At 42.3% G+C, this 561,565-nt stretch overlaps 7 protein-coding genes across 11 annotated transcripts; 4 read left to right on the forward strand and 3 right to left on the reverse strand.

The window, feature by feature from the left end:
- The first annotated feature begins 663 nt into the window (after nucleotides 1–663).
- Nucleotides 664–7,622, forward strand: klhdc7a (kelch domain containing 7A). The gene has a single exon (XM_060851928.1). The coding sequence runs from the start codon at nucleotides 761–763 to the stop codon at nucleotides 3,602–3,604; it is 2,844 nt and encodes a 947-aa protein (XP_060707911.1). The 5' UTR covers nucleotides 664–760; the 3' UTR covers nucleotides 3,605–7,622.
- Nucleotides 7,623–50,979: 43,357 nt separating this feature from the next.
- On the forward strand, nucleotides 50,980–347,727 carry vps13d (vacuolar protein sorting 13 homolog D). Of its 5 annotated transcripts, XM_060852296.1 has the most exons (69): nucleotides 50,980–51,231; nucleotides 60,961–61,038; nucleotides 61,411–61,601; nucleotides 66,451–66,531; nucleotides 68,582–68,698; nucleotides 72,228–72,332; nucleotides 79,680–79,850; nucleotides 84,006–84,106; nucleotides 86,363–86,531; nucleotides 87,267–87,365; nucleotides 89,333–89,552; nucleotides 92,073–92,255; nucleotides 93,324–93,454; nucleotides 95,234–95,297; nucleotides 95,804–95,983; nucleotides 97,506–97,636; nucleotides 99,346–99,478; nucleotides 100,044–102,281; nucleotides 103,552–103,709; nucleotides 104,926–105,963; nucleotides 114,448–114,538; nucleotides 125,407–125,533; nucleotides 127,073–127,253; nucleotides 148,691–148,915; nucleotides 163,573–163,813; nucleotides 164,088–164,298; nucleotides 166,153–166,324; nucleotides 168,822–168,937; nucleotides 170,330–170,542; nucleotides 175,097–175,359; nucleotides 176,206–176,339; nucleotides 180,225–180,380; nucleotides 183,282–183,498; nucleotides 189,974–190,048; nucleotides 196,235–196,438; nucleotides 199,046–199,135; nucleotides 204,471–204,611; nucleotides 205,735–205,857; nucleotides 209,972–210,046; nucleotides 214,608–214,713; nucleotides 216,307–216,459; nucleotides 216,640–216,775; nucleotides 217,485–217,532; nucleotides 218,671–218,821; nucleotides 221,318–221,528; nucleotides 223,655–223,902; nucleotides 225,641–225,832; nucleotides 225,965–226,091; nucleotides 226,371–226,513; nucleotides 226,704–226,834; nucleotides 229,069–229,244; nucleotides 230,891–231,014; nucleotides 231,729–231,964; nucleotides 234,473–234,590; nucleotides 235,895–236,058; nucleotides 237,218–237,326; nucleotides 239,543–239,719; nucleotides 242,747–242,863; nucleotides 244,640–244,789; nucleotides 245,690–245,845; nucleotides 251,704–251,800; nucleotides 263,419–263,567; nucleotides 267,904–268,038; nucleotides 273,625–273,792; nucleotides 301,933–302,065; nucleotides 305,521–305,716; nucleotides 340,661–340,792; nucleotides 344,862–345,102; nucleotides 345,755–347,727. In XM_060852296.1, exons 1-69 carry the CDS (start codon nucleotides 51,135–51,137, stop codon nucleotides 345,884–345,886), a joined length of 13,296 nt encoding a protein of 4,431 aa, XP_060708279.1. In that variant the 5' UTR covers nucleotides 50,980–51,134; the 3' UTR covers nucleotides 345,887–347,727. The 5 variants fall into 5 exon arrangements, with proteins under 5 accessions (XP_060708279.1, XP_060708275.1, XP_060708276.1 ...); XM_060852292.1 differs by lacking the exon at nucleotides 209,972–210,046; XM_060852293.1 differs by lacking the exon at nucleotides 209,972–210,046 and having other exon boundaries at nucleotides 148,691–148,873.
- A 16,777-nt stretch (nucleotides 347,728–364,504) lies between these two features.
- On the reverse strand, nucleotides 364,505–387,161 carry LOC132833720 (short-chain dehydrogenase/reductase 3-like). The gene is made up of 6 exons (XM_060852230.1): nucleotides 386,384–387,161; nucleotides 370,973–371,116; nucleotides 369,957–370,076; nucleotides 368,364–368,602; nucleotides 366,747–366,872; nucleotides 364,505–365,112 (listed from the first exon to the last, which is right to left on the reverse strand). The coding sequence occupies exons 1-6, from the start codon at nucleotides 386,588–386,590 to the stop codon at nucleotides 365,028–365,030; spliced, it is 921 nt and encodes a 306-aa protein (XP_060708213.1). The 5' UTR covers nucleotides 386,591–387,161; the 3' UTR covers nucleotides 364,505–365,027.
- Nucleotides 387,162–401,895: 14,734 nt separating this feature from the next.
- Nucleotides 401,896–414,892, forward strand: aadacl4 (arylacetamide deacetylase-like 4). The gene is made up of 4 exons (XM_060852134.1): nucleotides 401,896–402,149; nucleotides 407,136–407,361; nucleotides 409,581–409,644; nucleotides 413,163–414,892. The coding sequence occupies exons 1-4, from the start codon at nucleotides 401,973–401,975 to the stop codon at nucleotides 413,944–413,946; spliced, it is 1,251 nt and encodes a 416-aa protein (XP_060708117.1). The 5' UTR covers nucleotides 401,896–401,972; the 3' UTR covers nucleotides 413,947–414,892.
- A 6,523-nt stretch (nucleotides 414,893–421,415) lies between these two features.
- cfap107 (cilia and flagella associated protein 107) lies at nucleotides 421,416–430,152 on the forward strand. Its single transcript, XM_060851929.1, has 4 exons — nucleotides 421,416–421,550; nucleotides 426,810–426,920; nucleotides 428,753–428,927; nucleotides 429,983–430,152. Exons 1-4 carry the CDS (start codon nucleotides 421,416–421,418, stop codon nucleotides 430,150–430,152), a joined length of 591 nt encoding a protein of 196 aa, XP_060707912.1.
- Nucleotides 430,153–465,812: 35,660 nt separating this feature from the next.
- LOC132833746 (leucine-rich repeat-containing protein 38-like) lies at nucleotides 465,813–477,501 on the reverse strand. The gene is made up of 2 exons (XM_060852273.1): nucleotides 476,863–477,501; nucleotides 465,813–466,095 (listed from the first exon to the last, which is right to left on the reverse strand). Exons 1-2 carry the CDS (start codon nucleotides 477,479–477,481, stop codon nucleotides 465,848–465,850), a joined length of 867 nt encoding a protein of 288 aa, XP_060708256.1. The 5' UTR covers nucleotides 477,482–477,501; the 3' UTR covers nucleotides 465,813–465,847.
- A 25,886-nt stretch (nucleotides 477,502–503,387) lies between these two features.
- LOC132833564 (C-X-C chemokine receptor type 3-like) lies at nucleotides 503,388–506,973 on the reverse strand. The gene has a single exon (XM_060851930.1). It carries the CDS (start codon nucleotides 506,971–506,973, stop codon nucleotides 505,873–505,875), a length of 1,101 nt encoding a protein of 366 aa, XP_060707913.1. The 3' UTR covers nucleotides 503,388–505,872.
- Between the last annotated feature and the right edge of the window lie 54,592 nt (nucleotides 506,974–561,565).

Consider the following 561,565-nt stretch of genomic DNA (forward strand, 5'->3'; position numbering starts at 1 on the left):
ATTAAGACCAAAGGCAGATCAATGGGGCTAGGCCACAGACCAGCCATGATCTCAGGCTCAAAAGCCTACGCCAGTTCCTATGCTTTTATGGCAGACTTCCCTCCCAAGAGGACAATAGTGAAACAAACAATCAATAATGTCACCAAGAGGTCAGCTTTTATTGGATATCACCAGTTTGCCATGTACCCTGAAATACTGGTTCAGGGTGACAACGACCAGGACACCACTGGTTGGTTTATCCGGTGAAACAAACACACACATTTATTGTGACTGACCTTATGATCACACAGGTGAGCCAGAAATACAGGAAGAGGTCACACCTGCAGAGGAACTGACTTTTTTTTCATCTCATAGGTATATTGATATCTCAAGTTTTTGAGAGCACAAACATAGCTAAATAAATGATCCCTTTAGCTGAATTGCTGTCATTTACCATGTTATCTTTTCACCCATTTTGCTTTGAAAATAATCAACATGTTCAGTGTTTCCTCCTCCTTTGGACACAGTTGCCAAGCAGCAGCGTGTCAGTTCTGTGAGCTGTTCCTGCTTGTTATTAATCAAGAGAACTCCTCCTTGTAGTATTCATTGAGCTAGGTCAGAGCGTGCCTGTTACCTAATCCAGGTGAAGGTCACCTTCTCCGACAACAGCAGGAGTCAGGTGAGCTGCTTTTGGCTGACATTTGATAGCAGGGGCCCTGTTTGTGAAACAGCCTGTTGGTAACAGTCAGCAATGATTAAGCAGTTTGGGACATGACCGCTGATGATGGAGTTTGTGGGGAAAGTTATTGTGTCGGCTGCTTTTGTGGTGAGCCTGGCTCTAATTTACAGGTTCTATAAACTGCGAGCTGCCAATCCCAGTCCAGGGCGAGTTGTGAAAGACTCAGGAGGCCGGGAGGTCACGGAATCGGATGAAAAGGCCAGCAGGGACAATGGGGAAGGACACCAGCCTTTGCTGAGTTTGCAAAGGGAGGAGAATATGGGAAACCTAACAAGGTACAGGAATCAGTGCCTCAATAAGGCGGAGATGAAAAAGCTGATGGTGGAAAGGATGAATCGTGGCTGTGAGCTGGGAACAGAGCACCTCCAGGACACAAGCAGCGCAAGAGGGGTGGTCAGATCCCACAGGCTAAAGGTGAAGGTGAGACGCCTGGCTTTATCCCGGCTACTCAGAAACCACATGGTCAGGAAAGGGGTTTCAGAGGGACAGGATAAAGTTCCCTTTCCAACAGCCTCAGGCCATGGGGACTGTTTTGACAACAGCTACACAGCTGAGGAATATGACCATCCAAATCTCAACACTACAAGCTCAGAATTAGCAAGGGCTAGCAGTCTAAGCTGTGAAGACGATACAACAGTCACCAACCAGAATTGGTTCATAAATACCAGCTCTCTGATATCTTGTAATCGAAAACTAGGTGTTTCTGTCAACAGGGAGCCTCAGAATCACAGCTCCTATGATGTTCTAAGTGCTGACAGTGACACACAAAAAAGAAATCTCTCTGCGGATCTTCCTGAGTCGGCCTGTGATCCTCTCATTTTGCCTCCCTCTGATCTGATTAGTGATACCCCAGGGATACCCATAGCAAATCCACCAACTGAACTCACCAAGAATGAAATGCTTAAGAGCGTCATCTTCAGGCAGTGCACAGCAGGGGGTTCAAGAGAACAAGAGAATCCTTCTAGTGCCTGTAAGTTACACCCTGACAGCAGAATTGGAATATCCAGTGCTCTATATGTTCCCTCCGCATGTCAAGACAAACATCAAAAAGTTAAAATTGGCAATGGATCAGAAACTGGGCAAAATGTTTCACAGTTATGTGGGGAGTTGAATCTATCTGATGACAAGATCATTTCAGCTTCAGAAATGGCAACTGAGTGGAAAGCACGCAGAGACAGAAGTAACAGTTGTTCTACTGCTCAGATTACATTAGATCCAGCTTCTCTTGATGTAGACCACCTCAAGACATCAGCTTCCCAGTGCCAGACAGGAGACCAGCTCAATGTGTGCCCTGTCAGCTCAACTCGGGATAATATAATGTTCTGTCAGAGCCTGACAATCCAAACAAAAGTCGTTGATTCCTCTGAATTTGACTCCAGTCCTGATCATCCAGAGGCTTCTGGTATTTCTTCGGAGGCACCTTGCTGTTCAACCAAGTCTGCCATCACAATGATGAAGGAAGGACGAATAGTCCTCAGGAAAGACAGTATTTCAGCAATTGCAGAGACCCCAGCATTTTTAATTGAATTTGACTCAGAGACAAGGGACTGCTCAGAGAAAGGTCACTCTAATGAACTGAACTCTGGAGCTCCTTCTGTTGATGACCTCAGCTCCAGTTCTTTGGGCTCACTGGTAGATTCATTGTATTTGTCCCAACCAGACTTCAGCAAGGAAACAGCTATGGAAGTTGTTGCTGGAGCCAATTTTATTCATATCCCTTTGAACAATCAGTCAACTGTTGAAGTCATGAAGTGCCGCTTGGCTTTGGAGAATTGTTATGAGATTTTGTGTATTGCAAAGAAACACAATTTAAAGGACCTGCAGGACGCTGCTTATCAAGTCATGAGTGACAATTACTTACACGTTTTGAAAAACCCAAACATTTATGGTCAGTTAAAAGCTGATGAGAGAGAATTGATCCTGCTGAGAAGGATGTATGGTAGAACATACTTAATGGTAGCTGATGTAGATGTTCAAGAGAATTCTTGGGCTAAGACCATAGTTCAACCCAACTTGGAAGATCAAACCAGTGCCAGGCCACTGAAACCTTCTCAAACCAAACACACACTTTACTATTACAAGGAAGAGAACGACTCTTGGTGTCCATTAGTTAACATGGCAATTGAGTCAATTTCCAAGGATTGTGCATTGTGCACCATGTATAATTACCTTTTCATTGTGGCTGGTTGTCAGGGATCTGGCAAGGAAATCAAACTATCCAATAAGGTATTCTGCTACAATCCGGTGACGAACATTTGGAGTGAGATATGCCCACTCAATCAGGCAAGGCCCAACTGTAAGCTTGTGGCTTTGGATGGATATCTTTATGCAATTGGAGGAGAGTGTCTTTCCACAGTAGAGAGGTATGATCCTAGAACAGATAGATGGATCTTCATGGCACCACTACCACAAGGAACCTTTTCTATGACACACAAAGCTACCGTGTGCAATGGTGAGATTTACGTGACCAGGGGCACCTACTATTATCAGCTTCTCAAGTACAACGCTCGTGAAGACACATGGAATGTCTGCACCATGATGAGTAGGAAGGACAAGACCACTGATATAGCAGCAGTCAAAAACTTCATCTACAGATTTGAGATTAACCAACACCATGGTATCAGTGTGTACCAATATCACGTTATCACCAAAACTGGTTATGAATGTGCTACCAAAAGACACAGCAAGCTAGCACCATTTCACTGTGTTGTCATGGGTGACACAATTTATTGCATAAATAAACATTTCATGATGCAGTTTGTTGCTCACGAATTGTCACCCTATTTCAGAGCAGAAGATTACACTGCCCTTCCTGAAGCAAAGGGAATCCTTTTTCCCTTTGTACTTACACTACCAGAAAAAGCCTCATTCCAGACTCGAGTGTAAATACTTACGGGACACAAAGCCTAAACCTCTGCTCAAAATCTTCACTTCAGATGAAAGTAGGTTCTGAAGCTGCTTCATATTGCTTAATGTTGGTGTATTGATATGTCTGATTCCCTTTCTCTCACGTTCAAAGGATGGCTGTCTCTGTGAAAGTCTCCATCTGCCTGTTTGATGAAAATACACTGCTTTTGTGGATTTCTTTGCACTGCCCCTCAGATTCAGCAATAGATTAGATTACTTACAGTGTGGAAACAGGCCCTTCGGCCCAATGAGTCTACACCGACCCGCCGAAGTGTAACCCACCTAGACCTATTCCCCTACATTTACCCCTGCCCCTAACACTACGGGCAATTTAGCATGGCCAATTCACCTGACCAATTCAGCAATAGGTTCACTATTAGATGACTTTAACAAAGTGTATGAGAATTGTCCCGAGTGTATCCCCACTTCAGGCTGAGCATAATGTGATGCAGAAATCTAGATGAATGTTCATAATGTCCAACACCACCAATTTTTAGGAAGGAGACAATTACTGATGAGGTCTATCCAGAGCTCAGTGGGGGAAAGGAATGAGTAACTAAGCTGTATGTTCAAGGAAGACTGATCCTCAGTCGGGTCACAAGCTTCAGTGGAACTGTCCTGTCATTCCAACGGGTGAATGCTGCAGGAAGTCAGATGCAGCTTCTCTTGCCTTATCTAGTCCAATAGCTCTTGGCTGCTCAGAGTCCGGGTTTATACATAGCCATGTGGATCAGGCTGCAGAAATACTTACCCATATTCAAGGTAATGTGCTTCAAAGAAAGAAAAATGTTTTCAGAATAAACGCAAAGAAAATTGAAGATCTTTTTACTGCAATAATCAATCAGGGAGCTTTGTAGGATGATCACAGCTGACCCCACTATGGGGAGAAGGTCAAACATGTGAATAAGGTCATCCTTTCACATCAGAAATTTCTGCTGTTCCTCTACCACAGAGCTCCCTGTTTGGATTAAATCAATGCAAATGTAAAGAAGAATGAGAGAGAGAAAAAAACCAATTTAAAGTGTTTTCAGAGCAATGCAGAAGATATCCTTGAACCTTAAATGATGACTACAGCTAATTCTTTTCAGGGCCTCATTCTGGCAAAATGACTTTTTTCTGGCTTAATCACTAAGCTTGGGAAGGCTCTATGTTTAAAGAGTAGGTTTAAAATAACATATGTATGAATAGGGAGGGGTTGATCAGCTTAGTTCCTGTTCTGGCTGAGATAGGGTGAGGAAGTCAGCCCTGAGTCTATCTGTAGTTAAAATCATGGACCATGCCATGTTCCAGTGAATAATTCCCAGGGACCTTCATTTTCTCTGAATTAAGATAGAAGCTGGACTATAAACAACCTTAAAAATTGGAATATATTAAGCTAAATATCTCAAGAATCCAAATTCCACCTATAATGCCTACCAGATGAAAGCAACTTTCAAATGGTCTCCTCAGTGCTCAGCTACTCTTAACCAAGAGCCCAATGCCATAGTGTTCTTCATTTGCTGGCACTGCAGCATCACAAAACCATTTGCACATCAATATGATAAAATAATTATGGGTTGAAACTTGCGGGTAGAGCTTTTGCTCTACACTTAGGGTCATTCCTCTCCTGCTCACAATCCCTTGCTCTCTTTAAGTAGCTGTAAAAGGAATATGATCAAACTAAATCAAACTCAGTTAGGTCTCCAGTCTCAGAAGTGGCAGTGACAGATGGGTCATCCTACACACTATCTTTCCTTTGCAAATCAGACTCAGAATTGAAAGGTGTGAGGGATGGTCATCTTATACGTGTGCATATAAATATATTATTTACATACATGGAGAGAAAAAGAGAGTGTTAGTCTTTTTCAGAAGGCCTTATGGTGCAGTGGTAGCATCCCTATCTTTGTACCAGAACCTTGTATCAGCACTTGTTGGCCACGGGAAGTACATTTGTGACTTGGCCAAATAGATGATTATCAAACTGTAAATCCATCCAATGTATGTGCTAGAAGGCAGCAAAAGTGAGGGAGTTTCCTGGTCAGCCGTTCTGCAGAAGACAATGGCAGACCTTTGCAGTACTTTGGTTATAAATGTGGACCAATCCAAAGGAAATCCATGGTCCAAATATTGGAAATGAGAACAGAAGAAATGACAAACAGAGTCTGCCTTTGTGTTATTGATGTTACAGTACAAGGAGAGCTAATCTGCTCTGTTTGTTTGAATGTTTTATTGAGTCATACAGCATGGAAACAATCCCTTTGGTCCAACTCATCCATCCTGACAAAGTTTCCCAAACTAAACTAGTCCCACCCGCTTGTGTTTGGTCCATATCCTTTCAAAACCTTCATGAACCTATCCAAATGTCTTTAAAATGTTGTAACTGTACCTGCATCTACCACTTCCTCTTGCAGTTTATTCCACACATGAACCATCCTCTGTGTGAAAAAGTTGCCCCTTAGGTCCCTTTTAAATCTTTCCCCACTCACCTTAAAAACATACCCCCTAGGTTTGAACTCCCCTTCCCTAGGGAAAAGACCTTTGCTTTTCATCTTATCTATGCCTCTCATGATTTTATAAAGCTCTATAAGGTCATCCCTCAACCTCCTATGTTCTAGTGAACAAAGTCCCAACCTATCCAGCCTCTCCTTATAACTCAAACATTACAGCCCTGGCAATATCCTGGTAAATCTTTTCTGAATGCTGTCCAATTTAATAATATCCTTCCAATGGCAGGGCGGCCGGTACTGGATACAGTACTCCAAAAGTGGTCTCATCAATGTCCTGTACAAGCTCAACATGACGACCCAACTCAATGGTCTGAGCAATGAAGGCAAGCATGCTTGCCCTTGTTTGTTTTATCAAAATGCAATACCTTGCATTTACCCAAATTAACCTATGTCTGCCATTCCTCAGCCCATTGGCCTAATTGATCAAGATCCCTTTGTAATCTTAGCCTTCTTTATTGTTAACAATACGACCAATTTTGATGTCATCCACAAACTTACTAACCATGCTAAACACCTTCCTAACCACCTTGTCTATCTGTGATGCAACTTTCAAAGAACCATGCACCTGAATCCCTAGCTCTCTGTGTGCAACAAAACAACCCAGAGCCCTTCGAGTGGGTGGCACGGTGGTACAGTGGATAGCAATGCTGCCTCACAGCACCAGAGTCCTGGGTTCAATTCCTGCCTCAGGTGACTCTCTGTGTGGAGTTTGCACATTCTCCCCGTGTTTGCTCCGGTTTCCTCCCACAATCCAAAAATGTGCAGGTTAGATGAATTGGCTAACTTACTAATCATGCGCCTAAATTCTCATCCAAACTATTTATATAAAAGACAAACAAAATTTGACCCGGACCGGTCCCATGGAACACTGCTGGTCACAGGCCTCCAGTCCGAAAAATAACCCTCTACCACCATCCCCTGTCTCCTACCGTCAAGCCAATCTTGTATCCAATTGGCAATCTCTCCCTGAATCCCATCTGATCTAACTTTACTAACCAGCCTACCATGCCAAACCTAGTCAAAGGCTTTATTAAAGTCCATATAGACAACACTTACTCTTCTGTCCTCTTCAATCTTTTTGGTTGCATTCTCAAAAAACTCAATCAAGTTTGTGAGACATGATTTCCCATGCACAAAGCCATGCTGACTATCTCTGATGAGTCCTTGCCTCTCCAAATACATGTAAATCCTATCTCTCTCTTTTTAACTTCTGCGAATCTAACTGTTGACAGACCCCTAACAATGTTAGATTTTTAATCAATCATCATCACCAGGAAGGAACCCATCCAAAATCAAACCATGTTGTCCCTCCTCTGAAAGCTTTATCATGTCTCTGGCAAACAGGACCAATCTGAGCATCAAGTGAACTTCAAATTCCAGATTGAACAATCTGACAGTGTGGTATAGTTTGCTACAAGCTGAAACTACCACCAAGTCTCCTGCATAGTTTCAATTGTATTTCATAATATATAGAGTCAAGATTAGAATGGTGCTGGAAAAGTACAGCAGGTCAGGCTGCATATGAGGAGCGGGAACTGCCAGATTTTCCTGCTCCTCGGATGCTGCCTGATCTGCTGTGCTTTTCCAGCACCACTCTAATCTTGATTCTGATCTCCAGCATCTGCAGTCCTCATTTTCAACCCTTTCATAATATATAGCCATTCGGTCACCAGGTCATCATCCTTATGATCAAGATGCCAATGCAACCCTATGCTTTCAGGTTAATGATGTTGCACAGTTTATATCAATGTTGAAGTGGTTTTGGTTTTAAACTGATGCAAATCATATATTATAACTCAGGATTGAAGTTGGGAGGTCTCTCACTGGAAGGTTTCAGCTGAACTGGCTACCCAAGTGCAATCCATGCTAAGCCAACTTCACAAATGTATGTAAAACAGGATTACATCAGCTGGTTCAGTAACTGTCTCCTGCAAGTGGTGAACATTCATGGTTAAACACTCCATCCTCCCTCCCCCTTACCCCTCACAACCATGCAAGCATTTAATCTCCTAAGAGAAGAAAAACTAACAGAAAAATATCCTACGGATGATAAAGGTACCTTGTAAAATTTCATACTGATTCCCATTGGTGATCAAAATCAGCCCGATAGGTTCCATGTACAACTGTCTTCTGTGTGCTGTTATCTCTGCCCCACACAAAAGCAGCAACTACCATAATGGCCAGTGAACACTTCTAGAGACTCACTGTATATTCAGAAATGAGTAAACAAATAAACAAAAAAGAAATAATGTCCGCAGACATTCCTAATCTATTAAACTGAAATAATACATGAACAGGGACAGGGACATTCAATTTTTAAATATTTTATGGACCACTTGCTGGGCAGGATGCTCTTTGGAGGATCATTGCAGACTTGGTAGGCCAAATGGCCTGCTTCCACAGCATAGGGATTCTGAGTCTGTGATTCTATAAGGTCAACTTTAAGTCGATGCTGCTGTAAAGAGCTTAGGTCAAGTTCAAAGGTGGTCATTTTGTGAAGTGTTTACCACTAACAAATTAAAACCATTCTTGTCAGATTCCCTATAACACAAAACTATAACCAAACTTAGCAGAGATTTGGTTGTGCCAATCTTGTCTGGCCTGAGTATGGAGCCAACAGTACAATTCCTATCTGATAACACAAACATTGTCTAAACAGATACCTGCAGGAGACTGGCATTTCCTCATAGATTGATGAGTACACAGTGGCTCTTACTGTTGGGCACTTGAACAACAGGGGTAGATTCCTCTGCAGATGAAATCTACATTTGAGGTGTATTTTCCAGTGTTTTGGGATGTTACAATGGATATTTATCAACTGTAATTTGCACTGTCTAGGTATAGAAGACCACACTTTATAACACATTTTCTTTTGAAATCTGCAGTGATGAATGTGTTTTAAGATATTTAATTTACAATTTTCTAGTGAAAGTTTCAGTGATAAAATTCAGTGCACTTTGAAATCATATATTATTGCAATTTAATAAAAATTCTCAAGACAATGCAACAACAGCTTCTGAAATGGTCTTCTGTGTTATTCTGTAGCGTTTTTACCTAGCGCAGACTCACTTTTTCCAAGTGACTTAAAATACTTTTTTAGAATTTATTCCCCTAACATTTTCACCTCAGTTTCATACCAATCTATTTCACTTCCAACAATGCCTGACCTGATAGTCTCTGGGGCTGGTCACTGACAAACATGAAGTACTGAGCAATAGGATGTTTCACTCTGATTTTACTGTCTCCTTGTGCACATCCTTACAGTTCCACCACCCTCTAGATAGAAGAACAGGAACTCAACATTATTAAATTGAGAACAGCACCCCCCCCCCCCAAGTCACACACCATCCTGACTTAGAAATATATTGCTGTTTCTTCACTGTCATTGAATTAAAATTGTGAAACTTCCTGACAGCACTGTTGGTATATGAACTACCATCTTCCTGAGGACAATGAGGGATGGGCAACACCATATTGTCTGAGCCAACAATGTCCACATTCATGGATGGATTAAAACAATATTAGATCTATAATATTTCTACCATGACGGTTTCACCTAATGGTGACAAATGAATGGGGTTCATCAATACTGAATGGATGGGAATACATTGGCCTTCCTCAACAGTGTAAAATGAGGTTGATGAATAAATTCCAGCTTTTTCCAAATTAAAAGAGTACACGCTTAACTTTCTCATGTCTTTATTTGTTTGCTTGTCTTCCTTAGCCCCGGAAGTTGTAGACTCTGGAATGATCATGGTCACTTAAAATACCATACCCCATTCTTAGTAAGCCCAGAGAACACCACACTCTTGCATAATTGAGCTAAAGGAGGAAAACACTAACCTTACTCCTAACCTTCATTGTTATGACTGATCCCTGGCTAAGACTACAATTAGTTAAGATTCTGGTGGGAAACCCTCAGTGGTTATCTTCTGGGTGAAGAGGAATGAACTGGCTCTCTTGCCTTCCTGAACTTCCTCCCTTAGTAGGTCACAGCAAGGTTAATTCAAAACAGCACCCATCTGTTGTGGATAGCGTTTACCAGCCCAACTATGTTTGCGTTTTAAAAGGAGTTCATTTAGCTAAGCTTTCTTAAGTTCAGGAAATAGTGAGTTTATTCGCTGTTAAAACATGAGAAAAGATAATAAAAACACAACACGTGTGGACAGAGATTAGAAATAAGAGGTGAGCCTATAAAGTAAAAGTTTAAATAAGGACTAAACAAATTAATCTTTGGTTTGTCTGTTTGTGAAATGTTGCAGCTGTTATTCCGGGTGATTCCAATATTGCTGACTTGGCAGTTGAGTGATTATTTGGAGATTCCTGGTTCTGAAGTTAGCTGAAAGATTCAATTTCCTTCACAAGTGGCTTGTTTTCACAATGAAACAGAGATATTTTAACCTGCACGCACAAAGGTTGTCAAGTGGAAATTCCCAGCACACTTTAGCACAATGTAAGCTGGTACCCTACCATACCAGCTCTGTAGCACACTAACACACATAGACCAAAGGCTTTGAACTCCTTTTCTTGTATATTTCAGTAAACTTCACAAACATCTTTTGCACAGAAATATCTTTCTTTAAACTCAACATATCCACTATTTGGGACACAGCTCACTGGAAATTAGAGCTCACTTTTGTTGGCATCTCTCCTTTGAAGTGTTCGTGTCCAATACCCTTGCTTTTCAGGTATTTCATTTTATCATTCCTTATTAGGATTAGGTAAGTCCTAAATAGCTCACACAGGTATTTTAGACTGTTGCTGAAATTACATTCTTTTGGCTTATATAGCTTTATTTTAAATTACATGAAGTCCATAAAAGTTCAAGTTTAAAAATCACACAACACCAGGGTATAGTCCAACAGGTTTATTTGGAAGCACTAGCTTTCGAGGCAATATCCCCATATCTCTAAATAATTTGGGGTTATAATCCCTTGACATGATACTATCCAGTAACTCCCATTGTTATTTTAGGTGCTTATGTATGTGGAAACTGGGATGAGAATAAAATCGAGTTTGTTATGCTATCCATGTTTGCTTAATGTATTACAGCATTCCATGTTGGCCTGTACAATTTGAAGCGTTATTTAGTCAAGGATCTGAAGACTTTTAGGCTTCTGTGAGATTCACCTCAGCATGACTCAGTGTCTTCAGGACTCTAACATATTGTACCCAATTCTGGGCACCACCATTTTGGAAGGATGGCAAGGCTTTGGAAAATGTGCTGTGAAGATATACCAGAATTGTATCAGGATTGAGGGACTTCAGTTGTGAGGAGAGTCTTAGAGAAATTGAAGTTGTTCTCCAGAGCAGAGAAGTTAAAGGGGGAAGTTCAACAGAAAAGGTGTCAGAAACGAGGGGACACAGATTAAAGGTAAAATGACAAAATAACCAGAAGGGAGACTTGGAGAAATTCTTTATGCTGTTAGTTCTTATGCATTGTCTGATAGGTTAGGTGAAGGAGAATCAATAGTAATTTTAAAAAAGAGCTGGCCTTATACTTGGAAAGATTTACAGGGCTATCAGGAAAGAATAGAACAGTTGCAGTAATAGGATGCCTCCCCCAAACAGCTAATGCAGGTATGATGAGTGAAATATTCCCTTCTGTGCTGTTCCATTCAATGAAGATACAACAGTGACCTGATGCAGCACTGAAACTACCATATTCAATCAACATACACATACAGACAGACCAAACATGTAAATTGAATAAAGGGAACTCTAAATATTTCTTATGCTGTGAAATCTGCTATGAAACAGATCGTGGAAGTCTCCAGCAACTAAAACTGGATTAGACGTGAATGCTGGTTAGTCAAACTTGCAATGCAGGCATCTAAGAGGAGAGTAAACATTATGCTGCACTTACTTTGCTTCAAGCAAACATAATGTTCACAAATAAATAACTAGCTACAATGGAAGGCATTCCTGTGGAAGGCATTTCAACTTATTGCTTTGAAACATCAATTCAGAATATAACAGCTAAAATAGAAAGTGTTCCATGAACCTGTTTTTGTTTAGTTATGATTAATTGGGCACAATTTATATTGAGGCACATCACATAGAACCCTGTGTTGTTACCCAGTTAAATGAGGTTGAGGTACAGATCAGGTCACGACCTGGTTAAATGGCAAAACGGCCACAAGGGGATAAATGGCCTCACCCTGTTCCCATGGATTCCTCCTCATGTTGGACCATTGTCGAGAAAAAATAACTATTTTCTTTCTGTCCAATCACCCAAGTATGGTCTCCCTTGATTGAATGTACCAGATGACTTATCGAAGAATGTTGCCAGGCAGAACGGAATGCAAAGAGATTTGCTGCGCTTCCACAATGCTTTAGCAATCTCACAAAGAAGTCAGGGCAAAAGATGAGTGATATTTAACTCTGTGGTGGAAGGGGCAGGACGGGATGGAAAGCTTACTCATGCTGTTCACAAGTAGACACCCCCCAGGGGAGCTTCCAAGCTCCAAACCAGAACTCTGTCAGTTAACTGTTTGGTAGGTCCTGAGATGGTAGCAATAACCCAGCTCTGATGAACAGTCATCTGGACTCGAAATGTTAGCTTACTCTCTCTCTCCATTTGTGTCACCTGATCTGCTGTGATTTCCAGTATTTCTTGTTTTCAATAGCCCACATTATTCCTGTAAATTATGGTATTTATACTGCAGAATTTATAAAGAAATAGAAATAAGTCATTCCAACCAGCCCATCATTTTTTTCTTTTTATTTACGGGATATGGGCATTTCTGGCTGGACCAGCATTTATTGCCTGTCCCTAGTTGCCCTTCAGCAGGTGGTGGTGAGCTGCCTTCTTGAATCACTGCAGTGCATGTGCTGTAGGTAGACCCACAATGCCTTTAGAGAGGGAATGGCCAGGATTTTGACTCAGCAACCCTGAAGGAATGGTGATATATTCCCAGGTCAGGATGGTGAGTTGCCTGGAGGGGAATTTGCAGGTGCTGGTGCACCCATGTATCTGCTGCTCTTGTTTTTCTAGACAGCACTGGTCATGGGTTTGGAAGGTGCTCTGTGAAGAGCCTGTGTGAATTTCTGCACCTTGTAGATGCTATACACTGCTGCTATTGAGTGTCAGTGGCTGAGTGACTGAATATTTGCGGCTGTGATGCCGATCAATGGGACTGCTTTGTCCTGGATAGTGTTAAGCTTCTTGCGTGTTGTTGGAACTACATTCATCCAGGCAAGTGGGGAGTATTCCATGACACTCTTGACTTGTGCCTTAAGGCAGGAGATGAATTACTTACTGCATGAGTTCTAGCCTCTGGCCTGCTCTTGTAGCCATAGTAGTTATTTGATGAGTCCAGTTCAATTCCCGGTCAATGGTAACCTCAAGATGTTGATAATCGGGGATTCAGTAATGGTGATGCCATTCAATGTCAATGGGTGATGTTTTAATTCTCTGTTGGAGATGGTTATTGTATGGCACTTATAAAATGCAATATGACTTGACACTTATCAGCCCAAACCTGGATATTTTCCTGTTTGTGCTGCATTTGAGCATGCATGACCTAAGTATCTAAGGCGAAAGTGAGGACTGCAGATGCTGGAGATCAGAGCTGAAAGTGTGTTGTTGGAAAAGCGCAGCAGGTCAGGCAGCATCCAAGGAACAGGAGATTCGACGTTTCGTTCCTAAAGAAGGGCTTATGCCCGTAACGTCGAATCTCCTGTTCCTTGGATGCTGCCTGACCTGCTGCGCTTTTCCAGCAACACATTTTCAGTTCTAAGTATCTAAGGCGTCTGTTATTTGTGCTCTACATGAGGGTTTTCCCATCCGACATGTAGGCTCTGGCAGCCTGACATTTTTCAACAGAAATGCCATTCGAGAAGTAACTTTGATATCTGAGTAATCCCCAAAGGATTCCAAATGTTTTTGAGAACTGACACCTCTCAATCATGTTGGGGTTAAACCTTGACTGTTTCTGATAATGTAAATCAAGGAATCATGAGTCAGCAATAGATATTACATTTTATTTCCACTAAAATCCTCTGAGACTCCATGCTTCTCCCACCTGACCTCTTCAGCATCCCCAAATCACATCACTATATTATGGGCAGCCAAGCCTTTAGCTCCCCAGAGCCCTAAGTTCAAAGAGAAGATGGTGGCATTTACAATGGTGAGTTGAGTAGGTCATTAACGATCTTCCTACATTGCTGGATGTTCCTTCAGATGGCTGAGACTGCAGTGACCCAGATGGCAACCTTGGACCAGGTTGGTATTGTCTGGCTTTGTGGCCTTGACTGCTGGTCCTGGGAGACGATGACGCCCAGCCTTTATACCACCTTGTCCAGCTGGTTCCTACCTGTAAATCAGAGTGCCAAGTTGCCTTTGTCTGATGAACCACAGGCAAATGTCAGGAACTGTGCAGGGCAGCTCTACACTGAGAGTGCTTATCCACGTACATAACGGAGGCTTTCAAAAATGGATGGGAGTAAGTCTTTGGGTGAATATCCGCTGAGTGGAGAGTTGTTCCAGGAACCGCAGGTGGTGAGATGGGGCTAGAATTGGATGAGACAGACAACATAGCAATGGAGTAGGTTGCTAATGAGGGGAACTTGGTAAGAAATGGAGTGAGATCTCACTAGGCAACAAGAATCATTCCACAAAATTCAACACAACGAACATTTAGCCAAAAACTAAATGTAAGATGCAGCTCAAAGTGTTTTATTTGTGTCTTCACTATTTTGTCAAATAGTAGGAATGATTGACAGTTCGATTATTGAGTTGCTTGTACTATCGCAAACACACCTTCCATGGCCAACAACTCCTGCAGCAGGAATCGAACTTGGAAATTCAGAGGCACTGACAGTATGCACGAAGGAAGCACTGATATCATAAGCTGAACTGGCAGCAGGCAGGCAGCACGGCTAGACAGAGGGAGACAACAATTTCTACACTCTGAAAAAAATTAGACTATGATTCAAAAACAAATCTGTGAACACCCAGGGGAATCAAAGCATTGAACAGTTTATAGAAACCCAGATTGTTTTAAAAAGAAAGCAGAAACTATAAATTCTTATCACACTCTCAGTGTCCCAGTGCTTTGCAACAAATAAATTATTTGTGATGCAAAACCACTCTTGTTTCCAGGCAGACAAGCTGTCAATTTGTACACAATAAACCCTCATAAATTGTGTAATAAATGACCAGTTAATCCAGCTTTTATGGCATTAGTTGAGGAAAGGAACAACCTAATGTACCTGGAAAGATTCCTGATCTAAGTGTGATCCTTAATTTCCACCTGTACCACCAGAAAGGCTCCTTCCAAAGACCGCCGATTACAGACTAGACTCTGTGCGTATTCTCTGCTGCGAGGCTTGAACCCATAACCTTTTGACTCAGAGTTCTACCAGCTGAAAAATTATTTTCGCATTCACTTTGTAGAAGAACACAAATCTCTCCATCATGGAACAGTATTGAAAGAAGACATGACCTTTTAATGATAGCAGCTCAAGCTGGTCTCTTGTCTGCCAATATATTCAAATTAATTTCACATCTATTGATTTTTAATTATTTTCTTTTGTTTTATAGTGACAGGATTCAGAACATTCTGTCAGGAATGCACACTCTTGGGCAGGGATCAATCTTGTGTTCAGAACAGGCTTTCTGACATATCTGTCAAATGCTCAGGCTATCTGACAGGCTGACATTTTGTAATGAAAATGCCATTTAACAAGTGCCTGTGAAATCTGAGTAATCTCTTACGAATCCCAACATATAGCAGTGTCACCAAAGCGATTGCTCTGAACTCAACTGTTTTAACAAACCAGGGTAGACTTTGACTTTCTAGATGGTGTGAAACATGTGACAGCAAGTTGGTAGTCTGCTTGACATCTCTTCAGATGTTGTTTCGAATGGAATCATCCAAACCTATGGCTGTCCAAAATCTGTGCACTCCTCACATTCTGTACATCCCCTATTCATACCATTCTAGCATTGGTGCCATATCTTCGGCCATCAGCTCTAGAATTCCCTTCCTCTATCTAGAATCATGGAATCCCTCCAGTGTGGAAGCAGGCCACTCAACCCATCGGGTCCACGCTGACCTACCGAATAGCATCCCACCAAACCTACCCTACTACTATCCCTGTAATCCTGCATTTCCCATGGCTAACCTATATAGTCTGCATATCCCCTGGACATTGTGGGCAATTTAAGCATGGACAATCCACCTAACCTGCACACCTTTGGACTGTGGGAGGAAACCCATGCAAACACAGGGAGAATGTGCAAACTTTTCACAATCAGTCACCCGAGGGTGGAATCGAACCCAGGTCCCTGGTGCTATGAGGCAGCAGTGCTAACCACTGAGTCACCAGGTCACCCTGAAGTTGCATTTTGTAGAATCATAGAATCCTTACAGTGTGAAAGCAGGCTATTCAGCCCTTTGAGTTGACACTGACCCTCCAAAGAGCATCTCACCTCGACCCCATGTCCCCTACTTTATCCTGAAACAGATCATCTTTCTGATATCCTTTAACTCATCCTCCATCCGGGTTTTCAATCACTTGCCTTATCTCCCTACACAGCTCTGTGTCAAATGGGGTTTGAAGCAGTTCTTGGGCACTGCCTGAAATGTCAATTCTTCTGATGCTGCTTGACCTGCTGTGCTCTCTTCAGCTCCACACTTGTGGCATATGAAAAGTGCTATATAAATGCAAGTTATCATTGTTGTTGAAATCAGGGAAATCTAACCATTGGGGAATGAAGTGGCTTTGCCAACTCTCTCTGAATTGGCACACGTTAGCCTCTCTTTATCATGTTAAATTTTGCAATGTTTGTTTTGATTCTTTATGGACTGTAAGCTGTGCTGCTGGGCCAGCATTTATCGCCCCTTCTTAGTCCTCTCTGAGAAGGTGGTGGTGGTCAGCTGCCTTCTGGAACTGCAGTCTATTTGATGGAGATGGATATGTAATGCTGTTAGGAGGGAGTTCCAGGATTTTGACTGGAATGGTGATATATTTCCAAATCAGGATGATTAAGGAATTTCCACCAGTGTTCCCATCTCTCCAAGTCATAATACATCGTGATATTTTGCCCCAGAGATTACTAGGTGGAAATGCTGTTTCACACAGGGTCACACGGTAGCTGCAGGAGGTGAAGCCTCGAGTTTTAATTAAAGTGAGTGGGGATTCAGGCCAACATAAGGTTACTGTCTGTAAATCTGCACATTCTCTCTTCTGCTGTACAAAGACAGAGTCTGCTCTGTGAATATTGATTTTACATACCATACAGCCCAACAGGTTCATACTGGCTTTTATTGACCCTCACATACCACCTCCACCTGTCAGCAAACCTGAAGATAGTGAGGACTGCAGATGCTAGGAAGTCCGAGTCAATAAAGTGTGGAGCTGAAGAGAGCACAGTAGGTCAGGCAGCATCAGAGGAGCCGACATTTCAGGCAGGACACCTCATCAGGACCTCTCAGCACATCCTTCTATCCCTTTCTCCCTCATCCATCATTTGGGTGCCCCTTATTTTATTTTCACTTAATAACAAACCTGTTCAGCAATGTTATTACACAAATGTGAGGTGCTACATTTTGGGAAAGCAAATCTTAGCAGGATTTATAGACTTAATGGTAAGGTCCTAGGGAGTGTTGCTGAACAAAGGGACCTTGGAGTGCAGGTTCATAGCTCCTTGAAAGTGGAGTCGCAGGTAGATAGGATAGTGAAGAAGGTGGTTAGTATGCTTTTCTTTATTGGTCAGAGTATCGAGTACAGGAGTTGGGAGGTCATGTTGCAGCTGTACAGGACATTGGTTAGGCCACATTTGGAATATTGCGTGCAATTCTGGTCTCCTTCCTATTGGAAAGATGTTGTGAAACTTGAAATGGTTCAGAAAAGATTAACAAGGATGTTGCCAGGGTTGGAGGATCTGAGCTGCAGGGAGAGGCTGAACAGGCTGGGGCTGTTTTCCCTGGAGCATCGGAGGCTGAGGGGTGACCTTATAGAGCTTTACAAAATTATGAGGGGCATGGATAGGATAAATAGACAAAGTCTTTTCCCTGGGGTCAGGGAGTCCAGAACTAGAGGGCGTTGGTTTAGAGTGAGAGAGGAAAGATATAAAAGAGCAACTTTTTCATGCAGAGGGTAGTACGTGTATGGAATGAGCTGCCAGAGGAAGTGGTGGACGCTGGTCCAATTGCAACATTTAAGAGGCATTTAGATGTGTATATGAATAGGAAGGGTTTGGAAGGATATGGGCCGGGTGCTGGCAGGTGGGACTAGATTGGGTTGGGATATCTGGTCGGCATGGACGGGTTGGACCGAAGGGTCTGTTTCCATGCTGTACCTCTCTATGATCTCAGGAGCAGGTGGGACGAGAACTCAGGCCTCCCAGTTCACAGGTAAGGACACTACCACTGTGCCACAAAAGCACCCCACCCCGTCCTGATACTCCTAAAAAACAACCACACTAATAACCTCAATCAATAACTCTGCAAGGATTGCTGTGAGACTGAAGCTATCACAGATGAAGAATCATTATTACGCCCTGGTAAATTTAAAGGTGGAAGGAGAGATCAGCTGTTTGAATGCTATCTTTTTACCTGTGGTGATATTTTCTGCGCAAGAGAAGATGTACTTAACTGGTTAGGTCTTGCTGAGGTGCTTTTGAGAAGCGCTTGAAAAGCAGATTAACACTCACCACCAGTACTCCAGTGTCTGAGGATAAGTAAGACTCTTAGGAGCAGAGGCACATATAATCTTTTAGGCTTTACTCACAATGTAGGGAGACATCTGAGTTTAGCTCTGTGGTTTGCACCATCGCCCAGCAGAACCAGTGCTCCAAGTCAAAGCTAATCCCTCACCAGTGATACTGGCTTCCAGCCCCTTGACACCCAATAACATTCAGAGGTGGCATCAGCCCTTGAAGTGGGACTCACATGAAATATCCCCTTGCCAAGTTTATTCAATTCAACTCCCAGGAATAAGCAGCAATTCCCAGTCTTCCACTAAATGACAATCGATCTCCTATTTCATGACATTCAATGTCTCACCCAGTCTCTCATTAAGTGATGCCCAATGACATTTAGCCCTCATCCAGCCCTTTTACCCAGAAGCATGGCCTTTCACTTGGGCAAGCTGTTCAGTACTCACCATTGAAAGGAAGACTTGCTTTTATATAGCACTTTTAACAACTGCCAAACATCTCGACTGCTTTACAAACAGTTTTGTGTTATCCTTGTAGAAATTAACAACAGTTAATTTGTGCACAGCAAGCTCCCACAAACAAAGGTGATAATCAGATAATCTGCTTAATAACATTCATTGAGGGATAATTCTGCTGTCCCACCTCATAATACTGCATTGGGGTCTTTCACATCCATCTGAGTGAGTAGATGAGGGTCTCGATTTGACATTTCATCCAAAAGACAGCTTCTTAAAGAGTGCAGCATGCTCTCAGTACATTAGTCAACTTTATGTTTGGGATTAATTCCTGGAATGAAATGTGAACCCAGAACTTAGCATCTCCAAGGCAACTGAAATCTCAACTAAGACGTTGAGATTGCTATGTTCCAGGTCACAGCTGTGGTTCAGTCGTTTTGCTCTTTCATCTGTGTCAGAATGTGTGTGTTCAAGTCTCACCCAAGTGGGGTAAATAAATAACACAGGCTGACAATACAGTCCTGATGCTGGAGATGGCATCATTTGGCTGAGGCTCCATCTACCCTGAGAGGTGGACATAAACATTACACAGCAGCATTCTTTTTTAAAAAAAAGAGCAAGCATTCTCCTTGGTGTCCCAGCTAACATCAGGTTTTCTGATCAATATCACATTGCTCAATATGGGAACATGGTGTGCACAAATTGGCTGCTGGCTTTCCAATATTACAACAGTTACTACATTTCTGAAGAACTTAATTGGCTATAAAATGTTTTGGTCCATCCTATGGTTGATACTTAAATGCAAGCTGTTCCATTCAAACCAACCTAGAATCACCTAGAATTCCACTCTCTGCAATCTGGGGCACTGGGTGAAAGAGATTAGTAGGCTGACAGTTTTAGTTACAACCCATATCACTTTATAACGTCAGGTGTTCAAAACTGAAGGCAGCATAATTGTTTAAATAAAAATAGCCACACCTGACAGTGAAAACAAACGGTCCAGGTCTTCATCTCAGATTTACTAGAAAATGTGTTGGTCCCTTTTTGAACAGCCTGAATCATCAAAACATAAACTTAACAGGTGCAAATGTTATACTTTGGAGTTTAAATTCTGATTATTGGTTGCCTGAGGTTCTCAGCTCAGGGGAGATACTGCCATCTAGTGATATTTCAGGAACACTGCATACGTAGGCCTCTGGCAATAAAACTGTCCACCAAGATCTTGGGACTGTCTTCCATTAAAGACACAGTGTCTAAGAATTGACTCTATTAACTTCAAATGGAGCAGCTGTAGGAGCCCTACAACTGGCCTTAGATCAAAATTAATCAGGCAACAAGAATAATTATAGAGCTTGTTTTGGCCCAACCATAGTTCCAAAGAATCATCGAGGAGAAAGTGAGGTGTGCAGATGCTGGAGATCAGAGTTGAAAATGTGTTGCTGGAAAAGTGCAGCAGGTCAGGCAGCATCTAGGGAACAGGAGATTCGACATTTCGGGCATAAGCCCTTCTTCAGCCCTTCTTATGCCCGAAACGTCGAATCTCCTGTTCCTTGGATGCTGCCTGACCTGCTGCGCTTTTCCAGTAACACATTTTCAGCTCCAAAGAATCATATCAGATCTGAAACATTAACTCTGTTTCTTTCTCCACAGATGCTGCCAGATCTGCTGAGTCTCTCCAACATTTTATGCAAGTATTTAAGGTAGCAAAAGTGCCTCTTTTAAGACCTCTATTATCATCTGAATTACAGCTCTGATCGAAGCATGTTTTTCACTGCATACTCCTCAGACACTGGTCTTCCAGTTTATAGAAGGGACATTATCCATGTTACCAAGCGCTAGGTCATCCACAAGTCAATATTTAGATCACCATCTACCTAAGAACAAGCAAATCCAGTATTTAAACAAAGGATTTTATGCATTCTGTCATGCACTAAGCTGGATTGTAGGGATACGTACCCCCTTCAGTGAAGGCATTGAAGGGTTTAACTTTAGAACCTCACAATGCAATGTCTCACCAACTGTTTTGGTGAACCTGGGAACACAACAAAACAGGTTGTCCCCATCTCGCAGCTGCTTATTGTCAAGCTCGCTGGACAAATTCCCCAAAACTCCTAAAAATTCCATCAGTAACTGTTTCAAACTACTTCCCAATAAAAAGTAATTGAGAAAACAAAAAGAGTACAAATTCTTCCCACATAGAAAGAGGGTCTCTGGTTGGTCAGATCTGTGCCAACTTTTTGTTATAGCAATGAGAAACATATGTCACTGGCCTCCTGTCTGTTCGGCCAAGTATGAGTTTGGTTCCATTGCTATGTTGTCACTACCCAGTTACGACTTATTCTGTGGAAGTGACAGATTATGACTGGAAAAATAAGCCAGACATCCAAATTAAACTCTCCATAGCAGGCCAACAATGAAGCTTTGCATTAAAAAACAGCCACCCAACCACATGAACGGGGAGCATCCAAGCTCAGTGAAGGAAGCAGGCAGTTTTAGAGAGAATGGAAGGGGAATGTCATGGGCAGGTGTTGAGAAATCGGTAAGACCGTTTGCCAGCTTGCTGATATGGGTGAATGGGAATGCCCTGGAGTTGATGCCAAAGTGGGAGAGAGGAAGGTCAACCATGCAAATATGATATCTACAGCACCGACCCTGGAAGTTGGGCCTTAAAAAGAGGGAGAGAGACGTGAGTCACTCTTCGAATATTTAAATATGAATCTTTCAGCCATCCTCAGCTGACAGCAGACTGGAGATAACAATTAAGCTCCTGTCTAAGTCCTGACTTGGAAGGAGAGACGGTCAAGTTGGATTTCTTTTCTCTTTCCGATTGAACTTCTACATCAACACTTAACGTTAGTGATAGGCAACAAAACTAGCTAATGCCACTACTCAGTGACAAAGTAAACTCAAGTCCCATAAGTTGGCATTTGAAAGTGCTTTGTTTTATGGGAAATGGATTAGTTTACCATGCTTGGTGACAAAGACCAGTCCAACGCCTTTCATGTGTCAATGTGACAGGTACAGGGTATGAATTCTGTCATAATCTAGTATCAGATATGGAATGGCTTTTGCTGTCTCTTTAAGTGTGGCTTGTGTAAATGACTGCAGATATGTTCCATAACAACCTACTTTGCCTTTAATGTTTAGGGGTAAGATTGTTCAAAACGTTGCCTCATTTGAGATAGATATTGACTTTATGCAGTAGTGTACAAACTAGCAAGTCAGCATCCTGATTTACATCTCTTCCCACTTACATTTAGACTAATATTAACTTTGGAACTTGTCTAAACTCTACACAGCACAAAAATCGAAGTAAGGCATCCTACTTCTGAGTGCAATTACCATGTAGAAACCATTTCAAAGATACTTGGCAAAAAAAAAGACACACTTCCTAATTTTACTGTTTCTGATGTCAATCTAGTGTGAATACAGTGAGCAAATTTGGAAAGGCACAAACAGCCCATTTTAATCTGAATTTATTTTGCTTTTCCCTTTAGCACATACATATCCTCTCCTTGCTATACATTAATGGCACAGATTAGGAGCATGGAGTGTGGTTAGAGGTAGCGATTTTTATTGGAGTGTGGGTTCAACAGGTTCGTGATCCAAACTGACTATTCTTCACTTATGAAATTGATTATTCCTCACTTACAAATGAAGACCTGTCCAGCCCCTGCATTGACTGAAATCAGTTACATCCACATAGGTTCAGTATTCAACCCAGTCTGAAAGGCTCAGTGAACCACTGCCTTCAACAAACTAAGTCATCTGGGGAAATTGACAATTGCCCTTTTAACTATAACTTGGTGGAAAGCATTTACTTAAAAAGGCTATCATAGGATTTCAAGGCTCATTGCTTACTGCAGAGCAAACAGAATATTTCACGAGTGACAGTGTACAAGGAGCTGTCATAACTCATAACCATTTACTGTTGAGCCTTTCAAATTCCTGCTAAAACACTAGTAATTCACTGTCAACACACAGTTGTGAAAATATCTCCCTAAGCCTGCAGCAAACTTACTAGGCCTCTCAATCTTCAGTGAGTACTGTGGGACAACTTGCATATACAACTCAAGCAGCACCCTATAATATTTATCACTAGCTTTTATCATGTAAAGCAGTAGTTGTTTTGTGTACACTAATGGAGCTCTATGATATACTAACATAAATCAGAAGAGATTCTGGAGCTCAGTGCAAGCATTCATCTCAGTCTCAGAAGGTATTGAGTCCACTTCAGAGACTTAAGCACATTATCCAGGATGATGCTTGCAGCGGTGCCTCGGGGATTCTGTTCATGGTGCCATCTTTCGGGTAAGGCATTAACAGAGGGTCAAGTTCCCCTTTCAGGTGGATATGAACGATCAATGACGCTAATTTAAAGAAGACCGGGGAATGTTGTATTGAGCATTGATGGCTTGCCATTGGTGATTTGTATTTGAGTAGCTAGTTGCCACCAATCCTTCTTTCTACTCATTTAAAATGAACAGTAATCCTGTTATACAGCTCCTGATGAGGATCCTTCTTTCTGTGCTGAGCATAAACTACCAAAGAGCTTTAACAAGAAGAGGTACTGCCTTACGTGACAAGTGTACTTTATTGATGAGAGCCTTAGGTACAATTAACATTAACTATTTAGGCATAATTCCAACTACCATGAGCTAGAGATTACACACCTGTCTCCATCAGGACACTGTGTAAAACTGCCAGATTCTCCAGTGAAAGATCGTGTTACATGATGAGATTGGGTCGAGATAATGCAAATTCAACATTAACTGTCTCAGAACCATTGTTTTATACAACAGGGAGTCTTGCCCAGAATTCTTTAAACCAATGGCATGAAGACAGATGATGTGGTCATTTACTTCAGGCAGTCTTGCTATTCTGCAGCTAATAGGAATGTGTATGAAGATGGCACCATGAACAGAATCCCCTAGGTATCGCATGCAAGCATCATCCTGGATTATGTGCTAAAGTCTCTAAAGTGGACTCAGTACCTTCTGAGACAGAGGTGAATGCTGGCACTGAGCTCCGGAATCTCTTCTAATTTATGTTAGTATATCATAGAGCTCCATTAGTGTACAAAACAAAACTACTGCTTTACATGATAAAAGCTAGTGATAAATATTGTGGGGTGCTGCTTGGGTTGTATATGCAAGTTGTCCCACAATACTAACTGAAGATTGAGAGACCTAGTTAGTGTGTGTCTGTCTGGCTTAAATGACCTGTTGTGTTACAGGCATAAAGTCAAAGTGCTGTAAATAGGCAGGAAATTGTGCAAATGCAATATGTGTGTTGCATTTTCGCACGTTTAATTCGGAAGCTATGCTTAGCAAACTGCAATTTATTACACATGTTATGAAGATATGGGTGCACTTTAAGAGAGTTAAAAGCAGCATATCTACCAGACACAGCACCAAGTGTTCATAATAAGGCAACAATGTATGTAACACTGGGTTGAACAACTCGAGTAATTCATTGGTCGAATTCGAATTTTATTTTTGTCTCCGGGCAATCAGTTTAAATTATACCCCAATAAAAATACCAAATTCCAATCAAGATTGAATTGAGTATATTGGCAATCTTCAAAGCCAATCACACAATCCGGATCTCTGGGGTAGAAGACCAGGGGAAAATTGAACAGTTGAAAGGAGAACTGACAAGTCCTCGCATGTAACAAACTGCTTGAAAAAAACTCTTAAAAGTACCTTTTCGATCAGTAACCTGTAACGCAGAAGTTCCTAACAAGAAGAGAAAACACCAGCAGATCCAAAGACAAGAAGCTACAGCTGACTGGTTTTAAGATAAGAAATGCTGCTGTGTAAATCTTAATTAGGAGTTTTATCGGACTCGCATTATAGAAGGGAAGGTAAAAGACAGGTTAGAGGAAGGAGTTGTAAATAATAGTTAACTATTCTCTGTTATACTTATGAAATAAAGTTGTTAACTTTTATTTTACATGGTCCTTGGCCACACCAAGTTTTACAGATTATACATGGGATAAATCTTTTCTGTGTTGCTGGTTTTAAATTGAGCAGGAGAGTTTACCCCATGTCATAACACACGTGAACAGGCAGACAGCATAGTAAACAGTAACACATACCTCAGAACAAAGTATGTAGAAGTACAGAATAAAGGCCATATATTTCCTGACTTCAGATTTGCCTTACCCAGCTCTTGCAGCCAAGGTATTTGCATCATTGGTCCAGTTAAATGTGACAATGTGATAAATGCTAGACAATGTACATGCATAACCTCTCTTTGATATATATTAATGCATGGGTTAGGAACATGGAGCATAGTTTTAAATAATACATGATTCAGGTTTCAGCAGGAAATGAATAGTCTGGTGGAATGGGAAGGCATGTATCTGACAAAATTCAATGCAAAGATGTGTAAGAGATAGACCTTGTTTGGATGATTGAGGAGAACAATATGAACTCAGTACTGTTATACAATTTAAAGGGCATACTGGAACAGAGAGAATTGGGGCATATCCACACAAAAGTACAATTAAGGAATATTGTTCGATTAAAAAATGTGGATACTTGGCTGTGTTGATGGAGAAGTAGACAATAAAAAGGAAATGCAATGATGCTTAACATTTATAAAGCATTGGTTAGGCACAAATGGAGTATTGTGTTCAATTCTGAGTTCCACGCTATAGGAGACACCAAAAGAAGAGGTTTACCAGAATGGTACCAGAGATGAGGGATTTCAGTAATGTGGAGAGACTACAGAAGCTGAGATACTACAATAGTCACAAGCGAGGTGCCAGAAGACCGGAGGTTGGCTAATGTGGTACCACTATTTAAGAAAGATGGTAAGGAAAAGCAAGGAAATGGTAGACTGTTGGGCCTGACATCAGTGGTAGGCAAGTTGTTGGAGGGAATCCTGAGGGACAGGATTTACTTGTATTTAGAAAGGCAAGGACTGATTAGGGATAGTCAACATGGCTTTGTGTGTGAGAAATCATGTTTGAATAACTTGATTGAGTTTTTTTGAAGAAGTAACAAAAATTGATGAGGGCAGGGCAGTGGATAAGACCATAAGACCATAAGATATAGGAGTGGAAGTAAGGCCATTTGGCCCATCGAGTCCACTCCGCCATTCAATCATGGCTGATGGGCATTTCAACTCCACTTACCCGCATTCTCCCCGTTGCCCTTAATTCCTCGAGACATCAAGAATCTATCAATCTCTGCCTTGAAAACATTTAGCGTCCCGGCCTCCACTGCACTCTGCGGCAATGAATTCCACAGGCCCACCACTCTCTGGCTGAAGAAATGTCTCCGCACCTCTATTCTGAATTGACCCCGTCTAATTTTAAGGCTGTGTCCACGGGTCCTAGTCTCCTCGCCTAACGGAAACAATTTCCTAGCGTCCACCCTTTCCAAGCCATGTATTATCTTGTAAGTTTCTATTAAGTCTCCCCTTAATCTTCTAAACTCCAATGAATACAATCCCAGGATCCTCAGCCGTTCCTTGTATGTTAGACCAACCATTCCAGGGATCATCCATGTGAATCTCCACTGGACAGGTTCCAGTGCCAGTATGTCCTTCCTGAGGTGTGGGGACCAAAACTGGACACAGTACTCCAAATGGGGCCTAACCAGAGTTTTATAAAGTCTCAGTAACACAATGATGCTTTTATATTCCAACCCTCTTGAGATAAGTGACAAATTGCATTCGATTTCTTGATCACGGACTCAACCTGCATGTTTACATTTAGAGAATCCTCGACTACCACTCCCAGATCCCTTTGTACTTTGGCTTTACGAATTTTCTCACCGTTTAGAAAGTAGTCTATACTTTTATTGTTTTTGCCAAAGTGCAAGACCTCGCATTTGCTCACGTTGAATTCCATCAGCCATTTCCTGGACCACTCTCCCAAACTGTCTAGATCCTTTTGCAGCCTCCCCACTTCCTCAGTACTACCTGCCTGTCCACCTAACTTCGTATCATCGGCAAACTTCGCTAGAATGTCCCCAGTCCCTACATCCAGGTCATTAATATATAATATGAACAGCTGAGGCCCAACACTGAACCCTACGGGACACCGCTTGTCATCGGCTGCCATTCCGAAAAAGAACCTTTTATCCCAACTCTCTACCTTCTGTCAGACAGCCAATCCTCAATCCATCCCATTGGTTAACCTTGAACACCATGGGCCCTCACCTTGCTCAGCAGCCTCCTGTGTGGCACCTTATCAAAGGCCTTTTGGAAGTCTAGATAGACCACATCCACTGGGTTTCCCTGGTCTAACCTACTTGTCACCTCTTCAAAGAATTCCAACAGGTTTGTCAGGCATGACCTCCCCTTACTAAATCCATGTTGACTTGTTCTAATCAGACTCTGCTCTTCCAAGAATTTAGAAACCTCATCCTTAATGATGGATTCTAGAATTTTACCAACAACCTAATTGGCCTATAATTTTCCATCTTTTGTCTTGATCCTTTCTTGAACAAAGGGGTTACAACAGTGATCTTCCAATCATCCAGGACTTTCCCTGACTCCAGTGACTCTTGAAAGATCTCAACCAATGCCTCCGCTATTTCCTCAGCCACCTCTCCTTTTCGGAATGACATGTGATCTATGTGGACTTCAGTAAGGCATTCAACAAGGCTCCTCATGGTAGGATGGGTAGCAAGGTTAGATGTCATGGAATACAGGGAGAATTAGCCATTTCAATACAGAAGTGACTCAAAGGTAGAAGATAGAGGGTTGTGATGGTGGGTTGTTTTTCAGACTGGAGGCCTGTGACCATGGAGTGCCACAAGTATCGGTGCTGGGTCCACTGCTTTTTGTCAATCACATAAATGATTTGGATATGAGTAGGAGGTATAGCTAGTAAGTTTGAAGATGACACCAAAATTGGAGGTGTAGTGGACAGTGAAGAAGGGTACCTCAAATTACAATGGATCTTGATCAGATGAGCCAATGGGCTGAGAAGTGGCAGATGGAGTTTAATTTAGATAAATGCAATGTGCTGCATTTTGGAAAAGCAAATCAGAGCAGGACTTGTACACTTAATGGTAAGGTCCTGGGGAGTGTTACTGAACAAAGAGACCTTGTAGTGAAGGTTCATAGCTCCTTGAAAGTCTCAGTAACTAGGGGAATGAAGAAGGCATTTAGGATGCTTTCCTTTATTGGACAGAGCATTGAATATAGAATCATAGATTCCCAAAAATGTGGAAACAGGTCATTTGGCCCAACCAGTCCACACTGACCCTCCAAAGAGCATCCCACCCAAATCCACTCTCCTACCCCATTACTCTACATTTACTCCCGACTAATGCACCCAAACCTACACATCCCTGGACACTATGGGCAATTTAGCATGGCCAATTCACCTAACCTGCACATCCTTGGATTGTGGGAGGAAACTGAAGCACCCAGAGGAAACTCACACAGATACAGGGAGAATGTGCAAATTCCACACAGTCACGCAAAGGTGGAATCAGACCCAGGTCCCTGGTGCTGTGAGGCAGCAGTGCTAACCACTGAGTGAAGTTAGGAGGCCATGTTGCAGCTGTCCAGGACATTGGTAAGGCCACTTTTGGAATATTGTGTGTAATTCTGGTCTCCCTTCTATAGGAAAGATTTTGTGAAACTTGAAAGGGTTCAGGAAAGACTTACAAAAATGAGGCCGGGGTTGGAGGGTTTGAGTTATAGGGAGAGGCTGAATAGACTGGGGCTGTTTTCCCTGGAGTGACAGAGGCCGAGGGGTGACCTTACAGAGGTTTATAAAATCATGAGAGGCATGGATAGGATGAATTGACAAGATCTTTCCCTCGAGTGGGATGGTCCAAAATGAGAAGGCACAAGTTTAGGGTGAAAGGGGAAAGATTTAAAAGGCACCTAAGGGGTAACTTTTTCACACAGAGGGTGGTACAGGTATGGAATGAGCTGCCAGAGGAACTGGTGGAGGCTGGTACAATTACAACATTTAAAAGACATCTAGATGGGTATAAGAATAGGAAGGGTTTAGACAGATATGGGCCAAGTGCTGGCAAATGGGACGAGATTAGGTTAGGATATCTGGTTGGCATGGACAAGTTGGACCAAAGAGTCTGCTTTTGTACATAACCTTCCCTGATATAAGACATAGAAATGTAAGTTGCAATTCAGTTGAGATATTTGCATTCCTGAATAGCTTCAGCAGGGTAAGTAAAGAGAAGCTGTTTCCTATTTTCAATAGTAGAAAGGTTAGTTATCAAACATTACAGATTTAAGATGCTTAACAAAGACAGGATGAAGAAACGCTGTGTAACCAGCAAGTTGTTGTGATCTGTAATGCTTTGCCTGAAAGAGTAACAGAAACAGCTTCAATAATAATGTTCAAAACATATTTAGATAAGCATTTTAAAAGCAGAAATTTAATGTCACTGTGAGAAGGAACAAAGAGATCGAGATCAAGTGAACAGCTCCACTGAAGGGGCAGTACATGCACATTAGGAAAAATATCTTCCCTTTGTGTTGTATAAATCTATAATACAGATTTGTAGTATCACCAGTCCTCCTCTCTCCCCCTCCTTTCCTAAAAACACTGACCTCTTTTTTTCTAACCAACCTGTTCAGGGATCTGATTACATATTACTGAGCAGGTGGGACTTGAACCTGGGCCTACCTGGTCCATGGGTAGGGACACTGCAGCTGTGCCACAAGAAGGCTGCCCAACTTTTTTTTATTGTCACTTGATGTTCAAGCCGTTGCCACCTGAAACACAAATTAGTGTAGGCTATGTTTCAGCTGTATTAAGCACTGGTGAGACTAGTCTGCAACACAGTGGCTCAGTGGTTAGCACTGCTGCCTCACAGCACCAGGGTCCCAGGTTTGATTCCAGCCTCGGGCAACTGTCTGTGTGGAGTTTGCACATTCACCCCATGTCTGCGTGGATTTCCTCTCACAGTCCAAAGATGTACAAGTCAGGTGAATTGGCATGTTAAATTGGCTGTAGTGTTAGGTGCATTAGCCAGAGGGGACTGGGTGGGTTAACTCTTTGGAGGGTCGGTGTGGACTTGTTGGGTCGAAGGGCCTGTTTCCATACTGTAGGGAATCTAATCATGATATTTCCGCCTCAGGCAACTGTCTGTGTGGAGTTTGCACATTCTCCCCATTTCTGTGCGGGTTTCCTCCCACAGTCCAAAAATGTGCAGGTTAGGTGAATTAGCCATGTTAAATTGCCCGTAGTGTTAGGTGAAGGGGTAAATGTAGGGAATGGGTCTGGGTGGGTTGCTCTTCGGAGAGTCAGTGTGGACTTGTAAGTAATCTAATCTATCTGTAGTAACACAAATCTGAAAAGTCAGACTTCCTCTGACTTACAATGCACGGCTTTGCTTTCCACTGTCACCATATGGCTGAAAGTAGAACTACAACAATAAACAGGACAAGCAGGGTCAGGTACACAGTGATCACTGAAATACGAAATTAAATGCACGTTCTGAAAAGATATCTGTAAGGAAAGATATCTTTTAATATTTTGGATTGAACATTTTTATCACTTTAGCTCTGCCTTTGAAGGGGAGTACACCCAACTTATGACAACCTTCAGTTATTACAATATGTAAGAAAAATAAACAGGTCATACGCTACTTGGAACATAGATGGGGTCAATAGCCAAACTGATCTGGACTACAAATACACAGACCAATAAAAGTTACCGTGTGACAGGAGTAGACCATTCAGCCCATTAAGCAAGAAAATTGACGTTTTGAGCAAAAGCCCTTCATCAGGATTCCTGATGCTTTTCCAGCACCACACTCTTGACTCTAATCTCCAGCATCTGCAGTGCTCACTTTCGCCCATTCAGCCCACTCTCATTTAGTACAATAATGGCTGATGTAACATTTCAATGCCTTTCACCTAGACTGTCCCCAAGCCTGTTTACACCACTGGTAATCAGAAATCTATCAACGTTTACTTTAAATATACTCAAAGAGTGATTTTTCCACATCCTCTGAGGTAGAAATTTCCAAAGATTCACCACCTTCAGAGCTTTCCTCATCCTGGACCTAAATAGCACCCCCTCATTTTAAAACTGCATCCTTTGTTTGTAGACTCCCCAAACAGAGGAACCATCTTACCTGCATACCCCTTCAAGTATTTTATGGACTTTTATTAAAGAAACTACCCCATTCCTAAGTCACCAGTAGCAGATAATAAAAAGATACAACATGCTGACAGATCAGATGTATTCTGACACACTGTGGGAAGTTGAACCCGGGCTTCCTGCTCAGAGTCAGGGACATTCGGACTGTGCCAGAAGATAACTGCTCAGTTTTAAGTATTCAGTGAAGTCTCCTCTCATTCTTTGAAACTTCAGAGATTTCAGGTCACTAAAACAAAAAGGCATTAAGTTTTATTTCTAGGGGGTTGAATTGAAAGTGTATATTCATGTTAAACTCGGACATATCTGAAATTCAGTTAACATTCTGGTCTCTCCTAATTATAAAGGGAGAGAATACCAAAAGGTTTAAGAAGGATGATACTAGAACAGTGAGGTTATACCCATTGGGAAAGAGTGAACTATATGGGTCCCTTTACACTTCAATGGAGAAGGCTGAGGACTGACCCAATAGAAGTCTTTAACATTATGACAGATTTTGATTGATCAGGCACAGAGAAAACGTTTCCATTTACAGGGAAGAATAAAATTAAAGGCCACCAGTGGAAAGCAGTCACCAAGAAATCAAGTTAGAAATACAAAAGGATGTGCTTCAAGTGGACAGTAGTGGGAATGTGGAATTGTGAGGGTTCCCATTTCGTGAGCTTCAAGAAATACAAGAACAAGATAGATATGGCAAGAGTTCAGCTCTACCTGAAATTTGTTCACTTATTGAAAATGTGAAATTCCCTCCCCAAATCCTCGTGTGATGTGCCCAGAAAGTGCATATCCAAAACACAATATCTCTATACCAGGCTAACCGAATCCAGTCTGCAAAAACCATGTTTCAGTTTTATTTAAATTGAGATGCTCATAAAATACATACAACACAAAAACATAAACAGAATTCAATATTTGGAGCATCAAACAAAATCATTAAATTAGACTAGAACTGAAGTATTGTCAGACAGCAGCACTGTCAGCATTTTGTATCTTCTTATTATCTGCCACTGGTGACTTAGGAATGGGGTACTTCAGCGTAACAATTCTCCTGTCAAATCTTTTAAATGAATCCAAAATTGGGGTAAACAGCACCTAATGGGACATTGTAACAAAAACACAAACTAATGGATAACAGAAACTCCTTCTACAATGATTCAAATTACAGTGTCACAAAGACTGTTATCATTCTGCTGATTCACCCTGTGTTTAAGGCCCCTTTTACCTTTAGATAATTCCATGCTCTTTGTAGATGGGACTGGATGAACATGATGCTGTTTCCATTACAGAAAACAATACCACCGCTACGTCATGGTGAGAAATACTGGATTCCAGCATGGATGCATAAATGCTCCTTCTGATCCATTGTTTATGATAACGTCTTTTCCAGTCTCTTAATTGCATTTGTTAATAGCAGTTCCTAGCTTCATTGTCTTTGGTCTAGTTACTCCCCATTTTTCTAATGAGCCACAGGTTCAGCTTGCTTACTCTTCTGCAAGGAGAAAGTGAGGACTGCAGATGCTGGAGATCAGAGCTGAAAATATATTGCTGGAAAAGCGCAGCAGGTCAGGCAGCATTCAAGGAGCAGGAGAGTCGACGTTTCGGGCATGAGCCCTTCTTCAGGAATGAGGAAAGTGTGCCCAGCAGGCTAAGATAAAAGGTAGGGAGGAGGGACTTGGGGGAAAGGCGTTGGAAGTGCTATAGGTGGAAGGAGGTCAAGGTGAGGGTGATAGGCCAGAGTGGGGGTGAGGCGGAGAGGTCAGGAAGAAGATTGCAGGTTAGGAAGGCAGTGCTGAATTCAAGGGATTTGACTGAGACAAGGTGGGGGGAAGGGGAAATGAGGAAACTGGAGAAATCGGAGTTCATTCCTTGTGGTTGGAGGGTTCCTAGGCGGAAGATGGGGCGCTCTTCCTCCTGCCGTCGTGTTGCTATGGTCTGGCGATGGATGAATCCAAGGACCTGCATATCCTTGGTGGAGTGGGAGAGGGAGTTGAAGTGTTGAGCCACGGGGTGGTTGGGTTGGTTGGTCCGGGTGTCCCAGAGGTGTTCTCTGAAACATTCCAGTAGGTGGCCTGTCTCCCCAATATAGAGGAGGCCACATTGGGTGCAGCGGATGCAGTAAATGATGTGTGTGGAGGTATGGGTGAATTTGTGGTGGATAAGGAAGGATCCCTTGGGGCCTTGGACGGAAGTAAGTGGGGAGATGTGGGCGCAAGTTTTACATTTCTTGCGGTTGCAGGGGAAGGTGCTGGGAGTGGAGGTTGGGTTGGTGGGGGTTGTGGACCTGACGAGGGAGTCACGGAGGGAGTGGTCTTTTCGGAACGCTGATAAGGGAGGGGAGGGAAATATATCTCTGGTGGTGGGGTCCGTTTGGAGGTGGCAGAAATGAGGATGGATGATACGATGTAAATGGAGGTTGGTGGGGTTGTAGGTGAGGACCAGTGTAGATCTGTCCTGGTGGCGATTGGAGGGGCGGGGCTCAAGGGTGGAGGAGTGGGAAGTGAAGGAGATGTGGTGGAGCGCATAGTCGATCACGTCTGGGGGGAAACTGCGGTCTTTGAAGAAGGAGGCCATCTGGGTTGTACGGTATTGGAACTGGTCCCCCTGGGAGCAGATGCGGTGGAGATGAAGGAATTGGGAATATGGGATGGCGTTTTTACAGGGGGCAGGGTGGGAGGAGGTGTAGTCTAGGTAGCTGTGGGAGTCAGTCAGTTTATAGTAAATGTCCGTGTTGATTCGGTTGCCCAAGATAGAAATGGAAAGGTCTAGGAAGGGGAGGGAGGAGTCTGAGATGGTCCAGGTAAATTTGAGGTTGGGGTGGAAGGTGTTGGTAAAGTGGATGAACTGTTCAACCTCCTTGTGGGAGCACGATGCAGCGCCAATACAGTCATCGATGTAGCGGAGGAAAAGGTGGGGGTTGGTGCCAGTGTAGCTGCGAAAGATGGACTGTTCTACATATCTGATGAAGAGCTAGGCATAGCTGGAGCCCATGCAGGTGCCCATGACCACTCCTTTGGTTTGGAGGAAGTGGGAGGATTGGAAAGCGAAGTTGTTCAGGGTGAGGACCAGTTCAGTCAGTTGAAGGAGGGTGTCAGTGGAAGGGTACTGGTTGGTATGGCTGGAAAGGAAGAAGCGGAGGGCTTTGAGTCCTTCGTAACTCTTCTGCAAGGTTACTATTAATCCCTTCATAGCTGTATAGCTCAGATCTGTATGTTGTGCGATGCCTGGCTATTAATACTTTACAGTTCAAGGTCATGTCAGTGGTCCTGAAGTGTTTTAGATCTTATCATTTTACAGTTCAGGGGTGGTCATGTCTTTCAGAACTTGCTATCACATGGAGTGGTTGAAACAAGCAGGACAAATGCATTTTGGGTAATTACTAGGCAAGGGTATAAGGAAGAAGGGAATAAAGTGATAAGCTGATAGATAAACAAAAATGTGAGGAGATTTGAATGGACATAAATGCTAGAACGGACTAGCTGGATCAAATTATATTCTATATATATTCTATGTAATTTGATCTTTTCACTGATCCGATATTGAATTGAATTGAACGATTTATTGTCACTTGTATTTAAAGGTAAAGCTTTAACTATCGCCATACTCCAGCACAATACTGAATATCTAAACTTTTTTTAAAACTGAAAGAGAATACAAACTGAAAGAACTGCAGATGCTGTACATCAGAAAGAGAAACAGAAGTTGCTGGAAAAGCTCATCAGATCTCGCAGCATCTGTGCAGAGAAATCGAAGTTAATGTTTTGGGTCCGGTGACCCTTCCCCAGAACCCTAAAACATTAACTCTGATTTCTCTTCACAAATGCTGTGAGACCTGCTGAGCTTTTCCAGCAACTTGTTTTTCTTTGTGAAAGACAATCCATCTTCATTCTTCTTCCGCTGTTCCAGTTCAAAGCTTCACCCGGCCACCATCCGACCAGACCAACCAATACTGGAGGCGCCACACTTCAGGTGCTATCTCTTGTCGCTCAGCCCAAATCACCAACACCTCCGTCAGTGCCTCTCCGTTAATGCTTCACCGCCACCAGAACCAACAAAGTTGCGGGTGCCACTCTTCAGGTACCATCTCTTCACTGCTGGGCCAACCTTGACCAACACTGCTACAGGGTCCCGTACTGGACCTGCACTCACCCTTCCCTATGTGAAGATACATAGTATACAAGATGAAAATATGGAATATCACATGGCTCACCTTCATACAGACATGTAACAGACCTTACAGTCTCCCCATTGTAGTGCCTTTCTACACAGTTTAGGCTCACACTCTTACAAACATAGAGAAATGGCACGAACAATAAAGCCACTAGGAGTTGTAAATGGACAGATTGTCATAATTACAATGAGGTGGATCTCATTCAGTATACGATCCCTGATTGGGCCTGCTAATCAGGTGCAATTAAGGAGCCCTGGCTCACAGATATAAACAGGAGTGCCTTAATCCCTGCCCTTCCCTTCACTGTTTGATTACGCAGTATTGCCCTTTGATGTGAAGGGCACTTCTAGTCACTGGCCATTTGGGCGTTTCTTTCTTTCTGGTGGTGAAAACTGAATAAAAACTTGTACACCTTGTGTCTTTTACTGTGTCTCTCACACACACACACACACACACACACACACACACACACACACACACACCATGGGTATAGGGGAAAAATAAGCACTACTGCAATTAGTGGTAGTGTGGGGGTAAAATAAAGAAAAGAAAAAGAAAAAGATGAACAGGAGTGTCTGATCACACAGCATTGCCTTTTGATGTGAAAGGGCACTGCTTGTCACTGGCCACTTGGGTGTTTCCTTTCTTCCTGGTGATGGAAACTGAATAAAGATTTGTACACCTACGTCTTTCACTGTGTCTCACACCAGCACACACACATGGGTGTGGGGGAAAAATAAACACTACCATAGGGGTAAAGAAAAAAAGAAAAAAGAACAGAAGTGTCAGACATTCTGTTCACTCTGAAAAAAAAATAAACAGGAGTGTCAGAGATTGTCCTCAATCTAAGGACTGGCTCTAAGCCGGCTGGTCAGATTCCTTCTTCTGCGCACGTGTAAATAAAGGGTGACTTGGTGACGGGATACTGACCTCTGTGCAATTATTTCACAGACCATGTCATGGATCACCAAGCAAGTCTGGGAGTTGAAGTGGAGACGAGCATTCACAGAATTACCTAAGTTCAGTACTGAAAAATCTAACTGAGGAATTAAACTGATCTTTGTCAGATCAGAGCACAACATGTGCAGAGGCATGAAACCGCTTTGAGTGGAGAATATCCTCCGAATTTACTTTTCCCTCGTTTATACCTATCACCTCTGCTCCTTGAGGACATGTACATGTTAACTAGGTTGGAGCTCCAGTGCAGCACTGAAGGGAGCACTGTTTTTTAGATCTGTGTGTTTTTCTTACAACTGTGTAAATGTTAAATATCCCAGAGAGCTAGTTCAGAATAAAATAATTGAGAGCAGCAAGGTTATACTCAAATCTCATGATAAAGGCTTTTAAAATGATAATTAAAGAACTAAAAATACTATATATATTCATGTAGAGGTCAATCTCATCCCTTATTTTGGCCAAAACATCTGGTATTTTTCATGTACCTCATGTGTAAGTTGACCCTAGTTTTTCAGGGGTCACTTCCTGACCACATATGCACCTTAAAGGGCATGATTTGCACATCTTCGATTCAAATGCAATACCTGCATCATCACATGTTATGCTCACCAGTATATATTTGCACATGATTTTCAAATCATTAAATTGAATGTTGATAACTATATACTGTATATATTTATGTAATATTTACATACATATATTTGACCTGTGCATACAAATAGCTACAATATCTTATGGCAGCTCTTGATCTTGTCTTCCCACAGTTGCCTCAGATTCTTAGAAGTAGGTGTCGCATACAGTTGTGCTCTGAACTTATTGTAAAATCCCCCAATGCAAAAATGGCCATAATTCTTTTTCCTTTCAATGTTTTGATTTTATATAAAGATCTGCCTCTTGTCTGTCCATTTTTAGACTCATGCCAAGCATGAATTTCATCCCCTCGAAAACAATACCTCATGTATAAGCCGACCCCTTAATTTCAGCTTAAGAAAAGGTTTTCAAAACTCAACTTATCCAGAATATATCTGGTTAAACATCACACAACACCTGGTTATAGTCCAACAGGTTTAATTGGAAGCACTAGCTTTCGGAGCACCACTCCTTCATCAGGTGGTTGAAAGCTAGTGCTTCCAAATAAACCTATTGGACTATAGCCTGGTGTTGTGTGATTTTTAACTTTGTACACCCCAGTCCAACACCAGCATCTCCAAATCAGGATAAATCTGGTAATTTTACAAATTTAACTGGCTATTTTCAAGGAGCAGTGGTCATGATACCACCTAGTGGCATTAATTAGATTACTGCAATTAGTACAGGTACAATTTGTAACTAAAAATCTTGTTTTGATTTATTTACAGGAAGGGAGGTGGCATGGTGGCACAGTGGTTAGCACTGCTGCCTCATAGCGCCAGAGACCAGGGTTCAATTCCCACCTCAGGCAACTGTCTGTGTGGAGTTTGCACATTCTCCCCATGTCTGTGTGGGTTCCCTCTGGGTACAGGCCAGGTGAATTGGCCATGCTAAATTGCCCATAGTGTTAGGTGAAGGGGAATGGGGATGGGTGGGTTGATCTTCAGAGGGATGGTGTGGACTTGTTGGGCCAAAGGGCCTGTTTCCCTGCTGTAAGTAATCTAATCTAAACACCAAAAATGGAGAAATATTAAAGATACAACAAAACATAAGTGCTCCATTTAAAAAAATTTAAGTTTCTAAAACATAAACCTTTTAATTCATCCAGTAACCCAATCATTATGCATTAGTTAACATTTTATTTTCTCTGATAAAGTTGTGGAGCATACCCCCTAACAAAAACAATACCGTTCACAAGATTTTAATATAATTGCAGGCGAGAAAGGCTATTTCATCTATCTGATGTAATCATAGAGTCTGACAGTGTGGAGGGAGGTTATTTCACCCAGAGCTGTATCAGTCCCATGTGCTTTTGGAATGGGATAGGGAGAAAAATCACAGTAAAATTTAGCATTGCTCCAATCCAGTAACAGCAAGCAATGATTTTCCAAAAAAAAACCTCAATAATGGTGAGAAGCATAAATCCCTTTCATCACATCCAGGATATTGCATCCCTTAATTAACACAATACTGATGAGAATCATCCAATACAATTTAAACCAGAAATATTAGGATTTGTTTAAAATTCTATGAACTACCATTGCATTGTCTTTCATATCCACAATAACCTCCATTCCTTAGCCATGAACTCCATCTCTCGTCCTAGCAGCTACCAAAGCTGAATCCAACTGTTCATAACCAAAAAGCAACATATTGTGGATACTGGAAATCTGAAATAAAGTCAGAAACTGCTGAAAATACTCAGCAAGTCTGGCAGCATCTGTGAAGATTGGAACAGTGTTAACTGTTTATCCAACTCTTGGTGTCTGCTTAACCACTGCATGAACCTCTAACCACATATCCAAAGTTATCACTAAAATAGCTTGCTTCCTCTTCCAAAGTAGCTCTGGGCTGTTCCTGTCTTAGCTCATCTGTTACTGAAATCCTCATCCACGACTTTGTTACCCCTGCACCTGGCTGGTTCAACTGTTCCTACCAGCCTGCCACCTTTCATCCTTCGTACATTTACAGCCATCCAAATCTTTACTTTCCACAACCTAACTAGCACCAAGTCCTATTCTCATATTACCCCTGTGTTTTCTGTTTATCATTGATTCCCAGCTGAGCCAAGTCTTAATTTTAAATATTCCCATTCTTATTTTCAAGGCATTATTCATTCCAAAATTACCATGATTCCCTTCAGCCCTACAACCTTTTGGGATATTTGTCAATCCCACTACAATGTCTTGAGTATTCCTTATTTTAATATCTCTACCTTTGGTATCATTCCTTCAGTTAGTAAGGCACTAAGTGGAATTCTGGAATTCCATTCCAAAATGGCTCCATGTTTCTTTCTTCCTTGAAAACATTTCCTGAAATCTGTTTCTCAAAGCTTTTGTGGTTCTGTGTCAAATTGTATTCATGCTGGTCATGTGAAGTGCCTTGGGATGTTTTACTCCATTAACAATGCCATATAAACACAAATTGTTGTTGTTGTTGATGATGCTGAACCTTTATACTGTAATATAATGGGACATTGGGTAGAGTTACAAATAATTACATCCGAAGTTCACACGAACAAATCAACATCTCCTAACGGCAAATTAGTGCTGTTATAAAATGCTTACAATTAAACTGATGACCTTAATCTAGTGTGATGGCTGATAATTATATCATAATTATAGATACCATTCTGTTGCCAATATGGCATTGATACAATATTTACTTGTTAAAACTGAACAAGGACTACAGATTGCACTCCACTAAGTCTTGCTGGATATACTCATATTTGGGGTCAGTTAGCTAGTTGGCTGGACAGCTGATTTGTGATGCAGGGTGATACCAGCAGCTTGAGTTTGATGCCTGCACCGGATGAGGTTACCATGGAGGGCAGCCTTTCTTAACCTTTTCCCTCACTTTGAGGTGTGGTGACACTCAGATTAAACAACCAGCAGTCTTTTATACATATACATATATAAAATAGTAATAAATGCAGTTTGGATCTGTAGAGTAGCATATCAAGGAAACAAAAAAAACATTGAAGTTTGACTATCCAAACAAACCAGACTATACTTATGTGCACTTGAGGCACCAGGAGAGACTGATAACTGAATGGACCCTCATTTAACTTCAGTAGGAAGATCTTAGACAATGTTTTTTCCCCATTGCACCTTGGTGGCAGCTGCCCCATGTTTTAATCTGTCCCTCAGCACTTAGTCCTGGATCTTGAAATGTGATGGTCTGCTACATTTCATCAACGGTCAACTCTTAGTTTTGGAAGACCAAAGAGCAAAGAGCATCTTTTACTGAGTTAATGGTACTCCAGGTGTAGTTGATGTTAAACATCCAGCAGTCATCTCTATACAATGAGACAGCAGCCCTCTTGTCCTTATAGTGACATTTATTTATAATGTTTAAGTAGTAAATTGTTTGAATCAGTGTCTGGTGCTTTACTCATACCTCCACCTTATGGTTAAACTTGCCTTGGAGCAAGTTTTCAGTACTTTGGATTTGTTGAATTGAAGCTCTGTCAATCTTTATTGGTTTTGTGTAATACAGAATAGAGAATTTCTCAAATGTTTCCTGTCAGAGGTGCCACCTCATTTAGCTATCATGTCACAACAGTTCCACCAATCCCCTGTGACACAATTTCAGCACTTTTTATGTTACCAGCTACTAATTATACAGTTATAAAATTATTGTTTGTTTACTATTACACAATATATACTTGATTATTAATTGTTACTGTAATTTAGAGGATTTCAAAGATTCGTTGGACAGTATTTGTGCATAAATTACACAGTATAGATTGAGTTATATCTCCACTTCCAGTATAATTAAAATTGGAATTCACGTAGCTGTTTTTATACTTTTAACATATTAGAGAATTTGAGTATTACTGAAGAAAGACATGTTTTATTGAAGCTTTTCATCCTGCACTCATCAGAATATTGCACAAGAACACAAATATAAGGAGAAAAACAACATTTATATGCATGAGAATATATTAATATACAGGACAAACAATTCTTTGCAGACAAGAGGACCTCATACTTGAACTGTGCCTGTTTCACCTCAATGAAATAGGTGACAGCCATTCGCTAGTTCACTTCTCAAGGCAGTGCTCTAACCAGTTAGAGTCAGAGACAATCTGCCTGATTGAAACTTTAAACAAGGTCTAGCTGTTAACTGTCAATCAGCATTAATGGACACACTCTCCATACCAAAGCAACAGTTGCAGAGTCATAGTGATATGAAGCTCAGAACAGGGCCCTTTTGTTGCATCACATCTGCATCTCTACCAATTAAAGTCCACTTGCCTCCCACACTCTAATCAGTACTCTCCTCTGAAGCAGTAAAAATTTGAGCTTGCGCCTTGAATTTGTATTTTTGCAAGATGTCCTACTGAGGGCAGGATGGAAAACTTAAAAAATATATCTTTGCACTTCCTCAAGTTTTCATGTTTAACAGTGATGCTACATTGCTTTACTCACACCTCCACTTTGGAGCAAGTTTTCAGTACTTTGGATTTGTTGTATTGAAGCTGCTGGGCAACTTTAAATTACATCTATATCTGGTACTTATAACATGTACTTATAATGATTTTTCCTTTGTAATTTATTTTACTCTTGCTTAAAGAATGTTATTACACCTTGCATAAAGACAAATTCTTACCCTGTAACCAGAGAATATGTTATTTTTCTGCTTTGAGCATGTAATAAAAGCATACAAACAAGGGATAGAGACAAATATCAGCATTGGCTGTATCCCAAAAATAAGTATATATTTACAATATTCCAACCTTCGACCATGGTAATGAGTGAAGCATGATGCACCATCATCAAATGTACAGACATGCTGTGTGTTATGTCTCACTGTGAGTATCCCAGAGGGGGATGAAGAACAGGAACTATTGGAAATAGTTGTAAATTTTTACTGGCTTTTCCATCTGTGATGCAATCTACCTTTAAGAGACATGCTCCTGATAATATCAGCGTATTATAGCATGTAACCTCAGAATACAAAGATCTCAGACCCATTTGAACTCGGTCACTTGAAACATGACACGCTAATGGGATTGTTTACAACTGAATAGTTTAGTATTAGTTTAGCCACATACAGCAGAATCTTATAGGGGCTTGAACAATGTAGACTATGGTGGGTTTTGCAGTAGAATCACACAAGAAGCCTACTGAGACCTATTTTGAAATCGGGAGCAGTTTGCTGCATCTATAATGCATGTGATGGGTGGCACGGTGAGTTTCTTGCCAGACTGCAGGTTGTCAGATAAGAGATAAAATAGCTGATTAAACACATTATTAACAACACAACATACTTCATCAATATTCAGCTTCTGATCTTACCAAACACACCAAACTAGACATTGCAAAGTCTGATCATGAAAGTCAGAGGGGTCCTGGCAACTTCAGCTCATGGCTACCTGCAAAAGGTCTACACATTGCTCAACATGAAACAGAATCTCATGAAACTATCCATAGGCACTATCCACACGCATCCCTTGTCCATGCATATTGGCATCCAACATTTACAACTTCAGGATTCTCATGGCACCTCTTCTATCCAATTGCAGGGGCATTTAGAAAGCACAGAGCACTGCACTGTGGGTAAACTAGCTACTAGCACTGAAAGGTTACTGCAAAGACACAACGCAATGACAGATACCCAGCTGATGGACTGGACCAGGCTGCCTCTCAGGGCTACTCGCTTGCTCTCTAAATGTTTACAACATCCACGCTGTACCATGTCATCTCTGTTAGCAAACTGGTGCTGAAGGCAGAGCCAAAGGGTATCAATGGTACTGCAATGACATATTCTTTTGTGCAGACATACAGACAGGCTGCTTGTCAGGAGGGAATGGAGGAGTGTTTCCTGTGTGACATACTAAGAAGCCAATATAACACCTATAGCCTTCAGCACAGCAAACACACTGAATGTTTACTCAACAAAACAGCCAAATTGAAAACTAGCTAGCCCTTGGTGTGGTGGGGGGGCAGGGACTGTCAGTTAGGGAGTGCTAGTACTATCTGTCATGGGCACAGTCTTACACACTCCAAGGGCTTGACCATGGTCATTCATTCATCCCCTTGGGTGGACACAGTCAGGGGTTACTCGTGTAAAAGTCAAGACTTTTAGACTATTTTTTTAAAGTTAAATTTATGAGGTCAACTATTACATGGATACTACTTTTGAGGGGCTGAAATTTGAAATGCAGTCCAAAATACCGTATCATTAGTAGAAGCCCAATTCATCTCTGGGCAGCACAGTGGCTCAGTGAGGCAGCACGGTGGCTCAGTGGTTAGCACTGCTGCTTACAGCGCCAGGGACCCGGGTTCGATTCCCGCCTCAGGCGACTGCCAGTGTGGAGTTTGTACATTCTCCCCGTGTCTGCGTGGGTTTCCTCCGGGTGCTCCGGTTTCCTCCCACAGTTCAAAGATGTGAAGGTCAGGTGAATTGCCTGTAGGTGTTAGGTGCATAGTCAGGAGTGAATGTGGGTGGGTTACTCTTCGGATGGTCGATGTGGACTTGTTGGGCCGAAGGGTGTGTTTCCATACTGTAGGGAAACAGTACAGGAATCTAATCTAATCTAAACGAAAAAGAAAATTAACAGTAATTATGTATGATAACTTGTAGCCTACTTTCTGATTACAAACTGGTGAAACTGTAATATCTTATCTCCTAGCTCAGCAGGCAGCTTTTGTGCAATCTTAGTTCTCTGCCAAAGTACTAAATCATGCCTTCTCATGAACCTTGAGTGCCATCCAGCACTTGCCCTAAAATCCAAACTTCTATTCTCCTTTGATTCATTTTGTGCAGAGATTCGGATGGCTTCACGACTAACACATTTTTCATTTTGAAGATTTTCAAGTATATCAAAACATGTAATAGCACAAAAAAAATTCCTTTCTTCATCGTAACATTTATGTACAGGATAATGGCTTGAATGACAAATGTCAATCTGTTATCTGTGAAGAACTAGTTTTGACTTTTGCACGATATATTTGAAAATTCCAGACCTTTTGGCCAAAAATAGGGGGTTGACTTATACAGGAATTGACTTTTACTTGAGGATATATGGCATATCTGAATATAGTCCAGGGAGTTGGTAACAGTGAGTCCTGTAGGACCATTACAATCAGGCAGTGGAGTCATGTACCATCTGTCAGGGGCCTGGTCAGTCAGGTCCAGGAGACTTGTATTGAAGTTGGTGGGGTGTCTGAGATGAATACGATCCCAGGTGCATTGATTGTTTGGGAAAGTGAAGGGTGAGAGGATGGGTTCTGTCAGGAAAAAAGAGATTAATTGCCAAAAAGGTGGAGGGAGTCAAGACTGGGGAAAAAGGAGAGGCAATGTGCAACTATAGGGATAAGGATGTTGGGGGAAAAGGTAAATCAAGGTCAATGTGGGGTAAGTAGAACTGCTTTGGAGGGCATGGTAGGCAAAAGAGTGGGGTAATTATTGGTAGTGATCGTCACCACCATAGCCTCCAAAAGAGGAATATTGAGGACCAGAGTGGGCATCGTTAAGCGGTAATGTCAGGATTCATGGGACAGGGAAGACAGTTGGAAGCAAAGTTCACTGTGGAAGGTCTCTACACTGATTGACATGCACAAAACTTTCCAGTGGCTATGAGGCTTATAGAGAACATTGGTGGCAAGTTGTTCCAGGAACTGTGTGTAGCAAAGTGCGACTCAAAATCGGATAACAGGAAGGACATCAGGGTTGGATAGGTAGTTAATAAGGTGAGGTTAGTGAGATACGGCAAGAAATTTACCTAGGCCTTGCATAAGAAACCCTCCAAAAATCTCAATGTAACTGACACTTAGTCAAAAATACATAAGATTCAGACTGTCATGGTTGCGATTGTAATATATATATATATCATGACTAATAAAATTCTCTTGAAACTTTCTGTATGTCACCTGCATCTAGTTCACATGTAATGGGGCTAACGTAGCTATTTCCTCATCAGGTCCATATGGCCTGGTGTATGCAAAAGCCTGTATCACAGTGGCAGAACACATGATCAGATATCCTATATACAAACAAGGCACAAGTGTAGGCCACTCAGCCCTTCAAACCTGCAATGTCATTAAAGAAGATCATGGCTGCTCTGATTTTAACCTCAACTCTACCTTCCTGCTTAGCCTTGACAGTCTTTCATTCCCTTGGAAATCAAGAATCTATCTATCTATGCCTTAAAAATATTTTAAAATTCTGTATCCACTGCCTTTTGAGGAAGGAAATTCCAAAGACAAGCATCTAACATACAAATTAAAGATGCCGGAGGTAGTCAGGAAGCCAGATGTTTAATGCCTTAGCTCAGTCAGCTGATTTCAATCAGTGCAGAGGTAGGTGTGGTACTGTTAGTGACCTCAGTGTTTGAGGCTAATGTGGGGAGTAAGTGCTAAAAGTCGCTATTCCTTGAAACTCGATAGAAGTCATGTGAGGACCAGGAAGACCTGGCATTTAATGTTTTATTTTTGTTTCTAGCATTTCCTTTGTTTTTAATCTTTACTAACCCACCACATGCTCTCACCACTGATTGGTACATATATCAGTCAGTCAGTAATGGGGGCCACAATTTCCACAACACTTATTGCAGTTACTGCTCTGTCTATTGTCCTGTTTACCACAATATTCATGTCATGGCTACATTGTGTACTGGGTGTGTTGTAGCCTTGCTGTGTGTTGTCCATCTGGCTTGATTAAAATAGATAACAAAAATGACCCTATGATTTTCAACTGGTTTTGCTTGCAAGAGGATCCAGAGGTTAATCTTTAATTCTAAAAGATTCCATGACAATCAGGAAGGGATGATAATCATACGAGTGAACACAATATCTACTTATGACGGAGAGTGGTTAATTATTTATGTCTAGACCTTTATCATGGGTAGCCATGGTCTGCTGCTATTTGTCTGATTATCTTTCACTGGAACAAAATGTCAGGCTATGTAATGGAGTCTGACGTCAGCCCATAACTTAACGAATCACTGATGAATGTACCACTGCTAAGCTGGCTTAAAATATTGGTTGAAGGAATGATGTTGTCTAGTATTAGAATCTAATTGATCAAAAGGGAATTATAGCTCTCCAGCAACCAAATACCAAGATTTAGATAGATAAATACAAATGTTGGAACAAAGAAGGTTGTTCAGCCTCTTTGAACCTGTTCTGGGGTTCAACTCAATTTTAAAATTTCATTAAGGGGACGTGGGTGTCACTATATTTATTGCACCTCTCCAACTGCCCTTGAAAAAGTGGTAATGAGCTCCCATCTTGAATAGCTGAAGTCCAATTGGTCCAGGTACAGCCACAATACCGTTAGGGAGGGAGTTCTAAGATGTTGACACAGTGACACTGAAAAATAGCAATATATTTCCAAGTCAGGATGGTGAGTGGCTTGAAGTGGAATGATTCTGCAGTTAGCTGTTTTGGAATTTGCCCAGTTTTCTTCAACAGTAGCTTTGCTGATGAACTGTTTCAGCAATCAGAGGCACACTTAATTTATCTTTACCTTCACATGTTGGAGTGTCAGGTCTAAGTTCTTTCCACAGTACACTTTAGGAGAATGGAACTTCAAGTGTGTGCGGGTACCCAGGTCACCAGCTCTCTGACACACTTGCACACAGAGACCAGGAGTTACAATATTTTTTAAAATTCCCTTTTCCATTTATTTTTGCAAGGATAAAGCACAAACATGTTTTTCACCCAGAACTGTCTTTCCTTAAAATTATTTTGCCCACCATATGGGACACAGCCCAGTGGAGACCACATTTTTTTTTGTGAATGACATTTTTTCTTTTGAAATGTTGCTGTCTGAGGTTTCTTTGACACCCTTCTCAGAACTCATTGTAATTCATGCAGCACAACCACCTGATGAAGGAGCAGCGCTCCGAAAGCTAGTGCTTCCAAATAAACCTGTTGGACTATAACCTGGTATTGTGTGATTTTTAATTTTGTCCACCCCAGTCCAACACCAACACTACCAAGTCATAATTCATGCTGGAATTTTCCACCACTGAATTGAATTCTTCGCAATCTTTTAGTTTGGATGTCTTTCTTTTCAAAAACACATGTTGTCCCTAAATGTTTAATACGTCCATAATGGATATACTATAGAGAAATGTAATATAATTTCAAATTCTTGATATTATAGTTTTCTTGAGATAAAGGCCATTATACCAATCATTTTAATGTTTTTAAGCCTATCCACTCTCATTTAGTAATTTCAGTGGTTGAACCCCCGAATTTCTCTACAATTCTTGCTTCTCACCATTTAGAAAATACCTTTTATCCATCTGTTTTAGGTCTAAAATGGATAGACCTACACTACTCCATAGAAGTCTGTTTACCACAGCTTTTCTAGCTCACCTTTTGAAATAACTCCACAGAGGCCAGTATACGTCACCTTTTAATTGCACATGAACAGTCCTTGACTATTGCTTCTTCAGAATCAGCTCTCCGAGTGTCAGTATTTTTAACACACCCCTTTTTATATAATCATCCAGGGCTCCCTGACTGAACCAGTTTAGCAGCCCCAGTCAGGGAACTCATTCTATGAAATTCAGCTGGCTGACCTCATACTATGCCTAGCTACATTTTTTTTTGCAAATCTCTGTTCCAACCTACACAAGTTATTCAGCTATTAATCTCAGTGAAGTCAGCAAACAAGCACATTTGTCTCTGTATATGTTCAGAGTCAAGAGCGTGGTGCTGGAAAGACACTACAGGTCAGGCAGCATCCAAGGAGCAGGAGAATCGACATTTCGGGCATAAGCCCTTCATCATTAGGTCCTGATAAAGGGCTTATGCCCGAAACATTCATTCTCCTGCTCCTCAGATGCTGCTTGACCTGCAGTGTCTTTCCAGCACCACGCTCTCAACACTGATCTCCAGCATCTGCAGTCCTCACTTTCCCCTCTGTATACGTTCATCCAAGTCATTTATAACTGTTATGAAAAGCTGAAACCTATACACAGAGTCACACACAAACCAAAATACCATGAAAGGTGAAAAAGAAAGAGAAAATGCTACAAATATTCAGCAGGTCTGAAGAGAGTAGTTAACATATCAGGTCAATGACTGAAGAATTAAAGCTGTGTCAGTGTTTAAACAAGGATAGAGACTGGGAAAAGTGGGAGGGAAAAAAAGGCTTGTAAAACAGAGGAGATTAATGATACAAGGCAAAAATAAATGGAAATAGACAAATAAAGAAACAAAATATGGATCGAGAGAAGCTGTAAATAGCTACAAGTGAAACAATTGCCAACATATGCTACATGGAAAAATAAGAACAATGGTTATGGTCTAAAATTGTTGAATTCAAGGTTGAGATCTTAAGCAAAAATCAGAAAATGTTGGAAATACTCATCAAGACTGGCAGCATCTGTGGACAGTGAGACAATTAATGCTTCAAGTCAAGAAACTTTCATCAGAAATGTTAAATCTGCTTTAATCTTCTCTTGTTGCCAGAACTGTTGAGTATTTCTTGAGTTTTTCAGTTATATTTCAGATTTATAACATCTGTTCTTATATTTGAGTCCAGTCATCGTGATTTGCCTAACTGGATGGATCGACAGATGAACAATTGGTTTATTGAGAGTTATTTAAGGGTGGAGTGTCAATTGTCATGGTTTCTTCCCACAGTCACAAAGATGTGCAGGTCAGATGAGTTGGCCATGATAAATTGCCCATAGTGTTAGGTGCATTAGTCAGAGGGAAATAGGTCTGGGTGGGTTACTCTTCGGAGGGTCGATGTGGACTGGTTGGGCCAAAGGGCCTGTTTCCACACTGTAGGGAATCTAATTTAAAAAATACAAAAAAAAACAACTGGTGCAATGATTGTGTTGCTACATCTGACTTAGGAGGTCCGCATTCAAGTCCTACCTGCCCTGGAGGTTTACAATAACATCTCCGGACAGGTTTTAAAACCATAAGAAATAGGAACAGGAATAGGCTGGATGTGTCACACTGGCAGTTTTCCAAATTTCTGGTACTTCTCCAGAATCAAAGGATTTTGAAAAATTAAAACCAATACATCCACTATCTCTGTAGCAACTTCTTTTAGGATCCTAGGATACAAGCCATCAGGGCCAGGAGACTTATCTGCTTTCAGCCCCATTAATACTAATAATTCTCAAGTGATGATGATGGTACTTAAGTCCTCACCCATATTTTTATTATTATTGAAATGTTTAAAGTGTCTTCCACCATAAAGACTGATGCGGAATATCTTTACAACCTTTGCCATTTGTTTGCTCCCCATAACCGTCTCCCCAGATTAATTTTATAAGGGGTCTATGTTCACTTTGACCTTGCTTTTTCTTTTAACATATATAAAGAAACTCTTTTGTCAATTTTTATATTCCTCGTTAGTTTGCCCTTGCAATTTATCTTCTGTCTTTTGTTAGACAGAAACTTAACTTCCTTGGTTAGCCATGGTTGGTTCATTCCTTTCTTAGAATCTTTCCTCCTTACTGGGTTATATGTTTATTCTGAGAGGCAGGAATCCTTAAATAGAACATAACAGCTCAGTACAGGTCCTTTGGCCCTTAATGTTGCACTGACTTATGAAGCTAATTTGAAGTCCATCTAACCTACACTATTCCATTCTCATCCGTATGCCTATCCAATGATCATTTAAATGCCCATAAGGTTGGGCTTAATCTGCCATTGCTTGCTTACTGTCATTCCTATTAATCTTTCCATCCCCAGTTCACTTCAGCCAATACTACGCTCATTTCACAGTAATTCCCTTTATTCAAGTTAAACACAATTGTCTTCGACCTATGTTTCTCACTCTCTTGACTGGTAACAGGATCAAGAGTTACAGGGAGGAGGCAGGAGAATGCAGGTGTTGAGAAACACAGCAGCCATAATTGAATGGGCCAAGTGGCCTAATTCTGCTCCTTTCTCGTTTGATCTAATGGGTCTGTAAAACTGAACATTAAATTATTTCATGTTATGATCATTCCTTCCAAGGGGATATTGTACTATAGTCATTTATTAAACCTACCTCAGTACCCATTACCAGATCGAAGGTAACCTGCTGCCTAGTTGCCTCCATGTCGTACGATGTTGATTAGAAAATATCCATCATAAACAATTATAATTTATAACATATTTCTGGAAATTAATTAAAGATTTTTTTCATAATTCACAATTTGTTGAAAAAAGTACAACTACTTAAGAGACAGAATAAAAACAAAATGTTCCCTGCACCCTGTTTTATTTTATGGTCCACAGATCATATGTTGACATGTTGAGTTCATACTTTAATAAAAAAAACAGAAAGTGCTGCAGGAAGTCAACAGCTCTGGCACCATTTGATAAAAAAAATAAAAATTAACATTTCGACGCTGATATGACTTCGAAATTTCCCAGGTTTTTCCAGTACTTTCTCAAGTATTGCATTTGCAGTATTATACTTTATTGAGTTCACTAAGTGACCCATCTGGCCTAAATAAGTACCAAGCCCTGCTGTAAACAGAGACTCACCTTTACAAAGGTGGTCGCCGTCTGCCCATTCGACCATCGTTCTCCTTTACAAAGATGGTCGCCGGCCGTCGGAATGACGATCCGCCAACCTTTACAAAGATGGCCACCGTCCAGCAGTTCCTTTTAACAGGCCGGGAAAAAAATGCTGGAAATCACAGCGGATCAGGCAGCATCCGTGAAGAGAGAGCAAGCTAACATCTCGAGTCGAGATGACTCTTCAATATCTGCAGTAAAATTTCCCCTCTCTTTAACAGGGAATGCGGCTGTGAGGCACACAGGTGCCGCTTGGGGTCGCTGTAGGAGGCAAGTTCAAGCGGACGACGGACTCTCCTGGTGGAGGAGGTGGCAGAGTGCGCATGCTCAGCTCTCCTGTTGCTGGGTCAGTGTCAGAGCGTGCGCAGTAGGCCTGGTGTGGTCGCCGAATGTGGCCTTAGCAACGCCGTACGTCTGTCCGCCTGCAGGAGCCTGAGGCCGAGCCTAGCGCTGGCGTGAGAGGGAGACACAGACGTATATCGAGCAAAGCAACCATCTCACCTTGAATCCGAAACCCCCTCCTCGCCCCCGGCCCAACCTAACCATGCTGGAGGGACTGGCAGCCTGGGTCCTCAACACTTACATTGGCAAATATGTAAATAACCTCAACACAGACCAGCTCTCCATAGCCCTGATGAAAGGTACTAAAGAAGATCAGCTGCTTGAACCAGTGTTAACCTGTCACACGGCCAGGTGCTGTGTTGTGGTGTATATAGACTGTAATCAGTGCTAACGCAGTAATTTCTAGAAGGTCTTCAGGACAGTTGTGATGGAGGGAGGTCACTGTGATGTTTATAACTTTGACCATTGGCCGAAGAATCTACTGCTCGGTCTGCCTGCTTTTCTGAGCAGAGATGCTCCTGCCAATGTATTTTCTTCAGTGACAAAGTCGGCCCCTGTTCTCGTGACGGTTTTACTTTCGGTTACCCAAAAGAATAATCTTATTCGGGTGAAGGAGCACGTGCACTTTCAATTTCCTATCCCTTTTTAAAACTTTTGCTAAAAATTAAAATTTGATTGTTAGCTGTTCCTGCTCGATATTTCACTAATCTTAATTTTCAGCGTGTTAAGCGGGGAAGCGGTCTGAAATCGTTTTGGGGTGCATTGGCTGTCAGAGTAGACACCTAACAACAAAGTGACCATGCAGTGATTTGGGTTGAGATGGGTCCACTGGTTCAAGCTGTTATATAAATAATTGTGCATATGCTTCTGTGATGGAAATATTTGTATTGTCAAGTTAGATTTTAAGAAGAAGTTTTTAAAAATTAATTTATGGAATGTGGCTATCACTGGCTGCCCTGACATTTATTTAAAGACAAAAAAACTTCAGATACTGGAATCCAAAGTAAACAAACAGGAGCCTGGAAGAACGCAGCAAACCAGGCGTTTGATGCTGCCTGACAAGTTGTATTTTTCCAACCTCCTGTTTGTTTACTTTGGCCTGGCATTTATTGAGGAGAAAGTGAGTTCTGCAGATGCTGGAGATCAGAGCTGAAAATGTGTTGCTGGAAAAGCGCAGCAGGTCAGGCAGCATCCACGGAACAGGAAATTCGACGTTTTGGGCATAAGCCCTTCTTCAGGAATCCTGAAGAAGGGCTTATGCCCGAAACGTCGAATTTCCTGTTCCTTGGATGCTGCCTGACCTGTTGCACTTTTCCAGCAACACATTTTCAGCCCTGGCATTTATTGGCCATCTCTAGTTGCAATTAACATGATGTGATGAGCTGCTTTCATATATTGCTCCAGTTCACTTGGTGTAGGTGAGGGAAGGAGCTTTTATTAGGGAGGGAGTTGCAGGAGTATTGGTACAGTCATGTTGAAAGTACAGCAACGTATTTACAAGTATGGATGGTGAATGGTTTGGAGAGGAACTTGCAGGCAACAGTATTCCTAAGCAATTCCTGCCCTTCTAGCTGTTGTGGGTTCAGAACATGCTGTCTCAGAGCCTTGGTGAATTTCTGCAATGTATCTCATAACTGGCACATACTTGTGTTACTGCTTGTCAGTTGTGTCGGGGTTTCGGAGGGTTGGTGGTGGAATGTTTATAGATGTGTCATTCAAGTGGATTACTTTGTTGTGAATGGCATTGAATTTCTTGAGGTATTGTTTAAAGTCGTATCCAGGCAAGTGGTGAGTATTCTACCACATTCCTCTGTTGGCTTGTAGATGGCGGTCGGCTTTTGGGGAGCCAAGAAGTGAGTCATTTGCTGCAGTATTCCCAACCTTCTGACCTGCTTTTGCAGCCTCACTATTTTTATGGCTAGTCCAGTTCAACTTCTGGTCAGGGTAACCTCCAGGATGTTGATAGTGGGGTATTCAGCAATGGTATTACCATTAAATGTTAAACGGGGATGGTCAGATTTTCTGTTGGATATTGTCATTGCCTCGTACTTGTATGGTGGAAACATTACTTTTTCAGCCCAAACCTGGATATTGTCCAGAACTTGCAGCATTTGAACATAGCTGGCTTCAGTAACTGAGGAGTCGCGAATGATACTGAACTTTGTGCAATCATCAGTGAACATGCCAACTTCTGACATTAAGGGCAATCTTTGTCCTTTGTGCTAGATATGACTCCAATGAGTGGAAAGCTTTCCTCATGATTCCCATTAACTCTAGTTTTTCTAGGGCTGTTGTCACTATAAGAGGTAGTCACTCTCACCTCACCTCTGAAATTCAGCTTGTTTGCCCATGTTTGAGCCAAGGCCGTGATTGCGTCAGGAACTGCGTGACCCTGGTGGAACCCAAACTGAACATCGATATGTGTTGATAGCACTACTGATGACTTGCTCCCTCACTTTACTGATTATCGAGAGTAGATTGATAGGCAGTAATTGGCTGTGTTGGATTTGTCCTGCCTTTTGTGTATAAAACTTAGCTAGACAATTTTCCAAATTGTTGGGTAGATGCCAGTGTTGTGGTTGTTCTGAAACAGTTTGGCTAATGGCACAGCAATTTTTAGGAGGACAAATATTGAGTACTGTTGCCAGATTATAGGTCAAGACCCATAAGCCTTTGTAGAATCCAGTGCCTTCAACTATGTTTTGATATAATATTAGGTGAATTAAATTGGCTGAAGGCTAGGATTTGTGTTTCTAGGACCTTCAGAGGAACCCAAGATGGATCATTCACTCAGCACTTCTGACTTAAGATTGTTGTAAATGCTTCAGGCTTATTGTTTGGACTGATGAATTGAATTCCCATCATTGAAGATGAGATATTTGTGTAGTGTCCCCTTAAACTGAGTTGCTTAATTATCTATCATCAATTTGTGACTATGTGTAGTTGGACTCCAGTGCTTAGATGTATTGTTTATGCAATTTCTTAAACCTATTTTTCGCTTGCTACTTATACTTTTTGGCACATTAGTAGTTCTCTGTTGCAGCTTTGTCAGGTTGATGCCTTATGCCTGACTGCTCCTAGCACACCTTCCTGCAATTTTCATCAAACCAGGGTTCACCTTGACTTGATGGTAATAGTAGAGTGGAGGATAGCTGGGCCAGCTTGTAGATTGCATCAGATTTCAATTCTGCTGCCGCTGATGACAAATGGTGCCTCATGGGCGTCCGGTCTTGAATTGGTAAGTTTTTTTAACTTAATGTGGTGATAGTGCCACATAGCATGCCACGCTATCCTCCAGGACTGTGCAGTGTGGTCATCCATACAGGTATTGTCATGGACAGAAGCATCTTAGCAGGAAGCTGAGGTCAAGTATGTTTTCCGTGTCGTTGGTTCTATCATTTGCTGCAGACCCATTCTAGCAACTGTGCGCTTCAGTACTGGTACAACATTGCCGCTTTTGTTTATAAACATTGAAGCTCCCCATCCAATGTAATTCTACCCCCTTGCCAACTTCAGTGATTCCTCCAAATGGTGATCAACACCATGGAATACTGATTTGGGGGGGTGGGGGGGGGGCACTGGAGAGGGAGAGGAAGGGGTAGAATGTGTGGAAATCAGCAAGAGGTTTCTTTATTTGTGTTTGACCTGAGAAATCTGCAGTCAATGTTGAGGATTCCCAGGACAAAACCTCTATTTTTGATTTGATTTATTATTGCCACATGTACCTAGGAAATTGAAAGATTTTGTTTTGTGTGTAGTATAGGCAGTTCATACCACACAAAGTGCATTAGGGCAGTCGAACAGAGCAAAGAATACAGTGTTCCAGCTGCAGAGGAGGTGCACAGAGCGAGATTAGCATTAAGTTTAACATTTGAGAGGTCCATTCAGAAGTCTTAGCAACAGCGAGAAGAAGCTGTTCTTGAATTTGTTTGTGTACGCAAACTTCTATATCTCAATGGAAGAGGGTGGAAGAGAGTATAATCAGGTGGGAGGGCCCTTTGATTATGTTGGTTGCTTTCTTGCGGCATTGGTAGTATAGATGGTGTCAGTGGTAGGAAGGCAGGTTTGTATGATGATCTGGGCTGTGTTCACTACTCTATGTAGTTTCTTGCAGTCTTGGGAAGAGCAGTTGCCAAATCATGTTGTGATTCACCCAGATAGGATGTTTTCTATGGTGCATGTATGAAAATTGGTAAACGTCCTTGTGGATATGTCGAATTTTGTAAGCCTTCTGCGGAAGTAGAGATGTTGTTGTGCTTTCTTGACCATTGCGTTAACATGGGTGTTTGAGGACATATTGTTAGTGATCATCATTCCCAAGAACTTGACACTGTCAACTATCTCCACCTCAACACCATTAATATAAACAGGGCATGCCCCTCCACTCCACTTCCTGAAGTCAATGACCAGCTCTTTTGTTTTGCTGATATTGATTGAGAGATTGTTGTCTTTACAGCAAGCTGCTAAGCACTCAATTTCTTTCTGTTTTCTGTCATGTCGTTGTTTGAGATCCATCCCAAAACAGTGTCATCAGCAAATTTGTAACTGGAGTCGGGGCGAAATTTGACCATAGTCGCTAGTGTATAATGAGTATAGTAGAAGGCTGAGCAGGGTACCGGTGTTGAGGATTATGCTGGACTGACTGTATATCACTGTGCTGTCACACCTCTATTTGGTCTGTCCTGCCAATAAGGCAGAATGTATCTATGCATAGTGATAGTATTATTTGGGACATTGTGTGTAAGCTATGATTCTCTGAATATGACCATCCAGATTGTTGCTTGACTATTTTATGATACAACTCTCTCAATTTTGGCAGTAACCAAAGGAAGACTTTGCTGTTGTTCATGCCAGGTGGTGTATTCTGTCATTTCTCTTCTGACATTTTCTAGCAGTTTGATACAACTTGAGTGGCATTTCTGAGGATAGTTGAGAGGCATCCAAATTGGATTTGGAGTCATGTAGGCCAGACCAAGTATGAACAGCAGTCCTTCGAGATTAGAACAATCACTTTATGGTTACTGTTAAAACTTTTAATTCAAATTTTTTATTGAATACAAATTCCCCCATTTGTCAAACCTAGATCTTCAAAACATTACCTCAGTCTCTGGATTGCTAATCCAGTGATAATACTACCTCACACCTTAGTATAAAATTGACTTCCCACTCCCATTTGAGCTGAGTAGCACTGAAATGTGCAACAATAAAATTATTCCCTCCAAATTCATTTATCTGTGAAGACTATTATAAGCCGTACAATACAGGGATGAAATCCTGCTGGTTCCCAACTGTTGCTTATGGTGAGAGCATTTTGAGGTTATAAATTAAGAATGACGTAGACTCTTGAATTGTGTATGTTAGTTTAAGCACATCCTTTTTCAATGGTGTATTAGTAACAATATACTAAAATTTGTTTAATGACGACATCAGCAGCCATTATGGTCCATGTCAAGAGTGTGGCGCTGGAAAAGCACAGTAGGTCAGGCAGCATCTGAGGAGCAGGAAAATCGACTTTTCAGGCATAAGCCCTTCATCAGGAATGAAGGGCTTATGCCTGAAAAGTTGATTCTTCTACTCCTTGGATGCTGACTGACCTGCAGTGCTTTTCCAGCACCACAGTCTTGACTCTGATCTCTAGCATCTGCAGTCCACACTTTCTCCATTACTGTTCATGTGTTGTAGTTGCACTCACAGTGCTGTTAGAAGGGGAATTGTAACCACATAACAAGGAAGAAGTAGCAATGTAAACCAGGATGATGTGCAGCATGAAAGGGAATTTGTAGGTTCCCATGCATCTGCTGCCTTCAACCTTCTAGTCTTGTTTGTGGAACTCCCTGCCACTTGACATGCTTTTGAACTCACTATATTCATAATTCTAGTCCAGTTAAGTTTCTGGTCAATGTCAACACTGTGAGGATTCAGTGCTGTTAGTGCCATTGCAAGTCAAGGGGGGAGATGGTAAGATTCTGTCTCGTCAATATGGTCATTTCTTGATACTGAGGCATAACCTAATTTTTAATCTACCATTGTAATGATGTAATGTGCTGTGTCTCAAGCTCTGCCATGCTGGCTGAGTTGAAGGATTTGTGTTTTTCCTCTTTCTGTGAGAGAGGGAAATTGATTGATTGATTGTTTTGATCTGTCATGGCATCTAATGTTTGTGTCATATGTGCTGTTTGAATTTTCTGGTGTGAGTGGGATTTTACGAGGTTTAACCAAAGGTTTAGTCAAAGAGATGACTTGTAAGGAAATTCTCACAGGAGCCAAAGAGGAGAGTTTGAAACAGCTGACAAAACGGCCAGCAATGTTGGAGCAAAGGAAGGAGGCTGCCACAGTCTGAGAAAGAGTTACATTGAGGCAAGGTTTTAGACTGAAGCTGATAATGTAGAGCTATGGTGGTTTGAGTTGTGAAGAGATTTAAACAATTTTATATTTGAGGCCTTGGGAAACAGGGAGATAATGTAGATCAATAAGGACAAAAAGGGCATATTCTAGGAAATGATTAGGGTAGCAGACATTTGAATGAGTTGAAGTTTATGAAAGATACAAGATTGCCAAGCAGTGCCTTGGCATATTCAAAGTATGTATGAGGTTTTCAGTAGTCAGCAAGCTAAGAAAGTGTGGAGGTGAACAACATGGCAGAATTGAAAGTCAGTGGTCTTTGTGATGTAGACACTGAGATTGAAAGCGCATTTCAGGATTGAACTCTTGTGTGTGAAGAGAGTATTTTGAACCTCGAAACATTACAGTTCATGCTTATGGATAAACTCTATTAATGTTGTCCAGAAGGGGTACTTACAGAATGGATGCAGAATATTACATACAGCATTGATATGTCATAGTGCATTAACTTGAGTATGTCAAGTATGTTTCTTTTTTGTTGTGGCCTTTGTTAAATAAGCCTAGTTTTTAAGCTCACCGCTTTGGAGCTCTCTGCCATGTTGTTATGCACTTATACCTGCCAACAACTTCTCATAGAGTCATTGCAATGTACAGCATGGAAACAGACTCTTCGGTCCAACTCGTCCATGCGGATCAGATATCCCAAACCAATCTAGTCCCACCTGCCAACATCCAGCCGATATCCTTCTAAACCCTTTCTATTCATATACCCATCCGGATGCCTTTTAAATGTTGCAATCGTACTAGCCTCCACCACTTCCTCTGACAGCTCATTCCATACACACACCACCCTCTGCATGAAAAAATTGCCCTTCAGGTATCTTTTATATCTTTCCCCTCTCACCCTAAACCTAGGCCCACTAGTTCTGGACTCCCCCACTCCAGGGAAAAAACTTTGTCTATTTATCCTATCCATGCCCTTCATGTTTTTATAAACCTCTATAAGGTCACTCCTCAGCCTCCGACGCTCCAGGGAAAACAGTCCCAGCCTATTCAACATCTCCCTATAGCTCACATCCTCCAACCCTAGAAACATCCTTGTAAATCTTTTCTGAACCCTTTCAAATTTCACAATATCCTTCTAATAGGAAGAAGACTAGATTTGCATGCAATATTCCAAAAGTGGTCTAACCAATGTCTTGTACAGCCACAACATGACCTCCTAACTCCTGTACTCAATACTCTGACCAATAAAGGAAAGCATATCCTGGCCCTTAGCTCTCTCTTTGGATCCTTCCAGGCCAACTTGTAACTCTCAAGTGCCCTCACTGAGCCTTCACGTCTCATCCAAACATAAGCCGCCTTTTTCCTCTGGTCAAACGATTCAACTTCTTTTGTAAGCCGTAGCTCCCTCACTCGACCACTTTCTCCCTTTCTGACAGGTGCATACTTGTCAAGGATACGCAGTAGCTGTTCCTTGAATATGCTCCACATTTCACTTGTGCCCAACTCCTGCAGTTTCCTTCCCTATCCTATGCATCCTAAATCTTGCCTGTCAGGAAACCATCCTGTATACATTGCACAAAAACTGGCCCATCTAAAGCATTCAAACTATAGTATTCCCAGTCAATATTTGAAAAGTTAAAGCCCCTATAACAACTACCCTGTTACTCTCACTCCTATCCAGAATTATCTTTGCTATCCTTTTGTCTACATGTCTGGAACTATTCGGAAGACTATCTTAGAAGTCACCCTGCTGGGAGTTGTTTTTCCTTTCCTGTTTCTAACCTCAGCCCATACTACTTCAGTGGACGAGGCTTCAAACGAATACTGTCCTTGACTAACAATGCACCCCCACCCCAAACCTTTTTCACTTTTCTTGCTGAAACATCTGAGTCCCGGAACCTACAACAACCATTCCTATCCCTGCTCTATCCATGTCTCCGAAATGGCCACAACATCAGAATCCCAGATACCAACCCATGTTGCAAGTTCACCACCTTATTCCGGATGTTCCTGACGTTGCAGTAGACCCACTTCAAACTAACTTCTTGCTTGCTGGTGCCTTCTTGCGACCTGGAAGCCTTATTTCTGACCTCACTACTTTCAACCTCCTATATACTCGAACTACAGTTTAGGTTCCCATCCCCCGCTAAATTAGTTTAAATCCATCCGACTTAATTGAGACATACAAGATAATCAGAGGACTAGCTAGAGTGGACAGTGACAGCCTTTTTCCTTGGATGGTGATGGCTAGCATGAGGGGACATAGCTTTAAATTGAGGGGTGATAGATATAGAAATGATGTCAGATGTAGATACTTTACTCTGAAAGTAGTAAGGGTGCTGGAACACACTGTCTGTGACAGTAATAGATTTGCCAACTTTAAGGGCATTTAAATGGTCATTGGGTAAACATATGGATGAAAATGGAATATGCAAGATAGATGAGATTCAGATTGGTTCCACAGGTTGGTGCAGCATTGAGGGCATTGTGCTGTAATGTTCTGTGTTCTAGATGTTAAAAATGTCATTGCAATAGAAAACTCATTCCTGAATGGACTGCTTATTTTAAGCAGAAAGATTGACCAGTTGAGGTTATACCTATTAGAATTGAGAAGAATTAGAGATGATCTTATCAAAGCACAAGGATCTGAGGGTGGATGCTAGCAGAATGTTTCCTGTTGTGATGGAGACAAGAACCAAAGGAGCCCAGTTTAACAATAAAGTGTTTTCCATCTCAAATGGAGAAGAGAAGTTTTGTTTTCTCTCAGATGGTCTGTCCCCAGAAAGCTGTGAAATAAAAATGGTTGGATTTATTCAAGGCTACATTACTTAATTCTTGATCAATGGAGGAATTAAGAGTTATGTAGGAAGATGGGAAAGTGGTGTTAAGGCCACAGTCAAATCAGTCATAATCTAATTGATGGCAAAGCAGGATCAAATGGCTACTTTAGGTCCTTGTTTTTGATTGCTGCAGACTCAATGGGTCCAAAGGCTTTTTTTCCATGCTGTGGACCTATGAATCCTGCAAAGTCTTATCTCCCTAAGTTTTACTAGAAGGCAATTAGGCTAAACCAGTTTTCTGGTGCAGTTAGTTAGCCCCTCACACCAAAGTGCATCTAACAGCATGTTCAAGGTCACAACATCCAGTACTCACAATAATAGACCTGATTGTTTGACGACCGAATCTCTCAATCGTTTAACTAGGTATCAGAAATAAAAGTTTGGATCATAGAAATTGTGGGGTGGGCTGTCCCAAAGGGAAATTACTTGTGACTCTGAACTTGAATATCCAAATGAGACTGAAGCTTGTAACTTTTTTTCTAATCAATTCACAGCCTAAATTTACCTTGTAAGTAATAGAAATATGTAATGTTGTGGGTCTACTGTTCTCAGTGTGAAATTGGAGGGATTTTTTTAGGGCAAAGAAAAGAGAGCTTTGAAAATGGAATATGCAAGATATTCCAAAAGAGTAGATTTGTACCAACCAATGTGTATTTGACTTGCAAGTGCTTGCTGCGGACAAAATTCACACACCTCTCTTAACAAGCACAATCAAAGTGGCGTTAAAAATGGTACCATATTTTGCCCGAAACGTCGATTTCGCTGCACTTTGGATGCTGCTTGAACTGCAGTGCTCTTCCAGCACCACTGATCCAGAACCATATTTTTGCTTCCATGCAGGAGCTGTTGAATTAGAAAACCTCCCTCTGAAGAAAGATGCCCTCAAAGAATTGGATTTACCTTTTGAGGTGAAAGCAGGTAAGTAGATTTGCTGACCTTTTTCCAGTCACTATCTTTGTCAATGTAGAATTTACACTGCTGGGATTGTCCGTGACTATCTGTATTATAGATAAGGTTTTACCTTTGTCTTTATGGCATCTTCTAATTTAGAGGTGAAAAAAATTAATATTGCTTCTAAGGTAAAGTCAGTGAGAATGCTATTGAGTGCTTTCCTGCTACCCCTTTAGAGATGAACACTCCCTGAAGCTTTTTACTGAGGACACTGATTTACCCAGATCCAGTTTTCGATTTTATAGGTGAAGATATATACTTGTTTTGCAAGGAACCACGATGTAGCTGGAATAAATTGAAAAAAAGATTCATGTATAAAGAATGTACACGACTTTTCAGGTTTTATTGGGAAGATAACATTGCAGATCCCGTTCTACCGGCCTCATGTGGAACCATGGGTAATATCCATCTCTCGACTCCATCTGATTGGTGCACCAGTTAAGCAGTCTGAGTTTGATGAAGAAGTGGAACGATCACTGGATAGCAAAAGAAAGAGTGCATTGCTGGATGCTCTGGAGGCTAAATGGAAGGTTGGTGCCAGATAGATGTAATTTAAAGTCACTTAACTTGAATTGCAATATAAGGAGCTCTTTTTCTGTGCAGGTGCCCTCCAAGGCTGATGAGTTTTCATGTGAAGCCTAACTTAATGTTCAACTCATTAAATGTTTGACTGCTGCATTTGGCTTTGGTATGCAATTTGATATTAATGTATTGATTCCAATACTGAGTATTTACTTTAGCATTTTCTTTACAAATCCTTTTGGGGGAAATAAATATTATTGTGTATCTTGGTAAATTCCCTGTTTTTTGTATTTTCATGTGTGAGGCCTAATGCCTAAAATGAAGATGAAGAGTCTCTGATCTCTTCCTGCCAGTGCTCATCCAGTTAGCTAATGCTTTAGGCTTTGTGTCCTCGGGTGTATTTGAACATTCCTGAGAAAGCTCGTTTCTTAGCTGAGCTAAGCTTTGTAATGGCTGGGAATTCGTGAGTGACTTACCTTACTGATTCCTCAAAGTCTGTCCACCATCTCTAAGGTATAAGTCATAAGAGTGATGTAATGCTTTCTATTTGGTGAGTGGAGCTCCAACAACACTACAAAGGTTCAACACCATCCTGGATAAAGTTATCCACTTGATTGTCGTGCTATCTACCACTTTAAACACTTAGATGGGTTAAAGCTTCTGCTAAGCATTTACAATTATAATGTGCCCATGCTATAATCTTCATAGGCTGGAACTTCAAAGCTTTTGTGTCCAAATTAAAGTGCAAGAGGAAACTTAATGATTTATTTCAAATCTCTGTCATCATAAAATCCTTGTATTCATGTAAATCTTACTTTATAGAATCCACAGTGAAATCATGTAATTGAACAGAGTAAAATTTTTACATTGCATATATTGGTTTTAGCATTCTGTATAATTGTCTGTTGTAAAGCATATATTATGATGAAAATTTAATAAGCTAACGAAAAGCATTATATGAAAGGAATGGCCAAGTCGAGATTAAAAGCTTTTGAAAAATTAAATCTTTAAATATTATTTTTATAGACTGGTGAAACCAGTATGTTCCATTAGGGTGAAGAGCAAGGTTGGCAGGACTAGGGAACACTGGATGACTGGAGGTATTGAGGCCCCAGTCAAGAAGAAAAAAAGGAGAATTATATTATGTATAAGCAATTGGCATCAAATGAATCCTTTGGAATATTGGGGTGTAGGAGTACACTTAAGGACATCGAGGGCAAAAAGGGAACATGAGACAGCTTTGGCACATAAAGTAAAGCAGAATTCAAAGAGATTCTACAAGCATCTTGAGAGAACAGGGCCCCTTAAAGATCAATGAGGTCATCTATGTATGGAGCCATAGGAAAAGGATGAGATCCGTTCATCAGTATTAACTGTGGAGAATGACATGGAAGCTAGAGAACGGAGAGAAACCAAATCTTGAAAAGAGTCCACATTACAGAAGAGGAGGTGATGGAGGTAATAAAACACATCAAATTTGATGAGTCCCTGGGACCTGATCAAGTGTAGCCCAGGAAGATAGGGGAGAAATTGTGGAGCCCCGGTGTGGTGCAAGAACAGTGGAGGGTGGCTGATGTTGTGCCATTATTTAATAAAGGCTGCAAGGAAAAGCCAAGGAACTAGAGACCAGTAAACCTAATGTCGGTGGTGGGTAAGTTGGTGGAGGGGATTCTGAGATACTATCTACATGCATTTGGAAAGGCAGGGACTAATAACAGATAGTCATCATGGCTTTGTGCATGGAACCTTGTGTCCCTCAAATTTCAGTTTTTTGAAGACGTAATCAAGAAAATAGATGAAGACAGAGCAGTAGTGATTGCCTAAATAGACTTTAGCAAGGTCTTCAACAAGGTCTTGCACAGTATACTGGTTAGTATAGCTTAATCACATGGGATCCAGGTAGGTGGTTGTTCCGACTAAAGGCATGTGATCAACGCTATGCCACAAGGATTGGTGCTGGGTCCATTTGTGTTCGTTATTTATGCAATTTATTTGGATGAGAATTTCGGAGGCATGGTTAATAAGTTTGCGAAATACGTTAAAACCGGTGGTGTAATAGACAGTGAAGGTTACCTAAGAGTACTATGGGATATTTATCTACTGGGCCAGTGGACCAACAAATTTATTTCAGATAAATGTGAAGTATTACCTTTTGATAAGACAAACTAGGGCACGACTTACTTAGTTAATGGTAGGGCCCTGGGGAATGTTGTCGAACAGAGACCTTGTGGTGCAGCTATATTGTTCATTGAAAGTGGTGTCACAGGTAGACAGAGTGGTGAGGAAAGCGTTTGGCATGCTTGCCTTTGTTGTTCAGAGCATTGAGTTGCAGGAGGTTGGACATCCTACAACAGCTGTACAAGACATTGGTGAGGCCACATTTGGAGTATTGCATACAAGTCTAATCATGCTTATCTATTTAACTTGCTATCTTCTGTATTAGTCTCAACTATCTGTTTTGTCTCAGTATGGTTTAGGGTGCCACCCCCTTGCTGATTAGTTTAAACCCTCCTGGGTAGCTCTGCCCGATCTCCCCACCAGGATATTGGTTCCCTTCCAATTCAAGTGCAACCTGTCCCACTTGTACGTGGCACCTCTGCCCCAGAAGAGATCCCAATGTTTCAAAAATCTGAATCCCTCTCTCTTGCAGTAGGTCTTCAGTTGTGCATTCACTTGCTATAGCCTCATATTCCTACTCTCAATAGCATGTGGCAGCAGGAGAAATCCAGAGATTATGACCTTTGAGATCCTGCTTTTTAACCACTTGTCTAACTCCTTATATTCACTCTGCAGGACATCATCCCTTTTTCGAACTATATCATTTGTACCAATGTGTGCAAAACATCTGGCTGCTCAGGCTTCTCTTTGAGAAATTGCTAGAACCACTCTGAGACATCCTTGACCCTGGCATCAGGGAGGCAACCTGGAATCTTGCTCGCAACCATCGGAATGCATCTCTGTGCAGCTGAGGAGAGAGTCCCCTATCAAAATTGCTCTCTTGGAATTTGCCGTATGCTGCTTTACAGCAGAGCCAGTCATGGTGCCAAAGACCTGACTGCTGCCATTTATTTTTAAAATATTCCTGATTCCATATTCGAGCTTCCTCATGCATTACAGCTCCCCTGAAGTGCAATGCACCATGAACCATGTCACCCTGCAGAAGGAAAAACTAGATTAACTTGTAAATGACCCATACTGATCCAATGTGTGTGTGCAGCTCAGAAAGAAGGTCCATATGACAAATTTGTTCATTTCCAAATATGACTGATTTTACCCTCTGAGCCATCAGAAAGGTCCTGACTCCTTGAAAATAGTGCTGGGTGAGGAAGGGTGAGTGTGTGATGAATGCTCTTTTCGACCCTCTGAATTGGAATTGACAAGATTGGCTGTGCTATGTATGGGCTTACTGCTTATACTCTTAGCCCATGCAATTGAAATTGCCAATGATGGGAATGAGGGCAAGAATCTTGAAATCACATTCATTTTTAAAGCTTGCCTGCCTCAGTTCTGAGACAGATGCATGAAACTCCAGATCTTTGAGTCAGAGTCATACAGTACAAAAACAGACCTGTCTGTTCAACCAGTCCATTCCGAACATTTAATCCCAAACTAAACTCATCACACCTGCCTTCTCCTAGCCCATATCCCTCCAAACCTTTCCTATTCATGTACTTGTCCAGATGTCTTTTAAACATTTCAATTGTATCCATATCCACCACTCCCTCAGGAAGTTCATTCCTCTGTGTAAAAGAAATTGCCTCATATCTTTTTTTAAATCTCTTTCTCTCACGTTAAAACTGTACTCGCTCATCTTGAAATCCCCATCCTAGGGAAAAGACAACTACCATTAACTCTAATTATACCCTCTTTATTTATAAACTTGTTTAAGGTCGCCTTAACCTCCTCCACTCCAGCGAAAAATGTCCCAGCTTATCCAGCCTTTATAACTCAAACCTTCCACACCTGGCAATATCTAGTTAACTGTACTTGCCTAACTAAAATGCCATCACATAAATATGAAAGCTGTACTTTATATACCATTGCAGCAGTACTTTGTAAACCGTTGCAATCTCTGTGTGAGCATGTACCTAGGTAGTAGAAAGGCATATTGTGTTATTTTCAGAATATAAATAACCTATTAAGAATGCAATCCCCTACTTGCAGAAAGTCGTAGAGAATTGACTGCAACTGTCAAGAAGGGGTGTATTTTTAAGGGAGTATGAGAGGCAACCATTTTACATAGAGCGGTTTATGTGTGGAATGAGCTGCTGGAGGAAGTGGTGTAGTGGCAGGTACAGTTACAACTTTTAAAAGGCATTTGGATAAACAAATGAATAAGAAATGTTTGGAGGGATATGAGCCAAACTCAACCAAGTGGGACTAGATTAGTTTGAGAACATGGTTGGCAAGGTCTAGTTGGACCGAAGGGTCTGTTTTCATGCTGTATAACTATGATCCTATGATTGGTCGCAGGGAAGCATTAAGTAACTATAATTATTGCAAATGTATTGGGAGTGGTCAGATAATTTTGAAGTTATTATGCATTACCACCAAGAGCTTTAGAAACTGAAAATTTAAAAGAGAATTAGATAAACACTTTAGGATAACTATTAAAATGATTGAGGAAAGAATAGGGAAATGGGGTTAGAGTAAACATCTCCAATATAAAGCTGACTATTGCACAGACCCAGCAAATCCAATGGCAACCTGAAATGAAATGAAACTTCAATTATTGTTGTCTCTTTGCTGTGATAGGTGTACTTTTTTCTCACTCATCTTGTGGGCCATAAAGAGGTTTGTTTTGTTTGAGTTATGGTGTACTCAATTATTTAGATTCTCAATTGAATTTTATTTCAGAGTAACCAGCAGCAGAAAGGAGAATCTTATTGGTACTCGGCTACTGCTTCCATGGTAACCAGGATTGTGGAAAATGTGGAGGTGAGTTTAAAAAATGATACTTTAAAATGACCTTGCTTTAAATAAGAATATAAACAAGTTAAAACTTGTATTCAGAACACTGCTTCTGCTGTGGGTGACTTTTGGAAATATTGCATCTCTTTTAATATGAAGGATGTTATGCAGGGGCAGTACCGTACTTCGCTGTTCCTGATCAATGTGTATGAGTCAACCATATCTATTAAATTTTAGATTTTGCCTGGCAGTTTATTGTGGCAGGAGACATAATCTGAGTCAGATCGTTCTGTGTGGAGTTTTTTCATCTTGGATGAATTGAAACTAGGCGCTGAAAATGTGTTGCTGGTTAAAGCACAGCAGGTCAGGCAGCATCCAGGGAACAGGAAATTCGACGTTTCGGGCATTTCCTATTCCCTGGATGCTGCCTGACCTGCTGCGCTTTAACCAGCAACACATTTTCAGCTCTGATCTCCAGCATCTGCAGACCTCACTTTTTACTCAATGTCATTGGCCTCAGCTAACTCTTGTTTCCACTCTTAATCAGTACTCAGTTTCTTGTATAGATAGCTGTATTTTTATGTGTGGTTTTGAGTGAAAAGAAGATTGGACTTGGCTGTGTTGCCTCATACAAAATATATCATGTATTTTATCTACTTTTAGAAGTTATAGCTAGGTCAAGTAAATTTTGAACAAATTTAACCTGGGCTTTCCTCGGTACTTTGAGGAGGTTTTTTTGTGTTTCAATAGGGGATGGGTGAATAAAACAGAAGTGTACAGATGTGAATTTAATTCTAGTTTCAGGAGTTGCATCTTTGTTTCACTGTTTAACAATAGTTTCCTGTCAGTGCAATGTCATTGGAAAATTTCTTCAATGCAAGTAATATCAAAGCTTTTAACTATAATGGCTGCCTACCAGAAAAAACTTTGTTTACTGAGTTGTAAAATATACTTGCAACCACACATCTTAGAGGAATATTTTTGAGTGTCAGTAAATCCTGATGTATACTGTAGCAATTTGTCAATTCTCTAGGTTGAAATTTCAACAATTTTCTCACTCAACAATGGGCTGGAACATGGTGTCCCAAACCCACATCCTCCATATAGTCAAATCAATTATTATAATAAAATATATCTAAAGGGATTAATGAACTTTTTTGAACTATATGTGCATTCATAAAGCTGTGGGAGTTAATTATCTCTAGTATGCTGATTTAGTGTTGCCTTCTGTATAATTTATCTATGAGAATAATTGATTGCTTCTAAATTTTGGTATGGTGTAGTTCCTTATTGTTTCAGATGTCTACTTCAACTACAGCGATTCAATGTTCACCTGGCAATCACTGCCCCAGATATTTTGTTTATGAAATCTAGTTTCACTTCTTCGGAAGCTTGGCCTTGCAAGTGAATGTCTACACATGACACAAACAAAATATTGGAAGTAGTTTCTATTTGTTTAAGTTAATTTGAAGGACAGCCACTTAATAGTGTTACTGGAAGTGGCTAATGCCTGAGAGAATTATAACGTAGAAGTGGTACCTTTTTGATATGAGAGGGAAAATAATGAATTGCAAGATAGGAGTGCCTTCTAAATGTTAGACATAATGCTGCTACTGAAGGCTTAGTTTAAGTCAAGGGTGTTAGGCATACTGAGCTAATTAATGTTTGTCATTGCATCTATGAGCCAAGTGTCTGGTTCCACTCAGTGGAATCACTTTTAAAACCCCAGATACTTCTGTGTTTTACTCATGTGGACTTCAAATGTATTTTGTACTTATTGTGCAAAAATGTAAACTGTGCACAGTAACATAATAAATAGGTAACGTATTTCTGAGTGCGATTCAATGATGGGTGACTACTACCTTTCCATCTGATCTGACTATTGCTGCAGTGTAAGTAAAAACTTGGTTTTATGTAATATGGTTGACCTTCCTGGAACAAGATGAACGTTTTATAGATAATGAATAACTTTTGATATGTTGAAACTTGTGCAGGCATAATTCCAGGACGACCTACAGTAAGATTTTAGACTTGAAAAGCAAAGTAAAAGAGCTTGAGTTATTTATTTCCCTTGTAGCTGAAAGTTCGAAATGTTCACATGCGTTTTGAAGATGACAGCACTGATCCTGACCATCCATTTGCATTTGGGATCTGTATCAAGAGTGTGTCTGTGCAGAATGCAGAAGATGAGTTGGTAAGTTTCAACAGCAAGGCACTGAATTGGCAGCTTTTATATTGGTGTTTCTTTTTATTTATTCACGTGATGTTAGTCAAGGAACAATGCTAGGAACTATGTTATCTGCAAACTTTGCTCAAGTGCAGTGAGCCAAGTGTGCCACAGGTCATCCCCTGGTAGGCGAATGTTAAATCTGAGTGGATTTAACTCCTATAAATACAGTTACCATCCTAGAGGTCTACAGCATGGAAACAGGCCCATTTGGCTGAACTTGCCCACACTGCCCAGTTTTCCTAATTAAACTACTCCCATTTGGCAATCTTTGGCCTATCCTATCTATGTACCTATCTAAATGTATCTTAAATACCGAAATTATATTCACTTTCACGACTACCCCTAGCAGCCCATTCCAGACACTTTTATTCCCTTCCCCTACCCGTGAAGAAATTGCCTCGCCGCACTCTTTATATCTTTCCCTTCTCACTTTAAATCTGTGCCCTCTAGTTTTAGATTCCCCTACCATGGGGCAAGATTTTGTCTATCATCTAATCTATGCTCCTATAAGGTCACCCCTCAGTCTCCTACACTTCAGAGGAAAAATGTCCCAGCCTATCCAGCCTCTTTTTGTTTGAGATTTTCAGTTTTGGTAGTTCATTTCAATTACATAAGTTTTTTTTCAGTTCTTTGTGAAAATTATGCAATGAGATTACTAATTTTCAACTGTAAAAGCAACTCAAAGTAAATAGCTGCAAATAATGAATTCAGTGTTAATCCAATATACCAATTGGACCCAGTCACACGCTTATGTGTGAAGAACTACTAACCACTTTCCAGATAAGTAATTGTAAGAGTTATGTCTGCAGTGTTGAAGTAAGCAGAAGCAATCAACTGTAAATAATATTGTCTTTTTGATAGCAAGCAGTTTCAAAGGTTGCGTTGTGCTTTACACCTTCTATCAATGTATGAACATGAGTAGAGTATTTAACCTGTCAAGACTGTTCTTCCATTCATTGAATTCATATTTGATCTGCAACCTAATGCTAGGTCAACATTTATAGCTCATTATAATTGCTCTAGAAAACGTCTTGGGAGCTGCTACCTTATACTGCTACACTTCAACGTACCTGCCTTTGCTTAATATCTGTTAGCATACTTGTGTAACAACAATTTATCAATCTCCGATTTAAAAGGTAAAGTCAGTAAAGCCCTACTGGAGCATTGGGCTGATCTGTCATTAGAGAGAGTTAACTGGTGATGGTTTCATTTGAGGGTCAAAATGCCTCAGGTGAGAGGAGAGTTGTTCATTGTAACCTCCATTGGTACAGAAATTGAACCCACGTTGTTAGTATCACGCTGCTTTGCAAACCAGTCATCCAGAGAAAGTGAGGACTGCAGATGCTGGAGATCAGAGTACAGAGTGTGCTGCTGGAAAATCACAGAGGGTCAGGCAGGATTTGAGGAATCGATGATTCGGGCATAAGCCCTTCACCAGGAATGTGACCAGCTATCCAGTTAACTGAGTGCATGGTGGCTCAGTGGTTAACACTGCTGCCCCACAGCACTAGGGACTTTGGTTAAATTTTAGCTTTGGCTGACTGTGTGGAGTTTGCGCATTCTTCCCGTGTCTGTGTGGGTTTCCTCTGGGTGCTCTGGTTTTCTCCCACAGTCCAAAGATGTGCAGGGCAGGTGAATTGGCCACGCTAAATTGTCCATTGTCCAGGGATGTGTAGGTTAGCTGGATTACTCATGGGAAATACAAACTTACACGAATAGGATAGTGGGGGAGAGTCTGGGTGGGATGCTTTCCAGAGCGTCGGTGTAGTCTTGTTGGGCTGAATGGCCTGATTCCACACTGTAGGGATTCTGTGGACCCCCCTCTCAGATTTAAACGGCAACTAATTTGGCATTAATTGCTATTTGCACAAGAGTTCCAAATTACTCCTGTCATTTGCATGTAAAAGTATTTCCCAACATCACTTCTGAACGAACAGCTGGAAAATTGAAAGAGCTGGTTTTAATTTTTAATTTTTTGCCTTCTAATGTTAGATTTCCTACGCATTGGAAAAAAGATTCTTTCTATTTATCATTTCCCAATAATATCCAGAAGGCTGCAATCAAATCACAGCTATATAAGTTCCAAGAGATGCACCTCTAGTTTGTGTAAACTGTCTTTATAATTTAAATGTTCAAGTTCAGTTGCCACTTTGGTAATCTGTAGTGCTCTACCCTCAAGCCGAATATAACTATCCAAATCTGTTGAGCTTACTGCTCACAATATGTCAGCAGGAGCTTTGTATATCTGTAGCATAGTAGTTACTTCATAGAAAGGTCAGCATCCATTAGCTGCCTGAATTATTTTCTGCACTTGTCCATCTAATTTTAATGATTTATGTACATGCACCTAAGTTCCTTTTAGTCCTCCTGTGGTTTCAAGCTTTTCATTATTTAGACAGTGGTCTGTCCACTCCCTTTCAGGACCAAAGTGGGTGACCATGCTGTTGCATGCATCAAAATTAATTTGCCGCAGTTTTAGTCAAGCATTTAATCTGTCAAATGTTTGTTTATGCTTCCATGTTTATTACTTACAATGCCAACTATGTTTTTGTCATCTGTCCAATATGTTGTGATGTTAACAGATGTTAAGAGTTGAGGCTCAACATTCATCCTTGGAGAACATCATTAGTCAGTCTGGACAATTATACATTATCCGTAATCTGCCTATTGCTGCTTATCCAGTTGCCTAACCAGGTCCATAATTTGTCTTCAATTCCACATGCTTTTCCTTTAGGGACTTTAATAAATGTCTTCTGGAATTCCATGCAAAAAAAAACACCTGACCTCCTCTCCAAGGTTTTTTTTTATGGTGGGCAAAGCAGATAGGAAAGATAGATTTATAAAGATCTCATAGATCCACTGGGTACACGAGAAGTATGGTTTTGCACTGGGCTAGGTTTGTACTGCACCCATTCTTGCGTTCAAAGTGAATGATAGGACTCCTTATTTAAACTGTCACTTGCAAATTGCAAAACAGTTATCTGTGCACATTTAATGTAGAATTGATATCAGTGCACCCATATTGACACCATAAAGTTTGCTAAGTACAGTTTGTAGAGTTATTGCAGAAGCAGACAATCCAGTTGTCTGTATATGTAATAATGTAAATATGTAATAATGTAGAACACCAAAATCCCATCCCTCAAAAATTTGACCTATCTGTATGTTATTGGTTGATAACAAGTTAGATTTCACTACCTGTAGCAGATAACTGACATATCATATACTTCCTTTTGTAATTATTCAAAACCATGAACTAAATATATTTAAATAGATCAATATATCTTGCAGAAGATAGATCATGCATTCTTGCAAGTTCAGTGTTTGTGGCACTTTGCAAAACAGTACTGAGGAGTCTTGTGGAAATCGGAAATAGGACACTAGAAGGAGATGGTCAATAGCAGTTAAAATTAACAAAAATATCTCATGATTTCTTGCAGCATTATCGGTGCTGCTTTACTTAATCAACCTCTTTTTTTTTAAAACCTCCTAGATTGAGAAGTCGATACGGAAGAAGAGACTACAGATTGAGGATTTCAGTATTTACTGGGATGTGGACTGTGACTTGCTGGGGGACATTCCTCTTCCTGAACTCCAGGTTTGTAGTTTATGCACTCAATTTAATAAATCAATACAATCAAATAAAATGTTTATTGAAAGGAAGGAACAAGAAAAAAAACTGGTTTCAAGGAATTTTTAAGGTTGAGTGTGTGAATAAACCAAACTTGCAATGAAATTTGTCCTAATCTCAGCAGTCTAATAATTTCAATTTTGTGCTTATTAGTTTAGTTTGTATATTATTTAACTTGACCCCTTTTTGACAACAAACAAATCATTTAGGGACAAATTTGGAAAAGACATTTTAAAAACTTTTTTTGTAGGTACTGATGATTGAAAATACCTATTCAACTAAATGTAGCCTCAAAATCACTAAAACTTATAGCATTGCAGAAAGCTGTGGTGTCAGCAACAGCTGTTTGCGAGAGCAATCTTGTTACCACACGCTGTTATCCTGCTTATTGTAATTTTACAGCTGGTAAAAGCTATGCAGCTTATTTGGCTGCATCATCCGTCTCTGATTTTGCCATTAGGGAGGCTAGGCAGGAGACACCTTCATTCACAGTTAGTTGTGCATTGAAAAATCCGTTTAGTACAGGGATGATGATTGCAATGATCTGATGCTGAATCAAACTGGCAAGGCATTATAGAGAACAAAGAAAATTTACAGCCCAGGAGCAGACCCTTCAGCCCTCCAAGCCTGAGCCGATCCAAATTTACTGTCTAAACCTGTCAGTCAGTTCCTAAGCATCTGTATCCCTCTGCCCCCACCCACTCATGCATCTGTCTAGACACATCTTAAATGAATCTATCGTGCCTGCCTCTACCACCTCTGCTGGCAACACGTTCCAGACACCCACCACCCACTGTGTGAAGGACCTGCCATGTGTATCCCCCTTAAATTTTCCACACCTCACCTTGAAAGCGTGACCTCTCGTTATTGAATCCTTTGCCCTGGGGAAAAAGCTTGTCTCTATCCACCCCGTCTATACCTTTCATGATTTTGTAAACCTCAATCAGGTCCCCCCTCAATCACCTTTTTTTTCTCATGAAAACAAACCTAACCTACTCAAACTCTCTTCATAGCTAGCACCTTCCATACCAGGCAACATCCTTGTAAACCTTCTCTGCACCCTCTCCAAAACGTCCATATTCTTTTAGTAATGTGGTGACCAGAACTGTACACAGTATTCTAAATGCGGCTGAACTAATGTCTTGTACGATTTTAACGTGATTTGCCAGCTCTTATACTCAATACCCCATCCAATGAAGGCAAGCATACTATATGCCTTCTTGACTACTCTATCCACCTGTGCAACGACCTTCAGGGTACAATGGACCTGCACTCCCAGATCTCTCTGCTCATCAACTTTTCCCAAGGCTCTTGCGTTCATTGTATAATTCATTCTAGAATTAATCTTGCCTAAATGCATCACCTCACATTTGTCTGGATTGAAATCCATCTGCCACTTTTCTGTCCAACTCTCCAGTCTATCTATATCCTCCTGTATTCTTTGACAGTCCCTTATGCTTTCTGCTGCTCCACCAATCTTCGTGTCATCTGCAAATTTGCTGATCATACCAACAGTGCCCTCTTCCAGATCATTTATGTATATTACAAACAATAGTGGCCCCCACACTGACCCCTATGGAACACCACTGATCACCTTTCTCCATTTCGAGAAACTCCCTTCAACTACTACTCTCTGTCTCCTGTTGCTCAACCAGTTCTTTATCCACCTAGCTAGAACACCCTGCACACCATGTGACTTCACTTTCTCCATAAGTCTACCATGGGGAACCTTATCAAACGCATTACTAAATTCCATGTATATGACATCAACAGCCCTTCCTTCATCTATGAACTTGGTCACTTCCTCGAAGAACTCAATTAAATTGGTAAGTCATGATCTCCCCCCTCACAAAATCATGTTGCCTATCACTGATAAGCCCATTATTTTCTAAATACATATAGATTCTATCTCTCAGTACCCTCTCCAGCAACTTTCCCACCACCGACATTGGGCTCACTGGTCTGTAGTTACCCGGAATATCCCTACTACCCTTCTTGTACAGGGGGACAACATGAGCAACCTTCCAGTCCTCCGGCACCTCACCTATATTTAAAGATGCCGCAATCTGTCAGGGCCCCAGCTGTTTCCCCTCTCCCCTCCCTCAGCAACCTGGGATAGATCCCGTCCAGAGCTGGGGATTTGTCCTCCTTAATAACCTCTAGCCTACCCAACACATCTTTCCTACTTATGTCAATGTGATCCTGACTAACCAAACTTCTATCTCTAATCTCAAGATTCATCATGTTCCTCTCCTCAGTGAACACTGATGCAAAGTAATCATTCAGAATCTCTCAGGTTCGACACGCAGCCTTCCTTCATTATCCTTTAGTGAACCAATCCTTGCTCTAGTTATTCACTTGCTTGTTATATAAGAATAAAATGCTTTGGGATTCTCCTTAATTTTGCTTGCTAAAGCTATTTCATGACCCCTTTTTAGCCCGCTTGATTCCTCATTTAAGACTTTTCCTACTCTTCCAATATTTCTCCAGGGCTCGTTCTGTTCTTAGCTGCCTAGACCTTATGTATGCTTTCCTTTTCCTCTTGACTACAAGTACAATTTCTCATGTCATGCAACGTTCATGAATCTTGCCCTTCCTATCCTTTGCCTTCAACGGGATATGCCTGCACTATTATTAACCTATCTTTGAAAGCCTCCCACATATCAAATGTGGACTTCCCTTCAAATAGCTATGTCCAATCCACATTTCCGAGCTCCTGCCTAAATTTGATATAATTGGTCTTGGCCCAGCTTAGTACTCTTCCCTTAGGACCACTCTCATCTTTATCTGCGAGTATTCTAAAACTTACAGAATGGTGATCACTGTTCCCAAAGAAATCCCCCACTGCAACTTCTACCACTCCTCCTGGCTCATTCTCCAGTACAGGGTCCAATATGGCCCTTTCCCTCGTTGGACTATTGACATACTGCTCTAGAAAACTCTCCTGGACGCTTCTTACAAATTCTACCCCAACTAGACCTCTGACACTAAGTGTATCCCAGTCAATGTTGGGAAAATTAAAATCTCCCATCACCACTACCCTATTGCTTCTACATCTTTCCATAATCTATTTATCTATTTGTTCTTCTACCTCACGCTCACTGTTGGGAGGCCTGTAATACAGCACCAACAGCATAACTGCACTCTTTCTTATTTCTCAGCTCCACCCATAATGCCTCACTACCCATGACCGTCATAGTGTCCTCCTTTAGCACAGCTGTGATATCATCTCTGACCAGCAATGCAACTCCACACCCCCTTTTACTTCCCTTCCTGTCCTGTCTGAAGCATCTATATCCTGGAACATTTCGTTGCCAATCATCATGCCCTTCCTTCAACCAAATCTCTGTGATTGCAATAGCGTCATGCTTCCAGGCACCAATCCAAGCCCTACATTCATCTGCCTTACACACTATATTCCTTGCATTAAAGTAAATGCATTTCAGGCCACCAGTTCTTTTGCGCTCATCTGCTCTCTGCCTATTCTTCCCTTTATTAATGCTATCTTCATGATTCTTACAGTCTCCAATCTCCACCTCGCTGCCTACTTGTTTTCTCTTCTGGTTCCCAGTCCCCTGCCACATTAGTTTAAAACCTCCCCAAACTCCCCCAAGGACATCGGTTCCGGTCTGGTTCAGATATAGACAGTCCATTTTGTAATAGTCCCACCTTCCCCAGAACTGGTCCCAATGTCCAACAAATCTGAACCCCTCCCTCCTACACCACCTCTCAATCCACGTGTTCATCCTGCCTATTTTTTCATTTCTACGCTGGCTAGCATGTGGCACTGTAGTAATCCCGAGATCACTACCTTTGATGTCCTCCTCTTTAACTTCTCTCCTAGCTCTCTGAATTCTTCTTTCAGGACCTCATCTCATTTTCTACTTATAATGTTGGTATTTATATGTACCAAGACAACTGGCTGTTCACCATCCCCTTTTAGAATGCTCTGCAACTAATCGGTGGCATCCCTGACTGGAGCACCTGGGAGACAACATACCATCCAGGAGTCCCGTTTTCGGCCACAGAACCGCCTATCTACTCCCCTCACAATAGAATCCTTTATGATTATGGCCCTACGAGTCTTTTTCCTGCCCTTCTGAACGGCAGGGCATTATAATTTAATATTTGTAATATCTTTAAAGGGGGAGAGGTGAGCATCAAGTGTATTGGGTTCTAACTTTGTATTCATGACATTAATATAGAGTGGCATGATGGCTCAGTTGTTAGCACTACTGCCTTTCAGTGGTAGGGACCTGGGTTCAATTTCACCTTCTGTGTGGCGTTGGCACATTTTTCCTGTGTCTATGCCAAGTGCCCCTGTTTCCTCCCACAGCCCAAAGATGTGCAGGTTAGGTGGATTAGACATGTTAAATTACCCATAATGTTCAGGGATGTATAGATTAGGTGCGTTAGCCTTGGGAAATGTAGGCAGAAGTGGATACTGCAGATGCTAGAGATTAGAGTCAAGATTAGAGGGCTGCTGGAAAAGCACAGCAGGTAAGGAGCAGGAAAATCGATGTTGCGGGCAAAAGTCCTTCATCAAGAACCCTTCAACCTTCTTCAGAGGGTTGGTGTGGACTTGTTGTATTGAATGACCTGTTTCCACACTGGAAGTTCTATATTTTAAAAAAATTAGTATTGGTGCTTGCGTGTAAGGTTTTTTTTCTTCTAATTTTGATTGTCTAAAGATATTAATCCATTTTTTGGGTGCAGTTCTTCAACTACTGTCTACTCTTTAATAATACACCCAAATATTCACTTTTTATTGGTGTCTAAAAAACATTGGTGTCAGTGTGCTATTTTAACAATCATCGCCATCCAACTAAAGTAGTTCTAAACTCATCCAATGTTGATTCCTGCCCTCTAGCATGGATATAAGTCTTTTTTTTTAAGCTACTGATCAATATTTAACTCCTTGAAAAGGAAATGATGTCCAAGGTGAGTATCCTTTTATTTTAAGTGCATTCTTATTTTTTTGGAAGAAAATGTTAATGACAGTTGAATTATATTTGAATTTGGCTTCAGAAACAAATGTTTTACTTTGGTTGTGATTCTTAATTCGCGTCTTTCTTGCTGCAAGGCCATTGGGTTGTTGTTTCTAATGTGAATGCTTAAGTCGGCTAAACACAGGCAAATGGAACAAATTCAGTTAGGAACCAGGTTGGCATGGGCAAGTTGGGCTGAAGGGTCTGCTTCAATGCCGTGTGAGTCTATGATGCCATCTAAGTGTTCTCAGGAGAAAACACTTCATCTCGCCAAGTCAGAAGAAGAGTTGCTTCAAATCTAGATTTCACTGCTGGTAATATGGTTTCTTGGGATCTAATGGATTTCAGGCTCATTTTTATTTACCTCTGTCATCTCACTTGGGATCTTGTGACAACCAAAGTTGGAGGAATACACATCCCCCTTGAATTCCAGGACTCCATTGGCCACAACATTAATTAAATGTTTACCCAACTATTGATTTGGTCAATATGCACTTCATCTCTATCAGGTTTAGAATCAAAAATATCTGATTTCTTTAATAAATAAGAGTTATTGATTTAGTGCTAAAACTGGACTCATTCAGCAAAGGTGTAGAGCAGATTCAAATGCAGTTTAAAGTATGGAAGCATAAATGTTCACCTGTCTCAAATGCTTCACATGCATGCTTACCAATTGAAGGAGAAAACCATCTTTCTCTGCAGCCATTAATTTTGAAAACAAAAACACTTGGGCTAAATAATGGTTTCGGCAAAAGTGAGGACTGCAGATGCTGGAGATTAGAGTCAAGATTAGAGTAAAAAGCACAGCGGGTCAGGCAGCATCCGAGGAGCAGGAAATCGACATTTCGGGCAGAAGTCCTTCATCAGGAATAATGCATTGTTCTGCAAGGATAAAAGACAATTTATCAAGCATTCCAGATTGCTTTGAGTCAACATCCAGGTGCATATACTGTAGATGTGTGTGACTGAGCATAAGCAGTTGTCCTTCCCTTCCCCAAAAAGTAATTTGCATCCATTACATCCAATTAATTAATATGGACCATCTCTCTTTGACGTAAGTATCTCAATCTCCTTTGAGTGACTATTTGTCTTAAAGACCACAGGTTCTGCTACATTCTCAATCTTGTCAAATAAACCACTGTTTTCAATCCTTCAAACATTAGTCTTCAAAAAAAAATCAAGTGTCTTCATAATAATTGGCATCAGAATGGTTTTTTGATAATACCTCCCTCAGCACCTATTTTGCTGACTGTCAAGGTTTCCAAGCTGGTAAGCAAATTGAGGGGCACCATAATTAAAAGTCAACTGAGGATAATAATTTTTCTTTAAACTGAATAACCAGTTTGAAAACCTACAGTACACTTTCTTCTCTATTTACTAGAAGTGTAGCTTTAATAAGAATTGTTTTGAATATTGTGGCAAACCTTGGGAAACTGAAAGTGAAGAACCAGTTCTTGTTTGCTCGGTCACTGGGTACATTCTCACTGCGAGACAAGGTAGAAAAAATTACCATGGTTCATGTCTTTTTCCCCTCAACTGGTGAGAATTCCTTTAATTTGTCCCTTTTCCTCTTCTGTTGCATTTTGTTATTTTCATTCATTTTATGATATGCCTGCATGTGTTTTGAAAATGTTTACTGCTGTTTACTAAAGAAAGCGAGAATCTGGTGTTTGAAAATTGCTTACAGTACAGGAGACCGCTGAGATTTTTCTGACCAGTTATCATTATAGGTTGACCTTATTCTGGCCCCTAGCCATCTTCAATATTTTAGTGTTCTGTGCAAAAAATGCCCTGATATCAGTTATAGAACAGAATATGAAAGAATTCAATTTAAAGAAGATGACTAAAGTCATGGTTGCAAATGTAGATTTTGGAATCTTTAAAGGGTCGGAGACTGAGGGGTGACCTTATAGAGGTTTATAAAATCAGCAGCAGCATGGACAGGATAAATAGGCACGGTCTTTTCCCTCCTTCTGAACTTTTCTGGGGGAGTTCAGAACTAGAGGGCATAAGTTTAGGGTGAGAGGGAAGAGATTTAAAAGGAATCTAAGAAGTATGGAATGAACTGCCACAGGAAGTGGTGGAGGCTGGCATATTTACAGCTTTTAAAAGGCATCTGGATGGGTCTCTGAAGAGGAAGGTTTTAGAGTGATATGAGCCAAGTGCTCAAAAATGGGACTACATTAATTTAGGATATCCAGTTGGACCAAAGGATCTGTTTTTGTGCTGTGCATCTCTATGATTCTGTGACACTCTGCAGTGTTTATTTATATGGGAATAAAAATATTTAGTATATTTACACCTTAGCATCATTTTGACTTTACAGGAAGCAATGGATTATTTTTTGGAAAACAGAGACCACAAGTACATTCTGGAACCAGTTTCTGCCTCTGCACTGTTAAAGAGGAATGGAACCAAAGAACCCTTGCGTTCCCGGAATACTCCACGCATTGAGTGTGATGTCAATCTGAAAACGATTCCATTAAAACTATCACAGGTGAGTCAGAGGCTTCAGAGAGTGTGGTTCATTTGAATCATCTACCACATTGTCTTTTTGTAGATATTTTAATCAATCTGTTGTTCTGTGCTTGATGGTGTTGCTTCTGTTCTCATTTGGAATGATGGGACCATATGACCTCTCGAACTTGGTCAAAGCCTCAGTGTAACCAGCACGAGCACCATTTACATACTCTCCTTAAAACAGCAACTCTGTCAAAAATCTGAAGTCAAGAAGCAACATTGAAAAGAGTAAGAGAAAAGGCAACGTGGGTCAAGAAGTTAACAGTTAGGTAATCCTAAAATTTCTTAAAAGTAAATCGATTGCACGTGAAAGGTGATGCTGAGGGAAACAGAACTCCACAGGTAGGATGCCAGAGGGGAAAAAAACATCAGAAATGGTGAAATATGATGACAATGCTTGTTTGTTGGCAGATATGCAACTCAAGATTAGATGATAAAAATTTAGAACAAATGTAGAATTAACGCTAACTGTTAAATGGACACCGAAGAGCACCTAGCATTGAACATACTTCCTCATGAGTGTAAAAGTATAAATGTTTTCCTGTCCATTCACTTTGATAAGTGTCACAGCAGAATTATGCTCATTGTGCTTAGTTTTTGTTGCTTAACTAATTTTGTTTGCAGGGGACAAAATAGAAATTGACATTCTGCAGACTTCTGCCCATTCAGCCTGGGTTAAAATTAGACTGAGGCCTCCACTGAGTACTTAACAATGACAAGTTTGCTAATTTTCTTTTAAATCTGTCTTCCCAACATCTTCCGCTTTCGTCTCTAACAGATGTAAAGATATTATCGATTTCTTTGTCACTAAGATTGAGATCTTTTGTTCAACTACCACTGTTACTTCCTTTCTTTACCATGATTCATCAGGCCAAAGTTCCTGTGAGGGTCCCTCATTGTATTACCTGTCCTCTATCCCCTCATCCCATTTCAAAGCTTGCCTTGTCCTTAAGCTTGACCTCCTTTTTCTCTACTTCAAATAAACTGCTAAGCACCTAGATTCTCTTCCTGCCCTTTGATAGCTGATATTGTTCATCTTTCCCCCTCATTGGATACCATGCCCATTTCCTTTCAAGGAGAAAGTGAGGACTGCAGATGCTGGAGGTCACAGCTGAAAATGTTTTGCTGGAAAAGCGCAGCAGGTCAGGCAGCATCCAAAGAGCAGGAGAATCGACGTTTCGGGCATGACCCCTTCTTCAGGAATGAGGAAGATGTACCAAGCGAGCTAAGATAAAAGGTAGGGCGGAGGGGCGTTGGAAATACAATAGGTGGAAGGAGGTTCAGGTGAGGGTGATAGGCCGGAGTGGAGGTGGGGGCGGAGAGGTTAGGAAGGTGGTGCTGAGTTCAAGGATTGGGACTGAGACAAGGTGGGGGGAGGGGAAATGAGGAAACTGGAGAAATCTAAGTTCATCCCTTGTGGTTGGAGGGTTCCTAGGCGGAAGATGAACCTAGGAGAACAGTCCGTCTTCCACAGCTACACTGGCACCACCCCCCACCTTTTCCTCCGCTACATCGATGACTGTATCGGCGCTGCCTCGTGCTCCCGCAAGGAGGTTGAACACTTTACCAACACCTTCCACCCCGAACTCAAATTTACCTGGACCGTCTCAGACTCCTCCCTCCCCTTCCTAGACCTCTCCATTTCTATCTCGGGCGACCGTATCAACACGGAGATTTACTATAAACCGACCGACTCCCACAGCTACCTAGACTACACCTCCTCCCACCCTGCCCCCTGTAAAAACGCCATCCCATATTCCCAATTCCTTCGTCTCTGCCGCATCTGCTCTCAGGAGGACCAGTTCGAATACCGAACGACCCAGATGGCCTCCTTCTTCAAAGACCGCAATTTCCCCCCAGACGTGATCGACGATGCCCTCCACCACATCTCCTCCACTTCCCGCTCCTCTGCCCTTGAGCCCCGCCCCTCCAATCGCCACCATGACAGAACCCCATTGGTCCTCACCGACCACCCCACCAACCTCCATATACATCTTATCATCCGTCGTCATTTCCGCCACCTCCAAATGGACCCCACTACCAGAGATATATTTCCCTCCCCTCCCCTATCAGCGTTCTGAAAAGATCACTCCCTCCGTGACTCCCTCGTCAGATCCACACCCCCCACCAACCCAACCTCCACTCCCGGCACCTTCCCCTGCAACCGCAATCAATGCAAAAGTTGCGCCCACACCTCCCCCCTTACTTCCCTCCAAGGCCCCAAGGGATCCTTCCATATCCGCCACAAATTCACCTGCACCTCCACACACATCATTTACTGCATCCGCTGCACCCGATGTGGCCTCCTATATATTGGGGAGACAGGCCGCCTACTTGCGGAACGTTTCAGAGAACACCTCTGGGACACCCGGACCAACCAACCTAACTACCCCGTGGCTCAACACTTCAACTCCCCCTCCCACTCCACCAAGGACATGCAAGTCCTTGGACTCCTCCATCGCCAGACCATAGCAACACGACGGCTGGAGGAAGAGCGCCTCATCTTCCGCCTAGGAGCCCTCCAACCACAAGGGATGAACTCAGATTTCTCCAGTTTCCTCATTTCCCCTCCCCCCACCTTGTCTCAGTCCCAACCCTCGAACTCAGCACCACCTTCCTAACATGCAGTCTTCTTCCTGACCTCTCCGTCCCCACCCCCACTCCGGCCTATCACCTTCATCTTAACCTCCTTCCACCTATCGTATTTCCAATGCCCCTCCCCCAAGTCCCTCCTCCCTACCTTTTATCTTAGCCCGCTTGGCACACTCTCCTCATTCCTGAAGAAGGGCTCTTGCCCGAAACGCCGATTCTCCTGCACTTTGGATGCTGCCTGACCTGCTGCGCTTTTCCAGCAACACCTTTTCAGCCCATTTCCTTTCAAGCCTACCATGATTGTTCCTCTCAATAAAGGATCAGCTCTTGGTCATCCTTCTACCATCCTCTGTCCTTGCAAACAACCACTGCTTTCCTCACCTCAGACCTGGTACGTGCTGTCATCTCAGAGTCTATGCTCATCTTTCCCAGAATCTTTTTGTTTTTAATTTCTTCCTTACAGATTTATGCTGCTGCTACAATGCTGAATTGCTTCTTGTCAAAGCCACAAATTGTATTCTCTGTGACTGATAAAGATGAACTATCCTTTCTCCTCATTGTTGACCTGTCAAACGGTCATCCAAAAAATTTACCAAACAATCTTTCTCTAACACCATTCGTCCATCATCCATCACGGGGGATCTGCAGTTTTCTGCTTCCATTCTTAGCTATTCAGTAGTAACCAGAGAATCATCTACAATGGCTTCTCTTTGCACTGCTACACTCCTATTTCTTCCAACATAATAACACTCACTAAGTCCACTTAAATTCATTTTGTTAAAATTGCTCATTTGCAACAGCTTTACTATATTTGCTGCTGGAACTCTCACACGAGTCTTTAGAGTGATCAATGCTGATGATAATAATGTACTCAATAATTTCTCAACTTTCTCATTCCATAAATTTAATATCCAAAGCTCTGCTGCCCATATCTGAACTCTCACCGAGTCTTATTTATCATCATCTCTGTGGCTTTCTGACCTATACTGTTTCCTGGTTAAGAAGTGCTTTGATTTTAAAATTCACATGTTTGTTTACAAGTCCTTTCAAGCTCACATCCCTTATCTCTGTGTCATCCATTAGCCCTGTAACCTTCCAGGCTATATGTGACCCTCTATGCCTTTTGCGCATCCCCAATTTTATTTCTTCCAACATTAGTAGCTGTATTTTCAGCTGCCAGGTTCTAAAGCTTTATCACTCCTTACCTAAATCTCTCCACTTCCCTATCTCTCTCTTCTCCTTTAAGAAGATCCTTATAATCTACTACTTTGATGAAATCTTTGGTGATCCTCCCTCCTATATCTTTGGCAGTTTTGTTTGATAATTGCCTTGTGAAGGACCTGAGGACTTCATAGATACTGTACAAAGGCTCGTTGTTAGTTCTAAGCCCACAATGGTTATAATACACTTTGTGCTCAATGCAAAGTGTTTTTAAAAACAAAACAGTTAGGGATATAAATTGTGAATAATGTTCTGATTTTTACAAACATTCTTCTGGCTGTTGGCTTATTTTAGTGTCCCTCTCTACTTGTGTGCCCAGGTACAGTACCAGCAATTGATGACATTCTTGAAAGAAATGGAAAGAAAAGAGCGACAAATCCAACTAAGAAAATGGAGACCAAAAGTTCCTGTTAAATCAAAGTAAATCTCCCTTCTGATTAATATTTGTTAACTTCTGTGAGTAAAGTGAACTAATCTTTTTGATTCCTTGCACCATTCCACTTTTTACATGTGATCTTGTTCATCTAGGAAGGAAATATGTTATTTTCATATCTAGAATGCCATCAGAAGTGATATTTGCCTAGTGGCTTGGAAGTATGAGCAAAGCTAGTTAGATTCTGCCAGCTGTTTAATTCAATCCATTTCTGAGCTTAAAAGCAACACTCTGGTTGCCTTTATAATGCTGGTGTAATTTACTGCAAGAGTCAGTGATTTTACTAGATAATTGAGACTTTACTCCTGTGGTTTATAAAATTGTGTCTGGTTACAATAAGCATTTTTCCGTTCTTACATTTTGCAATTCATGTTTTCTTAAAGCTACAGCAATGATGTTGAAAGCTCTTTAGTAACCCTTTGGTCTGCATGTAACTGAACAGCTTTTAGTTCCTTCATTGTCACACGAATGTGAAAACAAATTTTTTGAAATGTTATATCTACTACACAATCTGGATCGATGAAGCAGTCAGCACCATGGATATTAAAGTGTAAGTCGGACTCTGTGTGGAACATGGAGGTCAGGAGGTTGCTGTCTGATTTGCCCCTTCTCCAGATGCTTAACTATTCTATGATTTACATAGAGAGACTCCCCATTGAAACATGTAGGTATGTTGTTGCTGAAGTAGATATTCACTAAAATCCTCAGAAACTGAGGACTTGACAGTTTCAGAATTGGTCACTCTTAAGCTGAAAGGTAAGTCTTAATTACTGCCAAACAATCTCTCTACTGCTGTAAATTAACTATTACGGTCGTGAAGTTGAAACTGTCACATCATTATTATTGTTGGAAAATGTAAACATTTTAAGTTTTTTAAATATTCTTCTCCACCCCTCTTATTTCCCCTTCTCTTGAAATCTGTTTATTTCACCCTATATGCATAACCTGAATCAACTATTTTAGCTAGTTGTGGGCATACACAGTTCACTTATATCCCAGATCTCCTGTAGAATGTGCAATTGCCCAATGAAGCCTGTGAGCAAGTGTAGTACAATGAACTGATAACACCAGTTTCTGCTAACCACAGAATCTGAGCCATTGGGATTTTCCATTGCAAAATGACAAGTTGTAAACATTATTACATCTAATGAACCTTGTATAGCTTAGTGAATAAAAACACCACTGCATGACCAACTGTACAACTTTCCGTACCCAGTTTATGCTGAGTTAACTGATCTCACAGTGACAGCAATCACTGTTTACATCTCAGAGTTTTTGTTCCTGACTAGTATCCATTGATTCCTGCAGTGTGCGGATGTCAGGCAACACAAGGATTGGGCTTAGCTTTGATGCTTGAACAGTCTCCTACTGCACCTAATCTAGATGCGTGTATAAAATGTACACGTACTGGACAGCTAATGGTGCCCAAGGGACTGTGCTCCAATATGAATTTTGCATCTTTGAGAGAAGAAAGAAAATTAGTTAATTAGGAAATTGGAGGATAGTAAGTAGTCACTTGAAGATTCCTCTGCATTTCAGTTTTCATTGTTTTAATCCCATTTTGGCATTTCAGGCAGAGTAGCCTGGACTGAAGTAGGACGTGAAGCACATTATTTATCTCTGAAATATTTATGACTGATTTATCCTCGAGCTTTAAACAGGTCACGAGCATTGCCTGAAGTGGTTCTGAGTAGGTCTTATTGCTTTGTGCTGATCCGAGGAGTCACTTATTTATTAGGGTGCTTCATTTCACAGAAGGATTTAGCTTGTTTTTTTAATTTAATCTATTCTGTCCCAAGTCTGCTTGCTCTTACTATCATGTCTTTTTGTTAGAAATTCCTATGGCAATGATTTTGTTGGGAATTGTTTCTACCGTACATGTTTACACAGATAATTCATGTTATAAATGTGTCCATAGTAAGTTAAAATATAAAATAATACTAGAGTGAATGTCTTTTTCATCTGTGTCCTGGCATATCCTCTAACCCTGCATTATCTGAAAACTCCATTTGGTCTGTACTCCCATGGAAGGGGTAAAACTGTTGATAGCACTGATTATTCCTTTTGAAGTTCTAATCATGTCCATTTTACAATATTGTTCAAAGTCAAAATTACATTCCTTGTCACTGACAATTATATGTGTGCATCCATGGAATTCATTCTGTAGAATTGTTTAATAAAGGATCTTATTGAAAAACTTATTGGAAAATTCTATTCTCAATGTTCTTTTTTCTTACAAATAGTTCACGTGAATGGTGGAATTTTGCCCTGAATGCAAATCTTGCTGAGATCCGTGAGCAGAGGAAGCGATTAAACTGGTCATATCTATTGCAACGAGCAAGAGATGCAGTATTTTATACAGAGAAATACCATCATAAGCTGCAAGGAAGCCTGAATTCCTTTGAAGATGAGGTGATGCAATCTTAGCTGTGAATAACTCATTTAAAAGCTCCAATACATTAGGATTTCAGGGACAGCAGTTAGTACATGGGATTGTGTGGTTTGGTGGGTGTGGGCATATATGTAAAACAGAGAATTTGCTCTAGGGGTGGTGGAAAAGGATCTACTTAGTGCTTCCATTGTAAATGTAGGTTTGTTTATGTGTCAATAGATATACTTGGGAACTTGGGCAGAAATTTTATACTGACTATTGAGAGGATCAATTGGGTCAGTGCTTACACTGTACACAGTGGGGAATTGGGGAGCTCAAAAAATGGAGCAACAGTAATCTGCTTGTCACCAGCAGTACAGTTGCAACAATGTATTTCACTTGACTGCTGCTGAAGAAATAGTGGCAATGTCCTGTCTTTCCATGACACTGCTACTGAAGGATGCTTTTGGTGTGGTAGAAGAATCTTTGACTTGCAAAAATGGTAAATTGCATTGTTTTTCTATTCATGAACTTGTCAAGTTGAAAAAAATGCTTCATTTTGTATTTGATGATTAAGTAACAACAATGCATGGATATTTTAGGGAAGAAGGGCTTATGCCCGAAATGTCGATTCTCCTGCTCCTTGGATGTTGCCTGACCTGCTGCGCTTTTCCAGCAATACATTTTTCAGCATATTTTAGGGAAGTTCTATTTCTAACCCCATCTCTCATATGTATCTCTGACTAAAGTGGTTGGAATTGTGTTTTTGTTTCCAGGAGTTGAAGAGAATTGAGGATGAACAGACGTTTGAGGAGTTGAAAATCTTGCGAGAAATTGTATATGAGCGGTTCAAAAAACAAGATACACTGGCAGAGGTCAGGATTAAGCAGTAAAGATTTCTTTTATACATAATTAGTATTTTGGGGTTAAACCAGTATATAATTTTTTAAAAAGGAAGTAACTCCACGTATCCGTGGTAAATGATCAGATTGAGTGTTGGATCCAAGATGGTATATTTGCGATTAAAATCAAGGTCATGACATTGAGGGATTTACTCGATACCTGAGCCATGTTGATAAGACTTGCTTGCTTTATTTTTACATCCAAATGGAATAGGTCTGTCATAAGACCATAAGAATTAGGAGTGGAAGTAAGGCCATTTGCTCCATTGAATCCACTCTGCCATTCAATCATGGCTGATGGGCATTTCAATGCAACTTACCCACACTCTCCGCGTATCCCTTAATTCCTTGTGAGATCAAGAATTTATGAATCTCTGCCTTGAAGATATAATGCCCCGGCCTCCACTGTGCTCCGTGGCAATGAATTCCACAGGCCCACCACTCTCTGGCTGAAGAAATGTCTCCTAATTTCCGTTTTAAATTGACTCCCTCTAATTCTGAGGCTGTGCCCACAAGTCCTAGTATCCTCACCTGACGGAAATAATTTATCAGCGTCCACCCTTTCTAAGCCATGCATTATCTTAAGTTTCTATTAGATCTCCCCTCAACCTTCTAAACCCTAATGAATAAAATCCCAGGATCCCCAGCCATTCATCGTATGTTAGGCCTATAATTTCAAGGATCATCTGTGTGAATCTCCATTGGACACGCTCCAGTGCCAGTATGTCCTTCTTGACATGTGGGCCCCAAAACTGTCACAGTATTCTAAATGGGGTCTAACCAGACTTTTATAAAGTTAAGTTACTTGTGTAGGTCACACTTTGCCTGAGGTAAGCCTGCAAATCAATGATCCATGGGGCTTGCAGCAGAAAGGTTACCAATAATGGTAAGCTATGCAATTTTATCCAGTGATACAAAGTAGTATGTCTACTCGCCATCAGGATCCTTGAGCTTAGTCTTTTCCAGTCATAAGCTCCATGGATGTAAATAAGTAGTTTTGTTCCTTTTGGGTAGAAATTTTGCAGTCTGCATTGGGCAATCCTATTCAATCAAGTTAGATTAATTAGTATCTTCATTTTATAGGTTTATAAAATGTGGGTGTTTCTGATTAGGCCGGCATTTGCCCATCCCTAATTGCCCTTGCGAAGTTGCTAGTGAGCTACCTTCTTCAACCAATGCAGCCCTTTGGGTGTAAGAACAGCTGTGGTGCTGTTAAGAATGAAGTTTGATGATTTTGATCCCGTGCCAATAATGGAGTGGTGATTTGAGTTCTAAGCCAGCAGCCTGTTAAACCTGGTGATGGATTGTCATATAATTGAACAAAACAAAAATCGAAAGAAAATGAATATCCCAGTCCTGCAATTGAAGATCCAGCAAATGGCAAAAAGAATGGCAGCCTGGAGAATAGAAGGGCAAAATATGAGGATCTTCTCGGGTCTCTCAAACATCAAGCAACTGGTCAGAGCAGTATTGCTGAAACTTTGGAACTACATGTCAGGCCATGTGGCTTGATAGGCAGACTGTTTGTTTTTTCCCGGGTCTTCCATTTATGATGACGAGATGTTGCAAAAAGTAATATTCAGTACTTGTATTTCTTGCAATCCAGGGGTTGGAGGAAGGTGAATGAACATATAAAGTGAAAATAACTAAAACAAACTACTTAATTTTCATAAAATATTACCTCTAGAGATGCCAATGCCAGGCTTTACTTGAAAGAAACTGAGACTGGCAGATTTCAAAGCATGAGCACAGCACGTGGGAAACTGTAGAGTTGTTGATGAGTGAGATACTGCTTGTAATTATGGCAAGTAAAATTAAGATTATCGTTCATACCAATCAGTAACTGTTCTGCATTCAGGATTACTCGTAACTTATTTGGTGAGTCTTTCTGGGAATGACTGGAGGTTTAAATTTCACTTTCTTTTGGATCATTCTTACAGAGTCTGCGTGAACCACCATCTGAACCTCTAGGTTCTCCCTCATGTCCAGAATCTATGCATAAAAATCGCAGTGGCATGATCCAGTACCTGCAGTCTTGGTTCCCTGGATGGGGTGGCTGGTATGGATACTCCCAGAATCCTCAGCAGATGGAGCAAGATGTGACTGTAGAGAGCCTGACCGCTGAAGAGCAACAACAGTGGAGTTCAGAAGAGGAGCTCGGTAAAAGACTTGTATTTGTGCAATTCCTTCAAAAATAACAATCTGTGTCACTGCAGTTCAAATTGAGCTTGATTTCAGTAAGAACTTTGTACTTTGTGTTTGTGAAATTTTACTTTATGAGCAGTAAGTTTATGTGGCACTGAAACAACTAACTAATGTTTCTCCTCGGCGATGGTGTAAGTATCTTAACTCAGTCATGTCTCTACCTTTGAAATGTGCAGTTCACTAATAGTAACTGGAATGATGCTATCCGTTAATACAATGAATTATTTAATCAGGTTAAATGCAGTCAATTAATATGAATTTCACACAACATATTGTCCTCCGGATCCTCATAACTGGCATTAAATGTGAAGTTCTAGGCAAGTAAGAAAGCAGTAGGGTGGCATTCAGTCAAGAACCAGACCCTGTGATCTGGGATAATTATATCAGTCTCCTACTTCATTGCTAACGTTTTTTGAAACACATTTGAAATATTGCTGAACTTTCAAATGTTAATTAACTATGCAAATCTGGAAATCACAGAAGGAATGGAGGAATAAAAATTATAGAACTGACCTCAGGTTGTTAGTTATTTTACCAGATTTTGTACAAATTTCATTGTATTTCATTAGATTTCTCTGTATCTAATGAATGCTCAGCCACAATGGCTGATTCCCATTGGATCACAATATAAAAGCAGGTGATGTTATCTTAGTCTTCATCCTTTTTCAATCAGTTTTCTCCCCTTCTCTCATTGCTGATCATCACTTCCACAGATGACAGGTTCTACTGAGTATCTATCTTGAGGAGGCATTTTTCAGTTGTGAACTTAGCCACTGCCTAAAGATTAGACCCTCTATGTTCCTAGCTGTTGTTATTACTGGAGAAGTCAGGTCCCAGACTGAAACATAGCTTGATAGATCATATTTTAATTTGTTTTGGTTTTCAAATGTCTGTCATGAAACATAAGCATTCAGTGCTTGATGATAAAACAGAAGTTTATCCACAAAAGAAATGAGTAAAAAAAAGAATAAATGAAACTATCTGTTTATAAAATGCATTCAAAGATCTTTAAACACACAATAAAAGTATAATCTCTTAAATTCTGAAATATTCCTTTTGTAAATGTAAAAGAAAATAACAACTTTTGTGTAGTACCCAAAACACACTCCTGGCACAATACCCAAAGTTGAGTATTTCCCTTAAGCTTAAAAAAAGATGTCCTGATCGTCTAAACTGTAGCTTGTTTGGTTCCAAATCTCTTATCTATACACTCAAAAACCCATTAATTTCAAAGTCAGGGTTAAAAAAGGACTGTTTTGAAATAAATCAACATGGCTATAGAAATGCTGTCAAGTACATCATTAACTTCAGACACAAAGAAAAATCCATGTCTCTCACTAACCCAGAATCGAAGAACCTAAACCTGCCATAAATTATATTTTTAAAAAAATAAATCACGCAGTTTACATTACACTTGCAGCTGAGCTCAGGCAGCTCCTTCACCTGTACATTTTTCAGGAGCTGTCACTAGGTAGTCCATGATTAAGGATCTTTTCCAGATTAGTGAGGCTAAACGTGGTATCCTTATGAGTAACCCAGGTGAGATTAGCCGAGTTCAGAACCAATATTGAATTCAAGATAATTTTTCTGCCTATTGTTGCATTTGTCAGCAAACCAACTGGGGCACCGCATCTATCCACCCATCCTAAAACTTGATTAGTGATTGTAATATCCTGTTTATTGTCACTGGACATCTGTCACCATGTACATAATGACAATTGCTATTGTTCAATTTTATTTTGTATTTCTTAATTTTGAGCCTTCGTTAATGCACTGATTCTGATACTGGTCTCAAAGTTAAGTTATAAAATTATCAAAATTACTATTTGAATGCAGCAATTAAGTTATTTCAGCGCATAACTGGATGGCACAATTAATAACCATTTATATTGGTACCGGGTTGAGAAAACGTGGCTTTTTCCGGAATGGATTTGGTGAAAGATATTCTGCTGCAGTGGACATTTCTGAAGTATTAGTATATTTCAACTTTTACAAAATGTCTAAAATTAACCACAGCCCTTCTGAAAAGTGGCACATGATATCCTTGCAATTTCTGTTACTATATCTGGAAAATTCTTGAATGTCAACTTGCTGTTTTTTTATTTACAACAGAAGGTAGATGTTGCTCAGGTAATTTAAAAATGAATCTTAGGCTCCAGACCCCTCACTGCAGCACAGCTACAACCTTTACATTTTTTGTTAAATTTGTGACCAGTCAACTTTCTTTCATGGTACAGTGTGCAAATGTGTGCTGACATCATGCTTTCGTGTGACCGGGTCTCTCTCAGCAGTGGTCATGGCCACTTGGAATTCGTAATATATTATTGATGATTACAAATTGAAAACACTTTGTACCTGGTTGACCATCAGACTGGGATATTGCAAGTATAAGATAACATATAACCAATTATCTGGTCATGCTGTCTAGTTTCTTGAAACATTCCGTGGATAATTTTTTTTTTCATTGTTTTCTAGCTGCTGATGAAATCTTTGACACCATGACTGACACATCGACCATGAACACATTCACAAGGCGGGACCATGTGTTTATCAAACTGAACTTCCTGCTACAAAGGGCAACTGTCAGCTTGCTCAAGCGTGGAAAAGATACAGACCTTGATGAGACAGAGACCGCCTTTGTGGACTTGGAATTTTCAGGTAGTTTATGCAGTTGCTTGGGTTGTGGTGATACCCTGGAGCCATTTCAGTTATTTATTTATTGTGAATCCTTGATGAAGGATCAACTCTCCTAATGCAGGGACTCACTAACAATGTCACTAAAAGGAAGAAAAATTAAAGGATAAAATATTAGAGATGCTTATGTGATCTCGAGTCTAGATTTTAAAGCTTGGTGATGGTAGTAGAAAAGGCAGGCAGTTATAGGTAAGTGATACTTTGGTTAAAATATCGCTGACTATATGAATATCACTTAACTTGGAAAACTGGCCAGTAGTCACTATTAAAGGCTCAGCATTAATTGATATTCTAATAGCCTAACCAATTGTGATAAAGGAATGTACCTCAAAGCCACCCTGATTATCTTGGTCATATTTTAAAAATCAGGGCATTCATTTAAAGCAGATAAGGAACCATTTTTCTGTGTCTTTGGAATTTCCTTCATTAAAAGGCAGTGGATGCAGAATATTAAGTATTTTTAAGGCAGAGGTGGATAGATACTTGGTTACCAAGGAAATAAAAGACTACAGGTGAGATGCAATAATGTAGAGTTGAGTTCAAGTCAGATATGCCATGATCCTATTGAACAGTGGAGCATGCTCAAAGGGCCGAGTGGCCTTCTCTTCCCTGTTCGTGCATTCGTACGTAGCTGAGAGATGCAGAAAAGAAAAGAAAGGGAAAGTTTTCTGATTCCTGTCTCCTATTTGATAAATTTTGTGGCTTACCTATGATTGTGGAGGTCAGACTTGCAGCTTTCCATTTGTCATTATTAAGTATTTTGATACTCCAGTCCCTGGAACCTTCCCTTGTTAAAAATAAATCTTCATTCCTTTTCATTCTTCAGTATGATAACCTTCAGAAACTAGAGCAAACTTTATTAGCTCAGAATAGTTAACTTGGAGAAAAGAGAATGGATAATATTTTGGGATGTCAGCTAACCATCTTGACCATCTTGATTTGAGGAAACTTCTGAAAGTGCAGAGGCGTGCAATTCTAAAATATTCTATTAATCTGGGATTACTATTACAATGCCTTCTTTAAACTTTTCAGGAGTGAAAATTGGGGTGGAGTCCTCCCCTCGCACAGAATCATCTTTGTTCTCCATGCAACTGGGAGGCCTGTTCTTGCGAGACTTGGCAACACAAGGATCCTTATTCCCTGTCCTAGTTTCACCCAAACCGGTAGGTGTCAACACACGTCAGTTATGTTTGAGTCTGAAATTTCCCTATATTTTTTCTGTAGGCTGACAATTATTTTCTCTCATAGTTATCCAATTCCTTAATGAAAGCCACAGTTGAATTTACCTGCAGCACACTCATGAAAGTATTCTGGATCCAAGCTACGTCCTACATAAAAAGGGATTTTCAACTAGTCACCTTTATTTCTTTTTTTCTATTTTCCTTAACTCAATGATGTCTGCTTCTTGACTATTCAGCCAATGGAAGCAGCTCTCCCAATCTCCACCGTGTAAATAACTCATGATTTTCCAATCAAATCTCATCTTAACCTTCTTTAAGAACAATTGTAGCTTCTCTCTTCTATGCTCTTCAGTGAAGTCTCCCATTCCTGGAACCATTCTTGAAAATCTTTTCTCCACCCACTCCATTGTCACCACCTTCTTTTCTCTTCTCACACTTAGTGGAATATATTGAAGACAAAGTAATGCTAACCTGTTTCTCAAAATTTTCGAGGAAGCTTGTCACCAGACATTGCAACTTTAGGGATGTCACTCCAATATCAAGGTTTGCTGACAAGGAGACTTTACTGCTCTATTTCCTGTGTTGGAAGGACTAACAATTTGATTATTAACCTGTTTAGCCATGTCATAAATGTGATCTATGATCATCAAGTCCTGGAATTGGACTCCAACCCAGAACGTCTTGTTCAAAAGCAGTGACACTACCACAGCACATCAAGTCTTGTTCTCCCTGCCACTGCTACCACTATTAATTCCACTCCTCAGTCACGAAATTGTCTTCATGTCGCTTCGAGTTGTGTATATAATGATATTGGAACTGGTCAATTGTGTAATTGAGATAAACCTGTATATTATTGCTTCCTTAGTGTTGTAGTCTATGCCTGTATTTATAAAGCTCAGACCCTGTTCAGTTGTTGAATTGCTTTCTCAACTAATTTGTGCACATATACTCCAGGTCCCTCTATTCCATACTCCCTTCAATCAATGTAAGTTTCTTCTCCCTTTCAACAATGATAGGATCTTTGATTATCTTGAATCCACTATCTGAAATTCTAATCTTACATCCTTCTCTGTTGCTGCATCCTCGCCCACTTTCAAAAACCTGCGTATTCTTATATTTTTAAAAGTATCTTTGGCTAACTCTTATTTTCTCCTCCCTAGTCATATTGGTGTTTGAGTCCCCTTTATGAACAATCTTGGAATATTAAATTATGTTGAAGTTACAATGTACATGAATATTAATGTTATATATATCCCTATATATATATATATTATATATATAATCTTTGCAATGACACACTCATGATGTAGCTGATTAAAAAATGTTCATAAGGACTTTGTTATATACATTTGACTCAGGAAATGTTCATTTTATCATCTGCATTGCTTTGTTTACGCTTCCAGACAAATATCACAATTGGAGTATAGGTTTCAGCTGCACACAGTGGGTATGTAGTTGTTGGATTCAGGTCCAGGAACTGAATCAGTTGATGCTATGGAATGATAGACTAGGGTCAGCTTTTACAACAACAATTGAAAATATTCTTATTTATATTTAATGATAACTTTGTGGGATCTCTCCCTCTGTATTCCATTGTTATTGCACTTAGCTCTCCCAGACAAATGACACTGTGTCTGCAAGATGCAATTAGTTTGATTTATATTAACTCCTATTGTTCTATCTGAGCAGAATCATAGCTAACTGTTCTCAGTTGCAAATCTATGTAAAGAATTTATTCTGTGTGAATCCTTTCTGTTTTAGGAAAAAGATCCTGCAAGCTTATCTCAAACATTGGGATTACGCTCCACATTATCGGAAGCAACAGGTATACATCCAGATGAGGCGTTATGCTGGAATATTTATTTTTCTTTTTACGACTGAGAAACATAGGTAAAGGCTACTTACAGTCAAGAATTAGGCACCGGAAATGGCTTATTTAACGCTAGTCTCAGAAATAGCTTTCTGACATGTGTCCTGTCTTTAATTGTTATGAGGGAATGTTAAGGAGAGAAGATCAGTTTATGAAGTAAATAGTTTAAATACATTTAGATCGGTCATATTCTAAAAATTCCATTGCTTTTTTATCTTTTTAACTTCTCACAAATTATATTTGGAGAGAGGAGCGTTAAGAATGTTTGCATAATGGAGCTTTTAAGGATTTTCTTTGTGCTTTGAATTTGTACTTTGTGATTCAGTACAGCATGTTCTATTCAACTGAATGTCCATGATGAAGGGATAGCACCAATGCTGGGGAAAATTGTGAGCGAACTATTGCCCAAGGAATAGTTTTTTTTAAAGAAATGTATAAATGTTGTTTCTTCTATTTTACAGCTTTTGGCTCACTATGTAAGATGCCACCTGTGTTTGAAATGATTTACGAGAAAAATCCGATTCGCAGTAACTATGAGAGGAGATTGGAAGTTAGCAGTCGGCCTCTTAATATCATCTACAACCCTCTAGTTATCAAGAAAGTTGCAGATTTCTTCTACAAGGGCAAAGTGCATACCTCAGGTCAGGAAAATGAAGTAAATTCAATATTATTTCCCAATAGGCAATAGATCATTTTTACACATTTATCCACATCTTTAATGTATCACAACTTGCATTTGTAATTGCACACTTTAGTTGTTTATAGCTGGGGAAGGGAGAAAGTCAGCCAAATTTCCCAATTTCCCAATGAGGAAAGCACCAGGCTTAGCTACAAAAAGCATATAACCTGCCAATCCAGCTCTTCACTCCATCACTCTGAACTGTCATTTTGTAAAATTGCAGTCTGATGTATAATTTTGCATTAACCGTAATTTCTCTATTATAGTTGACTTAATGGTTATGATGAACACTTGTATTGTTGGCTCCAGACATAAACATTGAATGCTTTAGTCAACTTCATCCGTCTTCCCAGCATATTCTCATGCTAAACTAGACTGGAAACAACTTCAGCTGTTCAATTTCAAATTCTATTTCTGTCTGAGACAAAGATCACGTATTTCCTTCGATGTAACATTTACCATCATCTTCCCTTGCCTCAGACCATCTGCTGCTGAGCTCTTCATTAAGGACTTGTCATTGGCAGACTCATTAGTAGAAGCTCTCCTCCTTAGCATCTCATCCTGTATAAACATGAGCGTGCTCAATCCTGTGTGGCAGTATTCTGTCTCTCATCAACTCTCAATCATCTATTATCCTGCTCTCATTGGAAGGCTAGAAGCCAAACAAAGCCAGTGCTTCAGACTTAAAATTTGCATTTGTTCCCTTTATGCCTATTCAGTAATATGATTTAAATCTACAGTCCCTATATATTTTAACTCTGGTCTCTAATTCCTGACATCACTTGTTATTGACTATGCCTGTAGCTGTTGGCAGTGGGGGGGAGCCTATGTTGTGAAACTCCCTCCATTAAGTGCTTAAATCCCACTTCTTCAACCAATGTCTTTATTTTACCTCCTAATATTTCCTTTCATACATACTGATTTCTCTCACTTCTCGAGGTTTACATTGAAGGTGCTAAGTAACTAAAGTTGTTGTTACAACTATCTTTCATCATATCTTGTTAACAGAGTTTGTCATTTGTAAGCAATGCCTACTTGGGTAAAGCCCAATACGGTTTCCAGCACCTCGAGAATAATATTGCAGTGAGAGGAAGGATGAAAATATTGAAGCAATAAACTATATTTTAAATTGTTCAGATTTTTTTTCCCAGGCTTTGTCCTTGCTATGGTAATATTCTTATATCTACTGCTTAGGAATAAGGGAGAGTTTTGAGGAAGGTAAAAGAAGCTAGAATATTTCCAGTGTTCTCCCCCAATGTGGACTACAAAGCTAATAATTTAGATTGCCTGTCAAAGGGCAAGATATTCTGACAATTCACAAATAGGGTTTGCTTCGAAGAAAGCTCATCCATATATTTATTTTCCTTTTGTACAATCACACTGCATTTCTTTTTATTTTCTTAGTTTGATAATTAAGATCTGGAGCTTGCAAACTGATACATTTTATAGTTAAGTTATGGATTTTCTTTTCCATACTTTGGTAGGCTTTGGTTACCAGTCAGAACTCGAACTACGGGTAGCGGAAGCTGCAAGGCGGCAGTACAACAAACTGAAAATGCAAACAAAGGCTGAAATCAGACAAACCATTGACCAGCTACTGGTGGGCGAATTCATTGTAAGTTGCATTCTGCATTTTCTAAAATTTGCTGCAGTAATTTTTTTTTATTTAACCTATTTTTCTGACCAGAGATGTTGTTGCACACTTGTGGTGCAGGTGGAACTTGAACCCAGGCCTCTTGGACCAGGAGTAGGGACACTACCATTGTGCCACAAGAGGGCTGCACTAATTCTTAATGGCAATGTATAATTTAAGCAATTTTTCCATTGTTGCTGAACCTCAATTACAAATAGACCATCTCTCAAATTCTTTCATACTACTTCTGAAATTAAGGGATAAATTTTATTATTTGATGAGTTGGTTAGCAAATTGTCTATTCAGTGGTTATTCAGAATTAATGATCCAACACATTTTTTTTAATCAATTAAATTCCTAGATGATAAATCATGCAATTGATAAATCTTGTTTAATGGTCCAGTGTGTTTTCAATTCTTGTCATGCCATGTTCTATTCCAAAATTGCTGAACTGTTATTCATCCAGACTTGTTCTGTATTTCAATTCTTTGCTGTCAGATATCAAAGCATTAAGCATAGTTTGACCTTTTAGAACTGCCACCTAAGTTGTCGACTGAAAATGAGCATCCTTTGAAGAAAGCCTTTCCCATATTTTTGACTGGACGTAATGCACCATAATGTTAAAATATTTGATCTTGAAATGCAAGATCTTCCTGTGATGGATAAAGTTTTAATTAATTACCTATTTTTGTGAGAAGAATGGCAATTGGACGAATATTAAATTCACCGTACGTTCATAACTTGTGTCAAGTTTGGGATACTTATTCAGAATGGAGGAGGAAAGATGGAATGGACTTTATCCACCATAGTTATAGTAAATAACCAACATAGCCAACACGGTGTCTCAGTGGTTAGCACTGCTGCCTCACAGCACCAGAGACCAAAAGTTTCATCCCACCCTCAGGTGACTGTGTCTGTGTGGAGTTTGCACATTCTCCCTGTATCTGCATGGGTTTCCACCGGGTGTTCAACTTTCCTGCCACAGTCCAAAGATGTGCAGATTAGGCGGATAGGCCATGCTAAATTACCCATAGTGTCCAGGGATACACAGGCTAGGTGGATTAGCCATGGGAAATGTGGGATTACAGGGATAGAGTATATATATGGGTCTGGGTCTGGGTGGAATATTCAGAATGGTGGTGTGGACTCAATAGGCTGAAAAGCCTGCTGTCATACTGTAAGGATTCGATGAAAGCATGGTCCCCTCTGTGACAATGTACTGGTTTCCATTAAATTGGATTCAGAGCTGTTCTTGAAAGCAGTAAATTCTGGGTAGGGATAGCAGCATTGTTGTAGAACTGATCCTATAAAATTGGGTTAATAAGAATTTCACTTGAAAGTGGAACCAATGAATTGAGTTTAATATTACTGAGGGTTGTCTGGCCGCATTTCAGCAAATCTCTGACTAGGGAGTGAATGTAGATTGACACAGACTATGATAACAGGGTACTTTCCTCACAATGATATGTGCAGCAAGATCAATACTGCGTAATGTGCGACTTAGGAGCAACTCAGAGATTGATTATTTTACTTGTGCCGTAGACGATCATATAAAGAAGCGGGTACTACATTATTAAATATCTTTGAATTTTCCATTATTAATCAAATGGTCAGTAGGAGTTTTCACCAGGAAGAATTGGCACATAACAATGTTATCTAAAGATCATAATGGAAATTTTTGTTTTTGGTAGGAAAATGACAAACGCTGGATGATGAAATTGGACATCTCCGCTCCTCAGGTGATTTTTCCAGACGATTTCAAATCTCCAGATTCCGTACTGATTGTTGTGGATTTGGGTCGAATTCTGCTTACAAATTTTGGAGGTAAGTTTTCTTTAGTCAGTTATCAATGTCGCTCCTAGTAAGAGTCACTTGGAGTTCTTAATGATATTATGCGTATGAGTGCTCAGTTTAGCAGGTTACAAGCTATCCACTAGATCAACTTCATTGCTTCCGTATAAACGTTAATGGGCTGTGGGTCAAACCATTCTGGTATATAAGGAGATGGGTCTTTCCTGCTGCGAGGAGAGCTGGTAATGGCCCTGCGTCATCTCTTTTTGGGAAACCCATCCAAATGAGTGCCTGAATCTGCTAAATAAAGTGCCCATTATGCATTTGATTGGGTAGGGAGAGAGCATGTTTTTAATCTTGGTTTTCCATTAAATATATAGGCACTGGTAGGTTTACCAAGAAAATAATTGCCATGAAAATCTAAGCTGGCTACCATCCAAAAAATAGGTTAACATTTAAATTAAAGAAAATTATACTTGAAATGTTAGCCAGTCTTTCTTTGAGATAATCATCTGCTGTAGCTGTTCATTTGTAGTATTTTTAGCTCTAATTTGAAATTTCCCAATGTCCTCTTAATTCCATTCTTTTGTATTTACAGATGAGCCAAAAGGTAGAGCTAATGGAGGATTTTCAGTCCAAGATGAAGAAATCAGTGATGATGAGTACAAGACACCACTAGCCACGCCACCCAACACCCCTCCTCCAGAGCTGAGCTCTGATCCCGGAATAAAGACCCCAGAGTTTCTGACTTTAGGATTTACTGAAGAGCAACTGCAGCAACATTTTATCAACAATAAGCTTTATGAGAAATACTCTCTGTCCTTCATGGACATGCAGATCATGGTTGGACGAGTCATGGACAATTGGAAACACGTTCAGGACAGCGAAGTTGGACCAACACATGTCGTTGAGAAATTTAATGTGCTGTTGCAGCTAGAACGGCGGTTAATGTACACCTCTGATCCAAATCGTCCTGGTGCGATGCTGTCTGGGACGTTGCCTGAACTGAAAATACATGTGAATCAAGATAAAATCACAGCATTGCGCAATTTTTTATTGAGGGTGACTGCTTCTGAGGTGCAGCAGAAATCAGGTGAGCAGCAATCTCTGCGGCGAGAGAAAATCTTTAAGAAAGTGGATAGCCGAGGGAAGCTGCTGGATTCAAAGATGAGCTTGACACAGAGCGTGATGTCACTTGAGCAGCATACTCGTGAGGTATTGGTTGAGTCCAAGCTACTTCTAGCAGAGTTCAAAGTCAATTACATGCAGCTGGGAGTTGAGAGTTGTGGACGGTACATTTCTGTCTTGAAAGTTTTTGGCATCAACTCCAACTTTGTGAAGAGGCCCTACGACAGTGAAGTAACACTTACTGTACATGGATTGTTGTTGGTGGACACTGTCCAAACCTATGGTTCGGACTTTGACTTGCTGATGGCTTCACACAAAAACTTGAGTTTTGATGTTCCCACTGGTAGCCTTCGAGATAGTGGGGCCCAATCCCCCATCTCACCTCACTCATCTGTCACTACATCAGTCAATGGTACCTCACTGGATAAAAAAACCACATTGAGCAACTCTTCAGCATTGGAAGAGCAAGTAACTGCATCCTGTCCTGCTCAGGACCAGGATGTCCTAATTAAACTGGAATATCAATTTGTGAGCTCGGACTGCCCATCAATGAACTTGGATAGTTCTTTACAGGTCATGTCATTGCAAGTTAATAACCTGGACATCATCCTTAATCCTGAAACCATGGTGGAACTGATTGGCTTCCTGCAGAAATCCTTTCCAAAAGGCAAAGATGATGCAAGTCCACAGCCGTCACATGTAGATCCAGCAATGAGTTTTGAGGACCGAGAATCTATTCAGTCTACTTATGATCAGAACACGCAGGTGGCAGTAGAAATTCATCGACTCAATGTACTGCTCCTCCGGACTGTTGGGCTTGCAAGTGGGGAGAAATTGGGGAGAAAAATCGCTACAGCGAGTATTAATGGCACAAAGGTAAATGTTTCCATGGGCAGCCGATTTGAAATGCATGGATCTCTTGGATGTCTTCAACTAGTGGATTTGACCCAGGATGAAATAAAGAACCATTTTGTGGTGAGCATTGGAAATACAGAAGCATATGAAGCAGTAAGTGACTTTGGTTTCTTTCAGTCTATTTTCATGAGACCTGAAACTGAGATGAACCATAGTGAAGCTCTGAGCTTTAAATTTGTCGAACAGTCAAAGGAAGAGTTTTTGCTGAATCTGCACATGGCGTCGCTACATTATAACCACTCCCCCAAAATTCTTAAAGAACTCACCTTATCTATGGATGAACTCGAAGATAACTTCCAAAACATGTTGAAGAGTGCAGCATCCAAAGTTTCTACTGTTCTGGTGAACAAAACAGCAGAGTACAGTGAGATGGTTTTACTTTTTGAGAAACCACGGAAGGCGCGGGACACATTTGGTTTTGAACTTGAAGATGATGTAGACGGTGGGATGGATTCTCCTCAGCAGAACCCGGTAAAATTAATCTTGAACATCAATATCGAGTCGCCGGTAGTCACAGTCCCACGGAAACCTGGAAGCTCTGAGTTGTTGGTTGGACACCTGGGCCGGACTTCAATCCAGAACTTTGTGACGGGTGAGGATGATTCTGGGAGAAACCGGTTGCAGGTCGAAATTAAAGACATTAAACTGTATTCCCTGAATAACAATGTACACAGCTGCAAGCCAGATACCAACGAGTCATCTCGGCCAGGTTCAGGTGCTGCCAGTGTCTCCAGCCAGGAAGAACTACATTTCACGCGGCAAGATTTCTTTAATTCCGTGCAGAAGGGTCAAGGTCAGTTCACCGAATACAATAGCCTTTATTGTCACGTGCACTTGAATGAGTGCAGTGCAAGTTTGTAATGTTGCTTCTCGACACCATCTTAGGTACATAAGTGTTGTTACAGAATTGCAGTAGTGAAAAGAAAATTAGCACGGGAATGTAGAGTTTAAAATAGTGCAGAATGATAATAAAAATGTGACTATGAAGTACTCTAGTTCTAGTCCTTTTCCAACATGATTTCGTGCCCACTGGGCATCAGAACACTGCCTCCACGTGCTGGCCTCCCTCCAGGGCTGGCTCTGCTCCTCGCTCTGGGACTCTGCTTACTCCACTCTCTGCTCCAGGACTCTGCTTGCTCTGCTCCCCACACCGGGATTTGGTCCGTGCTGGGCTCTGCTCCCCACTCTGGGACTTGGTCCGTGCTGGGCTCTGCTCCCCACTCAGGGACTTGGTCCGTGCAGGGCTCTGCTCCCCACTCTGGGACTTGGTCCGTGCAGGGCTCTGCTCCCCACTCAGGGACTTGGTCCGTGCAGGGCTCTGCTCCCCACTCTGGGACTTGGTCCGTGCAGGGCTCTGCTCCCCACTCTGGGACTTGGTCCGTGCAGGGCTCTGCTCCCCACTCTGGGACTTGGTCCGTGCAGGGCTCTGCTCCCCACTCCGGGACTGGCTCTGCTCCCATCTCTATGACTCTGCCCCCTCACCCTGCTCCAGGCTTTGAGACTCAGCCCATGCTGGTTCTGCTTCCATCTCCAGGACTCCGATTACCCCGCGTACTCCACTTGCTCCGCTCCCCGCTCCAGGACTCTGCTTGCTCTGCTCCTGTCTCCGGGGCTCTGCCTGCAAATTGGCCTGGTACATACCATTTTTGTTTTATGCAAGCCAAATCCAAGTGAAGTCCCAGTTTCCTGGTGGCTTAGCCAAACAGTGCACTGCACATTGTCGGTATGAATCTTACAGCCCAAGGAGGTGCTTTGGGTTTTTGTGTGCGCGCGTGAGTATAGTGAGATGTGTGTATGTGCATGTATATTGAGAGTGGACTCAGGCTGATGTGCCTGTGAGCCTTTCCTGACGGACATTCATTGTCTTTGAAGTTTGGAATGGTCACTTATCTGGGCAGAGCAGAGCATCTAACCTCAGTGGAAATACGGAGAGAAAATTGAGAGAGCATTTGAAGTAATCATTTAATGCCATTTGGTGCTCATGTGTACCTAGTTCTAGTTAACAACTATTGTTTTATTTGGTAGAGTTGTACCACATTCATATCCTTAATTTCTGTTTCCAGCCTTTCATATTTTGAATGACACCACAATCCAGTTTGTCTTAGAGAAGATTCCAGTTGACTCAACTCCAGGTTTGTCTTTCCCAGCTGAAAATTCTTCAGATTCCTTTGAGACCACCAGTAAGATGAAGATTGAGGGAAAGTTTGTCAATCCTCTTAAGGTAAAGTAGTAGGGTCATTCCAGTTTCTGCAGATTATATTTGTAATAAGTTTTCTAATTATGTGGAGTCACCCTCGGTGCAAAACTGTATTATTTCCTGTGTATTCCTCTTTTATGCTCTTAAGTCAATTGTCAGTAATTGTTCCCTTTACTAGTTATCATGGCTTGCATTCAGTGTGTGTGTCTGTGCTGCCAGACATCACATTATAATATAATCCAGGGTCATAGCAATAACACATGCATTTTGAATTTGTTTTTGTACTTGCCCTCACACACACCTATTGAAACTTGTGATAGGTGGTTTGAGAGAGTGAATGAAACAACAGATTTGTTATTATGTTTTAATTACAAATAGTAAGTGATTTTCAGAATACCATCCACAATCAAATTCTACCTTTATCTAACAGTTTTATTTCCTCCTGAAAGAAAATAATAAAATATATCATTGATCTTTATAGCAACCTGAAAGAAATGATCTGTTGCAGGGCTGTCTTTTCAGCTGGAATCTGGCCAGTCATTTAAACTAAAGCTAGCTTAGACTCCTGCTCACTTCTTAACAGACCTTACTAATTGTTGTATGTTCCAAATGAATGCCAGCACAATGGCTCAGTGGTTAGAGCCGCTGTCTCTCAGTGCCAGGAACCCGGGTTCAATTCCAACTTTGGGTGGAGTTTGCACATTCTCCCTGGGTCTGCATGGGTTTGTTTTCCAGGTGCTCTGATTTCTGTCGCAGTCCAAAGATGTGCAGGTGGATTGCCAATGCTAAATTGCCCTGGAGTGTGTAGGGTAAGTGGATTAGGTTTACAGGGGTAGGGTAGGGAGGTTGGTCTGGAGGGGATACTCTTTGGAATGGTATTATGGACTCAATGGGTCAAATGGTCTGCTTCCGCACTGTAGGAATTCTGTGATTCTAAAAAGCAATGGAATTGACAAAATTGCTTATTGCCAATACTCTCACCAATTCCACTCTTCCACCCCAACCACCCAGTTGTGGATAACTAAAAAGCATCATAAATTGATACAGAAACTGCTGGAAACATTCAGCAAGTCAGACAGCATCTCTGGAAAGAGGCAGATGGTGGTTAATATTTCATATTGATGATGGTTTGTCAGGCAATCCTATTGATTTGAGTGTGAGTAGTCTGATATGCTGTAACAGCAGAGGAGTCAAATTGCGGACAAATGCAATATTGTGTAATTGTTTCTTTGTTATGCAGGTGATGTTAGCAAAACATGTTTATGAACAGGTCCTACAGACGCTGGACAACCTGACATACAGTGAAGATCTCACTAAAACTCCACATAGCTCAACCACTGCCACGCCAGAACCTCTCAATACTACTTCTACATTGAGAAGTCCAAAATTCTCTGATCTCCAACGGGAATGGAAAGGGAGTGGGCTTTTTGGCCAAGTGAGCTACCCATCAACTCCAGTTGATTTTCCAATTCCAGAGTCAAGATCATTCACTCAAATTCATGCTAATTTCTGCATCTCTGAGCTGCAGGTTCAGCTATGTGGCGATCTCACTCTGGAATCGCAAGGACTGGTTAGTTTAAAGTTTCAAGACTTTGAAGTTGAATTCAGTAAAGACCAGCCTCATACACTCGCTATTCAGATCACTCTGCGGTCGCTGCTGATGGAGGATTTATTGGAAAAGAATCCAGACTCAAAATATAAGCATCTAATGGTGTCTAGAGGAGCACCAAAACCTTCCAGTTTCACTCAAAAAGAATACTTGTCACAGTCTTGTCCATCCGTCTCCAACATAGAATATCCTGAAATGCCCCGATCCCTTCCAGCTCACATAGAAGAAGCTCAAAATGTCTTCCAGTTTTACCAGAGGCCAATCTCTACACGAAGAAAGCAAAATATGGACAAAGACACAGACTATCCTCTGACCCCTCCACCATCTCCAACATTGAAAAGCTCCAAGTTGCACTGTACTAAAACAAATTTTGATGATTCATTAGTGCATATTAATGTTTTTTTAGTGGATAAAAAGCATCCAGAATTTTCCACACGTTACAGCAAGATCAACAGGAGTGTGGATGTAGATTTCAACTGTTTAGATGTGTTGATCACACTTCAAACCTGGGTGATGATCTTGGATTTCTTTGGGATTGGTTCAACGGCTCACAACCATGGCTTGAAACCTCCAGTGGAGGAACTCCAACATCAACCAGCATCCAGTGGATCAGGTGCTCCATCTGAGGCAAGCCAGGAGGAACCAGTCAACACAAAGTTGGATCTGAAGGTTGTTATGCATTTTAATTCTTAAATGGGCATGAATTGTACTGAAACTAATTGAGAGGGATTCTTATAGCGTCATAGAGTCCGAGAGCCCGATGACAGGCCCTTTGGCCCAAACTGGTCCATGCTGACCAAAATGTCCGTTCCAGTACTTGGACTAAACCTTTCACTTTAAACCTTTCCTCTCCATGTATTTGTTCAAATGCCTTTTAAATGCTGTTAATGTGTCCGCCTTAAACACTTCCACTGGCAGCTCGTGTCATATGCATACCATCCTCTGCATTAACAAAAGTTTCCCCTCAGGTTCCCTTGTATTCTTTCCCCTCCAACCTTATACTGATATCCTCTAGTCCTTGATTCCCTACCCTGGGAAAAAAAAACTGAATGCATTCATCCTATCCATGCCTCTCATGATCTTAAACACTTCTATAAGATTCCCTCCACCTCCTCTTCTCTCCCCCCCCCCCCCCCCCCCCCCCCCCAACAAGCTCCTACACTCTAAAGAAAAATGTCCTAGCTTGTCCAACTTCTCCCTATAACTCAGACCCTTGATTCCTGGGATCATTCTCGTAAATTTCTTCTGCATTCTTTCCGATTAATACCATCCTTCCGATAGCAAGGTGACCAAAACTGAATATAATACTCCAAATGCAGCCTCACCAATATCTGTATAACATAACTTCCCAACCTCTATACTCAGTGGCCTGACTAATGAAGGGCAGTTTGCCAAAATCCACCTTCACTGCCCTGTCTACCTGTGACTCTAAGAGAACCATGCACCTAACTCCAACGTTCCTCTGTACCATTACACTCCTTAAGGCCCTACCATTTATCGTGGAACTCCTACATTGATTTGACTTCCCAAAATGCAAGACCTCACACTTAGCTATGTTAAACTCCATTTGTATTTCTAGGCCCATTTCCCCCGCTGATCAAGATCCTGCTGCAATTTATGATAATCTTCCTCACTGTGCACAATACTGCCTATTTTAGTGTCACTTGCAAATTTACTAATCATGCCTTGTACATTCTCATTCAAATCATTGATATGGATAACTAACAGTAATGGGCCCAGCACCGAGTCCTGAGGCACTCTACTAGTCATAGGTCTCCAATCCAACAAGCATCCTTCCACTACTACCTTCTTACTGTAAAGCCAATTGTGTATCCAATTTGCCAGCACCCCTAGGATTCCATGCGATCTAACCTTCCAGAAGAGCCTACCATGTGGAATCTTATCAAAGGCCTTACTGAAATCCATATAGACTACACTACTCTGTCCTCCATAACTTTCCTGGTCACAGAGTCATAGAGATGTACAGAAACAGACCCTTTGGTCCAACCCGTCCATGCCGACCAGATATCCCAACCCAATCTAGTCCCACCTGCCAGCACCCGGCCCATATCCCTCCAAACCCTTCCTATTCATAGACCCATCCAGATGCCTTTTAAATATTGCAATTGTACTAACCTCCACCACTTCCTCCGGCTGCTCGTTCCATACACACACCACCCTCTGAGTTAAAAGTTGCACCTTAGGTCTCTTTTATATTTTTCCCCTCTCACCCTAACATATGCTCTCTAGTTCTGGACTCTCAAGGAAAAGACTTTGTCTATTTATCCTATCCATGCATCTCATGATTTTATAAACCTCTATAAGGTCACCCCTCAGCCTCTGACGCTGCAGGGAAAACAGCCCTAGCCTATTCAACCTCTCCCTATAGCTCAAACCCTCCAACCCTGGCAATATCCTTGTAAATCTTTTCTGAATCCTTTCAAGTTTCACAACACCTTTCCGTTAGGAAGGAGCCTAGAATTGCACACAATTTTCCAACAGTAGCCTAACCACGGCACGGTTAGGGGGCGGCACGGTGGCACAGTGGTTAGCACTGCTGCCTCACAGCACCTGTAGACCTGGGTTCAATTCCCGACTCAGGCGACTGACTGTGTGGAGTTTGCACGTTCTCCCCGTGTCTGCGTGGGTTTCCTCCGGGTGCTCCGGTTTCCTCCCACAGTCCAAAGATGTGCGGGTCAGGTGAATTGGCCATGCTAAATTGCCCGTAGTGTTAGGTAAGGGGTAGGTGTGGGGGTGTGGGTGGGTTGCGCTTCGGCGGGTCGGTGTGGACTTGTTGGGCCGAAGGGCCTGTTTCCACGCTGTAAGTCTAATCTAATCAATGTCCTGTACAGCCACAACATGACCTCCCAACTCCTGTACTCAATACTCTGACCGATAAAGAAAAGAATACCAAACAATCCTATCTGCGTGTGACTCCACTTTCAAGGAGCAATGAACCTGCACTCCAAGGTCCGTTTGTTCAGCAACACCCCCGAGGACCTTACCATTAAGTGTATAAGTCCTGCTCGGATTTGCTTTCCCAAAATGCAGCACCTCGCAGTTATCTAAATTAAACTCCATCTGCCACTTCTCAGCCCATTGGCCCATCTGATCAAGATTCTGTTGTATTCGCTGTCCACTACACCTCCAATTTTGGTGTCATCTGCAAACATATGAACTGTACCTCTTATGCTCACATCCAAATCATTTATTTAATTGATTGAAAAATAGAGGACCCAGCACCGATCCTTGTGGCACTCCACTGGTCACAGGCCTCCAGTCTGAAAAACAACCCTCCACCACCACCCTCTGTCTTCTACCTTTGAGCCAGTTCTGTATCCAAATGGCTCGTTCTCCCCATTTTCCATGTGACCTAACCTTGCTAATCAGTCTCCCATGAGGAACCTTGTCGAACGGCTTACTGAAGTCCATATAGATCACACCTCCTGCTCTGCCCTCATTAATCCTCTTTGTTACTTCTTCAAAAAACTCAGTCAAGTTTGTGAGACATGATTTCCCAAGCACAAAGCCATGTTGACTATCCCTAATCAGTCCTTGCCTTTCCAAATACATGTATACCTATCCCTCAGGATTCCCTCCAACAGCTTACCCACCATCGATGTCAGGCTCACTGGTCTATAGTTGCCTGGCTTGGCCTTACCACCCTTCTTAAACAGTGCACCACATTAGCCAACCTCCAGTCTTCTGGCACCTCACCTGTGACTATTGATGATACAAATATCTCAGTGAGAGGACCAGCAATCACTTCCACTTCCATCACAGAACTCTACCAAATTTGTGAGCCATGATCTCCCATACACTATTTCTAATCAAGCCCTATCTTTCCAAATGCACATATATCTTATCTCATAATCTTCTAAAAATACTTATCTACCTCAGATGTTAGGTTTACTGGTCTATAGTTCCCAGATTTTTCTTTGCAGCCTGCCTTGAGTAAGGGCACAACATTTGCTACCCTCTAGTCTTCCAGGACCTCACCCATGGCTAGCAATGATGCAAAAGCATCAGTCAGGGCCCCAACAATTTCTTCTTTAGCCTCTTGCAGGGTTCTTGGATATAACTGGCTGTTGCATACGCAGACATGCAGTGTTTCTTGCATGTTACACTTTGTTAGACTTAGTTTGTTTGAAGAAGCATTCTACATAAAACATTAAAAGAATGTTGACCCCCAAATTTTAATTTCTTGACACAATTCCGTATTTTGAACAAGCCAGGTTAGCAATTGGATCAAGACACATTTCCTATCTGTTGACATTTCTGGATATGTCTGCTCTCTCAACCAAATAGAGAAATTGTGTTGTAGAATGTCATTCCTGCATTTGTTTGTATCCTTGTAGTATTAGATGCAAGGGACAGTTGTGCGATCAACTTGATATCTTTACAATGGTCTGTTAGTAATGAGGCTGGGCTCTATTCAAAGTAGGTAAAAACAATGACTGCAGATGCTGGAAACCAGATTCTGGATCAGTGGTGCTGGAAGAGCACAGCAGTTCAGGCAGCATCCAACGAGCAGCGAAATCGACGTTTCGGGCAAAAGCCCTTCATCAGGAATAAAGGCAGTGAGCTGGAAGCATGGAGAGATAAGCTAGAGGGGGGTGGGGTGGGGAGGGGAGAGAGAGTAGCATAGAGTACAATGGGTGAGTGGGGGAGGAGATGAAGGTGGTAGGTCAGGGAGGAGAGGGTGCAGTGGATAGGTGGAAAAGAAGATAGTATTTTCGGACAAGTCCGGACAAGTGATGGGGACAGTGCTGAGCTGGAAGTTTTAAAACTAGGATGAGGTGGGGGAAGGGGAAATGAGGAAGCTGTTGAAGTCCACATTGATGTCCTGGGGTTGAAGTATTCCGAGGCGGAAGATGAGGCGTTCTTCCTCCAGGCGTGTGGTGGTGAGGGAGCGGCGGTGAAGGAGGCCCAGGACCTCCATGTCCTCGGCAGAGTGGGAGGGGGAGTTGAAATGTTGGGCCATGGGGCGGTGTGGTTGATTGGTGCAGGTATCTCGGAGATATTCCCTAAAGCACTCTGCTAGGAGGCGCCCAGTCTCCCCAATGTAGAGGAGACCGCATCGGGAGCAACGGATACAATAAATGATATTAGTGGATGTGCAAGTAAAACTTTGGATGTGGAAGGCTCCTTTAAGGCCTTGGATAGAGGTGAGGGAGGAGGTATGGGCACAGGTTTTACAGTTCCTGCGGTGGCAGGGGAAAGTGCCAGGATGGGAGGGTGGATCGTAGGGGGGGGGCGTGGACCTGACCAGGTAGTCATGGAGGGAACGGTCTTTGCGGAAGGCGGAAAGAGGTGGGGAGGGAAATATATCCCTGGTGGTGGGGTCTTTTTGGAGGTGGCGGAAATGTCGGTGGATGATTTGGTTTATGCGAAGGTTGGTGGGGTGGAAGGTGAGCACCAGGGGCGTTCTGTCCTTGTTACGGTTGGAGGGGTGTGGTCTGAGGGCGGAGGTGCGAGATGTGGACAAGATGCGTTGGAGGGCATCTTTAACCAGGTGGGAAGGGAAATTGCGGTCTCTAAAAAAGGAGGCCATCTGGTGTGTTCTATGGTGGAACTGGTCCTCCTGGGAGCAGATACGGCGGAGGCGGAGGAATTGGGAATACGGGATGGCATTTTTGCGAGAGATAGGGCGGGAAGAGGTGTAATCCAGGTAGCTGTGGGAGTCGGTGGGTTTGTAAAAAATGTCAGTGTCAAGTCGGTCATCATTAATGGAGATGAAGAGGTCCAGGAAGGGGAGGGAGGTGTCAGAGATGGTCCAGGTAAATTTAAGGTCAGGGTGGAATGTGTTGGTGAAGTTGATGAATTGCGCAACCTCCTCGCGGGAGCTCGAGGTGGCGCCAATGCAGCATCAATGTAGCGGAGGAAGACGTGGGGAGTGGTGCCGGTGTAATTACAGAAGATCAACTGTTCTACGTAGCCAACAAAGAGACAGGCATAGCTGGGGCCCATACGTGTGCCCATGGCTACCCCTTTGGTCTGGAGGAAGTGGGAGGATTCAAAGGAGAAATTGTTAAGGGTGAGGACCAGTTCGGCCAAACGAATGAGAGTGTCGGTGGAAGGGTACAGTTGGGGACGTCTGGAAAGGAAAAAACGGAGGGCTTGGAGGCCCTGGTCATGGCGAATGGAGGTGTAGAGGGATTGGATATCCATGGTGAAGATGAGGCGTTGTGGGCCAGGGAAACGGAAGTCTTGAAGGAGGTGGAGGGCGTGGGTGGTGTCTCGAACGTATGTTGGGAGTTTCTGGACTAGGGGGGATAGAATAGTGTCGAGGTAGGTAGAGATGAGTTCAGTGGGGCAGGAGCAAGCTGAGACAATGGGTCGGCCAGGGTGGTCAGGCTTGTGGATCTTGGGAAGGAGGTAGAACCAGACAGTGCGGGGTTCCCGGACTATGAAGTTGGAAGCTGTGGGTGGGAGATCTCCTGAGGTGATGAGGTTCTGTATGGTCTGGGAGATGATGGTTTGGTGATGGGGGGGTGGGGTCATGGTCTAGGAGGCAGTAGGAAGAGGTGTCCTCGAGTTGGCGTTTAGCTTCAGCGGTGTAGAGGTCAGTGCGCCAGACTACCACTGCACCCCCTTTGTCTGCTGGCTTAATGGTGAGGTTGGGATTGGAGCAGAGGGATTGGAGGGCTGCGCCTTGTGAGGGTGAGAGGTTAGAGTGGGGGAGGGGAGTAGACAGGTTGAGGCGGTTAATGTCCCGGCAGCAGTTGGAAATGAAGAGGTCGAGGGCAGGTAATAGGCCAGCCCGGGGTGTCCAGGTGGATGCAGTGTGTTGGAGGTGGGCGAAGGGGTCCTCGGAAGGTGGGCGGGAATCCTGATTGTGAAAGTAAGCTCGGAGGCGACGGAAGAATTGTTCGATGTCACAGCGTATATTAAATTCATTGATGCGTGGATGGAGGGGGATGAAGATGAGTCCTTTGCTGAGGACTGATCGTTCGTCCTCGGTGAGGGGGAGGTCTGGAGGGATGGTGAAAACTCGGCAGGGCTGGGAGCTGGGATCTGGTGTGGGTGTGGAGCTGGTAGTGGGGTCAGAGCCAGTACCTGGAGTGGGTGTGATGGTGGGGGGAATGGGGGTAGAGTCATGAGCAGGGGTAATGTGCCCCTCAGGGTTCTGGGGGGTGGGGATAGTGACAGTGGGGTCTGTGGGGGGCGTGTCAGCAGAATGCAGGTGAGTGGCGCTGGTGGGGGCGGAAGTGGTGGCAGACACGGCAGTAGGGGTGGCGGAAGTCACTGAGTTTGTGGAATCAGCGATGATGTGAGGGCCGGAAGTGGCTCTGGGAGTGACCATGATGGGGACGGAAGTGACATCATCAATCAGCGTGGGGGTGGAAGCTGCATCAGCCGCATGGCTAATGGTGTTTCCGAGGCCAGGGGAATCTTCTGGAATGTTTGAGGAGCGTTGGTTATGGAGGTGGGTGGATAAAAGTTTGTTGTACTTACAGTTTTTAATGTTTGAGGTGGAGTTGAAGTACTGTTTATTGAGAGTATGAATTCTCCTGAGGATGTGGGTCCTTTGCAATTCTGAGAGAGTGTGGCCCTCAGCTGAGGCAGGGCCGACTGTAGAGAGGTTAGGTGCCGGCGCATTGCTGCAAGCGTGGAGCGGAGGATCCTGAAAGAGAACTGTTGCTGGTGTTTTTGAATCTGTAGTCTGTACTGTTTGTCCTGTTCGGGTCCGAACTCTGCTGGTTTAAAGGTGGTCCGGAGTCCGTGTGGGATGAGTTGGTTACGGAGGCAGGCACTGAGGAAGCAAATGTGACTGTGGTACTGAGTTTGTTTCACGACATGGTTGAAGAGCTTCAGGGCAGAGGAAATTACCTGGGAGTTGCAGTGGGAGAGGGACTCCCTGAGATTCTTGTAGAGAGAGGAGGAAAACTACTTCAAGGCAGGCATCCTTGCAAGAGGATTCGCAGTAGGGTTAAAATCAACGAGGTAAAAACAATGACTGCAGATGCTGGAAACCAGATTCTGGATCAGTGGTGCTGGAAGAGCACAGCAGTTCAGGAAGCATCCAACGAGCAGCGAAATCAACGTTTCTGGCAAAAGCCCTTCATCAGGAATAAAGGCAGTGAGCTGAAAGCATGGAGAGATAAACTAGAGGAGGGTGGGGTGGGGAGGGGAGGGGAGAGAGTAGCATAGAGTACAATGGGTGAGTGGGGGAGGAGATGAAGGTGGTAGGTCAGGGAGGAGAGGGTGGAGTGGATAGGTGGAAAAGAAGATAGGCAGGCCGGACAAGTCTGGACAAGTCATGGGGACAGTGCTGAACTGGAAGTTTGAAACTAGGATGAGGTGGGGGAAGGGGAAATGAGGAAGCTGTTGAAGTCCACATTGATGCCCTGGGGTTGAAGTGCTTCCAGCTCACTGCCTTTATTCCTGATGAAGGGCTTTTGCCCGAAACGTCGATTTCGCTGCTCGTTGGATGCTGTCTGAACTGCTGTGCTCTTCCAGCACCACTGATCCATTCAAAGTATCCTCCTCCTGCTCTGCAGCTTGAGGCTTGCAGTTCAGTTATTGTAGATCTGTTTAAAACCCACAGCACACAGTCGGGAAAGATCAGGTACTGTGCATCTGAGATTCTATCCTATCCATAAATGTGGTGTCAGATCCAATCATTGCATTTTGCATAATGTTTTCTAAAATATTTTAAAGGTTGCAGATGCCCCAGTGGGTTAAACAAACTTTGGGGATTTTAATTTGTTCAGAAGACGTTGCAATCATTGCAGTCATATTTACCAAGGTTTGAGGCTGATATAACACACGTCCTTTCTGGCTGCTTTTCCCAATCACATTGTATAATTCTATATCACTTGTTGTGATATCTTTAGAGTTTTACCTCTGACTGATTTATACATCAATAGTGTACAACCTGTAGCCCCCTAAGTCCTGAAAATGTAGATCTTGACATGCTTGGGTTTTCCAGGCTTTGTTTTTTAATTGTTCCTTGCCCTGCTCGATTTTGATGGGTCTGTTTGAAAAGGTGTCTAATTAACAACTTAATCAGAAACTGAATATGTTCGTTGAAGACAATGATTGTTTGAGCAAATTAATAACATCATTTACATTCAAGTGTGGCCTCCAAAGATAACAGCTTGGAAATCTTTGCAATTATCCTATGAACTGAATTTGTTTTCCTCTCAGGTTCATTCCCTGTCTCTGGTGTTGAATAAGAAGACAAATGAACTTGCCAAAGCTAATGTGTCTAAACTGTCAGCACATCTTGCACTGATCGGTGAGTTCTATTCTGTACTTAAAGTTTTGCAGCAGTATAGTATAAAAACATGAATTTTGGGTGAAATATGCACGTATTAGGATGGAAGGTATATTTGAATAACCTCTAACATGCACAGTTTCTCTTTACAGGTGTAATTAAAACTGCAAGTTAAGTATGTAACTGCAAAATTTGGTACATCCAGGTTTGACATTGTAGTCTACCATGCTTTCCAAGGGCATAAATAAAGTACCCATCTATTTTCAACTTAATCCACCAGCTGGTGTAATGGACCCACTATAAACCCCAATGTTTCATGTGGAACATGAGCACTAGCAACAGTAAAAGGAAATCTCGTGTTTGTGACTAAATGTTATAGATTTCACATAATTGTTGAAAGAATTAGTAGGGAAATGAGGGTTTTTTTTTAAGAGTTGTCAGGAACACACTACCTGAATCAGTGGTATAGATGGAAGTTCACATGAACTTCTGTAAAGTCCATTGGCAGTAAAGAGAACTAGTTTTTGGGGTTATGGAGAAGAGGCTGGTGTGTGAGACGAAATCTATTGCTCTGCAGAAAAGCTCAAGCATGGCTGCATGTTCTCTTTTTTTGTACTGCTACAGAATCATAGGACCTTACAGCACATATAGGAACTTGGTTGGCAGGCAAGAATGAAATGATGTTGCATGGATTGCAGAAAGGTTGATGGCAGAATGAGCAGTGGGCTGAACGTTGACAATATGAGTTTTTTAAAAATAGTTATGTAGAGTACAACAGCAAATAGGAGGACCTACAATTGTATAATGCCTTCCGTGATCACCATTATCATCCAAAGCATTTCCAGAAGCATCTCATTAGCTGTCATGAAAATGCTAAGATGTCGTAAGTGCTACTATCATTTTGTGCACAGCAAGATCCAACAAGCAAGTGTGGTAATGACCAGATAATCTGATTTTGATTTGTTGAATGGAGGTAATAAAAAGGATAATTCTCCTGCTGTTCTTCAGAATAGTGCCATGAAACCTCCTTTAGCAAGCAGATGAAGTTTGATGTCACATCCAGATAACACCACCTTCAGCATTGTAGCATTCCCTCTGTAGTGCACTGACATGATAGCCTTGAAATTTGTGCGCAAATTATGGAGTTAGAGAATACAGCACAGGAACAGACCCTTGGGCCCTCCATTTTGCCCACCCATATTAAAACTGTCTTCACTTACAGTATCCATATTCCTCTATTCCCTTACCATTCAAGTATTCATCATGGTGGCTCAGTGGTTAGCACTGCTGCCTCACAGCACCCAGGGTCCCAGGTTCGCTTCCAGCCCAGCCAACTATCTGTGTGGAGTTTGCACATTCTCCCTGTGTCTGCGTGGGTTTCCTCCGGGTGCTCCAGTTTCCTCCCACAGTCCAAAGATGTGCAGGTCAGGTGAATTGGTCATGCTAATTTGCCCTTAGTGTTAGGTGCATTAGTCAGAGGGAATTGGGTCTGGATGGGTTACTCTTTGGAGGGTCAGTGTGGACTGGTTAGGCCAAAGGGCCTGTTTGCACGCTGTAGGGAATCTGATTGAAAGCCTTTATTGTGTCTGCTTCCACCACCACCTCTGGCAGCACATTCCAGGCATTCACTACTCTCTTTATATGGAAAACATGCCTTAGGCATCTCGTTTAAACTCTACCACCCCCACGCAAAAAACCTAATAATTGACCTCCACTCTGAGCAAAAGCCTCATACTTTCCACTGTACTGTGCCATTCACAATCTTATAAACTTATGTCCGGTCACTCCTCAATTGCCTGCATTCGAGTGAAAACAAACCCAATCTATCCAACCTTTCTTCATAGCCAAAATCCCCCATACCAGGCAATATCCTGTTGACCATTTTCAGTACCCTTTCCAAAGCATCCACCTCCTTTTGGTAGTTTGATGACTGGAACTGTACACAATGAAACGAACTTGTGCCCAGAGATGGGAGTGCCTCAACCAAGTCGGGTCTTTTACTTATAAACTCTGCATATTTTGTGGTCTTTGTGCGAATAATGCTGGATGCAGTTTTAGGTGATCTTTTAGAGAAGGGATAGTAAAATGAGAGCATAGTGTTAATAATAAAATATCAAAATTAATAAAGGTTATGGGAATGCATGAGATAAAAACTATCTGTGCTGGTTTGAGTATTAATTGAAGATAGCGATCAAGGAGTTTGAGAATTTATTTTTATATAATGTGCAGTTGGGATATGCCATATGTTACGACAGAGTAAATTAGGTAGCAGTTACTGAATCCCTTAAGGAAAATTGGCTAAATATTTGGAATCAGGGAGATGCAGGGGCTTTGGAAGAAAAAAGAAAAGATACAGAATTAAGAGAAATTTTGGATCGCTTTAAGAATGACCATCATCCTTATTTCAAACATCTATGATTATATGTGAGACAGGTGTTTTTGTAGATGTGTGTCTGTTTTGAGTCATGCACTAGCTGTTTTGGACTGACACACGGATTGTGCATTGTAAATGATCCATCTCCCATTGTTCTATTTTTTAAGTAATTTTGAGAAAGAGACTCTGCCTTTACTGTCACTGCAGTCTGTCCTCAACCCAAACCTCCAGTGGCAGAGAGCATTCTTCTCCACAACCAATATGACCAAAGCAACTATATTCCCAAATTAAAATGGGAGGTGTATGGCCTCAAATCAGAACTGACAAAGGACAGGTTATTGCTGCACCCATTCAAGGAAGTTTCAGCAAGACATTTACCAGACCGGTGCCAGGAGGATAAGTATGCCTGAAACATGATCATTTTGACCTGCATTCACCAAACTATTTATTAGTTACTTCTTTGTTCACTCCATTCAGCTGACTAAAAGAGATCATCTAAAATGTGCATTACTATCACTGCAAGCACATTGATGTCAAGAAAGCTTTGTAGCCTTCCCGAGGAGTGGCCTGCGTCTCATACGCCCACTGACTTTACAATAATTTGGAGGAGACGGTTTTGGACTGTGGTGGACAAAGTTAAAAATCACACAACACCAGGTTATAGTCCAACAGGTTTATTTGTAAATACTAGCTTTCGGAGTACTAGTCCTTCATCCGGTAGCTGTGGGACAGGATAATAAGACACAGAATTTATAGCAAAAGATTACAGTGTCATGCAATAATATCTTTTCAGTTGCATAACGCTGTAATCTTTTGTTATAAATTCTGTGTCTTATGATCCTGTCTCACAGCTACCTGATGAAGGAGCAGCACTCCGAAAGCTGGCGCCTCCAGATAAACTTGTTGGATTATAACCTGTGTTGTGTGATTGTTAACTTTACAATAAGATTTATCTAGGAGAGATCTCTCCTAGATAACAATAAGATTTATCTGTTCACCGTACGCATTTTAAAAAGTAGAGTTCTACCACTAGGTGTCACCCAACTACTTGGTTTTAATTTCAATTGAGCAGCCTAGAATTAATTACAGAAGAACCTCGTTTATCCGAATTTCGGATTATCCAAACAAGATCTCATGGTCCCTGTACATGAATTTCAATTGAAGTAGGAAAATTCAATTCCTCATTCATTTAATGTGTCAGTTTATAAATTTGAATAGGAATATAGATGCAAATATGCTTTAATAAATATTTAACTTCAGACTCTAATGAGACATGACATTACAGTTAAGTCTTACACTTCTTATAAAAAAGATGTCTGATACTTATTCTCCCTGAGGAGCTGAAAAATGTGTTGCTGGAAAAGCGGAGCAGGTCAGACAGCATCCAAAGAGCAGGAGAATCGACGTTTCGGGCATGAGCCCTTCTTCAGGAATGCGCTTTTCCAGCGACACATTTTTCAGCTCTGATCTCCAGCATTTGCAGTCCTCACTTTTTCTCCCTGAGGAAAAAGGTATGTGATTGTGAACACACAAGTACAACATATGTGCAAGCCTGAGCTGTGTTCTCTAACAGCAAGATTCTCCCTCAACATTGACCCGCTCTGTTTTTTTTCCTCAGCTCATTCTCCAGAGAGTTAAGTCAAAACATGCGTTTGCACTTGTCGTTTCTGTTGCTTTTTCCTCCAGTTATCCCATGATGACTTTTTTTCCAAAGAAAATATAGTTCAATATCTTTCAGCTGACACAAAAATTAATTTAACTTTTTATGATGGAGAGAGGAAATTGTAGTGAGTTAGCACACGTGGAAAGAAACAGGAGGAAAACCTGACGGGAGGAAACAGGAGGAAAACATTCTCCCTTTCAAAAAAAAATGATGAGAGAATGGAAACTGAAGTCAGCAGAAGAAAAATCTCTTTCTCTCTCTTTCTCTTTCACTCTGTCTCTAAGGGCCCTGCAGTTGCTAAGGAGGGAGGGACAACACTTGGTTAATCTGGACGGTGTGGTGACACCAATCAGAAAGATGTCGGCTGCTGCCAAGGACCGGGATAAAACCGAGGAAACTGTCATAGAGATGTACAGCACGGAAACAGACACTTCTGTCCAACTCTTCCATGCTGACCAGATACCCCGACCCAATCTAGTCCCACCTGCCAGCGCCTGGCCCATATCCCTCCAAACCCTCCGATTCATGTATCCATTCAAATACCTTTTAAATGTTGCAGTTGTATCAGCCTCCACCACTTCCTCTGGCTCATTCCATACATGCACCACCCTCTATGTGAAAAAGCTGCTCCTTTTGTCCCTTTTATATCTTTCCCCTCTCACCGTAAGCCTATGCCCTCTAGTTCTGGACTCCCCCACCCCAGGGAAAAGACTTTATCTATTTATCCTATCCATTCCCCTCATGATTTTATAAACCTCTATAAAGTCACCCATCAGCTTCCAATTCAGGGAAAACAGCCCTAGCCTATTCAATCTCTCCCTATAGCTCAAATCCTCCAACTCTGGCAACATCCTTGTAAATCTTTTCTGAACCTTTTCAAGTTTCACAACATCTGTCAGCGAAAGGTTTCACAGACTTCAGTCAAACTCTAGCCAAAAAATGATTTCATTTGTAAAATATCATGAATTTTTAAGCAATATCCAGTGTTTGTCCATATTTTATTGATTGAATGAAATAAAAATTCTGTAAACATGTTTTTTTACGTAATTATGTTCAGTATGGCTTCCTTTGTTTACGATCAGATCAGTTATCCAGGCAAAATACTCTCCACCCATCTCATTCAGATAATTGAGGTTTTTCTGTACGTTATCATGACTTCCAAATGCCCTAAGTGCTGTACAATCTGTTTATTATTCTCAAAATTGGTTCTATGAAAACATAAGATTGTTAGTTATATCAGTTATATTTATTGGAGGTTTTGTGCTTGTATTTTCATTGATTCATAGATTTTGTACAGCGTGGAAGCAGGCCATTCGACCCACCAAAGTGCATCCCACCCAGACCCATACCCACTACCCTGTAACCCTGCATTTCTCATGACTAATCCAACTAGCCTGCATGTCCCTGGACACTATGGGCAACTTGGCACAGCCAGTCCACCTAACCTGCACACCTTTGGACTGTGGGAGGAAACCTATGCCAACATAAGGAGAATGTGCAAACTCTAATCTACCAGTTAGTTTACCCAATTCTGAATGTTTAACCAACTTACTCTTTAAATAGATGTTTCATTGTAGAAACCTCAACAAAAACAGTCAGCTTGTACAAGATTGGGAGTTGTTTCTTTCCTATTCACTTGGGGGACACGGCCAACATTGGCTGGACCAGCATTAATTGCCCATCCTTAGTTGCACTTCAGAAGGTGGCTGCTTGAACCACTGTAGATGGGCCCACAGTTTCGTTAGGGACAGTGCAGGACCAAAGACATATTTCCACATTCAGATTGTGAAAGGCTTGGAGGGGAACTGGCAAGCAGTGATGCTCCCATGTATCTGCTGCCCATGTCCTTCTAGATGGAAGTGACCGTAGGTTTGGAAGGTGTAGTCTAAGGATCCTTTCCTATCTAGTGTATATACTTGAATAATAGTCAATCTCATAAAACCCGCTAGTTTTGGCCAAATTACCTGGAATTTTCCATATATCTTGTGTAAAAGTCGCCCCTAGTTCTTCACTGATAACAGATCAACATTTATGAGTCAGTCTGCCGGTTGTTCTGCTCCGCTCCTGATCTTCCAGTCTGCTGGCTGTTGTCTTCCGCTCCAGGTTTTCAGAATTACCATAGTTTGTTTTTTTTTCCCTTCATTCGTTTAGAGATCAGTTGGGCTTCTGCTAATATGGCATGAATTTTAACGGGCATCAATTTTAGCCCCTCAAAAGTGGTATCCATGTAATAGTTGACCCCATAAATTTAATCTTATAAAGTAGTCCAAAAACTTCGACTGTTACTGGAGTATTTAGGGTATCTTTGTCTCCTAGATTGAATAATTTTGAAAAGCTTCATTACACATTCAATGCATGTGTTTCTTTGAAATGTTAATAATAGCATTTCAGTCAATATGCAAGGCTGAATGCTAAGTTTGACATGTTTTTAAAAAGTTTTCTGAATCTTATTATTTCTGGATTTCCTTACTTGCCCAGGAAGTTGTTGGAGGACTGCCTCCTTGAACTATTTGTTCTTGTATCTCCACAATGAATTAATGGGAATTACAAAAATCATATTCTGTGGTAATAGAGAAGCCATGCTCTATTTCCAAGTCAAGATTATGTCCTTATGGAGGTATTGGTATCCCCATTATGACTGCAGCTTTTGGCCATCTTGGTGATTGGGGCGCAGGGAAGGGCACTGTTTGAAGTTGTTGCAATACATTTTATAGATCAATGGCCAGTAGTAGAGGAGCACCAAAAAAAGAAAACTGGTCTTTTCTGTGTAGTATTGAATATCTAACAGCATCTAATCTCTCTTAAATTTTAGCCCCAGTTTTAAAATGTCTACATTTCTGATGTTTCTGGCAGCAGTGACTCCTAAAATGTTACTGGTGGGAAAATTTGCATTGATGGTGTGAAGGTTGGAGAATATCGGTGGACTTTCTTTTCAAATAATCATTGCACACCACTTACTTGGTGTGAATGTTATGTAGTGCATATCAGTCTGGACATTATCTGGGATCTTCCATATGCTGGCATGTGCTGCTTTGTTTTCAGAGATTTGAACCTTGAGTTATTAGTGAGTAGCTCCTAACCTTATGGAAAGTCATTGTTGAAGTAATTGATGATCACAGCACCTCCCTGAGGAGGTTCAGCAGCTTTGGTGATCTAGTAAGAGGCGTGTGACAATAGCAGTCAGCCACATTGTTGTGATGATATTATGACACAATCTATTGGATAGCTGTCCATTTCATCCCCCACCCCATTATGTTACTGAGGCTTGTGGTTTGATACCGTGGCATGTTCAATGGGCCTCCGGGAAAACCACTGCTGATAATTCTTGCTTTGTATTTATATGTTTGGATTTATTGGGTTGGTAGTATAATTTCCTGTTCTAGATCAGGAAATGACATCACAGGGTAGGAAATGGCATCACTCAACTCAAAGAAACCCAAACATAAACAGAAAGCAGGAATTAGATTAGATTAGATTACTTACAGTGCGGAAACAGGCCCTTCGGCCCAACAAGTCCACACCAACTCACCGAAGCGCAACCCACCCATACCTCTACATTTACCTCTTACCTAACACTACGGGCAATTTAGCATGGCCAATTCACCTGATCCGCACATCTTTGGACTGTGGGAGGAAACCGGAGCACCCGGAGGAAACCCACGCAGACACGGAGAGAATGTGCAAACTCCACACAGTCAGTCGCCTGAGTCGGGAATTGAACCCGGGTCTCGGGCGCTGTGAGACAGCAGTGCTAACCACTGTGCCACCGTGCCGCCCACACTTATTAGCAGTGCTTCACCCGGAGCCTCACTGAAGATGTTGCCTCGTATAGTGACGAAACGTCTGGAAATGAACTTTCCAACTCAGTGAGCAAACTTACATCCAGAACTTCAACCTGAGCTACAAATGTTCTCAAAACTCACAAATACCTTGGCATCCTGGCCACCTTTCTTCATTATTTAATATGAGCAAAAAGCATGTTAATTGGCCATTTATTTCTTTGTCCTGCTCTGCGTACAAGCAGGTAATTAATTGTTAAATTCACTATTTTCATAGGTTTCTGAGAAATGATAAAGCACTGTATAAAAGTCTTCTCCTTTGACTAATAACCGAAAACATTTTATCTGATTATAGCAAATTCATTGAAATTACTTGATTAATATTCTGTAGCAAACTGTGTGTACAATGTTGCACTACAATCAGTATCAGTGTTCCATTGTTAACTCCAACCGTATGACTGATGTATTCAACCTATTGTAACCAGAATTTATCACTTCAGAATTGATCGTATTATGCAGTGTTGAAACACCATAGAATGGTGGACAAATTTTACATCTCTTACTTCATTCAGAGTAGAATGAAGAGTCAGTTCACAGAAAGCACTGGGCCTGGACAGAGTCCACGGCCGTGCACTTAAATCCTGAGTGGACTGGAGTGTTCACCAACATCTTCAACCTCTCCCTGCTACAAGCCAAAGTCCCCACCTGCTTCAAGAAGACCACCATCGTCCCAGTATCTAAGAAAGCATATGCAAAGTGCCCTTATGACTACTGCTCAGTGGCTCTGTCCTCTATAATCCTGTGGACGTCATTTCACTTGCCCTACACTCATCCCTGGAACATCTAGATAACAAGGACATCTACTTCACACTCCTGCTCATCAGCTACTTTCAACAACATAATCTCCTCCAGACTGGTCTCAAAACTCCGAGCTAGGTCTCAGTTCCACCCTCTGCAACTGGATCTGCAGCTTCCTGACCCATAGACCGTAATCAGCGACGATAGACAACTGCACCTGATACACAATACCACTCCAAGGTTGCATTCTCAGTGCCCTACTGTACTCCCTGTACATTCATGACTATGTAATCAAATTCCAAACGAACACCATCTACAAGTTTGCTGATGACACCACCATGGTAGAATGGATATCAAACAATGATGAGTCAGATTGGAGATAGAGAGCTTGGTGACATGATACAATGATGATAACCTCTTTCTCAATGTCAGCAAAACAGAAAAACTGAACATTGACTTAAGAAAGGAAGGAGAGCATGCTCCCATCTGCATCAAAGGAGCAGAGGTTGAGAGCACCAAGTTCCTAGGAGTGGTGATAACCGACAACCTGTCCTGAACTTTCCACATAGATATGACAGTCAAGAAGGCGCAACACTGCCTCCTCTTCCTTATGATTTGAAGGTGCCAGTGTTGGACTAGTGTACAAAGTTAAAAATCTCTCAACACCAGGTTATAGTCCAACAGGTTTATTTGTAAGCACTAGATTTGCTCCTTCAGATGGTTATGGAGTGTAAGATCTTAAGACACAGAATTTATAGCAAAAGTTTACAGTGTAATGCAACTGAAATTATATATTGCAAAAAACCTGGATTGTTTTTGAAAACTTGTTTTAATATAACTTTTTTAAAAAATCGTTCTGGGATTTACATATGATTAGATTACTTAATGTGGGAACAGGCCCTTCGGGGCCCAACAAGTCCACACCGACCTACAACCCTTACATTTTACCCCTTCACCTAACACTATGGGCAATTTACCATGGCCAATTTGCCTAACCTGCACATTTTGGACTGTGGGAGGAAACCCACGCAGACACGGGGAGAATGTGCAAACTCCACACAGTCAGTCTCCTGAGGCGGGAATTGAACCCTGGTCTCTGGTGCTGCGAGGCAATAGTGCTAACCACTATGCCACCATGCACTAAAACCAGCATGGTCATTTTAAAAGATCAGAGACTTAACAAACAATCCAAATCTTTTTCATTATATCATTTCAGTTGCATCACACTGTAAATATTTGCTATAAATTCTGTGTTTTACGATCATCTTCCTCAGGTGACTTTGAAAATTCAACATGTCCATAAGGACCCTCACCAACTTTTACGGATGCAGCATAGAAAGCATGCTATCTGGGTGTATATTGTCTGGTATGGTAACTGCTCTGTCCAGGACCGTAAGAAACTGCAGAGGCTTGTGTGCACAGTCCAGATCATCGTGGAAGCCAATCTTCTATCCATGGACTCCATTTGCACCCCTCGTTGCAGCAGAAAGGCTGCCAACATCATCAAAGGCTTCTCCCATTCTGGTAACGCTCTCTTACATCCCCTTCAATCAGGCAGAAGATTCATTTGTTTGGACACACGCACCAACAGGTCCAAGAAAAGTTTCTTCCCTGCCTTTATTAGACTGATGAATGGACACTCCAACTTCAAATAATGTTGGTCTTGCTTCACACTCATCCTGTGCGGTGTAAGCTATATCCCTCAGTCTAAGCTTTTTCACCCAGTGATCTGTATATCCTTGCTTACTATGATCTACTTGTTCTGCTTGCAAGCATATACTTAGGTACATGTGACAATAAATCAAATCATTAAATATCAGACTCTACTTTGTTACTATATGGTAGTACTGAGTGAAGGTGATTCATTCATCCTACCTGAGGGCTACCTGGGAGGAAAATTGCTTTCAAACCAAAAACAAAATGCTTAAAAGTGGTGAAAATTACTCACATCTCTTAGTGTTTGCAGAGTTGACTTTGTGGTTCACCCTTACGGTTCATCCTTGTGGAGCAACTACACTACTTAAATAAACATGTTGTTAGATAGTTATAAGGGAAGGAAGCTGGGGGAAATGCATTCTACGAACATCTTGCTGATGCTTTGAAAATGAAAGCATTTTAAATAACGGAATGGAATTGTACACAGTGTCTGGTCACTCATTCTGTTTCTACACAATTGAAGCTGTTCAAGTGTTATTATTTTGAATTGTTTTATTAGTCAACACATAGGGGGCAGTATCTGCATTGCTAATTGTGATTATGCATTTATATCATGCAGAAGGGGACTTTGCTCTGCAAGGCAGTCTCGGAAGCCTTTCCCTCAGTGATCTGACACCTCATGGAGAGCTGTACAGGGAGCGTTTTACCACGAGTGGCAAAGAGGCACTCGTCTTCAACATTTACAAGTATGCATTTGTGTCTGTGTAATATATTTTATTAACTTCTACTTTATCCATAAAATACTACAAATGCTTCTTTCTGGGTTCAGGCAAATAAAATTGAGGGGTAATAAAAATCTCCAGTTGCATTTTGACATTTTATTTTTTATGCTGAAACTACAAAATGAAAGAATAAAAGTATAGATACTTAAATTATTCCTGTCATATATATCCATGATTGAAAGATCCGTTCAATCTTTGAGTCCCTGACAGAGAATGATATAAAAGGAAGGTTGCTATCAGTGAAACATTTTCCATTCTGCTGCAGAATATTCTTACAAAGCTTTGCGGGCAACAAAAAAATGTAGAGTATATGTTGCAGGTGTAGGACTGAAATGAGTGTGTGTGTGCTTGAGGGAACAAAATACAGCTGCTATTAAATCCTGATTGACTTATCATATATTAAAAAAACTGCTACTGATCTTAAAGTTTTATTTTGCCCCAAGTAAAACATGTGGATTAAAGGTGAAATGGAGTTTCATATTGCATTTGTAAGTTCTCTATTAGTTTACCACACCTTGTGCACTTACATTGAAGTAGCCTCTGCCCTTGAACTCCAAAACCTGACTCCTGTTAACTTGTCATTTGGATACTGGAAACCACCTAAAGGAGGACCATAGTGATTTGCCATCTTTTTGTTGCTTCTTATAAATAAGTATGCAGCCTCTATTTGCTGTCTGTCAATGAAGGACATGTAGGGAATTTTGATCACTTGGCACACCTACATTGGAGAACCCATTGGGAGATATATTGAGGCCGTGATGTGCAAATGGTATTTATACGTTGTTTAAACTGTAGACGCTCTTTGTTAATTATTCTTATCCTTTTAGTGAAAGGTGGTCCAAATTTTAACACATCTCTGCAAGCTTTTATAACACAATTTTCCATTGTTACATTTTGAAGTTTATTAATTTTCTACTTTGGTCATTATTCTTTCAATTTCAATGTCTACTTCTACCTCTTTAACTTTGTGTGAAACCCTCATCTGTGCCTTGTCACCAGACTCAATTGTCCCAAGGTTCCCCTAATTTCCCATCATGAACAACAGCTGAATTTAAAATTATTGACCTGATCCCATCTCGTATCAAAGTACACTCATCCCTGTTCCTACTGAACTACATTGGTTATTGGTTCTAAAGACTTCAAATTTAAATTTATTATCCTTGTGGTCAAACCAGTCCCCGGTGTTGACTCCCTCCCTTTCTTTGTATTATCTACCAGCATGTACATATGTTCTTAAACTTTCAATTTTTCTCTCTCTGTCTGGCCACCAGTGCACACCCCATTCCCTCATCCTAAAATTGTTTACTGTGCCTCCATCACCCTAGTATCCAAGCACTGGAATGCTAAGTCCATCCACCTCTGCCTTCTTCCCTCGTTATAGACTCTACTTTCGTTTGGTCATTCTAATTTTTCCTAAATTAGCTTGCTGTTGACATACTTTTTTTGTGAAATAACAACTATAAGTTATTGCTGATTAAGGCAATTCTTTTCCTCTGAAACCAGGTATGGCAGACCAGACCCGAAGCTTAAGCGTGATTGTGACATGAGAGTGAGCCTACAAATGGCATCAGTGCAGTATGTCCATACCCAGCGCTTCCAAGCCGAGGTGGTGGCTTTTATTCAGCATTTCACACAGCTACAGGATGTACTGGGGCGACAAAGAGCAGCCATTGAGGGACAAGCGGTAAGACATTTACCTACCTACTACTATGTGTTGAGCAATAAGGGGTCATGAAATTTGATCTCCATTCAGAATCCTTTTTGCTACTTCTAGCTTGCTTTCCTTTCCAGTTCAAAGACACTGAAGCTTGTTGCAATACAGCAGCAGCTATGTTAGGTGATACCTATTCACTCAGCATAGCCCTGGTATCTTATCTATATGACTCCATTGTACACTACTACATCATATAAGCCATTTTGAGAGAGTTGGGATTTCTTCTCGATTTCGCAAACTTAAAGAATTCAGCATGCACTGTTTTATCAAAGGGAAATAGAATACCATCCCAATGTTTCCATGTCATTGGCACCTGTATGCTGATAATTGATCATTTTTTAAACTGTGTTTGTTATTCAGGTGTTCAGTTTTAGAGAATTGTGCAATGTTCAGAAGGTTGTAAGTCTCATTAGTTTTGAGGCAGTTCTCGCTGTGCCTTTTGAGAAAAACATGATTCTTGTCTTTGTCTCCAAATGTTATGACAGCCATTGTATGGTGTAAGAATGTTTGAAAGCTTTCATATCATGGTTCCTTTTTACATCAGTCTTCATAGTGGAAGCACCAGTAGCATATCAGAATTTCAAGAAAGTCATGAGGCAAAGCTGAGTATAGTTGCCATCAATAAGGAAAAGGTGCTGTGGAAGCTGAAAGATCTGAAAGTGGATAAATCATCTGATGGACTACATCCCAGAATTCTGAAGTAGGCAGCAGAGGAGATTGTGGAGGCTTTGGTGCTGACTTTGCAGGCATCGCAGGAGTCAGAGAGGGGTTCCAAAGGGCTGGAAAATAGCTAATTTAACACCCCCGTTGGCGAAGGGAGGAAGACCTGAAATTATAGGCCGGTTAACTTCACCTTGGTCATGTGTAAGATTTTAGAATTCACTGATAAGATTGCGTTTGCGGAGTACCTGGAAGTGCATGGTAAAACGGGCCAAATCAGCACGACTTTGTCAAAGGAAAGTTATGCCTGACAAATCTGTTAGAATTCTTTGAGGAGGTTTGAGCAATTTAGACAAAGAAGAGCCAGTGGATGTGATCCATTTGAATATCCAGAACACCTTTGAGGTGCCACACAGGAAGCTGCTAATTAAGATCCCATGGTATTAGGGACAAGGCAATGACGTGGATGGAGAATTAGCTGACTGGCAGAAAGTAGAACATAGAGGTAAAGGGGTCTTTTACAGCATGGAGACTGGTGCCTATTGGAGTTCTGCAGAGGTCTGTCTTATTCGCATTAACACTCTGGATAAATAACTGAGGGCATTGTTGCTTTGTTTGCAGATGACGCAAGCATAGGTAAAGAGAAAAGATAGTATTCAGGAAATGGGGAGGGTGCCAAAGGATTTGGACAAGCTAGGAGAGTAGGCAAAGAAGTAGTTGCTGGAATACACTGTGGCAGAATGAGAGGTTATGCACATTGGTAGAGAGAATAGAAACATAAACTATTTTCTAAATGGGAAAAGGTTTTGAAAATCTAAAGCGCAAAGGGAATTGAGAGTCCTAGTTCAGGATTCTCTGAAGGATAACATGCAGGTTCAGTTGACATTTAGGAAAACAAATGCAATGTTTGCAATCATTTTAAGAGAGCAAGGATACAAGAGCAGAGATGTACTACTAAGGCTGTAACAAGCTCATGTCAGAACATATTTGGTATATCGAGAGCCTTTTTTGGCCCTGTGATTGAGAAGGGACGTGGTGACATTGAAGGGGGTCCAGAGGAGGTTTACAAGAATCCAAGGAATGAAAGGCTTGTGATATGAAGGGCAATTGAGGACTCCGGGTTTGTACTTATGGAGTTTAGAAGGATATGAGGGGATCTCGATGATATTTACATAATACTGAGGGGCCTGGATTAAGTGGATAATGAATATGTTTCCATTATTAGGAGAGACTAGGATCAGAAAGCACAACCTCAGAATGAAGGGACGATCCCTTTCGAACTAAGATAATGTGGAATTTCAGAGGGTATTGAATCTGTGTGGAATTTATTGCCTCAGAAGACCGAAGAGGCCAAGTCATTGAGTCTATTTAAGACCGAGAGAGGTTTTTAATTCATAAGGGGATCAAGGGTTATAGGGCAAAGGCATGGGAATTGGGTGGAGAAACATATCAGCCATGATCGAATGTCAGGGCAGAGTTGATGGGCCAAATGGCCTAATCTTTGTCCTCTATCTTATGGTCTGTCACCCTTGACAGGACTATCTCATAGGTTGATTAATTGTCTTGTGTGACAGAGCCTGCCAGGCAGGTTTGTCTGGTTTGCCAACCACTTGTTTAGTTTTAGCCGATGACAACTGGGAAATTGAGGTCAGTAAGATGAAATTAAGTTATGCTGGGTAATATTCTGAATGTACTGTGTTGTTAACTGCTGGATGTGTGAAATTATTGATAAAATGAAGCCGTAGTAAGTATTTAGCAAACTGCCAAGTTTAATAATAAATAATTGAGACATTGGGATCACGAGAAGAATTAGTCTGCTCTCAGCTTCTTGACTATTGTATTATTTTCTTTTACTCTGCACCAGTTTTTCTTTTATGACAATTTGCTCCAGACCTTTAATTTGGAATCAACCCAAGTAAGTTTGCATTTTTTAAAGTATGAGTCAGTTTCCAAGATAAATCCAACCATTGTGAAGTAAATCAGTATTTTACTGCTTTATGATAATTAGTTCTGCAGAGTAGTTTCAGATCAATTCTCTGTAACATTGCTGTAATTTTGCACCCCTCATAAATATGGATATATGATTAGCAGAATAAAGGTGGATAAAGAGTTGAGCTGGAAAAAGCGCAGCAGATCAAGCAGCATCAGAGGAGAAGGGGCAGTTAAGAACCTTACATCAGGTCCTGCTGAAAGGTTCTGATCACAAACATCAACTCCTCTCTTCCATTAGATTAGCTTCCCTACAGTATGGAAACAAGTCCACACCGACCCTCCGAAGAATAACCCACCCAGAACCATTCCCTTACCCTATATTTACCCCGACTAATGCATCTAACATTATGGGCAATTTAGCATGGCCAATTCACTTAACCTGCACATCTTTGGGTTGTGGGAGGAAACCAGAGCACCTGGACGAAATCCACGCAGACACTGGGAGAATGGGCAAACTCCTCACAGGTAGTTGCCCGAGATGGGTCTTGAACTCTGGTCCCTATGCACTATGAGACAGCAGTGCTAGCCTTTGAGCCACTGTGCACCACCGCTCCCACTCTTCCCCCCCCGCCCCACCAGATGTTGCTTTTTCCAGCCCAACTCTTATTCCATTCTAACTGTCACACTTCTGCAGTCCTCATTATCTCCTAGCAGCAGAACATGGCAATTTGATCCCTCAAGTTTGATCCCAGCATTCAATAAGATCTTGGCTGATCTGTTTGTATTTCAAATTCCATAATCTCATCTATAGTATTCCTGATAACCTTTGATTGCCTTGCCTAGACCTTTGCCAGATTTTTGCTTGCTCAGTCAACCTGATTAAATCAGTCTGCAACCTCTTCACAAGCATGATTTCCTACCTATCTTTGTGTCTGCAAATTTAGCTACCATACTTTTGTTCCCCTCATCTAAGTATCTGACATAAATTGTTTAATGTTGAGGTCTCACATCAACCCTGTGGGCCTAAGTGTTAACCTGTCAATCAGAAAAATGCTAATCTATCATGCTCTCTTTTCTGCCAGTGAGGTGACTTTTAAAATTCATATTATCTCCTGTATCATGTGCTTTTACTTTGTGGAATACCATTTTATGTGACACTTTGTCAAATACTTCCTGGAGGTCTCGATACAGTATGTCATTAAGCTTCCCTCTTCATCCACAGCAGTACTACTCCTTAAAAGAATGCCAGTAACCATGTTGATTCTTTCAGAATATCTTGAATTTCTTCAAGTCTCTATCTATAAACTCCTCAATGATCAATTCTAATTTTCCCCACGACAGACATCAAGCCAACTGTTGTTTGTTTCCTACTTTCTACCTGTCTCTTTCCTTGAAGAGAGAAGTTATGTTTGCTTCTTTCCAGTCTGATGGAACCTTTCCAGAATCTAGCAAAGTTTAGAACAAGAATGCAGACCTATCTACTACCTCATTTAAGACCCTAAGATGAAGTTCATCCTCCTAGGTTTCATCAGTTTGTTGACGATTGCTTCCCTGGTGATGTTCATTCACAATTTCCTTATTGTGTACTATAACTTGCAATTCTCACTTACCAGTAAATCAACACTCGCTTTTTATTCACCTCTGGAAACTTTTACTATCCATTTTTACGTTTCTAGCTAGCTTCCTCTCATGCTGTAATTTCTTCTGATTAACCTTTTTGTCATTCTGTGCATTATTTATGTTTTGACCAATCATGTGACCCGACACTCATCTTTGCCTTCCTTTACTTTCATTAACCATTGATGTGGGGGTCTCCCTTTGCAATTTTTCATTATAGTAAGAATATACTGAAATATCTCCTTAAATATCTGCCATTGCTTATATATAGATTTATCTCATACCCCAGTATGCCAGTTCACTTCAGCTAGCTCAGCTTTCATGACCACATAATTGTCCTTAGGTTTTGAATAATAATGTTAGATCTACCCTTCTCTTTTTCAAACCTGATGTAAAATTCAATCACATTGTGATTACTGCTACCTAAAGATGCCTTTACTCAAGTCATTTGTTAATCCTGTTTTATTACAACTGGTTTAATATAACCTGCTCTCTAGTTGGTTTCAAAAAGTGCTGCTGTAAGCAGTTATCTCAGGAGTATTCTGTGAACACGTCATCCATACTAATATTGTCAATCTGATTTTCCAAATTTATTTGTTAATTAAAATCACTGCCTTTTTTAAAAATCATAAACATCCAATGTTGTTTCTTGTATCCTTTAACCAACATTATGGTTACTATTAAGAACTTGTTAAGACTACTAATGGCATCTTTCCTCTTCATCTACCCCCCTACCGATTCTACTTCGTCATATCCCTGAACCAAGATCATCTCGAGCTATCACACCAATATCATCTTTTATTGAAAGCTGTATCCCTGCTCATTTACCTGGTTTTATATTCTTCTTGAATGTCTGCTCATTTACCTGGTTTTATATTCTTCTTAACATTCAGTACCTAATCCTTGTCATCTTGCAGCCATGTCATTGTAATGGCTAACAAATCACATTTATTTACATCAACTCATTTACTTTATAATGAATGCTTATGGGCGTTCAGATAGACTTAGACTCATAGAGATGTACAGCACAGAAACAGAACCTTCGGTCCAACTTGTCCATGCTGACCAGATATCCGAAATTAATCTAATCCCATTTGTCAGCACTTGGCCCATATCCCTCGAAACCCTTCATATACCCATCCAGATGCATTTAAAGCGTTGTAATTGTACCAGCCTCCACTGCTTCCTCTGGTAGCACATTCCATACATGCTTGGTTAGAGACAAAAAAAAACTGGAGATGCTAGAATCCAAAATAGATAGGCAGGAGGCTGGAAGAGCACAGCAAGCCAGGCAACATCAGGAGGTGGAAAAATCAATGTTTTGGGTGTAACAAGTCCTGAAGAAGAGTTACACCTGAAACATTGCCTTGTCCACCTCCTAATGCTGCCTGGCTTGCTGTGTTCTTCCAGTCTCCTCTATTTCAAACATGCACCACCCTCTGCTTGAAAATATTGCCCCTTAGGTCGCTTTTATATCTTCCTCTTTCACCCTACACCTATGCTTTCTAGTTCTGGACTTCTCCAGGGAAAAGACTTTGTCTATTTAACATAAACATGCCCCTCATGATTTTATAAACCTCCTAATAGTTCACCCATCAACATCCAACGCTCCCGGGAAAACAGCCCCAGCCTGTTCAGCCTCTCCCTATAGCTCAAATCCTCCAACCCTGGCAACATCCTTCTAAGTCTTTTCTGAGCTCTTTAAAGTTTCACAACATCCTTTCAATAGAAAAGAGATTAGAATTGCTTGCAATATTCCAACAGGGGCCTAACCATTGTCCTGTATAACTGCAACATGACCTCCCAACTCTGACCAGTAAAGGAAAGCATACCGCCTTCATGATCCTATCTACCTGTGACTCTACTTTCAAGGAGCTATAATCTGCACTCCAAGGTCTCTTTGTTCAGCAAAACTCCCTCAGACCTTATCATTAAGTGTATAAGGTTCTGGATCAGTGGTGCTGGAAGACCACAGCAGTTCAGGCAGCATCCAAAGTGCAGCGAAATCGACGTTTCGTGCAAAAGCCCTTCGTCAGGAATAAAGGCAGTGAGCCTGAAGCATGGAGAGATAAGCTAGAAGAGGATGGGGGTGGGGAGAAAGTAGCATAGAGTACAATGGGTGAGTGGGGGAGGGGATGAAGGTGATAGGTCAGGGAGGAGAGGGTGGAGTGGATAGGTGGAAAAGGAACTAGGCAGGTCGGACAAGTCATGGGGACAGTGCTGAGCTGTAAAGTCCTGCTCTGATTTGCTTTTCCAAAATGTAGCACCTCGTTTTTTTTTGATACGTTTGTAACATCTAGTCTTGACTGCTGGAGTATTGTATGGTCTTTGCTCGTTTTTTTTCTGCAATTCACTCATCCTCGTTTCTCGTACTAATATTTTGCTGTCCTCTTACCTCTTGAGTTGCTACATCCATCCAAGCTTGAGCTTTCAATCCCCTTACTTAGTTTAAAACCTTTTCTACTTCTCCAGTTACACAGCAAACTTAGAACACCAATCCCAGAGCAGTTCAGGTGCACACCATCCCAACGATACAGATTCCACTTGTCCCAGTACTAGTACCAGTGTCCCATGAACTGGAATCCACTTCCCCCCACATAGTTCTTAGAGCTATGCATTAATTTTCCTCAGTAAATTTGCCCTATTTCAGTTTCATGTGCCAGTTTTTCTTGATTTTTTTTCAAATGCAATTATCCCACTCATCTGATTCCAATTATTAGTGTCAGCAGATTAGAGGGCAAGTTATATTTAAGCAAATAGGCCTTTTACCAAATGAAGGATTCTGACCCCACACCACAACTCACCAATAGAATAAATAACACACTAAGGAATCTACAAAAAAACGGACAGATAACCAAAGCTGACCTACAAAGAATGAAACCGGAAAGCAACAACACCCCCAGATTCTATGGACTACCCAAAGTACACAAACCAGACATCCCACTCAGACCCATAGTATCACTACCAGGGACACCAGCATACAAACTGGCCAAAGAACTACAACAGAAACTGAAACACCTGGTCAGCGGATCCAAACACTCCATACAATCAACACAGGAATTCTTGGACGTCATCAGGAATACACACATAGACAAAAAAGAAACCATGATCTCATTCGACGTGACGGCACTGTTCACTTCGATTGACAAAACCCTAGCCAGAGAAACAATAGCCAACCTACTGGACATACAGAACAGAAAACAGGAGGCGGAACCTATCAACAAAGACGGCATACTTAAACTACTGGACTTGTGCCTCACTACACACTTTACATTCAACAATCAGATATGCGAACAAATCAACGGAACACCCATGGGATCACCAATCTCGGGACTCATAGCAGAGGCAGTTATGCAAAGGTTAGAACAAACAGCCCTACCACAAATTCAACCCAAACTCTGGGTCAGATATGTCGATGACACGTTTGTAATCATCAAAAACACGGAAATAGAAAAAACACACCGGATCATCAACACCACACTCTCAGGAATCCGATTCACGAGAGAAGAAGAAAAGGATAGCCAACTCCCATTCCTAGACGTGATAGTACAGAGAACACCGAACGGAGAATTCACCACAAGGGTACACAGAAAAACAACACACACAGACCAAGTCCTAAACTATGAAAGTAACCACCCCAACACACACAAACGAAGCTGCATCAGGACACTATTCAAAAGAGCCACAACACACTGCAGTACACCAGAACTGCAAAAACAGGAAGAGGAACACCTATACAAGGTATTTGCCAAAAACGGATACCCGCGCAACTTTATCAACAGATGCCTAAGAGACAGACCACGGAACGAGGACATGCCACAACCAAAAGGACTAGCCACACAACCATACATCAGGAGCGTTTCAGAACTGACAGCCAGACTACTGCGACCCTTAGGACTCATAACGGCACACAAACCAACAGCCATGCTCAGACAACAACTCACTAGAACAAAAGGACCCGATATCCAACATGAGCAAAACTAATGTAGTTTACAAAATACCATGCAAGGACTGCACAAAACACTATATAGGACAAACAGGAAGACAGCTAACAATCCGCATACATGAACATCAACTAGCCACGAAACGACACGACCAGCTATCCCTAGTAGCCACACACGCAGACAACAAGCAACATGAATTCGACTGGGAAAACACTACTATCATAGGGCAAGCCAGACAGAGAACAGCCAGGGAATTCCTAGAGGCATGGCATTCATTCACAAACTCCCTCAACAAACACATCGACCTGGACCCAATATACCAACCACTATAGCGGACAGCTGAAACTGACACCCGGAAGCGGCAAGGACAGACCACTATAAATACCGGAAGAAACATCAAAGAAGCGCTTCGCAGGAGGCTCCAGAGCACTGATGATGTCGCCTAGCCAGGGGACGAAATGTTTGCAACAAAAACTTCCAGCTCGGCGAACAGAACCAAAACAACGAGCACCCGAGCTACAAATCTTCGCACAAACCTTTCCCTAAAGGTCTTAGCCTGCCCCTTCGGTCTGCTTGCAGTACTATTGTTATGAAGTGACAAATATGCTAGCACGAGGTACCTCCTTTAATGCTTTACAAAACAAATGCATTTTTTTAGATTAGACTTACAGTGTGGAAACAGGCCCTTCGGCCCAACAAGTCCACACCGACCCGCCGAAGCGCAACCCACCCATACCCCTACATTTACACCTTACCTAACACTATGGGCAATTTAGCATGGCCAATTCACCTGACCCGCACATCTTTGTGACTGTGGGAGGAAACCGGAGCACCCGGAGGAAACCCACGCAGACACGGGGAGAACGTGCAAACTCCACACAGTCAGTCGCCTGAGTCGGGAATTGAACCCGGGTCTACAGGCGCTGTGAGGCAGCAGTGCTAACCACTGTGCCACCGTGCCGCCCACCATTTTCTGTGACTAATCCAATTTGGAAGGGAACAGGTTGTTTCTGTAACTTGCTACTCTTCTCTGATATGCTGCTCCTCCAGCCACACACTGCTGTGTTTGCAGATCCCCCTCAGGAGTCATTGCATAGCATGTTGAGGGCAGCTGCTATAGATATTTTCACACTCAGTTTCTAGTCCAGGATTAATTGCGCAACTAGATGTTGTTTTTTATGGTTAATGTGGACAGAAGTTTCACATTCCCCCTGATGCTTTCTACTGATACCCTCACAGCAACGTAGTTAAAATCATCTTATTGGTGGACATGAAACTAGACTCATAACCTGCAGCAGCCCTCCCTGTAGTGAAAACAGTGCATTAATTACTTGCTGCTACTGTATTTGTTCTGCTCTCTTCCTTGATGGATTTATATTTAACTTGCTGTTCTTTTTTTCCCCTCCTCATTTCTTCCATGCACTGAGGCACTTGAGTATATTATCCCTTGAAAGGACTTTTGGAAAATGTTTGATAGAACCAGATAGAATTGGGGGCCAATAAATTAGCACCAAAAAGTACCAAGACAGTTAAGATCTGAAAAAGACAATAATGTCAATATTCCTGCCAATAAAGCTGTACATGCGCGCAACCACCCAGCAACCTGACGGAACCATGCAGTCCACTCAGTTGTTCCTTTCGGGAAACCTGGCATTTGTGGCTTTTGCCTTGGGCCATGGCCATTGTAAAGTTTAAAGTGCTTGATTTAAATTTCATCTTAATTTAGTTGTAGATTTAAAAACAAAGAGGCAAATAGGTTGTACACAATGTTTTAAAAACGAGTGGTCACTGCTAATTTTGAAGTAATACTTTTTTTAATGAATTCATTTTTTAAGATATGAGCATTGCTGGCAAGGCCCTATTTACGGGAAAAGCACAGCAGGTCAGCAGCATCCAAGGAGCAGGAAAATCGATGTTTCGGGCAAAAGCCCTTCAACAGCAAAGCCCTTTCCTGATGAAGGGCTTTTGCCTGAAACGTCGATTTTCCTGCTCCTCAGATGCTGTCTGACCTGCTGTGCATTTCCAGCACCACTCTAATCTTGACTCTAATCTCCAGCATCTGCATTACCCACTTTCACCAAAGCCACATTTACTGCCTATCCTTTCACATTGAACAGATGGTGGTCCACTTTCTCAAGCAGCAATACTCCATTTACTGCACTTACATCTCAGTCTGAGTATGTTGGACTAGCTATGTTACTCTTACAAGAATTTGGAATGGATGCGACAGACTGGATGGTCTTCCTCTACTATAATCATTCAATGATTATATACCTAGTGTATCAAAGTGTGAATATACCCAGTACAGTGTAAGTGTGACCATACCCCATATAGTATCAGTGTGAAGACATCTGGTACTGTAATAATGAATGAATGTGCACAGTACAAGGTCATTGGTGTACCACTTTTTAAAATTCATTCTTGGGATGTGCACATTGCTGGCAATCTTAACATTTATTGCTCATCCTTCATTACCCTTGAGATGGGGGCATTGAGCCATTTTGTTGAACTGCGGAAGTCCATGATCAAAGAAAAATACAGCGCAGGACAAGGCCCTTCGGCCCTCCAAGCCTGCGCCAATATATTAAAATGTTGTTCGCTTACAGGATCTGTATTCCTCTGTTCTTTTCCTATTCATGTATTCATCCAGGTGTTTCTTGAATGTTGCTCTAGTGTCTGCTTCCACCACCACCTCTGGCAGCTCCACTTCCCACCACCCTTTGTGTGAAAAACTTGCCTTGCATATCTCTCTTAAACTGCACCCCTGAACTTGTGTCCCCTCCTAATTGACCTCTCTACCCTAGGGAAAATCTCATACTTTTCACTGTATCCATGCCAGTCACAATCTTATAAACTTCTATCAGGTCGTCCCTCAGCCTCCTGCATTCCAGTGAAAACAAACCCAGCCTATCCAATCTTCATAGCTAAAATCCCCCATATCAGTTGATGGAATGTGATAAACCACAGGACGGTTAGAGGGGAGGAGTTGCAAGCTTTGATGCATTGGCAATGAAGAACCAGAGATGTTGTTCCAAGGTGGGATGGTTTGAGACTTGAAGCAGTACTTTCGGGTGCTGGTGTTGCCATACACTTACTGCCCTTGTCCTCCTTGCGATCATTTGAGTTCTGTTGAAATATTGCATTCTTGAAATGTTAATTTGTTTTCATCACGTATGCTTTCAGACTTTGTTGAACAATACCAGTATTTTGTTTTTATATTTGAAATTCACCTCATAACAGATAAAGTTGAAGATCCAGTTGCTTCTCCAGCCATGTTAATATACTGAACATGGTGAAGCATCTAATCACAATTTTGAAGATGTTGATTTAATGGAAGATTAACTGTATCACATTAGTTATATTCCATTATTAGTCTTTAAAGTCAGCATTTGTAATTCACTATTTTTATTAATTTTTCTTATTTTGATAATTTTAGAATCTGTATATTACAAGCTCAACTCTAACAGATGCCTGTTTGTGACAGCAGTTCTGTAGTCCTAGCAAGTTGCCTTTTCTTTATATCTTATTTCACCCTTAAGAGAGATGAGGATCAAAAGAATCCTTACTCAAAAAGTTGAACTTTGTTGTTTCAGATACTTGTATATCTGTTATATATTTCTAAAATTTTCTATTTTAAATTTCTTGCTTATTGGAGTACATAGAAAATTGCCAATGCCCATAGTGTACCTCATGGCATTGTTGAGAGCTATTATGTGTAAATTGGTACAAATAGCTGTGTGGATGAGCTATTGCCAGTGTTTTGCCAGATTTGACAGTAACCTCGGCCAAATACTAAGCATCACACAGTTTCATTCTGGAATTTTCTTCTGATGCTGGCGATAATTCCACTGCAGAATTTCTGAGGATAATGCTTATGAAAACCAGATGCAGTTTAACTATCGTCCTGCTGAATAACCAGCAATTCTGTATGGTTCAGGCACAGAGTACTGCAAAAGTGTGGTATGATCCAAAGGTCCGACTGAATGAGTAAATATCTCGTGGATTAAAGTCTTTTCAGCCATAAGGTCACATTGTCAAATTATTGGCCTAACAGTTTATTGTGTATTGGAAGATCACCTTGTTGAAATTTCCTGGTTTGGATTAGTTTCTTAATGGAATGATTGAGCAACCCAGGGGAGGAGAAGTTTATTTGTTAAAGCATTAGCCGATTAAAAACTGGTGTAATTTTTGGCTGGTGGCGGAGAGTTTCATTGATCATAAGTGTTGGTACACTCTGGTGACCATTATGAGATGGGGGTGTAAAAGAATGCATTTGCCCTCAAGTGGAATAAAATATCTTGTTGCAGTATCAGTAGAAGAATATACAGTTCTTTCAATATCCTTCAATTATCCCATGATCATCATGGCAAACTAGATTGTCTGGTTATTGCTGTTTGTGAGATCATGCAACATGCCTAATAACTGCTGCACTTTCCTGGGTCATTGTCATCCTCAAGCTGAAGTATGACAGTCACAGAGTTCTAAGTTTCAGACACAGGTCTTCTTGATCCTTGGATTTTTCTGATCTCCTCAACCTCTGCTCTGCCTTAATATTAAGATGTTTTGACTCAAAGCCAAAGTGCAGTATGGTTAATAAATTGTCACATTTTTAAATATTTGTTAGCAAACTCCTTACAGTGATTCATGCCAGTACTATTGCGCGTTGAAGAGAGTTTCAGAATGTCCTTGTTATGTTTTCATTATCCTCCCAAGAACCACAGGTCATTTGAGAGTTTGAGAGAACAGGGATCTGGTAGGAGAGATGCTTTTCAGTCATCAGGGTACAGTGTCTATTCCATCATAGTTAATTTGTCAAGAGCTTTAACTGAAAACTTATAGAACTGGCTTCATGAGGAATTCCCCCAGCAATTTCCTGACATTACAACAGTGTCTACACTTCAGAAGCATTTAATTGACTGTGAAGTGCTTTGGGATGTACCTAGGTTTTGATGGACGTTATGTGAATTCAACGTTTGTTCCACAGTAAATGATATTACATTGACACTGTAGACAAGCAAAGGGACTAAAGGAAGCTGATTCTTGAGCTTTGTTTGGGGTTGTGAACAAAAAGGTCCTTGGATCAAAGTCAGTGTCATGTTAATGCAGTAAATGTTGCTGGGAATTGTGATGGAAATAGACACTGCTTCAGAAACCTAATTCCATGCCTTTATTCTCCTACATAATAAAGAAACTGTAGGAAACCTTAAGTGTTCAGGAAATCACTGTTTAAGTTGAAGGTGAATTCTAAAGCAACAAAAAATATTGTAGTTCTTGACTATGTTTTCAAACTGAAAAACTAGATAAATTTCCGGAATGGCAAGAGAGTGACCTTCACTTGCTGGACAGTCCAGTTAGCATTCTGCCAGCTTGTAGATATTTGAGTTGCACAAACAGCTGTTGCAGAACAGCTAGAAATGGATGTTAGAAATCAGAAACAAAAACGGCAATTGCTGAAAAAAACGCAGCAGATTTGGCAGCACCTGTGGAAAGAAAGCAGAATTAACATTTTAGGTTCGTTGAATTTTATTCAGAACATCAGAAAATGACTGTAGTCTTGACAGCAATATTCATATCACCATTTTGATAGTGCTGCCTCCATACCCAGGATCAACCATCTGAAGCTTCTCTGGACTGCCTCCAATTCAGTTTATCTTCCATTTGACAAGGGAACCAACACTGTTTACACTGTTCTAGCTGTGATCTGATAAGTGTCTTGTAGTTTTTAGCAAGTCCTCCCTATTTTTATGCTCTGTTTCCTTTGAAATAAAGGTTAAGGCTCCACTTGCTTCCCCTACTACCTGCTGAACTTGTATGCTACCTTTTTGTGATTTATGCACAAGAAGCCCCATTTACCTCTGTGCTGCAGCTGTTTGCCATCTTACTCTATTTAAATACTGTTCTTCTTGCATTCTTCTTGCCAAAGTGCATATCCTCACATTTTCCCACATTATGTTCCATCTGCCAAGTATTTGCCTACTCACTTATTTGCCTTTCTCTGTCCTTCAGTAGACTCTTCATACTGTCCTCACCACTCAGATTCGCACCTATTTTTATGTAACCACTGTTGACAGTAATATGTCCCTTATCTGGAACAATAATATATATTGGAAATAATTGTGACTAATTTACTACTCCCAGCACCAAGAGTTCTAATCTTATTAAGTAACCTTATCAAACTCCTTTCCTTTGAAAATATAACTATATTGCATAGGCTGGTTCCCCTTTATCTTGTTTGTTACCTTGGAGAATTTAATATATTTGTCAGGCGTAATTTTCCTTTCATGAAGCAATGCTAACTCTGCTTAGTAACATTATGCAGTTCTAAATGCTCTGCTATTACATTTTTTATAATAGACTCTTGTCACCTGTCTTTGAGAAAATATTGTGCTAACTGACCAATAGTTACCTGTTTCGTATCTCCGTCCTATATTGAGGGACCAGTTTGATAATTAGCATTTCGAGCATTTTCTGTTTGATTTCAAGTATTGGCAAGTGGGACTGGTGTAGAGTTGGAGTAGGTTTGGTCAATGCAGACTTGATGGGCCAAAGGACCTTTTTTATACTGTATAATTGACTTTCTTTATTAAACAATGTTACGACAATGCATTTTTCTCTATAATTTTATAATCCAACCAATTGATTTCAGTCTAAAATTCTTTAATGGAGTAGTTTTGCTTTCATGCATTTTGGCATAATATATTTTGGCAACAATATAATTTGATTTTACTAATCTGAACCAGAATGAGGGCCTTACAGAAAGGATCAGTAATTATCCTTAACTTTTTTCTTTCTTGGATAACTGAATGCAGAAAGTTTTTAATGCATCTTAGGCCCTATTATTTGTTTATCATCATCTTGAGTAGTTTTGTAAATCAAACACCTAAGTTTGTAATACCTACATAATTGTGTGGAAGGGAGTACAGTAGAATATCTCAAGGAGAAAGATGGTGCTCAGAGATCAAAAGACAAATAGCAAAAGTTAATATACAGAAAGATTACAATATTTGACATGTCATCACAGAAAATTTATTTGATAAGCTTTGTGAGAAAGGGTAGCACAGTGGCTCTGTGGTTAGCATTACTGCCTCACAGTGGCAGGGATCTGGGTTTGATTCCACCTTTGGCCGACTGTCTGTGTGGAGTTTGCATGTTCTCCACATGTCTGCATGGGTTTTCTTCTGGCACTCCGGTTACCTCCCACAGTCCAAAGTTATGCAGATTAGGTGGATTCATCAACTTCACCAACACATTCCACCCTGACCTTAAATTTGCCTGGACCATCTCTGACACCTCCCACCCCTTCCTGGACCCCTCCATCTCCATTAATGACGACCGACTTGACACTAACATTTTTTACAAACCCACCGACTCCCACAGCTACCTGGATTACACCTCTTCCCACCCTTCCTCTTGCAAAAATGCCATCCCGTATTCCCAATTCCTCTGCCTCCGCCGTATCTGCTCCCAGGAGGACCATTTCCACCACAGAACACACCAGATGGTCGCCTCCTTTAGAGACCGCAATTTCCCTTCCCACGTGGTTAAAGATGCCCTCCAATGCATCTCGTCCACATCCCGCACCTCCGTCCTCAGACCCTACCCCTCCAACCGTAACAAGGACAGAACATCCCTGGTGCTCACCTTCCACCCTACCAACTTTCGCATAAACCAAATCATCCGCCGACATTTCCGCCACCTCCAAAAAAACCCCACCACCAGGGATATTTTTCCCTCCACTCCACTCCCCTTTTCTCCTTCCGCAAAGACTGTTCCCTCCATGACTACCTGGTCAGGTCCACGCCCCCCTACAACCTACCCTCCCATCCTGGCACCTTCCCCTGCCACTGCAGGAATTGCAAAACCTGCGCCCACACCACCTCCCTCACCTCCATCCAAGGCCCTAAAGGAGCCTTCCACATCCATCAAAGTTTTACCTGCACATCCACCAATATCAATTATTGTATCCGTTGCACCCGATGCGGTCTCCTCTACATTGGGGAGACTGGATGCCTCCTAGCAGAGCGCCTTAGGGATCATCTCTGGGACACCCGCACCAATCAACCACACCGCCCTGTGGCCCAACATTTCAACTACCCCTCCCACTCTGCCGAGGACATGGAGGTCTTGGGCCTCTTTCACCGCCGCTCCCTTACCATCAGACGCCTGGAGGAAGAACGCCTCATCTTCCGCCTCGGAACACTTCAACCCCAGGGCATCAATGTGGACTTCAACAGTTTCCTCATTTCCCCTTCCCCCACCTCATCGCAGTTCCAACTTGCAGCTCAGCACTGTCCCCATGACTTGTCCTACCTGCCTATCTTCTTTTCCACCTATCCACTTCACTCCACCCTCCTCCCTGACCTATCACCTTCATCCCCTCCCCCACTCACCTATGCTACTTTCTCCCCACCCCTACCCTCCTCTAGCTTATAGAACAAAGAAAAATACAGCGCAGTACAGGCCCTTCGGCCCTCGGTGTTGCGCCGACCAAAGCCTACCTAACCTACACTAGCCCAATAACCTCCATATGCTTATCCAATGCCCGCTTAAATGACCATAAAGAGGGAGAGTCCACCACTGCTACTGGCAGGGTATTCCATGAACTCACAACCCGCTGAGTAAAGAATCTACCCCTAACATCTGTCCTATACCTACCACCCCTTAATTTAAAGCTGTGTCCCCTAGTAACAGCTGACTCCATTAGCGGAAAAAGGTTCTCACTGTCAACCCTATCTAAACCCCTAATCATCTTGTACACCTCTATCAAATCTCCCCTAAACCTTCTTTTCTCCAATGAGAACAGCCCCAAGTGCCTCAGCCTTTCCTCATACGATCTTCAAGCTCTCCACCCTTCAGGCTGTGTCTGCCTTTATTCCTGATGAAGGGCTCTTGCCCGAAACGTCAATTTTACTGCTCCTCGGATGCTGCCTGAACTGCTGTGCTCTTCCAGCACCACTAATCCAGAATCTGGTTTCCAGCATCTGCAGTCATTGTTTTTACCTAGGTTAGGTGGATTGGTCATGCTAACTTGTCCGTATTGACTAGGGGTGTGCAGGCTAGATGGGTTAGCCATGCAGGGTTACGGGGATAGGGTGGTGGGCTGGATCTGGGTGGGATGCCCTTCAGATGGTTGGTGTAGACTTGATGGGCAGAATGACCTCTTTCCACACTAAAGAGATTCTGTGACTGAAGTATAACACAGAAGGTGTATGAATCTGCCTGTAAATCTACAGCCCCTTTAGGTATTAATATTGTAAAACAGGCAAAAATATTTGAAAAGGAGTAACTTGCATTTACATAGGCCTTCTCTATATGAAATGGCTCAAGGTCCTTTACTGGGGCAATTAATGAAATAAAATTTGGCATATCTCTTGAGATTTTAGGGCAGATATTCCAGAGATTGATCAAAGACAGTAGGTAGTAGCAAGTTTTGAGAAGATATTTAGCTCAGGTTGAGACTTTGGGTGCAAGTTTGCTCGCTGAGCTGGAAGGTTCATTTCCTGATGTTTCATTGCAGGGCTTTGCCTGAGGCCCACTGAAGATGTTACCTTGTAGGGTAACGAAACATCTGGAAATGAACCTTCCAGTTCAGCGAACAGTAGATAGTTTTAAATGGTCTGTAGAAGGAGGGATTAGAAATAGAATGCAAAGAGGTTTAGTAAAGTAATTCCATAGCTTGGGGCCTTGGCAGCCATTGAATCCAATGATCACCTACCTCCCGGCTAGATTGCCTGAATAGTGACCAGTGTCTCAATTGCGTATACATTGTTGTTGGACGTTTAAATAAATCGTACCAATGTGGTTTACGTAGACAGTGGACTGAATGTTATCTATTGGCTGTGTCGATTTCGTTGAATTGCACAGAAGCTTTATCTCTGTGAGATTTCTTGTCATATCTTCCTGAACGTGCTTCCTTTATCATCCTGAGCACACTTCATCATCCATAATGCCCCTGGGGTACCTCTTTCGTCCAATGCTATATGGCCAGGGTTAGAGGATTTGAGCTATAGGAAAAGGCTGAAAAGGCTGAATAGGGCTATTTTTCTTGAAGCGTCGGAGGCTGAGGGGTGACCTTGGAGAGATTTATAAAATCATGAGGGGCATGGATAGGATAAATAGACAAGGTCTTTTCCCTGGGATGGGGGAGTCCAGAACAAGGGGGCATAGGTTTAAGGTGAGAGGGGAAAATTGAAAAGGGACCTATGGAGCACATTTTTCACGCAAATAGTGACACATGTATGGAATGAGCTGCCAGACAAGGTGGTGGGGGCTAGTGGAATTACAATATTTAAAAGGCATCTGAATGGCTACATAAGTAGGAAGCTTTTAAAGGGATATGCGCCACGTTCTGGTAGATGCAACTAAATTAATTTAGGATATCTGGCCAGCATAAACGAGTTGGACCAAAGAGTCAGTTTCTGTGCTGTACATCTCTATGACTCTTAACTTGACACTGCCAGGATAATCTAAAATAGACCAGTATCCCTGGGACTCATGCCGTCTTTAACTAGCCATTATGCATTCAGACAAGTGCTATCAGTCTGCCCTGCCCTGCACGGTTTGTGATATTTGCTCTGGATCAGGTAAATGAGGAGAAATGGCACCACTGTTTGGGGAATGTGCAGCAGTGCAAGGTATGACCTCGGTTTGTCTTGGATATGTGCCACCATCGTTTCTGTATTCTCGCAGAACCAGTGTATCTCTGCTCCTGCACTTTTCTCCCACCAATGTTCAGTGCTCTACCCCCTCACTATTACAAACAACATCTTCCCTCACTCATTCTTACCTACCCCAACCTCCCTCTATCCTAACCCACTCTCCTTCCATGCTAACTCTTCATGGCCTCAATGCTGTCTACTCACTCTCAAAGGCACCACACTACTTTTCTCCCATAAGCACTAGCAGTAATAGCTGTGCCACCTACTTTTACCTTACTCAATCTCTCCATTTCTCTCAATGCTGGAGAATGGGACCATAGGGAACTTCCGCTCTTCACTCCTTATGATGAGGGTATTTTGATCCCAACTACCCAGGGTGGCCAAATGACCATGACCAAACCTCTGTGCTGATATTAGAGGCTTCTCTTGACTTAATGTACTGGGACCACATTGTGTGAAGGGTGCAAGTATTACATTGATGAGGACTCCTGACAACCATAACAAGCATCCTGGCTTTATGACTGCACTGATTGAAAGGCAAGGCATGATCATTTGAGCCTGCTATCTCTGACTTTGAGGAGTGCGGGGAACAAAGCACAAAAAGGCATGCCAAGACAGAGATACAGTAAGCATTCAGATAGCCTTATGATAGGTGGTTATGAAGAGAAGCAGGGAACAGCCCTAAAATGCAGCTCGATCCAATCTATGAAATAGGTGCTTGTCCCTGAACACCGTGTCTTTGCAGCAGTATATCAATACTAGTTGCCAGTGTGCCCTGAAATACAACTTTAAAGTACAGATTGGTGGGTGATATGAGTATCCTGAGGGGCAGGTGGATGAGGCGTAGGGGTAGTGGTGAGTACAGCAGGCACTCTGGCTTGGTTTGTGTCCTGAGATGATGATGCTGCTATTGTACATTCTTTTCTTTCATCGAAGTCATTAATATAAATTGTAAGTAATTGTGGCACTCCACAAGTTCCAGGCTGCCATCCAGAACATGACCCATTAATCCCAACTTACCGCTTCATTTGGTTAGTTGACCATTTTTTTTATCCATGCTAATATACTACCTCATCACCGTAAGCCCTTATGATATTAGGTCACCTGAAATGTGGTACCTTATCAAACACCTTTCCTTTTGGAAATCCTAATAGGTTACAAGATGGTGGTCCATAGGTGCAAGCAGCAAGCTGAAGTCGTTCGGTACCTGCTCTGATTGGCATGGCAGGATTATTGACATATAGTTTCTTCGTGGAGTGTGATAAAATAGGAACCTGCATATTACTGAGATAAAATTTGCAGTTAATGAGGCCAACAACAAGCAATGTTCTCCCTTAATAGATATTCCTTCATGAGAATCTCATCATGAACTCTATTTGGAAATGCAATAGTTTGCTCCCAAAGTAGGGGAAGATCTCACCTGACTTCTCATGCAGTTCTCGCATATTTCTTGTCACAAACCGTCATTCAGGTCACGAAAAGATTCCGCCTAATGATTCCATGATATAAATTTGCGACAATGAGCCACAAATGGTGGGCCAACCACCTGCTGATACTGCCAAATGCAATGCCAATGCAAAGCCATTGATTACCTCATGGCAGAGAATTGTGTGACGTTATAGTACAGCACAATAATCAGTGAATGAGCTACACAGTGTATCATTTTACATCCTTCATGATTGGTGTTATGTTGTGTAATTTAATAAGCATTTGCTGAGTTTGACAAATGAGGATCAATGGAATTTAGTGTGAAAGTTTGAAACAGTAAGGTTAAGTCAGCTCATTGATGATACAGGGATTTGGGGGAAATGCATAGTAATGGAGGACTGGAGGGCTGAAGAGCTGTACTGCAGCACAAGTAGTAAGTAGCTAGTAGAGGTGAATTGGGAGTGAGATTGTGTGGGGTTAGGAACAGGGTACCTACAAGTGTGGAATAGTGAAGGTTTGAGTGAATAGAAACAGTTATGATTTATCTGATTTATAATTATCCATTACTGTAAGTAGTGCAAAGAACTGTAATGTGTATCCAAGAGGCAGAATTGAGAGACTCTGATATCAAGTCTGATTACTGCTCATGGACCTGTAACAGAGCTTCAGAAGGTTAAAATATTTAAATTAATTGCTTTGTTCTGCAGAAAGTCAACCAGTGGTCAGGATATTCAAACCTGGCAAATCATTATGTAGCAGAAATGGAGTTATTTGAACTTTGGATCAGTGATGCTGGAAGAGCACAGCAGTTCAGGCAGCATCCAAAGTTGTCAGAGTTGCAGCTTGCATGTTTGACCACAGGTTGTGATCTGAACACTAAAGTAAGATGAGACAAAACACAAGATATTCTTCATAAAATTAACCCTTTCAGTGTTTATTCAACACTGGAGAAAGTGTGAAGCTCGGTAAAGCTATTATAAAAGGAGTTAGTGACAATTAACATTCTGCTGAAATGCTGTTCCTAAAATTGAAACCTTGTTTTCCCCATTACAGATACTGGCAGACCTATGTATTTGTAGCTTTTTTCCAAGACTGTATTTTGCAAATCTTCTTACATTTATAGAATGGAGCACTTTTCTTTATTTTTCATCTGTTTTATTGATTCTAGGTACGAGACAAGGCACAGAGAGCATCTCGGATCCTCCTTGATATAGAGGCTGGTGCTCCAGTCCTTCTGATTCCAGAAAGCTCCAAATCAAACCAGCTGATTGTGGCAAACCTTGGTAAACTGAAAGTGAAGAACCAGTTCTTGTTTGCTCGGTCACCGGGTACATTCTCACTGCGAGACAAGGTAGAAAAAATTACCATGGTTCATGTCTTTTTCCCTCAACTGGTGAGAATTCCTTTAATTTGTCCCTTTTCCTCTTCTGTTGCATTTTGTTATTTTCATTCATTTCATGTTACGCCTGCATGTGTTTTGAAAATGCATGCTTTGAAGAAAGACGACTTCTTTCTGTTTACTAAAGAAAGTGAGAATCTGGTGTTTGAAAATTGTTTACAATACAGGAGACTGCTGAGAGTTTTCTGACCAGTTATCATCATAGGTTAATCTAATTCTGGCAAAAGTGAGGACTGCAGATGCTGGAGATCAGAGTCAAGATTAGAGTGGTGCTGGAAAAGCACAGGCAGCATCCAAGGAGCAGGAAAATGGACGTTTCGGGCAGGAGCCTTCATCATCTGATTCTGCCCCCTGGCCATTTTCACAATTTTAGTGCAAAAGAATGCCCTGATATTCTTTCTTTTTTACGTTCTATAAATGACTCAGTTTAAAGATGACTGAAGACATGGTTGCAAATGTAGATTTTGTAATCTTTAAAGGGTCAGAGGTTGAGAGCTAACCTTATAGAGGTTTATAAAGTCAGCAGCAGCATGGACAAGATAAGCAGACAAGGTCTTTTCCCTGGGGTGGGGGAGTTCAGAACTAGAGACCATTAGGGTGAGAGGGAAAAGATTTAAAAGGGACCAAAGGAGCATTTTTTTCACGCATAGCATGGTGCATGTATGAAATGAGCTGCCAGAGGAAGTGGTGGAGGCTGGTACAATTACAACATTTAAAAGGCATCTGGGTGAGTGTATGAATAAAAAGGGTTTAGAGGGATTTGAGCCAAGTGCTGGAAAATGGGACTAGATTACTTTAGAATATGTGGTCGGCATGGATGAGTTGGACCGAAGGGCCTGTTTCAGTTCTGCACATTTCTATGACTAAGGGAGAGAGGGTCGGTCGGAGATTTTCCATGTGATGGGTTTGAAAGTAGAATCGGAAAGTCATTTAGTGAGGGAATGAGTAGTAATCTAGAATCAAAGAATTGATGTGCAAGTCTCCAGAACTGCAGAGATTAGATAGGAAAAAACCAAAATGTAGTTTGCACATGAGTAGGGTTTAAAAGTTGAGTTCACTAATTGACGTTCACTGTTTGTTGCACCTTTCACGATAAGCGCTAATAGGATTTATTGTGAAACGAAATTAGGTATTTCGGGGTGGCCCAGTTAGAAAAATCAGCCTAAATTCCTTGAGGAAGTGGCAGATGGAATTTAATTCAGTTAAATGCAAGGTGCTGCATTTTGGGAAAGCAAATCTTAGCAGGACTTACACACTTAATGGTAAGGTCCTAGGGAGTATCGCTGAACAAAGACACCTTGGAGTGCAGGTTCATAGCTCCTTGAAAACGGACTTGCAGGTAGATAGGATAGTGAAGAAGGCATTTGGTATGCTTTCCTTTATTGGTCAGAGTATTGAGTACAGGAGTTAGGAGGTCATGTTGCGGCTGTACAGGACATTGGTTAGGCCACTGTTGGAATATTGCATGCAATTCTGGTCTCCTTCCTATCGGAAAGATGTTGCAAAACTTGAAAGGGTTCAGAAAAGATTTACAAGGATGTTGCCAGGGTTGGAGGATCTGAGCTACAGGGAGAGGCTGAACAGGCTGGGGCTGTTTTCCCTGGAGCGTCGGATGCTGAGGGGTGACCTTATAGAGATTTACAAAATTATGAGGGGTATGGATAGGATAAATATACCAAGTCTTTTCCCTGGGGTGGGGGAGTCCAGACCTAGAGGGCATGGGTTTAGGGTGAGAGGGGAAAGCTATAAAAGAGACCTAAGGGGCAACTTTTTCATGCAGAGGGTGGTACGTGTATGGAATGAGCTGCCAGAGGATGTGGTGGAGGCTGGTATATTTGCAACATTTAAGAGGCATTTGGATGGGTATATGAATAGGATGGGTTTGGAGGGATATGGGCCGGGCGCTGGCAGTTGGGACTAGATTGGGTTGGGATATCTGTTCGGCATGGACAGGCTGGACCGAAGGGTCTGTTTCCATGCTGTACATCTCTGTGACTCTCAGTGGTAAAGTTCACTAATGAGGGAAAGGCTGTAGATGTCATATACATGGACATCAGTAAGGCATCTGATAAGGTTCCCATGGTAGGCTGAAAAAGAAAGTGAAGTCACATGGGGTCCAGGGTGTATTAGCTAGGTGGATAGAGAACTGGCTGGACAGCAGGAGATAGAGACTAGTAGTAGAAGGGAGTTTCTCAAAATGGAGAAATGTGACCAGTGGTGTTCTACAGGGATCCATGTTGGGACCACTGTTGTTTGTGATATATAAAAATGATCTAGAGGAAATATAGGTGGTCTGATTAGTGTAATCTGCAAACTTGCTAAGATTGGTGGAGTAGCAGGTTGTGAAGAAAATGCAGCAAAATATAGATAAATTGGAGAGTTGTGCAGAGAAATGGCAGATGGAGTTCAATCCAGGCAAATGCAAGATGATGCATTTCAGAAAGTCCAGTTCAAGGGCAAACTATATGATAAATGGAAATGCCCTGCGGAAAATTGATGTAGAGAGAGAGCTGGGTGTTTAGACCCATTATCAACCGGGGTTGCCACCTTCCAGGTACAGAGTGGTCGAGAAGGCATACAGCATGCCTTCCTTCATCGGACGGGGTATTGACTATAAAGAGTCATGTTATGGTTGTATGGGACTTTGGTTCGGCCACATTTGGAATATTGCAGACACTTCTGGTCGCCACGTTACCAAAAGGATCGGGGTGATTCGGGGAGGATGCAGAGGAGGTTCACCAGGACGTTGCATGGTGTGGAGGATGCTAGCTATGAAGAGAGGTTGAGTAGATTAGGATTATTTTCATTAGAAAGATGGAAGTTGAGGGGAGACCTCATTGAGGTCTACAAAATCGTGAGAAGTATGGACAGGGTGGATGGCAAGAAGTTTTTTTCCCAGAGTGGGAAACTTTCTATGAGTCACAAGTTCAAGCTGAATTTAAGGGAGAAATGGGTGGAAAGTTCTTTATGCAGAGACTGGTGGGTCCCTGGAATGCATTGCCAGCGGAGGTGTTAGAGGCGAGCACGATGGCGTCATTTAAGATGTATCTGTCCAGATACATGAATGGAGAGAGAGCAGAGGGATACAGATCCTTAGAAAATAGATGACAGGTTTAAGTGGAGGATCTGGATCAGCGCAGGCCTGGAGGGCCGAAGGGCCTGTTCCTTCTCTGTAATTTCTTTGTTCTTTGTTCTATAACTGAACTACCTGGACCACAGATTCTCAATTGTGATGTCAACTCTCACTGAATTTCTGCAGTAAGCATTGGTATCTGAATATGGCAAGGGAGAAAACCTGGTATTACTGATAGAAATTGCAGACCTGTGTAAGTTGGGTAAGGTCGGTATCAGTTGTAACATGCTGCTTGTTCAAAGTCCCTTCAGTATTCATGTTCTCGATTTTCAAATGGAAATAGAATCCATTGAGCAAGGTAGCCTGATGAGCCAGATGGTCCTCAAATATTCAGTGGTTTTATGAAAAAAGCAGATAAGAAAAGGACAGTGTAAAAGAAAGCTTCTAACCCCTTTTATTTATAGAGACAGTTAACTTTTATATTAAAACAATGGAAGGATAATGATTTGCTTTACAGCTGAGATTGAAGCAGTATTGGCAAGTTAATTAGATTCCTGTGTTTGACCTGGGGCTGTGACTATACTGTGCGAATAATGAATGTCTGCTGCATATTCCCATTTTAAGGTATTGTCAAGATAATGGATGAGCTGTCTATATGTAATCTGGTTTTCAGGCTGTCTTGTAAGGATAATGACTGTGATCCAAAAGCTGACTTGAGACTGGTGATGATTTGTGATTCTGTATTGATTTTGTGCTGTGTTGTCAGGCTAATTGCACATTTGCTGGCATTTAAGCTATGCTATTGGGTAGTGACTGATGGGCTGTGCATGACCTGAGGTGGAGGCTGCATTGTTAGGATAATAGCTTGTATCCTGTACACGACCTAGGTTTGAAGTTGTCTGGATAATGAGCTTTTTCTGTGTGACAGGCGTTCAAAAGACTGCATCATTCTGTATTCAGAGCCCTCACTCATCAGTACAAAAAACTGCAGTCACATAGTGTAAACATATTCTAGATGAATGAGAGCCACATTAATTAAGTATTTAATGCAGTGGAAGGTAAGCTGCATTTGTAAATTCCGAACTTTAAAGGAATACCAAACAGTACATATAATTGAATGCAGAATTTTGCTTGTGTTCCTTTGTTGAGAGCTAGCTTGCTGTTTATTTAATTTCTTGCATTCACTGTGTATTTGAAACAGATGAATTATTTTAAATTGCTTTCTGCTTTGTCGATATGCAATATATAAATTTGTTTTTTTTGCCCTTTTTTCTTTTTCTGAGAATTTGATTTTGCACGCCAATTCATACAAGGACCCATCATTACTGGAGGTACACAGACAAGATCACCTGTTTGTTTGGAACTTTTTGCAGAGGTGATGTGGTAGTATAGCACCTTGCTTGTGTGTTCACGCACTTTTAAAAGTGCTTCCAAAGTTTCCATATGGTAGATGATTAGACATAGTTCTCATTATGATTTCCAAACAAGTACCAAGTATTTAAGAATGGCACAAGTGTGAAAATGGTCATGGTTGGCTATGAATGTGTGGGTCATCAAATGAAATCTATTTACTTATCTATTATTGACCTGTGAAACATATGAAAATGTATGCCTTAATGATACATTCAGATTTAGGAATTGCTACGTGACAGTAATGGATTTCAATGAGTTGAAGAAAAATATCTCATTTCTCAAACTTGAATTTAAATAGGTTGGTGGAGAGTACTTCCATCTCCTTTTTTTAAGAATAAAAAGCCCTTGAAAACAGTAACTCCAGTGATTTATTTTTGAGGTGGAATGGGTCTTAAGGTGCATTCATAATTGTCAGTGCTTGAGATGAAAATATGCCTGAGAAAATACTGTTGCACTTGATATGTCTGTGTTTGAAGGAAAAATGCACATTTCAACTTGTGCATCAACATGACATTCTATCCAAGTATTTGCAGACTAATTAGTAAGGTACAATCAAATGGGATCTAGGGGAGCTAGTCAATTGGATCCAAAATTGTGCGGCACGGTGACTCAGTGGTTAGCACTGCTGCCTCACAGTGCCAGGGACATGGGTTCAATTCCAGTCCAGGGCGCCTGTCTGTGGAGTTTGCATAGTCTCCTCGTGTTGCGTGGGTTTCCTCCGAGTGCTCCAGTTTCCTCACACAGTCTAAAGATGTGCAGGTTAGGTGGATTGGCCATGATAAATTGTCCATAGTGTTAGGTGCATTAGCCAGAGGGAAATGGATCTGGGTGGGTTACTCTTCAGAGGGTCAGTGTGGACTTATTGGACCGAAGGGCCTGTTTCCACACTGTAGGGAATCTAATCAAAATTGGCTTGAAGATATGAGACAGCACTTGGTGGTGGAGGGTTATTTTTCAGACTGGAGGCTTGTGACCAGTGGTGTGCAGCAAGAATTAGTGCTGGCTCCACTGCTTTTCATCACTTATACAAATGATTTGGATATGAACATAGGGAGGTATTGTTAGTAAGTTTGCAGATGACACCAATATTAGAGATGTAGTGGACAGTGAAGAAGGTTATCAGAGTACAGTGGGACCTTGATCTGATATGCCAGTGAATCAAGGAATGGCACGTGGAGTTTAATTTAGATAAATGTGAAGTATTGCACTTTAGTAAGGCAAACCTTGGCAGAACTTATACACTTCATGGTCGGGCCTTAGGGAGTGATGCTTGGGGGTGCAGGTGCATAGTTCCTTGAAAGTGGACTCTCAGGTCAACAGGGTGGTGAAGGTGGTGTTTGGCATGCTAAACAGTGTGGAAACAGGCCCTTCGGTCCAATAAGTCCACACTGACCCTCTGAAGAGTAACCCACCCAGATCCATTTCCCTCTGGCTAATGCACCTAACACTATGGGCAATTTATCATGGCCAATCCACCCAACCTGCACATCTTTAGACTGTGTGAGGAAACTGGAGCGCTCGGAGGAAACCCACGCAACACGAGGAGACTATGCAAACTCCACAGACAGTCGCCCTGGACTGGAATTGAACCCATGTCCCTGGCACTGTGAGGCAGCAGTGCTAACCACTGAGTCACCGTGCCGCACAATTTTGGATCCAATTGACTTCATTGGTCATAACGTTGAATTATAGGAGCTGGGATGTCATGTGGCAGTACAGGACATTGGTGAGGCCACTTTTAGAATACTGCATATAATTCTGGTCACCCTTCTATAGGAGGGATGTTGTGAAACTTGAAAGGGTTCAGAAATGATCTACAAGGATGTTGCCTAGGTTGGAGGATTTGAGCTATAGGGAGAGGCCAAATAGGCTGGGGTGACCTGATAGAGGTTTATAAAATTGTGGGGCATGGATAGGGTGAATAACCAAGGTCATTTACCTAATGTGGGAGAGTCCAAAACAAGAGGATGTTGGTTTAGGGTGAAAGGGGAAAAGATTTGAAAAGAACCTGAGGGTAATGTTTTCACACACAGGCTGCAATGTGTATGGAATGAGCTGCCGGAGGAATTTGTGGAGGTGGGTACAATTACAACATTTCATTGGCACCTGGATGGGTATATAAATAAAGGGTTTAGAGGGATATTGGCCAAATGCTGACAAATAGGATTAGGTCAGATTGGGATGTCTGATTGATGCAGATACATTAGACTGAAGGATCTCTTTCTATGCTATATGACTGTATTTGGTGAAGAGTAGGTAAAGGTATGTCTCTTTTATTTGTATATGAACAACGCAGATCATTCAACAATCTCTGCATCTGTGGAGGGGTGTGTGTGAGTGTTTGATTTGATCCTAGTTTCTGCATGTGATATGTTATTTGAGAAGCCCCTTGCATCAGTTTGGACTGAAAACATTGCCTTTATTCCATATTTTAGACACCTGCATGAAAATTGCTTTGTGTTCTTTATAGCTCTTAATCTGGTATCAGATGGCACTTGGGATCATTTATATTGCATGATCCTATTAAACTACATTGAAATCAAGATAATTTACCATAGTGAGTCATCACAGACTAGTCTGCCATTTGACTTGATATGCAGAAGAACTATTATCACAATTCCTAATAAGGCATTTCACCAAGGAAGCAATGTAGTTTAACTAATCTCAAATGATGTGGAGGTGGTGGTGTTGGACTGGTGTGGACAAAGTTAAAAATCACAGAACACCCCTGGTGTTGTGTGATTTTTAACTTCATCTCAAATGGGTGGTGAAAATCTTATTCCTGATTCTATTTGATGTTTGTGTATTCTGCCACATGTTGTATTTATGCTACAATTAGGATTGTATGCATAAATTGGTAGTTATTTTTTATTTAATTACAACAGGATTAAACTGACAAATTTCAAAGGGATTGGTTACATCTTTGTAACACGACTGTCCTGCTAATTCAGAACAGTTGGCCTATAAATTGTGGCTCAGTGATAGAACTCTTGTCTGAAGAGGGCAATATTTTACTGTTAGTGTTAACCTATTTGTTAGCATTACCATTTTCACCGTGTGGGTTGATGTGAGTTCATAGAACAGCTGGTGGAAAATGTTTCTCCTTGCATTTCCCTGCAAGTTGACTTTTGGAGTGTTTCCCCTCCTAAAACTAAAAGAAAGTCTAGTAATTTATTTAAAGGTATTATTTTGAGGAAAAAAAAGTTGCAGGTTCACTTGTAATATTTCTGCTTTTCTTTTCAAGTGGTCTGATAGCTGTGAGCCCAAACTGTGCTCAAGACTGAGAATGTAAACTTACTAGTTTAATTAATTTGAACTCTGCTTTTCCTGTGTCTTAATTGTGTGCTGAAATAAGGATCCAATGATCTTATAAAATCCAACTCATTTTAGACAGAACCTAATACAGTAGTGTAATACAAACTTTTCAATAAGCCTGACTGATCAGGAATAGGATTATGGCTTAACAGCTACTGAATGGGCTTATTAATGTCGTTCTGATTCACTCTAAATTTGAAACAGTCTAGTAATTAAAAATAATTTCTCACTAATCTACAGAAGAATGCCACTGGCAACAAAATTGCATTAATACCTGTCATTACTGCAGTTCCATGAAACACATTATTAAACTACTTAACATGGTGGCTCAGTGGTTAGCACTGCTGCCTCACAGCACCAGGGACCCAGGTTCAATTCCTGCCTCGGGACAGACTGTCTGTGTGGAGTTTGCACATTCTCCCTGTGCCTGCGGAGGTTTCTTCCGAGTGCTTCAGTTTCCTCCCATAAGCCAAAGATGTGCAGCTGAGGTGAATTGGCCATGCTAAATTGCCCGTAGTGTCAGGGATGTGTAGGTCAGGTGCATTAGTCGGGGGTAAATGTAGAATAATTGCATAAGGGATTGGGTCAGTGTGGACTTGTTGGGCCAAGTGGCCTGTTTCCACACTAGAGATTCTATGAAAATGTCAAGATCACATTGTATCTCTTTCTCAATATGATGAAATTAAAGATACAGTGTCACGTTCAGGTTCTTGTAACTGATGCAGTGCCAATGTTGCTAAAAGCATGGTATTTTCAAAAGAGTAATACATGCTGACAATACCAAGGAAGGATATTGTTGCAGAAGCATGCCTGATCTTGTATATATTGAAGTCTGTAACTGTAAAGGTTCCATGCCATGAGGTCACCTCAATACTTGTCCCAGTTACACTTTCCCTTCTGAGCACCGACAGTATATATTAGCAGGCTGTTAAATTGTGAGTGGTATCTCAGTTGCAAAAAATCCTGTCCTCTTCGAAAAACGAAATCTTACAAAAGCTGCAAATCTGCCATAAAAACAAAGTGTTGCAGAAACTCAGTAGGTCTGGCACCATCTGTGGAGAGTGAAACATTTAATGTTTCAAGTCCTTTGACTTCTTTGGAACCCAAGAAATACAGGTTCTGAAGAAGAGTCATTGAGCTCTACGTGTCAACTCTGCTTCCCTCTCCACAGATCGTGCCAGACACATTTTCTCCAGCAGTTTGTTTTTTATTCATGTCCTCTTTTCATTTGCTGCTTTCTTGCTTCAAGTAGTGAAAACAGTCACTGTGATGGGGAATTAATGCTGACCTTGGCAGCAATGCCTATATCCCTTGACTAAATCAAAAATTTGAAATATTGCGTTGTGTTATAATTTGGTGTGATTTTTACAATTTGTAATTTTTGTTTTAATCTCTAGAAAGTTGTATCTGAGTAAAGCGATCAATCCTAACTCTTTACATATGCATAATCTGAATAATTGAACTGAATTGAATTGAATTTATTGTCATATGTACCGAGGGGCACAGTGAAAGCTTTGTCTTGTGAACAATACAGGCGGATCACATAGTTAAGTAGCATAGATAGGTAAACAGCAGCAAAGACAAAAACACAGGTACAGGCGAATGTTGAGAGTTTGAGAGTCAATTCAGTATTCTAACAACAGTCGGGTAGAAACTGTTTCGAAACTGACTGGTGCGTGTGTTCAGGCTTCTGTACCTTCACCCTGATGGTAGTGGTCATGGAAAAACATTGCCGGGGTGGGATGCTTCTTTGATAATGCTGGCGGCCTTTCCTTGACAGCGGCCCTAGTACATGGTCTAAAGATGGAGGTTGGCCTTTGTGATTGTCCAGGCCAAGTTCACCACCCTCTGTAGCCGTTTCCAATCTTGAATGGCACAGTTGCAGTACCATAGAGTCATAGAGATGTACAGCATGGAAACAGACCCTTTGGTCCAACCTGTCCACCCGACCAGATATCCCAACTCAATCTAGTCCCAGCTGCCAGCACCCGGCCCATATCCAAACCCTCCCTATTCATATACCCATCCAAATGCCTCTTAAATGTTGCAATTGTACCAGCCTCCACCACATCCTCTGGCAGCTCATTCCATACACGAGACACCCTCTGTGTGAAAAGGTTGCCCTTTAGGTCTCTTTTATATCTTTCCCCTCTCACCCTAAAACTAGTTCTGGACTCCCCGACCCCAAGGAAAAGACTTTGTCCATTTATCCTATCCATGCCTCTCATAATTTTGTAAATCTCTATAAGGTCACCCCTCAGCATCTGACGCTCCAGGGAAAACAGCCCCAGCCTGTTCAGTCTCTCCCTATAGCTCAAATCCTCTAACTCTGGCAACATCCTTGTAAATCTTTTCTGAACCCTTTCAAGTTTCGCAACATCTTTCCGATAGGAAGGAGACCAGAATTGCATGCAATATTCCAACAGTGGCCTAACCAATGTCCTGTACAGCCACAACATGACCTCCCAACTCCTGTACTCCATACTCTGACCAATAAAGGAAAGCATACCAAACGCCGCCTTCACTATACTATCTACCTGTGACTCCACTTTCAAGGAGCTTTGAGCCTGCACTCCAAGGTCTCTGTTCAGCAACACTCCCTAGGACCTTACCATTAAGTGTATTAATCCTGTTAAGATTTGCTTTCCCGAAATGCAACACCTTGCACTTATCTGAATTAAACTCCATCTGCCACTTCTCAGCCCATTGGCCCATCTGGTCCAGATCCTGTTGTAATCTGAGCTAACATTTTTCGCTGTCCACTACACCTCCAATTTTGGTGTCATCTGCAAACTTACTAACTATACCTCTTATGCTCAAATCATTTATGTAAATGACAAAAAGTAGAGGAACCAGCACCAATCCTTGTGGCACTCCACTGGTCACAGTCCTCCAGTCTGAAAAACAACCCTCCACCACCACCCTCTGTCTTCTATCTTTGAGCCAGTTCTGTATCCAGATGGCTAGTTCTCCCTTTATTCCATGAGATCTAACCTTGCTAATCAGCCTCCCATGGGGAACCTTGTCGAACGCCTTACTGAAGTCCATATAGATCACATCTACTGCTCTGCCCTCGTCAATCCTCTTTGTTATTGCTGCAAAAAACTCAATCAAGTTTGTGAGACATGATTTCCCACACACAAAGCCATGTTGACTATCCCGAGTCAGTCCTTGCCTTTCCACATACATGTACATCCTGTCCCTCCGGATTCCCTCCAACAACTCGCCCACCACCGATGTCAGGCTCACCAGTTTATAATTCCCTGGCTTGTCTTTACTGCCCTTCTTAAACAGTGGCACCACGTTTGCCAGCCACCAGTCTTCCAGCACCTCACCTGTGACTATTGATGATCCAAATATCTCAGCAAGAGGCCCAGCAATCACTTCTCTAGCTTCCCATAGACTTCTCTGGTACACCTGATCAGGTACTGGGGATTTATCCATCCTTTAACCATTTCAAGATATCCAGCACTTCCTCCTCTGTAATCTGGGCATTTTGCAAGATGTCACCATCTATTTCCCTACAGTCTATATCTTCCATATCCTTTTCCACAGTAAATACTGATGCAAAATATTCATTAAGTATCTCTCCCATTTTCTGTGGCTCCACACACAGGCCACCTTGCTGATCTTTGAGGGGCCCTATTCTCTCCCTAGTTTCTGAAGGCTTCCCATTTTCCAGCCGTCCCTTTACCTGTGAACATCTGCCTCCAATCAGCTTTCGAAAGTTCTTGCCTAATACCGTCAAAATTGGCCTTTCTCCAATTTAGAACTTCAAATTTTAGATCTAGCCTATTCTTTTCCATCACGATTTTAAAAAGAATAAAACTATAGTCACTGGCCCCAAAGTGCTCCCTCACACACCTCAGTCACCTGCCCTGCCTTATTTCCCAAGAGTTGGTCAAGTTTTGCACCTTCTCTAGTTGGTACATCCACATACTCAATCAGAAAATTGTCTTGTACGCACTTAAGAAATTCCTCTCCATCTAAACCTTTAACACTATGGCAGTCCCAGTCGATGTTTGGAAAGTTAAAATCCCCTACCATAACTACCCTATTATTCTTACAAATAGCTGAGCTCTCCTTAAAAGTTTGTTTCTCAATTTCCCTCTGACTATTGGGGGGTCTATAAATACAATCCCAATAAGATGATCATCCCTTTTTTATTTCTCAGTTCCACCCAAATAACTTCCCTGGATGTATTTCGGGGAATATCCTCCCTCAGCACAGCAGGAATGCTGTCCCTTATCAAAAATGCCACTTCCCCCTCCTCTCTTGCCTGCCTTTCTATCCATCCTATAGCAGTTGTATCCTGGAACATTAAGCTGCCAGTCCTGCCCATCCCTGAGCCAGGTTTCTGTAATTGCTATGATAGCCCAGTCCCATGTTCCTAACCATGCCCTGAGTTCATCTTCCTTCCCTGTTCGGCCCCTTGCATTGAAATAAATGCAGTTTAGTTTATTAGTCCTACCTTGTCCCTGCCTATCCTGACTGTTTGATTCACTTCTGTTCTCAACTGTACCAGTCTCAGATTGATCTCTTTCCTTACTATCTCCCTGGGTTCCCCCCCCACCTTACTAGTTTATATCGTCCCAAGCAGTTCTAGCAAATTTCCCTGCCAGTGTATTAGTCCCCTTCCAATTTAGGTACAATCCGTCCTTCTTGTACAGGTCACTTCTACCCCAAAAGAGATTCCAATGAACCAAAAATGTGAATCCTTCTCGCATACACCAGATCCTCAGCCATGCATTCATCTGCTCTATCCTCCTGTTCCTGCCCTCACTAGCTCATAGCACTGGGAGTAATCCAGATATTACTGCCCTTGAGAGCCTCCTTTTTAAATTTCTGCCTAACTCTCTGTAATCTCCCTTCAGTATCTCAACCTTTTCCCTTCCTATATTGTCCAATGTGGACAATGACCTCTTGCCGGCCCCTCTCTCTCGTGAGAACATTGTGCACCCTCTCTGAGGCATCCTTGACCCTGGCACCAGGGAAACATCCAGACAGAATGCTCTCGCTGGCACACCTATAAAAGTTAGCAAGGGTATTCACCGTCATGCCAAATTTCCTCAGCTGCCTGAGAAAGAAGAGACGTTGGGCCTTTGTAACCAGCGTGTCCAAGAAAGCTTGTTGTGAATGACTACTCCCAGGAGCTTGACACTCTCCACCCGTTGCACCTCTGTGCTGTTAATGTATAGGAAGGTATGAGTAACATCACACCAAAAGTCAATAATGAGTTCCTTGGTTTTGCTGACATTGAGAACTAGGTTGTTCTCAGTGCACCGTTTTTCCAGGTCTTTCACTCTATAGTCTGTTTCGTTGCCATCTGAGATTCGACCAACTATGGTGCTGTCATCAGCGAACTTGTAAAAGGCATTAGTCTGGTATTTGATGACGCAGTCGTGGGTATACAGTGAGTACAGTAGGGGGCTGAGTATGTACCCCTGGGAGACTCTAGTGTTGAGTGTTAGTGAGGATGAAATGTTGTCCCCACTCTTCACTGATTGTGGCCTAAGGGTAAGGAAAGTGAGGATCCAGTTGCGGAGAGTGGGGCTGAGTCCGAGATCACTAAGGTTAGTAGTCAGTCTTATGGGGATAATAGTGTTGAAAAATATTCCTTTGAATGACATGCTCTCAAAGCCTAAAAGCATTGAAGAATTATTTTTGGTTACTTGCTGCTAACCTCAGACAAGTAGTGACAGCAACAATTGCAATTGCTCAACCAATCTACAAATGCAGCTGTCATAGTCAAGTGGGCTGTCTTGGATAAGAAGTTTTATTATTTGAAAATATGACTTGGAGTATCTCTGTATTTATTAGCTTCAAATATGCCTGCTTAGAGTTTTAAACTGCCCAGAAGATTTGGGAAAAGAATCTCTGAATGCTTTTAAAAATCAATTTGATATGTTGTGGAGCTATTTTCACTGTCCTCCAAATTGCACTATCTGGACTCAGCTTAGTACCCAAGTTTGAAACTTGCAACCATAAAATGGTAGCACAACTTTATCAATGGAGAGATATGATTGATTAAATGTGTTTAAATTGTATATTTGCACTCATTTTAATTTCACATGAAAGATCTTCATTTGTTGCATAAAAGCAGTGATTTTTTTATTTCCACATCACAAAATCATGAAATTTAAAACAAATAATCTCTCAATTATCTCTTTTCCATTTAACATTTCCAGCCTGGAGGGTTGGTAACTAAATAAGTCCTTCCACAAGTTCTTCCTTGTGATTTGAAACTATTCACGAAAAAGTCCTGTAGGATTAAGTTGCCTTTATGTTTTTTAAACTTTGAGTATTTGAAATTTTTTTCTCCTCTTTGGGTTTTTTGATCTTCCTGGCCTTGGGCACCATCTGTGTTTGAGGTGTTAAGTGTTTATCAGAGTTTCATATTGCTGCCTAATGCTGTTCCGCAGAACTGTCATGGTGCTCAGTAGGAAATAAAATTTCTCTCCTACCTCTGCTTATGGAATTGACATTGCTGCAGTAAATGCCCTGAGCACAATTAATTTAGACAGAAGCAGGCATCAGGAAGAAGAGATTCCAAATATATCTCCATCATTGCAATAGTGCAAAATCTACAATGTGATAATTTCCATGGTGATTTTCCAAGGTTTTTTTTTGATTTGGGCACTGGGGTGTACAAAGTTTACAAATCACACAACTACCTGATGAAGGAGTGTCACTCCGAAAGCTAGTGCTTCCAATTAAACCTGTTGGACTATGACCTGGTGTTGCGTGATTTTAAACTAAAATTTTGTTGATTTTTAAAACTGCACATTATTTCAACATGTAGTTTTTCTGTTTTTGCTGTTTCCTAATAACTTTTGATCCTTTATTTCAGAATCCTGAGAGCTCTCCTGTACCTCAAGATATCCCACCATACACTCAGAAGACAAAGAAACCCAGCACCAGCAATCCTTATTCCATTCTCTGCAGACCAGAAAATCTGAGTATGGGGTCCAGTTCATCTGATAGAGCTGATCTTAATAAACCACGCATTGAATCTGGATTGCGCACACGTTGCAAGTCAAAAGAGGCACAGCATAACCAGCCACAGGTTGTGGAACTACAGGAATCAGAAGGTGAGAAAACAAGTTATGAAATCTGTTTCCAGAAACTGTCTGAAACTGTTGTTATCTTGAGAAACTAGTTACTGATTTGAGAGATGTATAAATATGGAAAGATAACTTGAGAGGTCAACTTTTTCACTTGAATGTCGTATTTAACAAAGAAGCATGGGTTGGGTCAAACCTTCCAGGTTCACAATGACATCAGCCTTTTCCTTGAATTTCCTCCCATGTCCATTGTAAATAAAACAATATTAATATTTTTGTGATCTCACTGAAATGGTTTCAGGTGAACATATCTGTCTGCTCGACTGTATCGTGGTTGACCTGCAGGACATGGACATCTTCAGTGCGTTGAGATGCCCCAGAGACCATACTGGAAGGCATGAAAGTTGTGATTCAGGTTTGCTTTTCCCATCTTATCTGGTGAGGCATGTAGACGGAAATCTGCTGAAGGAACGCTGCTGGCTGAGACTGCAAGTTGAGCGGAACCTCGATAAGTGAGTATTCACTTTTTACCTGGTTGCTAGGGTCATTCCACTGCTGGAAAAAATATATTTGACGTTCTTATTTTTGACTGTTTGAATTTTTTTTATGATTGTCAATTTTTGTTGTGATGGTATGAATTTGTCACAGGAAAGTTTCACTTGAGCGTTTAGTTGCTTTTTCAAGTATTCTATTGTTTCTTTTTTGATAATTTAGTCAGAGGCTTGAATCATGAGGGGAAATTGAAGCTCTGGACGTTCTTTACTTGTGCATGGGAGAGGAGATTTTACAGAGGAATACGAGATATTATGTTAAAGAAATATTAATCAGACTTCTCTTCCAAATTAACTCTCAAGTTGAATACTTGAGTAAAGTTAATGATGGATTAAAGATCAATGTCAAGAAGCACAGCTTTGCACCCAGTGGTTAATATCTGGAATAGACCTGGTGTGTCAAAGAATTGTAGAGTTATTCAGCACGGAAACAGACCATTCAGTCCAACTCGTCCATGCAATCGGAGGCAAAAATTTGAGAAACTTGAGGCCGTAGAGTTTGATTAAGAGGATTGTTAAATGTTACATTACGGAAGCAAGTATTCATCCCTTCATCTTGGAGCTTGTTCCTCACCACTTGAATGACCAGGCCAATTCTTTTTTCCTACAGCCTTTATTAGTTCTGGATGTAACCATCAAATTCCATTTTTTTAAGAAAAGTTACAGCATATGCCACAGCCCACATTGTAACTGTTATCCTGCAAATAATTTATCCTAACTTTTCCTTAAGTTATTCTTGAAATTATATAACTTGCCCTATTAGTGGGCTAGTGTTGGTTAGGTGGGCTTGGGTTGGCGCAACATCAAGGGCGAAAGGGCCTGTACTGCACTGTATTTTTCTATGTTCTATGTTCTATTACTTTTTCTTGTTGATTGGTAGAACCACTGTTTATATATTGTAGTCTTGGATCCAGTTAGAAAAGCCTTAAGTTCTCTTAACTGTCTGAAAGAATAACCCAGATCAGTTGAATGGTTGACATGACGTCTAGCTATCTTTCTGAACTAAGGTTGTTCACATTATCAGTGACAATCTTACAGCCACCAAGACTTAGTAATGGGTATACAGTATTGAAATGAACTATCCTTTTGACACAATTCAAGTTTGGAAAGCCAAAATATACAATTCTTCCACAGAGCAAATTGGTCAGTATTGAAAAACCTGTGCTAATGCTGCATTGACATGTTTTTATATTGAATGCTCCATGAATAGGAATGTTTGTACAGTAACTGCACAAACAATAAGAGTGGAAGGAACATTTCTAAGCAGACTGCTGAAGACATAATGTAGTGACTGAAGCATTTATATTGCGAAGTGATCCATGTGATTCAAATGTTGGGGAAAACTTAGTTAACGGAAGTTCAAAGTCACATGGAGATATCAGAGGGCTATTGCACCTGTGCTTGATTTACTACATTTAATGAAGAACAGAGAAAATGAGTGGGATTGGAAGAGCAAAGAATTGACATGATTGCCTATAGAGATCACAATGGGGCTGAATTTAACTGCACTGAATGAGTTGTGTATAGATTAAAATTAGGTCCAAAGTACTTATTTTCATTTTCTGCAGTTTTAATTGACTACATTTAAGGTTCGGAGAGAAATTTTGTAGATTATTTCATCAGAAATGTTACTTTCTTACCATAGCAAGTAATAGGTCAAAGAAGAAATTAGGAGAAAATTGCATTCCACCAATAATTCTGTTTCACATTCCATTTTATGTTTTTGGTTAAATCCAGCAATTGTAGAAGCACACAGTAAGAAATATTTCTGTTGTCTGCACTGTTATCGGCTCCTGACTACATGTGTTGATTTAGGGAGATAAGCCACGCTGTCCCTGATGTGGCTATCCATGGTAGTCTGTCATCGGTGCACTGTTCTCTGGATCTTAATAAGTACAAGCTTATTCGTGGATTAATTCAGAACAATCTGGGGGAGCCCATTGAAGAATTCATGAGGCCATTTGACCTACAAGATCCCAGCATACATGTAAGTATAAAAATAGCATGACAATGTTTAGAGGAATTAGTTGAGCAGGAAAATACCATGCCAAGAGCACTTTTTTTCCTGACAAGGTACATAATGGTGACATTTCTTTTGAGAACACCATTGCATTATTATCACAATATTGTTTTTCTTTTTCAGTTGTGAATGCAAGATTGTTTTTCTTTACCAATTGTTCTAGGAGTAAGATATATAAAGTCTAGATTGAAATTTGAATCTGGGGCCTTTCATCTTAAATGTTGCTGAATTTAAGTTTTTATTTGGCTATCCTGTAACCTGGTTTTCCCTTTTTCCTTTCTCATCTGTTCTCGGTCCCCTATTTATGTATAGTGTATAGTTGGAATGTAGTTGTACAGAGACATTCAGTGGCTATTGGATGTATTGAAAATTGTCAGAAAAATAAATGAGTTTAATTGTAAATTAAGCTGCCAGCATTTTGGGTTTCTAAGTAATTTGCTGTGGTTTCTCTTGTTAGTAGTTTGATTCAATCGTATTTAGTGTTGAGTAGTCCAGGCAGAACGTGCCTAATTATGGGGCGTGGCAGTCTATGCACAGCTTTGTTATTAAATTATCAATTTATAGGTCAACATCAGCCATTAGCAAACATGTTCTGAAAAACCACACCAGTTTCTGGAAATTGCGTTGCATTAAATGAAATGAACCTCTGCATTTGTTCTCACTTTCATTGCTAATAATGATGGTCACTTCAAAGGATACTGAAGATGCAAAGAATGCTAAACTGTTGTTGGGCAAACATGTCTTAACATTTTATAGATTTTTAAAATGTATTCATGGAATATGGGTACTGCTGGCTAGGCCAACATATATTGTCATTTCCTAATTATCCTTAAGGTTGAATTGCAAATTTCTGAGGGATTTCAGGAGAAAAGAATTATGTTTTCCCATATTGAACAACTAATATTTGAATCAGATGCCCACACATCCCTGGGTTCATGTAGAGTAAGCTACCTCTTTCTTCTCCAGTTCTAAAAGAAATCCCTTACTGTGTTTAGTGTGATATATTTCCATTTCTCTCACCAACCATATGGTGGCCTCACTGAGTGAGATTTCCAATTATGATCAAACTTATTTTTCACAGGATTCTTGCAGACACAGGGAACTTTTATTCCATTACTCTAATCTAGATTTAAACCCAAGCTCCGAAGTTTGAAGGCGGTGCTTAACTCATTAACCATCTTCTGTCATACTCACTAATTAATATTGAAGTTCATCCTTTTCCACATCACTTAAATAACCTTCTCAGGTCATTCATTATTCTATGGCAGAGCAGAAGTAGGAAACTTAGTGTGAAGCCCGTGCCAGTCCCTGCCTGTAATAAAATTGATTCCAGTTTTTCCAACCAGAAGAATCCCTTCTCAACGCTTCATTTAACAGCCAGGTGAACCGGGTAATTTCACAACATGATGAACCATAATTTGCTGTCAAAAGGTACTTGTAAATTATTTATGCACAAAAGTGCAACAATTTCTGGTGAGTTGCAGGTGCATGCTTAAACACGACTATCCAAAAGTTACTGTCCAATTTGCATTGCTCCTCTTGTAACATCTCAAAAATAACACTTCGCTATTGAAATTAATTGAAAATGCCATGATGATGCATTTGTGCAGTAAGTATACGCTAAATTGTCCGCAGACTGAGCCTTGACCATGTCTGTCTGTTCAACAATGTGATCAGTATAAATTGCTGAAAGCCAACCTCTCTGGTTCATTCCTTCAGGTTTTTCTTGTTGGCAGTTTTTAAAATATAAGAAAAAAATTACTTTTCAATTTCCTATTTCAAAATTGTCCAATTTGTTTGATTAAGCAGGTACATAATTGCTTGTATTGTACAGATCCATGTCAGGCTGGTGTGCAACTTTGGTCCCCTGCATTATCTGCTCTGGGATCACAGTAATTTCTGAGCACCAAAATAAGGTCACAGTGGGAAAATGTGTTAGAGGCTGGTGATAGAGTGTAAATGTTGAATGTAGTGGATGTGTGCCAGTAAAGTGGATTGCTGTGTCCTGGATTGTGTTGAGCTTCTTAAGTGATGTTGAAGCTGCATCCATCCAGGTAAGTGAAGAGTCTTCCATCACGCTCCTCATTTGTGCTTTGTACATCAAGGACAGGCTTGAGGTGTCAGGAGTGAGTTATTTGCCACAGAATTCCCAGCTTCTGATCTGCTCTTGTAGCCACTACTTATTTGGCTGCTCCCATTCAGTTTCTGGTCCATGTAACCTAGCCTGTGACAGGGAGATTCTACAATGGTAATGCCATTGAATGTTGTGAGGAAATGATATTCTGTCTTGTTTGAGATGATAATTGCCTGGCAAATGGGTGGCACTAAAGTTACTTGCTACTTATCAGTTTATGTTAATAAACATTGTCATTTTGCTTTGAAATGCTACTGATGGATGTATTTTTTGACTATTATTTTTGGTTCAGGTGTTTGAATTATTTCATTTCTCTTCTGCCCCTCTCAGACAGTCCTTAGTGGAGAAGTATACACAAATATGTCCTTTCTAATTGATATGATGAATGTTAGCTTGGAGCTCCTGGAATCAAAGGGCAAGAACATGAACACTAATTCATTGGCAAGGTATATTGGTGGTTATTCTCATGTATATATCTCTCCTGCTCTTTTTTTTGTAATGCACCATAGTCTTAATGATTTCTCCTGCTGTTTCTGAGGTCTTTGGCTGCTCTGTAGGTAGCACTTAAAAGATGGAAAAGAAAATCTCAGCACGATAATCCATGAATTTGTTTTCACTTCCTGTCCATTCCCCCTCCTTCCTCACCTCCAGAGTCCCAGGAGAACAGATCTTTATTTCACTTGGCATCCCGAAATATCTGGCTGGTGTTATTGAGAAATGCTAATATAAACCTCTGTCTGAGTGTTTTGAAAACAGTTTATAGTGGGGAGGACAAGGGCTAGGGTTAGAAGCCTGGCTTCAGTAATTGTGAATTTGGCAGTATCAGTCAGGAGTACAGCCAGCTGACTGAGTTGTGTTATAAAGAGTTTGGCACATCACTTTAATCCCAATTTAGTACTGCTCCAGGTTCCCTTTTTCCCACAGATGCCGTTCTGTAGTCTTGCGTAGCATTGTCAGCTTTTTTTTATTTTGTACAGAATTGTGACCTATTTTGTATTGTGGATTTAGGCTCTTGTTTCTGAGATTGTGCAGAGCCCTTACAGCTATTAAAGAGATACAAAACTTTCCTCCTATTTGTCAGAGAGAAATGCCAAAGTTCAAAGACCAGCATTAGGGACATAAGAACTCCTGTTACTTTGACCGTGTACCATCCTGTACTCCATTTTTGAGTTTACTGTATGTTTGTTTCTAAATAATTGATCCTCGATGCATAAAAAATACCATCCTACATTGCGTAAAATTTATAACCTAATTGATTTTTATTGGTGCTGTCCTGAAGTGTAGTCTTTAAGTTAAAAATGGATCAGAAGGCAGATGGCAATTGGGCTAATGCTTGCATGTATAGTTCAGTTCCTAATTTAAAACTGTCCAGACTTTCCATATTATGTAAACTTCATTTTTTTCTGTATTAGTTATATATATTTTGGGAAGCAAGAGAGTTAAGTTTTCTGTTGTACAATAAAAACCTCTGTCTTAAAACCCCAGTGTGCAAGAGAAAGGTTTCAAATCAATGAATAGTGGGGAGAATGGAGTGAGGAGTTAAAAAATAGATTTAAAAGTGAATAATTAAGAATTCAGAAAACTAACTGTATAGACAGAAAGAAAGGAAACTGAAGACCTTTAGCACCGCCACAATTTTGTGGACATAATTAGATCACACGTTTATGCACAGTTTCCGGTATAAGTGTGCACATGGGAATTTAAAATGGAAAAGATGATCAGTAACAGTGAGGAAACTTTTGTGAAATGGGAAATTCTTACTATGTAATATTTTTAATAAATAGTTATGTTCTATTTATGAATCTGTTTCTGTATTAAATTAACTATTTCCTGTCCAGGTTTGATTTCAAAAAGTCAAAGCTGCTTTATGAGAGCTTTTCAAACACAACGAAGTCTGTAAACCTGGTCTCTCACTCTATGATGGCGTACGATACCCGAAGCACCGGTCAGACAGTGAACCCTGACACCAAACCAAATGTATTTCGATGTATATTGGATGCATCAAAGAGTAGTAGCAATCAAGCCTCACTACAGATGGAGCTGCATTACAGGTATGGAATTGAGCAATGGTTGCAGCCATTTATAGCCAGTTACCAAATACTGGCTTCAGTTAACAATAATTGTTGATAAAGAGTCTGTCCATGTCTTAGAAGGATAGTACTGGCTCATTTGTGATGTGTCCAGATGTGTCCAATGATTGAGTTGCCTACTTGGGCTCACTGTCAGGCTCACATTTAAAAGAGAGTTAGGTTTGTTGAGTTAGTAGCAGGACTTTTGGTAGTCATTAAACTATATCCTTACAAAATTTGATACCTTAAAGAGATCAAAAAAGGAAAATGGGGGAGACTAGCTACAAAAAGGAAAACTGCATCAACCAGTACCATTGAAACTGAGTAATCCCAGTATTTATAGCTGTACCTTTGCCACAAAATTGATGCTATTCAGACCTTTGGGCCACAATCATGGTAAAGGTGACTGGAAAGGATTATTGTTTCTCTGTCAAAATGATGGCTAAAATATGAAAGTGACTCCTTGCCCCATGCTAACAGAGGAAAAATGATCATATTAACATGTCCTAACTGATAGGAGTCTCACTTGTATTCTGGGATCAGGCTGATAGTCTGGAAGCGTAGTCAGTAAGAGCACAGTTAATCTCCCATTTACGGAATTTAGATTCAAGCAGCAATTTTAATTTTAGAGGAGCACAAGAAAGAGCAATCCAAGATAATGTGACGATATTCTAGAAAGTATTCATGCGTGCAATTAACTAAAACTTGCCTATGGATAACAATATCTCATCGGTTACTGAACTTCTCTCATTTTAGTATGCTTTCCATCTCCAACTGCTGCATTGACAGTGTGACCCTTATCAGCAAGTCACATGCTCATATATAGTCTCTTCTGTGGCACCCTAGTTAAATTAAAAATCACACATCAGGTTATAGTCCAACAGATTTAATTGGAAGCACTAGCTTTCGAAGCGCTTCTCCTTCAGCAGCTGGTTTTGGCCGCAACCGCCTGATGAAGGAGCAGTGGTCCGAAAGCTAGTGCTTCCAATTAGACCTGTTGGGCTATAACCTGGTGTTCTATGATTTTTAACTTTGTGCACCCCAGTCCAACACCGGCATCTCCAAATCACGACCCTAATTAAGCATCCCATCTTCTTCCGTTGTTCTTCCTACTGCTTCAAAGTCCTTATTGTTGACTGCACCTTACATTCAAGCCACATTTCTCCATAAGGTATCTATCCTCCCTTCATGCTTTATCCTTTGCATATAGGTGATAATGCACAGTGATTTCAATCACCATTCCAGATCTCAGTCCTTCCCCTACTCCGGATTCACTGCTCACCAGACCACAATAAATCTCTCCTTCCATGAGAACTCTGCTGCTATACTCATGGTCACAGCATTGAACTTAACATTTTACAATGCTTTATGAACTCAAACATTGACCCAACCTTCATGTATCTTTCATCTCCCATCCCTCCCTAACCTGTATAACTTGTGAGCTTACCCTGGAAATATATCGACCAATTTAGTATCAGTTGGACTTTCAAGTACTGTACTTAGTTCAGCAGCCTTTAGTCACAGAGAACTGGCTAACCGGTCGAAGTCAGAGAGTGGTGGTAGATGGTAAATATTCAGCCTGGAGCCCAGTTTCAAGTGGAGTTCCGCAGGGATCAGTTCTGGGTCCTCTGCTGTTTGTAATTTTTATTAATGACTTGGAAGAGGGAGTCGAAGGGTGGGTCAGAAAATTTGCAAACGATACGAAGATTGGTGGAGTTGTTGATAGTGAGGAGAGCTGTTGTCAGCTGCAAAGGGACTTAGATATGATGCAGAGCTGGGCTGAGGAGTGACAGATGGAATTCAACCCTGTCAAGTGTGAGGTTGTCCATTTTGGAAGGACAAATAAGAATGCGGAATACAGGGTTAACGGTAAGGTTCTTAGTAAGGTGGAGGAGCAGAGGGATCTTGGGGTCTATGTTCATAGCTCTTTGAAAGTTGCCACGCAGGTGGATAGAGCTTGTAAGAAGGCCTTTGGTGTATTAGCGTTCATTAGCAGAGGGATTGAATTCAAGAGTCATGAGGTGATGTTGCAGCTGTACAGGACCTTGGTAAGGCCACATTTGGAGTACTGTGTGCAGTTCTGGTCACCTCACTTTAGGAAAGATGTGGAAGCTTTGGAGAGGGTGCAGAGGAGATTTATCAGGATGTTGCCTGGAATGGAGAATAGGTCGTACGAGGATAGGTTGAGAGAGCTAGGCCTTTTCTCATTGGAACGGCGAAGGATGAGGGGTGACTTGATAGAGGTTTATAAGATGATCAGGGAAATAGATAGAGTAGACAGTCAGAGACTTTTTCCACGGGTACAACAGTGTGTTACAAGGGGACATAAATTTAAGGTGAAGGGTGGAAGGTATAGGGGGGATGTCAGCGGTAGGTTCTTTACCCAGAGAGTGGTAGGGGCATGGAATGCGCTGCCTGTGGGAGTGGCAAAGTCAGAATCATTGGTGACCTTTAAGCAGAAATTGGATAGGTACATGGATAGGTGCTTAAGCTAGGATAAATGTTCGGCACAACATCGTAGGCTGAAGGGCCTGTTCTATGCTGTATTGTTCTATGTTCTATACATGCAAATTAGGAGCAGGAACAAATTTGGCCCCTCAAGCCTGTTCCACCATTCAACAAGATCATGGCTGATCTGATTGTGGCCTTAGTCCACTTGCCTAACCATCTCTGTTACCCTCAGATATTTGACAATCAATGGGTTCTGTATACTTCTGCCTTAAAAATATTCAATGACCCTGCCTCCACCTCTCCTTAGGGAAGAGATTTCCACAGATTCATGATTCACTGCGAAAACAGGTTTTTCCCCATCTTCATCTTAAAAGGCAAACGCCTTATTTTTAAGCTGTGTCCCTTTGTTCCCTCATCTGCACCTTTGTTGAAATTCTTTCCAGCAAAATTTTTTAATCGTTTCCATGTGGCGATTTCTTTGTGTTGCACCTCCTAATTTTCATTCCTTGAAATATAAAATGGTGCAGACTTGACCATTCCTGGGGTATAACCAAGTTGGTTATCTGACCAGACCTCATCAGCCATCACTGTGCCTTGCCTTCCACTCCAAAAACCAAAACTATTTTCAGGATTATTCTGTACCGCAAAGGTAATTCATTTCTTATCTAAACTATTAGCTGTCTCTTGAAACTCCTCCTTCCTGCTCCCTCCACCAACACCTCCAACAACTGTGTAGACTTTTGTGTCAGCAAATTTCAGACGATCTCTTCAGCTGCTTCCATTGCTTTCTTTTTCCCTTACCCACAAAACCAATTCTCTGACAAGCTGCAGCTGTCCTAGAGTCTTTATTTATTTTTATTTTCCATATTTTTGCGATTTCAATGAGATTGTTATATCTGAGACTGTGTTCTATTCTCAAGATCCATTCACACTACACTGATTGAGGGAAAGAGTGAGAAGGATGGAAGGTGAGGCAGACAGATAAGTGAGAGATGTACAAATTAGGAAGGAAAGAGAAAGCAGAGAGAAAGTGGGAGGGAAGGCAAAGAAGAGGGGGGAGGGAGAGAGACTGGGGTAGTGTACAAAGGACGGAGCAGCAGTGAGGGAAGGCTCAGGTAGATGATCGCTTGGGTAGCATGGCTGGTGCGCATAAGGAAGATAGGGCATGTACATGACATGAAGAGGGAGGGCACATGTGTAATTGTAAGAAACTGAGATTGTGTGAACTTCAAGACCCAAACACACTTCAAGCCAGTAGAGGTGAATTTATAATTGGTGTTAGTTAAACACAATTAATTTATCCAAGCTGATCCCAACTACTTCCCTAGTAATCAGAATTGGAGCCCAGTCTGTCTCTCCCTAGCTTTGTTTCTTAATTGAAAGGTAAAAAGTTTTATTTTTCTTAGCTCAACTGGTTGTATTTTAAAAGTTATTAATTAGTAATTTACTTAAATTATCAGTGTATTGCCTTAGAAGTTTTCTGAAATGTGTTTATTGATATGCCAAACCTTATCTTTCTGAAATTTGCTCACAAGCTCGCCAACTAAGGGAAAACTTGTAATGTGCCCTGCCATCCAATGATTCTTATGCATTATCAATGACTCTTCTATATTTTTCTTTCTTTTTCAATAATTAAACAAACATATAAATACAGTGTTAGTTATTACAGGAGGCAGTAGCATTATGGTAATGTCACTGGATCAGTCTTTCAGACCCGCAGGCTAATGTTATGGAAGCAGGAGTTCAAGTCCCACCACAGCAGATGGTGATATTCAAATTCAGGAAACATCTGTAATTAAAAAACGAGTCTAGTGGTAACTAAGTAACCACTGTCCAATGTCATAAAAAAGTTTGATTTATTAATATCCTTTAAGGAAGGAAATCTGCCATCCCTATCTGGTCCGTGCTGCCAATCCACAATAATATGATTGACTTTTAACTGCATGGGTAATTTGGAATGGTCAATAAATGTAGACCTAGTCAGCAATATCCACATCCCTTAACAAATCAAAAACAGATTCTGATAACTTTAACTGTATTTCAACCTCAGTTAAAAAGTACTGAAAAGCATTTTTGATTTCCCAGGTCAACCAGAGATGCTTCATGTTTCACTGTTGTTCTGAACAACCTGCGTGTCTTTGTTATATTTGATTGGCTGATGCTTGTGCGGGATTTCCTGCAAACCTCTAACAGCCCAAAGAATCCAGAAAGTGCCTCACCTGCTCGTGACCGAAAAGTTGGTGGTGAAATCTTGGTTCCCAAAACGGTAAAATATGGAGTCATCACAAAGCGATCTTCCGTACCAATGCAGAATGAGAAGTACTTGGAAGTGAAAATCAATGTAACTGGTAAAAACTGTTTTCATGCCAATGTCACGTTTACGCCTGTAAATTTAACATATGTTTTGCTTTTAATTTAGTCATTTATTCTTCTGTTTGACAAGTGTGTGTCTTTTTTAGGACGTAGACAATAATTTTATGTTTCCTAAAAAAGAACACTCAGTAGCCAAGTCGGTAGGAGCTGCATTCAGTATATTTCTGAACCATATAAACTTGAAGGCTGTCAGTTTGAATTTCAACAGTTCTAAATTAGTTGATTTTATTTGAATAGCAGTTGGGATATTGTAATTTGGCAGGAGTACATTGGATGGTGTAAGAATGGTTTAGGTTACCAGTAGCACTAGCTCCTGATCTCCATTTGACCATGTTTTTTAAGAAGAGACTGTTACGTCAGGAGGAGAATGTGGTTCACTGGTATTCCTAGCATTCACTATTTTGGTTCACATATGGGAGATGCCCACTTGCCTGATAATATCCATTTGACCAATTTAAAATTTTAGTTCATCAAGATACACCAGTCACAACTGGAGCATAATGCTTTGGGGTTAGGTGGGTGCCACTCAACACTTCTCTATTCCAGCAAGGTAACTTCAGTCATGATCTATTGAAAGCAATTGCTATTTAATTTCTTAATTCTGCTTTCATACAACCAGGGATGAGCAGTGAATGCTGATTTGCTTGCATTGCCCATGTACTCAGAGCAAATGTTTGAACAAACTGACTAAAAATATTTAATCAAGTAATTTCTACCCAAAGAGATTACCTTTCCCGACAGGAATTCAGATTTTACTGTTGTTTTTATCTTTCATCACAGTGCATGTTGTCTCGAATAAGCAACTCTAATACCTTTCACAGGTACTGAATTTGTTGTGGTTGAAGACATGTCTTGCCATGATACAAATGCAGTCATTCTAAAGGCAACCACTGTGCTCACCTATAAACCACGGCTTGTAGATCGGCCATTCTCTGGCAGCCTTGGAGGAATTGAGGTAATCAGAACTTATTCATACCTCAAAGATTTGTTGGCTAAATCATGTTTTTCTTTTTGATGTACAATTTCCTTTTGCAATGCATAGCAGTGAGAGTTTTACTTTCTCCCTATGCTAACAATATGCAAATCTATTTATGGCTTCATGAAAAAAAATGTACCATGGTATCAAGGACACAGAATGCATTCTGAGTGAAGAACTTCTTTGTCCGTCACCAAGAATGGTTTGGCCGTACCACTACTGACTGAGCTAGTCATCTTCTTAATGCAATCTGCAACAGATGAGGGAGCCAAAAAGAGGGAAAAAGCATACTTGACTTCATCCTCTTTAATCTGTCTGCCACAGATGCATCTATCCATGACAGTATCAATAGAAATGACCACCACACAGTCCTTGTGGAAAGGAAGACTTGTCTTCGTGTTAAGAATACCCTTCATTGTGTTGTCTGGCACAGCCACTGTGCTAAATGGGATAGATCAGGCATGCTACGGGTAATCAGTAGCAGAATTGTACTTCAACACAACCTGAAACCTCATAACCCAGCATATTCTCCACACTACCATTATCATCAGCCTAGAAGATCAACCTTGGTTCAATGAAGAACGTAGGAGATTTTACCAGGAGCAGCACCAGGCACACCTAAAACTGAACTACAGAATTGCACACTTCTGAGCCAAACAGTGCAATCAGGCAAGTGACAATGCTAAGCAGTTGCACAACCAAAGGATTGTACTTAATCTCTACAAATCTTCCACTTACTGTCATGAATAGAAGTGAACAGCTCCTGGTGAAGCAGGCTGCATAAATATCACCATTCTCAATAATAGGGGATTGCAGCACACAGGCTGAACAATTGCAATGATCTTCAGCCAGACATGTCGAGTGGATGACATATTTCAACCTTGTTATTTATGTAAATGATTTGGTTATGAATGTAGGAGATATAGTTAGTAAGTTTGCAGGTTATACCAAAGTTGGAGGTGCAGTGGGCAACGAAGAAGGTTACCTCAAAGTACAATGGGATCTTGATCAGATGGGCCAATGGGCTGAAGGGTGGCAGATGGAGCTTAACTTGGATAAATGTGAAGTGATGCATTTGGAAAAGCAAGACTATACACTTAATGGTAAGGCCCTGAGGAGTGTTGCTGAACAATGAGACCTTGGAGTGGAGGATCATAGTTCCTTGAAAGCGGAGTCACAGGTAGATCGGATAGTGAAGGCATTTGGTATGCTTTCCTTTATTGGTCAGAGCATTGAGTATAGACATTGGGAGGTCATGTTGCGGCTGTACAGGACATTGGTTAGGCCACTATTGGAATATTGCATGCAGTTGTGTTCTCCCTCCTATCGGAAAGATGTTGTGAAACTTGAAAGAGTTGAGAAAAAATTTACAAGGATGTTGCCAGGGTTGGAGGATTTGAGCTATAGGGAAAGGCTGAAGAGGCTGGGGCTGTTTTTCCTGGAGCGTCGGAGGATGAGGGGTGACCTTATAGAGGCTTACAAAATCATGAGGGATGTGGATAGGGTAAATAGACAAACTCTTTTCCCTGAGGTGGGTGAGTCCAGAACTAGAGGGCATAGGTTTAGGGTGAAAGGGGAAAGATTTAAAAGGGACCTAAGGGGCAACTTTTTCATGCAGAGGGTTGTATGTTTGGAATGAGCTGCCAGAGGGCATCATTGAGGCCGGTACAATTACAGCATTTAAAAGGCAGGATGTGTATATGAATAGGAACGGTTTAGAGGGATATGGGCCAAGTGCTGGCAAGTGGAACTATATTAGGTTAGGATATCAATTAGTCAATTTCCATGCTGTAACATCTCTATGACTCTCTGAGGGCCCCCAACATCATGGATGCCAGTCTACAGTCAGTTTGATTCTCATCACATGATTCCTAGAAAAGGCTGAAGGCACAAGATTCTGTAAAGGCTATGGGTCCTTGATAACTTTGTGGCAATAGTACTGAAGACATGTTTCAGGACTCGCACCCCTAAACAAGCTGTTTCAGTATATCTAAAACACTGCATTTACCATATAATGTGGACAATTGTGCAGGTATATCTGTACACAAAAAGCAAAGCAAATCCAACCTAGCTAATTACAACTCTATTAGTCTATTGCTGACGATCTGTAAAATAATGAAGGGGTCATCAAAAATTCTATTGAGCTCCATCTGTTCAGTAATAAACTCACTGACATGGAGTTTAGGTTCAAAAAAGGCCATTCAGCTTCTAACTTTGTTGCAGCCTTAGGTCAAACCTGGCCAAAAATGATGAGAGGAGGAATGATGAGAGTGATTGCACTTCACATCAAGGCCACACCTGACTAAGTATGGCATCAAGGAGCTGTATCAAAACTAGAGTCAATGGTAATTGGAAGAAAAATCTCTGCTGGTTGGACTCATAGCCAGCACCAAGGAAATTGGTTTGATTGTTGAAGGCCAGTCAATGCAGCTCCATTGCACTTCTGCCCAAGTTGTCAGAGGCTCAACCATCTTCAGCTGTTTCATCAGTCACCTTGATTGCATCGTTAAGTCAGAAGTGAGGACATTTATTGATTGGACAGTGTTGTGCAACATTCATGAATCCTCGCATTTGAAACAGTCCAAGTCCAACTGCAGCAAGACCTGGACAATATCTAAGCTTGAGATGACATTCCCATCACACAACTGCGGGGCATCTGCACCAAGAGAGAACGTAAGCACCATCCATTAACATTCTTGGCATTTACATCTCTGAATCCCTTGCTACTAACATCCTGGGTTAAAGAATTGACCAGAATATGAGCTGGACTAGCTGTATAGAAACTGTGATGACATGAGCAGGTCTGGATTCCTGCAGCAATTAACCAAACAAAGTCTTCCCACTATCAATGATGCACAAATCAGATGGGTGATGGTATACTCTCCAATTGCCTGGATGAGTGAAGGTCCAACAATGCACGAGAGGCTTTACATCAGAGAAGACAAAGCATGCCACTTCATTAACATCATATCCACAAACATTCATTCACTCCATCAAAAATGCACAGTAGCAGCAGTGTGTACCATTTACAAAATGCACTGCAATAACTCATCAAGACTCATAAGACAGCACCTTATAAATCCACAACTGTTGCCGTCTAGAATGACAAACGCAGCAGATGGAAACAACAATCAAGTTTACCTCCAAGCCACTCACCATCCTGACTTGGCAATATATTCCGTTCCTTCAGTGTCTCTGGGTAAAAATCCTGGAATTAGACCTGCAATGCTGTAAAATCTATCTACACCAAATGGACTGCAGCAGTTGAAGAAGGCAGCTTGACACCACCTTCTCTCGGGCAATTAGGGATGGGCAGTAAATGTTGGCTCACTCGTCAAAGCCCACCTCCCCTGAGTGAATTAAAGAGAAACAAGAGTAAACTTAACATGTGAATTAATTCTTTCAGCAGCTAGTTTGGAGAACTGACATGTTGGTTTAAACCCTGGAAAACAGCCAGTCAGCTGATGATAATAGATTCCTTATTTGTAATTCTTTTTTCTCCCTGGATAGCAAGTGCCAATCACTTGGAAACTAATGAAGATCAAACATAAAGGTCCATCAGTTCAGTTAAACATTAGTAGCAAAATTATTCCAGAGTTGAATTGCTTTTTCATATAATCATAGAATGATCCTTTGGAACTGATTGCTGCATTTTGAATGGGTCAACTGATGTCAGACTCAGACGAAATCATAACTCATTCGCACAAACTCATCCTTTTGCTCTGTGTGGTGTCGTTGTGCTTAATGTAAATGTTATGTATTTAATTTACTATTTTAAAAACTGAAGTCAGTGCTTGGTAGTTTTAATTTCTCCTTTCTGCTATATATTGTATGGATCTAAATGCTGTTCTACCCTATTTACAGGTATTTTCATGCCGACTTGGCAGTGAACAAGAGACTGCTCTGTCTATCATTGATCCTGTAAATGTGCAGATGGAATTGATTGGAAACCCTGTTTATCAGAAAAGCTCAGGGTTGCTGGATGCCTTTGGTAGTGAGGATTTCCCACCAGTTCTTGAGGTATCAATTTAACAGATATTCTGAGTGATCTGACCAGTAATCTGTAATGTTTGTTGTTCTCAGCAAAATCATAGTTTGGAGTGCTACAATTGGATTGACATTCCTGGTTAAGAAGGGCTAAAGTCAATGATTCCCATTCTTGTTTAATTTCCAGAGGTCCATGCATATGTAAGTAACTGGTTAGTGTTCTGGTCTGGGTTACGCTCTGCTTTGATGTCTTTCAGTTTAAATAAGTAGATTTTAGACTTACACAACAGCAATGGCCATTTCCACTGGTATAGCATCTGAAAGTCACTATTGCTTGTCTCATATACCAGTGAGAGTTTATGCTTTTTCAAAAACAAGAGAATATTAAGGGAAGATGTTTATTTGGAATAGTAGCTACAGGATTTACTGGCTTAATTGAACAGATCCCTCTTTAATGATAAAATCTGAGGTTGATTATGTTTATATTTATAAATGGATACTCTATTTCACGTTCAGCAACATGTATCGATTACGGTAAAGGTGTTTTTGTAAGATGACCAGAGATGAACAAAGCACATGAGATTGAAGTATTGATTTCAGCTATTTATAAGGGGAATAAGTCAAACCCCAATGACAATTAGAATGAATTTTTTTTTCAGGCTCTTCATTAACCTATGATCTGAACAGTAGCGGCTTCAAGCCAGAGTTACACAGGGTGCAATATATATATCCTAGGAGACACTGCTTTTTTTTTCCTACCCAGACTATTTGGTCTGTTGCTTTTAAACACAGGTCATAGTTTGCAAATCACCTTGATGCATTCAGTCCAGAATTCAAATTAGTGTTTATGGATTGTAGAACAGGAAAGCAAAGGAAGTCCAACTAGGACCATGAAATATTTCCAGCTGTAAGTTATTTATGTAGTAGACATAAATCACGAGGGAGGAAAACAGTGCTTCAGGCTTTTAAAAGAGGAGTTTTACAACAGCCAAGGGACTCAACATTGTTAACGTCTGTAATTCAACATTTTAAGCAATACCCAAAATAAAAGCCAACATGAATGGAGGGAACATAAATAAATATGTTTTTTGCCAGTAACTTAATGGGCATCATAAATGCATTCCATGTCCGAATTTTTAAAATGATTTATTCTCACATGAAGTTCTACATCAAGAATTTCAATATAAAATCTCTTGAACCAGAATACAGGAATTGAGTTGTTACAAATGTAATCTTGTACTGCCCTTGTGTTCGAAGTTTATTTATAGGATATCCGCAGTAATGGGGAAATTTGTCAGTGATCCAATTCTCATTATTGGAATGACATTATCCATTCCTTTTTCTTGATTGCAGCACAACAGGTGAAGTTATGAACATCATAAATTAAACTCAGGATATAAACACAGTCACAGAAGCATAGCAAGCATGGGTTACGTTTTTTAGCTGGGGATGGGAGGAGCTGAGTTTCTGTTTATTCTACTTGTTTTTTATATGTATTGCTTCTTGTTTTATATTACCCAGTATAATTACTTTCAGGTTTATTCACTTTTTAAAGATTAAGACAAGATTGGGGGATTGTTCTCAATGGATTTACCAGAGTGAGGTAATGTTTTGTGCAGCTCTGTGCATTGTTTCGGCTCACACACGAAGAATGGCCACTTGAGTGTGAAGTACTGGAGGGCAGCCAGAGGTCATGCAACTAAGGTCTCCAGTATGAGGAAGGGAGAAAAAGGAGAAGTGAAGCCTATTTTTTTTTCAAAATCTGCCTGATTCATGTGATGTACACAGTGGGCTTTTAATTTCTTTTGTGAAACTACCTTCCACATTTATTTCCTCTAATGAAGCACTCATAGACATCAAACTTTGAGCTTCATTGTAAAACAGGTGCCATCGTTTTTCTAATTAGCATTCAGCGTGAAACACATAATGTTCTCTTTCTAGCTTTTAGAACTATTTCAATCTTTTTGGTTCTGATAACTCTCCTTCATTACGATAATGAAATATCTGTCTACACGTTAAGATTGTTATTAAGCTGAGGAAGCAGATAAACAGTCAGTCCCACTAAGGACGTAGCTAGTAAGCGTGGAGAAGGGCAGTTGCAACCTTTCTTGCCATTTAACCACTGAATCCTGGCAGCTGAGTTAATGCCATTGGCCATTTAGTAAATGGATGGCAGATTTTTGCACAAACAAAAAGGGGAAAAATGTTGAACAGTTCTCTTGCAAAGTGAGTCTTTCCCTTGCTGTTAGGAAACTGACATCAGGCTGCATACTAATACTATGCCTCTCACTTTGCTGGAGAGCATGAAGAGGAGAGTGAAAGGCAATGAAGTCCCACTCTGACAATATTCCAAAGCTTACCAAGTTGAAATAAACATTTTTAGCAAATCTTTCACCTTTTTTGAGGACAGTTAGAGTTGAACAACAAATGCTGACCTTGTGAAAGCTCCCCATATCCCAGCTAAAATAAAGAACTTGTTCTCTTCATTGGAAAACCAATACAAGTGCGACATAAATTTAGGATTGTTATTAGAATAACAAAATTGGGTGTGGGTGGGGGCGGTGCACAATCAGTGTAGATGGAAGGGAGTAGCAACTTATTTTGTCTGCAAGTCATTATAACATCAATAACATTGAAAAGGGATGTTAAAAATAATAAGTTAAAAGAATATTGGAAAAGACCAGGGAAATTGATTCAGCAATAACTACTTTTGAAGAGTATGATAAGCCAGTTGGTCTTCCCCTCTAATCTAAATTTTGTAAACAGCATAATAAAAAAGGCAAACTAAGTGATTCCAGGACTGTTGTCTTCATTAGTGTAAGTGGAGAGAAATCTGTTTCCAAACAGAATGAAATCATTGAATAATACAATATAGGGGACTTCCTCACCTCTGTTCGAATCTTAAAAGTTATTTCATTTCCTTTCGTGTTGTAGATTCAATTCTCAACCCTTGATATCAGACTGTCATACAATGATGTTCAGCTCTTCCTGGCAATAGTGAAGTCTTTCCCTAAACAAACTACAGCATTATCCACTGTACCCGATTCTGATTCTGTGAATGCCAGCAACAGCTCGGTTCCTTTGGCAGGCAACCCACTGGCAGGATCTGGGAAAAAAGAGACAAGCAAATACCAGATGGATCCTGTACTGGGTAAGTCATTAACAGAAGAGCAAAAGGACAATCATTGATGGGAAGCCTTCAGAAATGAGATAACGAGAATCCAGAGAAAGTATATTCCCATTAGGGTGAAAGGTAAGGCTGGTAGGTATAGGGAATGCTGGATGACTAAAGAAATTGAGGGTTTGGTTAAGAAAAAAAAGGAAGCATATGTCAGATATAGACGGGTTAGTTCGAGTGAATCCTTAGAGTAAAAAGGAAATAGGAGTATACTAAAGTAGGAAATCAGGAGGGCAAAAAGGGGCCTGAGATAGCTTTGGCAAATAGAATTAAGGAGAATCCAAAGACTTTTTACAAATACATTAAGGACAAAGGGTAACTAGGGAGAGAATAGGAGATGCTAAATGAGAATCTTGCATCAGTATTTACTGTGGAAAAGGATATATAAGATATAGACTGTAGGGAAATAAATGGTGACATCTTGCAAAATGTTCATATTACAGAGGAGGAAGTGCTGGATGTCTTGAAACGCATAAAAATGGATAGATTCCTAGGACCTGATCAGGTGTACCCTAGAACTCTGTGGGAAGCTAGCGAAGTGATTGCTGGGCCTCTTGCTGAGATATTTGTATCATCAATACTCACAGGTGAGGTGCTGGAAGACTGGAGGTTGACTAACGTGGTGCCACTGTTGAAGAAGGGTGGTAAGGACAAGCCAGGGAACTATAGACCAGTGAGCCTGACGTCGGTGGTGGGCAAGTTGTTGGAGGGATGTATGAGGGACAGGATGTACATGTATTTGGAAAGGCAAGGACTGATTCGGGATTGTCGTCATGGTTTTGTGCGTGGGAAATCATGTCTCTCAAACTTGATTGAGATTTTTGAGGAAGTAACAAAAAGGATTGATGAGGGCAGAGCAGTAGATGTGATCTATATGGACTTCAGTAAGGCGTTTGACAAAGTTCCCCATGGGACACTGATTAGCAAGGTTAGATCTTATGGACTATTTTGAGAACTAGCCATTTGGATACAGAACTGGCTCAAAGGTAGAAGACAGGATGGTGTTGGAAGATTGTTTTTCAGATTGGAGGCCTGTGACCAGTGGAGTGCCACAAGGGTCGGTGCTGAGTCCTCTACTTTTTGTCATTTACATAAATTATTTGGATGCGAGCATAAGAGGTACAGTTAGTAAGTTTGCAGATGACACCAAAATTGGAAGTGTAGTGGACAGCGAAGAGGGTTACTTCAGATTACAACAGGATCTGGACCAGATGAGCCAATGGGCTGAGAAGTGGTAGATGGAGTTTAATTCAGATAAATGAGAGGTGCTGCATTTTGGGAAAGCAAATCTTAGCAGGACTTATACACTTAATGGTAAGGTCCAAGGGAGTGTTGCTGAACAGAGAGACCTTGGAGGTGGAGTCACGGGTAGATGGGATAGTGAAGAAGGCGTTTGGTATGTTTTCCTTTATTGGTCAGAGTATTGACTACAGGAGTTGAGAGGTCATGTTGCGGCTGTACAGAATATTGGTTAGTGCACTGTTGGAATATTGCGTGCAATTCTAATCTCCTTCCTATCGGAAAGACGTTGTGAAACGTAAGAGGATTCAGAGGACATTTGCAAGGATGTTGCCAGAGTTGTAGGATTTGAGCTATACGGAGAGACTCAACAGGCTGGGGCTGTTTTCCCTGGAGTGTCGGAGGCTAGGGGTGACGTTATAAAGGTTTACAAGATCATGAGGGGCATGGTTAGGGTAAATAGGCAAAGTCTTTACCCTGGGGTTGTGGAGTCCAGAACTAGAGGGAGTAGGTTTAGGGTGAGAGGGGAAAGATGTAACAGAGACCTCAGGGGCAACTTTTTCACACAGAGGGTGGTACGTGTATGGAATGAATTGCCAGAGGAAATGGTGGAGGTTGATACAATTGCAACATTTAAGAGGCATTTGGATGGGTATATGAATAGAAAGGATTTGGAGGGATATGGGCCGGGTGCTGGCAGGTGGCACTAGATTGGGTTAGGATATCTGGTCGGCATGGATGGGTTGGACCATGCTGTACATTTCTATGACTAACCTGAGTACACCTGCTGAAATATGCTGGTTCTATACAGTAGGCTTTCTTTTTAAAAGAAAAAGTGTGTCTCGTGATCAAAACAGGATTTGAGCACAAAAACCAGACTGGAACTTTATTGAATTGATGTATTGTAAAAGATATCTTCTTTCAGATAATACATTAAAACAAGGTTCTTGCTGCCCTCTCAAGTGGATGCAAATGTTTTGCTGTCCTGATCATCATTGACCTCCTGTCTTATTTCACAAAAAAATAGATTAACTATTCACTAATCTCGTTGCTGCTAATGAGACACTGCTGTATGCAAGTTGACTATGCTGTTAATTCCCAGTGTTTGTAAACAGTGATATTGGTCCAAAAGATATTCACTAGCCATATGGACTACCTGGTTTACAGGAGTGGTATTGTTAATATTGCAGCTATAATGTATTTAGAAAAGAAAGGGGAAAAAGAAGTGGTATAAAAACACGCAAAAACTGCAGATCCTGCAAATCAGAGTCAACGACAGACATTGCTCTGGAAAAGCTCAGCAAGTCGGGCAGCATCTGTGGAGAGAAATCAGCATTAATGTTTCCGGCCCAGCAACACTTACTGAGAACTGAGTTCTGTGGAAGGGTCAATGCACCTGAAATATTAACTCTGATTTCTCTCCACGAATGCTGCCAAACATGCCAAGGTTTTCAGCAATTTCTGTTTTTTGTTTTTGAAGTAGCAGTCCTGATTAGAGATTGCATTTGCAATAGAAAAAATGGATACACAGAAGATGGGAGCAGGAGTAGACCATTCAGCTTCAAACGTGCTCCACCATTCATCATAATCACAGCTGATCGTCCAACTCAGCAGCCTAATCCTGCTTTCTCCCCCTAGCCTTTGATCCCATTTGCCCCAAGTGCTATATCTAGCTGCCTCTTGAATACGTTTAATGTTTTGGCATCAACTACTTCCTTTGGTAATGAATTTCACAGGCTCACTTCTCATTGGGTGAAGAAATGTATCCTCATCTCTGTCCTAAATAGTCTATCCCAAATCCTCAGACTGACCCCGATTCTGGAGATACCCACTCTCGAGAACATCTTCCATGCATCTACTCTGTCTAGTCCGGTTAGAATTTTATCAGTCTCTATGAAATCTCCTCTCATTAAATCATTAACCTTAAGATAGAAACAGAATCTTCATGGGTTAAGACTAAATTAAATACGATCCTCAGACTTCTAAGAACAATTTACAGGCCAACAAGTAGTGGAAGGAAAATAGAGCAGGATATATGTAGGCAAATCGATGAGGAAAACATTTTTGACAGTGTGTTCTAGATATTTGTAAGAAGTTCAAAAAGAGATAAATTACTACTGGGCGTAGTGATGATAAACTAACCAGAATAGATAGTTAAAAATCAAACAACACCAGGTTATAGTCCAGCAGGTTTATTTGGAAGTACTAGCTTTTGGAGTGCTGCTCCTTCATCAGTTACCTCATGAAGGAGCAACGCTCTGAAAGCTTGTGCTTCCTATAAAACTATTGGTCTATAACCTGGTGTTGTGTGATTTTTAACTTTGTCCACCCGGGTCTGACACCAGCTCCTTCACATCAGATGAGATAGGAGAAGCAAGTGCTGTAGAACAACTAGGCAGTGGAAATGATAACATAATCATAATATTTTGAAGGCATGAGAGTGGAACTACAGAAGACAAAGTGTAAAACAAAATGACAAATGTCAAGTTAGAACTTTGGTAGGAAATATTGTAATAAAGTTCATGAAACAGATCTTCTCATGAATAACAAGAAAAAACTATCCAAGTATGAATAGTGGTAGCCTACTGATATTGTCACTGGGCTAGTAATCCAGAGGCCTAGGCTAGTGTCCTGATGACATGGCAAACTGAAATTTGAATTCAGTCAAAATCTGGAATTAAAAAGCTGACCTAATGATGACCATGGAACCATATTAATTGTTATAAAAATCCATTTATTTCATTAATATCCTTCAGGAAAGGAAATTTGACATTGTCACCCTATCTGGCCTACATATGACGCCACATCCACAGTAATGCCATTGTTTCTTAACAATTAGGGATGGGCAACAAATGCCATCCTAGCCAACTATGCCAAAAGCTCATGAACAAAGGCAAAAGATGCAATGGATGTCACTGTAACTGATTTCACCACCAATCTGGAAGATGCATTTTGAGTGATAATGTTTTTGTGTGTAGAAGTGTCAGTTATTTGGGCAAAACAATTTTTAATGCTGACCTCTGTCTCTTCTGTGCCAATTTAAATAGCACATGTAGGAAATTAATGCCTTTCCTGCATATTATGAGTTTAAATGTAATGGAAGCTTGATAATTATCAATGATATTGATGAAGTCTTTTCTAATTCCACTTCTGTTTGAGTCTTACATCAACACAAACAGGAAATGATGTTACTATATGACTACATAACATAATAAAGCTGTCAGTAAGAATAAAAGAAATAACCCCAAAAATCAAACAGAGCCATAAAAAAAATTGTGTTCTGTTGACATCAGCAGTAGCAAAAATCATAGAATTTTGGTCGAAGAAGTAATGGAAATGTCTAGAAATGAAATATGTAACGTACCGGAACTGAAGTCTAAAAAGAAAACCTTGCTTGATTAATCTTGTTGAAAGCTTTGAAAACATAAAAGAAAGAGTAGACAAGAATAATGTAGTGTATACTTGCATCTTCAAAGGCCTTTTGTAAGATGCATAACAAAGGATTTATGATTGAGGTCAGAACATGTGATCACAGTTAGTGGACAAGTTCCAGAATGGATAACAAGCTGGCTACAAAACAGAGAGCAATCGTTAAGGGTAGCTGTTCAGATTGCCAAATCTGATGTTCTATTAGAATTGCTCCTGGGGCCATTGTTATTCAAAAATTGTATTGATGATTTGTGATCAGGAATCTAAAATGAAGTGTGTGATGACTACAGGAAATGTTAATAAACTTGCAAATGAATTTTGGCGTAGTTTGAGGTGGGACATTTTGGTGAATAGAATAAGGTGACCACTTACTGCTTGGATAGTGAGTGTGTTGATGGAATTGAAGAGCAAAGGTTTTTAGGGCTAAAGATGCACAAATCACTAAAAGCAGAAATGCAGGCTAACACTGGGCTTTATTTCTATGGGGAAAACGCTGAAAAGCAGAGAGACTTCTTTTTTTAAACCTTAGACTGTCCTTGAAGTACTGTACACTGTTCTTGGTTTTTTTTCTGAAAGAAATGTGGAAGCACTGGAGAAGGGCAATAAGATTTACAGGGACAACATAGAACAGAGATTTACTTGCAGTTGGTTAGAGTAGACCTTATCTCTTTGAAAGAAGGAGAGGGTGAGACATGACCTGATTGAAATGTCTTAAGAATATTGAAAGTGTTCGACACTGTTAAAGCAGATAAAATGTTTCTGCTTGTGGTGAGATCCAAAACTGAAAGCCAAAAGTATAAGTCAGCTTCTAATAAATCCTAGAGCAAATTCAGAAGAAAGAATTCAGAACCATATCAAGTCTTGGCCATTAAAGCAATGGCTGAATTTGACTTAAACAATGAACAAATATTGATAAAAACTTTGATACTGAGAAAATAACTTTGTTTTAGTATTCTTAACGTTCACATTAAATATTTCATGGACTAAATTTCGAAAACATTTCAAAATAATGCATTTGAACATTTCCTTCATGATTGTATCTATTTTCCCTATCAGACATTTTTAATTCATTAGGAATGAATTACTGAGATACATGGGTAGCTTTGTATTGTGAATTTACCGCATTAGATACTTGACTTAAAATGCCATAGCCATAGGCAACTGAGGGACTAATTTTTCGTTGTATCATTGTGAGGCCAATCTAACCCATGGTGAAAATAGCTCACTCATCCTATCAAATAATTACACTGTATTTTGTAAGGTTTCATGAATATCTCATGATTTCACGAAAGAATGCCTTGCTCATACAAACTGCTGAAATAAACTCCTGTATATGAGGAATTCCAGAGTGTCTTGGCACTTGAATGAGTGCCAGTCAAGAGGATTTTGTTTTGTTCACTTCGTAATGTACAAATTTAGTCAAATAAGCAGTCAAATTTAAAAGGCAGACAAACATTTTGAATGGAGATTTCAAACTGTTTTAATATAATTAACTTTGTTAAAAACCGATCAAAATGTGTTATCTCAGGACAGATGAACAGTAATTAGAATTGAATGAGAATACACAGACATAACCTATTGCAGGAGCATTGCATTTTATTCCCGATGCATAGTTTTGTTAACAGGAAGGCAGTATTGGAACTTTGCTGGAGGTTTTTCTGTGTGGTCTTTGAATTATATAGATGTTTAATTACAGTGCTTAAATTGTCTCTGACTCTAATGTGGAATGCAGGGATTGTTGACTAATTATACATTGGTTTTTTTTGCTTTTTTTTTGCAGAATTGCAGCTGGATCGACTCCAGGACCTTGGTTTCAGTCTGGAAGATTGTCGCAGAGCACTGCTGCTGTGCAAAGGTAGAGAATACATTGGAGAGATTTTATATTTCACCATATAGGATTTAAGCTAGTTTCTCAACATCAATCATCCATTCATGGCTATGCTAGTAGTACTGGTTTTGAAAAGAAATTTGTTCAGAAGCAGAAAGTAAAAATCTAGCTTGTTGATTTCTTTTGCTGTCTGTACTATTGAATAGTTTATTAAACAACATTTATCAGGGGTTTCTGCCTTTCAGGTTAAGAATTCCAGAAATGTGTAACTAAGACTATTTTACAGCCACTCTGAATCATTTCAAAGAGGCAACAAGTCACTGAAAAATCTAACTGACAATATTGTTCAGCTGACCCAGCTATTTTACTTGGCCAGTACAGAGCCTGTATTGATTAGCCTGTTTGCATAGCGTGTTGGAGCATCAAAACAGCTCTGCCTAAGGGCTGAAAAGTTAAAAATGGAACGTAGAAGTGAAATATGCTATTCTATTCATTCCTTTCATAGCCTATCTGCAACCTATAGTCGTGGAATCTTTTTCCTTACTGTTTATTCATGGAGAGTATGTATAAATATATTCTCCCATTTCAAAATATGAATTGAGCAACATACTCATTTATCCTCATAAGACCATAAGACATAGGAGTGGAAGCAAGACCCATGCGGCCCTTGAGTCCACTCCACCATTTAATCATGGCTGATGGGTGTTTCAATTGGTTTGTAAGTGCCTGTTTCCTTCTATAGCATTCCCCAATTTATGTCAATAGGTAGGTTTGGCCTACAGTTGAGTCATGGTAGTACCTGTTTTAGAGAGGAATTGTGCCAAGCTGATACCTTTCTGGGAGAGCCAAATGGCAGTTGCCTTGAAGCAGCTTTGGCAACGCCTGGGATGCATTCTTCATATTCGAGAAGGGAGCGAGACTAAAAACAGTTAACTATAGACCAGTTAGCTTAACCTGTTATTGGGAAAATGTAAAAATCTATTGCTAATATGTAATAGAGCATAGAGAAATACATAATGTAAACAAGCAGAGTCAGTGTGGCTTCAGAAGGGAATATCATGCCTGAGGAATTTATTAGAATTCTTTGAAGTAGTAACAAATAGTACAGATAAAGGGGAAACCAGTAGATTTAATATATCCAGAAGGAGTGTGGTATCACACACAAAGCTGCTTAATATACTAAGAGCCTATGGTGTTGTAGTATGCATACGGGCTTGGCTAACTAAAAGAAGCAGAAAGTTAGGATAGAAGAGCATTTTCAGGAGAGCAACCTGTAACTAGTGGAGTGGCACACAGAGCAGTACTGAAACCACAATTACTTAAAATATTAGTAAATATTATATATCCTTATAGTATATACATTAATGACTTAGCTGAAGAAAGTATATGCACTGTAGTCAAGTTTGCAGATGACAATAATAAGTGGGAAAGCAATTAATTAGGATGACACAGAACCTGCAGAGAGAGACATATAGGTTGAGTGGATAAACATTTGGCACTTGGAATATATGGAAAAATATGAGGTGATGCATTATGGCTCCAAGAATAGAGGAACTGAATATTATATAAATGGAGTAAGACTGCAGAAAGCTGCAGTGCAGAAGGAGTTGGAATGCCCTGTACATGAAAAAAAAACAAAGTCAGCAGGTAATAGGGAAGACAAATGGAATGTTGGCTTCTATTTCAATGCAAATGGAATATAAAAATGGAGAAGTCTTGCTAAAAGTATACAAGTCACCATAGAATCATAGAGATGTGCAGCAAGGAAACATACCCTTTGGTCCAACTCGTCCAAGCCGATTAGATATCCCAACCCAATCTAATCCCACTTGTCAGCACCCAGCCCATATCCCTCCAAACCCTTCCTATTTGTATACACATCCAGATGGTTTTTAAATGCTGCAATTGTTGACTATCCTTAATTAGTCCTTGCCTTCCAAATACATGTACATCCTGTCACTCAGGATTCCCTCCAACAACTTGTCTACCACCAATATCAGGCTCACCAGTCTGTAGTTCCCTGGCTTGACCTTACTACCTTTCTTAAATAGTGGCACCACGTTAGCACTTCCTCCTCTGTAATATGAACATTTTTCAAGATGTTGCCATCTATTTCCCTACATTCTATATCTTCCATGTCCTTTTCCACAGTAAACACTGATGCAAAATACTTGTTTAATATCTCCCCCATCTCCTGTGGCTCCACACAAAGGTTGCCTTGTTGATCTTTGATCTTGGAGGAACCTGTTTGGGAGAGGTCACAGCACAGAAACAGATAAGTGAGTATTTTTAAGTGTGGCCTTACAGTAAGTCTGCAGTAGTGAGTACAGTGGTTCTTTCTTGATTATATATTTTACTAAGATATGTCTCTTGATTAAACTTAAAAATTTAAACAGAAAGTATTAAGTTAGCCTGGAGCAGTGTTTAGTAGAGGAGTAAGACGGTGCTATTTTCTGGTCTGCGGATTAAAAGAAGCAATAGTGGCCTTTAGTAGAGTGATATGCCCTTCTTGTCAGATGTAGGAGTTCAAGGAGAGTTTACTTGTTACTGAGGATTATATCTGCAATGAATGCCGTTGGTTGCGAATCCTATCAGATCGAATGGATCGGTTGGAGATGCGGTTTGAGGCAATGAGGAATTCACAAGATCAAGGGGATGTGATGGATAGCAGTTTTAGGATGGGAGAAAAGTTGTAGATACGGTCATATAGATGGGTTAACTCCAGGCCACTGCAGCAGACAGCTGGAACTGACAACCGGAAGCGACAGAGACAAACCACTATAAATGCCAGAGGAAACAACACAGAAGCGCTTCACAGAAGGCTCCCAAGCACTGAGGATGTCACCTAGACAGGGGACGAAACGTTTGCAACACCAATTCCCAGCTCGGCAACACGAGCACCCGAGCTGCAAATCTTCTAACTCCAGGAAAGTTAAGCGAGGTACACGTAGTGCAGGAGGTGTCTGTGGCTATTCCCATTTCAGACAAGTATGCTGTTTTGAAAATGTAGGGGATGATGGATTCTCAGGGGAATGTAGCACGAGCAGCCAGGTTTCTGGTATCAAGACTGGCTCAATGACCGGTATGTCAGGTTTCAAGAGATTAATTGTGTTAGGGGATTCTCTAGTCTGTGGGACCCAGGGAGATAATGAGGAAAGAGATCAATCTGAGAATGGTACAGTTGAAAAAAAAAAGCCAGTCAAACAGTCAGGGCAGACAGGGACAAAGCAGAGAACAATGGAGGACTGATAAACTGCATTTATTTCAATGCAAGAGGCTTAACCGGGAATGCAGATGAACTAAGGGCATGATTCGGAACATGGGACTGGGATATCATAGCAATTACAGAAACATGGCTCAGGGATGGGCAGGACTGGCAGCTTAATATTCCAGGATACAAATGCTATAGGAAAGATAGAAAGGGGGGGCAGGAGTGGAGGGGGAGAGGCATTTTTAGTAAGGAATAGCATTATAGCTGTACAGAGGGAGGATATTCCTGGAAATACATCCAGGGAAGTTATTTGGGTTGAACTGAGAAATAAGAAAGGGATGGTCACCTTAGTTGGAATTGTATTATGGACCCCCAAATAGTCAGCGGGAATTCGAGGAACAAATTTGTAAAGGAAATCTCAGTTAGCTGTAAGAATAATAGGGTGGTTATGGTAGGGGATTTTAACTTTCCAAACATAGACTGGGACTGCCATGGTGTTAAGGGTTTAGGTGGAGAGGAATTTGTTAAGTGTGTTCAAGAAAATGTTCTGATTCAGTATGTGGATGTACCTACTAGAGAAGGTGCAAAATTTGACTTACTCTTGGGAAATAAGGCAGGGCAGGTGACTGAGGTGTCAGTGGGCGAGCACTTTGGGGCCAGCAACCATAGTTCTATTAGTTTTAAAATATTGATGGAAAAGGATAGACCAGATCTAAATGTTGAAGTTCTAAACTGGAGGATGGCTAATTTTGACTAATATTTAGGCAAGAACTTTCAAAAGCAGATTGGGGGCAGATGTTCACAGGTAAAGGGATGGCTGGAAAATGGGAAGCCTTCAGAAATGAGATAACGAGAGTCCAGAGAAAGTATGTTCCTGTTAGGGTGAAAGGAATGGGATAGGTGTAAAGAATGCTGGATGACTAGAGGAACGAAGCATAGGTCAGGTATAGACAGGACAGATCGAGTGAAGCCTTAGAAGAGTATAAAGGCAGTAGGAGTATACTTCAGAGGGAAATCAGGAGAGTAAAAAGGGGACTTGAGATAGCTTTGGCAAATAGAATTAAGGAAGGGATTCTGTAAGTACATTAAGGACAAAAGGGTAACTAGGGAGAGAATAGATCAGCAAGACGGCCTTTGTGTGGAGATGCAGGAGATGGGGAAGATACTAAATGAGTATTTTGCATCAGTGTTTACTGTTGAGAAGGATATGGAAGATATAGAATGTAGGGAAATAAATGGTAACATCTTGAAAAATGTCCATATTACAGAGGAGGAAGTGCTGGATATCTTGAAATGCATAAAAGTGGATAAATTCCCAGGACCTGATCAGGTTATAGAGTTATGTATATCCTAGAATTCTGTGGGAAATTAGGGAAATAAGGCAGGGCAGGTGACTGAGGTGTCATTGGGGGAGCACTTTGGGACCAGTGACCATAATTTTATTAGTTTTAAAATAGTAATGGAAAGTGATGGTCCAGATCTAAAAGTTGAAGTTCTAAATCGGAGGAAGGCTAATTTTGACAGTAATAGGCAAGAACTTCCAAAAGCTGATTAGGGGCAGGTGTTCACAGGTAAGGGGGTGGCTGAAAAATAGGAAGCCTTCAGAAGTGAGATAACAAGAGTGCAGAAACGGTATATTCCTGTAAGGGTGAAAGGAAAGGCTGGTAGGTATAGGGAATGCTGGATGACCAAAGAAATTGAGGTTTTGGTTAAGAAAAAGAAGAAAGCATGTGTCAGATATAGACAGGATAAGTCAAGTGAATCCTTAGAAGAGTATAAAGGAAGTAGGAGTATACTTAGAGGGAAATCAGGAAAACAGAAAAGGAACATGAGATAGCTTTGGCAAATAGAGTTAAGGAGAATCCAGAGGGTTTTTACAAATATATTAAGGACAAAAGGGTAACTAGGGAGAGAACAGGGCCCCTCAGTTAGACCACACCTAGAATACTGTGAATAGTTTTGATAACCTTATCTAGGGAAAGATGTATTGGCATTGGAGACCGTCTAGAGAAGATTCACTAGTTTGACTTAATGATGAGAATTTGAGTCGGTTAGGCTTGTACTCATTGGAGTTTAGAAGAATTAAGGGCCTTTAAGATTCTTAAGAGTTTAGGAGGGTAGATGCAGAGAGGCTGTTTTTCCCTTCAGGGAGACTCTAGGGCAGGAGGTATAATTTCAGAATAGGGATTACCCATTTATGACACCGATGGGGAGGATTTTTTTTCTCAGAATCTGTAAAGTGAATCTGTGGAATTCTTTGCTGTAGAGGGTTGTAGAATCTGGGCCGTTAAGTATATTCAAGGTTGAGGTGAACAGATTTCCAAATAATCAGGAAATCAAGGGTTCTCAGGGGGAATATTAGGGATTATGAGTTCAGCCATGACCTCATTGAGTGACAGAGCAAACCTGATAGGTTGAAAGGCTTACTTCTGCTCTGATGCTTTATGGTCTTATGATTTTTCCACATGCCTCATGGTGTGTAGGTGGGACATAAGCAAAGAGGGAAAGTAGCAAGTTTGCTCCTTCATATAACATTTTTAAAAATTGCTTCATTGCTGAAGTCTAATTTTTAACACTTGTGCTATTCAAACTAAATGTTTCAACAACTGGTGTATACATTTGTGATGGGATACATTTTGCTTCTGGATCATTAAGCTGGGAATGTGATGAGAATTGGGAAAATTGGTATAATTAATATACAATAGAAAATATGTACTTTGTCAAGGAAATACTAATGGCTGAGTTTGGCATTATAGACCATGAGATTCTATGTTCACTTCCCAGTCTAGACTACGCTATACTGACTTCATCAACATGACATTAGGGCCAAATCAGCTAGGGTTTATGTTCTTGATCACGATCCAGTTTTCTCTGTGGAAGTTACATTAAACATTATTTTTGGCATATATTGTTTGAACAAATAGATAAATTCTCAAGTAATAAAGCAGCTGATGTCTTTTGCACCTACTAACTTCATTTCTGTTTTATTTCTAACTGTGCAGGTCAACTGAATCAGGCTGCCACCTGGTTATTTAAAAATGCTGATCCAGTGTCAACAAATGGAACCATGTCGAGCAGCAGTGACCGTGGAACAGCTGCAGCCTTACTGGTCTCTGGGATAGAAGTGAAAGCTGAGAGCATCTGTATCTGCTTGATCGATGACTGCATGGATTGTGATGTACCTCTTGCTGAACTTACCTTTTCAAGTAGGTTTCCTACACAAACCACAGGTTAAATAGAGCTTCAACTCCATTGTGACCAAGTTGGTAAATCCAATCTAGCAATAGGAGCATGGTGAATGTTATTGGATTGATAATGTGGAGACAGCAGCTGAGGAATTAAGTTCAGTTAATTAAATGCATTTGAAATGTAAAGAAAACTAATATCAATAGAAGTAACTGCAGAACTGCGATAGTCTCATCATAAAAAAAAGTCTTGTATCCTTCAAAGAAGAAAATGTGCCAAACCATGTGATATTGGCTCTTATTTAATGCTTCACATGGCCTGACAAGTTACTCAGTTTTATTAAACCACTACAGGAAGCAACAATTAAAGTAAAACCAGATGCGCAATGCAGTATAAACCTAGACATATAAAGATGTACCTAGTCTGGTGATCCCTACAAAGTAATTCTAGTTAGTATCTAGGGAATTCCTCTAAAATAGTTAAGCAATGACCTCACATAGTCCTACTTATAGAATCCTATCTATCAGGCAGTACTCTGGACTCCTCCCTCACTGAACATGGCTGTCCTCTCTCATGAACATATCAAGCCAGCTACTATTGGTGGTGATAAAATTTGAAGGGAGTGGGCCTGGGAGTTATGAACATCAGGTCCACATCCCATGAGGTTGCATGACCTCAAATCAAACATTTGACAAGGAAGCCTTCTGCTGATTATACTCTACTACCCTCACAACATCAGTAATCTTCCAGCTCAATCACAGCTTGGAAGATGTGCTGAATGCAGGAAAAGCAATCTTATACCAATTTGAAACACTCAACGTGAAACCAAAAGATAGCTGAACGCATTGGATGTGGGGAAGATATCTTAGCTGTATGGATAATGATTTCTGATCCACAACCAGCACTCCTCGAACCAAGCGACTCCAAAATGACTATAAGCACTGACATCTGTCCAACAAATTGGAAATTTGCCCTATGTTCACAAACTTCAATCTGGTAAATTCACCACCAGCCCTCCACCCACCCCACAAGCAAAGTGGTGGAAAACGTCACTATCAATTGTCACTTTCTTACCAAGAATATGTCATCAGTGCTCAATTTAGGCTCCACTTAATATAACTTTGCGCCACACATAGATAAAAGAAATGAATTCCAGAGATGGAAATCACTCCCTTTTTCATCAGGACAGCAAAAGCCATCTTTCACCAATTTGATACACTTAACGTGATACCAAAAAATAGCTAAACGCGTTGTTTGTAGGGAAGGTATGGGTAATGATTTCTGGACCAAGTGCTGCATCAAGATATTATGAATTAGAGAAAATTCTCCACTAGCTGTTGACTGCTTGGCACCAAAAAAAAGGTTGTGCATGTTAGAAGCCAGTCATGTCAGCCCCAACACGTTGTCAGAGTTCTTCAGGACATCATTCAAGGTCCAACCAAATTTAATGGCTTTATGACTGATCTCCATTTCATAGTTCAGTCAGAATTGGGGATAACCATTAATTGCTTGCAGTGTTCAGTTCCAACGGCAACTCCTTGGATAACAGAGTATGCAGCAAAATCTAGACAATATTCAGGCGTGGGCTGATTATTGGTAAGTAACATTTCACTATCCATGTGCCAGACAGTAACGATTTCCAACAATAGAGAACCTAGCTATCTCCTTCCCTTGACACAACAGGCATCACCAATACCCTAGCAACAGCAGTCAATGTTAATCATTAATAACATTATGATCAACTTCATAAATACTATGGTTGCATGACCAAGACAGATGCTGGGTATTCTGCAGTGAATGATTCATCTCCTTACTCCTCAAAACCTTTTCAGCACCTTTACAAGACACCAGTCTAAAATGTGATAGAATACTGTCCACTTTCCTGAATGTGTACAGCTCCAAAAACACTACAGAAACTCAAGAACATCGGAGATGAAGCAACCTGTTGACAGATCCCCTATCCAACCCCATAAACATTCACTTCCTCTGCCACTGAAATATCATGACAGCAAAGTATTCTATTTGCTTATTGCCTTCCAATCCTGTGGTCTCAACCACCAAGGAAAACAGGGACGGAATGCATAGGAACACTGTGAGCTACAACTTTCCCTTCGTGGCATACACTGTTCTAAAATTGAGAATATATTGGGACATCTTTGTCAGTGGGCTAGAATCCTTGCTCTCCCTTTCTATCAGCATTGTGGAGTTCCTGCAAAACATGACCTGCAGTATGTCAAAAAGGTAGCTTTCTCATGGGCAGTTCTTCAAGGGCTTTAATAGCAATGATAACATCACATGAATGAATACAAAAGACAAAGAATTAGACAAAGAGCAAAATTAATCACAGACTTCTAAATGTTATATATACCCAACATTCCAGCAGTTTTATTATTGTACACAAAAGCACACTCAGTAGAAATATGATTTAGAAATTACTGAAGGCCATTGTTTATTCTGAAGGATAAAACTTATTTTGTGATGCAAGGTGTTCAGAGGTCAAGACTAAAAACTTCACTTGGTACATATTCTAGAGTTAACTCGCGTTCCTGCCCATAGTGTTGTTCAGTAGATCAAATGTCTTCACATTCAGGGATATTTAGTTTGATTCATGTCTTTCTGTGTTTTAGGACTCTACTTCCTGCAGAGAGTTGGAACAAGCCCAGAAGGCTCTGCCAATTTTACCTTCTCTGGAGAATACTACAACCGCGAGCTGTCTGGTAAGATCCTGAATATTTGGGATGGCATAAGAACAGGAAAAAATATCAATGTGCCTATGGTGCACATAACTATCTTGTCCTGAACACATTCTATAACATTCATGTTTTGAAGGGTTTAAGTTCAGATTTAGTCATATTTTTCTTCCCTTAATGATTTGTTTACATTTTAATAAATTACAAAGGGAAACAGACTGATATTCATAAATGAACTTTAGACACTGCAAATGCCCAAATTCCGTTGCAATGGAATAAATGTTCCATGAGGGAAAGTCTTTCCACTGTAACGCCCATGTATCCACTAGGTTAAAATGCTTGTTTAACAGGATAACGCAGATCATTGAAATGAAGTTATAGTATCCACTAGATGGGGCTAAAAACTAACTCACAATTAAAGTGGGGGGTGAGTGCCACATCATCTCTTGTGCTTAACCTAACACGTGATGTTAAAATAACAGTAAGCACTGGAAATCTGCAGTAAAGCAGAAAATGCTGGAAGTGCTGTGCACTTCAGTTGGCATCTGAGCCACGTTAATCCTTTGGGAAAGGTTTTATTTCTCAGGAACTACTAGGGAATAGTTGGCTAGTTACTTTCTAATGCTGACTGACCTGTTGTGAATTCCTGGCTTCATTTACTTTTAATTTTCGCCAGCTGCTTTTCATGGATGGGGCTCTATCCATTGAATAATCTCCCTGAGGGTATCCTTTGGTGTCTTAGCAATGTAGGCTATAGTGAGATTTGTTGCAGAAATAGGCAAAAAGTCAAGTGACGTGGTGAGTTTCTTGCAAGACCAGGCACGTTGCCAATTAAAAGGGATTAAAGCTAGTTCAGTATCCTGTAAGCACCCAACCTACCATATTAATATTCAGCTTTCCATTGTATCAAATACACCAAACAAACTAACTATCAAGAGATCTCGACATGGAAGCCAAAGCTAGTACCTCGTGACTTCAACTTGATGCTCGCTCCAAAGGACCTCCATGTCAGACATCGGGCACAAAATGCTCAGGGCATGTTCCTTGGGCACCGACCGCACATACCCCATGTCCAAAGACTTTGGTATCCTACATGAGCCGGCCTCACTGAGCCCCTTGATAAAACACCTCTTACAGGATACTTCTGCACTTGAATGCCACACGGTGAGCTGCATCAGCAAATACCTTTATAGTGCTGCTGCCATGACACTGTACACTCGGGTACATTACACCCAGGTTATAGACTGCTCCAGGCTGCATCTCAGGGATCTTAACTCACCACGAGCAGACCTGAATGCTTTCAGTAATATTGCCTTGCCTTTGTTCAGTTTGACCCCTCTATCAGAACAACAAGGCTGATATTGTTTTGTAGGAGAAAGTTACTGCAGATGCTGAATCCATACTGAAAACAACAAATGGTGGAGACCACAGTGGGTCAGACACCATCCATGAAGAAAGAGCAAGCTACTGTTTCGAATCTAAATGATTTTTCATCAGAGCTGAAATGATATGTAGGGGGGGAGCAGCATTTATGCCATCCTTTGATGGGGTAATGGGTGTTGGGTGCTGATGAAGAAACGTCGCTGATAGTTCAGATTAAGTGGTCGGAATGGGAGAACAATAGTGTGTCTCCTGTCAGGCGTAAAAGGACAGACAGTCCCTACTCGATTGAGGGAAGGGGAGACAGACAACAAAATGTAACAATCTAAAAGAAAGGGAAGAAACGGAAACTGGATCACAATTTGAAGATGTTGAACTCAATATTAAGTCCAGAAGGATTTACTGTACCTAGTCTGAAGATGAGTTGTTGCTTGTCCAGTTTGTGCTATGATTCACTAGAACACTGCAGTCTGCCGAGGACTGTCTTGCAATTCAGTACAGGTACAAATCCAGAAATGTTGTCCTGGTTGTCAAGGCAAGGGCAATAGCTTTCTCTCAGGGGAACCTGGCACAGCAAATCAAGGGCTACCTCTGATACCAATCAGAGCTTGGTCACGGGCAACCATCTGCTTGTGACAGAATCAGGATCCTCTCATAAGAGTGAGATGAAAGTGAGGACTGCAGATGCTAGAGGTTAGAGTCAAGAGTATGGTGCTGAAAAAGCACAGCAGGTCAGGCAGCATCCGAGGAGCAGGAAAATAGACGTTTCAGGCAAAAGCCCTTCATCAGGAAAGGCTTTTGCACGAAACGTCAATTTTCCTGCTCCTCGGTTGCTGCCTGACCTGCTGTGCTTTTCCAGCGCCGCACTCATCCTCTCATAAGAGGTAAGGAACCAAATATTGGGTAGCCCACCAGCCTTCCTGACTCTTTTTGCCCTATTACAAGTTGTTTTCCTCTTGTTGCTTGATTTTTTTTTGTTGTTGAGAACAGGTTTTCTGTCTTGAGAATGTATTATTCCAGGTATTAGGGGAGTTAAAAGTTGATGTTATGTTTAGTGCAAGTGGGAAGTGTTTCACGTAAGTGAGTAGGCAGTGCAGAGGTTATTGCAGGGTTAATGCTGTCGAGGTTGGATGGGTGAGAGTAAGTGAGGGAAGCTGCTATAGGCAAAAGCAAGACTGGTAAAGGATGAGTCCAATGGAAGGTGGGTACATTAGCAGAAAAAAAGAGGATCAGAAATCAAAGAGAAAGTGATGGCACTTGTGTTGGCAGAGTGGATGAAGTCATTGACCTTCTGCTGACATTCCAGCATTCCTTCAGAAATTTGAGACTGTACTGACTCAGGTGCCAACCCCAGAACAGACTAGCATGATCCATTGTTGTGGCCTCCACTGCTGGTCTTGGAGGAAGAGGACATCCCAGGTTTGCACCATCCCATCCAGCAGGACTTCCAGTTTCTTCTTGTCAGCTAAAGTCCTGGGCAGATGTCAGGAACAATGCAGGGCTGCTCCAGAATGACAATGCTTGATCCACTGTGCAACAGGCTCGAAAGGATAGCATGGTGCAAAGGATGCTGGTCAACTCCTGGATATCCCAGCAATGGTGGCTTGGACTGATAACAGCATTTGGTAAGGTGGGATGGGAATTCAACTTGAGGGGCACGATAGGGGCAGGGTAGGCAGTTAATTATAGAATCCAAAAAGTGTGGAAACAGGCCATTTGGCCCAACAAGTCCACACTGACCCTCCAAAGAGTATCCCACCCAGACCCATTCCGCTACCCTTTACTTTTACATTTCCCCTGACTAATGCATCTAACCTACGCCACCCTGAACGCTATGGGCAACTTAGCATGGCCAATTCACCCAACCTGCACATCTTTGGATTGTGGAAGGAAACCAGAGCACCTGGAAGAAACCAATGCAGACATGGGGAGAATATGCAAACTCCACACAGTCACCAGAGGCTGGAACGTGAGTGCCTGGCACTGTGGTAAGGTACACCAAAAAATCTCATTGGGCCCACAGTGAGAATCCCTCCAAAAAACTCATCCCACCTTTCGCTTAGCCAAAAAAAAATAAGATTCAGCCCCGAGTTTTTTGTTTTGTCATTGTAGAGTACATCACCTCTTGGTATGACGTCTTGCATTGCGCTGGAACATTAAACAGCTAATTTGATATTTTCAGAATAGTATCATCAATATATGCATTGTCTATTTAATTGAATTTTTTTTATTGAATAGAACCCTGAAGAGTCACATAGTTAATGCTAGAAACATATTAAACTAAGCAAAATTGTCATCAGGTTTCGAAAATGTTATGACCTAGAAATTTGAGAAAGAAATTCTAAAGCACTGTACCTCATTCTAGCTTTGTGGGAGCTTCTGCTTTGTTTCATGTCAGTCTCTACACTGTCGAAGCAACAACCCCCCTCACCCCACTACCCACCCATCCACCCAGGAGCTCATTGGAATCATTTAAATTACAATACCCTGGAACAGGAGGACTTGTTAAGTTTTGTGCATGTCCTTTTGATTTTCTGGCTGACGTAGCATATTAGCTAACAGACTGCTGGATAGGCTTTTCTAACACCAAAGACTTAATGTCTATACACAGACAACAAGGCCTTTCAGTAGTGGCCAAATCTCTACACAAAGAACAGAGTTGTCGTGTGTTTTTTTTGTTGAGAAAAGGTTTTCTGTATTGAGAATGTATTTTTCCAGGCCATATTGCTATGGTGCTGGACATTTGGGTAGGCACTGTCATAACATTACTCTTAATCTAAAGATTTTAAATACAGTTTGCCGAAGAAATGCAGCTGTACTTAGTTCTACTTTTGAAGAATTTCTGTTTAGGCTGAACTGTGTAAAAGTGAGTTTGCCTGATGCCTTTTTTTTCTCTGTCCGTTACATACTTTAACATATTGTATTTAAATCTCAGTTAATGTTATTGAGAAGTTTTTACAAGATAGTGACATCTTTCCTTCATGGTGCATTTAGGTGTGGAGAGTTTCGGTGCAAATTGGTCAAACTAAGACTCAGTCTTCTGTTGTGTGCAGTTAAACTTGTTTTCTCCAGTTGGGACCAAACTAATGTAGAATTGAATGGTTTGAAAAGTCCTAGTTCTATTTGCCCACACACGCAAACAAGGCAGCAGTTGGGTGCAGGGCAACTGGGTTAAATTTGCAGGTCCTCATTGACTAGATTCACATATGTAAACTGCCTGCTTAAGTGTTGTTGACATCAGTCGAAATCTTGCCCACTTCAGTCATTTAAGGGCGAGACAATACAAATGCTCTATTTACATGAATCTCAGCTATAAAGTTTAATTTTAACTTTGAAAATTTACTTTATTTTAAACACCTTTAAAATTCTGGCCCTCACTTATTTTTGAATTTAACCATTGCTGTATTAGGAAGTACATTACCGTATAATTGTACAGAATAGGGCACCAAGCCTGATTGACAAGTGAGGTCAGTCTCCCTGAACCGACATTGCCAAAAATCAGAGGTCAGAGTCTGAATTTCAAATGCTGTTTTGAGTGCCTTACTGAAAGTTGTGTTTAACTGCATACCAGTGCTGCTTGCACAGTGATTATCTGGTTGTTAAGCATGTGGGACCTTTTTTTGGGGATATTAAGTGAAAAATCTTGAAGTAAATCTTAACCTGAGCAAATCTTTCTTTTGAGTCTGTATGCTGCAGACATTTCTGTAGCCCCATCAGACATCATAATGAGGCAAAACTGATGCCTGTTATGGACTACCTTCCCTTCATACAATATTCAGGAACTGAAACTTATGCTAACAAACCATATTCAAACATGATTCATGAGTTGGGATGATAGTCAGAAGTGAGACTCAGTAAAGCTTTTAACCTGATTCAAAGCTAACAGATCAACTGTTAAAGTATTTATCAGTATGCATGTGACGTAAGTGTGTTGTTGCTAAGTGAGATAGGTTTTTCATTTTCCAGTGTTGTCTCTTGCCAGGCTGGGAGCCTTTTGCCGAGCCTTGGACTTCTTTCCTGAGCTGGCAGCAGCATGCAGCCAGCCGTCTACATCCACCACGCCTCAAACTGGATCTGCAGGCAAAACAACGACTTGACATCAATATCACATCTGTCCTGATGGGTATGGAACTTCTGACAATACTGGGCTAGGAAGATCCTTGTGCAGCCATTTCATGTTTATTGGTCTTATTTTGAGGATTGTATATATATTTTAGGATGGCCCCTATGAAAGTGTTGAAGATTACAGGAGACTTTTTTTCCACCATAGCTTTGTGATCTGTTTGCTATTCTTGCCTACCCAACACAGATCAAGCACCACTGCTCCACCTTGATTTAAAATAAAGATATACCAAAAGGATACAATGAATTGACCAGGTACACTGAAGTGGATTGTGAAAGCACATAGAAGATTGCTCATTAAATTGCGTTGCCTTTGGTAGACAATGTAATGTGGTAAATTGCCTTTATTTTGACCACAGCAAAGGCAAAGTGGGAAATAGAGCATGTATGCTGGCATATTTGCATCTTGGGAAAACAAAATATAACAATTTAGATGAGCTATACCATGTAGTATTGAGCAAAAGGACCAACAGAGTTCTAGCAGTGTGATAGAGCAGGAAACATTGTTAGAATGTATTCAGTTTGGGATAAATTATGAAGCTAATTTCAAGAGAAAATAGCAGAAGTGGCAGAGAGGTTGCTAACGATGTGAAAGTGGCAATGTCTGGATTTCCCTGCATGCCAATTTGGTATTTTGTAGTATTTTTACACATACTAAGTAAAACGTTTCCTATATATCACTATCATATGTTCATTCTGTACCCTTGCTGTTTCACGGTTTACTTGGAGGTTGTCTTGAACAAGAAGTTTGATGAAGCATCTCTCTACAGATGTTAATTCACTTGCTGTTTCCAGCATTTTCTATTTCTATAACAAGTTTCCAGCACCTGCAATTTCTTTTTTTTTGTTTTGAAACCAGTAACCTGTTCTTAGATGAAGAAATTTGCTCTCTGTTCCTTGAATTGACCTTCCTCATGGACCTACTCATACAAGATAACTACAGTTGAAATAAACTAACATCATACAGATTGAGTTTCAGATCTGCATTCTCTGATATGTGGGTTCAATTTTACAAAGCATAAAAATATGTAATAAAATGAGTTGGGACATGACATAATTAAATCTGAGCATAAATTCAATCCTTTTCCTCTCTTGTTACTGTTATCCTGTGTGTTGCATTACAGAGCAATATAAAATGACAAAAGCATCCTGGATTGCTGATTACTGTAAGAAGGAAGCAAGGGAGTGTCCCAGAATCTCTCAGTGGAGGACAGGGACGTACCTTGATCCATTCATGCTCGGACAGAGTAAGTACATGCAGGGGATGGGAAATTTAATTCCAGGGTTAGTTACTGAAAAAGAAAATGATTAAAGCTTAAATGGTCAAGCTTGTCTAAGTTACCTGCTTCAAGTTGACTGAAAGACCATCTTTGTGTGATCTCTGGTCTTGACTATATGTTGCATTCCCCTAACAATTGGAGTTGTTATAGACTGGGGAATTTTAAGGCAAAATGTCATAAGGATCTAATTCATGGTGCAGAGTTTGCAGGATGGAAACATGGGTTAGAGAAATTATAGCCAACATGTGGCTCAGTGGTTAGCACTGCTGCTCCACAGTGCCAGGGATCTGGGTTCGATTCCAGCCTCGGCGACTGTCTGTGTGGATTTTGCACATTCGCCCCGTGTCTGCATGGGTTTCCTCCGGGTGCTCCAGTTTTCTCCCACAATCCAAAGTTGTGCAGGTTAGGTGAATTGTCCACACTAAAATTCCCCATAGTGCTCAGTGAGGTTTGGTTAGGTGCATTAGTTAGTGGTAAATGTAGAGTAGTTGGGGAATAGGTCTGGGTGGGTGACTCTTTAAAGGGTCAGTGTGGGCTTGTAGAGCCAAATGGCCTGTTTCCACACTGTAAGGATTCTATGATTCTATGTTGTCCCCCTTTATATTTTAATGACCTGTATATTGCCAGCCTGCAAAGTGGGTTCCCAGGTTCCCAGAATGGCCATCGGGCTGCTTTGAAGTGATGATGTCCAATCTGGGAGCTCGCAGGAGGTCAGACCCTAAATTTACTACTTTTAGGGATTAGGATAAGACTTATTTCCTTGCATAGAAAGGAAAGTATATATACTTAAGATTTTCCGTTTTAATTATAACTTAAGCGATTTTGAACATTCCAGTTTTAGTTCAATATTGACGTTAAATGAAAAAAAAATGGTTAATGTGGAGCAGTTGAACAGTTCAAACAGAGTTTGTAATATGGCTATGACTTCTGTAAATTCTATATTAATTACAATTTGGTTCATGCTTTAATAACTACTGCTTTTATTCAAGTGTTTGTAAAACTATTGAAACCACTGTTTAATTCAAACTATTGCTGTTTATTTATTGTAAATTTTGAAATTATCTTCATCCATCCTTCACTCCTTTTTATTTCTTTAATTATACTCTTAAACCATTTGTTCAGCCAATCAACCTTACACAACATGGATTTTAACTTAGCTTTGTCCTTGATGTTCGTTCACATTAATGGTGTTGCTTAGTCAATCTAAACTAGACCTTGTAGCTTTAGTTGCTGTATGTTAGATTAGTGTATTGCAGATATGCCTGTATCATCATCAATCAATTGTCAATCTCTAGATCCTTGGCTTTACACTTTTGTGGAGGCTGACAACAGGTTCAGCTTTTTTTTAAAGAAAACTGCGTTTTTCAGCAGATGTTTGTTAGGTGTCACTGGCAAGGTAGCATTTGGTGATTATCTTGACTGACCTTGAAGTAATTAGGGGTCAACCGTGTAATAGGGGTCCACAGTCAAGGGCAGGCCTGACTGGATGACTGAACTTTCAAAAAATTTCTTGGTCATGTCTGGATTTTAACAAGCTGGAGTTGGGGTCAGGTCACTTTAGAATTTTGAAAATGTGAAGCAAGACCACAGCCTATCATTTGATGAAGGCAAGGCAAGAAGCAGCTTGACTATTGTAATACAGCTAGTTGCATCTGATGTAACCTGCTTTACAACATCATCTGACAGGTTTCTCAGGCCTTGAGAAATTTGCAGCCAAATGGTGTGTGCGCATTGACACCGGTCCCTGTCATCAACAGGAATCAGAACCAACTGGCCATGCAACCTGCTCCAGAGTTCTCCCCGCTTGACTATAAATACCTGATTGATTGATTATAACATTCCAATGGGTCAACTCTGTAAGGGGGAGTTTCAGAAGCTTCTCCCAGTGCTCTCATCATTCTCCCTTTCTTAACCGATGTCACCAAAGAAGGGCTGACTAGCCTTTCATATCATTGTTATATATTGAATGACTCTTACATTTGCTGAGCCAGCAACTGTTGGTAGACTTTCAACAATTCATTCTGTGTGAAGTTCTTTCGGACACCTTCTCAGTGAGCCGTAAAGGAAATAATAAATACAAGTTTTTCTTGCTTCCTAGTTATTGGGTATCCTCTTTTCAGCAATAGCTGATTTATGCACATGTGGCACTGGCTTAAGAGTTATTCTTCACAGTTGCTGTGGTGTCTAGTCTGATGGAGGGTGCCACACTTGTCAGGTAGTAAAGCAACTTTTCTCTGAGTGTTAAGACCATTCTATTGTATAAGACACTACATTATTGGAATTTGAAAAGTAACAATACTTATGAAAAATGTAGCTTCTGCGAGTTTGGAGGTAATAGATGCAATACTTAAATTGTCTCCAATAGTTGTTACCTTTACCTGTTTCTTTCAGTCCCATTTGCATTCGAGAGTCAGGCTTCCCATCTAGATGCCTTTTAAATGTTGCAATTGTACCAGCCTTCACCACTTCCTCTGGCAGCTCATGCGTGTATGGGATGAGCTCCCAGAGAAAGTAGTGGAAGTTGGTGCAATTGCAACATTTAAAAGGCATCTGGATGGGTATATGAATAGGAAGGGTTTGGAGGGATATGGGCCAGGTGCTGGCAGGTTGAACTAGTTTGGGTTGGGATAATTGGTCGGCATGGATCAGTTGGACTGAAGGGTCTGTTTCTGTGCTGTACATCTCTATAACTCGATGACTATGACTCTGTTGAAGTAATCAGCTCAGAGAAAGTTTGTAAACATACACACGAATGTGAGCTACTCGATGTAGTTCCTCTAGATGACTCTTTAAAGCTTTACAAAACCATTCCCTGGTAGGGGTCAGTGGAAACTGGGAATATGATTTTAGTTGTTCTAATGGTACAGCTGTTTTTAAATTCGCTTGTGGGACATTGGCATCACTGGTTGGCCCTAGTTGCCTTTGAGAAGGTGGTGTTGAGTTGCCTTTTGAATTGCTGCAGTCCACGTGCAGAACATTATGGGGTGACCCACAATGCCTTTAAGGAGGTAATGCCAGGATTTTGACGCCATACCAAAAGTCATTCTGTTGTCACAGTTTTGAACTTCATTTTATTTTCTCTCAAATTCAGCATTGAGAGTAAGTAGTTCTATGACTTCCATGTCCCAAATACTTAATCTCTGAGGTGTTATTGCTTAGGCTTACACAGAAACACATGTACATCACTCATTTAAGATAGCACATGCCCTACTCATCTGCCTGGAAGAAACACCATGCTGTGGTATCTTGTACAACAGTCTAGAAATCTAGCTTATTAAAATTATCAACTAAATGATCAGCAATCAGCATAACAAAGCACTTGATTGCAGGAGATTACTTAGATCACTGAATCTGTGAGGAAACAGCTATTTCCAAACTCCTGAGGATATCTCCAGTCATGCAGTTACTTTAGTATGGGCACCTCCAATGTAATGTATAAATTAGTTTGTTTGAGCATTTCTGTCTCCATCTTCCTCAAAGAGCTAGGAACAGGGCAAAAGTTGATGCAAGCTATGACCGGATTTATCTGCAGTCTATTTAAATTTCAAAGTGAGAAAAGCTAACACATAAAAATGACATCAAATATATTATCAGGGAAAATCTCTGCTTTGCTATAATGAACTAAAACCTCCAGTTCAGAGTTGTCCCTTTTGGGTTTTTTTTCCTTTTTCTGGTGTACCCAAATAGCTGGAAGGGTGGATGCAGCTTTCTGTCTACCCATGAGGTTCCCATCTGATACATCTTCTCAAATGTTATTTATGGCACCAGAGTGGAAAATGACTGCATCATTCACTTGATTTACAAAGTTGTTAACTATCATTGAGAGTTGTATAGATTCAGCAATGGACAAAACCATGATGTGTCCAGTCAGGAGTAAGTAAATTGGAATCGCTACTAAAGTATCATGAATAAGTATGACAAATATCAGATTTGAATGATCACATCTCCCTGAACATTACATTCATCATCATCGTTTATTTCTTTGCTTCATTTAGTCTAAACCAGGTTCTTTTCTGTTTACCACGTTGCCTGGATGAGTTAAACTTTTTCATTCTAACTAGACTTCTTTTCTCTCTGTCAGGCAACCCTCTTGCCTATCTTAGAACTAGAAGCACTGCCAGTCTGACAAACCTAGAGCGGCAGATATTTGCCAGAGGTACTGTACCAGGGAATGGGAAGAAGTGAAGAAAATATCCAGTCTTTTATCAGATAAGTTATAGTGTGATGTACCAACGAAAACAAATCAGGTGATACCTTTTAATATTTTATTATGCGTAGTTTCAGCTAAATACTGATGAGACTGCAGCATAGAGTTCCCCTTTGTTTTCTGATCTGTGTTACAGCATTTTTTGCTTTTGCTCTCAGCATCTATTTTATTATTCTTCTCTACAGGTCTGTTTTTTCATTGCTTCATTTGGCAGTGAAAAAGAGATTGTACTAGCTGAAGACCATTTCAACTGCCACTCTGTGACCACACTTTTTACTTTGTTAGTTTTATATCCAGTCTTAATTGGTGAATCAAAGAAAATCATCAAAGCTAGGATTGCATTTTGTGCCAATTAACGGGTTAATTTTGCACCTCTTGACCAGTAAGAATGGTGTGTGTGCGAGGTTATAATTTAAAACTTCTACTTCCTTGTCCCAAATCAGGCCATTGACAAGGCTCCAAAGAAAACCAGTTGTGGCCCTAGTTAACATTCAGATGTCACCTATGATATGCTGTCAGTTGCTGAGCAACTGATTCGAGGATGGAGCACCAACTGGGCAAGTTAAATGTCAGAGATCTGATCATCTTAGAACTCTTTCTGTATACCCCTCGAGAATCAGGATGGCTCTGCCTATGCTCCCTTTGGGGTCTTTGCAGCCACAATATCCTGCATCATGTCCATTTGGTTCCACCACATCTAGAAATTACAACATTTTGCATAGCTCTTTTTGTACTGTCTGTATGGAATCACTGTCGTGGGTTCCCAGCTGCAGCTGCCTGCTGATAAATTTCAACTCCTACTTGCTAATCAGGCAGTAAGTGTGAGTAACTCAGCAAAGAGTTAGTTGAATTGAGGCCCTGCATTAAAATTGTCAGGGGTTCCATGTCCCTGGCTTGTTGCATTCACCACCTGCTATTGAGCCCATCTACTCATTAATGTTGAGACCAATGCATTCACTTTCCTATTAAGTATCTATGTCGACAGAAACACTATTCTAATTGGCAATCCCGTATTACCATTTTCACACTCTTGTTTGATATCAAATGTAATTTCCAGACATTGTCATAGTTCTGATAACCTCAAAGATTAACATTAAATCCCAGCACTATACTGTGAAAGTGTGTGAGTACAATAGGTTAAGCGTACTGAAGCAGATATTTGATCAAGTTACTGTAGCATATGCTTCACAGATTTGGCAGTGGGGCAGGCTCTATTCTCATTTAATTATTACAATAGTACCACCAGGTCTTTGATGTACAATGACCCTGGGAGAGAGTTAAATGTTTTCGTATTAAATGGGATTTGATCTTATGTGTGATACTTTGAATTCTGGTGAATGTAATAATGATTTGATATGGAGAAAAATTTGTATTGTTAGTTTTGCTATTGCAATAATGTTCACAATAATTTTTAATTGAGTGAAAAGTTTTGAAAGTCAAACCTCACTTCTCCTGAGCCTGTTACACTTACTATGTACCAATCTAAATCTTTCTCAACTATTTAAAAATTCTGGAGTTTACTAAAATTCAGTTGGTGTAAGTGTCAGAAAAAGTGTTATGTAATGCTGCAGGATAGGTTTGAGGTTGTAGTAATTAACTGAAATAAGAGCAATTCAGCTTCTGCGTATTTTCAATCAAGTAACAGAAGGTTCAAGCGTGTAAAAAAATGCAAAAACAGAAATCGCTAGAGAAACCGAGAAGGTCTGGCAGCATCTGTGGGATGAAGCAGTGTTAACGTTTCAAATCCGGTGACGACTCTTCAGAACTGTAAAAAGATGCATATGTTCAGTTTCCCTCCTTTATTTTCTGAACATCTGCATGTTAAGGTGCTACAATGAGCACTCATTGTAATTTGAGAAACATTACAGTAAAGAATAGCAGGTTCATGTATCTGAAAAATCTGCACCTCCCAGTGGTAATTTGCACACTTCCAATTCCTCTCAGACTCAAGATTTTCACTTTAGCAGCGTTAATTTCTGTGGAGAAGACCAGGTTTGTTGGACAGATAGTTATTTCAAGAATATTTTTTATTGGTCTGTAAAATGAATATTTTGTTTCTGTGTTTGCTGTTCGTTCTTGTATGATGTTATTCTTTCTCCTCTTATATTGTGCTTCTTAAGGACCAAACCATTTCTTAGGTAATTATTCAATTATACTGATGAAAAGATTGATCAATTTTCACTTTAATGATCCTGGTGCAGGCCATTCGGGACTGGAGGTCAGCACACTTAAATTGTAGCCCTGCTGATTTTCTAGCAATTAAAACAGATAGCCAGAAAGTTGGAAAGACCACAAATTAGGTACATTTGTCTCAACAGCCCATATATGGAAAGAGTCTGTGTTGAGCACATTAACTCATGAGATTTACACCCTGTGTCCAACGTTAAGATGAAGTAGTATGCTATGTTATGATGCTTTCAATGTATAATCTAGCCTTGTTTTTTTTCTGTTGTTGCAAAAATCTGAATTATGAATCTTTTACACGTTGAAGAAATCAGATAATGTATTTGACAAGGGTTTTGTGATTTTCAGTGCTCATAGTTAACAATGTCACTGCTCGTTATTGGTTTTTTTTGTTGTTTGGCCGTAGTACATGACAGTCTGCTAACTGTTGTGTGTCAGCATTAGTGCTCATGCAAGAGGTGCTGAATCTGTTGGGAGAGCTGATTCTTAGTATTAAAATATCTGGAATGGAATTTTCAGGAGTTCACTTAAGTTAGTGACAGCAGGCTTATCAACAAACTGTAATAGAAACTGAACTGTGCTCACTCTGCATTTATACACAAAAACACAGAACACATAGTTTGTATAAAGCCCATTTGTGAAACTTTAAGCATGTCTTTAGATTGCAAGAGTTACACATTAGTATCAGAATTCTTTCACCGATCACCAGAGCACTGCTGAATATTGGATCTGGGAAACCAGTATTTAATTATACTATTAGAAGCTATCAAAATAACTTGTATATTACAAATTGAGTTTTATTCCTACTGATAATACAACTGTTGAAATATGCCTTGGCTCTGGAATTGTTTGGGATATTAACAGCCCTGGATCTTGGCATTGACTCTTAGGTCATCCCAATTCCCACACTGCTGCCTTTACTTTTCTGTGACAAATCCTTGTGGCTGGATCTCAACATCTTTTAAAATGATATCTTGTTGTTTATAGTTTATTTGCTAAAGCCAAGTTGCACTTAACCAGACCTGATACTGATACTTAATCAAAACTGATGTTAGTTACAGTTTGGGACACACTCTTTATTAGCTCGGACAAATTATTGTCACAAAGCAGCTGTAAAATGGAGACATTTTCATAAAGAACTAAAATTTAATGTGTATTTGCCACCTAATTTGCAACGAGTTGGAAATATGAGACAAATCAGTAAGCAAGTTGGTACATCTAGTTTTTAAAGCCTAGGTCAGAGGATCTTGACATTTGTAAATCCAAGAATATTTTTTTCTTTCGGCGATGGAGGCATCGCTAGAAAGATTGAAAGAGTTCCACAGCACTGAGTGAGAGAGTAATATGTGTACAATACTGTGCAATGAATCTCACATTCCACAGAGTAAGGAGAAATAATGTGTACTTGCAACTTGGAAGGAATAAAGTGAGAAAACTTGGGGATACAATAGCCCTCTTGAAATGGATGAGATAAATAATTAGTCCTGTGTAGACCTCGATGCTGAAAATCTTGCGGGGGGGTGCGGGAAACAAACATGTTGGAAAAATTTAACAAGTCTAGCAACATCTATGGAAGGAGAAACCGGGTTAATGTTTCAAGTCTGACGTTTGAAAGGTCAGAGCCCTGAAATTTTAAATCTGTTTGTCTCTTTAAAGGTGTTGCCAGAGCTGTCTGAGTATTTCAACATTTTCTGTCTTCACTCCTGAGATTTATTGATTGCTCTTCTCAAATGAGGAGCTTTCAGGAGCTCAACCAAGCATGTTAAAAAAATTTATCAAAAATTCAAGTTGCTTCCCAGAATACATAAGTTTCCTGCACAAGAGTCTTTTATCCAAATTGCTGGTCCATTTTCTGGAAGCAAGTTAATGTTAGACTAAACACAGTCTTTGGAGAGCTCTATTTTTTAATGCAGTATACATGTCTGTTTGAGGTAAATGATATTAACTCCATACCCAAAAGGTGCACAATTGTCCAAATGTCATCCATCTTAATTCTATTGAAAAAGGTTTCACTATTTTAATTTTGAAGAAATGTTAAATTATAGCTCTGAAATCCCATTGAGCAGACCTAGCGAGTTTAAGATAATTGCAGCTGCTGCCTTAATCCATTGAATTAGTTATTAGCCCACTAATTTTAAATTGCTTTGTAATCTAGTTAAAATATTCTTCAAAATATGTATTGCCAAGTGTTTTCAGCATGTGAAAGATATCAATCAGCATAACTTTCAGCTTTTTGTTTAGTCAGAAGTTCCAAATAGGAAATTTCAGAATCCAGCTGGAAATTGGCCATTGGCTTCCATTCTAACACATTTGTTTTTACTTGTAGCAGAAGGAAAGATTCCAAAAAGACGGCAGCCATTTGTGCCATATGCCCTCAGGAACCACACTGGTTGCACCATGTGGTTTGCCACGCTCACTACTACTCCAACTAGGTATGAAATCTATTTTGTGTAACAATTCATGAACTTCTTTTCCTGCAGTTGTTAAGGTGTAGATGTTCCACTGTATATGTTTGATCCGGTTTTAAGTGTAAACCACAAGGCTATAGTTTTGGTCTTGACATTTGAAAATCCTAGAATATTTTATTCTTTCAGGGATGGAGGCATCGCTGGTAAGTCCAGCACTTGTTGGCCTTCCCTAATTACCCTGAAGAAGGTGTGATGAGCTGTCTTCTTGAAACACTGCAGTGCATGTAGTGTAAATATAGCCACAAGCTTTCAGAAGTTTGGCCCATTGTCATTGAATCAACAGCAATGTAATTCCAAATCAAGATAGTGTGTGACTTAGAGGAGAACTTGATGGTGATGATATTCCCATGCATCAGCTCCCTGTTATTTTGGGTAGCAGTAGTTGCAAATTTGGGAGATACTGTCTTATCTAAATGTCTTTCTGTAAGTTCTTTGATAATAGCTTCTTACAGTTTTCTTTTGACAGATGTTCATGCATCTATTACATCTTTTAAAACCGTAGGATGAGATTCCTCAGGGTCATGGCTCTTATCAGACCATGGATCCAACAATTTATTATTTCCTTCAGCATTATAATTTTCCTGAGTTCTTCTCACCCTTCCATTTCCTAACTTTTGACTGCTTCTGGGACATTACTTGTATCTTGTACAGTGAAAATATGCGAAATACCTGTTCAGTCCATCTGATATTTCCTTATTTCACATTCCATTTTTCAAGATCACTTTCTTATATGATTAATGCTCACTTTGTTAAATTTTCTTTCTTAAAATGAAACTCTCTCATACTTTCATATTTTTTCATTCATATACTCTAATTTTTTCATCCATATTGATTTTTCAGTCATTCTTTGCTGCTATAAATGTTCTGTCCAATTCTGAGCCGCCTCCTGAGTTTGCACAATTACGTACATTTTTCTTTAAGGTTGATGCTATCTTTTAACATTTCTAATTCAGCAAGGATGGCAAATGCATCCTTAGATATTTTTCTCTTTCCGTCTATTATGTTGATTCTGAAATACTCCTTAAATGTTTGCTACTGCATCTCTGATTATATAACTTTTAATCCATTTTTTCAATTAATTTTAATCAAGAGTCAGATTAGTTGCATTGTATCCTAGAATACTTTCTCACAGAAATCTAGACGATTTGCCCTCAAAATAGTTAATATTAATACCTACTATCATCTCTTTAGGCGATCAAATCCCCATGATGCCCCATTATATGTTAGTTTTGATGTCGGGACTGCAAATAAATACTCAAGCCTCATAAATGAAGTGGCAGCAGAAAAGGCTAATGCCTCACTGTTTGCTATGTTTGACATTGTGACTTAAGACCTAACCGAACCACATTCACTAAATTATTCAGCGAGCAGATGGTGCCCCGATTTCCTCCCAAATAGTGTTCCTTCAGTTTTTCAGGCTGCGGAATTTAAAGTTCTCAGAAGCCAAGAAACACATTACCATTTGATTGAACTGATGGAGCGTACAGGTTGGGTGTGAGTGATCGTGTTATAATATACTGACAGTGATATATGCATTGCGGCTGTTTTCCATTGTAGAGTGGCACTTTCTCACAGTGAGAGTCCTGGTTTTGTACATGAAGAATCTGTTGTAGAACCTGATGACACACACAATGTAAGCCAATGGCGCGAGGTACTCCCAGGAGAAGAAGTGCCTTTTGAATTTGAAGCCAGGGAAAAGCTAAGACACAGGTGAGTGAAAGAAAATAATGTAGTACTCACTTGACAGACTTTTTATATCTCTCTACTAATCAGTAATCACATATTCGTATGTATTTAGTCATGGTGGCATGTTTATATAAAATCTTTGTGTTATCATAACTTCCTTATGTAAGACACAGTGGCTGCACATTCTTAATTATGTACTGGCAGGCACACTCATGAATTGAAGATTCACCAGCTTTTGGTCCGAGTGAATGGCTGGGAACAAGTCAGTCCAGTGTCTGTGGACAAAGTTGGCATCTTCTTCCGATGTGCAGCACCTGATCGAAATAATCAGTCCTCCATGGTGTGTATCATGTACTGTGAACGTGTCATTTGTCAAAGCTTATATAATTGAGACTGTATACTTTGGAGCAGGAGCTTGATTATTTCAAATATTGACGCAGCAGTAGCTTCAGAACAACAGTTATACAAACAACCATTTGCTTTTAAATTTTTGAGAGGAAGTGTCATACACAAAATATCAAAACACCTGAAATGCTGCAGTTGTTAAATATGCAGGTTTAGTGGGTGCTGAGGCACAGTGACAAGGAAGGTCCTTCAGTTAACGAGGAAGATTTATTAACTCGGTAGATACTAGACAAGTACCTACTAGAACTCATAAAGGTACCGTTAACATCATTCTATCTTGCCTGCGCATTGCGTGAGGGCATATTTGGTTTGAGCTGTGATGGTCAGTTAGTGTTTCCTTTCCTTGCATAAAGTGATATCCACTGAGGATATGGACTGAAGGAAATTGTACCAATTTTATTCATCTGAACTTGCCCAACGCTTAATTGATTGAATGAGAACAACTACCCATTGATCTCGAGAAGTTTATGTAATTTTAATTCTGATCCTGCCAGTTTTCTGCTAATCAGGTTAAAACTGCCCTTGCAATTTTGGTTACAATTTGCATAAAATCTTGCACATTTGCTTTTTATTATTCCAGCCATTGATGAAAAACCAGTTATTAGTTGCATGTATAACACAAATCTATCTTCTCTATGCTGCAGGTTGGGAGTCCCATTAGCAAGACCAATATAATACATCCACATGTCTATGTAAGCATTGTTCTGTAACTGTACATCCATTATCAAATTGTACTGTACCTTTACTTTAAAGTTAGCTATTTCAAATTAGTTAATGATTCAACTTTTAGTGCTAAATTCCCATTTTGTTGTTCTATTTTGTGAGGTGTTTCAAATTATTGGGATTTTTTAGTATAAGAACAACTCTGTTATCAACCATGGGTTGTATATGACTTTAATGATCTAGTTTATGATTTTATATTTTGACAGTTATATTTAATTATAATGCTCATTTATCTGATTTTTATCTCCTCAGTTTTACCCTGTTTTAATATCGTAGTAGTATCATTTGAGTAGGAAGTTTGTGTTTAAGCCCTAGTACTTGAAACTTAAGCAAACCTAAGATTCGAGTGCATTTCTGAAGGGCAACATCTGTGAGAGATGTTGGTTATGCATGACGCATTAAATTTGAATTACTTTCTACTTGTACAAATTTCTGTTGCACCAACCAACAAAAAGCAGAATGTCATTTTTGTTTTGTTCCTTGGCTTATAATCCTTTCTCAACCTACATCACCAAAAAACAACTAATCTGGGCACTCATCACGTTTTCCACTTAAGAGATTTGGCTGTGTTTAAATTGCCTGCTGTATTTGTCAATGTTAAGAACAACTCAGTCATTTGTATCCTGTTAATTGCAGCTTCTTCAGTACATGCATCTGGTTAAGATATCAGTCTAGTGTTATCAAATTTCATAATCTCGTCTTTAGTTTCTACCTTATAAATATCTTCAAATTATTAATGTAGGTTGCAAGCCAGTATTTTAGCTCAACATAACAAATCACTGTTGTGCTCTAATATGATTGATTTACTAAATCAGTGCCTAGTTTTCACCTAATAAGTGAGTCATTTGGAAATTCTGCCCTGTATCTCATGCAAAATTGATGTTAATACAGGTAATAATATGTTTCATGCACTCTTGAGATTTAAGTTTCTAGAGTTTCTCTAAATGCACATTAGACTTGGATGCTAGTTTTAGAGACTGAAATCTATGTTAGATGTGTTCTGCATGTTTGGAAATATTATAGATCCAACATAGATTTGTGTTGTATTTGATAGATTGCAGCATAATATTGAAAAGGCAGTACCTAACATTGTTCGCCCTTCTGTAGTTCTCAGCACTGCCTCCTGTACGGGTTGTGTTTTCTGTGACTCTGGAGGGGAGTGCAAGAAAAGTGATAACTGTCCGCTCGGCACTGATTGTGAAAAACAAATTGGAAGTACCCATGGAACTGAGACTGGATAGTCCATCTGCTCCAGATAGTAAGTCACTTATCAATGTAGCAATCTGTTCCTTGACAGGAAGGCAATTCGACAAAGCAAGGATCATCTGACTTTCTGAGCCCATTCTATCTATTACAGTGTAGGCACACATGCTGTCCACACAGTACAGTAGAGATTAATATCATGTTTTAGATATTGTTATGCACTGTTTAAAAGCAACCAGCTTTTTTGTTATAAACTACTGTTTAACATGTCCTTTCTTAAACTGCTACTATATATTGCATAAAATACCTGCATCTTTATAAATCCCATTGGTAATGATTGTGAGTGTTTGCGATTTTGAATTTTGGAAGGAAAAAAGCTTTTTATTAATTGATTATCAAGTATTTCAGTGACTTAGCACCGCAATAATTGTTTCTCAGCACTGGTCTACCATAACTGACTTTCTCATTCTCCTTTCGAGGTGTTGTCAGTTAACTCATTTGGCTGGATGTCTGGTCAAAAATCTGTCCAATTCAGCCTTGGACAAATTCAGAGGCCCAGTCTGCTTTACTTCCTGAGAATAGAATTCCACACATTAACAAACCTTTGAGAGGAAAGAAAACTCATCCTCTGTGTATCCAACCCATCCAGACTCCTCAGATCTTCAATGTTTCAATAAAATTGCAATAAATTCTTCTAAATTCCAATGGGTATATGTCCAACCTGTTTACCATTTCTTCATAAATGAAGACCTTAATACTAAGAATGAGTCGAGTGAACCTTCTCTGAATGCTTTAAAGTAATTGCATGTTTTTCAAACAAGGAGACCAAAACTGTAGATGTGGATGTGGCTTCACCAATATCTTGTGCAGCTGCTATAAAACATCCCTACTTTTTATTTTCCATTCTCCTTGCCAGAAATAATAACATTCTCATTTGCCTTCCTAATCATTTGCTGTACACACATAATAATTTCTGCAGTTTAGATACTTAAACTCCCAGAACCATGTGTAGCATCATGTACTGCTCTCATCATTTAAGTGTACAGTTTTCCTATTCATGCTGCCAAAATGAACATTTTCACATGTTATACTCCATTTGCCAAATTTTTGATTTCTCTTAATCTGTGTGCATTCCTTTGCAGACTCCGCCTTATGTTGACAATTTACTTTCCTACCAATTTTGATGACAGGCATTCAGTCCCCTTACACATATCATTGACCTGAATTGTAAATAGTTGAGGACATGACAAATTCCTATGGCATTCCACCTGTGACAGATTTCCAACCTGGGGATAAAAATAATTTAATTTATTTCTCTGCTTTCTGTTAGCTAACTAATCCTTTATCCATGCTAGCATGTTAGTTTCTTTACCATGTGCTGTAATATGGTGCTGCAATCTTTGATATGGCACTTATCAAATGTTTTTTTGCAATCCAAGTACATCACCTATACTGGTTCCACTTTATATCCAATGTATGTTATATAGTTTAAAAACTGCAGTAGATTAGTTAAACATGATTTCTCTTTCACAAAGCCATGTTGGTTGTGCTAGCAAATTGCAATTTTCTGGGTATTCTAACACCTTTGCCTACATTTTCAGCTAAATAGCCTCCAATTCCCTGCTTTCTGCCTCCTTCCTTTCGAAAATACATTTGCTGCTTTCCAATCTTTTTGATAGATTATAACAAATATTTCTACTATCCATGTCATCACTTAAATCTCCTTGAATTCAAGCCATCTGGTCTTCAGATGTTGTCACTTTTAGGTTCATTAAATACCTTTTCCCTTATGGTGGTGATTGCTTTAGGTTCATCTCTTCTTATCACCATCAACAAAGCTCAGAATATCAAGTTACGTGACCAGATCAGTCAGTAATTCTTGGGAATTTTCAAGCCTTGCATAACGTGTCTAGCACTGATCGCCAAAACATAAGCTTCACATTTAAGCTCCACACATATTGATTAATAGAACTAAAAGGTTGATTCCTTGAGTCAAAAGCTTCAAATTTACTCAAAGACTGGAAACACCCAAAGTCTTCCAATCTGGAGTGATGGTGTTTCAGAGATAATTGTGCATCTAGATAAAGAGAGATGAGAATGGGGAAAAAGAAATGCACATTATTAGTAATTTAGAGTAAAAGTAAATGTATTCAAATCACTAAATGACAAATTTTGGATTAGTGTTCAGATATTTCTCTTGGCACACACTAACCAGCATTGGAGTAAACTTCAAATTCAAACAGTTGAGTAAAGAAAGTTTTTGGAATTATCTAAGAAACAATTGGATGCCTCAGTGGTGGGAGATGTGACTTTAGAATATGGTAAATACGTGGATTCAGAGCAAATGACTGGACTTCCTCATTCATGACCAAATGTGTGCAGAACAGAAAAATGGGATGTCTTTCTGTTCAGCCTCTTCTCTCAGCTTGGATATCTTCAGGGCCATCATATTGATGGACTCAGACTTATTTGACACTGTTACTTTCTCAGGCAAAGCTTTCAAAGAATTTTTAATGTTCTAAAATTTACATAAACTTAATTATGATTTCAGAACCTGTGGTGTTGCCAGCAGTGTTGCCAGGTGACTCATTAGCAATCCCCCTACACCTAACATCTTGGCGTCTTCAAGCAAGACCAAAGGGTCTTGGTCTGTTCTTCTGTAAAACACCTATCCATTGGACCAGTGTGGGAAAAGTAGGAGAGGTGAACAGCAGCAAGCGTGAATGTCATTCATCAGACTGTGATGACAACTGCTCCTACAGGTACCCAGTCCTTTCTGATGTTGTTCTTTTTGCAAATTCCCAAGACATTGCAGGTGTGGGTTCATGATGAGCATGTCCTCCAAATGTTTCTGACCAATCTTCATGGAACAATACTTAGTCGCTTTGTAGGAAAATTCCAGTTTTGAAGAAAGGCTTTGTTTGAAATATTTGACCTTCTGATCTTGCCACAGAAGCTAATCTTTTGTTTCTAGTCATACAGTTTTTTAAATTATTAAAATTTAAGTGTTGGACAACAAAGGGACATCCAGTTGTCATAGAGGGTGCACCTCTAATCTCTCTGCCAAGAGCTTTCATTTCAAATTAGGAACTATTCTTGTAAACGATTCTCGAACAAAGCACAATCAGAATGAGGCAGGGTGGGACAGAAGAATGCAATCGTTGCTCGGTTACTTTCAAAGCTGAGTTTAGATCCAACCTAAGTGATAAGTTAAAATAGTCAGTCTCTGTGCTAGTTCCAAGTGAAATTAAATTTTGCTGTTCTCAATCCAGTTCAAAGTAAGGCAAAATCCTCCTGAGTCATACCCTTATATTAAATTGTCGTAGAGCTTTCACCAAAATAGAATAGGGAATACCAAATGAAACAGAAAGGAACAATGAAAGTTGAGTCAAATCGCACTGTTAGGGTTGAGTAGAGGAAACGTTGCTCTAAATGTGATCTGGTCTATACCTGGCCTGAATTCTTGCCAGGGCAATGTAGAGAGAGCTTTACTCTGCAGCCAGCTCTTTGCTTAAAGTTTTCTCCTGGAAATGTTTCAATTATTTTAAAGCATATTTTCTGTACAAATATTGGAGCAAAGTTGGGATTGTGAAAGCTCAGCAAAGGACCCTTCTGTTGCCAATATAATCTTAAAATGTTAGATTATTTGAAGAAATAACTGATGTCTATATCACTTATTTTTTCATGTGTATTGGAAAAGGTAATAACATTTGTCAAATGAAAGAAAAGCATAGAATCATAAAATAGGTTTGATTGAAGGCAATGCTTCAAATCTGTTTGATCTCATTCTTACAGAAAACCAAACTTACAGATTTCACCTTATAGGAACCAGCTGTTTCTTAACTGAATAATGTCCAGGTCTCCTCTACTTTTCCTGGCAATGCATTCCAGATGTTTAGCATGTTTTGTATAAAGAACTGTTCCCTGATACCTGCCATAATTTTACCTTTCACAAGCATGAACCAGTCCCATTCTGTCCTATTGCTTTGATGTACCAGACTTTGTTTCAGGTTTGCTTTACCTGTTATTTGTTAAACTGCTGTAAAATTCCTTGTACCTTCTCATTTTGAAACTATAGAGTCTTTGAAAAGAAAGACATACTGCATCAGTGCTAAAAGTTTCAGCGTGCAACACCAGTAATTAGTTTTCTTGGATTTGTCTTCACTGCCCTCAAGGCCTGGATGGCTCCCTTGAGCTGTGGCTACCAGAAGTGAATGCAGAGGTCTTGAATATGACCTGACCAGTACACTGAACAGCCTCAGACCAGCTTCAGATTTCCACAGAACTACTGGGGATGTTGACTCAGTCTCAGCAAAATTTGACATTATGCTTGCAGAAAGCTGGAAATGTTGTAGTAGTCTTCAGTTTAGGAAAAAAATTAGTAAAAACTAAGTCATGAAATCTTCTGGGGATGAGTAGAAAAAAGTGACACCAAATGTCACCAAAGCTTATCATGCATACTTAAGTGTTTAGTGCACAAATATTCCTCTCACACTAACTTTTATTAACAGAATGCCAATGTTTAACATATGTTTTAAGAATTAAGTGTGTCTAGCACCTCCAAATTAGAATTCTATTTCTTATGGTTGTGACTTTCACCCTGCTTCACTGGCTTTAACTGTCTTATACATTCTCCCACTTGTTCCAAGTTTGAAAGCTATCATTTCAGCTTCATGTTTTGTAACACTGTCTCTAAAGTCCTCTCCCTCAAACTGTCTCTCCTCCATAAACCCCTTAATCCACCTCTTAGAGTGTCCATCATTATTTGATCATTTCTGTGAAATGCATTGTATTTGTTTTAAACGTCTTGCATAAAAGCAAGGTATTTGCTCAGAATGCAGTATGCAGCTGGAATTTCATGATATGTTAAAATTGTTATTACTCATAGGTATTGTGTGGCAGTTAAGAAGGAGAACTACCCTGACTACCTGCCCTTAAATTTAATGTCTGGCAACGCTATGCAGGTTTACCGACAACCAGGCCACACCATCTACTTGCTACCCACTCTAGTCCTGACCAATCTACTACCCTGTGAACTTTCCTACTATGTGAAAGGTACCTCTATCCGTGGACCATTGAAACCGGGGAAAGATGCTGTGCTGCACACAGCTGATACATCTCAGAACATCGAACTTGGTAAGATGTCAGATTTGTTTTGTACCTTCAGTTTTGCCACATTGCTTTGCCTGTCATTAATCTCAAATGTCATTTGATTGTTAATTCGAACTAAATGACTATACGTTTTATTCTGCCAAAGTAACTTCAGATGTTTTAATTTATTCTTTCATGGTATGTGGGTTAGGCAAGTATTTGTTTGGCATCTCTAATAGCTCTTGAGAAAGTGGTGATGAGCCACTTACTTGAACCATTTTGTCCATGTACCGTTGGTATAGCCACACCCAGTGGCTTTGGAAGGGAATTCTCTCTGACATTAATTTGCATGAATGTTATTGGCGTGCACTGAAAGTATTGAATACAGCTGTACTACAGGGCTGTAAGTATAGATTCATCTCTCATCTGAAGGAAAACAATCCATGTTTATAGGTAGAGACCCTAAATATGAAGAGCTGTATTCCATTTAAACGTTCTCCCATTGATACTTAGTGCATTGGAAAAGGTATGACCCAACGAAATTACAACAAATGACTGACAACTGCAAATAGGTATCTCTAGTATACTATCAATTAGATGCGATGTTAGCAAAGTAGATGGGTATTTTTGATTTGACACTAAAAACCAATTACCATTTTGGCTCACAGAATAACTCTTATTTCTGGTTAGAAGGTTTGTGTTTAAGCCCAACAGCAGATTTAAATGAATGTTCCTGGTGTATGTTAATACCCATAGAGTCATTGTGATGTACAGAACAGAAACAGACCCTTTGGTCCAACTCGTCCATGCCAACCAGATATCCTAACCTAATCTAATCCTATTTGCCATCACTGGCCCATATCCCTCTCAATCCTTCCTATTCATATACCCATCCAGATGCCTTCTAAATGTTGTAATGTTACCAGCCTCCACCACTTCCTCTGGCAGCGCATTCTGTACATACGCTACCCTCTGCATGAAAAAGGTCCTTTAGGTCTCTTTTAAATTTTTTCCTCTCACCTTAAACCTATGCCCTCTAGTTCTGGACTCTCCCACCTCAGGGAAAAGACCTTGTCTCTTTACCCTATCCATGCCCCTCATGATTTTATAAACCTCTATAAGATCACCCCTTAGCCTCTGATGCTCAAGGGAAAACAGCCCCAGCCTATTCAGCCTCTCCCTAAAGCTCAAATCCTCCAACCCTGGCAACGGCCTTGTAAATCTTTTCTGAACCCTTTCAAGTTTCACAACATCCTCCCAATAGGAGGGAAACCAGAATTGCACACAATATTCCACATATGACCATATTCAGAGGAATGTGGAAAGTTTTTCTGATGTGCTGGCCATAATTTCACCACAAAACATTACCATTGAAGTAAGTAAATTAATCGTCCCTTCATATAATTGTTATTTGTGAGTTATTGTATACATCTTGATTACAATATTTGTCTGATTAAACAAGTGAGCATTTTGAAGTCATTCCTTGTCTGTTGAATACCTTTCATCGCGAAAGGCACCACGTATTTGCAGTCTTTATTTTCATAAACACAATTTGCCTGGCTGTGTAAGATAATTAAAACCAGACACTTTTACCACAAATGGTCTCTGAGGAGGAGGGTGGTGGTGATGTTGAGCAACTTCAAAATACTTCAGTTCCTTTTCATGGGTAATTTGAGAGAAAGAGAGAGAACCCTATCATTCAGTGGGACTATGGTGACTTTACTTTTTACATGTTAATAAAAGTTATTCTTGAAATATGTTTTAATCGCAATTTATTTGTCAGGGATTACACTAGAAAACTTTCCTGTATGCAAGGAACTCCTAATTCCAGCAGGAACCACTAACTATCATGTTCGTATGCGCCTTTACGACACCAAGAAGCGCCAACTGAATCTGAGCATTCGCATAGTGTGCAGAGCAGAGGGTTCCTTGAAGATACTCATTTCTGCACCTTATTGGCTCCTTAACAAGACAGGTAAAACAAAAAAAAATCAAATTCCAAAGTAAATGTAGGTGCATGATGTATTGGTGCATATTTCCAGCCCTGCAAGGTGGTGAATTAAAAGTCGTGGTCTAAAATGGTCTGCTTCATACCAATCTTTTTCAGGGCTGCCATTAATTTTTCGACAGGACAATGCCAAGGCTGATGCAGCAGGCCAGTTTGAGGAGCATGAACTTGCACGAAGTCTCAGCCCCCTCTTATTTAGCTTTACAGACAAAGAGCAACCTAACATGTGAGTAAAGAATTCAGTAATATGCACATCGTTGGCTCACCTGATTTACTGAGGGAATTATTGTGAATTTGGACAGTTTGTGATTATGAACAGGATCTTGCCGATCTTAAGCTATGCAAAGGTCTAATTTTGGCCATGAGACGCTGAGTTTGGAAATAAAAATTTTAAAAATAATTTTGACTCATAGCTGTGATATTTATATATGGGTGAAATGAATCCATGTCTTACTGACCTCTTTGGGGCTGAGTAGATTTATCCCCCAGTCTCTGACCCTTGCAGGTGTACCATGAGGATTGGGAAGGGGATCCACCCAGATGCAGTTCCTGGTTGGTGTCAGGAATTCTCTCCAGATGGAGGAAGTGGTGTGCGAGCAGTGAAAGTGATTCAACACGGCAACAGACCCGGACTCATTTATAGTATTGGTGAGTTTGAAAAAAACACTTGATTTATCTTCCGGAAAAATCTTTCACATTTCAAAGGTACAATCCTCGTTGTACTTGAACATTATGGAAGCATAACCAGTGTCATGTTATCCACAAGTGGCAGAGTAGCTGGTGTAGCATTTGTTGCTTATTTGTTATCTCCAAAGGTTATTTCTTATTTATATCTTAGGAATCGATATCCGGAAAGGTCGAGGTCGATACAGAGATACCAACATAGTGACCTTTGCACCCCGATATCTACTGGACAACAAATCCTCACATAAGTTAGCCTTTGCCCAACGAGAATTTGCCAGAGGCCAGGTAGGAATATGGTTCCAGATCATTTCAGCCTGTGCTCCCAAATACCACCTGATGAAGGAGCGACACTCTGAAAGCTAGTGTGCTTCCAATTAAACCTGTTGGATTGTAACCTGGTGTTGTGATTTTTAATTCCCAAAATAAGTTGCTGATCTCATTTAAAAATGAAGTGTAATTTTGAATATAGAGAAAACCTTTTATCTTTAGGGGATGTTATCAAATAAACATCAAACAGATAAGCTGTCTATTAAAATAGCAGAGAGAAGAATTTGATGCTGCTTGAGACATTTATACCATAGCTTGATATGTAAAGTTTGCAGATTGTAGTAGTGAGAACAAAATAAAGTATCATAAATATCTGAAGGAGACCTAGTAGTTGAGGTAATATGATCAGCTTTTTCCATCAGTGTTGTATGTTGTTAGTAGCTTTAATTAGTCATTCGTTTATCCCATCTGTGATATTCAGAACTGCTTTTGATTCCTTCTCAAAATTTATTTAATGTATTGATATTGTATGCTGGATACATTATTCAGTTTTGCTATCTAGTTGCCTAGATAAATATGTCTATGTTGGCATAAGCTAAACCACAAGGAAGATAATTCAACTCCTCTTTGTTCATCCATGAGGAAAGATGGTACTGTATTGCTATACTGTCATTCAGCTGATTTGTTAATTAATCATGAAGCTTTCACCTTCAAGATCTTTCCTGGAAGTTTATCTCACTCACTGTTAACAAATAATTACTGACATTTGTCCTAAATCTGCCTTCTGTATTTGTCACCTCATTCTGCAATTTAGTTTGAAGCGATACTCTACATTTTCCTCCTCTTTAAGATTATATGCATGTATAAATGCACATTTATGCCATCTATCTTCAAGGTTGAAAATCTGGGTTTCTCCAGTTGTTTTCCCTCACTCATTTTTTTTTGTCTGCCAAGATCAGTATCGGGCTTTTTATGCGTGTTTGATTTTCCATCTTATTTGATCACTTTCTGACCTTTCAAGTCATGGTTCAAGCTCCTTTCTCAATTTCAGATACTTCTAAGTCCACACTTCAGTTAAGGTACTGAGGAGATGACTTACTGCTGGAATGACGTGCTTGAAATTAACTGAGGGTCTATTGTCATATCCAACTAGAAGTAAAATATATGCCTTCACAATATCAAGTAAAGCAGGGAAATCACCCCCCTCCCCTCATCCAGTATCTTGAACAATGTTTGTTTCTAACACCAATAGCCAATACAAGCAGTTTAATTGCTCATTCATCTAATTTACTGTTGTGGAGACTGGCTGTTTACCAAGTGGCTTCTCAGTTTGTCTGTAAACCAGTTACGATTGCACTTTAGAAACGTTTATTTGGATTTGAAGCATTCTGAAATGCCCTCGGCATAAAAAATAATGCACTTATTTGGTATCTTCGGGTAGGTAAACTTAGCCTAGTGCTTCACAGGCAGGATAACAAAACCTGAGACAGAGCCTGGAGTCAGCTAATAAAGGGACAGTAGTAGTGTACCAACTTCTGAGCCAAGTGACCTGGGCTCAAGTTCCACCTGTTCCATGGCTATATCATAGTTACTCATAAGAAGTTGCTTAGAAAATATCTATAATGAGTTGATAGGACTGATATGCAAAAGATTAGATGAAGAGTTTAATTTCAAAAACCCTCAAGAGAGGAAATTAGATGGGAATGTTTATATGGCGGTTGAAAGGGAGAGGAGAAAATTATGGAGTTCAGGGCTGTCAGTGGTGTTGTGATCAAAATCAAGGATGCTCAAAAGGTCAGAATTGAAAAACGTAGCACTGGAGCAGGCTATAGGGATGGGAATCGGTGACCTTTAGGAATAGATTTAAAAGCGAGGATGAAATTTTAAAATTGAGGCATGGCTTAATAGACAGCCAGTGTAGTTCTGCCATCTCAGAAGTAGTTGGGTGAATGGGACTTGTTCTGAGGTAGAACATAGGCAGCAGAATTTTGAATGTTCTCTCGTTTGTGCTCATTCAATTCAAACGTTGAAGGTAGATCAAGGATAAGGTGCTGTGTTAATCCACGTTCCTTTCCTGTCTCTCCTATTCCCTCCACTACTTCTGGAATAGTTTGTGGCTTTGAATGTTTATTGACCAAAACTGTATGCTAGACTCTAGTGTGACCTAGGCCTTAATTGTTTGTTTTTGACCTTGTTTGAGCAGTTTCCTGGTCCAACAACAATAAAATATTAATTGGAACTTACTTTCTTAGGGCACTCAGAATCCAGATGGTTACATTTCAACTCTGCCTGGGGCCAGTGTTGTATTTCATTGGCCAAGAAATGATTATGATCAGTTATTGTGTGTACGGCTGATGGATGTTCCGAGTTGCACTTGGTCAGGGGGCTTCGAGGTTAACAAGAACAACTCCTTCCATATCAACATGAGGTGAGCACAATATATCCCAGAATAAATCTAATTAATGGTCTAGTGGAGAAATGTAGATTTAATTAGCAATAGGAAACTGGTAATTTCTGCATTCAGTGGCAACATGAGAGATACCAGATTTGTCAAGACTATTCTGACCTACCAACTCCTGCATCATGCTTTTCTTATGGATATTAGATCCTTATGACAGATACTGTGGGCTATATGTTGAAAAACACAATGAAATAGAGCTCGTATTGGAAACCTATTAATTCTCTTGGTGTGCTAGATGTTGTTTGTTTATTTTACCTTTTGTGTTAAAACTTCGGATGACCAACTGTGCGCTCAAGCTTAGTAACTTCTACCTGTTGTATTGGTGAACAATGTTTATTATCCTTTTCACTTATATATTGTTTAAATATTCCAGAATTTATAAAGAATGGAATTGACTTAGTTCTCCTTGTGAAGGACTTTCATCCATGGTTAGATATGGCCAAGATGTGCCTTCTACTTTCTTGGGTCCAGGATTTCTTTGTGTTTTCTTCTAATCTGGTCTTTTTAATGGATGCTGTGCATAAGTGTTTTTTTATTGGAAAAGTGATATTAAAAATAGATTCCAGCCACTAAATATGTTGAACTTTGTTTTAAGGTCACAGATTGAAGACACTTGCTATACCAGCTGTGGATTTCCCCCTCAGCCATATAACTAATACTTTTAATTTAACTTATTTCTTGCCCAGGTAGTTACAAATCAGTGGCACAGGTTTAGTTCTTTTTCACCATTTACTGCATTTTCTCTAAAGCTTTTAACATCTGTTAATATTTTTCCACACTAAATACTGTTACCTGTAAAATTTATACATACTGCAATCATTATGATGAGACTGTGACGTGTTTACTGGCCTGAATAAAAAGGCTAATGTGCAAAACACAGAAGGCTTATTGATACTTGATTTATGCATGCTGGCAAGCACTGGCTGTCCTATTCCTGTTAGCTTTGTGGTCAAAAGGTATCATGGGCTACCAACACAGGTTTAATGTCTAACTTACACTGAGCGATTCAATTTTAGCCGCAGTGACTATAAATGTGGCACATATGGCCTCAACTTTCCCTCACTAGTTGGTGGAAAATTGGCTGATATTCCCATTCCTGAGCTTTCTCCAGCAATTCCTGAGCCTCCTGTGGCAAAGGAAAGCTTGTGTGTACACAATCAAGATTGGCGTTTAACCTCAAGATTAAATAACCCGTCTACTCTACTCCCTGTGTATGAAGGACATGTATGTGTGCAAAGTGAAGCAGGGACACTCTGTATGGGAGAACCAAAGTGTGACTCACCTAAAGAATAGCAGACAAACTCTAAAGTAGTAAGACAGTTTACACAAGCTGAAAACCTGAAATAAAACCAAAAACTGCTAAGTACTCAGGTTATGCATTGTGTTTTGTTACTGCTGCCCATTTTCTTTGAAAATCCATGTGTGTTATTTTAAAAAGAACATTTTGTTCACAGGAGTTGGATCTAGCAACGCATTAAGTCACAAAGTCCTGATGTTGGTTTAAAGTTTTTTGGCGTTATCTGTCCTCATTTATAGTTATCCCTTTCTGTGTTTTAAGCCAGCTATAATTTGTAACCTTGAAGTACTTTCTAACCTAACTTTTCTTCTTGTAGAGATACTCAAGGCAACTGTCACCTTCTCCGAGTGGAAATTACTCTGAAAGGAGCAACATACCACATTGCATTTAGTGACTCTGAACAGTTACCACCGCCATTCCGCATCGACAACTTTTCAGAGGTAAATCCCTACGAACTGTACACATCTACAGATCTACTGTAGTATTCAAGTTTTATAATCAGCTCCACATGAAGGAGAAAGAACAAAACTAATTGCAAATAATTCATCCCATCTGTGAGTAGTCACCACAACTCTGAGATGACTCACACTAAAGCAAGCCCATAGCCAAGCTGTTTCAGTACAGTTACAATGATGGCCTGTACTCGGCAATGTATGTTTTAGTGAGAAAATGTAGAACAAATCAAACCCAGCTACTTACCACCCCAACATCCATTCTCAATCATCAGCAAAGTGATGGAAGGTATAGTCAATTTTGCTATGAAGTGGCACTTACTCAGCATAAAAATGTTCACTGACTTTCCATTTGGGTTCTGAACGGTTTATTTAGCTCCTGGCCTCGTTACAGCTTGGTCTAAACATGAACAAAAGAGTTGGGACTTTAGAAGGGAAGTAAAGGTACTGCCCTTGACATCAAGGCACACTTTGGGCAAGTCTAACAGAACTGGAAACATGTGAATCGGGGGAACACCCCTGATTGACGTTATACCTAGAACCAGTGAAGATGGTTGTGGTTGTTGGAAGTAGAACAATTTCTGTCATCGCAAGTGCAAGCAGCTGGAGAATGAGCTATTAGATCACTTCTATGAATTATTAAAATATGTTCAGCCTTCACGACAAGTTCCAACTTCCTGACATCTCTTTCTCTCATGATAGGTTGCAATCATTTTCCACCAACATGGTGTGGCAGAGCCGAGACTAAAGACTGAGGTAAAGCCAGGTACCTCACTGAATTATGCCTGGGACGAACCTGTCCTCCAGCCTTTCATCACACTAACAGTGAAAGGGGCAGGCTCATCAGAAATTACCTGTGATATGAATGATTTCAAAGAGTCCAAACAGCTTTACTATGAAAATTTCATCTATATCGCTGCCACATATACTTTTTCTGGGTAGGCTTCAGTTTTCTGTTTGCCAGAATTAAACTTACTGTCAGCTTTTTAATGTTCTCAATTGATTTTGGACAATTAGATGCAACTTCCGGAACCATTACGTGGTTTCAAAAGATTTTTTTTTGTTAGATATTTTTATTGAGAATTTAACATTTTTACATGTCTACAAAATAAAAAAAACCCAAGTATAAACATTGATATACAATTAAATCTTTAATAAGTAATAGCCAAAATTTAACAGAAGAAAAATACCGAGAGAAAAAAAACAAAACTCAACTAACTACTAATCTAACCTACAACTAACCAGAATGTATAATTAAGTCTCTCACATTATTCAAATAAGAGAAAAAAAAATGGATAACACAGAAATTGGGTCGTGCCATGCTCGGAATGTATTAACATCAAATCGTAACAAAGCACGTATTCGTGCGGGATTCCTCTTCCAAGGGGACCCAGACCAGCCAGGTTCACCATCTCAATTAAATAAAAGCCCTTGTTAGGATGGCCGAAATATCTGCATTTATATAATTCAAGAAGGGCTGCCGTATTTTATGGAATAATTCAGTCTTTCGGTGCACCATATTTGTAAGGAAGTCAAGGGGAATACTTCCATAATTAATCTGTGCCAATTTGAAAGTCCAGGGGGGCCCTCAGCCACCCAGTTTACCAAAATATTTTTCCTTGCACAGAAAGAGAGAATAGAAAATAATCTCTTCCCGTGCATATCCAGGGAGGGTAAGTTCGAAAAGCCCAAAAGCAGCGATACAGGGTCCACTCTAATTTCCGTTCCTAAGATTTCTGTCAGAGCACTTTCTACTTTAGTCCAATATCTACGGATCTTATGACAGGTCCATAGGCAATGTACAAGAGTGCCCACCTCTATTTTACATTTGGGACACATTGGAGATGCTCCTGCCTTAAATTTTGCCAATCGATTCGGTGCTATATGGGCCCTATGATGTATCTTCAGCTGAATTGCATTTCTGTTGCAGATGGTGGCGTTTTCCCAAATGTCATTCCATGTTTCTATAGAAATTTCTTGTCCCAAATCCTGATACCATGTTTTAAGCAGATTGTCCATATCTCCCGATACTTTATCAAGTAGTAAATGATAAACAGTACTGACGGAAGATGCCCCCACTGGCCGTAGCACTCTACATTCTCTATCTGATTTATAAAGACTATCTAATAACGTAGTCGTCTTCTGTATGTAATCTCAAATTTGGAAGTATCGAAAGAGGTCTCCATTAGGTAATCCGAATTTCTGACGCAGCTGTTCAAAAGCCGTCAGGACCACTTCTTTAAATAGATCCCCTGAGCAAGAGATACCCCTGGATCTCCAGAAAGTGGCATCTGTAAACCCCGGTTGAAATCCCCATGCTCCCACTATCAGAGCATAGGGGGATGTTTTATGTGAATTTCCCTCATTTTGCCGCATTATATTCCAAGCTTTAATTGTGTTTAGTATTATAGGGTTTTTACAGTGATCCGTAATGATTTTCCTCTTGTCTGAAAATAAAAGGTTAGTAAGTGGGCATTTTACTTGAGAAGCCTTGATATCCAGCCAGATTAATCGCGGGTCAGACAAGACCCAATCAGCTATGTAACTTAATAGGGAACTTAACTGATAGTTCCTAAAATCTGGGAAATCCAATCCTCCCTTTGCCTGTGGAAGCTGTAGCTTCCACAGGCAAAGAAGCCTGTAGCTGCTTCAGCTTAATAAGGGGCTGTCTATGATTCCAGATAAAGGAACCCAGCCAGCTGTATAATTTACATAGTGCCAGCCTCGGAAGCATCACCGGAAGCATCCTTATAGGGTATAGGAGACGGGGCAGGACATTCATTTTAATTAATGCTATTCTACCTAGCCAGGAAATTGGAAGGTCTCCCCATCGCTGGAGGTCCTGCCTTATCCTTTCCAGTAAATGCACAAAGTTAGCTTTTGTATAACTGACCAAATACTGGGGTTATAAAAAACCCTCCACGGACCACTGAAAGGGAAAGTGGGATCCGTCCAATAAGTGGGATATACTAGCAAGGCCACCCATTGGCATAGCCTCCGATTTTGGGAAATTAATTTTGTAGCCTGAAAATACACTAAATGTATTAATAAATTGAATTAAGCAAGGCACGGACATCAAAGGATTACTGAGAAATAGAAGAACATCATCTGCATAAAGGGTAATTTTATGTTTACCTATACTAATTCTCAGGGCTGTTCTATTAGGGTCAGCCTGTATAGCTTCTGCTCGTGGAATATCACAGAAGTTCTTCTAGAATCCTTTTTAATTCCTTTAAATCAATTCAACCAAAACAAATCATCTGATCACGTCTTATTTGTTAAGCTGTTGCATTTCCTTGTATTAAGTTAGTAATTTCACTTCAAAAGTACAAAATTGACTATGGAAATATAATCCTGAGGTTGTACTTTGTATTGTGTTGTGTTCTGAATGTATTTGTTGAAATTTACATGTCAACTGTGGAGTTCCTTTGTATTTTTAAAATCAGGCTTAGAGAATCTTCAGGGAGGCCCGTTACTCGAAGTTCAGGAAATAAAAATATGAGGTGCGCAGAATTGGTTCTAGATGTTGCACCCTCAACTGGAAGAGTGATACTGAAAAAAAAGGTGAGCAAAAACTTATCTCTGTAGAGATCTTCAACTGTGCATTGAAAAAAATCCCCTTGCAACAGTTGACATTGAATGGAAACCATAGATACAATCTAAGTATACATGTAAGTTTTTTTTGTATCCCATTCAAAACCTGTGTACATGTACACTTTTCTGCTTTCAGTGCAGAAGATGTTGATACTTAATGAAGTGCAGTTTTGTTTCTTCCACAGATATTCTTAGAAGGACTTAAACAGTGACTGTTGTACTCAGCTGCAATACTCTCAACTGTTTGAGTCTTTCTAACTAGATACATGTTTCTCCATTATCACAGGCTAAGATGCTGAAATCAGTTTTAGAATTGTCTTGTAGATTAGTAAATTCTTCAGAGACGTAACATTTGTACTAAGAATGACCTTGATCTGAAAGGCTCAGTATCTCACTGATTTTGTAAATTGAGCAAGAGAAATGAACCTGTTTTAATTTGTTTTTAACTTGTTAACCAGGTGTTGATGGAGGAGATCATATAGTTACTTTTTATACATAAAGCTGTATATGGTGGAAGGGAGAGTAATAATGTGTTTTGGTGGATTCAGTTATATATAGTTATGTTTGAAAGCCTGAGCTGTTAGAATGACAATCAGGGGAGTTGAGAAAGCAGGAAGAGTAGAGCAATAGCAGTATAATAATCATGGGACTATTATAATAAGAATAAATTGAGAGCTAAACTTCGTTTAAAATTACATGACCTGCAATAGAAAGTCAATAGCCCTGTGCTGCTTTTTCATTCAACCTCAATTAATAACTCCAGCACATGGAAAAAATTACTTGCACTTCTAATAGCACCTATTGGATCACCAAATATCTGTATTTGACAGTTAATAAAGTACTTTGAGGCATAACTCACAGTTGTAATGTTGGCCATTTTGGATATGAGTGTATTTCCTAAGGGTTTAGTGGCCTTTTGCGGGGTGGGAGTGGAGAAGGATACGAGGTGGTTAATAAATCAAGGTTCCTGTTCCTAACCAGTGACACTCTTCTGTGTAGTTGTTGGTTGAGAACAGAATTGAGCAGAGCTGCAGTGGATGCAATACCCTTCATGATTGAGCCAGTTGGTTAACGAATGTAAAAGATCAAACATGAAGAATAATGAGTCGAGGCAGCATAGCCCAGTTAGTAAAGATATTTTTAAGAGCAGTCAGGAGAAAATATTACAGGTTAAACTAAATTTATTGTATTACTGAAATAACTTATTGATGTGTCTTATTCAATTTTTAACGTATTACCCATAATAAAATTCTGCTTCAATCTATGCTATCTAGGAGCCAGGTAAAAGATCACAGCTTTGGCGCATGACTAGTAATGGAATGATATGCCATGAAGGTTCTTCTCCTCCTCATAACCCCAACAAACCCTCCTCCAGTAGGCAGTCAAATTCTGGACTGGTCCTAGACATCACAGGCTTGGGTGCTGTCACTGACTCCAGGTAAAATAGAATAAAGTAAATGGGCTCAGAAGATTTTCCAATTTAGTCATTTGTCAATATGTGTTACATTTTAGGAACTTAAATGGTAAAATTCTGATGAAAACAGTTCTAGGTTTTGTGAGCGACTATAAAGCTACCAGGAACAATAACTATCTTTGTCGTATAAGGGGCAAATTCATCATCTTCATGTTATTTTTTGTATTCTAATTGATATCCATCCTCCTTGTGTCATCAGTGAAACAAAAAAAAACTTGTGTACCAAAAAATTCCAGTGTTTATTTTGATTACTTTTGGGGATTGGAGTATTGAGGATAGACTTTCCTTAGGATGTTAAATAGTTGGTCGAGGTAGTGTCCACAGTGAGGGTGACTGTACCCAGTATGTGAAATCATGAGATTTTATGGAATAAATGACCCTGAGTTGGTGGTTGTGGAATATTTCATTGAATTTTCCTTGGTACAATTGGGTATTATAGTGTGCCTTTCAACACGAGAAATAACGTATGGTTCATCTTTGTTGCTTTCCCACAAAATGAATTTCCAATCTAAACCATGTCATATAATCATGGTTGTTCTCTTCTCCATCAAAAGTGATGAATTGCCAATCCTCCAGTTCCTCTCCCAAATGGCTGCAATGAAACTCAAAAGTATAATATTGTGGATACTGGGAGTCAGAAATAAATGTTGGAAGTGCTCCACAGGTCAGACAAGTTCTGGGGAAGGCAAAAACGAGTTTAATATTTCAGGTTGATGACTTTTCATCAGAATCAATTTTCACTTTAATGATTACAGTCCACCGATTTAGAGGATGGGAAGCATAGTAGGTTAATTTGAGCATGCTTGCATGTCTATGCTGCAAAGTTTGGTAGAATCACTAAATGTCAATTGGGAGCAGAGATTTAATTAATTTTTTTGCCCATTAGCTCTTGGATGTTGTTAAGCAAGTTGGTACATCTCCGATGTCACCCTGGCTTCAACACCAACTGGGTAGAATATCTGAGACTTCCCACTCTAATTTGTTTCTATATTAGGCAGTGTATTTATCGATTGGACCCACAAGGAAAGAAATTGCATGTTTTATATTCAGTTTCAAAACGTGTCTGGGAAATATTAATTTTTAAATATAATTATGTAATTTCCCCTCACTTTGTCTGTTGCAGATATGAGCCACTCACGCTGAAAAAACCAGAGCGACGTCGCAGCAATACACAAACATGGTATTTCCGTGATGGATGTCTGAGCTGCAGCATGCCAAACATGGTGGTACAGGTAACAACATTGAAAGCGGCAGCATAAACGTTGACAGAGTTTGATTTTAGCCACTGATACATCACCTTACAATCCATAGAATGAGGGAAATGAAGGAGGGGGAAGTAGGCACGCAGGACAATTTCACGTTGTTCTTTATTGCGACTGGCTTATTCAGTATGTTGGTACGGATACACTTCAGAAGCAGTCAACTTCAGTCAATTGATCCTTGCCTGTGTTGCTCTGAATTTATTACTCGAAATAGCTCTCACACATTGCTATTTTCAACAGCAAATCTGTACTACTGTATACTTCACCCTAAAGTTTCCTCAGAATGCTCAGGCTATTGAAGTTTAATGGATATATTTATAATGGTGTACTTTTCTGAATGTTGTAGGTGAGTAAATTTTATGAGTTGGGGGCTCCCAGCATTGCACCTCACCAGATGGAAGCTTGTGTAGGCGGTGACTTTGCAGTGCCCCTAACTAGGTTGAACATTTCACATTGCCAGGTTTGTGCTTCATGCAAATTTATTAGCCAGACATGTTTCATGCAAATTTGACCACCCCATTCTTGAAAGTTGAGCATTTGAGGAGAAACCAACCCAAGGACATTTTCACTCAGTGAGGAAGGGTATTGAGAGTCACAATTTGTTGCACTTCCTGAATTTGAAGCTGATTTAAGAGCAGATTGAATAAGGTATGGAAGGAGGTCAGGTGCCTAGCTTGTCAAAGCGAGAACAATACTTCATTCTGGGCACCTAAAAAGAGGAAGGAAAATATGAATAATATAACCATATTATTGAAGATGTGTAGTGTTCAGAGCTGAAAAATGTTTTGCTGGAAAAGCGCAGCAGGTCAGGCAGCATTCAAGGAGCAGGAGAGTCGACGTTTCGGGCATAAGCCCTTCTTCAGGAAGGAGGTTTTATGCCCGAAAAGTCGATTCTCCTGCTCCTTGGATGCTGCCTGACCTGCTGCGCTTTTCCAGCAACACATTTTTCAGCTCTGATCTCCAGCATCTGCAATCCTCACTTTCTCCTAGATGTATAGCATTCGTCAGTGTAAACTGATCTTTATCATTCTGCTGACAAAAAGTAAGTTTCATTTTTTTAAAAATGGTCACCTTTGATTTTCTGTTTCCTGTTTTGTAAACATAGGAATCCTTGCAGCTATTCTTTCTTTGTGGGTGGTATTCTTGATTCTGATCTCAATGTCACCAATATCCATTGACATATTTCTCATAAGATAAACAATATTTTTCTCCTCTTTACACTGATACTGCGGTCAATTGTTAATGCTCCCAACTTCTGCCTGGCAGGGGTAAGGTAAGAATCCAAATTGCTGCCTTCTGGTCTGTGTGGTTTGGCGCTACTGCCAGTTTTACTTGAAAATACACAGACTTGTATTTATATACTATCTTATCACACCACTCAGGAATACATCAAAGCATTCCACATACAATTAGTTACTTTGCAATGACATGTTATGTAGATGAGAAATGATGTGAAGAGAAGTTTTTGCAAGCTCACACCCCTGAAGATGTTTTTGACTGTCCCAGAGATAAAACAGAACATTGGACAGCACACAAGTTGACCCAAGTTCAAACCCAAAATTTGACTGGTATTGATTGTTGTCTGCCAAGAGAATTGTTCACTTTTATCCAAAGTTGTCCTGGGAACAAAAAATGCTCAAATAGAGATTCTCTATTTACATGCCTGAAACACACAGCATCATTCATCACTGATATCATTGGATTGAGTAAATATATCAATGAACTGTCTGTTTGATGAAGGATAATATACTTGGATTATTTTATGGGATTAGGAAGAAGTGATGAGTAAAAGGTCAGAGTTGGAAGGAATTAAACCTGTTGTAGGACAGGAAGAGTCAGAGACAGATGTCATGGCAATGGAGGGATGTGAACATAGGGATGAGTATTTCAGATCAGAGGCATTGATGAACCATTACAGCACAACTGAAACAGAGTTGTGATGATTGAATGGATCTTGGTGCAGGATAAGATACTTCAGGCAGCAAGTTTAGCAAGGAATGTTGCCCCATGCCAGAGATTGGAGCTGCAATTGGATGCTTGTTGCTAACCTGTGCTTACAATCATCCCTTATGTGTTGGTACGTTTGCCAAATGCAGAGTGGAAATATGTTGTGATATTTTTGCTCATTTGCTTTTAATGTGAGGGTAATAATTGTCAGTTAACTGTAACTATGCTCATTTATCTAGGCAGCAAAAGGCATTTCAGGCTTATATGATGGAGCAGAGGTAGTACTGGGTCCCAATTCTTCCTTTGGTCTAGAAGAACTTCCAGCTGAGCAACAGTTCATAAACCAGAAGATGAGACCTGGTTCAGGAACTCTGTCTTTACGTGTCATTCCTGATGGTCCGACAAGAGTGTTGCAGGTAATCTGCTAATCATGAGTGAGTGCAACTAAAATATATGATGTGTTATCAAACTTGCTTATCTTATGGTAGAAGTTAATTTTCTTGGCTAAATACTCTTTGTCCTTGCATCATGGCTCTGCTGCCAAAGACTAAAACATTTTCTAAACCGTTGACAATTTTATTTCTTAAAAAAAGCTTCCTCACCCTTCCTTCCATTCTTGCTGGATCCAACCTTCTCAAATCCAATGTCACTCATTTTAATCTCCTCAAAATACATAACTGGTATCAGAGCCTATTTATTTGAACATGCTCCTATTGCATTAAACTAATTTGTAATCATCTTAAGTTTATTCTTTCCCAACCCATGCCAGTGATTCTTCTACAGTGGCCCAGTGGTTAGCACTGCTGCCTCACAGCACCAGGGTCCCAGGTTCGATTCCAGCCTGGGGCATCAGTCTATGTGTAGTTTGCACGTTCTCCCCATGTTTGCGTGGGTTTCCTCTGGGTGCTCCGGTTTCTTCCCACATTCCAAAGATGTGCAGGTCAGACGAATTGGCCATGCTAAATTGTCCATAGTGTTAGGTGCATTAGTCAGAGGGAAATGGATATGGGTGGGTTACTCTTCGGAGGGTTGGTATGGACTTGTTGGGCTGAAGGGCCTGTTTTCCACAATGTACAATACACATTGTAGGGAATCTAAACTTCCAACTTTTGACAATCTTGGGTTGTCTGACATCAATTGTCTTTTCATCATTATTATGCTATCCCAGTTGTTCTCCACCCATTCCTAAAAATGCCTTTTCCTTGTACAGTGGTCCAGTCAGTTTCCATTTGTCACTAATTTTCCCTTCACTTGAAAAAAACTATTCCTTGCACTACACTTCCTCAGATAAAATATATCACACTTGAAACACGATATAATATTACAATTGGGTTTATCCTTTGTCAAAAATAAGTCTGTTTATTCCGTTGCTATTTATGCCTGATCAACAGTTGGCTCTGCTACGTTGACAACTTTCAGCACTACTTCCAATTTCAATTTTCACCCATCTCTCACTTCTATATGGTTCCTCCAAACCTCTTACCAACATGGTTCATCCATAACCCTTCCCTTTCCTTCCTGCATTTCTTCCCATTCACTTGACAATGAACATTCCACAGACATCTATTTCTGAATCCCACAAATATTTAGATATATTTCAACTTGCAATGGTTTCTGTAAAGACACCATTCTTTTCTCCCTGCTTCATTACCTTTGTTGTGTTTGGTCTAATGACTGCATTTTCCTCACCAGAGTTTCTAAATTATTCTACTTCGTTCTCAGTCAAGTCTCTACATTAGTGATTAAAAGGGTTCTAGGTGACATTAGCCCCACACCTATCTTTTATTATTTTATGAGCTATGTGCATCACTGACAAAGCCAGCATTCCTAATTTCTCTTGAACTGAGTGGTCTGCCAGGCCATTTCATAGATAGGTTAAGATTCAACCACTTTACTGTAGGTCTGGAATCAAATGTAGGGCAGACTGGGTAAAGATTATTAAGTTCCTCTCTAAAGGGCATTAGTGAACCAGTTTACAACAATTGATGATAAATTTATGGTCACCGTTACTGAAACCGACTTTACATTGCAGATTTATTAATTAGTTGCCTGATTATCTGCCTGATTTCCTCTACCTGTGATCAGATCCCTCTTCTCATGGCAGGAAAATTACTTCTGTTTGGTTGTTTCATGCCTGCCCTACAGCCTGAACATTCAGATTATTTTGTCACTCTGCCTTCACAATTCCAATGCCTTACAATGCTTCCTTTCCTCCAATGTTTCCAGATTACCTTTGTTTGTGCTTCCTGCATCCCCTCTTTTAACTTGCCTTTCTCAGCATTGTCACAGGTCAGGCAGCATCCAAGGAGCAGGAGAGTCGATGTTTCGGGCATCAGCCCTTCTTCGGCTCATGCCCGAAAGGTCGACTCTCCTGCTCCTTGGATGCTGCCTGACCTGCTGCGCTTTTCCAGCAACACATTTTCAGCTCTGATCACCAGCATCTGCAGTCCTCACTTTCTCCTCAGCATTGTCACATGCAACAACAGCTGTAGTACTTACTCATTCAGCTTCCCCAACTCTAAAGATCATGTTTCCGTTCATACCTTCAGTGTGAGATGCACAGTATTTCCTCCCAGTATATTGCTGTGTATTATTAATATAGTTCTTGTCATTCATTTTACGTTAATGCGCCCAAACACAGCTTAGCTGACCACTCTACTCTCAAGTTTTGGTTCTGCCCACAAGTGACCTTGACATACTTTGGCATTTTAGGCACTCTTTCTTATTCCAAATTCAGGAATAGTAGGGCATCTGTTCCTGGCCACCAACTTGGGTAACTTCAGATCTGGAAATCATCTCTATTTAGTTTACAGTGCAGGCTTTAATTTGCACGGACAAGCTTGTGCATTGCATTGAGTTTTGATACAGACTTTTTATCTGAATGTAGTTTTCACCAAAGATGTCTGCTTTTCTTTTCATAAGTGATGAACCAGTTTGTGCTTTCAGCGCTTTATTTTTCATTTCTGAGCTCCTACGTTATAGGGTTCATCCTGTTCACTTTTTGATGTCCCTCTTTTTCTTTGCATGGTCCTCTCTTGTTTTTATCACCTTTGCTTTTGCCTGTTATTTGAATGTCTTTCCATTGCTTCATTCCGTTGAATTTTACTATCTATCAATTTTCTATGAAGTGGGCTGCAATTGATTTTCACTCTTTATTTGGCAGGTCAGTCATTTCTTTCTATCTTCCCCCTTTTGTCCATGACTGTACAGATAGGCTTCTCAATGCTTTAGTTCTGAATTGCCCTTGATGATAAATATAACAGCATTTTCTGCATAAGATTGTGAGCAGTTTGTGAATTTCCCAGGTGTCTGTTATGGAAAATCTGTTCTCATTATGTTTGTAATTAATTGAAATTACCTAGATATCATTGGATCAGATTTGTTTTGACCCAGTCAGTGATTTTTCTGATTTGGTTTTTTTGACAAAATTGGACTTGTTACAGATCACTGACCAACAGCATCGCAGAACAAATCGCTCCCTCACAGGAAGTGAGGACTGTCCAGTAGAAGTCGGTGAAATTCGCAAGTTAAAGAACTTGGAAGCTGATCGAGAATTAGAGGTGTGTGAGGGTTTCATTCCGATTTTTGCTTTTAGTCTGTCATGACCTTATGTTAATTTTCTGTTCATCAAATGTTTTCAAAACTCCTAGCTGTTAGGCAAACATAAACTTGATGATCTCGTAAACAAAATCTGAATTTAATGGTAAAGTAACTTTAAATATGATGAACTATTAATCAAGTGCAATTCAGCGAACAATGATACTCACTCCAACCTAGCCATTTATAAGAAAGAGTCATCCTTGATACAAGAGATTGCCAATTGTAGATCTGTACCGTATGAATGTATGGTACTTAATGATAACTGAAAATATATGTCCTTTCTCATTGGGATGTGAAGCAACAAGACTGAGCTCGTAAAAATGAATTTTAACGCATCGAAGTTTAGTAATTTTCAATGATGAGCTGTTTTGTACTTAAATGGACTATGTCAAGAAGAATACATACAAGAAAACTCTCTTTTCTATACCAAGATTGTGGAAAATGATCAGGAAAATACTACTTCGAGATCAGTTAGAATGAGGTCTATTTTACTGCAGGATGAACATAAGATAGAATTTTTTTTTTAAAGAAAAAGTAGATAAAAATCTGAAGCAAAGATAAAGGGCTATGGATCCTGCGTAAGTCACTGGGAATAGTTTTGAATCGCTCTAAGCTAAAGTGGATACAAGTATGTTTTGACTGAACAGCCTTCCACATCTATGAAATGGTTTTAGGTTCACTTTACAATGCTTCATGGTTCACAGAGCACTCTTTGACAGTATTCATGCATCCTCTGATGTATTCCAGGATAGATTTAGTTTAGCACAACTTCTGTAAAGTAATTTGGATTTATGGGAGCTCAGCTGTGGATTAACTGGCACTAGTGTTTCCTAACACATTACTTCGAGAAAAAGAGTTGACGACATTTCTGATCTATATCACATATATCTGTGTGGGCCAATTTCCTTGTGCTGTTCCTCTCCACAGATTGATAAATGAACCATGCAAAAACCTCTGTGCCTCTGTGAATAAATTGTGCAATATCCGATATGAACTATCCAAATTTTATTCCTAGTCTTTGGTTTAATAGTCTGCAACTATACAGTAGTCACTATTGGGTAAAGATGTAATCAGGTTGATTTTCTGGACCCCTGACATTCATTGAGAAGGGTCACATGTAGGTGAGATATTAAAAGATTGTCAGTCTGATACGATGCCTTAGGAAAATAAATAATCCTGACATTACTGCAGGAGTTCCTCGGGGTTGTGTTCAATACTCACCACCTTCAGTTGCTTGATCAATGATTTTCTCTCCGTCATAAACTCCGAGGTGGGCAGCCACTGATGATTGCGCAATGTTGAGCACTATTCACAACTCCACTTTCCTGGATGAGTGAAGCTCCAAGAACACTCGAGAAGGACAAGGGGCAGCAGATACATTGGAATGCCACTGCCTGCCCACCAGACATTCACCATCTTGACTTGGAAATATATCACCATTCCTTCAGTGTTGTTGGGTCAAAATCCTAGACCTACCTTCCTATTGTCACCGTGGGTGGCCCTATACCATATGGACTGCAACTGATCAAGAATGCACCTCACAACTGCCTTCCTTAAGGGCAGTTAAGAATAGGCAAATGCTGGTCTTGCTGTGATCCCACGTACCATTAATGAATAAAAGTAAATAATTTTAATTGATTCAACCATGGAAAATAATTGTCTTCAGTAACAATATTGTGGAATTAAATATAGTCCCCATTTTAAATGGTATCTTTCGCCATGCTTTAACTTTGCAGGTTTTAGTGAAGCTGGATGGAGGAATTGGTTTGTCGCTGGTTAACAAAGCCCCTGAAGAGTTGGTGTTTACCACATTAACAGGGATAGATGTTCATTACACACAGACTGCCACTAATCAGTTGCTGGAAGTCAGTATTCAGGATGTACAGGTAATAAGCACCTCTTAGCAATGCACAAGACAGCATGGGACTTCAAGGTACAGGTCCAAGCCGAGGGAGGGGAGTAACAAATTACTCAGGTGACTGGTTGAGTGAGAAACATCAAAATGGACAGCTGGTGGTGAAACAATGAGCAGATTTGTTGTATCTGTATGCAGTTGTGAATTTCCAATGGTTCAGTAAAGCAGAGAAACTTTGAAGTCTGCAGTCAAGCATAGGGCAGTGGGATTAGTTTTGGATTGCAGTAGCAAAGAGCCACAAGAGGTGCTCTCTGTCCTGTAAATTGTTATAGCTGTATTAAATTATTTCTGACAGCATTATGATCAAACAGACTGCCAAGATTTGCTATCTAAATTCAACTTGGTGTTATTGGCATACAAGGGAACGGTATGCAGCAAGATTACAAATCCCTATAATTTATTTTCTACCCTTCATAGGCTCACACTTCGTCTTGCTCTTGGGAAGTGGTTCTAATAGAACAAATCTTCACTGAAAAGTATCTGGAGGGGCTTTTGGCAATTTTAATGGCCCTTAAAACAATCAATATTTGTTGCCTCTCCCTGACTGTCCTTGAACTGAATGGCTTGTTAGACCATATCATTGGGCAGTTAGTCAAACCATATTGTTAAACATCTGGACCCACGATTGGGTCAGACTATGAAAATGTAGCTGCTTTCTTGGACTGACAGACATTCGTGAACAAGATGGGTTTTTATGATGATTGACTATAGTTTAACGACCACCAGTCTAGTTTTCAATTCCAGATTTTATCAATTGTATTTAAGCATTTATTTGGAAATTTGTCTTTTCACATAAGGAAAATGAACAAAATTTTTGTTTTATTATCAAATATTAAATGTTACTAAGACTGTTGTTTCTGTATTTCACAAGATTGATAATCAGCTACTGGGGACAATGCAGCCTGTGATGCTCTCTCTGACCCCCAACAGTCTTGAAAGTGAAACAGATAGTGTTGAAACAGGTCCTGCTGTTCAGATCAATGCAATGAAGATCCCCAGCAAGAGCGCACTGACTGAACTCTTCAAGGTGAATGCCTAGTAATGCAGCTGTTTTAAAGTATTTTGAATATGAAATATTCTATATTATATGGTGAAATGTACAATGACAGCACAGAAACAAGCCACGTGATCCAACTTGTCGATGCTTCACCCTGCCCCTTTTCATCTAACTCTATCACCACCTTTAATCCTGAGTTTACACAGACACTTAATACAAATGAGATCTGATTCAAACATTTATTCTGGAGGTTAACATTCAGTTTCTATAGTTTCATTGTACAAGCTCCACTGTTTTTTCTCCAATGCTAAGCTATTTTGAATATTCAGTAGCTTCCAGTAAAGCAGAACAGCCTCCAGGTCCCAATTGTTTCATTTGCAGAGGTACGACAGAGTGTAAAACTCAGCCATCTGGACTCAAAGGCCTCAGGTTTGATCCTGAGGCTCAGTGAGCTGATCTTAGTTGGGACACCGATTGTGAACCTGAAGTTGGCCTGAGCATGTTCAGTCAAGGAACACTTAGCCAGAGTTTCTGCACCTGCCCAGAATCCAGTGGACCTGCAAGAAAATGAGCATGAATAGGACTAGATTGGGCTATAATGCAGTACATTACTGATGAAGGGCTTATGCCGGAAATGTTGATTCTCTTGCTCTTCGGATGCTGCCTGACCTGCTGTGCTTTTCCAACACCGCACTTTTCTCGACTCTGAACTCCAGCATCTGCAGTCCTCACTTTCTCCTGTCGTGCAGTACACTTGATGAACAACCTGTCACCATGCCACACTGCGCATGACACATACTGGAGGCCTCCCACCACTTTGAGAAGTGAATAGTCTTTTCAGAACCCAATTTTGTCCATTTCTTGTGGCCACCAGGTGGCGAACATGGGCTGCAAGATTTGCCTAAAGGTTACCAGCGGAGGCGGGAATAGGGATTTGAGAGATAACCAGGACAGCCATGATCATCTTGAATGGTGGAGAAGGTTTAGGAGGCCAAATGGCCTATTCCTGCTCATAATTTATATGTTCATAAAGCGTTCATACACCTGGAATCTGAAGTGCCCATCCCTCCCACATCTTGCACGTCTGCTGAACTATCCACGATCTAGTTAGTCAACCATTGATACAGAAAATGTTGCTTAACCCTCAAGATAGGGGTCAACACAACAATATCTGCAATTCCTGGAAACACCTAGCATTGGTGAAGATAGCTATTCAAATTCATTTAAATTTCTTAATCACAAATCTCCGATTTCCTTGGTGTTGCCACTTTCTTTAATATTAATTTGTGCAAAGGTGTTATTACATACCTCTATAGCAGGTAGGAGTTGAACCTGGACCTCTGTCTCAGAGGTAGGACACTACCCCAAGAGCCTTGAATCCCAGTGGGATTTGTTTTGAATTTTCTAATCTATCCCTTCAGAGATGCTATGACACACATCAAGAACAGGTGGGACTTGAACCCAGGCCTCCTGCCTCACAGGTAGGGACATTGCCACTGTGCTACAAGAGCCCTTAGAACATTAGCCTAGCATTCTGAATAGTTAGTCCAGTGACATTATCACTATGCCACTATCTCCCCATGCTTATGATGTAATTTTTATTTCAGCTGTTTCTCTAATCCACCTGTTAAAAGATGCTTTGCACACTTCTGGAGCAGGTGGGACTTGTATCTGGGCTTCCTGGTGCAGAGGTGAGGACGTTACCGATGAAATTCTGCACTTTGTTTAAGTGCAGGTGGCAGTCCATTCCAGGGCTGTACATACTTTCTAATCAACCTGTTCAGAGAAGTTATTGCACCCATACAATCAAAACTATCAAAAAATAATTAAGGCCTTTCACTGGCAGATGTTGATTTTACAGGTAATGTCCATGCTAGATTCATTTGGGTAATAATAACGATGGTAAACAAAGAGCTTTAAACTTAATTAGAGCAATTATTTTAATACCATTTCCTATCTCTCCAGTATTCTTCCTTTCTTAAACAAAATGCTTCCCGTTGACAATGCAGATGCCCTGATATTTCACCCAAAAGTGGCCAAGCTTACTTTTTGTCTTGGCTTACATATTATCAGCAAGCAATTTGACTTGAAGGGTATCACAGCTGAGCCCAGTCCTACTTTCACTGTACATTGGCATACCAGCATTTTTAGTGGGGTTACTGAATTGGAATTAAGCATGAACCTTGGCTGACTCCCCTTCCCCCCCCAACCCCTTGGGCTGCAGTAATGAGGCCAATTACACTTCAGCTGCTGCCTTGGCTGAAGTCAACTAACTCAGCACAAGCTGGAAATCGAATGTAGCAGTTCAACTCACCAGGAATCAAACTTCTAACTGCAGACGTTGGAACCTGTTACCACTTCTGATTGTGCTATATCCCATGACTTTAGCTTTGCTTGTGTTACAAGAACTCTGTCCAACCCCCCACACATCACAACTGTGTGAAATCTGACAGGGTTGTAGTTTGTACTGTTTATTGATGCGTCCACAGAGTAAATGCAAGCAAGCATGGTATATTTGAGTATTTCAAGTAATTGCAGGGATTCCTGCACCACTCACCTCGGGTGCAGTGTCTGGCCTTTTAGATTAGACCACCTGAAATTATGGCCTAATTCTGGATGCATGGACATTTTATACAGTGTTGGAGTGCATCATTTTCTTTTGTCTTAATCTGCTTAGATAATATATCTCAATGCATAAAATTGTGCACCCACATACTCTGTTACCTTTGTTAAGTTCCCACTTGGCCTGTTAGGCCACAGGGAGTTACATCAAATTCAGAGCAGGTTCTTCCTCGTGTTGAGAGCCAGAAAATCAGTGGGTCTGGCACTATTGGGTAACTAATTGCACAGACTTTGGGATTTAAGAACAGATTGCCTTCTCCTGAAGATAGGAGAAAGTGAGGTCTGCAGATGCTGGAGCTCAGAGTCGAGAGGGTGGTGCTGGAAAAGTACAGCAGGTCAGATCAGAAGCAGGAGAACCAACAATTCGGGCATAAGCTCTTCAGCGGGAATAAGGCTTGTGGGTTAGGGCTGAGAGATAAATGGGAGGAGGCCATGGTTGGAAGGAAAGTAGCTGGGAAGGCAATAGGTGGATGAAGGTGAGGGAGAAAGTGATAAGTCAGAGGGGGGAGTGGTGGTCGTGACAGAAGGGCAGTGCGGAGTTGAAGTTTGGGGATTTGGATTATGCAGGGGAAGGGGAAATGAGGAAGCTGTTAAAATCCACATTCAACCCATATGGTTGCAGTATTCCAGTGCGGTATATGAAGTATTCCTCCTCCAGGTGTCGGATGGTAACAGTTTGGCAGTGGAGGAGGCCCAGATCCTGCATGTCCTTGATGGAGTGAGAGAGGGAGTTGAAGGGTTCAGCCATAGGGCGATGGAGTTGGTGGGTATGGATGTCCCAGGGATGTTCTCTGAAATGATCTGCAAGAAGGCATCCTGTCATCCTAATGTAGAGGAGATCACACTGGGTGCAACAGGTGCAGTAGATGACCCCATTGGTAGAGGTAAATTTCTGATGGATGTGGAAGGATCCCTTGGGTTGTTGGACGCAGGTGAGGGGAGTGATGTGCACTTCCTGCGGTGGCAGGGAAAGGTTCCAGGAGTGCAGTATGGACTGGTGGGGGGCATAGACCTGACGAGGGCGTTGCAGTGGGAATGGTCTTTTCGGGACACTGATATGGCTGGGAGGGAAATATATCTTTGGTGGTGGGGTCTGTTTGGATGTGGCAGAAATAGCGTAGGATGATGCATTGTATACGGAGGTTAGTAGGGTGGAAGGTGAGGACGATGGGGGTTCTGTCCTTGTTGCGTTGGGAGGGATGAAGTGGTGCATGAAATGGAGGAGATGCAGTAGAGGCCGCCATCAACTACATGGGAAGGGATGTTGCGATCGTGGATGGAGGCGGCCATCTGAGACTTTCTGAGATGGAATTGGTCATCCTGGGAACAAATTGGCGGAGGTGGAGGAATTGGGAACAAGGGTTGGCGTTTTTACATGAGGTAGAGTGGAAGGAGGTGTAGTTTAGGTAGCTGTGGGAGTCAATGGGCTTGTAGTATATGTCTGTGGTTAGACAGTCACCAGAGACGGTGATGGAGAGGTCAAGAAAGGGGAGGGTTGTTTCCGAAATGGTCAAGGTGAATTTGAGGTCGGGGTGGAAGGTGTTGGTAAAGTTGATGAACTGTTCAACCTCGCCATGGGAGCACGAGGCAGCGCCGGTACAGTCATCGATGTAGCGGAGGAACAGGTTGGGGGTGGTGTCAATGTAACTGCAGAAGATGGACTGTTTCACATATCCGAAAAACAGGCAGGCATAGCTGGTGCCCATAGCTACTCCTTTGATTTGGAGGAAGTGAGAGGATTGGAAGTACAAATTGTTGAGGGTGAGGACCAGTTCAGCCAGGCGGATGAGGGTGTCGGTGGAAGGGTACCGGTTTGGACGGCATGAGAGGAAGAAATGGGGGGCTTGGAGACCTTCGTCTTGACAGATCAATGTTTACAGGGACTGGATGTTCATGGTGAAGATGAGGCATTGGTGCCGGGGAAACAAAAGTCTTGGAGGTGGTGAAGGCGTGGGTGATATCACGAACGTAGGTGGGGAGTTCCTGGACTAAGGGGGACAGAACGGTGTTGAGGTAGGTAGAGATGAGTTCAGTGAGTCAGGCGCAGGCTGAGACAATGGGTCGACCGGGGCAGTCAGGTTTGTGAATCTTGGGAAGGAGGTAGAATCGGGTAGTGCGGGCTTCACAGACAGAGAGGTCCCAGAGGTGATGAGGTTGTGGCTGGTCTGGGAGATGATGGTTTGGTGAAGGGCGGTGAGGTAGTGGTCAAGGGGGCAGTAGGAGGAGGTGTCTGCGAGTTGGCATTTGGCTTCAGTAGTGTAGAAGATGGTGCGCCATACTACTACTGCCCTCCCCTCCCCCTTGTCTGCGGGTTTGATGGTGAGGTTGGGGTTGGAGCAGAGAGAGTGAAGGGCTGTGTGTTGTGAGGCTGTGAGGTTAGAGTGGGCGAGGCGGTCGATGTCACGGCGACAGTTTGAAATGAAGAGGTCAAGGGCGGGTAGCAGGCCAGGTGGATGGGGTGTGTTGGAGGTGGGAGAAGAGGTCCTTGGTGGGTGGGCAGGTGTCTTGGTTGAAAAGGTGGGCTCGGAGGCACAGGTGGTGGAAGAAACGTTCAAGGTCACAGCGTGTGTCGAACTCATTACTCTGGGACCGTAGAGACATAAAGGTTCAGCCCTGTGGCTGAACACTTCACCTCCCCCTCCCACTCTGTCAAGGGCATACAGGTGCTGGGCCGCCTTCACTGCCAAACCGTTACCACCGGATGCCTGGAGGAGGAACGCATCATGTTCTGCCTTGGGACCTGCAACCACATGGGATAAATGTGGATTTCAACAGCTTCCTCATTTCCCCTCTCCCCACATTATCCCAGTCCCAAGCCTCCAACTCAGCACCGCCCTCCAGACCTGTCCATCATTCCCCCCTCTGACTTATCACCTTCTCCCTCACCTTCATCATCTATTGTTTTCTCAGCTACCTTCAACCCCCAACCTCATTCCCCTCCTATTTATCTCTCAGCCCCGACCTACAAGCCTCATTCCTGATGAAGGGCTTATGTCGATTCTCCTGCTCCTCGAATGCTGCCTGAGCTGCTGTGCTTTTCCAGTACTGCACTCTCTTCTGATGATGATGTGTTTGTTTTGGGGAAAGATATAGGTAAAAATAAACATGAAACAGAATGCAGAAAATATTTGAAAATGAAAATGTTGAAATCCAAGTGGTTATCATTAATTTGTATTAGATTTGGAGGTTGGTTGCCAAAGTATTAATTTATAAGGTTTATTAAATTGACTCATTTAACGGGATTGGCTATATTTCTGTCTCTGCAGCATCTTATGATCACGGTGCGGAAACTAACAGTCCAGATTGAAGAGAAGCTCTTGCTGAAACTGCTACACTTTTTTGGCTTAGGGCAGTTGGATCAAGGTACAAAATATATCACAAGTTACTGATCTTAGTCTTTTGCTCAGTAAAGAAACTACTATTAATTACCCGATCACATGTTAGTGTTGGATTCTGCAGGCTGCACAAAGGTTGGCTGTTACACAATGTTGATGTACTGATGTGTTGTTAGAAGTTGGAATGACTCCATTTGTACTGTTTACCAAAATTGAGTTCTCCATTTTACTTGGTCTGTCTTTTGAGCAGTCCAGGAGGGGTGATGGAATGGTGCAGGCTGATCTTTTCTGTTTTGAGTTTTACAAAAACGTAGACTTGATGACCACTGCCCTCTGTGTTCATAGGATACTGGTCTGGAGAAATGTTAAATATTCCTTTAAAACTTTTGCCACAAGCAACAGTGGATGCCCCGAAATTTTCTACCTGAGCTACCTAAGCTGCACATCAGTAGGTTTTGTCCTCTCACATTTGGGTCACATGTAGCCAGAGTTTTGATTTCCATTACACAAGAACAAATTACTGATATTGGACTGTAATGTGGTGGCAGTGGTTCAAATAACGTAGGTGATGCATATAAAAGCAGATAACCATATGGAAGTGTATTAACTTCATCTGCAATGAATTATTCTAAGTAAGCCTAAGAACAACACTAGATTTGTTGCTCAGCCATTGTCATTCATCTTTTCTCAACTAAAATAAAAATGTTAATTATATAATGCATTTCAGGACCACTATATGTCCATAAGACCATTACAGTGAATGCAGTACTTTTGAAGTATAATCACTGTTATAGGCTATGAAATATAGCAGCCCATTTGCACGCTAATAGTTTCATGTTGAATGACTGATACATGTTAACCAGGACACCTGCCCTTAAAGATCAACAAGGTCAAAGTTTGTGAGAAGATTTGTAGCTCGGGTGCTCATTGTTGTGGTTCTGTTCGCTGAGCTGGGAATTTGTGTTGCAGACGTTTCGTCCCCTGTCTAGGTGACATCCTCAGTGCTTGGGAGCCTCCTGTGAAGCGCTTCTGTGATCTTTCCTCCGGCATTTATAGTGGTTTGAATCTGTCGCTTCCGGTTGTCAGTTCCAGCTGTCCGTTGCAGTGACCGGTATATTGGGTCCAGGTCGATGTGCTTATTGATTGAATCTGTGGATGAGTGCCATGCCTCTAGGAATTCCCTGGTTGTTCTCTGTTTGGCCAGTCCTATAATAGTACTGTTGTCCCAGTTGAATTCATGTTGCTTGTCATCTGCGTGTGTGGCTACTAAGGATAGCTGATCTTGTTGTTTCGTGGCTAGTTGGTGTTCATGGATGTGGATCGTTAGCTGTCTTCCTGTTTGTCCTATGTAGTGTTTTGTGCAGTCCTTGCATGGGATTTTGTACACTACATTGGTTTTGCTCTTGCTGGGTATCGGGTCCTTGGGTCTGGTGAGTTGTTGTCTGAGAGTGGCTGTTGGCTTGTGTGCTGTTATGAGTCCTAGGTGAACCTAATGTGACCACAACAGACCTGGTCCTAATGCGACCAGGTATGTGGATAGGATAGGTATGGAAGATGTGAACCAAACACAGGCAAATGGGACTGTTTTAACTTGTGAAAACTGGGCAGTGTGGGCAAGTTGCTGAAGAGCCTGTTTTCATGATGTAGACCTCTATGATGATTTTCAGCTTGGTGTCATGGGATCATTCATGTCCACCAGCGATGGCAATAAAATCTCTATTTAAACCCAGAAAATGTTGGAGAAATTTGGGTCTGGCAACATCTGTGGAGAGAGAAACAGTTCATGTTTGTCTAATATGACTCTTCTTAAGAACAGAATTTACTTCTCAATAGTGACATTTCTAAATGGGCGCCCAATCATCCTTAGTCAGTAACCAGAAGAATCAGGAAGCATGAGGTATGGGATGTATTCCAGAAGGATGGAACACACAAAGCAAGGAGCAAGTTGCATTTGTATTTCATATTTTTAAACTTCGTTTTCTTGATAAGTTTAAAATATGTCCAAAAGAAAAGCAAATGAGTCTTCGCCTTTCTTAAGAAAGAAATCCTGTGGGCTCTTCAAAAAGGAATGGCTTTCCAAGATCTTGAAACTAAAATGCCATCTTAACACCGAAACAGAAGGTACGAATTGGTGTGACTTTCACATATGATGAAACTGATATCCTGTGCACTATTTACTCTGAAGCAAATGCTGGATGCAAGTACAACGTTGGGAAAATGTGGTACATTTGGACTATCTCATGCAGCATTTGAGCCAAAACGTACACATGAATCCATGTTACAAAACCAAAACATTGGTGAAATTTTGTATTTCCTTGCGAAAATACCAGGAAATTAAGAGATGAGGGTGCAGTGTAAAGAGCACAAAAAGACCAGTCCCAAATGGTGAAAGTTCTCATTGATACTATCACACTTGGCGTAAAGAAGAATGCATCCATGCTTTCTATGCAAGAGATCCAGGATTATGTGGTGAAGTACACACCAATTGTTGATAGCTGGTATAGACAACATTTGAGTTTCTGTGCAATAGCTTCATTATACAGAAATAGTTCCTCGATGAATTATGCAAATCATATTATCATATGAGAATATGCACATTTTGGTGCAAAAAATGTTCACTGCATTTTGACCAGAATCTGAATTTGTTTACAAAGTTATCTTTGCGCAATATTGAAACTGACTTCTTCTGACAATGTCTCCACTGTGACAGTAATGAAGCAATTTTATTTTAACAATGACCTTGATTTACAGAAGATATTCAGTCAAAGTTTGTTATACAATGCAATACAGCACAGGAACAGGTCCTTCAGCCCACCAAGTCTGCGCTGATTCCTAGTCCTTATTCAGATCTGCTACATATTGCCCATGCACAGTATCTATCCCTCTGTTTGACTCACATTCATGTGTCTACTAAGATTGCTAACGTGCCTGCTTCCTTCACCTCTACTGGCATTGCATTCCAGGTGCCCACCACCCTCTGTCTGAAAAATTTTCCCACATTTCTTCCCTGAACTTTTCCCACTCACCTTGAACCTGTGCCCTGTTGTAGCTGACTTTTCCACTCTGGGGGGGAAAAAACTCTGACTATCCACCCAATCTATGCCTCTCAATTTTGGGGACCTCTAGAAGATCGACCCTCAGCCTCTGTTTTGCCAGTGAAAACAACCCAAGTTTATCCAACGTCTCCCCATAACTAAACTCTCCAGACCGTACAACATTTGATAAACTTTCTTCGCACTCTCTCCAAAGCATCCAAGTCCATCTGATAGTGTAGTGATCAGAACTGCATTCAATATTTTTAATGTTGCCTAACTACACTTTTGTACAGCTGCAACAGAAGTTGCCAAATTTATATTTGATGCCCAGTCCAGTGAAGGCAAGTGTGCTGTATGCCTTTTTGACCATCTTACCCACCTGTGTTGCTGCTTTCCAAGGATCTGTGCACCTGTATGCCTAGATCCCTCTGTATGTGAATGCTTGTAAGGGTTCTGCCATTTATTGTGTAATTTGCACCTGAATTGGATCTTCCAAAATGCTTTACCTCACATTTATCCAGATTAAACGCTATCTGCCATTTCTGTGCCCAAATCTCCCAGCTCTGTATATCCTGCTATATCTTTTGACAGTCCACTTCACTGTCTGCAACTCTGCCCTTTTTGGTGTCATCCACAAGCTTGCTAAACAGATCACCTACATTTTCCTCCAGGTCATTTTTATATATTGCATACAATTTAGGTCCAGCAGTAATCCCTGTGAAGCACCACTGGTTACTGATCTCCATTCTGAAAAGCATCCTTCCATCGCTACTCTGTCTTCCATTACCAAGCCAGTTTTGTATCCGTCTAGCCAACTCACTCTGGATCCCACAAGACTCTACCTCTCTACCAGATTGCCATTGGTTACCTTATCAAATGTCTTATTAAAGTCCATGTAAGCAACACTGCCCTTCCCTCATCAATCATTCTTCTCACCTTCTCAGCAAACTCAAATTGGTGACACATGACCATCCCCACACAAGCCCGTGCTGCCTATCACTAATAGGTGCATTTGCTTCCAAATAAAAATAAATCCAGTCTCTCAGTATCCTTTGGAACAGCTTAAGAGCCTGTAATTTCCTAGATTGCCTCTTTTTCCCTTCTTAAACAAGGGAACAACATTGACCATTCTCCAATCCTCTGGAACCTCGCTTGAGGCTGAAGAGGATGCAAAGACACATGTAAAGGCCCCAGCTGTTTCATTTCTTGCCTCCCACAGTATCTTAGGATAGATCTCATCTTGCCCTGTGTACCTGTCTACCTTAATGTATTTCAAGACACCCAACACTACTTCATTATGATGACCTGCCCAAGAGTATTCGCACACTCAACATCCCTCATGTCCCTCTATTTGGTGAATACTGATGTAAAGTACTCAAAGGATCTTGCGCATTCTCTCTGACTCCACACATAACCTCTCTCCTTTAACCTTGAGCAAGCTTACTCTTTCCCTAGCTATCCTCTTGCTCCGAATATATGTATAAAATGTCTTACCCATGCTGGCTAAGGACATTTCATGGCCCCTTTTTTGTCTTCCTAACTCATTATTTGAACTCCTTCCTACTTTCTCTATATTCTTCAAGGACTTTGTTTTTAATTGCCTGGATCTTAAGTATGCTTCCTTTTTTTTTAAACTAAGCTGCTAATTTGCCCTGTCATCCAGCGTTCCTGAATCCTGCCATTCCTGTCCTTCGTTTTCACAGGAACATGGAGGGGGTTGTCCTGCAGTCAAATCAACTGGTCCTTAAGAGACTTACACATATCAGATGTGGATTTACCCTCAAACAGCCACTCCCAGTCCACATTCTTGCCTAATGTGGTTATGCCTTCCCCCAAATTAACACCTTCCATCAAGATCCATTCTTGTCTTTATCCATAAGCATTCAAAATCTTCAGGAATTATGATCGCTATTCCCAAAATGCTCCCCCACTGAAACTTTGATCATCTGGCTAGGCTCATTTCCCAATACCAGGTCCAGTATGGCCCCCTCCCTCATTGAACTATCCACATTCAGTTTCAAAAAACTCTCCTGGATAGACTTAACAAATTGCTCCTCATCTAAACCCTGGGTACTAAGGCTGTCTCAGTCAATATGGGGAAGTTAAAATCACTGACCAGAACAGCGCTGTTATTTGTGCATCTTTCCAGAATCTGACAACGTATCTCTTCCTTTCTCACCTCCTTGCAGCTTGGATTCAATCCCAGCATTGAGATTGCATCCTTTGTATTCCTGAGCTGTACCTGTAAAGCCTTGCCGCAAGATTCCTCCAGGATGTCTTCCCTTGGCACAGCTGTGATGTGCTGACTAACCAGTAATGCAACTCCCCACCTCTTTTGCTTCCTCCTCTGTCTCATCTAAAACATGAATGGCCTAGAACATTAAGCTGCCGATCCTGTCCATCTTTCAACCATGTTTCTATGATTGCAACAACATTACAACTGCATGCATTAATCCAGACTCTAAATTCATCCATTGTACCTGTTATTACTTGCAATGAAGCAAATATCGTTCAAGCCTCAGCTCAGCAACTTCTCCCTGACTGCTGTTCTTAGCCATATTTGTCTTAGACTCAAGCTCTTCCCCAGTCTCTATACTTATTGACCTGCTGCTCTGGTTCCCATCCGCATTACGCTAGTTTAACCCCTCTCTAAATAGCACTATCAAGCCTCCCTTCCAGCATATTTGTGCCCCTCCAGTTTAGATATAACCCATCCTTGGCCAGGTTCCACTTTTTCCTTGAAGACATCCCAATTATCCACATATCTAAAGCCCTCCCCTCTACGCCAGCCCTTTAACCACATGTTCAGTTGTACTCTGTCTCTGTTCCTAGCCTCAGTAGCACATGGTACGGGGAATAATCCTGAGATTACTAAGGAAAAATGGAGTAGTGATAGTGTTGCATTGTGAAATCAAGCATTTGTCAGAACAGCATTGCACTGGCACAGTGGATCTGGGCTTAGATTATGTTTGGAAGCAGATCTCAATTGTGCAAGATATTGAAATGCTTGTGAGAACAGAAGTGTATGCAATTTCAGCAGGACATAAAGAATTTGCCAAGTTCATAGTGTGATGCAGTGGCACTTCACCCTCTCTGAAGTGAGATGCCTGTTGAGACACTTTGCCATGAGTGTACAAATGCAAAACTGCCACATCTGATCAAGTACTGTCAGAGCAAGTGAACAAGTATAACAATCCAATAACAAATATTGCCTGAAAATGCTCCCAAAGCAACAGTATCCCATTGCATTATCAGCTTTAAACAGTGTTCTAGATGAACCAGCATTAATGTGCAAATTATTTCAGAGAAGCTGTTTGACAACAATTCAGGTTGTGCATTTTGCAAAGACCAAGATTAGCAGATTGAAAACTGAGCATCTAGGTGAATCGTTTTTATTGGAGCATCGAAGTTCAGAAGGTTCTGGGTTGTTCTGGACAGTGATGTGACACTATTGCAATCCTTCAATTTATTCAACTGCTACTTGACCACCTGGAAAGCAGATTTCCAGAGACAAACTACTGTCATGGCAAAAAATTTGATCAGGGTGTAATCACCAAAACAACAGATTATGACTTTGGAAAAGACAGCGTTGTGTGACTCATATCAAAATATCCATTCTTATACCAAATTATAACAGGATTATGGCCACAAATATATGTGAACAGTACACCACTTTTAAATTTGTGGAGAATAAGTGGAAAAATGAAGGCAGCTTCCATTCAGACATTGAGAGTTGATGGACTGTGGCTGACATAGTCATAGAGATATACAGGACAGAAACACACCCTTTGGTCCAACTCGTCCATGCCGACCAGATATCCTAAATTAATCTAGTTTCGTTTGCCAGCACTTGGCCCATATCCCTCTAAATCTTTCCTATTTATATACCCATCCAGATGCCTTTTAAATGTTGTAATTGTACCAACCTCCAACACTTCCTCTGGGAGCTCATTCCATGCATGCACCACCCTCTGCATGAAAATGTTGCCCCTTAGGTCCTTTTTAAATTTTTCCCCTCTCACCCTAATCCTATGCCCTCTAGTTCTGGACTCCTCCACCCCAGGTAAAAGACCTTGTCTATTTACCCTATACATGCCTCTCATGATTTTATAAACTTCTATAAGGTCACTCCTCAGCCTCTGACGCTCCAGGAAAAACAGCCCCAGCCTGAAAGGCCAACCCTCCTCCATCACCACCCTCAGTCTTCTACCTTCAAGCCAGTCTGTATTCAAATGGCTAGTTCTCCCTGTATTCCATGAGATCTAACTTTGCAAACCGGTCTACCATAAAGAATCTTGTCGAACACCTCACTGAAGTCCATATAGATCACATCCACCACTTTATACTCATCAATGTTCATTACTACTTCAAAAACGTCAATCAAGTTCATGAGACATGATTTCCCATGCACAAAGCCAAGCTGATTATCCCTAATTAATCCTTGCCTTTCCAAATACATGTAAATCCTGTCTCTCCGGATTCCCTCCAACAACCTGCCCACCACCGATGTCAGGCTCACTGGTCTATAGTTCCCTGGTTTTCCCTTACCACCTTTCTTAAATAATGTCACCATGTTAGCCAACCTCCAGTCTTCCGGCACCTCACGTGTGGCTATCGATGACACAAATATCTCAGTAAGGGGGCCAGCATTCACTTCCCTAGCTTCTCACAGAGTTCTAAGGTACACCTGATCAGGTCCTGGTGGTATATCCACCTCTGTGCATTTTAATACATCCAGCACTACCACCTCTCTCATATAGACATGACTAGTTTTAAGAAATATCTATTCATCTGGATGTTTGTGCAGCATTTTAGGTATCAAGTGCTGATTCTCAGACTTCTGATTCAAGCAAACAATTTTGTTTATTTTAGCAGATCAAACCCTGCCGTTATTAGATTATTGAATGGAATCTCTAGCCTCAAATAATGTTGATCTCTCCTGTATGCCCTGTTTAACTCTTTTATTCTGAGCATCTTTGCCTGTACTATTCATAAACAAAGCTTTTCACTGTACTTTGGTCCAAGTGACAATCAATCATTCAATATGAATGGACACAGTTCAATAAATATAGTTCTAAAAATTGTCATGTGACTTGCACTCCGTGGATGCAATATGCTACTCAGATTTGAGTCCTGCACAGACGACACAAAGATTAGAGGCAGCATTGCTGCTAAGTTTCTGTTTCATTCTTGAACCCCAGAATGTTTGCCATGCTGCCTCTGATAGTGTAGAATGCTCTCAGTACTACACTAAAGTATCAATCTTGACCTTTGTACTCAAGTCCTAGAGTATGTTTAAATCCACAGACTTGAGAGTGCTATCAGAGCTGACTTGAAAGCATGGTTGAAAAAAAATTTAGATTCAGTTAATCATCAGCCTGTCTCACTTAGTTCAAAATGATACAACACCAGGTTGTAGTCCAACAGGTTTAATTAGAAGCACTCTCTTTCGGAGCGCTGCCTCACTTAGGAAGTGAGATACCAAAAGAAAAGGGCTCATGACTTGTCTAACTTGAGCTGTTTGAAATTACGTAGAAAGATTCAGTTTTGCACTTGTCAACACTATCTCAAAAGATGGAGAAAAAGTTGAACCCTGTCTCCTGTACCTGCCTACTAATTTTCTTCAAGTCTTTTGATTTCCAAAATCGTTGCAATTTGACTTTCCTAGTTTATGTAAGTGGTGTTAATGAACTGTACACAACATACTGTCTACCTAGCAAGAGTAACCGTCCCTTACGCATTAAAGATGATGATTTCCTGCATAAAGCACCCATTTTTTGTGGATGTCAGTGTTCACTAAGGGTTAATTTTTGAGCCGTGACCCATACACACCCAGCATTTCATAGACAACCCCAGTTGATTTTGTTAGGAATTATTACTGCAGGCAATAATCGAGGCATTTCACTCAGTCACTCTGGCTAGTTTTGAACTCATCCAGAGCTAGCAGGATTCAGAAGCTGGAGTTAGGTCAATGTATTACCCAAATCTTTTGTAAATATGTTTATTCACTGGCTAGTAACGTTTCAAAATCAACAAGAATTTTATTGTATGTAGGAGCTTTAACAGGCTTAAGTTGAAAGTACACATGGAGTGACCAGAGCCCTGAGAAGCTCAATAGTTTAGGCTGCTAATTGTACGACTAACCCTTTTGTTTATTTTTCCTTGCTTTGGAGTGCTTGGTGTTTAGGATTTTAATAATTTGCAAAATCCTGTTTTACCAGATATTTAAGAACACTGATTGTAATGCACCTTTCATAACAAAACTCATTACACCAATTTAGTGTATATCACTCTCATTCCATGAGGTGGTTTAATTTACATTTAACTAGCGTTGAAATGTAGTCAGCTGTAACTCCATTTGAGGATAATGTCAGTTTAGGGCATGAATTTCTACTCTGGGTCTTCATGTGACTGAACAGGCTGTTTCACAGCCATCTTTAGACAAATGGGACAGGACATTTCATGAGTTAGTGGGATACGAACTGCAAGATTTAATTTATTTTTCTCTGTCATTGTTCTGGCCTATAACTGGGGTGTTTGAACTCTCAGCATGTTACAGCTTGAGGGACAACTTGTCACCATTTTCGATGATTGGTAGCAAGCTCCTCCCAATCTTTAATGTCAATGCTGCAGTGCTTCAAAGAAAATTTCTGCATCTAGCAATTTTTTTACATCCCCTGGAACATTCACCATTTGAGAATTGAAAACAGGAACTGTCAGGGACATGATTTTCAGTAATCTGGACACAATGTCCAATCCTTCATTGTTTGTTTTGCAGGAGTTTTGTGTATATGGCAGAGAATAGTTTGTCTATACCTGCCCTGAAATGCAAGGCTATTTGAATTGATATTTAAGCAGAGTGGTGAGAGGTTACCAGAATTAGCACCAGATTAAGCGCACTCACAATAAAAAGGTCTCTCTTCAGTTGACAGCCACAGCAGTGCACTTGCAGCCGGATCTTTAGGTAATTATCAATTTTCTTCTTCTTTACCCTTCTGAACCCGTGGAGGCTGAGGTCAACTACCTCTGCACAGTATGAAAGTTGAATTTAAAGACTTCTGAGATGGCATGTCTGTAAATTCTGAACCTTTAACAAAGCAGTTCAAGGACTTTTTCTTAATTAGAATTGGTCTTTTTCATAGTTTTCCAAAATAAAAAAGATTTGCATATTTCTGCTTTAGCCTTCAGATCTGTAATATTTTGTGAACGAAGTTGTGTAATTTCTTATCGTTTACTGTCTCTAGTAGAAGGATTTCTATGGTGCAGCAGAGTTGCCTAAAGTAGAGACATTTCCAACCTGAATGCTGGCAATCCAACCCATGAGTCCATTTATGTTTGTGCTATTTACCTTATTTGTACTCTTTCAGCCTGGGGCTTGGAAAGAACAGTTTTTTTTGGTGCTGTTGCCTCATTGCTGAATTGATCCCAAACTGTAGTCTGCTCACATCAGTAGCTTGAGATGTACATAACCTGGTGGAGTGTAAATTTTAGTTTGATGTGTGGCCCAAACAGGTAAAAACGGAAATTCCTGTTGTATGAAATAATGAAGTGAGTTGTAGTAGAATACCTATGGAGCTTAGATGATTTAAATGTAGCATAACAGAAATGCAGGCATGAGTTACAGGGTGGTAGAATAGAATACAGTTGAGGAATTCAAAAGAGCTCTGTAGCTTTCTTTTCTGAATTCTACAGTGAATTTGCAGCCTTAAAATCCCTATTGGATATGAAAGTTATTGTAATCCATGCTGTAACAATTACAGCCAGTTCCATTCAATTTTAATTCTCTCAGTTGCACTGGCTTTTGATCTGAAATACCATTATACTTCACTGCATTGTTGTGCACTGGAACAATCAAGGTTTCTAATGTTTTTATGGCAAATTGCAAAATAATTTATGGTTAATTAGCTGCAAATTCTATGGTCAATTTTTGACTGACTGACTGGTAGGGAGGGTGTCAATTCTGTTAGTGGAATTGGAAATCAGCTAAATATTAACCCAGACAGCTACTTAAACAAATAGATCATTTGAGGTTCTCTCTTAAACTGATATCCCTATGTATAATTTTTCTCCATTGTACCATGTTTCCTGATCTTTGGGACAGTGGAATTTGGGGGCAGTTTAGGATTTGTGTACATATCCTTCCCTCCTCTGTTTGTCCAACATTAAATTGCAAACCATATAACATAACTGAGTTCTTGAAAAAGATTGTGGTAATCTCTTGAAATGTGGTAGTGGTAACTTCTGTGGAGTCCATTATAAATACTTTAGGTTCGTCCTGCTTGATCTTCTGAAGTAAAGATTTCATTGCTGGATGTTAAGTATGTCAAGTTTGTGTTTAATGGAAATTACTGCAAGTACCACATAATGATTGTTGGTATCAAATTAAAATATTTGCCAGCATGGTATTATTGAGAAATGGCAAGGTTTAAAGTTGTGGAGGGTGTATGTTGATTAACATATGTAACCCTAGTTTTGGATAGAACAAACCATTTCATGAGTTAGCTATTGATTGCATTCATTATGAAGGAACAGTTCGATCCCTCTTATGAAGGGCTGATGAGGATCTGTTCCCCAAAGTTCCTTTCACTTTGTCTCCTTTGTTCCCTCACAGATGTTGAAAAACCAGACGAAAATGCCCCGGAACAGAGCAGTGAGCAAGGTGGGACAGCAAAGCGCTACTATTTTGAAAACCTCAAACTCAGTATGCCACAAATCAAGATGAGTGTATTTACCTCTAGCAAATTACCTCTTGAGCTCAAGGTGAGTTTCTTCAGGTCATACTCTGTGCTTTTTAAAGAACAGAACGTATATTTTTAAGAAGAGTCTTGATAATTTTGGTGAACGCCTGAGGTCCTCTCAGTTGTAGCCACTGTAATGTCCTCTCAGTTGTAGCCACTGTAATGGGTTCATTTTTTCTTATTTATGTTAAATAACAAACAAAGGGACACACTGGAAGCAGGACCTGGCTCAAAGAAACCTAGTACTGAGGAACCTTGATTATCCAGCATTCAGTTATCCAAATTTTGGATTATCCAAACAGGATTGCAAAGTCCCACTGCTTGGCTAAACTGTTATCCAGCATTCGATTATCCGGAATTCAGTTAACCAAACAAAATGCTCCCTGCCCGTGTCCTTCGGATAATCGAAGTTCCTCTGTTCTAAATTTGTGAATGTCTGTGACTTACTCTTCTGTGTATCATTTCTAACAGCAGCATGTTCTGATACCAAAGGCAAATTCAAGCGGTTCAATTGCAGCTTAGTTTAGAGGCAGAGTATTTGATTAATTTGACAAAATTAATTTTTAATTAAAGTCTATAAATTGGCTTGAGTAGTACAGGCTGTGCCAGAACACGCGCCAAATAGCTAGCTGTTTCTCCTTTAGCAGAGTGAGAACTAATTCCTAAATGCTGAACAAAATATAGCAAAAGCAAAGGAGCATTTCTCACCACTCCTGCCCAAGCCCCTTTAATAATGCATTCCCAGCACTCTGTTGTAAGTCATACTAAGTTGGGTAGTCTTACATATTTCTAATACAAAAGGCTTATCTGACCCACTTCTTCAGTTAATTAGTTAAGCCCAACTGCTCTACAGTGAAGACTTGGCTAAAACTCTGCTCAAGACTGGAATCTTCAGAAATTAAGTCATAGATTTCAGTGAAATATGAACTACAAGTGGAAGTAGACTTGTACAAAATGAGTCAGACTTTTTACCCACCAACTACTAAGATTTATTCCACCTTTATTTCTACCTTTTTTCACCTTTCCCACCTTTTTTTCTGCTTTCACCACCCACTCCCCTTCCCTGCTTTTTTCACCTTCCTCTCTCTTTTTCTCACCCCCCTCTTACCTTTATTTCATCCTTACAATTTTTAGTTATCTCTTTATTAACCTCCTATCTTTTCCTTTTCAGGCCCAGACTTTTTTCCCTCCTCCATCCCCAGGCTTTTTTCCCTCCTCCATCCCCAGGCTTTTCCCCCCCCCCCTCCATCCCCAGGCTTTCCCCCCCCCTCCATCCCCAGGCTTTTTTCCCCCCTCCATCCCCAGGCTTTTCCCCCCCCCCCTCCATCCCCAGGCTTTTCCCCCCCCTCCATCCCCAGGCTTTTTCCCCCTCCATCCCCAGGCTTTTTCCAACCTCAGCCACTACTTCTGCGGTTTTTCTCTTCCTTTTTCTTCTGTGTTTGTCATCCCACACTTTGTATCTTGTCACAAGTTGTTGTATGATCACTGCTCTTTCTTTAGGAATTTATTACACAGTTACTCTCCTGGATGTGGATAGTTTTAGATTAGATTCCCTACAGCATGGAAACAGGCCCTTCGACCCAACAAGTCCTCACCAACCCTCCGAAGAGTAACCCACCCAGACCCATTTCCCTCTGACTAATGCACCTAGCACTGTGGGCAATTCAGCATGGCCAGTTCACCTAACCATCTTTGGACTGTGGGAGGAAACCGGAGCACCCGGAGGAAACCCACACAGAATGTGCAAACTCCACACAGACAGTCACCCAAGGTTGGAACCAAACCTGGGACCCTGGTGCTGTGATGCAGCAGTGCTTACCACTGAGCAACGTGCAGGTAAAAGAGGTTGAGGATGTGGGTATAATTGCACAAGAGATGGTGAATGTAATTCAGACCCCTATAAAAGCTATGAACTTAGCTTAATATTTCGTAATATTTGGATTTCATATTACCATTTATGTGTAAATAATAAAACCTCATAGCGATTTGGATTATAGCATACATGGTGATAGCGCAAGTGCTGCACTGTAGTGCAGAAATAGACACAATAAACCAAGCTGCTATGTTGTCACACAGCAGCAGTGAAAGGAGTGGGACAGTAGGTGGATCAGTTTATATTGGCAATTTATACTATAAATATAAACTCACCTTATTTGAAAAGAAAAATCAGTTTTATTGAAAAATTGAGAACACTGAGCAAGGTTTTCTCTGTTTGAAGATTGTGCAGATGTATTCTTAATATAGGCAGATTTCAGGCATCTGTGAAAAATAAAAGGAAATCCAAGGTTTTTACTGGTTGTATACCTAATTCAGCTCCCGAAATTTCTCAACATGCCTTTCATACAATGGATTAGGTGCAGATGTAGTCACTGTAATATAGATAAATACAGAAGTGATTTTCCATTATAAGCATTCCATAACGAGTAATGAGGGCAGAAATTGTTTAAAAATACAGGGGGGAACCTCACTCTTCAAGTAAGACTAAGTATTCTTTTGCACAAACCTTAACTGTGGATGTAGGTAGGTGGAGTCTTGGTATGACATCTCAAACACATGACTTACACCCCATGTATTGCAGTAATTTACAGTGCTTCAGAAGAATGGTAGTCTAGGAATTATTTCCCTGTCCAAGAGTTGGACTTGATACTTTGTCCTAGATTTTTGTGCGGGCTCAGGAAGACCCAATGTCTGCACTTTCGTGCCTTGTGAAATGGACATCTGACCAATGTGTGACTTTGTTCAGAACCTTTATCCTTTTTTATTTACAGCAACAGGGTTTGCAGTGCATTTTGTGTGTTGATTGGAATGCTTGAAGGATTAGATTAGATTAGATTACTTATAGTGTGGAAACAGGCCCTCGGCCAAACAAATCCACACTGACCCTCAGAAGAGCAACCCACCCAGACCCATTCCCCTACATTTACCCCTTCACTTAACACTACGGACAATTTAGCACTGCCAATTCACCTAAACTGCACATTTTTGGACTGTGGGAGGAAACCCACGGAGAATATGCAAACTCCATACAGACAGTTGCCTGAGGCGGGAATTGAACCCGTGTCTCTGGCGCTGTGAGACAGCAGTGCCACCGTGCTGCCCACGATGTGTATAGACAGAGAAAAGCTGGCCAGAATATCCACTTTAGGTCTCCAAAATAGCAACCCAGCTCCCAATGTTTTTTGTTAATGTTGTCTAAACCCTATCTCATGACTACCCATTAACCCCCATGGTCACTCCCCCAGCTACTTGTTACCCTTATGCATCCTCCACAGCCACTCACCTAGTATGCACTATGCGCAGTCTTCACAGGTTATGTAACAGCAATTGAGTTAAAATCAAAACTAAACCACCAAAAATCTGTTGGAACCCTGAGTCAAACACGATATCATTGGTAAGAAGGAGAAATATGCCAATGCAAAAAAAATCTAGTAAGTGCCTGTTAAGTTTTATGGCCCCTTAAAAATTTCTGTCATTCTTGGATCAGTTGACCACATGTTGAGCTGAAGTCATTGGAACATTTTAGTGGACAACATTAATTCGTGATTGTGCAATATTATAATAAAAGCTTCCAACTGCATCTTCTGAAACCAACAAGACAAAATAGTGGTTTATTTCCATTTTTAAACTTTGAAATAGCAGGATTATATTTAACAGTCAGAGCTGTCAAATGATTTAAATCATAACATAAAACATGACAGTAGAGGATGATATTTATAAAATATTCCTCATGCGTTATGACAGTTTTTGCATTGGGGAAAAAATCTTTAATACATATGAACAATTACAGAGTTATGGTCAATGTGGAATATTGTGGTCAATTTTCAGTTTAGCTTTACAGGACAGATCGTTGTGATGAATTGCTGCATTAAAAACACATGCTTTACAATACTAAATTTAAAAGTGTTATTTGAAGGTATCAATATATTTTACACTTGAATTCAGGAATTTTCTGAAATTTTCGTGAGGTGTCCCCTAGTGTTCACTAACTATCAAAACAGGTGTATGTTGTTGGGCTTCCAAAACCCAACTCCCACAAATCATTTGTGGAAGGAAGTACAATTTTTCTCTGGTCTTCACAATGGGGTCCCTGCCTTTGGAAGACGTGCAAGTGAGATTTGCACCCAAACCTTGCTGACCAACCAAATGGCTACACAAAAATATTGAGTCGAGTCAGGAAGTTTGCTTTTTCGGCAATAAAGTACAGCGTTTACATCCTAATTTTTCTTTAGCCTCTAGTGGGAAACAAAAGGTTGTTCTCCTGACTTCGGATTGAAAAGTTAACTGCATTGACTATGAATCACTAGAACTCTCTCGCTGCAATCGTGCAAGTATCAGTTTGATGTTTTTATTTGTTATAGGCTTTAAAGGGCATTTTAGGAATACGACTGATTCGATTTGAGGATGCAGTTATTCACTTGGACCCGTACACCAGAGTGCACCCATATGAGACACAGGAATTTATCATCAATGACATTCTCAAGCACTTTAAAGAGGTGAGAGTTGGAAAGGCTGGTAGAGTTGGTCAGATCTCTCTTGGTTTAAAAAAACAACTAAATTCATATTTTCTACTGTGTTCCCCTGATGATAATTCTATCTATGTAGTGATGCATGCAGATGAATGCATAACTGAGAATGATTAAAGCAACAATTGTAATGAATGTGGAGCAAGATTAAATGGCTAAAGGTTTACTAATTCTATTGTTACGTTATGTACTTAATCGGTGTAGACTGCAGAACGGTATCAGAAGTGTTTTATTTACTTTTGCCAACAATGACATTTGTAATCACCCTGAGTTAGTTCTGAAGGACAAAAACTGATTTGGCAAAATTCTGCATTAATATTTCAATATTGGATGAATTTTTTTGGGTAGTATAGTGTGGATTAACTCTATTAGACTATGTTGTAGAACCCTTCTTCATAGAATCCCTATAGTATGGAAACAGGCCCTTCAGCCCAACAAGTCCACAGTGACCCTCCAAAGAGTAGCCCACCCAGACCTATTTCCCAACCATATTATCCTATGTTTACCCTTGACAAATGCACCTATCCTACATTTGATAGAGGTGTACAAGATGATTAGGGGTTTAGATAGGGTTGACCATGAGAACCTTTTTCCACGTATGGAGTCAGATATTACGAGGGGGCATAGCTTTAAATTAAGGGGTGGTAGGTATAGGACAGATGATAGGGGTAGATTCTTTACTCAGCGAGTCGTGAGTTCATGGAATGCCCTGCCAGTAACAGTGGTGGACTCTCCCTCTTTATGGGCATTTAAACGGGCATTGGATAGGCATATGGAGGAAAGTGGGCTAGTGTAGGTTAGGTGGGCTTGGATCGGCGCAACATCGAGGGCTGAAGGGCCTGTACTGCACTGTATTTTTCTATATTCTATGTTCTATATCTCTCACCACTACGGGCAATTTAGCATGGCCAATTCCACTAACCTGCATATTTTTGATTGTGGGAGAAAACCGGAGCACCCGGAGGAACCCCACGGGGAGAATGTGCAAAGACACACAGACAGTCACCCAAGGCTAGAATTGAACACAGTCCCAGGTGTCGTGAGACAGCAGTGCTGACCATGTGCCACCATGCATTCTTAGGTTGCATTGTACTGTGCATTGATTACGTTGTATTCTAACCTACTCAAATTGCGCTATTTGTGATTAAACATATAACCTGGTTCTCCAAACATCTGAGCTCCTGAGCAGACTTTCATTTATGGTGCTAGATCTTGGGCGAGTGTCCCAGTGGTCACTTACTAGCTCTCTCGATTCTACTAGGCAGTATACTGGGTTCTTCTTATACCCTGGCTCACATCTTTTGACTTAACATGGGTCATGGGTTGGAACTAGGACATTCTTGGTCTCCATGGCTCAATACAAGACAAGGTGGTGTATGTACTAAATTATCTATTGGAAAAACATGTATTTTGCAACATCTAAGTAGCTGCAAGTAGTATATTATATGTGCATAAATTGTTATTGTTAGATTGTGATATCTTTGATTCTCCATTATCAATCCTAATTTGAAATAGATAGATTCTTCCAAGCTAAAGCAGTGTTCTATCTGTTAGCTATCCCTATCTGCACAACATGTCATTGTTCCATATGGTAGCCATTGGTGTAATTGTAATTACTCCTATCTCATGTGCAGTACTTGACAATTTTGTTCATGATACATGTTCTGTCTGGGTTTCTTGTGGTGTGGTGGTAATGTCTCTTCTAAAGGGCAGAGGCCTGGGTTCAAGTCCTTACCTCTCCAAAAACCTGTCTGAACAAGTTGATTAAAACAATTGTGTTCTCTGATCTCAGTTGTTCAGATCAGTAACTTTTATTGTAATTCAGGGGATAGGCATGTTTCAGCATGGGATCATGCAGGCTATAAGACTTTTAGAAATAGGATAGGTCAAAGTTTCAATTCCATAGTTCTAATAACTTAGAGTCACAGAACTGTACAGTATTGAAACAGGCCCTTCGGTTCTACCTGTCCACGCCGACCAGATATCCCAACCCAATCTAGTCCCACCTGCCAACACCCGGCCCATATCCCTCCAAACCCTTCCTATTCATATACCCATCCAAATGCCTCCTAAATGTTGTAATTGTACCAGCCTCCATCACATCCTCTGGCAGCTCATTCCATGCACGTACCACCCTCTGTGTGAAAAAGTTGCCCTTTAGGCCTCTTTTATATCTTTCCCCTCTCACCCTAAACCTATGCCCTCTAGTTCTGGATTCCCCCACTCCAGGGAAAAGACATTGTCTATTTATCCTATCCATGCCCCTCATAATTTTGTAAAACTCTATAAGGTCACCCCTCAGCCTCCGAAGCTCCAGGGAAAACAGCCCCAGCCTGTTCAGCCTCTCCCTGTAGCTCAGATCCTCCAACCCTGGCAACATCCTTGTAAATCTTTTCTGAACCCTTTCAAGTTTCACAACATCTTTCCGATAGGAAGGAGACCAGAATTGCATGCAATATTCCAAGTGGTCTAACCAATGTCCTGTACAGCCGCAATATGACCTCCCAACTCCTGTACTCAATACTCTGACCAATAAAGGAAAGCATACCAAACGCCATCTTCACTATCCTATCTACCTGCAACTCCACTTTCAAGGAGATATGAACCTGCATTCCAAGTTCTCTTTGTTCAGCAACACTCCCTTGGACCTTACCATTAAGTGTATAAGTCCTGCTAAGATTTGCTTTCCCAAAATACAACACCTCGCATGTATCTGAATTAAACTCCATCTACCACTTCTCAGCCCATTGGCCTACCTGGTCCAGATCCTGTTGTAATCTGAGGTAACCCTCTTCGCTATCCACTACACCTCCAATTTTGGTGTCATCTGCAAACTTACTAACTGTACCTCTTATGCTCGCATCCGAATCATTTATGTAAATGACAATAAGTAGAGGATCCTTGTGGCACTCCACTGGTCACAGGCCTCCAGTCTGAAACACAACCCTCCATCACCACCCTCTGTCTTCTACCTTTTGAACCAGTTCTGTATCCAAGTAGCTAGTTCTCCCTTTATTCCATGAGATCTAACCTTGCTAATCAGTCTCCCATGGGGAACCTTGTCGAACGCCTTACTGAAGTCCATATAGATCACATCTACTGCTCTGCCCTCATCGATCCTCTTTGTTACTTCTTCAAAAAGCTCAATCAAGTTTGTGAGACATGATTTCCCACGCACAAAGCCATGTTGATTATCCCTAATCAGTCCTTGCCTTTCCAAATACATGTACATCCTGTCCCTCAGGATTCCCTCCAACAACTTGCCCACTACTGAGGTCAGGCTCACCGGTCTATAGTTCCCTGGCTTGTCTTTACAGCCTTCTTGAACAGTGGCACCACATTTGCCAACCTCGTCTTCCAGCACCTCATCTGTGACTATTGATGATACACGTACCTCAGCAAGAGGCCCAGCAATCACTTCTCTAGCTTCCCACAGAGTTCTCGGGTACACCTGATCAGGTCCTGGGGATTTATCCACCTTTAAACGTTTCAAGACATCCAGCACTTCCTCCTCTGTAATCTGGACATTTTGGAAGATGTCACCATCTATTTCCCTACAGTCTATATCTTCCATATACTTTTCCACAGTAAATACTGATGCAAAATATTCATTTAGTATCTCACCCATTTTCTGTGGCTCCACACATAGGCCACCTTCCTGATCTTTGAGGGGCCCTATTGTCTCCCTAGTTACCCTTTTGTCCTTAATATATTTGCAAAAACCCTTTGAATTCTCCTTAATTCTATTTGCCTACATGATCTCATGTCCCCTTTTTGCCCTCCTGATTTCCCGCTTAAGTTTACTCCTACTTCCTTCATATTCTTCTAAGGATTCACTCGATCTATCCTGTCTGTACCTGACATATGCTTCCTTCTTCTTCTTAACCAAACGCTCAATCTCTTTAGTCATCCAGCATTCCCTATACCTACCAGCCTTCCCTTTCACTCTGACAGGAATATACTTTCTCTGGATTCTTGTTATCTCATTTCTGAAGGCTTCCCATTTTCCAGCCATCCCTTTACCTGTGAACATCTGCCTCCAATCAGCTTTCGACAGTTCTTGCCTAATACCGTCAAAATTGGCCTTTCTCCAATTTAGAACTTCAACATTTAGATCTGGTCTATCCTTTCCATCACTGTTTTAAAACTCATAAAATTATGTTTGCTGGCCCCAAAGTGCTCCCCCACTGGACCTCAGTCACCTGCCCTGCCTTATTTCCCAAGAGTTAGTCAAGTTTTGCTCCTTCTCTAGTAGATAATCCACATACTGAATCAGAAAATTGTCTTGTACACACTTAAGAAATTTCTCTCCATCTAAACCTTTGACTCGGACAGCCACAGTGTTAATGTTTGGAAAGTTAAAATCACCTACCATAACTACCCTATTACTCTTACAGGTAGCTGAGATCTCCTTACAGGTTTGTTTCTCAATTTCCCTCTGACTATTGGGGGGGTCTATAATACAATCCCTTTCTTATTTCTCAGTTCCACCCAAATAACTTCCCTGGATGTATTTCCAGGAATATCCTCCCTCAGTCACAGCTGTAATGCTATCCCTTATCAAAAATGCCACTCCCCCCTCCCCCTTGCCTTCCTTTCTTTCCTTCCTGTAGCATTTGTATCCTGGATCATTAAGCTGCTAGTCCTGCCCATCCCTGAGCCATGTTTCTGTAATTGCTATGATATTCCAGTCCCATGTTCCTAACCATGCCCTGAATTCATCTGCCTTCCCTGTTAGGCCCCTTGCATTGAAATAAATGCAGTTTAATTTATTAGTCCTACCTTGTCCCTGCCTGCCCTGACTGTTTGATTCACTTCTGTTCTCAACTGTACTTAACTAGTCTGAGCCAGAACATTGGTGAGGGCACGACCTATGATCTTTTATTTTGACACTTTTTTAAGGTTCAGGATACTTTGAATTGATCTTAACTGATCCTTTATAGTTAAGTACTATACTGCTTTCCAATCGTCCCAGCTACTCTCTATGTTTATGCACAAAGAATGTGACCTTTGATGGGCTCCTCAGGTGCCCGATGCTAATGGAACATCAAAATTACCATTATGAAGGAAGTATCTGAAAATAATTGAGTATAAAAAGTGCCTACATCATTTGTGATCTTTTTCCCATTTGACCCGAATCTAAATTGTTTACCAAGTCATAGTTCTGTTCGAGCATTTCTGTCAGTTGAATGGGAACCATAGTGTAATGATATTGTCCCAGACAGCTAATCCAGAGAATTAAAATTTTTTTTAAACCTGGAAATAAGAAGCTTGTACCTAAAGAAAAAGTCACCAGAAAGCTGTTGAATTGTCAGAAAAATACAACTGATGAAATACACTATGATGAGAATAAAAACTTGCCCCTTCTGGCCTCTATCAGGCAGTAATCCCATGAACTATGACCATTAATTGGTCTTTTAAATAGTCTCAATAACCATTTAGGTATACAGTCATCTTCTCAAATATGGCCTATAAAGGAATGCCCACTTCAACAGAATGTTTGTGTTTTTTAAACATGTCCACTTGAAAGGCAGTAAAATGTGTCTTTATCCTCAGGAGTTGATGAGTCAAGCAACTCGAATCCTAGGCTCGGTAGATTTTTTGGGTAATCCAATGGGACTTCTGAATGATGTTTCGGAAGGTGTCTCCGGGCTGATCAAATATGGAAATGTTGGAGGCTTGATACGAAATGTCACTCATGGTGTCTCCAATTCAGCTGCTAAGGTATCGTACACAACCATAATCGCGCTGTTTGATGATTTTTCATGAGGCTGCTGTTCAGATGTGGAGATTTTTATCCATCTATTTCTTAAGAATTTTTCTTCTAAATGGCAGTCTTTGAGCAAGTGATCAGCATCCTCAGTTATAAGTTTGATTTAGCCTGTAATATGTTGATGCCTTAGTACTGAAAATCTTTAAGTTGGAAAATCAGTGGGATCATCAATGTCACTAAAATTACATGTAAAATTCACAATTATTCTGGGTGTTTTATTTTCACAAATAATTGTGCTAAGTTCACTTGGCATTGCAACTGCAACTACGTATCAAAAAACAATTCACTGAGACGTTTTTTGAGCATCACGAGATTGTGGACAATGTTATGACTCCAAGTTAATATTATTTAAAAATAAAAATGCCCAGCCAGTATATTTATGTATTTGCCTTTCCAACCAAGAGTTGTTCATGTTGCAAGCATTTTGAGCTGGACTACACTAAAGTGATTACAAGCCTGTCATTAGAGGAATGGAACCAACCAGTCGTAACGTATTAACTGTATTTCAGTTGACATAGTGTGAAGTTCTTCATGAATACTGATCTTTTAAAATTGCATACTAATATCAATAGACAAATAAGTTCGTTAAATTCTACTTGAGACCTTCAACTCTGCTCAGTGGAAACATGAATCAAAGAATCAGATGCACAGGTATGTGTGCCCAACTTGTGACGATTTCAATTTTCTGGTCATTAAATTTCATTTGCATTCTTGACCTTGTTTGCAACTTTCTATCACAAAGAATTGCAAGAGAAGTCTGCAACAAGAAAGTTTAAAAGTAAACAAAGTGCTATAAAAGCAAACTAGTTCCATCTGTATATGTAATGAGGAAAGACCACTTAATTTTGCACATGAAAGCTCTTCCTAGAACTGGAAACTGTAAGAAACCCCTTAATATTGAGAGTCATATTCTTGTATCCCTTATTCATGGGGGATTTGGTTATCTCCAAACAGAACTGCAGCAGTAAAAACTTGGTGTCATTGCCGACAGGAAATGATTGGCTGTTAATTGAATCTGGGAAGTCAAACGATTGGAAACTGTAGGAACAGCAATAACTATAATTAAGAAATCTTTTAATTCGAAATGTAAAATACCTCCTTGTCTATTTCTTTATTTTCACAATTGCTATAAATACCAGTATATAAGTCGCACCTTAATTTGAAGGCTGCCAGGAGGATGTATGATGGAGTGAGGCGATTGTTGTTATTTATATAGTAATAAGGACAGTTTTCTTGTTTCTAAACCTAAATCTCAATGCTCTTTATGGGCAAGTATCAATCATGGTATGGAGTAGCCTTGCTATGTTTCTAGACCATAACTCGTGAATGATTGTTTATATAGAAAATGGTTCGATATTGTCCAATTCAGTGAGTAAGTAAAATGTGAATACAAGTTCATGTTTGGGACAAAGGTGCAAAGCTCTGTAGAATCGGAGTAAATGTTAAGCACTGGACATGGAGGGTAGTGCACGTGATCCACGGCCTATATCCTGATGAAATTTAGAGTTTCAGTTTCTGCTCTCAAGTGAAAGAGTTTGAAAGGAAAATAGTTTAGGGCAATATTTAGTGTCATTACTATTGTAACATTTCACTGTATTAAACTAAGGAATTTGAAGAATAAAACCTATAAGCAAGATTTTATTACAGTTGAGATGGGGAACAAACTTTACTACTTAATCTGTTGGTAATGTTGTCAAGGCTGGGGGAGAGAAAGTGACTATGGTAGTTGCTCTGATTTTCATCATATAATTAATAAATGAAACAAATTAATGTATCCCATTGAATTAAACAACAGCTCAGAGGTATGGGTAGAGGTAAAAGAGGACATGGAAGAATAAAGTCCCATTCACTAGAGCATGTCATTTATGGTTGGTTAAGGTAATTTTGGTAGTATGATTGTTATGATCCCAACTGATGTTATTACTGAACAAATAGAATTGAAATCTGATTTGATAGATGTTTTTCTTTTGAGTGGTGGTCTTTCAATGAAACACAAACACACAATGCTACAGATTCAGATTTAACAATAAAACAAGTTTATTGTGCAAAAGACATGAAGATAAACTAGTGGGATGCCACAGGGTACAGTCTCTGGACCCTAGCTATTTCCAATCTACATTAACGATTTGGATAAAGGGATAGAAGGCCCTATAGCCAAATTTGCAGATGACCCAAAGATAGTGGGCAGATAAATTGCAATGAGAAAATAAGAACATTACAAATGAATATAGATAGTTTAGGAGAGTGGACCAAAATGTGTCAGATGGAGTTTAACATGGATAAATGAGCAGTCATGCATTTTGGTCAGAAAAATGGGAAGGCCGCCTATGATCCAAATTGGGGGAGACATTGGGATCCTCTGGTGCAGAGAGATCTGGGTGTAACTGTTCATGGGTCATAGAAAACTTGCATGTAGGTACAGCAGGTAATAAAGAAAGTGAAGGAAATGTTGGGTTTTATAGCTAAATGAATAGAATATAAAGGCAAGTAAGTATTGTTGCGACTATACAAGGCATTGGTGAGACCCCACCTGAATTATGATGCACAGTTTTGGATCTCTTTTTTGAGGAAAGATGCAGTAGCATTGGAGGTAGTTCAGAAGAGGTTCACTAGATTGATCCCAGAGGTGAGGGGCTTGTCATGTGAAGAGAGATTGAACAGTTTAGGCCTATACTCTCTGGAATTTAGAAGAACGAGGGGAGATCAAATTGAGTTATTTTAGATGATGTAAGGTATGGATAAAATAGACATGGAGAGGATGCTTCCTCTAGTGGGGCATTCTAGGACGAGAGATCACAGTCTTAGAATAAGGAATTAATAAATTTAAAAGAGAGTTGAGGAGAAATTACCCCCCCCAAAGGGTTGTGATTTTGTGGAATTCGCTCCTGTAAAGTGCAGTGAATGCTGGGACTGTGAGTAAATGTAAGGAGGAGTTAGAGTTTTAAGTGATAATGGGTTGAAGGGTTATGCAAAGAAGGCAGGAAAATGGGGGTGAGGAGCGTATCAGTCATGATCGAATGACAGAGCAGACTCGATGAGCCAATAGCCTAATTCTGCCCCTATATCTTGTGAACTTGTGATAAAATTGAATAAACCAAACAATTAATTTATAATACAAATTGAAGGTAAAATGCAATCCCATTAACCTCACCAACACTACAGTACTCACATTAGAGAGCATTTCCTTCTCTTTCACATCTGTTGAGCCACAGTTTCAATTCCCTGTCTTGAAAATCTGGTGTCCTCTTCCTAGTGTCATCCTACATTTAGACTTTCTTAGCTTCTCATAATTCCTTCAGGATTTTAACCAAACACCTCTGGTCTGGAACTTTTAAACTAAATGCCTTCCGTTGAGGTAACCTCATTTTTAATATTCCTAAAACTACTTCCCTTTCTCGGAAGCAACTGTTTACATATTGATCTTCAGGCAAGATTTTTGCAAACTGCCCCAAACTGAAACTAAAATCTTTTTTATATAAGCTGTAGGTATATCTCCTAAGCCCAAAAAAAGACAACTCTAGAATCTTCTATCTGAAAACCTAATGCACTGCGCTGTTTGCTTTGTTCCCTCCTAAGCACTTCCAATGTAAACAAATCCCGATTAATCTCCCGGAAGTTCTCTCTACTATTGTGATTTAAAAGAAATCACCACAACTGCAGAAATATTTACCAGTAAACCATTAATCCCTTCAGGCACGCTGAAAACACATATCACTAGTTCAAAATTCAAAAATCCAAAAAATTAACCATTAAAAAGTGTGGAACCACACATCCTACATCACACCTGCCCCCAGAAAAGAATGAAAATGCAACTTTCATAGGCATTTTCTTCTTTCTTAATAAAAAAAAGTTATCTTAAAACCACTTTTGTGTCACACTGACAATGTAACATGTTGACATTAAACTTAGTGAGATATACCACAGCAACATTTTACCTAAATTTATGGGCACCACATCACTTGTGTCCTTTGTATGGGCCATTCATAAAACAGCTACAATAACATTTTCTTTTCTAAGTGCATCAACAATTTTCAGATTATATATTTGGGTAATTAGACTCCATGAGGAAATCATGAGTAGTTGTCCCCAAATATTTCTAAGAAAATCTAAGGATTGTGATCCATAAAAATAAGTTTTTTTTTCTACTTTGTTGCTGACTTATTTTTCAGAACAAAGAGACTTTGGAGTGCAGGTTTATAGTTCCTTGAAAGTTGTGTCTCAGGTCGATAGGATAGTGAAAAGGCGTTTGGTTTGCTTGTCTTTATTGATCAGTACATTGTGTATAGGAATTGTCTGTACAGGACGTTGGCTCGGCCTTTATTGGAATATTGTGTGCAATTCTTGTCTCCCTGCTTTAGGAAGGACGTTGTGAAACTTATAAATCTTTTCTGAACCTTTTTAAGGATGCTGCCGGGGTTGAATGGTTTGAGCTGTATGGAGAGGCTGAATAGATTGGGGCTATTTTCCCTGGAGTGTCAGGGGCAAAGGGAAGACTTTACTGAGGTTTATAAAATCTTGGGTATGGATGGGGTAAATGGGCAAAGTCTTTTTCCTTGGGTGAGGGAGTAGATGGCATAGATTTTAAGGTGAGAGGGGAAAGATATAAAAGGACCTAAAGGGCAACATTTTCACAGAGAGAAAGGTGCGTATTTGGAATGAGCTGCCAATTAGAAGTGGCGGAGGTTGACACAATTACAACGTTTAAAAAGCATCAGAATGGGAATATGACTAAAAAGGGTTTAGAGGAATATGGGCCAAGTGGGATTAGATTAAATTAGGACATTTGGTTGGTATAGACGAATTGGACCGAAGGGTCAGTTTCCATGCTCTACATCTCTATGACTGTATGAAAGTTGAAAAATAGATTGATAGCATAGTTTTTGAGTTTTGGTTTATGAATTTCACTTCAATTAATTTAAGTAGTCCTCTCATCTCTTGCCTATATTTAGTTCAAAGGACTAAATACTGTGGACTCATTACATAGCAAGTAGTAACAAAAGGAATTCCTCTCTCAATCATCGGACATTCTTGTCAATAAGCATTAATCATGGTCTTCTAAGATTGATGTCAACTTTCCGTTGGTAAGCTGAAGAGTTAAATTCTTTTATTCTGAAACGATTTTTCGTTGCTTTGAATATTTGGGATGTAACATTCGAGCCTTGATCTGATTTTATTCCTTTAGTTGATCTAAATCTTGTAAAATAACTTTTCTACTTTGCAGTTTTGCTGTCATTTTTCCTAACAAACTTCTTCAGGGAATCTTGTGGAAACCTCCATAATTATTAAAAGATACTGGTTTCTGTTACTGGTTTTAGGTATTTAAATTTATTGAAGATCTTGTTAAACATTTTTTCAAAAGCTGGTATTAAATGTCAACATGCAGATTTGATTGAGGTTTACTGTACTACCTGACATGTATGGCAAGATTTGACTATATCTTTTTAAGTAATTCTGGCCAATAAAATGTTTTAATATTTTAGCCAGTGTTTTCCTAATATCGAAGTGATCTGACATTGGAATTTTGTGAACCGCTCATAAAAGTTTAACGTGATACCTGGGTGGGACTACCAACTGTTGGACCACTGCTGTTCCCTCATCAGCTGGTATTTGGGATGGTCTCCATTTCCTCATTAAAGTTTTGCATTTCAAATAATAGTATTCAGGTACTGTTTCAGATTCAGTCACTCATAGGCTGTTTGGTATAACATTTTCAATTCCAAATCAGTTTGTTGCATTTCAATTGAAGACAATGAACTAAACAGTTCAGCCTCCTTCTTTTCACCTTCCTCCTTTTTTTATTAAACTTTTAAAATTGTATCCGAAAGCTGAATTTCCAAATCTTGTTCCTATTTTGTAGACTCTTTTTCTTCCTGTAAATTTTGTAAGCCTGTGTGTCAGGGCGCAATCACATAGGATATTGCTGTTGTAATATTTGTTTCTTCCATTGCCACTGGTGGTTCCCACCTTTGGTGAAGCCAAAATCCCTGAACCTGCCAGTTGTTTCCCAAAATAAAGTCATTTCCTTGTATCAGAATTTGTTTAAATACTCGACCACAGCTTTTCCATATTCCCAAGTCACTCTTTAATCCAATTCTGTATAATGAGACTGGTTTGTCACCTCTGTGCATGCCTTCAATTAGTATTTGTTTCAGTGTCTTCACTTCTTTGTTTAATTTTTTTGATTCAAAGCATAAAGATTCAAAAACCTGCTAAGAGCCCCTAGTTATGATCCCAGCTGATGTTATTACTGGACAGGTCAGATACCAAACTGAAATCTGGCTTGATTAGACCATATTTTGGTTGTTCTTGATTTTAACAACGTGGCCTTTCACTGGAACACAAGCAATGCTGCAGAAGGGCTTTTAACAATAATACAGAAATTTATTACACAAAAGAAATGAAGATGAAATTGAATCAAACCAAACTGTTTGCATGTAACATATTTAAATATAGCAAAACACACTGTAAAATACAATCACATTAAACCCAATAAAAACCATTTATCGTGCTCAGACTTTAGAGAATTTCCTTCTCTTTCTGTGGTTCAGTTTAACTGTGGCTTCAATAATCAGCCTTGGAAAATCTGATAGTCTCTTCCTAGATTCTTCATGTAACTCAGCTGAGACTTCCTTGGCTTCAGATCACCCCAATTAGGCTTTCAAGTCTGAAACTTTTAAAATATACTGCTTACACTGAGGTAACCTCTTCCTTAACAGTCTGCAAACTATCTCCCTTTTGCAGGAACAATTGTTTTACACATCTAATTTCAGTTAAGACTTCTACAAACTGCCCCGAGTTATAGGTGCTACCCCATAGCCCAAAAATAAAAGATTCCAGAATCTTCTATATGAAAACCTAATGGACTACGTTGTTTAGTTCATAGCCTTGTCTGTTCTCCCAATGTAAACAAATCCCCATTACTTTCAAGGAAGACACTAATAAAGTGTTTTAAAATAAATTGCCATGACTACTTGAATACTTACAATCTCACTTCTAAACCCTTATAGATGCATAGAAAACTGTCATGCCATTTAGTTCAAAATTCAAAAATCTAAAAATAAATGATATTAGAAAACATTTAAATTACAGGTGTTACGTCACAGTGATGGACATAAATCTAATTAAAGGCACTCAAAATATAGAATTGCAGACAAGAGAGATTTGAACTGAAATGATAACAGCATATTTACAGACTTGAGAGATGAAAGGGTGCGGAGGAATCATGGATTTTGTTGTTTTAACAAGATTGTAACAGTCCTCCAGGAACTATTAGTAATGATACCTTTCAAAGTGAGCAATAAGGGAAGATCAGTGCTCCAGAGCTTAATGGGAATTAAAGCAAAGGACCAAAAGGTGGGCCTCATAGTTGTTATGAGATAAGTTTGGGGCAGACATGAGAGAAAATTTGAGAGAAACCTAGGTAGGATAGATAACAATGCAAAGCATATATGAAAGGGGTTAAATAGAATAATCCCCAACTTTGCAAAAGTGAGGACTGCAGAAGCTGGAGATCAGAGTCAAGATTAGAGTGGTGCTAAAAAAGCACATCAGGTCAGACAGCATCCGAGGATTAGGAAAATCGACGTTTCAGGCAGAAATCCACAACTTGACCTGGCTTATAAACAATAAACACAAGGGGCAAGATTTAAGAGCCGCAGTATTAAATAGCAATGGTATAAATTGAAAAACAGGATACCGCAGATGCTAGCAATCTGAAATAAAAATAGAAAATTCCCGAAGTACTCAGGTCAAGCAACAGATTGAATGACATACAAACAAAGAACAAGAGTAAGTCACCTGGTCCTGATGTGATTTTAACATCAGTTCAACGTTCCTGCATACTCCCATAATCTTTCATCTCCTTGGTCATGAAGTATCTATCTGGCTCTGCCTTAAAAATATATAAGGCTTCTGCATCCAATGCATTTTGTGGAAGGAAATTCTAAAGACATTTAACCCTCTGTGAGAAAAACTATTTCTTCTTCTCTGTGTTAAATGTGCAACCACTTAGTTTAAAACTATCACCTAGTTCTAGATTCTCCAAAATATTCTTCCACCATCCACCAGGTCAAGTCCTCTCAGGATCCTGTATGTTTTAATTAAGTCACCTTGGACTGTTCTAAACTCCAGAGGACACGGGCTTAGCCTGTTCAGCCTTTCCTGATAAGGCAATCCACTCATTCCAAATATTAGTCTAATAAACTCTATGACAGAAGAGTTATTCTTACAGAACCAAAGAAATGGTAAAGGTACAAGAAAGGAAATGAGAAATGACTAGAGCGACTGTGCTGCTTTCTGAGGAAAAGTGTCAAAGCAAATAAAGAAAATAAACTCTAGGCAGAATGTATGGCCTAAAATTGAAGAATTTAGAATTAAGTCCAAGAAGCTGTGAAGTTCCACATTGAAAGATGAGGCACTGTTCCATAATTTACAGCGCTGTTTCTGTGAAACAAAGAAAAGACATGGCTGCTTCACCTGGAAAATGTGTTTGGGGCCTTCATCATTAAAGAGAGAGGAAATAAAAGTTTTTTTTAAACCATGGGCACCATGAGAAGGGAATGTAGTAATAAGGTGACTGGGGAATAGATCAGGGTTTTACACAGGGAACACTCCCTTCAGAATACTGAAATAGGCAGCTAGGAGATGCTATATTTAATAGTGGCACCTTGCTAGAAGTACAGAAATGGTAGAAAATTATCTGTTTAATACAGAGGCTGGTTGGATGGATAGTGAGGGCAAGTAGCACCCTATTCTGGTTCTTTGAGGGAAAGGAAGAGATGAAGTGAGGGGAAAAGTTGCAGGAGTTTAAGCAGAGGTGTTCAGTGATGGGATGTCCATGGAGAAGAGAAGATGGTAAGGAACAGGGAACTGGAAACTTTTCCACTGACAGGGGCATCAAAAGAGTCATAAATGTTGATGGGGAGAGCTTGGGCAAAGGGAGAAAGAGTCAGCATAGAAAGAAATCCATTCACCAGGACCAGAACTTGGTGAATCCATAGGTCTGCTAGGATAGTGCTGCTTATAGATCTTGGTTGGGAAACTCCTAGTTGAGGGTGGCAGGGGCAGATTACCGGAGGAAATGAGACCAGTGACAACTCTGAAAACAATTACTTGGTATTCATGGTCCAGGTTGAGCTAGGAGGAAGTGTCAGAATGTTGGTATTCAACCCTTCTAAGGCAGAGGTCAATTTGTCAGGCAAAGATGCTATCCCTTGGTTTGATAACAGTATCGGGCTTAGACCTGATAGAATATAGTGCACTCATTCAGAAACAGATCCAAATGAGTAAATTGAGCGGGAGATTGAGGTAAGCAATATCATGCTAGCAGTTCTCAAAGTAATGATCATAATCAACACAGGCCAGAGGGAAAGGTCCAAGTTAGGGGGAGACTATTGACACAAACCACATTCAAATTTTTCCATCAGTGCTGCCACCAATCGGGGAAGTATGGTTCATTACATGCAGAAGAGAAATGTATCAAAATATAAATAAAAAATCAGATGACAAAAATTTAAAAATGAAGTATAGTTTACCTCAGTTACAGTTCTCATCAATGTAGATGTAGTAGGATTTAAAAATGTGTGCCTGTTTCATTTTGCAAAGGCTTTTCATATCCACTAAAGTGAATAAAAGAAATTGTTTTACTAGTCTTATTAATTGCAGAGCATGACCTGGAACCAGAGCGTTTTATGAGTATTATCTGTGTTTGTCTTTTTGGTTTTGTTGAGAACATTTTGGAATAATGTGGCAGTTCTAGTTCATATAAAAAATAATTGCTTTTCCATTTTGTCGCAGAGCTCCACTAGGCGAACACTCTGTTTCAGTCTAACCCATTGAGAGCAGTTCAACATATTTATCTTGGCAAGCAGCTGAGGTTGAAAGAAAGTTCACATCAGCTGGCTCTGCACTTGTCCTTTTGCTACACAGTCTATCTTTTTGGTTTAAACAATACTTTGATCCTAAATATAGTCACCAGAGAGAAATTCTTCTCAAGCCTGCACTTCAAATATTTTTCTTATTATGGTTCATGTGAAAGGGAATAAACTAGAGGAATGTATAAAGATGAACTTTTCAGTTTTCATGGACAAAGAAGTTATTTTAAGTTGCATCTTTGTCAGTCACATTTAACAAATTATAAAAACTGTGGTAATAGTGGGTCTCATCTTATTGTACTGCAATCTATAAAGTGTGAATGTTGATTTACGAACTCTTGAGAAGAAACAGCAATATTTCTTCATTCAATTTTATTCTGAATACAAGCAGTGTTAACTTCATCTATAATTTTGAAGTTGTATTGCAATAACTGGTCAAAACTGTGATGTGACTAGGCTTTTTTATAAATTAGGGGTGACTCTCCAAGCACTGTAAAGTGTTAAGTAAGGCTGTCTTACTGCGTTTGTGTGATGAGCCAGCAGCTGCAGTTTTATGCAGAGATCTGCAGATGTTCCATTTTAAATGGTTTTAGGTTGCATCCAAAATAATTTACAGCACCCTGTTTGTACTACAGTGCATGGAAAGGTCAGTTGGAAATTTATCCCTGTTTGTAAATTATTTGTCCAAACTTCTGTAACATGACTAATTCAGTACATTTATACAAAGATGGAATAATAAAATCAGAATTAGCACAAGAAATGTTTAATAATGGTAAATGTTTTGTTCTGATTCTACTAATTCTGACCTGTAAATTTTGTGCTTCGTACACCTGTTAATTTTCCCAAGGTAATTTCAGTGCAGGTTATAATTTACAAGCTGCTGGGTGTTGGACCAGATACAGATTTTGCATGAGGTCTTCTGGGTGGATGGCGTCCTACTGGTTGGAGTTTACACGTTGCTTTTATATTCCTGTGATCAAGCTATCCAGAGCTGGTTAAGAGGATTTTTTTTTACTGGAGATTCGTAATCACATTGTTTTATTATGTAAGTTATTGTGGGAGGGATCATTGTATTGATAGTATTTTGCTATCTGTTAATGAGTACTAATAGGACTTGATCAGATTTTAATTGAATCGCAAAATTGTGCAAGTGTCTGTGTTCTGGGGAAAAAAATGGTTTTCCCTGCCTTCTTAACCAAGCTTTTGGTTATTTGACATCCATTTTTGTTGCTCATTATCATACTTCATAATACCCTCTGAACTGCCTTAGGACATTAATTTAATCACAGTATAAAAATAATAAGTTGTTGCCATTTAGAGGTTTTGTAGATATAATGTAGGAGAAAAATAGTTTTCTAATGTAGGAGGGAAGCCAACTCAATGTGCAAGTAATCTGGCAAAGAAGTTGCAAAACTAAACAGCGCACATGATCGAAATCTGATCAAATGCAGGCATTCTGCAAATTTGCAGCAAGTCAGTAAGCATCTGATCTACAAAGATGTTACCATTTGGGGTGTGATTCATTCTTTATTAAAGGCTACACCCAGGATACTAATCTTTCAGATGCTGTTTGACCTGCGATCTTACTGTTCTTAAGAAATATTAAAACTAAGGAATGCAGCTTCCATCTATTGGCCACTTTAAAAAATTGCTTGAATGCTGTTGTGCTGCCATTGACTCGAGGTACATGGTCTCAAGCAGCCATTGGCAGCTTAAGTAAACTTTGGTTTTATTCATAGCGCACAGCCATTGCAGTGACTATATAAACATTTAAATGCAACATATTTATGCCTGTATGAGCCCCGTGCATTTAGAATTATTGGCACTGCTGTGGTGTTTAAACCTCTATAAATCACTGCAGCAAAATAAACTGAGTTTCCAGAAACCCCAAAAAATTGTGAATGTCAGCAGCTAGTCCTCTGAATTTGTCCTCTGAAAATTAATCTAGAGTACGTTCTGAAAGTGACTCTCTTGTTCTGATGAGAGAGATTGGTGGACAGGCAGGATGCAAGAAGTACACCTTGGAGGAAGGTATTTTTGCCTGGTTTTAAACATCTCCATTAATACAGTCGAAAATATTTGAGCTTATTTATTTCAGGAAATGTTATGGGATATAATGTCTAAAGTTCCATATGAATAGAGAGCTGCTCTCCATATTTGTACCAATGTCACAAAACTTAGCCTTCTATGTGTCAGATTTGATCACAAGAATTTCATTTACTCTTTAATGGTGGGAATAGTAACTTGAACTATAATCTACATGGCAAAAGGTTGCTGAGAACTCTATTTTACTTGTTTAATTCCACTTTACTGAACATTTATTTACAACCGTTTGAAAAGGCACTTCACCTTCACTTAAGTAGGATGTTCTGTTCTCTTTCTTACAACTGGTGATGTTACTGTCGGACTAAAATAGCTGGTTTGTTTGATCTGCTTGTTTTTACCCGGGGACAGAGTATCGCATCTATGTAACAAACTGTGGCTGCCCTTTGGTTGAACCTGCAAAGGAAGCCAACATTTGGGGTCATTCCAAGTTCACAGTATGGACTTTTGACTGTCCTGTGCATGAACCGGTTTGGGGACCCCTATAGGGATCAGTCACTCAGGCCAGTAACACAAACCAATTTTCATTCAGTATCTGCAGGGGCAAATCCACAGGGGTCGCTCAAGGGAGCTACCAACCTAATCAGGCATCTGTGGAGACAGCCCGGAGGGGGGCCCACTGGGCTACCCAGCTAATCAGACATCCACACAGACAGCTCAGTTGGGGGTTTGCTCCCAGGTTAAGCTGCCAATGTGCTATTGTCAGAATGCATTACTGCCCCAAGCTAATGACGAGGGGGAGCTGATTAAGGACTGGATCTCAGAGAATGTGACAGCAAGAATAACAGAGTCCTCAGGACCCTGTAGATAGTCACGCATTTGTTCAGTCATGCTTAGGAAAAACAGCAACTGGACCTTTTGTTTTCTATACGATATAAAATAGTCAAAGCCTAGCTCAGCCAAATGTCTGCTCAGTAACTTCTGCATGTTACTGAAGTGCCGTAGCGGGCACTGTGAACTGCCCAATTAAACTCCAAGGCTAATTCCACAGCATTGACGCTGATCCGTGAACTGTGCATGTGACAATACCCTTTTTTGTTGCTGTCCGTGGTATTTCCCGGATGTCTAGTGAGGTTGCCAATCAAAAAGTGTAAAGTGTGTTCGCTGAACGAGGAGAGGCTGGGACCTTTCCCTGGAGTGTCGGAGATTGAGGGGTGACCTTATAGAGATATACAATCTCGAGGGGCATGGATAAGACGAATAACAAAGATCCTTTACATAGGATAGGGGAGTTCAAAACTAGAGGGCATAGGTTTAACATGAGAGGGGAAAGATTTAAAAGGAGCCTGAGGAGCGGCCTTTGCACGCAGAGGGTGGTATATATCTGAAATGCAGATATAGTTACAACATTTGAGAGGCATTTAGACAAGTACATGAACAGGAAATATTTAGAGCGATATAGGCCAAGCACCGGCAAATGGGAGTACTTTAATTGTAAAACTTGGTCAGCATGGATGAGTTGGACCAACGGTCTGCTTACATGCTATATTGCACTATGACTTTAAGCTGATGATTCAGCTTATACACAGCCAGAAAGAATGCTAGGCAACATCTGTTTGCTTACAAACACACAGAATACTGAAGAAACCCAGCAGTTCTGGCAGAATCTATAGAGAGGGAAGCAGACTTAATGTTCTGACTCTGATGTGACTTCTTCAGAACTTAAGAAGACAGCCCATAATGGCTGTTTCTCTGGGATAATTTGCTTTTTAAGATTTTCTGCTGATCTGAGGGAAGCTGGGTCTGCCACTGGCCTCATTAAAGTAATGTACTGTAATTTAAAGGGACGAAGAGATTATTGTGCTACTGTCCTGTATGAGACACTCAATATGGCAGCAAATCAGTAGTGGTTTATATTTGCATCTGGCAGACTTTTAGGAAAATTGATGTAGTTCTTGGATGCTCTAGATGCAATATTGTTGGGATTTTTTTTGCCAGATCTTTCCAGTCCTTGCCCTTAGTGAGCACAATAAATAAACTTTAAGTTTGCCCCTAGCATAGTACCCCTCTGAACTCTGTGTCAAAGCTACTTTACTACTACGTATCACTGAATAGTATTAAATTACCAACAAGACGGCATGTTTCTCCCAGGGCAGGATGTGGCTAGATTGCATCTAAACACTTACTAACACATATCCTCACCTCACATCATATTTCAGCCAAAGATTAAACTCCGGAAGAAAAGGTGTAAGGTCTTAGTTAGGCAAGGTCCAAAGAAAATCATTTTTGCTGCGATGATGGTTGTGGAGAAACTGGCAACAATTGTTGATGTGTCATCGCTGATGGCTACAGTTTGGAATTTCTTGGCCACTTTTTTTTAAATAAAAGAAGTTGGGAATGAGTTGCATTTAAATCTTATATTTTATAACAAATAACATACACACCCAGTTTTTTTTAAAGAAAGGTATCAAGTTAAAAGATGGTTAAAATGGAAATATTCCTCAAAGATTGCAAATATTTAGCAACCCAGTCTCTGGTATCAATAAGACCTCACATCATATCTGTCACAATCACATACCAAACGTTTCTTCAAAGTTGCTCATGAACTAGTAAGTTTATAATCTTTTATGTAGGCCACTTTTTAATTTGATTGTTCAACATCTATAATAACCACTATCCCAGTTTTACTTCTAATAAAGTTTGTTTGTTATACTATTGCTGAAAATTACTTAAGTAATAATTGGTAACATTATTAGCCAAAATACAAATATTTAAAGTAAGCAAAGATAACTTTTATGAACGAAAATGAGCATAAGATCAGTCTCTAATTTCTTTGCAGGCATGGCTTGCTTGAAGATTCCCTTTCTGAAGTGATGGGATTGAAACTTGAACTCAAATTAATCAACTACAATGATTTCTGTAGTCAAGCAATTGGAGGTTGCCCTCACGTGTGGACTTGGTACACAGGATAGGTCCTGGGAATGGGTGAAGGTTCCTTTTTTTCACTTTTACTGAACTGTAATTTGTGCTTCTTGGTAATCTGGTTCAGTACAAGAGTCCCTTTTAGTTCATTTGTTTTTGTCCTGGACGCCTTCCTCTGTCTCTTTATTAAGAAGCAGTTGTTGTTGCAAGACATCTGTATTCATTTGGTTTTACTCCACATGGTTGTCCACAATTGCAACAGATTGGTTACAAATGTGAACTTTGATGAATCATTGTTCAACAAAGCAAATTCAACCATGCTAGGATTTCTTATGATACCCTTCCTGTCTCCTGTTAAGCACTACAGAACTTTCAAGTCTTCACACCTTTTGGGGGTTGAATGGACAGTCCTGGAATCCTTGAATTATTTAATGACCCTAGTAACAGACTGTGCTATCTTTAGAGTTAGACCGTAATTGGTCATTTGGCCGTTGGGAGTAATTTGGAAGACTCCTTGTGCAGAATCTTATAGAGACCTGAAAAAGTGGACTATAGTGGGAAATGTGGCCGAATTGAATGAGGCCTATCTTGACAGGAACAACTTGCTGTATCTTTCAACTAGGTTCAAGGCGTTTTGTGTGAGATTCTCGCCAGGGAGCAGTGAATTAACAAGTAGACCACTGCTTGTTGTTGACCTTATTAACTGCACATCTTGTCTTCTTAGTATGCAGCTTTCTATCGTATCATTCTCCACAAGCAAACTAGATGCTGAGAATCCTGACATGGAATCTAGGCTGGATACCTGGCAACTTCAGCTAACCACTAGCTCCAAAAGACCTCCATATTGGACATAGCTTCTCAGGACATGTTCCAAGGGCACCAGATACACACACCCCAACTCCTCAGACATTGGCATCCTGACAGTTGCTATCCTTGAGAACTTTCATGGCACACCTCCAATCCACATGTAATTACCACTTCAGTGCTGTACCTTTGGCAACAATCATTGTGTTGCTGCAACAAAGGCATATTCTTGAGTACAGTGTCTCCAGCTTATGGACTGCACCAAGCTGCATCTTCCCGGCTGTTAGTTTGTTCTCTTCGCGCTTACCCACTTTGAACCGACTTGAATGCATCCCTGCATTGCCTTTTTATGCCTTGTCCTGCAGCCAGAGATACCACAGTTCGTTACTGTGCCATTCAGTGTAGACACAAAACCAAGAAACTTGCCATGCAGTCAGCAATCTTCATTCAAGGGGGTACCAACATAGCAAGTCAAGGGCACTCCAGGAACAGTCCAGGGGGCTGGAGACAATTAGATTAGATTAGATTAGTTACAGTGTGGAAACAGGCCCTTTGGCCCAACAAGTCCACACTGACCCTCCAAAGAGCAACCCACCCAGACCCATTCCCCTTCACCTAACACTTTGGGCAATTTAACATGACCAATTCACCTGACCTGCACATTTTTGGACTGTGGGAGGAAACCGGAGCACCCAGAGGAAACCCAAGCAGACACTGGGAGAATGTGCAAACTCCACACAGACAGTTGCTTGAGGCGGGAATTGAACCTGTGCCACCGTGCCATCCAAGTTAGTCAGTTACTCGGGGCATTCACAGTCAGAATCCTGTCCACAAAAAATAATGATCAGAATATTGGGCAGCTCATCATCTGTCTTATCTATTTCTGCACTACTGTTATCTGCTTTCCTTTTGGCGTGAGAAGAGAGGGGCAAGTATTCAGGGCTGTGAAAGTGGACAGCACAGCTGTTATTGTTCATGCAGGTGGGAGGTACCCTGAATGAGTGAGTATGCAGCACAGAGGGCACTGTCTGGGTTTGAGAGGGTGACAAAAAGTAAAGGAAAATGTTACAGTGAGATTGGTTGAAAATGAGCCTTGGTGGGACGCAGGGTAGAATCAGCGATAGAGTAAATGCTCGATATTAAAGAGAAAATGGTGGACCTTATGCTAGCTGAGTTGGGTTGAGACATTGATCTCCTTCCTACATTGCTCTGTCTCCCTCCAGAGACTGCACTGACCCAGGTCGCAACCTCAGACCAGGATGGCATGAAATGGTGTTGTGATCTCCTTTGCTTGTCCTGGAGAAGAAAACATCACACATCTGTGCCATCCCGTTCACCAGGACCTCCCAGTCCCTGCCCACAATGTGGGGTGTCAATTTTCTCTTGTCTGGGGTGGGGGTGTTGAGGGGAACAAAATGTCAGGCGATGAGCAGGGCAGCTCTGTGCGGATTTGAGCTGTTGTCTTTGTCCAGGTGTGTTGCGAGCTTTTAGAGATCGTGCTGAGTCCAGGTTGTCAGGTTATTCTCAGAAATGATGAATTGTTCCAAGTACAACAGGAGGTAGAATCAGATGAGAGGAGTGCCTCAGGACATAATAAGTAGTTAATGAGGTGTGTTTGGTAAGAGGTGTTGAGAAAACTTTCTAGGTTTTGTAGAGAAAAGTCTTCCATGAGCCCCAGCAGAACTGACGCTTATCCAATTCTGTCCCTTGTGTCCAAATTTAAATAGGTTAGCTCTTGTTCCAAAATATATAATATTATAACTACATCACATTAATAATCTCTATAATCAATAATACTGTGTTTGGAGGTCCCTAGTTCTTAATTCTATGCAGACAGTAATTGACCTAAGCGCACTCCACTTATGGACGCTAAGATAAAATATAGGTCAAAGAAACACGCAGGGTAATCATTCCCTACAGTAGAAAGCTTTGAAGCCAGCTTTGTGTGTATTTGGAAAAAGAATGTGCAGTGTGCTTACTGTCAATTTTGTCAAAGTAAAGGAAGACAGCTCACTGATATGGGAAAGTATAGTACTACCATGATTTTTGTGTGAATATGCAAAAGTTGTGATGATTGTTAAAATTGTTATGCGGTATTACGAAAACAATTTAGCAATTTATATCTAGCATTGTTTTACTCAGTGTTTTCCTACTGTCTTTTTTTAAAGTTGAGAGACCAATGGAGAATAAATATCTAGTTCATATCACAAAGGACATCAATACTACGCCCCTTAGCTACACATTGGTGTAGTTAGTTATTGACTAATATGTCAATTCTGCCACTCAAGGGCTGGGAAGCACTTATGGACACAGTTCAATAACTGAATACTTGGGGCTAAATGGAAGGAGTTGTCTGTAATCTCAAAGGCTCCTTTTCCCCAAAGGACAGTGGAGGCTCAGTCGTTGAGTATAATCAAGACAGAGTGATTTAAAAAATCAAAGTATATGGAGACAGTGAAGAAAAATTTCATTGAAGTATTTCAACCGTGAGTTCATTGAATGGCAGAGCAAGCTGAAAGGGCTAATGGACCTACTCCTGCTCCTGTTTCTAAAGGTGGTCTTTCTTTTCTGTCATGACTGTATGATTGTGCGAGAACCAAGAAAAGTTAAACTACATTGACCAGTCCTCAGATATATTCCAAATGATTGAAGGATAATTGATAACAAGATAAGTCTTTTGAATCGCTGTCCTCCATGTGGTGTGGTAGCTAGTAAGCACCTCTGCTGGAAATGTGGTGAACGACAGCACATCAATGCATTCAGGCTTGTCCCCCTCATAGTGGGACTCCTAGAAGAATTACATATTTTACTTACTGAAGAAGCGTTCTGGTTATTGCGAAAGATAAGGCAGGGGAGGCTTGTGTGAATTATAAACTGCTTGGTGAGAGAAAGCAGAGAATCATGTTTTCTTTGGAAGCGAGATCAGTGTAAAGGCTCCTACTACTATTTATATATGTTAATAATCTACACTTGTCATACAGGCTAAAACTGAAATTTGTGAACAATGCAAAACTTGATAGTATTACAAGCAGTGAAGAACATAGAATTAAACTTCAAAAGAACATGCTGGTGGAATACACTGACTAGTGACAGATTAGGCTTGGAACAGAGAAGTGTGAAATGATTCATTTTTGTAGGAAGAACATAAAGAGGTGAAATAAAATAAAGGATACAACAATGAAGGAGCAGAGGGACCTGTTGCATGTATACCCACAAATTATTCAGAGTGACAGAGAGAACAGTTAAGAAAGCACACAGGATTGCAGGCAATTTATGTTACATATTTGTAAATAGCAATGTATAAAAGCCAGAAAGTTACATTAAACTTTGTATAAAGGACTTGAATATTGCATCTAGTTCTGGGTACCACACTTGAGGAAGGATGAAAAGGCATGAGAGTAGATGCCAAAATAAATTGTAAAATTGGTTCCCAGGGTGACAAGCTTCCATGCCATTGACTGGAGAAGGTAGGGCTGTCCTCTTTGGAGGAGAAAGTTGAAAAAGAGTTTTGAGAGGAACGTTCACTATCATGAGAAGTCTAGACACAGTAGATATGTTCTAATTGGTGACAAATTGAGAACCAGAAGATACCATTTTAAGGTTGTGGGCAAAAGAAATGTTTAGGATTTGAATTGCACTGCCTGAGTGTGTGATGAAGATAGATTGCAGACTTGGTTGTGACTTTACAGCAAGAATTGGGTCATCTGAAAATGAAACATTTACAAGGCTACAGGAAAATGTAAATGAGTGCTACTAAATGAATTGCCAGCAAAGACATGATGGCCAGTTGACTTCCTCTTGTGCAGTAACCATTCAATGATTGGGCCCAATGACCTGTTTCCACGGTCTAAAGTCTACATTTAAAATACTGCTATTTACGGTCAAGAAAAGAACTAAATGTAACAGTTTATTTCAATGGAAATGCTTGCTATTCCTTGGTTGAGTGTTATCTTTGCCATTATAATTCTGTTTACACAGGAAGTGTAATATAGGAGAGGATGGCTTTGAAAGGCCTGAAACTAAATGGCAAAAGCATGCAATGTTATACTGAAGGCATCAGATTCAGTTTCAACACAGCACCTCTACATTGAATTGCTATAGCAACTGGCTTTCCATTGACATTTTGATCCAGTGCTGTTTCCCATTGACTCCACTCCTGTCCAGTGTACAATGTGGTGAATATGAATTCAGAGGCCCAACTGCTGCGTTTTTATACCAGATCTGTGGGTTCCAGTAAAAAGATACAAGTCTTCCAGAATCTGCCCTGAACATTTACAGTATAAAAGTGCATTGGAACTATGGCTATTTGTCATGATCACAAAGCATTTTAAAAATATTTTCGATGATTGGCCTTTATATTAATGCTAATGGGATTTCTGACCAAGATTCAGGTCACGTATAGCCTAATGGGCTGGGTATCCATTTTTTTTTAAATGCTTTTTTCAATTGTGTGAACTGAACACATATTTGAAATGGCTAATAACTACACAGTGCTGATATTTGGAAATCTATGACCAAATGTCCATCAACATAATTGCGGTAGTTTTATCTATTGCTGGGGTACACAGATTTATTATTATTTAGACATTTAAGTGGGATTATAAAACAGTCATTTTTCTGAAGAGGATTATTTTTGAGAAAATTCTGAATTGATCTGGATATCTGGATGTAAAACACTGCACTGGTGTACTCCTTTTTATCAGCCATAGAATATGAGATGTTTGAGGCTCCATTTTCTCCACATTCACAATATTTCTCACCCCGCTCCTTCCAAAGACAATGGTTACTTCAAGTGTATATTGAGTTTTGTTGGCTCACTTTAAATAAACTTGCTGTCATGATTTTTTTTAATATTGGACATTTTCATAAAACAAACTTCTGAAGGATTGCCTGTACATGGAAATGCAATCTTCCCTACTTTGATGACGAGAATTGGTTTTAAATATTTGCCATTTATTTTTCCTTCTCAAATGATGCACATTTACTAATTTCTCCTGAATTGTTTGGCTTTATGGAGCATCAACTTAAGATCTCTTCCTGTTCCACCTTGTGGGTAGGTTACAGCACAGGTCATTTGAAGTGAGAACTCTGGCAAATATTCCTTTTCTTATATTATGAACTCTGTAATTGAGATCAGTGATTTCCAGACCAGACGGCTATCGCATTGATACATCATGACATTCAGCTATTCACTGGACAGGGCCATTAAGAGAGCTGTTCTATGGAATCTTTGTGAACTAAGGGAATATTTTGTGAAAATTAAATCTCCACTTGTGGCATTAAGGACATCCAGATTTAAAAACTTGTCCTTCCTCCATGTGGACTCTTCGAAAAAGTCAGCAATTCTGTACTTTCCACATGTTCAGTGTAAAGAACTGAAGCAATGAGGTGCAAGTTTTTCATTTTCCAAAGTAAGATGAAGAGAGAATTTGAAAAAGGAAACATATTTGATAAATATTTTAAAAATTGCCTTTCATTGTTATTTTCTGCAAGGGGATAAAGTAATTTGATGACTTGTGAAAGCATTTTGAATCTTTTAAGAATAACAGATGGATGGTTCCCCCTTCTCTCATTCCTTACACTTCTCAAATATTTTTACTGCTCTTGTTTAGGTCAAAATCCAGGAAGGCATTCAGTTCTTTGTGGCTGTAGGATTTTGCTGTTGAGCATAGGTTATGTTTAAGTTGAATTTTTTATCATTCTGAGACTAATGTTAAGTAGCAACTCCTAAAGACAAGCAAATCTTATGCAGAATCTAGGAAGACCCGATTAGAAACCTTGCCAGAAATGTGAACCTTGACGCTGCACCAAAGCTGAATGAGTTTTCCAAATCTGACTTGTTTGGGTATTAGAATTTTTATGGCTTCAGACATTTGTAGCTTAAAGAGTGTCTTTTGTTAACTTCTGTCTGCACTGATGTTTTGGAACATTTTCACCTTTTTTGATACCCCACCCATACTAGAAAGTTGACTTGAATTTTCTCATTGCCTTTTTAAAATGAACCGTGATTGTAAAAATTGTGATTTTGCTAAATGTCTTATTTGCCTGTTTTAAAAATAGGTCAATGAAATTCTCTTTGTCTCTTCAAAAAAAAGTTTCATTTTGGCAAACTCCACATTTTTATTTTTTTAAATGGTGCTTGCATTATCTGTTGGTATCCTGTCAGATTGTGGGTGAAATCCCATCTCAGCATCGCCATGCATTCAAGACAAAATTCTACATTGTCAGTTGGGACACTATTCAAAGAGCAAGTAGTTCTACTGATTTCTCAATCAGCATATCTCCCTTGAATAATATTGCCATCAACACCTCATCGCTGTTTTGTGCTCATTGGTGCACAAAATAATTCCTGTCTTCCCTGAAAAGCAGCTTTAATTCGTTCTTTGTGAAGTGCTTTAGGCATTTGAGGAGTGTGATAAGGCACCATGTAAATGCAAATTCTTTTTAAAAAAACACGAAAAGACACCTGTAAGCTAACAGCACTCTCGAAAGAGAGGACTGCTTGGTCACTACTTGTGATAAAAATTCATCCGTTAACACTTACGTTGACAACTCAGTAAAAGTGTAAACACTCCAAAATTTTTAAATGCACTTGTAGGAATTTTGTTGACTTATATGATGGCTTGTTCATGGCAAAGTTCCTAGTACCTAATGACCAATGTAATTATCCTCTGTGATGGGGTAAAAGATTACATGTGTAAGAGAGGTGGATTGCATTTAGTAAATTCCATTCAAAATACCACGACCCTAGGCAGTCAATATCAGCAATAGCTTTAACTGTGGTCTGACTTTTTCCACCTGGGATGTTGAGACTGACTAAAATGTTTCTGCCTCAAATTCAATAATCTAATACAGATCAGATTTGGTTCTGGTTTATGTGTCTCTGTGCAAAAGGTGTTTTTAATCAAGTGACCTTCCCTTATTTCAGACGAGATCCTTCGAAGAGGCTGCACTTGAAACTCCTAGTTGGTCATTACCACGTTCAATAATTTTTCTGACTTTCTATCCAGCATCAAACTTGCTGGAGGGTGCACTATAATCACAATATAGCCTTCATGTTTGGAACGTAACCTAATCATTTTGTAGGAGATTTCAACATGCAATAATTGCCATGTAAACTATTGAACTCTGAAAGTAACAATGTAGAACAGCTGTTGGAACAGTATTCTGAAAAAGCTCCCTCATTGTTGAACTATTAACTGTCGTCTTTGGAGTAGCTGCGTCTGCTTATAAGAGGTGAACTTTTCACCTGTTATTAATTTTTTTTAAGCAGATTTAAGTATGGCAATGCAGTTTTTAAAAATGTACCAGCTGTCATACTGGTGAGGAAGGTAGGGGTTGCTGACATGTTGCGGACAGTGGGGAAGCAGTCATATATACAGGTCTTGTTGACATTTAGTCCAGGCAGTCCATGCTGAGCTCAAAACCAAGAAAAACCATTGCTATTGTTTTTATTGGCTGACTATTCAGAGTCCAATCAAACTGCAGACAGACTACAATGTTCAGATAAGCAGTGAATAAATGGACATTGCGCAAATGTCAAGTTACGTCAAGCATAATATTTCTGGAATGATTGGGCTAATTTTTTCTCAGTTTTTTTCCTCCCTTTTCTGAAGGAGCTGCAGTTCCATCGGGTTTATCCCACTTCAGTAATGTATCCAAATAGGCAGTATTCATGGGAAACTTGGACAATGAGCACCTATGGGCATGTAACCGCAGTAGATCACATGAGCTAATTTAATGTTGTTCACGCCAATCCTGTGCAAATGTAGATTTTCTAACCAAAATTAGCAAACCATCACTAAGAGGCTGTTGAATATTTCTCGTCAGCCTAAGAACATTGTGGCCCATCGCTGAAACTGTAACCCCAGCAGAGATCCACTGAGAAAGCTGCCTTTACATTGTTCACGATCTGTGGCCGTGATGCCAGTTCCAGGCTAATCAGTCATGTACATAGAAAAACTTGCTGGAATAAATAACGTATGAAATAAAAACATCTCACACCAAGTTTGGGTCTAAGTCTTTCCATGTGCATTACACATCGAGAAGCATGTTTGTTGTCTACATCTTGGATTTCTTTAGAATACCTGCAGTACTGTATTTTTTTAAATTGCAGTGGAGAAGGAAGAATAGGTTAGAGCATGTGCAGTGTAAGCAGGAATGTGAAGCTGGTCTGGAGTCTTTAGGGGTTGCCCAGAAAAGCATAGCATTTACTAACCATAAGCCTGTGGAAGAGAGGAAAGTTTCATTGTTGATAGTAGGAATTGTAAATCCAGTGGCTGATAAGTTTAAGCATGTACACGTTGACAACTTTCAGTTTTGCCTCTATTTATGGATTGAGGCATTAAGGATCAGAGAATGCCACTCCCTCCTAAAAGATTCTTTGCATCCTGTATAATTTCCTTGTCACGTCTCCCATGCTTTGTAAATATGCCCTTCTGGCTATAACTAAGATCAGGAATTCATCGCTTAGGGAATTGTACAGAAATCTTTAGCTGTTTGCACATCCATTATCACGCACTGTGTAATTTGGTCTGAGAGAGATGCTGGTAACTCCTATTACTCTTTACTTTCAAATACAGCCATCCATAATAATGGCATTGAAAATTAACTGTTGTTAGAATTGGATTCTAAATCTAGGGCGTATTTTGGATTTTGGTGTTTAACACTGAGCCAGGGGATGGAAATTTCCTGGATTCGTGATGGTGAGCTTATATTAAAAAACTGAGATTTCCAACATATGTAAGAATAATAGGGGATTTTAACTTTCCAAACATAGACTAGAACTGCAATAATTTTAAGGGCTTGGATGTGGAGAAGTTGGTTCAATGAGTTCAAAAAAAATTATCTTTTTCAATTTTTGATGTACCTTTGTGCTAAGGATCAAAACTTAACCTTCTCCCTGGAAATAAGACAGGCCAAGTGACTCATGTGTTAGTGGGGGAGCACTTTGGGTCACGTGATCATAATTCTATTAGTTTTAAAATAGTTATGGAAAAGAAATAGGCCTTGTATAAAAGTTAAGGTTCTAAATTGGAGTAAGGTAAATTTTGACAGTATGAGACAAGATCTTTCAAAAGTTGACTAGCAGAGGCTGATTGCAGGTAAAGGGGCAAATACGCAAATGGGAGGCTTTCAAAAGTGAGATAACAAGAGTTCAGTGGCAATGTGTTCCTGTTGAAGTGATGGGTAAGGCTGGTAGAGTGGGGAATAGTGGATGAATAGAGATATTAAGGCTCTGGTCAAGAATAAGAAGGAAGTACATGTAAAGTAGAGACAAATGGGATTAAGTAAATCTCCAAGGCAGAAGTGGGTACCTCGGATGCTGTCTGACCTGCTGTGTTTTTCCAGCACCGTTGTAATCTTGACTCAAGTGAATCTCTTTTAGAGTACAAGGGGAGTAGGGGCAGTGTTGAGAGGGAAATCAAAAGGGCAAAAAATGGATATGAGCTAGCCTTGGCAGATAAGGTTAAGGATAATTCAAAGGGATTCTAAAGAACATTAAGGACAAAAGAGCAATAAAGGAGAGAATAGGGCCCTTTAAAAGTCAACAAGGTAGTCTATATGTGGAATCATGGGAGATGGGAAAAATACGAAACAAATGTTTCATGTCAGTATTTACAATGCAGAAAGACATGGAAACTCGAGAACTTGAGGGAAATAAAATTGAGGTTTTCAAATCACTCCACAGTGCAGAAGAGGAGGTGCTAGAGGACTTAAAAGTTTAAAGGTAGATAAATCTCCAGAACCTGATCAAGTGTATCCCAGGACATTGTCGAAAGTTAGGAAAGAAATTGCAGGTCTCTAGCAGAGATATTTGTAACATTTACAGCCATGACTGAGGTTCTGGAAGACTGGAGAGTGGACAATGTGTGCCTTTACTTAAGAAAAACTACATGGAGAAGCCTGAGGCCTATAGATCAATGCATCTGAACTTAGTAGTGAGAAAGTTGTTGGAGGGGATTCTGAGTGACGTGATTTACATGCATTTCGAAAGCAAGGATTGATTAGGGATAATCAACATGGCTTTGTACTTGGGCAATCATATTGCACAAACTTTATTGCGTTTTTTTGTAAGATAAATAGATAGATAATTGGTAGATAAGTGGTAGATATTGTCCATATGGGCTTTATTAAGACCTTTGACATGGTTTCACATGGTAGACTGGTTAGTAAAGTTAGATCACATGGAATTCAGGGAGAGCTCACCAATTGAATACAAAATTGCATTTACAGTAGGAGATAGGGTGGTGGTGAAGTGTTATTTTTCAGACTGGAGGCCTGTGACAAGTGGTGTTCCACAGGGATCGGTGCTGGCTTCACTGTTGTTTGTCATTTTATATAAACAGTTTGGATGAGAATTTAGGAAGTGTGGTTAGTAAGTTTGCAGATGACACCAGAACACCAGGTAGTATAGTGGACAGTGAAGAAGGTGTTATCTAAGATTGCAAAGGGATCTTTGCCTGTGGGCTGAGTAGTGGCAGATGGAGATTAATTTAGATAAATTTTGGTAAGACAAACAAGGGTAGGACTTGTACAGTTAATGGAAGGGCCCTGGGTAGTGTTGTCGAGCAAAGACACAGGGGGTTGAGATACATAGTTCCTTAAACATGGCATCACAGTTAGAAAATGTGGTGACAAGGGCTTTGGCACGCTTTCCTTTGTTGCTCAGATCATTGAGTATAGTAGTTGGGACGTCATGTTGTGGTTGTACAGGATGTTAGTGAGGCCCCTTTTTGAACTGTGTACAGTTCTGGTCGGCCTGCTATAGGAAGGATACTGTTAAATTGGAGAAGGTGCAGAAAAGATTTACAGGAGTTTTACCGGGACTGAGGATTTGAGATGAAAAGAGTGGCTGGGTAAGCTGGGACTTTTTTCATTGGAGCGTAGGCGTAGGAGGTTGAGAGGTGACCTGAGGTGTATAAAATCATGAGTGGCATAGATAAGGTGAATAGCAAAGGTCCTTTTCCTACAGTAGGGGATTTCAAAACTAGAAGGCATAATTTTAAGATGAGAAAGATTTAAAAAGGACCTGAGGGGCACCTTTTTCCACAAAGAGTTGTTTGTGTATGGGATGAACTGCAAGACGAATTGGTAGATGCAGGTACAGTTACAATATTTGAAAGAGATTTGGACAGGTACATGAGTAGGAAAGGTTTAGAGGGCTATGGGCCATCTGCAGGCAAATGGGACTAGTCTAGTTTGGAGACTTGGTCATATTGCCAGCATTTTCCCAGCTGATAGAACACACCAACCCTCGGCCACAATCAGAGACGATCTTATCCACGAAGGCAGCGTCCTTGTAGCAGATCAGTGAAGTCTTTAAATCCAGAGTGTAAAAAGAAAGCCTCTTGTTGGAAAAGTACCACCTGTAGCCCAAGCACCTGTTGACATGGAAGTTTCCTCTCCAATTTGATAGAACTACTGCCTTAACCACTCTGAAATTTTGAAGTTTTGCCTCTGATGGCACTACTTTGTTGAAGTTCATTCATAGCGTATGAAGTAGGCCAGTTATGAAGCTGCCTCCTGGCATGTGCAGACTAGACCTGCACCCAGTCAGGTGCTGGCAGTGTGCGGTTTCCTGCACAATTATTCCAACTATGTTGGACAGAGAGAAAGTGGCTCTGTTTTACTGAGAGGGAGCGGGATGTCCTGATGGATAGAGAGATGCCAACAGTCTCAGCTCAGGAGTGTGTCCTGTGGTTTTGGTGTCTGCTGTCTGAGATAGAGGGCAAGATGAACAAGCATCGAGTTGGTCCCACCAGGTGACCACTCTGATGTTCACATCAGGAATTGTCAGAGTTTGGTTTCTATCAGCCACTTGAGAATGGGAAACTGCATCTCAGTGAGACATGATGGCACAATATGAGGATGTTTATGTAAACTAATCCATGTAAATAGGCTTCTCATACCTCACTAGGGGCGATCTCATCTGACTATTCAACACTTGGTTGGAAAATGGGACATTTTACTTTTGTCATCAGGAAACTCCTTATAGCCAATCTTATGTAATTCTTCCAACTTTCTCACTCGTGCCTGGAAGATTCTGCTGTGTGTTTTTATTGTATTTGTCAGTGAACTGATTTAGCTTTGAAAATTTTAAACGTAAGTTCTCCAATTGCTGAATTGTAGGGACCAGGAGGGTTTGCATTTACACCAATATATACTCCTAGCAGAGAAATATATGAAGCAGATCCATGCAGGCATATAACAGCTTGTAACTATAACTTTTTAAGTAAATTCTGGAAAATAATTTAAGTAAATTTACTGGGAAAATTTCATTGTAACTATTTGTATTAGATCAGTTATGAAGGAAATAGGGAAATATTAATTCAGAAATTGTCTCCTAAATTTGGTGTGAGTTTGGATAATGGACTTAGGATTCATTGAGTTTTAGTGTCTTGCTGTCTGATTTTTAAATTGTAGTTTTGTTTTTCCTCTCTCTCTCAGTTTGCTGGGACTCTATCAGATGGATTGGGAAAGACAATGGACACAAGACATCAGGCTGAGCGTGAATCTATCCGCTATCAAGCAATGACCAGCGGTGAGCACCTTGTGGCTGGAATTCAGGGCCTAGCTCATGGTGAGTATGTGGAAGAGGCAATTATAGTTCCCTTTGCTGGTGTAAGTGATTAAAGATTCTGAATTAATAATGGTTAAAACAAAGAACTGCTTCTGTGTATTCTGTCCAGCAGTGGGCATGTCATTTTCAAGGATGTATTTTAACCATTCCTATAGCTTTTGAGATGAATTTTTTGTTTACAATGGAATCTTTCATTGGTCATAGCCTGCTCTGCAGCTGAATTTTTAACATTAGGGTTGTCATGCTCCATAATGATTGAATTTCAACGTAATGCATTTCAGATGTCCTGTCCTCAGAGACAGAAGTTCTTTGTAAGCAGAAAGACCATTTTTTCCTCGTTTATTCACCCTCCACACACACTTCAGAATATTTGCCATTGTGCAGAGTGGAAAATCACTTAGAATACTGACTGTTAAAATTACAGTTTAGCTGTTTTAATCCTTGCCCGTCAAAAGATGAAATCTTTTCCCAAATCTGAGATGAATCTTTTTGTTTGGTGTGCTGACTTGCACTGTATGTATACAAAGAGAACAAAATTAGTTCCTTTGTTGTTTTATTTTTACTAGTTAGTAGTTTTTGACTTCTCTTCATTGGGTAGTGGTTTTCAGTTTCCATTTTATTTGTCATTTTAAAGACGGCTTTGTATGATTACAGCCATTTTAGTTACAGATGAACCTTCTTCGACCCACCAATAGGTACTGCAAAATTTGTCACAAGTATTGTGTAACCATAGTCCTGTGACTTCCATCACCATGAAATGCCTCTGTGTATGGAGGCTAGGGCAAACTTGAATAAAGACTTCGTCAACTTGACCAACAGAAATAAATCTCCTCCATCAGTATATTGTGTTGTTGCAGTGAGAGCTAGAGATCCAGTGGTCCCCTAAATTTTTCCGACTCATTTGTTTGCTGTTTCTCACTGCCATGCTGTTCCTTCACAACATAATTTGAAAACTTTGCCAACACTTAGCTCTACCTCACCATCACTGCTGTTAACCACAACATTGTCTCTAAGTTGTCATGTAGCTTGACCAACATTCAATGATGGATGAGCTGAAATTCCCACCAACTAAATGTTGTGAAGACCCAAAGCCAATGTCTTTGGATGTAGCGCTTAATGTTTACTCTCACCATAAGACTTAGGAGCAGAATTAGGCCATTTGGCCCTTCAGGTCAGCTCTGCTCATGGTTGATATGTTCCTCAAACCCATTCGTTTGCTTTCCCCCATAACCTTTGATCATCTTACTGATTTTTTAACAACCCTATCTCTCTATCTCTGTTTTAAATGCACTGTGACTTGACCTCCACAGCCTTCTGTGGCAATGAGTTCCACAGGTTCACCACCTTCTGGATAAAAAAATTCCTCTTCTGGTCCTATTCTCTCCTACTAGAAGAAATATCTTCTCTATGTCCACTCTATCCAGGCCCTTCAGTCTTCTGTAAGTTTAAATCAGATTGTTCTCATCCTTCTAAACACCATTGAGTATAGACAGAGAGTCTTCAAACACTGCTCATATGTCAAGCTCTTCATCCCTAGGATCTTTCTTGTAAGCCTCCTCTAGATTCCCTGCAAGGCCAGTACATCCTTCCTTAGATACAGGGCCCAAAACTGCTGACAATATTCCGAATACAGTCTTGGCATTTGTATTCTAGCCCTCTTGAAATGAATGCTGACATTGCATTTGCCTTCCTAACTGTCAACTGAACCTTCATGTTAACTCTGAGAATCCTGAACTAGGACCTTAAAGTCACTTTGTGCTTCAGTCTTCTGAAGTCTTTTCCCATTTAGAAAATAGTCTATGCCTCTATTCTTCCTACCAAAACACACAATGTCTCACTTTCTGACATTGTATTCCAACTGGCACTTTGCCCACTCTCCTAGCCTGCCCAAGTCCTTTGGCATCCACCAGTCGCTCCATTTATCTTTGTCATCTGCAAACTTAACAAAATGCCCTCAGTTCCTTCATCCAGATTGTTAATGTAGAACATAAAAAACTGTCCGAAGTGACCCCTGCAAAACTCCATTCGTCACAGGCTGTCATCCTGAAAAGGCCCTTTTACCCCACCTACCCTTTCTGCCCGATAGCCAATTCTCTATCCATACCAGTACCTTGTCTCTAACACCATGGGCTATTATCTTACTTAGCAGCTTCCTGTGCAGCCCCTTGTCAAAGGCCTTCTGGAAATCCAAACAGATCAGGTCCACTGGCTTTCCTTTGTCTAACTTGGTCGTTACCTCCTCAAAGATATCTAACACATTTGTCAGGCATGGCCTCTCCATGACAAAACCATGTAATTCCAAAAACTCCGCAATCTCATCCTTAATGATGGACTCTTAACATCTTAACAACGACCAAAGTCAGGCCAACTGGCCTATAATTTCCCATCTTATTCCTCCCTCCCTTCTTAAACAGGCATTTACAGTAGCCATTTTCCAGTCTCTGGGAACCTCCCTGACAGCAGTGATTCCTGAAAGATCATCACTCTCCTTGGCAACTGTCTGAGGCTGTTTGCAACCTTGATATCCTACTTGACCTTGAGATGAACTTTTAACCACATGGTCATGCCATCATTAAATCTGCCTCTTTCCATCTCCATAACGTTGCAGATTTCATTCTTGCTTCGATTCACCTACAATCTAAGACCACCTCTTTCCAACTCATGTATGATATTGTTACCTCTAATCTTGATTGTCCCAGTATACATTTAACCTGTTTCCAAATTCTAAACTCTGTAAACTTGAGGTCATGCAGAACTGCTGCCAGTATCCTAACTCATTCCTTCATCACTCCTGTGTTCACTACCCTACTTTTGCAGCTGCTTGAGCAGTGCCTCATTTCTAACATTCTCATTCTTGTTTTCAGACCACTTCATTTTTTTTTTGTCCCTCCCTGTCTCTGTAATCTCCTTCAACCACTTGACCTTTTAAAATCTCAATGTTGCTCCTCATGTGGCTTCTTGAACGAGTCCAGTTATTCCTCCTCCTTTGGTGGCTGATCCTGGGGCTACCAAGGCCCAGGTCTCTGCTACTCCTTTTCTAAATCTCTCTGCCTCCCTGCCTATCACTTCTTTTAAGGCACTCCTAAAAATCTTATGCTTTAATACAAGCTTTTTGTCTGCTGCCTTAATATCTCCTTTTGTGGCTTCGTACCGAATTCTGTATCATAACTGCCTATGAATAGTTATGTAAAATGCAACTTATTTTTATACACAGTACGCCATTAATTTTTCCTAGGATAAATTACTGTCAGATTTCCACTGTGGCAAAAGCTGAGTTCTCCACTGACATCACTACGAAAGTGTGAATTTTTTAATGCAAACTGATTAGAGATGTCAGGGGAAACTAGTTTGTTTTCATGTTAATTTTCAGATTGTTTTTTTGAAAATTGTCCTGTCCAAGGGAAACCAGTGACTAGATTTTTTATTAATTTTTCTTTCTTGTCCACCTCCCACAGGTATACTTGGTGGATTCACCAGTGTCATCACTTCAACAGTAGAAGGAGTGAAAACAGATGGTGGCGTCAGTGGTTTTTTCTCAGGTCTTGGAAAGGGACTTGTCGGCACAGTAACCAAACCTGTAGCAGGTGCTCTGGACTTTGCTTCAGAGACTGCGCAGGCTGTGAGGGAAACCACAACAGTAAACAACTACAGGTAAAGGAGAAAGCACTGTACACAGTTATAATAAGGGCATTCATTAAAAATGGGGATTTCTCAATGACCTTAAACACTCATTACTACTTATTGTTTATGATGCAAAGCACTACATTCAGAAGTTTAAGCAAAAAGTATCTAATAGGCAAACAGATTTTCTGGGTCATCCTTGTAACTTAAATAGGCAAATAGGATTATGGTTGAATTGTGATATTGGCAAGGCTGTTGATGAAAGATTGCTGAATCCTTAACATTAATAATGAATGGTCTACATCAGGAGACAAAAAGGGAACTGGAAAACTAGTAAGCTTTATTTTAAGCAGTAGTCTTCGGGTATCCAGTTTGACAACCCTTACATTGGCCTGTCAATTTGAAAACAGAATAGATCTTAAATATTCTTTTTATGAAATGTTATGTTTCTATACTAGAACTTAGACATTCCAACTTGTAAGTCGCTACCTTTAAAATAATGACACACATCTTATTTCAATATTCAGAATAGCTTTTATGATCTATTTGCGATGTGCAGTAAGGTTTTATAAGTAGAAATGCAAATACAGATGTGTGGGGAAGGGCTTATGTCATATGCACAGATTGCTAATATTGTTTGTGCAGGTTACTAATATTATGTGTGCTGGGTATGCTAAGACTGCATGTGTGTTCAGATGTATGGAGAGGATGTGATATTGTGTAAATGGGCTCTACCAGTGCAGTTGGAGAACAAACTATTGGAAAAAATGTGATGCTTAATGCAAGGGGAAAGACAGTATAGACAAGGACGACTAATGTTGCATGTTCAGGTGTGTTAAAAACAAAATCATTTCTTTGTGTATGTACGTGCTACCAGCACAGCAAAAGCTGAACAAATCAAAACAGACAACCCTTTCTTAGAAAGCTGGCATAATTAAAAGGGTGTTGCAATGTTTCAGTATGTCCCAGGGTTCAGATGACCTTGATAACACTCTTAGGCTTTATTTTCCACAGTAGCCAAGTGCTTTGTTGTCCCAAGTAACCTAGTATTGTTGCTACCAATGGGAATTATTGTGTAAAATTGCAATACTCTGAGCGATTTGCAGCATTCATGTTATTTATAAATTTTGGCGAGATTTGTCTCTTGATGTTACATTGCATAGATCACTTGCCCTACTCATGCTGCCTCAGTTGAATTTTGTCAATAATTTGCATCCTTTGCAATGATTCTGAAATGTATAGGATGGTAACACGTTGCAGTCTGAGTTATCCACCCCCGATACAATTCAAATGCGTATAAACTATTGAGTACATGCTGCTCTTGATGCATTAAATTTTGCTGTCAACCCAGAACCCCTGCCTCGCAAATTTACAGGCTGTGAAAGCAACAAAATACTTCAATGAGCAATCTTATTCACTTTCAGTTTTTGTTAGTATGAGGCTGTTCAATCTTGCATGATTTTATCTGGCAATTCAGTTATTCTCCTTAATGGTCAGTATCAGGCCTTTGGAAGAATTGGAGTTTTGAATTTTCAGGCCAGTTTGAAAATATCTTCAAATCTGTACATAATACAAATATTCGTGAAGTCTGCTTTAACCAATAATAAAGTAACATTAATTATTATGAAGACCTCATCACATTGCTGCATCTCAACCACTTTACGTAGCAAATCGTTTTTTAAGTACAGTGATTATTATCTAGAGAAGCTTGAAAAACTGCAGTAAGATCATCAGTGTAGTTTTTTTGGTGGTAACGGCTGAGTGGCGCAGTAGGGATTCGCTGGCCGGCACATGAAAAAGTCATTGCCCTTGAATAAATGCAGTGGGATTTTTGTAATCTATCTGAACAGCTCGACATCTGTCCTGACTGAGAAACAGCAGAGTTATTAGTTCAACCTGGAGTCTGTTCATGACAGTTCACGTAAACAGTTAATTAATGCCTGCACATCACAGGGGGCAGGGAGTTAGTTTTACGACTGTATGCAAACTGTAAGCAGAGGAATGTGTTTAACAGTGTTGGGTAGTGGAACAATTTTTGTGTAATCAAGGTTGGCATTAGAGGCTTGTAGCTGAAGGCAAATATTTGATCTTTGGGCCCCCAACAAAGGCAACTGATTAAATCAAAACAGAAAACTGTAAATGAAAACCAAAACCTGATTACAAACCATGTGGAACTACTTGTAAGGATCAAAACTTAATCCCAAGAGCTCATAACACAAAAGCATGCTGAGTCACCAATCAACCATGGTGCTGGATTTGTTTTCTTCCTCAAGTTCTAGTAAAATAAGCCACCCTCTTATCTCTGCAGATAAAATTTCCCATGTATGAACATATGAATCATTGCAAATATGGACCGTCCATGCATCATCCATAACTGCAAGGTGATTATATTGGTGGATCCACATTCAGCCTGTGTCAAAGCCATGCTAAATATGCCCCATTTACACTGGGGTGAAACCCGAAGGGTTAGCAGCTACAAAAAGTTGAAAGAAAAATGGAAATTATGTCACTGCTGGTGACAGCTGGTCCACCAAGTGTTTAAAAGTTTTCAATTCAATAAGAATCAATCATGCTGCAAGTTAGAGAGTTGCCTTTACATTTTGTGTGTATCTTATTGACAAATAAGCTGGTTAATTTCAGCATGATGGTGTTGAATAGGAGATGAATGGAGATTAAAGTCGACCTGTTTTAAATATGTGTTATACATTGTAATGTGTAAAAGGCTTATTGAAAAACATTGCAAATTTTGAAAAATACCAATTTTGATTCTTGTCCTGGTCCTAGCCCCCAAGCTGTTTGACTTGTTTTTACTCTTGTTTGTTTTTTACCCTGTAGTAATTGTTATTCATAGCCCACACGTTGCTTACAGGACCAGGTTTACATGGTGGTTTCTGTGAGATCATAGATGTTTGGCTGCGCTATGACCTCTTTGAACTATTCACGGTCATATACTTCCTTGCCTGAAAATGGACCTAAGGGATTTAAGCTGAACGGACAACATTGTTAATTGGCACCATTTGGTAGTGTGTTTGGATTTATGACAGCTGTAAATTCTAAAACATCCCCTCCCCAACAAAAGAAAAAAAAGAGCAGTTTATAGCTGTGTGCAATGCAATGTATTTTTTTTCAAACTGGTTTTGTTTCATGATATACTTTTTAACCTTGTTTCTCCCAGACCTTAAGGCTCACCTTTTATTGTGTGTTTTGTGCTCATTTTCTGAACTAGGTTCACTTTCAATGTCCTGAAGTCATCTTATTAAGTATAACTTTCTGCTGAAGCAAGTCTGCCAACACTCCTTTAATAGCAAACAGTGAATTTGGTGAAGTGTGACTGAGTTCCAGAAAGTCAGTAGAATGTGAAGTGGCCTTTAGTGCATTGTTTAACAGGATGCTTCAAAGCTCATAATGCACACAAGGGTTTAAGCAGGAAGTTTCAGTTGTAACCAGAATGACTGATTACTTTAGTGTGTGTTTTACAAGCAAAACCAGATTCTTCAAACCTTATTATTGCATATTTGCTGAGTCCAAGTGTCCATTCCAGCTTCTCTCAGCATTGTGATTTGAACTTATTTAGTTCCTCTTAAGTCCTCTGAACACTTAGCTGTGCATGAATATTTGAATGTAGGCTGAGCAATGGCTCGACGTTGTAAAGGTCAGTGGACTAGATCTGCATCATTGTTTTGTGTCAGACAGATATGAAAGTTGCCAGATTATTTTCTAAACAGAACTTAATTTATAGCTTTACAACTGTAAGTGAACACAGGTCTAGTCTTTCCATTTTGATCAATAATACTGTCCTGTTCAGTCTCTCCCTGAATCTTTATCTTACATACTTACTCAATTGCAGTAATTAACTTATTAGTTCAAAGATGTGGCCCTCGCTGGCTAGGCCAGCATTTATTCCCTCTCGTAATTGTCTAAAGGGCAGTTAAGAGTCAATCCATTCACATCTCCTCTAACAAGTCTTAAATGGTCATGCTGTAACCTTTTCCCCAATCCAAACACTCTAGAACCTATTTCTCTCGGAAAAGGCTTTAGAAATGATCCCTAAGAGTATAGTCTTTCTCAAACTGTCCAACTTCTAGACTGCTTAGATATGAGCACTGAGATGGAGATGTTGCTTTCTAATTCTTTGACAGTAGTGCAGGCTGTGGCATTGTCAACATGACTGATGAGTTCAATTTTCATTTAAGCCAGTTTTTCACAGATACCTTATACGAACCTGGTAGGTTTATATTCACAATGTCTTTGGCTGTCTGAAGCATGGGAACTAGGAATTAAGTACACCAGTGTAAAGGCAGCTTTTTTCTTTACGTTCCTGGAACCCAAGATTAGCGATTCCAATAATCATTATTGTTTCATCAGTCTAGTTTTATCTTCCCCACCCCTGGTATCCTCCAGTATGTGTCTTGAACTTTTACCTTTGGAAACTTTAAGGTAATACTAGCAATCTCAGACTAGTTTCAAAGGATTACCACTGAGAATCAAATGTAAATGGATATTAATCATGAATGGAAATAAAGATTATTGGTTATGGTAAAAATTTAATTTTAGTTCCAAACGTTAAAGGAGTAGCCGTAGAAGTTTGTTTCATATGGTTATTAAGGTTTGAGGAACAAAGGTGCAGTTAAGATGAGGATCATTCCAATACAAAATGGCATGATAGATAGAAAGGGCCGAATAACCAATACCATGCATCTTATTGAGGTAGGAGTACCACTTTTCTCCTCTAAATATAACTCCAAAGTATTAAGCGAACCACACTAATCTACATGCATCTAAGCAGTATGAAATACTTTTGCAGTACTAATGATCTTGGTGGAGCTTTGCATGTGTGGTATAAAACTATCCAGGATTTATTAACCCACTAAAAATGGTTTATGCAAGTCTTAGCAAATTTGCATATGGGTTGCAGCCAATTCCAGATTATCCATGCTGCTTGAAACCACCAGCAGCAGCACACAGTTATGCAATGTAAAGGCCGGCATTGTCTGCCTTCTCTTACGATTCTCTCCCATCAATAGAGTTTTTATTTTTGTAGTTGAACTCCCCACATGTGCACTATCACAAGTTCGCAAAGAAGAGCTCTGAAATTCTTGTTGCATTGGCAATATAAAGCCGCCTTTATCTCAGGGGCAGAAATTTGGAACTGAATTCATTTATGCTAATATGCCTTTTTTTTTGGAACTAGATCAGAATTTTGCCTGAACTTCTTTCTGTATGGATATCACAAGCAGTTCTTAAATCTTTACATCATCCACCTGAAATCCCGCCATCCCCATCTAAGTTATTACTATCTGCATTAATGTCTGCAGGACCATGTTTGTTAGGGTTTATTTTTTTTGAAGTGATCAGTTGATTTGGGGAAACTATTAAGTTTAAGGGCTCTTTATCAGACTCAGCTGACCCTGTTACATTACAGAAAGTACTACAGTGCAATCCATAGTACATCCACATAGTGGGCGGAACGGTAGCACAGTGGTTAGCATTGTTGCCTCACAGCACCAGAGATCCGGGTTCAATTCCCGCCTCAGACTGTGTGGAGTTTGCACATTCTCCCCGTGTCTGTGTGGGTTTCCTCCGGGTGCTCCGGTTTCCTCCCACAGTCCAAAAATGTGCAGGTTAGGTGAATTGCCCATGCTAAATTGCCCGTTGTTAGGTGCAGGGGTAAATGTAGGGGAATGGGTCTGGGTGGGTTGCGCTTCAGCAGGTCGGTGTGGACTTTTGGGCTGAAGGGCCTGTTTCCATACTGTAAGTAATCTAATCTAGTCTAAACATGGAAATTCTGCTGAACAAAAAAAGCCTATTGATTGCCCAGGCTGTGGATGTCATATCATGGAATAGTCTTCTTAGGACCACGGACATATGTTAACAGTAATAACTAACATGGATATATTTTACAAATTTTGCAATTGGAATGGGGAACTGAGCTCTAAAGTTAAAGCTAGACATAAATGCTTTAATTCGTTCTCAATCCAGTATTTCAATTTAAGCTAAGTTTGACTGCCAGGAATTCTTGAAACTTCATTTTGAGATTTTTCAAAGTTATCAAAGCACTGAGAAATCTGTCAGCTATCAATATTAAAACTTTGCATGAATTCTGGTGCGTGAATGCATGGAATTCTTTTATCATAAGCTGGTGATTGGCTGATTTAGCAGTACAACATGGCCATGCATATAATGTATCCAACTCAAAACAATGCCAGCATGATGATGCCCTATACTAATCAAAAGTAATCCATGTTGATGACTTAATCTCAATATACTCATCTGTTATGCTCCAATGCTGCTTAGGTTCACCCAGCTCTAATTTCCATTTCTTTTTGCTTTCTATACTTGAGCTACTTACACAAAAATCTTGACTACACATGGTGTTCTGTGTGATTTATCATGTCCATTGTGTGTGGGAGAGATTGTTGTTCTGCCTAAACAACTTCTTGGCCAAAGAATTTAATTGAACCTATTTGTTGCTGAACCTAGCAAGAAACATACAAATCATTGAAAGGCATTGCTTCTACTGTAAAAGTAAGTTTAATAAAGTTGGCTGTATCACCTGAGGTTCATGCTGTGGGAATATAATGATTGCTGCAATGCAAGTGTAATTTAAGAATAAGGTGAAGCTGCTGTACCCTATACAAAAATTCTATAAATAAAATCATACTAAGCTCTGTGGGAGATCTGTCAGCTTCTGTCAGTCAGTACCCTCTCAGGACAGATTTTGGGGTACTGAATGGTATAGAGTATCCCTCATCTGGAATTCCAGTAAATAATGCAATAGTTGACCTTAGCACTGCATCATATAAAAGTTAGACTATAAGAAATAGGAACAGAGTAGGTCGTTCAACTCCTCAATCATTCACCACCGTTCAACAGGATCAGGTTTGATCCAACACAACTCTCATTCACTTTCCTGCCCTTTCCCCATTAACCTTGATTTCCCCCACTAATCAAGAATCTATCTCTCCCAGCCTTAAATATGCACTAGGACTCCTCCCCCTCTGCTCTCTGTGGAAAGGAGTTCCAAAGACACACAACCCTCAAACAGAAGAAATTCCTCCTCATTTCAGTCGCAATTGATGCCCCTTACTTCTGAGACTCTGTCCTAGGAAACCTGTTCACAGTACTCCAGATGTGGTCTCACCAGCATCTTGTTCAGTTGCAGCAAGATTTCCCTACTCTTACACTCTAATTCCTTTAAAATAAAAGCCAACATTCCATTAGTCTTCCTGATTACCTGCTGTAATTAAAAGTTGAACAAATAAAAACAGAAATTACTTGTTGGATAGAATTTGTTTATTTAGATACAATCTCTGATCAGAGAGTCATACTCAACTTGACAGCGACTTGATCTTTTTAATTCAATAATGACTAGTTTATGCTGAATTCAGGAGAAGTGCAAAATGCAGGAGTGAGCTCATCCGTCAGCATCAAAAAGAGAGCAAGGTAAACTCCCTGTAGTGCCCGCAAAGAGTCTCTATGTTCAGTACAGTAAATTGTCCTTTTGTTTTGGTTGTCAGTGGATACAAAGTGTCTTTCGAGAGCTTTGATTATTTTTCCTGTTTTCTGTGTTCTGAGTTCCACATTAAAATTGTAGTGGCTGGTATTTTGAAATGGTAGGAAATAGCTTGCATTTCTGAATGTGTAGCCACTGGCCATTTGGAATTTTAAACAATGTGTTTCTCAGTTAAATGCCATTCATCCCCCAGTTAGCAATTCAGTACGAATGGTTACAGTCAATGCTTGTCTACAAAAGGCGCTTTCTGCACACTGTATTTAGTAGTTCCAATTTGGTTACCTCAGTTAACAGCCCACCACATAATATGTGCTTTACCATGTACCGTAGTACCCAAGTTCAAGCCTTTCTGGACCAAATCCCAGTCTTTGCCTTCTGAAACAGAGCATACAGCAACCACTTTGTGGGCATAGGAACAAAGTGTGCTTTTAAAATAAAAACAAACCTCTGAGCAAAGGCATGTCAGATGAAAATTCTGCCAAATAGGCCTGCTTTTATATCCCTGGAGTCTAGCCATAATCATAGAGAGACAATATCCTATTGTGTTAACTGAATGCAGCTTAATATACTTTGTACTAGTGGGCTTCATTGTTTCTTTTATAACATTCACAGGCTTTTCTTTTTCCATCCTCCCCACCCACCATTTCTTCTAAGATCATTTCTAGGTGACCAGTTCGATAGATGCTTTCAGTCTCTGATAACTTCAACTCAGTGTCCATTCTCAAAATGTTCTGCACAGTGATTGCTGAGTGGATGCATCACAGCAAGGTGCGGTCCTGTCCTTATACTATATCCACACACATATACTCTTCCTATTTCAGATCATTGGATAGTGACTGTGAAACAGATTTTTCTCCAAGAGATGCTTCTGTTCCAAAGAAGAGACAACCTGGACTTGAAATGTTTGTCTTTGCACTGGTACTGCCCAATCTGCTGAATTTCTCCAGCACTTAGTCTTTATTTTGGATTTCCAGCATTTTGTTTACGCTACATTGAGGAGCTAGACCAAGCCTTCTGAGCCAGAATGATACTGTTAACATTACAGTGCATATTGTGTGTGAACGTATAGAATAAGCAAAGTATTTGTATCGATTTTTTTCTCTTGGATGCTGAAAAGTAATCTGAATAAGATGTTTAGATCGTTAAAAGGATTCGATAGAATTGAAATGAAAAGACTATTTCTGTGGCAGGAGAATCAAGAACAATGGGACTTCAGTTCAGAATTAGAACAATCATTTAGGTGAAAGCAGGAAGGATATTTTCTCACAAAATGGTAGTAGAAATGTGTAACTATCCTTGCAGAAGGCTGTCAATACAAGGACAGTTGGAACTACAAAGGTTAAAATAGTGAAATGAAAATAACAACCGGTGTGAAATATAAGAGAGAAAATGGAATTGAAGTAAAAATCTAGAGACATTTTGCTCCTCCACCTATGTTCCTGTGCAATTAAGATTTAAAAAGCCGCTACTGAGAAATGTTTCTCATCTGACCATAGATTTGCATTATTCAGTAATAACTTGCAGCACCAAATACAGCTATTCATTTTTGTGCAATTTTGTTAGTGTGAAACTTCTTTTCCCTAACGTATTTCCCTGCCACTCACTATTAAACAAGTTTTTGTTTTGTCACTACCTTTTAAAAATTAAGAGTTTGGTCGGAACAGAAAACATATGGTTGTTCAAAAATGTAGAAGAGCAAATAAGCTGATATCAGCTGAAATACATGACGGAAATAAACATTTTGGACTATACATTGGAGGTAGTAGCATAAGTCAGTTGACCACAGTAATATTGTAATTTCTGGATCATTAGGAGTGAATCTGGTTCACTGTAAAATACACCACTGTATTTGAAAAGAACAGGAGAAAAAGCGTGGAAATTGTCAAGGGGTAGTTGTAATCAAACTTGACTTTTAAGACTGTAGTAGGGAATCCCTTCTCCAAATGCCTTATCACCTCCCTTCATTTCCAGAGTCCTGGAACATGTCGATAAGCAAGTACACTTGAACCTCTCCCATCATTGCTTAATCTGGTTTCTGCTCCACCCACTGCACTGTCTCTGCTTTCATTAACATCATAAGTGGCATCCTGTGCAACTGTAGCAATAGCTTCTTATCCCATCTGTTTCTGTATCTCTATGCTATATTCAGTTCCATACTCTTCTGCAACATACCTCAGTGGCATGGTTATTGTCGGTTTCCGCTTGTAATCCGTCACCATTCAGGCATTGTTTTACTTCCAATGGCTTTGGAATGGTTATCTCTTACATTTACTGATGTCTTTCTTAGTCACATCCCTTCACTGTTTACATGTTCTCCTAGGAAGCATGGGGACAGCTTTCACAAGTATATTGATGACACCCAACTATGTGCTGCTATGTTAACCATGAATCTAATTCTCCCATTACTGATCCAAATTAAGATAGAGGTGGGCAAAATATCAAAACAAAACTGTACACAGAATTTTTGGTTCCTACCAAAACCTATGTACTTCACAATTCTCTCCGTCTGAATCATGAAATACAGAACCTTGCCCCACTACTTCACCAAGAGTGATCCACTATGTTCCTAAGACAAAGAAGAAGCCAGTTAACTCGGTTGGCTGAATGGCTGGTTCTAGATTGGATTAGATTACTTACAATGTGGAAACAGGCCCTTCGGCCCAACAAGTCCACACCAACCCTCCGAAGGGCAACCCACCCAGACCCATTCCCCTATATTTACCCCTTCACCTAACACTACGTGCAATTTAGCATGGCCAATTCACCTAACCTGCACATTTTTGGACTGTGGGAGGAAACCGGAGGAAACCCACGCAGACACGGGGAGAATGTGCAAACTCCACACAGTCAGTCGCCTGAGGCGGGAATTGAACCCGGATCTCTGGCGCTGTGAGGCATCAGTGCTAACCACTGTGCCACTGTGCTGCCCTTGATGCACAGTAATATCATGGCAAGCCACACTGGCTGAGGTTACCATGAAAGATTCTCCTTCTGAAACTCGCACCTCACCTGAAGAGTGGTGACCATCACCATTCATCACTCTCTAATGAGAGAGCAGCCCTATGGTCTGGTAAGACTTTGGTGACTTTACTTTCACTAAGACTGCTTTATTCAGTTTATCTAGCACTTACCATACCTGTCCTTCTGCACTTCTCCATCACATGGATGGATCAACCGCAGGTTTCCTCATTTCAACTCATCCCAAAAAAAAGCCATATCCCCAACAAACTCACCCGTATTTCCATTGTCCTCTTTAAACTTTATTCATCGGAACATTTGACATGAAAATTTTCATCTACACTTCCAAATCCCCCTCACATCTTTGTGACAGTGCCTTATCATGCCTTAATACCTTCCACTCTCTGACATTTATTGTTGTTCACTCCATCATTAATGAACATCAGCCACTAAGTTCCTAACTTCTAGAACTATGTCCCGTTCTCGCCTTGTCTCACACTTCATATTTTTAGAAGTTTTCCAAAGACAGTTCTCCAGAAATGACTTTTCTCCCTTTCCATGTCTTCCTCTTGGTAAAAAAAACTTGAAACATCATCTTGCGTGTAAATTGAAGTGGAAATCTTGTTGAAGAAAACATTGATTTCATGGTTTCTATGATGTGAGAAATAAAGTAAAAATAATGATGAAATATGGGTCTAAGTAATAAATGTCAAATTCACACAAGACATTTTAAATAAAATCCTTTTCCATTCACTGAATTGCATATAATGCCAAAAAATCAGGCAAACCTACTTTACTGGAAGAGTATTGCATCTCTTCTTTCCTTGATGCCCATCTGAAATTGGAACCAGTGTGTGAAAATCATTATCTTTTCTGTAACTTTGGGTATGGAAAGCCAATACTATAGGCCCTGACAATATTTCAGCAATCTTACTGAAGACTTTATACTCTCGAAGTTAAACTGTTTTAACTTGGCATTCATCCAGCAATCTGGAGAATTGCCTCAGTATGACCAGTACACACAGCATGACAAACTCAACTCTGCTTCTTACTACCTCATCAGTCTACTCTCGATCATCAGTAAACTAATATAAGGTGTCATTAGCAGGGCTATCAAGCAGCAGTTGTTCAGTAACCTGCTCACTGATGCCCAGGACCATTTGGCTCCTTATTACAACTTTGGTACAAACATAGACGAAAGAGTTGATCTCCTGAGGTGTACGTGACTGCCCTCAACACCAAGGTCACATTTAACCAATTGTGGCATCCGGTAGCCCCATCAAAACTGGAGTCAGTATGAGTAGGTGAGGTGCAGGCACTCCACTGGGTGGAGTCATACCTAGCACAAAGGAAGATGGTTGTGTTTATTGCAAGTCTGTGATCTCACTTCGAGGGCATCTCTGTAGGATGGTGTCTTAGGCCCAACCAGTTCCAACTGTTTCACCAATAGCTGTAAAGGGGTCCAGATGCACATTGGATGACCCCTTTACAGAACTGCTGATCATTCCTAACCACACACAACCCTAACCTTCCAGTTTCTTGCCATTTTAAATCAACACTTTGATCTCATAATCATGTTTCTGTCCCTAGCCTGCTGCAGTGTTTCAGTGAGTGAAGTTCAGTGAAAGATTGTGGAAACAGCACCTTGACTTCGGATTAGACATTTTACAGCCTTCCAGACTCCACCCTTTGTTCAGCAGTTTCAAACTCTGAACTCTTTTTCGCTCTCTTTCTCTTCCCCTTTTCTTTCTCTTTTATCTCTCCCCTATCCCCCCTCCCCACAAACCACCATTATACTATTTCTTGCCATGTACTGGTTTGCTTCATAGTTGTGCTTTTACACTCAGATGGCTATCATTCCAGCATTTACAGTTAATTGCTTCGTCTCCTCACCACAGCCTTTATTATTCCCATTATCTTTTTTTACATGATGAGTTTGTTGTTTACTGTCTCCCACACTTTACCCAGTCCATAACTATTTTGTTCTTCTTCTACCCCTCATCTTTTTGCTAACACAACCCTTTTTCTCTCTCCACTGATACTTCCTGATCTGAGTTTTAGCAACCTCTGTATTTTGCAGTTTGCACTATAAAGGGACCGCCTTCTCAACTTTGCCCCTCACCTCAGGTCGAACCCACCATCAGTTGTGTCTCTCTAATGAGGGTAGCCACGTGATCCTCCAGGACTTGGGACAGCATGGTGACTCAATGGTTAGCACTGTACCTCACAGCGCCAGGGCCCCACCCTTGGGTGACTGTGTGGAGTTTGCATGTTCTGCCTGTGTTTGAGTGGGTTTTTGCTGAGCTCTGGTTTCCATCCAAACGATGTGCAGGTTAGGTGGATTTGTTATGCTAAATTGCTTATGGTATCCAGGAATGTTTAGGGATTAACCATGGAAAATGCAGGGTTACAGGGATCAGCTAGGGGGCAGGGTCTGGGTGAGGATGGCCTTTGCAGGGTCGGTACAGAACCAATGGGCCAAATGGGATTCTATGACAATAGCAACTTTAATTTTGCTCTTTCCTAGAACTGCTTACTCCAAATGAGGGAGCCTCGTTTGTCAGGAATGTAGCTTGGAGAATGGGTGCTAGTGTGATATAGTCATTCAGTTGACAACAGCATGCACTGAAGAGACTGCCTGCTCAAAGTGAAAGATTGCTCAGATTAAACGATTGAGAGTCAAATATGGTGGCCATTTTTCATGTGCCGAAAGCCAGCAATAAGATAAATCCCGATTTAATCTGTTGTTGGTGTCATTAGTCGAGAGCAGATGTTGGGCAGGACATTGGGAGAACTCCCTGATTGTTGTCAAATGGCACCATGGAATACTTAATGGCCAACCTGAGCTACTGGAGCAATCGCACATAGACTTTAATTTGAAAGAGGGACCTTCAACACTGCAGCAGTCCTTCAGTCCTGCCCTTAAGTGCTTGTAAATTCTGTATTGAATGAGACTTACAATTCATAACCATTTAAAATGAGTGAATAGAAGTAAGGCTGGAATCAGTGTTCGAGTGAACAGGATAAATAGGGTGGTCACTAGGTTTTTAAACTTATGAGTCGGGGGAAAGGGAAAGCGACAGGGGGTATGGAGTCAAGTAGAAAGATAACCAGCAGCTTAGCATGTGTGCAGGATTTAAGTTCAAGGCAGACTAGGAATGAAGCAAAAAGGAAGGATAACTTAAGGCATATCACTAGAGATGTTGGAAATCACGATAAGAAAATTAACTTTAATGCACTTTACTTGAATGCTCGTAGTATTCATAACAAAGTAGAAAAATTAACGGCACAAATCGTCATGAATGATTATGATGTGATAGGCATCACAGAGACGTGGTTGCAGGGGGTTAAGCTGGCAGTTAAACATCCAAAAAAAGACAGGGAGGTGGGCAGAGTGGGCGGGGTTGCCTTGTTAGTTAAGAATGAAATTAAATCTATGGCACTGAATGACAGAGTCAGAGGATGTGGATGGAGTCTGTGCGGGTGGAGCTGAGGAACCACAAAGGCAAAAAAACCATAATAGGAGTTACATAGAGACCTCCTAATAGTGGTCAGGACCAGGGGCGCAAGGTGTACATCGGGAAATAGATAATGCATGTCAGAAAGGCAAGGTCATGGTGATCCTGGGGGACTTCAATATGCAGGTGCATTGTGTGAATAGTGTTACCGGTGGATCCAAAGAAAGGGAATGCTTACAGGATGGCTTTTTGGAACAGCTTGCAATGGAACCCACAAGGGAGCAGGCTATTCTGGACTTAGTGCCAGTCGTTATAAAAGAACTTAAAGTAAAGGAACACTTAGGAGGCAGCAATTATAATATGATAGAGTTCAGTCTGCAGTTTGAAAGAGAGAAGGCAAAATTGGATGTAATGATATTAAGTTAAATAAAGGTAATTACATGAGCATGAAAGAGAAACTGATGAAAATCAGAGCCGAGCAGGGGAAGGCAGTAGAGCAACAATGGCAGGGGTTTCTGGATGTAGTTGAGGACACAGTACAGAGGTTTGTCCCAAAGGAAAGAGGGATTATCTGGGGGTAGATTAGACAGCTATGGCTGACAAAGAAAGTCAGGAAATGTATCAAAGAAAAAGAGAGCCTATAAAGTGGCCAGAACACAAGGAAATCAGAAGATTGGAAAGACTATAAAAACAAACTGGAGACAACAAAGAGAGAAATAAGGAAGGAGAGGATCAAATATGAAGGTAGGAGAGCCAGTAATATTAGAAATGATAATAAGAGTTTCTTTCAATACATAAGTGAGGCAAAAATAGACATTGGGCCGCTTCAAATTGATGCAATAAGGCTAGTGCTGGGAGATAAACAGCTGAAGAACTTTTGTGTCAGTCTTCACAGTGGAAGACATGAGTAATATCCCAACAATTAAGAAGAGTCGGGGGCAGAGTTGAGTATCGTAGCCATTACAAAAGAGAAAGTGCTAGAAAAGCTGAAAGGTCTAAAAATTGATAAATCTCCTGGCCCTGTTGGGCAGCATCCTTGAGTTCTGAGGAAGGTAGCTGAGGAAATAGCAGAGGTGTTGGTTGTGATCTTTCAAAAGTCACTGAAGTCAGGGAAATTCCCAGATGATTGGAAAATTGCTGTTGTAACCCCTTGTTCAACAAAGGATCAAGACAAATGATGGAAAACGATAGGCCAATTAGCCTAACCTCGGTTGTTGGTAAAATTCTAGAATCCATTGTTAAGGATGCGATTTCTGAATTCTTGGAAGTGCAGGGTCGGATTAGAACAAGTCAGCATGGATTTAGTAAGGGGAGGTCATGCCTGACAAACCTGTTACAATTCTTTGAAGAGCTAACAAATAGGTTAGAACAGGGAAACCCAGTGGATGTTATCTATCTAGTTTTCCAAAAGGCCTTTGATAAGGTGCTTCAAGTGACGTTGCTTCGTGAGGTGAGGGCCCATGGTGTTCGAGGTGAGCTACTGGCTTGGATTGAGTAATGGCTGTCTGACAGGAGACAGGGAATTGGAATGAAAGGTTCTTTTTTGTATTGGCAGCCAGTGACAAGTGGTATCCTGCAGCGTTCAGAGTTGGGGCCACAGATGTTCACTTTATATATTAATGTTCTGGATGAAGAGACAGGTGGCATTCTGGTGAAGTTCGCCAATGATACGAAGTTAGGCAGACAGGCAAGTAGTATTGAGGAGGTGGGGAGGCTGCAGAAAGATTTAGATAGTTTAGGAGAGTGGTCCAAGGAACGGCTGATGAAGTTGAACGTGAGCAAATGCAAGCTCTTGCACCTTGGAAAAAATACAGGCAGGGACTATTTTCTGAATGGTGAGAAAATTCATAAAGCCAAAGTACAAAGGGATCTCTGAGTACTAGGAAAAAGTGAGGTCTGCAGATGCTGGAGATCAGAGCTGAAAATGTGTTGCTGGAAAAGCACAGCAGGTCAAGCAGCATCCAAGGAACAGGAAATTCGACGTTTCGGGCATAAGCCCTTCATCGGGATTCCTGATGAAGGGCTTATGCCTGAAACGTCGAATTTCCTGTTCCTTTGATATCGGAGTACTAGCCCAGGACTCTGGAAAGGTTAACTTGCAGGTTGAGTCCGTGATTAAGAAAACAAATGTAATGTTGTCATTTATCTCAAAAGGGTTGAAATATGAAAGCGGTGATGTGCTTCTGAGACTTTATAAAGCTCTAGTTAGGCCCCATTTAGAATACTGTGTCCAATTTTGGGCCCCACACCTCAGGAAGGACATAATGGCACTGGAGCAGGTCCAGCAGAGATTCACACAGATGATCCCTGGAATGGTAGGCTTAACATATGATGAACGGTTCAGGATCCTGGGATTGTATTCATTAGAGTTTAAAAGATTGGGGGAGATCTAATAGAAACTTACAAGATAATGCATTACTTGGAAGGGGTGGATGCTGGGAAGTTGTTTCCTTTGGGCGGCGAGACTAGGACCCATGGGCACAGCCTTAGAATTAGAGGGGGTCAATTTAGGATGAAAATGAAGAGACATTTCTTAAGCCAGAGAGTGGTGGTTCTGTGAAATTCGTTGCCAAGGAGCACAGTGGAGGCCGGGACGTTAAATGTCTTCAAGGCAGAAAATGACAAATTCTTGATCTCGCAAGGAATTTAGGGCTACAGGGAGAGTGCGGCTAAGTGGATTTGAAATGCCCATCAGCCATGACTAAATGGCGGAGTGGACTCAATGAGTGGAATGGCCTTACTTCCACTCCTGTCTCTTATGGTCTTATATGCAAGGGGAAATGTGATTGCAACTGGAAGATATTATTCTTCCTATTTTGCTGAGATAGTTCAGCTACAGAAACCATTTCTGCGTTGTGTATCTATTAGCTGAATACGAGCAGTGAACATATTGAAAAATATTTTTAATATTCATTGAATAAATTTTAAATATTGCTATGGCAATAATAGTAATATCAGTATTCCTGGTTCAGGAAATTCCGTTGTTATTCCAGTGCCAAATGCCCACTGCAAAATGGATGAAGCAAGGGTATTTGTTATTGAGGTAGAGAAGGGAAGAAAAACTTGCCTGACTAGTCTCTCACACACAAAAACATGCTTCCTGCTCGATGATCCTGAAGCAATATCGATGACAAGCACGAAGAGATGTGGATTTCAAAATATTCTGCTTGTCCAATTGAGAAATGAATGCAAAACCGAAAGCCTTCTCATCTTCCAGCCCCATTATTCTCTTCCACACTGCTAAAGGTTCTGGATACCGACCATGGATAGCCAGGTGGCTGCTTTTTTTAAAAACATGTGAACTGTTTCACAATGGAAGGAATGAGAGCCAGAGTTGTTTGATTTCTTGCCCTATATCTACAAGCATTATCTTGTGCCAGGGAAAATCCTGTGCCTGTCACCATGGTGAGTTTTGTAGTAGGTGGCATTTAATCAGGTGGGACAGTTGGGAAGAGAGGCCCTATCACCTTTCCCACCTCCATTCTAATTGAGTCTGTGGCAGGAAGGTCCATGCACTGCATTTTCACTGATTTCAATTGAGGCCTTAATGGGCAGTTAATACTGCTATCCCACAACATCTGCTATTAACCCAGCAGTGGGCAATGGGATTTCACCATACCGAAAAATGAGGAGCAAATTCAAACATGGTTACTTGCAGGCTCAAAGGAATGAGGTAGGGGAATCTCTCTTTCACGGCCACTCAATGCTTGGTCAAGGATCCTACCATTGGGAGGGTTTGGTGTCCTACTGAGAGTCACTGCCCCATCACCTTCCCTGGGATGTTGCTGTTATGTGTCTTGGCAAACAAGGCTTCCACCCCATGGAAGGCCCACTGCTGGCCTCTAAAATGTCTGATTGGAACAAGGCAAAACTCTTAGAGGTGACATGGGACATTCACCAGCTTTCCAATAGTGGCAAAGTCCCTTGCCATCTCCAAAACAATTCCATCTTATATGTCCCACCATTTGCATTTGAGAACTGTCCTGATTGATTTTTGTTCCACCCTCCTAGCCTAGTAGTACAGGGCCTAATTGCAGCATTTCATCTCTTCTGTCAAATCTTTTTGCTGTTTCAGTGCGTTGCCATTAAGTTCAGCACATATAACGAAGCACCAGACTTCAAAATTGATTTTCTACTACACAAAATTCCAACCTGCATTTATAATTGTACCACAAAAATCCACATATGTCCCTTGATATTGGTCTAAGGTCCATGGCAATGAAACACTTTAGCTGCTTTTCCATTGACTTCATTTAAGTTTGGATTGCAGGCAACCAACATTTGTCAACTGTCTCTCTGCTAAATTAATCTCTCTTTTATTACTGACACACTCATCTGCCTGTATTTCAAGTGCCTGAGTGTTCCCTCATTAAATCGACTTTACTAGCTTTTGAGCTACTGTTCGCTGTTTACTTTTCCACCAAGTATCATTTTCCCATCCAGTGCTGGGCAGAAATCGAGCAGGCTCAATTCGTTGACACACGCAAGAACTACAAATGAGACAGGCCCAAGTAATGCTGAACATGCAGCATCAGTTTGTAGAATGTGAATGTATCTGTTGTATTAGAGCAAAGGACTTCTAACTAATTACAACATACAGCATAAAATTTGCACTCTAGATTTTCTCCATTCATTCCAACACAACTACTGATTAACTTGCAATAGAAATAGGATGTAATTAGAAGCCTGAACATTCTTACCTTGTCTTCCATGTGCTCTTCTCCCTGAAAGAGTGTACATTATTCATGCATTAATTTCTCTTTCCCCAATTTTTCACAGTAATTGTACCCCAGTGGTGTGGTTTTCATGAGAATGAGTGGCTTCATTAACTTCAGTAACTTCAATGCATCTGATCAGTTCACACTGCCCAGAGAAACAATTCAGAGCAATTTGACCCTGGAATAAATGACTACAGGCCAACACCTGTTGTGCTGTTAGCTAGTCAAGGAATTCTCAGGGTAACATTTTTCAGATCAACTCTCAGTATGTCAGATAACATCAACTTCACTGAATGTTGAGGAAAATCATTTTGTAAAATAATAGTCTATGTTTGTATGTAGATGGAAAAATCAATTTTATTAGAGTTTATTTAGACATCAGGCATTGAGCTACCTTGGGCTGAAGGCAATCTCCTAGATTTTCCTCTTCCAAGGCCCTTTGATTCATTTAACTGGCAAACGTCAAAACGTTATGCTTTTATCTAATAAAGTGCATAGAGCTTATAATTGTAATAGGAAAAAGTGAGGACTGCAGATGCTGGAGATCAGAGTCAAGAGTGTGGTGATGGAAAAGCACAGCAGGTCAGGCAGCATCTGAGGAGCAGGAGAATCGGCATTTCGAGCATAAGCTCTTCATCAGGAATGAGGCTTGTGGGCCTAGGGAGTTGAGAGATAAATGGGAGGGGTGGGGCTGGGGGAATGTAGATGAGAATGCAATAGATAGATAAAGGTTGGGTGAAGGTGGTAGATCGGAGAGGAGATTGGAGTGGATAGGTGCTTTTCCTGATGAAGGGCTCTGGCCCGAAACGTCAAATTTCTTGTTTCTTGGATGCTGCCTGACCTGCTGTGCTTTAACCAGCAACACATTTTCAGCTCTGATCTCCAGCGTCTGCAGACCTCACTTTTTACTCGAAGATTTTAACCTACAGCGAATCCTCTTGCAAGGATGCCTTCCTTGAAGAAGCTCTCTTCCTCGCTCTACACAGATCAAGAGGGTGGTGCCAAGTTGGAAGTTTGGATCTCGGATAGTGGGGAGACAGGAAATGAGGAAACTTGTGAAATTCCCACATTGATCCCAAGTGGTTGGAGGGTCCCAAGGTGGAAGATGAGGCATTCTTCCTTAAGGCATTGAGTGATAAGGGTTTGGCTATTGATGAGGCCCAGGACTTGCATGTCCTTGGCACATTGTTGGGGGGGAAGGAGTTAAAATGTTTGGCTTTCGGGCGGGAGGTTGTTTCATGTGTGTGTCCAAGAGATGTTCTCTGAAGGATTCCACAAGTAGGCGTCCTGCCTCCCCAATGTAGAGGAGACCACATCAGGAGCAACGGATACAGTAAATGACATGTATGGAAGGCTTCTTTGGGGCCTTAGACAGAGGTAAGGGAGGAGGTGTAGGTGCAGTTTTTGCAATTGTTAGAACTAACTGGTGTAACTGGGATTTCACTTGGTTAAAACTTTTCATTCTTTTGTCATGTTTCTACTATGTTTGGGGTTAGAATTCCTTTCCTTTTCCACCACAGTGCTACTCAGATTAGCAGTGTAACAAGAGCTATTTCTGTTGGCAAGAGAAAGCGTAAAGCCACTTCACTGAAGGGCCATGCACTGCATGCAGTGCTGTACAGTAACTGCTGTGTAAACAGGCGTGGAGAGACAGTTGAACACAGTGAACTCTCAAGCAAGCAAGCGTGCGTGCAGCCAGGTGATCTGACACTGCCTTGAACCCAGCCATTATCAGCAAGAGAGCTGTAATGGATCAGCCTCCCAGGTTCAGCCAGAGTTCAGCCAATGTCCTGTTTTCTTTTAAAAAAAACCTTGTCATGGATCTGTGGGCGTGTTATTGTTTGCAGGCGGCTGTGTGAAGGTGTCAGGTTTGGCAGGGAGGGTTAGATCTGTATAAACAGCACCAACTGACAAAGGAGGGAGGAAAAAGCCTTTTACAGAAAACCACAAGTCGCCAATTATTACTCCAGTACATTGTCTGGATGCAAGGGCTTTTATCGCAACACTGAGCTCTTATTGTGGGTGGAATTTATGTTTGCATTTTGTCTTTGTGGTACTAATAATATTGGATCAACAGAGTTTTTCAGACTTCACACCGGATTGTACATGCATTTCATTCATTGAATCACATGTGACATTTGATTTGTTGCATGTACGTAAAGGAGCAGGAGGGCAAATCATTACATAAAACACTGTCATTCCTGAAACACGTGCATGTATATATATTTATAGCAAATTATATAAAACATTACTCCTGGAAGGCAAGGGAGACAAATTTTGAAATACCTTAAAATTTCACTTCTCAGCAGTAAAATGTTTGCCTTTGTCCAATGGTGACTGATAATTCACAAATCCTCAGACATGAAAATTTACTGCAAAATAAGATTGCAAGATGGACTGGTGCCAGTCCTAAGGTTTCAATTTTTCTTAGCCTGAGTTTATTATTAGTCGCACAAGCCCATAAGTACAAGAATTACAATTTGGTCAGAAGCAATAAATATTTCAACAAGTGAATTAGATTTACAATAAAACTTTAACCAAAGAACTATCCTTACAAAGGAGTCCAAAGTTCCTTGAATTACGTTTAAGCAAAGTCTAGGCTTGTGGAAGCAATGATCATGTAAAGTACTGAAAACCCAGTTCAAATCTTTAAACAAGTCCAAACCAATGCATGAAGTTACTCGATAATTTTGCACTGAGTGCATATCCTTCCAGTGTAATTTCGCCATGTTCCTGGGATGTCCGCAATGTTTACAAGATAGCACTCAGTGTCCAGCTCTCGATTTCAGGAGAGTGACTACCTTCTTTAACTGCTGCAGCCAAGATGATGGGAATTTTAAGATGTTGGCTCTGACTAAATAAAGCCCTGTACTTGTCTAATTTAGAATGCACTGAGAATTGGAATTGAAAGGTATGATGTGCCAATGACATTGCTGCTCTTGTCCTTCTGTACCGGTCTCAGATGTGACATTGTGAGGTAAGAGGATATGTAGTAGGAGCAGGAGTAGGCCATTCATCCCCTCAAACCTACTCTGCCAATTGATAAAATCATGATTGATATGCCCTAAGCTTTATTTCCCCTTTCATGCCAGTACCTCATGACCCTCAAATGCTGTAATGCATTCTGTAAATGGTGCATAGTGTCTACAATGCACCAGTGATGAAGGGAATGAGTATCAAGTTCAGAAGAGTTACAAACAAGTGAACTGCTCAGTCCTCTACAGTGCCTTTCTTTCCGGGTGGTGTTGCAGGTGCACCGATTCACATAGGTGGTGAATATTCTATCACTGCCTGATTTGAGTCTGATATATAGTGGAGAACGTTTGAAGGTCATGAGGTTAGCCAGTCATCATAGAATACCTATTGTCACTCCAGATCTGATGACCATAGCTTTGCCTACCACATCCCATATGTAGGGCAACTTTTAGTTTTACTTGTAAGCAACTTAACTTGAATTTCAAGGTTGTATCATGTTTTGATTCCAGAAGTAGATAGAATAGTTGTTCCTTCTCTAGTATTAAAGCAGAAAGTACTGGATGAATTTGGCAAGTCAAGCCACATCTCTGAAGAGAGTGGTTAATATTTCAGGTCAGTGAACTTTGACTGTTCTGATGAAAGATCATAGGCTTGAATCATTAGCTCTGTTTCTCTCTCCACAGATACTGTACTATGAGTATTTAAGACATTTTATTTCAAATTTCCAGCATTAGCTATATTTTGCTTTGTATTAGACGACCTTTGTTTAAGTCACATCTGTTCCAGACATGTGCAATACCACCTATGAGCAGAAGACAAATAATGCTGGAAATAACAGCGGGTCAGGCAGCACTGGTGGAGAGAGAGCAAGCTACTATTTCGAACTTTTCATTCCTGATTGAAGGGCTTTCGCCCAAAACATTGATTTTCCTGCTCCTCAGATGCTGCCTGACCTGCTGTGCTTTTCCAGCACCACTCTAAACTTGACTTTAATCTCCAGCATCTGCAGTACCCACTTCTGCCTAGTTCCTTTCCTTACAGCAGATAAGGTTGAGGTTGAATCTGATTGAGGTGCGCAAAGTTTGAAGGGGCATAGACTTGGGCAGATAGGGAGAAACTTCCCTTAGTAAGAGGTCAATAACTGAGGGTACAGTTTTGGGTAAGGAGCAGGAGGCTTTGAGGAGATTTGAGGAACAATAGGTAATTGGAACTCATTGCCTAAAAGGGTGGTAGAGCAGGAAATGTTAGCTTGCTCACTCTCCACCGATGTTGCCTGAACCGTTGTGATTTCCAGCGTTTTTTGTTTTCAGTACGGATTCCAGAATCTGCAGTAATTTGATCTTACCATCTATACAGATTGATTAGATCACCAGTTGTAAAAAAAGAGTCATATTGGAGTTGAAATGATAAAACTGTTCTCTCTCCCCTCCCCCCCCCCCCCCCCCCAAACAAATGCTGCCTGAATTGCTGAGTTTCTCCAGCATTCTGACTTTTTTCATATTTCTATCATCTACAGCATCTTGCTTTTATCAGATCAATTCTGACTGCTTTCATTCCAGGTGCTATTTCCAGCATCTTAACATGACCCAGTCCATTCATCCAGGCTATCATTGTGGCAAATTGTTGCTGTACTTCATCCAAGGCTTTTCTTAGTGATAAAGGGATGTGATGGCATAATAGTCATGTTACTGAACTACTAATCCAGAATACTGACATCCCATTGCAGCAGTTATTGGAATTTAAACTCCATTCATAAAATCTGGGTTTGAAAGCTAATCTCAGTAGTGGGGACTATGAAACTATCATTGAGTGTCATAAGACCCACCTGATTCACTAATATCCTTCAGAGAAGGAAGTTTGCCTTACCTAGTCTGGTCTGCACGTGACGCCAAGCCAGCAGCAATATGGTTGACTCTAACCTACCTTCTGAAATGAGCTGGAAATCCATTCAGTTCAAGACCAATTAAGGATGGGGAGCAAATACAGTACTTGCCAGTGTTGACCACATTTCATGAAATAACAGAGGAAAAAAATGTGGACTCATATTAGAAAGCAGGTGACAATGCTGTGAGAAAGTGTTTTACAGTATGGAAAGAGGCCCATTGTGTCCACACCAGTCATTTAACATCTATTCTAACTCCATTTTCCAGCACGTGCAGGCCAAGTATGCGTGGCATTTCAAGTGTTCATCTAAATTATTCTTAAATGAATCAAGGGTTCCTGCTCTACCACCCTTTTAGGCAATGAGTTCCAATTACCTATTGTTCCTCAAATCTCCTCAAAGCCTCCTGCTCCTTACCTAAAACTGTACCCTCAGTTATTGACCTCTTACTAAGGGAAGTTTCTCCCTATCTGCCTCACCTATGTCCCTTCAAAGTTTGCACACCTCATTCAGATTCAACGTCAACATTCTCTTCTGTAAGGAAAGGAACCCCAGCCTACCTAGTCACACTTCACAGCTGAATCGCTCCAGCTAGCATCCCGGTGAACCTTTGCAGCATCTTTTCTAGTGCAGTCGCATCCTTCCTACAGTGTGGTAACCAGACTGTGCACAATACGCCAGTGTAACTTAACTAACATTATATACAGCTCCATTATAACCTCCTCGCTCTTATATTCAATGCTTTGACACATAAAGGCAAGTATCCCATTTGCCACTTAAAGTTTGAATTGTGTTCATGCTGGCCATTAAGACCCGCTTCTTATTTGTTGAGAGACCGAATCATGGCTAGCTTTAAATAAAAAGTAAAATCTTGGAAATCTGACAAAAAAAAACAGAGGGATGGGAACACGCAACTGGTCAACTAGTATATGTGGTACTTTGGATTCATGTATATCAAATAGTACATCATCCAATGTCCTGCTTCCTTTGTACTTTTGGCATAATCAATATGTTATTCCTGTTATCAAGCTCATAACATCTTTGTTTGGTCAGTAACAATAAAATGGCTGTTTATATGTGCATAGTGTCAGTATAAACCTGTTTTTTTTTACTGAAAGCTGGGTAAAAGACCAAGGGTCCATTGTGTGGGAAGCATTAAATTTGAAAACAGTAAGGAGAGGTGAAGCAAAGCAAGTGGGTGACAACTGGAGAATGCTGAGACTGAGTTTTTTTGAAAGCTATAGGTTGGAAAAAAAATAAAAATGAGAGGTGGAAAGTTCCACAGTTCTGAGTTATTGAGAAAAATCATGTGTTGAGTAGGAGTTGGCGTAGTAAATCTTAATTTGGCAGTGTCAGTTGTTTCTTGTCCAAATGAAAGATTGTCTCTTTGAGTTCGTAAATTGAAATTAGTCATCTAAAGATATGTTTTTAATTTGTGTGTATTCCTGGTAGAAACATTCACATATTGCTCATGGATGTTTCGGTTCCCAATCTGAAGTGAAGGAGGAATTTGAAATGTGAACAAACTATTTATTTCTTACCAGCTGATCTGTCCATAAGGGAACAGCTGAAGATTTATGTCAAACAAGGAAATCTTTCTGGTTTGATCTGTGCCAGTGCAATAATAAAGTAATAGATGCGAAAGCGATGCTGTTAACCCAGAGCCTGAGACTGAAGACTACAAGTGAACAGAGGCATATCCTACAGATGAATGAATATTTCAAGGACAGTGGACAAAACACAGTGATTGTGTGCAAAAGACAGAACAAATAAGTTATTTCACTCTGAGCAATGTTATAAAGACAGTAATATAAGCTAATGCCAATAGTAATTTAAACGTACAGGAAAAAAGTTTAGGATTAATTTGTTTTGTGTTTATGATTTTTGTAATTTTAATAGGGGATACTTTCAGGGACTCTACAGTCACAAAATTATGTAAAAGAAAATCCTCCCTATCATGTAAATAGCCCTCTGTCTTTGCATCATTCTTTTTCAACCTTCAAGTATAAGATTTTAGTTTCTGTCCAGCTCTCAAAGTTTACATAGCGAACTATTGTGTTTGTTGACTTTGTTAACATTTGTTTTGAAACGTTATGCATGTTGGCACATGTATTCTGCTTCAGTCAGCATTCATGATGTTTTCTTTCTACATGCATGGACGCAAAACCATGTCACTGCAAGCTATCCATAATATTCAGACATACTTGCGAAACAAAGTCACATAGATCTTTAAAAGCGCCACTGTGAGACAGAAAACTGAGAACATGGCTTTCTGCATCACCTTGGATTTTAGCTAAGAAGGAACTGAGAAAACATAGATGGCTGTAATTAAACCCTTTTACCTAGACAGGAATTTCTAACCACAAAGTTAGTCGAGATATAGGGATGAAAGAAAAATATGGTGAAAAGGCAAAATTTAATGGCTCTCTACTTAAATGTACACAGTTTTTGGAACAAAATACATTAATTAACAACACAAATAGAGGTTAATGGGTATAATCTTGTTGCAAATGCAGTATATGATTACAAGGTGATCAAAGCTGAGAATTAAATATTCAGGGGGTTGTGATTTTTCAAATGGACAGGTAGAGGGAGACACGGTGGGATAGCTTTATTAGTATGAGGTAGAGTAAGTACCATAGCAGAAAAGGTATCTTGGATTGGTGGAGGGCAAGAAAGAAGAAGTTGAAGAAGACACTGATGGAAGTGCACTGTAGGCCCCCTAACAGCAGCTGATCTGTAAACCAGAGTAAATCAAGAGATAATAAGGACATTAAAAAAGACAGTATATTAATCTTCTTGTAGATTGGGAAAAATTAAATTCACAATAATAGTCATGAAGAATTCAGAGAGAGAATTGGGGACAGTTTCCTGAAACAGCATGTTGTACATCCAAGATCAGACTATTTTCGATCTTGTACTGGTTAATGAGCAGGTTTACTAAATGATCTCAGACTAAGGGATCATCTAGTGAATAGTAACCATACCATGATAGAATTTAACATTCCGGTTGAGAATGAGAAACATGGGTCGAGATGTATATGTAAACTTAAAGAAGTGTAATTATTTAGTGATGAGAGCTGAGTTGACTGTTCTGGATTTGGAAAGGAGTTTATCAGAAAAGGCGGTTGAGGAATAATTGCAAATGTTGAAGAAAATAGTTTGTAATTCTCAGTAAAGATGTATACCTGTGAGGAAGTAGATGTCAAGGGTAGAATATTAACGTGGATAGAGGATTAACTAATCATTAGATGGGGTACAGAGGAGCTTCACTAGGATATTGCCTAGGATGGTGAAATTGAGCAAAAATGAGAGACTAAACAGCGTAATAGAGATAAAATCAATCCACTCCACCCTCTCCTCCCTGACCTATCACCTTCATCCCCTCCCCCACTCACCCATTGTACTCTATGCTACTTTCTCCCCACCCCCACCCTCCTCTAGCTTATCTCTCCACGCTTCAGGCTCACTGCCTTTATTCCTGATGAAGGGCTTTTGCCTGAAACGTTGATTTCGCTGCTCCTTCGATGCTGCCTGAACTGTTGTGCTCTTCCAGCACCACTGATCCAGAGTAATAGAGATGTACAGCGCAGAAACAGACCCTTCAGTCTAACTCATCCATGCCGACCAGATATCCCAACCTAATCTAGTCCCATTTGGCAGCACCCGGCCCATATCCCTCCAAACCCATCCTATTCATATACCCATCCAGATGTCTTTTAAATGTTGTAATTGTACCAGCCTCCTCCACTTCCTCTGGCAACTCATTCCATACATGTACCACCCTCTGTGTGAAAAAGTTGCTTCTTAGGTCTCTTTTATATCTTTTCCCACTCACCCTAAACCTATGCCCTCTAGTTCTGGACTCTCCCACCACAGTTTCTCCTTGTACTTATTAGAGTTTAGAAGAATGAGGAGGAACCCATTGAAGCATATGAGATCCATGGGGTGAGTTGACAGGGTGGAATCTGGAGAGGTTGTTTCCCTTTGTGCAAGAGTCTGGAACCAGAGAGCATAATCTCAGAATGAGTAGTTTCACCTGTTTAAGACAGAGATGAGAATGAGATTTTTCTTTTGCGGATAGTTAATTTGTGGAACTTTTAAAGGGGCTTAAGGGACAACTTTTTCACGCAGTGGTTGGTGCGTGTATGGAATGAGCTGCCAGAGGAAATGGTAGAGGCTGGTACAATTACAGCATTTAAAAGGCATCTGGATGGGTATATGAATAGGAAAGGTTTAGAGGGTTATGGGACTAGATTAGGTTTAGGATATCTGGTCAGCATGGACCTGTTGGACCAAAGGGTCTGTTTCCATGTTGTACATCTTTATGATTCTTATAAAGCTGTGAAGGCTGGGTCGTTCAGCATATTCAAGGCTGAGATGGGCAGAGAGATTTGTCATCAGTAAAGATATTGAGGATTGTGGAGTTAAGGCTGAAGAGTGGAATTGAGAATTAAGATATTAGCTATGATCTCATTAAATGGTGGAGGAGACTCGATGGGCTACTGCTGATCCTATGTTTTATGGTCAAATGCTGGGCTCGCCAGTGACAGTCACATCCTTTTTTTTAAAGAGAAAACTGCTTTTCTTGCCCTAGGGTCTCAGCAGGAAGTGACAGAACTGTTTGATAGGTTTTTTGTGATAAAAGATACTGAGTACATAATCTGGATTTGTTCCATCATTTCTGCAGATGAAGTTAAAATTAAAATTAAACTCCCTTTTGGCAAGTCATTATTCAAAAAGAAGCTCTGATCAGCAGGCCTACATTGCTGTGAAGTTCATTCAGTGAGCAGACTTTCCATGTTAGACTCAGTAACTCCTCTAAGTTAGTACTCTTGATGGTGTCACTAGTGGTTATCTAAATTCTGTCGACTGAGAACAGAATCTGGCTTTGCTTTGATGTCCACAGTCAACTAATTTGCCAGTGTTCTATTTCTAGATATGCATATGAGAATTAGTATTTGTTAATAAGGTTATTGAAGTATGCCCATAGGTCAGTGCCTTTAGCACAAAATTTTATTTAAAAAACATTTTTAAAAAGCAAAATAATATTGAGCATTGTTTTAAAAAATGACTTTAATTATGACACTTGCCTGTTGATGTGTTGAATTTTTCTTTTTTTAACTTCATGCTTTGTAATTGTATGAAAAATGAACCCTTGAGACATGCAGCGTTAAAGTCCTCCTTCAGTACTCTTTTGTTTAATAGAGAACTGTTTACGGACTTATCTCCACACGCAGGTTCATGGTTGATCTTAATTTGAGATATAAACCAGTTTAAATGGGATAGAGCAGCAATAAACAATGTAAAAGACTCTGAATGTTACTGCACTAACAAGGGACTGTGGGATTGGCCTGCACACTATATACTGCTTCCGTGGCCTCCTCCTGAACTCGCCTGATTTCCATTTGGAGCAAACAGTCCCTTGGCTGAACTAACAATCCTGCAGCCCACAAAATGGGGCTGCTCAGCAGACTAACAAAAGGAGGCCCACGTGTTGGTGGCCAGCCCAGGAATGCTGTGTTTTACTTTCTGCTCTCTAAATCCAACGGGCATGTGGAAAATGGAGAATATGAGCCACACAAGCAATATGAAAGGGAGTATTTGTCCCACTGATTGCAGACTGGCCTGTGGCCAGGGCTGAGGCTGACCGTCAGCTGAACCATGTCGTTAGGCGTGTTGCAGAGCTGATCAGCGGGCAGGAGCCAATGAATAAGCAGGCTTCAGCCAAGAGTTTACGCACAAAAGAGAATTTGTGTCCCACTTAACCCCCTCACTCCAGTAGTAACACATACTACCTGGGCCACAAGTAATCCTTACACCATTATATTTCACACTTGAATTAGTTCAGTACAGCCTGGAATTGTATTCGGTAAATACATTTAGTTAGTGGACATCCTTTCTGGAAAATACATTTTTTAACTGAGACCAATTAAGAAACTTGTTTCTTCCCTGCTCTTCATGACACAGTGAGAAATTACACATTTCTCCATGGAAGTGACTGATCTTAAGTAAATCCAATAATATTTATGAATCTTCCTATTACTTATTGATTCTTGTACAGTGATGCTGTGATTTGCACAGGATTGAGCTGTTGTCACCTCTGCAATCCATACACTTTGACTTTTATCTGACCCTTTTCTCTGAATATGAAAGCGCTTCATAGTCTTGCAAGAAATGCCATTGCCCGCAAGTTTGCAGAGCTTCTATTTAAATAGGCTAATGCCTTCATTAAAATAACAAGCAATGCAACTTCATACCAATACATAATATTCACATGATGTAATTTCAAAGCTGATGATTGAACAGTTCAACACAAGTTAAAATTTTTAATGTCTCATTCAGAGATGTTGATGTTGGAACACCTAAACGGCCAACGAAAACTACCCGCCTTTCCAAGCTAGCCAAATTATTTTGGTAGAAATATGACAACTTTCTTTTACTTTGAACTTCAGCATCCCTCCCACCACAGACCATAAATAACCGGTAACTAATAAATAATTTCTGTCACATTACTTCCTTGGTTTTCTCTTTTTTTTGTTTTATCTGTTCACCTTTGACATGTTCGTCCCTTGATACTAGTTCCGAGATCAGATTATGAAGAAAGGCTCCCATATGTTTTCATTGGAGAAAATATAAAGAAATGTAATGCAGGTCTTTAAAGGGAAAGCATATAAAAGATTGTAATTTGCTATTTTGCTTGGATGGTAAGCACACTACATACTAGGAGTACAACATTCAGAACAGAAATCAAAAAATACTGGAAATCACAGTTAATATAAGCTGATTAGTAGGAGCACAATTATATAGAGTACATCCTGTCAAGTAACAGCCACATACATCCTTATTAGTATTAAAAAAAATAAACGCAAGGACACAAAAGGATGTAGCAATCAACTCCACACAGAGTCCACACATGATTTCACAAGTCAAGGCAGCATCCCTGGAGGGACAGCAAGCTAATATTTCATGTCAGGATAACTCTTCATCAGAGCTGACCAACTTTTGATAGGAGCAGGAATTATTCATCAATAAGGCATACATATTACAAAGAGACCTTTCTGAATCCTCAAGCCTGTGAAATTCAAATGAACTAATCTAGCTCACAAGAAACATCAGCACAATGATAACTGAGAAATCTGGATGACAGTGACTGGGATTCCAGAGACAGCAGTTGAATGTAACCATCGTTGAAAGAATGATGATGAAAGAAATATAATGGCACTGTTCACAACCTCAATGTCCTAAAACACCAGGCAATGAAATACTTTTGAAATATAACCATTGCTTTGCATCAGCTAGTTTGCACACAGCAAGATATTATGGTGATGATCAGGTAACCTCTTTTTGATCATTTTGGTTAAGGGGTAAATATTGATTCTATCATTGGTTAAAATTGCTGAGTGCTGTGGAATCTTTTAGACCCACCTGAGAGAGCAGATGGATCTTCACTTAAATGATCCACATGAAAGACCGCTTTTGGCAGTGCAGCATTCCTTCAGTACTGAATTGTTAAAGTGTTAGGCTAGAGTGCATACAATCTCTGGAGTGAGATTTCACCACATCCTTTTAAACTCTGAGGCAAAAGTGGTACCTCTGATTTAAGACTGACATCCACATATCTCTACCTTTGATTGGTTTAGAAAGCAAATCCTTCAGAAAATAATAATGTACAGTCTCTGCGTTGAGTTGATTGTATCCACATCCTTTTGTGACCTTGTGTTTATTTTCTAATACATATAAAAATATGTGTGACTGTACTCTGGATAATTGTGCCCCTACTAATCAGCTTATGTTAACTGACTCCCAAAGTGTTCACTTGTCAGGGAGTCATTGTGACATACAGAGCTGAAATGCTCTGCTGACCAGGACTCTCCGCTTGCTGTGTGGGCTGGGCGCTTAGGTTCAACAGCCAGTCCAGTATCCCACACTGAATTCACAAGTAGCAGTAAGTCTTAAGATAAAGATGTTTTCTGTGCACCTGTCTTGCAAACTGAACACTTGCACATACCACCTTGTCTTCAGACCAGAGCATTTTCTCTGTTCACCCGGGATAGTGTGAGCTATTTACTGAGCCCCATGTGTTTAGTGTACAACACTCTGCAGTATCCATGCTTTCAGGACATCAATGAGGCATTTGTTCTACTTTCACATCAGTCTTTCAGCATATCTGTCCAGCTGCTCCTGTTCCAGCCCACAGCTGTGGCTGTCAAATGTAAGATCATAAACTTCCTTCACTCTGATTGTAACAGAGGTGTTTGCACTTTTCCTTCTGGTTTTTCAATTAATGCTCTCAACAGAATTTCCTGAATGTTAAGGTGCTGTGTTTAAATTTGGAAATGCGCAGGCATATGTTTGTTGTGCAATAAGTATCTATTCTCTTATAACATCTGCAAGAATTAATTAATATTCTTGATCTTGTAACCTTTGAACTTGTCAGGCAGGAGCACAGCCTTAAATTATCTGGGAGAAATGACTAAAGTCGGAGGCATCTAAAATGATTGCTCTGGAAATTCCCAAGTTCAGCACAGCCATGAGAGACATATGTATAAGCGCTTCATCTCAGAGCCACACAATGACCACCTTACTTCACAATCTGTATATAAAAGAGAGCATGGATGAGAATTGAAGTGTGAACCTTAAAAATATATATGCCAGATTTCCATTGGGTGCTACAGCAAACACTTGACAACATCTGTATAAAATGTCTTCAGTTACAAGATGTGTTCAATTAATTGTTTCACTTTAATGATTGCCTGTATGGAAGGTTTAGTGACATTTTTTAGATTAAATTCCCTACAGTGTGTCCAATTTGGCCCAATAAGTCTACACCGACCCTCCAAAGAGTCACCCAGACCCATTTTCTTCTGATGAATGCGCCTAACACTATGGGCAATTTAGCATGGCCAGTTCACCTGACCTGCAAATTTTTGGACTGTGGGAGGAATCTCTTACAGATAGGGGAAGAGCATACAAACTCCTCACAGACAGTCGCCCGAGGCTGGAATTGAATCTGGGTCCCTGGCTCTGTGAGGCTGCAGTGCTAACCACTGAACCACCGTTGTTTTTATCTATTCCTACCCCTTGCTTAATATTTGCTTCTGCCGTTTTTTAGATATTTGCATAACTTCTTTGATGCTTTTAAACTGTGTGCAGTTTTGATCCCTTATTTGAGGAACGATGCAGTGGCATTTAGAGGTAGTTCAGAGGAGATTCACTAGATTGGTCCCAGAGATGAGGGGTTTGTCGTATGAAGAAAGATTGAACAGTTTAGGCCTATACTCTCTGGATTTAGAAGAATGAGGGGAAATCAAATTGAGGTATTCAAGATGATAAAAGGTACAGACAAAATAGACATGGAGTGGATGCTTCCCCTTTTGGAGCATTCTTCAATGAGAGGTCATAGGATAAGGGGGAAGGATTTTAAAATAGAGTTGAGGAGAAACTACTTCTCCCAAAGGATGGTGAATCTGTGGAGTTCACCACCCCAAAGTGCGGTGGATACTGGGACATTGAGTAAATTTAAGAAAGAGTTAGACAGATTTTTAATTGGTAATGGGTTGAAGGATTATGTGGAGAAGGTGGGAAATGAGGGTGAGGAGGATATCAGCCATGATCGAATGGTGGAACAGATCCAATGGGCCCAATGGCCTAATTCTAAATCTTATGAACTTACAAATGTTTGATAACTTTTCTTATTGCATGTTTCAATTTGTTTATTTTTGAAAATATTTTTCACCTGTCCTCTATTTTCAATCAGCTTCGTTGACTTTTCTGCTAATTCCCTAAAACCATAAAATGGGGAATGTTTTAATGCAGAAAATTAACAAAATCCTGGGTGAAAGAGTTTAAGGAAAATTAGATAAATATTTGAAACAATTCCAATATTGTGGGGAAGAAATAAGGTAAAAGGGACATTTAGTGGATTTAGAGAGTCATAAAAAGCAAAGAAGGTAAGGCACGTAAAGGATATATGCAACCTGCTCAGGAGAAATGTGAACCCATTAAATACTCTATTGCTGCTAATACTATAATGGATGATAAAAAATACTAGATTTGTTACAATTTATATTTGTGGTGTCTGTGTTCCTGTTTGGACTGAAAGCCAGCTCCTTTGAACTTGTAATTATCTAAGCTACCAACATGCAAACAAGTTTTTACTGATCCTCCATTTTATAATTGATTTGCAACTCGATTTCTTTCTGTATGTTGACCACAACCCTGCTAAAGAAATTGTAGTTTTTCAACAACTTTAGTGAATGTGTTTTCCAGTCAGACTGTAATGGATGCCAGAGGATATGCAGAGGGAGCATTAGCCTAGGCTTTGGTGGTGGAGCACACTTAACTTCAGGTTAAGTAATTGTGGTTTATCTATTAACCACTTACCTTCTCATAATCGATGTTTCTGTTGTTTTCCCACTAAATTTAATACTGCCTTTGAGATAGTAATAGCTTTCCTTTAACAGAAGCCAATTAATATTAAATCAAAATACAGTGAATATTAGAAATTTGAAATAAAGACACTGTACTAGAAATACTCAACAGTCTGGCAGCATCTGTGAAGAGAATAACTGAGTTAATGACTAAGTAACCGGTAATATTGCATGCAGTTCTGGTCTCCTTCCTATCGGAAAGGTGTTGTGAAACTTGAAAGCGTTCAGAAAAGATTTACAAAGATGTTGCCAGGATTGGAGGATCTGAGTTATAGGGAGAGGCTGAACAGGCTGGGGCTGTTTTCCCTGGAGCGTCAAAGGCTGAGGGGTGACCTTATAGAGGTTTACAAAATTATGAGGGGCATGGATAGGATAAATAGACAAAGTCTTTTCCCTGTGGTCAAGGAGTCCAGAACTAGAGGGCATAGGCTTAAGGTGAGAGGGGAAAGTTATAATAGAGACCTACGGGGCAACTTTTTCACATAGAGGGTGGTACGTGTATGGAATGAGCTGCCAGAGAAAGTGATGGAGGCTGGTACAATTGCAACATTTAAGAGGCATTTGGATGGGTATATGAATAGGAAGGGTTTGGAGGGATATGGGCAGGGTGCTGGCAGGTGGTACTAGATTGGGTTGGGATATCTGGTCTGCATGGATGGGTTGGACTTGAAGGGTCTGTTTCCCTGCTGTACATTTCTATGACTTGCCTTACCGATTAAAAATGTGTCCATCTCAGTCTTGAATGTACTTAACTCGGCCTCAAAGGCCTACTGTAGTAAAGAATTCCATGGAGTCTCTACCCTCTAAGAAATCCTTCTCATCTCTGTCTTAAATGAATGATCCCTTATTCTGAGATCATGCCCTTTGGTCCCACACTGTCCGACAAAGAGGTAACGGTGTTTCTGCATTTACCCTGTCAAGTTCCCTCAGAATCTTGTGTGTTTCAATAAAAGCTGACTCAATGACCACCAAGCAACCATATATACTGAGCAGATTGGTGTTCTAACTGATGTATTCTGTGTTATATTTCTAATAGAATGCTTAACCAAAGAATTCGAAAGCCACGCTGCTGTATTGGACCCCACGGCCTCCTACCCAGATACAGTGAGAAACAGGCCGAAGGACAGGAGCAACTTTTCAAAGTGACTGACAACATTCAGGCTGAATTGTAAGTTACCGTATCTTGTCTTTCTACATCAGCACATTTCTTTTGCTGTTTAAATGACACTGGTCTTGTTCTGTTTGAGTAGTGGCATAAATTTGTTCATGTGAGATGCATGAAAGCACTCTAAATTTGCTGAAATTATTTACCATATAATCAAAAGAAGAATAGCCCATATTGAGAATTATTTTTATATTACTTTAATCATTACTTTATCATCTTTCTTCTTGGTCTTTTAACCTTGCCTATTTCCTAATAGTTAAAGTAGAAAGACTGTCACCTTAACTGTTGGAGGTTAGCGGTCCCTGTGTGGCTCAGATATGCTGCATCAGAAAAAAAAAACAGATTCAATTACTGGTCTTTATTCAGGTAGGCTGCTATGATAGACCTCAGTTATCCTGAGCTAGAAGAAAAAACTAAGATGTGTTCCTGAGCGCTAACTGGTAATTTCAGCTAGAAAATGAGCTTTCATGAGCATAGAACTGTACTTGTCTGTATTGCCATTCATGGTAAAATAGTCTCCTATCATTCAATATTTAGGGCCACGCAAAAAGAAACATCAATTAGATTAGACAAGGTATCAGAGAACTACAAGGATCACTACCTTTTGCAGCAGAAAAATCTCAGTGCTTTGATGTAATTTGTAAGCCAGTGCCATCGTGACCTGCTGGGAATGGAGCATTCTCCAAACATTACAGATTGATTTTCTGAAATAAATGCAAGCTGGGAAAATAATAATGCATTTCCAAAGAATTGTTGATGCCCTAAGGTGTAAAGTTTGTTGAAACCTCTTTTTTTCTGTAATGCTGCCGCAGTCTTCCAATGATTGTAGGTGATGCAGTGACTTGTTTTTCAATGGATTGTTGCAGGAATATCTTTTTTGATGGAAAATATATCTGCTATGTTAGAGGGCAAAGTTAAATTAATTGAATTTTGTTGTAAAGTGTAATAGCTCCAGGCATCACTGGTGATAGCAATTGCATATAGAATCTGAAAATTTGCAACACCAATGCTGTCATGTGGACTGTTATAGAAATGCTGGCTTTCTGAAAAAAAAACAACCATTTAATTATACTCTCCTGTCTCTTTCCCATAATCCTTGAAAATATCAAATATTTATCCACTCCCTTTCATAGTTTTGTGATTCTGCTTGCACAGCTGTCTGCTTCCATGACAGAGTAGTTGTACCTACAACACTATGCTGCTTTTACAGAGTCAGCTCTCACCAACAGTTCAAAAGAGACTGAAATGTATTTGACCAGCAATTCGATTTTTAACACGTCATCACCACATGTAGTATATATGACAAGTACTCTATATACTCCATGATCCACAGCCTTTACTATATGATAGGTCTATTTTATCTTACTCTAGTCTTTTTGCACAGTGTGTATGTGTATAGACTTTGCTTTGTCCCCAGCTGCCTGTCATAAAATCCTGATGTCTCTCCTGTTTCCTGGCTTGTTGACAGGCACAGTGTCACGTAGTAAACATTTGTTCTCTGTTAACCCTGTTTGAACATACAGTAATAACTAGGGACAAAGCCTTTGAATCCTTTGTTGGTAAAGAAGTTAAAACTTCAAAGCTTGATTTTTTTTAAACTTTGTTGCTCCTTCCAGCCTTCAGATGGTTTTGAAAGTGAAGCCACTGTTCTTCCTAAGCGATTCCAGATGCATGGAATCTCAGCCAGTGTTTCATTTCCCGGCCAGCACAGGGTAATTGCTTTCTGCTTTGCAGTGGCAGTCCTACAGTACCTAGAGGATTACATCATGCAGACTTGGTTTTTTATTTCAAACTATCATGAACTACCTTAGGGGTCTGTCTTCAAATCTCTTGGAATCTGTCAACCTGCCCCTGCCATTACTGCAGCCATCAGAACAAAGTCCCAGTACATAGATGCTAGAACTAAAATACAGACTTCATTCCCAAATGTACCAGTTTGATGCGGTGCAGATATGGTTTTCATATCTTTTGATTTTTCACAAGAACACACAGCTCTCCAGGATGTAATTCAAGTGACTATTCTTTCTTTATGTAGGAGCTTCGAGGCTGCTTGGCATTAAAACTGAAGCCAAGTCTATTACCTGGCATGTACATGCATGTGCACTTGGCAACACTGGATGTCAATCGACAGCAAGGATCATGACCACACGTTTTCTTTGGCCGAGGGGTACAACATCAATTGTACCATTTATATTTGTTCGTTTACTGGATGAAAATGAAATAATCTAGCACATGCTCAGCGAGGAAAATGATCCCAGAAGATTTAGTGATCACTTTACATTCAGTCATGCCATCTAAGGGGTCTTTATTCAAAAATTGCCTCTCATCAAAATCTGTAACCTATGTTGTAGTTTGTTCCATCAGTGTATATTTATTTGTTTTATGTCCATTGATTTACAGCCACACTACTGGGACAGTGGATCGTTATACAGCAATTGCAGTAGCTATTTTGAGGCAGTTGTTGTCTCAAATATTTACTCGTTCTTTCTACCCCCTGCCTCTCCACCCCTTGCAGTCCTTCCTCCCCATTGCACTAGTTTGAAGTGGTGACTGTTGTTGTATAGGCAATTGAAACATCAGCAACAGCAAGATGCGTAACCAGTTAATATGCTTTTTGAGCTGCTCTTTGGAACAGTAATAATGACCACGACACCAAAGTCGTCATCTTTTTTAAACTAATGTCATAAGTCTTTAACATAATCTAAAAGGGGGGGGGGACGGGATCTTGACTTTGTATTTCCAAAGATGCCTCTGACAGTGCAGCACTCCCTCAGTACTGTTAGCTTGCAGTGCTGCTGCCCTGGTAATGGTTTTGCACCCACATCTTCTGAACAGAATTGAGAGTGCTACTGAGCCAAAACAAACTTTTAAAAACACTAAATTCTTTTAGTTGTAATTTGAGTTTTACATCTTGCTCAGAAATCAGTGGATTGTAAAATCAGGCAGAATGAATGCTGGGTGACTCTGACCTCGGTAATTGTAGCTAGTGACAGGAAAAGAAAGAGTCAGCTGCTGCCTCAGTTTGTTGTGTGGGGTGGAGAAAGGACTTGCATTTATATAGTGCTTTTCATGACCACGAAGCACTTCAAAGCACTTCACAGCCAGTTCAGAGAAGAATGTATTTGAATAGGGCAGGAAAATTATGTTTAGAGGAAGGCATGGTGGTACCTCCTCTAAATTGGTTGTGTCAGTATTTGCTTTCGAATTTCACAGTGTTCTTAGACTAGATATAACTAAAATTCAGTCTGGTACAAAGCAGCTGAATTCTTCTGCATTCAAGTTATTGCACTTGAGCAGCAAGTGGTGCTTGGAAGAAAAGAAGATTGAAAATTGTTGATTTTTGTCCTGCAATTCCAACAATTATATTTAGAATCATAGAATCCCTAAGTGTGGAAGCAGGCCATTCAGCCCATCAACACCACGTTGAGCCTTTGAAGAGCATCCTACCAAGACCCTGCATTTCCCATGGCTAATCCACCTAGCCTACACAACCCTGGACATGTGGGCAATTTAGCTTGGCCAACCCACCTAACCTGCACATCTTTGGACAGTGGGAGGAAACCAGGAGTACCCAGAGGACACCCATATGGACACGGGGAAAACATGCAAACTCCACACAGACAGTAGCCTTAGGTGAGGATCAAACCCAGGTCCCTCGTGCTGTGAGACAGTAGTGTGAACCACTGAGCGACTGTGCCACCTGTGCCATAGAAAAACATGGGTTGGACATCTGTAGTTCCTGACGTATATGAATTCTGCCAGCTGGTGGGAATGCTTGCTCACAAGTACCTACATACCTGCTATCATCACACATTCAGCAAAGTCAAATATTTATGATTAAATAATGGAGTTCCTCTTCGAACTACAGAAACAAAACATGTGCAAATCAAGCCATGCTTTTTAGCCACAACAGTTTTTTTGCTGATTTATTGATAGCAAGCTTTGCCCACTGATATCTATTGATCCCACTTCTACCTGTCTTTCCATTAACTAAAACTAATATTGGTGTTTGGCGGCCACATAAAAGTTTTTTTTAAATCAAGATTGATCTGTGTTCCTTGTACTTTTCCAGTTTCATTGCTGTGGAACAGATCGACAGTTACTGTGTTCTCATCTCCTCGAAGGCAGTGTACTTTCTGAAGCATGGCGAGTATATTGACCGGGATGCCATTTTCCTGGAGGTCAAATATGATGACTTGTACCATTGCCTCATCACGAAGGATCATGGGAGGGCGTATTTACAGCTGACAAAAAAAGCTGAAAGTTCAAGCAGTGGTGTGGCCATACCTGGGCCATCACATCACAAACCAATGGTAAGTATTAGAACTCCTTGTGCTTGGCATAATTGAGTTGTGAGGCAAAGCAGGTCCCTGTTTAATTCCAGAGTCCATACTGAACCATCTTGTCTAAGCTGGAACTACAGTTAGGGTGTTTCAATTGATCCTTGATCCCTGAACTAGGGAAGCAGAAAATATTAGGCAGGCTTCATACTCCTAATTGTTATGCAATGACCCATGACAGCAAACACAAATATCAGGTGAGCATAGGGCTTACATCTGTCTCCCTGCAACACGGAAATACTTTTGATAATCACTCTCTAGGTTCACGTGAAGCTTCAGCAATGTATCAAAGACACAGTGACACTACCTGTGCAACTGCTGTGAATCAAAACTTTCAATAGGAGAAAAATAAAAATGGTAAAGGTTAGAGTGCTGCATCCTAAGAAACAGAGTTGCCGAAACTCCTCAAGCCCTGGCAGTCTAACCCATGAAAACCCAAGGAACTGAATTTTCTTTGCACATATATACTTGTAGGATGCTCTTCAGAAGGGCAGTGCAGACTTGATGAGCCAACTCTTTCTGCATTGTGACCATTCTATGATCATCTTTAGCATCCATGGATGAGTGACATTATGTTTGTACTTGTCTGATTAATGCTTGCTCAAGCACCTATTTGTATTTCTAGGTCCATGTGAAATCAGAGTCGCTTGCACTGAAGATCTCACAAGAAATTAACTACGCCAAAAGCCTCTACTATGAGCAGCAGCTCAAGCTACAAGTCAACCAGAACCAAGAGAACCTGGAGCTGGACTCCTAGAAACCTTTCTGGAGAACACTCACTTTAATAAAAGTACTGTGACAGACAACATTGATTCTCATAATTGGTAGTGCATTGTATGAGTACGCATCTCATGAGCTAATTTTCTTTGAACCTCAGTTTAAAGCCTAGTCGAAGCAAACAGGTGAGGGATTGATGACATGCTTGGTTTTGGGGACAGTTTATTATGGGAACCTAATCCGGAGCAGGTTCTGATCAAATTGTATTTTACATTTTATATATTGTATTTACAGAAAAAAACAGAGTTGAGAGTTCTTTATATTTTACTAATCTGTACATACCTGTAATATTACTTTAATGTAAATATTTAGAAAATCTCACAGGAACAGTTTGTGTACAGAAGCTGCATTCAGAACTAGTTGCAGCATAATGTAACAGATGACTTTATTGCACTAGTACTACACCTGAATGTACTTCATTTCTCAGGGCAGTATGTGCCCTATGGAGTGGTCAGGGAAAATGCATATGCAAAAAGAGTCACCAGATTCACTGGCTACTCTTCTCAGATCCTTGTTTGTCACACAACTCAGAGTCACTGCCTTTGCACGTTGGTAAACAAGATGAATTGTTAGCACATTGTGTTGAGGAGGAATTTGTCTATTCTCTGAGTTGGTAGAGATTCAAAAGTGTGTTTCTGTGATGCAGTATTACAAAGTCACTTTTCTGGCAATGTGTGGGAATGACAGTGAGATGACTGTAGCCCTTTTGGTGATGAATGGTTTAGTCAGATGGGGAGGATATTATCTGGTGTGGTTAAAAATTTCATCCAGAAGCTCAGGGATGTGAATAAAAAGTCCCATTTACCATCTCTTCAGATTGAATAAAGTTAACATCAGTTTTAAAAAATCCTCTTTCTCATCCTCACTTTCTGGCTTCTGTCAAAAGAGCACAAAATAATAGCAAAGAGTGAATTGATGTGTCTCTGATTGCAGAATGCTGTACAGTTGCCTGTTGAGAAATTGCCATTGAATGTGGTCAGATTCTGATGGGATTTAGAACAAGCCTTATGACAGAGTCTGTGTAACCACAACTGCACTGAGACCTATTGTAAGTATTCTTCATGTGTGCATTGATGCACATGCTCAAAAGAAGTTTATAGTTATGCAGTTAGAAAATTAGAGCTCTCTAGAAAAAGAAAGACTATAACTGTCAAACTCCAATTATAATGCAGTGGGGTCTTATTTCTGCATATATGCAAAACATGTTGGACAAATTTCTGCCACTATTTTTTGTTATTGTATAAGGAATCAGGAATAATACATCATGGTATTCAAGCAATGGTTGGTTTGGTGAGGAGAGCTAAATATTAGAGTGACCATCCAGTAGGCTGCCAGGTTTAGTGACCAACCAAAGACTCTACACATGTACAAGTGTCCCAGGTGGACCAAGTTGTATTTTCAGAGAGCAAAAGCTGGCTACAGCAAGGAAAGAGCTGATCTAGCCTGTTCAATCATTTACAGTACTATATGCTGTACAGCGGATGATGTGTAATCTGATCATATTTGAGAATTACTGATCGCTTGATTCAGAAGATCTTGATCAACTTGCTGCACAAGAGATTCCGATCAGTCTGCTATGATGGTAGGCTCTTGCAGAACTGTGTGGGTAGTTGCTGTTCCTGCTTTTTCTCTGAAGCACCATCTTTGAGATGATTTTATAAGTTTTCCCAGGTTTGGTAGGTGGAGGGTACGGGTTAGAGATTTATATATTCCTGCGAGGGACATGTAACAAAACAGATGATTTTACCATCCCACCCAACCCCAGCAACATAATTGAATTTTGTGAACTTTTATTATAAAATAAAAGGAATTATTACAAAAGATGTGTGTGAATGTAATACTTTGCAGTTTGCACAATCCATGGCATTTTAGAACTGTTTCTAAGACTGAGCTGGGAGTACACTACGTGGCAGTACAGATCATATTAAAATAAAATTAAATTATAAAATAAAAGTTTGTCCATGAATGGAACTACCTCAGCACGCAGAGCAGCACTTTATAAAAATGCAAAGCCTGATTGTTGTGGGAAGTTGAAACCTTAGACTTGTTCAAGAAGAGATGTATTTCAAATTTGTACCAGAGGGCACAGCTAGGGAGGACAGAGAAGTGTTACTCTGCATCTTCTGCACAATATTCAACCTATCTATTGACAAGGAGTCCTGACTTTAAGCACAAATATTCCACTAATAAACCTTCCTGGCTCATTCTGTGCTTCTTTGCCTAACCTTCAAGGATATGAATGGAGCTGGACACAGCTGTGCCTGGGGTTGGTTTAAAGTTTTCCCTTCTGCCCTATCAAATTGTTGGGAAGAGAAAGATTCTAAAAGTTTCTGCTGTCCTTCTTTTCCATGCAGTAAACAAGGATTTGATATTTGTTAGAATTGAGCCTAGCATGCAAATGAAATGTAGCAGGTGGATCCACTTCATCAAATAACATGTGATCAGACAATATGAATAATCTTAAGATAGAAAGGGAAGAGATTATTGATAAACAAATCAAACTTCGACAGAATAGGATCCCTGGTGTATCAACAAAAAGATGGAACAAGCCCAGGAAACAATATAGTAATAAGCTTACTGTCAGTGGTAAGAGAGACCACTAGAATCCTCAGTCAAAGCATTAGACACATCTAGAAACTAGAAATAACATCTGACATGGAGCTGGACGCCACTGGACTAGTAATCGAGAGGTGCTGGCTTCATGGGTGCAAAACCCGCCGGTGCAACTGAGGGAATCTGAATTCAATTAATAAAACTGAAATGTAAAGCTTGAATCAGTAATGGTGACCATAAAACTGTTGCTGATTATTACAAAAAACCCAACTGGCTCACTAATGTCCTTTTGGGAAGAAAATCTATTATCCTTACCTAAGCTGGGGTCCATATGACTCCAGTTCCAGTTAGCTCTTTTAATTTAACCTGTTTTTTAAATCAGCCTGTTCAGAGATGTTGTTACACACCTCTGGACCAGGTGGGACTCTACCTCTGTACCACAAGAGGGTCCCCAGTTGACTCATAACTACCCTTTGAAATGCCTTGCAAGTCACTCCATTCAAGGGTGAGTTGGGATGAGCAATAATTGTGTCCTAGCTTGCCAGCTTACAACCGATAAAAGGATTTTTAAAATGTCTGTAGAAATTACAGAGTTCGTGCTTGAGCAATTTACTTGAATATGTTGAAGTAGTAACAGAAAGGATAAGCAAAGATAGTACAATGGAGTGAATTAATAAAATATTCAGGTTTCAAGAATCGTTTGGCTGAATAGATTCATGACGAAAGTCGGAATATCCGGAGTCGGGGGAGCATGCAGCTAAATGGATAGCAAACTGCCTCCTAAACTAAAGGGAAAGTAGGATTACAGGTTAGAAAATGGAAAGAGGTGTTCCATAAAGATTGGTACTGAGAACACTTCTGATCACCTTTTATGTAAGCCATTTGGATTTAGGACTTGGAAATACAGTTTCAAAATTTGATGACCCTAATGTTGAAGTGGGAGGTTTGTGATGCAAGAACACAATATAGGAGCTGGAATAGGATATTTGACTCATCAAACCTTCTCTGTCAATCAACCAAGTCATGTCTAATCATCTTCACTTCCCTGCAGATCCTTTGATTCTCTTCATGCCCACAAATCGGTTGTGTTGAAAATACTCAACAAGTGAGCATCAAACATTCTGGATAGTGACCAACTACAGGAGGACATCAGTAGACTTGCAGAATGGGTGTATAATTAACAAAAAAACCTTCAAGATAGATAACTGTTAGGAAGAGAATAAGGAGGCCAAATACCTATTGGAAGTTGTGTCTAACTGAAGCATAGGAAGAGAAGTATCAGAGGGATACAGATATAGACAAATCATTGAAAGTCATGGCAGGTCATTAAGACTACAAAAGATATACAAGCCAGATGGATTAATTTCTGGAGGGATAGAATTGAAAAGCAGGATCATTATGGTGAATTTGTATAGAGGCTTACACCACACTAACTACACATGCAGTTCTGTACTGTCAACAGTAGATGCTAAAACCTGTACTATCAAAAGGTATTGAATAGATGGATTCTTTTCTCTCAAAAACAAAAATTGAATGTAACATGTTAGTAGCCCTTAAGAGTAGGCATGAGTTTGACAGGACAGACATGGGGGAGATGTTTCCACTTGCAGAGCGAGGCCAGTTTAGAAACCATAAATATCAAATTATAAGCCTTAACAGGGAATTCAGAAGCAACCTCTTCACACAGAGAGTGATTAGAATGTGGAACTCAATAGCATAAGGAATAGTTGAGTCAAATAACTGGCAATTAACAGGGAAGCTAGGAAAACCATGAGAAAAAGAAATCGAAGGATGTGTTGGCAGCACTAAATGAGACAGAGTAGAGGGAGGCTAGTGTGAAACACTCACTAACATGGATCCAATAGGCCAAATGAACTGTGTTGGTGCTTTAAAATCTATATGTTGTTGTGATTCAGTTAGTAATATGTAACCCAGTGTGAGATGGATACCTGGTTGATTAATGATCTCTGCAAACCCAGCTGCAACAGTAATCAGGTCTCTATTGTTAATCCTAATAATGTTGGGGCTGGAAGTGGAAAGGTTTCCAGAGGAATGCGTGGGGTAACTGAGAGTAAAGACAGACAGGTTGATTGTGATGCCACCCACATCCTGCCAGCATTCACTGCCCAAGCTCATGTAAACAGCTCAGTTTGTGAGATGCTGAATGCTTAACATTTGCTGAAATACACTCCAACCACAGAATGCACCTTCAGGTGACAGTGTACCTTAGGGAAGAGACTTTATAATTGTGATTTTTGACAGCTTAAATAACTAGAATAATGGTTGTTAGAGTTTACACATATCTGTGTTAACCCCCCTGCTACTTCTCTGTTGTAACTTGCATAAGCCTTGCACCTTTGGAAAATCTGCAGGTCCACCCACTTGGACATTGAGAAAACTCAATGAAGGTCATAGCTCACATTGCTGACACATAAAAGAGAAGAAATCTTTCCCTTTTTTAAATCACATACAATTTATGATTTGGCATGTGTTTGCTCCAAAGAAAACCTTCCTTCCAGGCACAGGAGAGGAAGCAATCCAGACTGAGTAGAGATTTAGTGATGCCAAATTTGGGTATTAAAGACTTACCTACATATGACATTATTTCCTAGTCTGACAAATTATCTTGAGAATTTATTTTCTTTTAATAAAATTATCCCATTGCACAAAGCATAGTTAAATGGAATGTCCTTGTAAAGTTTTAAATCTGTAATATTGTCTCACTGGGAAACACAAAGATATGCCTGAAATCCTGTCCAGTTAGAACATGCTTCTGTCTCGGTCTATGTTCTCTCTATTACTCATTTTGATTGGCAGTTTCATGAGGTCAGGCAGGCTGACCCCTCACCAGGGGGTAGGGGTGACAGTTCATGGCCCATTTACCCCTGATCCCATGTTAGACTGAAATAACAAGATCAGGACAAGGTCAAGCTGCATTTGTTAAGGCAGCAGCCATGATGGATCACCCGCCTGCCTCAGTCTGACACTTAACAACTTATTCCTATCTAACAGCAGAGAGACTCAGTGACCCCTCCAATCCGTAAAATAGCATTTCTGCATCCAACTGCTCAATGAAACATTTTTCATCTTAATGACATTACGGCTGAATCAAGTACAAGTACAGCTAACTCAGTCACACACAACGTATGCTTAATATGCACACCACTGCAGATTTATTCAATGCATTATTATTTAATTCCCCCATGACCTTGCTCCTCTCTATCTCTATTAACTTGTGTTGGCCTTCCATGCCCCCCACCCAACATACACTGTATCACTGACTCAGACTGCTGTGCATTTTTGGGCTTTCTTTTCAGACATCTAGGTCCAATGCTCTGCAAGCCCCACTCTTTGCCTCTCCACCGGCTCTTCCCTTCGATACTACTTTGGCTGAACTTTTGATCATCTTTCCTAACCTCTTCTCTGTTGAATCAGTCTCCCCATGTATCAATTATTGCTTTTGGATCTTATTACTGTGTTAAACAATGCTATCTCTATAGAATTTGTAATGTATTACTCCAAGTCCACATGAGAGGATAAAGTCAACAATATACTCAGTATTGTATGGAAACTGGTATATTGTAAGAAGCTCATGTTTAGCTACTGCACAGCAAAAACTTGTTCATGTTTTGAATTTATTTTTTAAGCTGAAATGGTAGGTAGACATCCAACAAACTTCTGTTGCTGTTGATGGACAGGGAGTGTGTTTGTCTCTTGCACTATTTTCTATTTTTTACAGCCCATCACATGGAAAATACCTGTCCTCTGTGGTACATTATCCTGATAGCACAGTCAAAGTCTGTGATTGATCATGGTAATAAGTCACTGGCAAATCAAAGCATTGTATCAGATTCTCCATTGCCTGGGATGTCAAGTGGAAAAGCTATGTTGGCGGGTAATACAGACTCAAAGATCTACATCAATAGTGTAAACGAATGAAAACTGGGAGATTCAACCCATTAGGCAGAGGAATAAGCTATCAATGGGCAGTAATCATTCACAGAGTCATACAGCATGGATGCATACCATTCTGTCCAACCACTCTCTGCTGAACATAATCTCAAACTAAACTATTCCCACCTGCCTGCTCCTTGCCCATATCTCTTCAAACCTTTCCTTTTCATGTGCTTATCCAAATGTCTTTTAAATATTGTAACTGTAACCACATCTACCATTTCCAGGAAGTTTATTCCACACGCAAACCACCCTCTGTGTAAAACACTTGCCCCTAATGTCTTTTTAAAGTCTCTCTCCTCTCCTTTGTGCCCCCTAGTCTCCCACATCCTAGGGAATAGACAACTACCATTAACTCTCTCTAGCCCGCTCCATTATTTTATAAATTCCTATAAGTTTGCCTCTCAATTTCCTTCCTCTGGAGAAAAAGTTCATGGGCAAAGAACGTTCCAGAACAGTCAATATCACTCATTGAAGGTGGTCTTTGGAAATCCCTTTGCTTTCACCTACACACAAACCTTTAATGGGCAAAAAAAAACCAAGGATGCATCCAAATCTCCAGATCACAGATTTACTTTGTGATACTAATTTAGGTGAGGCTTTTAAAGGGAATTGGATGGCTATTTAAAGTGAAAAGAAATTGCAGTGTATAGGAAAGAGTGAGGATTGAGTTTCTCTTACAGAAAACTGGCAGGTTCATAATGATCTTCCTCATCGCTGTAATCCGTTTATAATTCTATGTATTTTCTTGCACCTTCAGCCTTGAATTTATGTAGATTGTGCACCTTACATGATATTGCTGACCATAACAAAAGAAGGGCAGAACATCACTCAACATCTTGTCCAGTGTTCCCCTTATTTGTTGAATAAAGACAGGTTCTACTCTTCTATTCCCGATTGCTACATTAGCATGTTGTGATGTGACATTAGTTCTCAGTAGGTAGTCTAACCAGCAGTCAAAAGTGAGCAGGCTGGTTCCAAACATTACCCCGGCATCATAACAAAAGGCTTTCTTTAATATGTGGTGACTGCAACTAGAAGTTACATGTTCCCAGTTGTCTCAGTCCAAGATTAATGTTAACCACTCAACAGTTTGTACCTTACATAGTTCCTTCAAAGTGGTAAACATCAACATGGAGCTTTATAGGTTGAGGAGATAAATATGGACCAATGGTGGAAGAGTAGCTCACATTATCTTTTATTTCCCTCTACAACCAACAATTATAAGACCAAATCCAGCACCTTTGCTAGCTCTGTATTGACTGAGCAATGAAACTTCCTTGGAATGTGTAGCTGTGTAGCACATTGTGAGTGTACTTCATCGGTTAGGCATTTTTGAAGTATTGCAGACAAAGTCCTGGCACTTGAAGCAGATCAGCATTAGTGGTGAAGTTCTGACTGTTGTCAGCCTGGTAACTGCACCATCTCAGTAACCACATGTCTTAACCAAGAAAGGCAGAAATTGGCTGATACCCAAGGCATTGAAGTGATGGTTAATGAAAAACACATTGTAAACGAGTATATATTGGATTGACTAACTGGTACTCTGAGAATTCAGTCACCATCAATTTGCTATTTGCAATGATTACAGAAGCTTGCACAAGGTGAAAACTCAAAATAAAATTTAAACTTATAACAGTGACAGGGAGAAAGTGAGGACTGCAGATGCTGGAGTCGAGAGTCGGGTGCTGGAAAAGCACAGCAGGTCAGGCAGCATCCGAGGAACAGGAAAATCAATGTTTCGGGCAAGAGCCCTTCATCGATTCTCCTGCTCCTCGGACGCTGCCTGACCTGCTGTGCTTTTCCAGCACCACACTTCCAACATAAAACTGACAGACAATTTTGAATGCTCGAAATAAATTAGTTCAACCTGCACACTCAAGAAATATAATCTATCTTCAAAGTGGTATTGAGTGGCAGTTGCTAATGCATGGCTCATCTGACATTGCTTTACTGAAGAATCTCTCATTTTCGGAATTCAGATTTGTTCCATTGCTCCTTCACTGAAATATTCCGTCATATTATCAGATAGTTGATGTTTCCTCATGGTGTAGAAACAATAGATGGAATTTAATGTTGCAAGTAACGTGCAATATCCTTCATACAGACATTCACCTATGTACCACATTCTACGAATGAAGTTGGCGCAAAGGGATGAAATTTTTAAAAATCAAATTTTGGCCATACACGATGAAAAAAATGTCAATAGTCTTATAATGAACCGTAATAATCCATGGTGCAATACAGGGTCAACATATCCATTGATTCCCTTAATTCCTTCTTACAGTTTATTAAGTTCAAAAGCCATAGCTTTCAATATCAAATGGGTTCACTGTGAATGTCCATTATTTTCCATATTTTGTTTCATTCAAAATGTTTGACAATAAAAAAGAAGGAAAAAGGTGCAGCATTCCAGTCAGTGACCTTAAACAGCAGGTTGGTTATTAGTTTGGTCATTCCTTTGCTAATGATTGAATAAAAATCGTCTTAAGGAGTGTTTCCTGTGACAGCACTTATATAGTATTACTATTTTCTAAAATAAATCTCAATCCCATTTCACTGGTGTTACATTTATATTTCATTTTGATCTTCAGGATGATAAAAAAAAGGAAATATTAACCATAAGTGTCTTTAGTCATATGCTTTCCGAATTCTTCCTTTCCATTCCTGAAGATAACAATTTTTCTACAGTTCTACAGGCACCAGCTGTTGGTTGCTATGTAGCCCTAGTTCCCTTTTGTCATGTCTTTGTGTATAGACAGGAGCAGTACTGTGATGTCAATTACAGAAACCACTGTCTCCGTATCCTGTGCTGACCTTGCCTGCATTTTTTAGCAGATCAGAAGCTCCGGTTGATGTTTTGTTTCAACCATCCTGCAACATTTGCTTCCCTGTCCCTGTTGAAAACAGCTAAATCAGCACAGGCTGAGGCCTGCACCTTGGGGATATACTTGTACATAGAGATCAGTACTGTATACCTCTGCATTCACTCAACAAAACAAATAATGCAGTATTCGCACAGATAGATACCCCAGTCACAGCTCTTCTGGTGGGTCATTCCTCAGGTCAGAGGAACAGACTTTGAAGTGTTGGCCCAGATGGGCAGACTGAGGGCTCATGTAGCCTCCTACTCCAAACAGATAGTGCTGTTCAATCCTGGCACCTATTCATGACTGCATTTGGCATTGCCATGGCCGAATGGCCTGTCATGAGGGGAGAAGATGTGGTGAAGGAGAGAATTGCTTTTGAGGAGTAGTATAGAAAAATCCAAGTTGCCATTTTCCCACAGCCCATGTAGACTTGAAGTACTAATTACTCAAAACCATCTCCCCTCAGCTTATATGGCTGGGGTAGTGTTCAGGAGTCTGTGCTCTTGCTCAGAGCTTGGTTGTGACAGGACACTACTGGGATGTCAGTGGAAAGCCTGAAAAGGTCAAACACACCCAACAACTCATGGTGCTCTCTGGGTTGTGGCTGACCAAGATGGAACACCCAACCCATCAAGAGACTTTGTCAGTGACAAGCAGAGGTCAACACGACATGTCAAGGAGAGTGCAAAACCTCCCAACGACCAACAGGTACCCACTGCACAGACGGCGAACTCTGCAAAGTATGCTTTTAGATCTTAGCAGCCAATCTGAGAACCCATCAGTGTGGGGGCAAGTCATCCTCTGTCCAGAGAATCAGCCTAGGAGGGTGGGACTTTTATATTTGTCAGAAGCACCTGAGCTCACAGCACTAGACACACCCGAGGAGAACTGACAGACTAAAGAATCTGGAGGCAAATCTAACAAGCTGATGATGGCAGCCTGCCTGTACAGAATCCATGTAAAATGGAGCATGTTTTTAGTCATGGTCAGGAATTAATCCTTGCTCTCAGCCTGCACCCCTGATGGTGTCTAAAAGAAACAGCTCCCATATGAGCAGGTAGTGCGGAGACTGTTGACTGAGTTGCTCACTCTCCACCTGTGCTTGCCTGGGTTATGTACAGGTTAGCCTGGTGAAGAGTTCACCGTGAGGCCGGGCTCCACCTTCTCCCTAATTAATCCGTTATTTGGCTAACCTTGCTGTGACCCCGGCCACAAAGACTCTTCTCCTTTCACTGCCTCAGCAGACTGCTGTCAGCCCCCAACCTCACCTTGCTCCTCCCCACCATCCAACAAAATACAGAGAAAGGTTCACTACCAGGGCAAGAGAGAGCCCCTGTTTGTCCACTGACACTTAAGCTGGCCAAGAGGTCAATTTAAACAGAACTTCAAAAATCACAGCTCAGTGCAAAACTAATCTGCCAAATCCTTTTCTTCTCCGAGATCTATAATTAAAGATTAGTCACAGTTTCTATTTTACAAGAATCTTTGTTTTAGACACAATCGTACAGTGATCACGTATCTCTTCCAGGGCTCTCACTTACTTTTAAAAAATGCATTGCTGAAACTAAAATTATAAACCAACAACAATCATTAACATTCATGTAGCACTTTGAGTATCAGAAGATTCTTCACGGGACTGGCGACAGTATGTTAAGGACTGGTCACCAATAACTAAGTCTAACTCTGTTTTGAAGAAGGGTCACTGGACCCAAAACATTAATTCTGCTTTCTCACCATAGATGCTGCCAGACCTGCTGAGTTTTCCCAGCAATTCCTGAGTTTTTTCTAATTTAAGATCCCTTCCCCTCCTGAAGGCACTGACTCCCGCTGGGCTACAGATTCATTTCACCCACCAGTATTGCCCATTGGCTATTCTGTACCGGCAGTTAGTGACAGTAGATTAATGAACTCCAGGCAGCTGAGCTAAATCTGTCCATAAACACTCAATGGGAACTACTTTCTGGACAACTTTTCCCTGGTTAGAGGGGTGTGGGGCACTAGTGACAATGACTGCCACTGCTGTGATTAGTTCACTCAGCATGGTCAAGGCTCTCCTGTTCTGTATGGTTTGTTGGCGCATCAGGGGGAGCATTCATCAGCTGAACGTCTAAATAAAGCCCATGTGCAGCACAAGGTGTATGTTATCAAAGTCCAGGCAGCAACAGTGTGTTTTTTCCAACATGTACTGGCTGCATGCAGTTCTCCACGAATACTTCACTTCAGTTAAAGCATTTGAGAAATTTAACAAAGCTTAACATGACCTGATCCAGAACAAGACATGTGTGTAACATGTAGGAACTCACCACTGTGAAAAAGTCAAAATCTTGTTCAGTTTGAATGGCCTGGTTTGATAACGTGCTCATTCCACCTTGCCCCCCAGTGTACAAGCTTAAACTATTTCCAGCACCTTTCCAGATTTGTAAGAATAATGGCCAGAGGAAAAACCCTTTAAAGAACACACTGGGAATTGCCAGGCCAACAAAAAACTAAACTTGTACAAAGATAGTTCTCATTCCCAACAGCAACAGCACATTGAACTAAAGGAACATACCAGGGTATTTTATTTAACAATGATACTTTTCCTATTGCTATTCTTACCATCTTTAGATAGATACAAAGGCAAAATCATGCAGTTGCTGGAAATCTGCACTAAATGCTGGGTTACTGAGTGGATCTGGCAGAAGGAATGGGCAGGATTTTACCCAGGGCTTCAGGCCTCCACCCTGGGACCCACAACTATCTCTCATCCTGGAGTTGGTGGCCTATTTGGATGTACTGTATTCACCTTTGCCTTCCTGTTAAGAACAGGTGGGTTCATGACACTGCCAGTCCATTGACAAGTCTCTTGCAGCCCGACTAGCAGAACTGGGCAAGGCAAATCTCGGACAGCATTAATGTCAAGGAAGTTGGGAAGATGGAACTGAAGCAACAATTTGATCTGTCACATTCTTACAGAAGCATAGAAATCAAAGCATGTCACAAAGGAGGCCATTTGACCCATCAAATCTGTGCCAGCTCCCGGAAGAGCCACCCAGCTAGTCCCACTCTCCAGCCCTATCTCTGTAAGCCCCCTCACATTCAGACATGTAACCTTCAATAGAATCTGCCTCCACCACTTTCCCAGGCAGCATATTCCAAATCCTAACAACTCTCTGAGGAAAGGTTCTCCTCATCTCATTCCTAGCTCTCTTATGGACAATCTTAATATTATGACCCCTAGTTATTGACATACCAACAGTGGAGTCAGAATATCCTTCTGTCAAAATTGCTCATAATTTTGAACACCTTAATAAGGTTAGATCTTAATCTACTCTGTTCCAAGGAGAATAAGCCCAATTCCTCTAATTTTTCCTTGTATCTAAAAACCCTCATTCCTGGTATCATTCTAGTGAATTTCCTTTGCATTCTCTCCAGGGCTCTTAACATTCTTCCTTAAATAAGGTGCTCCGAACTGAATATAATACTCCAATAGTGGTCTGACCAATCTTAACAAGATGGTGGAGCAGATTCCAGGGTATAAGCTCAGCTCCTGATTCATATGTAGGTGTACTTTCTCCCCACCTCCATCCCCCTCTCATTTATCTCTCCCCATTCCCACCCCCGTCTCATTTATCTCTCCCCACCTCCATCCCCCTCTCATTTATCTCTCCCCACCTCCACCCCCCTCTCATTTATCTCTTCCCACCTCCATCCCCCCTCATTTATCTCTCCCCACCTCCACCCCCCCTCTCATTTATCTCTCCCCACCTCCACCCCCCTCATTTATCTCTCCCCACCTCCACCCCCCTCTCATTTATCTCTTCCCACCTCCACACCCCCTCTCATTTATCTCTCCCCACCCCCACCCCCCTCTCATTTCTGTCTCCACCCTGCAGGCACCCTGCATCTATTCCTGATAAAGGGCTTCTGCCCGAAATGTTGATTTTCCAGCTCCTCGGATGCTGCCTGAACTGCTGTGCTTTTCCAGCGCCACTCTAATCTAGATTCTAGTTTCCAGCATCTGCAGTCCTTGTTTTTACCTCGTAAAAATAACCATGACCTTCTTAGCGTGGAGGGCAAAATCCTCTGCTTAGGCTGTAGGGACTGTGTTGGGGAGAGGGCATGTTAGGGATCTTTGTTGCCTACAACCCTTCTATTCTGAGGCTTGAGCCTCTGGAAAAGGCAGAGGGACTCCTACACTGCAGGCAGAAGCCAGCGAGGCTGCAACATCACTCCTACCTGGGGTTTTAATTTTATCAATTATCTATTCCATCCCACTGCGAAGGCAACTGGTCCAAGTCCCAGCCTATCCCCAGGATACCTCCCTGACGGAGGGAACACTTCCTGAAGCAACTTCCCTCAGACTCCAAGTCCACCGCCAAAACATCAGGAAACTTCTGTGCAATGTTTCAAGGCAATGACCTTCCATCAAGGCACTCCAGTGTTTTCAAATATTATCCCAATACAAACTCCAGCGTTAGTCGGACAATCTGGTCAAACAGAAAAAAATGGACATACAGCAGACAGCAGTTTTAAGTTTCAGACCAATGATGTTCCACTTCTACATTCCACAGATTTCACTGGACCCGAGTTTTTCTTTGATGAAATGCTCAATTTTGGCTGATTTTAAACATTATCTCATTTTTCTCACTTCCTAATTTTCTGTTGATGCAATTTTTTTTAAGAAAAATTTCACTGTAAGGGGAAGGGTCTAAAAATTGTGGCTGTCTTATTCATTCTGAGAGTGGCCAAACCACGGGAGACTTTTCTGTTGTGCTATCTCTCAGAGTGACTGTAACTGTAAGGGTTTCCCTTGCCTTCCCTTGTATTTAAGCCACATGGCTTACCAACACGCCTGAATACATTCAAAGCCCTGTTCTTGGTTGGTGAATATTGTGCAGTCTATGTCTGATTACTTGATATTACTGGGGACTGGCACTAGTGTCAAGCTGAAAGAGAGCGAGGCTACAGTAATAAGAGATACCTCTCCAGGTCCCATCAGCGTTTCCAGGTTGACTGGTTCAGAGGCCTGCCAGCCTATATGGCTTAAGCTATCAGGTTTTCAACTCTGCCATGGTGCACTGTGTCACACTCAATTCCCATCACAAGGTTTATAGCCAGTGTGACCTCAGTGAAATCCCAATTTACAGGGACCACAATGGCCTTTGTTAAAATCGCCATTGATTCTTTGACTTATATAGGGTAGCATGTACATGGAATGAAAATCAAATCCTCACATTTATACTTAAGAACTGTCTTGATTGTCCAGTTGAATTATATGTACCCTATGCATTTACAATGCACTGAAGGAAGCCATTCAATCCATTGTGTCTATGCTGGGTCATTTGCTAAAATAATCCAAACTAGTCATACTTTCCCATTATTTGGTGCACTGTATTCTTAAATTTAAAATATTTATCTATTAATCTCTTAAAAGCTGTAGTAAACTGTCTCAACTCCATTGGTGGAAATTAAATCATGCTCTTTCAAACTCTCCTATTAAAAATTACTTTAAACACATCTTGTGTGAAGTTTGCACATTCTTTCTGTACCTGTGTGAGTTTCTTAACACAGTCCAAAGATGTGCGGGTTAGATGGATTGGCCATACTAAATTGACCATAGTGTCCAGGGATGTACAGACTAGGTGAATTGGCCATGGTAAATATAATGTTACAGGGATAGGGCAGGGAGGGGGTTCTGGTGGGATGTTCTTGGAGGGTCGGGGTGGATTTGATGGGCTGAATGGCCTGCTTCCACACTACAAGGATGTTATGATCCTATTGCAGGATAAATATGGAATAAAGTCCAAAGAATGAAAGCCTCTTTTAGTTGCAAGTGATATGCGAAATGGGTTCAGGCAGATTCTCCCAGTGTACAAAAGAGGCAAGCTCAACAAGATGCATGGTCTACATCTTAAATGGGTTAAACTTGCCCTGGAAGTACCTCACACTGTCACTGGATGGCTAAAACTGAAAGCAGTCCATTCTCTAGCAACAAAATCCCAACTTACATGAAAGCTAATCACCTAGGATGTCAGATGCTCAGCAGGTCTGACAGCATTCGTGAAGAGAGAATCAGGTCCTGTGAAGAAATGTCATACTTCACCAGAAACATTACTGTTGCTGCCTCTGCTGAGTATTTCCAGTATTTACTGTTTTATAACATCCCTCACTGTCAACACAACAGAACTATCTTTAAAATATTACATATGATCTTTTGTATGAGGGAGAAAAAGTACTCGTTTCAATCTCGTTTCATTTTGATGAACATGTGCAGTAACACGCAAAGGCCACAATGTGAGACTGGTTTGGGTTTAACACTGTGCCTGTGGGATGGGAGGTTTCCGTTTTCACATTGCACAAGCCTTCATTTGCCTTGTGGGTTCTATCAGTGAGCCTTGGACTTTGCAACTGAATTAGTTTGTAATTATAATCAGACATCAGTGTACGTAATCAGGTAAACATGAATAAATATTGTGTTTGGCTGAGGTAAGATCTCATCTCATGACCATGAGATAACGGAGATAAATAAACTGAAATAGCTACCCCCACTACCCTCCCCGTCCCCAGTCCAAGCCAACCTAACCCATCTCAACTGTCACTGAAGGCCCATTATGCTGGCAACCATTAGATTTCTCAACCAAGTATCTATTATGTACACTGGACTCTTTGCACTGGGTATTTGTCAGAATGATGTGAGTTCTCTTTGTACCTCATTCAGCTTCGACACCAGCAAGGAAACACTAAAAAATCCTCCCGAGGGTAGGTTTGCTATGACTAATTACTGGGTAGTTGACTCTGTAATTAACTGGCCTGTAGTTAATTGGCCCCCTGAAAATGGCCTGGTAAGCCACAGTCTCCAGAGCAGTTAGAGATGAGGACAAACGTTGGCGCTCAATCCAATATATAATGGAAAGAAACTACTACTGACCAAATAACTATGTACAGCCTAAAGGGAAAACTTGAAGGTGAAATTTTCTCTCTTCCGATCATCACAACTATGACTAGGAGAAAGTGAGGACTGCAGATGCTGGAGATCAGAGCTGAAAAATATGTTGCTGGAAAAGCGCAGCAGGTCAGGCAGCATCCAAGGAGCAGGAGAATCGCGTTTCGGGCATAAGCCCTTCTTCAGGAATGAGGAAGGTTTACCAAGCAGGCTAAGATAAAAGGAGGGACTTGGGGGAGGGGCATTGGGAATGCGATGGGTGGAAGGAGGTTAAGGTGAGGGTGATAGGCCGGAGTGGGGGTGGGGGCGGAGAGGTTGGGAAGAAGATTGCAGGTCGAGAAGGCAGTGCTGAGTCCGAGGGTTGGGACAGAGATAAGGTGGGGGGAGGGGAAATGAGGAAGCTGGAGAAATCTGCATTCATCCCTTGTGGTTGGAGGGTTTCTAGGCGGAAGATGAGGCGCTCTTCCTCCAGGCGTTGTGTTGCTATGGTCTGGCGATGGAGGAGGCCAAGGACCTGCATGTCCTTGGCGGAGTGGGAGGGGGAGTTAAAGTGGGCGGTTGGGTTGGTTGGTGGTGCGGGTGTCCCAGAGGTGTTCTCTGAAATGTCCCGCAAGTAGGCGGCCTGTCTCCCCAATGTAGAGGAGGCCACATTGGGTACAGCGGATGCAGTAAATCATATGTGTGGAGGTGCAGGTGAATTTGTGGCGGATATGGAAGGATCCCTTGGGGCCTTGGAGGGAAGTGAGGGGGGGAGGTGTGGGCGCAAGTTTTGCATTTCTTGTAGTTGCAGGGGAAGGTGCCGGGAATGGAGGCTGGGTTGGTGGGCGGTGTGGACCTGATGAGGGAGTTGCAGAGGGAGTGATCTTTCCGGAACACTGATAGGGGAGGGGAGGGAAAGATATCACAACTATGACACAAGAAATGAAGGACACCATTGTGTACAGCATGAGAAGAAGGTGCTGATTGGTTGGGCCAAGAATGACCTGGAGATGCAGCAAGGACAGTTGTCAATCTTAATTCTCAACAGACGGGTAGATTCTGATTGGTCAAGGAATTGCCATGGGGATGCATCAGCGTTTGACTCTCTTCATGACACGTTACTTTTGAAAGTAGCACAATGTATGTACAAATTCCTTTCGTCAACAGAGAAATAGAATTCTGGGTACATATAAATACTCATGACCCTGTTTTGTGAACAACTGTTCAAGCTGCACATCCCTGCTGATGATGGCCCAACCAATCAGCAACTTTTCCTCCTGCTGTAGAATTCGAGGTCTTCCTAGCCCCTTCCCCAACCCAACGTCTGTTCCTTATGTCCTAGTTCTAATGAGAGGAAGATGGAAAACTTCAGCCTCTAGTCTCCTCCTAGATGTTAGGTACAGTAGTAGCATTTTAGCAACGTTGAAACATAGACTGCAAATCCAATTGGGAAATGTAGCAGTCTCTGTCTCACTGAAGCAGAGAGTATAGAAAAAGATGGTTCACACTGAGCTGTACAGTGAGAGAGTCGAGACATGTGCTGATTGAAGATTCCTGATCTTGGATGTAGGTTTGTTCGTTGAGCTGAAAGGTTCATTTCCAGACGTTTCGTTACCTTACTAGGTAACATCTTCAGTGGACCTCATGCGAAACAATGCTGAAAATTCCTGCTTTCTATTTATATGTTTGGGTTATCAAGCGAGCTCAGCTCTCAGCTCAATGAGCAAATCTCCATCCAAAACTTCAACCTGAGCTATAAATCTTCTCAAAATTCCTGGTCTTAACCTGGCCAAGTGGAAATACAAAATGATAAAACAGCACAAGGGCTTACTCTCTTGTAACCAAGGAATAGAGCAGAACTTTGCTGTCAGAAATCTGACTCTTGTTAGGGATTCAAGATCAATTGTGGTTATAACCACAGAACACAAACCCTCTCCATCTTGTATGAGGCATGGAATCCAAGTTCCTTCTAGTCTCAATCCCTGTATTTCCCATGGCAGGAGACAAGAACTGGCAACGCACAGATGCAGCTACTCAATCCTGCAACATGTTTACTGAGACAGTCAAAATGTTGAGGGCGGAAGTGTTCACCTTCACCTTGTGTGTACATGCAGCAGGTGCACCCACACAGTCGCAGTTTGGGACTATTCCACAAACAGCGATGCCCAATCAACGGTCTTTTAAAAACTGCAGAGGGATAAGGCAGCAAATGGTAGGAGTTTGTGGAGTTGGATCACAAATCTGCCAGTGAACAGCTGAACAAGTTGAAGAAGTGTTCCTATAAACACTTTCAGCAGCTAGTCATTAACATCCTCTAGACAGTTCACTTTTCTATTTTATTCATTTACTAAAGAGGAAAAATAGTTAATGGTTTTCAGCCAGATGGTAAATTACAGTTTAAATATTAACATTTACAATATGATTTAAAATGAAAAGTGATGAGTCGAGTGGAGCTGCAAAGAGTCATTGCCACAGCGTGAACAAAACACATCTGGTGTATTCACTTGGAATAGTGACCATCACATGTAAAAGTAGAAGCTATGTAGCGTTCCTGGTGAACCATTTCCAACGCTCCACAGTCGCCTATTTCCATATTTAACTCAAGGAACAAGTCACCTTGATTTTGTTTCTGGTCCACACATTAACGTCCAGTTTGACTGTACACAGTTTGCCTTGAGGTAGCTCTGGGCTGATGCCACTGTGAGGGTCCGATTCCTAACATTACGCAAGATGTGACGGAAAACGCCCGCAGAGCTGCCTGCCGCGTGCACATTCTGTTCAAAGTTCATTTTCCAGCTTGCTTGCAAGATTCAGGTGGGATCAGTGGGGGGCTGTGCCTCTTATGTTCGTCCTTTGAAGCTGTCCATACAGGCATAGCTTCCTGTAAACCTGTAAATCTCTTCCAAAGCCGTGTGCGGGAGGATACTGCAACCCAGAGAGGGGGAGAAATAAGGTCAAAACCAAGTGCTGTTTATTACGATGTACAAATTAAACTGTGCAGCACCTCACTCAGGGCTGTCTCAATGTGTATTGTGCACAGCATTACACCCAAGGCGCAGTCACTTTTGACTATAGGCTACTTCTTGAGCACAGTGAGAGCCCAAAACAGCAGAAGAGATGAATGACCAGTTAGAATGTTTTCTGCTAGTGTTGATCTGAGGGAGCAATGTTAGTCAAGGTTTGTAGGCGGCACAGTGGCACAGTGGGTGGGCGGCACGGCGGCACGGTGGCACAGTGGTTAGCGCTGCTGCCTCACAGCGCCAGAGATCTGGGATCAACTCCCACCTCAGGTGACTGTGTGGAGTTTGCACGTTTTCCCCGTGTCTGCGTGGGTTTCCTCTGGGTATTCCGGTTTCCTCCCACAGTCCAAAGATGTGCACGTCAGGTGAATTGGCCATTCTAAATTGCCCATAGTGTTAGGTAAGGGGTAAATGTAGGGGTATAGGTGGGTTTCGCTTCAGCAGGTCGGTGTGGACTTGTTGGGCCAAAGGGCCTGTTTCCACACTGTAAGTAATCTAATCTAATCTAATCTAGAACTTCTGGTTCTTAGTTAATGCCAGCAGGATGTATAATGTCACTCTAAGCAGATGGAGTCCCGTTTCACCAGTGCAATGGAAAATTAGTATCTCTCAATGCAGTGTTCCCTCTGGATCACACTACAATATTCACCTTGGTTGTCTGCTCAAATCCAGATGAGGGGTTTAGCCTATAACCTCTCAGGCCCAGGGGAGATTTATCAATGCTTTGACCAGTATTACTACATCAGGGAGTGGCGTCAGTTTGTGAAGGTCAGCGCTGCAGGGTAAAGTCTGATCCCACACCCATTTTGCAGTCACAGGATAGCAGTCACCCTCGCTCATTGCCAGCAAGCCGCTAGTCAAGGCCACCTCAGCACCCAGTCCAACTCAGCAACGCGCGGGAGGAAGCCTGAGGCCTTGCTGAACTGCAGGGACTAGGTGAGTTTACAAACCAACCCTATTCTTAAAGCACAGTCAGGAATATGCAGAAGCTCCCAAGTAGTTCAATCAAGGCTGCATCAGCCCCTTGCAGGCAGGAAATGCTTTGGTTTGAAGACAAGCCCGAAGAGCCTGACAGAAAGTGTCATCACCAGCTCATTTCACTGGTGACCTTCTCATGCTGTCAGTGACACAGCCCTAAGTAGCTGCACTGTGGGTGGTACCGTGCTCTGTGAAGGAGGACTGCAACTCCTTGTCCATCAGAACTCCACATGCAGCTTTTACTCTCACAACAGGCACTCAGTCGAAATAAGGGAGGCCCATCTAATCCACTGGAATGAGCCAGCACACCCTCCTCTCCGCCACCCCACCCCCACACCGAACCTCGTTTAACATGAATGCTGAGAGCAGCAATTATGTTTACACACTGGCCACTCTGCAATCTACTTTCAGCTTTAGCCAGTTAATGCTCATGTTTCACCCCCCTACCTCCCCTTTACCCCTGAGAGTTTGCCAAAAGTAATCAATCGCACCCATCCCCTTCTTTAAGAAGAAGGCACCTCCTTTAAGTGGACTGGGGTGAGGGAGTGACCAAGGGCTCACCTTTTCATGATGACCAGTAAGTGCATGGTCCAGGGTAGCAGCAGGAGGGCCTGGTTAGTCTGTACTGCTTCCACTGTCCGGCGGGCAACTGTGTCCGGCTTCAGAGGAGGGAACAGCTTTGGAAATCTGCAGCAGGACAGAACGATACACAAAGGAATCAGATTTCTGTTTAGCACCACACCAGGGGTCGATACACAGTTCCATTGTAAGTTCAGCTCAAAGACAGGGTGGGTCGGGGTGTGTGCAGACACCTCAGAGATGGCACTGACTTGGCACTGGGCTGACCCCAAATCTTAACGATTAGTGCCAGCAGAGTAGGCACCGACTCTATCCAAGGGGGAGAGATCTGAATGGCACACTGCCGTCCTTAAAACAGGAACATGAACTGATTTGTATTTGCTGCTTTAAAAAAAAAGACCAAATAAAGCCAGTTGCCTTCACCTTTGTTGAAGTTATACGCACCTTCCCAGTCTCTCAATCTGGATTCAGATGGTTCAGAGCCTGCTAGGACTCAGCATCACAGGGTTAGGAAGGTGGAAACCTGACATCTAACGAGGGCAGGTTCCATTGGCGTGCCCATCTCCGGGCCACTCTCTGGGATTTAGCACTTTAATTAAAAATCGCATCAACAATCAATGGGAGCAGTTCCAGCCAATTGACTACTATCAGGAAATGCCACTTTTTCATGTCATTCCAACAAGTGCTTTCGATAACATGTTACTTTACATCAGCATTCGAGGTACTGAGCAGGAAACAAAGAACAGTTTGTCATTGGATTAGTGACTGTCCCACTCTCTCTTGAAACAGTCTTCACTGCATCGACTTGTTCAAGATTCAGCCTGGATGCTGCTTCGACCTTCCTTTTCCTCCTGAGCTCCGAATCCAGAGGTGACATTTCTCTGTCTCCCACTTCTTACTCCAAATCACTTTTTGTGCAGTTACCTCTACATTGTAAAACCTTCCCCCCCCCCCCCCTTCATCATCCTATAATCTATAGGCATTCAATGAAGAATTTCCCTTTATGTAGCATTCTAGCATAACAGAGATCCCCATGTATTTTGTAACTAAGCACAAGCATTGTTATAAGGCAAAGTAAAATGGTCAGGTATCAATTCCACCACCCCATGCCGCCCCCCCCCCCCCCCCAACCCCCAGCCTCCTGCTCTGCAGCAGTGATGGTCTCACACTGTAAACTATACACTTCACCATCAGCACACACAGTGGCAACAGCCTGTACCCTCTACAGGATGGACTTCAGTGATTTGCCAAGCCTCCATCAATGACCAGACCACCTGGAAGGACAAGAGTGGCAGATGGGAGCACCACCCCTTGCAAATTCCTCTCCATGTCACAAACCATCCTGACTTGGAAATATAATCATTGTCCTGGAAAATCCCTTCCTCACAGCACTGCAGGTCTCCCTACACCATCTGAATTGTCATGGTTCAAAAAGGCAATCACCACCACCTCAACAGATGCGGAACAGGAGATAGCTTAGCCAGTGATGCTAGTGTCCTGTGAGAGAATTAATTTAAAATGAATCCTTCACTGTGGTGAACACTGAGCAAAGACCTTGCCACTGACCAGTTACGGGGAGTTCTGAGCGAGTGCACTAACCTTGTCTTCATACCGTGAAACATCTCGGTGCTGGTGTGGAAAGGGAGCACTGTCGTAGCATTGACCCCGGGACAGTCGAGGAGGCCCAGGGTCAGACTCTCCATGAATGCGAAGGAGGAGGATTTGGAAGTGCAGTAATCAATGGCACCCGGAATGGCAGACAGTGCCAGCACAGAGTTCATGCACACAATGTGTCCGTGTTGCAGTTCTAACATCCGAGGCAAGAACGCTTTCGTAGTCTGGATGGGAGGGAGCGAAAATTAGAACTACGCAGAAAGAGAATATTACAGTCTCAATCACTGCTTCCACTCTGGTTCCTAGGTAATTGACTGATCTGAGTTGTTCTGCAATTCTGTGTCTGGTACTGGATGGTATTGGAAGAAGAGGAAGTTTTCCTCCAATGTCATGGCCAACATCCCTCCCGTCAAGTTAACACTGCCAAGATCAGAACATTAAAATGAGCCATTGTCAACCCTACTCCCCACTCTACTATACTGAACAGGAACCACAGCAGCAGTGAAAACAGCCGTATCCAAACTGACTCTCAATTACCATTGGTCCTCCAGAGTGAAGCAAAACAGAACTTCACATTTCCTCAATTTAAGCCCCGATAGTCATTCCTGCAAGACTGTCAACAAAGGCAGCTCTACAGGGAATAGTCTCGAGCATTTCCAAAAAACACACTGTTTTTTTTTAAAAAAAACCATCTTTGGTTTGTTTGGCAATCAGACATTGATTTCTGACCAGCGTGGTGGCTCAGTGGTTAACACAGCGCCAGGGACCTGGGTTCGATTCCAGCCTCGGGTTACCGTCTGTGTGGAGTTTGCACATTCTCCCAGTGTCTGCGTGGGTTTCCTCTGGGTGATCTGGTTTCCTCCCACAATCCAAAGATGTGCAGGTTTGGTGAATTGGCCATGCTAAATTGCCGTAGTATTCAGGGATGTGAGGGTTAGGTGCGTTAGTCAGGGGGAAATGTAGGGGAATGGCTCTAGGTGAGTTACTCTTCTGAGGGTTAGTGTGGACTTGTTGGGTCGAAGGGCCTGTTTCCACACTGTAGGGATTCTATGTTCTATGATCAAAAGAGATGGATGTCGGTGCCCAGAATGGACTGCTGAAACCTCCCAGCATCTGTGTTACGATTGGGAGGTCAATCACACAGACATCAGGATTCAGAAATTTGGCAGTTTACATTTACACAGCAATTTAATAGATGCTCCACACAACTCAAAAACATTTCACACAAGTAAATTACAATTAAATGTGTGACTGCAAACAGTGGACCATTTTCCAAATCCAATTAGCACAAAGAACTAACTAACTAACTAATCTGGTGTTGATAGTTTGCACTGAGTGAGCCATTTTGATCAGGACTGTAGAAAATACTCCCTGCATCATAAAACCGATGTCGCCATGGCATATTAGTCATTCACCAGCAAAGACTGGGTTTAACGTCACACCTCTTGACAGTGCAACACTGCACTGATCATAAAGCTCATACCATCATTAAACAGAGGCTCTTCTGATTATAACAGACTGCTGTTGTACAGGAGGGGATGGGCACATTGAGAAGATGCCAAAAGGGCACGTACTGACCCAGAACTGGCCAAGCGTGTTGATGTGTTGGGACTTCAGGAGGGCATCATCATCGCTATCGATTAGGGTCTTGCCATGAACCACCGCAGCGTTGTTGACCAAGATGGTGACATCACCCACCTGCACACAAACAGAATGATCAGTCACAAACCAATCCCTCCCTCCCTCAGACTTCAAACTAAAAGACTGAGTCCACACTCAGACAGAGGTTAACAAAGTTCAGATTTGGATTTCTCCCTCACCCAGAGCACCTCAGGTTCTCTTCAGGAATACAACACCTCACATCACATTACAAAATCATTTTCTTGAAAAGGGTTTGCAGGAAAGTGTGGCAGCCATATCGGGCACAGCAAGATCCCACTGGCACCTAAATGAATAATCAAGGCTTTTAAGAGTGTGTTGGGCACTCAGATTAACTGGATAATCATCACCCATTCTGCTCTGCTCTGATAGTCTTTTCAGAGATAAAATTAAGGCCTCTTACAATGCCACAGAATCCATAAGCATACTTCAGAACAAAAAGGCTTTTGTGTAATATCTCCCATCAGGCCCCAATTTACTAACGACCAGACAACAGCCACCTGTGTGTATCCAGGTTACAGCCACCTGTGTGTATCCAGGTTACAGACTTTTCTTTCAGTGGATCGGGATATTGTTGGATGGAGGCGATATTTGTGGGATCCTCAAATGCCCTTGAACTGAGTTGCTTGCTAAACCATTTCAGACGCCAGTTGGGAATCAACTTCATCGCTGTGGGTCTGAGTCACGTGTAGGCCAGACCAAGTAAGGATGGCAGATTTCCTTCCCTAATGGACATCAATGAATTTGACGGATTTTTGTGACAACCGATGGTCTTCCTTGTCACTGTTATTGAAACTGGCTTCTTATTCCAGATTTTATCAATTACCGCCTTGGTGGGAATCAAACTCCTGGCTACTTTAGTCTGGGCCTTTAGATTACTAACGACGTCACCACCATCTGGCCCAATCACAGGCACGTTACTAGAGCAGGCTCACCTTCTCCCGTACAGCCTTGGCTTGCTGGTAAACTTCCTCCTTGTTCCCTACATCGCAGACAAAGTAGTGACACTCAACTCCCAGGCTCCGAATCTCTTCGCAGGCCTCTTTCAGACATCTCTCAGTCCGCCCCCAGATGATGATCTGCAAGGAAAGGATCATTTATGACCAGTTAGATTGTCCAGACATTCACAAATGTAATTCAACATTTAAGGAGGAAATCTTACGTCTCCAAAAAGCTCCCTTTTGAAGTGCAGATTCCTTAACTCAGTTTGCAAACACTGCAGCCAATCTCCATGCAGCAAAACCATATGATCAAAGATTCCATCAACCATTTGTGAAGACCTGCTCATCCTGCTTTGGGATAAGCAGTGGCTTTTATAATCTCCTGAGAATATGTGCCCCTTAGTTCTGAGACTGTGTGCTCTGGTCCTAAACTCACCCTTGAGGGGAAACATCATTTCAACATTTACCCAATAAAGTCCCTTAAGAGTGTTTCAATGAGATCATTCTTCTCTACTCCAGTGAGTAGAGTTCCCAACCTGTTTGACCCTTGCTCAGAAGGCAACCCCTCCATATCAGGAATCATTCTAGTGAACCTTCTCGGAACTGCCTTCAATGAAAGGATTCCTGAAGAAGGGCTTATGCCCAAAACGTCGAATTTCCTGTTCCTTGGATGCTGCCTGACCTGCTGCGCTTTTCCAGCAACACATTTTCAGCTGCCTTCAATGAAATCAAAGCTTTCCTTAAATAAGGAGACCAAAACTGCTCTCTGCACTCCAGATGTGGTCTTGCCAGCACCTTGCTCAGTAAAGACATACTTACAGCCAAACGTTAGACAGCCAACGCTCCTGAACCTACAAATCTGACAGAGCAAAATGCACAGGACTTCAAAAACACAACAAGAGCCTCTAAACTGTCAGTGCTGATAAAAGACTGGCGGATATTGAACAGGTTTTATGCAGGATTAGGAAAGGAAATAATCCTGACAGTCTGAAAGGAGATGTCATTTGGAACAATAGGGGCACACACGGGGGGGGGAAGAGGGGTGCCTTGCGAGTTGAAACTCCACAAGGGTTTGTGCCAGGGGGCAATGAGCCATGTTATATAATAGTTGTTGCCTTCACTAGTGCCAAGGTGGTGCAGTCTGATTAACATCAAGATAAAAAGAGAAAAGTCACACCAAAAGAGATGGTTTTCATTGATCTGTAGAAGCAGAGCGGTTGCTGTGTGGGATCCGAACTTAGCCTGTCAGTCCCTTCAATTCTTTGTTGCTTCCTTTGTTATTAAATAACCGAGATTGTTCCATGAATTAAGTGCAATATATCCCTGCAATATTCCAGCCTTCCTCTGTGTTGACCTAAAATGCATCCAAACGAACTCACAACCCCCAGGTAATCCTGTGTGAGGCATATGATAAAAGGCGCTATATAAATGCAAGTTTTACAAAACCCACAAATCATGGAATTAAACTGCAAGATGCACTACCCTAGGGAAGAGGCAGCCTCGCCAGTCATGTTTGGAAATTGAACAGCCTTCAGAGACCCACTAGGACTTGAATCCTGTCATTGGAAGCAAACTAATTCCCCTCTGTTTCCCCCCAGCACCCACCTCCCCTTCCACAGGACAGACACACTGCTGAGCCCTGATTTATTTTGCTGATTTTTCTTGGATTTCTTCTCCCCCACCCCCCACCCTCCCTCACCAGACATTTGCATTTGTCTTTTTGTCAGGCGTCCGCTGGGTGAGCCGGCGGTAACAGGGGAAAGGGGGCACAAAGCTCGGAGTGAGAACCAGGCTGAGGCAGAGTGTGCCTGCAGGCTGCTGGGCTGCAGCGAGGAGCTGCCCTCGCTAATTTCATGGTCAGCGAGTTCTGAATTGGAAGTGTGTCAGGTTCAGGGGATGCCGGCTGGATGCCAGGCAGCGGGACCACGCACACAGCAAGGCAGATCGTTCCAGCACACACACATGGGCACACACACGGGCACACGCAGAGATACAAAGGCACACAGATATACACACAGGCACGCGCGCGCGCACACAGAGGTACAAAGGCACACAGGCATGCGCGCGCGCACACACACACACACACACACAGAGATACACAAACAGGCACAGAGAGATACATACAGATACACACACAAGCACAAAGACATTCACAGTCACGCACACACACGCACACAGATATACACATAGGCACACACACACACAGGCACACAGAGATACACACATAGGCACACAAATACATACACACAAGCACATATACACACAGGCATACAGATACACACACTGAGATACACACAGGCACACAGATACATAGAGATACACAAGCACACAGGGATACATACACACAGGCACACAGATACACAGAAACACACACAGGGTCACAGACATTCACACACAGGCACACAGATACATACACACACAGATACATACACACAGAGATAAACACACACAGACACAGAAATGCACACAGAGATACACGCACACACAAGGGCACACAGTCAGACACGCACACACAAATACATACAGAGACAGACACAGAAATACAGAGAGAGAGAGAGACACACAGTCACAGAGAGACAGACACAGATGTACATATAGGCACACACAGAAATACATAGAGACAGGAACACAGTCAGAGAGACAGACACATACAGAAATGCATAGAGATAGAGACACACACAGAGACAGACAATGGAATGCAACCTCCCCTTCTAATAGCTACACCTCAAACCCCCTCCCAATCTTTCCTCCTCACTCCCACCTCACTGAGCTTAGCTAGAAATAACCACCTCATGGCCTAGTAGCTAATCCCCCACATAATAGCCCAGTCTGCACTGACAGGCTGTTCAACCACAGCAGCATCACAGGCATCCCAAACACATCCTGGGCAGTGTACCTTCCAGCGAGGATCAGCATCAGCAACCTCACACCACAGAAAGCAAGTGACACCACATTTGTTCAGTATATGGCAGTGTTTACAGGTTACACTGTACAGCCGCCCCAGCGATAGTTACAAACACTGCATGGAGACCCAAAGGACATGCGAATAGTGGTTTAGAACCAGGGACAGAACTAAACTGAATGCACACCCCTCACACTGAGGTCACCTCCAGTGGTCTCTCTCTCTCTCTCTCTCTAATGAGAGAGCAGCCCTATGGTCTGGTAAGACAATGACCACTTTACCTTTAGGCCCAGTGTGAAGCCATCATTGTGGCAGACTGCCCTCGTTCATTGAAAGGACAACAGAATTACACAAAGGCAGGCGCTGGGCTACATCTCGACAGATACCCTGCAAAGCGGCCATTCTCACATTGAAACTGGTAACCTAGCAAATGGTAACCTAGATATTTTCTAACTAACCTGTTCAGAGATGGTCCTAAACACTCTGGAACATGTAGGACTTGTACAGCTGTTCTATTTCACCACCAGAAGTCTGATGTTAAATCAGTGGTGACACACAGATGCCAGATGGCACTATCCATTCCCCTCAGATGTGATCATCATTCCCTTGGTTAGGGATGCCAATACCAAGCAACAAGAGCCAGGTACCACTATAACCAAACAGGTATAATCCATAGTGAGTCATTTTGTAAACCTTTTTGTTATCTTAAGCCAGTTCAAACAGAGCAGGCAAGACAGGTTCTGAGCTGTAGACAGGACAGCAAATCTCGAGTGTAAATGGGTGAGAGACAGAGGGAGCAGCAGTGATCCAGAGACCATGACTGAGAGAATATAAGTGAGCAAGACAAAAGACACACCATGAATGTAGCTTGTGTGGGGATGCTTCAGTGTAATTTGCTGAAACCAAGTGCAGGAGCCAGTGATCTGTGCAAGGGGAGTGAACGGGTTCACATAGGAGTCAACACAGCCAAGCCTGTTAGCTATGAGCCAGGGTGAATCAGAGGTCACCTCCAACACAGAACAGCATTAGCCTCGCACACTTCTGTCTGCCCCCACCCCACCCCCCATACCTCAATCCACCCATCCACGCTAAAGCAGTGAGAGAGTGACACTGTCAGTATTGGGATAGGCAGCGTCATTAGCTGAGATCAGGAATATTTAAACCCGGGCAGAAGTCTGTATTTGGGTATAGCCACAAATATCGCACAATCACATTGAATTGATAATTACAAATGAAGGATCCAGTTTTGATCATTTTCTTTTAAAAAGAGGAGGGGGGAAATTAAGCAAAACATAATTAATGATCAATGTAAAAATGAAACGGAGGACCGATCCTTACTCGTTGATTTGGTTAGTTTGCCTTGGGTAAAACTAGTTAAGCTGGTTAAGCTACACAGAATGGGAGAGTGGGGAAAGCAGATGCTGTGAACCAGCAGATATTACAGCCAGGGGCACTGGGGACTGATCTCAGGATCCTCATGATTTGGAGATGCCGGTGTTGGACTGGAGTGTATAAAGTTAAAAATCACACAGCACCAGGTTATAGTCCAACAGGTTTAATTGGAAGCACTAGCTTCCGGAGTGCTGCTGCGTTGTCAGGTGCCACCTGTGAAGAACGCTCTGAAAACTAGTGTTTCCAATTAAACCTGTTGGACTATAACCTGGTGTTGTGTGATTTTTAACTCAGGACCCTGAGCTTGAGAAAGAGAATCCATCTGCTGTTCAACTCCTGGGCACTATTCTTCAAACCTATTCTTGAAACTGCCTCTGCTGGGCCTGTAAAGGGCTACATTTGGCAAAAGAACCTTCCACCTTCAGACACAAGGAATAACTGCTCCTAGCAAGCTGTCGAATGGGGAGCCTGTGCACTGCTGGGAAAAGCCAGCAACTGAGAGCATCCAGATCCTGGAAATCTAACTGACCAACTTCCTTCAAATATATAAATTGGAAAATAAATGCAACACATTCTGTGAGGCACGGTGACAAATTCAATTGGAGTTTGACTGGGTTTTCAACTGCTGTTGCTGGGGTCAGGCAGCTGCAATAAACAGTAGAACAGGTTGTCCCTTTCAGGTCAAGTGTGTGTTTACAAAATGCCTTGTGTCCCAAATAACTGGCTAAAAATAAATACAGCAACATGCTTGCTGCTGGGGTACTTTATTAAGGAAGGAGCTAACCAGGGTCTGAATGAACCAGTTGCAGCCTGCATAGCGCCCCAAAGCACCATGCCCAGCCCTCCTCCTATGCCCGCTGGACGTGCGTTTCCTTTCTAAGTGGTAAACAAGATTAATGACATCAACAGCACTCGGCTGACCTCCTGCTGAACCCGAGGCTGTGACTGAACTGCAAGGTGCTCCTCCAGCGACTCGAGAGAAAAACGAGGCTTTCAAAGCATTCAGCAAACCTTTTGGCGGGGGTGGCAGTGTTCCCAACTCTGAGCTGAGAGGCCCAGGGTTCAGATCCCACTTGCTCTGGAGCTGTACCCTGAGCAATACAGGGAGGACGCAGAACAAGCTAAACACAACACACATCGGAAACAAAACAACAGCAAATTAAGGGGCAAAATGTGAGAGGAAGTTAGATTAGATTCCTTACAGTGTGGAAACAGGCCCTTCGGCCTAACCAGGCCACACTAACCCTCCGAAGAGTAACCCATCCAGACCCATTTCCCACTGACTAATGCACCTAGCACTACGGGTAATTTAGCATGGCCAATTCACCTGACCTGTACATCTTTGGACTGTGGAAGGAAATCCACCCTGACACAGGGAGAATGTCTGTGTGGAGTTTGCATAGTCACCTGAAGCTGGAATCGAACCTGACACCCTGGGGCTGTGAGGCAGCAGTGCTAACCACTGAGCCACCGTACCACCCCCAGGCACAAAAAGAATGGGGGGGGGGGTAAAGGACAAAATAAATGAATACAACAGAACGACGAGAGATGGCAGAATTATCACAGAACAAAAGCAAACAGTTTAGGAAAACTTACTTTTCTTTAAAATGAGTGAATTATGACGACAGGATTGGAGTTTTTATCCAACTGGCGTCAAATGGAATTATTTTTTAACCCTCCTGCCCCATCCCAAGTCCACAATTCAGACACAACCAAACACCATGGATTAAATGGAACCAGTGTGGCCTAATTACTTCCTGGTGGATGTCCATGTTAATCCTCAAATCCTGGTCTCCAGATATCATAATTCTCTTAGCGAGTTTTGAGACTACATTGGACAAACAGGCAGAAAACTAGCCATCACGATACATAAACACCAACTAGCCACAAAAAGACATGACCCACTCTCACTCATGTCCTTACATACGGATGAGGAAGGACATCACTTCGACTGGGACAACACATCCATCCCAGGACAAGCCAAACAGAGACACGCATGAGGATTCCTAGAAGCATGGCATTCCAACCAGAACTCTATCAACAAACACATTGACTTGGACCCCATTTACCACCCCCTGAGAAAAAGAACAGGAAATGACATCATCACAGAAAATGACATCACCAACCCAAGGCATTTAAATACATAAATAAAAAGTGGGCCATACCACCAGTGCTTCACCAGAGACACTCATTGATGATGTTACCTAGAATGGTGACGAAAAGTCTGAAAACAAACCTTCCAGCTCAACATACATCCATTATAATTCTCTTCCTAAACAACTCAGCCTTACAATGTCTCTTCCTCTCTCTGTCAATCCACTTTTCACAAAAAATAAAGTCACTCTGGCCACGCTCTTGGCCAAACAGTCTCTTCCTTTTATATTAAGCAGTTTAGTGCCAAAATCAGGACCAACAATGCTCCAGTGAAGTGCTTTAGGATGTGTTACTGAAATAGAGGTGCTATATAAATGCAAATTTTGGCTAGTGTCAGAACTTACTCTCTACATCATCAATTGCATGACTGTCTGGAAACAGGACAGGTTGGGACACAAGGAAGGGGCATGTTGATGTTGGGTAATCTCAACTAACTACATTGAACCTCAAAACCCCTCCACCCCTGAAATAATGTCGAAGAGGCATAAAACCTGCTGGAAACCCCCCCCACCCCAGCTCCTGAAAATGGCTCCAACTCAGCAGGGCGGTGGGGAAACGTTGGCTAAGACCAGGTTTAGAGTTGGCTGTGATGCCTCTGATGGTTGAGCTGTCAGGATTAACATAGTTAACATTAATGGAGCAGCACTGACTGCAAAATCCAGGGCCCAATACATGACTAAAGGAGCTCCTAGGGCACTAAGAACACTGGAGGCTAAGTAACTCTGGAAGACAACGGTGGAGGAGGAAGGATGGGGGAAGGGCTGTAAAATGGAGCAAGGCAATACAGTACGCATTTTATAATCAACGTTAAATTCTTTAAGATGTGTGGAGAAGCAAAACTTTCGAAATCGCTGATCCTGTTCTACCACTGGGCCAGAATCCTGGAACTCCTTCCCAAGCAACATTGCAGAGGACCTGCAGCACATCGACTGCGCTGGTGCAAAACCCTTTTCATGGACGATTAAGGACAGGCACGGTGGCTCAGTGGTTAGCACTGTTGCCTCACAGCACCAGGGTCCTGGGTTCAATTCCGACCTGGGGTGACTGTCTGTGTGGAGTTTGCCCATGCTCCCAGTGTCTGTGTGGGTTTCCTCCGAGTGCTCTAGTTTCCTCCCACAGTCCAACCAAAGATGCGTAGGTTAGGTGAATTGGCCATGCTAAATTGTCAATTAGGTGCATTAGTCAAATGGTAAAGGGGTTTGGGTGAGTTACTCTTTGGAGGGTCAGTGTGGATCTGTTGGGTCAAAGGGCCTGTTTCCACATTGTAGGGAATCAAATCTAATCTAAATTGTTAGTAGTGTCCATGTGCAATCAACAAGGAAAATTCTTAAAAGCCAAGAAGCTGCAGAGGGGGTTCCTGTATCTACTGAGTGCTGCAGAAAAGGCTGAAAGCATAAAAAGTCCAGTCCCAAATTATTAACTTCATATCACTTGCAGGTCTTCACTTTACTCTAAAAGATCTCACAAACCCATGACCAAAACAAACACTTTTGTCCCTACACAGATACCAACAACAACCCCAAACTCCTCAACGATATTTAAAATACCCCACAAGGCTTGAATGCAATGACTACATGAAGATGTTCACTTGCAGTAATACCAGCCAACTTCTGCAGCTCGACCTTAAATCTAGTATCAGCACTGGTTCCTTCATAGAAAGTTAAAAATCACGCAACACCAGGTTACAGTCCAACAAGTTTAATTGGAAGCACTAGCTTTTGGAGTGCCGCTCCTTCATCAGGTGGTTATGGAGTATAAGGTTGTAGGACACAGAATTTATAGCTAAAGTTTACAGTGTGATATAACTGTAATCATATATTGAAAAAGACCTTGATTGTGTGTCTTTTAGAATGGGCATGTGGGTTTCAGTGCTTTCACATGTAAATCCCAGAAACTTCCTTCTCAAGTGAACGTTAACAACAGGTGCCATGTTAGCTCAAATAATGCATTGAAGGTGTGAGGTGCCCTGTGTGAGGTTGTCTGTCCATCATAGAAGCCTTCTAATTACTTAGCTACCAGCAATCATCAAATACACACCAGCCAGGTCTGATATCCGTGCTTTACATTAGGAGTCACTGGATTAACCATCACATGCGAGAGCCCTGATCAATTTCCTTCTGCTCAACTGTACCCAGTGGAATGATTCAAGTAAATCCAGAGGCTCAAAGCAATTTAGAATCATTCCGTCTTATGTTGTAGTATCATCCACTGATGCCAAGAACACCCCTTTCTCCTCCCTTAAATTGCCTTATTCTCCCAGCTGCCATGGTAGCATCTAAAGTAGACAGGCAGGAGGCTGGAAGAACACAGCAAGCCAGGCAGGAGGTGCAGAAGTTGATGTTTCGGGTGTAACCCTTCTTCAGGACTGGGGGTGGGTGTGAGAGGGAGCTGCAGATAAAGGGGGTAGCAGGGGGAGCAGGGTGGTGAGGTGGGAAAAGGTGAAGACAGGTAGAGGGTACGACCTGGCTGGACAATGGGAGGAATGGATCCGGTTGGTGGCTGGGAGGGGGAGAGGCTGGGAAAGGAGTCAGGGGATGCCAACTGGAGGTTATTTGATGTTGGAGAACTCAATGTTGAGTCCTCCGGACTGTAGGTAGCCCAGGCGAAAGATGAGGTGTTCCTCCTCCAATGTGGGCTGTGGTTTGTTTTGGCAATGGAGGAGGCCAAGGATGGTCATGTCTGAAAGGGAGTGGTTGGGGAAATTGAAATGGGCAGTGACTGGGAGGTCTGGTCGGCCCCTGCAGGCCTGGCTGAGATCTTGGTCAGCTGTTCCCTAAGTTTATGTTTGGTCTCCCCGATGTAGAGAAGACCACATCGGGAGCACCTGATGCAGTAAACTAGGTTGGAGGAGAGGCAGGTGGATCTCTGTCTCACCCGGAAGGACTGTTTGAGACTGTCTACTTTGAATTCCAGCATCTGCAGCTTTTTTTAACTCTAACCATGGTAGAATCTAAAGCCTCAGATTTAGCTTGGGACTGTGAGCTTAGTAGATCATGGACATTACCGCTTTTCTACTGTCTCACATTCACCTTTTCTAATCTTATAATAAAATTTAGAAATAGTTAGCCTCTAGTGGGGCACTGGACCAGAGAAACAATCAATCAATCCAAGGAAGAAATTAGCAATGGCACGGGATAAGCCACTGCTGGGTCTTAATGAGAAGGACGCAACACCAGGTTATAGTCCAACAGGTTTATTTGGAAGAACTGACTTTCAGAGCAGGAGCAGCATTCTGAAAGCTAGTTACAAATAAACCTGTTGGACTATAACTTGGTGTTGTGTGATTTTTAACTTTGTCCACCCAGTCCAACACCAGCACCCCCACGTTAATGAGAAGCAGCACTGTCCTTGCAAAAACAGATGTACTACACAGTGCTATCATGGACTGAACAAGTTACATTGTGATTACAGAATCCCTACAGTGTGGAAGCAGGCCATTCAGCCCATCAAGTCCACAAAGAGCATCCCACCCATACCTGTAACCCTGCACACCCCATACCTAACTCACCTGACCTGCACATTACTGGACACTACAGGGCAATTTAGCATGGCCACCCCACTCAACCTGCACATCTCTGGTCTGTGGGAGGAAACCGGAGCACTCAGAGGAAACCCACCCTGACAAGGGGAGAACATGCAAACTCCTGTTGTGTACATCTCAGCAGTGCATGTGGCATTGTTAACCTACTGCCTCAACCAATGATGTTGGCTGCCCCACATGAGAACAGTAGTGTTTGTAAAATCTTAGCTACCACAAGTCAACAAGTCCCAGTCATTAGTATCAAGCTCAGCTACAAGGCTTACCCCATTCAGTCAGTTTCACTACGTTCTGTTGCTGAGGGATTATGGCATAATCCAGCATGTGGGTGATACTGGGAACCAAAACCTGGAAAACGCTGGCTTTAAGCGATGCCACAATGGGTGCAAATGGGATAGTGAGCCAGACACCAAAATGGCCCTGGGATAGGAATAACAGACCAGCTTGTGAGCTCAGCATTTCTGTTCCCACTGTCTTTACATCTGATGCCAGGGAAGGGAAGGATAGGAATGCTGTCTGGCCTCTTCCTGTGGTGGGGATAATACAGACTTCCCCTTATATTGTAGGTCAGGATCCATGGGTACTGAACATATTCATTCCAAATTGTCCAGTCCAGACAGTATTAATAAGCTATTGCACTGGGGGGGAGGCATCAGAGAATATCCAAGTTCTGCCCAATTAACCCTCTAGAAAATACTATCCTAATGATGTAGTGGTAGTGCCAATACCTTTGGGTCAGAAATTCTGGGATGTTGATTTAAACAACTGCTCACTGTCCAGCCAGGACGGGCTGGTTCAAAGGGACTTGTTCCCTGGCAACAGGTCAGTACAAACTGCATGCAAACTGGCAAAAGACATCTTGGAGCTAAGGAGGTAAGATGTAAGTTGTTGTTTGACGTCAAATGTTGCAAACTATGTTGCTACTTTTGAGAAGCGCGGTAGCTACTGTACACCTCCAGTTCCTATATGCTCCAGGAATGCGATCTACCACTAGAATGGCAATTCAAATCAGTTACAACAAACCAGAGGTTACAAGTCCTCCATGTAAAGACACCAACATGCAAATCACTCCTGGGAGATTCTATGAGGCAAACACTTCAAATAATTTCAACATTTGTTTTCAATTGTGAAATCAAGTCATATTATACAAGCTTGCAATTATACAGCTTTTGTTTTCAGAACCAGCACGTCTTGGAGAATTTCACTGCCAACCCAAGTACTAATGAAGTGTAGAGGACTCATACAATGTGGCATCGGGGCAGCGGACTCCTGCACTGCAAGGGCCCACAAACAGCAATGTGATCATCTGTTTCTGAGATATTGACGAGGGGGTAAATACTGACTAAAATATTGGGAATATTTCACCTGTTCTTCTTCAGAAGCGATTTGGGATCTTTTACATCTGCCTGAGGTTGGATTTGACCTTTTTTTTAGGACCATCTATTGGAGGACATTATTGCAGGACAGGTGACTGGATAGAGGGGAACTAATTATCTGAGGAAACTGAGTGAGGTCCACTTTTTGGTCTTTGGGAGAGAGTTCGAGCTGGTAAGCACCCTTCCAGTATCTCATCCAAGTGGAATGCTCCATGATCAGGCATGGAGTTTAACCCTTTCAGCACCAGGTAGTACCCAGGCTGAATGGGAAAATGCGCGTTCACTTCATAGTTAGATAATTGCCACACGAGATGAGATATTTCTTCAACTGGCTCTCGAACTGTAACACATATTTCGGGGAGCGCCCTAGTCAATGCATAATGCCTTACGTTACAATCTTTGCTTTCTTCCTGTTAGGATTACTTTTAAGGAAACCTTAGACGCAGCTGGATCCTCCATCACAGAATAGACATTTTAAGTCAACCCTTTCAGGCATGTTATGGCACATCTCTGATGGAGGCAGGATTTGAACTCAGATCTCCTAGACCAGCAGTAGGGAGAGGACCACTGCACCACCAGAGCTCTCCCAGCATATGGTACACTGAATATTATATCATGGGATAATAATCTGACTGGGTTTAAAGACATAAATAACCTATTTCATCTGATGTGGGGAATCCAGAATAATAGCTGGGGGCGGCAAGGTCACTTATGTAGATATCCTTCATAAGTTAAAAATCACACAACACCAGGTTATAGTCCAATAGGTTTATTTGGAAGCACTAGCTTTCGGAGCGATGCTCCTTCATCAGTTAGTTGGAGATTAAGACCATAAAACAAAAGAATTTATAGCAAAAGATTACAGTGTCATGCAACTGAAATGATATATTGAAGAAACCTGGATTGTTATTAAGTCTTTCATCATTCCAGAAGATGACTTTTTTTTGTTAGGGTATTGGCAGTATCATGGTAAGTAAGAATTCAAGATACAGATTAGATCAAGCTCGGAAGGTGGAGGGGGGGGGGGGGGGTGGAGTTGTCCAGGTCCTATCAAACAGCTCCAGTCTCAAATGCGACTGGAGAGGATTATTGGTTTGTCGCCTCTTGCCCCAAAAAGAGACATCTTTTCTGCTGGACTGGGCTGGCAGAGTGAACAGCAAGAGTTGACAGGCGATGCGGAAGTCTGGTGGTAGGGAGGAGTGTAAGTGCACCATGTCTAATCTGATCTGACCCAGTGACCCAATGTCCACCCCCAATCTCTCCCTTCGACAGGGGGGGCTGAGGGGATAACTTGGCAGCAGTGGACAACACAGTAATCTGCATTCCTTTAACCCCAGACGCTGCATTACATTGGAAATATCAATCTGCTGAACTGGCTGCTGACTCCGCAGGGATAAAGCGTGGGTTCCCTTCCCCTCAAACGGCGGTGCTTTCGCCCACCTTCCCCCCTCGGTCAATTAATATCATTGGTTCGGGAAGAAACACTCACCAGCGTATTTAAATAATTCAACATTATGTGCTCCGAGGGGGTGGTGAGCTAACTACAGCTACAGGCTGCTGCTAGTGACACATCAGGGGACTCTCTCTATCACAATACACACTGCACTAGTCTCGCTGCTAAATACAAGGAGAAATCTGCACACGTTCCCTGCAATAAAATATTCCCAGATTTCCCTCTGTCTCTCTCGAAAAGCATTAGCGACGCGCCTGTTAGCAGGGTGGGTATCCTCGGAGTTACATTGTAACAGCAGCACAGATTATCAGGTACAACTGCAATCCCCCCACTCTCAATACAACTGCCTACAAACAGGGCGGCACGGTGGCACAGTGGTTAGCACTGCTGCCTCACAGCGCCAGAGACCCGGGTTCAATTCCCGACTCAGGCGACTGACTGTGTGGAGTTTGCACATTCTCTCCGTGTCTGCGTGGGTTTCCTCCGGGTGCTCCGGTTTCCTCCCACAGTCCAAAGATGTGCGGGATCAGGTGAATTGGCCATCCTAAATTGTCCGTAGTGTTAGGTAGGGGGTAAATGTAGGGGTATGGGTGGGTTGCGCTTCGGCGGGTCGGTGTGGACTTGTTGGGCCGAAGGGCCTGTTTCCACACTGTAAGTAATCTAATCTAAAAAAAAACTCTTCCAGTCACACAATTCGCCGTCTCCTGCTATCTGAAATGTACGTATAGTATTGAATTTATACAAGAACTCTTTGGTTTTGGGATAGAGTCAAACTCCAATGTTTATTTGTTTCCGTGATGTGCTACTGTACAGAACAGAACTGCGTCTGTAACAATGTATCCAAAGATATTATTATGAATATATTTTTAAAAATCCACCGCCTCACTTTCCATCTGTAGGTTTTTAATCTCTTCATGACACACAATCGGGGGGAGGGATGGTTAGGGGCTGAATTTGAAAATCACCCCCACTGCTCTAACCCCCTTACTGGGGGAATTTTAAAAAGGCACATATTGTTTCCTAAAACACCTTTTTGAAGGGCATACACACATTTGTGCAGGACTGGTTCTAATCTGTGATCAGAACTAAAACTTGAGGGTTCCTGTAAAAGTCCCCCTCCTATCCCCAGCCCCCATCACCTCCTGTTGTCTGTAAACAAAACGATGCTGGAAATCACAGTGGGTCAGGCAGCATCGGGGAGAAAGAGCACCCTAACGTTCGGAATCTGAATGATTCTTCATCAGAGCTGACATGACTTCCAGAATTTTATTTTTGTTTTCAGACTCCAGCAACTGCACTAATGTCCTGCTACTCACTGCTGCCTCCCTCTATCTCTTCACGAATTGGATTCATAACATTTAAGAACTATTCCGTGCCATTTCAGAAAGGGACACACACAAACACACACACTCTCACACATATACACACACACATACAGACAAACACACATACACAGACACACAGACAAACACACATATACAGACACTCACTCAGACACACAAACACACATATACTCACCCACTCGCATATATATGTACATTCACCCAGACACACATATGCATACACACACCCAGACACACATATGCATACTCTCACAAACACATATGCATACACTCACCCAAACACATATGCATACACTCACCCAAACACACATGTACACACTTACTCAGACACACATATACATACACATGAACACACATATACTCACACAAACACACACATATACTCACACATATATACTCACTCAAACACACATACATACACTCACCCAGACACACATACACACACATATACTCACCCACTCACACATATATGTACATTCACCCAGACACACATATGGATACACACACCCAGACACACATACATACATTCACACAAACACACACATACATACACTCACACAAACACACACATACATACTCTCACCCAGACACACACATACATACTCTCACAAACACATATACATACACTCAGACACACATATACATACACTCATCCAGACATACATATACATACATTTACCCAGACACACATATACATACACTCACCCAGACACGCATATACATACACTCACAAACACATATCCATACACTCACCCAGACACACAAATACATATTCTCACAAATACATATACATACACTCACCCAGACACACAAATACATATTCTCACAAACACATATACATACACTCCCCCAGACACACAAATACATACTCTCACAAACACATATACATACACTCACCCAGACACACATATACATATTCTCACAAACACATATACATACACTCACCCAGACACACATATACATACTCACACAAACATATATACATACGCTCACACAGACACACATATACATACTCACACAAACAAATATATATACACACTCACTCAGACACACACATACACACATATATATACTCACACAAACACAAATACATACTCTCACAAACACACATATACTCACACACACATAAACTCACACACATATACTCACCCAGACACACATATACACACTCACTCAGACACACTCACAGACACAAACATATACATTCACTCACTCAGACACACACTCACACAGAGACTCACACTCACCTTCCTCGCCCCTTGCTTGGCGAACTCCAGGGCCAGGTGGCGGCCGATTCCCCTGCCTCCCCCGGTAATGAGCACCGTGTCCCGGCTCAGCTCCCTCAGCCTGACCGGCAGCAGGAGCGACACGGCGGCTTTCACCACGTAGAAAACCATCTGCACGGGGAAAAGCAGGAGGAAAGCCAGGCTCCTCCAGTCCATCTCAGTGTTCATTCTAAAACAACGACACACAAACACATAGGAGAGAGAGAGAAAAAAGGGGAACTGCAACCGGTCCTCTTGCAAGTTAGCAAAAAAAGTTTTTTTCCTGTGCCCCTTTTAAAGTGCGTGTCAATTTCACTGTCTGCTGTTCAGTCAATTTCACTTGTTCTTTCTAAAAGCCACCGGCTTTTCTTTTCAACATTTTATTTCTTTCTTCTGTTCTCTGTCCAGGATCAACTAAAGGTTAATGGTCGCAGGGCAATGAGCCACAGAGACATCCATATAAATAAAAGAGCTGGAAGCGTTTGTGTGTGTGTTCGAGAATCCGCGGTGAGTTTTTATACAGCGGGTCCATTAATCCTGATTGACGACTGTAAGTGTCGGGTGGGAGCTGATCCGCTCGGTACTACTGTATGGAGGCGATCCCTCAGCCCACACCGCCCCCTCTCTCTCTCTCTCTCTCACCCTCCCCCTAGAGTCAGCCTGCAACAAGCCAACCTCTGCACCAAAACTGCAGGCTGCCTGTCTCTCTCTCTCTCTCCAACTCTGTCCTCGCTCGTACCCAGCTCATGCAGCATCTGCACATTGCAGTGACCACTGAGGATACTCGTCTGACGGCACGTTTGTCAGAACACACGTTCTTTACGAAGCAAGATGGATTTGCGAATCGTTTCTGGTTTAAATATATGTAGGGCGACTCTTCTTTCAGGGGAAAAAAAATAACACTTCCAGCAATTTGCAATCTGTGCCTTTAATTAAAGCAGCATCATCTTCATACCTGGGACAGCACATTCATTCACTTTTCACAGTAATCCCACACACAAACTGCACGGTAATCTGCCTCGAAGTGGATCGTGTATTTGCTCCCAGGTTCCAGTGTTACTGCCCCTTTAAATGCTGTGCACATTGTACAACAACAACTTGCATTTATATACCTAAAAAAAAGGAAATCCCAAGCTCCTCACCGTGTGATGTTTGGGGACAGATGACTAAAAATATTGGTCAAAGAGGTCGGTATTGATGAGCGTCTTTAAGTCCTAAGGCTGGAGGGATGGGAAAGAGCGGAGCTTGAAGGGAACAGCCGTCAGTGGTGAAATGTTTGAATTTGGGGGTAATCAAGAGGGCAGAATTGATCTACTCCCAGAGGTTGGTGGAGATGGGAGAGATAGGGATGGGTGAAGCCAAGGAGCGATTTGAGAATTTTTATTTTTATTTTCAAGAATAAGCATTTCCCGAGTCTCTCAGCCAAGGCTGGTCTGCCCGGTGTTACCCACTGTCAGTTTAGGAGCTACCGCCCTCAGTTCTTGATGAGGTGCCCCTCCTGTTCGTTCAACTGGCGCCGGCGAGACGTTAACACGGACTTTCCCCAAGACAAGCGAGGCATGCAATCATCTGCAGCAAGGTGTTGTGACTGCCTGGGAGTTGTTGCAACACTGTTGCAGAGAGCACGCATTTTTAAAAAATAAATATAAATGAAAAAGGAAGTCTCTGCCCAACATGTGTGGGAATTGAGAACAGCTGGCCTCGCTTGTAAAACCGGTACCTCCACCCACAGGTGAGTGAGTCAGTGTTCATGATGTTCATTGTTACCCAGTTCCCCTCCACCGCCTCATGACCCCAGCGCCCAACTCACCAAACCACCTTCCATGTCCTGTGCTCAATGAACCTGACACTGCAAGATGTTGGCTGGTTTTGCCTGATGTTGCCACTGGGGGGATTATGAGAGCAACTCAATGCTACGTGTGTGTGTGAGTGTAGCTTTCTGCACACCTCCCTCTCCCTTGCCTGTCTCATTTTTATCATTGTCTCATGCCCTCTCTTTCCCAGTTTCCCCTTTGCTATCAGCTAGTGCCAAGAGTCTGGCTTCACAGTATGGTATCGTCTCTGGGGCACGAACTGCACCCCACACCCTCCCCTCAACGTTTCCTCCCCTGGATTTTTTTTTAAAAATGCACCTTCACAGCAGCTGTCTTTCACAATCTTTCCTGATGAATCAGGCATATGCAAGAGAATATGGGTCAGAGATCAGAAACTGGCAATTCCTGCAAAAAAAAATCAGGGTGTGTAAGCAAGAGAAAACTGATTATCATTGAGCTCCGAGACATGGTGTCGTGGCCAGAGAATCAAAGCATTTCCAAGAGGTCATTCAATGATTGTCCAAATAGAAGTTATTATGAACAGAGAGCTTGAGCCAGACATGATATTCATTGGGAGAGCCAGTTCTGACCCGATAACTATTCTGTCATACTGTGGTGAGCTTTCGATTTGTCAGGAAACCAACAGCGCAGCTACCCAGTCTGTGCCTGCAGATAATTGCTACAGTTGTACAGAAATGAAAAACTTCCATGTGTATAGCACCTTTTGCAACATCACAGTGCCCTGATGTACTTTACAGTCACTGCAGTCTCTCTAGGGTGCTGTCATTGCTGTGATATAGGGAATGAGGTAGTGAGTTTGCACAAACTCCCACAAGCTGCACTGGGATCATGACCAGCTAACCTGCTTTTGAATGCGGGATTGACCTGGATACAGGGGAGAGCTCTTTTGCTCTTCTCCAACACAGTGCCATGGGATATGTTATATCACTCTGAAAGGACAGGTGGGACCTCAGTTTAACATCACATTCAAATTGTAAGTAGCCAAAATGACCCTGGAACTCTATCTGTCACATCCTTCACATCAGCCTGTGTGTTTTTGTATATGGTTCATTGAACCCAACTATGTGTTTCTGCCTCTCTGTCACTGACCCTTACCTGCATATCTACTCAGGTTTCCCAATCTGGTTCTTGACCAGTGAGCACTTCCAAGATGTACACTCGGCTCTGCTGTCAGCACTTAGAGGGAGCAATTTTAACCTAACCCACTGGGTGGCAATCGTGATGGGATTGGGTGGGATGCTGGTTTTATGTTGTGATGATGGACAGATTGATTCAGAGGAGAGCAAAGAGATGGAAAAGACTTCCAACTGCTGGACTCTGGGTCCATTAACCTGCAACCATCAAGGAATCACCAGGGGTTGACACCTCTGATATTAGCTCTTCTTGCGAATTGCAGATTTGAAGGCAGGTTTGTGCTGCTCTCTATTGGGCACATTCGCAGGCTCTGAGCTGCCTGAGTGCAATAGTGAGGAATCACTGTCCAACATAGTTAAAAATCACACAACACCAGCTTATAGTCTAATGGGTTTATGTGGAAGCACTAGCTTTTGGAGCACTGTTCCTTCATCAGATTTTTAATATTGTCTGCCCCAGCCCATCATAGTCTAACATGTAAGATACTGACATATATCTCAAACTGAAACCATAGGAGAGAACACATCAGAACTCTCATTCCCAGCTTCTTCCACCCTACCCCTCTCCCCACAAGGCAGTCCCTTGGGTTTGAGGGGTTCTGAGAGAGCCTTTGGCAGGACAGTCAGTTCTCGAAGGGTTCAGTAGATGGCTTGTTTGGAGATTTCGGTGTTCCCTCTGACATCTCAAGTTTACCTCCTCACAAAGCTCTCTCAGTGTGATCAGTGCTTTCCCCACTAACCCTTATTTACAGTCAGTCACAAACAGCGGTGTCTCATGAGTTGGCAGTTTGGTTTGACCACTTCAGGGACCCAAAGAGTCCAGCAGTCCTCCTTGAAGATTCCTGATGTAGCTAAGCTTTGAGTTAAGCGGCTGCTTCAGGGATTTGGAGTCACCTATACCACCATCATGCCTCACCCTGGAGACTGGCTTCGAGTGATTAGTACCTCAATGCTGGGCAAATTGGCTTGGGAGAAAACACTGCCTTTTTGCCCCGGGTCTGGAGAAATTACAATTAGAACGTCCTTTATTGTCACAATACACAAGTACAGGAGTGCTGTGAACAGTTTACAACGTTCTCCATCATGGCATCCTCACTTCCTCACATATGGCGCCATCTTTGAGTCAAAGTACTTCGATACAGATCTTTGATACAAAATACAGAAATAAAGGGAAATAGAAAGGAGAAAAGTTACATTCCTTATAGTTGCTTATCTTGTGAAGGTACCTCTGGAGGTCGGTATCCAGAGCGTTGAAGTGCCTACTGTAAGTGGACCCAGTCTCTGAAACCTGCAGGAGCATGGGGGATCACTCTGCCCAGTAAAATTTAGTCTTGGTTTAAAAATATTCATATTCACAACTCGGATAAGATAGCACAGCCAAGGCAGCAGCTTCAATACACACAGCACAACGGTACTCAGAGACACAAACAACAACAATGTTCACAAGTTTATGTTTGATTAATATGGATTTAAGTGATGTATGTGATTACCTTAAAACAAAATTTTGGAATGGATCAATAAAATGTTCCCTTATAATATATATTTAAATTTTAAAGTGTCTATATTTCTGTTCCTTGTATGAAATGATGTCTAATTTAGAAGAAACCAGTGCATATACACTTTTTTTATGTATAGGGGCTAAGAGATGACAAAATATATAACTTCACATTAATTTGGATGTAGTGGCAATTGAAAGTGGGTGGGGTAGGATCACCAAGTGGTTCAAGTCTAAGTGGTTTGAGGGGGAATATTACAGTGGCTTAGTCCAAGTTGGTTTTCAGTCGGTTCCAAGTGGTTAATTTGAGTAAGGGTTTATCTTGTGGTTATAATGGGAAAGAGGGAGACTGTTAAAGCCCAGAGGGGTAACTTCAGTTTGTCTACTTATATGTCTAAACGAGTTTTATCCATTAAATGCACTCGTGGCATTCCACAAGTCTCGAGGAGTCTCAGAGTTGAAAGAACGTACTGCACATTTTTAATCGTTCTCCAAAAGGTTCAGTCTATACAAGAAAGGAGAGGATTTGCATTTATGTGATGCTTTTTACGAGTTCAGGTTATCCCAAATTGCTTTACAGCTATTTGTGTAGTTTTGAAGGTGTAACCCTGGGGAGACAGCAGCTAGCAGGCACACAATAAACTCACACAGGCACCAACGTGATCGTGACTAGGTAACCTGCCTTTGTGATGTTGGTTTGAGGGATAAACATTAGACAGGACTTTGGATTTAATCCTCTGCTCGTTTTCCAAATAGGGAAGCCTTCCAATTTGGGAGCCTTCACGTTGACAGTAAATGAAGTTTATGTTTTATATCTCATCTGAAAGGCATCATCTCAACAGAGCAGCACTGCCTGAGTAATGCACTGGGGCTTGACCATCCAGCAGAGAGCCAGGGTATAATACCAACTGAGCGAAGGCTACAATACCAGTGTATAAACTGGGCTGCTGAATCACAGCAAACCATTCTGTCCATTTAATATGATTTCATTGTCATTGATCAACTGAGACAAAAAGTCCTGGAAGGTCCCAGGTTCAGTCCCCAACCTGGGCTGAAGGGTCTGGGTACAGTAACTAGAATTTAAATCACTGGAAACTTAGTCAGCACCTGGTGATATGCTAGTGCTCACTGTTTCAGTGTGTACACACGTGGAATTGTCACTTGTACTGAATGGTTCCCAGCGGGAGGCTGCATTAAAGGAGAGGATCCTGAGGGAGCTCAGACGCAGCCATCAGTTAGAGGGGATTTCCACCTCACCAGCTGGGGCTGGATTCCATCTGAAGCTCTGCTGCAGCCCCAGTCACACAGACCAGTCACCTTCCACTCCACTCCTGACCAGCGCACACTCAGATTGGGCAACTGCAAGAAATTATAGAGAGTTGTGAATGCAGGCCAGTTCGTCACACAAACCAACCTCCCATCCATTGACTCCATCTATACTTCCCACTGCCTTGGGAAAGCAACCAACATAATCAAAACCCCCCCCCACCCTGTTTATACTCTCTTCCACCCTCTTCCATTGGCAGGAGATATAAAGGTTTGTCTGCACGTACAAACAGATTCAAGAACAGCTTCTTCCCTGCTGTTATTAGACTTCTGAATGGACCTGTGAAATTTTAAAATGTAATGTTGACCTTGCTGTATGTGCACCTTCTCTGCAGCCGAAACACTGTATTCCTCCCTCTGTTCTATTACCCTTGTGCGCTTTGTATGATATGATCTGTCTGTACTGCACACACAACTAAACTTTGCACTGTACTTAGGTACGTGACAACAATTAATCAAATCAAATCAAAAGTTTTGCAGCTGGGCCTAAATTATGGTGCAAATAAATAGGCAGATAGATTCTTAAAAGGAGACAAAAATCTCGCAAGAAAATCTTTAAGCACAGAATGAGGCCCCTCTGCCCATTGTTCCTGTACTGACTCTTTAAGAGAGCTTTCCAGTTCATCCCACTGCCCCTGTAAATTTATCCTTTTTATGTATATACAATATTCAACCCCTTTCAGAGAATATAGAACATTTCAGCACATAAAAGCCCTTCAGCCCTTGATGTTGCATTGACCCGTGAAACCAATCTAACCAACCTCAACCGACCTCTGAAGCCCATCTATCCTACGCTATTCCATTTTCATCCATATGCCTATCCAATAACCATTTAAATGCCCTTAAAGTTGGTGTGTCTACCACTGTTGCAGGCGGTGCATTCCATGCCATTAATATTCTCTGAGTAAAGAAACAACCTCTGACATCATTCCTATAGCTATCAACCCTCAATTTAAAGCTATGCCCTCTCATGCTGGCCATTACCATCTGTGGAAAAAGGCTCTCACTGTCCACACTATCCAATCCTCTGATCATCTTGTATGTTTCCACTAAGTTACCTCTCTGTCTTCTTCTCTGTAACAAAAACAGCCTCAAGTCTCTCAGCCTCCTCGTAAGACCTTTCCTCCATGCCAGGCAACATCCTGGTAAATCTCCTCTGCACCCTTTCCAAAGCTGCCACATCCTTCCTATAATACAGTGACCAGAACTGTATGCAATAGCCCATGTGTGGCAGCACCCCCCAGAGTTTTGAACAGCTGCAACATGACCTTAGGGTGCCAAAACTCAATCCCTCTACCAATAAACGCTAACACACCGTACACCTTCTTATCAACCCTATCAACCTGGGTGGCAACTTTCAGGGATCTGTGCACATGGAAGTTCCCTTTGAATGTGTTTCCACCAAACCCTTGGGACAGCGCATTCCAGATCACTGCGAAATGCATTAAATAAATTCTAACCTCGTGCATTATCTCCTTTTGTCTGCTAGTTAACAAACCCCTGCCAGTTTCCATCTGCTTGTTCTTTCCTTTGTTTCCCCTTCCTTCCTGAAGACAAACTCCACCACTTCCTTTCTTCTTTTTCAGTTTCTCTGCCTGAATGTCCCCTGACTCTCCCCTTCACCATCGGGCAGGCATGAAGGTGGATCCCAAAACCACCCCGGGCAGAATGGTGATCAAAACCCCCGGCTCGGCATCAATCTGATCCATGCTGGCCCCCAACAAAAAGACCTTGGAGTGCAGCTTCATAGCTCCTTGGAAGTGGTAGATAGGATAGTGAAGAAGGTGTTTGGTATCTTTCCTTTATTGGTCAGAGCATTGAGTACAGGAGTTGGGAGGTCATGTTGCGGCTGTACAGGATGTTGGCAAGGTCACTTCTGAAATGCTGTGTGCAATTCTGGTCTCCCTCTATAGGAAGAATGTTGTGAAACTTGAAAGAGTTCAGAAAAGATTTACAAGGATGTTGCCAGGGTTGGAGGGTTTGAGCTATAAGGAGAGGCTGAATAGGCTGGGGCTGTTTTCCCTGGAGCGTCGGAGGCTGAGAGGTGGCCTTATAGATGTTTATAAAATCGTGAGGGGCATGGATAGGATAAATAGACAAAGTCTTTTCCCGAGGATAGGGGAGTCCAGAACTAGAGGGCATAGATTTAGGGTGAGAGGGGAAAGACATAAAAGGGACGTAAGGGGCAACATTTTTACACAGAGGGTGGTACGTGTATGGAAAGAGCTGCCAGAGGAAGTGGTGGAGGCTGGTACAATTACAACATTTAAAAGGCATCTGGATGGGTATGTGAATAGGAAGGGTTTAGAGGGATGTAGGCCAAGTGCTGGCAAATGGGCCTGTTAGGTTGGAATATCTGGTCAGCATGGACGAGTTGGACAGAAGGGTCTGTTTCCGTGCTGTACAAATCGATGACTCTATGACTCAGATAATTATGTAGCTCATCCCCATCCCAAAGGAAGACAAGTTGCTGTGGCAATATCCATCTTTTTCATTGTAGTCTTGATAATAACAGTGCAGTCTCCAATGTTCTTTCCTCCACATAACTGACCAGGAAATTCTCCTGCTCCTGTTGCCTGCCACTGGCATGTGTTGGAAGATTGACAGGTTGACATCTGACCTGTTTGTTGTGAGTATGTTGTGAACATACCCTCCTTGACATCATGAGTGAATGAATGATTTATTGTCACATTTATCTTGGGAGATACAATGAAAAGTTTTCTGTGGCCACCAGTGTCATTTCAATGCAAAAGAGTGAAAAGGATGTACTGAAATATAGACCCACCTTTATCGCTCGGGGTCCCAGATACCACTCTGAGCATGGTCAACCCTCCAGGCCTGCTGCCACCTAGTGTCCCTGCTCCTTCATCACTGCAGCGTTACTGCCAATTCCAAGAGTCCACACATCGGGCCTATGAGCCAGGGGTCCCAACTCCAGTCACCACCGATACCAGCCTCTCCATGATGTCAGGAAGATGAGGGGAAGAAAAAAGGAAAGGAGATAGAAAAATAAGAATCAAGTCCTGATATGGGATTTGAATCTGGAGCTTCTGGCCCAGAGGCAGGGACACTTCTCACTGTGCCCCCTTTAGTGCCAGAATGAACAAAGGGCTGAAGGTACCACCTAGAGTAGAGAGTGTGGTGCTGGAAAAATACAGCAGCTCAGGCAGCATTCCTGATGAAGGGCTTACACCCGAAACTTCGATTTTCCTGCTCCTCGGAAGCTGCCTGACCTGCTGCGCTTTTCCAGCACCACACTCTTGACCCTGAGCTCCAGCACCTGCAGTCCTCACTTTCTCCTGAAGATACTACCCTCCCCAACCTTTTCCGAAGATCAATCATCAGACACTGGATCCAGGTGAAGCACCTGACAGGCATATGGGTGAAAAGGTTTTAATTTGTATTTATTTTCCTTGCGGTGAGTGCCAAAGATTCGTCGAGAATTTTTTAGCCTTCCAGTCATGAATGAAATATCTGAAGCAGAGTCATGGGTTCACCTGCACGTGTGTGGGCACAGCATGGAATGGGAGTTGGCAATGCAACCCAGTTGCTGGCTCCAGGAAGCAGATGGTCTTCCGTTCTCATTCCGCCTTTGACAAGTTCCAACACTGCTCCCCGCCCTTCCGTTAGTACCTGCACTTGGCTCTGAGCCACAGAAACCAGGGAGGGGACTGTTCCTGCTCAGCAGTAGCTGTGGGGCCTGTGGTGAACTTGGGCATATTGTTTGTGGAGCAGTAACGATCTCCAAGCCCCAGGTTAGGCAATCAGCTGCCATTATAGAATATATAAACTGGCCTTTCAGCCCCACTCTTTCATGCTATTTATGCTTCACACAACTTCCTCCCTATCATCATATCCATCTCCATCATGTATCTAGCAAGCTTCCTCTGCAATGTAACCAATGCTATTTGCTACGAACGCTGCATGTGATATTGAAATAACATTCGATAACAGGCCATTCACTCAGCAGCTTTTGCGGCAATGTTTAATGTTCCACATTTTGGGGAAGGAACCTTGTGTTACCAAGTTCCTGATTGATCCTATATCTCCACCTAGTGGATGCAAGCAATAATGGTCCTTGCACAAATTCTGCACACCCCCTTCATTGAATCATCGAATCCCTACAGTTTGGAAGCAGGCCATACAGCTCATTAAATCCAAACTGATCCTCTGAAGAGCATCCCACCCATATCCAAACCCATCCCACTACCCCAACCCCGTAATCCTGCATTTCCCATGGCTAACCCGCCTAGCCTGCACACCTGTGGGCAATTTCCCATGGACAATCCACCTGACCTGCACATCTTTGGACTGTGGGAGGAAACCGGAGCACCCGGAGGAAACCCACACAGACACAGGGAGAATGTGCAAACTCCACACAGATAGTCGCCCAAGGCAGGAATTGAACCCTGGTCCCTGGCATTGTGAGGCAACAATACTAACCATTCAGTGACTTACTAGATAGAAACATAGAAAATAGGAGGCCATTCAGCCCATCAAGCCTGCTGCACCATTCAATATGATCAGGGCTGAACGTTCAACTCAATCCCCGTTCCCATTTTCCCCCTAAGGCACTTTGAACACTTTTGTCGTAAGAAATATCTCGATCTCCTTGAAAACAGGGAACTGCCTGGTTTTTATACATGGGCTAAGGTTTATACTTAAATGAGGGTTAAATCCAGCAGCCACTGTGTTTGTTGCACAGACCAAACAAAGCAAACCATCCCAATCAGGGCCCTGGGAGGATCTAATCTCAGCTGTGTCACTGCTCTGTATAATTCACCAGCTCATTATTATCAGACTATAGCCAAGTCCATTCTCTTCCCTATTAACAACATCCCCAATTTTCATGTCATCTCCACACTTACTAATTAAGTCTACATTCATATCCAAGTAATTAATCTGCATAACAAGCAGCAATGATCCCAACGCTGCTCCCTGTGGTACACTTGCTGGTCACAAGCTTCCAAGATCAGATGGGCCAATGGGCTGAGAAGAGGCAGATAGGGTTAATTTATATAAATGTCAGGTGCTGCATTTTAGGAAAACAAATCTTAGCAGGACTTATACACTTAATGTACGCTCCTCGGGGGTATTGCTAAACAAAGAGACCTTGGAGTCCAGGTTTGTAGCTCCTTGAAAGTGGAGTCGCAGGTCGATAGGATAGTGAAGGTGGTGTTTGGTATGCTTTCCTTTATTGGTCAGAGTATTGAGTACAGGAGTTGGGAGGTCATGTTGTGGCTGTACAGGACATTGGTTAGGCCACTGTTGGAATATTGCCTGCAATTCTGGTCTCCTTCCTATCGGAAAGATGTGAAATCGAAAGGGTTCAGAGAAGATTTACAAGGATGTTGCCAGGGTTGGAGGATGTGAGCTACAGGAAGAGGCTGAACAGGCTGGGGCTGTTTTCCCTGGAGCATCGGAGGCTGAGGAGTGACCTTATAGAGGTTATGAGGGGCATGGATAGGATAAACTCCCTGGGGTGGGGGAGTCCAGAACTAGAGGGCATAGGTTTAGGGTGAGAGGGGAAAGACATAAAAGAGACCTACGGGGCAACTTTTTGATGCAGAGGGTGGAATGACCTCCCAGAGGATGTAGTGGAGTTTGATACAATTGCAACATTTAAGAGGCATTTGGATGGGTATATGAATAGGAAGGGTTTGGAGTGTTATGGGCCGCGTGCTGGCAGGTGGGACTAGGTTGGGTTGGGATATCTGGCCAGCATAGAGCACAGAAAAATACAGCGCAGTACAGGCCCTTCGGTCCTCGATGTTGCGCCGACCAAAGCCTACCTAACCTACACTAGCCCAATAACCTCCATATGCTTATCAAATGCCCGCTTAAATGACCATAAAGAGGGAGAGTCCACCACTGCTACTGGCAGGGCATTCCATGAACTCACAACCCGCTGAGTAAAGAATCTACCCCTAACATCTGTCCTATACCAACCTCCCCTTAATTTAAAGCTGTGTCCCCTAGTAACAGCTGACTCCATTAACAGAAAAAGGTTCTCACTGTCAACCCTATCTAAACCCCTAATCATCTTGTACACCTCTATTAAATCTCCCCTAAACCTTCTTTTCTCCAATGAGAACAGCCCCAAGTGCCTCAGCCTTTCCTCATACGATCTTCCTACCATGCAAGGCAACATCCTGGTAAACCTCCTCTGCACCCGTTCCAATGCCTCCACATCCTTCCTATAGTATGGTGACCAAAACTGCACACAATACTCCAGATGAGGCCGCACCAGAGTCTTATACAACTGCAACATGACCTCAGGACTCCGGAACTCAATTCCTCTACCAATAAAGCCCAGCACGCCATATGCCTTCATCACAGCACTATTTACCTGGGTGGCAACTTTCAGAGATCTGTGTACATGGACACCAAGATCCCTCTGCTCATCCACACTACCAAGTAGCCTACCATTAGCCCAGTAATCCATCTTCTTGTTACTCCTACCAAAGTGACTGACTTCACGCTTAGCTACATTGAACGCCATTTGCCACCTTTCTGCCCAGCTCTGCAACATATATATATCCCGCTGTAACCTGCCACATCCTTCTTCGCTGTCCACAACTCCAACGACTTTCGTATCATCCGCAACCTTGCTCACCCAGCCTTCAAGCCCCTCCTCCAGGTCATTTATAAAAATGACGAACAGCAAAGGTCCCAAAACAGATCCTTGTGGAACACCGCTAGTAACTGCACTCCAAGATGAACCTATACCATCAACTACTACCCTCTGTCTCTTTCCAGCCAGCCAATTCCTAATCCAAACCTCTAATGCACCCTCAATGCCATACCTCTGTAATTTTTTCAGTAGCCTACCATGGGTGTACCTTATCGAACGCCTTGCTAAAATCCATATACACCACATCTACTGCTTTACTCTCGTCCACTTCCTTGGTCACCTTCTCAAAGAAGCATGGGCGGGTTGGACCAAAGGGTCTGTTTCCGTGCTGTACATCTCTGTGACTCTATGACTCTACAAAAACAGCCCTCCACCATCACCCATTGCCACCTCTTTATAAGCCAGTTTTGGACCCAATTTGCCAGATTACCTATTGCACCAACCTTCCATGTTGCTTAAGCCAGTGACTAAGCTGGTACCCCACGATTGGGAAAGCAACTCGGGCTGTTTCATTTAAGGTGGAGGTGAGAAGGATTTTCTTCTCCTGGTTAAAGGTTTGGAACACTGTTCCCCAGAGATCTATGGGAGGGGGGTGTCATTACATATGTTAAAGGCTGAGTGAGAGAAGGTTTTGAGGAACAGTCAGGAAAAGAAGGTGAGGCCAAGACTAGATTAGCCTTGATCTTACTGAATGGCTTAGGAGATTCAATGGGCTGAATGGCCTACTCCTGCTTCTACTTCCCAGACTCATAAACACAACACACCCGCTTTAAATATTGTTAGTGATGATCCTTCCTGCTGCTTTGGGCCATGTTGTGATAACATTAACCATACCTGGCCTCCTCACTCACTCACTCACTCACCGCCCCACCTTCACCAGCTGCACCAGCCACTTTCATCACACTCAATCCCTCCCTATGTCTCATTCCAGGGGAAAGTGATACATGATCGGGCTGAGACAGCCACGATGAAGGCAGGGCTGCTCTACACTTGACACCTTTGCCTTTATGAGGAGAGGATACTGACCCTGACCTGTCCCATGGACTAGCTGACCAGCCCTAGATCCTGGGCTGATATTGGAAGCTTCCCTGAACATACTATGCCAGGACCCCCTATCTGAAATATATCTCCTTTAACTTGACTGAATCACAGAGTCCCTACAGTGCAGATGGATAGCCCATTCTGCTCAGCGAGTCTGCAATGACCTTCAAAGATCTTCCCATTTCGGCCCAGCCCCGACCCTATGCCTGTAACCCTGCATTTACAATGGGTTCAGAAAAGATTTACAAGGATGTTGCCAAGGTTGGAGGATGTGAGCTATAGGGAGAGGTTGAATGGGATGGGGCTGTTTTCCCTGGAGCGTCAGAGGCTGAGGGGTGACCTTATGGAGGTTTATAAAATCATGAGGGGCATGGATAGGACCAATAGACAAAATCTTTTCCCTGGGATGGGGGAGTCCAGAACTAGGGGCTGAATAGGCTGGGACCGTTTTCCCTGGAGCTGAGGAGTGACGTAATAGAGGTTTACAAAATTATGAGGAGCATGGATAGGATAAATAGACAATGTCTTTTCCCTGGGGTGGGAGAGTCCAGAACTAGAGGGCTTTGGTTTGGGGTGAGAGGGGAAAGATGTAAAAGAGACCTAAGGGGCAACTTTTTCACACAGAGGGTGGTATGTGTATGGAATGAGCTGCCAGAGGAAGTGGTGGAGGCTGGTACAATTACAACATTTAAGAGGCATTTGGATGGGTATATGAATAGGAAGGGTTTGGAGGGATATGGGCCGGGTGCATGCAGGTGGGACTACATTGGGTTGGAATATGTGGTCAGCATGGACAGGTTGGACCGAAGGATTTATTTCCATGCCTTACATCTCTATGACACTATGACTGTGGGAGGAATCGGGTGCACACCCACACAGACATGGGGAGAACATGCAAAACTCCACACAGACACTCATCCAAAGTGCAATCGAGCCCAGGTCTCTGGCACAGTGAGGCAGCAATGCTAACCGCCCAGCCACTGTGCCAAGTTCTTCTTCAACTTTGAGACTTGGCTAAACTTTGAAGCATGGGCAGTCTGTCCTGGGTTGGCACTTGATGCGGGTGAAACACTGATGTGGCAAGGTGCCATACAGCAGGATGGATGCCCACTTGTTAACAACATTGACGAGCCACCTGTGTGCACTAAAAACCATGGCAAGGCAGAAGGTGAGTGAGTGAGGCTGGGAGAATAAGTGAGCCGTGCCTGGCATGCAGGTTGGTGCAGGTTATGAGCTGGGTATATGTCCCTGCACATACAGTGAAGCAGCTTTACAAAGCGGACTCCAAAATGTAGCATTGAAGTTCAGAAGGGCCCTGCAAGCGGATCAGAGATGTGCCATGAATAGGTGGAGAAGTTGGCACATTTCTGATGGCAGCTTCCCGTGTGCCCATGGTCACTGCCCATGGAGTGTGCCCTGAGATGTTAGCTACTGACATCCAAGATGGAGGTGCCCAGGAACCCAGCAGTAAGGAGCTGGAGTTGCCTGGTACCCTCTCTGACTATCATGTTGGTGCCTAGGGTGAGGAACAGGGAATTGCACATCACTGGGATGAGATTCAATATTAATGAGGATGATAATGAGTGCTAAACCCTCTGAATAAACCTCTTGCCACTCACTGCTGAGAATCTCATCTCGATGGCCGAGACTCACTGGAAAATACCACAGTTTACTCCCAACATCCAGAAAGGCTTTATTCAAGTGATTCTCATAAATTTCTCACTGTAGCCCACGTCACTTGAAGCCTGGACAGATCGCTAACTATCGGCCCGAAACAGAGCAGGACAGTGTGATTCGATAACCGTCTGAAGCTGACCATTTTGCAGGGTTACAGGGGAAAAGGCAGAGGAGTGCAGTTTAGTTGAGTCCCTCTTACAGAGAGACTCCTTCACTGCTGTTGGCATTCGATGGGTCGATGAAACACACATTTCCCAACACACACCACTCCCAGTTCCTGAGTTAGCAGTGAGGTAATTCCTCTTCCTGAGCTCCTAGCAGCCCCAAGGACACTGAACAGTGGAGTGTGGACATTCACCAGCAGGACAGACTCTAGCCTGTCTGGACGCTCACCGAGTCTGTTGAAAGGCCTATTTTCTGAAACCTTATTATGGATCTGGTGCTTTGGACTTTGACTATGATGCTGGCTGTTGTGGTGGGCTTGTTTGTGCTGCTCGTTTCTGGAGTGATTTACACTGTATTCACTGAGACGGTAATGCCGCCAGGTATCCAGGGACCAGGTAAACTCCGGTTCATCTACGGCATGCAAGTGGCATTAGGCACTTTGGTAAGAAACACTTGGAGAAACTTTGCAAGCTACACCAGAGCAGTTTAATGATATGTACCTTGTCTCAGTGAGCTGATTAAACATTCAATTCTTTTCAGGAAGCAAATGCATTTTACCCAGACTGGTCTCTGAAAGGCAAACACCACTCTGAGACTTAAACATTAACTTTTCTGACTGCACACTTCCAGTGCAGAGTCTCAGTTACTGGAGCTTCACATTCTGTGGTGTTCTGTGTTGTAGTGTGTGCCATCAGTTAGAGTTTAACCTTTATCTTACAGATTAAAAACAACTCGTGCACTAACTTGTTGACAAGTGATAGATATGGGGGACTTTATGAATGGATTAAAACCCTGCAAAACACACAAGCTCCTGTGTAGCAGAAGAATGACGAACAATAGACAGTTTTCTAGCAGCAATTTGAAATTGTGCAAAGAATTTCAGATGGGAAAGAGTCCGATCAGACAGTGTTAAGGATGGTGTGGGGGAAGAAGCAGTTGTGTCGTCTGGCCGTGAGAGACCAAATGCTCTGGTATCTTTTGCCAGCTGGCAGGATGGAGAAGAGTTTGAGTGAGGGGTGTATGGGGTCTTCCACAGTGCTCTTAGCCTTTCGTTTACGGCGGGTGGTGTAAATGCCTGTAATGGAGAGGAGAGAGAGAGAGAGAGAGACCCCGATAACCCTCTCAGCTGTCCTCACTATCCATTGTCGGGTCTTACAATCCGAGACGGTGCAATTCCCAAACCAGGCAATGATGCAGCAGCTCAGGGTGCTCTCAATGAACCCTCTGTAGGATGTGGTGAGGATGGACGGTGGGAGGTGGGCTTTCCTCAGCCTGTGCAGAAAGTAGAGACTCTGCTGGGCTTTCTTGGCTATCGAGCTGGGGTTGGGGGTCCAGGTGTGACTCTCTGCCAAGAAATCTGCTGCTCTTCACGATCTCCACAGGGGAGCCGTCAATGTCCAGAGGAGAGTAGTTGTCCGTGATCTCCTGAAGTCAACAACCATCTCTTTTGGCTTATCCACATTCAGAGACAGGTTGTTGGCTCTGCACCAGTCCGTTAGCTGCTGCACTTCCTCTCTGTAACGCTGACTCATCGTTCCCGCTGATGGGACCCGCTACAGTCCTGTCATCAGCGAACTTGATGATGTGATTCGACCTACGTACCTCTGCAGTCCTGTGCTAGCAGGGTGAACTGTGGGTCCCCTTGCTCAGTGTGATGGTGTTGGGGATGCTGTTCCCAATCCGGACTGACTGAGGTCTCCCGGTCAGGAATTTCAGGGTCCAGTCACAAAGGGAGGGATTTAGGCCTAGCAGACTCAGCTTTCCAATCTGGTGCTGAGGAACGAGAGTGTTAACAAGGGAGAGTTGCAGTAGTTATTCCCTGTAATAAGATTTACTGTTGGGCTTTGAGGAGATATGTTTAATTCATTAAAGACTGAAAAGTCCTGTCACTCCCTGTGGGTTGCTGCCTGTTTCTCTCCTCAGGTCTCTAACTGGCTGATTAATCAAAAGGAGCTGAACAAAAGGTTTCACTAGTTTTGAGTCTGCTCAAGGTCAGAGTACAATAGGAGCGTTTCGTGCAGCCAAGGAAAGGCTGGGTCAATAAAGCCACATACATCCAGGGCCTGATCAAAGTCAGATAGGTGGCAGGAGCAGGGAAGCCCTTTGATCAACAATGCTGCATACACAGCAGGACTTCAATGAAAACAAGAATGATGCCTTGTCTTCCTTTTGAAGGCACCCACACTCCCCTCCCCACCCTATTCCTTCAGCAGAGGCAGAGAGTCCAGCCAGGATTTGACCAGGTGGATGTAGGAAGGCTGCTTCCTCTAGCAGGAGCAGCTAGAGCAGGGGGTTATGGGTTAGAAATGGGGGGCGGGGAGGGGCTTCACCCATTTAAGATGGAGATGAGGAAAACATTTTCAGAGGGTTACCTTTGGAATTCCCTTCCCCTAAAAGCAGTATATACACAGTCTTTAAATAATTTTAAGACAGAGGCAAATAGGTCCTTGATTACAAAGGAGAGGAAAGATGATCAGGAAATGGGGAAATGTAGAATTGAGGTTAAAATCAGTCAGCCATGAACGTCTTGAGTGGTGGAGCAGGCTCGAAGGACCATGTGATTAGTCTTGGTCCTGGTTCATATGTTCTTAGATCAAAGAGGCTTGCCATTGTATTGAGCACTGGATAGATCCTCAACTAGGAGGAGCTAGATGAATGGGAAGGTGATAATGTCACCAGACTGGTAATCCAAAATGCCAATTTAATGTTTTGTGGACTTGGTTCAAGTTCCTGGGAGTAAGTGAGGTCTGCCGATGCTGGAGATCAGAGTCAAAAAATGTGGCGCTGGAAAAGCACAGCCGGTTAGGCAGCATCCTGTTATGAAGATGTAGGTGTACTGTAGCTTTAACAAAGTTAAAAGCTTGCAGAATTACCTGACAGTACCAAGTGTTCTGAACAAGACACAATGTACCCTTTTGGTCCAGCAGCTAGTGTAGCTGGTTGCCTGGAGACAAAAACAAATTTGAATTAGGCCCATCAGTTTAAATTATACTCCAAAAAAACCCAAACTCCAATCAAGTTTGAATTGAGTATATTGTCAATATTAAAAGCCAGTGACACAATCCGATCCTTTGGGGGTATAAGACCAGGGAAAATCGGACAGTTGAAAGAGAACTGCCAAGCCACCAGCATATACAGGCTGCCCGAAACAAAGCTCTCTTAGAGGTAACCTTTATCGATCGACGACCTGTGGACGAGAAACCCTGAGAAGAAAATCAACAGAGAAACATACAAAGGGAAGATTTGACAGCTGGCTGGTTTTGAAATTTGAATTTTTGGTAAATCTTAATTGGGGGTTTTATTGGACTAGTATTATCGAACGGAAAATAAATGATAAGTTAGAGGATGGAGTTGTAAATAGTTGTGAGTTAATTTTTCCCTGTAATACTTTAAGAAATAAAGTTGTTAATTTTTACTTTAAATAGTCCTTGGCCTCTCAAATTTTCACAGATCACTGCACGGTGTAAACCTTTTCTGTGTTACTGGTTTCAATTAGTGGGGGGTGGGAGTTTACCCCGCGCCATAACATTCAAGGAGCAGGAACATAATCCCTTCATCAGGAATGTCAAAGAGCTTGTGCTTGAAATGTTGACTCTCCTGCTCCTCGGATACTGCCTGACCGGCTGTGCTTTTCCAGCACCACACTTTTTTGACTTGTTCAAGTCCCACTGTGGTAGGTGGTAAATCTTGAATCATTAAGAAAATTAGCCTAATATAGTCACTGTTAATTATTGTAAATATCTACCTGGTTCACCAATGCCCTTCCTTTAGGGCAGGAAGTCTGCTGCTGCTGGCAGTGAGATGGGAGAAGGGAAGGGGTGTTGTTGTTGGCCATATTTGTTCTACTTCTCCAATTCTTTTCAATCTGTTTTAATTCTTGTCCCAGTGTTTAAATCCCTCCTGGCCTCTGCCCTCCCCATCTCTGGAACATTCTCCAGCCCGACAACATTAAATAAAAAACTCACCCACAGGACGTGGCCGTGAATTCTAGGCCAGCACTCATTACCCATATCGAACTGCCCAGAGGGTAATAGGTGATGGCCTAGCAAGACCCTAGAGGGCAGTTCAGTGTCCAACACATCACATGAGGCCAATTTCCGTCGCAAACAGGGCACAAGTGAACCAGATGGGTTTTTTTTCCAGACACCAATTTCACGGTTGGCACTAATTTTTATTGAACTTCAATTCCACTCTGGTTGACCCACGTCCCAAGAACATTGCCTGGGTCTCTGGATTAATAGTGATGAAGGCTCTGGCCCAAAACATCGAATTTCCTGTTCCTTGGATGCTGTCTGACCTGCTGTGCTTTAACCAGCAACACATTTTCAGCTCTGGATTAATAGCCGAGCAATATTACCAAGAGATGATTGCCTCAGCGTTGTGAGAGCCCTCAAGCTCTCCACCACTTGTCAATCCCTGTCTTCTACCTCTCTAACACTGGTAGCCCGGACTCGTGTTTTCCTGCGTCGCTCCCTTCCTAAACCTCCGCCCCTCCTTTAAGATGGTCCTTGAACCCTAATTTTCTGACTGAGCAGTGGCTGACAGCTCCAGGCTGCTGCTATTGGACTCTTGCCCCTCAGGTCCCAACAGACACCTGTTTGGGTACCTACTCTGGACAAAATCTTCGAGGAGAAAGTGAGGTCTGCAGATGCTGGAGATCAGAGCTGAAAATGTGTTGCTGGAAAAGCGCAGCAGGTCAGGCAGCATCCAAAGAGCAGGAGAATCGACGTTTCGGGCATGAGCCCTTCTTCAGGAATCTGAAGAAGGGCTCATGCCCGAAATGTCGATTCTCCTGCTCTTTGGATGCTGACTGACCTGCTGCGCTTTTCCAGCAACACATTTTCAGCCCTACTCTGGACAAGCCCGGTGCTTATCCTCAGCGAGAGGTCCCAGGCTTCCTGCTCCCACCACGTCCAGCCTGTACAGTCAGCTCCAGGAACTTCCCTTCCGGCCGGTCGATCTGTCCCTTTCTTTGGGTTGACCCTGACCCCTTCCAGCTCTGGTCACATCTCGGAATTGCTGTTGCGTGGGGCGCTGTGGGGTCATACACAGGTTGCTTCCTCCCTTCCCTTCCCCCATGCCCCCCCCATATTGTTCATTTTCTTTTTGCTGCGGCCTTTGAGGGGGGTCTTCCTTTAGTTTAAGCCCCTGTCCAGTCAGCTGCCCAGTCAGGCCTGCAGATTGCCTCGTCTGCCTCAGTCAGGGAGCTCAGTGAACCTTAATTCAAATGTGACATCCACAAACTCCTCTCCCAAGTTCAGAGGGTTTTAGTCCAGGCTATCCAATGGGGAGTTTTGTCCCGCCTGACACTGTATCTGCAAACATTCCGATGCAGTGCCTTGATTTTACTTCTGTGATGTTAAAGGCAAGTTAGGTGCATGTTTTATATAAATGCAAGTTTCTGGTATATTTTATCCCCTCCACTTAGGGAAACATCGCACAGAACCTGGGGCTGGGACCACAGGTCACTGTTGTTCGGTATCTACATGCCAAGTCCTTCAGGAGGATGTCCAAGGAGGAGACTGGGCTGATCATCCGGGATCTCCAATTTGATGGTGTCCCCGTCAGGGTTTACCAGCAGAGGTCAGCGTCGGCAGAGAAGAGGCGTGGGATCTTGTACTTCCACGGTGGTGGATGGGTGTTTGGCAGCTTGAGTAAGTGTAAGAGACCTGTCCCCTGGTTAACGTAGTCTTTCACTTTAATCCGAAGTCCTACTGCTCTGAGGCAGGTGTTAATCAATACCCACGAGCATAGTCAGCGAATCGAAGGCTGGTCTGGTATAGAATAGGCTGACAAAAGGTAGTTTAAATTTACTGTAGTCCCACTTTCCAGCATTTGACCCATTGCCTTGAAAGTTGTGACATTTCAACTGCTCTTCCAAGTCCTTTGTAAAGGTTGAGCTGAAAATGTGTTGCTGGAAAAGCGCAGCAGGTCAGGCAGCATCCAAGCAGCAGGAGAGTCGACGTTTCAGGCATGAGCCTGAAGAATCCCTGAAGAAGGGCTCATGCCCGAAACGTCGACTCTCCCTGCTATGCTGCCTGACCTGCTGCGCTTTTCCAGCAACACATTTTCAGCTCTGATCTCAAGCATCTACAGTCCTCACTTTCTCCTACTTTGTAAAGGTTTCCTACTTCAACTCGCCTCCCAGGCAGTGCATTCCAGACCCCTGCAACCCTCTGGGTAAAATAAAAATTGTTCAAATCCACAATAAACTGTGTGGTTTCACTTTAAAATTATGTCCACTAGTTATTGACCCTTCAGCTATGGGACGCAGCATGTTTCCATCCACCCTGTCCATGTCCCTCATAACTTTGTACACCTCTGCCAAGTCTCCCCGGCCTTCTCTATATCTCAGCATATCCAGACTCTCTTCACCACTAAACTGCTCCATCCCAGGCAACGTCCTGGTGATCTCCCCTGCAACCCCTCCAGTGCACTCACATCTCTCCTATAGTGCAGTGACCAAAACTGTACACAGTGCTCCAGTGTGGTTGAGCCAAAGTCTTGTACTGCTCCTATCTCCCTGTCTTATAACCTATGACGTGCCTGACAAAGGCAAGCAATCCATGTGCCTTCTCAATGACCCCATTATCCTGTCCTACTGCCTTCAGGGATCCATGGACAAGCAACTCAAGCTCCCTCTGTTCCTCTGAGCTCCCAACGTCCTGCCATTCACTCAGCACTCCCTTGTCCTGTTCCTTCTTACAAAGTGCATCACCTCACATTTATCCATCTGTCACTGATCTGTCCATCTGACCAATCTGTCTATATTCTCCTGTAACCTAAGATCTTCTTCCTCACTGTCAAACATCCAGCCATTGTTTGTGACACCCACAAACTTACTTCTCATTCATCCAGCATTTCCTTCGTTATAGTTTCTTTATGTTAGAAACAATAAGAGGCCTAGTACTGATCCCCATGATATGCCACTGGATACAGGCTTCAGTCACACAAACAGCCTTCTAGCTCCACCCTCTGTCTCCTGTCACTAAGTCAATTTTGGATCTACCTTGCCAAGTTACCCCAGATCCCATGAACTTTTATTTTCTTTATTAGTCTCACATGTGGAACTTTGTCAAAGTTTTTGCTGAAATCCATATAAACTCCATCAACTGCATTACTTCACACCTTCACACATCTTCACACCTGGTCACCTCCTTGAAAAATTTAACCAAATTCATGAGGGCATGACCTCCCTCTGACAAAGCCAAGCTGACTATCCCTGATTAAACCTTACGTCTCCAAGTGGAGATTCATTTTCTCCTTCAGTGTTTTCTCCAAGTGGTTGATGGGGACAGTGTAGAGGGAGCTTTGCTCTGTATCTAACCCCGTGCTGTATCTGTCCTGGGAGTGTTTGAAAGGGACTGTGTAGAGGGAGCTTTGCTCTGTATCTAACCCCATGCTGTATCTGTCCTGGGAGTGTTTGAAGGGGACAGTGTAGAGGGAGCTTTGCTCTGTATCTAACCCCGTGCTGTATCTGTCCTGGGAGTGTTTGAAGGGGACAGTGTAGAGGGAGCTTTACTCTGTATCTAACCCCGTGCTGTATCTGTCCTGGGAGTGTTTGAAGAAGACAGTGTAGAGGAAACTTTACTCTGTATCTAACCCCGTGCTGTATCTGTCCTGGGAGTGTTTGAAGGGGACAGTGTAGAGGGAGCTTTACTTTGTATGTAATCTTGTATTGTACTTGTGCTGGAAGTGTTTGATGGGGATTGTGTAAGAAGAAGCCTTACTCTGTATCTAATCCCGCACAGTCTCTGTCCTGGTAGTATTTAATGCTCCATTAGCTGTTTGAAAAGTCACATCCTTCATTTCCCAGTACTTGGATTCCTCATTTTGACAGAAAGTAACTAATGTGTATGTATTTCGTTCTTAGATGAATATGATAATTTGTGCCAGTACATCGCCAAGGAAACGGAGTCGATTGTGGTGTCTGTGGAGTGAGTATCTGTTGCTTGGATAGGATCACAGTCCTTCATCCAATTGACAAATTCCTAATGCCAGGCTGACCTCAATCCACACTGTTCCGGGACACATAACAGACAGAGCAGAAGCTAAGTTCGCTTCCACCTCCACTCAATTTCATTCATGAGTGATGCTTTCGTTTCCTGTCTAATCCTTCTTTTTCTTGGCTTGACAAATTTGAACACATGGCACGTACGGCTCGGCTCTCTGGTTATCGTTACGTTGAAAGCCAGGACTGTCAGAAAGCTATTTAACAGTGATGGAAGCACAGCCAACCCTCCATGTTCCTCTCAGATACATGGTGGGGCTTTGTGTTTGTCATACTTACACATCTGTGCTCATTCCGCTGCTATTACACCCATGTATATCTGATTCTTATTCATAGGACCATAAGTCCATAAGACATAGGGAGCAAAAATTAGGCCACATCCTTTACTTTTGCTATTTTCTGAATGGCACAACAAATTAGTAACCTAAAGATGAGAGCTGGTCTCTGTAATGGCGATCGTGAAACTATTATTGATTGCTGTAAGAACCTGCCTGATGTCCTTTATGTTGTCCTTTCTGTGTCGGGTCTACATGTGACGCCAGGCTTGTATTAATATGGTTAAGTCTTAATTGCCTTCAGAAATGACCAGAAAGTCACTCAGATCAAGGACAGTGAGGAGTGGATAACAAATGCTCACCCTGTTAGCAACAAACAGGATTAAGATTCCATAGCAAAATTGACCATAACATCATAAGATGTATAGAAGCAGAATCTGGCCCATATAATTTGCTCTGCCATTTAATCATGGCTGATATGTTTCTCAACCCCATTCTCTGTCTTCTCCCATTAGCGTTTGATCCCCTTATTAATCAGGAACCTATCTCTGTCTTAAATACACTTAGCAACTTGGCCTTCACAGTCTTCTGTGGCAAAGAATTTCACAGGTTCACCACCCTCTCATTCAAGAAATTCCTTGTCATCACAGTTCGAAGGTGTTGGCCCTCTCCCCTACTCCTGGAAACATTTTCTCCACATCCACTCTATCCAGGACTCCTGGTATTCCGTAAGTTCCAATGAAATCCCCCCTCATTGTTTTAAATTCCATCAAGTACAGACCCAACTGTCCTCAACTGCTCCTCATTGACAAGCCCGTCTTCCCCAGGAACATTCTTGTAAATCTTTGGATCCCCTGATGGATATCCTTCCTTAGCTCATCCTTCCTTAGATACAGGGCCCAAAACTGCTCGCAATATTGCAAATGCGGTCAGACCACGGTGTTGTGCAGCCTCAGCAGGACATCTCAGCTTTTGTGTTCTAGTCCTCTTGGAATAAATGCTAACGTTGCATTTACCTTTCTAACTGCCAAATGAACCTGCATGTTAACTTTAAGAGAATCCTAAATTGAGACTTCCAAGTCCTTATACTTCAGATTTCTGAAAACCTTTGCTGTTTAGAAAATAATCTGCACCTCTAATCTTCTTACCAATGTGAAAACCTCACTTTTACACATTGTATTCCATCTGCCACTTCTTTGCCCACTTTCCTAGCCTGTCTGAGTCCTTTGGCAGCCCGCCCCACTTCCTCAACATTACCTGTCCCTCCACGTACCTTTGTTAAGTGAACACTAACAACAATGCCCTCAATTCCTTTGTTCAGGACATTAATGTCGAACGTGAATAGTTGTGGCCCCAACTCTAACCCCTGCAGATCTCTCCTAGTCACTGGCTGCCATCCTGAAAAGACCCCTTTATCCCCACTCTCTGCTCTCTGCCAGTCAGCCAATCCTCCAAACCTTAACCCTAACACTTTTGGCTCTTCTTATTTAGTAGTCTCCTGTGTGGCACCTTGCCAAAGGCCTTCTGGAGATCCAATTAAATTAAATCCAATTAAAGGCTCCCCTTTGACTAATTTGTTCGTTCACTCCTCAAAGAATTCTAACAGATTTGTCAGGTATAATCTTCCCTTGATGAAGCCATTCTGACTCAGTCCTATTTTACAGTGTACTTCCAAGTTCTTTGCAATTCATGCTTAATAATGGACTTTAAAATCTTACCAATGCCCGAGGTCAGGCTAAATGACTGTAGTTTCCTGTCTTCTGCCTGCCTTTTTCATAAACAGAGTGTTATGTTAGCTATTTTCAAGTTCACTGGGACCTCCCTAACTCCAGTAATTCCCGAAAGATCACCATCAATGCCTCCACGATCTCCTCTGCTATCTCCTTCAGAACCCTGGGGTACAGTCCATCTGGTCTGAGTGGTTTATACACCTTAACATTTCAACTTTCCCATCACCTTCCCCTTAATCATAGGCATTACACTCACCTCTGTCCCTGACCCTTGAAGTTGGGGTTTCATGATTTAGGCTATCCGGTGGAACACACCTCTTCAATGTAGTTGCGCTCATATCACCTTAATTGTGATATTATCCAATTGTGGGTGATGCTGGTCATTAATTGCCCATCTCTAATTGATCAAGGTAAGCAGTTACCATGGGTCTGGAATTATATGTAGGCCAGACCAGGTGAGGATGACAGATTCCCTTTCTTAAAAGGCATCTGTGAACCATATATGCGTTTTTACAACAATGACTACATGTTTGCCATTAGGCTACTAGCTCTTCACCAATTTGTTTTTAAAAATTGAGTTCAAATTTCACTATCTACTCAGATTTGAACCCATTTCTTCAGAGCATTAGCCTGGGTTTAGCTGAATGAGTCCTGTGACATTACTACTAGACTAGGCCATCCCCTAGATGGCAACACTCCCTTTGGAAGCCTTTCAGAGAGTGTTCATTTAGTTGATTATTGGGGTGAGGGAGTTTTCTTCTGAGGAAAAGTTGGACAGGTTGGGCCTATAAATATTGGAATCTAGATGAATGAGAACTGATATTATTGAAGTATTTGAGAGCCTGAGGGAACCTGACAGGGTGGATCTAAAAGGATGTTTTGGCTTGTGGAGTAGTCTAGAATTGGAGGACAATAAGGAATATCCCATTAAGTTAGAAATTAGGAATTTTTTTCTCAGATGGCTATTAATCGTCTGCAAAAAGTAGTGGAGGCTGGGTCATTGAATTTGTTTTAGGCCGAATGGGATAGATTCTTGACTGACAAAGCAATTGGAGATAGACAGGAAAGTAGGCAAGATCAGCCAGGATCCTAACAATTCATGCAACAAGATTAAGGGGCTAAATGGCCTCCTTAACCCTATGTTCCTGTGTTCAACATTGACATTGCTTCACGTCTGCCTTTCTTGTCTCTACTCTTGAAAACCTCCAGAACGCAGACAAGAGCCCCACTGCACCATCCACCTGGCACAGAAGCCATTTCTGTAGCCTGAGGTCGAAAGGTCACAGGTCAAACGTATATAACAGCAGACTGTCAAACCTGTGCAGTAGAAAGTCTTTCTTCAACCTTAATGCAGCCCAGCCCTGTAGAAATGAGCACTTCAACAAGTTACAATAAAAACAAACCCTTCTTGTCCTAATGTTTCCCTGTTGGTTTCCCAGGTACGGCCTTGCACCTGAGTACAGGTACCCCTCTCAGTTCGAGGACTGCCTAAACGCCACTCTGCATTTCCTCAAGACCACAGATGATTACGGAGTTGACTGCAACAGAGTCGTTGCGTGTGGGGATAGTGCTGGGGGTAACCTGGTTGCCGCCGTGTGTCTGAAAGTCACTTCCATGAAGGACAGCCTGGATGTTCCAACCCTCCGCGCTCAGGTCCTGATCTACCCAGCCCTTCAAATGGTCGACTTCAACCTGCCCTCCTACCGACAAAACCAGTTTGTGCCCATCCTGTTTCGAACACGCATGATCTTCTTCTACCTGCAGTATCTGAACGGAGACATGTCCATTGCAGAAGATGTGCTGTCAGGTCACCATCTACCTGTGGAAGTCAAATCTAAATACAGGAGGTGGTTAAACCCAGATCTAATCCCAGGCAACTTTCAGGTCGGAGATCACAAGCCCAACCTTGCCTTCACCCATTTCGATGAGGTTTATGATCTTGTGAAGCCCAGCTTAGAGCCAACCTTTGCCCCTCTCCTTGCCAGTGATGCTGCCATTAGCAGGCTCCCACCAGCGTACATTTTGACCTGTGAGTTTGACGTACTACGGGATGACGGATTGCTGTTCAAGAAGCGACTGGAAGACAATGACGTTCCAGTGTCCTGGTACCATGTTCAAGATGGCTTCCACGGGATAGTCAGCTTCTTTGATAACGGTTACCTGACCTTCTCATCCGGGAAACAGGCTGTTGATAACATTGTCTCCTTCCTTAGAGACATGTAGGGCCGTTTTTCCAAGGAGTGGTGGTCAGAGTCATCTTGTCACTCTGTTCCTCCTATTTTCCATTTGTACACAGCTTTGTGTTCCCGGCAGGAGATTTTGATTACTGCTCCTTCAGAAATAGTGAGCATTAGCACAATCCCACAGCTCTCTTTCAGTTTAGGATCATAGCAAGAATTTAAACCACGTCCGCCTTTTCAGGGTACTTGGTGCTTTACTCTGTGATTTATATTTTAAGTGTGCAGCAGCAAGGACAGGCACTTCACCCAGCCCCATTAAAGGGTAAGGGTACAAGATAAGTGTGTGGGTTAGAGTGCCAAGTAGGTAGAGTGTCAGATGAATTGAATGCCAGGGCACAAGCTGGCTAGCAGAAATGGTAAAAAGTTAAGGTAAGTTGGTGTGAGTAGGAGTATCAGGCCCAACAGTGAGATAGCAATGGGGGAATGTCCATACTGGGTGGGGATTGTTGTTTTTGCTGGAGGAGGTAGGAGGCTATCAGATTCTGGGGAGAATGGGATTGACCATTGGGCCCCAGGGTTTTGAACAGATGGAGGAAAGTTGGGTTGTGTGGTGAGGGTGGAAGATTGAGCCTTGGGGGTAGGGGTGCAGAGTGATGGTAGCCATGTCTGTTGGCAGGAATAAATGTGGGTGTCCTGGCTGGAGAGGGGGTGGTCCTTGGAATTGATATGGGTTTCCTGTGCACCCAACACAACCCTCTAGTTTCTGTGTCTGTCCATTATCCCTACTCCTAACTCTCAAATAATATGCAGTCCAAGATTACTGTCAGTTTTGTGTGTATTCACGTTAATGTGCTTGAACGATTTCTGGGAATCTGTACCTTTATTTGCATGTGTAACTTCACCTAGCTTAATGGTCACCACCTCAAAAGTTCAGTGAACACAGTTGTCTTTAACAAAGCCATGCTGACCCTCCCTGATCAGCTCATATTTGACCAAAGTCAAAACGTGTGGTGCTGGAAAAGCACAACCGGTCAGGCAACATCCGAGGAGCAGGAGCATATATCCTCATCATGCACCACCCCCTCACATTTCTGATGAAGAGCCTATGCTCAAAACATTGGCTTTCCTGCTCCTTGGATGCTGCCTGACCGGCTGTGCTTTTCCAGCACCACACGTTTTGACTCTGATCTCCTGCATCTGCGTCCTCACTTTCTCCTCCTCAGTTTGACCAACTTGGTCACAGGTTAGTCTTTAAACTGATGGGACCCTGTTTACTTGACTTCCCTCTCCTTGACCTCCTTAATACCCACACCTCCTGCCTACAAGGAGTGACATTCATAAGTTTTGAGGCGGCGGAAGAGGAGCAGCCTATCTCTGAGAAACAGCAATTCTGTAATGGGAGGCGGTTGGGGAAGATTACAGAGACTGAGGTTGCACAACTGAGAGACTTCCTCAGTTTCCCAACTGAGGCTTACCACAGGAACTACATGTTGACTCAATTTTATGACTAATAATGTACATGGTTGGCAAGTAAAGAACAGCACTGGCCAAATTTCCAGCATGCACTCCCTACTGGAAACTCAACTCTACATCTGACCCTTTTATATATCTCCAAACAAGAGGTACTCAAGCAACACTGTGCCACAGAGCGGAAAAGATCACAGCGATTATTAGCAACGTGATTATCCCTGCAGGGATTCAAGCACTGGGAACCACAAGAATGTATCTCTCTCTGTAAATTTATAACATGATTCTTTTAAAATCACTTTTCTTCTCAGGATTGTTGCGATGCCCTGTTTGGCCTCCCTGATGGGAAATGGACACAAACATATAACATGCGCTTGTTAAACAGCGATTTGGTTGAAATGCGATTGAAATGTGAATTGCAGACTTTTCTTTTAATAAAGCGATTCCACCCTCGGCACCAGATGAGCAGCTAAACCCAGCCTCAGGATCCTCTGTCTGCAAAATGCCCACTCAGTGTGTTCAGCAAAAACAGGAATGCAATCAGCTCTGCAAGTCTTAAAACTGAGATTGAAACTGGGAATTGTAGTCTATAATGAGAAGGAACATTGGCCGAGAATCTTGAGGAGGGCTGGACTTGTGCTTCAGCATCACCTGGACAGAAAGCGTATGTACTTCCTGGTGAAGAACTTCGTGAGAGGTACAGTGCTGTAGTCGGCGATTTTTGTGCTAAAATGTTAAACCTACTGTGTTATTTCATTAAAATATATGATTTAAAGATCTACTTAGACTGTGCTTTCATTTGTGTGAGGCTAACTTCTATTTTTGTTTCAATCTTTACTGATATTTTTGGTGGTTTGACCCAACCCTGTTTTTCCCCCACATGCCCCGTTATTTATCTTGTGTGATTTTCTATGACATGGTGTCCCACAGGAACGCAGCTACTGCGTTATCAGAGAACTACCTGTGCGCTGAGTGACATTCCACACTTCCACATTCTAGTCAGTGCCTTAGAGAGCTGAAAAATGTGTTGCTGGAAAAGTGCAGCAGGTCAGGCAGCATCCAAGGAGCAGGAGAGTCGACTGAGGAATTCCTGAAGAAGGGCTTATGCCCGAAACATCGATTCTCCTCCTCCTTGGATGCTGCCTGACCTGCTGCACTTTTCCAGCAACACATTTTTCCGCTCTGATCTCCAGCATCTGCAGTCCTCACTTTCTCCTAGTGCCTTAGAGAGCCAATAAAGGAAAGGCTGCTTGATTACAATACTGTAATTGGCTGTTTAAAGCAGTGTGAATGATAATGCGAGTCGGTCAATGTTGGAATAACTCCACAGAGGCTGGTATCTCGTCACCAAGTCACCTTTTATTTACACGTGGAGCAGCCTTGACACTGATCCAGCTCCCTCAGAGCCAGCTCTCAGAGTGAACACGATGTCTGACACTCCTGTGCTTATCTGTTAGCCAGGGCTCCCTGATTGGACCAGATTAACAGCCCCAATCAGGGGACTGATATTCTGTGTGGTCTACCCAGCTGACCTCATTACAATCACTACAGATGCCATTTTGTTTGACAACTTCTGTTTTTTTCTGTGGATTGATAAAAAAAACCCACTGATTATTAAAGAGTCTGTTTGCAGTCTGATACATTTCCAGTCAGATGGTCTGCTCCTGCGGTGCAGTGGGACATTATGACTGGGCTACAGTGATGCCACTTTCTGCTTGCATTGTAAATGCCATTACCTGAGATGGGCGTGAGTATTAAGGAGCTAAAGAATCACTGTGAATAATGAAATGATGGTGCTACTTGCACCCAATGTTTCTAAGGGATTGATTCCAGAAACTGTGGAAGATGACTGGGCCGTGATTCCCTTATTGACTATGTGCTGCATAGAACACAAGCTGAAGTGCTGCCTGAAGGCTCATTGTCAACATGATCCACACAAGCTCAACTCCAGAAAACGCACTCTGACTGATAATGTATTACAACTTGAAGTTTTTTTTATTCCATGCCGACCAGATATCCCAACCCAATCTAGTCCCACTTGCCAGCACCCGGCCCATATCCCTCCAAACCCTTCCTATTCATATACCCATCCAAATGCCTCTTAAATGTTGCAATTGTACCAGCCTCCACCACATCCTCTGGCAGCTCATTCCATACCCGTACCACCCTCTGTGTGAAAAAGTTGCTCCTTAGGTCTCTTTTATATCTTTCCCCTCTCACCCTAAACCTATGCCCTCTAGTTCTAGACTCTCCGACCCCAGGGAAAAAGACTTTGCCTATTTACCCTATCTATGCCCTTATAATTTTGTAAACGTCTATAAGGTCACCCCTCAGCCTCCGATGCTCCAGGGAAAACAGCCCCAGTCTGTTCAGCCTCTCCCTATAGCTCAAATCCTCCAACTCTAGCAACATCTTTGCAATCTTTTCTGAACCGTTTCAAGTTTCATAACATCTTTCCGATAGGAAGGAAACCAGAATTGCACGCAATATTCCAACAGTGGCCTAACCAATGTCTTGTACAGCCGCAATATGACCTCCCAGCTCCTGTACTGAATCTATGACTCTATAAGTTCAGTGGTAGCTTATATGTCCATTGACAGGATTCACAGAGGCAATGTCAGAGACAGCGTTAACAGGTCACTACGTACCTCTGGATGCAGGCAGAACCTGGATAGAGTTGGGAGGGGGAGTTAGATTAGATTACTTACAGGATGGAAACAGGCCCTTCGGCCCAACAAGTCCACACCGACCCGCCAAAGCGCCAACCACCTGTTCCCCTACATTTACCCCTTTACTTAACACTACGGGCAATTTAGCATGACCAATTCACCTGACTTGCACATCTTTGGACTGTGGGAGGAAACCGGGGAGAATGTGCAAACTCCACACAGTCAGTCACCTGAGTCGGGAATTGAACCCCGGTCTCTGGCGCTGTGAGGCAGCAGTGCTAACCACTGTGCCACCGTGCCGCCCATAGCGTGAAAAGGGGAGAAGGTGCAACCTCTGCAGAAAAGTGATCAAGTGACTAATCAGTAGTAAGAAAGCAGACTTTGATTGTAAAGGAAAGGCTTGGTTTGGGGCCTTTTATAGAGCTATGTCAGCTCAAAGCTCTTTTCGATCAAGTAAGTATTCAAAATCAAGAGGAGTGTAAACAGAGGAGATTGAGAGAAATTATTCCACATTTGAAAGGATGGAGAATGAGAGATTTAAAGTAATTAGTTAAAAGAAGCAACAGTGACATGAGTAGTTATCTTTTCACACAGTGACTGGAATGTATCAGGAAATGTCAGATTCAATTATAGTAATTGAAGGTAAGTAAGACTCATCCAGAAAAGACAGAATTAGATTAGATCACTTACAGTGTGGAAACAAGCTCTTCGGCCCAACAAGTCCACACCGACACGCAACCCAACCAGACCCATTCCCCTACACCTAACGCTACGGGCAATTTAGCATGGCCAATTCTAACCTGCACATTTTTGGATTGTGGGAGGAGCCCCACACAGAGAATGTGCAAACTCCACACAGAGAGTCACCTGAGGCAGGAATTGAACCCAAGTCTCTGGCACTGTGAGGCAACAGTGCTAACCACTGTGCCACCGTGCCACCCAGGGAGAAGATAGGAGAAGGGCACTATACAAATGATACATTCAGAGAGCCAGCGCAGACATGATGGGCTGAATGCCTTCCTTTTGGCACAGCAATGATTCTAAGTTTTGAGAGTCACTGTTTGAATGTGGCAGGTAATTTGCCCATGGCAAGGTCCTGAAAGAAGCAATGCTAATGACCATGTAATTGTTTTGTGGAGGTTGATAAAATCACGAGGGATGTAGATAAGGTGAATGTCCAGGGTCATTTCCCTCGGGTGGCAGAGTTCAAAATTACGACCATACTTTTACAGTGAGAGGGGAAAGATTCTAAAAAGATATGAGAGGCAAATTTTTCACACGGAGAGGTTTGTATGTGGAATGAGCTGCTAGAGGAAGGGGTGGATGCAGGTATGGTTAAAAGGCATTTAGATAAGTACATGAATGAGAAATGGTTGGAGGGATAGGGGTCAAGTGCAGGCGGGTGGGAGTAATTTAGATTGGGTCCTGGTCAGTGTGGACTGGTTGTACTGAACAGTCTGTTTCCGTGCTGTATGACTCTGAGTTGACTGAGGGATAAATATTGGCCAGGACACTCGGGAAAACTTCCACCCTTCTTCAAAGTAGACTATGAGATCTTGCCTACCCATCCGAGAGAGCACACATGGTGTTGGTTTGTAGTCTCCCCTGAAGGATAGTACCTGGAATAGCTTGGTATTCCCTGCAGCAGAGTGCCAGGCGGGATTCAGTGTCCGATTCTCTGCACTGGGATCTGAATTAACAATCAGAGGCAAGTAAGCTAAAGATGGCACTTTGCAAAGTTTAGAATAACAACATAAATGCTTGCCCTGTAAATTTTAAATCTACTGCCAAGCCTTTCTGAAACCTAAAACAGCAGGGATAAGGGCCAAATGCTGGTAGGTGGGACTAGATTAATTTAGGATATCTGGTCGACATGGACAAGTTGAACTGAAGGGTCTGTTTCTATGCTGCACATCTCTACTCTGATTTGTGCTTGTCAATTTGCAAGTGATATCAAAGTATTTAAGCAATGCTAAAGGGGTATAGGCTTCATTCACAGTCACCAACTTCGTCTCAACAAACTGCGCTCAACTTCTTACCATATGTAATGTGTTATTGGGATGGTACAATGGACGAGGGTAATTGGACAGTGAGGGGACTAACTCCTGGCAAATTACATCAAATTAGATTATAGAGAGCTAGGATGAACTCCTTCAGCAGGATAAAAATTTGATGAATTCACTAATGGCCCAGTTACTTAATTCATTTTGTATCGGTCACAAGATTATTTAGGATGAAGGCCCTTCAGCCCATCAATAACTTGTTTGCAGAATCAACTATGATATCTTTACAAGATTGTTGCCAGGGTTGGAAGGCTTGAGCTATCAGGAGAGGCTGAATAGGCTGGGGCTGTTTTCCCTGGAGCTGAGGAGTCAAGTCACAGAGGTTTATAAAATCATGAAGGGCATGGATAGGATAAATATACAAGGTCTTTTCCCTGGGGTGGGGGAATCCAGAACTAGAGGGCATAGGTTTAGGGTGAGAGGGGAAAGATATAAAAGGGATCTTTTCCCGCATTGGATGATGCATATATGGAATGAGCTGCCAGAGGAAGTGTGGAGGCAGGTACAATTACAGCATTTAAAAGGCATCTGGCTGGGTATCTGAATAGGAAGGGTTCATAGGGATATGGGCCAAGTGCTGGCAAATGGGACTAGATTAGGTTGGGATATCTGGTCGGCATGGACGAGCTGGACTGAAGGGTCTGTTTCCGTGCTGTACATCTCTACGACTCTATTAGATCAATTTTGTAAATAAGTCCACCATCTTTCTTGCTCTCACCTACAACCCCACTGCAGCTGCTCATCTCCCTTTGAGAAGGAATCCCCCAAATCTGTAGCTATTGTCCACTGAAGGCAGGTCCAAGGAGTTAGATCCGAGAGAGTGAATGGAGGTACATCCAGGAATCAGCTTTAACATCACACATTAGGGGAGGGTGCGGAATCCTTGCAGATATTTTTAATCATCCTATTGAGATCAAGTAATGACACATATCTGAAGCAGGTAGGACTTGAACCCAGGTGTTCTGGGGTCTGAGGCAGGGACACTACCACTGTGCCACCAAAGCCTTATTGGAGACCTTGTAGATGTTTTTTAATCATCTTGTTTAGAGATGTTATGACCCACCTTCAGAGTAGGTAGGCCTCTTGGCTCAGAGGTAGGGACACTGTACCTCAAAATGCTTAATGAGGACCACGTGGTCTTAATGAAAATATTAAAGGGACAAGGAGATGAGATCTGGTGGATCCCTGGTATTTGTTCTGAGCGGAGTGTTGGTGAAGGCGGTCTCCATGGAAACGGTAAACAAAGGATCTGAAAGTGACACATTGAAAGTGACACACATGCACCTAAGCCTGGTCAATGTTCTTGCAGAGACATGGCATCGCTTTGCCCTATATCCCGTGAAGATCGATTTGCCCCTGATCCCTTGGCAACACTGCCCAGTTGGAAAATACAACAGCGCTATCAGAACCGTGTGCTGGTCGGCAACTGGGCAGAGGAAAGGGAGAAGGTAAGACTGAGGAGCCACATGGGGCTGGAAGGACAGGGTCGGGGATTGATGAATGAAGGTCACTTCTAGCCTGAGTGTGACTCCAGGGAGAGCTTGCCATGCCTCATTCAGCTCATGCAGGAGCCAGAAGGAGAGAGAAACACAGTAATGGGGCTGATGGGCATTGAACATAAAAGTGGGCAAAGCTGGAACTACATCATGGGCAGGAGACACCAGTCTGTGACCTTTCATCAGAACGTTGAGATGTAACAAGTGCAGAGGAGGGGTCATAAAATTCCTACAGTGTGGAAACAGGCAATTTGGCCCAACAAGTCCACACCAACCCTCCAAAGAGCAACCCATCCCCCTATTAATCTACATTTCCCCCTGACTAATGCACCTAACCTACACATCCCTGAACATGATGGGCAATTTAGCATGGCCAATCACCTAACCTGCACATCTTTGGATTGTGGGAGGAAACCCATTCCGACATGGGAGAACATGCATTCTCCACACAGACAGTCGCCTAGGGCTGGAATCGAGCCTTCATCCCTGGCACTATGAGGCAGCAGTGCTAACTACTGAGCCACCGTGCCACCAGGTGGAGGGATAGAGATCCAATGGGAATGTCTGTGTGTTCATTTTTATTAATTCATGGGATGAGGGCAACACTGGCTATGCCAGCATTTATTGCCCATCCCTAATTGCCCAGAGAGCAGATAGGGGTCACCCACATTGTTGTGACAGGATTAAGACCTCTAGATGCTAAACGTATTTTCATTTTGCCTCTGTAATTTAATTTAAACTCTTGCTGAAAATCCCTGAATTACTTACCTTCTTGGTCAGAGATGGGAGGTAATGTAACAGTTTTAGATTAGATTACTTACAGTGTGGAAACAGGCCCTTCGGCCCAACAAGTCCACACCAACCCACTGAAGCACACCCACCCAGACCCATTCCCCTAAATTTACTCCTGCACCTAACACTATGGGCAATTTAGCATGGCCAATCCACCTGACCCGCACATCTTTGGACTGTGGGAGGAAACCGGAGCACCCGGAGGAAACCCACACAGACACGGGGTGAATGTGCAAACTCCATACAGTCAGTTGCCTGAGGCGGGAATTGAACCCAGGTCTCTGGCACTGTGAGGCAGCAGTGCTAACCGCTGTGCCACCGTGCCACCCACAGGGACAGGACTTGCTCCACCCAAGGTCTGACCTTTCAGTGGGAGCCTATGCTGGAGGCTATTGGCTTGCAAATGACAAACAGAAGTGAAATAGATGCTATTGTCAAGAGTCTCACCTTCAGCATCCCCTACACCTGAGGAGAAAGGTTAGCTGGTGCTCCAATGGATGTACTCCACACATTTTACCTTACGGGGCTGCTTTGCGAAAAGGAAGATATAAACTGCCCAACCAAGTTGAATAACAAATTATTTTGGAGTGGGCCAAGATGTTGCGGAAGCCAAATAGTTATACCTTGACAGGACATGAGCACCTCAGCATTTGTTGCCCATTCCAAATTTCCTTTTGATGGAGTGCTTTGCTCAGCCATCTCCAATGTGTTCACCAGGGTGCCTGGATTACTGGTCCTGTGACCTTACGTGTCTACCCCTGCTCTGGAGATGAAGAGTGAGCAGTTTCACATGTACAAAAACAGGGACATTGCGGTTTTACAGAACACTGGTATAACCTCCAAATCATGACTGGTACACCCTCAATGTAAAATAATTATTGCTCATGCCTTTTTTAAATCCCTCTCCTGTCAGCTTTAACATGTACCCTCTGGTCCTGAAATCCTCAGTCCTAGGGACAACTGCCGTTAACATTATCGACACCCCTCATTATTTCATAAACTTCTATAAGGTTGTCTCTCAACCTCTTACGCTCTAGTGAAAAAGTCCCAGTCGACCCAGCCTTTCTTCATAACTCAAACCTTCCATACCTGGCAAACCCTGGTAAATCTTTCCTGAACCCTCTCCAGCTTAATAATATCCTTCCTATTACTGGGCAATCAAAACTGGGCACAATATTCCAGAAGAGGCCTCACCAATTTTCTGTACAACCTCAACATGACTTCCCAACTCCTATACTCAAAGGCCAGAGCAATGAAGACAAGCGTGCTAAACACCTTCTTAACCATCCTGTCTATATGTGATGCAAACTTCAAAGAGTTGTGTACCTGAACCCCTAGGTCCCTCTGTTCTACAACACTACCCACGGCCCTGCCATTAATTGTATAAGCCATGCAACTATAGGGATTGTAAACACCAGGTAGTGATGGCTAAACCCATAAAGGGAATCAGAATCAACCTCTCCAATTAAAGTAGCAGTGTAATGTGGGGATTGGTTAGCTCAGCTAGCTGGCGGGTCAGTGATGCCAACAGCATGGGTTCAGTTCCCACACCAGCTGAGCTCACCATGAAGAATTGTCCTTCTCAACCTCTCCCCACGTGAGGTATAGTGACCCTCAGGTCACCCAGGTAAATAGTGCTGTGAAGAAGGCATATGGCGTACTGGCTTTTATTGGTAGAGGAATTGAGTTCCGGAGTCCTGAGGTCATGTTGCAGTTGTATAAGACTCTGGTGTGGCCGCATCTGGAGTATTGTGTGCAGTTTTGGTCGCCATATTATAGGAAGGATGTGGAGGCACTGGAATGGGTGCAGAGGAGGTTTACCAGGATGTTGCCTGGTATGGTAGGAAGATCGTATGAGGAAAGGCTGAGGCACTTGGGGCTGTTTTCATTGGAGAAAAGAAGGTTTAGGGGTGACTTGATAGAGGTGTACAAGATGATTAGGGGTTTAGATAGGGTTGACTATGAGAACCTTTTTCCACGTATGGAGTCAGCTATTACGAGGGGGCATAGCTTTAAATTAAGGGGTGGTAGATATAGGACAGATGTTTGGGGTAGATTCATTACTCAGCAAGTCGTGAGTTCATGGAATGCCCTGCCAGTAACAGAGGTGGACTCTCCCTCTTTATGGGCATTTAAACGGACATTGGATAGACATATGGAGGATAGGGGGTGAGTGTAGGTTAGGTGGGCTTGGGTCGGTGCAACATCGAGGGCCAAAGGGCCTGTACTGCACTGTATTTTTCTATGTTCTATGTTCTATATTCAGATTAAACTGCCACCACACTCCCTTTCTAATCCCTACACGCTGGTGACTTCACCTAGTTAGAATGTCAAACTTGTTATAACAGTGTGTAACTGTGACAAATAACACAAATAAATACAGGGAACGAAAGAAGAGGATTTGTTTTATTTATTATATTATAATAGTGGGCATTATTCACTAGCTCATCCTTATTTGCACTGGTTATGTCAATGGAGAGAGATGATGTAGGATGGGAAGGGGCTTGAGAGCAGTATAGATGCTAGCATGGACAAATTGGGCTGAATGGTCTGGGTCTGTGCAGTAAAACTCCACAATGTGCTGGCTACATCAGCCGAACACAGCACTGACTCAGCATATAGTTGTAACGCCTGAAGCGGGCCCTTTAGAAGGTTTTAACCCTTCACAGCCCACTAGGTGTTGAGGGAAATTGTACAACATCCCCTATCACTCTGGCTGGTGTCAGAAAACAGCCCAAAATGTTCTTGTGCTCTGCAGCTATCCTCCTGCCATCACTGACTGAACCGCGAGAGGAACTGGACCATTCAAAACAAAAGCAGATACACCAACCTTTTCCCAGCTACAACCAGTTCTGAGGAAGGGTCACTTGACCCAAAACATTAACTCTGCTTTCTCATCACAGATTCTGCCAAAGCTGCTGAGATTTTCTAGCAATTTCTGATTCTGTTTCAGAACAAGGTGAAATTTATTCTCAGGAGCTCGGGGTTACTGGAAAAGCTGGTATTTATTTCCCCAACTCGAGCTGCCCTTAAGGAGCTTGACTCACTGACCATGTGGTCACTGCCTTTGCCCTCACTTCAACCTTTTTTAAAGTGCCTTTGTTTTGATTTCCTTTTCCCCCAAAGTTCCAAAACAATGCAACAGCTTATAAAACTGTGGCTCAATGGTTAGTACTGCTGCCTCACAGTGCCAGGGACCTGGGTTTGATCCTAGTCTCGGGTGATTGTCTGTGTGAAGTTTGTACATTTTCCTCATGTCTGTGGGCTTCCTCTGGGTGCTACGGTTTCCTCCCACAATCCAAAGATATGCAGGTGAGGTGAATTACCATGCTAAATTGCTCATAGTGTTCAGTGATTAGATGCAATAGTCAAGGGTAAATGTAGAGTAATAGGGTAGGGGAGTGGGTCTGGGTGAGTTACTCTTTGGAGGGTTGGTGTGGACTTTTTGGACTGAATGGCCTATTTCCATACCGCAGGGATTCTATGAAAACAGTAATTATTGCTCCAATTATTGTTGGAAATCATCTCCAACACTGAAAATGCCTCAAAGAAAGAGCAGTTCTTACAACCACAGTTTTTTTCCCGTCCTCCATCTTGGGGAGGCTATAGGGAGAGACTGAACAGGCTGGGGCTGTTTTCCCTGGAGGATCAGAGGCTGAGGGGTGACCTTACAGAGGTTTATAAAATCATCAGGGGCATGGATAGGGCAAATAGACAAGGTCTTTTCCGTGGGGTGGGGGCGTCCAGAACTAGAGGGCATAGGTTTAGGGTGAGAGAGGAAAGATTTAAAGGGGACATAAGGTGCAACGTTTTCATGCAGAGGGTGGTGCGTGTATGGAATGAACTGCCAGACGAAGTGGGGGAGGCTGGTACAATTATAACATTTAAAAGGCATCTGGATAGGTATATGCATAGGAAGAGTTTAGAGGATATGGGCAAACAGGACTAGGTTAGGTTAGGATATCCGGTCGTCATGGGCGAGTTGGATTAAAGGGTCTATTTTAATGCTGTACATCTCTATGACTAAATGGTTGTGAGCTGTTGGAGATCTTTCTCTGAAATATCTGCAGTGAGGGTACAACGATGGTACTTTTAGGGGGGGGAGTTCCAGAATTTTGACCCAGTAACAGTGAAGACACAGCAATGTTTTGCCAAGCATGTAGTTTGCAGGATGGCTGACAGGTGGCAGAGTAAGCATGTGTCCGCTGTCCTGCTCTTTCTGGGTGGTTGAAGCTGTGGGTTTGGGAGATGTTGTTGAAGGAGTCTTGGCAAGTTGTTGCAGTGTATCTCGTGGACAGTATGTGATGGGTTGGTGGTGCAGTGAGTGGATGGTTAAGGTAACGGATGGGCTATCAGTCAAGCAGGCTGCTTTTAATTCTACTGTAGATCACCAGAGACTCTTTCTTTTGGTTCATACAGTTCATCAAAGGGACTTGCTTCGGGACCACCACATACCGAGCTGACTACAAACGCTATCCATACACCACGCCAGATATCAGAGAGAAAGTTCTAATCCAGAAAAAGCATCAGGTGAGATGAAGAGGGGGCAAAGGGTGGGGGTGAGGGTAAGATAGGTGGTCCTTCGAATCAGGAATGTTGAATAGCATTTGGGAAAAATCCTTTCTGAACCCTGGCGATCAGACAGATGCGTGTCACAGTGCTGGTTAGGGAGGAAGTGTGTGCTGGAGTCTGTTTCAGTCGACACCAGCTAGTGTCTGGTTCCTGCTCCAAATATCTGAGTCCAGTCAGTGAATCTGTTTGGGTAAGGGGTATTGCCCACACTTAGCAGCAAGGGTGGATGGAAAGCAACCTGAAACAGGAGCCCTTGCTGATTTGTCTTGGCTGCTTGTTGCTATTATCTTGGTCACAAAGAAAAGTGATCTGTGGGCCGACATGCAGAATCCTGCCGGGGAGTCGGGGACCCATGACACCCCAAAGTCTGAGCATCCACTGCTGTTTGCAGGTTCCCCTTGTATCCGAAGATGCCATCTGAGTGCTAATTGGGAGTGAATGTCTCCTTGGTGCTCTATTTCAACAGCAAACATTGTCTACCTCTCATATTGCTTTGGTCAGCTTCAAATTCACCTCCATTAACATATGCCGTTGTGCGGTGATTTATCAGTTTAATAACAAGGAGTTGATGACTTTCCTATTACAATAGGATTCACCACACTGATATTGTGACTAGTCAATCTGGTCATAGACTGGTATAGTATTACAGCCTAGAAAGAGACCCTTTGGCCCATTATGTCAGTGTCAGTCATCAAGTACTGACCCACTCTCCTTCCATTTCCCATTCGGGTCAGTCCATTTGCAAGGTGGAATTTGGAAGCCATCAGTGAGCTGAAATACCTCTGAAGGTGGTTCACTCTGAGATAGTGGTCATCACAGCTCCTTCCAGGGACCTTTGCTGAGAAGTGATCTTGATCTGTTTTCACCAGAACTCCACCTCCCTCTGTCTGAGCTGCACGAAACTGATGGAAAGTGCTTTGCTAGGTGTGTACCACTCTGCACTGGTAATGAAGTTTGGGGGAAATTCCTATGGACTGGCGTAATCCTCTCAGTGTCTGGGGGATTCGGATGTTTAGCCAACAATAAAACAGTTGGTGTGTGTCCCTCTGAATATTAATCTCAACAACCCTGTAATCTCAGGTAAGAAAGACAGGATTTGATTCATTGTAAATCAGGAGCTCTTGAATCATAGAAGCTTACAGCGTAGCAGCAGGCTATTCAGCCCATCAAGTCCACACTGGCCTTCCAAAGAGCATCCCACTCAGACCTACCCACTATCCCATCTCTGTAACCCTGCATTCCAATTGCTAATCCACTAGGGTCCGCACATCCCTGGACATTGTGGGTAATTTAGTATTACCAATCCACTTAATCTGCACATCTTTGGACAGTGGGAGGAAACTGGAGCACCCGAAGGAAACCCATGTAGACTCAGGGAAAGTGTGCAAACTCCAGACAGACAGTTATCCAAAGATGGAAGCGAACCCGGGTCACTGGAGCTGTGAGCCACCTTGAAAACCCTTATGATTAACGCTTCCTCAGACAATAGTTGACCAGGAAGAGACTCGAGGAGAAAGTGAGGCCTGCAGATGCTAGAGGGTCAAAGTTGAAAAGTATAGTGCTGGCAAAGCACAGCAAGTCAGGCAGCATCCGAGGAGCAGGATAATCGACGTTTCAAGCATAAGCCCTTCATCAGGAATGTGGAGGGGGTAGGGGGATGAGTGATGAATAGGAGAGTGGGGGTGGGGCTGGGGGGGAAGAACTGGGAAGGTGAAAGGTGGACGTAGTTGGGGGGTGATAGTGATAAGTCAGTGGAGAAACTGTAAATGAGCTGCTTTGTTTTTTTTCAGGGTGTACCTATTACAGTATTATTCCCTCATCACAACATTCCACGCTCCTGGTACTATGTTACTCACTACGATGAACATATTAATCAGCGTCCAAACCCATGTTTGCCTCCACTTCGTAAATGGAATGCGAGGCGTTCAGCCTGGGTCCCAGAGCGTACTGACTTCCCATTAATAGGTATGGATCACAGAGTGTATTGTACGTATTCTCTCCCCTTTCTGTATCTTCTTCCTCCTGTGAAGAGACTGATGATTAGCAGGGTATGGTTTACTGGGTGTTAGCAACTCCTTTGCTTGGACAGTTATTCATCAGTAAGATGTCTTGGCAACTTATTTCTCCAAAGGTGATTTTGGGGACTGAAGAGCCTGGGAGGTTCTAAGACCCATGCTTGTGCTAGTCACACCTGAGTTTTCTAGCAGATAATGCTAAAGAATCCAGAGCTGTTTCCCTGTTGCAACATTTGTGCTGCTAAGCCCCACCTGGCTCTGGCCACTGAGATCAGTTAGTTCAGTCCTGAACAAGGATGAAGCCTGTAAATATCTGGTGTGTAACTACTCTTCCTACTGGCAGCCCTATATGTCTGTTGGAGATTGCCTACAGTTTGGAAACAGGCCCTTCAGTCCAACAAGTCCACACCGACCCTATGAAGGGTAACCCACCCAGACGCATTCCCCAACATTTACCCCTGACTAATGCACCTAACACTGTGGGCAATTTAGCATGGCCAATTCACCTAACCTGCACATCTTTGGATTGTGGGAGGAAATCCACACAGACACGGAGAGAATGTGCAAACTCCACACAGACAATCCCCCAAGGTGGGAATCGAACCCAGGTCCTTGGCACTAAGAGGTAGCAGTGCTAACCACTGAGCCACCATACCACCCTAGTGAAAGCAATGGAGAAGGATAGTTCTTGAGAGTAACCTCAGCCACTTTGGGAATTGAACCCATGCTTTTAGCATCTTCCTGTATCAGAGACCAGGTGCCCAGCCAACTGAGCTAACGGAGGTCAGTTTAATCCCTCCTAAGACACGCTCCCCTTTTCTTCTCTATCTCACTTCCCTGTTCAAGATGTTCCTTAAGACTTCCTTCTTTGACCATGTTCTGTGTTACATGGCTTGGCACCCATTTTAATTGGGAGACCACAATGGGATATTTTACCACATGACTGTGAATATTAGCTGCTGTAGTTGGAACTCAGAGATGTCTTTTATATCTGTTTACTTTCAGCTCCTCCTACAAATTTTGGCCTTTTGGAGGAGAAGTTAGCTAAATTGAAGAGAAAAGAAGAGAACCAGCCAGCAGCATATGACACTATCTACACTCTCTCCTACGGTCCCAAATCCCTTATTCCACAAGAGCCCATAAGTAGCTACCACCAGCCCGTCAGGGAAAAATGAGATTCATTGCTTCAGTATTTCTTACTTGGACCTAACTTGATGTCAAAAATAGGAGCATGGCAATCTGTCCAGCAATGTGCGTTCATTTTCCTGGAACATGTTAGGAACACTGCATCAGGCACATCTGATCATGACCAAACAAACTTTGGAGGAGTTGTCAACAGAATTAATGTCAAACAAGAAACTCTCAGTAATAAATGGTTGATTTTTGAAACCTGTGCTGTCCCACTTTGCTTCTTTCTGTTTTAGAGGGGATACGAACATTGTAAACTGGATTGTCCTCCTCACCTCCTGCACATGGTATGAGTTTCTGGCCAAAGTCCGTGATTGGATTTGGGGGTGTTGGTGCCTGGAAGGGGAGATGGCTCTACTACTACTTTACAATGGGAAGGGGAGCAAAGAATACCCACAATGTAGGAGGGTAAAAACAGAGGAGCTGAATAGACATGGAAAACAATTGGAAACAAGGCAAATTCAGAATGACTCCAACAAACTCGCAACAAGGATGTTAGAAAAGGATTCAAATATCAATGAACTGTTGGAGACACCAAGGGCTTTGAAGATACAACTTCAGACAGATAATTAATCCTGCAGGATTGCCAATCAGAACAAAGGATTCACAAATTCATGACGCATTATACATCTGGTCACTACGCTGGGGGTTTGCTAGAAAATGTAGACTTATGGATCTTGAATAAGGATAAGATAACAGAAAGGGAATAGCAAGGTGAAATGTTGTGTTGGTTTTCAAACTCTTCAAATGATGAAGACGAGTCATTGCAGTAACAGAAATCCTCATTCTCATGCAGAGTGTTGATCCAAACCAAAGCTAGTGAATCTATGTGAAATTACTGTAGCTAATGTTCTTTTCTGAATTGCTCTGCTTTTATAAGAATCATTTGATACTTACGATGTAAAAGGAATGAATTGCCCATATGCTGGGTATTTGCCAATGTAACTGGGTGTTTGCAGTGGCCGTATAAGTTGTGCAGTAACTTACTGGGTGCTGCAGACTTGTTACCAAGCTTTTCATTTGCAGTTTTTTTAAAAAATGCACTGACTCCTGTCTCAGCAAACATAATTGCCATGCAGCAAGATGTCCCACAGACATCAATAAAAGTAAAATACTGCAGATGCTGCAAATATGAAGTAAAAACAGAAATTGCTGGAGAAACTCAGAAGATCTGGCAGCATCTGTGGAGAGAGAAACAGTTTACAGTTTGAGACCAGTGTGACACTCCTTCAAAACTGCAGTTCTGAAAAAAGATCATGTTGGACTCAAAGCATTAACTCTATTCCTCTCGCCATAGATGCTACCAAACTGCTGAGATTTTTCAGCACTTTCTGTATGTACCACAGTCACCAATAACTATGTAACCCCAGTGCAAAGGTGTGCAGGTTAGGTGGATTGGCCATGGGAAATGGAGGGTTACAGAAGTACAGTGTGGGGGTGGGTCTGGGTAGGATGCCCTTTGGAGGGTCAGTGTCGACTCAATGGGCCAAATGGCCTGCTTCCACACTGTAGGGATTCTATGATTCTATATTTGATTGTTTGGTGTCAGTTAATGGAGAATTGTTGTCCAGGGTACAGGGAGAACTTCCCTTCAAATAGTGCCTGGAATCTTTCTGACCACTTTAGAACTCCAGCGTATCAGCTTAAATGAGGGCCATCACAGCTAACACCATCCTTAGTACAAGAGTGTCAGATTATGTTGTATGTTCAAATCCTGACATGGAACCTTCTGACTCTGTACCAGTCGAGTCAAGTTATTGCTGTCAATTAGGAACCATGCACAGTAACCTGTCAGGCAGTGAACTGTTGTCCTGTAGAACCCTGATATTTGAAGGAAAGGACAGATGTATTCAAGATCATTACTCGGAAACTACACAACATGATGATATCCCTCAATATATGAAATGATTTATCTACAATTTAACAGAAGTGTTAAGTGATATTAAAGGAAAGTTTTTTGAGTAGGGTGCATTAATCATTTAGGAGAAAGTGAGGACTGCAGATGCTGAAGATCAGAGCTGAAAAATGGGTTGCTGGAAAAGCGCAGCAGGTCAGGCAGCATCCAAGGAACAGGAGATTCGACGTTTCGGGCTTGAGCCCTTCTTCAGGAATGAGGGAAGTGTGTCCAGCAGGCATTAATCATTTGTGTGGTAACATTACAAAGGCTGATGTCACTGTACTGATATGTAATTACACATGCCCCCACCAGAGGGAGCCAGCCATGCACCTATTTATTTTTAATATCTTCAGTTCCATTATCTTCACTTTTAATAACCAACGGTTTTTACTAGAACCCAGATTGTGAGACTCAACTGTCGTCACTGCGAGAAATAGAGAGAGAGAGAGAGGAGACTTATATCTCTTCTGTTTGAGGCAGGCTGCAATTCTGGTTCCTGAAATTAAATAGCTTCCCTTTTAATCAAGATTTCTGGGAAGACGCACATGAGTACTGGGGTGCTGCCAATTCAGTTACGTCTGGTGTTGGGTGGGGGGATGGAGAGATTCAAGTCCGATAGACTTACAACATTACTCAGAGAGGAAAATATGAGAGGCACAGACTGCAATGAAAAAATAAAGTCTGTGATTCTATTGGAAATCCAGTGTAACTAAGGAAATGCAACAATTCCTGCAAGGAAGGGTTGACAGAATGTGGAACTAATATTGAACAGACAAAACAAAATGGAAGTGGTTGAGAGAGAGAGAGAGAGAGCATAAAAATATGACAAGAAGGAAAACAATGAATGAGAGAGAAAACCAGATCCGGGGCAGCACGGTGGCACAGTGGTTAGCACTGCTGACTCACAGCGCCAGAGACCCAGTTTCAATTCCCACCTCAGGCGACTGACTGTGTGGAGTTTGCACATTCTCTGTGTGGGTTTCCTCCGGGTGCTCCGGTTTCCTCCCACAGTCCAAAAAGGTGCAGGTTAGGTGAATTGGCCATGCTAAATTGCCTGTAGTGTTAGGTAAGGGGTAAATGTAGGGGTATGGGTTGGTGTGGACTTGTTGGGCCAAAATGGCCTGTTTCCACACTGTCAGTAATCTAATCAAATAAGTGTTTGAAACAAGGAACACCACCAACGTTTTAGTAACTGCATTGAACAGTGAGGCCCAATGGGACAGATCTCCACTTCAATCTCTAGCTCTTACTGTTTGTAGTTTGGAAGTTGGAGCATAGCATTGTCACTGGGCCAAGGGATAGGAAGTCAGCAAGGGTACCCAGTCCTGACGGCTATACAGTAAGGCTCCATTGGAAAAGCTTAGGGCCAAGATGCATTGAGCTCGGTGATGGCCATCATGACGACGATTAAATAGGGAACATGCTCCAATAGGAAGGAGACCAAAATTGCACATAATATTCCAAAAGTGGCCTAACTAATGTCTTATGCAGCAGCAACATGACCTCCCAACTCCTGTCATCAATATTCTGACCAATCAAGGAAAGCATACCAAATGCCTTCTTCACTATCCTATCTACCTGCAAACTCACTGTCAAGGAGAGCAGGTGCTAACAGAAATACAAGCAGTAAAAGTCAACCCTTCAGGAGAAGGCAAAAATTGGTGTGGGACTGGTGGAGGAATTATTCACCAAGAACTGCAAGGAGTGGAGGACATAGGCAAAGCTTAGAGCTTAGAGCCACGGAGTCATAGAGCTGTTCCGCGCAGTAGCAGACCCTTTGGTTCAACTTGTCCATGCCTATCAGATATCCCAACCCAATCTTGTCCCATTTGCCAGCTCTTGGCCCATATCCCTCTAAACCCTTCTCATTCATATACCCATCCTAATGCCTTTTAAATGTTGTAATTGTACCAGCCTCCACCACTTCCTCTGCCAGCTCATTCCATACACGCACCTTCTTCTGTGTGAAAACGTTATCCCTTAGGTCCCTTTAATATCTTTCATCTCTCACCCTAAACCTATGCCCTCTAGTTCTGGACTCCTCCACCCTAGGGAAAAGACCCTGTCTATTTACTCTATCCATGCCCCTTATGGATTTATAAACTCTATAAGGTCACCCCTCAGCCTCCGATGCTCCAGGGAAAGCAGCCCCAGCCTATTCAGCCTCTCCCTATAGCTCAAAACAGCAACCCTGGCAACATCCTTGTAAATGTTTTCTGATCCCTTTCAAGTTTCACAACATCCTTCCAATAGGAAGGAGACCAGAATTGCATGCAATATTCCAACAGTGGCCTAACCAATGTCTTATACAGCTGCAACATGACCTCCCAACTCCTGTCATTAATATTCTGACCAATAAAGGAAAGCATACCAAATGCCTTCTTCAATATCCTATCTACCCGCGACTCCACTTTCAAGGAGCTATGAACCTGCACTCCAAGGTCTCTTTGTTCAGCAACTCTCCCTCGGACCTTACCATTAAGTGTATAAGCCCTGCTAAGATTTACTTTCCCAAAATGCAGCGCCTCACATTTATCTAAATTAAACTCCATCTGCCACTCCCCAGCCCATTGGTCCATCTGATCAAGATCCCATTGTACTCTGAAGTAACCTTCTTCACTGTCCACTACACCTCCAACTTATTTAAAATATATTTTTGTTGAAAAAATAGATATTTTAATATTACAACAAGTACAAAACAATACAATTCAAAACAGTACAAAAGAACACCCGAAATAAAAAATCTCCAAACCACCCTCGTACAAATGTATAAACATGTCTAGAGAAATATAGAATTAAAAAAAAACCAACTGGCTATTTAACGAAATAAATAAATAACCAACAACAAACAAATAAATAGTAATAACTCAGCCCAGCCAAACAAAACACTCATACATTCACAGTTCCTCCTCCCTGGATATTGGACTCATGAAACACAATCGTTACGGCGATATAAAAACCCTCGTTAGTGTGGCAGATAAATCTGTGTCCAGGTATTTCAAAAAGGGTTGCCATGCCTTGTAAAACTTCTCAGTTTTGTGGTGTACCATATTTGTGAGAAAATCCAGGGGAATATGCTCCATAACAATCTTCCGCCAACCCGACAGGCCTGGGGGGTTTTCTGATATCCAACCTAGCAAGATATTCTTCCTTTCATAGAACGTGAGAATATTGAAAAGGTTTTTCTTATGCACGTCTGCAGGAAATATAGTGGGCCGGCCCAAAAGGAGAGAGATGGGGTCCTTCTCCACCCCTACAGCTAAAATCCTCTCCACTGCACCCACCACAGCGCTCCAATATGTTTGAAGCTTGTCACAAGACCAAAGACAATGGGTAAGAGTGCCCATACAGACCTTGCACTTGGGACATGCTGAAGATACCCCTGGTTTAAATTTTGACAAAAGGTCTGGGGCTAAGTGGACCCTGTGGAGAATCTTCAACTGTAAAGCATGGGTCCTATTGCAAATTGATATCTTCCTTGCATTCTCCCAAATATCCTCCCATGTCTCTGAGGAAACTTCAACACCCAGCTCCCTTTCCCACATCTTGCAGAGTCGATCAAACTCATCTGAAGTGGCACCCCCCAGTTAGTGATATAGAGTACTGACAGAGAGTTGAAAATGTGTTGCTGGTTAAAGCACAGCAGGTTAGGCAGCATCCAAGGAACAGGAAATTCGACGTTTCGGGCCAGAGCCCTTCATCAGGAATGAGGAGAGGGTGCCAGGCAGGCTAAGATAAAAGATAGGGAGGAGGGACTTGGGGGAGGGGCGATGGAGATGTGATAGGTGGAAGGAGGTCAAGGTGAGGGTGATAGGCCGAGGTGGGGTGGGGGCGGAGAGGTCAGGAAGAGGATTGCAGGTTAGGAGGGTGGTGCTGAGTTCAAAGGAATCGACTGAGACAAGGTGGGGGGAGGGGAAATGAGGAAACTGGAGAAATCCGAGTTCATCCCTTGTGGCTGGAGGGTTCCCAGGTGGAAGATGAGGGGCTCTTCCTCCAACCGTCGTGTTGTTATGTTCTGGTGATGGAGGAGTCCAGGACCTGCATGTCTTCGGTGGAGTGGGAGGGAGAGTTAAAGTGTTGAGCCATGGGGTGGTTGGGTTGGTTGGTTCGGGCGTCCCAGAGGTGTTCCCTGAAGCATTCTGCAAGTAAGCGGCCTGTCTCCCCAATATAGAGGAGGCCACATCGGGTGCAGCAGATGCAATAGGTGATGTGTGTGGAGGTGCAGGTGAATTTGTGGCGGATATGGAAGGATCCCTTGGGGCCTTGGGGAGAAGTAAGGGAGGAGGTGTGGACGCAAGTTTTGCATTTCCTGCGGTTGCAGGGGAAGGTGCCGAGAGTGGAGGTTGGATTGGTGGGGGGGTGTGGACCTGACGAGGGAGTCACGAAGGGAGTGGTCTTTGCGGAACGCTGATAGGGGAGGGGAGGGAAATATATCCCTGGTGGTGGGGTCCGTTTGGAGTTGGCGGAAATGACGGCAGATGATACGCTGTATACGGAGGTTGGTGGGGTGGTAGGTGAGAACCAGTGGGGTTCTGTCTTGGTGGCAGTTGGAGGGGTGGGGCTCAAGGGCGGAGGAGCGGGAAGTGGAGGAGATGCGGTGGAGGGCATCGTTGATCACTTCTGGGGGGAATCTGCAGTCCTTGAAGAAGGAGGCCATCTGGGCTGTACGGTATTGGAACTGGTCCTCCTGGGAGCAGATGCGGCGGAGACGAAGGAATTGGGAATATGGGATGGAGTTTTTACAGGGGGCAGGGTGGGAGGAGGTGTAGTCCAGGTAGCTGTGGGAGTCAGTCGGTTTATAGTAGATGTCTGTGTTGAGTCGGTCACCCGAGATAGAAATGGAAAGGTCTAGGAAGGGGAGGGAGGAGTCTGAGACAGTCCAGATGAATTTGAGGTCGGGATGGAAGGTGTTGGTAAAGTTGATGAACTGTTCAACCTCCTCGCTGCCTCGTGCTCCCACGAGGAGGTTGAACAGTTCATCAACTTTACCAACACCTTCCATCCTGACCTCAAATTCACCTGGACTGTCTCAGACTCCTCCCTCCCCTTCCTAGACCTGTCCATTTCTATCTCGGGTGACCGACTCAACACAGACATCTACTATAAACCGACTGACTCCCACAGCTACCTGGACTACACCTCCTCCCACCCTGCCCCCTGTAAAAACTCCATCCCATATTCCCAATTCCTTCGTCTCCGTCGCATCTGCTCCCAGGAGGACCAGTTCCAATACCGTACAGCCAAGATGGCCTCCTTCTTCAAGGACCGCAGATTCCCCCCAGACTTGATCGACGATGCCCTCCACCGCATCTCCTCCACTTCCCGCTCCTCCACCCTTGAGCCCCGCCCCTCCAACTGCCACCAAGACAGAACCCCACTGGTTCTCACCTACCACCCCACCAACCTCCGTATACAGCGTATCATCTGCCGTCATTTCCGCCAACTCCAAACGGACCCCACCACCAGGGATATATTTCCCTCCCCTCCCCTATCAGCGTTCCGCAAAGACCACTCCCTTCGTGACTCCCTCGTCAGGTCCACACCCCCCACCAACCCAACCTCCACTCCTGGCACCTTCCCCTGCAACCGCAGGAAATGCAAAACTTGCGCCCATACCTCCTCCCTTACTTCTCTCCAAAGCCCCAAGGGATCCTTCCATATCTGCCACAAATTCACCTGCACCTCCACACACATCATCTATTGCATCCGCTGCACCCGATGTGGCCTCCTCTATATTGGGGAGACAGGCCGCCTACTTGCAGAACATTTCAGGGAACACCTCTGGGACGCCCGAACCAACCAACCCAACCACCCCGTGGCTCAACACTTTAACTCTCCCTCTCACTCCACCGAAGACCTGCAGGTCCTTGGACTCCTCCATCGCCAGAACATAACAACACGACGGTTGGGAGGAAGAGCGCCTCATCTTCTGCCTGGGAACCCTCCAGCCACAAGGGATGAACTCGGATTTCTCCAGTTTCCTCATTTTCCCTCCTCCCACCTTGTCTCAGTCGATTCCCTTGAACTCAGCACCACCCTCCTAACCTGCAATCCTCTTCCTGACCTCTCCGCCCCCACCCCACTCCAGCCTATCACCCTCACCTTGACCTCCTTTCACCTATCACATCTCCATCGCCCCTCCCCCAAGTCCCTCCTCCCTACCTTTTATTTTAGCCTGCCTGGCACCCTCTCCTCATTCCTGATGAAGGGCTCTGGCCCAAAACATCGAATTTCCTGTTCCTTGGATGCTGCCTAACCTGCTGTGCTTTAACCAGCAACACATTTTCAGCTCTGATTTCCAGCATCTGCAGACCTCACTTTTTACTGACAGAGAGTGTACTCTTAGCACTGAGTACCCCTCTCTCTATGTCAGATTTGTAGGGATCAGTCAAAAGTGTAGTTTGTTTTTGAATAAAATCCCTGACTTTAAAAAAAGAAGAGGTCTCTATTAGGTAACTCGTCCTTCCGTACTAACTGATCGAAGGACATCATTACATCTCCCTCAAATCAATCACCCATACAAGATATACCCCTAGCTGCCCAACGTTTAAATCCTGAATCTATCATACCTGGTTGAAAACCCAGCATACCCAATAAAGGTGTAAACAAAGATGTTTTGCCAATATTACCTTCCCTCTGCCGAATTACCCTCCATGCTTTAACAGTATTGATGACTATTGGGTTATGGCAATATTCCCTAACTGTCCTCACCTTGTCCAAAAACAGCAAATTGGTAAGGGGGCACCTTGCCTGGGAGGCTTCGATATCTAGCCATATTGAAAGAGGGTCCCCACAAATCCAGTCACTCACGTAGATCAGAAGCGAGCTTAATTGGTCATTTTTAATGTCTGGAAAGTCCAGTTTGGTGAATTTAATGAGGGGCCGTTTACGATGCCAAATAAAGGAGCTGAACCAGCTGTTCAGCCTCCTGAGTGTTTGTTTATTGAAAATCAGGGGGAGCATCCGTATAGGGTATAGCAAACAAGGGAGAATATTCATCTTAATAAGCACTATCCGACCCAACCATGAGACTGGAAGTGCCTCTCATCTTTGAAGATCTTGTTTAATTTTTCCAAATAATTGGATAAAATTGGCTTTGAACAGCCGATCCAGAACTTGAGTAATGAATATCCCCAAACATACAAAACCCCCCCAGTGACCACGTCAGTGGGAATCTATAGTCACCCCAGCTCCTTTGTAAGACCACCCATAGACATAGTCTCTGATTTCACAAAATTAATCTTGTACCCTAAAAAGGCGGCAAACGCTGAATGCATTATATCAGGCAAGGCACTGAAACTGCTGGATTTGTCAAGAAAATTAGGACATCGTCTGCATACAGCTAGCTCTTATGTAATTTTGACCCCACTTCTGGAGCTGATATAGTGGGATCCCCACGAATGGCCTCCGCCAATGGTTCAATCACCAACGTAAAAAGTAGTGGTGAGAGGAGACAGCCCTGCCGGCTGTCCCTAAAAATATTAACATTGCTTGATCGTGCCCCGTTGGTGATGACAGCTGTGAGAGGGCCACCGTAGAGAACCTTTACCCATCTTATAAAGACTTCGCCCAGACCAAACCAGTCTAGAGTATAGAAAAGGTACAGCCACTCAACTCGGTCAAATGCCTTCTCTGATTTAGAGAAATCACCAGTCCCTGTATTGACTGTTGTTAGCATGCTTGAATTACATTAAGCAGCCTCCTAACGTTATTGGAGGATCTGCGACCCTTGATGAAGCCCATCTGATCCTCGTTAATAATAGAAGGTAACACAATCTCCAGCCTTAACACAAGAGCCTTAGAGAGGATCTTAAAGTCCACATTTAAGATGAAATGGGCCTGTATGAAGTACAGTCTTCCGGATCCTTCCCTTTTTTAAGGATAAGTGAAAGATTGGCCTCTCTCTGAGATGGTGGGAGATAATCATGACTGTATGAATCATTAAACATATTGAGCATTGGGCCTGATCGTATACTTATAAATTCCTTATAGAATTCACTGGGAAGTCTGTCAGGACCGGGTGCCTTTCCACTCTGAAGCTGCCTCACAGCTTCCTGCACTTCTTGCTCTGATAATGGGGCATTGAGAAAGGGCTGTTGTTCAGGACTCACACCCGGGAACTTCAGATCCCTAAAAAAGGATCCTATTTTGGCCTGCCCCTCCTCACAATCCTCGGATTGGAATAACTTAGAGTAAAACCTCTGGAATGCCACATTAATCGTTTTTGAATCACATGTTAGGTTCCCCAGACCCTTCCCTAATCGCTGTAATGGCTTGTGGAGCACTCCTTTTTCTGGCAAGGTATGCTAAGTATTTGCCTGGCTTGTCACCATGCTCATATAACCTTTGCTTTGCAAAAGCCAGCTCCTTCTTTGCTGTCTGCGTGAGCACGGAATTTAGTGCAGACCGCAGTGCCATAATTCTCTGTAGTTTGACCAACGAGGGTCTGTCAAAGTAGGCCTTCTCGGCTGCCTTCAACCGTGCTTCAAGGAGACGTTGCTGCTCACCCTTCTGCCACTTCCTATTGGTGGAATATGAAATAACTAATCCCCCTAGCATAGACTTTGACAGTTTCCCAGAGAACAGATCAGCTATCAACCGAGCCTATGTTGATGTCTAGGAACGGACGAAATTCCCTAGAGAAATACTCCACAAACATATTATCCTTGTGGATAAAGGAATCCATTTGCCAATACCTCAAACACACTGTAACATCCTTAATTTTAATTAGGTGCATGATCAGAGATGGTAATATTCCCAATCGTACAAGATGCCACCAAATCCAGGGTTACTGCAGGGGTCAAAAAAAACATTAATCCTGGTGTGATATCTGTGCGGATTGGAGAAAAATATAAAATCCCTACCTGTACGGTGGAGACACCTCCAGACATCTGCCAACCCTAACTCCCCGCACAGATCCACGAACTGTTTAGTTCGTACAGAGGGTATCGGGGGGCCTTTGGGCAACCTGTCTGCTGTGGGATCCGTGAGACAGTTAAAATCTCCCTCTATAATGATGTACTGGGACACTTACAATTTTGGTGTCATCTGCAAACTTACTAACTATACCTCTTATGCTCACATTCAAATCATTTATGTAAATGATGAAAAGTAGTGGACCCAGCATCGATCCTTGTGGCACTCCACTGGTCACAGGCCTCCAGTCTGAAAAACAACCCTCCACCACCACCTTCTGTCTTCTACCTTTGAGCCAGTTCTGTATCCAAGTGACTAGTTCTCTCTGTATTCCATGAGATCTAACCTTGCTAACCAGTCTCCCATGGGGAATCTTGTCAAACACCTTACTGAAGTGCATATAGATCACATCTACCACTCTGCCCTCATGTGTCTTCAAAATAATCAAGTTTGTGAGACATGATTTCTCATGCACAAAGCCATGTTGACTATCCCTAATCAGTCCTTGCCTTTCCAAATATATGTACATCCTGTCCCTCAGGATCCCCTCCAACAAATTGCACATCACCGACGTCAGGCTCACTGGTCTATAGTTCCCTGGCTTGTCCTTACCACCCTTCTTAAACAGTGGCACCACGTTTGCCAACCTCCAGTCTTCCAGCACCTCACCTGTGACTATCGATGATACAAATATCTCAGAAAGGGGCCCAGCAATCACTTCTCTAGCTTCCCACAGAATTCTTGGACATACATAACTCTATAACCTGATCAGGTCCTGGGAATTTATCCACTTTTATGCATTTCAAGATATCCAGCACTTCCTCCTCTGTAATATGGACATTTTTCAAGATGTTACCATTTATTTCCCTACATTCTATATCTTCCATATCCTTCTCAACAGTAAACACTGATGCAAACTACTCATTTAGTATCTTCCCCATCTTCTGCATCTCCACACAAAGGCCGTCTTGCTGATCTATTCTCTCCCTAGTTACCCTTTTGTCCTTAATGTATTTATAGAATCCTTTCGGATTCTCCTTAATCCTAATTGCCAAAGCTATCTCAGGTCCCCTTTTTACCCTCCTGATTTCCCTCTGAAGTATACTCCTACTTCCTTTATACTCTTCTAAGGCTTCACTTGATCTATCCTGTCTATACCTTACATATTCTTCGTTCCTCTAGGCATCCAGTATTCTCTACACCTATCCCGTTCCTTTCACCCTCACAGGAACATACTTTCTCTGAACTCTTGTTATCTCATTTCTGAAGGCTTCCCATTTTCCAGCCGTCCCTTTACCTATGAACATCTGCCCCCAATCCGCTTTTGAAAGTTCTTGCCTAAAAATTAGTCAAAATTAGCCATCCTCCAGTTTAGAACTTCAACTTTTAGATCTGGTCTATCCTTTTCCATCACTATTTTAAAATTCATAGAATTATGGTCGCTGGCCCCAAAGTGCTCCTCCACTGACACCTCAGTCACCCGCCCTGCCTTATTTCCCAAGAGTAGGTCAAGTTTTGCACCTTCTCTAGTAGGTACATCCACATACTGAATCAGAAAATTGTCTTGTACGCACTTAAGAAATTTCTCTCCATCTAAACCTTTAACACTATGGCAGTCCCAGTCGATGTTTGGAAAGTTAAATCCCCTACCATAACCGCCATATTATTCTTACAGATAGCTGAGATCTCCTTACAAGTTTGTTTCTCAATTTCCCTCTGACAATTAGGGGGTCTATAATACAATCCCAATAATGCGATCATCCCTTTCTTATTTCTCAGTTCCACCCAAATAACTTCCCTGCATATATTTCCGGGAATATCCTCCCTCAGCACAGCTGTAATGCTATCTCTTATCAAAAATGTCACTCCCCCTCCTTTCCTACCTCCCTTTCTCTCCTTCCTGCAGCATTTGTATCCTGGAACATTAAGCTGCCAGTCCTGTCCATCCCTGAGCCATGTTTCTGTAATTGCTATGATATCCCAGTCCCACGTTCCTAACCACGCCCTGAGTTCATCTGCCTTCCCTGTTAGGCCTCTTGCATTGAAATAAATGCAGTTTAATTTATCAGTCGTATTTTGTTCTCTGCTTCGCCCCTGCCTGCCCTGACTGTTTGACTCGCTTCTGTTCTCAACTGTACCAGTCTCAGATCGATCTCTTTCCTTACTATCTCCCTGGGTCCCACTCCCCCACCTTACGAGTTTAAATCCTCTTGAGCAGCTCTAGCAAATTTCCCTGCCAGTGTGTTAGTCTCCTTCCAATTTAGGTGCAATCCGTCCTTCTTGTACAGGTTACTTCTACCCCAGAAGAGATTCCAATGATCCAAAAATGTGAATTGGGATCTATCCTCCTATTCCTGCCCTCATTAGCTCATAGCACCGGGAGTAATCCAGATATCACTACCCTCAAGGACCTCCTTTTTAAATTCCTGCCTAACTCTTTGTAATCTCCATTCAGAGTTTCATCCTTTTCCCTTCCTAGGTCATTGGTCCCAATGTGTACAATGACCTCTTGCTGGTCCCTCTTTCCTTTGAGAACATTCTGCACCCTCTCTGAGATATCCTTGATCCTGGCACCAGAGAGGCAACACACCATTCTGATTTTTCACTGCTGGCTGCAGAAACATCTGCCTGTGCCTCTGACTAGAAAGTCCCCTATCACAATTGATCGTTTGGAACCCAACATACCCCTCATTACATTTGAGCCTGTCTTCATACCAGAAACTTGGCTGTTTGTGCTACATTCCCCTGAGAGTCCATACCCCCTGCATTTTCCAAAGCAGCATAATTGTTTGAAATGGGGATACCCACAGAAGACTCCTGCACTACCTGCCTACTCCCCCCCCCACCTCTCCTGGAATTAACCCATCTCCTTGACTATATCTGCGGCTTTTCTCCCTTCCTATAACTGCCATCCATCACATCCCTTGGCTCTTGTAAATTCTTTATTGCCTCTAACTGCCGCTCCAACTGATCTATGCGATCTGGTAGGATTCACAACCAAAGACACTTCTTGCAGACACTTCCTGCAGACATAATCATCAGTAACATGGAAACTCTCCCTAAACTCCCACATCCAACAGGAAGAGCATATTCCTCTCCTAAAGGTCATCTTTGCTCCTTCACAATCTACAGACCCAGAAAATAGCACTGTCTTATTGCTCTAGAAACAGTGCTCTCAGCTAACTTAGTACTTATGGTTTATATTTTAAAAATTTAATCAAGGGACAGATCTCAATAAAACATACAATCAAGAAAGAACCCACTCTACTCACTATTGTAAGCTTACAGCAAGATAACATGTTAAAAAAAAACTATGCACTTATCTGTTCTTGTGCTGTGAGCTCGCCCACACTGGTCCCTCCAAGGTTAGCTGTGAATTTTGCTGTTTGTTAATCTTTCTTAGATGCACTCTAATGTCCAGAGATATATGAACTGAGACAGCAAAGGCAGTAACTGTGCAGATTCACTGCTGTGTCAGTTAGCAGTGTAGGTTTCTTCCTCTCTCTCTCTCACTGACCATGTCCTCACTATCTTTTGTCTGTCTTCCTCCTTTTAAAAGTGCCGTTGTTTTGATCTTTTTTCCCCAAAGTTCCAAAACAATACGACAGCATATAAAACAGTAATTGCTGCTCCTGGAATTTGAGGAAATCACCTCCAGCACCTAAAATACCTCAAAAAAGGAGCAGCTCTTAAAGCCACAATTTGTTTCCCTATCCCCCACCTTGGAATGCATCCCTCTAAACCCAGATGATGGTTTGATGTATCAAATTGGCCTAAGTGTTCAGAAAACTAATCCACCAAAATCCACTTAAACTGACCTATCAGCCAGCAGTGCGCCATTCACGTTGTGAATGAGTGAACGAGTGACTCCTCACTCTGTGGAGTTCTGAACAGCATGGGACCAATCATTGTTCATTTTCTGTTCTTCTCACTTTGAGGATGATTCACTCCACGTGGCTCTAATTCCATTGCTCATCAGTTTGTGATGATGACTGAGCTGACAGTTGGGCCTGTTTCCCCACCACTTCTTCAATCTCTCCAGTGCTGGAATGCGAAGGAACGTTGTTAGGAGATGAATTTTTTTCAACTTCCATACGGTAAGTACATTTCAAAACAGAACCACAAAACTGGCGTTCCTATCATTTACTTTCTGTGGCTGTGAGACCATATTAGGCCTCCTGTTTGCAGAACCAATGTACGTTCTGCTAGGAGTCATGGGCAAGGAGGTCTCCCTGCCCCCAGTCCCTATCATTTCCAAGGTCACCACTCCTAAGCAAGACATGAGGTAAGAATGTGACTTTTGGAAAACGCATAGAAAACAATTATCATAACATTTGCATAAAGCTATTACTTGTTTGATGTTAGACTTTTACAGGACGCAGCACTGCTGGTGCCAGCTACTGATAAGTGACTCAGTCATTAGGTCATCAGATTTACTGTCAACCAAGTTGTTAGATAGAATCCAAGGTGACAATATCCAGTTGGAATGAATCTCCTCTATTTCAAAGTCTGTCACCAACAATTTACACAAAGCAGGATACGGAGCAGCGTACCTTGAGGCAATCAATTATGCTAAATGTTGGTGATTAGGGATGCTGGCTGTAAGGAGGTTATTGTATACACATACTCTTCACTGATTTCTTTTGACATTTCCCATATTTCAACAGGTGATGGTATCTTTAAGTTGACACACCTGGCTCATTCAGGTAAACTTCATCCTAAATGAAGCTCTGATCCAACCACTCAGCACTTCATCATTTTGAATGATCCTGAACAATTCATGGCAGTCAGTGAAGTGTGTAACCCAATAACTCTCTCTGTTTGTTGACGAAAGGTTGAAGTTTTTATTCTGAATTAAAGTGGGTAGTGAGCTCCCAGCTGTAGGCAGAGACATCGCTACATTTCCATTCAGAGTGATGGAGGAAGTTTATATTAATTCATTCTCCAGTCGAGTCAGTTTTCTTCCTGATGATATCTTTGGGTTACATTATGTCTGCTTTGTGGACTCCTTGGAGTTTTTTCTTGATAGTACCAAGGTTTAATTCATTGCTTGTGTGGACAGGTTAATTGTTGAGTTTTATTGGAGAGTTTGCGATGTCCCCTCACCGAGTTACCTCTGTGTAATGAATATAGGCCATATGTTCAACTTCTAAAGTAGAAAATCCTCCATTCTGTATTACTTTATGAAAGAGGCTCTGGGCTTTTTTGAAACATGAAAATGAAAGGTGTGAAAGGCACCAAATGCTAGAAATTCCTGTTGGTGATTTTAAGACAGTGAATGGTAATTGTGTTTGTAATGGATTCCTCTGCAATTTTACATTCTACCTGTTGATGCTTGTGTCAAAGCACTCGATAAATTAATTCATTCATCCACTAACGTCATCAGTGGTCATTCATAGACTTGTTTTGGAAAACCTGGACTACATTATTTCTCACGATTCACAGTATCAATCTGTCCTATAAGATGGGGAATGTCTCCAACCAGAATGATAAATGATAGGACTGTGAGCATGTGTATTCGTGATTCAATGCCTTTGAATTTCTGTTGGGTTGTATATGCAATGCATCACACTCCTACATTCCTAACAGGGAGGCTGTGCTTTTTAGGCACATTGGACAAATACACTGGGACCCCGATTTGATGATGCAAATAGCTCCAACCTGGGAGCTAAGGATAACAAGTTATTTGTACATAGTGCATATTATTGTCAGAAAAAGACGTTGGTGTGGTTAGCCTGTCAGAGTGACTCTGTCGCCTACAATTAGTAACTAAATATTTTGAAAGACTGAGGTAAAACCTGCAACTGACTGTATGGGGAGTCATTAACGTAGGCCCATCCCCTGCTATTTAATGTTACAGTGCTCCTGAAGTATTCTTCAAGTAAGATGTGAATTTCTACAGGTGCTTTGTAGGAGTAGTTGTCATTCATGTCTGCATTGTTCCTGTTTAGAGTCTGATCTAGCATCAATTATAAATCTGGATTCATTTTGTGTGTACAAGCACATTCTCGCCAAAAACTGTGTTGAACATTTTGAGCTAAAGGTCTTGCCATTGGTCACAGACGCCAGCTGACTGAAGGCGCCCCTTCTCACATTGATGAAGTTGCTGCATTCAGGCAGAAATCCAATATTGTTAGGAGAACCTCTGAAAAGAAATAGGTTGGCTCTCCTGCTTAAAAAAAAAGCTCAATGACTGTACTACATAACATGGCAGAATCACACTGGCCAATGTGGGTCTGGATACTAGAAGTGTTGCTGACTTCTCGTATCACTGATTGCTGCAATGTTGACTTTGTTCACCTTTCAGCCTGCCCCCCTCTCCACTTCCACTTCATTAACATTGGCTCATATTCTAACCTGCTCCAAGTTGCACTCACCAATCATCCCTTGCCCCATTACTCCCATCAATTTCCATTCACCCTTCTCCTTTAAGACTCTTGTCTCCTCACTCTCTGACTTGTATCTCCCTCTCTCTCTTATTCACCTCAGTGAAGAGTAGCGTAATAGTCATGATAGTGAAATCTATTGCTTATTACTGGTGTGGTGGTGACATTAGCTCAGCACTGTCCTCATGACCCATTCTACCTGCCAATCTCCCTTCCCACCTATCTGCTCCACCCTCCCCTCTGACCTATCACCTCCATCCCCACCCCCATTCATCTATTGTACTCTTTGCTACCTTTCCCCAGACCCCCTCAATTACCTCTCCACCCCGGAGGCTCCCTGCCTCCATTCTGACGAAGGGATTTTGCCCGAAATGTTGATTTTCCTTCTCCTCAGATGCTGCCTGACCTACTGTGCTTTTCTAGCACTACTCAGACCTCTACTCTGGTTTCCAGCATCTGCAATCCTCATGTTTGCCCTGGTGACATTAGCCGTCATGTGCAGAAATGCAATAGTCTGGACAAGAGAGAGACATATTTACTGAGAAGTATATATACCAAAACAGTTTTGAAGAAACATATTGGAGTTAGACCCAGGATTCACATAACTAAAGGATATCTTTCCCTATCACAACAGACCACAAATTCCCCAAAGAGAGATCCATCTAATATTCACAGGAACTCCACAAAGCATAAAGTACCATTAGCATTTTTTTCCATGAAAGGCTGTGTTCAAATGAAAATTCTTGTCCTTTGAACTCACTCGAAAAATGGTGTCTTGTGTGAGATACTAGAGGACAAACCAACCTCCAACAGATAATGCTCTACCTTACTATTGAGCACAGTCTTCTCCGAGTCCAGTAATGTTACTGGCTGAGTAATCCATAGGCCCAGGCCGTGGGGACACAGGTTCAAATATTACTAGGGCCATTGATGGATTTTTAATTCATTGAAAATTAATCTGAAATAAAACGTTAGCCTCAGTAATGGTGACCGTGACAATGGTGATCATTTTTTGCAAGACCTAGCTGGTTCGTGAATGTCCTTTGGGGAAGGAAATTGGGCATTTGTATATATCTGGCCTACACGTGACCCCAAATCCACAGCAATATGATTAACTCTGTCCTGATGAGAGCAAGACAAAAAACTTTGACAAATGTAATTTTTTTCAGCAACGCTCTTACAGATCTGATGTGACCCTTTCAGGACATTCCATGTTATAGCCGCATCCCTTTAACTTTCTTCCCTGTGTAGTTTTGCATTCCCAATGTCGGACTGAATTCTGCACTGAAGTCCAATTTATCTTAATTTATGTTAAGTGGTGGCAGTAGTAGAACTCTGGATGTCTTCAGTGCTGAATCTGTTTCTAGATACTGGGACATAAGCATCAGAAAATCAAGCAGAGACAGGGAGGAAATTGGAGAAAAGAACGTTTAATTTTGTGCGTCACTGAGAAAGGCTGTATCTTTTTCGGAAATAATCTTCTGTGGGAATCAAAGGACAAAGTGATGAGTCCCAGTAATAGTATTAATGGCTCAACTGCAGTACCTACGCTTGTTCACTGTAATCCTGGGATTAGAGGAAGTTTCCAATTTCCATAAAGACAAATCCTACAAGGAAATAGTGAACATTTTTAGGCTGGTAGCTCAGATTCACTAGATGATCAGATCTGTGTCTGAAAGGGTGACAAATGTTTGAAATGCAGGATTCTGGAGATAATATTCAATTTAGAATAGCAGCGGGATGCGCACCAATAAGAAAGTTGGGATGCCGTAAGATACGAGAGGCTGAAACTACTTTGCTTCCTATAAACTGTCACCGTTTAAAGAGAGTTCGATATCTAAAGTGAGAAGATTAGGAACAGTGTCAAAGCACACTATCTCTAGCCTCAGCTTTATGTCTGTGAAGGTATAATAGGTTCACACAGCCCTGTGAGCATTCAATATAGCCCGAGGACAGCATGACCGTGACATGATTAAGGATTTCTGAACATGTGAATTGGCCATGTCCACGGAAATCACACTCAACCCAAACAATCAGGAGCTCACTCATTAATTTGCTTCTCTGTCCTCTACTAAACCACACGTTGTACGTTCCCAACTGCACCGTGGTCCTATTAGCTCTGCAATTCTGTCCTCCAGCCTCCCTGCCTGCCTCTCAAACTGCTCCATCCCTTTGGAGGTGATCTGTAAAGCCGATCGCTTTGTATAAAGTTTTGGTCAATTATCCTGCCATTCCCTTTTGTGACGTGCCACCAGATTTCTTTTCGATAACGTTCTTGTGAATCGCTTTTGGATGTTTTCCAGCGTTCCCAGTGAGAATCAAACAAAACTGCAGAACATATTCCCATCCTCAATTCCATTTTCAGAGTGAACCTGTTGCCTCCAATAAGTGGTATTCTCCAAAAAGAGTTTCCAAAGAATGATAAGACCGTAAGTACTTGGAGCAGGAGTAGGCCATCAATAAGATCATGGTTGATCTTGTTGTGGGCTCAGCTCCACTTACTCACATGTTCACCATAACCCTTAATTCATTACTGTTCAAAAATCTATCTGTCTTTGCCTTAAAAGCATTCAATGAGATGTCGGTGTTTGGAACGTGTTGCCAGCAGAGGTGGTAGAGGCAGGCACGGTAGATTCATTTAAGATGTGTCTGGATAAATGCATGAGTAGAGGGATACAGATGCTTAGGACTTGACCGACAGGTTTAGACAGTACATTTGGATCGGCTCAGGCTTGGAGGGCCGAAGGGCCTGTTCTGGGCAGTAAATTTTCTTTGTTCTTTGAGATAGCCTCAACTGCAACACTGGACAGGGACTCTTGTGTCGAACATTTGTGGGCGGCACGGTGGTTAGCACTGCTGCTTCACAGCGCCAGAGACCTGGGTTCAATTCCCGATTCAGGTGACTGACTGTGTGGAGTTTGCACGTTCTCCCCGTGTCTGTGTGGATTTCCTCCAGGTGCTCCGGTTTCCTCCCACAGTCCAAAGATGTGCAGGTCAATTGAATTGGCCATGCTAAATTGCCCGTAGTGTTAGGTAAGGGGCAAATGTAGGGGTATGGGTTTCGCGTTGGTGTGGACTTGTTGGGCCGAAGAGCCTGTTTCCACACTGTAAGTAATCTAATCTAATCATTTCATCATCATTAGCTCCAATCTCCCACCCAACCATCCTTCTCTTTTTTTAAAAAATATTTTTATTAAAGACCTTTTTAAATCTTTTACAAAACACCTGTATACAAAAAAAACCCAAAAAACAGAAGAGTAGAGGCAGCACAAGAAAGTCATAACGCAACATTATTATTAATGAACGACCTAATATTCTACCAGAACAAATGTATCTACTTAACTTAAACTAAACTACAAACAAAGTAAATAAAACCCTGCTCTTCATAATGCATTCATGGCATGTGAGTATTACCAGCTAGGTCAAAACTTATTGCCCATTCCTAATTGTTAGGGACAAACCACATTGCTGTGGGTCTGGAGTCACATGTAGGCCAGACCAGTTAATAGTTTCCTCCCTTAAGGAGCATCAGTGAACCAGGTGGGGTTTTATTGACAATCAATAATAGTTTAATGGCCATCACTAGATTCTTAGTTCCACATTCCACATTCTGCCTTGGAAGGGTTCAAACCCAGGTCCCTGGAACAACACCCTGGGTTTCTGGATGAGCAGTCTCACAGCATTATCACTATCATCTTCCTTTAAAGCATTGAAGGTGTGAATGGAGTCAATCTCCATTTCTCTTGTTGGGGCTCTTTGAACAAAATAGAATGTATCTGTAAATGCAAATTCACCCTGTAGACTTACGTGTTTGTGTGCATGTATATGTGTGTGAGGGAGAGAGGGTAATTGTGTGTGTAATATTATTCAATTGAAATCTGCATCTCCATTCCAGGTGTTTAAAGACTTAACAGCCATCTAGATTTGTCTCATACATCACCTCAGTTGTATGACACTTTGATATTTTACTATAAATTCTGTGTCCTATGATCCTGCCCCACTAGCTACCTGATGAAAGAGTATCACTCTGAAAGCTAGTCCTTCCAAATAAACCTGTTGGACTATAACCTGGTGTTGTGTGATTTTTAATTTGTCCACCCTAGTTCAACACCAGCACCTCCAAATCATGGTCAGGAAAGCTACTTCAGAAATGAAACGCTGACTCAGTATGAACCAGTCCTAAATATTTCAACATGTGATGATATCTGGCTGTGTAATCCTGTTGAAATTCAGTCTTACACAAAAGGCTCATACTTCCTGTCACAACAGGTGTCCATTGGATTCACTTACTGAAGAAACTCCATCTGAGGTAGATTAATTTACAGTGTAGCATCCACAGATCAAATATAGATGGGAGACCCTTTGGAAAGAGATAGTGATGGTCTTCCACTTTAAGTAATGATTTGACTGTAACTTCCAATGTGGCAGTGAGCCACATTGGAAGTTACGAGGAATTAAGGGCTACGGGGAGAATGCTGGTAAGTGGAGTTGAAATGCCCATCAGCCATGATTGGATGGCGGAGTGGACTCGATGGGCCGAATGGCCTTACTTCCACTCCTATGTCTTACGGCCTTATGGTCTTATGAGCAGTGCAGACCAGGAGTTGTAGAATCTGTGTGCTTGCTCTGTGATGAGCTAATTGATCTCTTGCAGATCCAACTCGAACTTTGATTTCCATCAGAACTGTCAAAAGTGCACACATTCTTTCTCTTTCAATTACTGTCATTCTGCGTTTTTGTTTGACTGGTTTTGAAAAGCACTTGTTTAAATGATAAAAGTTGGGAAAAAAAAAGTTAGCTGGAGGCAATAATTCACCTTTGTGCCTTCAAGGAAAACAGCAATTTGGAATCTCATGCAGGAGTTTTCTTCTTTGTTCAGTCATTGGTTAGGCGGCTTTCCGAATACTGAGTTCAGTTCTGGTCTCTCTGCTACAGGAAAGATGTTGTGAAACTTGAAAGGGTTCAGAAAAGATCTACAAGGATGTTGCCTGGGTTGCAGGGTTTGAGCTATAGGGTGAGGCTGAATAGGCTGGGGCTGTTTTCCCTGGAGCGTCGGAGGCTGAGGGCTGAGGGCTATAGAGGTTTATAAAATCATAAGGGGCATGGATAGGGTGAATCGTCAAGTATTTTCCCCAGGGGAGTCCAGAACTAGAGGGCATAGGTTTAAGGTGAGAGGGGAAAGATTTAAAAGGGACCTAAGGGACAACTTTTTCACACAGAGGATGGTGCGTGTATGGAATGAACTGCCAGAGGAACTGGTGGAGGCTGGTACAATTGCAACACTTAAAAGGCATCTGGATTGGTATATGAATAGAAAGGGTTTGGAGAGATATGTGCCAAATGCTGGCAAATGGGACTAGATTAATTTAGGAAATCTGGTCAGCATGGACGAGTTGGATGAAGAGTCTGTGTACATCTCAATGGCACTGTGCCTCATCTCTCAAATTTCTTCCGTCTTCTCCTGAAGTGGGTTACCCTTAATCGAATATGGCTATACCTCACCAAAGGTCCAAGCCTTCCAGCATGATTCTGGGTACTAATCTTTAGAAAGCTGACCAATCATGAGAGGTGCATCATAGCTGAGCCCTATCCCATTCTTACCCAATAATAAATGCAACATATTTCTACTTGTATAGTCTTTCATGAGCTTAGATGCCCTAGAGTACCCTACAATCAGTGAAAGTGTAGGTCATGGTTGTAATGTAGCCAGCTGTTCATTCTTAAAGCATATACAAACAGCACTATCATCATGGAGTGCTGGAGTCCATTGCTCGGGAAATAGTAGCAGGATATGTAGAAAATCACAATACAATATGGCAGAGTCAACATGGTTTTGTGAAAGAGATGTTGTGTTTGACAAATGTATCAGAGTTCTTCAAGGATGTAACAAGCAGGTTAGAAAAACAGGTACAGTAAGTGTAATGTTTCTGGATTTCCAAAAGGCATTTGATAATGTGCTATGTAAAAGGTTACTATGTAGGGATGATAAATAGCATGGATAGAGGATTGAATAATGGAGAGAAAACAGAGAATTGTGCCAAATGGATTGGGGAAAACTGCCACAGGGATCAGAGCTGGGTCTTCAATTATTTATGAAGCATACTAATGACTTGGATAAAGGAACTGACTATGTTGTAGCCAAATTTGCTGACGATACAAAGATAAATAGGAAAACAAGTTGTGAGACGAACACATGCAGTCAGCCAAGGAGTAAGAGAAGGGCAAAGGAATTGGCAGCAGAATAGAATGGAAAAGCAGAATATTACTTAAATGAAGGGAGTGTTTGCAGAGCTCAATGGGTAACATATAGGTCTCCCTTGAATTAGTATGCATGTATGATGAGTGATTAGGAAGGCAAATGGATGTTGGGCATCATTGAGAAGTGGACAAAGTATAACAGGTGGGAATTCCTACTGGAACTGGACAGTATATTAGTGAATTACACTATTACACTAGAGTCTTGTGTATGGTTTTATTTTCCTTAGTTAAAGAAGGATATACTTGTGTGAGAAACAGTTTAGAGAAGGTGTATGATAGGCTGATAACTGGAATAAAGCAGTTGTCTTATGAGGAAAACATATACACTTTGGAGTTTACAAAAATGAGAGGTGATCTTATTGAAACAATTGAGACTCTGAGGGGGATTGTTGGGTAGTGCTGTCTGATCATTTCAGCACATTAGACCTCAGCATACTGAGTGGGCATGCCCCGGAGAGCAGGGGTGGAGCATTCCTCAATATGAACTCTTTCCGATTCTTTCAGATGAATACAGGACAGGTAAATGCTGAGAGGATCTGAAGACGTTTCCTGTCATAAGGGAGGGTAGAACTGAGGGGAGTAGTTTAAATAGGCAGGAGTCCCACTGAAGATGGAGATGAGATAGGAATCCTTCTTCGCCAGAGAGGAGTGGTGGCTCAGTTATTAGATAACAAAGCTGAGCTGCATAGATTTTCGATTGACAGGGGAGTCGAGGGTTATTGATGGGAGGGACTGGCAAGAAAGCAAAGGCCACGATTAATCTGCTTATTGTCATTAAATGGTGGAGCAGGCTGGATTAGCTCAAGGGCTACTCCTGCTCTTGTTTCTTATGAGCAATGTGATTATAATTAAATCTGTTTTAAGCTCTGTCTAGGCTATCAAGGAGAAGAGCCTTCGTCTGTGTGTGTGCATATCCATGAGTGTGAGTGTGTCAGTGACTGAACAAGCGACTCTGTGTGTGTGAGTCTGTGTGCCTGTATGTGCGTCTGTGTCTGCGCGTGTGTGTCTCTGTGTGTCTGCTTGTGTGTCTGTGTGTGTCTATGTGTATATATGCATCTGTCTGTGTGTCTGTGTCTGTGCATGTCTGTGTCTGTGTGCCTATGTTTGTATGTGTATGTGTGTGTCTGTGTGTCTGTGTGTGTGTGTGTGTCTGTGTGTATGTATTTGACTGTGTGTGTGTGTGTGTGTCTGTGTCTGTGCCTGTGTGTGTGTGCGTATGTTAGAGAGCGAGTGAAGTGGAGACCCCAGATGACAAGACTGTAGTGCCTCGAAAGTCACCCACCCCTCACCCTCACTTGAGTTAAGTTTGCAAATTGAACCTGGAATTGTTCTGATGTAGTTTTAAGCAGCGTCCTCTCTTCACCCTTCTGTTCATTCTGACATGCTTGAAGTCTGTCACTTATCTCAGACAGAGGTCAATGTCTCAACTGCTCCTACCCCACTGAGGTGAGCCCGGTCAGAAACTTTGGGTCTTGTTGAAGCCTTTTGGAGATGTGTAAATCCTGAGGGCTATAGATAAGCTGAATGGCGGGTTGCTATTCCCTGTGGTGGGTGATTTCAAAAAAAGACAAGATTGGCAACTTGTTTTGCACAGAGAGTGGTTTGTGTGCCAGGGGAAGTGATGGATGCAGATACAGTTATAACATTTAAATGACTTTTGATTATGTTCATGAATAAGAGAGGTTTGGAAGGGTATGGGCCAAGTGCAGGCAGGTGGGACTAGTTTAGTTTGGGATTATGGTTGGCACAAACTGGTTGGACCAAAGGGTCTGTTTCATGGCTGTATAACTCTATGTGTGAACTGGTCTTCTCAGCTGAGCTAACCAGAGTCCATGTGCATGTTGGCAATATTCCGTTAATTCAACAACGCCAGCCCAGACAAACAGGACATTGAGTAAAGAACCTACAAACGGACCCCACCACCAGTGATAAATTTCCCTCCCCACCCCCATCTGCTTTCTGTAAAGACCATTCCTTCCGTGACTCCCTTGTCAGGTCCACGTCCCCCACCAAACCACCCTCCCCTCCGGATCGTCCCCTGCCACCACAGGAATTGTGCACACCTCCCTCCTCACCTCCGTTCAAGCCCCCAAATGAATTTTACCTGCACTTCCTCAGATGGCATTCACTGTATCTGTTGCTCCCAATGTAGTTTCCACTACACTGGAAAGGGCGGCACGGTGGCACAGTGGTTAGCACTGCTGCCTCACAGCGCCAGGGACCTGGGTTCAATTCCTGCCTCAGGCGACTGACTGTGTGGAGTTTGCATGTTCTCCCTGTGTCTGCGTGGGTTTCCTCCGGGTGCTCCGGTTTCCTCCCACAGTCCAAAGATGTGCGGGTCAGGTGAATTGGCCATGCTAAATTGCCTGTAGTGTTAGGTAAGGGGTATATGTAGGGGTATGGGTGGGTTGCGCTTCGGCTGGTCGGTGTGGACTTGTTGGGCCGAAGGGCCTGTTTCCACACTGTAAGTAATCTAATCTACACTGTGGAGACAGGACGTCTAATCGCAGAATGCTTCAGAGAACATCTCCAGGACACCCGCATCAATCAACCCCACTGCTGCCTTGTGGCTGAACATTCAACTCCCCCCTCCCACTCCACCAAGGACATGCAGTTCCTCGGCCTCCTCCATCATGACATCCTAACCATCCAACGCCTGGAGGAAGATCAACTCATCTTCCACGATGGGCCCCTCCAACCACATGGCATCAATGTGGACTCCACCAGTTTCCTCATTTCCCCTCCCACCCCCACTTTATCTCAGTTTCAACCTTCCAGCTCAGCACCGCCCTCATGACCTGTCCTTCCAGTCCATCTTCCTTCCCAGCTATCTGCACCACCCTCCACTCTGACCTATCACCATTACCCCACCTCCAACTACCTATCGCACTCTCAGCCACATTGTCCCCAGCCCCACCCCCTCCTCGTTTATTTCTCCACCCCCTCAGCTCACAAGCCTCATTCCTGATGAAGGGCTCTTGCCCGAAACGTTGACTCTCCTGCTCCTCGGATGCTGCCTTCTCCAGCATCTGCAGACCTCACTTTCTCCTAGAACAGAGAGAGATACTCCACCTCCAGCATCACTGCTCTGTTGATGTTTATGATCTTTGCTGAAAGTCACTCTGCCCTCAAATCCACTCAGCTTTCAGGGAATGAGTAATTTGCCGTGCTTGATGTGAAAAGGTTTATCACACGCTTGGCTTTGGCACAGACAGTACTTGTGTCACTGTGCCCTTCATATGTGCCATCGAGATGCCCTCAGTTCTTTCTGCGATAGAGACTATCCACACACTGCTGACATTAAAAAGAATTAACTTGTTCGCTCCCGACAGACCATTGAAATGTGTAGCAGTTTGCTCATTTATTTGTTATGTACTTCTCCTGTAACTGCTCATTTCCTTTCCTTCAGCAATATCTTCCAAACCCACGGCCACTTCCATCTAGAAGGACAAGGGCAGCAGATACATGGGAACACTACTCCCTGCAAGTTCCCCTCCAAACCATTCACCACCCTGACCTATTCCTTCACTATCGCTGGGTCAAAATCTTAGAATTCCCTCCCTAATGCCATCATGGGTGATCCTACAGCATGTGGACTGCAGCAGTTCAAGAAGGCAGCTCACCACCACCTTCTCAAGAGCAACTTAGGACAGACAATAAATGCTGGCCTCGAATTGTGTGAACAAATTTTAAAAAAAGTTGCATTCTGCTCCTTCTCTCCCCTTTCCCGGGGCTAGGGTCCACAAGCATAGGAATAGTCTGGAGCATGGTAGAAATTTTCACTCTTCATATATGATCCAAGATACTCAGTGATGGTAAACTATTGGACCGTGATGAGCATCACAATCAAGTGTTTGTTTTAACCTCTACACACAGAGTCATAGGGTCATAGAGATGTACAGCAGGGAAACAGACCCTTCAAGTCCAACCCGTCCATGCAGATCAGATATCCCAACCCAATCTAGTCCCACCTGCCAGCACCCGGCCCATATCCCTCCAAACCCTTCCTATTCATATACCCAACCAAATGCCTTTTAAATGTTGCAATTGTACCAGCCTCCACCACTTCCTTTGGCAGCTCATTCCATACACGTATCACCCTCTGTGTGAAAATGTTGCCCCTTAGGTCTCTTTTATATCTTCCCCCCTCACCCTAATTTTATGCCCTCTAATTCTGGACTCCCCAACCCCAGGGAAAAGACTTTGTCTATTTATCCTATCCATGCCCCTCATAATTTTATAAAGCTCTAAGGTCACCCCTCAGCCTCCAACACTCAAGGGAAAACAGCCTATTCTACGTCTTCCTATCGCTCAAATGCTCCAACCCTGGCAACATGCTTGTAATTTTTTTCTGAACCCTTTCAAGTTTCACAACATCCTTTCGATGTTCAGTTCAGCTCGAAGCCAGACCATGTACATGCACATTCTCTAAAAAGGGTTGCTGGTCAGCACTTAGGAGATCCGCAGCTGATTTTCTACCCTGCTAACAAGGTTTTTAGATTAACTGTAGGCAGTCTCTGAGATCAACATAAGCAGGCAACTTGAATTTAGAATAATGAATCACAGGCAGTGAGTTACAGGCAGTAACCAAATCAAAGCAATAGGGAAGATAATATTGGAGTAATGGAAACGCAGGTGTGAGTTACAGATTTGAGTCTGTGGAAGGGTTGTGTGGTTTATATATAGAATAATGGGCACCCAGGAATGAGTTATTGGAACAGGGAAATGAATGAAGTGTTTTTGCTCTTTTGTTGCCCCTGGTCTGGCTGAACTTGTAGAGTCATAGATCGGGGCAGCATGGAAACAGACCCTTTGGTCCTACTCATCCATGCCAACCAGATATTCTAAATTAATCTAGTCCCATTTGGCAGCACTTGGCCCATAACCCTCTAAACCCTTCCTATTCATGTATACATCCCAATATCTTTGAAATGTTGTAATTGTACCAGTCTCCACCACTTCCTGCAGCAGCGCATTCCATACTCGCACTATCCTCTGTGTGAAAATATTGCCCCTGAGGTCCCTCTTAAATCTTTCCCCTCTCACCTGAAACTTATGCCCTCTAGTTTTGGACTCCCCCACCCTGGGGAAAAGACTTTGTCAATTTACCTGATCCGTGCTCCTCATAATTTTATAAACCTTTGTGTTTCAATAAGACCACGTTTCATTCTTCTAAATTCTGATGAAGTTAGACTCAGACTGCTCAGTCTTTCCTCATAAGACAATCACCTTCAATGCAGGTGTCAACCTAGTGAGATGTTTCTGAACTGTTTCCAAAGCAAGTAAGTTCTTCCTTTAAAAAAAAATGGAAACCATTACTGCACTCACTCCTGACACCAATTCCCTATACATGATAACATACCACTTATCCTCCACTCCACTTCCCCTTGCAACTAAGGCCTATTAAACAGGCCTACCTTTCACTGATTATCCTTATTTGCTAACTTCCTTTCCCTGCTTTGGTTATCGTTATAAACTGTCAAACCCCGACTTCTTCCAGCATTGAGGAAAATCCATTGGCCTGAAATATTACTCTGATTCTGAGATTAGATTAGATTCCCTACAGTGTGGAAACAGGCCCTTCGGCCCAACCAGTCCACACTGACCCTCTCTGAAGAGTAACCCACCCATTTCCCCTCTGACTAATGCACCTAACACTATGTGCAATTTAGCATGGCCAATTCATCTGGCCTACACATCTTTGTGACTGTGGGAGGAAACCCACGCAGACACGGGAAGAATGTGCAAACTCTACACAGGCGGTCACCCAAGGCGGGAATCGAACCCAGGCCCCTGGTGCTGTGAGGCAGCAGTGCTAACCACTAAGCTACCGTGCCATCCACAGACACGGCCAGACCCCTGTTGAGTATTGCCAACATTTAAAAATTTTATTTTAGATTCCCAGCATCTGCAGTATTTTAGTTTAATATCCAATCACTTTGTTTTCTCAGCATGAAGTGGCAGTGTGACTAATTACACACAACATATAAACTCTTCTTGTTTCAGTTTCCTGCTGTTTGAGTGACCTTGTCTCACTTACAACTGTTTTGCATGTTGTGCCCTGGTACTTAAACACAGAGTTAATATCTCTGACCCAGACAGGAGTAAATGTGAAGCTAGGATTACTATATGAGCATGCTAACCAGCAATGTTAGGCTTGCAATCCTCGATCATACAGGAAAATACACCCAGATCTTCTCTTGAATTTCAGAAGCAATCGGGGTAAATGAACTCCGTGCCGATCAGTGAAATTATTTATGGGGCATCTCAGTGAGATCGTGTTCCCAGTCATCTCCTCTCACTTAATTACAGCCTCGACCAACAGAGTGGAAAAATCAGCATTTAAATTGTCTTTCTCCATGATTAATTTTGCTGTATGTAAGTAACAAAATCATAGATTTGACAAGCACAGAAACAAAGTATTCAATACATCATAGTTGAGCCAGCTGTTGATAGAGCTGTCTAATTTGTTCCATTACTCTGCTCTTCCTCAAAGTCCTGCACTTTCAACTGCTTCAAGTAAATACCCCATCCCCTTTTTAAAGTCATAATTAATCCTGCTCCCCCCACCCATTGAACAACAGTAAGTGTTCTGTCATGTTTTTTTTAAACAGTGTGGGAATAGGCCCTTCGGCCCAACCAGTCCACACCAACCCTCTGAAAAGTAACTCATTTCCCTCTGAGTAATGCACCTAGCACTATGGTGTATTTAAGCATGGCCAATTCATCTGGCCTGCACATCTTTGGATTGTGGGAGGAAACCACAGCACCCAATGGAAACCCATGCAGATACGGTGAGAATATGCAAACTCCACATAGTCGCCCAAGGCTGGAACTGAACCTGGGACCCAGGTGCTGTGAGGCAGCAGTGCTAACCACTGAGCCACTGTATCTGGTTGAAGTATTGGTACTGGTTCTGAGCCCAAATAAACAATTAGATTATTCTAATTTCAACCTGTTTAGTGAACATGCTCCGTCATAGAGCTATCTAAATGATCTTATTTAGAATAGCAATAACACTGATATCATTGCAGAATAACTTGCCACTGATATCATTATGGAATACTTGACAATTTAACCAGTTATGTCATAACAGAAGCCACCTTATCACTAAGCAATTGCTATCATAACAAAACACTCCCAAGTTAAATGTTTATTGTGTTAAATAATTGATGTCATATTCCTTGTCACAAAACCAGTCATGCCTTAATTGGAGATCCTTTATGAATAAGTACTGTAAACTTCATACTTTTAAGATTTTTATGGCTAAACGAATGAAACCATAAAGGTTCATTGTTTGACTTTCTACTGATCGGAATGGCTGGAATATTTTGACCTGTGAATTTGAATTTAGGTTGGTTCCTTTTCATCTCATTAATGAACCAAGTGGCCATTTAAATGTCAGCTAGTCAGCCTGATTCAAGATACTCCCACAATCATCTTCTCTGTGGTCCTCACCTTGGGGAGATCGATGGAATTTCCAGACTTGACCATTCTAATATGGCTAAACACATTCTGGAGAGGAGGAAGAGAAACATTTGCAGAAATTAAGTCATGGAATAGAATAACAATTTTGAATCAATGCTCTGGTTAAAATGGGGGGCACGGTGGCTCTATTGCTGCCTCACAGTGCCAGGGACTGGAGTTCAAATCCATCCTCAGGTGGCTGTGTGGAGTTTGCACGTTCTCCCTGTGTCTGCGTGGGTTTCCTCTGGGTGCTCTAGTTTCCTTCCACAGTCCAAAGATGTGTAGGTTAGGTGCATTTGCCATGCTGACTTGCTCATAGGGACCAGGGATGTGCAGGTTAGGTAGATTAGCCATGGGAAATGCAAGGTTACAGGGATGGGGGTGGTTCTGGGTGCAATGCTCTTCAGAGGGTCAGTGTGGCCTCAATGAGCCAAATGGTCTGATTCCACACTGTAGGGATTCTATGTTACCCACAGAATCATTCTTTTGTGACTTCAGCCTGTACAAAGTGTTCAGTAATCAATGAACTGTCACGTAAGGATTGGAGCAACCAATTTGTGAAGAGCAAGACCCCCACTCAGTAATGAGAGGGATGAATGTTAGGCATTTATATATTTATATCAATACCAGGGCAAGTGTGCAATACTCTTTTGAATGTTTTTGATTTGTCTAAGAAGACAGATGAGATCTTGGTTTAGCATTTGATCTGAAAAATAGGACCCCTGATGGTGCAACACTTCCTCATTCCCAACATAAAGTGTTGTCTGTATTATGAATTTAAGGGGGTTACTTTAACCCAGTGAAGCTGATGGCATGGAGCGACCTATGTTCTTACTCTCTGCTGAAAGTGCTTTCCACTGAAGGCAAGGAAGGTCAAATCTGATGGGTCGTGAAATGGCTGTCTGATCTGATTAGCTTAGAGTGCAGTGCGAACCCTTACCTTTCTGACTCAAAGATGATGGAGAGCCTAACTCACTGAGCCAAGATAACCTTGTGATATCTAACCTCATTCAACTGAAATACTGATCCTCTTCTGAAGAAGCATCTAACCTGACACCAGCAATCATAATTATTGTTATTCAGCAACACTGAGGGCGTCGTGTGAGTGCGGACGTGCTCTAAGATTGTGGGCGGCACGGTGGCACAGTGGTCAGCACTGCTGCCTCACAGCGCCAGAGACCAGGGTTCAATTCCCGACTCAAGCGACTGACTGTGTGGAGTTTGCACATTCTCCCCCCCACAGTCCAAAGATGTGCAGGTCAATTGAATTGGCCATGCTAAATTGCCCGTAGTGTTAGGTAAAAGGGGTAAATCTAGGGGAATGGATGGGTTGCACTTCGGTGGGTCGGTGTGGACTTGTTGGGCCGAAGGGCCTGTTTCCACTCTGTAAGTAACCTAATAATCCATTCCTGTTGTAAGCCACCCCTATGTTATCAAATGGCAGTGCCCTGATCAGTGAAGTATCACTCTGTAGACTTTGAGACCTAAGTTTAGGTCCCTCTCACTGGATCTCATGACTGCCCAAGGTGGAAGAGATGAGGAAGCTCACAGTCTCCAGGAGCCAGTTTGCAAGGAGATTTTGCATAAGTTGCAGAATAAAGATGTTTGAAACAGTTCATTGGGGTGTGAGTGCTGACTGAGAAAAACAACCAACATTGGCCAAACAGAATAGTCGCAAGGGCAGCAGAAGTGGAAGCTGAGAAAGGGTTTGTATTGTGTCACATTGTATTTCTGGGAGGGGCTGAGGAAGTGGGGGAGACAGGGCCCAAAAGCACTGGGGCTGAGGTTTGATATTTCAGCACGATACGGAGAACGAGAAGTATGACAAGGAATCTAACATTGGCTGACCTGGTAAGAACATTACATTTCATCTTTAGTTGGAGGCAGTTGCTGGGAGCTAAGCTGCTGGCATTGACCTGTAACCCTGTGTACGATGTACGTGTAAATAAAGAGTAGCTTAGTGACAGGATTCCAGCCTCCTTGAAATTATCTCAACAAGAAACGCTGTTCACTTCCTCATGTCACCTTTGGCAGAACCTTCATCTTCTGGAAATTCTATCAAAACTCTTTGTGATTTTCAAATCCTCTGTGAATGTCCCCCCTCACCTTCTCTGCTGTCAGGAGATCAACACCAGCTTCTTTTGTCTCGCCACATTAGCTAATTAGTGCTGGCAGCTCGTCACTTGCACTTAAGTGAAGCCTGACAACTGAGATTGATCAAGCCTCCTGCTGGTGTCACTGAGTCCGGGGTGGAGTGGAACTGATACAGCCCATCACCCAATTGACCTGCAACAGAGGTGAAAATTAACGAGAGGGCAGCACTCAGAAAGGTGCCCTCTTAGAGCACAGTATACTGCAGTCTTTGACCTGAGAAACACCAGGAAATTGTGCCCATCTGAAACAGACTTCAGATCTCAATTGCCCTTCAATGCTTACTGCCTTACAGTGCCACAGCATATGTTCATTACTGTATAACATCCTTAAAGTGACAGACCCAGCTTCAACTAGCCTTAGTCCCAGATTACCAAGAATCAGGGTGAGTATGTGGGGTTCAGCTATAGATCAGCCAAAATGTAATTAAATGGAAATACAGGAGCAGGGGGAGGCATGTAGCACCTTCAGCCTGTTCCAACATTCAGCAAGACCATGGTTGTTCTACATCCTAATTGTATAAACCCACCTTTGTCTAATATCCCTTCATCCCTTTGGTTGTAATAATCTATTAATCTCAGGCTTCAAATTAACAACTGATATTAAAGAGATTTATTAAAGAGAGCTCCAAATGTCTTTATGTATTGAAGTGTTTCCTAATGTCACGAAACCGTTATGCAAAATACTGCTGGCTGATAGAAACAGTTTCACTATCAATCCTATCTATTTTTAACATCTTGGAAACATTGACCAATCAACTCCTTACCTTCTAAATTCGGGGAAACACAACGCTACACGTTCTGAGAAAATCTACATAACAATGGCCTATTCTTTCTGCTTGACAGAAATTATCTCTGTCATGGCAAAAATGGCATTAGAGGCCAAAACTTTGGAATTCTTGCCTCTGAATACAGCACTTCCCAATTTCAGGTGGGGGTGAGTAGATTCAGACTGAGTTATACCCATTCACATTTCTGGAGTTAGCTGGTCATTTACATCATCAGCTGCCTCTCCTGAAGTGGGATATTGAAATTCCTGTAGTGTGCATCCTGGACTTACGAAGAGCAGCTCTGAATATTGTATATTCACTGGGATAGCCAGGGTACCCCTTTGGAAAAGTAAAGTACACCTTCTAATATGGTCTTTGTGGTGAAGGGAAATCAGGTGTCCTTGGGGAGGGGGGAGGTGTGGTGAAGGGGGAACAGGTGCTTTTGTTTTAGGTGTCTGATACTTGTTGGTATCATTACAAGTAGAGTGGAATGTACCTACAAATGCATTAACCCATTGGAATGTCAAGCTGACAAAGAACTTCTAAAGAGCTGTCAAAGAACTGTCAAGGTGTCAAAAGTTTCAAAACCTTGTCAAATGTGAAAGGGACTTGTCAGGGCTGTCAAGGCATATAAACCTCCAAGCCTTTCCATCTTTGAAAAAAAAGTGTGGAGAGTTACAAAAGCATGGTTGCTTTCCATTTTGCCTGTCTTTTGCCATTATCTTGAGAATTTCCATTACTAGATGACTGCAGCAAGATCAACTTCACAAGGATCTATTATCTGAGTGAGGTGCCTTCCATTTTACAGTTTGATTGATAGACACAAATGGTTTTTGATTCTTGTATATAGGACTTTGAATGTCAATGCTTGTTGCAAGAATATTTTGTTTAAAGTTTTTATTTAAGTAAAGGATTTAAATGTGGTAAATGTGTTTGATGAATCAGTGTTTTTTTTTGTCAGCTCTGTATGGCTGCCATTGGAGACATTAGGTAATTTGGCATGGGATATGAAAGGTCCATTTGTAGTAGGTGAAGGGGTATGGTTTAGCACGAGTTGCCACTTTTGGCATAAGGGTTATAAAAGACAATGGTCAATACAGTATTGCAGTTATGAGGTAACATGCGAGAGAGTAGAAGGGTATAGGGGTTAGCAAGAGTGTGGAGTGTGTTTGGGAGGGAGGAGATATTAGAAATCAGGACTGGAGGGAAGATTTTGGTTTCATCAGGTTTTTTCGGGTAATCTTCTAGTTAGTACCAGTGCATACAGGCAGATCCTGTGTCCAACCTCCACCCACAGTCAGCAGCTTCCACTCTGAGGTTACCTAGTCTGCTCCCAGGGCACCCTAAATCCAACCTCCCAGGAAATTTGTTGTCAGGTGGAGCCAGGAAATATTCCACGTTTGTGATCCTGACCTAGTCAGGATCAATCTGTCATGGACAATATAGTCCTTCCTGAATGTAGCACTTGGAGTTGTTCATGGTACTCCATGTATCAACATACTAGGGGTCTGCTTGGCGGAAACATGACTTTTATTCCCTTGTTGTCTAGTCTTGAAGATAATAAAGACCATCATTCCATTAATCTGTTAGAGGAACAGGCTTAAGAACAGGCTTAATAGCCTAATCTTGTTCCTACATTCAAGTATATGGAGGGCAACCTTAACTAGAAAAACAAATTCATTTTAATATTTTCGTCTTTATCAACAGATGCATATTTCTTACTAATCAATGCATTATATAATGTGCAACTGTATATTTAAGTAAAAACACAATTCCTCTGCAAATGAAAAACGTAGGAATAAAATGATGAGTGTTCATTTGGTGTCTGTTTCTTTCTATTAATGATCCTCTTCATCATCATCACTTTCCTTGAATAATCCCAGTCTCTGGAAGCATTGAACAATATTGGCCAAGAAGAAGCTTGTTGTAATGGCAGTGATGGAGACACAAACTCCAGAGAAAAAGATAATCAAGTAGTCTGTCAGAGTCAGTGAGAACTCGCACTCTGTGAAACTGTTGTCGGATAACTCGTTGAGTGTAATCTTCCTCATATCCCTGGGCAAGGAACATTGGATTGCATCAAAGCCTTGAAGAAATGAATATAGATATTGTTTATACAGCAAGCAAAATGTCAGCAACTCATCAAATCTGCCCTCAATCCCTTGTGTCCCGAGAATTGCCCAGGGAGTGTATCTGAGCCCACCCACTCCCTGGCTCCTGACTCTCCCACACCAGAAGTTCACTAACAGCCCTCATTTCTAATATCTCCTCCCTCCCAAACACACTAACTTTATTACTGTGTCAATAACAAAGCTCAAAACTCCCACCTTCATGGCTTCTTGAGAACAGGAAATTTGGACCTGATCCAAAAGATAGCAAATTGGCACTTGTGACTTTTACGTTTCCAAGTATGTGTGAAACCATCTCAGAGAAGGATAGAATGGGGGATGGTTCACCCACTCTCATCTTACTGCATTAATACTCAGGAGAAAGTGAGGACTGCAGATGCTGGAGATCAGAGTCTAAACGTGTGGTGCTGGAAAAGCTTAGCAGGTCAGGCAGCATCTGAGGAGCAGGAGAATCGATGATTTGGGCATAAGTCTTTCGCCAGGAATGTGTGGAGAGAGGGGGGCTGAGAAATTTATAGGAAGGGAGAGTGCGCCTGGGAGGAAGGTAGCTTGGAAGGCGATAGATAGATGCAGGTGGGGGCTGATGGCAGTAGGTTAGAGCGGAGGGTAGAGAAGATAAGTGGGAAGGAAGATGGACAGGTAGGACAGTTCAAGAGGGTGGTGCCGAGTTGGATCTTGGATGAGGTGAGTGGATGGGAGATGAAACTGGTGAAATTGATGTTGATAGTATGTGGGTCAAGAGTCCCATGGCTGAAGATGAAGTGTTCTTCCTCCAGACATCGGGTGACTTGGATTTGGTGGTGGAGCAGGGCCAGGACTTGCATGTCCTTGGTGGAGCGGGAGAGGGGGTTGAAGTGGACAGCCACAGGGCATTAGGGTTGTTGGGTGCGCGTGTCCCAGAGATGTTCCCTGAAACATTCCACGTGTAGACGTCTTGTCTCCCCAATATAGAGGAGACCACATCAAGAGCAACCAACACAGATGATGAGATGTTTAGATGTGCTGGAAAATCTTTGTTGGATGGGGCCTTGGACGGAGGTGAGGGATGGAGGTGTGGGCGCTGTTTTTACACCTCCTGCAGCAACAAGGGAAGGTGTCGGGAGTGGAGGGTGGGTTGGTGGGGGTGGGGGATGGGGGTGTGGACCTAACGGTGTCGTGGAAGGAATGGTCTCTGTGGAATGCAGATAGGGGTGGGGAGGGTCTGACTGTAGATGGCAGAAATGGCAGAGGATGATGTGCTGTATCTGGAGATTGGTTTGGTGGAAGGTAAGGACCAGGGGAATTCTATCCTCGTTGTGGTTGGAGGGGTGGGGTTCAAGGGCGGAGGTGTGGGAAGTGGAGGGCATTGTTGACCATGTGGGAGGGGAAATTACGGCCACTGAAATAGGAGGCCATCTGGGAAGTTCTGGAGTGGAATTGCTCCTCCTGGGAGCAAATACGGCGGAGGAATTGGGAGTGAGGAATAGTGTTTTTACAGCAAGGGTGTGGGCAGAGGTGGGTTTGAAGTAGATGTCCGTGTAGAGTCAGTCACCGGAAATGGAGACAGGGAGGTCCAGGAAGGGGAGGGGGATATTTCCTCATGAAGGCTCATAAAGGTAGTAAGTTTGATTTGTATCCGAGCCCTTCTCCATTGTCTTGGGTCTATAAAGACAGGTCTGGGCAGTTTTCTACAATCTTTCATTGCTCAATGCTAGTAACATGTCACTGTGTATATTACTCAAATCAGGGAACCCTGCACAATAGACGTTTCATCCTAACAAGTCCACACCGACCCACCAAAGAGTATCCCACCCAGACCCATTACCCAGAATATTCCTTATTTAACCCTGATTAATGTACCTAACCTACATATCCCTGAAAACAATATGGGCAATTTTAGCATGGCCAATTCACTTGATCCGTACATCTTTGGATTGTGGGAGGAAACCAGAGCACCCAGAGGAATCCCACACAGACACGGGGAGAATATGCAAACTCCATACAGACCGTTGCCCGAGGCTGGAATTGAACCCAAGTCCCTAGCGCTGTGAGGCTGCAGTGCTAACCACTGAGTTACCGTGCTGCCCATGGGAGGTACCTCTCTCTCACATCAATTGCATTACATCATCATTAAAGTGATCAGAAAGTTAATTCTCTGAGTAAATATTTACATTTGCTAATTTAATTGTTTATGGAGCATATTAAAAAAATGAGGAAGTTAAGTGGAAAATGTGGGACAGGGTACTGGGAAAATCTTTCTCAATTGCACCTGTATCTGAAGAGGTTAAAGGCATCGCTTCAGTGAAAGCTGATCTGCCAACAAGTGTTGATTGACTCTTAACTGAGTCTAATTCTGACATTTTCCAATGTGAACACACAAAGTGTCAGGTTAGGAGAATCACATTCAATGGAAAAACAAACCAGTGCATTGTTCCCACCATCAGATACTCTAAACACCTGGACATGGCAACAGGATAGAAGCTTTTTTCATTCAGTAACTAAAGAAAAGAACAAAGAACAATACAGCACAGGAATAGGTCCTTCGGCCCATCAAGACAGTGCTGACCCATGATACCTTTCTCAACAAAAAGCTTTTTGCCTCCACACGCTCCATATCTCTCTATTCCGTGCCTATTCATATATCTGTCAAGATGCCTCTGAAACATTGACATTGATTCCACCTCCATCACCTCCTCTGGCAGCATACTCTGGGCACTTACCACCCTCTGGGCAAAACACTTGCCTCTCACATCTCCTTTAAACTTACTCTCTTTTACCTTAAACCTATGCCCCCTAGTAATTGGCTTTTTCACCCTGGGAAAAAGACTCTCCATCTATCCATGCCTCTCATAATTTTGTAAAATTCTATTAGTTATCACCCTTCAAGTGAAAACCAACCAAGTTTGTCAAAGCTCTCCTCATAGCTAATACCCTCCAAGTCAGACAACATCCTAGTAAGTTGTTTATGTAGCTTCCACATTCTTCTTGTACTATGGTCACCAGAATTGTACACAATGGAGGAAGAAGAATCAACTGGTGGTGAACGCTACCACACCTCAGGTGAGGGGAGAGGGAGGTTCCTTCCCAGTACTCTCAGCCAATGCAGGAATTGAACCCAAGCTGTTGGGATTGTTCTGTATCACAGGCCAACCACACATCCAATGTTGCTAACCAGCCCCCTTTGCCCAATCAGTAGGCATTACATGTGACCCAACCCCCCCACTCCCACCATGACCAAGCAGCTGAGGGATGTTTATTTTCTAAACATCACACAAGAGAATGGTTACTTGGGGCACATTTGACATGAGCGAAGGCAAAAGGCTAAAGCAATTAACATTGGGTCCAGCATCAAATTGCTGCAGGGCGGCCATTAGAATCATGGGAGTGCTCGCTCCTGACCATTTTTCAGAGACAGCGGGCTCTGTAAAATCCTCCATACATGAGGGGCTGCCTCCTGAAATTGTGCCTGTCCAGTCTAGGTCTAAATTTCAGGTATATTGGACGTGGTTGACATTCCAGCACCAGCCACCAGCATCTCTGGCTTCTAATTGGCCTAAAGTTCTCAGCAGGGGGTTAGCTCTGCAGCACACTTCCCCCTTCCCTACTCCACTCCCCCCAACCCGCATCCCTCACAAGCGTCAAGGACGGCCTCTCTATTGCTTGATTGGATTGTTGTTCTGGAAGGTCTTCCCCAAAGGCAGCAATGTGAGTCTCTCAACAGTTTCCCAGATGGCAGCTCACTCTGTCACCTCCACAAGATCCCACCTGATTGTTTCAATGTGGTTCTGATTGGCCTCTCACCTTCTTGAGCTCTTACAGTACTCTGCAGCTTCTAACTTAGAGCTAGTCCCAGAGGTCCCTCATCCCTGTGCTCACTGACCTACAGGCTCCCTGCCTGGTAAAGTCCCGATTTTAAAATTGTCACTCTCATTCTAAAGGCTCTCCACTGTCCCACCTGTCACTATCATTGCAACCTCCTCCAGCCCTGCAACATCCCGGAGGCACCTACAATCATTCAGTTACAGCCACCTGAACATCCTTGATCTTAATTGCTCAAACAGTAATGGCCATGTCTTCAGCTCCCAGAACACTAACATCTGGGGTTCTGCCTTTCTCTTTCTTTAACGACACCTGAAGACCACCTAATGGCGCTTTTGGTCACTGGTCCTAATAACTTCTTAAATGACTTAGAGTCAAAATTTGTTTTACAGTACTTCTGAGACGCCTTGGAATGCTTTATTCTATTAAATACTCCACATAATTGCAAGTTGTAGTTTTGATGTGTTTATTTTAAAGAGTGTGTCTTAAATTGGAAATCCTCATGTCCCCAGGACTGACACTCTTCTTCACCTTGATCAACGCAAAATGGTAATGATAAAGTCATTTATCTCCTTATTGATTATCCTGTTAGAATGTGTATACCCTTGTGGACTCTCATCCAGTTAATTGACTCTCATTTCACTCATCCAAGCATCAATCCATTAACTGCTCCACTAAATGTTGCTGTTTAATGTCTCATTATTCATTCACGTCATTGTCTAGACAAGATAAATGTTCTCTTGCATCCATTACTGTGCTTTGTTTTTGAAAATATTAAATGACAGTCCACACATTTTCTACTGTTACCTTTCTTTTTTTCCCTGGAGCTACATATAGTGTGTGGGTGCTTGCAAAGTGCTGAGCATGGGTCCACTCAGGATGTCAGCTGTTCAGAAAGGTAAGTCACTGGGCCACACAGGACAGAGTGTGGGGTTTGCTCCCGTGCTGATTTGAGTTGACTTGTCTCATTCAAGACAGCAGCAAGACCACTTCAGAGGGTCTCAGTGTCCTCGGACTTCTCCTCAAAAATATAGATGGTGAGCACTGGCTGGATTGAATTACGGTGACTCCTTTGATTTCTGCCTGCACTTGGGGGCTGCAATTAGTCTTTGATCAAAGTGCTGGTGAGCCCCTTGTATATTTAAGCTGATCCTCCTTTCCAGTGAATTCAGGAACTGTGTAAGCTGGGTGACTCATTCACTAAAAACCTGGTTTGGAAAACACACACCACCCTTCACCCCAACTCTCTCTTCTAATTCTGGAGTTCCTTCATTAATAACCATTAACAAATTCCTTTCACTCTTTCACAATAAGAAGACTGCAATCCGTAAAGTGTTATTTTAGGAACTGCTCCAATTTTAGCCCATCTCAGAACATCCAAAATGTAAGCATGGGATGGAATCTGAAGCCCTCCCTTTGAGACAGGTTTTGGTAGGGGTATTTAATTAGGTGGGGGAAGGGGGTTTGGGTGATGACCCTGCTACCTCCCCTCCTCTGCCTTGATTTAATCTAAGGGATGACTCAGGGCCAGCCTTCTCCCTGTCAATTTAGCATCCCAAGAGACCAATGAATGTAACATTCACACCACGCAACTGCCTGGCATTGACCATCTCCAAGAAGAGACAATCTAAGTGTTACCCCTTGACATTCAGTGGTATTACCATCAGTGAATCCCCCACTATCAACATCCTGGGGGTTACCATTGACCAGTAACTGAACTGGACTCACTATATAAACACAGTGGCTGCAAGAGCAGGTCAGAGGCTATGGAAGTTGCAGTGAGTAACTCACCTCCCTTACCCACCAAAGCCTGTCCACCATCTACAGGGCTCAAGTTGAGGACTGTGATTAAAAACCCCCACCTCCTTCGATGCATGCAGCTTCAATAACACTCAGGGGGCTTGACACCATCCAGGGCAAAGCAGCCCGCTTGATTGCCTCCACATTCACAAACATCCTTTTCAACTCCCACTGGGGTTCAGTAGCAGCAACGTGTACTATCTGCAAGATGTATTGCAGAAATTTACCAAGGCTGCTCACACAGCACCTTCCAGACCTATTTCCACTTCCACCTCAAAGGACAATGGCGGCATGTCCATGGGAACACCACTATCTGCAAGTTCCCCTCCAAGTCACTCACCATCCTGACCTGAAAATATTCTGTCGTTCCTTCAGTGTCATTGGTTCAAAATTCTGGAATTCCCTCCCTAAGGGCATTGTGGGTCAACCCACAGCAGGTGGACTGCAGTAGTTCGAGAAAACAGCTCACCACCACCTTCTCAAAGGCAAATAGGAATGGATAATAAATGCTGGCCCAGCTAGCAATGGTGTGAGTGGACCAAACACATACCAAGGGACTCATTCCACTATTTAGCCAATGGTGGGTGGGTGTCTCACTGTGTGAGAAGCTGGAAACTTGCTGGTGTATAGGGCTATCTTGGCCAAATGTCTAATCTTTGCATATGTGTCTAGGCCGTGAACATCAACAGGGTGGTCACCTGGGGACTGCATGACATTTCGCTTGATCCTGTTCTTGCTCCATACCCCCACACACAATCACTTTCCGGCTGATCACTAGTTAACAATCAGGAACAAGAACTCTGGCTGATTTCCTGAATCCAATAAAGCTGATAGCAACCCTCCTGCCTCACATGGATGCCTCACTGCGCACTAGCATTTTACCCTCCCCCTGAGAAGGGTGAATGGGGGAAAGAATAGCCATGTTAACATACATGTGCACTGCCACTATAGTTGGTAAAGAGCAAGAACGAGGGGGAAAATGGTAACACCAGATTAACACCCTAGAACTCCAACTCATTTGTAAAAGCCCTTCCATGGGATGTAGGTGTCATTGACAAGGCCAGCATTTGTTGTCCATCCCTAATTGCCCTTGAACTGAATGGCTCTCCAGACCTTTTCAGAGGGCATGTAAGGGTAAAGCACATTGGTGTGGATTTGGAGTCACACATAGGACAGAACAGGTAAGGATGGCAGATTTTGTTCCCTCAAAGGACATCAGTGACCGGATATTTGTGACAATGGATCATAGTTTGATGGCTACTTTTACTGAGACTCATAATTCTTGATTTATTGACTGAAATTAATTTCCACTGCCTTTTTCTGGATTACTAGTCCAATAGCATTCCCATGACTGCACTTTGACCAGAAATATTATCCAAATCCTGTAAAGCATTCGGTTTTAACCCTGTGCCTTCAAAGTACCTGGACAAGCCTGTAGAAGCCCTTTATCTTGGTGCCCCCGGCAGTATTGGAGACCTGGGCATTTATTTCCCGAAATGGGTTGAAGGACTGGGTCAGAAAGTTCAGGGTAAGCCAATGGCCACATTGTTCAGTTGGCTGAATGTGTGTTGCAGTTAAACAGGAACCCGGTTCAAAGCATGAAGCTGCTGAGATACATTTCCGTGTGCAGAAAGCTGCAGAATCAAGATTGTGGTGCTGGAAAAGCACAGCAGGTCAAGCAGCATCCGATGAGCAGGAGAATCAACATTTCAGGCATAAGCCCTTCATTCCTGATAAAGGGCTTTTGCCCGAAACATCGATTCTCCTGCTCCTCGGATGCTGCCTGACCTGCTGTGCTTTTCCAGCACCACACTCTCAACTCTAATCTCCAGCATCTGCAGTCCTCACTTTTTGCCTAGAAAGCTATAGAGACAAGTCACTGAGTATATTAAAGACAGAGATAGACAGGTTCTTAATCAATAAAGAGATCACGGGTTACGGGGAGAAGGCAGGAGAATGGGGTTGAGAAATATACCAGCCATGATCGAATGGTGGAGCAGATTCAATGGACCAGACGACCTGATTCTGCTCCTTTATCTTATTGTCTTACTGAAACTGGTCAAGTGCCTGAAGCCATTCTGTGAATTTTGCCAGTAAGAACAAGCAGGCTAGGTAGCTCTAGGAAGTACCACAGTTGAATCTGACCATGTCCTCACTCGAAGTACATGTATGTACACATATACACACACACAAACAGAGACATACACACACGCATATATGCATGCACTCATGTGGTCATCATGAACCCTGGTTACCACCCATGTGCCCTCACCGCCTTTCAAACCAAAGGTGCTGAGTCCAAAATAAATAACCCTATGCCCACTCTTGTCTCCAAATTAGGTAGCGCAGCAAGAGAATTGAGACCTAACCTTCCACTGAGCCAGTGAACCTTGTACTGCAACCAAACCATCTGGGAATCTCCAAATAACATATCAGGAACTCAGATAGGTGAAGTGAATGGCAGGTCAGATTTGTCTCCTTAACCCTCACCTAGCTAAAACAGGTGGACACAGGTGACATTGCCTTCAATATTCAATAAGCATTTAATACTAACCTGATTTTCCCCAGAACCTCTAGTGAATTCCCAACCTCTAACGGTTTAGTGAATATTAGTTCATTAAGATTGATTTTTTTTTAGTTATACTGCTGATCCCAATGTTGCTGATGGGGACGTCTATGAATTGATGTTTCTGTAGGTAGTCTTCAACTTACAAGGATTTAGAGTCATAGAGTCATAGAGATGTACAACATGAAAACAGACCCTTCGGTCCAACCCGTCCATGCCGACCAGATATCCCGACCCAATCTAGTGCCACCTGCCAGCACCCGGTGCATATCCCTCCAAACCCTTCCTATTCATATACCCATCCAGATGCCTCTTAAATGTTGCAATTGTACCAGCCTCCACCACTTCCTCTGGCTGCTCATTCCACACACGTACCACCCTCTGCGTGAAAACGTTGCCCCTTTGATCCCTTTCAAATTTTTCCCCTGTCACCCTAAACCTATGCCCTCTAGTTCTGGACTCACCCACCCCAGGGAAAAGATCTTATCTGTTTATCCTATCCATGCCCCTCATGATTTTATAAGCCTCTATAAGGTCACCCCTCAGCCTCGGACGCTCCAGGGAAAACAGCTATTCAGCCTCTCCCTGTAGCTCAAATCCTCCAACCCTGGCAACATCCTTGTACTCATTTGATATTCTGGCAAACTTGAATATTTAGAGGGCTGTCTATGAGAATAGTGCAGTTTCAATTAACACAATGATTTTCAGGAATTTAACTGTCAGGTTAATCAAGGACTATCTATAATTGTTAAACTCCTTCCAATGGACTTGTGGAATGCAGCATGCGTTCTCATTTGCGCCTTCTTGTTCCAGGGGGAACTAAAGGGCATCTATTTCACAGAGGGTGGTGAACTCGGCCTGGACAATCACAAAGGCCAACCTCCCATCTACAGAATCCATCAACCAGGCTCCATGTCAAGGAAAGGCTGCCAGCCTTCTCAAAGATCCATCCCACCCTGGCAATGTTTTTCTACAACCTCGAACATCAGGGAGAAGGTACAGAAGCCTGAACACACACACGTTTCAAAACAGCTTCAACCCAACTGTGTTAGAATACTGAATGGACTCACAAACTCTTAACATTCACCTGTACTTGTATTGTTGTTTTTCCCACTGTTTACCTATTATTTACTATCTATGCTACTTAACTCTGTCATCTGCCTGTATTGCTCACAAGACAAAGCTTTTCACTGTGCCTCAGTACACGTGACAATAAATTCAATTCAAATTCAAGTTCTAATTCATCCTAAGCTAAGGACCCTACCTGTCCAGTGAGTGTGACCTCTGCCTTCTGAGAGATAGGTTTAAAACCTATCCTGCCTTAATGTGACTGAGGCAGGTGGGAACCGAACTCAGAGCCCCTGGCCCAGGAATAAAACGTGAAGTCAATATAGTCCCACTCTCTCATCAGAGATAGATGACTTTAAACTGAGCGTCACTATACCTCAGGCAGGTGTCAAGGGTGAGAATGTTGACCCTTCGTGGGTGACCTCAGCTGGGCTGGGAATTGAACCTGCGCAGTTGGCATCACAAACCAGCCTTCCAGCCAACTGAGCTAACTGACCCCCAGGGAGAGAGGAAAAGACATTGAGCCACAAAGTGGCCTTCCTTGCCCTGTTGTACAGATGGGGCACTATAATGAAATAAGTTGAACAGAAACTTACATCAGGAAGTGGAAATGTACAACATTGAAGTAACGTGGTCTGGGGTTTTTTAGACTACTTACAGTGTGGAAACAGGCCCTTCAGCCCAACAAGTCCACACCAACCCTCCGAACGGCAACCCATCCATTTACCCCTTCACCTAACACTACAGGCAATTTAGCATGGCCAATTCACCAAACCTGCACATTTTTTTTGGACTGAGGGAGGAAACCAGAGCACCCGGAGGAAACCCACACAGACACGGGGAGAATGTGCAAACTCCACACAGACAATTGCCCAAAGTGGGAACTGAACTGGGTTTCTGGTGCTGTGAGGCAGCAGTGCTAACCACTGAGCCACCATGCCAGGTGATGATGCACTCCAGCCCCTGCGGTACCCACTGGTCTCGAAAGGTCTTTACCGGGCCAGTGAACTTTCCAGGGACACCTGAGCACAGACATAACCATGAAAGAGGGGCAGACGGTCAGATACAGTGACCCCCTCCACTACCCACTACCTAGCCCAGGAGCAGAGGCAGGAGAAGACCCTCTGCCCTGTCCAAGCACATGTGCATGGGCTGCCGGTAGATCAGGAGCCTGGGGCTGGTATCTAGGCGAAAGTGAGGACTGCAGATGCTGGAGATTAGAGTCAAGATCAAAGTGGTGCTGGAAAAGCACAGCAGGTCAGGCAGCATCCGAGGAGCAGGAAAACCGATGTTTCGGGCAAAAGCCTTTCATTAGGAACCTTGGGGCTGGTATCGACCCTGATCTAACCTCAAACAAAAAAAAATGCTCCAGCCTTGTGATCCAGGAAGGGTGCATTTCCAGTGGATTCCTACTTCCTTGCTTTGGACCATGGGCATTCCTGGGAAGGAGGGAGGTGCACCTGGGGGAAGGGGACAGTCAGATGGCACTCACCGGTGGCGAGGATTTCAGCGTTCGCCCTGAGCCACAGGAAGAGCTGGGCGAAGGTGCAATTGCAGAGCCAGGGGTTGCCCTCCAGGCGGACGGTGCGGAGGGAGGGGAGGGAGCGGAGGGTGGCCACACTCAGGGCCTCTAGCGCGTTGTCGTTCAGCTCCAGCACCTGCAGCAGGTTGAGGTGGAGGAAGGCTCCGTCTTCGACCTTCCTCAGGCGGGGGTTGTGGCCCAGGCGCAGCATGATGAGGCGCTGCGCCGAGCTGAACGCTCCCGGCGCTAGCTGAGCGAAGTTGTTGTAGCTGAGGTCCAGGTAGATGAGGTTGGTGCTGCTGAAGGTGCCCTGGGCGATACTCGACAGCGAGTTGTTGCTGAGGTCCAGGTAGACCAGGTCCCGGTGATACATGAAGAAGTCGGTGGGGATCTCCCGGATCCGGTTGTTGCTCATCAGGATCTTCCTGATCACCAGCGGGAAGGCGCCTCCTGGAAGCTCCGAGAGTCCCAGGTCCCTGCAGTCTATGGTGTGGCTATCCCTGCAAACACAGCCCCCTGGGCATCCCCTGACCACGGGCAAACACAGCAAGAGGAGGGGCAGCAGGTACAAAGCAAGACATGAAGGCATGGCAGGGTGGCAGAGAGCACTGGCAGCGCCTGGGTCATGCTGAGGGAGTGCAGGCAGTGCTGCACTCTGCATGGTCAGATCAAATAGCGAGAGATTGGATCAGAGAGAGAGGTAGCAGGCAGGCAGAGAGAGGTAGCAGGCAGTCAGAGAGAGAGAGAGATAGCAGGCAGTCAGAGAGCGAGAGAGAGATAGCAGGCAGTCAGAGAGAGAGAGAGAGATAGCAGGCAGTCAGAGAGCGAGAGAGATAGCAGGCAGTCAGAGAGAGAGAGAGAGATAGCAGTCAGAGAGAGAGAGAGATAGCAGTCAATCAGAGAGAGAGAGAGATAGCAGGCAGTCAGACAGAGAGAGAGATAGCAGGCAGTCAGAGAGAGAGAGAAAGAGAAAGCAGGCAGTCAGAGAGAGAGAGTGAGATAGCAGTCAGTCAGAGAGAGAGAGAAAGAGAAAGCAGGCAGTCAGAGAGAGAGAGATAGCAGGAGTCAGAGACAGAGAGAGATAGCAGGCAGAGAGAGATAGCAAGCAGGCAGAGAGAGAGATAGCAGGCAGCCAGTGAGAGAGAGAGAGAGATAGCAGGCAGTCAGAGAGAGAGAGAGATAGCAGGCAGTCAGAGAGAGAGAGAAAGAGAAAGCAGGCAGTCAGAGAGAGAGAGTGAGATAGCAGTCAGTCAGAGAGAGAGAGAAAGAGAAAGCAGGCAGTCAGAGAGAGAGAGATAGCAGGAGTCAGAGACAGAGAGAGATAGCAGGCAGAGAGAGATAGCAAGCAGGCAGAGAGAGAGATAGCAGGCAGCCAGTGAGAGAGAGAGAGAGATAGCAGGCAGTCAGAGAGAGAGAGAGATAGCAGGCAGTCAGAGAGAGAGAAAGAGAAAGCAGGCAGTCAGAGAGAGAGAGATAGCAGGCAGTCAGAGAGAGAGAAAGAGAAAGCAGGCAGTCAGAGAGAGATAGCAGGAGTCAGAGACAGAGAGAGATAGCAGGCAGTCAGAGAGAGATAGCAGGCAGTCAGAGAGAGAGAGAGAGATGACTAGAGGAGGGAACTGCGAGGCACCTTCAGGACAACTGGGAACAGTAAATCCAGCAGGACACGGGGGAGAAGAGAAATTCAGTTCCACAACCTTCCCACATTTACACACACACACAGAGCTTTAGGTGATAGATTGCATTGATAAGGGATCATATCTACCTCAGGGTTTTAAATTCCCCTCCGACAGTGGGTCGAAACACAACCAATCAACAATATTTACAGAGATCCGACAAAAGGGACACGTTTTCTGGACGTGGTCGAGTTGCATTGTTCTAGCGCCTTTTCGTACCGTCCGGGGATTCCCTCCCCAACGCGTCCTGGCCACCCGTGTGTATGGGGGATATGCGACGTGCGCACAGCGACATCCCACAAACAGCAATGTGACAAGGAGGCGTTCAACCTACTCCAGCTGGGGGGCGGGCTAGGAGAGAAACAAAAAGCCAATCCAAAACAAAACCTATCCAAGTCACTGCCTGCCGTGCCATTTGTATAGGGCCTTTCACCAAATCACATGCCCCGCGTGGTTTAACCTGGCTCAGGTAGGGCAAGTAAGGTGTGCGCACATTGGACAGGTTGGGGGTGAGGGTTGGAAGGATGGATGAAGCAACTATCAACTAGAAGTTCCTTCGAACAGATTCTGTTGCTGCGTGTCATCAGTTTTGACCTTGGAGAATGTGGATTGAGTTAGCCAGCCTCATTGGTGAAGCCAGAGTTGGCCTCAGCACCTGTAGCTCAGTGAGGAGAAAGAAATGTCAAGCTGGGTTGGGTTCCTGATTGGAAAGCAGAGAGTCCTGCTGGACAGCACAGTTGGTTCTGCTATAAATGGATGTTTTTCAGCACAATTTGGCTCTAAAGTGTTTGAGGAATTTAGAATGTTATTTGTGGAACCATACTTACCTGTTTTGGCTATAATGCGATTCCAGCCCCTTTAGTTTAAATGGCATAGCTATTACATGGTTTTATTCAAATGTGGGATTGCACAAGAATGGAGCTATGATGTTATATCAGAACTGATTGTATGTATAAGTGATCGCCACATAAAGACAGCCCCACTACCATAGTCACTGTCCAGAATCACATGGGAACTAATACCAGAACCTCACCATATCTTGTATGGAGTTCTTTGATGTGTAATCATCATCGTGGGTTAACATCGCTGACCTCTTCCATACAACAGGGTCAATCGGGATGAGGGGGTTTGGATGGGGTTGGTGTGGGACGTGGGTCAATGCTTGAGGGGAATGTCCACTTTTGGAGCATTGTATACAGTTCTGGTCGCACTGCTATAGGAAGATATTATTAAATTGAAAAGGGTGTAGAAATGATTTACTCGGATGTTACCGAGATTGGAGAGTTTGAGTTATAGGGAGAGGCTGGAAAGGCTGGGATATTTTCCCCTGGAATGCAGGAAGTTGAGGGGTTAACTTATAGAGGTTCATAAAAGCAGGAGGGGCATGGATAAGTTGAATAGAAAGGTCTTTTCCATAGAGTAAGCAAATTCAAAATTAGAGGATTTAAAATAGATTTAAGGTGAGAGGGGAAAGATTTAAAAGGGACCGGTGGGGGGGGGAGGAGGTCAGCTTTTTCACACAGAGGGTGCGGAATGAACTGGCAGAAGTGGTAGATGCAGGTACTGTTACAACATTTCAAAGATATTTGGACAGGTACCATGGATCAGAAAGTTTTAGAGGGATATGGGCTAAACTCGGGCAAATGGGGCTGGTTTAGATTGGGAATCTTGGAGGGATTGGACCGAACGGTTTGTTTCCGTGCTGTATGACTGTGTGACTCTTTTCAGTCAACCTCTTGGCTTAACACTTTAATGTGGAGGTACCATCTTGAACAGTGATGAAACCTATAACCTTTGATCTCAGAAAGGACCAAGATACTAAATGATCCAAGCAGACACCTAGAAGTAGGGAGGGTGGTACAGGGTTGTTGGCAGTGCTCATGCATTCATATCAAGAAACAAGGTTCTACATTTGACCAGAATCAGTAAAGAGTCCATTTTGATGAGTGTCATGGATTGGTTTTCTCTCTCTCAGCCTCAGCATGATTTATCGAGTTATTCTCCAAATTTGCCTCATCACTTTATGTACTATGTCTCTCTGACAGCCTGATCTTCCCCCTGGCCCAGACCTCCCAGGATTCCCAGTGCCACTGCCATGTGCCCAGTCAAACATTGCCAGTCAAGAGGTGTCCTTCACCATTGTGAGAGGACAACCAAAGAGATACACTTTTCAGGGCACATAGATGGCACAGCTGACATTTAGTGTATATACAACAGCAAATTCACAAAAGCGTTTCTATTTAAGGACCAAGCTACACAGGTTAGTGCCTTAGTGTAATCCATCTTCATACCCTATCTAAGGGAGTGTTACTCTTTACCCAGTGTAGGCTATATCTTGGATCTGCCCACCATTGTGCTGCACTTACCCATTGGAGCCAGGGTGACCGTCATTGACTCCCCTTTCTGCAGTAACCCATTTTTTCCAATGCACTATCATCTCGCCACCCCCCCCCCCAATTTATCTGTTGACCTGTTCACAAGTATCATTCACTTTGCACCCCAGCATGCTGCTTGAAGACACCAGAATTGACTCCCTAACATCCCTAGGAGAAAGTAAGAACTGCAGATGCTGGAGATCAGAGTCAAAACGTGTGGTGCTGGAAAAGCATAGCAGGTCAGGCAGCATAAACTCTTCATCAGGAAATAACTTCCCCCCCCCAGGCGCAGTGGTCTCAGATAACCACTCATTAGCTTTGATTGAGCTGACTCCCAGAGCTGACCATGCCCCAACTCCCTGGGTTGGGCAGACTAGGATGGACAAGGGTCTGCCTGATAACCAACTGGATCCCTTACTGCTCTCTGTGTAGCTCCCTGAGTGACGTACCTGAGTAACTCTGTAGATTGGTCCTGCAGAACTAAATGTGGCCCACACCCTGTACAGGTTCAGCCCCCCTCCCCGGACTGTGCTGGGCCCCCCCCACCCGGACTATGCTGGGATCCCCTGTCTGAAGGCTGTCTCCCTTGCCCTGACTGAGGATGACTCCCTGTAGACTTTGAGACGTGACCATTCAGTTGAAGCAGATGCAGGGGGTTTGCTGTGAGCGTTGCTGGCACATAACAAATGAGGCACGTTTGAGGACTCTGGATGGAGTTTGGGAGGATGAAGGGAGAATCTCATTGATACATACAGAATATTGAGTGGCCTGGACAGGATGATGGGAAAATGTTTCCATTGGTAGGAGAGATTAGGACCCGAGGGCACAGTCTTAGAGTAAAGGGAAACCGTTTAGAATGGAGATAAGGAGAAACCTCTTCAGCCAGAGAGTGGTGAATCTATGGAATTTATTGCCACAGAAGGCTGAGGAGGCCAGGTCAATAAATGTTTAAGACTGAGATAGATAAGTTCTTGAGTATCAAGGGGATCAAGGGTCACAGGGAGAAAGCAGGAGAATGAGGTTGAGAAACTTCGATGAGCTGAATGGCCTAATGTTTGCTCCCATGTCTTAGAGTGGAGGTGTGAGATTAATGTAACATGGTGCCCTCCAACAACACGTTCACTCCATTGACTGATCTCCATGTCAACCACAATCATCAGCCTGGCTCTCTGGCTGAACCAAACAGCACAGAAAGATGGAAGAATTCTGACCCTTTAACCTCTGGCTGAGGGGTCAAAGCACAAAAAGGCTTGTGGCAAAATGCTATGAACATTTAATTCAGCATGAAGTGAGTGAGCACTAAGACAGCATGCAATGAACCTGAGGCACTTCCTGGTGCAATTGAGGATCTGGGTGCCCGTCCCAATGCTCAAAGTGCCCTGGCAGCAACATTACGCTGCAAGATGCCAGTTAGCTCCAATGTGTAATGTAAGTGCAGCAGCATATGCCATGCAGATTGGAGATGTGTCATGACGGTGCAGAGCAGCTGGCACATGTCTGATGCCAATGTTTTAGAAGAGGAGCACCAGGAATCACTGCCCATGGTGATGTTAAGATCAGCTAACCAAGGTGAAACCTGGAGGGTCAAGCAGAGAGCTGGAGTTACGATGTCCCCACTCTGACCTCCATGAGAAGGTTCACAGTCTGATTTGTGTCCATCAGCTGTGAGAATGGGAAACTGCACTTCAATAAGGCCAGATTAGGGAGTAATAGTATTCTAACACAGGCAAATCGAGGCAAACAGACCTCTTGTTGCTCACCTGTGCGACTCCTGCCTCACGTTCAAATCTTGACTGCAGAACTAGTCCTTTCCCTGTCAACATCATTAGAAAATATCACCCAAAATGGCCAAGCCGATTAAAATGTGTGCATTCCTGTTTTTTTCCTTCTCAAATGAATACCTTGTAAATAAATTCAGTTATAGCGGGAACTGATTACATCAGCTCACTATTGGCTGCAAAGTGCCTCCAATGTTGGTCACCAAATACAGTGTCTTAGGATATACTACACAGCCACCAGCTGCACACACCCCTCATCCATGGACAGTGGCAACTGATACCAGGAAACCCCTCAAGATCCTCCAATCCAGGAGATTTAGGAAGCACACAGCTGCATTGCAGGGTACACCAGGAACTTGCATTGAAAGGCTGCTCCAAGGACTTTGCCTGCAGCAGCTCACACATTGTATCTGGGCTGTTTGCATGTTCTCTCAGCACTCACTCACTCACCTACCCTGGATGCACACTGTGACCAGACATTGTCTTGATTCGCAGAACGCTCACGCAATCAGTCAGCTTATCTTGGTGGCCAGCAATCCTCAGTCTAAGGGCTGTGCCTCTTGCTGTACAGCAGTGTGCTGTGTCAATCTCACACCTGCCCCATTGCCAGCAGCTTACACACTGAGTGTGCAGTAAGCCAGGTCTCCATCTGAGTGGAGATGTCAGTCAGAGGTTTCAGCAGAGCGCGTATAGGGCAGCCTGCAATAGCAGCCCAGGCGGTTGGATGCAGTCAGAAATCCAGTTGAGGTATTTTTGGTCAGGGAGTGCATGTCTATGGTGCCCTGGGACAGGCTTCACGATCAGTCGATAACTCCATTAGCAGTCAGTCCAGAGAGGGTCGTATGAACATAGCTGGGGAGACGTACAGTCAAGGTTCTGGTCAATTCTTGCCTGGCATTGTCCAGTTAGGGATGTCTCCTAAAGGGTGACAAATGGCCACTCTGTCAGACTGTGCATAGAAACACAGGGGAAAGGAGGATGTGGGAGGCAGGGGGATGGGAGTGGGTTGCTGCTGTGAGAAGGACAGTCAGGAGCCACATTATGGAGTTTGAGGGCAGCCAGCTGGGAGGGTTGATGTGGCAGAGTCTCCGCAGAGAAGCTGCACTCCACAGTCTCTGCACAATGAGGAAAATTGCTCCTGTATATTTACTCTTACTGTTCCTCTACCCCCCACTGTCTGGTCACAGTGTGCATCCAGGGTAGGTGAGTGAGTGAGTGCTGAGAGAACATGTAAACAGCCCAGATACAACGTGTGAGCCTCTGCAGGCAAAGTCCTTGCAGCAGCCTTTCAATGCAAGTTCCTGGTGTACCCTGCAATGCAGCTGTGTGCTTCCTAAATCTCCTGGATTGGAGGATCTTGAGGGGTTTCCTAGTATCAGATGCCACTGTCCATGGATGAGGAGTGTGTGCAGCTGGTGTCTGTGGAGTATATCCTAAGACAGTGTTCCTGTAAATATCTCCCCCCCCCCCCGCACCCCCCCCCCCCCCCCCCCCGATATACCTGCTTACTGTTCCTGTACCTCCACCCCCATATACCAGCTACTGTTCCTGTACCCCCCATAAACCTGCTTACTGTTCCCGTAACCCCCAATATACCTGCTTACTGTTCCTGTATGCCCCCATATACCTGCTTACTGTTCCTGTACCCCCCATATATCTACTTACAGTTCCTGTAACCCCCCATTATACCCACTTACTGTTCCTGTACACATCCTCCCATAAACCTGCTTACTGTTCCTGTACTCCCACCCCCATATATCTGCTTACTGTTCCTGGAACCCCACCGCCCCATATACTGCTTACTGTTCCTGTACCCCCCAATGTACCTGCTTACTGTTCCTGTACACATCCTCCCATATACCTACTTATTATTCCTGTATCCGTCCCCTGATACACCACTTTACTGTTCCTGTACCCGTCTCCCCCATATACCTGCTCACTGTTCCTGTACCTGCCCGAATACCCGCTTACTGTTCCTGTACACATCCTCCCCTATACCTACTTACTGTTCCTGTTCCCCTCATGAACCTGCTTACTGTTCCTGTAACACCCCATATACCTGTATCCTGTTTCTGTACACAGCCTCCCAGAAACCTGCTTACAGTTCCTGCATTCGTAAACCCCATATACCTGTACCTCCCCCATATACCTGCATACTGTTCCTCTACCCCCCATATACCTTCTTACTGTTGCTGTACCTCCCCCATATACCTTCTTACTGTTCCTGTACCCGTTCCCCCCATATACCTGCTTACTGTTCCTGTACCTGTCCCCCATATAACTGCTTACTGTTCATGTACCGGTCACCCTCATATACCTGCTTACTGTTCTTGTACCCCCCCATATACCTGCTTACTGTTCCTGTACCTGTCCCCCCATATAACTGCTTACTGTCCATGTACCGGTCGCCCTCATATACCTGCTTACTGTTCTTGTACCCCCCCCCATATACATGCTTACTGTTCCTGTACCCGTCCCCCAATGTACCTGCTTACTGTTCCTGTAACCCCCCATATACCTGCTTACTGTTCCTGTACCCAACCCACCCATATAACTGCTCACTGTTCCTGTACCCTGTCATATACCTGCTTACTGTTCCTGTAACCCCTCATATACCTGCTTACTGTTCCTGTACCTCCCCATATATCTGCTTACTGTTCTTGTATCCCCCATATATCTGCATACTGTTCCTGTAACCACCCATTATACCCACTTACTGTTCCTGTACACATCTTCTCATATACCTGCGTACTGTTCCTGTACCCCCCTCCCATATACCTACTTACTGTTCCTGTATCTGTCCCCCTGATACACCACTTTACTGTTCCTGTACCCATCTCCCCCATATACCTGCTCACTGTTCCTGTACCTGCCCGAATACCCACTTACTATTCCTGCACACATCCTCCCATATACCTGCTTACTGTTCCTGATCCCCCCCATGACCCTGCTTACTTGTCCTCTATCCCCCATATACTGCTTACTGTTCCTGTAACACCCCATATACCTGCATCCTGTTTCTGGACACGGCCTCCCAGAAACCTGCTTACAGTTCCTGCATCCGTAAGCCCCATATACCTGTTACCCCCCATATGCCTGCTTACTGTTCCTGTACCCGTTCCCCCAATATACCTTCTTACTGTTCCTGTACCTGTCCCCCATATACCTGCTTACTGTCCCTGTGCCCCCCCCATATACCTGCTTACTGTTCCTGTGCACCCCCATATACCTGCTTACTGTTCCTGTACCCCATCATATACCTGCTTACTTTTCCTGTACCCTCCCATATATCTGCTTACTGTTCCTGTAACCCCCCCATTATACCCACTTACTGTTCCTGTACCCCCCCCTCCCATATACCTACTTACTGTTCCTGTATCCGTCCCCCTGATACACCACTTTGCTGTTCCTGTACCCGTCTCCCCCATATACCTGCTTACTGTTCCTGTAACCACTCATATACCTGCTTACTGTTCATGTACCCCCCATATATCTGCTTACTGTTCCTGTAACCCCCCATTATCCCCACTTACTGTTCCTGCACACACCCTCACATATACCTGCGTACTGTTCCTGTACCCCCCCTCCCATATACCTACTTATTATTCCTGTATCCGTCCCCTGATACACCACTTTACTGTTCTTGTACCCGTCTCCCCCATATACCTGCTCACTGTTCCTGTACCGGCCCGAATACCCGCTTACTGTTCCTGCACACATCCTCCCATACACCTGCTTACTGTTCCTACTCCCCCCATGAACCTGCTTACTAGTCCTATACCCCCCATATACTGCTTACTGTTCCTGTAACACCCTCATGTACCTGCTTACTGTTCCTGTACCCCATCATATACCTGCTTACTGTTCCTGTACCCCCCCCCCCCACATACCTGCTTACTGTTCCTGAACACATCCTCCCATATACCTGCTTACTGTTCCTGTAACACCCCATATACCTGTATCCTGTTTCTGGACACGGCCTCCGGGAAACCTGCTTACAGTTCCTGCATTCCTAAGCCCCATATACCTGTACCCCCCCACATACCTGCTTACTGTTCTGTACCCGTCCCCCCCATATACCTGCCTACTGTTCCTGTACCCCCTCATATACCTGCTTACTGTTCCTGTACCCCGTCATATACCTGCTCACTGTTCCTGTACCACCCCGATATACCTGCTTGTTGTTCCTGAACCCCGTCATATACCTGCTTACTGTTCCAGTAACCCCTCATATACCTGCTTACTGCTCCTGTACGTCCCCATATATCTGCTTACTGTTCCTGTAACCCCCCAATATACACACTTACTGTTCCTGTACACATCCTCTCATATACCTGCTTACTGTTCCTGTAACCCCCCTTCCCATATACCTACTTACTGTTCCTGTATCCGTCTCCCCCATATACCTGCTCACTGTTCCTGTACCTGCCCGATTACCCGCTTACTATTCCTGCGCACATCCTCCCATATACCTGCTTACTGTTCCTGAAATCCCCATGACCCTGCTTACTTGTCCTATACCCCCCCATATACTGCTTACTGTTCCTGTAACACCCTCATGTACCTGCTTACTGTTCCTGTGCCCCCCCATATACCTGCATCCTGTTTCTGGACACGGCCTCCCAGAAACCTGCTTACAGTTCCTGCATCAGTAAGCCTCATATACCTGTATCCCCCCATATGCCTGCTTAATATTCCAGTACCCGCTCCCCCCATATACCTGCTTACTGTTCCTGTAACACACCCATATACCTGCTTACTGTTCCTGTGCCCCCCATATACCTGCTTACTGTTCCTGTACACCCCCATATACCTGCTTACTGTTCCTGTACCCCGTCATATACCTGCTCACTGTTCCTGTACACCCCGATATACCTGCTTACTGTTCCTGTAACCCCTCATATACCTGCTTACTGTTCCTGTAACACCCCCATATACCTGCTTACTGTTCCTGTACGCCCCATATACCTGCTTACTGTTCCTGTACCCCGTCATATACCTGCTCACTGTTCCTGTACACCCCAATATACCTTCTTACTGTTCCTGTAACACCCCATATATCTGTATCCTGTTTCTGGACACGGTCTCCCAGAAACCTGCTTACAGTTCCTGCATCCGTAAGCCCCATATACCTGTATCCCCCCATATGCCTGCTTACTGTTCCTGTACCCCCTCATATACTTGCTTACTGTTCCTGTACTTGTCCCCCATATACCTGCTTACTGTTCATGTACCCGTCACCCTCATATACCTGCTTACTGTTCCTGTACCCGTCCCCCCCATATACCTACTTACTGTTCCTGTAACAGCCCATATACCTGCTTACTGTCCCTGTTCCCCCCCCATATACCTGCTTAATGTTCCTGTACGCCCCCCTACACCTGCTTACTGTTCCTGTACCCCATCATATACCTGCTTACTGTTCCTGTACCCTCCCATATATCTGTTTACTGTTCCTGTATCCCCCATATATCTGCTTACTGTTCCTGTAACCCCCCTCTCCCATATACCTACTTACTGTTCCTGTATCCGTCCCCCGATACACCACTTTACTGTTTGTGTACCCGTCTCCCCCATATACCTGCTTACTGTTCCTGTACCCCATCATATACCTGCTTACTGTTCCTGTACCCTCCCATATATCTGCTTACTGTTCCTGTATCCCCCATATATCTGCTTATTGTTCCTGTAACCCCCCATTATACCCACTTACTGTTCCTGTACACATCCTCTCATATACCTGCGTACTGTTCCTGTACCCCCCCTCCCATATACCTACTTACTGTTCCTGTATCCGTCCCCCGATACACCACTTTACTGTTCCTGTACCGGTCTCCCCCATATACCTGCTCACTGTTCCGGTACCTGCCCGAATACCCGCTTACTATTCCTGCACACATCCTCCCATATACCTGCTTACTGTTCCTGTAACACCCTATATACCTGCTTACTGTTCCTGTAACACCCCATATACCTGCTTACTGTTCCTGTATCCCCCGATATGCCTGCTTACTGTTCCTGTACCCCCCCATATACCTGCTTACTGTTCCTGTACCCCATCATATACCTGCTTACTGTTCCTGTAACACCCCCATATACCTGCTTACTGTTTCCGTACCTGTCCTCCCATATACCTGCTGACTGTTCCTGTAACACCCCCATATACCTGCTTACTGTTCCTGTAACACCCCCATATACCTGCTTACTGTTCCTGTAACACCCCATTTACCTGCCTACTGTTACTGTAACACCCCCCTCCCGTATACCTACTTACTGTTCCTGTACCTGCCCGAATACCCGCTTACTGTTCCTGTACACATCCTCCCATATACCTGCTCACTGTTCCTGTTCCCCCCATGAACCTGCTTACTGGTCCTATACCCCCCATATACTGCTTACATTTCCTGTAACACTCCATATACCTGCTTACTGTTCCTGTAACACCCCATATACCTGCATCCTGTTTCTGGACACGGCCTCCCAGAAACCTGCTTACAGTTCCTGCATCCGTAAGCCCCATAAAACTGTATCCTCCCATATACCTGCTTACTGTTCCTGTACCTGTCACCCATAAACCTGCTTAATGTTCATGTACCTGTCGCCCTCATATACCTGCTTAATGTTCATGTACCTGTCGCCCTCATATACCTGCTTTCTGTTCTTATACCCCCCCCATATACCTGCTTACTATTCCTGTACCCGTCCCCCATCCACCTACTAACTGTTTCTGTACCCATCCCCCATATACCTGCTTACTGTTCCTGTAACCCACCCCCCATATACCTGCTTGCTGTTCCTGTACCCGTCCCCCATCCACCTACTAACTGTTTCTGTACCCATCCCCCATATATCTGCTTACTGTTCCTGTACCCACCCCACTATATACCTGTTTACTGTTCCTATAACCCCCCATATACCTGTTTACTGTTCCTGAACCCCCAATACCTGCTTACTGTTCCTGTAACCCCCCATATACCTGCTTGCTGTTCCTGTACCCATCCCCCATACACCTACTAACTGTTCCTGTACCCGTCCCCCCATATACCTGTTTACTGTTCCTGTACCCATCCCCCCATATACCTGCTTACTGTTCCTGTAACCCCCCCATACACCTGCTTACTGTTCCTGTACCTGTCCCCCCATATACCGGCTTTCTGTTCCTGTACACATCATCCCATATACCTGCTTATTGTTCCTGTATCCGTAACCCCTATGTACCTGCTTACTGTTCCTGTACCCATTCCCCCCATATACATGCTTACTGTTCCTGTATCCGTAACCCCTGTGTATCTGCTTACTGTTCCTGTACCCATTCCCCCCATATATCTGCTTACTGTTCCTGTACCCCCACATGTACCTGCTTACTTTTCCTGTATCCCCCCCCATATACCTGAATACTGTTCCTGTACCCTCTGATATACCTGATTACTGTTCCTGTACCCAACCCACCCATATAACTGCTCACTGTTCCTGTACCTGCCCGAATACCCGCTTACTGTTCCTGTACACATCCTCCCCTATACCTACTTACTGTTCCTGTTCCCCTCATGAACCTGCTTACTGTTCCTGTAGCACCCCCATATACCTGCTTACTGTTCCTGTAACACCCCATATACCTGTATCCTGTTTCTGTACACAGCCTCCCAGAAACCTGCTTACAGTTCCTGCATTCGTAAACCCCATATACCTGTACCTCCCCCATATACCTGCATACTGTTCCTCTACCCCCCATATACCTTCTTACTGTTGCTGTACCTCCCCCATATACCTTCTTACTGTTCCTGTACCCGTTCCCCCCATATACCTGCTTACTGTTCCTGTACCTGTCCCCCATATAACTGCTTACTGTTCATGTACCGGTCACCCTCATATACCTGCTTACTGTTCTTGTACCCCCCCATATACCTGCTTACTGTTCCTGTACCTGTCCCCCCATATAACTGCTTACTGTCCATGTACCGGTCGCCCTCATATACCTGCTTACTGTTCTTGTACCCCCCCCCACATACATGCTTACTGTTCCTGTACCTGTCCCCCTATGTACCTGCTTACTGTTCCTGTAACCCCCCATATACCTGCTTACTGTTCCTGTACCCAACCCACCCATATAACTGCTCACTGTTCCTGTACCCTGTCATATACCTGCTTACTGTTCCTGTAACCCCTCATATACCTGCTTACTGTTCCTGTACCTCCCCATATATCTGCTTACTGTTCTTGTATCCCCCATATATCTGCATACTGTTCCAGTAACCACCCATTATACCCACTTACTGTTCCTGTACACATCCTCTCATATACCTGCGTACTGTTCCTGTACCCCCCTCCCATATACCTACTTACTGTTCCTGTATCTGTCCCCCTGATACACCACTTTACTGTTCCTGCACCGCTCTCCCCCATACACCTGCTCACTGTTCCTGTACCTGCCCGAATACCCACTTACTGTTCATGTACACATCCTCTCATATACCTGCTTACTGTTCCTGTAACCCCTCATATACCTGCTTACTGCTCCTGTACCTCCCCATATAGCTGCTTACTGTTCCGGTAACCCCCCAATATAATCACTCACTGTTCCTGTACACATCCTCTCATATACCTGCTAACTTGTTCCTGTACCCCCCTCCCATCTACCTACTTACTGTTCCTGTATCCCCCATATATCTACGTACTGTTCCTGTACCCCCCCTCCCATATACCTACTTACTGTTCCTGCATCCGTCCCCCTGATACACCACTTTACTGTTCCTGTACCCATCTCCCCCATATACCTGCTCACTGTTCCTGTACCTGCCCGAATACCCACTTACTATTCCTGCACACATCCTCCCATATACCTGCTTACTGTTCCTGATCCCCCCCATGACCCTGCTTACTTGTCCTCTATCCCCTATATACCTGCTTACTGTTCCTGTAACACCCCATATACCTGCATCCTGTTTCTGGACACGGCCTCCCAGAAACCTGCTTACAGTTCCTGCATCCGTAAGCCCCATATACCTGTTACCCCCCATATGCCTGCTTACTGTTCCTGTACCCGTTCCCCCAATATACCTTCTTACTGTTCCTGTACCTGTCCCCCATATACCTGCTTACTGTCCCTGTGCCCCCCCCATATACCTGCTTACTGTTCCTGTGCGCCCCCATATACCTGCTTACTGTTCCTGTACCCCGTCATATACCTGCTTACTTTTCCTGTACCCTCCCATATATCTGCTTACTGTTCCTGTAACCCCCCATTATACCCACTTACTGTTCCTGTACCCCCCCCCCATATACCTACTTACTGTTCCTGTATCCGTCCCCCTGATACACCACTTTGCTGTTCCTGTCTCCCCCATATACCTGCTTACTGTTCCTGTAACCACTCATATACCTGCTTACTGTTCATGTACCCCCCATATATCTGCTTACTGTTCCTGTAACCCCCCATTATCCCCACTTACTGTTCCTGCACACACCCTCACATATACCTGCGTACTGTTCCTGTACCCCCCCTCCCATATACCTACTTATTATTCCTGTATCCGTCCCCGATACACCACTTTACTGTTCTTGTACCCGTCTCCCCCATATACCTGCTCACTGTTCCTGTACCGGCCCGAATACCCGCTTACTGTTCCTGCACACATCCTCCCATACACCTGCTTACTGTTCCTATTCCCCCCATGAACCTGCTTACTAGTCCTATACCCCCCATATACTGCTTACTGTTCCTGTAACACCCTCATGTACCTGCTTACTGTTCCTGTACCCCATCATATACCTGCTTACTGTTCCTGTACCCCCCACCACATACCTGCTTACTGTTCCTGAACACATCCTCCCATATACCTGCTTACTGTTCCTGTAACACCCCATATACCTGTATCCTGTTTCTGGACACGGCCTCCGGGAAACCTGCTTACAGTTCCTGCATTCCTAAGCCCCATATACCTGTACCCCCCCACATACCTGCTTACTGTTCTGTACCCGTCCCCCCCATATACCTGCTTACTGTTCCTGTACCCCATCATATACCTGCATACTGTTCCTGTGCACCCCCATATACCTGCCTACTGTTCCTGTACCCCCTCATATACCTGCTTACTGTTCCTGTACCCCGTCATATACCTGCTCACTGTTCCTGTACCCCCCCGATATACCTGCTTGTTGTTCCTGAACCCCGTCATATACCTGCTTACTGTTCCAGTAACCCCTCATATACCTGCTTACTGCTCCTGTACGTCCCCATATATCTGCTTACTGTTCCTGTAACCCCCCAATATACACACTTACTGTTCCTGTACACATCCTCTCATATACCTGCTTACTGTTCCTGTACCCCCCCTTCCCATATACCTACTTACTGTTCCTGTATCCGTCTCCCCCATATACCTGCTCACTGTTCCTGTACCTGCCCAAATACCCGCTTACTATTCCTGCGCACATCCTCCCATATACCTGCTTACTGTTCCTGAAATCCCCATGACCCTGCTTACTTGTCCTATACCCCCCCATATACTGCTTACTGTTCCTGTAACACCCTCATGTACCTGCTTACTGTTCCTGTAACACCCCATATACCTGCATCCTGTTTCTGGACACGGCCTCCCAGAAACCTGCTTACAGTTCCTGCATCAGTAAGCCTCATATACCTGTATCCCCCCATATGCCTGCTTAATATTCCAGTACCCGCTCCCCCCATATACCTGCTTACTGTTCCTGTAACACACCCATATACCTGCTTACTGTTCCTGTGCCCCCCCATATACCTGCTTACTGTTCCTGTACACCCCCATATACCTGCTTACTGTTCCTGTACCCCGTCATATACCTGCTTACTGTTCCTGTAACACACCCATATACCTGCTTACTGTTCCTGTGCCCCCCCATATACCTGCTTACTGTTCCTGTACACCCTCATATACCTGCTTACTGTTCCTGTACCCCGTCATATACCTGCTCACTGTTCCTGTACCCCCCCGATATACCTGCTTGTTGTTCCTGAACCCCGTCATATACCTGCTTACTGTTCCAGTAACCCCTCATATACCTGCTTACTGCTCCTGTACGTCCCCATATATCTGCTTACTGTTCCTGTAACCCCCCAATATACACACTTACTGTTCCTGTACACATCCTCTCATATACCTGCTTACTGTTCCTGTAACCCCCCTTCCCATATACCTACTTACTGTTCCTGTATCCGTCTCCCCTATATACCTGCTCACTGTTCCTGTACCTGCCCGATTACCTGCTTACTATTCCTGCGCACATCCTCCCATATACCTGCTTACTGTTCCTGAAATCCCCATGACCCTGCTTACTTGTCCTATACCCCCCCATATACTGCTTACTGTTCCTGTAACACCCTCATGTACCTGCATCCTGTTTCTGGACACGGTCTCCCAGAAACCTGCTTACAGTTCCTGCATCCGTAAGCCCCATATACCTGTATCCCCCCATATGCCTGCTTACTGTTCCTGTACCCCCTCATATACCTGCTTACTGTTCCTGTACCTGTCCCCCATATACCTGCTTACTGTTCCTGTACCCGTCCCCCCCATATACCTACTTACTGTTCCTGTAACAGCCCATATACCTGCTTACTGTCCCTGTTCCCCCCCCATATACCTGCTTAATGTTCCTGTACGCCCCCCTACACCTGCTTACTGTTCCTGTACCCCATCATATACCTGCTTACTGTTCCTGTACCCTCCCATATATCTGTTTACTGTTCCTGTATCCCCCATATATCTGCTTACTGTTCCTGTAACCCCCCTCTCCCATATACCTACTTACTGTTCCTGTATCCGTCCCCCGATACACTACTTTACTGTTCGTGTACCCGTCTCCCCCATATACCTGCTTACTGTTCCTGTACCCCATCATATACCTGCTTACTGTTCCTGTACCCTCCCATATATCTGCTTACTGTTCCTGTATCCCCCATATATCTGCTTACTGTTCCTGTAACCCCCCATTATACCCACTTACTGTTCCTGTACACATCCTCTCATATACCTGCGTACTGTTCCTGTACCCCCCCTCCCATATACCTACTTACTGTTCCTGTATCCGTCCCCCGATACACCACTTTACTGTTCCTGTACCGGTCTCCCCCATATACCTGCTCACTGTTCCGGTACCTGCCCGAATACCCGCTTACTATTCCTGCACACATCCTCCCATATACCTGCTTACTGTTCCTGTAACACCCCATATACCTGCTTACTGTTCCTGTAACACCCCATATACCTGCTTACTGTTCCTGTATCCCCCGATATGCCTGCTTACTGTTCCTGTACCCCCCCATATACCTGCTTACTGTTCCTGTACCCCATCATATACCTGCTTACTGTTCCTGTAACACCCCCATATACCTGCTTACTGTTTCCGTACCTGTCCTCCCATATACCTGCTGACTGTTCCTGTAACACCCCCATATACCTGCTTACTGTTCCTGTAACACCCCATGAACCTGCTTACTGGTCCTATACCCCCCATATACTGCTTACATTTCCTGTAACACTCCATATACCTGCTTACTGTTCCTGTAACACCCCATATACCTGCATCCTGTTTCTGGACACAGCCTCCCAGAAACCTGCTTACAGTTCCTGCATCCGTAAGCCCCATATACCTGTATCCTCCCATATACCTGCTTACTGTTCCTGTACCTGTCACCCATAAACCTGCTTAATGTTCATGTACCTGTCGCCCTCATATACCTGCTTTCTGTTCCTATACCCCCCCCATATACCTGCTTACTGTTCTTGTAACACCCCATATACCTGCTTACTGTTGCTGTACCTCTCCCATATGCCTGCTTACTGTTCCTGTACCCCCCCATATACCTGCTTACTGTTCCTGTAACCCACCCCCCCATATACCTGCTTACTGTTCCTGTAACCCACCCCCCATATACCTGCTTACTGTTCCTGTACCCGTCCCCCATCCACCTACTAACTGTTTCTGTACCCATCCCCCATATATCTGCTTACTGTTCCTGTACCCACCCCCCTATATACCTGTTTACTGTTCCTATAACCCCCCATATACCTGTTTACTGTTCCTTAACCCCCTAATACCTGCTTACTGTTCCTGTAACCCCCCATATACCTGCTTGCTGTTCCTGTACCCATCCCCCATACACCTACTAACTGTTCCTGTACCCGTCCCCCCATATACCTGTTTACTGTTCCTGTACCCATCCCCCCATATACCTGCTTACTGTTCCTGTAACCCCCCCATACACCTGCTTACTGTTCCTGTACCTGTCCCCCCATATACCGGCTTTCTGTTCCTGTACACATCATCCCATATACCTGCTTATTGTTCCTGTATCCGTAACCCCTATGTACCTGCTTACTGTTCCTGTACCCATTCCCCCCATATACCTGCTTACTGTTCCTGTATCCGTAACCCCTGTGTATCTGCTTACTGTTCCTGTACCCATTCCCCCCATATATCTGCTTACTGTTCCTGTACCCATCCCCCCATATACCTGCTTACTGTTCCTGTAACCCCCCCATACACCTGCTTACTGTTCCTGTACCTGTCCCCCCATATACCGGCTTTCTGTTCCTGTACACATCATCCCGTATACCTGCTTATTGTTCCTGTATCCGTAACCCCTATGTACCTGCTTACTGTTCCTGTAACCCACCCCCCCCATATACCTGCTTACTGTTCCTGTAACCCACCCCCCATATACCTGCTTACTGTTCCTGTACCCGTCCCCCATCCACCTACTAACTGTTTCTGTACCCATCCCCCATATATCTGCTTACTGTTCCTGTACCCACCCCCCTATATACCTGTTTACTGTTCCTATAACCCCCCATATACCTGTTTACTGTTCCTTAACCCCCTAATACCTGCTTACTGTTCCTGTAACCCCCCATATACCTGCTTGCTGTTCCTGTACCCATCCCCCATACACCTACTAACTGTTCCTGTACCCGTCCCCCCATATACCTGTTTACTGTTCCTGTACCCATCCCCCCATATACCTGCTTACTGTTCCTGTAACCCCCCCATACACCTGCTTACTGTTCCTGTACCTGTCCCCCCATATACCGGCTTTCTGTTCCTGTACACATCATCCCATATACCTGCTTATTGTTCCTGTATCCGTAACCCCTATGTACCTGCTTACTGTTCCTGTACCCATTCCCCCCATATACCTGCTTACTGTTCCTGTATCCGTAACCCCTGTGTATCTGCTTACTGTTCCTGTACCCATTCCCCCCATATATCTGCTTACTGTTCCTGTACCCATCCCCCCATATACCTGCTTACTGTTCCTGTAACCCCCCCATACACCTGCTTACTGTTCCTGTACCTGTCCCCCCATATACCGGCTTTCTGTTCCTGTACACATCATCCCGTATACCTGCTTATTGTTCCTGTATCCGTAACCCCTATGTACCTGCTTACTGTTCCTGTACCCATTCCCCCCATATACCTGCTTACTGTTCCTGTATCCGTAACCCCTGTGTATCTGCTTACTGTTCCTGTACCCATTCCCCCCATATATCTGCTTACTGTTCCTGTACCCATCCCCCCATATACCTGCTTACTGTTCCTGTACCCCCACATGTACCTGCTTACTTTTCCTGTATCCCCCCCCCATATACCTGAATACTGTTCCTGTACCCTCTGATATACCTGATTACTGTTCCTGTACCCTCCGTATATATGCGTACTGTTCCAGTACCCGTCCCCCCCATATACCTGTTTACTGCTCCTGTAACCCCCATATACCTGCTTACTGTTCCTGTATCCCCATTCCATATACCTGCTTACTGTTCCTGTAACCCCCCCATATACCTGCTTACTGTTCCCGTACCTGTCCTCCCATATACCTGCTGACTCTTCCTGTACCCGTCCCACCCATATACCTGCTTTCTGTTCCTGTATCCGTCTCCGCCACATACCTGCTTAATGTTCCTGTACCCCCCCATATACATGCCTAATGTTCCTGTACCAGTCCCCCCATATACCTGCTTACTGTTCCTGTATCCGTAACCCCTATGTACCTGCTTACTGTTCCTGTACCCCCACATATACATGCTTACTTTTCCTTATCCCCCCATATACCTGCTTACTGTTCCTGTACCCCCCATATACCTGCTCACTGTTCCTGTAACCCCACCCCATATACCTGCTTACTGTTCCTGCACCCATCCCCCCAAATATCTGCTTACTGTTCCTGTATCAGTCCTCCTATATAGCTGCTTACTGTTCCAGTACCCCCCGTATACCTGCTTACTCTTCCTGTACCCGCCCTCCCCATATTTCTGCTAACGGTTCCTATAACCCACCCACCCATACACCTGTTTACTGGTCCTGGTGACCCTATACACCTGCTTGCTCTTCATGTTCACTCCACCCCCATCCCAATACCTTCTTTCTGTTCCTGTAACAATACCTTATACCTGGTTTCTGCCCCTGCATCATTGAGCATGTGCAGAACGTGCCTGATTGCTGACCTCACTGGTTCCTGTCCTGTCTGATGCTGAGCTGGTTCCTGTTCTACAGTACATCCTGTAGCTGCCTCAGACCTGAGATGTCTCTTTCTCAGACAGCTCTGGAGCTGTCGCAGTCAGGTGCACACCAGGACGTGCTCCCACATTTACCTAACTTGACCTTTCCATTGAGCTGTCAGCAGCTGAGCTAGTGGGGATTGTCGGAGGGAGCCCCGCCACTGCTTTCTCTGAGGCCCGGAATCCTCATCCTCAGAAGATGAGGAGGTCGCCACTAGTGGAGTGGAACGTTGCTGTGCAGTGATCATGGCCATTCAGCTGGTTCCTGCAAGGCATTGTGGTGGAGGTTAGAAGTTTTGTGCCATGAATGAGTCAGATGGGAGGTTAACAGGGGAGTTGATAGGAATTCCCTTTGCCCTATGTTTAATTCTTTACTAGTTATTCCCATCCAAAAGGGAAGCTCCTTGTTTTGTTTCTAATGACCCCAAATCTCCTTATAGGTTTATCAAGAAAATGGATATCTTTGAGTAAACACAACTTCTAAATGCATAGTAATGCAAGCTGCAAGGTTAAAATTAGGAATTCGCAAGATTTTCCCAATGGTCCTGGTCAATTTTGGGCATGAGTTATCCAGACACAGCATATGTAGACTTTATCTCTTCACTGAAGACTGGTGAGATGGAAGGGATTGGACTGGAGTTCCCCATCCCAATGTGTGTTTACATCTGTGCGCATCTTCATATATGTGTGCCTGCATTTGTGTGCATGTGTCGATTTATACATGTGTCTGTGTGCAAGTGTATGTGTAAGTGTGTGTGTGTAAGTGTGTGTGTGTAAGTGTGTGTGTATGTGTACTTCGCTGAGGACTGAATTGGGTTAGACAGTGCTGCTCCCTATGCTGGCATATTTTGTTTAAACTGACATAAAGATGACACAACAGTGATATAGTAAAAGCAAAATACTGCAAGTGCTGGAAACCTGAAATAAAAAAATTGTATTTTCGGTATTCTGAAGAGAGTTATATTCGACTCCAAATGTTTCACCCTTCATTGATGTTGCCTGACACTTTAACAAGGTATGAGAAGCAGGCAACAGATCTTTAGCCTTAACTCTGAACCATGCTCACATCACTAAGGTCAGGCTTACATTGTGTAATGTTATGGGTGGCATGGTTACACAATGGATAATGCTGCTGCCTCATTGTGCTAGGGAAAAGGGAATTCATATCAATAATTCTCTAAGTAGAACCGAGGACACTTCTGTGTGGACCCAACTTTCATGGAAGGTTGTAATCTAGTGACCTAGTGGGTGCCATTTACTCCTCCTTGTGTCATCTGAGCAGGTACAAAGTGAGGAAGAAAAGTGGACACCCTGAGACAACAGTCACTTCAATTCTGAACCAGTAGATGGCCACCTTGCACTGGCCCAGGGTCAGATCTCCAACCGGAATGTCCTTTACCTGTTCAGAATTAGCTGAGAACATTTAGCTCAAAATGTTGACCTGTTGGACATGGGGTTTGGACCTGGGATCAGTACCATATCAGCCTGTGCATTTACTCTCCAAACCAGTCTTTCTGTCCCCGATTCCTTCAGCACTTGGTGTAGGTCCATCAAGCATACAGTCTTTACCTTTGGCTTCCTAAAGGCCCCATATTAAGTCCTCAAGACAGCAAGAGCTCAGTAGGAGACTATTTGACCTGACATTCCTGCGCTGTCTCTCTGAAAGTGCAATTTACTTAGTGCCAGTCCTTTGCCCTCTCCTTGTAACATTGTACATTGTCTCAGTTCAAAAGCAGGGCTCTCTGTCACTGCACAGATTGTTGGGTCTGCAGACTCCTGTACCCCACCCCAAGACCATTAATTCTGGAATTCCCTCTAGCCCTCACCTCTCTGGCACCTCCCCATCTCAAAGCTCCAATCTGAATCACCAGTCACCATTGCCAAGAGACCCACACGGTGGTCTTCTGCCAATGCCGTTCCTGCCCAGTCATCTGCCAGGCTTGGTGATTTGGAAGAAAAGAAATGGAAAATGATGTATTCCTGTTAAATTTAACAGGGCGTCCACACCCCTGGCCTTGGGGATTCATGGGTTGATTCTGGTCTTCCTCACAACCCACTTCCCCGTAAATATTTAGGCCAGAGAATTTGTCATTAAGCTGTCAACATTTATGAGGCTTGAATCTGATGACTGTTCAGTGAATGAGAATGTATTTTTAGAACTGAAAGGTGAGATCGGAATTCAAGCCCAGAGTTAATTTAGGAAATGTCCTCCTCCTGATCTGAGATCCCATTGAATGACCTCTGGGTGTTTGCCATTTGGCATTGAGATAGTAACATCACGTGTGTAGTGACTCAATGCCCTCTACCTACCTCAAATATGAGTGAGTCACTCCTTGGCCTTTATTGAATTGAATTTCCTTTTCTCATCGGCTGGACCAGTTATTACATTTGTCTTTCAGAGAACATTAAATTACCAGGTTGCTGAATTAATTTGTCCAATGTCAAAATGAACTGGGTGACAAGAACTTTTTTTGGCCTTATTTGCATATTTTCCATCAGCGGTAAAACTTGGAGATGAAAGGAACTCTTGATTCTCCAGAGAATACAGGGCAGAATGGTCTCAAGGACATCACCACCCAATTTCATTCTTAACATCAGAACTGCTTTCAACACTTCACAAACCCTCCCATCTTCATTTTACTCAATCTGGGAGCAACTGAATAACAGCCAGTTTTCAGCTAAAATAAAAACGGCAAGTGCTTGCTCTGAAAGCAGTTAGGAATACTTGGCAGTGAATAAATATTCTTTTCATTAAAAAGTAGGACCTTGATTTGAGTTGTGCAGGACCATTCCACACCCAGGAGTATTAATAAGCACTTGAAAATGAATCAATGAGTCTCATTGAACAAAAAAAGAACTGTGGATGCTGGTTGGAGAATTTGAGCTATAGGGAGAGGCTGAACAGGCTAGGGCTATTTTCCCTGGCGCATCGCAGGCTGAGGGGTGACTTTACAGAAGTTTACAGGATCATGAGAGGCCTGGATAGGGTGATTAGCTGAAAATATGTTGCTGGTTAAAGCACAGCAGGTCAGGCAGCATCCAAGGAACAGGAAATTCGACGTTTCGGGCCAGAGCCCTTCATCAGGAATGAGGAGAGGGTGCCAGGCAGGCTAAGATAAAAGGTAGGGAGGAGGGACTTGGGGGAGGGGCGATGGAGATGTGATAGGTGGAAGGAGGTCAAGGTGAGGGTGATAGGCCGGAGTGGGGTGGGGGTGGAGAGGTCAGGAAGAAGATTGCAGGTTAGGAGGGCAGTGCTGAGTTCAAGGGAATCGACTGAGACAAGGTGGGGGGAGGGGAAATGAGGAAACTGGAGAAATCTGAGTTCATCCCTTGTGGTTGGAGGGTTCCCAGGCGGAAGATGAGGCGCTCCTCCTCCAACCGTCGTGTTGTTATGTTCTGGCGATGGAGGAGTCCAAGGACCTGCATGTCTTCGGTGGAGTGGGAGGGAGAGTTAAAGTGTTGAGCCACGGGGTGGTTGGGTTGGTTGGTCCGGGCGTCCCAGAGGTGTTCCCTGAAGCATTCCGCAAGTAGGCGGCCCATCTCCCCAGTATAGAGGAGGCCACATCGGGTGCAGTGGATGCAATAGATGATATGTGTGGAGGTCCAGGTGAATTTGTGGCGGATATGGAAGGATTTTGATATGGCTAGGAAGAATTGTTTGTTTAATGTGTGGATTCTTCTGTAGATGAAGAACAGTAGAGGTCCTTTGCAGGTCTGTGAGAGTGTTGTCCTGAGCTGGGGTAGGGCTGACTGTAGGGAATGTAGGTAGCGACGCATGGCTGCAAGGGTGGAGCGGAGGATCCGGAGGGAGGTCTGTTGCTGGAGGCTTCGGATTTGTTGTAGGTACAGGTTGTCCGGGTTGGGTCCAAATTTTGTTGGTTGGAATGTAGTTCGGAGTCCGTGTGGGATCAGTCGGTTCCGTCGGCAGGTGCTGAGGAAGGAGATGTGGCTGTGGTAACGAGTCTGTTTGAGAACGTGGCTGAAGAGCTTCTGTGCAGAGGAGATGACCTGGGGGGTGCAGTGAGAGAGAGACTCACTGAAATCCTTGTAGAGGGAGGAAGAGAGCTTCTTCAAGGAAGGCATCTTCGAATAAAAAGTGAGGTCTGCAGATGCTGGAGATCACAGCTGAAAATGTGTTGCTGGTTAAAGCACAGCAGGTCAGGCAGCATCCAAGGAACAGGAAATTCGACGTTTCGGGCCAGAGCCCTTCATCAGGAATGAGGAGAGGGTGCCAGGCAGGCTAAGATAAAAGGTAGGGAGTAAATAACACGACGGTTGGAGGAAGAGCGCCTCATCTTCCGCCTGCGAACCCTCCAACCACAAGGGATGAACTCAGATTTCTCCAGTTTCCTCATTTCCCCCCCCCCCACCTTGTCTCAGTCGATTCCCTTGAACTCAGCACCGCCCTCCTAACCTGCAATCTTCTTCCTGACCTCTCCGCCCCCACCCCACTCCAGCCTATCACCCTCACCTTGACCTCCTTCCACCTATCACATCTCCATCGCCCTCCCCCAATTCCCTCCTCCCTACCTTTTATCTTAGCCTGCCTGGCACTCTCTCCTCATTCCTGATGAAGGGCTTTGGCCCGAAACGTCGAATTTCCTGTTCCTTGGATGCTGCCTGACCTGCTGTGCTTTAACCAGCAACACATTTTCAGCTGTGATCTCCAGCATCTGTAGACCTCACTTGAATAGGGTGATTAGCCAAGGTCTTTTCCCTGGGTTCAGGGAGTCCAAAACTAGAGGGCATAGGTTTAAGGTGAGAGGAGAAAGATATAAAAGGGATCTAAGGGGTAGTGTGTGTATGGAATGAGCTGCCAGAGGAAGTGGTGGAGGCTGGTACAATTACATCATTTAAAAGGCATCTGGTTGGGTATGAATAGAAAAGGGTTAGAGGGATATGGGTGAAATGCTGGCAAATGGGACTACATTAATTTAGTGTATCTGGTCAGCATGGACAAGTTGGACCGAAGGGTCTGTTTCTGTGCTGTACATCTCTGTGCCTCTAAAATGCAATATGAGTTGACCCACACCTTAGCTTAGTGAAGGTTCAGAAATGAACAACCAGTTTGAACTTTAGCAAAGCTTTATTTTTCTTCATCATGAGTAATGCAATTTTCAGCATCTCTATTGATAATAATACAATGTTTAGCTGATAGACTCATAGCAAGCGTTAACAACAAAAACAGAAATTTCTGGAAAAGCTCAGCAAATCTGGCAACATCTGTGGAGAGAAATCAGAGTTATCGTTTCAGGTCAAGTGACCCTTCCTCAGAACAGATTTCTCTCCACAGCTGCTTACCAGACCTGCTGTGCTTTTCCAGCGATTTTTGGGTCTTTTTTGGGCTTTTATACAGCAAGTATTATTTGAGTTCAACATCATATGATATTGTTCAGTTAGCTAGTATTTGGAATGAATGTAATATTGAGATTTGCTTAATGTGTAATGTCTTATGGTTGCATGGCCAAACTTAACCGGCAGCAATTTTGAACTACAGTTGAATCCTTTGTAACCAAATTTATTGTTGTCTGCTTCAAGACTGAGGAGATTATGGTCTCTTGGTTATCCTGTTATCATATTCTCAGATTATCCCTGGTGCAGCAATACTTGCCTTCCCATCTCCTTCTGTCTTCTCTATAGGTATTTAAATGTTAACATTAAAAGCTGGATTTTCTTATTCCTCATCAATTGAAATTAGTGGATAGAAAATTGTAGATCTCTGTAATTCTTTAACTTCCTCAAGCCTTACGATCTCTATGCTGGGCCACATCTCAGCGATGATATTCAAAGTCAGAATGTCATGTCTTCAAATCTCAATCCAGTGACTTGGACCGAAACATTTTCTCTGCCTCTGCAGTGTATTCTGAGGGAGTGATTATTTGGATGAGATGTTTAAATCGAGCTTCTGTCTGCTTGCTCAGATCATTGCAGAAGATCACATGACACTACTTGAAGAAGAGAAGGGGCCTGGTGTCCTTGCCTGGTGTCCTTGCCAGTGTTTATCCCTCAATCAACATCACTTGAAAGAAACAAATTTCCCGGTCACTACTACATTGCTGTTTGTGGGAGCAGGCTATGCACAAATGAGCTATCATGTTTCCTATATTACAACACTGACCACATTTCAAAAATACTTATCGGTTCTAAAGTGTTTTGAGACACTCTGACCTTTTGAAGTTGTCTTTCTGTTGTTTGTTTTCCATTTTGTTGATGCTAGGATCTTGCAACTGCCCATATCCTCATTCCACTCCCTTTGCCTCTCCACTAATGGTCAGGCTCCTCAAAATCTCCCACGTTTCCACTTTCCTCTCCACATTAACTCACGCCATCAAACCCAACTGTTGGACAAAAATGTAGGTCACCCTTCCTAACATCTCTTTTGATGGTCCAGGGTCTATTTTTTGTTCCATTGCCTCTTTTCAGTGCCTTTGGGGTAGTTTTCTTTGTTATAGGTGCTTTAATACTGCTTGTTGTTATTGGCTTTGTATTTCTTTAGATTTCCTGGACTCAAAATGTCTCCATTAACATTAGTACACATTAAGTAATTAGTCCCATATGCACTGCAGGTTCTCTCTCTCTGATCTGAATGCAAGTGAGTGCTCTGAACGTTTCTGGCTTTCACTTCCTTTCCCACCGTCTCTGATTCTCTGATGAGCGTCCTTTTGTCTGACTTGGCCTTTTGTCAGAATTTGAACATTCATCGGTGCCACCATCTTCCCAGATAGCTCACCACTTGGGTCTTCCACTCTGTCCTTACACAGGTCATCAGTATCCAGTCCATTATATCCTTCATCCGTTTTCATCCCAGCTTTCCTTTCCTACATTTTCTTGTTCATCCTTCCTTGCAATAATTATTTCTCTCAGCTCCAATGAAGTGACCAGAATTCCATATCTTTTCCAATTTGTCTGTCTAAACTGAATTAAAATGAATCATTTGTCTTCCTTCTTTAGCTGCAGAAGTCTGATAATGTTGTCTGACTTTAAAGTTGCTTTTTGTAGACATCAAGCGTCAGTATTTAATTTTTTATTTATAAAGTCACTTTAGCTCCATTATTAATGCTTTTGTTCCTTCCCGGTGATCTTGATTGAATCTTTCACCATTATTTGTTGAGGTCCAATTTTCCAAATCTCTATCTCTGAGCATGGGACTCAACAGAAAATATTGACCAGGGAACTATGGGCAGTGTCCTCATTATTTTAATATCTACATGAATACATAAAGAATGGGTTTGATAACGCGTTCATTATAGTAAACTTATATGTTGAGTTGAACTATGAGATATACCTATTAATACAAATCGAGATTTAATTCTTCCAACCTTGGTTTGTATAGTGAGCTATATTACACTTTGAAGCATTGGTGGTTAAAGGTCCATCCCAGGCAGCAGAGGGCAATATGGACGTGATGTATAAGTAAATGGGGTCAAACTGAAGACTTTTTTCTATAGCCTATTGATAAAAGTACATTAACAGCTATTGCACTGGAGTGTTAGCCTAGACCATGCTCTCTTATCTCCAGAGGTGAATTTGAATTCTGATTTAGAAGGGACAATTACTGCACATTGATCCATTGCTGACAATATAATCCAGAACCTTGAATCCAATTTTAGTTAGGACCTTAGATTCCAGAGTTCAAAGTATCTCCTGACTCTGATAATGTCATGGTAGACAGTTTGCTGCCCGGTTTGGTGTATTTCTTCATAGTCTTCGGACTGATGCAGCCAATAGCACTGAAGATCTGGAGCAGGTTTCTCCTGAACTTCACTCCAGCAAAAGCATACACAAATGGGTTGAGACAACAGTGGAAATAGCCCAGATTGGATGTCATGGAGATGGCAATGTCCAACCTAAATTCAATGATACAGCTCCTGGCTATGATGCCCAACCTCTGCAGAGTGTCTATGAAGAGGACCACGTTGTAAGGGACCCAGCAGATGAAAAAGGCACTGACGACCAGGACAATGACCTTCATGGCCCTACGCTCCTTGTTCTTTTGTATGTTGTGGGATCCATGTAGGGTTTTGATGATCATGATGTAACAGTAGAACATTATTGTCATCGGTGCAAGGAAGCTGGTGATGTGGTAGAAAAATCTCAAGCCCACCATCCAAGCCTTGGCAGTGTCAGCATTAAAATCATAGTGGCATTTCAAAGCACCACTGGGGTGTGATTCTGTCAAGTATATGAAATCGGGTATAGCTAAAAGAAAGCAGAGGAGCCAAACAACAAGACAGTTGATATGGACTGACAAAGACCTGTGCTTCTTATACATCTGGACTGCATGTACAATGGAAAGGTAGCGATTAAAGCTAATGCAACCCAGAAGATAGATGCCACTGTTAAAATTGATGTTGAACATTGCCCCAATTATCTTGCAAGCTATTGACCCAAAGACCCAACCCTTGACTGTCTCCACAGCCCAGAATGGCAGACTGGCCACCAGGAGGATATCAGCAAATGCCAAGTAGAGAATGTAGGTGTCAGTCATGGCCAAGGTCTTTCTGTTCTTCAGGAGAACAGCCACTGCTATTCCATTCCCCAACAGACCTACGAAAAAGATGGCAAGGTAAAAGATGGGGAGGAAGATCCTGTTAAAAGATGCAACCTTGAAGGTGCCACAGTTAACGTAGGCTTCAGTGAGGAGATCATCTTTGTAGCTGGCGTTTGAGAAATAATCCCAACTCTGACTGGAGTTGAAGATATCCTGAAAGCCATCCATAGTGAACTCCTGAAAGAAATGAACAATATTTAGTTATCATAGTTAAAGCAAGAACTGTGGTGTCACAAATGTGAAATATGACAGAAAATTGGCTTCAGAAAGTATCTCCTAGATGTATTTACCAGTTAAAACAGAAAGTCCTTTTTAAATGGCACCAGTCTCCTTATGGTAATGCAGCTAACTCTGATACTGTTACTGCTCATTAAGGCAGATCCTTTGAACTCTACTTCCCTCGGGTTTCATTCATTTCTGAATCCACAAAATCTAAAAGCTAATCTAGATATAACCTAATTAATACGCAGTGACATACTTTGCATGGGAAGATCATGCCCTAAAGCTATGCTTTGTAAACTAATCAAACCCATGTATTTAAATTTAATAGCTTTAAAATATATCTGTATAGGTTTGGACACTTCAAGGGAACATGTGTAACCTTGGCTTGTACACTAATTGCATGAAACTGTATCAATCTTGTTCAGACCAGTATGAATTGATCATGAGTCTGGATGTGTGAGGTTCTTTTTATTAAGGCATGTAACAGATTAGGAGCTAATAACAGATTCTCACGGCCAATTCAGAATCAGTTATGGGGCCAAGTGTTTCTAAGGGAGGAGACTAGTTAAGTATTGAGAATTTGAGGGAGGAGGTCAATACTTTAGCCTGAGGTTTCTCTCCCAAGTTGGGAATGCAGATTTGAGAAAAGTTCCAGTTGTCAAGAGCCTCCTTCAACACAAAACTGTATTTCAAGGTACAATCCCTGGCACCTCCTCATCCACAACATTGGCATCCAAGATTTACTGGCCCCTCACATTCCTCTTGGCACTTTTCTGATCCATTTGCAAGATGCTTAGGAAGCACAGGGCTCGCCAGCAACTTGCATTGAAACTTTATGTGCACGGCCAGGCACCCAGCTCATGGACTCTGGGCTGCACGCTCAGTTAGGAACAACCTGCATACTTGCAGTATCCTTGCCTGGCCATGCTCTGCATGTTAACTTGCCAGCAGTCTGCTAGTATTGCCGTATGAACATGTTCTTTAGTGCAGCCACACACACAGGCTGCTTGTTCTTCTTGTCAATTGGCACCAGGCCGTTGGCGATGGCACATCTCACAATGCCACCTCGATGATGCTGAGGTCAGTGGCAATTCTTTAAAATGAGGAGACTGCTGATCAAAAATGTCAAGTGACAAGGGTGCTGTGGGAGGAGGGAAATATCGCTGCATCACCCGACATGTAAATATTAGATTACTTACAGTGTGGAAACAGGCCCTTCGGCCCAACAAGTCCACACCGACCTGCCGAAGCACAATCCACCCAAGCCCATTCCCCTACACCTAACACTACAGGCAATTTAGCATGGCCAATTCACCTAACCTGCACGTTTTTGGACTGTGGGAGGAAATTGGAGCACCCGGAGGAAACCCACGCAGACACGGGGAGAATGTGCAAACTCCACACAGACAGTTGCCTGAGGTGGGAATTGAACCTGCGTCTCTGGCGCTGTGAGGCAGCAGTGCTAACCACTGTGCTACCGTGCCGCCCTCATGATGATGGGCTCTACTGAAAGCAATGATTGACGTGGGAGTCTGGGATGTGAAGGGGGACAGAGTGCAACTGGCACTCCCTTCACCAAGTGGTGCCCAGGCTGTGATCAGGCCATGGGATGGGCAGGCCATAGGGTTCCTGAAAATGTGGTTCTGCTGTTTGGGCCAGTCTGGGGTGAAGAGGGCGTCTCCAGTATAATCCAGACTGGCTGTGCATGCACATCCTGGTGTATTGTGCACTGTGCAAATGGAGCAGAGAACAAGGCAATGTGATAGTCTCTGAGAAACTGGGGGAATAGGAGCAGCCTTCCGAGGAGAACAACAAGAAGATTGGAGAGGTGGAGGAAGGTGAAGCTGTCCTTCAGCAGCAGCAGTGGGCACTATATGCCAAACACAAGTGGATAGCCACCCTCGTGCCAGTCAATGAGAGTTGGGTGCAGCAGGTCATCATGGAATTACAGAATGGCCATTGGTCATCTGGTCAGTATTGGTTTGCATAGTAGACATGAGCTGCAGCTTCTATTTGATTTGCTTGTGTTTGCTTTCTCTGCCTTAAATACAAACTCACCTTTTGAAATTGTCTGAATGCTTTCCAGTGTTTCCCAACTGGCCAGTGAAGGCTGTGGGTCTCCATGGTGACAAGTAGTGGTGATGTAGAGAGAGTGATTAGGTAGACTATAGCCAAGGACAGGTAAACTGTGTGGCCTGCTAGTTAAACAGTGACACGGGTGAGAAAACAGGGTTGTGTGCACAAGGGAATGTCAGCCATGGTGGCTATATGCTCTATCATGTATCACATATACATATATATCCATCAGCTATGTGCTCTGAACAGCATGGCTTACTGGCTGTTAGTTTGTTGGTGAAAGGCAATGCTAGTTAGCCAACACTTCCAGGATGAATAGTGTCCTATTAAAGATGGTGAGGGCACAAGGGAGAGTGGCCTCAGCAGATACCTACTGACCAGTGAGTTGTTCTGGGGATGGTGCGTGGTAAGATGAGATTAGAGTTAGACAAGGGGGTGCCATAGGGGTGGTGTAGGTGGTTAACGAGGCAGGTTTGGCAAGATATGGTGAGAAATCTCACCAGGCCTCATCGCATAAAACCCTCCAAGAAATGTGATGCAACCAACAGCTAACCTGACCAAAACAAAAGCAAAAAACTGTGGACGCTGGAAATGAGGAACAAAGACAGAAATCACTGGTAAAACTCAGCAGGTCTGGCAGCATCTATGGAGAGAGAGAGCAGAGTTAATGTTTCAGATCCAGTGACCCTTCTTCAGAATGGATTTAGCCCTGGGTACTTTTCGTCTCTCCATCTCTTCTCCAACTTGATGACATTCTGCTCTCAAACCCAAGTTGCTCAGTTAAAGGAGAGACAGCCAAATTGTTGCTAAGGTCCGTACGGAAAATATCAATAAAACCCTGGTGCCTCCCACTTACTCATGCTTAGAAACTGAAAAGGGAAGGAGCTAATAAAATTGATACAACTTCTTCACTGTGGTAAAGGTGGGTAGACGGTTTCACTGACTGTTAGGATTTACTTAACATCTGAGCATGGAATTAAAAACTGACAAACCCATCTGTTTCTTACACAGATTCATGCATAATGATCTTCATTTAATCTTGTGTCTAAGGCCATTTATTTTATCCATCCATCAGCACAGGCACCACGGGGCAATGTTCTATGGTCAGCTGCCTGATATTGCTGGAACAACTCTGTCCCTGCAGCTCAAAGCTCTGCAGATTTTGCAGAGCGTGCATGGAAGCTGAAAATGAGTGTACACTAAAGACCAAAGAGGAAGGAGAGAACCCTTGGAATTTCAGAGGCACATCCCAGCGATCACTTTAGCAGAAACTGCTGTTTATGATGACTGAGCATTGTCAGGTTCAGATTTGTTAGGTCAAGAAACGTTGTCACTGTTTGTTGATTGTAAAAGGATAAGGAGACACAGTTTTAATATTCTGGGCAAGAGATACAGCTGCAGGGAGAGAGAGGAAAACTTTTTAATGGAGCAAGTGATATTAACCTGGAACTTTCTGCCTCCAAGATTTGCGGTTGTGGAGATGATCAATGATTTTGTAAGGTTGTTGGATGGGCAGTTGAGCGACTTAAGATGGTAGCACATGGGATAGGACATTAGAATTGGGATTGATTGGTTTGTTATGGAGGGAGCATGACGTCCAAGGGTCAATAGCCTCCTTCTGTACTGTAATGACTCTATAACACATTCTGATACATTTATGATATAAGCTCAGGGGTATAGCACAGACATTGTGCCCACCCCCTCCACCACCAACCCATACTTCCACATGACAGAAATTCCACATTTATTTACCCCCACCAAATAAGCTGCAGTTTAACTGAGCCAAACTCTGAACTGTACTGCACGGCATCGGATTCCCCATTATAATCGAATAATTCACTAATTACTGATCCTAGAAATCGCTCAGGGATTACTTTGTAAGGCTGATTCACAGTATTGACAATCTCAAGCAGATCAATTTGAGAATGTGACTGTCATCAGCAGAGAGGGAATAGCACTCTTATATCATTCACAAGGCTACTCACTAGCCAGCAACTGAAAAAGCCCAGAATCCACTGGAACTGTAGGAAAAGTTGGTAAATATACTAGGGGAAAGCCACATTTAAACTATCTGGGACAGGAGTTGATTCAAAGTGGCCAACAGCCCAAAATTGCTGTCCGTGACCATTCAAATATTGGGCCTCATGATGTCACCCTGGCTTACTTTAGATGGAAATTGTCAATTTAAGGGTCAGAATCCTGGAAAATCCATCTGGTTCCATTCTGTATCCAGTCCCATAGTGAGTCCTGGACTGGGATTGAAGTAAATGTCCATTGTGTCCATGCCAGGATTTTGCCGGAACTGTGGTGCCCTCACACAACACCCAGTGTGTCCCTCTGCCTCAAATAGTTATCCACTTTCCCCTTAAAGGGACTGTTTGTTCCACTAACTGCTTTCAATGTACACTTGTAGCAGCAAAGCTCTGCACAAGCAACTCTTTAACAACCTGAATGAAGCCTTGACGACCGCCTACCAATTTCCTTTCCAACTCATTTTTAATAAATGTTTGACATTTTTTTGGAAAGGGTGAGAACTCTGGGACCATAAGCAGGCTTTTTCAACACTGCTTTCCTGGTGTGTTAAATCAGTGGTTCTCAGTGTGTGGGCCATTGATCGGGGGGTGGTCCATGAAGGTGGGATCACGTGATGTTCCAAAACATGATTCTCTCTCGCACAACACCGCAGGCAAGGCCAAACGGGAGAGACTAGGCCTAAACCCACATCTGCACCACTCAGATCACATCGCACAAACGTACCAGCTCTCTCTCTCTCTCTCTCTCTCTCTCACACACACACACACACACACGCGCAACAAAGGTGCGTGTTATGAAGCAGGATATAAACACTGTTGATTTTGCTTGATGACTATAGATGTGAGATAAATCTTTATATCTCAGAAGCTGACTATTGTGATGCTTTTATAACATATATCGCAATGTTTCAAATAAATGTAAAATTAATGCACTATGAAAATATCTGTACTTCTGCATATTAAAAATGTACAGAAATGTAATACATTCAGTGGTAAACCGCAGCGAGATGTTTACAGTTACCCTCTGTTCTCATTAATTCTGATCAGTTTTTTTCGCAGTGAAAGTGGGTGGGGTGGGATGGTGAGGTGGTTTGTGGGGGTCTGCTATCTTGCATTGATAGGCTCATGGGTGAAAATGTATGAGAATCATTGGATTAGCTCATGACTTATCTGCTGCCCATTGTTCCCTGTCACTTGGCACCCTTACCTAAGAAAAACTGATCAGGTAGTGATTGGAACGAGGTCAGCCAGGTGTGAGTTCCCATATTAGGGCTATTAACTTGGTCTAATCAGGGAGTCCTGGCTGACAGATATAAACAGAGATTCTCAGAAAATACTTACAGTGTGGAAACAAGCCCAACAAGTCCACACTGACCCTCCAAAGAGTAACTCACCCAGACCCATCCCCCACCCTACATTTACCCTGACTAATGCACCTAACCTCCACACCCCTGAATACTATAGGTAATTTAGCATGGCCAATCCACCTAACCTACACACCTTTGGACTGCGGGAGGAAACCGGAACACCCGGAGGAAATCCAAACAGACATGGGGAGAATGTGCAAACTCCACACAGACAGTCGCCCGAGGCTGGAATCACACTTGGATCCCTGGTGCTGTGAGGCTACAGTGCTAACCACTGAGCTACTGTGCCATTCACTTTTGGGAGCCAACTCTGAGCTAGCTGGGTCAGTGTCATGTACTTTGGACGGGTAAATAAAGGATAGCGTGCTGATAGGATACTGGCCTTCATGGAGTTATTTCAGTTCAACCTTAGACTTTACATTTCTAAATATACTGAGGAATTGAGAGAGAGTTCAGGATTGTCACTATCATTTGTGGGGTAAAGGTTTTCTAATTTGGAGCTCTGATTTAAGGATTTTTCTCAATGTTCTGCATTGCTGCAACCCAAGAGTGTTTCCTGAAGCTATCCTTTCAAATTCTTTTAACAGTTAAGACATCTTAATATTGTACAGTCAAGAGAGTACAAGCCAAATTTTGTGCAAATATTTTCACAGTTAATCTTTTAAATGCAGCAATCCACAGAGATAAATAGTCTGCCATCTAAATGCAACCAGCATTTTGCCCACACCATTTTCTTTTTAACTGAAACCAGCAGAGAGAGGAATTTCGGCCAATGGAGTCTGTCCTCTGATGTCCACAGGCTAAGGCAGACCTAACCACCTTCTACTCAAGCCCTTGACAGCATAAGACAATCGGGAATCCCAGGAAGAGTGAAACACTTGAGTCGGGGCAGCTCCTAGCTCTGTAATGTTCCATTCTTCAATCATTGTGTATTAAATAATGTGAGCCAAGAGTGTGGTGCTGGAAAAGTACAGCCGGTCAGGCAGCATCTGAGGAGCAGGAGAATCGACGTTTTGGGCATAAGCCCTTCATTCCTGACTGGCTGTACTTTCCCAGCACCACACTCTCAACTCTGATCTCCAGCATCTGCAGTCCTCTCTGTTTCCTATTAAATGGTATGAGTCTGTCTACAATTGATGCTCTCAGGGTTTGATTGTTTAAATCTGGGAGTGGACTCAGAGCAAAGTAAACCACAGAAGTTACTGGAAGCCATAGCTGCGTCAAACATGGCAGAAGACATTTTGTCAAGGCAGAAATACATTAAAGCACTCACAAATAAACTTTTTGCACACTTGAAAACGAATGTCGTTTCTGCATTGTTCTAAGATATACAATATGTACAACAAGCTCGACACTAGGAGAATTGATTTGGCCACCAACGGGGAAGCACAGAAATGTAGAATCACTGTTTTGGGTAGGGTGGGTAGGGTGGGAAAAAGCAGAAAAAGTAGCAACAATGAGAGAAAGCTGCAGATAGAGAGACTCAAAGAGCTGAAAGATAGAGAGTCATAAGAAAAGAGGCAATGACTTGTCATCAGGAATGTGAGTTTGGAGAGGCTAACGCAACGTAAAGACAGCCAAGAACCCATTGCTGACAATACTGCCAATTTTTAATTTAGTAGATTCAAAGAATTTCGTTTTGCCACCAGCTTGTAATTCCACGTAAATTGTTCACTGAACGTACCACAGATTATAATACTCAATGTGATGGAATGCCATTATATTTGAATCATTGAATTAGCTGCTCATTCAAGTTAACGCAAAGGAGTATAAAGGAGAGATGTATAATGGATAGCTAATCTGACATGGTCAGTTTTCAATCAGCCTATAAAGTCAAAATGATGATCGGAGGACAACTTCCCTAAACAGACAGTAAAAACAGAGCAATGCTTATCCTGCAAATACAAAAATATCAAATCAGAGACTTTAACATTTGATTTCACCAAACTGATAAATCTTACCAATATCCTGAACCAAATCATTATTACCAATACTGACTTGCTGCACCATTACCCCACACCATCATCTAATTGCCCCCTCTCCAACTATATTCCACATTCCCAGCTTGACTGACATTTCCTGCTGATCCAAGCCTCATGTACCCCACTGTAATAAGCCAATGTGGTAGGGGACAACAAAAGGGTAAGCATTACATTTTTCACTATTGTCCAAGAGCAAGATTGCCCAGGCAAGATCAGTGAGTAACGACTAAACTTGGTACAAAGTCAGAGTTTGGAGACAAACAGAACAAACTTACTGCGAATATCCATTCAGTTTGGTCCATGTCTAGTGCGATACCAGCTTTAGATGACAACCTGGTTTGTTATCTAGACTTTCTCTCTAACTTATTCTCCTCGCTGACAACACAGGCTGGGCAAATTCCTCACCGAAAGCAGTGAACAGGAAATAGCTGTCACTCAATCTTTAATAACAAAAACCTGGTATTTTACAGCGCCTGTTGGTGGGATCTGGTTGAGGTGTATATTTAACTGATCAGCTGTCTATGACTGTGACAATCCAGCTGGTCTTCCTGGTATATTTACTTTCAAAGCTCAATATTACCTCACCCCAAACATACACACATATACACACACACATACATACACATCCACACACGCATGCTCTTGTGCACACACACGTAAACACACACATACGTATACACGCACATGCACACACACATACATACATACACACGCGTGCTCTCACACACACGCACATGTGTGCACACACACGTACGCATACATATACACACATACACACACACACATTTTTACATACACACACATATGTGTGCGCTCTCGCACTCACACATGTGCACTCGCACATACATAAACACAGTCACACACGTACACATATATACATGCACACACATATACACACATACATCACACACATACACACATATATACATACACACATGTACACACACGTGTAGACACACGCACACACACGCACATATATGCATACACACACCACATGCATATGTATGCGCACACACATACACACATACATACACGCACACACATGCACACACACGCGCACACACTTCCTTGCACACACAATTCCTTTGGATTTTTAATGTATTTATTTGCCATTTTTCTCCGGAAGGAGTTGGCTTCTGCAGTGTGCAATGCCAGGGTCACCAGCTAGTCTCCAGTGACAGGCAGCTGAAGGGTTATTTCTATTCTTATTTAAAAGGGGGATTAAGGCCTTTGAGCTGATCTAGCTTTTTAAAACAATCAGAGGAAATCTCTAAGCTGTATGAAGAAAGGGATTTTGCACATAGAAAGATGATTACAAAATAAGATGATCATGAACCAAACAAGGCAAGTTCTGCCTAAACTGATTCAACGAACAGATGCCATATACCCAGTGCCATGAGAGATTCTCTCAATCCCTCTGTCACACTCCTGGGCAGGATTTAGAGACAAAATATTGTCTGATACTCAGTCTCTCTCTATCTAACTTTCAGAGTCTCTGCCTGTCTTATCCCTTTCTATATATAGAATACCTACACAGTAGAAGCAAGTCGATTGGCCCATTCAGTCCACACTGACCCTCTGAAGAGCATCCCACCCAGACCCACCCCATCTCTGTCAGTCTGCATTTCCCATGGCCAATCCACCTAACCCACACATCCCTGGACACTACAGGGTAGTTTAGCATGGCCAATCCACCTAACCCACACATCCCTAGCTCACTTCAAATCTAGGAAGAGCTAGCCAACTGGATACAAAATTGTCTTGAAGGTGGTAAGAGGATTGTTTTCAGACTGGAGAATGGCCAATCCACCTAACTCACACATCCCTGGACACTACAGGGCAGTTTAGCATGGCCAATCCACCTAACTTGCAGACCTTTGGAGCAAACCGCACAGACACAAGGGAGAATGCGCAAACTCCACATGGACAGTTGCCTGAGGGTGGAATTGAACCCAGGTCCCTGGTGCTGTGAGGCAGCAGTGCTAACCACTGAGCCACCATGCCACTCTCATGTTTTCCCCAGTGAAAATCTCTCATATACTGGTCTCCAAGCTCCCTCTATATCACGATCATTGAGAAACCATGTCTGCCCAGCAGAGGGTTGCCAAGCAGCTAAAATCATCCCCAGTGTGGTACCCGCCATCTCTACATTATACCCATCAACCATTGAGCCTAATACATAGGCAGTCCAGAAACCAGGTCAGTCTCTGATGTGAGCCTCATTAATGTAAGCATGACAAAATGCCACTAGTGGGTAGTCCATATGATGGTCCTGCTCAGTGAATCGTGGCCTACTGGAGGATAAAGACAACGTCCTTTGTAGGCCAGAAGGACTGGCTGAGTTCCCAGACCCAATGAGGTATGCCTGCCCCAAGCTCCATCTGGAGGACCTTGTCAAAACCTCACTTTCTTCTGACTTTTTCTAGGCCGGGCCTAGAAATGGAGTTGAGTCATAGATCAGCCATGAACAGGAGTAATGGCAGAATTAGCTCAAGGGGATGAAAGGCCTTATTCCCTTCTTGTGCTCCCTTAGGTGGGTGGTTCCTCTGTTCTGACCAAGCGACTGGAGTATGAATGAAGATTGACAGAGGTTAAGAGAACTCAGAATTAATGAAGTTAGGGAGAAACTTGCCCCTCCCCCCTTAGTGGAGGAGCTAATAACCAAGGGGCACAGTTTTAAGGCATAGAGCAGGACGTTTAGAGGGGATTTGAGAAAATAATGTTTCATTCAGAGGGTTGTAGGCATCTGGAACTCATTGAAAGAATGATAACGGTGGGAAATCTTAACAAGAAGAGTAACTTCTTTTTTTTTGGGCAAGAGTGACTGGGCCTCAGAGAGTTGTCCATCAGACCGTGTCCACCAAGGGAAAAAAATGCCACAAGGATTTAAAGGGACCTTAGATTGTCAGAATTTAGTCTATGCTCCAGGACATCCCTCAGAGTTTGCGACTCTCCCTCCAGAGCACGGGGAACCCGAATCTATGGCTTCTTGAGCTGAAAGCTCAACATCAGCTGATTCAGTTTGTCATTCATCTTCCAGGTCTTGATGCATGCTGCAGTCTGGGTCTTAGCTCTCACCTCACAGTTTTGAATTTTCAGAAAAGGGAAATACTGACTGTGTTAAATTATTCTGGAATGGTGGGGGGAGAGTGTGCAGGGTGATTCAATTATGTATTCAGCTAGGGCTGGAAGGATGTGGGTTTTATCTGTTGGCAAAAATGGGAAATGGTCCCGAATCTCATACAAAATTGCATTTGAACGTCAGTACTTTGTTCCTATGTTAAGAAAAACAAACATTGTTATGTCCTGTGGTCAGAACTTTTAAAGGCACCTCACACCACAAATGACTTTCTGCAGAGCAGATATTTGTGAAAGGTGACAATCATTTCCCTTCAGGTAACTACCCACAAACTCTAGTGTGATGAATTCTTAAAGAGGCTTCCCCTGTTCTCTTTCTTGTTGTATTTTATAACCATCTGGACAAGAACCAGGGCCTCAACGTAACATCGCATTCAAAAGATGGCACTTCCAACTGTACAACAACCTCTCGTTACTGCACTGGGATATCAGACCAGAGGACAAATAGCTGACGTTGGCTCAGTCTCAAGAATGTCAGTCAACTTTTATTGCTCCGTGAATCTTTCCCAGCTAAATTTTAAGATGGCCTGATGCAGAAGTAGCTGCCACATACTGCTGGGTGTGTAATACAGACCCAGGGGAATTCACCATATCACCCGCTCTGATCTACAAGCCTTCCTTGGGAGAACTAACATCAGACATTTGTGTGGGGTCTGTGACAGCAAACCCGACAGAAATGTCCTTCTTAAAACGAAAGCAAAAGACTGCAGACGTTACAATCTGAAAGAAAAGCAGTTCCAAAGAAGAGTAATTTGACACATTACCTTGTTTCCTTCTCCTGACAGGCTGCCAGGCTTCCAAGTTTCTCCAGCACTTTCTACTTTAATTTCTGTCATAATCCCAGCTGATGTTATTACTGGACAAGTCAGATCCCAGACAGAAACCTGGCTTGATAGATCATATTTTTTACCGTTTTGGTTTTAACAGACTGGTGTCTCACTGAAGAATAAGCACCCAAATGCGACAGGTTTTGCTTTAACACCGTGGGCGGCACGGTGGCACAGCAGTTAGCACTGCGCCTCACACCGCCAGAGACCCGGGTTCAATTCCCGACTCAGGCGACTAACTGTGTGGAGTTTGCACATTCTCCCTGTGTCTGTGTGGGTTTCCTCCAGGTGCTCTGGTTTCCTCCCGCAGTCCAAAGATGTGCGGGTTAGGTGAATTGGCCATGCTAAATTGCTCCTAGTGTTAGGCAAGGGGTAAATGTAGAGGTATGGGTGGGTTGCGCTTTGGAGGGTCGGTGTGGACTTGTTGGCCCAAAGGGCCTGTTTCCACACTGTAAGTAATCTAATCTAATCTTAACAGTAAAACAGAAGTTTATTCATAAAATAAATTAAGATAAAATAGAATAAACCAAGCTATCTATTTGTAAAAGGCATTCGAAGGACTTTAAACACACAGGAAAGGTATGATCCTGTTGATCCTAAAAGGTATGTGTTCAACACAGAGATCTTTGAGAGTAAGCAGCATCAAATGGAAGGAAGATGAGATGTCAGGATGGTGAGGAGGATGGAGATTGTTTAGAATTGTTTAAGACCAGAGAGGTGTGAATAAACTGGGGGGAGACTGGAAGTTGGTGAGGGAGGGAGCAGGGAAACGTCCAGCCTGATTGTGGGCAGGTAACTGGGTTTGCTTGGTGGATCTTAGTTTAGAAGGAATCCTGCTCCTGTTGCCCCACAAGCAGTGCTAGAAAAATCCTTTCCTGGTTGATCTGGCCCGACTCACCTCCCTTCAATTTGATACTTTCCTGAAGTCTGAGAGGCTTTGAAAGTGATACTGTATAGAACATAGAGCAGTACAGCACAGTACAGGCCCTTTGGCTCACAATGTTGTATTGAGCATTTATTTTAATCTAAGATTAACCTAACATACACAACCCTCAATTTACTGCTGTTCATGTGCAGTTGCTTAAATGTCCCTAATGTATCCGACGCTACTACCACCACTGGCAGTGCATTTCTTGCACCTACCATTGTGTAAAGAACCTGTCTCTGACATCTCCCCATCCCTTCCTCCAATCACCTTAAAATTATGACCCCTTGTGACAGCCATTTCTGCCCTGGGGAAAAGTCTCTGGCTATCTACTCTAGATATGCCTCTCATTATCATATACACCTCTGTCAAGTCACCTGTCTTCCTCCTTCTCTCCACTGTGAAAAGCCAGAGCTCCTTCAATCTCTCTTCATAAGACATGCCCTCCAATCCAGGCAGCTTCCTGGTAAATCTCCTCTGCATCCTCTCTAAAGCATCCACATCCTTCCTCTAATGAGGCAACCAGAAGTGGTCATAATATTCCAAATGTGGTCTAACCAGGGATTTATAGAGCTGCAGAAAAACCTCGAGGCTCTTAAACTCAAACCCTGTTAATGAAAGCCCAAACACCATATACCTTCTTAACCACCCTATCAACTTGGGTGGCAACTTTGAGGGATCTATGTACATGGACCTCAAGATCCTGATGTTCCTCCACACTGCCAAAAATTCTGTCTTTAATCATGTATTCAGCCTTCAAGTTCAACCTTCCAAAATGAAGCGCTTCACATTTATCCAGGTTGAACTCTATCTGGCACTTCTCAGCCCAGCTCTGCATCCTGTCAATGTCTTATAGCCTGCAACAGCCCTTGGCACTAGCTACAACACCACCCATCTTTGTGTCATCGGCAAAATTAATAATCCACATTTGCACTTCTTCATCAAAGTCATTTATAGAAACTACAAAGAGCAGAGGCCCAAGAACAGATCCCTGTGGGACACCACAGGTCACCGACCTCCAGGCGGAATATTTTACATCCACTACCACTCGCTGTCTTCTTTTGGCCAGCCAATTCTGTGCCCAGACAGCCAAACCTCCCTGTATCCCATACCTCCTAACTTTCTGAATGAGCCTACCAAATGTCTTACTGAAATCTATATGGAATGAGCTGCTAGAGGAAGAAGTGGAGGCTGGTACAATTACAACATTTAAGAGATATTTGGATGGGTATATGAATAGGAAGGGTTTGGAGGGATGTGGGCCAGGTGCAGGCAGGTGGGACTAGATTGGATTGGGATATCTGGTCGGCATGGATGGGTTGGACCGAAGGGTCTGTTTCCATGCTGTACATCTCTATGACTCTATGACTCTATACATACCACATCCAATGCTCAACTTTTGTCAACTGGTCTCGTCTCATCTTCAAATAAGTCAATAAGGCTTGTGAGGCATGACCTGTCCCTCACAAAGCCATTCTGACTATCTCTAATCAAACTATGCATTTCCAAATAGTCATGAAGCATTCCTCGTAACTTGCTTACTTTGCTTACCATGCTCTTTCTAAATTGGCGACACCAGCTCATTTTAGTGATGGACTTGCACCATCAGATGTGTTTGCTTGTCCACATTCAAGTTCAACTCTATCAAAACTCAAAATAGTTAGTTTGGAGTTGGGTATCTCATGTGGGGAATATTGCCAAAACCTTTGTTATTTCCCACCCTTATTGCTGAAATAGTTGTCCTTTTACTTTAATGGTGAATTTTACAACATTTAGACTAAAAAATGAACATTTTCTGTTGGCTTATCCCTTGGTGGCTGTTGTATAATCAGTTCTACTCCAGTACAAAGCCATAAGAACCATCTCAAAACTACTAGCTTTATCATTCACATATCCACGCTTTGTAGCTGGGATTGGTTAGCTGGTCAGCTGGTTTGTGAGCCAAAGTGATGCCAACAGCATGGGTTCAATTCCCACACTAGCTGAGGTTACCATAAAGGAATCCCCTCCTCAACTTCTTGCCTTGCCTGAGGCATGGTGACCCTCAGGTTAAAACACCAGACATCTCATTCTCACATGAGAGTGTGAAACTTTCAATATTCTCCGTCACTAGTCCCCAGAGTCCCCAGGGGTCTGCACATGCCTAGTTAAACACAAAACTCCACATGTTGTTATTGTTGGTTCGCTACTTTCAGTAGTGTGCATTGCTGAAGCCTCCATGACTACAATCCCGAGAAATCACTGACCAGATGAGAACATTCCTTCCTACAATGTTGATATCACTATGAAAACATTTGAAACACTTCTACCTTGTTGAATAAGATATCGTCTGGCTTTTTAGGTGTATTCATACTTAAATAATTAACCTTAATTGCCCTAAATGAGAAATTTTATATTTGTTTAATATCAAATGTTACTATTAAGTTAAGAAGTTCTAAGTATGTAAAAACAAATTGTTTTAAAGCTTATTCTAGCTCTCACCTTAAACCCAAGTTTGTTTCACTACCTGCACCATGCACAGTACAACCGTGATTATCTGAATATCAATTATCTGAATTTTGGATTATCCAAACAAGATCTCAAGGGCCCTTAAAAACAGCATGAGGCAACTCAGCATTTGGTTATCGGTTAAACTGCATTATGGTGTACATTGCCAGATAACCGAAGCGTACTCAATAACCGGCACTCAAATTACCACTTGTTTACAATCATATCGACTATCTGAACGATCAATTATCCGAACAAAATACTCCCCATCTGTCTCGTTCAGATAATTGAGTTTCTGCTGTAAACGTCAAAAGTGAAGGGATTCAATGGTTACTGTTTCTGTGTTTGATGACCGAGGAGGAGATAGCCCGCTCTCCACCAACTGAAGCCCCCTGTCAGAACCTTCCTCTCAGCCTATCCTCAGCCTTTCTGACTTTCCTTCCTTGTAAAATTCTGTGTCTGTGTGTGTGTCTGTGTGTCTGTGTGTGTCTGTGTGTTTGTGTGTGTGTGTGTGTGTGTCTGTGTGTGTGTGTGTGTCTGTGTGTTTGTGTGTGTGTGTGTGTGTGTGTGTGTATCTACACTCACACCATCGCAGTCCCTGAAATTCCTAGTCGGGGTTTGTGTCAAGGTTTGTAGCTCGGTTGCAGTTGTTGTGGGTATGTTCGCTGAGCTGGGAAGTTGGTTTGCAGACGTTTTGTCCCTTTTCCGGGTGACATCCTCAGTGCTGTGGAGCCTCCGGTGAAGCGCTTCTGTATTGTGTCGGGTGGTATTTATTTGGTTTCGTTCCCACTGTTTCCGGTTGCTGGTTCCGCTCGCTCGTTGCAGTGGTCAGTATATTGGGTCTAGATCAATGTGTTTATTGATGGAGTCAGTGGATCAGTGCCATGCTTTGAGAAATTCTCTTGCTGTCCTCTGTTTGCCTTGTCCTATTATTGTTGCATTGTCCCAGTCAAATTTGTGGTCCTGTTTGTCTGGGTTTATACCTACTTGGGACAGCTGGTCATGGCCTATCATGTCCCTATCGTGACCAGAAGTAACAGGAATTATACCAAATAAATTCCACCTGACACAGTATAACAGCACTTCATGGGAGGCTCCATAACATTAAGGATGTCACTCAGAAAGGGGACGAAATGTCTGCAAACCAACTTCCCAGCTTGGCCAACATACCCAGAACAACTGCATTCCTAGCCAAGTCTACAGTGTTACAGTCTCATCTGTATTCAAGCACTCACTGTCCCCTTTCTGAACAAAGATGTTTAACTGATGGAACCCCTCACTTCAGTCCCATTCTTACTCACATTTTGACCTGCTGGCTCTCTTCCTCCATCACCCATTGGCTTCTCTCTTGCAGCAAAGTCGCCCAGTCCCCTTTCAATGGTTCCGATGAAGAGTCATCTAGACTCAGAACATTAGCTTGCTCTCTCTCCATGAATGCTGCCTGACCCGTTGTGATCCCCAGCATTTGTTGTTTTCAGTATAGATTAAAGCATCTGCAGTAATTTGCTCCGGATCAGTGGTGCTGGAAGAGCACAGCAGTTCAGGCAGCATCCAATGAGCAGCAAAATCGACGTTTCGGGCAAAAGCCCTTCATCAGGAATAAAGGCAGTGAGCCTGAAGCATGGAGAGATAAGCTAGGGGAGGGTGGGGGTGGGGAGAGAGTAGCATAGAGTACAATGGGTGAGTGGGGGAGGAGATGAAAGTGATAGGTCAGGGAGGAGAGGGTGGAGTGGATAGGTGGAAAAGAAGATAGGCAGGTCGGACAAGTCCGGACAAGTCATGGGGACAGTGCTGAGCTGGAAGTTTGAAACTAGGATGAGGTGGAGGGAGGGGAAATGAGGAAGCTGTTGAAGTCCACATTGATGCCCTGGGGTTGAAGTGTTCCGAGGCAGAAGATGAGGCGTTCTTCCTCCAGGCGTCTGGTGGTGAGGGAGCGGCGGTGAAGGAGGCCCAGGACCTCCATGTCCTCGGCAGAGTGGGAGGGGGAGTTGAAATGTTGGGCCACGGGGCGGTGTGGTTGATTGGTGCGGGTATCTCGGAGATGTTCTCTAAAGCACTCTGCTAGGAGGCGCCCAGTCTCCCCAATGTAGAGGAGACCGCATCGGGAGCAACGGATACAATAAATGATATTAGTGGATGTGCAGGTAAAACTTTGATGGATGTGGAAGACTCCTTTAGGGTCTTGGATAGAGGTGAGGGAGGAGGTATGGGCACAGGTTTTACAGTTCCTGCGGTGGCAGGGGAAGGTGCCAGGATGGGAAGGTGGGTCATAGGGGGGCGTGGACCTGACCAGGTAGTCACGGAGGGAATGGTCTTTATGAAGGTGGAAAGGGGCAGGGAGGAAAATATATATCTGGTGGTGGGGTCTTTTTGGAGGTGGCGGAAATGTCGGCGGATGATTTGGTTTACGCGAAGGTTGGTAGGGTGGAAGGTGAGCACCAGGGGCGTTCTGTCCTTGTTATGGTTGGAGGGGTGTGGTCTGAGGGCGGAGGTGCTGGATGTGGACGAGATACGTTGGAGGGCATCTTTAACCACGTGGGAAGGGAAATTGCGGTCTCTAAAGAAGGAGGCCATCTGGTGTGTTCTGTGGTGGAACTGGTCCTCCTGGGAGCAGATACGGCGGAGGCGGAGGAATTGGGAATACGGGATGGCATTTTTGCAAGCGATAGGGTGGGAAGAGGTGTAATCCAGGTAGCTGTGGGAGTCAGTGGGTTTGTAAAAAATGTCAGTGTCAAGTCCGTCATCATTAATGGAGATGGAGAGGTTCAGGAAGGGGAGGGAGGTGTCAGAGATGGTCCAGGTAAATTTAAGGTCAGGGTGGAATGTGTTGGTGAAGTTGATGAATTGCTCAACCTCCTCGCGGGAGCACGAGGTGGCGCCAATGCAGTCATCATTGTAGCGGAGGAAGAGGTGGGGAGTCGTGCCGGTGTAATTACGGAAGATCAACTGTTCTACGTAGCCAACAAAGAGACAGGCATAGCTGGGGCCCATACGTGTGCCCATGGCTACCCCTTTGGTCTGGAGGAAGTGGGAGGATTCAAAGGAGAAATTGTTAAGGGTGAGGACCAGTTCGGCCAAACGAATGAGAGTGTCGGTGGAAGGGTACAGTTGGGGACGTCTGGAAAGGAAAAAACGGAGGGCTTGGAGGCCCTGGTCATGGCGAATGGAGGTGTAGAGGGATTGGATATCCATGGTGAAGATGAGGCTTGTGGGCCGGGGAAACGGAAGTTTTGGAGGAGGTGGAGGGCGTGGGTGGTGTCTTGAACGTATGTTGGGAGTTCCTGGACTAGGGGGGATAGGACAGTGTCGAGGTAGGTAGAGATGAGTTCAGTGGGGCAGGAGCACGCTGAGACAATGGGTTGGCCAGGGTGGTCAGGCTTGTGGATCTTGGGAAGGAGGTAGAACCGGGCAGTGCGGGGTTCCCAGACTATGAGGTTGGAAGCTGTGGGTGGGAGATCCAGAATCTGGTTTCCAACATCTGCAGTCATTGTTTTTACCTAGTAATTTGCTCCAAACAGTTGTTGGTTTATTTTTAGGGTACATCTCACGGGCGTCAGTCATTGGACCATTGTTGGAGTGGGCACTTGGGCACTGAAAGGTGTCAGTTATTGGATCATTGTTGGGGCACATTCTCAGAGATAGCTGTCACCACCACCCCCCTCCCCCCTACCAGTAACTAGCTCAATGGGCTCATTTTTAAGAATATGAGCCCAGAAGGTAAAAGCAGCTCATTTGACCTCAAGAAATTTTACTGCAGAGTAATATCTACAGCTTGTGTCTGACATCACTTGCAGAGACAGAGATCAGCTGTAAGACCCTGTACTCCAACCTCAGTTCCCAGCCCCACACCTCAGGAAGGAGGATTGGCTTGTGGGAGGTGAGGTTTGTGTCACACAGAATTATGTTAAGGTTTGATTACAGAACAAATTGGACAGATTCGGCACACATTTCATTGTGTTTAGAATTCAGAAGGGGATGAAATTCATGCTTTGAGGAGTCAAGTGGTAAGATAGTGACAAACTATTTCCTCCAGTCAGGTGATTCCAGAAAAATTGAGAATTATGTTAAAATTTGAGCAGGGTTGTTGGAAGCTGATATCAGATTCTTTGATTCACACCAAGAGTAGCGGAAATCTGGAGACGTCTTCCCGCAGAAAGATGTTGATGCACAGCCCAGTTAAATGTTTCACAACTGAGATTGATACTTTTGTGGGCAAGAGTTATGGAACTGAAGTAGATGGGCAGAGCTGAACCTGCCAAAATAAACTTAAGTGGTCAGGCAGGGTCCAGAGACTGAATGACCTATTTCTCCACTGATCTTCCTGAGCCTCAAGTACTTCCATCTTGGGAACACCAAACTTCAGTTTAGACATGAGTGCCTGTTGTCAGTAAATGAGGGGTGCGCAGATTCTCAAGCTTTCACCAATACTTCATTTGTACTGGTACTATCAATGCTGTTCCTAAGATTAAGCCCAACATATACTCACCCTCTTCCCTACCTCCAATCCTACATCTTTATAAGAACTTTGTGTTCCTCTAACTTTGGCAACCACGTTCCCTTCAATCCACCATTCGTGCCAGTGCTTCTAAATACCTGGAGCCTAAGCTTCAGAGTTTCCTCTCTACCCCACTCTGGCTCTCCCACCTCCTTCAACACATTCCTTAAAACTCAACGCAAAGGCCAAACTTCAATTATATCTTATAACATCCCCTTTGCCATGGTGTGAACCTTGACCTCTGATACTCCTGTGAAACTCTGCGAATATTTTACCACATTAAAGATGCAATGTAAATTAACTTGTTGGTGTTGTTTGTTAATTAACTATCTAATTCATGTTTGTACAGTAGAAAGGCAGAATAAAAGGAGACTGGTCTTGCATGGAATACTTAAAATATAGGCTCACATTGATGGCTAGGCACAAGTCAAGACTGATCCCGAAGAATATGTCAAAGACTGATTATATCTTTAACACAAACTCTACCTATCCACTTCGGTTCCATAACTCTTTCCCACAAAAGTATTGCTGAGAGGATATTCCCTGTCATGGGAGTCTAGGACAACAGGCATAGTCTCAGAATAACGGGGCACAAACTTAATACTGAGTTAAAGAGGAATTTCTTCTGTCAGAGGGTTGTGAGTTACTGGATCCCTCGGTCCCTCAAATGTATAGTTTTGGACAAGTAAGAGATGCCTTTTGTTTAAATGGATAAAGTCAAACTCCAATGTTTGTGTTTCTTAGAAATGTTACTGCACAGAACCAAACCGTGTTTGTCACTGTGTACGTGAAAATATATTTTTTATGAATAATGTATATTTTTGAAATTAAAAAGAGCCTCTTTTCTAATTAAAGAAAAATGTTAATAGAGATTAAAGCTGACTGGGTGTTGGTTGAAAACTGTTTGGAATGCAGCATCTGTACAGGCCTTTTATAAACAATAACGATTCCTTTAATTCAACTTCCCCTCACTTATACTGTATGTTGCCCTAACATATGAGAGGCTTAAACAACTGGAGACACAATACATAAGTATAGTCGTCACTCTTCAAAGAGAAACAGATATTGGCCAAAATTAAAAAGCCATTTCCTGCCAAAGCCCTGTTATCCAACAACAGTTATAATTATCCTAATAATACCAGAGTCTGCTGAAGAGATTGAGTTCCACAAAGTGGTGGTATCCACGAGATTATTTTGTGGGGAGTAATTATGTAATTATGTACTCAACAGTATTATAGAATTGAATATATTGTGGGGAGGTGATGGTCTAGTTGCATTATTGCTGGACTGTTAGGCCAGAGACCGGTAATGTTCTGGGGTCCTGGGTTTGAATATTGCCATGGCAGATGGTGGAATTTGGATGCAATAGAAATCTGGAATTAAGAGTCTAATGATGACCATGAATCCATTGTTGATTGTTGGGAAAAATCCATCTGGTTCACTAATGTCCTTTAGGAAAGGAAACTGCCATCTTTATCTGGTCTGGTCTCCATGTGACTCTAGACCCACAGCAATGGGTCTCTGGGATAGACAATCAATGCTGGCCTAGCTAGTGACACCCTCATTTCATGACTGAATAGAAAACAAAATCCTCATGTTTTGTGTTTAGTCCCAGGGGACGAGCGGTTGTACCCATGCTCAGTCTCTTTGGATGTATCCCTGAGATTTCCAGCACGTGCCCCACCCCCAAAGGCTCATATCTCCAAGTCCCCAGCCGCTATACATCCAACACAGCCAATCATGTGGCATATTAACTTTCCAACCTAATGAGACAGTGACAGAGCCATTGTGAGAGGTTTAGACGATTCTGATCTGCCAATCAAACAATGTATTCTGTCATCTCATATTTGTTTATGGTTAACAAATAGAACATAGAGCATTACAACACAGTACAGGCCCTTTGGCCCTCGATGTTGCACTGACCTGTGGCACCAATCTGAAGCCCATCTATCCTACACTATTCCATTTTCATCCATATGTATATTCAATGACCATTTAAATGCCTTTAAAGTTGGCGAGTCTACAACTGTTGCAAGCAATGCGTTTCACGTCCCTACTACTCTCTGAGTAAAGAAACTACCTCTGACATCTGTCCTATATCTATCATGCCTCAATTTAAAGCTATGTGCCCTCGTGCTAACCATCACCATCCAAGGAAAAAAGCTCCTACTGTCCACCCGATCGAACCCTCTGATTATCTTATATGTCTCAATTAAGTCACCTCTCAACTTTCTTCTCTCTAATGAAAACAGCTTCAAGACCTTCAGCCTTTCCTCATAAGACCTTCCCTCCACACCAGGCAACATCCTGGTAAATGTCCTCTGAACCCTTTCCAAAGCTTCCACATCCTTCCTATGATGGTGACCAGAACTGTATGCAATACTCCAAGTGCGGCCAGATCAGAGTTTTGTACAAATGAAGTTACTGAAATAATGTTTCTAAATCATACAATTCCTGTAGTGTTGTACTATTTTGAAATTGCACTGCTGTATATAGTGTTTGCTTAAAGCTGTTGTACTGATCAACACGACAAGAGGGAATTGTTAAGGAGAAGCACCAGAAAGCCTGGAATTCAGAAGACCATGAGGCCAGAGGAAAGGAACAGGAGGAGGCCATTCGGTGCCTTGATCCTGCTGTACTGTTCAATAGGATCATGGCTGATCGAACATTCCTCACATCCCACTTTTCTGCCTTTTCCCCATAACTCTCGATTCTTTTAGTGATGGAGAATTTTTCTCTTTCAATTTTAAATATACACAAGGACTTTACCCCCACAGCTCTGTGGCAATAATTCCATAGACTCACAACCATCTGGGAGAAGAAATGCCTCTTTAACTCGTCTTAAATTTGTGCCATTTTATTCTGAGACTATGCTTGGTGATCCTAGACTCCCATGACGGGAAATATCCTCTCAGCATTTACCATGTCATGTCCCTTAAGAATCCTATGTGCCTCACTGCTCATTCTCCTAAATTCCAATGAGTGCAGTTCCAACCTATTTAACCTTTGCTCATGAGATGACCACTTTCTATATAATGGCCTTCTGAGTTAACCTTTCTCAACAGCCTCCAATTAAATAATATTTTTTTTCTGAAGTAAGGGATTTAAATTGCTGGCTCATGCAATATCAAAATCTGATTGGTCTCCAGCTGTTAGAAAGTCCCAAGAACTCAACATTGAGCACGAACCTCACACTGGCACTGAGGAAGATGAAGTTATTAATCTTTACGGAGAATCTTGTCACCTTTTGGTGAAAAGCTTCCATTTTAAGTCACAATTTAAGTATTTGCAGTTGCAATCTGCAAACACAGTGTAACTCTATTCAAAGACACACTTGCTGCTCAGATTTAATAAGCAGGACAGTTTTACAAAGAGGATGGCTGGTGATAATGGCACTGGCCATGTCTAAGTTGCCCTCTGTTGATATAAATTGAGAGCCACCCTTTACATTCCCATATTAGCAAAAATGATTGAGGGAGTTTGAAAAATTAGATTAGATTAGATTACTTACAGTGTAGAAACAGACCCTTCGGCCCAACAAGTCCACACCGACCCGCCGAAGCGTATACCACCCAGACCCACACTCCTACATTTACCCCTTCACCTAACACTACGGGCAATTTAAGCAATGGAAAATTTTACCATTATGGATGACAAAGGAAAACAGCATTAAATTTCCATTGAGCCAGTAAGGAGTTAGACATTTTCAAAGCCCTTACATACCTTACCAAAGAAACTCAGAGTCAGCCACACAAAAGCAGAAAGGTCATTATTTCAAGCTCAGGAAATAAAAGTGTGCAGAATTTTACAGGGGCCTGAACACTGTGGGTGATAGTGAGGCAGAATTAGGTGGAGAGCTCATTGAGGCCTATCCCAACATTGGGGACAACTTGCTCCATCTTTTATGCTTTTGGCGATGAGTCAGACAAGTTTCCCATGAGGCATTAGTGAGTTGTCAATTGGTGGGATTAGAACTTGCTAAATACCTTACTGAAAGCCCACCTCGCCTCATTATTATTCAGTGCCCCATTTTACCAAAGAAGCCAGAACTCTGGACACGGAGGTCAGAGTGAGTGTCCTCAGCTCAGCGCTGGCTGCACACAGCCTCCATGTTGTGCTCAGCACCAAACGGTATCTCAGGGAATGATCCATGGGCACCAGCCTCAGTCACAGACAGTGGTGTCCAGCATTTTCCAACCCCTCATGACCCTAACCAACTACCTCTCCCATCCACTTGCAGGCCACCCAGGAAGCACAGAGCTGCATTGCACAGCCCTGGCATTGAAAGGCTGCAGAGGGACACCCAGCTGAAGGATTGGAACAGGCTGCCTCTTGGGGCCACTTGCTTCCATAAAGCCTAATGCCCATGCTCATAGCCTTGTCATCCCTACCTTGCCATACAGTGTCTATTAGCAGAGTCACACAGGCAGCTTACCTTGCTGTCCACAGTCTAGGGGCTGTGCAACTTGCTGCATGGCAAGGCGCTATATCAATCCCCATGGGGCAGACACACTGAGTGTGCCACAAGCAGGGAGAATGTGAGGACTGCAGATGCTGGAGATCAGAGTCACAATATATGGTGCTGGAAAAACACAGCCGGTCAGGCAGCATCCAAGCAGCAGGAGAGTCGACGTTTCGAGTATAAGCCCTTCATCAGGAATGTGCTAAATGTGCAGCAAGCAGGCAGCGAGCTCTCCAAGTCTTACGGGGGTAGTCCTCTCCAACATCTGTATTGGGGCCCATCAGTAAGGGGGTCACACACTGTATATCAAGGGCAGCCTCCTCTACCAGGTATCCAGGCCCCAGATCACCCAATACTCAGCAGAGAGAGTAAGGATACTGTAGGGTGCAGGGGGATGGTGTTTGCAGAGCTCATTGCCACATGAGCGTCATGTTTGGTAGCCTCAGCATCAATGGCTTTTGATTCAGAGAACGATGATGCTTTTTCATGCCCTGGTAGTTTCTGGTGATTCTTCTTCAGTGATTTCCAGTTGGTTTGAGAGATATCCTTCACTGATCTGTGCTTTTATTGACCTTCTTCCCTGTTCCACTTCCGCAGAGAGACAGTTACCTGCTAGCTCCCTGATTCGTAAGCATTACTGGCCTCACTGCCTTGCTACTTCTGAAAAGAATTATCTCATGTATCGGCCTGAACCTTATGCTATTTTGTTGACATGAGTTGTGCCAATCTTTTTGGAGGGATTCCCAACGCAAGATGCTCACCCCATCTTATCAAATGTTAGTCATTAACGACCCTACCCACATCCTCACATCCAAATCTAACCCCATGTTATCACACACTGATCTTGGAACAAATTGCCACTCAGCCAGAAGGCCACCATCCCTACTGCCTGTGCCATCTTCCAAAGGTCGCTCTGTGTCCGGACGTGCACTGATATTCTGAAGCTGCCTTGCTCGGTCAAAGACGGAGTTGGAAGGTGTTCGAGAGGGGACGGTGGCCCAGTGATTCTCTGACAGGGAGCTGGAGATTCTGGTGGAGGTGGTGCTTCAAAGGAGAGGAGCCCCCTCCGCCCCCAAGAACCAGCAGAGCAGGCCACACCACCTCACCCTGGCAGCACTGCCTGAGGTCACCACCAGGGTCAGTGCCATCTCCACGGTGTGGAGGAATCACCAGGAACGCTGTGAGGAAGTCAATGACCTTCTCCGCTCTGCCAGGGTCAGTGCCAACTCTTCTCTCCCTGCCGCCTCACCCTCACCCCCACTCTGTGACTGCATCCAGCAAGGCTCCCGCTCTACCACTCTCACCACTGCCTGCAATGATCTGATCAAGATGGACATTATTCTGTGGGACAGCTTTGATAGTCTCCCTCCCTGTGTAATGATCAGCAGAATCTAAATCACTGCTATCAATGAAAAACTAGTTTCCTGTGTTGGAACAAATTCAAGTGAGTTTTTCTAGTGTGTGTTAAGCCACTGTGCTTTCCGAGTTAGCTTGTGATTTGAGTGAAGTCTCCATATAGATAGATTCCCTTTGCTTGGGTATGACCTGCTGTCATGAAACAATCCATTCTACTTTCGTTCAGCTCTGGCCTTGGGAATCTAGCATCCTTCACCCATGTGTCTAACTTCACACTGATAACTTTGTTTCATTCAAATCGGCTTTCTTTTGTTCTCTTGTAGTTTGTTATATTGTTGCTTAAAGATGCTCAATCTTAAACTTTCCAATAAATCTTTTCTAAAATCTTTCCAAAGCGTTTTCCTTTCCACAATCTCCATCGACTCATCGTTCTGTGGACTAACGCAGTGTTTCATAAAGGCAACCAATGCAGTTCCTTGTTTGTAAAATAGCCTGAGAGGTTTATGAGGGGCTTTATGAAGGCAAATCTTTGTTTTTAAAATATTAGTGTGTCATTATTTCATTCAGTTTGACTAATTAAAGCATAAATCATTTTAAAATGTACCATGCAGAGATTCAAAACTGGAACTAGCCAAAATATGTAAAATATTCACACTTGTCTTTTGCCGTTTGTTTTTATGTCTGGATCTTAGAGTTTGGATTCAAGGCAGGCCGACTGAGGAAAAGATAAGATCAAAGATAGTATTTAGCATAAGGCTCCTTAGAACTCTGTTTAGTGTATATTAACACTACACTATACAGGTCAATCCGAAATGTACTAGGCCCTAACTTTATTGTCGTACTGTTACTCCACTCAAAACCTTCAACCCTTCACCTTTGATCCATTTGACTCCACCCACACTGTGCTATTTATGCCCAGTGGAGAACAGCTCCATGGCATCATCACAAGGTGGCACGGTGTCTGTGGTTAGCACTGCTACCTCACATTGCTAAGGATCCAGTTTAAATCCAGCCTCGGGCAACTATCTGTGTGGAGTCTGCACATTCTCCCTGTGTCTGCGTGGGTTTTCTCTGGGTGTTCCACAGTCCAAAGATGTGTAGCCTAGGTGAATCCCCCATGCTAAATTGTCCATAGTGTTCAGGAATGTGTAGATTAGGTGCGTTAATCATGGGTAAATGTAAGGGAATGGGTCTGGGTGGGTTACACTTTGGAGGGTCAGTGTAGACTTGTTGGGCTGAAGGGCCTGTTCCCACACTGTAGGGATTCTATGTAGTTGTGTAAGATTGCCCTAAAGCCCTGACACAGTATTTACATTGAGGTTATTAGCTTCCATTGAGTGTTCATCCTTAATACAGGCACAGATTCTCATCTGGGTGTAATCTGCATCCATTTCGCAAAATGATTCCTTTTTCTTGAGTTTCTGCTGAAACATTTTTGCATGTTGCTGAACACAAAATTTGCTTTAAACTAGTGCACCTTTGGATCATTTCGAAGCAACATTTCTTTTTAAAAAATTGCAACAAAATCTATTTCTTGATGCATTTAACCACTTGGTGTGATTTGATTAATGAAAATGACAATTATCAGAAAAAGCCTGCATTTTCAATCACCACCCCTGAGCCAGGCAATTTTAAGTTGGCCTGACAATGCCTTTTGAATTCGACATGAAATCATTTGCTCGTTGCATCTGGGTACATTAGCCGATTTCTTTGTAGTTTTAAAAGAAATTAATTCCAATGCACTAAGTTCGTGTCCCTGAGACAAAAATTTCCAGCTTAATCATTAGGCCAGCATTAAATCCCTGTAAGATGAGTGTAGTTCACTGAAAACTGTCACAGCTAATTAATTAACATTGTGGGCTGGGCACAGAGTTGATGCAATTAATGTCGAATGCAATGTTTTTAAACTAGCTCAAAATGTTATGAAAACTCAGTTTGACACTGAATGTAATTTGTGTTTAAAACTCTGCACAGTTTTATGGCCCAATTGGATTAATTATGCAAAAATAAACAGCAGAAAAGAGTGGTTTAATATACAATCCTGCCAAGAATAAGAACAGAGAGGTCTGGTTTTATAGTGCCTCCTCATCCCTGTGAGAGTTGAAAATGCTTTGAACTGTGGTATTCAGACCCATTTGAAGTAATTTGAAAGGTTTAACTCTCGCAGACAGGTGCACCGTTTCAGGCCTCCAACAGGGGGCAACATTAGACCATTGCTGCAATTTGTCAAGGTTCTTTGAACCCTTCAGGCGTGCAGGCATGTGAGATCTGCATACTTTGTCAACTCTGGACTCTCATGCATCCCTCATTTTCTTTGCTCCATCACCGACAGACATGTCTTCAGATCCTGAGGACCTAAACTCTGGGATTCCCTCTCTAAACCACTCAAGTTCTCCCGCTTGTGGCTCCTGCCCCGAAATAACTCCATAAAGGCCGGTCTCCCATCACCAACTCACCTTTTCTTTACACGAGGAGAGTCATTGACACTGAACCAGCTCCTTCAGAGCCAGCTCTTAGAGTGAACAGGATGTCTCACATTTTGTTTATCTTTCTTTTAGGAAGATAGGAAAACACCCGGGTGGCCAGTGACAAGCAGTGCCCTTCACATCAAAGGGCAAATGCTGTGTGAACAAACAGTGAAGGGGAGGGCAGGGACTAAATCAAAATAGAGTTGGAGAGGGAAATGATGCACTCCACTCCCTGCGGCGCCCACCTCTCCCTGAACAACTCCAGGGTGTTGGTGGACACCGCGTGGACACCCGGGTCCTAACGTAACCACGGAAGAGGGGCAGGCAGTCAGCCCTCACGACCCCCTCCACGGCCCGCTGCCTGGACCTGTTTATGGCCAGTTTGGCCAGGCCCAGGAGCAGACCCACGAGGAGATCTTCAGACCTGCCCTCCCTCCTCCGTACTGGGTGCCCGAAGATCAGGAGCGTGGGACTGAAGTGCAACCAAAAGCAGAGGAGGAGGTTTTTGAGAAAATCAAAGAGGGAGTACAAACGCCCACACCCAATATATACGTGATCCACGGACTCCACAGCGCCACAGAACAAGCAGTTGGGCTGGGAGTCCGTGAACCACCGCAATCTGCGGTTGCAGGGGACTGCTGCGTGCAACACCCTCCACCCCAGATCCCCGAGAGAAAGGGGGAGGACACCCGCGTAGGGGGCCCTCCACTGGGGACACATTTTGTTTATATCTGTCAGCCAAGGCTCCCTGATTGCTCCATGTTAACAATCCCAATCAGGGAACTTATATTCTATGAGGTCTTCCTAGCTGACCTCATTACAGTCACAACTTTCCCCTCCCAGGAAGAACTCCTTAAAACCTACTCCATTGACCCAAATGTTTGATTACCTGCCCTGGTATCATCTCACGTGGGCTCACTGACAAATCTTTTATGGTAAAACTTCCGTGAAGCATTCTAGGACAGGTTATTGAGTTAAGACTGTCACATAAATGCAGGTTGTTGTCTAGATGGTGAGTATCTTCTGTTCAGCCACAAAAATATACATGGGTTTAAATGCCTACATTTGTCAGTGCTCCAGACCAATATTTGCTCACTACCCTGCAACATTCTGCTTATTTTTCTCTTAACCCCTTGTTTCTCTCCAAGTCCCAAGACCAAGCGACTAATCTGGAGCTTCTGTGATCTCCACATTACTAATGGCAGACACAAAGAACAACAGATCCAGAGAGAACAGGGTTCCACTGTGCCACCCTCCTCTCACCCCACAGCTATGGAGTGCACTGCCAGTGATGGTGAGTTTGGGGTGGGCTCTGCTCTGTCCATTAGCAGCCAGACTTCTGTAAGAGTAAGGGAGACAGTGAATCATTACAGCAGCTAAATATAACCGACTGGAGAAGAAGATGGAAGGGAAGGAGGTTATGGATGGTAAACTGGGAATGGTTTGTAAAAAGCAGAGATGGTGTTTCGGATGAGATACTAAAACAGGTGAAGGGCTAGGGAATACAAATTCAGCAGCAGGCAGCAGTGAAGTTTAAACAGAAGGGGAGGAGAGCGAATCTGAGTTTGGAACAGGAGATTGAAAGGCAGAGAAATGCAACCACCACTTTATCCCAGTACCTCATGGAATATTTGGTTGCTCTGTGTTTGATTATGTAAGTCTGTTTTCTATTGATGTTCACTGCACTTGACTGGTTAAGCCTGGGTGTGGAGTCAGAAAAAAGTAAGCAAGCTGTAACAAGAGCTGATGCATGGAGTTGACCATTTAAAGCAGTGTCAGTACAATCTGTTTCACGCATAGGAGCAAGTGTCACCTCTGAATAGATGTATAAAATCTAAAACACCTCCTTCCTCACTCCCCCCCTGCCGTCTATCCTGGGTTATGTGGCCATCTTGTAGAACGCCAACCATTGGCAGAGTAAAGCCCATCTGTGTCACTCGTTATTGCTACTTCAATGGTGCCCCCTTGCTGGAAATAGGCCAATCAGAAAGTACTGTGACTTTATGACTCGAGGATGACATGAATGGCAGCTTATTAGATAAATCATTGACTTAACATCCTTTATCACAATCAGCATCTATCGTACAGTTAGTGAGCAGCTCTGGAGCCTGGACTCAGAATGTGGTATAGGGAAACTCTGAAGGATTTAAATGGGGAATGATGAAGCCAGGCCTCTGTATCTGTCTGGGTCAGGTTACAGGGCATGGTATTTGTTCATTCGTCATGTCTCTTGCTTTGATGAGATTGGAGAGGTTCTGTACCTTGTGCAGCAGCGTTCCTCCTCTGTAGGGATTGTAGTTCCTGCTTGCTGCTGCTCTACTTCCCCCAGTATCTCATCATCTGAGACTGTGCAGGATCCAGCACAGGCCAAACAGATGAACTGCTGCCTTAGCAGTGTTGAGCCTGGTAGTCCCCTGGCCTTGACAAGTGACATGTCTATCAGGCTGGATGCAGGTTGAGAAGGTGTATGGTGAAACACGTATCCCTTGTCATCCATCAAAAACCAAGCAATGTGCCTGGCAGGGACTAATACTGGCGGAGTGAGGCAGCTTCACTGGAACTTCAAGGATTTCAAGAGAGTCAGAGCAGAGTTGAGGGTAGTGGTCATCCCTAGGCAGAAGTTGCTGGGGAAGCTGAAAGTTTTGAAGTTGGATAAACCACCCAGACAAGACAGGATCAGTTTCCTCATTACCCCTTACCCTGGTTCCAACCTTCCAGTTCAGCACCATTCTCATGACCTGTCCCACCTGCCAATCTTTCTGCCCACCTATCTGCTCCATCCTCCTCTCCGACCTATCATCTTTCCCCCCCCCACCTACTGCACCTTCTCCCCAGCCCCCGTCCCATTTATGTCTCCACCCCCAAGGCTCCCAGCCTCATTCTTGATGAAGGGCTTTTGCCTGAAACATTGATTTTCCTGCTCCTAGGATGCTGTCTGACCTGCTGTGCTTTTCCAGCACCACTCTAATCTTGACTCTAATCTCCAGCATCTGCCATCTTTCCCAAGTCTAGGAGAATGGGAAAAGGAGTGGCAGATGGGAAAGTATGAGGTTACGCACATTGGTAGGAAGGGTAGGGGCATGGATTATTTTCTAATTGGCAAAAGACTTCAGAAATCTGAATAGCAAAGGGACATGGGAATCCTAATTAATGATTCTATAAATGCAGGTTTAGTTGGCAGTTAGGAAGGCAAATGCAATGTTAGCTTTCATTTCAAGAGGGCTAGAATACATGAGTAGAGATGTAGTGCTGAGGCTGTATAAGGCTCTTAATCGCACTGCGCTTGGAATATTGAGAGCAGTTTTGGGCCCTGTATCTAAGGAAGGATGTGCTGGCCTTGGAAGGGGTCCAGAGGAGGTTCACAAGAATAATCCCAGGGCTGAAGGCCTTCTCATATGAGGTTGAGGACTCTGGGAATGTACTCAATGGAGTTTAGGATGAGGGGGATCTGACTGAAACTTACAGAATACTGAGAGGCCTGGACAGTGGATGTAAAGAAGATGTTTCTACTAGTAGGAGAGACAAGGACCTGAGGACACAGCCTCAGAATGAAGGAACAACCCTTTAGAATAGAGATGAGGAAGACTCTCTTTAATCAGAGGGTGGTGAACCTGTGGAACCCATCGCTGCCGAAGGCTGTGGAGGCCAAGTCACTGATTGTCTTGAAGACAGAAACTTGACAGGATCTCAATTGGTAAAGGGATCAAAGGTTACTGGGAGATGGCAGGAGAATGGGGTTGAGAAACATATCAGCCATGATCGAACTGCAGAGCAGACTCGATGGGCTGAATGGCCTAGTTAAACTCCTATAGCTCATGGTTTATGGTCTGAGAATCCAAAGAGAAAATGCTCAGCTGGCTCTAGCAGCATCTGAGGTGAGAGCAGCCGGCTTAATCTTGCAAGTCGAACATAATGCTTCCCGACGCGCACTTCCTGAATGTCGGGGGTTAAAGTGGCAATGAGCACTCGATGGGATTAGAGCTCAGATTAAAGGATGCAGTCGTGGTTTTAAACCAGTGTGTGGCTGTTTTAGGTGAAGGATTGGCAGCTTAAAATTGAGGTTTCAGATTGCAAGGTGGTGCTCGCCTTTTTGTCCCTGATTACTGTTATTGTGACAGGATTTTAAATCTGCCCTTCCTTTAATCTCTTTATTCCTCAAAATATTCCTGCCTAGGACCATCTCCCCAATGATTAATAGCCAATGAGTGAAAATAAAGGACTCTGAGCAAGCTCTGGAAGTGAGCTGAGGTTGTGGTTGTTACTGTCCTGGGGCAGCTCCACAGCAGTAAATAGGGGGCCACAACAAAAGCTGACAGAGGGGTATGGACTCTTTGATTCTGTAGCTTAATTACTCCTCACAGGGAGTCAGCAGCCTGGTTGTTAGTTCCGATTGACTCTTTGGCCTCTTATTTTCTGAAGGCAAAACATGTGATAGTATTTCATTTTCATTGCAGAGTGAATTTTACCCTGCCTCCCCTGTAACGTTTGACCTGTGAGTCTTTCATAATCAATACTTTAGGGAAGGAATCTGCCATCCTTCCCCGGTCCAGTTTACATGTGACTGCAGACCCACAGCAATATGGTTGACTCTTAACCGCCCTCTGGCGCAATTTGGGCTGGACAGTAAATATCGTGAATAAATTTTAAAAACTCAACAGAACTTGGGCCCTCCACAGCCCTCTGCTGCAATGAGTTCCACAGAGCCCCCACCCTCTGGCTGAAGAAATTCCTCCACTTCTCAGTTTAAAAGGGTCATCCTTTCATTCTGAGGCTGTGTCCAGGGATCTTAGGTCTCTTTCATAATCAATACACTGGGGGCTTTACACTGTGTACAATCTCACTGTGCACTTACCGTGGATTGAATGCTGCAATGGTATAGATGGATCATATGGCATGGTGTTGTCTGTTGTTGACTTATGTCTTGCTTCTAAGCAGTGTCCTGACTGTCCTGTGCTCAGTGGTCCCTGATGAATTTGCTAATGGCACAGTGGTCACTGAGTGACATTACCATTTCAAGACAGAGTTTGTGGCTTTCTGAGGCAGACCCAGCCCTGAGGCAATTTGATTACGCGAGCAATATGAGCAAAGGGGTTGGGAATATAAGGTGGCCAGGAATAATTCAGTAAGGGATTCAGGAGGAACCACTTTAACGGCTGGAGAGCGGTTAGAATGTGGGACTCACCATCACATGGAGTCGTCAATACAAACATCGACACATTTAAGGGAAGGTTAATTGAATGCGCAGAGAGGAATAGAGGGATATTGTGAGAAAGTAGATGAGAGCAGGGTTTGTGAAGACAACTGGGCCATAGATTTTTGACGGGTAGAGGTATGAACAAGGGCTGCAGAATCAAGATGAGCAAATAGAGTTAAGATACAGATCTAATGAAACGGTAGCACAAAATTGATTGGCCTACTCATGTTTCTGCTTTTCTTTGCAAATTGTGTGTCATTCTGTGTATCACAGTTGGCAATGGCTTGGAGAGTGCTCATGTTATTAAAGTAACATGATTCCTGACAGGACATAAATTCATTGGAGCAAGACAATCCCTCTCACCTAAGCCATCATTCAATAAGATCATGTTTGATTTGATCTTGGTCTCAACTCCACTTTCCTGCCTGTTCTCTATCAACTTCAACTTCTGTTAGATCGAATACCTGCCCAATCCAGCCTGGAATATATTCAATTAATCATCTTCCTTTGTTCCCTTGGGATAAAATATTCCAAAGATTAACACGCTGTGTGAAGAAATTCCAGCTCATTTCTGCCTTAAGTGGACATGTCATTATTTTTAAACCACAGCCTTCCAGTCCTAACTTGTCCTGCAAGGGTGAACATCCTCTCTACCTTGTTAAACTCCTTCAGAATCCTCTAGGTTGCAGTAATTATATTTATTTGATAGAATATGGACATTGTGCCATTGTTGTCTAGCCCTAATTGCACTTGAACTGGGGATTCTAAACCGTTTCAGTGGGCAGTTAAGACGTCAAGCACATTGCTATAGATTTGCATGAGCAAGAAGCTTGATGAAGGAGATGGGTTTTTAATATAAATGAATGAAAGCCTCTAGGGGCTTAATTTTACCAGAAATTGGCTAAGTGTCAATTTTGGTGCGTTTCATGGAGGATTTCACTCTGTGAGCATTAGTGCGATTGCATGTGCTATCTTCCTCAACTCACCTCAGTGTCCATGTACCATGTCCCTGTGGTACCCTGTTTGTCATGTCCTCCCTCTTGCCCAGGGTAAAATATAGGGCACTGCCAGGACCCCCTTGGATTCCTGGCACTGACACCTTCTTTAAAGATCAGACCCGCACAGTGCAGAGTAGCACGATTGTCCCAACAGTGTTGGACAGAGAGAAAATGGCTCTGTTTTACTGAAGGGGGAGCAGGATGTCCTGGTGGATAGAGGGATGCCAATAGTCTCAGCTCAGGAGTGTGTCCTGTGGTTTTGGTGTCTGCTGTCTGAGATAGAGGACAAGATGAACAAGCGTCGAGTTGGCCCCACCAGGTGACCACTCTGACTTTTACATCAGGAATTGTCAGAGTTTGGTTTCGATCAGCTACTTGAGAATGGGAAACTGCATCTCAGTGAGACATGATGGCACAATATGAGGATGTTTATGTAAACTAATCCATGTAAATAGGCTTCTCATACCTCACTAGGGACGATCTCATCTGATTATTCAACACTTGGTTGGAAAATGGGACATGGTGATCTTGACATCAGGAATCCCCTTAGTGTTGACCTTCCATGATTCAGGAAGGTTACACTCAGGGTCACTATTATTATGACTGGCTTTTTAAAGGTATACCAGCAATTTTTGTTTTAATTGAATTTGAATTTCAAAAACTCCATGGGTGGAATTTCAACCTATGTTTCCAGAGAATCAACATCACCGCACTGCCAGTGTCACCGTCACCACACTGCCAGTGTCAACGTCACCGCACTGCCAGTGTCACCGTCACCACACTGCCAGTGTCAACGTCACCACACTGCCAGTGTCACCGTCACCACACTGCCAGCGTCAACGTCATCGCACTGCCAGCGTCAACATCATCGCACTGCCGGTGTCAACATCACTGCACTGCCGGTCTCAACGTCACCGCACTGCCAGTGTCACCGTCACCGCACTGCCAGTGTCACCGTCACCACACTGCCAGTGTCAACGTCACCGCACTGCCAGTGTCACCGTCACTGCACTGCCAGTGTCACCGTCACCACACTGCCAGCGTCAACGTCATCGCACTGCCAGCGTCAACATCATCGCACTGCCGGTGTCAACATCACTGCACTGCCGGTCTCAACGTCACCGCACTGCCAGTGTCACCGTCACCACACTGCCAGTGTCACCGTCACCACACTGCCAGTGTCAATGTCACCGCACTGCCAGCGTCAACGTCATCGCACTGCCAGCGTCAACATCATCGCACTGCCAGCGTCAACATCATCGCACTGCCGGTGTCAACATCACTGCACTGCCGGTCTCAACGTCACCGCACTGCCGGTGTCAACGTCACCGCACTGCCAGTGTCAGCATCACCGCACTGCCGGTGTCAGCATCACCGCACTGCCGGTGTCAACGTCACCGTACTGCCAGTGTCAACATCACCGCACTGCCAGTGTCAGCATCACTGCACTGCCGGTGTCAACGTCACCGCACTGCCAGTGTCAACGTCACTGCACTGCCAGTGTCAGCATCACCGCACTGCCAGTGTCAACATCACTGCACTGCCAATGTCAACGTCACCGCACTGCCAGTGTCAACATCATTGCACTGCCAGTGTCAAGGTCACCACACTACCAGTGTCAACGTCACTACACTGCCAGTGTCAGCATCACCGCACTGCCAGTGTCAACATCACTGCACTGCCAATGTCAACGTCACCGCACTGCCAGTGTCAGCATAACCGCACTGCCAGTGTCAACATCACTGCACTGCCAATGTCAACGTCACCGCACTGCCAGTGTCAACATCACTGCACTGCCAGTGTCAATGTCACCGCACTGCCAGTGTCAACATCACCACACTACCAGTGTCAACGTCACCACACTGCCAGTGTCAACATCACCGCACTGCCAGTGTCAATGTCATCACACTGCCAGTGTCAACATCACTGCACTGCCAGTGTCAACGTCACCGCACTGCCAGTGTCAACGTCACCACACTGCCAGTGTCAACATCACCGCACTGCCAGTGTCAACGTCACCACACTGCCAGTGTCAACATCAACGCACGGCCAATGTCAACGTCACCGCACTGCCAGTATCAACATCACCGCACTGCCAGTGTCAACATCACCGCACGGCCAATGTCAACATTACCGCACTGCTAGTGTCAACATCACCGCATTGCCAGTGTCAACGTCACCGCACTGCCAGTGTCAACATTATCGCACTGCCAGTGTCAACGTCACCGCACTGCCAGTGTCAACATCACTGCACTGCCAGTGTCAACATTACCGCACTGCCAGTGTCAACATCACTGCACTGCCAGTGTCAACATTACCGCACTGCCAGTGTCAACATTACCGCACTGCCAGTGTCAACGTCACCGCACTGCCAGTGTCAACGTCACTGCACTGTCAGTGTCAACGTCACTGCACTGCCAGTGTCAATGTCACCGCACTGCCAGTGTCAACGTCACCGCACTGCCAGTGTCAACGTCACTGCACTGCCAGTGTCAACATTACCGCACTGCCAGTGTCAACATTACCGCACTGCCAGTGTCAACATCACTGCACTGTCAGTGTCAACGTCACTGCACTGCCAGTGTCAACATCACCGCACTGCCAGTGTCAATGTCACCGCACTGCCAGTGTCAACGTCACCGCACTGCCAGTGTCAACGTCACCGCACTGCCAGTGTTAACATTAGCGCTCTGCCAGTGTCTCCCCATAAAACTCCAATAAGTATAGGCCCAAGCTCCTCAGCTTCTCTCCACAAGGCAATTGCTTCATCTGGAGAATAAGCTGAGTGAACTTTTTTCTGAATTGTCTCCAATCTCCTTCTTTAAGGATAGAAATGTAAACAAAAACCATCCCAGAGGTGTGGTTTCACCAATCCCCAGTGCATTTACAGATGGATCTTTAGTGTTTACTGATCTGAGCTTGTGGAGGGACATGGACTTAGTGATGAGTCAGAACGAGGCTCAGGACATAACCCTCAGAACATTTAAGAAGTGTTTCAGTATTTGAGAAAACATGGCCAAGGCATATATGGCCAAGTGCTCGAAAAATAGGATTAGAATATTTAGAATCATAGAATCCCTATAGCTGGAGACCATATGACCCATCAGGTCCACACTGACCCTCTGAAGAGCATCCCACCGACCCTTGCATTTCCCATGGTCAATTCAGCTGCCCTACACATGTCTGGACACTATGGGCAATTTCCCGTGGCCATTCCACCTAACCTGCACATCTTTGGACTGTGGGAGGAAACCAGAGAATCCAGTGGAAACCTACACAGACAGTCACCCAATGGCTGAATTGAACTCATGTCCCTACTGCTGAGATGCAGCAGTGCTAACCACTGCGAACACCATGCTGCCCCAGAGTCGTTTGCTTTTGACCAATGCAGACTCAATGGGCCGAACGGCCTTTTTTTCTGTGTTGTAGACCTCCTTGACTCTATGAGTTTGAGCTAGACCTGAATCACAGGCAATTGCATTAGGCTGCAATCTCCTTCCGATGTGTACAACTTAACAATCAGTCCAACCTATTTTGCTGCCAACGTCAGAAAGTGCTGGCAAGTGTCAGAGTCAGGTCTGTGTCCCAGCTCACTCTGTGTGGCCTAATAGGTCAGTCTTATGGACATATTGATGGAAGCACATCACAGATAGGCCTGGTGCTGAACTCACCGAAAATTCACACAGTCCTTTCCCCCGCACTCTGACGAAGCTACATGAACAAATCCACAGCTAGTCTCTGTGGATATTTCTGCCTCCATCTTTCCCTCCCTATAAGCCATTTATAAATGACCGCTCCCAGTAATCTCAGGGAGTGAGGATCTGTATCACCATTGATACTGGAAGATTGATTTTATGAAAACATAGTTTGAGACATCTTGTCGTGGGTCTGCAGAGAAGCTGAGGGGCAGATTGCTGGGTTTTCACACAACACTGCACGCTGCTGTAATATTAATAGAACTGAACGTTACACCACCATTCCCCAGAGCCCCGAGTGAGGGAAATGGAGCCTTTTGTCCAACAGAATCGCTGTCCTCTGACTGAATAGAGTAAATATAGAAACTTAGCTGCATATTACCCCAGCTCTCAAATTTAGACACAAGGTTTAAAGTATTTAAATACATAACGGCCCATTTGTTGAATCTATTCTGTGGATTGAGCCTGAGTAACGTCAATAAATTGTGGCAGTGGTTTGTAAGGTTTGGTTGACTTCTGACTTGGAGACTCACAAAAGCAATTGTGCAAAAATCTCAAAATGACCCACACCTGGGAGACATATCTAACTAATCCCATTCCCCACTCATAGCCCTGAAACTATTCCGTCAATATCTATCGAATTCTCCTTTCCAAGTTTGAAGTTATCTCCTACCACTGTTGCAGACAACACATCCCGGACCTCAACAACTCACTGTGTTGTAAAAACCTGCTTCCTCCTGTCTTTTTCTAATCATTTTTAATTATTTTTTTCTCTGCTCACTGATCCTTCAGCCACTGGCTTTGTATTTGTTATATTAAATTAAATTAGATTAACTCTCCCCTTAAGCTTCTCTGCTCTAATGACAACAGTCCCAGTTTCTCCAGTTTCTGATACTTTTCTTCCATACCCATGCCAATCTTTTGTCGTTAGTGATGTGCCCAAAATTGAACACAATCCTGTAACTGGACCTAACCAATGTTTTACAGAGATTGAGAATAATGCCCTTCATTCTCAGTGCTGGAGAAACACAGCAGATCTGGCAGCATCAGTGCAAGTTCTGAAGAAGAATCATACTGGACTTGAAACTTCCACTGCTCCTCTCTCCACACGTGCTGCCAGACCGGCCCGAGTTTCTCAGGCACATTCTGCTTTTATTTCGGATTTCCAGCATCAGCATTAATTTACTTTAGTTTTAATGTGGGGGTTTAGATTAGAGTGGTGCTGGAAAAGCACAGCAGGCCAGGCAGCATCCGAGGTGCAGGAAAATCGACGTTTCGGGCAAAAGTCCTTCATCAGAAAGCTTCCTGATGAAGGGCTTTTGCTCGAAACGTCGATTTTCCTGCTCCTCGGATGCTGCCTGACCTGCTGTGCTTTTCCAGCACCACTCTGATCTAAACTCTGGTTTCCAGCATCTGCAGTCCTCACTTTTGCCTGGTTTAGTTTTAATGCACCTACATTTCGTAATCTCAATGTTACCAAAATTCCCAGTAGGCATTTTATTAGCCTTCTCCATGCGAGCTGCCACCTTCAAACACTTGTATGGAAAGACAGCCGAACTCCTTCTTCTGCACCCCTTTAAAATTGTATAATTTACTTTGCATTCGTCTGTGCAGAAATTGACCAAGACCCTTAGACAGCACTCTCCAAATCCACAACCACTACCCAGGACAAGGGCAGCAGACATACGGGAACACCACCAACTGCAAGTTCCCCTCCAAGCCACTCACCATCCTGACCTGGAAATATTCTGTCATTCCTTCACTCTCACTGGGTCAAAATCCTGGAATTCACTGCCTAATGGCATTGTGGGGCAACCTACAGCATGCAGACTGCAGCAGTTCAAAGGGCAGCTCACCACCAACATCTCAAGGGCAACTAGAGATGGATAATAAACACTGGCCCAGCCAGCAATGTCCACAAACGACAAATGGTAAGTAAAGTTACCTCTGCTCGTTTACCTGAACAAAATGATTCATTTTGTGTGTTTGTGCATGTGTGTGTCTATGTTTGTATATGTATGTATATATGTGTGTGTATATATGTGTGTGTGTGTAAGTATGTTTGTGTAGGAATGTGTGTCTATATGTGTGTGTTATATAAATATGTGTATGAGTATATATGCATGTGTATGTGCGTGTGCATTTGTGTGAACATATATGTTTTATAACTTGTCTGTATATACAAGTATGTGTGCGTATGTTTGTGTAAGTATGTGTGTATGTATATGGTAGTGTCTCAGAATAAACCTGAGACTTGCTTATGGCAAGAATCTATGTGTAGACTGTTTAAATATGGGGTTCTAATATATTGCTATGGTTCTGTCTGCTCAGAAACTCTCTCACATTTACTGGCTGCCCCACTGGAAGGACTTACAGTCAACATGTCAACTGGGGTCCTGACACACCATCTGTGACCATCAAGTCCTGAGGTGAGACTTGGGCCCAGAGCATGTGGTCTAGAGCTCGGTACTCAATGCACTGCATCACATGACTGCTCATATCCTTGTTGACCACATTTCTGAATTTTGTATCATCGGCGAAATTTGAAATGATTTCCTTCCATGCACATGTCCAGGTAATGAATGGATATCAAAAAGGCTGAGAAAGCTTGATCCCTGATTTTAGCAATGGGGGAGGTGTTGGGATGACCCTTGTCAAGGTAAAAGCCTATTGGAAAGGCCAAAGTAATGGTAGCTGGGTGATAACAGCTTCAGAGTAAAAAGTGAGGTCTGCAGATGCTGGAGATCAGAGCTGAAAATGTGTTGCTGGTTAAAGCGCAGCAGGTCAGGCAGCATCCAAGGAACAGGAAATGACTCCTGATGAAGGGCTCTGGCCTGAAACGTCGAATTTCCTGTTCCTTGGATGCTGCCTGACCTGCTGTGCTTTAACCAGCAACACATTTTCAGCTCTGATAACAGCTTCAGGCCAGCTCTAATATACAATACCCATTGTTGATGAAATTGCTGCATTCCTTGTCTTGTCGTAGACAGAGTGGGAGAAAGTGAGGACTGCAGATGCTGTAGATCAGAGCTGAAAATGTGTTGCTGGAAAAGCGCAGCAGGTCAGGCAGCATCCAAGGAGCAGGAGATTCGACATTTCGGGCATAAGCCCTTCTTCAGGAATGAGGAAAGTGTGTCCAGCAGGCTAAGATAAAAGGTAGGGAGGAGGGACTTGGGGGAGGGGCGATGGAGATGTGATAGGTGGAAGGAGGTCAAGGTGAGGGTGATAGGCCGGAGTGGGGTGAGGGCAGAGAGGTCAGGAAGAAGATTGCAGGTTAGGTGCTGAGTTCGAGGGATTTGGCTGAGACAAGGTGGGGGGAGGGGAAATGAGGAAACTAGAGAAATCTGAGTAGACAGAGTGGGTCCTAATTGACTGTAGCACATGTGCCTGGATCTCAATAGTAGTCACTAAGTTGAATAGGAGAAGCAATCATGGTGGGGGATAATGAGAGGGAAGAAATAATGACTGCATCGAACATCAGTTAGAAACTTCTTCCTCAGTTAGTTTGTCCAGTCACTGTCAGCCCCCACCCCATTAGGAATCTGTGGCTTGGCTCTGAATCCCAGTTAAACTAACTCCTCTCATCTTGTTTTAAACGTCATGGCTCTTGGCCCAAATGATCGGTTAAGGGCTGTACATTTACACGGAATTTCAGAAGTCTATTTATAGCAGATAATTACAGGGAAGAGGATCTTACTTTTGACTCGTGTCTAATGAATGCTCTTAACATTCGCTGTTAAGAATCAGCCTTCAGTGAGGGACACCCAGCATAGAATAATTCAAACTGTTTCTCAGCAGACAACCTGCTACTGATGATGACCTGACATCTCTCTTTCGATTTCCCGACCTTTTTTGTGTATTTCTCTAGTGCACACCCAAGGGGTTTGAGTACCGGCGATAATAAGTACCAGCTTGGAGCCACTGTTGGGTTTGTCGGTTGCCTATACATCACAGCGTGTATTTATGACACTCTGACAACGTCTCTCTTACTCTCGTGCTCTCTGTCATTCACCGTCTTGCTAGAAGTATTGATATTTCCCTGTGGGATACTACAGGATGAATGCTCACCTGACATGCCTGAAGAGCTTATGTTCGAACCATCGACTCTCCTGCTCCTCAGCTGTGCTTTTCCAGCACCACACTCTTTGATTCTGAAATGCCTCCCTCCTTTGTCCCTGTGGTGGTGTTAGCTCCTGTTAGTTAAATGTGTTACATCTTTGCTAAAATACGGAGAAGCTGGATTCCACAGGAATTGATAAAGTACGTCCCAAGTATCACACTGAAACTTCTGATGACAGAAACGTAGCGACCCATTGAACAGTATGTCATTCCAAAGGGCTGGGTGAGTTGTGCTGAGTGACTTCACTGCCCATGGTTGGACTGAGCTCTACAGACTAAAGGTCGAGATTTAAATGCTACAAAGACCCAGTAGTTCAGGCAACACCTTTGGAGAAACCGTGTTAACATTCCAGGTCATAGAAAAGAAAAATAATTTGCAAAGTGTTAAAAACATCTACATGACAGCTACAAGATTGACTTTAAACAAATTAAGCAACACACAGAATAGAGGGACAATGACAAATAGGAGAACATAAAAATACAAGAAACAGGAACAGACTAGACCCTTAGACCTCTCAAGCCTTCTTCAGCAGTCAATAAGACCATGATCAATTTGATATGGTATGAACTATATTTTCCCATGTGTGCCCCATAACCCTTAACATCTGTCTAATTCAGTTTTGAATGTATTCAGTGGCATGGCCTGTACTGTTCCTCGGTAAGATAATTCTAAAGACTAACAACCCACTGAGAGAAGGAATTCCTCTTTATCCTAGTCTTTAAATGGGAGGCCCCTTATTTTTAAACTGTACTCCTTAGCTCAAGATTATACGAGAGGAAATTTCTCATCGCTGTAAAGCCCTCTTAGATTCTCATATGCTTCAATTTGTCCTCATTCTTTTTAATCTCCAAAGATAAGGCCCAACCTTTCCTCATAAGATCACCCCTATATCCCAGGAATCTGACAAGCAAACCTTCTCTAAACTGCGTCCAATGTAAATTTGTTTCTCCTGAAGTAAGGTAACCAAAGATTTTGCCAAAGGTTCTTCAATTCTGAAGAAGAGTCGTATTGACTTGGAAGGTTAACTCTCTTTCACATCCTACAGAAGCTGCTGGACCTGTTGAATCTCTCAGCATTTTCTGAGCTTGTTAAAGATGATGCCAATCTTGTCTTTCGAGTAGCTGACGTGAAACATCCTGGCATGACAATGCGGGCACATGCCCTCTTTATGTAAATGATTCTATCCCCACGGTTGGATTCCTGGTCAATAGCAGAGGTCAGCCAGAGGTGTCCCTGTCTCCTGACCTTTTGGCCTGACTGTTATACAGTTTAGAGTCTAACAATATGGTCAATGCTCCATGAGGTCAGATACTAGTGGATCAAGGACCAGCTAGGTGTGGACTATTGGCCCTCATTTTCTCTCCCCTGCTTGGAGATGCCTCCATTGCTGCTCAATTTGTGCTGTGTCCTTCCAAAACACAATATGCACAGTTCAATTCATTGAGACAGATTGTATGCACCAGTTAAGAAAGAATTGCATTTTTCTGTTGCCTTTTATAACTTCAAAACTTCAGAAATTAGACATTGTTGTAATGTGGAGAATGATGCAGGCAAGTTGTCTCAAAAACAGCAATGCAGTATTAACCTGACCATCTGCTCAATGCTATTTGATGAACAAATTTGAGCAAGACCACCAGGAGAACTTCCTGGCTCTTTTTCCAAGTACTACCTGGGATATTGTCCATCTACCTACAGGGTCGATGGGGCTGTGGGATTGGCTTCTAATTGGGAAGACGACAGCGCAGCTGCCCCTTGGCACTTCACTAGTTTTCCAGCCAGGAGCTTTGTGCTCAAGTAGCTGCAGTGGGATCTAAATGCATGAGTTTCTGACTCAGGGCTGAGGGTGCTATACATAGAGCTAGTGATTGGATTCAAACAGGAGTCACTGCCTAAAGCAGTTTGTGCAAGTTATCTGGTGCAGCAGTAACATCAGGCTGTCTTCCCATCGCATGGAACACCCAAAGAAACAGAGACGGACACCAACCCTGATAAGCTTCAGGATCAATAATCACAGCCATTAACACTGAGCAGTGCCAGACTGACTCAGATCCACACAACCTGAGGGATTCCCAATGATCATTCAACTGAGTCCGAAATTGCAAACAGACGCATTCCTTGATCTCATGATTTCCAAGCACCAGTTTCAAATTTTCAAAAAAAAACTTTTAACTATCCACAAATATAACTCACTCTCTAATTCTGCTCTCCTGTCAGAGTTTTTAATTATAATAAGAAATTGCTAGGCTGCGTGAGATAGACGAACTTCTTTGAAAATATTACAGAAATGATGGTTGGGTTAAGGTCTGCAAAGATAGGCTTAGGGCAGTTAGATTACAAAGGACAGGAGAATTCAATTGTGATGAATCTGTTATCTCAACTCCAATTACCTTCAATGGTTTCATATCCCTTAGCACTTTTACTGATCAAAAAAGTAGTTATCTCAGTTTTGAAGCTTTTAATTGACTAAACACCAACTGTTTTTGGGAAAAGCACTGAAATGTTTTACTGGTGACATCCGTCTGGGTGCTAACACTTTCAGGATGATGCCTAGTACCTCACGCTGTGGTGTGTGCTGAAATCCTTCAGCAAAGGCCATTTCCCAGGGTTGGGTATCAGGACCCTGCTCACAATACATCAATGAGGCTGAGTTGCTGAATTCACCAAGTCAGGCAGATAGGTCAGCTGTGCCTTTCTGATAGATTCTGACTGGGTACTGGTCTATAAATCCCAAATATCATCTGCTGCCTCACTCCATGGTCACTACTGATGCCAATGCCTACATGAGGACTCTGACTATGGAGGAACTCAGGCTCAATCCCTCAAACTGTCTTCATCAGAGCATATGCACAGCATTCAGGGCTCACAATTCTTATTGATTCTTCATCTCTAACTGCAAAGTGCTGGGCCCAACAGGACAATCTCAACCATTATGCTCTCAGCACAGCCCCTTGCTCATCACTGTCCTCTTTTTAGGAAGCACGGGTTATAGTTGCTACTGACCTACCCCCTAGAAGGCTTCCTGAAAACTCCACTTTACAACATTTTAAAAATAAGCTCAAAACCCATCTTCATGCTCCCTAGTCCTCAGTCCTTTGCTAATTCACACAAGGCTATGCCTAGGCACCTTTGTTCCTCAGATGGTGCTATAAGTGGGCAATTTAAAAACTTTTCACTGTACTCATTTGAGTAGGTGTGACAATGGAACTAATTTATTCAATTCATTCACTCATTTAATTCACAAGGACCCAAATAAAAGCAAAGTACAGTGGACACGGAAAAACTGAAATAAAATCAGAAAGTGCTGGAGAAACTCAGAAGGTCTGGCAGCATCTATGGGATAAGAAATAGCATTAACTGAAGTTCTGTGAAGTCATACTAGTCTCAAAATGTTATCTCTGTTTCTCTCTCCACAGATGCTGTCAGACCTGCTAAGTTTCTCTAGCAATTTTCTATGTTTAGTTCATAGAAAGACTGGCCCTTATATCAATTTTTATCTTTCCACTTACCCTTTTTAAAGTATATATCAAAGGTAGCATATTAATGCCGGTTGCTGAATCTTCCTGTTATACATTGCTCGGTATTCACACTTCACGCCTGGCCCCAGCCCTTCCATATCTCTCTAATGGTGAGGCCTACAATTGTATCCCCACTGATTATTCCACATCTCTGACTGGAACCTCTTGCTAACTTCCCCTTCTCTTCCTCCCAACGTTGGTGAACACACCCCTCAACTGCCTTGACCTCTTGAATTCTCTCTAAATTTCTGTTTCCATTTCTCTGTCTTTTAACATCCTTGAACACCCCAACCTTCCAACTAGATGCCGCACTCTTGAACAGTCCTACCTGTCCATCTTTCGACCCACCTCTCCACTCCACCCGCCTTTCCAACCTATCACCATCATCCCCCACCTTCACCTACCTATCGTCTTCCCAGCACCTTCCCCCAGCCCCACCTCACTCCCATTGATCTCTCAGCCCCTTTGTGCCCCTCCCACATTCCTGATGAAGAGGTTATGCTCGAAATGCCGACTCTCCTGCTCCTCGGATGCTGCCTGACCGGCTGTGCTTTTCCAGTAGCACACTCTTCAACCCTAAATTCTGACCAGGTTTTGAGTCTCCCCCTCCCAACAGTGCTGCCTTTAGTTTGGGGTCCACATGTGCCGGGGTGAAATGTTTTTCTACATGACAGAGATGCAGCAGTGGCTCACAACTGTTATTGAGAATGTTGCTACCGGAGGCAATTGTATGGAGCTGCGAAAGGTTTGATTCTTTAGCACATGTTCAGCTCAGTGCAGTCGAGTGTATACAGAGGGGTACAGTGTAAGGAGCGAGTGCAGATTTTATTTTTTGTTGGTGCAGACAGCTCTCTGTTCCCAGAGGTAGGGAGCTTCTTGGCAGCCAAGTGAACAGATACTGCAGGATCCGAAAAATGCAATGGAAGTGTTGGCTGCCTTCCATGGAAATCACATCAAACAAACCTAAACATGCAATAACCGCTATCACTCAGGGTACTCAGGAAAGGTCCTGTAAAGTACCAATAAACCATCTTGTCACAACTTCCAGAAATGTTTCAAAGCACTTTACGTACAGTGAATTATTTCCACACAGCAGTTGTCCACTTGTGCACATCAAGCTTCCAATCTGCATTCATGGCCTGCTGCTGAATTGAGTTAATTGGATGATGAGTGAATATTGGTCAAAGCAGCCTGAGAATGGGGGTGGCACAGTGGCTCAGTGGTTCGTACTGCTGTCTCCCAATGCCAGGGTTCTGGGTTTGATTGTCATCCTCGGGCACCAATCCATGTGGAGTTTGCACATTCTCCTCGTGACTGCTTGGGTTTCTTCCGGGTGCTCCAATTTTCTCTCACAATCCAAAGACCTGCAGGTTAGATGGATTGGCCATGCTAAATTACCCATAGTGCCCAGGGATGTGCAGGCTACATGGGTTATGAGAACGTGAGGACTGCAGATGCTGGAGATCAGAGTCAAAGAGTATGGTGCTGGAAAAGCTCAGCAGGTCTGGCAGCATCTGTGGAGAGAAATCAGAGTTAGTGTTTCAGGTTGGGTGACCCTTCCTGTGGTCTGAGGAAAGGTCACTCAACCCAAAAGGTTAACTCAGATTTCTTTCCACAGATACTGAGCTTTTCCAGCTATTTTTATTTTTGTTTCTGATTTACAGCATCCACAGTTCTTTCCTTTCCTATAAACGATACTCGGGTTGTGTTTGGGAAACATATAATGACTGGGAGGCTCTTCATAGAACTTAAAGGAATTGGACAAATAAACTGTTCTAGTTACCAGTCTATAGGAAGGTTATTATTAAATTGGAAAAGGTGCAGGCAAGATTTACAGTGATATTATGCGGATTGGAGTGTTTGAGTTAAAGGGAGAGGCTGAGTAGGCTGGGGCTATTTTCCTTGGAGCGTCGGAGGCTGAGGAGTGACCTTATATAGGTTTGTAAAATCATGAGGGGCATGGATAGGATAAATAGATAAGGTCTTTTCCTTGGGGTGGGGTAGTCCAAAACTAGAGAGCATTGGTTTAGGGTGAGAGGGCAAAGATATAAAAGAGAGGGTGTAGGTTTGCTCGCTGAGCTGTAGGTTTGATATCCAGACGTTTCATTACCTGGCTAGGTAACATCATCAGTGGCGACCACCAAGTGAAGCAAAGCTGTTGTCTCCTGCTTTCTATTTATAAGTTTGTCCTGGATGGGGTTCCTGGGGTTTGTGGTGATGTCAATTCCTGTTCGACTGGGACAACACATCTATCCTGGGACAGGCTAAGCAAAGACATGCCAGAGAATTCCTAGAGGCCTGGCACTCCAACCACAACGCCATAAACATACACATAGATTTAGATACCATCTATTAACTCCTCAGAAAACGAACAGGAAGTGATATCACCACAAACCCCAGGAGCCCCATCCAGGAGAAAGATATAAATAGAAAGCAGGAGACAACAGCTTCGCTTCACTTGGAGGTCGCCACTGATGGTGTTACCTAGCCAGGTAATGAAATGTCTAGATATCAAACCTACAACTCAGCGAGCGAACCTACACCCTAAACCTCAACCTGAGCTACAAACCTTCACAAACCTTGCACATAAAAAAGATCTAAGGGGCAACTTTTTCACACAGAGGGTGGTACATGTATTAAATGAGCTGCCAGAGGATGTGGTGGAGGCTGGTACAATTACAACCTTTTAAAAGTGTCTGGATGGGTAATGAATAGGTAGGGTTTAGAGGGATATGGGCCAAGTGCTGACAAATGGGACTAGGTCAGATTACGATGTCTGGTTGGCACAGGCAAGTTGCACCAACAGGTCTGTTTCCATGCTGTATGACTCTGACCTTATGCTTATGAGTCAAGCCCAACTTTATTTTCTATCCATTGTTAAAATGCAAATAACTTTGCCCAAAATCATTTTGGAGGGGGATTCCATCAGATCTACTCAAGGGTGCAAACTCTGTCCATCATTGTGCCTGGAAGGTGGTGAAGACAGGCCAGAGGCTGCAGCTGGCAATTACTGTCACTGGCCATGCCAGTCCTATGCTGCATGGCTCCTCCCAGCAACACATGGCACTGCTCACTCTCTCACTCCTGATTGAATCTGACCCTGTGAAGACTGTTGCCCAGCTGAATTGTGAGGTATGCCAACTTGAAGGCTGAGCTGCTGTCCAACTCCTGGCTATGCTTTCTTCAATGTGTTCTATGTAAAGTATAGCACGCTGTGATCCCAGACTCCCCTTCACATTTGCAGAGATCTGCGATAATGGTCCACAAAGGGGTAGGTTGGAGTGAAGGGATGGTATTTGCCATGAACATATGATAGTGAGGTTTGGGCTTTGTCCATCCACCTACACATGGGAGGTGGTGGGTAAATGTGGCAGAGAGTGTGCAGGAGGTCACCTTTACACAAACCGACTAACAATAATCTAACAGAGAGAGTAACACTCCCCCGCCAGGGTTAAAACAGAGAGACTAATCATAATCTAACAGAGAGAGTAACACTCCCCCGCCAGGGTTAAAACAGAGAGAATAACCGTAATCTAACAGAGAGAGTAACACCCGACCCACCAGTGTTAAAACAGATACTAACCATAATCTAACAGAGAGAGTCACACCCCGCCACCAGTGTTAAAACAGAGAGAGTAACATTCCCCACCGCTAGTGTTAAAACAGAGAGACTAATCATAATCTGACAGAAAGAGTAACACCGCACCCACTAGTGTTAAAACAGAGAGACTAACCATAATCTAACAGAGAGAGTAACACACCCCACCACCAGTGTTAAAACAGAGAATAACCATAATCTAACAAACAGTAACATGCCCCCGCCAGTGTTAAAACAGAGAGACTAACCATAATCTAAAAGAAAGAGTAACACTCCCCACACCAGTGTTCAAGCAGAGACTAACCATAATCTAACAGAGTAACACCCCCTGCCAGTGTTAAAACAGAGAGGCTAACCATAATCTATCAGAGAGAGTATCACCCCCCCGCCAGTGTTAAAACAGAGAATAACCATAATCTAACAGAGAGAGTAACACCACACACCACCCCCCCGCCAGTGTTAAAACAGTGAGACGAGTCATAATCCAACAGAGAGAGTAACACCACACCCACTAGTGTTAAAACAGAAAGGCTAACCATAATCTAATAGAGAAACACCCCCCCGCCAGTGTTAAAATGGAGAGACTAAACACAATCTAACAGAGAGAGTAATACCCCTTGCTAGTGTTAAAACAGAGAGATTAACCATAATACAACAGAGAGAGTAACACACCTCCCCGCCAGTGTTAAAACAGAGACAAACCATAATCTAACAGAAAGAGTAACACCACCCCCGTCAGTGTTAAAACAGAGAGACTAACCATAAACATAATCCAGTAGAGAGGTTAACACTCCCCACTAGTGTTAAACAGAGAGACTAACCATAATCCAACAGAATACCCTGCCGCCAGTGTTAAAACAGAGAGACTAGCCAAAATCTAACAGAGTAACACTCTCCCCCGCCAGTGTTAAAACGGAGACTAACCATAATCTAAAAGAAAGAGTAACACCGCACCCACTAGTGTAAAAACAGAGAGACTAACCATAATCTAACAGAGAGAGTAACACCATCCACCCCGCCAGTGTTCAAACAGAGAGACGAGACATAATCCAACAGAGAGTAATACCCCTTGCCAGTCTTAAAACAGAGAGATTAACCATAATGTAACAGAGAGAGTAACACCCCCCCGCCAGTGTTAAAACAGAGAGACCAACCATAATCTACCAGAATACCCACCTGCTAGTGTTAAAACAGAGAGACTAACCATAATCGAAAAGAGAGAGTAACACCCCCCCGTCAGTGTTAAAACAGAGACTAACAATAATCTAACAGAAAGAGTAACACCCCCCCGCCAGTGTTAAAACAGAGAGACTAACCATAATCTAAAAGAAAGAGTAACACTGCACCCACTAGTGTTAAAACAGAGAGACTAACCATAATCTAACAGAGAAACACCACCCACCCCGCCAGTGTTCAAACAGAGAGACGAGACATAATCCAACAGAGAGAGTAATACCCCTTGCCAGTCTCAAAACAGAGAGATTAACCATAATCTAACAGAAAGAGTAACACACCCCCCCGCCAGTGTTAAAACAGAGAGACCAACCATAATCTAACAGAGAGAGTAACATCCGCCGCTAGTGCTAAAACAGAGAGACTAACCATTACCTAACAAAAAGAGTAACACTCCCCCGCGCCAGTGCTAAAACAGAGAGACTAACCATAATCTAACAGAGAGAATAACACTTCCCGCCAGTGTTAAACAGAAAGACTAACCGTAATCTAACAGAGAGAGTAACACCCCCTTTCAGTGTTAAAACAGAGACTAACCATAATCTAACAGAGTTACCCCCCCGCCAGTGTTAAAACAGAGAGACTAACCATAATCTATCAGAGTATCACCCTACCGCCAGTGTTAAAACAGAGAATAACCATAATCTAACAGAGAGAGTAACACCACCACCCCCGCCAGTGTTAAAACAGAGAGACGAGACATAATCTAACAGAGAGAGTAACACCCTGCCTGTGTTAAAACAGAGAGACTAACCATAATCGAAAAGAGAGAGTAACACTCTCTCCCGCCAGTGTTAAAACAGAGAGACCAACCATAATCCAATGGAGAGGTTAACACTCTCCACTAGTGTTAAACAGAGAGACTAACCATAATCTAACATAGTACCCACCCGCTAGTGTTAAAACAGAGAGACTAGCCATAATCGAAAAGAGAGAGTAACACTCCCCCCCGCCAGTGTTAAAAGAGAGACTAACCATAATCTAACAGAGTAACCCCCCGCCAGTGTTAAAACAGAGAAATGAACCATAATCTAACAGAGAGAGTAACACTCCCTCCGCCAGTGTTGAAACAGAGAGACTAACCATAATCTAACAGGAAGAGTAACACCGCACCCACTAGTGTTAAAACAGAGAGGCTAACCATAATCTAATAGAGAAATACACCCCCGCCAGTGTTAAAATGGAGAGACTAAACACAATCTAACAGAGAGAGTAATACGCCTTGCCAGTCTCAAAACAGAGAGATTAACCATAATCTAACAGAGAGAGTAATACTACCCCACTAGTGTTAAAACAGAGAGACTAAGCATAATCTAACAGAGAGAGTAACAGCGTCCCACTGGTGTTAAAACGGAGAGTCTAACCATAATCTAATAGAGAAACACACCCCCGCCTGTGTTAAAATGGAGAGACTAAACACAATCTAACAGAGAGAGTAATACCCCTTGCTAGTGTTAAAACAGAGAGATTAAACATAATCCAACAGAGAGAGTAACACCACCCACCCGCTAGTGTTAAAACAGAGAGACTAGCCATAATCTAACAGAGAGAGTAACACCCTGCCTGTGTTAAAACAGAGAGAATAACCATAATCGAAAAGAGAGAGTAACACTCCCCCCCGCCAGTGTTAAAACAGAGACTAACCAAAATGTAACAGAGTAACCAGCCGCCAGTGTTAAAACAGAGAAATGAACCATAATCTAACAGAGAGAGTAACACTCCCTCCGCCAATGTTAAAACAGAGAGACTAACCATAATCTAACAGGAAGAGTAACACCACACCTACTAGTGTTAAAACAGAGAGGCTAACCATAATCTAACAGAGAAACACCCCCCCGCCAGTGTTAAAATGGAGAGACTAAACACAATCTAACAGAGAGAGTAATACCCCTTGCTAGTGTTAAAACAGAGAGATTAACCATAATGTAACAGAGAGAGTAACACCCCCCCCGCCAGTGTTAAACAGAGAGACTAACCATAATCTAACAGAGAGTGTCACACCCAACCTGCCAATGTTGAAACAGAGACTAACCATAATCTAACAGAAAGAGTAACACTGCACCCACTAGTGTTAAAACAGAGAGACTAACCATAATCTAACAGAGAAACACCCCCCCGCCAGTGTTAAAACAAAGAGACTAACCATAATCTAACAGAGAAACACCCCCCGCCAGTGTTAAAACAGAGAGACTAACCATAATCTAACAAACAGAAACACTCCCCCCGCCAGTGTTAAAATGGAGAGACTAAACACAAACTAACAAAGAGAGTAATACCCCTTGCTAGTGTTAAAACAGAGAGACTAACCATAATCGAAAAGAGAGAGTAACACTCTCTCCCGCCAGTGTTAAAACAGAGAGACCAACCATAATCCAATGGAGAGGTTAACACTCCCCACTAGTGTTAAACAGAGAGACTAACCATAATCTAACATAGTACCCAGTTGCTAGTGCTAAAACAGAGACTAACCATAATCTAACACAGAGAGTAACACCCCCCCGTCACTGTTAAAACAGAGAGACTAACCATTACCTAACGAAGAGAGTAACACTCCCCCGCGCCAGTGCTAAAACAGAGAGACTAACCCCCATAATTGAACAGAGAGAATAACACTTCCCGCCAGTGTTAAACAGAAAGACTAACCATAATCTAACAGAGAGAGTAACACCCCCTTTCAGTGTTAAAACAGAGACTAACCATAATCTAGCAGAGTTACCCCCCACCAGTGTTAAAACAGAGAGACTAACCATAATCTATCAGAGTATTACCCTCCCGCCAGTGCTAAAACAGAGAATAACCATAATCTAACAGAGAGAGTAACACCACCCCCCCCCGCCAGTGTTATAACTGAGAGATGAGACATAATCTCACAGAGAGTAACACCCCTCCATCAGTGTTAAAACAGAGAGACTAATCATAATCTAACAGAAAGAGTAACACCACCCCACTAGTGTTAAAACAGAGAGGCTAACCATAATCTAATAGAGAAACACACACCCCCGCCTGTGTTAAAATGGAGAGACTAAACACAATCTAACAGAGAGAGTAATACCCCTTGCTAGTGTTAAAACAGAGAGATTAACCGTAATCCAACAGAGAGAGTAACACACACCCCCGCCAGTGTTAAAACAGAGAGACTAACCATAATCTAACAAAGACATTAACAGTCCCTGCCTGTGTTAAAACAGAGAGACTAAACATAATCCAATAGAGAGGTTAACACTCCCCACTAGTGTTAAAGAGAGAGACTAGCCATAATCGAAAAGAGAGAGTAACTCTCCCCCCGCCGCCAGTGTTAAAACAGAGAAATGAACCATAATCTAACAGAGAGAGTAACACCCCCTTTCAGTGTTAAAACAGAGACTAACCATAATCTAACAGAGTTACCCCCCCCGCCAGTGTTAAAACAGAGAGACTAACCATAATCTATCAGAGTATCACCCTCCTGCCAGTGTTGAAACAGAGAATAACCATAATCTAACAGAGAGAGTAACACACCCCCCCGCCAGTGTTATAACTGAGAGACGAGACATAATCTAACAGAAAGGGTAACACCCCTCCATCAGTGTTAAAACAGAGAGACTAACCATAATCTAATAGAGAAACACCCCCTCGCCAGTGTTAAAATGGAGAGACTAAACACAATCTAACAGAGAGAGTAATACCCCTTGCTAGTGTTAAAGCAGAGAGATTAACCATAATCTGTTAGACATAATCTAACAGAGAGAGTAACACTCCCCCCCCACCCCAATGTTAAAACAGAGAGACTAACTATAATCTAACAGAGAGAGTAACATCCGCCGGTAGTGCTAAAACAGAGAGACTAACCATAATCTAACACAGAGAGTAACACCCCCCACTAGTGTTAAAACAGAGAGACTAACCATAATCTAACACAGAGAGTAACACCCCCCACTAGTGTTAAAACAGAGAGACTAACCATTACCTAACAAAGAGAGTAACACCCCCCCGCGCCAGTGTAAAAACAGAGAGACTAACCATAATCTAACAGAAAGAGTAACACCCTCCCGTCAGTGTTCAAACAGAGAGACTAACCATAATCTAACAGAAAGAGTAACACACCCCCGTCAGTGTTCAAACAGAGAGACTAACCATAATCTAACAGACAGAGTACCTCCCCCTCCCCATCAGTGTTCAAACAGAGAGACTAACCATAATCTAACAGAGAGAGTACCTCCCCCTCCCCGTCAGTGTTAAAACAGACAGACTAACCACACACCCCCACCCCCTCCAAGTGTTAATCCTGCGCCCTGATTTCCATTTCACTCTTTTTAAATTGAACAGATGGGAATGATGTGGGTGATACACTCCTTCATATTGCCTGGATGAAGGTAAGGATTATCTCCTGGATTAGTACTGGATTAGGACTCTTTCTTTAATCCACATCTCTCCTGGAACTGATAATATGCAGGGCACCAACGGTGGGCAAATTGCCCCAGAATGCAAATACCATTGAGGACAAGGATTGGACTTGATTGTATCTTCCCTATGGAGTCGATGGTCTAGTGGTATTATCACTGGACTGTTGATCCAGAGATCCAAGTAATG

The sequence above is a fragment of the Hemiscyllium ocellatum genome, chromosome 37, assembly GCF_020745735.1.
Source record: "Hemiscyllium ocellatum isolate sHemOce1 chromosome 37, sHemOce1.pat.X.cur, whole genome shotgun sequence".
In the NCBI taxonomy this organism is placed as follows: domain Eukaryota; kingdom Metazoa; phylum Chordata; class Chondrichthyes; order Orectolobiformes; family Hemiscylliidae; genus Hemiscyllium; species Hemiscyllium ocellatum.

Coding starts and splice junctions, on each gene's coding strand:
- klhdc7a (XM_060851928.1), top strand. CDS start 761: ATGATGGAGTTTGTGGGGAAAGTTATTGTGTCGGCTGCTTTTGTGGTG.
- vps13d (XM_060852296.1), top strand. CDS start 51,135: ATGCTGGAGGGACTGGCAGCCTGGGTCCTCAACACTTACATTGGCAAA. Junction 163,814..164,087: donor GGAACTACAGGAATCAGAAG/GTGAGAAAACAA, acceptor AAATGGTTTCAG/GTGAACATATCTGTCTGCTC. Junction 196,439..199,045: donor TGCTGAACTTACCTTTTCAA/GTAGGTTTCCTA, acceptor TCTGTGTTTTAG/GACTCTACTTCCTGCAGAGA.
- LOC132833720 (XM_060852230.1), bottom strand. CDS start 386,590: ATGAACACTGAGATGGACTGGAGGAGCCTGGCTTTCCTCCTGCTTTTC. Junction 368,603..369,956: donor ACACGCTTGGCCAGTTCTGG/GTCAGTACGTGC, acceptor CCTCCCATCCAG/ACTACGAAAGCGTTCTTGCC. Junction 365,113..366,746: donor TTACTGGTCATCATGAAAAG/GTGAGCCCTTGG, acceptor TCTGGGTTGCAG/TATCCTCCCGCACACGGCTT.
- aadacl4 (XM_060852134.1), top strand. CDS start 401,973: ATGGATCTGGTGCTTTGGACTTTGACTATGATGCTGGCTGTTGTGGTG. Junction 402,150..407,135: donor AAGTGGCATTAGGCACTTTG/GTAAGAAACACT, acceptor CCCTCCACTTAG/GGAAACATCGCACAGAACCT. Junction 407,362..409,580: donor ATGGGTGTTTGGCAGCTTGA/GTAAGTGTAAGA, acceptor TTTCGTTCTTAG/ATGAATATGATAATTTGTGC.
- cfap107 (XM_060851929.1), top strand. CDS start 421,416: ATGGCATCGCTTTGCCCTATATCCCGTGAAGATCGATTTGCCCCTGAT. Junction 426,921..428,752: donor TAATCCAGAAAAAGCATCAG/GTGAGATGAAGA, acceptor GTTTTTTTTCAG/GGTGTACCTATTACAGTATT. Junction 428,928..429,982: donor TACTGACTTCCCATTAATAG/GTATGGATCACA, acceptor GTTTACTTTCAG/CTCCTCCTACAAATTTTGGC.
- LOC132833746 (XM_060852273.1), bottom strand. CDS start 477,481: ATGCCTTCATGTCTTGCTTTGTACCTGCTGCCCCTCCTCTTGCTGTGT. Junction 466,096..476,862: donor CGCTGAAATCCTCGCCACCG/GTGAGTGCCATC, acceptor CATTTCTTCAAG/GCTTTGATGCAATCCAATGT.
- LOC132833564 (XM_060851930.1), bottom strand. CDS start 506,973: ATGGATGGCTTTCAGGATATCTTCAACTCCAGTCAGAGTTGGGATTAT.